Source organism: Alternaria viburni (assembly GCF_023758015.1).
Source record: "Alternaria viburni strain BMP 2772 chromosome Unknown scaffold_18, whole genome shotgun sequence".
Taxonomy (NCBI): domain Eukaryota; kingdom Fungi; phylum Ascomycota; class Dothideomycetes; order Pleosporales; family Pleosporaceae; genus Alternaria; species Alternaria viburni.
In genome coordinates, this window is record NW_026055787.1 from 16,066 (window position 1) to 430,792 (window position 414,727).

Below are 414,727 nucleotides of genomic sequence, written 5' to 3' on the forward strand. Positions count from 1 at the left end.
TAATACGTAGTAGAAATTAGTTTTATAATTAAGTAGCTAGGCTTATAACTATTAGAGCTAGAGATAATTAATAATTAGAAATAATTAAGTATATTATAATTAATCTACTATAAAAGAGAATTAGAATAAAATTTCTAGCTATATACCTAAGAGCTAAGTAATTACATATCTATAATTAAGTAATTATAACTACTCTCTAACTTTAATACTTCTATAATATAGTAAGTAGTAATAGTAATAGTAAGCTATGTATTATTATAAATACTTTCTTATCTAGTAATATAGCTTAGAGGTAATAAAAAAGCACTAGTAACTAACTATTAGTTTTAATAATAGAATAAGGTTACTATTAAAGTTATCTAGGTACTCTATAGATAGTTAAAGTTAGAAAGAGTATTTATCTAGTATAATTTACTTAATTATATAGCTCTATATATATATACTAGTAGTTCTATAATAATTAACTATTAGTTTTACTTACTATATATTTTTTATTATTCTTAGATATCTATAGTACTTATTTAATACTACTCTTTATATAATACTATTCTTTAGTAACTAATATAAAGCATTTCTATAAATAGTCTTCTACTTTACTACTAAAAGTAACTCTTTAACTAGAAACGCTATAGTTTTATAAGTATAAATTCTTTTCTTCTTTAACTCTTAATAGTAGTAAACTAATCTAAAAGACTAAAGAACTTATCTTAAATTTACTTCTAATTTACTAAGCTTTAGTAAGTCTATTAAAGCTCTACCTATACTTACTAGAGCTAACCTAAGTTCTAATTATTAGTTTATATTTATTTAGCTTTATAAATAGATATATTATATAGTAGACTATCTATAGATTCTTACTATCTCTTAATATACTAAGCTCTTTTCTATAGTTATTTATATAGATACTCTTAGATATACTCTATTTCTAAAGTAATCTAATAATATACTTATAGTTTTCTAGTACTAGTGTAGGCGTCTATATTAGTAATAGCTCTAGAAACTTCTATTTAGAAGATTTGTATAGATTAAATCTAAGCTAGTATTATAGATTATATAGCTTCTTAATCTATATAAAGTTTAAACTATATATAATAGTTACTTCTAAGCTTAATAAGTATAGTAAACGTAATTTATATTACTTTATAGTATAGATATATTAGTTACTTTCTACTTAATAGATATACCTAGATACTAGTGCTAGATATATCTCTAAGGTAAAGAGCTATAGTAATAAAATCTAAGTATAGAATAAAATACTAATCTTTTATTTAATCTTTCTTAGAAAGTTATACTAAGTAACCTTAAAAGAAGTCTAATAGTAAGTACTATCTACTTATAATAAATACTAAGGTAATTTTTATACTAATATAGTTATAATAAGACCTCTACGTAAGATATAGAAAATTACTTTTTTATACTACGTTAGATTTATTTTAGTAATAGTAGACTATTTCTTTAGTAGTAGATAAAGTAAATATAAGTATAGTAAGAATCTTACTATAAAATAGATCTATTATTAATAACTAATAAGAGTATCTAGAGAAGAGAGAAAAGTACTCTTTAAACTAATTTAGATAAATAGTTTAGTTAGTATCTAAGATATAGTTATTTCTTTTAGATATTTATATAGTCTTAGATATATCTATAAGTAAAAGTCTACTTAAGATATTACTACTCTATTAATATTTATATTATTCTCTAGCTTTATTATATACTAATTTTACTTCTACTTTTCTAAAGAGCCTAATTACACTTTCTAGTTAGATAAGAATATTACTTAGTAATACACTATTCTTTACACTACTCTTTTTAGTATAAAACTTAATATACTAAATCTTCTAGTATAGAAAATATAACTCTTAATCTAGTAGCTCTTATAACTAGTTATAAACTTACTTTAAATAATTATAAAGACTTATAGTATCTACTTAGTTATAGTCTATCTTTTTAGAATTAATACTATTTATAAACTTTAGAGTTAGCTCTAGCGTATTTAGCGCTACTTTATAGTAGATAGTAATATCTTACTAGTATTTATTTATATACTTTTAATATAGTTTAATAGTTATATATCTATAAGTATCTAGACGTAGTAATTATATTTATATAGAGAAAGATTTATATAGTCTATTAGCTATAAGAAACTCTAGTATATTTATAAAAATAATATAATTAAGGTAATAGTATATAATACTCTTAATATTTAATATATATCTAATTTAAATACTACTAAAAGCTAAAGGTAGAAAGTAGAATATATTAGTAATATCTTAAATAAGAGAGAGAAGTTTATATAAATAGAGTATAGTATTAGTAATAACTAGAACGTAATTATAATTAGAAATATCTACTATAATAATAGTAGAAAAGTCTAAAAATATTCTAGATATAGAAGTTAGAAGAATTATAAGTATAAAAGTTTAATATATTAGTATTTATAGGCTTCTTTGTTAGAAGGTAGTTTACGTATTAAGTTAAACGCTAATATAATTAGGTCTGCTTGTTGCTATTAGTCTAAAATTCTAGTTATTTACTATTTAAGACTATACCTTAGAAGATTATATTTAAGACGTTGTAGAATGTAATAGCGACTACGAGTAGTTAGAACATTACTCGCTAGCTTATAGAAGCAGTTGCGTTGCTAGATCTAGGTATGCCCCAACGTGCATTCAAATTAACGTTCACTAGCGATATAAACCCATCGCTCGCGTCCCAGATCTTCAAGGTTGCCCTAAAAGATGCAGCCTAGCAAGATGCGCTCGAAAAGTGTACATGGGCCACTCAGTATAGTCATCTCGAACCAGCCACCGTCCGAACATGCCAGGCTTTCATCATAGCTGGATTTCCGCAAGCCATGCAGAACATCGCCAGCAGAACATCACTTGCCAGGTGCAATTTCCCCATCGGAAGGCTGCCTAGCAAGAGAGAAGTGCCGACGAGCCATGTGCACTAGTCATTGACTAAGTAGAAGACGCAATAGAATGCTAGGCGTAAAAAGATCAACAGTCAGTGGCCGTCATCTATAGCAGTCCTCGATCTGACATTCGTATCAAACACGCAGGCATCCCAAACACCGAACTACCCAATTATCACCGGTGTGCCGGGGTATCCGAACGACTATATACTAGTAGAAATTCCGGTGACACCCCTGGGGTTCGGCGGTATTGAGGACGCTGAGGATATGCAGGAGACTGAATGATTCGACGTAGGATACGAGAGTGTGGAATTGAAAGACGAGAGAGTGGAAATTGCGCGAGAGAAGGACGCGAAGTGATAATGGAACAGGGACAGCTAATGGATGCGATGAATGAGGGCAATGGAAGGGATCATTAGTTAATGGGATGAGACTCGGCGTGGTGTGTTTGAAAAGGTATTTCACATGGTATTGTTGTTGGCTCGGCTCGAGAGATCACAAGTACTCGTAGCTTAACAAGAGCCAACGCCCGAGAGGCGTACTGAAGAACGACCCAATGATAGAGAAGGTTTGATACATGAAGTTTGAGTTGTTACTCAGAGTCATCTCTACAATCGTAATTCTTGCATGGTACGCTATGAGCATTGGAAAGCCTACTGAGCCTCGCCTAGAGACTGCAGACAGCGAATCTTACTCCATACAAATCCGACATAGACTAAAGGACATGCTGGCACTCAATCGCTGCCTGTGCGTCCCAGGAGTTTCTCTTGCCGAATCTCAAGCCAGCTTGGCAATGGCGCCACAGTATGAATGTCGGCTTGAAGTTGTGCGGTAGAATGCCAATTTTTCCGCCATTCTATCAATGTCCACGTACGTCCTTGTGCAACAATTTGGTCCACATCGTGTGCGTAGCCAGTGTCGAAGTTGCATCTAACCAGGGACTTCCCGGAACATATCTCTTGCAAAGCCTCTGGAAAGCCCCTCATGATGAATGCAGCATTCTCTCGAACCATTATCCAGTTAAGTTGGCATGACTGTGAATCAGGAGTTTTGACGCACTGCTGATACGCGGATTGCCATGCGGCGTCTCGTTGTAGGACATTGAAGACTTGCGCCGAGGTCTCAGGCGTCGGCATCCCGTCTATGACTAGGTTGAAGGCACCTGCCGGCATGCCTAGAGACGCAAGTGCCAGCGCTTCCATTATCCAGGCAGCAACCCCGTTGTCGCCCCAGTGTCCCCGACTGATCATGTTCGCCGTCAAGCGGTCGAGTTTCCATTGTTGCATATCTTCGAGTGTTTGCGACTGCAATTCGCACAGCGACATTGATGCGGCAGGTAGGATGGTTCTCCAAAGGCTGATTCGACGTTCTATATGCAAGTCAGAATTCCCTTGGCAGAATGGTATCAAGCCCTGACCATGGCACTCAGGCCATGCGACAGACTCAAGATCTTCGTGTAGCACTAGATTGCGCAATGCCAGTCGCGTTTCAACCGGCATAGATTCTAGGAAGCGGATGGCTGCAGTCGCTGCCGAGAACCTATATTGTTCTTGATCCCAATATAGCCACGGTTTGGGATAGCTGGCCTCGACGGATACAGGTTCTATGAGCTCGAGCATATCGGAAATGTCGTCCTCACTTGGGAACATCCATGGTGAATGACTGTGTCTTACCACAGGCACCGGATCGGGACTTGCCGTGTAGGCGGTCCCCTTCCAATGTGGCTCCCGACTGACGGCGTCTTCGAAATCGGGTTTTGCGGCAATGGCTTCCAATGTGGACGCGATGAATTGTCGGGTTTGTGACGGGATCTCCTTCCATTCATCGACGTTGCGACCGATTCCAGTGCGTCCAAAACACTGCATTGTCTGAATGGTGGGCAAGAACGCCGAATGGTGTTTTCCCACGTAGTCGCATATTGCGCTATCGATGAGGCCAGATAGCGGAGCGTGCCATAGTAGGTATTTTGCCTTGAGTTCGCTGATGATTATCTGGATCGCGTTGAATCGGCCCGCCCGTTGGCGGAGGTTCTCGTCGCACACGGTTGAGAAGTTGATCGGATTCAGGTTAAGACCAAGGCCACGGGTCTCAGCTGCCACCTGACGGCATGTAAGCCTAATACCGAGGTCAATAATCTCGGCCTGCGCTGCAAGCAGCTTGTTCGTTTGGAGGTTGTAATGATAACCCCCTTCAAGTGTGAAGTAGTCTTCGTAAATTTGGTCGCGCAGTTCGCGGGGAAGCTTGAGGAAGCCCTGCGGTTCGGCCATGTCGTCAATGAGCAAGCGGCGGATTGGGGGGTAGAGAAGGATATGAGGACAGAAGATGAGTCAAGGGCGACAAAGCTGCGACTTTGTACCTGGGCGGCGGTAGGCAACGCTCCCTGCACGTGACTTTGAAGGCGCAGACTTGCTCTTTGCGGTAGAAAGTGCGGATACTTCGTACCTATGGTACTAGGAATGGACCTATGGCCGCAGTCTTATTCTCATACTCCCAGGCGGTAGCGGAGGAGGTGCAGCGACTAACAGTTCGGGAAACACAACCCGGGAACCGAAAAAAGGCAGTAGCTCGCACCAATGATAGTATGCCCCAGAGCTTCCGGAGCCTCACGTGGTAGCAGATACGCGGCAGTTCTGTAAAACCGCCTTCGTCGATTTTGCTGGCGCGGCCTCAAAGAAGGAGAGGCATTGAACCGTCATCGAGGATAAGGATTGCGATAATCGCCGGTTCATGAAGTGCCAAGACGCTAGCCACCGAGGTAGCTAGCTCAGGATTACCCCTATATTCGCGCGTCGCGATCGCGCCGAATGGCCGCCACCTATGGAAAACAAAGTTAAGAAGGCTATATTGCCTTGACATTTTACAAAAACCTATTCTAAAACTGATGTAGGCTGCAAGACACCCATTGACTCTCCCTCTCAAAGGGATGCCGCGATCGCTTTCCGGTGACCCACGTTCGAGAGCTTTGTATTCTTTACATTCGTGACAATCAGTTCACGGCAGTCATGCAAGGTCTTTCTGCTAAAAGTCACTGACATTCAGCATTTGGATGCGGTCTCGTGGCTGGTGAGTTACACGAAGACGTCTATTGCAGTACTAACACTAATGGTTTGACGCCCCGTTCTTGTATATCATCAGCGATATAACTCAAATTCGCCCTCTACGTATTGGGTAGTCATCCTATACATTACCACAGCTTGCGATTGTCACCTAAAAACCAAATGAATGCGGAATGAGATGCTCGCGCCTTTTTGCGCAATGCTGTTACCCACGAGGCCCGAACCTACACTCCAACGACCTCCTTTGTATGTTTAGCGAAGCTCTCGGTCGCTGATAAGTTCACACAAATCCCACCGAGGCAAAACTCCATCTTCATGGCGCCTGAGCATCAAAGGTACGAGGTTCGTGCTTACTCCATTGCTCCTCCCATTCCTTCATTGACCATCCCTGAGCAGCCTGTCTTATGGAAGACGAGTGATCGAAACTAGCGAGACTGAAGTTACAGCTCACGATGGACGTATCGTCAGCAATCGCAGCGAGAGCTTCCGGAAATCCTCTCATCTGGTAGCCGGCGTTGCGCCTCGTTTCGAACCAGCTCATCTTGTTGTGATGATCTGCGCGATGCTCTTCGAATACCGTCTGCCATGCAGCATCTCGTTGCACGATCTTGAACACTTCGGCGCTCCTCGCAGGTATTGGCTGCCCGTTGAACACCAACTTGAAGCATTGAGGTGGCATGCCTAGATCGTCAAGGGCAAGCGCCTCCATGATCCATGGTGCTAAGCACGATCTGGTGATATACTCGGCACGCAGCGGACGCAAACGACCTTGGCCACAATAAAAGCCGTTCATTCTGGAAGCACCGGCAGGAAGCGCGTTTCTCCACAAATCCACCCGTCGTTCTATTCGAAGTGCTCCATTCTCTTGACAGTAGGGAAGCAAGCCTTGGACATGGCACTCGGGCCAAGCAGCAGCCACGTGGTTCTCATCCAAGAGCACGCGACGAAAGCGGCATCGTATAGATGCAGGCATTGACGAGAAGAAGCGGATTGCGGCCGATGCCGCGGAGAAACTGTATTTAGTTCGTTGCAGGCTTTGGAGAAGGTGTAAGTTATGCTGCAGACTGCGCCTGATATCAGCTATCTCGTTGCTGTCCGGTATAAGCCAAGGTGAATGTTGCAGTGAGACAACCTCAATGGTTTTGTGGTTCGAGCCTTCCATGTTCCAATCAGCATCTTCAAGAAGGGCCTCTAAAACCCGTATGACGAATCGGCGATAGAGCGACGGAGCTTCACCCCAGGAGTCATCGGCAAGACCATCGACACTGATCACTCCCATGCCGCGAAGTTGTCTGATGACGGGTAGGAATTGTGGAAAGTCTGCCTCCAATTTGTTGCAGCTGTCTTGGTCGATGCATCCACGGAACGCTCGTAGTAGGCGTGACCTGCTGCCTTCATCCCTAAGCTGCATGTAGTGATACTGTCCTGCATGATCTGATGTAGCTTCGTTGTAAAATGTAGAGAACTTGACGGTGTTGAGGGTGAATATGAGGCCGTGCATTTCTGCAGCAGCAAATTTGCAGGTATACAAAAACTCAAGGTCGATGAGAGTGCCGTCCATCTCGGTCAGTCTGTTCGTCTCATACCGGTAATGATACCCGCCCGGAGCTGTAAGGTAGTAGCCATACACTAGATTGCGCAGTTCGGAGGGAAGTGAGAACAGTTTGGACTGCGACTGTCGGTTGGGGACGGAAACGTCATCCATCGTACGCGGCGGACTGGGTATGGGGTGCCGCGGTATTGAGAGATGTAATGCAGGGTATATGGGTATTCTTGAGGGTTGTATTTGCGAAGTTTAAAGGAAAAGATTTTTGAGGGTTCGTGTCAATTGGTAGGAGAATGCTTTAAGTAGGTAGTACCTTCCTCATCTTTGGGAAGGCAATCCATGGTACTGCGGTGACGCGACGCCGAGCGACTCACAACTTCCGAAATCCATATGTACCCATCCAATCAGGTCCTCTCGAAAAGGGAAGTATCGTCCACACAAGAGCTTGGGAAGGCAACGACCCAGTCACGTGAGTCGCAGCCTAGGTAGCGCATGATCTCACCAACGAAGTAATGTACCCTCATCCTAAATACCACACTGCAAACGAGCGAAGAGACCCAATACATATGTATACACCTACAACAAGAACGTAAAGTATTCACAATACGCTATGTACGTAGATCGCGCTCAAGCCTTTCCAGCAAACGGGTTCATCCTGGTCGCATCCCGGGTAGCGGTCAGCTCCAAGCCGGGACAATTAAACCTTAGCATCGCCTATGTAAGCGCCGACGATGATGGTAGCTTTGAGATCTGAATTGCGCGATTCAGATATTCCATGCTTACACGCGTACGCTCCACAAGAGCGGGTTTGTAAATGCGATGTACGATGTGCGATTACTCAACCATGTGTGTACCTGGATATAGAGCCCGGGTGGCTCGGCCATCATCGTGGACCGCGCGAGAACGTACAGCGCTTACACGCCTTCTCAAGCGCTAACGTCTGGCTCGAGCTAATTGCTATGTTGATGCACATGTCATAAGCTATAGGTTAGGAAAGTTTAGGGCCGGCTTACCAGCAAGTTCGCTATTCTATTACTCATTCTTTTCTTGACTATCCTTTTCATCCAAAGCCCACGTTCGAGACGCGGATATCCAATCCTGCATCCTCTGTCAAACGACACACCAGCTTCAACGATGGGCCCAAGACTTGGTCCCATAACAGTCGCACTAGCTGCTCTCACCAATCTAACATCATCGGCCTCCGCACTCCCCTTCGGTGTACAAATCTACTCATGTACAACGCCCGGAGTCATCGCACCCGCTTTCGACGACGGACCAGGGGTTTACTCTGCCGACATCCTCGACCGGTATTATCCCATCTCTAAGACCACATGGTCTGCGTCCATGTCTCACGCTGACATATTCATCCAGGATGGAAGTTGCGGGCTTCAAAGCCACATGGTTCATCAACGGGGAGAACAGGGGCACAATATACGATCACAACGCGACGCTACGCCGGATGGTCGATATGGGTCACCAGATTGGGTCGCATACGTAAGCGACCACCTTATATACTTCTTCATTCCACCAACTGGTCACTCATACCCAGAAGAAACCACACAACTAATCTCTCGTCTCAATATCTAGATGGAGTCACGCGAACCTCTCTTCCCTCACCCCCACCGCCATACGCAGCGAAATGACAAACCTCGAAGACGCCATGCTGGATATCCTAGGCTTCTTCCCGTATTACATGCGCCCGCCCTTGCTCTCCGTGAACAGCCAGGCACTGCATGTGCTGCAAGAACTCGAATACCACGTCATTATCGGGGATCTGAATACCAAAGACTGGAAGTATCAGACCAAGGAAACGGTTGGGGAGGCGAAGCGGCTTTTTGTGGAGGGATTGGAGAGGGGGTATAGTATTGTTGAGGCGCATGACCAGGAACTTTGGACGCAGGGTGAGTTGATTGATTATATGATTGCTGTTGTGAGGGAGAGGGGGATTCAGAGTAAGTTTGCAACTCTATCCTCATGCATCTGCGAATGCCCTTGGACTGATGAATGACCTGTAGCTGTTACCGTCGCGGAATGTCTCGGCGTACCCGAGCCTTCGCAATGGTACCGTACAGCCCGCCTGCCATATCCTCTCACCAGATCCGAACTCAGCTGCCAAACACCCTTCGCAAAGTGCGACACCGCGGACGACAGCATTCCATGGGAGAGAATTACCCCAGATCTGACGTGTGGGAATGTGAAAAAAGGGAAATGGAAGGGGTATATCTGCCGGATGGGCCAGTGTTGTAGTAGGCATGGCAATTGTGGTATTACAGAAGATTATTGCGCGGTAGACAGAGGATGTCAAGAGGAGTTTGGTATTTGTAGAGGTTGAGAAAGTAACTATGCATAGCGTTCATCTGAACGCACAATCTTCATCTGTATCCCCTAGCCCGTTGGCTGGGGAGCTTTGATAGCCGGAGGGTGATTCAGGGAGTTGTCGGATCCAGCCGTCAACATCCCGAGCGGGCACGCCATCTGCATCCTCGTCGTCGTCGTCGTCGTCGTCGTCATCGAAAGCTTCGTCGCGCCAACCAGCTACGCCAGATATCGCGAGGATACGCTGAAGGTGCCACTGCAAAGTGAGCAGGCCTAGAAATGAGTTACGAAGTCAGTGTATGTTTCACATGCGTTTTGTTCAGACACCTTATACAGGGGTAAATCTGAACAGGTCTGCAGCCTACATCAACGTGAAAACTTGCGAAGTGGGTGGCCTAACGTTGATGTAGGCTCCAGACCTGTTCAGGTTTTTCCTAGGGTGACGTGCAGGTAAAGCTTACCTGGGTCCGGCAAAGGTTTTTGCAGCGGGTCGTCGGTGGACATGATGAATCTATGTCCGCTCTTCAGGAGCTGGCTGCCGTTGGGATCCCCTCGTGCAAATGGGCCGTAGCCGTCGCCAGACTCTGTCCGGTCTTTGGAGGACTCCGGCATGTCCATGAGCTTGGCCTTGGTACCTCTCTCACGCTCCTCTATGACCAACCAATGGAACTCTAGTTCCAACTGCTTCTTGTCGTCGGAGATTTGTACAGGGCGCAGCGCGAACGCACCTTGAGTGTGGAAGGTGTGGAGGGTGGAGGTCAGTGAGATCATGTTTGCGACAGTCTCTTTGCCTCTGAAGTTCGCATTGTCGTCGACAAAGATCTGGTCGCGCCATGCGTCTACGTCTGCCTTCTTCCAGAAGATTCTCATGGTAGCCCAAAACAGCTTTACTCGCTCGGGGCGCTTTTCTCTAAATGCGCTCCATGGATAAATGTGGGCCTAAAGATGGGTGTACGAAGTCAGTTGTTGTCTCACATACAATTCGTACGGGAATTTCACTAACCGCTTCTGCACCCTTTGTCCTTGATACGGCACAAAGGTTGCCGTCTCGATCTTTACAGCGAGCTGCGACAACCGCTGATCTTCCAAGGCTGGCCTCTTGGCCGCCCTCACTTCGTCCTGATCTTGTCCGCGATGCTTTGCCGGAGGCGGTAGGGGGGCGGGAGACGGGTACGCTGGCGTTGGAGGATGCGACGTCGTTATTTGCCCCTGGCTTTTGTTGCCAGAGCCTTATGGCATCCATAGCAGCGTTCGTGCGCACAACATCGGTCTCTGCATTCCAAAAAGCATCTTCCGCCGCCAACAACTCCACAAAGTCTAGTCTGGCGAACTGGAAGAACGCCCAAAGCACGCGATCGATTTCGATAGAGCTGCGCTCGGCTTCAATCTTGTCAAAGGCTGCTTGCCGTTCTTTTGACCGCATACCGAAACGCTCTTCGTCGCTCTCCGGTCTGACGCTCGTCCATCCGATGTAGGTGGCGTCCATGGTAATTTGTATAATGATCTTTAAAAAAAAAAGCGGACTTGACTGTGCTGTGCAGAAAAGCTTGCGTCCTAAAAGTCGGACCAAAAAGGTTAGCACAGTCAGGTAGTAGGTACAAAAGTAGTTCCTACCATGGTAGCTCAGTTCATGGAGGTGATGATAGGAAAGCGTCTGGCCGGAAATGCGAACCGCGGTAGCAGATCAGGCCACTAGCGGACGTGTCGACGGCCCGTCGCATTGTTCCTGTTCGTAGAGTGTTGTTATGGTTGTAGACAGGTGAGTGCACGACGGGACGGCTAGGGAAGTCATGCAATGACGCCATGACGCCATTGCCCGAAAGGTAGCCGCCCCTGGTACCTAGGTAGTAGCAACGATGCGCAGACACACTAGAACTCAACCGCGAGCGTACGTAAGACAGTGTATCTTCTATGCGCTTTATCAAGGTAATCCGCAAAATTCTAATATACCAGTTCTATACAAAAGCCCGCCCAGAAAGGCTCGCTCATTCCACATCCTGGGCATGCTATCCGCATTTATGGTCGTCGTCGTTATCGAAGGCTTCGTCGCGCCAGTCAGCCGCGAGTCTAAATCGCGAGAATACGCTGCAGGTGCAGTTGGAAAGCACATCCTGAAGCCTACATCGACCGTAGGTAATCAAAACTACACGTTTCTATGTTGATGTAGTTTGCAAACGTGTTTGGTTTTCTTCTCGTGTCAGGTGTGTATTTGTGCAGTGCTTGAGTAGCCAATGTTCTTATACTCATTTGGAAAAAGGTCATTGACCGAAAAGCCGCATGCTATGCTACCGCCGTCGCTAAGTTGTGGACAGCTGTTCTTGCTGTACAGAACTAGGCCACGAGCCTTTTAGAATAGAAAGACGTCATCGAGTATACTGGAAGGTCCTTGTTCATACAGCCGAAGAGAAACAGGTCTTCTGCGTGCCAATGTACGCCAAAGTATCTCCACTGAAGTAGATGAAGAGCCGTCTCTTTGTAATCGCAGTTCCTGAACGCCTGACCGATCATCGCGTGTTCGTGGCGACCGTCACCTTCGCTTCTCACAACTACCATCATGGGGCTTCCGTCGCTCAGAAATCCTTCTTCACTGAAGAGCACCCAGTCGGACGGTCTTGTTTCTGCTGGTGCATATGCAAACACGCGTTGCATGTGATCCAATATTTCTACACACACAATCTCCGAGTTGGATCCGCGTATCGTTGACTGCGCTGAACAATACAAGGAGCGGAGTGATATGCCACCCGGTGTTGGGAGCTTCTTTCCGATACTAGTACTGCCAAGTAACTGAACCCCACGCCACATATCTCTTGGATGGATAATACAGTCTCGATACCACGTTGTGCGTTCATGGTCCAGCGCTGAACCCGGAAGGTGTACCAAATGATGACTTAGGGAGGGACTGGAATATCCAATAGGCTTGGGGTCAAAACCTGTGTTGTCCATGGACGAAAAGTTGTTCGGCATGATCTGAATACCAAAACGCTTGGTGATCGCTAGTTGTATTGCTTGATCCTCAATATTGACTTGGAAAAGATTCCATAGCCGACGAGGCCACTCAACAGCCACTCCGGAAACTGGCTCGGTTCCGAGATTTTGGAGATATAATTGTAGTACCTCAATGGCGACTTGGTAGTTGTCCTTGCTGTAATCTGGTACAGGGGGTTCGCCACTCCCCCACTCAATTAGAGCCTGAACACCGAACAGTCTATCCCGAACGTCCGCGCACTGGAAGCTCTGCATGGCGTCCAGTACCTCTGCCAACCGGCGGCGTCCTCGCACACCGGAAGCAAAGGTGAGACAGCCGCGTTGAGGTCCTATTTTGTGGAAGCTTTGTTGCAATGTCAAGCATGAGTTTCTTCGGCACGAGAACCACGGTAGCAGGGAACATTTGTCTGTGATCTCTGAGTCCTCATTACTTACGTAGTCTTCCTGGTGGGGATTGCTGATCCAGAAATCTATGAGGATACTCACAGTCAGGAGGTCGGCGAACGAATATCTGTCCATGCCACAGCAAAGCGTTGCATTTCGAGCCAGATAGAGTTCTTGCAAAATCCAGACTCTCGAAAAATATGGACGGTTCATGAAATCGATAAAAACAGTAGCTAGAGCTTCCCTCCCATGAGGACTGAAGTCCCCAATCTTTGAGATCAACGACCGGTCGCTCTTCCGGATAGGATTGGGCATCACCCAGTAGCTTTCTTTTCTTGTGGTAAGCTTAAGGATGGATTGGTTAATCCTGGCCAGAAGGGTTTTATTCTCATCCATAGTGCGAAACAAAGATATGCTATCGTCCGTGTGAGCCCCGACACATGCGAAGACGTGTTTCGATCTTCCGTATATCTGACCCATCATTCCAACTTGGTGACTCTTTTCTTGCATAGCATCTTGATCAATGCAAAGAGCATCCATCCAGAAGTATCGTCTCTCGTCGGAAGAATGGGACGAATGCGCCTGTTCGAGTGCATAGACACAGTTTTGGCCGACAGTGAAAATGCCCCCGTTGATGGAGATGTGACGGCTTGGGGTTGGTGATCCCCAAGTATAGCTGAGACAGTGACGTATTAGTATCAAGCACGAACCCGATTTGCTTGCGGGGACGTACGATATAGCATAGTAATCAGGAGCCACTGCAATGGGCCATGCGGTCAGAAGGCAAATTAAGTGACCATCGGAATCGATAGTTTCAATCTCCAACAAGCGTATGTATGCACTCGAATTGGGGAGAGGTTCGTGCTTGTAGCTTGCAGTCGACGGTCCGGCTCTCATGGTATCCAAGTCGTATAGGATATGAGGAATGTAATGGTGAGCGGATGGACACTGAATCTGGCCGCTTCAAAATCGCCTTTGTTCGCGTTGCGAGTGAGCATCAGGCGTGGTCAAGAACCAGGAAGTTCAGCCTGATGGGCTTGGCGTTGCTGCGCCGTGCTGCGCAGCCTGCGGAAGGTACCTACAGATCCCGCGCCAGCAGATTAGGCCACCATCGCGTGTAATCCACTGAACGAGACATATCTCCGCATAGAACCCACGAGATATGTGTTGAGGGCTTGTCGCGTCAGTACTGTCAGTTGAGCGCTGTTGTGGTGGTGCACAGGCGTGTTGGGCAAAAGGCCGACAAGGTGAGTAGGTTCGTAGAAGGCACGCGATGACGCTACCATCTAAGGACGCAACAACGGTCCGCGGACCACGTTGGCGAAGAGAGTATGATGCGCAGTGTCACGTCTAGGAACACACGAAAAATTGGATATACAAAAAGTTGACCGCGAGCGTAACACAGGGTATCTTTTGTACAATCTATCAAGATGATCCGCCAAATGCCAGTATGTCGGACCCATGCAAAGGCTCGCGACCTCCCAACAACACCAAAAGGAAATCTATGCCATCGTACCGACAAAGTCCCAAAGACCGACTAAAACGACCCAATGTTCCCCTTACTATACATAGTCTGCCTCCTCTTATGATGCATCCCCTGCTGTCCTCTAACCCCATTACTCAGCCCAATCCCATCACCCAAAATCCCATTCCCACCCACCTTCCCCTTCCTAACCGCCCGCCTCTTCGCCTCCCGCCTCTTCAACTTCCCACTCCAATGCCTAATCTTGCGCAGTATGCGATCAGCCATGAGCACCAATAAGGTAACAACCATAACCGGGACGGCAATGACCCAGAAAAAGGCGTCGGAGTGGTGCTGAACGCCGTTGAAACGTTCGAAATTTTGTCCGAAATATCCGACGAGGAAAGTAAGCGGGAGGAAGAATATGGTTACAGCGGTGAGTATCTTCATGGATTCGTTCTGGAAGGCGCCCATCATATTGAAGATTAGGTCGATGAGGTTATCGGCTGCGCGACGCATTTGGTCCAGGGAGGCGGTGATCATGATGCAGTGGTCCTCCACATCACCAAGGTACGTGTGTGCGAGGGGGCTGATGTTGATTTGCGTCATGGTCTTGCGGGTAGCGAGGTTAGCGGTACTCTGGCTCATCATGGTGGCCTGAGCCATGGGATCAGCCTTGTGATCACGCAAAGAGTTGATCAAGGAGACGATGGGCTGGATGGTGTTGCGGAGGATGGACAGTTCGGAGGTGAGCAGGTAGAGCAGTTGGGAGTGGTGCAGCTCGGGGTCTTCGAGGACGTCGAGTTCGAGCTCGCCCATGGCGTCCTCGTAGGCGGCTACAACTGGGATGGCGAGATCGACTATGGCGTCGATTATGGCTTGCACAATCATGCTGCTGTCTTGGCTGCGGCGCAGGATGGTGTCTTCGGTGCGGAGACGCTTGAGGATCATGTCTTCGACGTCGTCGGCGGAGTGCTCGAAGAAGGAGATTACGGAGTTGTCGGCGAGGAGGAAGATGCTGACTTGCTCGACGCTGACGGTCAGGTGCTTCTCGGTGAGGGCAGAGTGCTGCTCGAGGTATACAATTCGATCGAGGTTGTAACCGCCACGGTAGCGTTGGAGGGTGCGTACGGCGGTTGTGGCGGGTGGGGTGGATATCTTGACCTTCTCGAAGGGCGTGTCGTCGAGCTGCTTCTCTAGGTTGTCCAATGCGCTCATCATCTCATCCTTGCGTACCTGCTTCTTGGCTTCGCTCTTGGGGAAGAGCAGGTTCTTCGCTTTCTTGTACAGCGACTTCTTCTTCTCTTTCTTCTTCTGAGGGTGCCGTGAGCGGGAGCGGGAGCGAGCCTTGTGCCGTCGTCGTTCGCTGTCGTCGGAATCTGAGTCGGAGTCGCTCTCGGAGTCCTCGTCCATGGGCGTCCGCACGAGTTTGGACAGCGTCAGGAGCAAGAAGGCCTGATCGGAATACCAGTCCACCTTTGTCCTACTCTGGGTGCTCATCAAATCCTCAATTGCCAGCCTGTGCAGGTTCTTGTGGTTTCCCAGGGAACGGATCACGTCCCAGGACAGGCCATTAACGTTGATCCACCGACAGGCCACCCAGTCTTCTTTCGGGTAGTTGAGGAAGTCCTCTAATGTGTCGTTGTCCAGCTCATGGCACTCGACCTTCTCGTCGGAAAAGTCTACGACGGTAATCTGGCATCGCGCGTAGAGGTGGTGGTAGTTGGCGCCATCGGTCTCGTTCTTGGTGTCGACACCGGGCTCAGCGCCGGGTTCCTGGTGCTGGTACGGGCGCGTCGGGGACTGGTAGTGCTTGACGGTATGCGATCGCGTTATGCGTCGGCGCAGGGTCGAGTCGACTGAGAAGCGGTCAGGGGAGAGGACGTCGTCTCGGTTCGTCGATGCTGCAGTTGCCGTCGTCGCAGTTGCCGAGCGGCCGCGTCTTCTCTGCTCGTCGAACTGGGTATCGATAGTCAGATGTGGAGGGGCGGCCGAATCTGAAGCAGAGCGCTCTGGCTGGTCGGGCGCGGGTGGAGCGGATGCGAAGTCTTGGACTTTTGTCTCATGGGGAGAGGCGGCCATCGCGTCCGAAATCCGAAACTGTGGAGCAATGGGGTTGGGTTAATTGTTCAGGTTAACGAGAGTGAAGAATAGAATGCTGCAGCCATTGATATGGCAGGGCGCGGATTGGCTGGTGGTTGGCGGTTCTCCTGTGTAGCCCACGTTGTGAGGTCGCAACCTCTGAGCTTCGCGCGAGTTTCATGTGCCCAATGGCCCTCACCATGACGGGACAATGTGTAAATACGGGACTGCAAAGACCCTGTGCACCCCGCAGAACTATCCGGTACCACTTCACTCCCGTCACAGTGTATTTGGGCCGAAATGCGTGAATTGCTCGTACGTTGAGTCAGATGCGTCGAGTCCGTAGTGGTGGCACCGCATAGGAGGCCCAAGGAGAGGGCCGCCTTTGTCAGCAGCCTTGGTGGCATCGTGCAGCTGGCCGGCGCCCCACGCAGCCCTCGAGTGCCGCCGAAAGATGCAGGCGCCAACAGACGCAGCTTGAGTAGTCACAGTTCGCTGGCAATGCAGTGGGGGGACAAGTTTCAAGGGTTCACGGCATTGGCAGAGGCAGAGGCAAGGGCGCCACCTGTGGCGGAGACGGGGTGAGGGAATTTGGGCGGTAGAGGGACTCGTGGACGGCGGGGACAGGCGCCCGTGACATGTCGCTACACGTGCTGACGGTCCTCGAGGAGAGTGCATTTGCAAGCAGCCATATTGCTATTGAAGGTGAGGGCAGTCATTTCGGTGCTCTCTTTTGCCCGTAGCGCATGAAATTAGCGGTTCGAGGCTACCCTTCTGGGCGGTCGGTGCCAATCCTTAACAGTGGGACTAGCTGCTCCACTGCCCATGACCTCTCACCCGAACCGCCTCTCTACATCCCATTCATCGCCGACAGCCTCATCCAGCATACCATAGCCCAGCCTTACCAGTACCCGTAGAGCGACACACGAGACGACACCAGTGTTGCGCGGCCCCACTGCGACGCCAGAGAGCGCTCTTGCCTGCCAGCCAGCGGCAGCGAAGCCATCCTGGTCCCCCTAACAACAGCAAACACGCCTCATCTCCGCCATCACCATCCCTTTCCACCGGCCTCTGCTTTGGTTATTCCCCCCAACAGCCATAGTAGCCTCGTCTCGTCCGAGTCTGGCTGTGGTCCGTCGTCACCGCCTTGTCGGGTTCCTTCCGCCCTCGAGCACACGTTTGCTGTGAAGCGCTGTCTGAGCACCACCCGAGCACCTCTGAGCACACCACCACACGGGCCCCTCTATTGCGTCCGAGCCTGAAGCATCAACAAACAACTGGCTGCTTCTCCTCTCACCCCGGGCTCCGCTGTTTGCTCGCTCCCAGCCTGCAGCCAAACCCTCCTGCTTGCTGCCCACCACATGCGACACTAGTCCTGCACCTCTCCACCACCCAGCTCCCGCCCATCCACCCAGCCACGGCACCACACAGCTCCAAACATGCGCGAAGTCAACTTTAGCATCCCCAACGCCAACAAGGCGTCGGTCGGCATCACCACCGCCCTCTACGACCGCCGCGCCCTCGACTGCACATCGACGCTCCCGCTCATCAACTCGCTCAATCACCTCGCCTACCTCACAACCTCCTCGGCCCGCATACGGGACATTCTCACCGTCGATGGCGGCATCGAACGCCTGATATGCATCCTCAAGGAGGGCCGGAGCAAGGACATGATGGACATGTGGAAGTGGAACCTCGCCTTTCAATGCATCTTCAACATTGGCGTACGCGGCTCCGAGAACGTCAGGACGCGTGTGGTTGAGGCCGACATGGTGCCCGTCATCGCCTCCATTCTCGACAACTACATCAAGGTCATCGACAAGATGCGGGCACGCGCTGAGGTTGAGTTTCACAAATCTGCACGTCTCGGTGCATCGAGCCGACACCACTCCTCGCGGACTGGCGAGGTTGCGTCGAGCTCCTCACACCGAGCCGATCGATCACGGCGCATCATTCCTCCTCCCATCGAGATACCCCAGCCAACGGACGCACCCTTGGCCGACGCGACGCCCATTCCCGCCTTCTCCCTGAGCTCCCCTCCTGAGCGGACGACATTTGCACGCGGCCGACCCCCCCACCACCATCACCACCGCAGCCACGAAAGCCGGGCACAGCTGTTTGGCGCTCCCGGCAACAACACCCGCAACCTCGGCCAGCCATTGGTCACGGCGCTACCCTCCATGGAAGCAACACCTGACGCGTTTGCGCTACGGCCGGTGCGTGATGCGGATCGCCTTCCTTCCATGCTCCCCGCCCTGCAAGGGGAGATCACTTCCCAACCAGAGTCACCGACAACACCGAGCGCCCCACAGGCACGCCAGACGAGCCCAAGAGCGGGGCTAGCCCGGACGCGCCGCCGACCCTCCATCCGACACCAGCTGTCTGTATCTGGCGAGTCGGACCTCGAAGCACAACAAGATGACATGTCAGCAGAGGCTGCAACAGCGGCAGGTCCGTCTGTGAATGAGCCCATCGTCGGCATTCAGAACAATGAGATCAACATGGCCGACATCGTCGACAACGCAGAGATGCTGGATGCTGGCAACACACCAGTCCCCATCGCTGCTCCGTCGGAAGGCACAGACGAGAACAACGAGACCTTCAACATTACTCACCGTCCAGCGCTCGATGGCAGTCTGATCAATCCCACCAACACACCGCCGAACAACCCCATCACCGGGTTCTCCCCGATGCCGCCCACCATCAACGTCGTCAACACAAACCCACCGCCTCCCTGGCTACCTCGGTACCAGCAAGAACGCAATGCATCAGCTAGCGTGCTCGCAGCCATGCCTCGGGACGAAGACGTGCTCATGTCTCTACAACTACTCGCTTACGTATCGAAATACTGCAACCTCCGGTCCTACTTCCAGAACTCGCATCTGGTGCCCAAGCTGAAGATTGGCACCGAGCTACTTGACGGAGAAGCCTCGACACCCAAGGCAGAGGAAGAAGAGGAGGAGCTTGAGGAATACGAACTTCCAGATGACTTTAACATCTTCCCCCTGGTTGAGCAGTTCACGGTACGACACCACTCGTCCGACATGCAGTACTGGGCCAGCGTTGTTATGCGCAACCTATGCCGGAAAGACGACTCTCGAGGCGGCATCCGACAGTGCGCATACTACAAGTGCGGCAAGTGGGAAGAATACACCCGCCAGTTCGCCAAGTGCCGTCGGTGCCGGCGGACCAAGTACTGCAGCAAAGAATGCCAGAAGAGCGCGTGGGTTTTCCACCGCCACTGGTGCGTTGCTGCGTCGTAGGACACGCGGACAGTCCTTCTTCTCTAATACTCTTTTACCAATCATCATCGCCAGTTTGGTTCTTCATCATCTGGCTGCATATTGCATGGCGCTGGGCACACTGCTTTTTCTATGTCTTTTCTTATAATCTTTCAAAGGTGCAATACTTAATGAGCGACACGACTACCGGATACCACAAGCAAGATCACACTACTCAGAACGGCTTCTTCTTTGGCAGCGGAGGAAATCTAAGGGGGTTGGAGACTTGTGTGAGAGTGAGAATGAGAGAGAGTTGGCCTGCAAAGGCGAAAGCGAGAGAGAGAGAAGGAACGAAACTATACCATATCATTTGGAGCGAAGCATTATTAGCATATTGGTCTTAAAAAGCCAGGTTCTGGAGTAGTGAGTAGTGCGTTTTTGGTGCAATTGAATGGCAAATGCATCTTGGATAGCTTTCACATCTGTTCTTGAAGCGAGTTGTTTTGTGAGCATCGATACTTTGCATTTGAGTAGCGGCGTGTATAATCGAGATAGAACTAATACATCATGAACTCTGTACATGACGTTGATGTTGTCAGCGATGACTGCTGTCGTTGCGTGAGCTAAAGCCGATTGGCGGAACGTCAGCTGCGATGTGTTGCATTGGCGCCAGCCGCAAATGCGACCTGCGGGGTTAGATCTTCCTTTTTTTGCTGATCGATGAACCGCAGAATAAGCAGACATACCGTGACCCCTCATGGTGGGCTTGGGGCTTGCATATGCGCGCTTCCCCAGTGCACTACTGGGGCGGAGCTGGAGTTGGCGGAGTTGGCCCCAGGTCCCCCAGGCTATTTTAGGACTGACGTAGCTGGGTAGCTGCGGCTGGCATCATGTGGTGGGCTGAAGGAACAGGGCTGCCCAGGTGGACCGGGACCTTGGTACTGCCCGCGTTGCTCGCGCGTTTTCGAATGAACGACAGGGAAGGGTACTGTTTGCGCCTTGTTTGCACCTATGTTTGCGCACCGCAATATGAAAGTTGTAATTCGCATTTGTATTGATTATAATATCGCCGGCGCCGCGTAAAGCCCAAGACGCAAAGGCCCCCAGCGCGGGCATCGACGTCGTAATACCCGCGTGGACAAGCCGCTAGACCGGACTCTGCGGGAAAGGCTGGGGATTTGCTTCGATTTGCAGCACCCTTCTGTAGGACAACAGCGTACACGACAATAGGGAATGACTGGAAATCATGTCGCAGCCTGGAGATGCTTCCGATGCATCGAGTGCTGGGATTGGAGGTAGCGGAGGAGTAAGAAGGCGTCATTCCGCATCCCACGACGAGGATGGCCTGGCACCCACGACACAGAGCGCAAACCCTCCATATGCGATAGACACTTCCACAGACGGCGACGATGCGCCACGATCGAGGACTTCGGCGGTGGAGAATACGGCACGCCCGTCGATTGCGCGCCTGACAACTGAAGAGTCGCCGCGCGTTCGCTTCTCGACGGATATTGAGCACAATGGCAGGGACGAGATTGCACACATTGGGAAGAGTTCTGGCGGGAAGCAAAGACCTGGGACGCCCGACTTGTCCATCAACACGCGCGAGGTCTCTCCGGAAGACCACGCTGAGGCTTCATCCTCACGTTCACAACTACCACCACGGAATGGCGCCTCTCGATCGCCGCTCTCGCCCACTTCTCGCAACCGCGGATACTCGCTGCGCAGCGCGCTGTTTCGAAGGAATGTCCACGATACGGCGCAATCACCGGACACACAAATTGAACTGGAGGAGGGCGTTGGAAGGTCACACCCTATGATGGGACAGGCGGAAGGCTCCAGTGGACATGCGCCGTCGCGCAAGTCTGGGGATGCCGTCATCACTGTCACGCCAGAGCATTTGGACTACGCCTCGTCAGCCTCGGATATCTCAAAGTCGAAGTTGGGAGAAGGGCCAATCGCGCTTCCCTGGTTGGAGAGCAAGGGTCCAAGCCGGCGATCACAAATAGTCAAGCAGACGAAGGATCTCGCAGAGCAAGCCCGCAAGTTCGTCTTCCGCATCAAAGATGTCCCACCCAGCAAAGACGGCCGACACATCCACCTCGATCCCACGCGCAAAGAACCCCTCACCGATGAACGTACCGAGCAACCCTACACGAGCAACTGGATACGCTCCACGCGCTACTCAGCATGGAACTTTATCCCCCGCCAACTCGTCGCGCAATTCTCCAAACTCGCCAACTTTTACTTTCTTGTTATTTCCATTTTGCAAATGATACCCGGGCTTAGTACGACGGGCCAGTTTACGACGATAGTACCGCTGCTGTTTTTTGTTACCCTTTCCATTGCGAAGGAAGGATACGATGATTTGAGGAGATGGAGATTGGACAAGGCGGAGAATATGAGAGACGCGAAGGTGTTGCGTTCCAGTCCTGGTTCCGAGGCACTCCAGTGGGAGACGATCAAGTGGCAGGATATCAATGTTGGTGATATTATCAAACTTGAGCGGAACGACGCTGCGCCTGCGGATATGGCGCTTCTTCATACGAATGGGGAGAATAATGTGGCGTTTGTTGAGACGATGGCGCTGGATGGGGAGACGAACCTCAAAAGCAAACAAACGCCTGCTTCGATTTCCAAGACCATCATCGATCAGGAGGATGTCTTGAAGACGAAGGCCGAGTTTGTTGTCGAAGACCCGAACCGGGACTTGTACAGCTTTGAAGGACGTGTGATGGTCGATGAGAAGCAAGCGCCACTGACTCTTAGCGAGATCATCTTCCGAGGCAGTATCTTACGAAACACCCCCGATGCGATCGGCATGGTTATCTACTCCGGAGAGGAGTGTCGCATCCGGATGAACTCGAACAAGAATCCTCGCATCAAAGCACCAGCCCTGCAAGGCCTCGTCAATCGTATCGTCGTTCTCATCGTGGTTTTTGTCATTCTTCTGTCGGTCTTCAACGCCGTAGCCTACAAGATATGGCAGAAGAACGAAGATGACATGTGGTATCTCCGCGGTTCTTCAGTCGCCTTCTTCCCCAGTTTCACATCCTTCATCATCATGTTCAACACCATGATTCCACTGTCACTCTATGTCAGCTTGGAGATTGTCAAACTGGCGCAAATGTTCTTCTTGCACACTGACATCGACATGTACGACCCTATCTCCGATACGCCATGTGAACCGAGGACATCGACCATCAACGAGGAGCTCGGTCAGATTAGCTACATCTTCTCGGATAAGACGGGTACGCTTACGGATAACTCGATGAAGTTCCGGAAGCTTAGTGTTGCTGGTGTGAGCTGGTTGCATGATGCTGATCTGAAGGAAGACAAGAAGAAGAAGCTGATTCACAAGACGAGGAAGAAGGGGAAGCAGCCTGCGAAGAGTAGGAAGAGTGTGAGATCGGCCAAGGATGTAGCGAATGACGAGCCCACGACGCCAGCGATTGAGACAGTCGAACAACTGGAGAGCCCTGGGGAAGGAGGACCATCGAATTGGCAGTCGAGCGCCAAGCCAGGCAAGACGTCTCGGGAACTGCGCACACAGGATATGCTTCGATACATCCAGCGAAAACCTCACACGCTATTTTCGAAGAAAGCTCGCATGTTCCTTCTCTCGCTAGCGCTATGTCACACTTGCTTGCCTGAGATCCAAGAAGACGGCAAGACACACTTTATGGCTTCTTCGCCGGATGAGCTTGCACTAGTTCAAGCAGCGCAAGACATGGGTTTCTTGCTCATCAACCGCGACGTTCACACTATAACTCTCAAGATCATGCCATCTGGATCCGATGGCGAGGCTGTCTCAGAGGTCTATGAGATCCTAGATGTCATCGAGTTCTCCAGCAAGCGAAAGCGCATGTCGATCATCTTGCGATTTCCAGATGGCAGGATATGCATCATCTGCAAGGGTGCTGACTCCATTGTCATGCAGCGATTGAAGCTGGCTACGCTGGCGAACAAGAAGATGGTTGAAATTGAGCGACGTGCCAACATCCGCAAGAGCATGGAGGCTCAACATGCGATTGCGCGGATGAGCGAACACGCTGAGCGACGGAGTAGTGTGGCCGGTCGTATGAGCAGTGTTGGTGGACGGAAAAGCATGACTATCGGCCAGGCTGCGAGGGCTAGTCTCAACCTCGGGCGTCCATCTTTCGCTCCTAGTGTGGGTGGACGAGGGTCCATGTCAGCAAGGGATGAAGTAGACCAGTGGCTTCGCGAGCGCGAGAACGACCGCATGGACATGTCGTCTCTGGACGAAGACTCGCCAATGCAGACACCCATGATAACACCCCGCCAGTCGGGTCTCGATCGATTCAGCATGGCCTTCTCCTCAGCCCGAAGCTCAATGCAACTAGAAGACATGGAAGCCATGGTCGACGAAGGTGTAGCTGGCGACGACACCCTAGTCATCGAACGCTGTCTCCAACATATCAACGAATTCGCCACCGAAGGCCTCCGAACCCTCCTCTACGGCTACCGTTTCCTACACGAATCTGAATACCAATCCTGGAAGTCGACCTACCTCTCCGCCACCACCAGTCTCGTCGACCGCACGCGTCTCATCGAAGAAGCCGGCGACCTAATTGAGCAAGACCTCGACCTCTGCGCCGCCACCGCCATCGAAGACAAGCTACAAGCCGGCGTCCCAGAAGCCATCGACAAGCTGCGCCGCGCCCAGATCAAAATGTGGATGCTAACAGGCGACAAGCGCGAAACCGCCATCAACATCGGTTACTCGTGCCGTCTCATCAAAGAGTTCAGCACCGTCACCGTGCTCGACCACGAAACCGGTCTCGTCGAACAAACCATCACCTCCGCCATCCAGGCCATCACCAGCGGAACAGTCGCCCACTCCGTCGTCGTAGTAGACGGCCAGACACTCTCCCGTATCACCTCCTCGCCCGCACTAGACACGCTCTTCCACTCCCTCGCCATCCTCGCTTCCTCCGTAATCTGCTGCCGCGCCTCGCCTTCCCAAAAAGCCCAACTCGTAAAATCCATCCGCAAGCGCGTGAAGAAAAGCATCACACTCGCCATCGGCGACGGCGCAAACGACATCGCCATGATCCAAGAAGCCCACGTGGGAATCGGCATTACCGGAAAAGAAGGCTTACAGGCGGCTAGAACGAGTGATTACAGTATCGCGCAATTCAGGTTCCTAACTAAATTACTGCTGGTGCATGGACGCTGGAATTATATACGCACGTGCAAATACACCGTCGGCACGTTCTGGAAAGAGCTTCTCTTCTACCTTACGCAAGCGCTTTTCCAGCGTTCCGTGGGTTATACCGGTACCTCGCTATACGAATCATGGAGTCTGAGTATGTTCAACACGCTATTCACCTCTCTGCCCGTCATCTTCATGGGTGTGTTTGAAAAGGATCTCAGTGCGAGTACGCTACTTGCTGTTCCTGAACTTTACACTATTGGTCAGGTGAATGGTGGGTTCAACTTCAAAGTGTATCTATGGTGGATGTTCATGGCGAGTGGGGAGGCGATGCTGGTGTATTTTTGTATGTTGGGGTTGTATGGGGATGCGCTTTGGACGGAGGATAATAGTATCTTTGCGATGGGGAGTATTACGTATACGGCGGCGGTGTGGTTGATTGCGTTGAAGATGCAGTATGTATTTCCCTCCCTTATCCATCCCCATTCCTCTCGTTTCCTGGAGGTTAATGCTAACGCAAAACAGATTCATAGAAACGCACACCAAAACCCTAACCAACGCCCTCGCCCTCATCCTCTCCATCGGCGGCTGGTTCCTCTGGAACATCATCCTGTCATCCGTCTACAACCCTAGCAATAAAATCTACTACGTCCGCGACACCTTCCTCCGCGGTTTCGGTTCAAGCTGGAGTTGGTGGTTGTGTCTTGTGCTCATCCTCTTGGCGGTTATCGTCTTCGAGCTTGCGGTCAAGAGCGGTGCGGCCGCGTGGTGGACGAGCGATACGCATGTTTTTCAGGCGTTGGAAAGGGATCCTGGGGTTAAGAGGAGGTTTGAGGAGGCTAGTGCGGGGGAGTTGCAGATGGGCTGGGATAGGAAGGGTAGTCGGGGTAGTAAAGACGGTGGTGTGGGCTTGGGGGGTGGCGTGGCTAGGGTGGGTGGGCAGGAAGAGAGTGAGAAGGAGAAAGAGGAGCGGAGGAGGGAGGGCGAGATCAAGGATTTGATTCGGAATCGGGTTGAGGTTGTTGGCGCCGAGGGAGTGCAGGATGGTGGCGATGTTAATAGGATTCTTAGTCGTGGGTTTGGGGATGTGAAGAGGTAGGGGTGTGAGGAGGTCGGGTGAAGTTTAGGTAGTGATGCAGTCTCATGCCCAATTTGATGGGTTTGTGTGCGTACGGCACATCACGTGCCGATTGCAGGCGTAGGGTTCGATTGGTTCGCACACCTGCCTCACATTAAGAAACTGCATGTGACTTGCATGAGTGCTGACGCGCGGTTGCCTGGAGTGGAAAGACCCCGCGATCCATCCACACACCGCGTATCAACTCTTAGCTTGCCTCAAGGCTTCCATGAGCTCTCAGTCCGGACGGAAAGCAGTCCTTGATGCTATCGATGATGTCAACTATCCCACGAGCGAATAACAACAATGCGGCCGGCGCGGATAGCTACACGACGGAACGTACGCAGAATCGAGTTGGGAACGAGTCCGTTATCCTGCACCAGCTTTGCGACCGCTGCAAAAGCTTCACCGATAGCTGGACATGGTTGAGACGGGTCCAAGAAGGCATGGGCGAATACATACATCAACTCAATGGTACCCTAGAGCTGTATCCCTTCGCCACCATTGCGCAACTACTACAGACAAGGGAGATTTGCCATATGTGCGCCATCGTACTTTCCATGCTGGACTACACTAGGTTGGATCTGGATCTACCTGTAGAATTCGCCATAGGCCGCGCCTGGGTAGAGAAAAAGCTCGGCTACATGCATCTACATCTGCAACTAGGTGACTACAGAATTCAGTGGCGACCGGCATCTCTGTTTCTAAAAGGTTTCAATAGTGAGTTAATCATTCAAGCATATAAGAGAACCATCTGACGACTTAGTAGTGAGTAACGATGCGTTCGACGGGCCGGAGCAAAGGCAGAGCGTACCAAACCAGCCCAATGCCAATCTAGATCAGATCAACACGTGGCTTAACACATGTGTTCAGACACACAAGAGTTGCTCCAGGCGCTTTTCAGGCATGACAATGTCATCCCGGCGACCAACTCGAATTCTCGAACTCACATCCGACGGCGTGAGATTACGATGCGATACTAGTATCATTGAAAACTTTCGATATCTCACACTCAGTCATGTCTGGGGCAATTCGTCCCATCGTCTTCGCCTGACACTATCAACGCTTGACGATTTTCAACTTGCAATACCATGGTCGGAGTTACCGGCCATATTCGCCGAGGCCTTGAGAATCGTTCGCCACACTGGCTTCCGCTACCTGTGGGTGGATGTATTATGTATTATCCAGGATTCACCATTGGACTGGAATAATGAAGCTGCTTCGATGACTTCAGTCTACATGAATGCGATCTGCAGCATAGCATTCTTGTTTCCGCCCGGAAGAGACCTTATCCAGACACGGGAAGACGCGCGGACTATGAGTCCCTGTATCCTTCGTAGAGCGACTCAGACTAGCGATGGTGTCTATATTGTTGCTTCTGGGGATCGTTCCGTGCCCGGTTCAGAGTCAGCAATGCGCCCAGCATACACTTCCAGACTCAATTACAACCAATGGCCCATATCTCAGCGAGCATGGACGTTTCAAGAGTACCTCTTAAGTCCGCGCACAGTGTTCTATGGACATCAAACCATTATGTGGGAGTGCATGGAAGAGTTTTGTGACGAGCTAGCGGGCTCATGGCTTCCGAAGACTGAAACGCAATTTGGCAATTACCCTGATCGAAGGATTACGCGAAAGTCTCATCTGTCGTCAAGTCATGCTGATCATACACGCGATACTTCAATCTCCTTTGCAGAACATGAGCTCCTTCTCAATTACTTCAAGGACTGGAAAGACCTCATTCAGGAATACAGTGCAAGGAATCTAACTGTAGCTAGTGATAGGCCCATGGCTTTTGCTGGTGTTGCTCGAGCGTTCCGAGCTGAAGATAGACTTGGGTATCTCGCTGGTATCTGGGCAGAGTCTCTACCAGATGGTCTACTATGGTATGTGAAGGTCGATCACGATGTTGAGTTTGGAAAAGAAGAATCCGTAATATCGCAAACGATACGTGAGCCTGGTTCTAACAAAGTACCGTCTTGGTCGTGGCTCGCCTGCCCCCTCTATTTGGATCATAACATCAGCTTCTTTAATGGTTACCAAAGCTACATACCCGCAACCGGTTAGTTATACTTGCTTTGTGATTTACTTTTAAGACATGAACTAACTTCTGACACTCACATTAGGTGATCCCCAACCTAATGACTTTAGATTTTTAGCACAGCTAGAGCATTTCCAATGGTACGGCCGACCTCTCAACCAAATACCACCAACGGCATTTCACGACTTTTCTGGTCTACGTATCACGCTCAAAGTGGCTACCTACCAGGAAACACGTCTAAAAGGAGAACACGGGTGGTTTGTTGACTGTCTATCTCTGAAAGAGAGACTCGAATTTCTCTGCCATGCCCCAGTGTGGGCAGCGATATACTGTGACGATCTCAAACATTATGAGCAGCCGCCAGAGGAAACTCTCCTGGCACTTTTAGTTGAGACTCAGGATACTCGCAAGACGCATAGCTGCTTTGGGGGTCTGGCGTTGGTGCCTGGAGGAGAAAAGGGGACCTGGAAGCGTTTTGGTCACTGGCGGGCTAAGATGTATGCACAAGAAGTCGTCGAGTCGGATGATACGGAAAGCTCCTGGGAAAATGAAGATCCAACAACTGGGTGGAAGCCAGGTGATGGGTCGACCTTCTTACGTTTGGACGGGGTAAAGATGGAGAGTTTGACTCTGGTCTGAGCGCACTGTAGCTTTCTGGTTCAAATCAGTATCTCCAGCAGCCCATTGCAAATATATTCAAATCTAAGACGAATCACAGATGAACTACTCCATTGTAACAAGATCTCCGGAAAGCTACAGAAGATTCTCGCCCGTTTCTGTGCAGTCGACCACTTAACTCAAATTGCGGAGGCACGGTCTGATACACCAGAGAAGATTCACATAATTTCCAACTCCGTTTATGAAACGTATTCACCCCTTAGTCTGTCTTGAATGTACCCTAACTTTGAGGTATACATCGCTCTCAGGACCCTTGTCGCGTAGCCAGGCAATGTAGTGTTACTAGTGTATACTTCAAAGGAATGTTTCGTATTGTTTGGAATATCGTGCGTCGAAGAAACGTTGATATATATCACGAGTTCGTTCCAATAAAACGGGTGAGATATGACTACCTTGTGGTTGCCTGCTGCGGCCCCAAGTATACGAAGCCACTCTGAAAACCCGGTTGTGTAACTCATTCTCAACACTTCTCTTTCACGCAGGGTGATGACTATTCACGTATTCATCAAGCATGTGGCACCGTAGCTGTTGGGCGATGGAAATGGTGCACTAGAAAGTCAAGATGATAGATTTTTTGCTTGGCCATCTGCAAGCTTGTGATTATGAGACCTCAGTAGCTCTACGGAGAATACATGGAAATAGCCGCGCACTGTTTCCACCGCGACGAAAGAAGAGCACAAAAAAGACAGGTTGAAAGGTATGTGCAAGAAGTAAAAATTCTAGTGCTCAGAGGCCGCCTCTCAACTTTGCAGGCTCACACAAGACCTGTTCATCTGACAGCCACCTACTCAGTATTCCTGCGCAAACTTCCTGGCATCCTTCCTCCCCTTCTTCCATGCAGTACTCTCACTAGCCCCCTTAACCTTCTTCGCCAACTTCGCATTGAAGTTCGTAACAACACCCTTCGCAACCGGCTTCCCAAGATTATCGCTCATCGGCATAACAACATCGCACCTAAGCGCCTGCGCAGGGCTCATACGCTCCATCTTGGTGTTGTTGGTCTGGATGAAGAGCCTCTCACGCGACTTGGGACCAGTGTAAGGCTTCCACTCGACAGCGCGTTCGGCCCGGTCAGTGTTGGGGTCGAGGTTGCGGATGAAGCTCGTCCAGTAACTGCGGACTTGCTGGATGATGGGCGCGTTGGTGGTGAAGTAGCTGGCTGGTTCGCTGTTGTCGGTGCGGTTTACGCCCCAGAAAGCGTAAGCGTTGACGGTGTGCCATGCGCCGTAGCCGGCGGCCTCGTCGGCGGGGTCCTGTACGGCGTACTTGTAGTTCCAAGTGGGTACGTCATCGGCTGCAATCGCGTTCTGGATGTTGCGTGTGGGGCAGTGGGTGCCAATGTCGCCGATGGCATCAGCGGCATGGCGCCAGTAGAGACCTTTGCCGGGGAATGTAGGCTTCTTAGGCTTCATGTACAGATCATCGAGGATGGAGATGGAAGAGTTGCTGAGACTTGGGTCCTGGTTGGCTACCCATTTGACGGCATCGGCTGTGGTGTTGAGATCCTCTGGTGCATTGTATTTGGTGCCTTCTTGGGCGCAGGTTCCCATGATGGTCGGAACCTTGGCATACTTGCCCTGTTCGAAAAGGTTGACGAGTGAGTCGGTGTAGAGCTCACCGTCAATGTTAGGGTTGAACCAGCAGTTGGAAGTTCGGATAGCCGACTCGTTCAATGCGCGCAGGCAAGATAGGCCGTTCGTCGCATTGGCACAACCCTTGTCTTCGAGAAGGCACTGGTATTGCTCCTCGCCCAGTTCCGGGGTGCGCATCGTGACCCAGCCGCCCGACTCCATGATGCCACCAGCGAACAGCTCCTTGCCGGTGTTGGCCGCTAGCATGAGCGCGACAGAAGATCCGCCAGCACTGACTCCATCAAGGACAACATGGTCAGGGTCGCCGCCGAACTGTTCGATGTGCTCCTTGACCCACTCAAGGAGCTTGATCTGGTCGCGAAGTCCAGCATTGACGTCGCCACCTCCGGCCTTGACCGCTTCACTGCTGAGGAAGCCGTAGAGACCCACGCGGTAGCTAAACTGAACGAAGACGACCTGACCATCGGAGACGATCTCCGTAGGATCCCAGTTCGCGCTGGACTGCGATGAGAAACCTCCTCCCTGGAAGAAGACTACTACTGGCAGCCTCGAGTCGACTTTGGCTTCGGAAGGCGCATATACACTCAGGTAAAGACAGTCTTCCGCGACGTGGAAGCGATCGGTGGCTCCGGATATGGTCCAATCATCAGGGCGGTTGGGTGGGCATGTTGCGCCGTGCCTAGTCGCGTTGATGAGTCCGGAGACGATAGGGTCCTGCGGGGCTGCGAAGCGTCGTTCGCCAGTAGGAGGTGCCGCATACTGGATACCTTTCCAGGCAGAGACGCCGAGCTGTGAGTCAACAACAGCTCCCTGGTACTTCGCGTAGCCAACATCGACGAGAGTGTTGACGGCCTGCGCAATTGAAGAAAAGCCTGCCCCAGCGGCAAGCAATTGGTGGAAATGCCTCATCTTCGAGATGAAATATGAATGGAAAATGAACGTGGACGAGCAGTGCTCTGGTAAAGAATGGATACGTGCGTAAATGCACGAAAGTTGAACTGGCTGGGCGAATAAACGACTGACTGCTGTATATACTACAGCCTCCTTATGGTGAGCATATAAATCCACTCCCCCGGATCTTCATGGATGCGCTCGAAACATATCAAGCCCGTTATCGCCGGGATGTCATATATGTGTTGCGTTCGGACCGCACGCAGAATGGACGTGGAAATTGTGCGTTCATGTTGTTGCGCTCTTCAGAGTCGGGCCGTTGAGTGATGCGGCTATTGAGCTGTTTCACGGCGGCATGGCAGGGTGTCGATGTATGAGCTGACCCAGCCTAAAGCAGAAAGAGGCCATCATTCCAGGGGTTTTCTTGGAGCCGATCGTGTTCGTCCGCAAATCACGGGCTCCAGTCCGCTAAGTTATGGTTCGAGATGGGATGTTGATGAGTAAACGCGAAGGAGCGAACGCGCGGGACGCTAACGACAGCGCACTAGGCATTGTTTTCTAAGCACAAGAAGAGATTGAGAGGATCGCCAAGCTGCACCTAGAATTGAGTCAGCGGAATATCTACATCGTGATTCCGTCCCCAATGTAGGGCTGGCAGCGGGATATATGTGGCCGTAGAGCCCGATGTCGAGTCTATGTAAATTTGAATGCCAAAGTCCCATCGGCGTGGCGTAGCTCCTCTCAAATTAGCTGGTCCCAACCCCCACGAACCTCTAGGTGTGCACAAATGGGTTGAGAAAAGCTGCAGGCTTTATCTGCACATGCTAAACTGACACTTCAAGCCTGTTCATTATTTTGAATAGACTTGACTTTTACTACAACGTGTTGGAGTTTTATTTCGAAGTCGTAGCTTGATTTGCTTGTTGACGTCTTCGCACGAAGCGCATGGGGGCGTCTTCTAGCGAGCCGAGCATGGTATTAGTAGTATAATATGTAGAAAATGGGAACACGCATGCACTGGGCTGAAGCTCCGGTTGGTCTGTCCAGAGACAGTAGTGCCGTTCTCTGAACGAAAATGAGTCATGACATCTTGATTCACGCATGCGTTGTAGGTATCTATTGTGCCGGAATGGTTTTGGCAACTATGAGAGCAAGCGACCTTGGGGTCGCATCTCACAAGAAGATCTCCAGATTGAACTCTAGTGTACTCACGGGGTATCTGTATGATAGTTAACACCAAACCCATACTATGACAAGTTCTAGGGTAAACTTACGGCAACTCGAACTTTTGCAGCACACTTGGGTGCAAAATACCGAAGACACCGATGGTGTGGTTCTTGCCGCCGAGGTTGAGCTTGATTGCCGCTGAGTGTCCGGGAAGGAAGGTCGGATCTGTGACCAGTCAGTTAGTTTGTGCCATCTCTGATGCGCACTAGCATCTACTTACCATCAACCTCTTCTATCCAGTAGCCCTGCAATTGTTCGTTCTTTAGTCCGTCTTCGCGCGTAAGGAATGCCGACCGAAGCATGAGCATCAGCCTATCCAGCAGACCGTGTACTTGTTCGAACCCACTTGTCTTGCCCATGAATGCGGCTGCGAAGTGGCGCTCATTCCTGCTCTTCCGCTCCTGCTCCAAATCGACGAGACCAATGTCGCTGACTTCGAAGATCTTCATCGGTACTGAATGGTGCTTATTGGAGTTGATTGTCTTGAGCAGACCCGGTAGTAGCGATGTTCGGACGAGTTGGTATTCCGCTGTCTTGGGGTTCGCAAGCTTCACCGCTGTCTTTCCGTCGTCTTTCCGGTTCAGCCACTCGAAGTTCTCCTCATGCGAGCAGAGGATGAGAGGCATAACTTCGGTCCATCCCGATGACGCAGACTCTATGCGCACGATATCACCGAGTTTGTTGATGGGTAATGGCGCAGAGACAGCTGCAGTCTTGTTCGGGTATACTCGCGGCAGCTTGTTGAAGCCGTATGCGATAGCGTAATCTTCCATGATATCCGCTTGATGCAGGATATCCGCTCTTGTGACAGGCACCGAAACGTCGAGGATGTTCTTGTCGGATTGAGACGGTGAGACGTCATGGCCCATACGCGACAAGAGTTTCGAGATCTCCTCGGGTGACAAGGTGAGGCCAGTGACCTGATTCAGGTAGTCCACCTCAACCTGCATTTGTCGCGGTGACAGATCTGGCGACTCTCTTGACTCTCCATTGTGGGGCGAGTTGATCTTGATAGGCTCGATCGACTCTGCGTATCCAGCGAACATGGTGACCATCATGTGGTTGACGATTTCAACCTTTGTCTTATCGGTCGCAGTGATCTCGATGAAGACGTTCTTTGTGTCCAGTGTGACCTTGCTGTGATTGCTGTTGATGATGGGCGGAAGGGAGAGAACGGTACGGTTCGCGTCGTAGATTACGGGGTAGACAGGCGAGTCGCGAATGATGTGTAAGAAGCGTCCCAGGTGCTTGTCTTTCTGTTCAGGGTCAAAACGGTGCTACAAACGGGCATGTCAAGTTAACTGACCTCGTAGAACTCCATGAGCTCCTTCGCGTTCATTTCCTTGTCCTGCTTCAGGGGCACGAACTTGATCTGCTCTGGCGGTAGTGCTTCGTATGAGAAGGGGCCCTGAATTGTATCCAAGTCGTGTGTTCCGATGGATACAAGTGTCCGTTGACGCGCCAGGTTGGAGTGTAGTTTGTCTTGTAACGCGATGAAGGAGTCGTATCGTTCTTGTGTGAATTTGATACCTCGTAGTATGACACCTGAGCAGAGCTCTCGTATTTGCTTGGTCTGTAAAGTAATCGGTCAGCGCCACCCCATTACCAGTCTCCAGATGATCGTCATACCTCGGGTTTGATGTCTAGCACCTGAAGCTCCCCTCCCTTGGGCGCAGTAACAGTCCACTTTGGCAGCTTCTGTTTCTCAAGGAAGACCTTGAGGTTCATGGCAATACCCTCGAAACATAGCATATCATAGCGATTTGCAGGAATCTCAATCTTGAGTTGTGGTGGTTGCGCCTGATCTTCTGGCTTGGTGCTCAGGCTTGTGTCCTCGTCCAACTCGATACCGAATTCGAAGCATAGGTCGTCGAACTCCTGGTAGGTATATTCCCGGCCCAGCTCCTTGAAGAGGGCCGCCTTATCGACACCGATGGTAGGCATATTGGCGGGTTGTCTGCTCTCTTGGGGGGTTTCGCGTGGTTCTCGTGTGCGATGGTGGGGTCTTTGGAGGGGTAATATGCGAGGAAGGAGCGACTGGCGGGGTGTGGAAAATGTCGCAGTACTCGTATACGATGATGGCAGCGATACAGGAAGCTACTGTCGTCTTTTAGTCGCTCAATGGACCGGCTGAGTGAGAGGTGCGGCTGCGTAAATTATTTGGTATGACTCCAAGCCTCGAGCGCAGCAATCGGCGCCGGGAGCTGCGTCGGACCGGACCTTGGCGCTAGGCCGTTTTGGATGCGCGTCGAAGTTCTGCAGATAGAACTTTATAAACAGCTCATGCAAGATGAAGCATCGCTCTTTTGAAACTGGATGAACGATTTGCTTTCCGGCCTAATAGTGGCTAACGAACTACCTAGTCCTCCATCCTATCTTCACGATCACAGAGTACTTCATATCGTGCATAGAGTCTTCATATATGCAATCTTGACATTCGGTCGTACCTAAATCCTGTTTCTGCAAAGGCCGCTGTATACGACATGAGCCCTTCAAACGCCGTTAATGCCCCTGATGTCCACCAGGCACCTTTACCTAACTAGGCGCAATCCTCCTTCAATCAAGCAACTCTCAAGGCTATCGACAAAGTTGCAGTCCCTGCTCCAGATCCAAAGTTTTGTTTCCGCGTACAGCTGTTCTCGGTAAAGGTAATCTTGGTCCGATGGCCAGCATGTGACCAAGTGTATGAATAGAAGGTACAGTCTGAGCCGCTCGAGGCTAGTGAGAAAGTGTAGGTTCCACAACACCGTGCCTCGTCATGTTCAAAGGCAAGTTCGCAGCGAGTCGCGTCGAAGTTGGCAATCGGATCGTAGCGCGTTTAATCCTGCCAGTCCCACACTTTTTTGAGGAAGTGTGCCATGTTGACCTTTTTCGATTTCATTTCGACCATCCACGGGTGTTCAAGCATTCGCCAGGGGGTGGCTCTGCGAGGACAGTCCTTCTCAAGACTGTAAAGGTTAGCAGGGATTCACTTCTATGCAAGAGGGTTACATACCAGCACTCGATGAAGTACTTGAAGTTCTCTGACCACTTGATGCCACTTTCGGGCTCATCTTTGAGCTTGGGAATGGGTTGCCGAACGATGTAGGTGAGTAAATCAATAAGACCAGCGCGGGGGTTCATCTCGGTTCCATCGGCAGGGAACGGGAAGCGATGCTGCGCGACTTCGAGTAGAGTAACACCTAGACTCCATACATCACTGGTGATCGTATAGCTTTGGCCAGTGATGCGCTCGGGTGCCATGTAGTATGACGTTCCAATGAAAGTGTTGGCGTCTCCCTTGGTTCCGAACTCTCCGGATACACCAAAATCGCAGAGCTTGACCTGGCCATTTCGGCATAATAGGATGTTGCTCGGCTTGATGTCCCGGTGTATGATGCGATGAGAGTGGAGGTAGGTCAGTCCATTCAGCACACCCTCGGCCACCTTGCCAAGGACCTTTTCGCCTGTTCGGCCTCCAAGCTTCTTGACCTCGCGGTATACTGCATCGAGCGATCCGCCTTCGCAGAATTCCATAGCGATGCTGATGGTCCCTGTGCTGTCATCCATGAAGGCACCGTAGTAGCGGCAGATGTGGTCACTGGCGCAGTTCTTGTTGAAAGACAGTTCTCGTACGATTTGCTTCTTGACATCGGGATCGGGGTTCGTTGTGATGATCTGCAATACGGGTCAGTTGAGTCTCAGACGGCATTGGAGACCATGCATACCTTTAACGCAAATGTCGTCTTTCCGCCCTTTAGTATGCATTTTGTGACAGCGCCACCAGCGCCCTCTCCTAAACTGCCTTTCTCCTCAATCATGCCTCGTGCGCTCGCCGCTCTCCAGGCTGCGTCATCTAGGTCGTCCACTTCCAATGGCCGACCCTTCTCTACAGCCATGGCATCTAGATCTGGTAGAGGCTGACTGCTGTTTGCACGCTCCATGGAAGGCGCGCCCTCACTTCCTCCTTGTGATATTGCCGAAATGGGATCTGTGGCCTTTTGCACCCCCATAAAACCCAGTGCCGCATGGTATGATGAAGCAGAGCCATTTGCTTGCACCTCGCCAAAGCTACCCGATCTTGAGTGTGCACTCGCGTCGCTCGAGCCTGATGCTGACAGTCCTTGCCCTGGCGTTATAAGCGGCGGGAGAGCTCGTGCGTTTCGTCCTTCCTGTGGTGCATTGCTGGAACCCATGGGAGTAACGACGCTTAGCTTCGGCCCATGACGGGGCTGAGGCGCGTTCAGGGTCGGTATGCCGCCGCCTGCGCCGTTGGTGACAGGTCGTGCGTTCGGTGATGGTGGTATGGATAGACCAAGCTGTGGCGGTCCCCTCCTCCCCGGGCGCGCGCCGGGAATGGGTGGTCGCAGCAGGGGCGCGGGGGACGACATGTTGGGCTGTGGGTGTGGCGAAGGCCCGTTGTTGAACGACTGCATCTACGTTGGCTCCTCCCGCAGAGTCTGAACCGATGCTGGCCCCGGAGATAACGAGGGGAAGTGAGTGGTGTTGAGGTGGCACGTCAATCGTCTTCGGTCCCAACAGGGTGGGTCGCTGCCGTAAGCCGAATCAAAGAGGCGGTCTTTCGCGCGGTCGACGTCTCAGGGGGAGAAATACGAGGAGGTGAGGTGCGGTGGAGTGTGAGGCCGCTCGGGTTTAGGCACGAGTGACGTTGGGCCACGAGTCACAGGCAGGTGCGGCTTGACAGGCGGCAGGCGCGACTCGGTGGAGTGGGGAGGGCTCCGTTAGGGGGCGGGTTTCGGGGGGCTAAGAGATAGCTCTTCCAAGATCAGGCGGACGACGGGCGGCCAGAGTGACAAAGGCAGCGGGTCTTTAGGTTTCAAGACCTCAGCGTGCTGGAGGGGCTCAGGACGGTGGTGGAGAGCGGCTAGGCGCGTGCGCGCAAGGCTTGACGACAAGGGGACTAGGCCGCTGTCCAGCGGTTCCAAACAGCCTTGACACCTCCAACCTTCATTTGACGCGTGGACTAATAATAAGGAATTACCGACGTGTAGCCAATGACGAACGGCCTGAGTTTGGTCGAAGGTCGGCAACAGCGTGTGTGCAAGGAGTGCGGCCAGAGTGTTGCGGCGTGGACGATGATCCCATGCCCGTACCCTGAGGTCGGAATGATGCCACGAGATAGGATGCGAGGCGGGTTGTTGAGTGTTTCCGCAAGCGCTGAGGTTGCTCTTTTTATCACTGGCTCTAAGCTATGTTTCATCTCCTACTCCTAATGTGAAGGGTCCCTATTTGGGCGGCCTAGTCTATGCGCTGGTTGGTGTCTGCGTCTACATTGCCGCCGGTGACTGCTTGACTGACGTTGGCTCACATGCGAGTACAGCTCCAACCGCAGCGGGATCCCTTGGAATCGATAGTTTCTCGAGGTAACAACAACTCTCCTAGGGCTTATTCTGATGACGGGGATAGTATGCAGGCTCGAATACATCCTTCGACTCGCCATCCTTGTGCACACGCGAGAGAAAGCCCTAAGGGTCTACCCCTCCACCCAATTGAACATGTTAACGGCGTTTGGTGGTGCAGCTTGGCTGACGTTAGACTCTGCCACTGGCTCAAGAACTACAAGCAACTTGTGATCGGAGCTAGAGATTCATACAATCGCCACCAAGATCATCTTCGTGCCTGGTGCATCGTGGTCTGTACCGAAGATGCCGTCCACGCAACCCAGCACCCATCCTGCGCATGCAGCAAACATGCCGTTGATGCCTCAAATTGTGCCCACCTTAACACCATCACCATCATCTGTTTCAAGAACCGCCGCATCACCCCATCTTCGGAACAGTGCCATCTCAACACGGGTGCCGGCGCTTGTGTTGGCTATCGACGCCAATGGAGCTATCCGCAACTGCATGAAGCTCTAGTGGGGCCCACAAGAGGAGCGACCAGCAGAGCCCCCCGGGGCCGCTGCATGGAGACCTATGTATAGCAACATCACCATTCCGACTAAACATAAGTTGTAAGTTCGTCAAAACTTCACCAAACTACTCGTCTTGAGTCAGTAGGCTGTGCAGAAGGTAAGAATAGGTCTTTCGATATAGCTATTGCATATCAGCTGCAGCTCGTCGAGTTCACGAGCTGTCGGCATACCTTCCGTTACGCAGCCTTTCCTCAAGGTAGTAACAAGCAAACTGTATTAGCACAGAAGCAAAAATACCCGGCTGTCTCTGTGTGGAGTACGTTCACGGAACACTTAGTGTCATTGATTGTTGCAATAGTGCTCGTTCACAGAGGTGCCTAGATGGATTGGCTGGGCCTCGGCAACGCGCCAGCTTTGGGCAGGTTCTATCCACCCAAGCGCGACCTTGGAAACAAACGCATCATCATCTCCACCCATTATCGACGGACACCAAATGACGAGGGTGTGACTGGGTGGCACCCTACAAAGAGCCCGACAATTTCGTGAGCGTTGTCGACGCAGGAAAAGTACATTCTCCGGCGAGCCCAGTTCGTGGCGCGTCCTGGCGCCCGCGGCGGCAATGCTTCTACTACCGAAACTGCCTATAAGCTTTGTACATCTACATCGAGCATGCGCAAACTCTCATGGCAATAGCAACATCACCAGCTGCTGGTCTAACAGCGGACCAAATACGATACAGAACGGTAATCAGCTTAGCCTTCTATTCGCTCTGGGGCTTATGGCCGTACGCCTCCTTGGTAAATAATACTTGCGATGCCTCTCATCTGTGAGTGTCTCATCGTCGTTCAGGTTGCGGGAGTGCTGGGTAGCTCCTCCACTCTGCGTCATCGTAGTACCCTTGGGCGTATGCCTCCTTACTCCCAGCCTCAGTCTCATCCTGGAAGCTCAGACTCGAAAGCATCATGTACGCATCATCGACCTTGAAAAAGAACTTGTCCAGTTTGTAATCGTTCTCGTCGTCTGCGAACACGAACAGCAACCCTCCAGGTTCTTTCCAGTCCTTTCGAACCACGACGATGAACGCAGTCGGCCACCACTCTAATTCATCCGTTTCGCTGTCTGCCCCTTTGTCCAAGGCTATGTGAGCCTGTAAGACTTCTTGGAGTGTCTTAAGCTCTGATGTGGAAGGCGCAGGTCGAACGAGATGATCCTCGTTGCCCTGCTCTAACCACTGCTTCTCAAGAGTCGAGGCGACATCTTGAAGTGATACCCCGTCGACAAAGGTGTAGACAGCAAACGCGGCGCCATTCCAGTTGAAGTCGTCGCATTGACCGAGCTCCGGGGCCTGAGGTGGTAGGGATAGGTCGGGTGCCATCACTGCGATTAAACAGTATAATGGGAAGATGCCTAGTAACCTTATCAACGCCGAGCCGCTCCTGGTGTTACATCAAACTGACCGAATAGATCCGACGGGTGGTCCCTGCGATAGGTATGCACGTTCGGAAGGTCGTTGCCCGCAGTACCCGCAGTGAGCTGGGCCTTAGATAGCAGGGTGGGGCATTAGCCGATGCCGGTGCTCATACTCCAACGGCTATCTGTTGACATCGGCATTTGAGTACCACGTCAGCTCTAGACTAACATATCCAAACAGTTCAGAGCACTGGTATCATTTGACATACTGAGCATACGATTTACAGTTTACAGGTATGTCGAATGACTTGGCTTGGCCTCGTTGCATACTGATAACTCACTAGCAATTGACACAGCATCTATCGCAATGACGAGACCGGAAGTAAAAATTACACAGGGTACTCTCTTAGGTACAACTTTGCAGGGCGACTATCCACGGGCCGTTGAAGCCTTCAGAGGAGTCCCCTATGCGTTACCACCAACAGGTGAACGCCGATTCCGACCACCACAAAAGGTAGCACCTAGTCAAGACACTATAGATGCTTCAAGTTTCGGCCCAAGAGCTCCAGCACAGCAGCTCATGATAGTTGGACCGAAATTGGAGGAGAGTGAAGACTGTCTCACAGTGAACGTCTTCCGGCAAGCTCAACCCGACAAAGCGTCCGCTCTGCCAGTTGCAGTCTACCTTCATGGGGGGGCCTTCAATCGCGGAAATGCTGCGATGCACGATACAGCGTCTATGGTTGGATGGTCTGAGTCGCCCTTCATCGCAGTATCGTTCGGGTACCGTATAGGAGCGTTAGGTTTCCTACCATCAAGGCTGAGCGCTGTAGAAGGCGCACTCAACCTGGGCTTGAAGGACCAAATTTGCTTACTTGACTGGGTCGAAGAGAACATCGAGCATTTTGGTGGCGACAAGAACAATGTAACGCTAATAGGGCTCTCGGCTGGCGCGCATTCGGTATGTTTTGCCGCTGGATACCCTGATTAGGTTTACTGACGTTCGTCTAGATAGGACATCATCTTTTGAACTATAAGGACGGTGTAAAGCCCAAGTTTCATCGTGTCATCATTGAGTCAGGCGCTCCGACATCCCGCGCTGTCCGCAACCCCGACGCAGAGATCCACGAGATGCAGTTCAAAGACTTTCTGGAAGAAGTTGAATGTCCTTCAACCCTACCAGAGTCGGAAGTCTTCAGCTTCCTACGCAAACTCCCCACTTCCACAATCGCCAAAGCCCAAACCAAGGTATTTCAAAAGTACAACCCCAGTATACGATGGGCGTTCCAGCCAGTAATCGACAACGAAATCATCCGTCGCCGTCCAATCGACGCCTGGCGAACAAACAAATGGCACAAGATGCCCATCATGACCGGCTTCCAAGGCAACGAAGGCTCACTATACGTCAACAAGAAGATGTCGACTTCCTCGGAATTCCTGGATTTCTGGAAGACTTTGCTGCCTCAGATGAGCGAAGAAGATATCCAAACGATACACAAGTTGTACCCTGACCCGACTGAAGTACCTGAGTCGGCCTACAAAGAAACGCGGCTGGAACACGGTGTCGGTCCCATGTACAAACGCATCGAGGCGGCTTACGCGCACTACGCATATGTGGCCCCGGTACGTCAAACGGCTTACTTCGCCAGCCAAGATGCACCTGTATACCTCTATCACTGGGCAATGAGACGCGACATTGTCGATGGAGCTCGTCACGCAGACAACATGTTCTATGAAATGAGGGACCCGAAATTCATTTCCAAGTCCAAGAGTCAAGATGAGTTGTCGGGTGTTCTGCACGCCTATATCACTAGCTTCATCTGTACCGGCACACCGAATGCGCTGGGTGGTACGTATGCGAAGAGAACCGAGTGGAAGAGCTATGATAGAGCGGATCCGAAGGTGATGATCTTTGGGAGGGATAACGAGGAGTTGATTGGTGGGGAGACCATTGGTGAGCCGGCTATCATGGTTGATGACACGTATGCGAAAGAGGAGAGTGACTTTTGGTGGTCAAAGGTTGAACTGTCTCAGCAGTAACATTGATCTCTCCGTTACTACTAGCATTTGCATCACAGTTTAGCCTGCAGCCCAATCTCACCAACAAGACTCACAACCTCCTCCGCACACCCAAATGACCCCTGATACCCCCACCCCGCATGCCCATAGTTATGCACAACCCAAACTCCATCAATCCTCTCCTTCTCAAGCCTGACACCAGCTTCCCTTCCCGGTCTCAACCCAACACCATGCCGGATAACATCAAGGTGCTCTGGCCCTTTCCCATCCGTCAGCTCAGGCAACAAACTAACCGCCCTCTTCATGATCCGACTAGTGATATTGGGATCGGGCTGACTCTCCCAGTTTCCGCTTTGCATGGTGCCTCCCAGTACTGTTCCGCCGCCGACTGCTCGCGTCATCATGTAGCAAGCCTCGTCTTCGCTGTCGTCTGTGCCGGATACGAACACCATAGCTGGTGCTACGTTTCTTACTACGACGACCTGGCCGCGGATCGGGTAGCAAGTCTTGTCCTCTACACCTCCTAGTTTCCCAGCTGATAGCCCAGTCGCGTTGACGATGATGTCTGGCTTGAAGTTTCCGATCCAAGGAGACCGCAGATCAGATATGTGGGATACAGTTCTCCGATGGAATTCCACTCCGTTTGCGCGGCATTGGCCTACGAGCCATGGGAGGTAGAGGGCTGGGTTGATGCACACGGAGCCGAATTCACTGCCTGATGCCATTCCTGATGGCAACTCGGAGGGGGAGAGATTGCGATAGTCGTCGACTAGTTCGCGCCACCAGGGGTCTTCGGCGAAGACGTTGTTGAAGGATGTGGCGCCGCCGCTTTGCAGCTTCTTCATATCTTGCTTTCGGCGGTAGATGCGGCATTCTGTTATCGTTTGAGTATGCTATCGTGGTCTGGTCGTGAGAGGGTTTGCTTACTCTGTAGGTGGATACCAGCTTCTGGCACTTCTGTTGCTAGTCTTTTGAGTTGCGGCCAAGTTCTACGTTCATAGCGACTTTGTGGTTCTGAAGACATCCTGGACAACATATATCAGCTGATTGTGTACCCAGCTGTTCGCGTATACTTACGGCATGAAGTTTGCGCCGGCCCATGGTGATGCATACTCGATATCGGAGTCGCCGGGCATATGCTTGGCTACGACGGCAATTCTGTTACTTGGGTCTTTTGAGAGAAGATATGCTGAGGTCAGCCCGGAGACGCCTGCTCTTTACACCAAGAAGCGTTAGTATGGCCGAGCTGACAGCTGTCAAGGATTGGGACGAAGCGTACCCGATTACGATGATGTTAGGCATCTTCTAGTTGCAATGTTTCCAGGTTTCCGTGAATGTTCCAAAGGCGAAGATCTTCTTCTCAGGTTTCAAGAAGAATGGGACGCTTCCTTGAGGCGCACAAGCATTCACCAGGCTCGCCTGGCTTAAGTAGTCGGGTCGGATATGCAGCATCGATGCCAAGCCCGAGCCGCGAGTTCTCCGCCGGGGAACTCAACGCTTCTGACAGTCGTTGACTGGAAGGCTTGAGCGTGCTCGCCATTCTGTTGATCGCATCGCATGGAGCAGGAAATGTGATTTCCTTGGGGTTCGCGGTGTCCGTCCTTATCGATAAGATGTTGCCGCTCGATTGGGCGAAGGCCTCGGCTGCAGCTGCACCGTCCACCGAATCTCTCCTGCCTCACTGTCCCCCCTTCACAAACCTCACAACAACGACAGCGGAGGGAGGCGTCACACACACATGAAAGCCATACCAAATTATCACAAGAAACTCTCTCCACGACGTGAGAAAGGACTGCTAAGGTCATGGAGAAAGACTCGTTTTTCTAGCCTAGAGACCGGCCATCGAAATCACAGCATTGTCGATGTTGAAGAAGCTTTGCTTCGACGTGTGTCAAAGACAACCAAAGGATTGGACCCAAGCTATCTTATCCAAGTGACACATCGTTCAATGTTTTGCTTGGTATCGGCATCGGCATTGTCGATGCCGTCTTCGGAGCTCTCGCACAATCGATGCAGGTATGGCGGAGCCGCTAACGGGTACTGGTGGTCACTAGGATGCGACCCCAGCTTGCGACCACCACTTTACGAATGCCGCGGGGCGCTACCGGTATCCTGCCATGCGACTCCCTTATCACTGCCGAAGTATTGCCGTCGGGCGATGGCATGTTCACAAATCTGCTGCATCCTTTCCAGGTCACTTACCAGGGCGGTGATCCACTTCTTCAATCCTTATCCAGGTTTGATATCAGCTTGCAAGCGAATAATGGCCCACTCTGATAACAGAGTAGCAACGAGTCCCGGATACGTCCTCTGGGCAATGCGATCGGCCGCCTGTCTTCCGCTATCACGCGTTCTTATCGAATCCTACATGGGTTCCGTTCATTTGCATTGAATGATCGATGTCGCGGGGTAGTTCGACGCGGGTATCTCATCCGAAGTTATGTTAAAGCTCAACTGCAAGCATCCTCGTATGGCTGCTCTGGTCCCCGACGCATAGATCACTCACTTTGTTGATTGTCGACCCTCGTTTTCAGCCATGTCGACGGAGCCGAATACCACGAAATGCGACCACAAAACACCGACCATGTCAAAAGACATGGAGGTTCAGCTCAGCAGTATGGACGCGAACTCCCTTCACAAGCAAGGAAGCGCTATTGTGGGTGAAGTTGAAGACCTCGACGAAGCAAACCTGTTCTTAAGGCAACACAACATAACACCGGAGTACATGGCTGAGCTCCTGGAAGACGACATGGCCAACAAACGCGTTTCCAGGAAAGTCGATCTATTACTACTACCACTGTTATGTGGAACCTTCTTCCTCCAGTACATCGACAAGCAGGCAATGGGCTACTCCGCCGTCTTCGATCTCTTCGAGACTACTGGCATCACCGGTGATCAGTACTCCTGGCTGGCGTCGATCTTCTACTTTGCCTACTTGTTCGCTGAATGGCCATCTGCATACCTTGCGCAGCACTTTCCAACCGGCCGAGTGGTGTCGCTCTTCTGCTTCTGTTGGGGCTCCATTATGCTGCTTACAGCTGCTACGCACAACTTCGCGGGCTTCGCTGTCATGCGCTTCCTCCTGGGTGTCTTCGAGAGTGTTGTGACGCCCGCATTCATGATGGTGAGTCTTGCTATTTCAGATTGCATGCCCCCCAGACGCTAACGTTGTCTCCTTACTATTGCAGATCGTTGGAATGTGGTACGTAGGGAGACAACAACCCGCAAGAGCGGGTATGTTCTACTGCTTCAACGGCCTCGGTAGTGCCGTCGGGGGCATCCTCTTCTACGGCGCCGGATATGCGAAGACCTTCGTCGTCTGGAAGATCATATACATCATCTGTGGAGGTATGACCGTCTTATGGTCTGTAGTCCTCTTCTTCAGGTTGCCGAACAACATCATGACAGCCAAGAGCTTTTCTGTCGAAGAGAAGGCTCTCCTGATCGCGCGCGCCGCCAGCAATCGCACCGGAGTGTACAATCGCAAGATCAAGCTGCCTCAGGTCTGGGAGGCCTTGACGGACCCGCAAATCTGGATACTCTTTCTGTTTGTCACGCTCAACGAAATGATCAACGGTGGCACTGCAAACTTCGGCAAGCTCATTGTCAAGGACGCAGCGGGAGGTGATCCGCTCAAGACAACACTGTATGGCATCCCGCAGGGATTCGCTCAAGTGTTCTGGGTTTTCACAGGCCCTTTTCTCGCATCTCGACTGCCGAACGCGCGCACATACATCATGGCTCTTTACCTCTGTCCAACGATCATCGGCGCATGTCTGATCTGGCAACTTCCACGCACTAATCTGGCTGGGTGTTTGGCGGGTTATTACATGGTTCGTCTTCATCATTTGTCGCTCTGCAGAAATGTTTCTAACAAAGGTAGATTGGCGCCTTCGTTGGGTCTCTGGTGATTGCGCTTCAATTTCCGGCATCAAATGTAGGCGGCTACACCAAGCGTACTACTAGCACAGCTTTCGTCTTTTTGGGTTACTGTGTTGGTAACATTATCGGTAAGCTTTACAACACCGTCAAACCCCATCTCAAGGCCGCGGTCACTAAGATCACCTGCCTCAGGACCACAAGCTTTCCTGGCAAAGGAAGCGCCCAAATACGAGACCGGTGTAAGGATGATCTTGGGATGCGCAGTCTCTCAGGTCGTGCTAGCGCTTTGCCTGCGAGCCCTGCTCGTACGGCGGAATGCCCGGCGCGATCGCGAAGAAGCCGAGAGCTCGCATTCGCAAGGCATTGATACAAGCGACGTGGATGCCATTGAGGATACTACCGACTTCAACAACAGGAAGTTCCGTTATAGTATATAGATTTGATGTCGGCATTGGATACACCGTCATAGGGCTGCCGTGGTTAGCGTATTGCCACACCTTGATCGATCCGATCAAAGGATGTGCATCTTTGCCTACCTCGTGTAATGTTCATATTTCGCTCTGAGCCTCAGCGCCCCCTTCCCTAGCTTTCATCTCTTCTTTTTGCCTCTCCTTGACCTTTTTCGGCTTCTTCGCGCTAACCGGCCCGTCCGCACTTCTGTCCTTCCACTATTCGCAGTCTCACATTAGCCGGCTCTCTTTCCCCCAGAACCTTTCAGCAACTCACCATGCCCCCATACCGGTAATATGGATATTCATCTTGCATCCCTTTCGCGTCCTCAACGCCACCAGAGACCGATTTCCAGCATGCACCAGGGCAGACGAAATGCCATTTTTGCGATTCGTCGATCTGGCAGCGCACGAGGACGTCGCGTGGCTTGGAACAGAGAGTGCAGGATTTTGTCATCGCATGAGAGTACGTATCGAAGCTGAGAGTTGATGGTTCAAACATTGAAGACGAATGTGACCACTAATCACGAGTGGAGAGAAATGATGACATCATGTATTTCTCCCCTGCGCCAGCACAGACTCGCGCTCACCACGCTCCGACGTCTCCCCATATCTTCCTTCCCAGGCTCCTCTTCGGCCCCCATGTAGTTGTTACCCCATCTCTTCGTTGTCAGAGCCCGGCCGATATATCATTCATAAGCAGCACGCCCATAATCGATAATTGAGTGGCCTAGACCTCTGCTAGAACCGAATTTTAATGTAATCGCATCTGGCATCAGCAACCCCATGGCCAGCTTACGCATGGTCCAACACAGGCATGTCTTAGCTTGTCAGATGGACGAACAAGCCTACCACTTCATATTCCTCGCTGTACCGCACCATTGTGATTGGTTGCCAATCCACCATTCTCGCACATACCGCTTCGGGGCCATTCCCGTGTGTAGACCTCCAAAAGCATGGCATATAGGGCACCCAGGCACTGTTCCTGCAATTAAGTCTAAATTCATTGGTCTCATTGAGTGATTCCCGTGTAACAAACCCAAAAAGAGAAAATGCTTCAAGGTGCAATCGAAAGTCAACCCAACGTCATCCTCCTCCCTACCTGTTCCCAAAAGTCCAAGCATCTCTAGCCACACCAAACCACTCCAGCTCCTCATCTGCCTTGTTTCTACACTGACAACATCCCCCTTCCCTGCTCTCCTCCTCAATCGGCATCATCATCTTCTTCTCCAACCACCTCGCCAATTTCTCATCATCACACCCCGTAACCTTCGCAACACCCACTCCTCTCACCCCAGTAAACAATTTTAACACCGAATTGTCCGCCCCATCAAACATACTCTGCCAAACCTTGACCTGGAGAAACTCCGCACCAGAGAATGCGGCCGTAGCTTGACTACTGGTAAACCGGGGATCGGTATCTAGCCGTAGCTCAAGCTGCCAGCGCGTGATCTTCGCGATGCTGGTTGGAGACAAGATTGGCTTTTCGGGTAAGATCAGATGTGGTAGGGCAGTCAGGAGAGAGCGGTGGGCATGGAACACGTGTGTTGTGTACAAGAGATCCTGGGCTTCTTCGTGGATCTTGCGACATGTACGGAGGATGGCCGGGTATACCGTTGGAGGTTTGGATGACGTAGAGTATGTAGCGAGATCTTTGTGGTGCGGTGTGTTCGGACAGAGGAGCTCTTCGTAGATTTGGTTTCGGAGTTCAGCCGGTAGGCGGAAGAGGATTGAGGTCGGCTGTGGGTTCGTTACGCCTCTTTCCATTGTGGTTATTTCTGAAGCCATTGAAACAAGAGGCTGGGCTTGTACTGATCCGTGCGTAATTGGGATGAACGAGAATGGCGAGATGGTATTCGGCGTGCTTGCAGGAAATGGCGATGCATCATCGGTCGCATGCGTTCTGGGTATGTTGAAATGTGCTGCGAAGTAGTATGCCGTTGTCATTTTCGAAGATTTTGCTCCTTTGTTTGTCGAGCCTGGCGATGGATTGGAGATGGTCGATCGACAGCAGTAATGAATCGTAGTCGTTGATATATTCCGAGGTTGACCACTCGCAATATGCAACTCTGGTGGGTCGAGTCGTTTGGTTCACAGTCGAGATATGTTCCTTCAAGATCCTATGACGGTATGTTGTTCGTTGCTGATATCTTGATTCTTCTTTGTTCCGATCGGGTGATGCTGACTCGGGGAGTTGTTGCTGACGGAGGTCCGACAATCGATGATGATGAGCTTGAAACTATGTTAGACAACACTGTCGGATTAATTCAAGTCTTATACAAAGCAGTTCGTGCGTGATAGCGATTTCAATCACCTTATCGTCAGTATCGTCGTCTGCTCGCCGTCACGTTAAGATTCCAAGCCTCGGTCCGAAAAGGGCAAGATCGTCTGCGAGTAGCGTGAAAGTCGCGCCACATACCTCGGGAATCACCCCACCGCCATTTGTTGACCTGTGTAATCGTCTCTATGGCTGTTACACCCATCGCACGATGAATTTTCTAATGCATTTGTCCAATACCTCCATTTTTACAGAGTACGTGTATCGCACAGGCAGAGCGCAAAGTTGAGTTGGGGCTTCGGTCTTGCCCAGGTGGGAACAACGCGTTGGCATGCTAACCCCGCCCGCGGGGAATTACCGCCGCAGCAGGCGTCACGTGGAGGCACTAACCGCCGCCGTGATTACTATACTAAAAGTGTCGTATCCTCATCACCCATCACTCCTTTACTCCAAAACTGGCATCGACCAACACAGTGAAAACAATGAAACGTTAGCACGTTGGGCTCAGACACCTATCTCTGCACGTGGTTGGGATTGCAATTGACGAGAACGGTGTTACATTAACGATACAGACATATTATTCTAGTAGAGCCGGCCTTCTCCTTAAACGACTCGGACGATCCACAAGGACCATACGCTCCACTCTCCGTCCATCACGCTCAGGCCGCCGTCTCCCATCATGATCCACACATCTCCACCATGCCTCCAACAGCATTGTTATTTGGCGCCAAGTACGGTTGTTCCGCCAGAGACGCTTCACTGGCATGGCTCGCGGAACTGAACGGTGAAGCCGCCAACGCTGGACCATTTGCCGCCAGCGTTGCAGGCCGCGCCGTCCTTGTTACGCTTCTTGTCCACGCAGACAACCTGGCAATCTTCCGCAGCACCAAAGTTGTTCTGTAAAGGAGCGAGGCCGCAATTAGCGCAATCCTCATATTCAAGAGCTTTGAGAGACTTACGACACTGGCGCAGCAGTGCGAGCCATCCTGGAAGAGACATTGGCAGATGTGGGAAGCTTGAGCTCCGAACACGATCGTGAAGAAGACCGCGGCGACGGAGAGAAGGCGGACCATGATGACGGATTGAGAAGAGAGTGAGTAAGTTGAAGTAGAGTTGGGTGTTGAAGTGGTGAGAGAAGTATTGCTGGTTGCTGTGATATCTCCACTGCAGAGGCGAAATCACCTGCCTTTTTAACATGTTCTCTTGCATCTATCACATTGTCCTGAAGGCGAAGCATTTCGTTAGTATCGTGATAGCAAGTCGGCTAGAGCGGATTGATTGGTCTGTTTTCGGACCTTTTCGTGTATCTTTTTCGGACCTTCTACTACCTGCTCAACTAGGTACCAATCTCGGCTTGCTTCCCCATACTGTTCTTTACACACCGCAAATTGCAAAGAACAGAGAAGATCTAAAGCCTCATCGGTACATCTTTCGACGATACTTCGGTGGCCATTAGCAGTGGCCCAGGCACTGGACTCTTTAGCTTAGCTGAGCTTGTCTTTCTAAGCCAAGATAGGCCTTGGTCCTCAACACGTGGTTATGGTATACGAGGTGTACTCGGGCTTCGCGTGGTAAGTACCGTGTTCATCGCATGGCTTCGTCTAATCAGAACACCCCTGAGGTCGTATTCTGCTTGGCCCTCAAGTATCAGGGAAACAATGGCGATGACCGTGACACTTGATTCCGCCGCAGTCACCTGCGAGATAGACTGGCTCATTGATCCAGAATTTGCTCAGTCAATACATTCGTTCTGACCACTAGATGTCTTGGATTCTATAAAGTACCTAGACTCGTCCTCTTCATGCATTCACTCGACTCCAAATCAACCAATCTCTATCTTCTTCCGGATCAACATCAAGATGGTCCGCCTCTCCGCCGTCTTCAGTCTCCTCCTTACTATGGCCATTGGTACCCAGGCCTCTATCTACTGCCAGTGCTTGTACCAGGACGGCTCCCATTGTTGTGTCGCTGTACGTGCCTCGAAATCCTTAGGAAGAGAGACACGGGACTGACCAAAAATTTAGGATAACAATGGCGGCTGCACCAGATCTTGCTTGAACGTCGCGCCGCTGTTTGAGGACGACAAGCCCTGCAATGCTGGAGGAAAACACTCCGACGTGAGCTTCTTCACCGCCCAGGGCCGCCATGCATGCAACGACTAAGCTCATCATGGAATTTTTGGGGGCGTAACAGGGGGTAGGGGAAGGACGATGAAGACAAGAAGTTTGAAAACGCATAGCGAGCTCAGAGATCACCGGCTTTGGTGGTGCTGGACGACTTCCATATAATATATCCTCATGATTGCATTGTCTTCTTATTCCTAGGACAAGGGGATACTCGCACTGGCTTCGCAGCTATTCGTTATCACCCAACATTCGTCTCCCATAACTTTTTGTCATGCTGACCGTTGCTATCATACTTCGCGTAATATACATGCATCGTAAGTCGTTCAAGTGCCATATATGACGTCTAGTATGTCCAGATCCAAATCTGCAGCTGGAATGAAATCTAACTCTTTCTTCCATAAATCATCACGCCCCTCATCTGCACATCGCTTGCCATCATACAGCCATGCCCGCTATGCCAACTCCAACAGCTGCAGCAAGGCCCTTGGCCCAGCCTACCCCTTGTGTAGGTGCAGCGTTCACCACGATCGTCCGCGTCACTCCTGTCTTACCAGTGAGCGTACCCATACCGATCGACCCTGACCCTGGAAGTGGGGCGTTTGTCTGAACAGGCTTGAAGTCCAGCGATATAGTGTATGGCCACCAAGTGGAATATGTCCCGCCAATCCATGTTTCAGCCCACACCACAGTGTAAAAGGGTACGTTGCTGAACGGTTTCGCCAATCGCGTAACGTCTGCGCCTGCAGTTCCGGCAACATTGATGGGCGGAGCTGCCGGCGCGATTGCATTGACAGGAGGCGCAAGAGCTGGTGATGGTATAGGATTGACGACAGGATCGACAGCGGGAACAGGTATGGCTACAGGCGCAGGTAGTGCAGGCACTGGGAGTGCGGGATTGACAGGAAGAGCCGGGACAGGTTCTGCAGTTGGTATCGCTGTAATTACGGCAGGTGGTTGCTGAACTGGCGCGGGTGCACCCTCGAGTGGAGCAACGCCAGGTCCCTGGCGGAGCCTATATAATCGTTAGTATCTATCACATCACACTCTCTATACTGGAAAGTTACTCAATGCCGTCCAAAGCAACGATAGATGTCACAGTAGGCGAACTCGACGTAGGAACCGAAGCTGGGCTCGCGCCTATCGTGGTCGTGGTCTCTTCAACGTCTGGCAGGTACTCAGACTCGGCGAAGAGCCTACCGCTCACGATTGCCGAGAAGAGAAGGACGTAGAAGTCTTGGACGCGCATCCCGTCCAGTGTCGAGAGGTGAGAGGAGAACGCCCAGCTGCTGTTGTCGATTGTGAGAACAAGAGACTGGAGCACCAATACCCAACCTCGAAAGCTGACAGACCGACCGGCAGATGGGATGATACCCCAGTGTAAAGATCCGCACCGAAAGAGAAACCGCTGCAATTACTCGCGTTGAATTTGGGAAAATGTTGCGATGCCGCTTGGAATTTGATGTGTATCGTACTGCACAATGGAAAACAACAGGTAAAATCTGAACAAGCCAAAAGAGCCAAGAGCCAAAATTCGAAAGCCTAGAGACGCGCGCGAGCTGCTGAAGCCAAAACGAGCGTAGACGTGCAGAAAAGAGTGTGGTTGAATAGTTGCGGTGTTGATACCTCGCGATAAGGATGCAAATGCAGCGACTGGACCCTGAACCAGAACAGCAGGAGCGGCTCTCCTTGCGGATAGGAAGCAACTGCGAGCATCTCCATCACGACTGCCGTTATACATTACCGGAAGGTGTAGCTCCTGCTTCATGGCCATGGTACGACTTTGGAGATGGCTCTAACTTACCCGATTGATCTCACGGCGTTATTTGACACCTAAGCATCCATGGATCGTTTACGCTGCGGGTCGTTGGGCATACCTGAAAGCTCATGCGACTGAAAACATACTTATGAGTCCCTATCCATGCATTATGTCCATACACCCTATCCGTGGTGCAGTCCCTGAGCTACATAGGTAGCATTCACTATGTACTGAAGTCGTCGGTCCTGATACACCCGTTAACAGATCTCGGGATCGGCTAACTAGTACAATGCATGTAAGTCGAGAACGAAATGTGGCTATGCAAGCCGCAATCGAAGCCGGAGGTCGTCTTGACAACATGGTCTCGCCGACCCGGTTCATCGCACCACCGGCGAACGCTAATGCAATGCCAAATTGAAACAAGCCTTCTCCCGCTCAATAGTGCACCCCGAAGAGAGCAAGGTTGCCGCCATGCTGAAGCTTAGGTAGCTGCAAGAGATTTGAGCAACGCAGGGGGGCGCGCAAACACAAGCTTCATGCAGGATGCGAACAGGAGCAGGAGGGGATCCGATGCAGCGGCTGGTGGACAAGGGAGCCAGAATAAAAGACGCGTTAGAGTTCGAAGGACGAGATAAAATCATCTGTCAAAAACTTCCGTGGTGACAAGTTACCTCGATAGGTGTCATCTCACAACGAAGTATCTCAGAACATCCTCTCGCCACTCTCAGCTCCCAATAGACTCGCAGCCCCACTAACACGGGAGTACCTGGGCCGTCCTCAGCAACCGCCGCTCCACCAACAGTAGAGTCCAAATTGCCGGTGTGCAACGGCGCCGAGTTACAGGCCCATTACGTCACTGAGCTGTGCAGCTAACCCCAAGTACCGAAACGCACCGGCAGACGCCACAGCAGAAATTTGGCGCGGGTACGGCACTAGACCGCGCGTCAGCGTGCAAGTGCAAAACAACACACCGGGGAGAGTTTAGCGGTCGCAGTGGGAGGTTTCCCGGGCCTCGTAGGTTCAGTCTATAGTCGTAGTTTGAGACTCGCGTTGAGTTGAGGTGCAAGATCTTCAGGCAATTCTGGCAAGCTCGCCGGATGAGCTACATGCCGCGAACATGTTCTCTGACAACTAAGTCGCGGACGCGTCCCGACAGCAGGGCAAGATTTCGATAGGCTTGCATAGCGCGTCTGATTGGCGTTGTTGGTCGTGGGCTGGTCGAGACGCGATGGAGGGTCTTCCGACGCTTCCGGAGTGAGGCTCCGTTGGTCGTAGCCCGGCCAGCTCCACTGAGCAGGATATCAGCCATCGCAACTCCGATGCTAGCTGAGTAGTTCTTGCGCGTATGCAAGGTACAGTTGACGCAAACTGGGATCTCTGCAATTGATGAGATGCAGGGCAACACCCTTTTTCATCCTACAGTGCGTGTCAGAAATGAGATGACACGAACGACCGCAAGAGCAGAGATTAAGTTGAATTGTTTAATTTCTTATGGCAGTAGCTGTCATAGGCTAGGATATATCGACGCATAATGGTCTAAGATGGTATCTTCCGATTCTTTTCTCTTTCCAATGCAAAAACAGGCGACGCGGTGGTATGCGGCTTGGGGGTATGAGGGCCGAAAGGACGGTTGTGGAACAACAGCATCCGGCGGAGTGCACTCCGATATAATAAGTAAAATCTCTGCCAGAAAGGGCCGAGGTAGAGAAGGAGCCGCTGCTGGACCAGGGCAGAAGGCGTGGGCAAACGGGCTGACTGCGCAGAACCCCGTGCGAAGGGTATATACAAGAAGAGAAAATATAAAAGGGTAAAGACACTATAGGCGGTGTTGCGCCATGAGTATGTTGCTGAATCAAAGAAAAGTGTGAGGCAGTGCGAAGACGGGCCCGTGTAGAAGTCGAAGTGAAAAGTGCAAATCGGACTGCAGTAGTCGTATTACTCCAAGAACGCTGTAGAAGTGGTCGTATGCTCGTAAAAGTTCCCAGCCCATGAACCCGGACATGGGAACAAGCGCTTGTGGTAAGAAGCGGTATTAATCATCCCGATTATGTCTATTACGCCAGCGTTAAGCTGAGAAGTGTGACGAGGAAGGGAACTGCGATTGATAATGACGGCGCACCGAATATGCTAGTCGCACTGCCGGTGTAGGTTGTTTGGCCGGGTGTCATATCGTCTCCATCTTGCGAGAAGAAGTAGGTCTTCGCTGCCTCGGGGCCCTTGCTCTGATCCGGTGGGCTCATCTGGTTGGGGATGGCGCAAACTTTCGCGGGGTCATATGTCGGGCAACGCTTCTTGTAGTCGTTTTGCGAGCGCTCGGTGTCGGTCGAGTTGAAGTATGACTTCATGTACGAGATGGTCATGACGGTGTCTTGATCCGGGGGTCCAGCAGACCACGATGGGTCACCGTTGCTCCAGTGGTTCAGGAAGATGCCGCCGCTCTCCGTGGGAATGTTCTCGGTCATCTCGTGGAGGAATACACCGTCAACGTAGAAGGCGACGCGGTTAGGGGTCCAGTCGAAACGGTACTCGTGGAACAGTTCGTCCGGACGGAAAGGGAGAGCCTTGACTTCGAAGCCGTTTGTCCCTTGAGCAGCGTAGCCGTGCGTAACGGATTCCGGGCTTTGGAGAACGAGGTTTACGGCGCCTTGGGAGTTGTTAAACTGGTGAGAAAGGAATTCCATGTCAATTTCTTGCGAGTTGTTGTGGTACTGTGCTTGTTAGTCGCGTTTCAGACTTAAGAAGAGGGTGTGGGATCTTACGAAGAAGAAAGCGCCGCAAGTTCCCGAGGAGTTCGACAGCTTCATGCCGACACGGAAGCTTCCGAGTAGAGAGTCGTTGCGCATCGTGACAAGCTCGGCTCCGCTAACGAGACCATCTTGATGGTCGCCGCGAACCCACAACTCTAGTCCGGCATCGCCGCCATGGTCCGCATCGCCCGACCAGCCCTTCTTGAACGGGTTGGTGACAATGTTTGTCAACTCCATGCTCTTTCCAAAAGGCCCTCTAGCGTTCGTCGAAGTAACGTTGTATTCCTGCGGCTGCCAGCCAACCTCTTTCAAGTCGTCGGTCGAAGTATGTAAAAAGTCATTTTCCATGAGCTCTGTGAAGACGGCATAGTTCGAGTCGCTTGTGCTGTTAACCGAGTAGCCGCATTCGCAGGCAGCGTTGGCTGAAAGAGGTTCACCGGTCAGCACGAGTTCACATTGGGAGTCGCAAGCGAGGAGCCGACTTACAGAAGCGGGACAAAGCGAGTAACAGTAACGACGACGTCGCGCCCCAAGTACTGCGGGACAACATGTTGGGAAGATTAGATTAGAAGCGAGTGACTGTAAAGGTGAACCCTTTGCGACGGACGGAAAAGAAAAGTAGTAAAGAGCGTGCGAGGCGGGAGTCGGGGGGTTGATGTGCAGCCGGCCAAAAGTAAAAGAGGTCGGACGGCTGATGGCAGGCAGCGCAGAGGCCGATGATGAACTGCTGGGCCCTCGTGTGCAGAAAGGCAAAGTCCGGCACGCACGCCCAAAGCAGTGCAATTACGGACGCAGGAACCACTCACGTCGCCCTTGGGGTCTGGGCACCTCCGCTATTTTCCTCAGGGATCGCCCGTTAATGCCACCGAAATAACGTGTACGAGGTAACTTTGTGGGTCGCCAGGAAGGTCCAAGTCTGGGCTAAGAGACGTAGCGCACGTCTAAGCTGCTGCTCCAGCGCGGAGTGTCAGTAGCTTTGGCGTATCGTATGCAGGAACCGCCTTTGGTCAGCTGGCTGTTATGGCTGGGACGTGGTGGCTGACTGGGAGAACTACGATGAACGCTGGAGGCGGCTGGTGAGAAGACAGGACTATCTCCGCGCGCCTCCATTCGCGCCTCCTTCGTGCCCATCCGTCAACGCTGCTGTCACCCACGCTGGGAGGCGCGATAACACATGCACCATCCCTCAACCCCCTCAGATTCTCGGAGCCACAGAGTCCATCGACTGGCCAGCGTTCACCACAGCCGTCGCACTACCTCGCCCTCCTTGATTGGCCACTGCCCTGATTCTGCCCAGTCACAATCGAGATCGCACCCAGCACAATGTCTTGTGATTATATCCAGGCGAGCGTAGTCGCAATGCCCTCCTGAATGCTTTGCTACGTGCGTCGCAAAGCTCCTATTCCAGATTCCCGAGACCAGGCACCCCCACTGCGGCCGTCTTAGACGAGTAACAGCTCACGAGCGCCATGCATCCTCTGCATCCTTTCAAGTCTTTTCCGCTCTTAGTGACAGCCTCGGGGAATAGCGAGCGTATGGCAGGCCACAGAAAACGCCCCTGCCGCGCCGTTGCTGTGCACGCCTGATTACAGGGTAACGCAATGCCTGCGAGTGCAGCAAGAAATTACCCATCGCTATCAAGCGAGGAGCAGGGGGTACGACGCTCTGGCCGCATCGATGATTACAATCTCAACCTTCTGCTTGACGAGGTGCCATGACGATGCGTGTGCTCAACATGTTCATAACGGAAAGTTGGTCGCATCCATAGACGAGAAGATGTGCATCTGATTTTGTTTATTGTTGATCACCCGAAGTGATAGGCGCCAAAGCAACGCAACACCCCTATTCCCATTCCGGCGGACCTCGGATCCCACAACCCACAACACCAAGGCCCAGCAACATCAGCAACCCGCCCAAGCTCTTGTCATCCTCTTCGCACAATCCCAAGTCCTGGCAAGACAACACATTGTCCACCTCGGCATTATGTCATATGCCTTGATGGCTGCACACTGCACCGTGCGCCCGCGTCTTCTGACAGGCCAGAAACACAAAAGCTGGGGTATGCTACCACAACGGCTGTCGTTCTTTTGGCCACTTTCCCTTGTCAGTAATCTCCCTCAGATTGGATGTGAGGGTGATCCTCGTCCGGCGTCACTCGGCAACGTCCGCATTGGGTCATATCTAAGACGGCACGCTCCTGCCGAATTCTCATGGCGACTGCGCATGCCATGGAAGGATGGAAGTCTGGGGCAATTGTTCCATGAGGCCGTCGCTGGGCGCCTCGGTGATCGTTGCGGGGGTGAGGTTACTGTAGCGCCTGCCTCACCTCCGATATGTGTACCTGGTACCATGTTGCGCTGACCATTGCAGTGGGTGCGCATTAGGAAGCAGCGTTCTTTAGCTCTGGAGCAGTCACGATGCTCACGTCGGATGGACGACATTCCTGCGCGGAATCTGAAATTTCCGCACAAGACGATCTGCCGACGAGGGACACGAGAGTATCCATCCGCGAGCACTAAAGCAGCCTGACATGTTTGCACCAGGGTGCAAAGTTTGCGTTGCATCGTGGAGTGCTAGTGCTCATTCACGCGTGTCTGCGATATGCACTACCACGCTGACGATTTGACGATGTGAGCATACCAGCCCAGACTGAGGTCCTGAAGCTAGGGCGGATTGTTTTCATTCCTTCCCACACCGGCAGAAAGTATAGAGCAAAGTTTGTGACGACAGACCGTGCAGCAGCGACGGAGAAAACCTCGCCATCTAATGGCATCCACACACGCACAACTAAACAAATGAACAACTCATCGCAGCACAAGTGACGATCCCCACCTGACAGCCCTATCGTGAACTGGTGTTTTGTTCACCGTCACTTTCACGTCTGAGTCGCTCCGTTAGATCGGCACCCTAGCAGAAGTCAGAGTCAGGGTCGACGGCGATTCGAGGTGGAAAAAAACGCCGAGCGACCTTTGCCGCTTGTCCAATAACCAGACACGAGCCCTAGACTAACGGACAAGCTACAACACGAGAAAGCGTCCAGGAATATGCTTCATACGGGACAGTGGGTCATGATACTGGACGTCTTCGCCACAATGACTTGCAGACAGTTGAATATAGAAATCGTAATCGCGTGTGAATTAGCTACGAACTGCAGATGCGCGCCGGCGACAAAAAGACATGCCGTTCCGCTACCTATGGAACAAGAAAGATTTTCCCAACCGCAAGCGCCCATCGTAATATCCCGTCCCATGAGCGGAGCTTACCGGTTCTTGCGAGACCCGAGAGAGAGGGAGCAAATTATACGCACCCGCGTGAAGCGTTCGCTCTACGCCAGCAGTAACCAAGGTGAAGATCAAAAAGCCCAACTCGTTTCATTCCATCGTTAGGGGGGTGTGGGTAAACCAGAAAAGCAAACGCCGAATACCAAAAAAACAACCAAAATACTCCAAAGATTCCTATGAGAAACAACAATGCTAGTGTTTCGTGCGAGGGGGGTATCATCGTCATTTGTCACAATCTCATCACAAGAATCCACTCTCGGAGAGAAGCCTAAAACGCCGTTAGCCCCATCTTCTCTCCAAAAGACGCATTCACATCCCCGCTTTGTTGCTGTGTCCTCCTCTTGAAGCGGGGGTTTGATTTGAGTTTTTCTCTCTATCCTTCTAGCCCAGTTTTGGAACGATCAAAGGAGAAATAGGTAGTGTACCTTGCAATCTTTTCGTCCTCGCGTTCTCGTGGTTCGACGCTCAAACTCATCTCGTACATCTCGTGCACGTCGCCTGCAGACTGCATGTTGGTGAGGATGTAGTCTTGCAGCTCGGGCACGGGCTGTAGTGGGTATGGCACGTTCTGGTACTGCTGGATGTCGCGGATCACTTCGGCGGTTTTGGCGCGCTTTGCGAAGTTGATGAGGTTTGTGCGCTTGATCAGCGATGGAATACCATCCTCAATGAAGGTCAAGTCGGTGAGATAGACACCTGGCAACATGTATTAGCCGGTTGATGCAGGGATGCTGCTGGGGCAGGACATACCGAAGAAGGGGATACAGGGTGGATTTGCTCGATGGAGCGTATCTCGGTACTCCGCAAAATTCTTGGTGCTACCCATGAGCTTGCGCATGCTTTCCAGGGTTGCCATGGAGCGCTGGTTGACCGCGCTCCAGGTCCTGTTCAAGCGGTGAATAGGTGCTGTTCCTAACGCTGAGATGATCGAGGTTAGTGTAGAAAAGTTGTTCAGCTGCCTGCATTTCTGGTTGGTGTTAGCAATGGATGTCGCATGCATGCGTTCGTTGACTTACATCTGCGACATTGACAAAGTGCTTGATGACGATCACTCTGCGCTTGACGTCTTGTTGCGTAAGAATCATTTGTGCGACCCAGTTCGTCAACTGATTGGAGTGGAGAATAAGCGCCTTGACGTTTGCGGCCGGATCAGGTTCACCGGGGGCAAGCTTCTTCTGCCATGTCTTGTTCAAGCACTCTGTCGGGCGAATCTTTCCGTATAGTCTGGATTCGATAATCGTGAGTTGTCGCGCGAATTCCGTTGCGTCGATGTCCAGGAACTTGAGCTTCTTCATATGTTTGGGCAGAATAGGCTGCGGCGTTTGCGCACTCAAAGTGAGGACTAAGCGCTTCGTGGGCATATCCGGGCCGCGAGACCTTTGCTCCACCGATGTCATCAGTGGTGCCGCTCCAGGGGTGCTTGTTGTGGCAACATGATCCTTCGCAAAATTGTACACCCGCTGGATAAGAATGCGCGCCTCTTCGTCATTGCCTTCCATCCAGTAATTGTCGAACCAACTCTTAAGAATGTTGACTACTCGGAACCGGATTGGCTTTTGTTTCTTGTCTACCCAGTGTTGATAGTCCTCCTTGGCCAGTCCATGGGGTGGTTGTATACTCCATCGTTTGACCAGCATCTCGAATAGCTCAGAAGCCGTGGTGAATGATCGATACGTAAGCAGGAAGGTGTTGTTGAAAGCTGGATCGAGACGGTCGTGACGCGTCAGTTGCTCGACAAGACCAGCCAAAGTACCACCCTTCAGCTGTGGTGGTACGGATTTGTGATCATAGGATATTTCGCCCTCATGGTCGAGCTTCAAGTACTCGGGGGTTTCTTCGATCGCCTGCTGTGGAATAACAGGGACTTCACCGAAGAAGTCCTTGAGCTTCTTGTTGCTGTTGGCTGATCGTACTGGCTCGATCTTGCCCTCGTCGACACCGAGAGGTGTGCCTGCACTGTACGTGTCTGCCTTGGGAATGTTGCCAAGCAAAGGTCTCTCTTGTCCAGATGGCCCTCGGGTATGGTTTGGTAGCTCGCTATCGGTGTTTCTCCTTGGGTCTGCACGGCTCACAATGTCGGACAGGGGGACTGTATCCGAAAGTTGTTGCAACAGACCGTATTGCTGGGTGCACGTCGATTCCAGATCTCGGACAACTGCTCGCACCGCATTGATGCGGTCCTCAAGTGAATCACCACGTAGTTCCGCCCACTCGTCTCCCAAGGGTGCGGCTACTCCTTGACACGCAATTACGAGTTCAGATACGACGTCGTAGGCCTTTTGCTTCTGGACACTGAATTCGCTGAGTTGTTGCCCGTGAGTATCTGCGTCGAGAGAAGCGAGGTTGATCTGTTCAATGGTCGAGATCCAGGGTCGGCACGCCTCCAACACCTTTCCTGCGGCACTGCATACGTGGTCACCTATCGCTTGGTGTTTCCTATGTGATATAACTGGGTCTCTGACCATCAGTTGCTCATCCAATCGCCGGAGACTGGAAATGATCAAGCGCTTAACATCCTGCAGTCTCTCCAATACGCGCGAGTCAAGCTTGAGAGTTGGTTCAACGGAGGGCTCATAGTCGTCCTGGTCAGAGTACATGGAATTGTTGGAGTCATGGGTGTCAGTTCCGTTATTCTGCCAACTGCCTCCGGTGGTGTTGCCGGCTACAAATCCAGGCACGAGACGGGGAATCTCTTCTCCGCGCTGCTGGCGTGCTACTTCGACAAAACCAAAGACTCCGTTGAGGACGCCCTCTGCTTCTTTCAGACACTTGGAATAGGAATCGGGGGGAGGAAAGTCGGAGGCAGCGATATGCGAAGACAGCACCAACTTGGAGAATCGCGACATGGTCTCGCGGAAGTGAGGGTACAAGGCCTTATTTGTAGATATGATAGAGGGGTTGCCGGAGTGGTTGTCCGTAGTCCCTGAACCAGCAGCGAGCAGTAGCCGCAGGTGGTCCGAAACGTCCTCGGCGCGCTTCACAAACTCAGACCTGTCGCTATTGTTGATAGCCTGCTTGTAGCGCTCTATGGCACGGCGCATGTCCTCCACCATTCTGTTCCAGGTGAGAGGAACCGGGCTCACGTCGTCGTAGAACTTGCGCGTTTGAGTCGTGGTGCCGTTCGACCCGCTAAGAGCTGGGCTGTTCGCAAAGGAAGTGGCCGTGGTGCCGGTGGGAGGCATGGTGGAAGAAGCTGCGAAGCTCATGCCGCTTTGGTCGTAGGACCTGCCAGGGTAGCCCGCGTTCATTGACTCCATCGAGGTTGCCGACGAGAGGCCATCGGACAAGCGCTGCCTGTGCTGTGGTACAGTGTCAGTACTCGCTCCACGTAGAGTAGCGCAAAACTTACGCGCGAGCGGAATGAGCCCTTCATGCCGGGCCCTTCCAGGTCGGACGCTGACGTCTCATCGTCTGTGTCTTCCATGTGGTACCCGGAGCCCGACGCGAGCAGCTCAGCTGGCGGTCGCGACATGTCGGGGATGAAGACGTCGGTGCGGTTGCGTGGGCCGCTCTCGTTCGCAGAAGGCGACTCGAGGGGCAGCTCCATTGTGCTGACGCCCGTCAGGGTGTTGAAGTAGAACAGCATGCCGTCTGGCGTCGCCTGGGGTATCCAGAACGCGGCCTCCTCCTCTTTGTTGTGCGGCACATTATTGCGCTCGAGGGGCAGGATGGTGTCGTTCCCGCCGCTCAGCGACTCCCCGTCCGACGTGTCGAACTCGCCGCCGCCCGTCGACCGCGTTTCATGGTCGTCGTCGGCGTCGATGCCGTCTCTGTCGCTCTCGATGTCCTCGCTCGGGCGCTGCACGACGGCGCAGTAGTTGCTCGGGAACCAGCCGCGGACACCGTGAATGACTCCGTCCCACCAGCCGCTCTCGAGCTGGGTAATAACCTGTATTATGTCGCCCGTCCGGAAGCTGAGAGATGTGCGGTCGTCTGCCTGGTAGTCATACAGGGCGCGCACATACATGCCGCCCGCGTCCGTGGTGCCGAAGCTCATGGCGTTGTAACGAGTCTACGTTGTTGGCGCGACCGGCGTGTGGGTGGAGGAGGCAACAACAGCCCAGGCGCGAGTACCCCTCTGCTCAATCCAGGGTTAAAGTAGACGCGGTCGCAATGTGGGCCGACTGAGCTTACGCCTTCGAGGATGTGTATTAGAGCCGGGGGTTGCTTGATTGGACTAGAGGGTGACCAGGCAATGAGGAGCCTGACGTTCGCGCTTAGCTGAGCCGGAGCAGCGAATCCAGCCTCGTAGCAAGCTCTCTCGTGTGATTATGGTTGAGCAGAAGAATGAGCTCGAGCGAAAGAAACACAACACCAGGGTGGGCGTCGTGAGCAGCGGTGGAGTGGGGACGCGCTGTGCCATCCATGGATCACGTGTTGGGCGTTGGATAAAAGCAGCTAACAATGTGTCAAGAAGACCCGGACCCGTCCCAGGAGGATTATTCTCGGAATCCGCCAACATGCTACATATTGCCTTCTCATGCACATCTATCTGCCCTGCCGACCTGCAGCCGTTTGTGCATCTATTCAGTGTAGCCAGATGGTAAGCGATGGTCCCTGAGCGGGCACATTTCCATGGTTCACGCCGCAGCTGTCAACGAGGCTGTCGTGGCTGTCTACACCGACCATGTATGCTATACATATGCCATTGATAATACGGCCCCACCGGGCCCTCATTGTGGTACGCAACATCTATTGACGCCGCAGAGCCTGGCGATGCAGCGGGGACGGTGGACTTTCAGTCAGTTGTCGTCTAGAACACTGTCTGACTCGTTGCATATTCTCGGGATTTTGCGCTATGAAACGTGGTCCTCCAGGATAGCGAGGACTTCCCTCCCGTTGCGGGCGGATGCCGGCGCATCGAGCATTGTGCGACCGTCTATCTTGCACCACCTGTAACGTTTTGTATCTACCGTCCCTACGCATTTCGTTTGCACGGGGTGTCACTCGATGCCCCGCAACTCAGCGGGGGATCTTTGCTTGTTTGTGCTGCTACTCGTCTGAGCCTCCAAATTCTGTGAACAGCAGGCAGTGGCTGAGGCACGGCAATGCTACACCGTGATACTACAAAAGCATGCCTATATCACTGCATCCGGCGCTGTATTCCGCGGCCCTTTCGGCCATCTGAGTGAGAGCGGTGACTGACACGCGCATCTCATCGTGGAAGGTGTGATGGAAGCTCGGAATGATTATTGCGGATCTTAGTGGCCGATACCAGTCTCAAACTTGCTTGGTTTGTCGCGTGGAAGCGGAAAGACATTTCCTGGGTTCTGCGACACTGGCTGGTGGGCCGGAGGATCAGCCATCAATTGATCAAGATCTTTGCTGTTCCCGAGACATGGGCATTGTTGAGAAATGAAGAGGTGCCGTTGTAGAAGGAGAAGCTCAAACGAAGAGCAGGATGCGATAGCTGCCGTGCTGCACGTGGGGGCCTGCAGCGACATGCCGTTCAGATGTCATCGAAGTATCCGCTGAACCCAATGGCAGACTCGCTGCGTCCTGCAGGGCCGAAAGGGCGTACCTTTCACATGGGACTGGGCATGATGGCATGTCAATATACCGGCTTGAATTTGCAGCCACCATTCGTCTTCACTGAAATGAGCTAGATGTTTGCCTCGATCAAAATGAAATTACCTGACGGCGTAAGCGGATGAGTACGGCCCTGCCGCGTCCGTGAGCGCGCGGAAGGGCCATCCAGTGCCACTTGAAACCACCATCTGCTTCTAAAGCATTACGGCAAGCGTGCTAGCGCGGGGGGTTTCAGTGAAAAGTAACGCCCCTCGCTGATACAGTGGTCGATGAGGGGCCATTAGAGGGGTTGTAGAAGGCATGTGTAGCGGTGGCTTGTGTTCAGGAACGGTGAGGGTAAAAAGGTGTCATGGTAGCAAGAGCGTTTGCTAGGGCGCGACCGACGCTATAAGGTCCAGGATTATACGCGCTCCCCCGATTGAACGAAGACAAGCGGGGCATAATTTAGCGGACTCTGCCACTTTCTGCTGACGGGAAGCTCAATCGTGTGTAGGTGTTGTCCCGAGCCGAAAGACCTCGGCCAGACGGGTCGGTGGAATCGGTGTGTCTGTCGACACACGCAAGAAGCACCGTGTTCGCGGCGTTGAATGTTCGTGTGAGCTCTGCAAGCCGTGGCAGTCTACTGCAGGTGTGGACCTGACTAAATGCCAGTGTGGGTCCGGGGAACGGGATCCTGGCCCGAAAGTATGGATAGAGTTCCAGAGGGCAGCCGACGATCGTCTTGAAATTACTCGTGGCACGACTTGCAAGTATCCTGGGCGTCATGTTGTGAAGGTGATTACCCCTCTGCAACCCCTTTTCCCGCGCCCTTCGTCATCGTGCAACACAGACCAGCCGCCCTGGAGGGAGGGGCGACGGATTGTTTGGTATTGAAAGCTGTTGCAAAGAACTGGCGCAGGCGTCCCTAGGTGGGAAGTGAGGCGGTGAGCCACCATCTGCATGGCCTGCGTCTGATAACTGGCGGCCCACTACTCCTCCAAGAGTGTACTCGACCTTGCTCTTACCGCCACTTTATCTGGACGGAGAGCGACAGCGGGTGCTCGTTGAGGCTCTTGTGGGAGAACCATTGGACAGGCGGCTGCCATGTCGCACACCTGGGCCCAGAAGCCGAATGGTTAGGGTTACCCCGGGATGTAAGAGTTCGTGATGATTATTGTAGTATCAGAGGTTGTTGATGGCCTCGGTGTGTGATAGTCAAGAGAACCTCGGAAGAGTCGCAGCCTTGGGTGGTAGCGAGGTGCCTGCCACTGTTAACCAATCTGCCAGATACCTATGTATACAAAAACATGGCAAAGCTAGCAGAAGCAACGCAATTAATTGACACTGGACAAGTCGTGTTAGATACACTAGCGTTCCCGCAGGCAAGGATGGCGGAGTATGTATGGTGTGCCAGGTGAGGGCTGGCCTTGGGGCTTGTGCGCGCGACGGCGGCCGAGGGGGGCTCAACTCGCCCTTTCCTAATGTCTCTCTTGAGATCCCCCACCATCTCTTTCCAACAGCAACCAGCAACCCTTATCGTTCCATCATCGCGCGCGTAGCCATACCGTGCTGGCGCCCGCGTCTTCCTCTCTCCTTCTCCAACCGGCATCTCTTCCAAGCTTATTCGACGCCAATACGCGGGATGAACGAAGGGCACAGCGATTCCAATACGACGCCCATTACCACCACCACAATTTAACACCTTATTCCATCCATTGAGATGGCGTCAAACTCCTCGCCCGCCGTGCGCAAAACAGGCGCGCCTGAAAAAAAATACAAATGTCAGCAGCACCCTGCACGAGGAGCTGTATGTGAGAACATCTACTGAACTTCGTCCAGGCCAATTTTGCAACCGCGCTTTCAGCCGTAGCGAACATAGATCGCGCCACGAACGCTCACGTACGTCAAAACTCCCGTCTTTTCTGTCGCGATGGAGCTTCGCTGGGCGGGGTAGCTGTTTACGCGTTCGCCCCGCGCGTACTGTCGTTGCTACCTGCCCCTCAATTCGCCTTGTGGAAACTGTCGCTAATCATTCCTCACAGACACAAAAGAGCGACCGTTCAAATGTGCCAAGTATGTTCCCCTACACAGACGCATTATGGGAAATATGCTGACTTCAAATTTAGGTGTCGCTCGACATTCGTACGTCGCGATCTCCTCCTACGACACGACCGCACCGTTCACGCGAAGGATGGTGGCGCGCCCCTCCCCAGCGAGCAGAAGCGCCGAACGAACACCAAGGCAGCCGAACAGAAACAAGCCACGGCCGAAAGCGCGACGACACTCGAGCGCATCGAAGCCGAGAACGATGCGATGCACGAGGATGAGGACCTCAACGCGGCGGCCATGTTGATGACCGACTTCCACCACAAGGCAATGGCAAGCCAAGAGCCCGAGATGATTCCCGAGCACAACGAGCCCGTCATCTCGCCCACGGGCCCATCAATGATGGAGCCTGTCATTCCATACACTGCCCCTGGCCAGAACATGCTTCCGCAGATGCCGTGGCGAGACTCAATGGTGCCTCAATCCGAGCCCAAGTCGTCGCCCAACACCCACTCAGCCTTCAACAGCGCCAGCGCGCTCGGTTCGCATCCCCACCAGCTTCCACCCCTGATGGAGCGCACCATGTCTGGCAGCGACAGCCTCGCGCCTACTTTCTCAGCAATGAACGGCGGCAATGGATTAGGTACTCCTGGTGCCCTGTCACCCTACCCCTCCATGATGGGACCGGTATCACCAGTCGACTACCGCAAGTCGCCCGGTCCCAATCAGGCTCTGATGATGACCCGCGCCCCTCAGCTGGACTCTGAAGAGCAGTGTGCAAGGATTTACGAGAACATCAAGCAGTACGACAGTGAAAACTCGCTCTTGGAGACGTTCCACTTGCCTAGTCTGAACACGCTGAACCGCCTGTTGAAGACGTACTTCGATCTGTTCCACCACCATCTGCCTTTCTTGCACCCCGCCACCTTCAACCCCACCGAGGTGTCTGCCCCGCTATTGCTTGCTGTGCTATCGATAGGTGCTCTGTACATCTTTGACCAAGACCAAGCCTACATGCTGCACATCGGATCAAAGGTCCTAGTCAACCAGTTCCTCCAGAACAAGGAAAACTTCAGTTCCCGCAAATGCCCGTTGTGGACGATGCAGAGCACCCTGCTCAACATGATTTTCTCTAGCTGGAGCGGTGATCCAAAGGGCCTCGAGTGGGCTTGTTCGATTAAAAGTCTTCTTGCCAACGTACGTACATGTCTGTCTTACTCACGATGGCCACTAATACATCGCAGATGGTCGCTGGAAACCGATACGAACTCAAGCTCCGATCTGATGCCCGCGATGGCGCTCAGCCAAACCACGAAGAATGGGTCGTCGACGAGCAATGCCGACGGACTTACTATGCCGTCTACATCTTCTTCGGCCTACTGACGCTCACCTACAACCACACTCCTGCAATGGGTTTCAATGAGTTCGACACCTTGGAGCTGCCTTCTTCGGAGTCGCTCTGGACCATGGAGGTTTCAGATGACGAAGCCTGGCGCGAGAGTCTGAGTGCTTCTAGAATCATCACGTTCCGCCAAGCGCATGACAACCTGTTCCAAGGCGAGACTGCTCGTTACAGTGCTTTCGCCACACGCGTCATGATCAACGCATTGTTCCTCGAAGTATGGTACCACAAGCGTAGCCCTGAAGCTCTCCAAGACGTAGTCACCGAGTACAAGCTTCGCCTGGCCCTGGAAACATGGGAGAAATCGCTTGAGCTCTGCGAGCCTGAGACAGTCGTTGTCCAACTGAGCGCTCCACACAAGGGCCATCCTCTTATTTTCAACGCCATGGCGCTGTACAGGAATACCAGGGCCCGACTCGTGGTCGATCTCAAGTCCATCCAAGAAGCTCTCCGCTATCACGACTCCTACGAAGTAGCTGCTGCTATGACAAATGCCCGCGACAAGGTCCAGCGTTCACCAGAGATGATCAAGGTCATCCAAGAATGCTTCGATTGCATCGAGGTCGCTGCCGTGCAAGGCATACGCTGGGTTGCTCGAACTTCCGCTACCAACTGGAGCATCGAGCATCCACTTACCGGCATGGATCTGATGGTCATCTTGACGCTCTGGCTCTACCGCCTGGAGCACGACGAAGAGCCAGCCACCGAGGAGGAGCTAGCCATGTACAACAAGCTGCGCAATCTGTTTGATGACGACTCCGTGGATGTCTACGGTGCAAAGCTGAGCTCCACTGTCGCGCGACTATGGGGCAGCATGATCGACGAGGTCGTCGTTTGGGGGTATGTAAATGCTTTTCTATCTTTCAGTAACCTGGCACTAACGATATTTAGCATCACCAAACTTATGGGCGAAGCTTTCAAGCTACATTCGCAAGCACTTGTTGGCTACGAAGATGCCATGTCGTCTCGTTCCGGATCCGCTACGCCATCAATGGCTGCTGGTGGTGTCCAGGTGCTCGAGATGCAGATGGCCTACTAAGCGAGAGATAGCTTCCAGAGCTGATCGCGATTTTCCACGATCTTGTTTCCATGTCGCGTTACTTTTACAGACTGTGGATTTCTTTCTATATTTCGTCCTCTCCTTGCACCTGGGAGCATGGCAAGGAGTTTGGCGCCCTCAGCATCGGTCTATTGTTTATTTCATTTCATTTCATTTTTCTCAAGATCGGGGTAATACGGCGCACAGGGCGGGTCTGGTCCAGATTCCTACACTCTCGAGCTCATGCTCTACTCATTTGGCATTCTTCTAATACCTCTCCCTCGCTCATACCCATCGGCATTTCTGGACTGTTGAAGGCTGGCCCTAGGCGCGTTATTGCTTCACTTCGGTTCTGCTACTAGCGCTGCCTTTGTTGCATTCTTGCTAATATCTATTTCTTTTTGCCTGTACTTCGGTAATGCCTTTTCTTGGTGGCATTGGGCTCTTTCTTTACATATACCATAGTATGTCATGATTCGGCTTCGCGGTGACGGAGATGGGAGATATTACGGTAGTGGATATGAAGTGAAGGTGTAAATCGGTCTTAAATAGCACTGTATGAATACGTCTTCTTATGCCATTATGACTTGAACGTAAATTAGTATCTGCCATTCTGTGATGTTTTTGACCTAACCACCGTTATCGACTTACCAACCCACCAACGTACACACCCAAAGTCCCTCGCGATAAGACTTCAAATTCGAGCGCGAGCCCACAAGATGTTTTTGACCTAGCTGGCTACTAATCCATGGTTGCTCACATGTGCACGGACAATAAACGTTAGCGCGTAATGTAGAGCTTGAGCCTTCGAAAATTTCGCGAAACCGACTTCAGCACGACGCATTACCAGCCACCACATCTTCGCATTTCTAATTCCTACCCAAAACGTACAGTCGCTTACCCTCACAATGTCGAAAGATATCGAAGAGAAGAGGCTGAAGAAGGAGAAGAAGGACAAGAAGGAAAAGAAGGAAAAGCGCGCAGAGACAGACGGCGTGTCCAAGAGCAAAAAGGACAAGAAGGAGAAGAAGGTCAAGGGCGATGTCGAGATGGTAGACGCGCTCGAGGCTGAGCTCGAGAAGGAGCCAGAAGTCTCAATGGTCAACGTCGTGGACGGTGATGAGCCGCGCGGCGCACTCGTTCCCTTTGCCTTTCCCCTCGCAGACAACGACAAGGAGGTCAAGAAGATCCTCAAAACCGTCAAGAAGTGTATGTTTCTCACTTTCCATTCATTGGCCTGTTGGCGCACTTGAAAGAACAAGACTGACGTTCATCCTGCTACAGCCGCCAAGTCCAAGACCCTCCGTCGCGGTGTCAAGGAAGTCGTAAAAGCGCTGCGCAAGTCCGCTGCTTCCGGCGCCGGATCTTCCCTCGATGACCCCAGCGCCATCGTTGTCATCGCCGCCGATATCTCGCCCATGGACGTCATTGCGCATATCCCTGTTCTCTGCGAAGACCACAACGTACCCTACATCTACATCAAGAGCCGCGCGCAGCTCGGCGAGGCCAGCGCAACAAAGCGACCCACCAGTGTGGTCATGATTGGAAAGGACAGGATGGGCAAGAAGGCCGGCGAGGGCGACGAGGAGTTCACCGAGGCATACGGAGAGCTGGTCAAGGTTGTTGGCAAGGCTGCTAAGACAGTCAAGAAGTGAGAGCAATGCGACAAGTGGAGATGAAGGTGATCGGCCGTGTGTCGAGTGTATTGTTCAAAAGGGAAATGAGGAGTCTGGCGTTTTTCACCCATGGTTGGCTGATCAGTCCTCCTAGTGTTACTGTTTCAATTCTAGGCATCGAGCTAGGCTTGCAATATACCTTTACAAAACTTCACGCGCTCATGCCAACGGACAATTTACTCAGTCGTCATCTGGTGAACCAGCTGCATTCACGGGTCTCGCTCGTAGGGCCTACACAAAACATTCAACGGAGCTCCATGAAGATCGTCTGCAATTCGAGGTTCGATCCGATAAAAGAATGTCGGGGTTATGTACATATCGAGACAACCAAGTATAAACACGAAGAGAAATCGTTCACCATCCGCCAGCAGTTGACATTGTCAGTCGCAAGTTCACAGCCAAGGCCCAAGGGCCCATAGCCCTCCAATTCTTTGCATTTGAGCACGGAGCTCTGACAACAGCGCTTAATTGGCAGCCGTCCACAGCGCCGGATCAGGGAACGTGTAAGTCGTAGGGTTGGTGTAGATGTTGAACACAATACCCGGCATGTCCTTCGTGTACAAGCTCGTACCAGGAACGCCAGCCGTCGGGGCAACAGAACCGCTACCACCGACCTTGAGGTTCAAGCCTACAGCAATACTCAGCATGTGATCTTTTTACATTGAAAGCAGCCTGGAAGATGAGTGACTTACACTGGGGGTACAGCTGCGCGCCATTCACGTTCTGCCCACCGTGAAGAGCAATAATCTCATGACGGATAACGTAGTTGCCAGGAGCAAGCTTGGCGGGAAGAACAGTGGAGACCTTGAACTTGTTTTTGATGAGCGTGTCTGTAACCCAAGTTCCCGGGCTGACAATGGCAGATTGAGAGATCTTGGACCAGCGCAGAGCACTGGGGGTCAGAGTGGTGCAGTCGCCTGGAGGGAAGAAGTGATTAGTAACGGCGCATACTGTACTGATTCATGTGCATCACTTACCGTTGCAAGGCGCGATGTAATTGATGATCGGCCCCTTGTGACTATCAGGCCAAGTGCTCCACTCAAACTCAATTGTGTCTCCCGGGTTGACATTAGCGTAGAGACGTCCCGCAGTAGCACTCTTGTGGCAGTTCACGTCCGCTGTACCGACCGATGCGGGCTCGACGAAACCGATGTCTTGGTTCAACGCATCCCAGCCTGCGGTTTGGGGGCGACTGTCCTTTGAGAAGTAGTACCACACGGGGTCGGAGCCGTTGGTGAAGGTGCCCTTTACGTTGACACCTTTGACGAAGCCGTGGGCGGATGCTGTGTCGAGAAGGGCAGCGATGGCGCCGAGGAGGAGTGCGGATGTGTACATCGTGGAGTGTGTGTGAGGGAATGGTAGCGAATGTTGTTGCTTTAATGCTGATCTGTTATGCTTGTTTCTACCTACTCTTATATGCCATCCCAAGGTCTTGATAGTCTGTGTGGTCTCTCATGGTTTTCCTAATCAGAGACGGAGCACATCGACCGATTGTATCAGGTAAAACAAGGCTCGTATAGTACTGTTAGATGACTGCAAGTCATTGCCTAGGGCTTTGCAACGGTAACGGGCATAGTCACTAAGGCGAAGCATAGCTTGTTGCTCCATGGCCACACACACGCTGCGTGCCGTATAGCTTCCAAGATCTTTGATGGCTCAGGAAACCGGTCACAAGCAAAGAAGCTGATATTGCTGTGATATTGATTCCGTTTCCGAGTGTGGTTGTGGCGCAGAGGGGCGCGTGTCCTGGTTTTCTTTTGGGGTAATCTATTCTCCCCGGGAAGCCGCAAGCGAGCAATCTAAATACTGAGAAAGCAGCGAATAGTAATCATATAGTGTGCACATTGAAGTCACACTCGTCACACGGGAGTGTTGTAAGGTTGCGGACGTTGAAGGGAATTTCTCCGTTGGCTCGCTACTGCCACAGCAGAAGATGCACGTGGCGAATGGAGTACCTGCCTCGTCCATGACAAAATCTAGCCACTTCACTCCTGACAAACTCTGATCTTTTGTTCGCTACAGGAAGGTCTTACAGAGATCGTGTATAGGAATCGATATTCTAGACGCTGACAAAGGTGCTGGGTTGTGCAGCCTATCCTGGCCCGTGTCTATCGTAGACTCCAAGTTGGGTGCTCGATCAAGCATATGGCTTCCAGGACTTCTCTGACATGATGTTCCTATCTCTGCCCAAATTGGGTCAGCGTGTGTGTGCCGGACGGTATGGTAGCACCTGCGCGATGTCAACACAACCCCTTCAGGAGCAGCAACTTTCAGAAATACCATCTCGTCCTTTGGCTCTTGATCCGGTACCGCTGTCTCCTCTTCGCTAACCTTCTGCGCATCGCTCTCGTCTTTGTCGCCCAATTTTTGCTCGACCTCGACCTTCGTTTCCCTGTCGCTCACTTCCTCTTCGCCACCCATGTCGTCGTCGCTCATCTCGTCCTCTGACCCCGTCTCTCTGTCTGCCTCCGCGATCTCGTAGTCCTCCTCCACTCCGACATAGTAAAACTCTAGGGTACGAAGCACATCCGCCTCAACATCCGGGACTGGTGTGTCCTCGGGCCGTTCCTCGTCATTGACCAAAGCTTCCCTGAAAGCACACAATTTAGTTTCTGGCTCCAAATAGTGTAGAGTAAACCCACCTTGTCTCTTCTAAGCCCTCGTGAAGGTCATCCAGCGCCTCTTTCAGATCCGGATTTGGATCGTTACCATGCCATTGCTTCGTAATACGCCAAAGGGTTTCGCCCTTGACGTAAAAGACGTATGCTTCATGGAAGTCATCCAGAAGACATGCAAGCATCGTGAAACATTTGATGCGGTGAAAACGAGGGATAGCGGAGTCGGCGAGCAAATTGCGGACGGCCTCGGTACACTTCTCGAATTCGTCTTGTTCGAGCAGCGCAATAGCAGCGTTGAAGTCCGTCGTAAACCGGCGATCAATTTCATCAAAAGTGGCCATCTAGAACGTGTATAGGGTTGATGTGGGGGTGGGTGAGAGAGGTTGAATCTGCGGTTTGTGGATAGCATGGCGATGCATGGATGAAAGATCTGGCTGCACGTGGCAGACAAACGCGCCAGGACTTCTTCAGGTCCTACGTCATTGTATGGCACCCGGAGGTGAGTGACAGGTAAGAGGCAGGAACGTTGGGTGCAGAAAGTTGAGATCTGATGATCAATTACTCTCAAATAAGGCGTCTCGAAGTATCAGACGTTGATTGAAGGCTCTCATGAAGGTCATTCTCTCCCTAGACAGTCTTCATCCAGCTCGGTTCCTCCTGCTCAAAAGACTTGAACCCTGGAGCGGGAATCTTATCAAACAGTCCACCCTTCAACGCAATCTTATCGCCAGCCAGTACAGACGTGATTGGGCTTCCTCTAATTAGCTAAACTTCTCCCCAATGCTACATAGGCCATCAACTCACCAGCCGCAGTTGCTGCAGAATTGACGAGTAATTGGGTTCCCGCTCTTCGTGTCGTTGTCGCGGTAGTCTTTGAGATACTTGCTCGGATCGTTGATTGTGACTTGGGGACTGTCGAGAATGTATACGATTGATCCGATGCTTCCTCCTGCGCGGCGGCAGTTGGCACTTCCACGGTCAGTATGGAGATGCAGTTAGAGGCTCTAGTGATAATGCATACCAGTAGCAAATAGCGGACTGTTCAGGCATAGTAGGCATGGAAACTTTGATGCTTCCGCAGTTGCAGCGTCCCTCGGCCATCGTGATTGAATGCGGAACGGGGCTTTCTCGGTGAACAGTGTACTGGAAGTCTTATATCCTGCAATGCTGAGAGGATTGGAAGTAGGCAAAATTTGACGAGAAGATGAGAGCAAAGATCTTGCAGAAAAGAGGTGCTAATTACTGGATTAGAGACAGAAACCGTTTGGGTCTTATGACGTGTTGCGGAGTAGGCCTCGGCAAACTAATCAGGGCAAGTCGCTGCCAGTAACGCGCATCGTGTATTACCATCGCCGTCCAGAATCGTGCTATTGCTTCATTGAGTCGTTACATTCAAGGTTCGGGACGCGATGATGACGCCTCGGACGAGGCATGCTTCCAAAAGCGAATGATCCCGCTTGACTACCTATCTAAGTAGGTACCGGGTGCTCAATGGGAGCTTGGTGACATCCCTGACGCGGTCAGTTGGGGAAACCTTCTGTATTCCATGACAAGACGGGGTAAATGGCCTCAATAGACTCGATGAACCGATCGGCATTCTGATAGTGCTATTACTGATCCGGCGCACAGGGGCTTCGTGTGTAGTGGGGTGTGTAAGCATTAATCATTCTCCCGCTCTAAAAACACACAGTACAGCAGCTGAGGGGATGTCTTTGATAGATAATATTGTAGAGAAGATCACTGAGATGGAGTGAGGCTGAAGCATAATATGCGTTATCCTCAGAGGCGTCCGGATCAGGCTAGCGTGCCATTCAGTCCTAACGCGGCGCGATTCCGCGTCTACAAACGATGACCAGAACAACACGACGATACCACTACAAAGCGACACCAATACTACACACGCCTTCACAAACCTCTGGCACCAGAGTCCTACCCCAAAATGGTAATTGAAAAGCCTCTTGTCTCAAAAGGAAGCCCCATACTAACCCCCACAGACGCGCGACTCAACAGCAACCTACCTCCACATGCACTCGTCGCACCACGCCGACCTCCTCGAGCAATTCACCAACCTCACCTCCTCCCAACTCACACCGGAAGACATCTACATCCCGCCGCACCTCCAACCCGTAAACCCCGAAGACGAAGACGACGTCGTCCCAGACCAACACGCCGCATTCGGCATCCAGCGAGCGACACAGACAAAGAAGGAGCCGACATGGCGGGATCTAGGTCTTGATGAACTACTGAGGAGAGGCCCTATGGTCGGCGGAAGCGGGAGTGGCAGCGGAACGGCGGTTGCGAGCGGTGGTGGGATTGTTGGGCAGGGAAGAGAGGAGCCGTTGAGGTTGGCTTTGGCCAGGCAGCCCGGTGCGAGGATGGGAGTTAGAGCGGGGAATGGGAGTGGTGAGAGTTCTGGGAGTGGGGGTAGTGGCGCGAGTGGTGCTGCTGGGAATGGATTGCCGCGATGAAGGGAGGCTACACACTGAAGGACAAGCACTGAAAATGGCGGCAAGACACATTCTTCAACTTTGCGAAACAAGTTACAGGCAGTGGGCAGGTGGTATTGGTGTCCTGACTAGAGCTGTGATATCGACATCTGAAGGCCGCTCCGACAGGGAACTTTGGCAACGGCTTCACAGCCTACTGCGATCGCCGATGAAGGCCATACGAAGTGGCACCGTTCATCACGTACCCAACACTACGGATGGCTTTATTGGGATTCACTGCGCGATAAGGGTGGACATGAAACGAGCGTGGAAGACCAACTTATTCGCGTAGGGTCCAAGATTCGCGTTGTGTCTCTGGCTAAGGCGTGAACAATTCGCAAATGGATAGGACAAACTTCCATTCACAGGATTCAATACAGCATGATGAGATCACGGACATCATATATGGCACATTAACTGACGAAATGTGAACGATTTTCGAGAAATGCTTCACGCCATGTCTAGATGATGGTTTGATAATCAGACTCCTCTCAGCCCACCTGATACATTCGGACGCCCTCCTCTGTCCTTGTAGTATCAACGCTCACTTGCTGTGTACGCAGGCACATCAACCTACGTGCGCGCTCGCAGTACGCTTGCCAGACAAACACCGCCTTGATCACGCACCACACATAGTGCCGCCAACGCATCCGGCTGATACCTCCGTCGGCCTGAGGCATCTTCTGTCGAACGATTCTGTACATCAATGCCTGCGCTAAGGCCTCCCAGTTTGCGCATCGACCGCAGCCGTCACCTACTGTGCCCTCAAGATCCCTGATACGGTCGCATACGAGCCGGTACATCTCAAAAGCATCTGCGTGCTTGGCGAGAGGTGCGTCAGGGCGCGCGAGAGACGTGGGATCGTTGAACCGAGGTTGTGCCGTTATGAGATGTACTGGGTTGTGTCGCTTCATGTACGAGGGATCTTTGGGTACCCCTTCCTCTTTTCTCAACGACTGGTAATGGAAGCGGCGAGCAACGTTGATCATCATAATGGGCAAATCGTGGATCATGGCTTCTGCATTCCACTGGAACGGCATCGGAGCGGTAGTGGTGAGCAGTTCTCGAGTCTGCAAGTTAATGATGCGGTACGTCTCCTTTGCCAGAGATGTTGGTATATGCAGGGATAGGGAGAGGCCCTGGATGCCGACATCGCGTCGACCGTCGTCTGTGTTTTCTAGTTCATAGAGGAAGGGAATCTCAATCGGCTCGCGACACATGGGGCAAAGACATCTTCGCTTTCTTTTGAACCACACACTCAGACAAGAAAGGCAGAAGACATGTCCACATGGTGTCCGGATTGGTTCGACAGTTTGTTCGAGGAAGGTCTTCCTGTATGCTCCCGGTAGTTGGCTGAGGAAGTCCAGGTGTGTCTCGACGCCTGCACCGATGCTTCCATATTCTCGACCACAGACAAAGCACGTCGGCTCATCCCGTGGTGCTTCCGTGGGTGTAGTGACGGCGAGTACGCGGTCAACAACGTCTTGGTATGTGGCAGATGATGAGTCCATGTTCGGTTGAGGTCTATAGTTGTATAAACGCATTTAGACTACTGGGTAGCCCATTTATCCTCCATGGCTCTGCGTTGCCACCAACGAACAGGAGAATTCCTGGTTGCATTGAATGATCGCAGAAGGAGTCCAGTAGCCACAGCCATTCACCTTCGAGCTGTTTAGCCCAGGCGATGTGTGATGCTATGTATGTAAGCATTCAACCGACACAGCTTTCACTTATTCGTGTATAGCTCGTATAACAGTGGTAACAGTGGGTGTACTTGGTATATAACATGTGAATGATGAGTGGAGACAAATCTGCTGCTCAGTCATCCGTCAGATCAATACACTCAACCCCCACTGGTACCTTATAAGTACTTATTGGTTGTTTGTTTGGCATGACAGCAAACGAAGAAGTACGTGGCTCGTTTGCGTCCTTGGCAGGGTCGGGAGGTGTCGTTGCGAAGTGTCGAAGCCGAGCAGCGCGTATCTCAGCTGCGGTAGGTGCAGGAGATGGTGTAACTTGATCTTCTGTATTTGGATTCGAAGGTAGCGTTGCAGACACTGGTAATAGATTAGCGCGCGGGGGAGGGCGCGACCAGTCAGGTAGGTCGACTGGTTCCCTTCCTATAAGACCTGCGTGAACACCCCTCATTGGCATGCTTGATATGCGCGATTCATTCTCCACTCGTCGGGGATTTTGAGAAGCTCTGGAGGGCACGGCCGCGCTCAGTGCTTCATCAAGCGACCAAGCAGGTACAGAGGCCCCGTGTACATCTCTGCCGGCTTCTCTCATTGCGAAGATGCTTTCGTATCTGCCACGATTTGAAGACGGTAAAGTGGAAGGCCTTTGTATTGGGGGTATCTTGGCGCCTTGATCTTGCATGCTTAGCCGCAAAGCTAACTGCAGCTCTTCGTCTTCTTCATCTAGGATATCGAATGGCAATGTGTTTGCTACAGGGTTTCGGAAAGGATCCGAAACGGGTGAATCGTTCTCCTGATCTGACGGCTCAGGCGAACCAAGATCGATGATATGAGATGTCGTCGGCTGATTCAATGCAGGTTCTTGAGAGCGAGCGTTGGCTGGTAGAGAAAGCCCACCCTCATCTTCAGAGTCCGAGAGTGCAATATAATCGAAGATCTTTTGTGCTGTGGGCGTCATTTGCGTATCTTGAGACTTGGCCTTTGCAGCTGGTCCTCTGGATTTCCTGGGGGATGCACTGTATGTAGCCCGGGTAGCGGATATATCGTCTCTTTTGTTCGTACGTTTCCGCTTAGCTGTGCCTGAGGCTTCGGCGTCTTCCCCAACTTCAGCTATTGGTCGCTTGCGTTTTGGCGTACGCTTTGGTGGTGCAGGGGGCGGTTCCAGTACGTCCGGCGGAAGAACTTTACGCAGCCAGTACTCGGGATATTCGCATTCGACACGATGCTCTGGGTCAAACAAGGTCTGCTTGTCTCCATTCCAGCACCCTAAGCGCTCACCTTCGAAGTCGGCTCTGCTCAGGGTAGTGACACCAAAGGGTGAAAAAGTAAGCTTACGTTCGAAAGTGCGCATGGTCAGTTCGTTGTCGGTCTTCTTCGCTTTTTGCTTTGTGAGCCTGATGCCGTGGACCAGTTCTTGCGATAGAGATGGATCTCTTGCTATCAGGCTTCGTGTCAGCAGCACAGGCCCAACCCAGTTCATGTATAAACGTCCCCATATGTTGAAGCGCTCGCTGGTAAGTGTAAGCAACTTCAGCTCCTGGATCGGGCGAAGATAGTCAAGGTTGAGGCGCGACTTGCTAAGTAAATCTGTGTCGCTGGTGACTTTCGGTTTGTAGTACTTCTGTAAGGTCTTGAAGTCTGGGAAGGCTGGCGGGATTTCGATAGCGCGCCCGCGAGCACTCCGCTCCAGGAACATGGCCAGCTCCACAGTCCACATGCCGCACTCCATCTGATCTCGACAGGCACAAAGCCGCCGACCGAGTCCTTGCTTGACTGCCTGCAAGGCTAGAGCCGGCCCACACTGTGGTAGACCTTTCACGTCGTAGTCCCCACCTACAAGCATGGCAAAGAGCACAAGTCCTTCTCGGTCTAGGCCATATTTCTCTTTCAGATCGTGTGCTCGTACAACGCTGGCGTATTTCCCATTCTTCTTGGTGTTCTCCTTGGACCTGTCTGTCGTGCCCTTTTCTTTCGCGACACGGTGATCGCGTAGCCAGAGGGTGCAGCCAAACATGATACAGTCAGAATCTTGCGACCAAACAGCGTCAACCATGCCCAGAATCTGCAGACGGGCGCATTCTGCCTCTGCTTCCCCCGGGGCCTCGTGGTATGGGATCCCAAAGTATTGAAGCATCTCCTTGAGCAAGCGCTGCTCTTCGTAGTTTATCCGTTGCCCACCTCGCTTTCCCCGCTTCCAAGGTCGACCGGGGCCATCGAACACGAATATGAGCTGAATGTTTAGGGTGAGGAGGCGGCAGATACGGTAGAACATGGCTTTCTCGATGCCTTGGTAGGCGTACTCGCTGGAGGCTGGTCCTGTCAGCAAGAGCAGACACGACACGTGTACTACTTACTCTCCCGTATAGTGTAAACTTGCTGCACCGTGAGGTTGTTGAAGCGCCAATCGGCCTCGTCAACAGCAATGCGGAGTGACCTGCCATGACGCCGGTGGTGCTCTTCGGCGAGTTGCGCAACGGGTACGCTTTCTTCGTGCTTCTTAATCGTGTCCCATAATCTGTCCAGGCGTCAGTACGAGCTCCAATCCCAATTGGTCTGGAGGCTTACGCTGGAAGGCCCATGACGTGGGTGTGGGGAAGAGGGAGGTCGGCTAGCCGACCGTTGCACGCGTCTTAGCGCGATTGGCGAGGATTATATGGCAGGCTGGGGCAGCCGCTGCTAAAGGAGACGATAAGCAAATCTGCTATGAGGGAGGCTCAATCAGACATCGTTTGCTGTTCAAGACGGCAGTAGTCGTACGATGGGATGTGGCGCGGTCGACCATCGCCAAATCTCCTTATCGCTCCTCCAAGGTTCCATTGCGCGACGCGAGAGCACGTGATTTGCCTTTTCAGTCTAAGCGCCATTCGGGCATCCTCCAGGGCTCAATCCATCTCAGTACTCACTCTTTCACTTCATCTTGTCAAACTGCGCATCATGGTCACGAAAATAGTACATTGTGGCTGGCTTATAGTTCACAGTCCACCTCGAACGCCCCTTCCAAATCATGCCACAGCTCACTCTCCAAAAAGACGCTCATGTCGCTAACCCGATCTTGCGCACTTTTGCGTCGCAGCTTCAACGCCTCTCCCAAGATATTCGCCGCCGAGAGGGCCATATCCGATTTTCTACCCAAAAACCATAACGCCTTAATACAAGCATCCGCGCGTTGAAAAGCATCCTCTCGATCCAGGTCTGACGGCAGCAGAGTATCTGACTCAAGCAACAGTACGCCTGCCTTGGCGAAGGCGCGAATCAACACTACAGTCCATGGCTCCGTCAGCAGTGCGCCTTCGTTGACTGCGAAATGGAACTCGGACTGTGCGAATGATGCGTCTTCTCGCGGGCATGCACAGCTCGCTAGGTCTGACAGGACCCGGCATTGGTTCTCGCGAAATTTCGCGATGAAGGCACTAATATTCCGTTGATGTGTCGCTTCCTCGAGTCCAAGCTCTGATTCGTCTACCACTTCCATCAAGTCCGCAAGAAGGAGAGTCGCAAGGTGCCAGTGTCCGGTGACGCATACGTACCATGATTGGACACGCGGTGGAAGGCGGTCGTGGTTCTGTATGCAGTCTCGGACGAAGGGCGCATACAGCGCATCCCAGTGGTTACACACGTCCATTGCGGCACTGACAGCCTCTTCGACCTTCGCGCCTCGTGCATTTCTTGTGAGAAGCGTCTGGATCCGACAGACTCTTCTGAACAGCAACACCTTGACCGGGGCTGCGTCACACAACGCAGCTGCGGCTTCATCGAATGAGCATGGCCATCTTGTGGGCGCATGTTCTGGATTCTGCTGTTGCCGAGAAAACAAGTAGTCGTCCCACAGTCCATCGTCTGTTGAGGAAGGTGTTGCCGCTTGTTGGGCCGAGTGCTCAATCTGCATGCTTTCGCTCATGACTACATCGCTATCTTCATCCGATACCACCAGTGGTCGTTTGTGCATGGCTGCTGATAGCGTGTCGAACATGACACCGACCCAGAACAGAAGGTCCACTGTCGCACGATCGGCGTCTTCAAGACGCACAACGGGCGAGCGTCGTTGCCGTGCAGAGCGCCCTGGTCCGGGGTTGCTGTATCGCGCTTCTCTCGACATGGTCATGCGCGACCTCAAGGAGTGAATGAGTCGAAGGCCTGATTCAAGATGTACAGGAGGTCCGTCGGACTCAATAGCGAGATCCAACTTCGACATCAGATCCGCACACTCATCGACGTCCTGATCGGTAGAAAGCATAGGGGTCTGTTCCATCGGGACTTCCGTGCAGGCGTCGGTCGCCAGTAGTTCGGTCTTCGAAAGAGCGTTCTGCTCATCCTGAGCCCCGTCTGCCTCCACAGGCCGTTGTGTCAGGGCGAAAATGATCTGTGCAAGTACCACCCGGAAGGACTCCACTTCACCGGCTTTTTGCAGTGCATTGCGGGCCTCATGCCACGCTGATATCTGCAGGGTACGATCAAAGTTCACGCCAGCCGGTGCGCATTCGTCCTCGATACTATCAAAAACGCTACTGCCACCATCGGTCGAGGTGCTGTGGAACGGGTACTTCGTTCTGCTTCTGGGACTGGACTGTGCCCATTGTGAAGCGAAGGAAAAGACCGCCAAGTCTAGAGCTCTAGATGCTGCGCGGTCTTCCGTTTGAGTAAGCTTGCGCCCTCTGATGGCTGAAGCTAGCCTATCGAGGCGCACCACTCTGTGATAGATTCGATTCCAATCAGGCTTAGCGTTTGTGGCTAGCAGGTTATCCGATTTTGCACTGTAGGGACAGGTTCTTTCTGTGACCCAGCATGCAAGTGCGTTTTCGAAACTATCATGATAGATCCTCAGCAGGCTTTCAGTCAGATACGCATTGTTGCTGGATGAAAGAAGATCGCTGGCATATGATATCACTGGGTAAGGTTGCGCACCGTTTGAGATTGATGCTGAGGAGCTAGAGCGTCGCCGTTTGAGACTAGTACGAGCGATCGTTCCATCCGATATGGTAGAAGGCGGAATACTTGGACTTATGCTGCTGGTGTCCTGACTCTCAGAGGGGCTGTCGCGTTCGAGCTTATCATCGCTGATCTCCGATGTTGTCTTCAGAGACGAGCCTCTGCCAGAGTCGCAACCGAGTATAGTCCAGCTTTCTTCGGCAAGCCCTCCAGCGAGTTCTGGTTCATCTCCGGTTCCTTCTTTCTCGAATACTTGCGATGGTTCTTCAAAGAATGCGATTGTAGGATCGGTGGTGAACATGGATGAGCCACACGGAAAATCTGCAAACGTCACGCCCAGTTCCACGGGCGTGGTATGGGACAGAAGGTCATCGCCGTGCGGATGCCGGTCTTCTTTTAGTTTCACGGTTGCGCTGGATTGGCACGATAGGTTTGGCTTCTGTGCTCGGCTGGTCGAATTGCTTCTTGTGCGGCGCCTTTTCGCTGGCGGTGAAGTTGTCGACGCTGGTTGCGAAGCTTGCGATACGCGTTGTGAGCGCAGCCATTCGAATGTGCAGCTCTTTTTTGTCTTCTCACAATTACCGCACGAAGCTAGCGGCCCATAAACGTCTGACAGGTTAGCTTGCGCGTTAGGTACCAGCGACGAAGGCATGTCTTACCACTATAATGGAACACCGTAGGGGTTGCTCCAGATTTGCTCGTTTCTAAAAGAGTGTCTTCTAGAATTGCGGCGTCGCACGCTCTTTTCCCTTTTCGACATTGGTCGCAGCATCTGTTCTGTTTCCGACTCGTTTTGGACGGTTTGGTGGCTGCCATCGCCCCCGAAGATGGCGACGTCCAGGCATAATCGAGGAACGACTTTGGTTGCACGTCCACGAAGTTCATGGCTGCTGCTCGGATTGTCAGTCGAAAAGAGGGAAAAGCACGAGAGGTCTGCTTATGCAAAGAGGCAAGTGCGTTGCTGATATGCACACCCCGCGTCGCCGGCTAGGACCCACATCCCAACACAGAAATGCGGGGAAAGCTAACGCGTGGCAGGGCACAACGATGCTCAACGCAAGCTTCAGTCCGGCTCATCACTGACGATTATGGATGCTGCACGGCCGTTTCTGTCGATCGAAGCTATTCCATCGTATGTTCCTTGTCTTGAGTTGCCTGTTTCTCCCCAAAGGAAGCACTGCCTCTTCCATTGTAACGGCATCCAGACAGCTCACGGGACAGCTTGTACCGGACGCTCGGTCTGACCTAGGCACTATTCTCTGAGCTTGCAGCCATCCATGTTATAATTGGTCCCTCGACTGGCGATCGGACTGTTCCGAAACTTTCGAAGCAGGCTACTTACGGAGAACGAGCATCGGATCGGCCCACACAGGCAGCCACGGACGGCTTTCAACGTCTTTGCCAGCACGAAAGACTGCTCGAATCGCAGCTCAAACGACAGGTTCTTTACATGTTCGTGCGCCGTATCCGTTCATGGCTTATCTCTCGCCCATATGCAACCCTGTATGCCACACATGACGCTAAAAAGATGTGGGGGTGTGATGTGCACTACACTCATAGCATAACTCAAGGTTTCTCGACCCAACGTTGCGGTTTTGACGTTTCTCAAAGAGTACACAAAGAGAGCAAGAAGATCGGCCGGTCCTCAGGGTGCAATTTGACGCGAGTTTCGATATGAAGACAATGACGATCACGTCCATCCGGCCGAATCCGACAAAACAAAACGGACCGACTGCATAAGCAGAGACACCCAACATGACATACGATCAAGCCCCCAAGGCTTTGTAGATCTGCGTCTCAACGTCGAACCACAATCCAAGCACTTTGGGATCGCCAAACGGCAGGATCTGACTGCAAACGATCCCGCCGACTCCCTTCTCTCTGTCACACCACCACCAGCAGTTCGGGAGCCCAGCCCAGAACCCAGTACTCTTGGACCGACCAGTCGGGCCTCCGTTGGACAGCATGAACGTCAGACCCCAGCCTTGAGGAGGCTTACCCTCCACTGGGTATATGTCTGGAATAGCGTTTGTGAGGTCAGGCTTGGCCGCTGGGATTCCCTGACGACCAAAGTCGGGGAACTGTGATATCTGATTCGTGAACATGAGGTCTACCGTCTCTTTCTTGAGGAGTTGGACGCCGGTCTTGGCCGACTTTCCGTCGTTGAGGAGCGTTGCGATGATTTCTTATAAACTCTGTCAGTGGTGTCGTATACATATTGCTTTATGGGCAACTTACGCGCATAGTCTGATGGTGTTGCGAAAGCACCTGCGCCTCCGCTGTTCAGGATGCCGCCAATCTCGTTGCTCGAAGCTTTCAAGGGCTTGAGGAGTAGATGGTCTCGCTCGACCAAGCTGCCATCTTGGTTTCGTTGATGCATGGACGCCAGCCGCTTCTTCATATCCTCGTTGGGGAACATGGTTATGTTCTTCAACCCTAGCGGCTCGTAGATGTTCTTCAGGCAGTAGTCGTTCAGCGACATGCCGGTCTTGCGTTCGAGAGCCAGGCCAGCGAAGTCGATGTTTACGCCGTACTGCCAGCCCTCGCCCGGTTGAAAAGTCAGCGGCTGAAGTATGTCCTTGACGTCTCCGGAGAACTCATCAAACCCGTCCAATACGGCACACAGAGATTCGTTGAAGAACGTGTAGCCAAAGCCAGCTGTGGGTCATGATTAGTGAGAGGATTCCACTTTGCAAGGACGGCCTCGTACCGGTATGCGTCAAGAGCATTCTCAGTGTTATCTTCCTCTTCTTGTCCACCAGGCTACCATCCTTTTGCAATACTTTCGTCTCTTTCAGCTCCGGAACCAACCTCTCTAACTCATCCCCATCATCCAGCTGTAGCTGTCCTTGCTCAACAAGCTGCATGCAGGCCAGCCCGGCGATCATCTTAGTGCAAGATGCAATCCAAAACACGTTGTCGAGAGTCATATCCTCGTTGCTTGCAACCCCACGGTGACCAGCGGCATGCGCAAAGAGTTCTTCGCCATCTTTCCCTACAACAACGACGCTAGTTCCTGGGATAGATGTCTTTGGATCCGCACAGGCTGCATCAACGGTCTGCTTCAGGTTTTGGACGACTTCAGTGGGCAGCGGCATGGTGAGATACTATAGCGGTACGGGTTTACAGAAGAAGTGCTTCGCGTATTCGGTAACACAGTAGGTGCTGTCGGTATGTACTTTTGGTACATCTATATACCAATACATGATCTGCGGCACCGGACGTGCGGGCGTGCGGGGTGATTGCCATTCGGTGTCGACATCGGGTACTGCCCCTCACGTCGCACATCGTGACAAAGTCTAAAACGTTGGCAATGAATTCCAACCAAAACCTCCAGCCATGACGATCATCCTGAAAGTTCCATGCATAGGTAGGCCACAACGAAAGCGATGTACGCTCTCGGTGGGTGCGGGCTACAGCGCGCGATGACAGCTAGCGTGCTGAGATGGAGCTCGGCCGAGGCTTCTGCAAGCATCCAAGCGTACGTTTGCGACGTGTCTGCTTTCGCGGATCTGGAGTCGTACTATACTACCATCTCTAGGTAAGTCGCGCAGAAGACTTGAGCGCTCGCCGCAATTGTCTAGCAGCGCTTAGCTGGCCGTTACCAAATGGTTGCTCAATCTGTCTCGCCCCACATCGAGTGTCTTCGCCATGAACAGTGTAGGAGCAGTCCGCTTCTTCATGACCCTTTAAGTAGTACGTAGACAATCCATGGTCATTCGCGGAGTCCAGCATGGCCCCCTTTGCCTCCATAACGATACAAGTCAGTTCGTGCGCGAGCGCTGAGTCCTTTCTTCCATCTTTCCAGACCTGTCGCAATCCGTTCCTAAGCGCATATCGATCCCAGCCAATCTTTCCTGCATGGCGGACACACGGTTTTTGTAATTGCCCATGAATTCGATGACAATCAGAACAATGTTCAGGCAAGTAGCGATTGCCAATGATACGAAAGGGCGTACAGCCATCGGCCCGCCAGGAGTAAGTACGCCCGAGGCAGCGAAAGCACTATACAATGTACAACCAGTACATATTGTAGGAGGAACAGCGCTCAAGTATGGATGAGTGAAGGGGTTGGCGAAGGTTGTGACATTCAGGGAACCCAACGTCGAGACATTGTAAGTCATATGAGGTCCTAATTCTTCTTGATCTTCTGTATCGCCTGTCTCTATATCTTTGAATACATGCCATCCCATGCAGAGGACGAGGCCCGCCAGTTTGAGGATTATGGCTAGCATTATACCAAATCGAATCGGAAGGACCGTTGTCCAGTCTGTCGATCCAGGGTTCATGCGATGCATATCCGCTCCATAAGCTATTATGAAGAGAGCGAGAATGACTAGCGATAGACCAAGCTTCTGTGCATAGCGCCATGGGTAGCGTTGTATAATGCTTCTCCAGAATCTTTCCTCGTTGATCATCGCGGAAACGTCAATTATTGCCGGATCTACTCCGACCGCACGTCGAAAATACGTATCCTTGAAGAAGTACCAGCCCATGCAAGCACCGATACCAATATAGACTAGGACCGTACCCAGAACGCCGGCGAGAATGTTCGAGCAACCGATGGCCTTACCTGGATAAGGGTCCATCGTCCAGTAATCAAACGAGTGAGAGAACGTGAGACCTCCAAGAAGGATTGCATATACACCGGGTATGTAAAGGTATCGCCACGGTATGTTGTTGTGGACTCTGAGCGTTATGCGGTTTGATGGTAAGGTATCTTTCATGGTTGGATGTGCGATTTGTTGTGATTGGAATGATCTTCTGGTGAATTCAAGCACTTAGAGAACTTGAGCATTAGTAGTGCGTTTACAGGGAGGTGCCGAGATACCGGAACGCCTGTATGAGATCTCCTTCATACGTCATCTGACTCCTCGAAGAATACGCGCGCCTATGAAGGATGCAGCTTGGATAAAGGCGGCAATGCGGCAATGCGGCAACACTACATCGCGAGAGTAGAGGAGATCAGGCGACTGGTATTCGGGTAGGTCGGTCCTTTGCGAAGGTGAAGTCGTTATTGGCCTCGGGTGGTGCAGGCGCTGCAGGCTCAGCGCATTCCAGTTGGTCGCATGTCGCAGTATTCGAGACAGAACCACGACCCCAACTGCAAAGCTTATCTTAGATCATGGAACACGCTTGCTCATTGGCCTTCAGCCCATACTGCCAGAAGTGGAGGTGCGCGTACAGTCGTCGAAGGTTTGGCGGTCGCACAATGATCTCGAGATAGCGATGGGCGCCCCATCAGCCAGCGCGCCTAGCTAAGCAACACCCAGTTGGCAGGTACAAAGCCACAAAGCCCGCGGAGCGCGACCGTGTCACTAGATCACTAGTTATGTGCGTTCGCTTCTTCTGTCACTACGTACATTTACGACCTTACTCCGTTACAGCTCGACGCAGCGAAACCTTCGCGAGCCTTCGTCGCGGTAAGTAGCTTCAGCCGTCACCCCTGCATCTTCGCGCGCGCACACACAATTCCACGAAAACTCTTCCTCAATCCACCACCAGGGTAGTGGGATCAATGAAAAGCTCGAAAGCAGACCAGCAAAAATTGCCCCGCCGAGATCCCCGAAGGAAGCTCGTAACAGTCCCATACCGCGCTGTGCAATGCAGACGAGACTGTTAGATGAACCCAATCTTTGAGCTGGGTCATCGCAAGAAGGTAAGTATGCAGAATAAAAGAGGAGGGAACAGCGGTATTTAAACACTCAGGAGAAGGGCCAGTGCTGGGTGCATGTGACCTTTGCACTAGAGAAGGCTGACCGCTTTCTGGCGTGTGCGGAAAACACTGCAGTGGTGCAGCTCCACCGGGCACTGCTTCCGGGTGGCCTAAGCGGTTGTGTTCCGTCTCTGCCGAAGCGGCCATCGTGAAGATTCTCCCAAGCTTTTCCAAGGTCTGCTCTTGGCTGAACGTCATCGAATGTGGAAGAGCGATGAATTCGATGAACAATTTTCACACGCGTCGGCCAAGAGTCGGCATCTAAGATACGATCGAGCAGACGGGAGATCAGATCGCGTAGACGATGGAGTATAAGTTGTTGGTCGCGGTGGAACCGCAGAGCCAAGTTACGTCTAACCAAACTCCTTCAGAATGATCTTTGGTGGTGCAGGCCGGCTTTCTCTCCTTGCGTTCGCATCGTGCGTCTCGCTTGGTAAGGCAGCAACACTGTTTACTGGTGGGACAGTAATCGGTTGGGACAGTTCTGCCAATTCTCTCGATGTTATCAGGAACGGTTCCGTGTTGGTCGAGAACGACACCATAACCGCTGTTTTCTCTGGATCATACAATGGCACTCTACCGGCTGACCTGGAGGTCGTCGATACCACCAACGACATCATCTCCCCAGGCTTCATCGATACCCACCGCCATAGTTGGCAAACAGCCTTCAAGACCCTGGGATCGAACACGACCTTGATGCGCTACTTTGAGCGCTATGGAACCGACTCGCCCGCCAATACGTTTTTCACACCCGAGGATGTGTACATTGGCCAGCTCGTCGGGTTGTACGAGGCCCTGAATGGCGGTGTCACTACCATTCTGGACTACCCTCATTGCACCTGGTCCGCAGCGCACGCTATGGCGGCGCTGAACGCGACGTTCGAGAGCGGTGTTCGGACTGAATTTGCCTACTACTTCCAAGACTACGCGAACTTTACCGTCGAAGGGCAGGTGGACCTCTTCCGCGATATGGTCAACGATGCGCGCTTTGACAGCTCGCCTACAAAGCTAGGCATCTCATACGATGGTTTCGCTAGCACCAACAGGAACCAAACGCGCAAAATTCTTGATCTAGCAATGTTAGTACCCACCCCACGAGAACGAGCACATAACTAACTGTTATCAGTGAGAAGAATGTATCCGTAGTTTCAACGCACGCAAACGGCGGTGTTTATGGCGCTCCAAACTTCCCCGAGGTCTTGCACGAATTCGACTTCCTCAACCAATCCATCCCGATCGTTTTCGCACATGCCAGCTATCACAGCGCGACCGACGCGCAACTCCTGCGACAGTACAATCACTACATATCCACCACCCCAGAGTCTGAGATGCACTACGGTCATCTGCACCCAAACAGCCACCTCATCATGGACCAAGTGGCTCTAGGCATCGACACACACTTCACGTTCTCGTCGGACATACTGACACAAGCGCGATTGTGGCTCCAGAGTGTCAGGAAGATCTTCTACCGCGAAGTCGTTGATCGACGCCATCTTCCCGCCGAGAATCCCATGTCTGTCAACCAGGCTTTCCTTCTCGCGACTCGCAGCGGAGCGCTCGCACTGCGACGATCCGACATTGGTATCCTGGCACCTGGAGCCAAAGCAGACCTACTGGTATGGAACGGGCGCGCTCCAAGTGTACTTGGCTGGACCGATCCGATCGCTGCCATTATGTTGCACGCGAACGTAGGCGACATCAGGCATGTCATGATTAACGGAGAGTTCAAGAAGCGAGACTGGCAGCTAGCCGTAGCTGGATACACAGCGCTGCAAGACCGCTTCTTGGAGAGTGCGAAGAAGATTCAAGATCACTGGAGGGAGATGCCGCTGCCAGTTACCGAGGGCGAGGCAAACAATGGAGTGGCTTACGAGAAACCGATGATGGCGGATATTGGACGAGGTGATGGAACTGGGTACGGACCTTTGTTCGTGTAGCACGACTTTGGTGTAATTGGGATAAATAATGACTTGTAATGTGGATGTTTAATTAAGAGCATAGTATATAAGACTGTTGTTTACGGGCCAGTCTTGTTTGACTCGTTCGTCTCCGGTATGACAGCGAAACGTGGTAAGAGCCTAGTACTTTCCACCAACGTGCACTTTCCACAGGAGCCGTGGATACTATGAGTGACACCGCTAGTCTTCGAAGAGAGTTCGAACCGCCCGTAGCCATTCATCGGGATTGTCCTCCTCCCTCGCCGCAGGTATAGTCTTATAGTCGTTCCACGAGTAATCTGTCTTATACTCATCTATATCACGCACATCCCACACCCCCAATCGAGACCTCATAGCACGTAAGAATCGTTTTGCTTTTGTGGACAAGAATTGCGGGACTGGATAGTGGTGCTGGACGATTGTGATCCGTAAGGCCTTTTTCACCCGCAACAGACCTGCTAGATCTTCCCAAACATCCTCGTTGTTGATGAAGGCGTGGTATCGCCCAGAAACCAAGCTGTACAGTGACACTTCATAGTTTCTTTCGTACGCGCGGCGTTGGTCTAATAGCAGATTAAGTTGCTGTAGATGTGGCGCTTTGGCGATTGCATTGAGAAGCTGACGGATCGTGTTATTAGATGGGAGATCCGTCCGACAGAGGCTTGGATTGATGAAGTATGATTGCAGATCGTAGTTAGATACGTTCGATGAGTGCTGTCGCCGAAACGGAGGGCGACCAATACATCCATGGAAAGGTGTCGGGATTGTGAGCTCTTTGAGATGACGGAAGCTGGATCGAGGGAGGCAAAGTAGGCTGCTGCAAGGCATACGCCCGGATATGAATCGGAACTGGTTTTCGCCATACAAGACATTCGTTGTCTCGGTGTAGATTTGCGTACAAGTGCGTAAGAGGGCAACACCACGAGGGTTGCCATCGCAAGATCGAAAACTGGTGATGCCGTCGCTAGGTAGCACGACAGGCCCCGATGATACGAGGATGGATCGATAAATCTCCACCCGAAGCTCAGCAGGTAGCGAGAGGAAAGGTGACGAGCCGTTGATACCGGCGTGTTGATGAGCGCCGCAGCTTCCGGTGAATTTAGACTGAGTCATGTCGTCGTAGGGTGAGAAATAATAGTTGTGATTGGTGAAGACACAGGAGAATCGAACGCGACGAAATCTTCAAAACTGGTATGAGAAGAGATTTCAAGGTAATGCTATTTGGTAGCGAGAAATCTCCACGTGTACCGGCCGTACATTACAGCTACGCGTTTTCCACTCCCTTGTCAGTGCCTCTTCTTTCCAGTACAAGTACAACGATGGCTCTTCGCACAACCTGTCGAGGTTGTGGGACGTATAAACACTCATGATCCGCAATACCCGTTTCGTGAATCCGCAAAATGTGGAGCTGAACGCAGATGCCTCTCTCACTGTGCCTCATACCATCAGATTCAGCGGACTTGCCTCGATTCGAGGGGTAGGAGAAGGGAAAACAGCACTGAAAATCAGCATTGAAATCAGGAATAGAAGAAACTGCGGACATTAGGACACCATGCGACAGTCTGATATGGCGAGGCTTACGGGCAACCCAAGGAATATCGCATGCAGGCGTGTGACTGGATCGGGAACAATAGTGTAGATGCCATAGGAGGCAAGGTGAACCAAGAGGGGTACAGGGAGAGCTAGGAATACTCGATTGGTCGTTGGATGTGTGGCAGAGGCGAGTTTTGAGAAAGCGGCGGAGGTAGCTACAAGGACTATCATGAACAACTGTATATGCTTAGTGCTTCCTCTGGCTATTAACAGCGAGTATGCGCTCAACTGGTAGTTCCAATAAGCAGATCGAGTATATCTGCGACTCATCGGGTGTGCCGGATAGGGTGACGTAAATGCTCAAAATGAGCACAAAAAAGGTGCACATGAAAGCTATGGTTCCCAGAACGCTGGTGATAGTACTGTCATCACCGCCGGGGGTGGTGACTGGCCGGGTTGGTGAACGTGCGCCTCTCTCGGATGCGGGAGGTGTAGCTATCGGGGTGGACATCTCGCTGCTGAGTCGTACCATTCTTAAGGAAATCACCCGCAAGGAGGTGGTGAAGGAAGATGGGATGATTGATGGCCTGAAGTCAAAGATTTTGAATGTGCCATCCATTCTTCGAAAATTCCCGAGGGTGCTGTTCTTTGGTAGCGGGAGGCTTCCAAGGTTGCGCCTCGTGAAGAACAGCGGGTGAGCCAATGACCCTGCGCACATTTGCCAGCGATTACACGGCGAAGAGGCTGCATTCTCATAGCGTGCACTTCTTCGAATGCGCCCACATGTATTTCAGAATTCGCTGTGGTTCACCAGAGACCAACAAAGCTACAATGTTCCACCGCGAACGAACTAACGTCCCTCGCTTGGTACGTGTCATAACCTGCGCTGCAGTCTCTTCATCCATAAAGTCTCGTAATGCTAAACGACCGATGACATGTACTCCAAGCTTGCCTGTGCAGCGGTCTTTACCTTGTCATCGAAGTCTCCTTGAGACAACTCCTCCAGACGTCTCCTCCAAAACGACCATCGCTCAGCTCCATTCTGGAACTCCCTTGCTTCCTCTGGCAGTCGACCCATTGTCAAATCCCCCAATTCCTTCGTCACAACTTCGTCGTAGACTTTGCTCTCATTGTACTTGAACATAAATGAGACGGCGGGAATGTGCCAGTCAAGCTTTATTTGATCATAACCAGTAGCTTCATCTGGAGCAAGCTGTTCGTCGCTCTGGTCGATCTCTTTCTCGAGCGCCCAGATGATGAATCGAATCATTGCCCCGTCCACCCTAAACACGTGGTTCGCATACAACTGAGCTTCGAGGTCCTTCACCTTCAAATAAGTCTTCCGTCCCAATTCGACCAAAGTTGAATCAAAATACTGCCGGCAAATTTGGCCTGGATGGATGTCTGAGAGAGCCCTCTCGTGCCAGGCCATGCCGAAGTATGAGAATCGTGCCCATGGGAGCTTTTTCCCCGCAGCAAGAGCCTCGCCTTTGTGGATGTAACCCGGCACCTTTCCGATCGCATTCAGTAGCGTAAAGATGTCTGGGACACGTGTGGATGGCCATTCCATAAGGGCGTCTATGATGAGTCCCCATAAGTCATTAACAGCCAGGACCTCATCAGAATAGCCTCCTAGTGCTGGTACAGGCGAGGTGGATATTGGGTGTGTCATGGATAATGCCGCCTCATCTGCATTCATGTGGCCATCGTGGTATGCTTTCAACGCGTCGACCTCCGTAGCAAGCCAGTCGCAAAGGCTTGGGTCACGGTTCTGGGAATGACGCTGCTTCTGTTGCTCAAACCATGCAGGGCTGACATTGTGCTCGTCTTCTCTGGGTGATTCGAAGTGGTCATGGTATAGCACGCGGACGTTGGGCTTGCAGAATCCCCGGCCTCTACCCCGGCCTCTATAGTTGCCAGAGCCTCTGGACATAACGATGGGGAGGAAGAGAAGGAGAATGATGTCGTCGTGTTGTGCGGCGTGAAGGGCAAAGCATTGCGGCACAGTTAGGCGTCCTCCCTACGCGCAGGCTCCACAATCGTAAACCCAATACTGCTGATCATGGAAGCATTGCGACGTACGCGAAAGCGACCACAACGTTATGACGTCGTCGCGTTGAGACTCCCGAGGTCACCTGGGCAGGCTTGGGCAGTCACGAAGCAAGCGAGCAGCGTATCGCGCATGCAGGTCCAACAATGATCGCCGCAGCCAGGCGCCAACGCCACGATTTCGCACCCTTGCCACCCACGCGATTCTAGGCCCTATGCACCGCCACACCCGCCATTTATCATCCCATCTACCCTCTTCCATCCCATTCTCTCCCCATCACATCCACTGCCAACAGGCGGCAAGACACGGCACAGTCAGGCATCAGGACACGTAACACGTTGCACCAAACGCGCTAACACGCTGTCACATGGCCTGGCCTGGCGCCCAATCAGGTAGCGACAACGACGTTGTTGGGTTGTTGGGCGAAGAGGAGAGGCGGGTGGGAGTCATACTTTCGCTCGACGTGGCTGCTGTGGCTAAATTTTGCCTCAGCGGAATGTTACGCAAACTTGAAGCTGAAGCCTGTGTTGGGGCGATGTGACTAAGAAGGCGAATGTCCGTTCGGAGTCCGTCGGATCATGACATCGAGAAGGCAACAACCATGATCACAATGTTTGAGGGAAGCATAAGCCGGAAGCTGTGGAAGGCGCTTTTTAGAGCGCAAATGACGTGATGGTACACAGTACATACTCTGGTTCTCGCGATGCACCTCGTACTCGGATATCACACCCGTAACGGCATGGATAGCGGCACGGTTGCCTGGGCATATGCGAACGTCTGTCTAGGCAGATAGCGCACGCGCCCTTCTGCCGTAAGACATCGCGGGTAAGGCAATCCTGCTAGGCACCAAGGGCGTTGCGAACGAGGCTAAGGTGTGCATTGTTTTTGGGGGCCAAAAGCCAAACTCAACCTCATGCCGCGGCAGACGAGAAGATCACCAAAAGTGCAAGTATGAAGAGGGTTCGAGTGTTTATCTTTTAAATTACAGTACAATAGTTAGAGTGACATATTCCATCTATAGATTTGAGCGAGGTATCATCTGTCCGTATCCCCCCTTCCTTCCCCTAACCAACCCATTCCATCGCAGTCTTTGGTATCATAGCTATCGTGGGTGAACATGTGCCAGCCATGCGTAGAGTGCGTAAGTAGTAAAGAGATATTACAGTTTAGGGGTGTTACAGGGAAAACAAAAACGCTCAAGTGATATGTACAGTGAGCGACAGTGAAGTTATGGAACAGAGAATGAGGCTAAGCGGAAGAACGCCGGGAAATGCATCGAGTGACAGAAACAAAAGGATCCCATCATCATCTATGACTCTGTTGAAGAGCCATGACTGCCTGCTCGAGCTGCCGTAACCTCGAGTCCTTCTCTTCATTCTCTTGTCGGAGACGCTTGATCTCAGAGCGCATCTCATCGTTACCACGGTCTGAGAGGCCAGAGTCAGAGCCAAGTCGCTTGCGCTTCAGACTCATCTCATCTTCCTCGCGGTAGTCCATGGTGCGGTTGTACGGTGACTCCGAGGTGCGTGACTCAGGAATGGGAGAACCTCCCTCCATCTCACGCCTGACCATGTCGCGGCGGATGATCAAGCCATGCATATCTGCCGACATTGAGGTTCTGCGGTGAACACGGCGGACATGCTCAGCGAGGTTCTCCTTCCGTGTGAAGCCGGCACCTGAGCTGCGCTTGCAGTCGTGGAACGGGCAGAAGAGGGACTTCTTGGTGCCGCCATGCATCTTGTGAACTTCGCGCTCGTGGCGAAGAAGGCCACCGCTGTAAGTGAAACCTTGGAGCTTTTCGCAGCCCTTGACGTTGCACTTGTAAGGCCTGTCATGCTTGTCCATATGTTTGCTGTAAACGTTAGTTTCTGGTCGTATAAGTGTAGTGACACGATTACTCACCTCCATTCGCACTTTCGGTCAAAAGATGTACCACGGCACTCTTGATACTTGCACACCATCTTGCCGTCTTCGTTGCGCGGTGGTTCTTCGGCGCGTTTATAGCTGTGGTTCTTCCGTAGTGATCCGTCGTCATCGCCGTCTTGCGAGGAGTCTACAGAAAGTCCCCTGCTGTGGCTTCGGGGCGGGCTTGTAACGATGATTTGTCGTTCGCCAGCAGTTGGAGAGGTCATAGGTGATCGAGCGCTCATGCTGACCGGGGTAGGCATATCGGTGAGCGAGCTGATGGAAATGTTCCGCTTGTGCTCGTGCGGCACTTGCATGGAAGTAGGGTTTGGCGAAAGCTCAGTCATGATGTCTGGATATCCAAGGTTGAAATACTGAGGGTTGTAACTGTGTTGCTGGGCCTGAGGCTGGCGGCTTGGTTGATATATACCGGGAGACGCGAAGGCAGTTTGTGGCTGAGCAAAGAGATCGCTTCCCGCCGCTCCGGTGACTCTAACTCTCGGATCTTGAGTAGAAGTGATCAGATGACGCGGACTGTCTTGAGGTGGCAACGTATATGAGTGCCAAGGAATTTCGTGGTCGGAGCCCAGATGCGGAAAGGCCGTTAGAGGTGGCGCAGCAATGCCTTGATCTTGAGGCGAATAAAAATTAACGGGCGGAACTGCCTGGAAGTTTGGTGCGGATACGCCATAATAAGTATCTGGATTTGGATTTGTTAGTCGCAGCTGCGAACAAGTCCAGCCTGAAACCCAGGGTAGGCAGAGAAGTCGTGACTCAACTCAAACGGACACGGGACACTAGGCACTTACTTGGTCGCGGCTCTGGGTCCGCACCTTCTCCAGCCTGACTAACCCGCAGGACTGGAACTGGCAGCCTGTCCGCAAGACCATTCAAACTCAGATCGGGCTCCCAGGTTTCCGTGTTTCGTGCCTGGAATGGAGCATGGTCCACATGGACGTTTGTCGCAGGCGTCGCATGCTGCGGCTGCTCGCCAATCAGCTCTTGGCCAAAGCTGAGGTCTGCAATGCATTAGCACCAATCGGGATAACCACAAACCTTCTTCGTGTTTTCACGCTCGACCAATCGCAACCAGTCATCCACCTGAGCAGAAGCCTCATCGGGCGGAAAGAAATGTAACACATACAGTCTGACGATGCATCGGTATCCCACGAAAGATTGAGGTTGTGTAGCACGTTGTTGTACGGCACGCGGTCTTTGCCAGTTCCCTCGTAAAACATCCAGCAAACTCCCCACAGAACGGCTAGCGACGGTTTGATAGTCCATGGGAAGGTGCTGAGCGCTTGTGGCTTCTCAGCGAACTCTGTAAACCAGGCCAGGAGTTTGCGCTGCCTCTTGTCGTGATCGCCGCAGAGCAACTCCTCCAGAGCCTTGCGTGCCAAGGACTCGATTAGGTCTGTCTGTAGCCGCAGCAGTAGATGTTCATAGTTGGCAATGAAGTTCTCGTCAAGGATCAGTCCGAGGTCAAGCCCTTGGGCCAAGAGCCAGTCGTCACCATACTGCCGGCGACACCCCGCAAGCACGTTGATCGCTTCGTGTACTGCCACGAGGAGCTGGATAGTTTCGTTCATGGAACGAGCCTCCAAGATCGACGCGTTGTCGTGTTTGAGAAAGAGCCTGTCGCTGTCCGCGATAGACGAGAACGCGTTTCCCGCTACATGGAGTTTGCCGTCGACGTAGCGAAGCATACTAGGCCCGCAGGTTCAGTAGTTGAAACTAAACAAAAGCTTCCGTGAACGTACTGTTGCACCTCATTCCCTAGGTTTCGACTTGCGGGAGCAGCCGAAGCCGGCGTCTGCAGGTTGCGCGACGATCGAGTGAACGTCGCACCCTTCTGACTCTTGCAGATGCGATTGGCGACGCGACGCGACTGCCTCGCATCCTGGACGCTGATCCGTGATAGATTCTGGGCGACACTTCGGAGGCTCGGCGCGAGGCTGATGCCAAGAGGGCTCGCATCGATTGAGCCATGCTGCACACGCGGCTTGACACGACGACGAAGCTGTTTGACAAATTGGAGGATTCTAAAGGTGAGGATAATGCTCGTTTGCTTGTTGCGCTGCTGGATCGCCATTGCTAAGCGAGACGGGCGGTCCGAAGACGTAAGAAGAGACGACGTGTACTCAACCTTCGCCTCTCGCGTTCGCAGCTAGCATGTATATACTTGGAATCATCCAAGGGCGGAGCACATTGCAGAGTGCCTGCCGGTGAGCCTGCCTCGATGAGAGGAAACTGTCAAGCCACGCTGTACGGCCACACGCGGCATGATTGGCTGGCTCCCGGCTTGTTGAAGTGCTCAGCCACAACAGAATGCCGCTTGATAACCTGGGGCATCAACGCCAGACTCGACACCACTTCTCCCACCCTATCGTTTGGACAGCCTGGCAAAAGACAAGGTCACGCATTGAGTGAATAGCGTGGCGCAGCGGTTCTCCTACCTTACACGAACACTTTACGGGCAGGCCCCCGCAAATGTGCCGTGTTGCAGTCGTTTGACCGCCATCGTTTTGTCGTTGCCTTGAGAGACAGCCTGTATTCCCCCAGCACCGGTGTCGTCTTCATGCGGAACGTTCAGCGACCATCGGAAAGTATCGCTGACCGCTTGACGTCTGTGAATCCCTCGGGATCTGCGGCTAGGATGTAACGAGGTCCCCCCGCCGTGATGGTGTTGCGGCCTTCCGAAACAAGGTGGAACATAGATCCTGCATGACGTCTCATAGCTGGGGATGGTTGCGGCTGATCTTCGGTAAAGAGGACTCGAACGATAACGACGAAGCTTTTGGTGATTATGGACGTGATGTGGGAAAAAAGAAAACATGTAGGCATTGAAGTTGCGGTGGTTGGATGCTTCCGATACCATTCATCTCTCACGTGGAATGAGCGACCCTCTCCCCCCAACTTCAACTCGCCAACTCTCTTATCCGACTCAACGTACTCGGCCTCCCGGACAGCAGCATCCCAGGCCTATAACCCGGCGTCACACGAAACACCCCCACACCCCATTGCCGAATCGCAACATGTTCGCACCGAGTGTAGATCCGGATGCCAAATGCAGACCATGCATGCGAACTATCACGTGCGGCCTCGCGGCTTCCGAAAGCCCGTTTCCTCTCGGGCAATGCATGAACAAGTTTTGAATCTTTGGGCGGAGAGATGTGTACCGAAACCTGAGAGGCCTCAGGCGGTAAGGTTTGTCAAACACGAGCCGAGGTGTAGGAGGTATTTCAGTTCTCGCGACAATATTTCGCGTGATCATACACAGGTCCGTTACTCTCTCTGCGATCGTTGTGCAAGCTACTGTCTCTCGGAGCATACTGAATAATGAGCATCGATCGGCTCGATGCATAGGTGCTGTTTGTTGTTAGGACAGTGTCAGCAAGGCAAATAGTGGGGATTATTCGTAGACAACCTCCCAGCTGACACTACGCCTGGTACGTGAGACACAACGAGAGGTGAGAAGAGACTCCGGCCTTCGATTGTAGAGAAGCGTTATCATGCTCATGTCAATATATTGTACAGCAACCCCGCTGGCTATGCATTTTCGCCTTTCGTCCAGCTCTTTGTTATCTTCTTTTCCTCTTCCGCTCAACCTTGCACATCCTCAAACGCTCATGACCTCAGGCCCAGCAAGAAGCTGCCTCCACTTGAACCGCCGCCATTGCCGCCAGAGTTACCGCCGGGTAGATAGCTGATGTTGGGGTTCCTCGCCAACATCTGCGCAATATCCTTCTGTGTCTCAATGCGCCTGATCAGCACCAAGCCGTCACCACTCTTGGCCACTGCCTTTGAAATTGTGTCGGCAGCCTCGGCTTCACCCTCTGCCCTGATGACGTTGGCCTGCCTCTCCTGCTCGGCCTTCTCGACAATGAAGCGCGCGCGCTCGGCCTCTTGTTGTGCGATCTGCTTCTCTTCGACGGCCTTGGTGAACTCTTTGCCGAAAGTCATGTGGGTGATGGAGACGTCTTCGAGGGCAATGTTGAACTCGTTGGCGCGCTTGAGCAAGTCGGTGCGAATGCGGTTCGAGACGGCCTCTCGCTGGGTGATGAGCTCGGCGGCATCGAACTGGGCGACGATGGCTTTTAGGACTTCGTTACCGATGGAGGGGAGGACACGCTCGTCGTAGTCGAGACCGAGGTTCTACTAGCGCGTTAGATGCAATTCCTCAAGCTGCCTGCTGCACGAGTGGGGGATGGCATAGACATACCTGGTAGATCTTAGGCAGCTGCTTGACCTCTGGGCGATGCAGCACCCTCAGTGTGAGTGTGACCATCTGCAAGTCCTTGCTGCCCGTCGTAGTGCTGATGTTCCGCGGCCTCGTCCTTACATCGAAGACAATCGCCCGCTGCAGCCATGGTACCAGAAAGTGGGTGCCCTCGTTGACGACTTGTTCCTTGACTCCCGACAGACGATCGAAGATGACGGCGCGGGTTCCGCCCTTGACGTCGTAGAGGGAGCTCTGCACGACACTGGCGCCGATGGCGGCAGGAACGACCCAGCGGAAGAGGGAGGTGGGTATCGCAGCCATGGTTGGCGGTTTGTGCGGTTTGGTGTGGTGAGGCGGCGGCAGGCAAGATGCGGAGAATCGTGAGAAGTGGATGATGCTTCTACTGGAAATATGGTCCGAGCGTCTGCGGCGAACGATGCCCGTGATTGGCGCAAACACTACCACCACGGATGCACAACGAGCACATGCTGGCGGGTTGAGGCGTCTTCATTAGATAGTCCAGGCTGTTGCATTGTTGTCTTACCCGACCCTGGTACGCTTCCGTGCATGAGGAAAGTCACGGAAGAGGGGCTGTCAGATCAGGCAGGAGGCATTCGGTTGGTAAACAAAAAGACTCATATGCGTGTCGAAAAGGATGTATTCATCAACGCCGATGCTGATATGCATATGTGTGGCTTAAAGCCCGTCTACGTACTCCCCGCCTCATCCATGACCCCCTCCACCAGCTCATTCTCATCTGAGCGACAGCCACCGGTACAAGGTCGGCTCACTACTGCTCAATAAAGCCCTTGTGCTCCTTGTGCGCCTTGTACCAGTAGCTGTCCTCCTTCTTCGGCCGGAGCTCCTCTGACAGCTTGTCTAGGATGACCGCCAGAAGTTTCTGACGGCCATCCTCGTTCTCCGCGTCCCGGTTCCAGACGGCGATCTGTACAGCGTTCCAGCGAACGCTGTACGAGATCCCGCAGATGTCGTCGTTGAAGGCTGTTGAAGATTAGTCTTGAATACGTGTGAATTGTTGGAAAGAAATCAACTTACAGGCACGCTTCGTCTCGACGGCCCCCTGCAAAACGTCGCCAACCGCAAGCAGACACATCTCGTGCCAGAATTGCGCCGCCACGTCCTTGCTGACCTTGAAGTACCATGCGCCGCCGCGCGTATTCCGCGGGTCTTCCCAAACCGGCTTCACACCCAGGTGGAAGAGGTGTATCGAGTCTCGCAGCTTCAGGTTCTCCACCGGGATGTTGTTGAAGTGCTGGTAGAACTCCTTGACGGAGACGATCTGGTCTCCAAGCGGCTTGGGGCGGGTGAGGTACTCTTCTGAAGCCGCCTTGTCCTTGGGCGCGGCTTGCTGACCCTTCTCTGCCCAGAACATCCATTTGAAGCGGAACTCGGGTACTCGCACCGACTTGAAGATGTTGTTGAGCATGGCGGTGCCGCGCGCAGGCGAGGCCGTGGCCGACTGCTCTTCAGCCGATGCCTTCGGGAGGTCAGAGGTGCTGAGCACCGGGAAGCGACCAGCCATGGCGGAAGATGTGATGGGGATGCCGAGGTTGCTGCTGATGAGCTGGAGTTCCTTGATGTTGGAACGCGCGGTGAAGATGCGCTTGCTGTTTTCGATAGCGAGGTCGTTGGCGAGGTCCTCGGAGGTCTCCTTGGGCTGGACGTTGGGGACGACGAGGATGGTCTCACGGGCAATGGCTTTGTTGAGGGTGACGAGGATGCGATCAGCGGCGACCTTGGCCTCGTACGTCAGGGGCTCGTTGGGGTAGGGTACGCCGTGCTTGGTCGCGTAGATGAGGTCTTCAAGAAGAGAGACGGAGGTGGACTTGCGGGCAGCTGCTGCAGTCCTAAGCTTCTTGCGGGTCTCGTTGGCCGAGGCAAAGAAAGCTTCGCGCTCCTTGAGCTTGGCCTGGTCAGCGTTCTGAGCGGCAGAGGCCCTGAGCATGCCGATGATACGAATGGTCTCGTTCATGGTCATGGTGATGGATGTGAATGTGGTATAGGATAGAGTGATGTAGAGAGGAGAAATGACGGCTGAGAGTCTCTGAATAGATATAGAAAGCTGGCGGATGGTGGTTTGTAGATTGTGAAGGCTTGTGAAGAACAGGAGTGTGATGGACGAGAGACAGTCAAGGACGAGCGATTGGAAAGTTTTTATGCTCTCCCAGCCTCCTCATTGCAAAGACAAACAATAGCAGAGAAATCTATTGTGGACTCGCTTGAATGACGGTGGTGAAGGTGAACGCGCAAGGTGAAGACGAGTGGACCAACCAGCGCTCGGCGTTGGGCTCGATGAAAACTGATCATGCTGGCACAATAGCAGAACGCGCAAGATGATAGCAGATGATCAATAGGGAAATATGCAATCATCTGATGCTGATGCTGGATCAGGGCAGATCGATCTTGATAAGATCCATGGATGGGTGCATGTGGGCAAGTCTGAGGTTGACTTTCGATCTGGTGGCAAGAAAGAGACGACGGGAACGGAGATGGATGAATTTGTAGAGATTGTAGCGACATGAGAGAATAAGTACATACCTAATGTCTGATATCCAGAAATCTCGCGCAAAGACAACTGAGCCTTGCACACGGTTGCCCAGGTGGTGAACACTGATGAAAGTCGGAAGCGGGGCAGCGACACACCGACTCTTGCAGACACCGTCACAAAAGCTATGAGAACAGGTAGAGAGAAGGATCACAGCAGCGAGACTGTAAAGATTGACGAGAAGGGGTGAGGTCGGATATGTACGAGGCCAGCTGGAGCTTTAAGAGGCTTAACCCCTCGGACAGCACAAGTCAGCCATGCAGGCGCCCGCTCTAACTACGTTTCAAGACGCCGTTTCACGACCCCTGCTGACACCAACGAGTCGCTTCTGCCTCAGGCCAATCTGCAGCCGCACGCCTTGGACTGTGGAGCATCTGACGGGATATCCCATTGTTATAGATGTACTTGAACATGTCATGTGTGCATATCTGGTTGGCATTGGCTGTCGGCGCCAAATGCTGGAGAGGGCGGTGACGTAGCCAAGGGTCTTCTCCGGCTCGCTACCCTGGCGCGAGATCTGCACCCGTCTGCGCGAAACTTTGAATCTTGCCCAACTTTTTCCCCAGACTTTTGTAACCCACTTCCAAACGCGTAGACGTCCTTAACCGTCTCTCCTAAGATTACCCATATCGAACACCGCCGAGAAATCATGTCGCCATACGTCCACGAAGCCGTCGCGCACCGCAGCAAGCGCGTGCGCTTCTCCAACGAGCCCGAATCTTCGCCGCCCTCGATATCCTCCGACTCCGCCCTCGCGTCGACAAACGCTGCAGACGATTCTACCACGAATGCAAGCGACTTTGGTACCTCAGACAGCGACAGCGAACTGTCCGAATCGAGCGAAGAGCCCAGCAGCGACGAGAGCTCAAGCGAGGAGGAAGAGGATGATGGCGACGACACAGAGATGGAGCTCGAGGAGCTACGATCACAAGACGGTGTCGTAAACCTCCGCGCCAACAGAGGCACGAAGCCAATTATGAAGTTGGGCAACGAAGATCTAGGACCAGACATTCGCGGCTTCCTCAAAGACTTTCTGCCGCAGTTGAAGGCTGCGAACGAGGAGCTGGAGGCGCAGAAGAAGGCCGGGACGCTGAAGAGTCTGGAGTCTGTAGAGGGACAGGACGAGGGCGAGCCGTATATTGAGATGGTGAGTAATGGATCTTGAGGGTATCGTAGGGCGCTGCTGACAGTGTCTAGGACCTCGGACTAGGTGTTCTCGAAGAAAAAGACCCGAACGCGGATAGCGACAAGGACAGCGCGAGCGATGCGGAAGACAGCGATAAGGAAAAGGATGTGTTGGGCAAGCTGATGAGGCGCGAGAAGAGAGATCCTGCGAGCATCGAGGTCGTGCAAAACACAACAGAGTCAACATGAGATGCTGGCCAAGACGATTACCGTCATTACGGGCGCCTTCAGTATCGAACAACTTCTGGGCCCGCCTCCAGAAACGGACTGAGTTACGGATACGACAGTGTTTGCGCGCGATCCGCATGCTCATACCGATGCCTTCACCTATCCAGTCACTGGTTCGCCTGTCAAAGGCCTGATGTGTGAAGAGCGAACGAGATTCGGTATAACCCCTCACCTGTGGCTCTGTGCGGAAGCTAATGTAGCATAAGCATCACGCAACCTTCCGGTATGCTCTTCAATGTACAATGTAGACATTGCAGATATGGGACCTAGGCTCGGAGTTGAACGACTGGATATCAATATCACGCATACACAATCACATACTGCAAGCACGCAATGCTTCGTCCTGTGAAGAACCCACGATGCATTGGTGGCTATAAGTAGCCGCCCCAGCACTTACACTTACTCTTCCTTAGACCTCACAGACAACGCATACACACACTACCATTTACAGCATCATTCGACTATATCGACAACAAACTTGATCAACATTCCAGCTCCACGAGACACGACTACGCTCAACGGCCGCAATTGTATCCCTGTCCTTACACAATTGGAAACCCAAGCCTCTCTTACATAAGTATACATCATGAGCGGATTACCAGGCAAGGGCAGGGGCTCTGGAGGAGACGATAGGGAGGAGAACAAGAGGCGTGGGGCACAAGATAAGAATAAGGCACCAGCAAAACCTCGGCCGAAGCGGACCGTAGAGCAGAAAGCAGCCATCAACCAAAAAAGGCGACAACAGAGATCAGACAACGCTGAACAGGCGAAACATAACCTAGAACTGGGGGCTGACCTGCGTAAGGAAAAGGACGAGAGAAATGCCAAGGAACGCATTTACTATGCGCAGAAGAGGATAGTCGATCAAGAAGGGGCGAAACATGACCCAGATCTGAAGGCTAAGCTGCGTGAGAAAGCGAACCACCATGCTGCCTATCAGAGAAATTACAAAGAGCAGAGGGTGATTAAGGAGACGGCGCTATCCTCTGGGAGGCCGGAGACTCCAGCAAGTATAACGTGGGAGAAGCCAGAAACCCTACTATCATACGGCTCACCACAGCCCAAACTTCTGAACTCGAAGAAAATGGACATACAGTTTGAAGAATACGACCCACAAAACCCTGAAGGAAGTAACCTAAAAGTGCCTCAGGTCACGAAACCTCGCACAGAGAAACCTCGCACAGAGAAACCTCGCGAACCTCCGAACTCGAAGAGAATGGACATACAATTTGAAGAATACAACCCACAAAACCCTGAAGGAAGTAACCTAAAAGTGCCTCAGGTCACAAAACCTCGCACAGAGAAACCTCGCGAACCTCCGAACTCAAAGAGAATGGACATACAGTTTGAAGAATACAACCCACAAAACCCTGAAGGAAGTAACCTAAAAGTGCCTCAGGTCACGAAACCTCGCCCACAGAAATCTCGCCCACAGAACCCGAAAAGAAGTGACACAAAAGTGCCTCGAGTCCTGGAACCTCGCCCGCCGCTGTCCTCAACTTATGGATATGACGATCCGCAGACTGGATATGCCATGCAGCCGCCCACAAATGTCGGACGCGGCGAACAACGGCCATCGTTTGCCGCCGTCAACACGGATAACGAACAATTTTTGGCGTCCCTCGATACGAGAAGGGATCAGGCACGTACTGGGTGGAGACCAAGACCTGCGCCTGCCAATCTACCCTCTCTTGATCAGCGTAGAGAAAATCCCGGTCGGCGACCGAGACCCACAGGTTCGGACCTGAATACAGCTGTCACCCTTTCCATGGGGAATCTATCGATGGCCACATCAGGCCCCTCAACGACTGTTTCGCACAGAAGGTCGCGTAACAGTCCACCAGATAACCCTGATGATCGTGCAACGCAGAGGCCGACCAACGAGCAAATTAGAGCGAAGATGGATATGAAAAAGTTTCTTGGATAATCAAGGGGGGTCCTAATAGAGAATAGAAAGAGTACATTGTACATGAATGTGGAGAGTGCTCTATTGTTTATATGTCAGATTGACCGGGTGGTTGCATTTCATGGTTATAGAGCTGGCTCTAAACTTCGAAGATCGAGCAGATGTGCTGAGATACTTGTTACATTGGCTTTTTCCTTACTTTGCACTTACGCTATGCTTTATTGCTAATTCATTGGGCTCGAGGGGTGGGGTGGAACCCCTCTATTATGTATGTTAATGTATGGCCATCACAGCGTTGTTGGGCCTGAAAAGGCATTTAGTACAGTCATTAATCAAGAACATCACTTCCTTTATACGAGTTTGATTCTGAACATTGATGATATACTTGGAAGTGTGTGATCTTATCATCGAAAACATCTCTGGCTCATCCGTGCTAACACCTGTTTCGCATCTTACCAAACCCTCACCCATGCATCGCCACCTCCTCACGAATGCCTCGCCAGTAACACGAGTCCCTCCAAAGATCCCCATCTAATGACCAACACCTCCCTTAGCCCACGTCGCATCAGCATTCTCATGAATCTTCGGCACCTCAATATACTCCCTCACCCCCTTCTTCCTCTGATAATCGCTATCGAACCGCTGATCCCTCTCCTTCAACCTCTTCTCGAAATCTGGCATCTGATCCGCCGCCGTATAACTCGTCATCAGCTGCGGTGGTCCAAGCGGCAGTTTGTCGCCACGGTCAGTCTGCCAGAGATGGTAGATCTTGCCGTAAAGCTCGACAACTTCCTCCATCTCTTTGTTCTCGGCTATTTCCCATGCGGCTTCTGGTACGCCGGTTGGACGCGGCATGATTAGCATCCCGGACTTTACTTCGAAGACGTGGGAGTGCCAGAGCTTTTGCTCTTCGGCGTCGAGGGTTGAGTAGAGTTTGGGAGAGATCATGTACTCTGGGGTTGGTTTAGTATGAAGTCTTGCGGTTGAGGAAGTAGGATGCTTACCGATGCCGATAATCCGCGCGCCTTTCTCGGGAGAGTCGTAGAGGATGCATTGGCGTACTTCGTCGTTCAGGTGCGCGCAGTAGTGGTTTGCTTCGACTGCATCGCGCTTGGGGTCGTGAGCGTATGCGTGGAAGGCGTTGAGGTGAGCGCATATCCTCTTGACTGGCGCGAAGTTCTGTACAATTGGTTAGCGTAGTCACTACACGAGCGGAACTATGCTTACCTGAGTCATACCAGCACCGGTTTCAAGTGTGTTGTTGTATGCACTCTCAGGCTCACCGGCCGCGTTGTTGTTCACGGGAAGCGCGTCCATGTTGTGTTGTGTTTTGGGTGATTTGGATTCTCAGTGTTGACTGATGGTGCTACTGGTAAGACCTCGGATATATGAACTCTATCCTTGCTTTTAATCTCAGTTGCTTGTCGAAGTCGCCGATGATAATCGCCGTTTGGGAACAGTTATCGGCGTCTCAAATGGCGAAGTTTTGAGAATGCACATGGGACCATGAACAGAGGTTGACGTCATGATGACTTTTGATTGGGTAAAACACCGGACCCTGCACCCCGAGATCTCTTCTTGGGGAAGCAAAAGCCGGCCGACGAAGACACTGCATCTTGAACTAGGTCGCTATCGGCGTCTTCTGTAACATAATAATCTTATTGATTTTGGCAACCATAGGGAGGCCTGGATTTTCTTTGGAGCAACACAACACTAAAAGCTGCTAAAGGCGGTCTTTCAAGGTCTAACGCACACCACATGTAAATCTCAGTACACTGCATACAACTTCTGAATGTACGTTTCGGCTGCGGCGATGACTAAGCGTCTCCGATATCGCCTATACTCTAGACTGCGACGGTTTTGCCTATGTAACCGCAATACTGACTATCTCTGAGCGACTAAGGTGTGGTCGAACCTCTTCGCTTGAATCTGCACTCAACCCCAGTCTGGACGTTGAAAGAAGCATTGTGTGTCTTCCACGGCTTGTCATGTGCCATCTCAAAGTCGAACCGATGCAGTACCTCGGTAGTTATCTTGTAAATCTGTGTCAAAGCGAGCTGTCTATTGTCAGTACTTTTCTCCTATGCGATCATGGTATACCCACAGGCCTTCCAACGCATGTCCTTGTTCCAGCACCCCAACCTAGGATTGTCTTGTCCATCGCCCGCGTCCGATCTTCACTCTGCAGCCATCGCTCGGGAACAAAGTCTAGCGCATCTTTTCCAAATACGTCTTTGTCGTGCGAAACGATCGAAGGGTTCATTCCAACTGTGTAGCCTGCTGGGATGTATTTCCCACACAGAGTGATTCCTTCGCTTGGAGCATATCGAGGCATCGATACCGAGAATGGAGAGAATAATCTCAGGGCTTCCTTTACAGTCGCTACGAGGTATGGAAGAGAAGATACCTGACTGTACTGTACTGGTGATGAGAGGGTACCGTTCTCAAAGGCCGCATCGACTTCTGCGCGCGCCTTTTCCAATTTCTCGGGGTTCTTCATCAAGAAGTAGAAAATGGAGCGCATTGCGATGGACGTGCTATCAGCTCCAGCCATGCTAGTAACAGTCAGCATGTTACTCCAGGGTAGCTGTTCTGTCAGTACACATACATTGCAACCCACATGTCCGAAGTGATCTCTCTGTGCGAGTAGTTTACTTTCTCTCCCTTTTCTTGCACAATCGCCAGAAGCTGAGAAAGTAAGTCGGGTCGCTTTCCCGTCACTTCAAGGCTTCTCTCGGTAGCTGTCTTTGTCTCTATAATCGCAGTCTTCTTGATATCCTCCACAGCCAGCACAGCCTTCAGTAAACTCGGGATGCACACAGCGACCAGAAGCAGAAACGGTCGTATGTAGTACGGAGTGACTGTCAGAAGGGTAAGAAATGGCATTGCAAGATGGACCGAGTGGATGTAGTTGTTGTAATCGATGCTGTCCTTGAGAAAACCAAAGGCTTGACCGAAGAAGGCGACACCCACGCTGTCAAACGAGTACCTAGTCCGCAAGTTAAAATGTGAAATCAATGAAAGCTAATTTGTAACTTACATCTCGAGCCAAAGACCGAAGTCAAATACTTCGTTGCTATCGGCGAAGCTACCCAACCGTTCAAGAAAGAGTTCCAAGGTCGCATCCAGATTCGGTTCATTCTTCAGTATGCTGGAAAGGGAATAGACACCTCCAACAATCCTTCGATACGCTGCGTGCGCTTTCTCGTTGGTCTGCGTGAATAAGTCCGGCTGGCTGTTTAGTCCTGATGGTCGCCATGGGTTGTACCAATCCGTCTTTGTTAGAGCTTTTTGAACCGGGTAGATGTGTGGAATGGCCGTGGTGTCGGTCGTCACTACCTCATCGGGTGCGATCCGAATGATGGGGCCGTACTTCTGGTGAAGAACGCGCTCGACAATCTCAATGTCGCCTTTGTGATGGTGCCACATAAGCCATGTTCGTGATACTGATGCCCAGAATGGTCCGGGAACCTTGGCTAGCGGGTGGAGGGTTCGAGTATAGACGGTCCAGATGACATAGTATGCGACAAAAGATGCAGGAAGGTAGACCAAGAGAACGGATCGAAGATGCGCACCCAGCAAAACATCAGATAGAAGCGTCATGTCGCATGTCCTGATGTTGAAGGACAGAAGTACTACACGAACGATCGTGGAGGGGACAGACTAGATTATCTTCCATCGTCGCGCTCATCGCTAACTGCAGCACACTGCAGCCAACCCTTTCAGGCCCCCGATAGCGAATTGCGACTCGAACAGGCCGTTCCAGTATACTGAAAGGAGAGACGATGCCGAAATGCGGGTCTCTCTACTGTGGGCACGCTGCAAGTGCCGGGGCGTACCGCAGACCCTCGCGTTCTGGCCATGGTGTGCGCTTTGCACGAGTCGCAAAAGCAAACTCATGTTATTCTCAGCTTCGCCAGCTGAACCAGAATCGCTTGTGATACCCGCGAACTATTCGTTGTTCAATTTGGTGTGTCCAGACTTCCCAGCATCGCTTTTTCTCATTGCCATGTGGCGGGGAGTCGGAAGGATGCTGCCGCGCTCGGAATGGCCGAATGGGGGTCCACGGCAACACCCTAATCGCAACACCCTGTTCATAGCAGGCTCAGCCGCCGTCCCGTGTCGCCTATCCCGCCTGCCGCCTCCAGAGTTTTGCATGACTTGTGATCTCTCTAACTCTACTGTCGACTATTGACGCAGCTTACTCGTGTGTTTGTCTACAATCTCCTCACGCTGCCACGAAGCGAAGCGAAGCCAGCCCTCCACACACCCACCGTCCCCCAACGCCGCCTCAATTACGCCAGAGACGCATAATCACGAGGCATGAGACTATAGTCTACAAAAGCGCAAGCCTAAGAGCCGCTTCTTAGCTTGCAATAACGTCTAGACTATCAATTTGACGTTGTGTGGATATCTGGACTTCCGCGGGGAGCCAATAGGATCTGAAACCGCGATGATGGATGCACAACCTTGAACGCCTCTCCATCTTTTTTCCCAGGCCATCAGGAATACTATGGTCGTGAGGGCAACGCCGTGTAGTAGGCATTCGGGCCTTTGTACACTGGCGTAGCCACGCATTCTAAGAATTGATCGGATTACTCACTATGCGGCTTACTACATCTTCACAAAACAACTTCCGCATCGATATGTACTTCGGCGAGGACTCAATTCAGCTAGGTTTCTGATCCCATTAACCGTTTCGGTAGTCCCCGGGTGCCGAGCCGCCTGGGACGGCACGTCTGTCATGCAGCCTGCTCGGTAGAGTTCGCCTCGAATCCTACGCAGGTCAAGCAGAAACAAATTCTCCTGAATATCAACTGGGATATCGAATACCGGGGTACTGGTAAGGATGTACGGAAACGTGCTGACGATACCCAAGATTCGGGATGGCATCTGGCCATGGCTGCCTTTCCTCTGCTTTTTCACCACCATCGTATACTATATGTATCAATGATCATTGAACGAGGATCGACAGCTCGTCATATTTGTGGCTCACCTTCTCGGGTCTTTCATACTACTCAGCATGCGGTGGAACGAGGTGCTCGTCATAGGGCTCACAACATTGAATAGCGTTGTGCATACAGCTCTAGCACAAGATGGCTTGAACATGCTACCGCCATGCGCAGTAAGTCCTGGTTCCTCGTTTACTTCTATGAGAGTAAATCACTGACAGTACTAGGCAAAATGCTTCCAGAATGCTGTCACTGCCCAGAGGACATGCGCACCCACTGATGTGCAATGTATCTGTGACAGTGAGTCCATAAACGCGGCCATCCAGACCTGTGTGGGTGGCGCATGTTCAGTCAAAGAGTCTCTCAGTAAGATTTACCACCAGACTTCACATCAACCGCGCTGACTTGATGCGAACAACAGCTGCTGTCAATATCACTTCCACCATGTGCGAGAGGCCTGTTCGCGACCGATCCAACGTCATATTCTTGACGGGTATCACAGCGGGCTCCGTTGCTCTCGCCGCCGTCACCGTCCGCACGTGGTCCGCAATCAGCCAGAACTCGTTCGGGCTAGATGATGTCTTTGCAATAGCAGCCGAAGTAGCTTGTCTCCCCGTGACGGTGATACAATGTTACACGCCAAAGCTTGGTTTCGGGAAAGACACTTGGGTAGTTCCCCATAGCGATATCTACAAGGTTTTGAGGGTAAGCACGCGATGCTCAATGTGTGGATGGCTATTGACTGCTCAACAGCTGACCTACGGCTCCCAAATATCCTACTTCCTTTGCTGTGGACTCACCAAGCTCGCGTTCCTGTTCTTCTTTCTCCGGATCTTTCCCTCGGAGACGACCCGAAAATGGATCTGGGTGTCTATCGTCATATCCGTGCTATGGACAATCGCATTCGCATTCACCATGACCTTTGCCTGCAGACCTATCTCAGCAGTATGGACTTCTTGGGACGGGACGAGCACGCCGGACTATTGTATAAACCAGAATCTGTTCTACCTAGTAGCCGCGGCGTTCAACATCGGTCTGGACGTCGCCATCGTCCTGATACCAATCCCGAACCTGATGACGCTGAAGCTCAGTTCGCGTAAAAAGGTCTTCCTCAGCGCGATCTTTGGCGTCGGTGGCATGTAAGTCAATATAACCCCTCAACATGATATCGTCGCATGCTGACAAGAATACTTCAGTACCATCATAGTTTCCTGCATCCGCCTCAGCGCCGTCGCCAAATACGCCACATCAACGAATCCCATGTACGACAACCTCATGTCCGGCGTATACTCCATCCTCGAAATCAACGTCGGCATAATATGCGTATCCATGCCAGCCTTCCGAAGATTCCTCGCTCAGCTGGTACCCAAGTGCTTTGGCTCGACGCAAAACAACTCCGACCCAAACGAAGACGACGACACTCCCAATCGGCCATCGAAGAAGAGGGGCAAGCCGAGCAGAAGCATGCTGGATGCAAGCTTGTTCAACACTACGATGGCGAGGACGGTAGACGATACGCTAGAGGGTATTGGAAAGGCGGAAGACGAAGTGCACCTTGTAGAGCTGCGGAGAAGTGGATCAAAAACTTCGACGCAGAACCTGGATGGAAGTATGCGAGGGCACGACGAGGAGAAGATGCCTCCTAGCTACCACGCTTCATGATATTACGAATTTTGCTGTTACAAAGCTTACGACATCTTCCTGAAGACCATTCCGAACCAAACATTTGTGCCGACCCACTTCCAACCTCTCTCTCCCACAGCACCACCCTCAACGTCCCCCTTTCTCATCTCCCGCTCGTTAACACTAACTACTTCAAGCCCCGCAGTCTTGGCTGCCGCGGCAGTCTCTTCCACTGTGTAGACATAACTGCTTCCCCTAACCTTGACACCGTCTGCATTAACAAACCCAGCTTGACTGACGCGTCCCATGTCCGCGTGCATGTTTGTAACCAAGGCCGTGCCACCAGGTAAGAGCAATGCGGCTAGGGTGGCGAAGTAATCCTTCAGTGGGATGTGCTCCAGGACTAGAGTGGATGTGACGGCATGGACGGGTCGCAGGCTTGATACCGCAGGTAGCGGAGAGACTGATGGGTTGTCGACAGTAGGGAAGCAGTCGCAGCACTCTAGTCTTGACCTCACCCCTTGCTGGTCCTTCTCCTTCAACAGGGGCGACAGCTTCTTCGCAGCGACATCCAACATGCCCTGTGAGAAGTCCAGACCAGTGACCTTAACGCTCTTCCCGTTCCAATCGTATCGCACAAGTTTTTCCGTGTTACGTCCGGTACCACATCCTAGATCCAGTACAAGGAGCTCTTGTTCTGTTGCAGTGCTGTTCTTGACTTGGGATAAGAACTCTGGAAGGAGGGCCTGGAGCTCTAGATCGTCAATCGCTTGCAACATGTTGCCATCGGTGTCGTAGATGGCAGCCCATTGGTCGTAGGCGGCTTGAGTCGGAATGTGCTGGACTGGAGTTGAAGGCTTTTGTGGAGCCGTGGTCGGTTGTAAGGTTTGGGTACGCTTTGCCGTTTGTTGGCCGTCCGCAGTTGAGTCCGATTCAGTGGTCGAGAAAGAGGCATTGGCGGCTGCGTTGACGTCAACCAGGGACGTGTCAAAGGTCATGTCGATGGATGTTGGCTGTGTCATGTTGATAATGGTGCTCTCGAATGTGGAATGGAAGATAGGTTGCTGATTGTAGATGGTGGTTGGTTGGCTGGGCCTGGACACAGATGACGAACAGTTACTGCAGATCTGAAGTGGGGTAAAGTTCCTGAGGATTGATGCTTTTCCTGCTCGGTGCCTGAAGAAGTCTTATATGCCAACCTGCTCCAGCCAATGACTCTTCTGAACGCCCTCTCACGCCCAGTATGTATCCAGCATTACCCAATTAGGCGATATGTCGTGCAGCTCTCCGTAGCGTGAGTCACATCTGCATCTGCTGGGTTCTGGGTCGCGCTAACCTGCCCCCGGCGTCCGCCACGTCCGAACTTCACTCAACATGCGTTCGGTCCTTCCAAGCTGGCACGAACAGAGCTGATGAGAGGTAGACCTCGCGCAAGCGCGTAGTCGCTGTTTCGTGATGTTCATGGCTGGACTTCGATGAGAGATTCGTACAGCGTTCACTCCATTACTGCTCCCGGGTATCATCCTACACTCAAGACCCATCTTCAAAGTATCTAGCAAGTATCCGGTCGCGATGCGTGACCAGGCGTGTGCGCGTCGTTAGCGCGTCGCGCAAACGCGTGTCCACCCAACCCTTGCCCAATTGCTCATCCAATAGCAGATGTGTATACGCAAAGACACTAGCATCGAACAAGCCCGGTCTTTGCGCGCCGAAGAACCAGTCGTCTTTACCCAGCAGTGTCTCTAATGTTGCGAGTGCCTCGTCTGCCTGGTTGTATAGCGTCTCGTCGTTTATTATGCTCGAGAATTTGAGCAGTTCGGTCTCAGCGGCCAGACGTAGTTCGCGGGATATCGTGAGACGTACGAAGGGATTGCGGGAACTTGTGAGGATGTAGAGGGGCTCGGCGATAGTGGTGAAGTTGGGAGAGAGGTAGACAGTGTAGAGCTGGAATATGTTAGCCATGAGCCAAGTCTTCCTGGTGATTAACTTACCCAAGCTCTCCGTATCCGATGGTCTAGCAGACTCAGGTATGCTTCGTAGCGCGGATCTCCAGGCTCTTCTATTGCCTTCTCACTGTTGTTCATGGCCCATCGTTGCAGTTTGTTCGAGGGAACAGGCTGTGTTCGCTTGTAAGGATCTGACGAGGAAGGTATTACAAAGGGTAGCGAGCCGCTGGGAGAGGCATGGTTGTTTGCTGAGGCGACTCTGAAGGGGATTTTCGAAAACTTGAGGTACGCCTGCGACAATGTGAGCTTGGTGGTGGGGTATGGGCATCCATTAACATGGACTGACCTGCCACTTCAAACACGCTGGGTTATGCGATGGTGCGCCTCGAATTGCTCCTCCATCTGTAGTGAATACATAGAGTACATGGGTGTCGTGATGTTGTGGTGCGCGTTGTGGGAAGTCGTTGACGGGATACGTGATGAGCGGGAATTGGTCGAACAGCTGCTTTATCGGAGTAGGGACAGAGAATAGGCTGCGCGACGATGGCTGTCTTCTGATACTTCTAGCGGAAGCGTTATCATCGTCGGGTCGAGACATCATGGTTATGCGTGGTGATGCTGGCGATGATGTCGCAAAAAGTTGATGATGCGGCGGCCTCGGAGGAGAGCCCGCCGACGTCGTTGCAGCCACCGCCCCGCCCATCTCACGCGAGACCCTCATCAACACCTCCCAACCAAATGTCTCCAGATACTCTTCCGTGTTTGGACAATACTAGCAGCAATATTATCGTAACAGAATCAAAAGTACTGAAGCTTGTTAAGATCACCGATGATACACAACGACATTTGATGTTGATGTTTTTATCTGTTAGTACAGTTAGAAAGCTAGATTGGAGAGGATGATTATATGTCAACGCGAAACTCAATTTGGGCTCACTCCTATTCGCACTCACAGGCAGCTTTCCGTTCACATGGTTACAAGATCTTTGGTCAAAGGGGGAATCAAATTCTATACATTCGGGTTATGACTTTCCCTTCTCCTCCATGAAGCGGGCTGCCGCTTCTTATATATCATCACTCATTAAAAGCCAGAGACGATGCTCCAAAACCTCAAATACTTCCAGAAAGCAGATCCTACGCTACGCAAACGCTTAGATAAGCTGCTGGAACGCACGGTCGAGAGGAGATCGGAGAGGCTTGACCTCCTTGTAGAAGTCAATGGTAGCCTTAGCACGCTTGGCAATGCCCTCGGGGGTGAACTCGAACTTGGCGTAGACCTCCTTGTATGGTCCGGAGGCACCGAAGCGGTTGAGACCGAATTGCTCGTGAGAGTATTTCTCCCAGCCCATGGTGGACATGACCTCAACACTGAGCGATGGGATACCGCCGGGGATGACCGACATCTTGTAGTCCTTGTCTTGCGCGTCGAAGACCTCGAAGCAAGGCAGGGAAGCAACACGAGCGGTGATACCCTGGTCCTTGAGGGTCTTGACGGCTTCCAAGCAGAGAGAGACCTCGGAACCAGTGGACACGAGGGTGATCTGGGCGTCCTTGTCCTCAAGAGCGACGTAACCACCCTTGATGGCCTTCTCGAGAGTTGATCCCTCGAGCTGGGGCAGGTTCTGACGGGTGAGGGCAAGGATGGATGGCGTACCCTTGGAGGTAAGAGCCATGTAATAAGCAGCAGAGCACTCGTTTCCGTCGGCCGGGCGCCAGACCATCATGTTGGGCAGAGCGCGGAAGTGGGCGAGAGTCTCGATAGGCTGGTGGGTGGGGCCGTCCTCACCAAGACCAATGGAGTCGTGGGTAGCGACGTAGATGACGCGCTGGTGTGAGAGAGAGGACAGACGGACGGCACCGGCGGCGTATGAAACGAAGTTCAGGAAAGTACCACCGGCAGGGATGATGGTGCCGTATGCGGACATACCGTTCATGATGGCGGCCATGGCGTGCTCGCGGACACCATATCTCAGGTATCGGCCAGACCACTCACCAATGCCGAGCTCAGGGGGCTGGAAGTCGACGGCCTTCTTCCATCGGGTGTTGTTGGAGCCAGTCAGATCGGCGGAACCGGACAGAAGCTCAGGGACGACATCGTGGATCGCCTCGAGGACGCTCTCAGAGAGCTTTCTTGAGGCAATAGCGGCGTCGGTGGGCTTGTATGTGGGGAGGGCCTTCTGCCAGCCTTCGGGGAGGTCGCCGGTCAGACGGCGAGAGAGATCGGCGTGAAGCTCCTTGTGCTCCTCGCCGTACTTCTGGAAGAGCTTGTTCCACTCCTCCTCAGCAGCAGCACCCTCGGCGGCGTGCTTGTGGTACATGTCGTAAACCTCTTGGGGAACAGCGAACATCTTCTCGGGGTCGAAACCGAACTTCTCCTTGACCTGCTTGCAGTCGTCGGCCTTGAGGGGGTTTCCGTGGACACCGCCGGTACCCTGGAGCTTGGAACCGAAACCGATGGTGGTAGTGAGCTTGATCATCGAAGGCTTGTCGGTGACCTTCTTGGCCTCAGCGATGGCCTTCTCAATGCCCTCGAGGTCGGAGTCACCGTCCTCGACGTGCAGTACGTGCCATCCGTAGGACTCGAATCGCTTCATGACATCCTCAGTGAAGGCGCACTTGGTGTCACCGTCTGTATGACGTCAGTCCCCGTTTTTCCTTTCGAACTCTCTGCCAAACTTACCAATGGAGATGTGGTTGTCATCGTAAATGGCAATGAGGTTTCCGAGCTTCAAGTGACCGGCAGTGGAGGCAGCCTCGCTGGCAATACCCTCCATAGCGCAACCATCACCGAAGAACATGTAGACGTGGTTGTTGATCAGCTCGTAGCCGGGCTTGTTGAAGACGGCGGCGGTGTGCTTCTCAGCAATAGCGAGACCGACGGCATTGGCGAAACCCTGACCAAGAGGGCCAGTGGTGACCTCGATACCGGGGGTGTCGTGGGACTCGGGGTGACCGGGTGTGATGCTGTCGACTTGCTGCAGCGAAATTAGTTTTGACAGGCAGTAGAATTATCTTGAATGCGTACACGGAAGTTCTTCAGGTCGTCAATGCTGACGTTGTAGCCGAAGAGGTGGATCAGCGCATACTGGAGCATGCATCCGTGACCGTTGCTAGGCACTCAGTCAGCTTTTCCATCTGATAAAACATGGGATGTTGCAGCCCCAATGCAAGCACTGTATCTGCGCGGAGATGATTCTGGTGCAAAAGCCACAACTAGATCTCCGACAGCGGCTGACATCAAGAAAGCAATGCTCTCTTATCTGCCATCGCCGCGGAGATCCACAACTTCTCATCCAGACCACCCCAGAATCATTGCGCGATTCCAAGCCTGCCATGACTGCCATTGTATGTGTTGAAAAGTACAGAAAAGTACGTACGAGAGGACGAAGCGGTCGCGGTTGACCCATTTGGGGTTCTTGGGGTTGAAAGTCATGAACTTGTTCCACACAACGTGGGCCACCGGGGCCATACCCATGGGGGCACCCGGGTGGCCGGAGTTTGCCTGGAATGTGGCATCGACCTGTACGAAAACACCAACAGTCAGCCATTGAATCTCTCAAACGGCCCTCAACAGGCTCCAACAAGCTGCTGCCACTTTTGTTGGGAGCAGGACTGCTAGCGGGGTAGCTATTGATAATGGTGGGGCGGCCTCCAAAACAACAGAGGGATGGAACGTACCGCTAGGGTGCGGATGGTGTTGATAGCGAGCTCATCGGTCTTTCCGTACGGCATGATGGGCAGATCTGTCGATGGGGAAAAGATTGAAAGAAGAGAAGTTGTCGCAGACGTGCTGGTGTTTAGGTTTTGTAGTTATAGTGGGGTGGCTAGCCGTCATGCCTGCCTCACTCATAACGCCAGAGTGGACGTTTTAGTGGGGTCTCTCAAAGCCCGATTACATCAACCAGTCGCCGCACTTTCTGCCACAACATGCCACATCCCACCTGCTGCGTGTTTTGTTTTTAGTAAGCCTGCGCCGTGTGCTGACATGGTTTGCCGTGTCTCGTCCTGTCTCGTCCCGCCGGTCAATGGCGCGTTGCTGCAGCTGCAAGTGACTGTCCATTACTAACCTCTTGCCCTGGCCAGCCTCTGTTCCCTCTGCATCCGCCATGCGCCGAGAACGACCGCAATGGCGGACCACAGTGCCCCGATAGCGCAGGGAACGCCTCTCTCAAACTCTGGCTCCAACGTGTTGCGCCATGCAGAAAACTCACGATGCGACAGAATTCTTCCGGGCGGCTATCGCGACACCCGGGATCGGCGCCGCGGCCGAAACAGAACTGCGTACATGAGGCTCAATCGTGAAAGCCCCAATACAGATGTCTCGACTAGAGCCGGACATTTAACCTGTTTATTCTCCGGTTGCGCTGAGAGACTGCGACGACGTGAGACTAGGCTGCTAGGGCAGTTGGGTAAATAGCGCGCCCGCCGTGCTATATACCGCTGGCTGGCTAATCACAATCTCAACACCATGGAGTCCCTGTACCAAGGCCGTTCAACCAGGCTGTTTGATTGACGAGTCAACCATGGAAAATCAATATGTGTATTGTTACAATTTCGACATACGTAAAAGGATAAATGAGCGCTGTGGGTATCTATCTCGTACTATACAAACATGTAAAGAAATGACAGTCTTGTCGTCTTCCATCCCCTCCTCCGTTTCCGCCATCATCATTCATTAAGAAAATCTATACACAAGAAAAGGTTATGTAATCAAGAATCGAACTTCACCTCGCAGTTCTTCATCTCCACCCGACCTCCAGGAATAGGTCCTCGCCCTTTTTCCTCGGCGTGAGTCGGGGTACCCATGCAGGACTCTTCAATCCGTCCCGATCGAAGTCGACGTTTACATCTCGGCCGATGTTCAACTCGGACATCTCGTCTCTCTTCCTCCTCACATTCAACGGCCGCACGACGTCTTCCTCGTACATGACAGGGCTTCTACCCCAAGCGCCACTCTGCACGCGACTCTTACGGTCGATACCCGTCTTTGAAGCAGGTGTCGTGCTCCACGACTCTGTGCTGTTGCTGCGCATGTGTGACCGAGCCCTGCGCGGAGGACTAGTCACACGCGGCGGGGATGTAAACGGGTCTCGGTGAGGGCTCTCTAGTCTAGGCCGGGACTCGAGTAGTAGTGGCGGAAGAGCATTGTTGCGTTTCTGAAGAAGTGCTGACGCGTCTGGGGCCCTACGTGGACTTCTGAAGTTCTGCTGCTGTGGCGAACTCTTTGGGCTACGCGGTACCAGCTGATTCGAAGACCGAGGCACCTTTGGGTATCGCAGCTTGGAGATTGGCGACTCAGCGACAGGTGATAGCTGCTGTTTATTACTGGCACTGTCATCCGACAGTTGCTTGTCTTCGTCCTCATCTTCAGGTGTGGAGTCGTTGGCATTTGTCGTCTCAAAAGATGTCTGGCTGTTCAGGGAATCGCGTAGGTTGGTCGAAGTTCGCGATGTAGTACGCGACAGTGTGCTACCGTGCGATTTCTTGGACTTAATCTGCACAGTCTTCGGTGACTCTTTCGGGCGGACGATGCGCGCTGGACTGGCCTTGGGTGTCTGGTCACGGCTCTGGCCACTGGAGAAATAATAGTCGATGATGTCTCCAGATGTGCTTGCGTCGCGCGAGCTGGCAGTCGTGGCTTTTGATTCGTACGAAGTGGCTGTAGATGTCATCTGGAAAGGTGGTGCCAAGCGCGGGCGTGTTGCAGGCTGCGCTTGAGGTGGTAGTGGTGCACCATGAGAGCGTGTCGCTGCCGCAGCAATCTGCTTCGGCTGGGGCCTCTCGTGACGAACAGGAATATTAAGAAACAACTCGGATCCACGTCCTACTGAACGCTGGTTGACGGCGAAGTTTGGTGCTCGTCTAGAGGGCTGTAGAGCGCGGATCGGAGGAATGGGTACTGGAGGCGTGGGCAACAGCATCGAGGATCTCCGGTGTGGTGAGGTCTCATCTTCTTCGAAGACAGTCTCCTGAGTCATCGTACTGACAGGCCGAAAGGCTGTGCTGGTATGCGATTGTGTCGCGAGAGGTGCCTTTTGATGCGTTGTGCCGACTTTTGGCGCCTTCTGAGGTACCACGGGCTTGCCATCCAGCTCGGCACTGATGGCCAGACCTATCTGATCCAGTGGCAACGAGGAATTTGAGGAACTGTTGGAAGTCCCCACCCCGAGTCGTTGCGCTGGACGTGCTGGGCCTTGCTTGCTGCCCCTGCGAAAAGCTCGCGGAGGCGCCAAGGGGAACTGCTTCGGTAGTTCAGCAGAGTGTCCTACTTGGACATAGTGCGAGAATCTTGTCGAAAGCTGCTTTCCTCGCTGAGTCTCTCCCTTTTCGTCTCCATCGAAGACCACACGTCGCTCCTTTCGTCTGCGCAAGCACACACTGAGCGCCATCAGTCCAATCGCCATAACAAAAGCTGCTACTGCAGCTACTGAAAGTCCAGCAATCTGCGCAGGTGTCATTCTGGGAGGATTATTTGAAGCCGTGGTTGCTGCGACAGGCGAAGACGTTGCCGACGAAGTAGCAGACGGGAGCGAAGGAACAGTATCGGCAAAAGCGGTCTGGGTAGAGCTGCTTTGAATTCGTGACGAGGATGTGATGATGGGTGTGCTCGTTGTGGTTGGTAGACTGATAGTCGGCGACATGGTGCGAGTTGCGCTCGTCACGACGTACGTGAGAACACTCTTGGTCGGCATGACCGCATCCTTTTGCCCCAGACAAATCCCGTAGGTTGAACTGAGTGATGCCTGGGCATCGTCCATGGGGCACGATAGGTAGATGCAGCCGAGAGCCACTTCACCAAGTGACTCTCCAACATTACTATAACGAGAACAGAGGCATTGAAGGCTCTCTTGACCAGAACATGCTACGGGAAATCTTTCGTCCAGCGAAGACCGTAAACATGATTGTGCGCATTGGGGTACATTCTGTTGAAGCGCCTGCGGAAGGGAGTTTGGTGTGGAAGCGACAGTGGGAGCTGCCTGCATCGGCGAAGCTAGTATTATAAAGACTGATGAGATCCATAGCCTTTTGAAGTGGCTCATAAGCATAGTTGTACAGTATCTGTACCAGTGTTAGCTACATCTTCAAGGATGGACGTATGACAACAGTTTACTCACTAAGAGATCTAGACATGAGGGAAGATGCGGAGAAGCGCTGAACCTGCAGCGGAATGAACAAGGAAATTGAAGGAGAAGAACTCAAGGAAATTCGTAACGCGTCCACCGTCTCATGAAGTTTTGTTGATGTATACAAAAGCCATTAAGTGGGGGATGGTAGGCTGACAATATGTATTGGCATCGTTGCCAGCCGCCATGTCAGAGCCCTGCGTGAGCAACCGCTGAGGCGCCACGATAGCGGCTTTTCGAGGCCATTGACACCCATGGTAAGCGCTCGCAGAATTGAGAGAGGCTGATTGACTGGAGAGTCGTCGCTTCGAAGATGTGGTGGTGCAAAGATGCTATTCTAGGCGCTCGCGTCGTGCGCTAAGCGCTGGGGTTCGGGCTAGTCTACCACGTCAGCCAGTCGTTGCACGGCGCCTGTATAAACTTCGAGCAGAACACAAAAGCGAGCCTTGGCCTACGTGCATTACGTGGGACGAAAACACGCTGCAGCCCAGCGTTAGCGACTACCCGAGAACCGCGTCATTGGTGTTCGTTCGCGTTGGTGACGCGAAACTCGACTGACGAGGTCATGGACTATTCTGGGCCGTCATCTGGCTGTGCGCGTCTGTTTGGCATTATCGTCTGTCTTCGTGACAACAGCTGCGACATCTGGTGCTACCTCTCGAGAGAACCATATTCGTCCCAGTTTCTAATTGAAGACTGGAGTAACGCGCAAAAGATGACAATTTCAGTCTTAGCGCAAATCGCACACTGATCAAACCGATACCATGGCAAGTCAGCAATTACAAAGGCGATCGACAGTCAGCTCGTCAGCTACCCGTTGTCACTGCAGTATGCATGACTTGTAACGGCGCCCAGAGGCCGAGATAACAGAGCTTCCAGTAGAGAAATATGGATGTTCTTCGGCACCCACCCAAATCGGCTACCAGATGGCTAAATGCGCAGGAACGTCGTCGCTATGTGGAGACGTCACCACCAAAGCGGGTAACTTGGTCTGCATGTTGCGTAGGCATGTGGAGCTCACGGAGAGAAGAGGTGGAATACAGCCATACTCCGTCGTGGGACGCAGATCTTGACGATAACAGGAGATGAAGTTATCGAACAGGAGAACGCGAATATAACCACGATATGGTATCTGCAAAGGCGTAGAACCATAAGGTTCGGCATTAGACAAGCTGGGGGAATGCTCGTGCTCCGAGCCATGAACGAGGTGTAAACGTAGTCACCTGTTCGCGTGGCCAGAGCTGTCCCCCTATTCAGCGGCATTCACGGGCGGTCATTGCTCCCACGTGTCGTTCGTGGGTCCTCCCGTCAGTCTGACTCAGGACTGTGCGCAAGAGTTGAGACAGAAGTTGAGACTGTTGATGCATCATCCCAGGAGAAGGGTACTGGAACAGCACAACGCTGGTAAGAAGTATAGTATTCAGACAGAGTGTCTTCGGCACGGCTAAGCCCCGGCTGCCAGTCAGATTAGTGATTTATAGTTTCGTCAAAGACGGGACGAAGATGGCAGTCGCATGACCGCGACACGTTCATGTTCATAAGTGCTGAGTACCCCAGAAGAGCATAAATCCAGCATCCACCCAGACCTGAGGCGACATGACGAGCAGGCAGCCGAGTACAACGGCAGAAAGGCGAGGCGAGGATACTTGGGAAAATCCAAAAATCTGATTGCGCAATGATTGGCCGAAGCGCGCGAGTCGGGGAGATGAAGCGATGCGACGGACGTTTGGCGAATGTTCGTGTGTTGCGGGGCTAGCCGCAAGGGGACTAGAGTCAATAGCCCCCGGTCAGTGCTTGGCCGAGGAGCGACTCGAGTGGCTGGCAGAAGCGTGATACCAAACCTGTCAGCGCACCACCACGGGCTGCTGATGGAGGTAGAACAGCAGCAGATAGAGCGACGCAGTGCGAGGCCGGGACCTTGCCTGCAGATGCAAGACAGGACGGGTGAGAAGGAGAGGCCAAACGCGACGGCGTTTCAAGGCACCGTGCCTGGATGCTTTGCCGGCTCCAAGCGTCAAGGCCCTCTTCTTTCGATGGGTCCAAAATTTCCATAAACCTTCTAGAAGCGCAGCTAGTCAGACTGAGGCGGGACGGGATTTACGGGAGTCGCATCTGGCGGTGTTGTCGACAGCGCTTCCATGTCAAACCGCGTAGTGCAACATAGGCTGAGGAGGCGACACCAGGGCCTGCAGCAAGAGCGGGCGAGCTGCAGCGAATAGAGCTGCTGTGCCCGGCGGCCAATGGCGAAGGCCAACTTACGGTGAGCGAACAGGCGAACAGGTGCCAGACGGGCGGACGAACAGGCGGGCACGTCTGATGGGTGTGGTGTTGGGTCGGCAGTGGGTGGGCTCAGACAGGCCTTCACGTCAAGACAGCGGACAGCGCAGAAGCAGCGAAGATGGCGAACCAGCCAGGGGGAATCGGCAAAGATGTTAGTGATGCTAGCACCTAGTCGTTGCAAGATGGGCATCGGAGGGTTTGGTGGTAGAGTGGCCCGGGAGCAGCTGCAGGCTAGCTAGGCCTGGCGATGCTTCCTTTCGCGGGCAAGCGCCTCTCCTTTCGCGGCCTTCATCAGCCTTCTTCATACTCGCCTCTTGTTCTTTGCTTCTCCCAAACGTCAATCCACGGCTGTACTTCGTCGCAATCGCTGCAGTCCCAGTCCCGGCCCTTTTCTGCGCCTCTTGTTTCTTGCTGCGACACGTCGGCGAGCGCGCAGCCAACGTTGCTTCCCCCAGCCGATCCACCCCCGAGCCGACCGTGCAGCAACCCTGAGACCTCGGAGCGAAGCGAGCCTCGTCGTCGCTCATACGCCAGCCATCCCTTCACCTTCGTCCTCCACCCTCATCCCTTCCACATCCGACCGCTGCCCACCGCGCCTTCCATTGGGGGTCGTCTTGTAATACCAGGTGAGCCTCCCTTTGCTTCTCGACGCCCCGTCGCGCCTGCCGCTGCCTGAGCTCTGGGACCCAAGCGCCACCGTCGAGCGCGAGCGAGCAAACATCGGCATCGCCTGCCCTCGCCTCGCCCACGGCTAAAGTCGCCAACCCTCTGCACTCGCACGACGCCGCCGCTGTCTGCCATTGAGCTCCTATTGACTCTGCCCTCCAGATTTCCGCATTGGCCGGCCTCGACGGAACATCACCCACCCTACCCTAATAATCACCCCGGACACCGTCCCCTACCGCCATCATGGGTTGCGGAATGAGCACAGAGGAGAAGGAGGGCAAGCAGAGGAACGAGGAGATTGAGAACCAGCTCAAGCGCGACAAGATGATGCAGCGCAACGAGATCAAGATGCTGCTCCTCGGTCAGTATTGCGACGCCCGCCACGTCGCCAGCCTCTAACAGCGCGCAGGAGCCGGAGAGTCCGGAAAGTCGACCATCCTCAAGCAGATGAAGCTCATCCACGAGGGCGGATACTCACGCGACGAGCGCGAGTCGTTCAAGGAGATCATCTTCAGCAACACCGTCCAGTCGATGCGCGTCATCCTCGAGGCCATGGAGTCGCTCGAGCTGCCGCTCGACGACCAGCGCGCCGAATACCACGTCCAGACCATCTTCATGCAGCCGGCACAGATCGAGGGCGACAGCCTACCCCCGGAGGTTGGAAACGCCATCTCCGTCCTGTGGAAGGACGCCGGTGTCCAACAGTGTTTCCAGCGCTCGCGCGAGTACCAGCTCAACGACTCTGCTAAATAGTGAGCATGCTCCGTGCAGTGAATGCGCAACATCGCTAACCGTTGACAGCTACTTCGACTCCATCGACCGTATCGCTGCGCCCGACTACATTCCCAACGACCAGGACGTGCTCCGATCGCGTGTCAAGACGACTGGTATCACCGAAACCACCTTCATCATCGGCGATCTTACCTACCGCATGTTCGATGTCGGTGGTCAACGATCTGAGCGTAAGAAGTGGATACACTGCTTCGAGAACGTCACCACCATCCTCTTCCTCGTCGCCATCTCCGAATACGACCAGCTGCTGTTCGAGGACGAGACCGTCAACCGTATGCAAGAAGCTCTCACATTGTTCGACTCCATCTGCAACTCGCGGTGGTTCGTCAAGACATCCATCATCCTGTTCCTCAACAAGATCGATCGCTTCAAGGAGAAGCTGCCCGTCAGCCCCATGAAGAACTACTTCCCCGACTACGAGGGCGGCCCAGACTACGCTGCTGCGTGTGACTACATCCTGAACCGCTTCGTTTCGCTCAACCAACACGAGACAAAGCAAATTTACACGCATTTCACATGTGCCACAGACACTATGCAGATCCGCTTCGTCATGGCTGCAGTAAACGGTACGACTACCCAACACTACTATGCTTGTATCACGCTGACATGTTCTAGACATTATTATCCAGGAGAACCTGCGGTTGTGCGGTTTGATATAAGTGCAATGGCGGCGGGATAAACGAACATCTTCCAACTGATCTCGAATCACGGGTTGCATGCCTCATGTCCTCCACAGGCGTTTGTGGACATTGCTTTGCATGTTTGCGCTTCTTTTGTCGAGAAGTGGTTTTGCTCAGGCCCGGGTCGCTACCTCTTTGATACCCTGCGGGCGGGCTGAAGAGACCATGGAACACACCACCAGCGAAGCGTCTTTTCATCTTCTTATTTCTTTTAACGTTTTCTTGGGCCCAACGAGGGATTGGGAATTGGAACGTGTCCTTTGATATAAAGAATCTTCCAACGGCGTGCGAAGCGTGTGTACAGCGGCTGCCAAAAGAAGCTTTTTTCCTAATACTACCTGTTCTTCCAAGTCTATTTTCACCGCAGCATGCACTTTTTTGGCCTTCGTATGTATACAGCATGTGTGAGATATGTAGTGAAATGATGAATTACTTTTAACCTCCCAATCATCTCCCCTCATCAGATCATATTACAAATCGTCTCGTCCCAGTCGCAACGACTCAAGCCATGCCAATCAATTCGGTCCCAACCAACAAGTCAATGCTCACACACCTTGCATAATCGGACCCCAGAGTGCGGGAGCAACCTTGTCTCCGGAAGAAAGAAACAAAGGGACAATTTCGCGGAACAATTACGGGAACAAAGTAAGGGAACCAGCATCGTGCACACCCACACAAACATGGACAACTTTCTGGCAAACCCGACACTCTGGTTTCCCCCCCTTCTCCATAGCAAGTCAGTATTCGGGCCGGCCAAGACGAACTGGTTCGGCTGCTGTTGCCCTTGGAATACGGGCACAGATCGATCTACGTTGTGACGCGATGCGATACGATGTGATGTGATGCGATAGTCTCATTACGGCTATTGTCACGATAGTGTGATAGTGGACATGCGCGGTCAGTCTCACAATGAGCAAGGGTCACGGCCCTCATCCAGTGCTTTTGTTGGTTCGCTACCTGACGTTTGGGTTCGGAATTTACATGACGCATCTTCTAGCTTGTGGGTTTCGATGCATGACCCGTGGGCATGGTAAAAGTGATGTTGTTTGTGCGGGCTGATTATCAAGGTGAAAGTGCATGCGGGAATGCGGTTAGCGCGGATGTGGCGCCGTTCCAGAGGGTCGGTCGTGACTTCCCTTCTCCAACACATCATTAATTCGACATTTATCCCCCAATGATTCGCAATGCTCACTACATGTGGAGATCTGTATCGAAATTACCCCCGGAGTTCATATCTACTCCATACACGGAAATGTCAGATCGGCGAGATGCTGGCAATTGCTGCGCGGGGTGCGACTGGCGGTGGCTGATCAATGTTTGACTGAAGGCTGCATACACGTCGCTGTCTAGGGAAGCCGCTTCCAGCTGTGGGGTGTATCTGCATATGCTATTGCCTAGTTGCAAAGTCGCAGGGCGGTGAGTGTTGTCTCGGTCGCGAATCTGCATCAGTCAATGTGAGCACGCATACATACACGGTGTTTGTCTCAGCACTCGCATTTGACTCGAATGACTCCGCGTAGATGCTTCTGAGTTGTCATTCTCCTAGCCTTACTGTCTGGACATCTGGCATCTTCTTGCAGCCCGGCAGCGGATGAGGTTCCGTCACGCAGCTACTTGGTTAGGACTGTGAGCGGGTAGCGATGGCTGCATTGATGTTGTTTGCCGCGGAAACGGTGGTAGTCATCCTGCATTGCCGTCTACACCGGAAAAGAGATGGCGAGCTTCTTGAGGAACAGGTATTTACATAGCCTCTTTCCCCCTCAACTCTTCATCACGTCTACTTTCCCATATCTTGCATCTTGCTTTTCATATCCCCTCCTTTTTAAATCATGTACTTTCCATCTGATTGAGAGTATATACGTCTCATCACGTTCTCTTCCGGTCCTGTTTCTGGCTCATGCCTCCTCGTCGTACAATTTGTCTGCTGGCCAGAGGACTCGTACTCTCATCTTGGCACATACTGTTCGCCCAGATCAGCCATCCCAGCCTACTAATACTGAGCATCCAAAACCTCTTATATACACCCGGACCGTTGCACTCTGTTCACGTATATCCCCTCTCCTTTGTTCTTATATAGCGCACCTTCTTAGGCGCAGAGGGCTGCCACGGGGCCTGGAACATGACCCTTGCATTCGCCGCTGCTTCTATCGCACCTGGCGCTTGACAACGACCCACTACCCCTTGAGACGCCGATAATCCGCCGGTATATGGAGCCCCAGGTACCGATAACATTGGAATCGACTTTGGGCCTGAATTTCTCGGTGAAGAAGCTTATGTCTGATCCTGACGATGGATATGACACCCGAAATAGCTGCTCTTCAAGATATGCGGGTACTTCCATAACTTCCATCATTCGCACAAAGTCGGAGAGACGAAAAAGATCGACGAGCGCGTTTGGACGAAAGAGAGGTCAATATTATTCTGCGCCGAGCTAGCTGTTACTGCCACAAAGCATTACGTCGACGTCTCGATCCTAGTCTTCCACTCCTCCGGTCTTGGACCTTCGATAGATCCCATAGCGACGGCACCTCACGCGAATTGGTCTCAGAGGCAGGTTCGCCGCCTATTGCGTTAAGTTCTTTGCCATCCGCGGCTTATCGACTGCGCCACTCCTATCGCCATCGCCAACCCCTTCGTCTAGAGCTCCTACAGGCATGCTCAGTCCAGAACCTTCGCAACTTCGAAAGCGCCAATTTAACTTTGTATATACGCCACTCCTAAGCCCTTCCGACACATTTTGCGCTCTTTGGCAATCATCCAGAACTGTATATATAGCGCATTCTCAACTCCAAGCACAGTATGCTGCTACCGCTGCCAATGTCTGCGCAATAGGCTCGTCAGATCACTCGAATGATCGTCCTTCGACATCACGCCCGTGGAACCTGAGAACTAGCAGGCCGGGCGTGGATCAAATATCTTGTGCGCCCATGAACACCCATACCTTCTGCACTACTGTTGTCGGGACCTGCCTCGTCCATCCTAGGCTGCCACAGGCCAATGCTGCAACAGTAGAAGGTATGGGAGTCATTTAGCAAAGAAACAGGAGCCCACTGTCATGGATAACTAGCTTCATCGCCTCGCTCGGCACGTCAAGTAGTCCACTAGAGATACTGCTGCTCTTTGGATGTTTTATACAAAGCCTGGGTCATCCCAGCAAGCGTTCAACGCACAAACTAGACCCTACAATTCCATTCTGTATAGTCTCTTCCTTTTGTGCTTGCGGCATTCGGCACGGGTTATGTATCCTATTCCACCAAGCCGTCGGCTAAGCCAAGCGTTGGATAAACCTGCCTCAGCCCTAATCCCCCCAGTACCGACCTTACTGGGTGCCATCCAAGCTCTCCGAAGACAATGACGACACTCTGGTACGTAGTCTGCCAACAAAGCTAATGCGTAATATGCTAACAGCCACAAGGTCTTACTATCTGCGTTCCCTAGATCTGTACCGCTTCACAGTGAAGGAAGTCTTTCGTATTGATATATACACGATCAGACCAAATCAGATGGACATTTCGCCCGGACTGGATCCTCGACACCCAAATCTGGATCCGCCAATAACGAGGACGAAGATAGCATCGACGAGCACTCACATAGTTGACACGCCCGCGGGGATAGCTAGCAAGGCGGCTGAACTTCTTGCCATCGAGCGTCTACGCTCTAAGATCCTCCAGAACGGCACTAAGACACTCGGTGAAGAAGCCTACTTGCGCGGAATGGCAAGCAAGCGCACGGAGGTAGGGGAGGCCCCATTGGAGCACATTCGCTTGCCTCTCATAGCCTCTCACGATTCCCTATTTCCGGTACTCCCACGCATGTCCGATCTGCAAAGAGAGAGGAATATATCTATATACACGCGAGCCAACTAGACATTATAGAGGTACTCGCTCTGGACACCAAACACTCCGATACTCTCGCAGCGGCGCCTGAACCTCTCTCCATACGACACAACTATGCAAATATACCATGCAGGAGAAGAGGGTGGTGGATACGTCGATGCTGTGATGGAACTTGAGAGCGAGGACGAAGTGAGGGGGGCATCACACCAAGCTCAAGGCGGGCAAGTAAAACATTACGATGGTAAGCAGAGCGCTACTTCGACATCATCCCTACCCCGGAGTCATGCCGAGACGAGAATCGGGAGTCTATATATACTAGGTATGAAGCAAACCGCTTCGGTTTACCCCCACCAATGTTCCCTACGAGGAGCATTGCGATTCGCAGACTACGAGCCACTATGCAGCCGAAGACGTTGAAGACAATGCCATCGTCCAGGAACAGGAAACTAGACGCATATGAGGATGAGCTTCCCCTATTCTCTTATGACAAGTTCCCTCGTTTGAAGAAGGTCGGCGATGCTGCACCTGTTACCATGTCGCATTCCTTGTGCAGAACCGCGACCAATCAGCCTATCGCATCCTCTGGCCCCATCCTCGACGTACCTTACCACTCATTTCTTTACGAGATAAGAAGGTCAGAAAGACGTATGCAGAGGCCAGCGTCACCTCTTCAGACACCCGTTACCGAGCCTTGAGACTAGATCGCGCCTCTCTCAAAGCAACCCCAACCATATATATATCTACATGTGGAGGCTTACCAGCTTCGATCCAATGCATCGCAGTGTTGTTACCGTTGCCAAGCCAACTTTCAGTACAATGTACTGTCGACGCACTTGACGCCTACAATTGTCGCCTGGAGGCCGTAGTAGCCATCGCTATATATAAACACTCGACGGATACCCTGTCACCTTGTCGTTGCTATGCCTGGCTTGGAGTTTGTATCACTCTACGAAAGCGCCGGCCATGCAATTCCTCATGGCGGCAAGTTCCTTTTGGCCGGCGTACCCCTCTGCCCTTCGGGCTGTGCCACAGCAAAGTGCAGTACAAGGGCTGCCGCCGAGGCTGCGCGAAAACGCTTGACCGACTGTGTACGAGATAACGACGAGATGACGGATTAGGATCTCACGTATATATCTCCCTGCCCAAAGGAAACAGTCTTGGAGAGAATGCCGGGCAAAGCGCTAGTAAATCGTCTGGGGAGAGCTACGCATTATCAGCATTTCGAGGAGTCTCATCGAGAGCCAGTGTCAGTAAGTGAGCTAATGACATTGCTTGCTTTTGTCGCCACTCTCAATGAATACGTGCCTTTCGGCGGTGACTTGAGAGGGCTGGCCATCGACATTCGTGTGGACGACATCGCCGGCTACATCCCAGCGAATGGAATTGACGCCTCATCGGAGTGCGTTTCCGCGTATGCCATGAATCCTTCGAGCTGACGATATACGCGTCATTGTCAATCTCATTACTAGAGTTCAACACGCTCGAATGCACTCACTCTTCGAATCGAGTTGAGCACCTGCCATGACCTTATGTACGGCCAGGGATCGCCTATATATCGATATCGCCCTTTCCTCGGAAGAAAGCCAAGAAAGTATATATAAATGAAAGAGGATCAAGCCCATAGTTCCGGCATGGCTCTTTGAGACATGTTATTCCGCAAGGTACCGACAAACCCTACCAGAATGTTCGTCCATCCCTAAGTCCTGGAATCGCATTCAATAACAACATCAATGCTCTGGACGACAAGCGCACGGAGTACCTTGTCTCCAATCTTGCATGCGGAGAGAACAGCCGACTGGATGCAGAGCTTCCATGCTGGTCGCGCAACGAAGGAAGTGGTACACCTTTGCGGCAAAGCCCTCCAGAGCCGGGGAAAGTCCGCGAGGTCAACCGAATTATCTCCAGACAACCCGAAAGACAGCGTCAGTAACTTCTCGCCAATCGCCCTCGTGCTGATGAAGCGTTGCAACATGACCAGCACTCGTGCCAGGAGCGGCAGTATTTGGATGAGACGAGACAGTGCGGAATGCGAGAACGGCCTGCTACCTGGAGTACCTGAACGAGGCTGCTGCAGTTATATACGGATGACGAGAACAACCCAGGAGATTTCACACCTGAGACCATGGAATCATGGTCCCAGCGCCCTCGACACCACTATCGCAAAAGCGCTATCAATTTCCATACGTCCGACCTCATGAAGGATTGAGAGGAGCCCAACCCCAAATCCACCTTCTTCATGACTGGCGACAACGAATACCCTGACAGAGCTCAGCAGATGGAAACACTGAAGATCCAAGTTTCAAGTCGTGTACGTATTTTGATCGTAGTCGGCAAGAGTTTCACACTACATAAGTACACAGATGATCAGAAGAGAGAAATAAACAGGATAGACTAAGACCTGGGAGGCTTGATGTGCGAGACATTCCAGAAAATTTTGGTATTTAGTTTAGTTTACGAACATCGGATAGAGTTGTGGACATGTACTCAATCGACGGCGTGGAATGCAAGGAAGAGTGTCCGTTTTCTGGACGATGATGAAATCAACATCAACTGTTACCACAAGGAGTCTTGCTTTTGAATCGACTGTTCGAGCCTGTCACGCATGACAGTCTGCAATGATGTCCCTTGATTATTGATGAGACGATGCAATTAGTAAATCCCACCACAGCCACAGCCACAGCCACGTCATCAGCCACGGCTAGCGGAACGGATGGGCGGACCAAGAATGTGGAGAGGTGGTATGACGTCGCGTGCGGATCGCGACTGCCGGTACAGTATCCAACAAATGCCCCACCAACGAGGTCGTTTACCCGCAGTCGTTGTGCGTCTTGGAGTTTGGTACAACGTATCTGACGGCATGCAAGGCGCCCAAGGCGCGCGTTGAATTGACGGCAGCCAGAAACTTGACGAATCGGGCCAAGCGACGGGCGTGGTACAAGTCACAGATTCGAGCACAAGCTCCCGGCTGACAACGTAGGCAGTATAATTTGTGGTTCCATGTAGTACATCGAAGATGAGATGCTACATGACCCAAGAAAGATCGGAAGAAGTGATGCGCGGGCTGTGCAGGATCCCACTCGTTCACATGTACCCCGCTAAAGGTGGAAGGTGGTCTTTGGGAGTACAGTAGGGTAGTGTTGATGCGGTTAGAGGATTTTGTTACAGGACGGTTCGCGTAGAGCTGCAAGCTCTCCCAAGTAGCCCCATTTAGCCCCAGTGTAATAGTCCACCATAGTCCCGGAGCATCTCAATCGAGATAGGTATCCGCGATGTATACGATGTGTTGTTGGCCCGGAAGCCGTCAGCGCGACGCGTTAGTGAGACAGAGGAGACGGCATAGAATATGCGGCATTTGTGACAGGCTTGCGCGCATAGCTATATATACGGCGGCCGGTTGCTCGGATAGCTAGTAGGCGCGGAATGAGGGGTTGCTATCGAGGTAATACGCGCAGGGCTGATTAGGGCTGCTTGCACTGAGTTTTGTTGGTTGCGGCTGCCCTGATGCCTTGCGGTGGGTTTCGGGTGGAGATGGAAGACAGTTCTCGGCTCTGACTATTGGCGGCTGAGTCGCGCGTAGATGCAGCAACTGGCAGCGGGCGGTATTTGCTTTTGGCCGTCTTGTCTTGGGCCATGCATAGAAGTCGAGCATAGTCGTCGATCACACATGGGACAGGCACATCCAGAGGGCCCAGCCGCAAGTTCCGGCAGGCGCTGCTCCTATCGACGCCGCAAGAGACACATTGCGGGCCTGCCCTCCTTCAGCTGGCTGCGCGTGCACATGTACCGACACTAAGGTATGCGGCGGCCCCCAAGCTTAATTCAATTCACTCTTGACCTGGCCGTCGTCAGCACTCGCACCGCGTCCTTCCTGCTGTTGCTTCTACCTCGTGATATTGCATGCTCAGAGCCACGTTCTGCCAACCGCCGGCGCGACGTCAAGCACTCCCTAGGCACTTGGCTACCGCGGTCCGGCCAGCACGTTCCGATTGAACGCGTAGCCACGCCGGCCGTAGCCCACCATGCCGCGACCAGCCTTTACCAGCAAACTCTCGCTCCCCCACCGCCTCAAGCAGCAGAGCAGCTACACCAACGGCGCCAATTCCACCCCAACCTCAGTCCCCGCCAGCCGCACCGGCAGCCCCAAACTGCGCGCCATGAACGAGCAGCCCACGCCCGGCCTGGTCCTGAGGGCCAATGTCATCAAAGTGCGCCCGCCCATGCTTCCCCGCGGAGGAGCCCCAGCTAACAGCGACGCAGGGCAGAGACCTCGCTGCAAAGGACCGCAGCGGCACCTCGGACCCCGTGAGTCGTGCCCCGTCTGAACTGCTACCAAACTCCCGCTGACGTGCATGTCCGCAGTACCTCGTCCTCTCCCTCGGCGACGAGAAATTCACCACGCCCACGATAAACAAGCAGCTGAACCCGGAATGGAACGAGACGCTCGAACTGCCCATCGTCGGCGAGCAGAGCCTCCTGCTCGAGGTCGTCTGCTGGGACAAGGACCGCTTTGGGAAGGACTACATGGGCGAGTTTGACGTCATACTCGAGGAGCAGTTCCAGAACGGCCTCACCAAGCAGGAGCCGCAATGGTTTCCGCTGCAGTCGCGGCGCTCCGGCAAGAAGAAGTCTGTTGTCTCCGGCGAGATCCAGATCCAGTTCTCCCTCATCGACCCCCTCAACCTCGCCGCCACGCCCGAGCAGATCCTCCAGAAGTTCTACGCCATCGCTGGACAGACACCGAGCCCCGATGAAGACGACGAAGACCTCCTAGAGCGCGGCGACAGCAACCTCACCGATGCCGAAGACGACGAATCGAGCTCAGACGAGGCCCAGGACGAATCCAAGAAGGCCGAGAAGCGGGAGAAGCGGCGGAAGAAGCTCAAGCTGGCCAGGCTTAGGAGGAAGGTCAAGGGTAAGAAGGCCTACGAATACTCCAGTACGGGAGACATAGCTGGTGTGCTCTTCCTGGAGATCCAGAAGTGCACCGATCTGCCCCCACAACGCAATGGTAAGTCTCCCCAACAGCGCGCTACTGCCTGAACTTACACATGAATAGTGACCAGAACCACCTTCGACATGGACCCCTTCGTCGTAACCTCCCTCGGAAAGAAGACGTACCGTACCAAGACCATCAGCCACAACCTCAACCCCGTCTTCGACGAGAAACTCATCTTCCAAGTCTTACGGCATGAGACCAATTATTCTGTCAACTTCACTGTCATCGACAAGGACAAGTTCTCGGGCAACGACTATGTCGGCACTGTCAACTTCCCAATCGAAAAGGCCGTTTCCACAGCCCCACAGGAAGACCCAGAGACAGGACTCTACAGACTACCGGAGCCATCAGACTCTCCTGGTATCTCTCCCTCTGATTCGAGCAGTTCTAAGAAATCCCGCTTCCGCCTTCCCATCTCTCGTTCTGCTTCAACCAACAGTCTATCTCGTCTAGGCCGGCCGTCTCTGAAGAAGGAAACCTCGACAGGTTCACTATCTGCGCAAGAATCCAACGCGGCTCTGGGTGCTCCGCCAAACGCTGCAGCCGACTCCAACGGAAACCTTGCTGTCGCTGGCGATGTCAATATCAACCCGTCCTCTGTAGATGATGAGGATCTGAAGATGTATACTCTGCCATTGGAGCTGAAGGACAAAGAGCGCTGGGGCAACAAGCACAACTCTACTCTCTACATTCGCGCAAAGTATCTCCCATACAAGGCCCTCCGACAGCAATTTTGGAGAGCTATGCTGAAGCAGTACGATGCCGATGAGAGCGGCCTGCTGGACAAAGTGGAATTGACTACCATGCTCGACACTCTTGGCTCCACTCTGCATGAGTCGACCATCGACAGCTTTTTCGAGCGGTTCGCGGATGCTCACAATGGAGACCTTCTGCTTACGTTCGACGAAGCTGTCATCTGCCTCGAAGACCAGCTCCAGGCCACGGAGGCCAGAGACTCCCGAAAGAACGGTCTTGCATCGGGCACGCAGACTCCCTCGTTAGCATCCGGAATGCTCACACCCATCAACCAGGACAGCTCGACAACATCTATCCCAGTACTTGAAACAAACACACTAGGAAAGGAGGGCGAGGAAGGCGACAACATCCAGATTGATGATCTCGCAGACGAAAAGGGAGAAGAACATGTCATTGAGATCCGTGAATGTCCCATCTGCCATCAGCCAAAGTTGAACAAGAGGTCCGATGCTAACATCATTACACACATTGCTACATGCGCGAGTCAAGATTGGAGACAAGTTAATAACATTGTCATGGCTGGATTTGTCACTTCGAGTCAGGCCCAGCGCAAGTGGTACTCTAAGGTTATTACCAAGATCTCATACGGCGGATACAAGCTAGGCGCAAATTCGGCCAACATCCTTGTCCAAGATCGCCTTACAGGGCAGATCAACGAAGAGCGTATGAGCGTATACGTCCGTCTGGGCATTCGATTGCTGTACAAGGGCCTCAAGTCGAACAGCATGGAAAAGAAGCGAAGTAAGTCATCCAGATTTTGTCGATTACATGCGAGATACTAATCTGGTCGCAGTTCGTAAACTACTCAAGTCTCTCAGTTTCAAACAGGGAAGGAAGTACGACGATCCTGCTTCAGCCTCGGAAATCTTACCCTTCATCAACTTCCATCAGCTTGACATGTCTGAGGTGTTGTTGCCAACAGACCAATTCAAGAACTTTAACGAGTTCTTCTACAGAGCATTGAAGCCTGGTGCGCGTCCGTGCTCTGCGCCAGATGATCCCAGGGTCATCGTCTCCCCCTCCGACTGCCGAAGTGTAGTCTTCAACACAATCGACTCAGCACAGGCTATCTGGGTCAAGGGTCGCGACTTCACTGTCGAGCGACTGCTTGGTGATGCATACCCTGAGGACGCAAAGCGCTACCACGGTGGTTCTCTTGGTATCTTCCGACTCGCGCCGCAAGACTACCATCGATTCCACATCCCCGTTGACGGTGTCATGGATGAACCGAAGACGATTGAGGGAGAATACTACACTGTCAACCCAATGGCTATTCGCTCAGCCCTGGACGTCTACGGCGAAAACGTGCGCGTTGTAGTACCCATTGACTCTGTCGCCCATGGGCGTGTCATGGTCATCTGCATTGGTGCTATGATGGTAGGTAGCACCGTCATTACGCGCAAGAAGGGTGAGCACGTGAAGCGTGCCGAAGAGCTGGGGTACTTCAAATTCGGTGGAAGCACGTTGCTGGTTCTCTTTGAGCCAGGTCAGATGCGATACGACGAGGACCTCGTAGACAATTCAAACGCGGCTCTCGAGACTCTTGTAAGTGGTCGCCTCTTGCGATGAGTTCGCTTCACTAACTACGACAGATTCGCGTCGGCATGTCCATCGGCCACAGCCCCAACAGACCAGCTCATGTTCCCGACATGCGCAAGAACAACCCCACCAATGAAGAGAAGCAGGACGCGAAACGCCGCATTGAGGGCAGCTTTGCACCGCCGGGCGTGAAAGGACCCATGCCTGGAGCTGGGATGTAGAATAAACCCCATTGAAGTGCAAAAGAAATGGAATACACAAAAGGAAATGGGCAGGCTTGGATATTCAACATTGTTCTGGCGTGTCTGGAGTAACGTGGTTATGAAAGTATGAGAGCATATGGATTGGCGACACGGGTAGTCGCTTGTTCTTGGGCGTTTTTGAGCGGCTGTACCATCGCTTCCTACGAAGACTTTATTTATATACATGCAGCGCAGCCGGTGCGGATCCTACCAACCACCATCATCTTCTGAACCTTGGCTTACTGCACCCAAGACCGAGTGAGAGCAGCCGAAGTGAGAGCGTTCACTGGTGTGGGGAGCGCTAAAGGCTCACGTGAACGCGCTAGTCCCAAAACCATTGTTTTGATGATGCTGGCGGCAGGTGCACACACCAGCTTCCTTGCTCCCGTGTGACAACTGTTCCCCTCCACGCCGACGCCTAAGGATATTCGCATTACCGCCAAATCATTACGAGCCCCGGATACCCAGGCACATACCTAATTGCACGCGTACCAGCCTCCCGCGGATCGCACATCCTGCGTAGCTCGCCCCGTCTGCGCTCGCCCGTTTGTCGCGCCAATGCACGCGCTTTGACCGAACTTCAACTCCCCGAAACTCCCGTGACGCAGCAACTGGACTCATGACTACCGTCTTCGCGCGCCCACCGCTCCAATCGCTTCCTATGGCAACAAACCGACCCACGACGCGACGAAGGAGCGCAAGACAAGCCTTCGACGACGATGATGCGCCGGCGCCGACGACCAAACGAGCAAAGGCGGACGTGAATGGGACGAGCAAAAAGGCGACTGCTGCGCCAAAGAAGACAGCAAAGGCAGCTGCATACGACGAGGACGATGATGGCTTCCAATTTTCGCGTCGCACGTCGTCGCGAAGGACTACCAAGGCACAGGCTGTGATGGCACCAGAACCAATACCCGAGGACGAACCAGCAACATTCGCGCGCGCTGCCGAAGCGCAACCGGCCAAATCTACTGCGCGGCGGAAGAAACAGTCAATCGCGGCAGCCGATCCGGAATCCTCAGACTCGGGAAAGCGTCGGCGTTCAGCGCGCATATCTGGTGACAGTAGGCAGCTGGAAGTGCGACCCAAGTCTACAGAACCTCCACCGGCGAAATCACGAACAAAGAAGACCGCGCCCATGGAGAAGGAAAGGAAGAAGCAGACCACACCAGCTCCAGAGGCGCAGCCAGAGCCTAAGAGCGCGTATGCAGGCGTGCAAACGCCGACACACAACAAGATACAGGTCGCGAAGAAGCGCGATCCCAACGCCCAAAAGATCATGCTGCCCTTTGCGGATACCCCAGTTATTACGAGGAACAAAGAGATGCGGAAAGGCGGCAACAAAGATGGGTCGAGAAGGAGTAGCACAGGCTTGCGAGGGAGAAGGGCAAGTTCGCTGATTGACAGCGGCCAGTCGAATGGTGAGTCAAGCAATGATGCACAGGAGGGCTGGGCACAGGACCCTAACGGCATGGAAAAGCGCCCCTGGGGATTAGTGGATACTAACGATGTCGCAGCGCTACCGCACTCAGAGGTCGAAGTCCGAGATTTCTACAAATACATCGAGCAAAGCCTACCCGAACCACGACGGATGAAGCAGCTGTTGACATGGTGTGGGTCGCGAGCATTACCAGCAAAGCCATCAGGCGACGTGAAGAACGCGAACGCGATTATGGCTGGTATGTCTAAGCGAAGCAGGGCGGACAAGATGGAAACTGACAGGAGCACAGCGCGAGCTATTCAACAAGAACTCATAGACGATTTCGCAAGCAAACCCGAGCTTTCCGACTGGTTCAGCAGGGTATGGGGATCAATTGCATCGAGGCAAGAGCATGCGCTAATAGCTTTACAGGAAGAAGTAGCCCCACCACCTGTGGTAAAGAAGCCGAATCCTCAGAACGAGAAGAACAAAGCCACACTGGAGGAATTGGAGGAGGAAGTCAAGCGGTACGTCACAGAATCCGCGTGTTCTATATTTGCTCCATGCTAACAGCGAAGCAGCCTCGAAGAAGAGAAAGCTGCATGGGAAGCCATCGCATCAGCTTCGAAAACCAAGCCCCCGCCACCCGCGCCCTCAATACCGACATCAACAACTACACTATCCGAAATCGACACGTCCCTCCTCGATCCCGCCCAAGCCGCCATACTTTCCTCCCTCCAGTCATCACAAATACAACCACCAACGTCAGCATTCACATTCACTTCGCCTACAGCACTACAATCACATCTCACGTCCCTCGCCGACTCGCTAGAACCGCACATCGACCTTTTCGCAGACGGTGTTCATAAGATCGAACAGTATCGCGCAACGGCCGAACGGGTAGCCGATCGTGTGCTGGGTACCGCGGCAAAGAGGTTGGAAGAGCGAGATCGGGAAGCAAAGGAAAGAGTGGGCACAGAAGGGATTGGCGTAGGCGATATATTGAGAGGCCTTGCTGGTGTACTTGGCGAGCAATAAGAATAAACTTGCTGCACTCAATACCAAACAAAGTTGCCGGCAGGAACGGGCAAGGATTGGCAATCCGAACAGACACTCCTAGGAGGTCTTATGAGAATGATCTATGTGGCGCACTTTCTTTGACCGTTTTCACCTTGTTTTAAAGAGACACACCACTGACGCATCTTCGCATGGTGTTTACGGGCATGGGAATGGACTGGGAGGATACGATATACCCTTCTGTTTTCTAGACTCTTTCGTGTAAATGTTTTGGAGAAGGAATACCATCATACCCATTCTGAGCCATTGCAGGCAATTCATTCGGTCAAAGTAGTGCCCTTGAATATTCTTGAGATATCTTGATAGATCTCGTTTCCAGGACCTTAGATCCAGCTTAGATCCTCTTCATCTCTATCGTCTTCGGTCATTCTCCCTCAGCTCTTAACACACCACACAGCCAGCCTCCCAATCTCATCTTCTAGCCTCAACGCAAACCCCATCGAGATGCGCAGGAACAGCAAGCGCTGTTCCAGATAACGAAGGACATCGAGACGGGTATCGACGAGCTGCTCTGGCGAGCGACCAAGGAGCTGGGTCCACGCGGCGTCTGAGAGAATGAGCTTACCGCTGCTGATCTGGCCGGTTTCGTCGAGAAGGGGACCGAGCTGCGAGGGTTGAGAATTAGTCAGGGAAGAAAATGTGGCAAACGGGGTATGCGAAGGGTAGATGTAACTTACTATCCTAGGATTGATTCTCAGTCCGACAAGCTTCTCACACTGCTTACACAAGACCTGTGTGCTGTTGGCGAAGATGGGTATACCACAGCACTCATTACTCATGAGCATATTTCGTTTGAACGGCGTGACGATATTGAGTTCGGTGATGATGACGCTAAGGTACCCAGCGATAGTTTCTTTGGACCTTTTGCTCGACAGCGAGCGAGCGACATCATCCACGTCCGCAAGTGTGTAAAGTGCTCTTACGGCTGCATTCTCGAAGCCCTCGACCACATCGTCAGCGATGGGGAACGGCGGGTTGACATGCTCTTTCTTCGTCAGTCTTTGTGCTAGGGCTCTCAAGCGCCGCGCATCACCCATGTCGGGGTCGATGTCGACACGTGAGTTGCCGCTGATTGTGAGCTTGGCCATCTTGTCGATGCGCCATCCAGGGTTCGAGATAAGGAGGACGGTTTCTGAGGGGACGAACAGAGAGGCCGAGTCGCACATGGAGGAGTATAGTGTGAGGAGGCCGTCGGATGTATCGTCGAAGATACCAAGTGTTATGAGTTCAGAGGTTGTGCTGTTGCGGTTTATGTCTGTTGGAAAGTTAGCCGTGAATCATGATTGAGGATGTCCGCAGAGAGGAGAAACACGCACATTTCTTCCGCGCGCCAATACTCTTGACGCATGCCAGTAGTTTCGGCTCTTCGATATCATAACCACCATCAGTAAATGTCTTCAGCGTCATCAACCCACCCAGCACTCTGTTGTCCCGCACACCATACGGTCTTTTGAACCTCGTCCCATCATCGCTATTCTCGTGCACCATGACATGGCAGTGCCTCTCGCCTTCGGGGAATATCGTAGTGAACAGCGGCGCAGTGTTTGGTGCCAGTGAGTTGTACTCTGAAGAGTTTGAGATATGCACCGTCCACACACTGAGTAGCTGTCCCAGCTTGAGCTTGTACTGGGTATTAGCATACCAAAGACGCACAGTGAGTACCCCGGTGTCATCTGCGAGCAGGATTTTGATGCATCCTTGGGCTGCTTTGTGTGATTTGCTGGGTTTGGACTGGTCGTTGAAGTAGACGATGCGGCCCATGAGTGTGAGGTTGCAAGGACCAGGCTCAAGTGTGTCTAGGTCTGCTTCTTCGTAGTCGAGAGTGGGCTTTCGTACATTAGCGATGGGTTGAGGTTCATTGAGGGAGATACATTACAGCCCATGTACCTGCCGTGGTCGCTCCTGCCGCAGAAGTGGACTGCACCTCCCCTGTAGTGAAGACATCGCTGCTTTTTGTCGGCGACGATGAAAAGTAAGATTGTGTTGATGAGGACGCGGGCATTCTCTCGTTCGCTGGAAATTGGAGGTGTTAGTGTGGAGGTATCTGAAGTAAGTTCTGAGTTGAGAATCGAAGCAGGGGCGTTCCTGCTGTATGCGTAGGTGCAACCCGCGTCGGAACCACGACGAGGAAGTCGCACCATTCACGCCAAAATCGGCTGCCTCTCTTATGTGCACATACATGGGCAATGAAGCGCATGGTATGATCATCACTGTTAGCTCAGTGGAGACAGATCATGTTGCATATGCGTGCAGATTTGTAAACATATTTTTATTGCTTCAAAGAAAGTAGTGAGTTGGTCAAATCAAATCGTAAGCCGCATGTGCTTCTGGAGCTCATGCATCGTCTGCGAGCTGGCACCACTCCACATCGGACATGCTCGCCATCGGTTCATCCAAGGACCTAGAAAAGCTTGTGCTCCAAGGTCATGTCGTTCTCAGGCTCAAGACCAACGCAGGCGCGGAAGATGTTGGTGAGAGCTGCGCGCTGCTTGGCAAGAGCGTTGACGACAGGCGTACCAGGGGGAGTGAGAGGAGCCTTGAGCATGTAGCTGAGAACACTGAGAACGCTGTGGAAGTTGTTGAACTTGCCATCGCTGCCTTCGGCAGTGTGGGCCTTCCATTGGACACGAGTCATCATCTCAGCGACCAGGACCAGATCGATGATCAGAGGTGAAGCCAGGAGAGAGTCCTCGCAGACATTGAACAAGCTGATGGTCTGGTGGCCGTCGAGGAAGATCTCCGCGTAGTACTCGTCAAGAGCGCGCTTGTCGTCTCCAACAGCAGGCATGTACTTGATGACGACGCAGTGGTCGGGATGTTCGCCTTCCTTGTACAGGACGTTGTTGGCAGCGACCATGTCGTCGACGACGTTGGACTTGGAGATCTCCTTGGATCGGAACTGCTTCTGAGAGCTAAGGTTCATGCCGTCATTGTTGCCCAAGTGGTTATAGGAGGCAATTGAGGTGAGCTTGATACCGGCGCTGATCATGAAGTCGACGAGGGCCGACTTCATCTTGGTCTGACCCGACTTGAAGTCATCACCACCGATGAAGGCATTGTGCTTCTCGGCAAGCTGGATAGCACCAGGAACGAATGTGTTCTGGGGAGAACCGTTGATGAAGGGAACACCCTCAAGGATAGAGGCCACAGCAAAGACAGTGGACGGGGAAACCTCTTCGTGACCAGATTCGATCGCTTTGAGTAGGTTGTCAGCGGTGTCGTTGACGCCCTCGACGATGTCCGCATAGCGCTCAGTGTTGGCAGTCCACTGCACGATGACCTTGTCGAGACCGTTGGCAGACTTGAAGTCACTAAACTATCGTCAGTAAAGGTGGGATTGGTATGCATCGAGTCTCGGCTTACCGGATGTCCTTGCGGATCTGCTCAACATGGGCATTGGAAGCCTTGGTACCTTCGAGAACATTGTCGGCACGTTCCTCCTGGTTGGCAGCAATGAAGTCCGGGTAGTAGATGCTAGGAAGAGGCTTCATGGCGCTCATCTCCTTGCGAACAAGAGACTTGAGGGACGGTGAAAGAACCTTGGCGCGATCCATGGCTTCAGCAAGGTTCATCCCGCTGATGTCCCATCCGCCAACGACGAGGTCGTTGGGGTGGACCATAGGCAGGAGGTCATGGAATGGGATGTGAATCTCTTGACCAGTCTTGCTGTCGACACCGAGCTTGGTGGTTGATCCCATGATGACCGAACCATAGTAGTTAGCGCCGCGCTTGCCCTCCTTGGTCTCCCAAACGAGGTTACGCTTGTTCGCGATGATGCCGGCCGTGACCGTAGTACCGTTGTTGCCGCCCCAGCCAACCAGCATAACACCAGTCTTGGGGATCTTGCGGTCGACCTTGAAATCGTAGAGCGTCTCCTTGGGGATAGCAACATACTTGCCGTCGTCGTTCTTGGTAACGTCGGTGGTACGGTAAGTGTACTTTGACTTGATGGTATCCTCGGTGTATTCTACGTTAGGAGAGCTGACGACAAAGAGATCCTTGGGAGTTGCCTTCGCCTCGAACCCATTCGCGTGACCGACGCGTTCGTCTGCGTGTGGTGCCATGATGATTTAAGTTCTTGTTGAGTTGGTGAACTTAGTTGCGGAAGTCTAAATCCGACGCTGCCCCAGAGGGAGAAGTGCGTCGGCCGGCGAATGGGTTGTGGATCCTGTCAAGTGTAAGTAAAGGCGGTCCCCATGGGGTTATGGCGGGGCACTTACGAGCTGAGGAGATTGGAAAACGTCTTGACAGCTGGGCAATGGCCCGGGAAAATCTGGGTATGGTTGATAGAAGGAAGAGAGATTGTAAGCTTGACAGTGGGCTGTTGTTTACAATCGGTGGTGTGCGGTGGGGTGAGAAACGAGGGAGAGAAGTCGCGATATAAATGCCTCCCGTGTCCGGCTGACTTAGCAATAATCGTACGCAATCGCTCCCGCTTCCTGCCGGACAGCGTGTTCACCCACCGCTTCTTTGCCTGTACCTTCCATACTCCCCACTTTTCATGCTAATGACTATCGCCGTAGCCGTTCTCGGGACGTACAACACCAATGGCGCGTAGCCGTGGTATTCGCGATGCTCGCCTTGCCCCACTATTTCCCTCACTACCTCAACAAGCAGCAGCGACAACCGCAGTAGGGAAGGTGACGATGTAAGCGACGCGACGAGAGCGCTCTGTTGGCATTAAGCGAAGGGACATTGCATGGACAGCTGTCTCTGCATGCTCGACTGTACCGCTGTGGGAACTGTTTAATTCCTCCTATGAGCTACGTACTGGACAGGTGTGTAGCTAATGCTAGAGTACCTAGGTACGGGTACGGAGATACGGACCCCGCCATCACGTGCGCAACACTACAGAGAGGGGATCTCGGGAGCCGGGTGTCGATGTGTAAGAGTTTTCAGGCATATGGGAATTGGCCTGGCGCCAGAATGGCAAGCATGGCATTTGGACGGTGTCTGAGCCACGGACTGTTTCAAAGCACGGTGATGTCGTCAGTCAAGCGCTGTGGTAGCACTCGACACGCTGTCTGCGTCAGACATGTTTACGGAACGAAAAAAAGGCACGCGACACAATCCGCAGCGTATTTTTGTGTGGAGTCTCGGCGATGCAAGACGGCTACTGTTGACAGATGACAGATGCTGCTTGCTGGCAAAGTGTCTACACGAAACCAGTGTTGACATTATTTTCTTGATGTTATTAGCCGCGATGGCCAGCAACATGGGGGAGACCCTGGGGTCGGCTGGGAGAACGACGAATGCGGCAACCTGCATGGGAAGTTTGCTGATCGACAATCAGCCTCGCCGTTCGCCAAGGGAACCATGTTAGGCCACCATGCTGCATGCAGACGGAGACAGGCACGCAGGGAGATGGGTCTCCTCAGGGCAGCAGTTGGCGCAACGGCATGCGAGCAGTTCGAAACTTCCAGCACCTGCGACATGTCAAGCACTGTGTGTCGCGGGCCACGCCGACGTGAGAACATGGCTGATGGGAACATTGCGGACGAGAAACTGTTGACGTAGCGAAAGGGGCGCTTAGTTATGGATAATTTGTATCTGCAGCGTCGATCGACCAACGAGAACGATGCCGCGAGTGGCCAATCAAGGCCGAGAGTAATGTCCGGCCCTGGTGGCTTACCAGCGCATGGGCAGCAGGCGACCAGAGCCTCAAGCCACCTGCTCGTCGCTGCAGGACTTGGCTATACACGGTGCACGCATCTGGCAAACGTTGTTGCCGCGATTTGCGACCTCCTGGAGCTTGCGAACTCTGTTGGTCTTGAGTCGCAACCGTGACATCGTCACTGCGACGGTGTTGGGTCCGAGACTTTGCGCCAGCGACTATGGTTTCATCGCAGCCGGCCGCCTCTGGTGCGTGCAACTGACACGGAGAGGACCACACGATGTGCCCATGCCCAGGTAGCTAGGTACAGGCCGCCGTCCCGTGCTCATGGCCATCGAATCATGGAGGCCGCCGTGCTCGACCACTGACGCCGCATCTCAGGGACGCGCGAGTTACGTGCAGGAGACACAAAGACGCGCAGAAGGGGGCGCGTCGTCCCCTGCGACTGGCTGGCGATTGGGTGTTCATCTCCAATGCCGATCAGCCCTGTTGTGCTCAGCGGGCTGTGGGTGGCCGGCGCTCAGACGCGGTCATTATCTATCTCATGAGGATAATTCATTAGCATCAAATACCCAACATTGCGCGTGTCGATTGTGGGGCCCAGCAGCCTCTTAGACCGCAGGACGCAGCGAGGCTAGCCATTATCCCGCTGCCGTCCCTGGCTGCTAGCCACTTCAGAACGACGGCCGCATGTGCTTCCCCTGATTCAGCAAGGCCCACCCACACCGTTTCTGAGGATCCAACAACCCTGCACCTTTGTTTCTCGGCGCTCCCGCCCATCATCCGTCCTCGACCACCGCCGCATACCTTGCCTGCTCCCACTCCGTGCCACCATCTTCGAGATAGCCTTACGACGATATTCCGCTGGACGTGAACGGCCTTAATACTGAATGTCCAGGCACGAACCGCCTCGGACTCCCTCTCTGAACCAGCACCGGATACGCGCCCAACATGGAGCGAATGAGCACGCTTCCGACTATCAAGTGTTCATCCTGCGCGGTGGACATTGACATCCTCCATTTAGCCGACCATGTCTGCGCTGCAGCACCACCAGCGGGTGAGTACGCCACGAATGCACACTATAACACACACTCATCAGTTGCAGCAACGCCCGCTCCTGAGCCAATGTCGCCCACCTCGACCATCTCTATGGGTTCCCCGCCCTCTATACTGTCGCCCAAGATGAACCGCGCAGCAACCTTTGGCGGTCCCACGTTCAGCAACCGCTCGGAACGTCCAGCGCAATCGGGGCGCATGCCTCCCCCGCCCAGAATCGATTCAAATGCAGCGAGTAAGCATCCAGAAGAGTAAATCAATTTGAGTAGTAGACATTGTGCTGATCTGTTTAGACAAACCATTCCGGCCGCTGGAACCATCGCCAATGAGCAACCAAGTTGACTACAAGAGTCGATCCCCAGGTCTGGCGCCACCAAAGTCTCCTTTCAAGATGAACCGCAGTGTGACAACTCCGGTTGGGCGACCCATGGCACCCCCATCGCCCGATTACAGTTCCAACTTGGACTGCGCCTTTCCCCGATTTCCCTCCAAGAACGGTACTCCTAAGAGTGCCAAACCTCAACCACGAGAACGCCTGGAACCCTTCCAGCAAAACTATGCTCAACCAAGCCCTCTATTCGCACCCCTCAGCCCCCGGTTTGATGGTGGAGAGAACATCGCCAAGCGCATGAACAGCATTGCACCAGGACCCTTCGACGGAACGGCAGACCGAAGGCCGAGCACATCAAGCGCAGCAAGACCATTTGCGGAAGAAGGGCCGGCGCTTGGGCATAGAAGGATTGGCACAAATGGCAGTATCGCCAGTAATAAGAGCGTGTCGAAACAGCGTACTTCCACAACATCGAATGCGTCGCGGAGTTCAGCACACTCCAATCGCAGCATAGGTCTTCCTGCTCGCCCGAAGCCGGGCATGGGTGGAGCCAATGCGCTGCCACCACTGCCATCCACGTCCGAACAGGCTGAGGGTATTGATGCTTTCCTAGACCGCTTGCAGAAGGAATCTACCAAGCCTTCCAGAGCTTCCCAAGAAAACCTTGCAAGGTCAATTCCGTCACGACCGAACAGCAGAGAGCGAAAAGAACCCCCACCAAGACCTAGGAGGCCTTCAGAAAAAGATCTACCGCCAGCAGACATGACCGATCTGGACCCCCCGGAGTTCATGTCTCTCTCAAACAACATGTTCCCTTCTCGCGGCTCAAGCCGAAGTGGCTCGGAAAGCGACATGCCACGAGGCCTTGCGCCAACGCATTCCTTACGTCCACCGCCACTAGCAGCTTCTGGGCTCGGTGATGCGCCCATGAACGCACTCCACACCCCTTCGGACTCTGGCTTCTCAGACGATTCATACGCCAGCTCGGGCTACCGCAGCATGACAAGCTCCAGATCAAGCCCCCCAGAGTCCGAGGCTGCGCACTCACGCCAGACTTCCAAGATCAGTCGTCCTGACAACATCGTCGAGGAGAATGTTGAGAGAAGCGCAAGCCCGGAGTCCTACGCCGAAGCACGGCCTGTTCGAGCGCCGAAGAGTTACATGCGGCCCGATGGGGCGGAGCCGTACCCAAGGTCGCTTTCACCGGGATATCGCCAGGACACGTTTCCGCCTGGAGGATATGCGAAATACCCTGAGTCGCCAATGGACCCTGCCATACAGATGGGCGCGTCAACACCGCGTGACACATTCGAAAGAGAGCCGGCAACACCCCAGGACCCGGCGCAAGTCAATGTAAGCCCACCAAGACGCATGGCCGAGCCTGAACCCCAGCAACAAGACGTGCGCCGACCTAAGGCTGCTAGCAAAGGCAACTGTCGTGGGTGCTCGGAGCCAATTGTTGGAAAGTCCGTGAAGGACTCTTCCGGCCGCCTTACGGGACGCTACCACAAGCATTGCTTCACGTGCAGAACGTGCGCTGATCCCTTCCCGACAGCGGAGTTCTATGTCTTCGAGAACTCGCCATATTGTGAACAGCACTACCACAAGCTCAACGGATCTTTGTGCAATGCCTGCAACCGGGGCATCGAAGGCCAATATCTCGAAACCGATTTGCGCCAGAAGTTTCACCCAAGATGTTTCACGTGCACGACCTGCCGCATCGTCCTCCGCGACGGCTACTTTGAAGTCGCTGGCCGGCGATACTGTGATCGACATGCGCAAAGCGCCGCAGCACCTCCGAGAAGTAACCTAGGCCCGGGCAATTACAGACCGCGAAACCTCCAGAAGCGCGGTACAAGGCTCATGATGATGGCGTGAACCACGCGCTTCTCGCATAATCGTTGTCGTTGCTTCTTCTTGCTCATATTTTGCTTTTCATTTGTCACGTCCTTTAGCGATCTGGTTTTTGTTTGGGCCTTTTGCATGAATATTCACCTTCTTCATTCTTTCTGATACCCGGCCAGTCCGCTGTTACTTTACCATATGTTCTGCGTTATACCCCTTACTCTATACATTCGCTACATCTTATAATTGTCTTTTGTATCGATGTTGGATGGTGGTCAAGCACCGACCTTCGGGGTTGCTTTGGGTGGTGCTCGATATACCACCTTTTGTTGGAAGGTTTCAGTCGCTGGAAGACTGTTCTTACTTTGTTGATAACGAGGTCCGACTGCACGTGTACATATATGTAACATACTTAATGTTTACTGCTCACCATGGTGGGCTTATCAATATCGATTGAAGAATCATTTTGCGTTGCCTTGTTGGGTGATTCCTTGTCATTCCTGCGATGTACACAGCTAAACACTCAAGGTGTCCACATTGAGTGATTGGGCGTTCCCGCAAACGTGGTCAGGCTTGGAAGAAGCGGCGAACCATCAGTCAACATCAATCAAGGCTACTCCAATATCTGGATATCCATACTAGAACTGGAGTCGGGTGTTTGGTCCATCGATCGCAAGTGCTATAACGGTATCACCTTCAAGAATCGACCGCTATCGCAATCTCGCCATTCTCTATCCATTTCACGGCATCATCAATACCCTAAACGCTTTTCCCCTTGAAGAGCACAAAATCATGAAGATTGAATTAGTTAGAGAGGTATATAAACCATGTCCGCTATGCGCTCCGTTGATCCTTACATAACTACCATTGCAACTTCTACCACCACCCAGCTACAGCATCGACTACAATACGAGCAACAGCACCCTACATTTCATTCCAGCAATAACCATCAATTACACAAATACCATGTGCGACATCAACCAGCCTCTGTTCGGTGAACAGCTTCCTCGTCTTCCGAACTCAAGCAAGGGTCCCGAGCCCAACCCTCCTGACACCCCACCTCCAACACCTCCGGGCGGATATAAGTGTGTAAGTACTCAAGATGTAAAAAAGACATACATCGTACAGAAGCTAACATTCGTACAAGAACCTTGGTCCGGAGCCTCCAAGGCCTCTGGAACCACGTTCCGGTCTTCCCACATCACCCTACAGGCAACGAGAAGACTTTGTGCTTCCAGAGCCGTCTGTAAGGACCACTTTCCAGGAAATTGATCAGCAAGTGAACTGACTGTTGTCTCAAGGACGCTAAGACTGGCTACACACCTCCTTCTTCGCCAGCACCGCCGCCTAATACGCCCGAAAAGAGACGAGGAGACCTTCCTCTACCAGAGCCCTCTGTAAGTACCATCTTCCGAGAACCTAATCTTGTAGTCGAGCTGACCGTTTTGTCAAGGACGCTAAGACTGGCACCACACCACCACCGAGGCCCAAGACTCCACCAAACACACCCAAGAAGTGTTCCGCGGATTATGGTTCAAACACTCCCAGTCCATTGGATTCAGGCATGGTCTATGTCATGGCTTGCGCTTAAAGGCCCAAGACCAGTGTTCGACTGAGAGTCATGAGTGAACGGAAGGGGGGAGAGGCCTAGCTATGGCTATGGACAGTGATTGCGCATGATTATCATTGGCAGCTCTGCAGTACATGTTTGGACTCTATAGCTCCCAATGATAAATTGAATCCTTTGACATACCAATGATTGCCGTACAACAATACCAGCAGCTGATATCACCTATACTCACTTCGTAGCAATGACCACCCACTGACTAGCTCTCATCCAAACTTCCTCACCAACCCTCTTCGTACCCTCTTGCTCTAAAAGATGCTTCACCAGCAGATCGACTGCCTCATCCCACCTCTCACTATCTGTCTCCACCCATCCGCCTATACCACCCAGATACGCCCAAGATTTCTCTGACCAGTCTCTCAAATCATTAGTCTTCGCCCAAGCCTCGCTCTTCTCTACCCTCATGTTTGCTCGCGAGAAACCTGCTTCCAACATCACTTTCTGGATCTGCTGACCGTCCTTCCAAAGTATAGGCGGTGCGGGGTACGGTTTTCCTGGACGGAGAGCTTGGTGCACGAGTGCGAAGGGCGGGAGCCAGGTGACATCTTCCCAGCAGTTTACTACTGCGATGCCGCCGGGTTGGAGTGTACGGTAGATCTCTTTGGCGCCGTCGAGACCGGCGGAGCTGGTGAAGAAGATGCCGATGTTGTTGATTGAGTGGGTGAAGTGGTCGTCTGGAAACGACAGGTTCTCAGACCTCTGGTTTGATACGTCGATGGGCCAGGAGTTCTTCTGGACGTCTGATTGGAGTGCGTCGAGGAAGACTTGGTCGATGTCTGTGGCGTGGATCTTGAAACCTGATGGCGTCTTGGAGGAGAGAATCTTCCGAGACACTGTACCAGCGCCACAAGCGTTGTCGTGGATGATGGCATTCGGAGGTATGGGTGGAAGGAGCGAGAGGTTGTGTGCTGCGAACTGGGAAGTCACGGCACCACCTGTAGCCTCGTACACATCGACCTTGCGTTGGCCTCCGATCAGGGCAGCGACTTGGCTTGGTTGATGTGGGGAACTGGAAGTCATGATGATAGCGTTTGAGGGTTTATCAATGTATGTTTGGGTTGGTGGGATTCGATGTGCTGAGCATACGGCAAGACGGCTGCCTCTACGTCTTATGTAGTCATCTCTCTAGGGCCAAAAAGCCATAAAGCCATGGAGATTATGCTAGGCGTACCATCTCGGACGTCTATGAGACCGACGAGTTGAACTTAGTCATACTGCTCTGTTTTTACACCTTCATAGGGCAGACTAGATTGGCTGGTGGCGTTCAAGGCTGACATGCATTGTGCTTACGCCCAGCTACATCATACTAACGGAAATGATCTTTCGCGAGAAGTCGCCAGTGATCCAGGCGTTTCCAGAGCTGCAATCGACGTGGTAGTGTTGTGGTTCAGAGTTGATGTACGAGCGGACATCTGGAAGTAGCGCCCGGAGGAGGGTCGTCCGGACATGTCGGATCCGAAACGGTTTAGGCGCAAGTCCGCCGTCCTCCTCTTCTTGTCGCGGATAACGCGACTTTTGAGCACATGTCTCCCGTCCTTCCCCCAGCGCACGCATGCAACGTTTGATGCGTCATATCAACACTTGCGTATCCCATCTCGCCTTCGTGGGTCGTTACCAATCGATACTGAGCTTGCGCGGTGCCGACTCGCACGAGCGCGAACCTCCGTCTGCCCATCGCCCGGAGGCTCTGCCAGCAATGTCGGAAAGCCATACTCGCGCGCTGAGACATACAAAGATGGAGAGACTGGACAACACATGTGAGCTGGATATGTGGAAATATCCGCGCCTGTATGAGGAGGAGATTGTAGGCTGTGGATGACGCGTTGGCCTCCCAGCTGCGTCGAGACGCGACGCGGCCAGGCAAGCTTGCACGGTCATCACACGTTATCGGTCTGATCAGATGAACTGTCAACTATATCGTACGCAGTGCGCACCTGGAAAAAAGAGACCCACGGCATGCTCATCGTGAGCGCAAGCACGCGGGGATAACTTGATTCATCTATGGTCCTGCCTAGATAGGCATCTACGTTGACACAAACCCCAAAAGTCATCTTCTGTATAACACGATGCTGCGAGGAGCCTTATCGAGGTAACGTTCCGGTTATTGGACACCATGCCTTCTGACAGGCGCTGTGCGCCGTTGAGCATGAGTACAGACCTCTGTCTCCAGATGCCTTCTATATATCACATCATGGAAGACAGTTTCGTGCCGTATGCTAAAGCAATGCCAGGCAACATGTTTTCACATCTTCTGGTCATCCTCTCTTGTATAGGCAACACCATTGCTCAACAAGCAGGGTAAGACAGCAGATTTGTCTTTTTATAACCCGTGTTGTACATTACTCACTCTCTCTAGACCGATTTACTCACCTTTGCGACCACCTTCCATCCCGCTCGCAGTCCGCTCCCCGTACACTAGCGCTTGGAGCACCACCTCCGGCGGAAGTACGCTTAATAGTCGGAATGTCACCTTCTGGACTGGCGATCCCATAGGATGGAGTGGCATCATACGCGTAGACGGAACGGCTTATGAGTACATGGGAGACTCGCCCTCCGTACAAGGTCTCCAGAAAGCAACTCCACTTACCGTATCTTACGACTCCCACTACAGTAACTTTACATTCGACGCTGGACCTGTGCGAGTAGAGGCGCGATTCTTCTCTCCTGTTCTACCAAAAGATCTTTGCAAGAGCAGTATTCCGCTCAGCTATCTGGAAGTCGAGTGGGCCGCCACCGACGAGCTCTCGCATAATGTACAGCTCTACTCAGACATCGATTCTAGCTGGCTTGCAGGCGGCAACATTTCATCCGATTGGACCATCGACTGCCCTGGTGAGTCTTTCGGCGAAACTCAATGCCCGCCGAAGGGAACGGAGACCCCCGACACATTATTTCATTGGTAAGTTGTCTAATCAAAGTATGTTCAGTATAACTCTAACCAGCTTCAAGGGAAGCACTCATTGTGGATGAGCTTTCATGGTCCGATCGTGGCCACAAGCAAGAACCATACTGGGGCAGCCTACACTACGTCTCATCTCCCGGCATGAGCACCAACTTCGATACTGCGAACGGTTTAGCAACCACTATACGACAGCAGTTCGTCAATGGCGACACAGTGGATAATTCTTTCGATCAGAATCAGTCTCGGGGACCATCACCTGATCAAATGCTAGTGTTCGGTTTCCTGCATAATTTTGCGTCTAGTCAATCCGGGTCAGCGCTGTATACTATTGGCACCACTCAAGAGCCTGCTGTGAACTACCGCACTGCTAGCGGGGACGTCGAGCTCCGACCATGGTGGCTTACGAGCAACTGCTATTATAATACCAACAACATGATCCGCAGGCATTACCAAGACTACCCAGCTACCGCAAAAGAGGCCAAATTTTGGACCATGAAGCTGCGAAATGATGTGGAGTACTACTATGCCGAGGATAAAGCGACAGATATGCATGCAGAAGTATCCTCGCTATCTGAAGAGGAGTCATACTATGCCATTGTCGCTCTCTCTGCCCGCCAGATCCTGGCCGCAAACGTTCTAACAGAATCGGCAGATAACACCACAGGTCCAACTATCTTTCAGAAAGAGATCTCATCAGACGGCAAAGTGAACACGGCCGATGTCATCTACCCTGCTTTACCTTTCTGGCTCTACGCCAACCCGGAGCTTCTCCGCTTATTGCTCAAGCCCGTCTTCGAGTTCCAGGAGTCTGGACTCTATCATGAGCGATACGCCATGCACGATATCGGGCGCTTCTACCCAAACGCCATAGGATACTACAGCTCCACCGTTCCCGATGAAGAAGGGGAAGAAGCGATGCCCGTTGAAGAGAGCGCGAACATGGTTATTTTGGCAGCTTCATACTACTTGGCTACCAACGACACAGCATTCCTTGTCAGCCACTACGATATCCTCAAGCGATGGTCGGAATACCTCGTAGAAAATTGCCCATACCCTGAGCATCAGACTACGACAGGCAAGTACAAAGCAGCACGTCAACACCAAGAACGTTTGTACTAACGAACCTGAAGATGACTTCAACGAACCCATCGCCAACAACACTAACCTCGCAATAAAAGGCATCGTAGCCCTAAATTGCATGGGTGTCATTGCCCAAGCCAATGGCGACAGAGGCTATGGAGCAGGCAGATGGATACGCAACGCATATTTCTACTATACCCTCTGGTCCGAATCAGCCTTCAACCCCTCGACCAACCACACTCTTCTCGCTTACAACCTGCCTGACTCCTACAGCATCCTTTACAACATCTTCCCAGCGCTTCTCTTCAACCTACGCGCAATCCCCAAATCTCTCTTCACCATGCAGTCGGACTTTTACCCGACTGTCGCCCAGAAGTATGGCGTTCCCCTCGATAACAGACGCCTGTGGACGAAGAGCGATTGGGAGATGTGGGCTGCGGCTACGAGTCGACCTGAAACAAGAGCGTTGTTTGTGAACTCGTTGGCGAAGTGGATCAATGAGACGAGTACAGACAAGGCGCTTTCGGATCACTTTATGACGACGGGTGATGGGGGCTATACGGATTACCCGTTTGTGGCAAGGCCAGTCGTTGGGGGGCATTTTGCGCTGCTGGCGATGGGTCTTTTTGGGAGACATGGGGTTGTAAACGGAGAGGATGAGTAAGACAGCCAGGTGGGATGATCAATAAGGTGGTGGTATAGGTCCTGTCACAACATCACTGCGCATGCTAGAGCTCACCCGGGATGATTTGGATGGTATTATGTTTCGTATTCATATCGCGTCGATGCGATCGCCAAATGCCTCCTCTACTTCCCATTTTCGCGCCATTCTCAAACCATGCATTTGAACATCCTTTCATGTCCTTCTAGTGCTATCTCATCGCGCAAACTTTTAGCGGAAACTGAAATATAACGGATGGGAAGGATCGCTTGGGTACTTGTTGAGGTACCAGAGAGGGGGCCTAGTTGTGCGCCGCTAGCGATCACGCTCCTTGAGCTCCTCTGCAACAGCCTTTAGACCCTTCTCATGTTCCTTCTGGATCTGATCCCAGTACTGTGCCCAGATGCGAGACTGTGAATCGTCCTGACCAATACCGGCTTCGGTGCCCATTTGCTTGTTAAGCTGCATTGACACTTTGAGCACGCCCTTGGCGCCTTCGTGAATCTTCTCGATCTCCTGCTTGACAGCATTCTCTTTTGGCTTGACGGCAAGTACAGTGCGGAAGTTCTCGGCAAGAGAATCCAGACGCGAGCGGACCTGATCTGGTGCAATGACCATGAGCTTGGTGAGCATGAGGTTGCACAGAACTCGAATGTCATGCTCGTCGGTGATACCAGCGACAATGCGATCGAAGAAGTCGGAGACCTCGATGGGTGACAGCCGTGCAAAGGCCTTCTCAAGAAGAGCATAGAGGGTCTCGTATGCGCTCTTGCGGATCTCTAAGCCATCGTCGACCTTGAGCTTGAATGGACCCATTTGCACCTCGCGGATAAGCTCAGGCTTGATGACAGTCTCCTTCATGGCCAGTGGAAGCAGCTGGTCGAGCGCAGGGAGGATAATGTCAGGCTTGTTGTGCATGGCGGAGTTGAACGTCATAAGCGCAAGACGGCGATTCTCGAGATCAGGCTCGTTGAGCATCTGTACAAGCATGGGCACAACGATGGGGCGGAGGTATTCGTCGTAGGCTTCATCGGTATCGGTGAAGGTGTATCGTAGAGCAGAAATGACCATGGCGCGTAAGCTTTCCTTGCGGTCGTTCAAGAACGCCTAGATTATAAGTTAGCTGTTGAAAATAAACAAAACTATGAGGGCTTACCTGAAGTTGAGGAAGGTACGTCTTCGGGTCAATGATAGTAAGCCTGCCAATGCACTCTGCACCGATCGCTTTGTTGTCTTCGAGCTGCGAAGCAACAACGAGGTTTTCCCACAGTGTTGATGTGTACGGGATGATCTCCGACTCCGTGTCGTCGTGCTGAAGGACTTCCTTGATAGCGTGTAGGAACAGATACTGCGGTGAAGAAGGCTGGCCCATAGATGACAGAATGACGGGAAGATATTTGCTGACACTTCCAGCACCGGCTCGGCCAAGCGCAACAGCGGCCGCAAGTGGTACGTTCTCGGACTTAGCAGAGAAGTACTTGATGAACAATTTGGGATCGATGGTAGATTGCGAACCAAGGCGCAATGCAGATTCTCCAAGCACTACCAGGGCAAGACACTTGCGCTTGTCGTCTTGTGCCGTCTCAAGCTCGGTGATGAACTGCTCAAGTTTTACGCCAACACTGTTGCCACCATATACAAGCAAGTTACCAATGACCTTGCCTACCACCTCTGGATGCCCAGATACACCGACTTGTTGTAGCAGTGCTTGCATCAAGGCCTTTCCGGCGCCTTGCTCTCCGATAGTGCGTACTAGCTGGAGGAGTGCATCCAACGGCGTTCCGCTTATCGAGCCTTGAGCGACTTGACAAAGGGCATCGTTGAGGCTGGGCGTCATGATGACTTGCGCGTCGTCCTTGACGAATGTAGCCAGGATGATAAGAGCCGGTCCGAGGAGGTGCAGGTCGCTGGCGTTCAGCAGCGGAAGCAGCATCTCCACCACCTGTGCTTTTGTCTTGTTGTCGAGTTGGCTTCGTGATAGCGAATTCAATGAGAGAGTGCGTAGCGCGCTTAGGCTGGCACCGCGTAATACGCGACTGGCTTTCCGTAATTGTGCAGCAAGTTCCAGTGCGACATTCTGTACCCATTTGGCTGACAACTCATTTTGCGCCTTGGTGTGGGCAGCGACAGAATCAACAGCACGTACTGAAGCAAGCCTTGTCAATTCGTTCTTCAGGCGTTCTACCAGAAGTTCAAGTCCAGCCGTTCGCTTTGACGAGGAGAGGAGGCCTTGTTCACCAGAGCTCCTACCAAGCAACAATCCAAGGACGTGAATAGCACTCCGTCGAACTTCCACGTCGGCGTCGTTCGCTGATATGCGGTTGACTAACGCATCGAACAATTGCTCTAGATGCTGCTGGTTCTCCGTTCCTGCTGTAGCAGCTCGGGGAGGTGTGAGGGCCTTGATGACCTGCTCTGTTGCTGCCAGAGCTTCGATAGACAACTTGCTGTACTTATCCTTGACCCCACGGAGGAGCGCGTCAATGATAGCCGCTACATATGGCTGGATAGATTTAGACGAGTGAGTATCGGCGATGGCTCCTATCAACTGCAGAGCTTGGGTGCGTAAGGTGTTAGCGGTGGCGGAAGCACTACTTGTCGAACCGCCAGTAATCTTCGCAGCTTCTACAACAGGGTTGATCAGTTGGTTGAGGTACCCATCGAGACCACCACGCTGGGTGATGACGATGTCCTTGATCAAAGAGATGGACGCTTGCTTGGTGGTAGGCGGGCATGATGACTGCTTCAGAAGCTGCGCGATGCCCTTGACGATTTCCGGGCTGATCTTAGCTAAGCTTGCGCGAGGGCCGACTGGAGGCGTGCCAGCTGGTGCGGGTGAAGCATAGCCCATTGACAAGGACGAACTACCCTGCAGATCAAACATGCTGGCATCGCTACCGCCGCGACGACGCTTCTTGCTTGGCGGTGGTGGCATTGTGCCACTCTGAGGAGTCTCGTCGGCGAACTTGACAGGCGAGGGTCCGTCACCCGACTTCTTGATCAAGTTGGATAGAGTGGCCAGGACCTCCAAGCGTACGTTGTCTTCCCGCTCTTTGAATCGTGTTATAAGCGCTGGCGCAACCCGGTCATAGAGAGTTCCGTCGTCGAGAAGATCGCCGTTACTCCGCGTGGAGATCAGAGTGTAAAGTACCTTGGCCGCACACCTACGGACCTTCCAGCTTGCGTCCTCGTCGTCATCATAACCCGTCTCCTCTTCAAAGTCATCGCCCTCGAGCGCGTCTTCTTCGTCGCTTGGCATGTCATCATCGTCCTCATCGTCGTCCTCTTGCGCCAGATTAGGGTCGTACTTGAGGTAGCGCGTCGCGGCTTCGATGGTTTCGTCGGTGTACATGCGCATGTCTTGCGGGCAGGAGGCAAGGAACCCGTCCAAGGCAATAAGGGCGGCTTCGAGCACCTCGTCGATTTCGGGGTCGCGCTCACCCTCATCGTCTGAGACATCCATCTCCTCGTCTTGCTCCTGTGTGCTCAAGACGCTCAGGACAAAGGGCGCCAGCGTCTTTAGGTAAGGTCCGAATTTGCGCGGGATCGATCGGGCCATGGAGCCTAAGATAGTAATGTACAGCTTCCGCTTGCTGCGAGTGAGGTGGGGATCGCGCAGAAGTTCGATGACCTTTGAAAGGAAACTGCTCAGAAGCTGGTCTGAGAAGTAACCAGCCAGGACCGAGATGGCAGTGACGGACTTCTTCTTCATCATAGAGCTAGCCCGGTCGTTTTCGAGGATGGCGAAGGTGATCTGCTGCAAAGCCTGGATTTCTACATCCTGCAACATAGGACCAAAGCACTTGGCGACTTCGATGAGAACGTCAAGAGCGTTGCTGTCCGAGCCCTTCTCCAGGTCTGACTCCAACATGCCCTTGGGCGGTTGTGTCAGGCCCTGCTGTGCTGGTTGTATAACATTGTATCCAATCAGACGCGGTATCAGGACCTTGCTGATGGCGCTGTATGCATCTTGTACCGACTTGCTGCGCGCAGCACCGGTGGTAGGACGGGGAAGGGTTATGACGACTTCGCGGAGGGCCATAGCGGGTATAGACTGGTCGACCGTGTTGCCAGTGGGAAGCGTAGAGAGCTTGTCGATCATGACAGGCAGCGTCTTATCGCTGATCTTGTTGACGAAAGGGCCCAAGCACTTGATGGCCTGGTTCTGGACCTCGCCGTTGGTGTCCACCAGTGTTGTGAGGAGACCCTCGACCGTCTTGGCCGAGACGACATCATCGTGGAGGAGGAGGCCGGGGTGAGCTATGAGGAGGATGTCGTGCAGGTCGCTCAGGGCCATGAAGCGGAAATCGGGGTCATCGTCGGCGAAGCGGGGGAGCAGCTGGGCGACATTGTGGGAGGTGGGGTTGGGCGGGACCGAAGAGGGCGCCATGGCTGGTGTTTAGAAGGCCTGCAGCACTTCGCGCGTCTGGTATCACAGATGTGAGCCCGCAGTCTGGGGCGCGTGTGGTGTGGCGGGGCAGCTTTGGCGGGGTTGACGGTGCTGTACAGCTTCAAAGTCGCGGTGGGGAGCGGAAGGGAGGGAGAGAAGGGAAACAGCTTGTGAGGGAGCTGCAGTTTTAGTATGCGAGGGAGGCACCAGTGGCCGGGTTGGAGGAGCTTTTGGACAATTGTTGCCTGCGTCGCTTTCAGAGCTCCAACCCGCGCACGGCCTCTGTGCAATTACAGGGTATCCAAGAGCTGCTCCAAACGCGTCAACACCTTATACAAGGGAAAACTAAACATCCTAGAGCCTACATCAAGATCAAGCTATGCAAAGTAGAGACCTGACGTCAACATAGGCTCTATAGTGTTCAGCTTTTCCTTTGTATCAGGTGTGAGCAGATGGCATTGTCTTCACATAATTTCTTTCATTCACAAAGCATGATGAAACACTCTTACGCGAGCTCTACGAACAATGATTTGATACTACGTGTACAATCGTTACGCGATGGCTCTGCAGCCTCGCGCAGGTTGGCGAGTCTTCGAGGTCGAGCACACGTGATGCAAGAACGCGGAGCTAGACCTCGGAAGCAGGGGCCACAATGTGACGTACCGATAATTCTGACTGACGTGATCTTCTCTTGCGCGCATCCCAACTCCGAGTCTACCATCAATTGCCCGTCGCGAGCTTCAATTCGTCTCTCTACAGCTTCACCATGTCTTTCATCAGGTCTTCTGCTCTCCGCGCTTCTTCATTGGCACGCGCAGCTCGCCCGGCGAGGTCTATCCGCGCTGCCGAGCTCCAGCCATGGCAACGAGCTGTCCAACGCCGAACCTACGCCAGCGGCCACGGTCCCGAGGGCGAGGCTAAGAGCAGCGACATCCCATGGTATGTCAATTCCATTTCGATTATGCAGATGAGCGCGAATGCGGATATAGCGTGTTACCGTTAGGAAGCACACAGCCCTCGAATTGAGTAGTTGGCGTGTGGAAGTGCTATTCCGCTTTTGTAAAGCAGCCAAGCTGTGTATACATTGTGTCAATTTCTATCAAATACCTGATGCTGACCGAGATATCCAGGATGGCCTCAGCCGTCGTCGGCACCGGTGTTGGTCTCTACATTGTCCTAACCCAGAACACGGACCACGGCGCTGAACACCACCCTCTTGGCGACCCACACGGCGAGGGAGGTGCTGAGAAGACTGGTACCGGATCTACCGTCGGAGAGGAGAACAAGGAGGATGAGCCCGAGGAGGAATCTAAGGACGAGTCTAAGGACGAATCCAAGGATGAGTCTGAGGAGAAGCCAAAGAGCGATCAGCAGAACCCGGAGAAGCCTACCAAGGAGAACAGCGAGGAGAAGGACAGCCAATCTCCTGACCAGTCCGACAAGGTCAGTGTATCAACATGCTCATTGCTCACAGGACGCTAACTAGTACAGCCCGACCCCCGTAAGGACGAGACCAAGAGCCAGAACGAGATGTCTGGCAAGCAAAAGGGACTCTCCAACGACAACACCCACCACACCTCGCAGATCTCCAAGCAGGAAGAGAAGAGCAAAAAGGGCGAGGGCGTTGCCGAGACCGCTAAGCTGCAAGGAACCGTCTCCACTGAGCGTCCAGGCGCGGAAAACAAGGAGGAGCGTGGAAAGGCCCAGCAGGACAAGGACGCATAGATCATACCCTTATCTCGTCCCGGCCCTCACTATCTCGATTCATATAATACCTTTACGGCGAGCGCGCATTCCGCCGCCCTTGTATAGTCCCGAATCAAACTTGTCACCACTTCAAACGTGAATTTTGTGTGTCTCACCTGCGAAGGTACATGTGGAGTTCCAAGCACAGTGTCTTTATCCACGTGCCCAGTGCTGTCATGGCATTGCACTCGTAGGACATGGCTCGATCGCATTGAAACACGTGAACAATCCCGGACCCGCAGTTTCTGCGCCACCGGGCTGTGCTCGTTGTTCTTCAAACTGCGGCGTTTTCCAATTATGAGGAGTCTTTGTCCGGATGCAAGAGAAGGGCCCTAAATGCGACCCAGGAACGGTGGCCGAAAACGCGTAGTGGAGGGGAGGGCCTCGTGATTGGTCTGCACGTTGGGGCCGAGCCACCCGTAAGCGCCGACCGACTCGCTCCACAGCGTTGTCACACCTCACCTCCAACCTCAATTGGCCAAGCCCGCGCCTCACTGCAAGTCTAAAAAGAGAGCCATCTTACGGCGGGAGCTCTACGAATCTGCGTCCACTATGCTGCTCGCCTATGACATGAAGCATGGCCAAGAGCCAACCGGAGCGATAGGCGGCTCTGATGCAGGGCTGCCTTTCTTTGGACCTCGTACTTGTGCATGTACCTGACGTGCAGCCCTTTGACCTGATATCAGACCTCCTGGTCCCCGGCTTGATCCCATCCATATTCCAGCTCACCTCCAACAGCCAACAGCTCATAACGACTGTGCCACCGGGAGCTCCCGCTGACAGAGTAAACACCGGTTTCACATACGATATAGCACACAACACGTCTTCTCTGTTAGAAGCACCTCGTTGCAAGTGGACTTCCTTTAGGAACAATCGCGCATCATGGATCCCCGACAGCATGGACAGAATCAGCAGCTCCAGCCTCAGATGAGTTCCCAGCAGCACAACAGGTTCTCATGGCAACAACCTCTCGAGGATGAGGCCCCGGCCTATACACAGCCGCAACAGCAAGCACCACAGCATCAGCCTCAGCAGTATCATCAACCTCAGCAATACCAGCAGCCGGCACAGCCTCAGCAGCCTCAGCAACCTCAGCGGCCTCAGCAACCTCAAGTCAACACAGATTCATCACGGCACTTCTCGTATGCGCAGACACCCGCAGAAATGCGTGCTTTCGTATACACATCTTCGCCGAATGATCCGCCCATGCCACATTCCATGCCCATCTCCCTACCAACATCGCCAGTGGGATACACGCCGATCGACCCTCGCCCCCAATCGATGCTTGACGCGCAGCTCCCGATCATTCCGCCCCAATCGCAAACAGCTTACATGCCGCCGTCTTATGCGCATGACGTTAAACCCCCCGTCTCGCCCAACTCGCCTCAGCATGCTCCGCAAGCGCAACACTTTTCCCCAGTTTCGCCAATACCACAACCAGAACCTGTTCATCAGATACCCCAGGTCGAGACTCAGCAGAGCAGGCACGCTCGGCAGATGAGCAACCTGTCACCCATCAATACGAATATCCGGACGTATGCCATGCCGCCCATCCCTCCTACGCCCCCGTCGGGCACACATCAAACCTCGCCGCTACCACACAAGACACCGATGACGCCCATCTCCGCCAACTCGATGCACAAAGAACAGCCGCGAGATGTTCCAACCTCCCCCACGCTCCGAACCTCGCCGTATCCGAACGAGCCCTATTCACCACACGGTTTCTCGAACCAGAACAGCAACTTCCACGCCGTATTCTCCCCAGACGCCGCACACGGCCCCAACGGCCTCGATTTTGCTGCACACCAGCCAGGCCAGATATCGCACCCAAACATGGAGCTAGAGAAATCACACGAATGGTCAAACGGCATCTGCGCATGCAGCCCCGACCCTTCCACCTGCCTTACAGGTCTGTTCTGCCCTTGCATCTTGTACGGCCGCACTTCATACCGCCTGTCCCAGAAATCCGCGAAGAAAGATCCCACGGATATGCTTGGTCACAGCTCCACGAATGGACACTGCATGGTCATGGGCCTTTCCTGTGGACTGTGGTGGCTATTCCCTATGCTTCAACGGACACGCATTCGGCGGGCGTATAAACTTGAAGGCAGTTTTGGGAGCGATCTGCTCAAGGGATGTTGCTGCTGTTGCTGCGTCACTGTGCAGAACGAGAGGGAGGTCAAGCACAGAGAGGAGGTTAGTAGACGGTGGGCTGGGCCGGCGAGCACAGACGCTTATACGAGGACGGGAGGTATGGTGTACAAACCACAGCAATAGACATTGATGGCATAGAATTTGCGGTTGTAGCTACTTTCATTCAATGATACCCACGGTCCTTTTTCGCATAATATAAGCATGCGCATTCGGTGAACGTAATCCTTACATCGCCTTCACTCTTTCTTGACGCTCCGAAGCAAGAGTGCGAACCGTTCACTCGGACTTTGTCTAGGTCCTCGCGGCTGAGGTCTGCGCAGGCCGTCATCTGACAGGTTTACGGGTGTGGCGGGGGATGTGGTGGAAGCCAAGGGTGAATGTTGGAGTGAGTGCTTTGAGGGTGTGACCAGAGTGCTGCTCTGCATCGGAGAAGATGCGAATTTACCTAAAACCGTAATGGAGGGCTGTGTGACAGGAGTCGCAGGTTTGGCAGGCTGGCGCATCTTCTTTGATGAAACTGGGCTACTCGTGTCTTGCCTATCAGAGGTTGAATGCTTTCGCTTCAGCGAATCTTCTGCTCCACTAGGCTTCGTTACTGTCGGTGTGGGAATCGGCAAGACCTTGCGTAGGAGAAATGCTGGCATTTCGTAAGTGACAATATGGCCAGGTGCCTCGTTGATATCTGGGATCGGCTTGTCTCTCTGTGTTACGTATGCGGCCAAGTCCTGTACTTTCAGTTCGGTGACATCAAACGCTCTGAATTTGACCTTCCGCTCTAGCGGGGCGTGAGATGATTGGGCCGTTGTAGCCGTCTGCCGTGTGTTCACGAGAGTGAGGCCATACGGAGCCGTCCCAGGCAATGGCTCGTCCCATGCTGCAAGCATGCGAGAGAGCAGTATGGGGCCGACCTGGTTGAGGTACTTTTTCCAGAACATGTTGATTGGCGGACACGCTTTGAGGAACAGATGTGTCTCACGAGGTGGATGGTCGTAGTCCATGTTCTCTCTAGCATGGTCCCGGAGCCAGTCATCCGAATGTACTTTGGGTTGGTTGTAGAACTGTAGAAGCTCGTATCGTGGAAAGTTTGGAGGGACAGTGATTCCCGGCGCTGTTCTCTTGAAGAAGTTACTGAGGGTAACAGCACCCCATTTGCTACACTCCTCTTGGCTTTGTCTGCTGCAGAGGCTGCGACCAAGACTCGCTTGAGCTGCTTTCAGGGCATTGTCAGCACCGCATTTCAGAAGGCCTCCTACGTTGTAGTCGCCACCTGCAAGCATGGCGAACAGCACGCATCCCTGGCGATCTAGTCGGCATTTCTCCTTGAGCTTGTCAGCGTGGACCACTCTAACCCGCTTCTCGTCCCTCTTGCTTTCGGCAGTGTGCTGGGTCTTTTTGGATGTGTCTGTGCTTATTCGGTGATCTCGGATCCAAAAGGTACATCCAAACATCAAGCAATCAGAGTCTGTTGACCAGACAGCATCAACAAGACCAAGAGTTTGCAAGCGACAACACTCAGCTTCGGCTTCTCCAGGTGCCTCGATATGAGCCACTCCAAGTCCATCCAGGATCTCGTTCAAAAGCGCACGTTGTTTGCGATCTACCCGGCGTCCAGCATCTCGGCCACGTTTTGGTGGGACATCTGGTCCATCGCTCACGAACACGAGGCGGATGTTCAAGGGAAGGATCTTGCAAATACGATGAAAGATACCCCGTTCCAACGGGTTACAGCGCGGCTCATCTGTGTCAGGGAGTTAGTCATTGACTCTAACAGTAAGAAGAATATCCAGGCTGTCTGACTCTTGCGCATTGCCTGTATCTGAGCTGGTGACACGGAATGAAATCTCCAGTCTGCTTCGTCGACCGCGATCTTTAATGGCCTTCCATATTCTGCATAGTGCTCCTCGGCAAGCTGTGCTATGGGTATAATCTCCTCGCATGCTTCGATTGACCGTCGTAAACTGATGGTGAGGAGTTAACGCTATTAGTTGATCTAGTCTCGTGAGGCGCACACACCCCGGAATGCCCATAATGAAGTGGGTCAATGCCTGCGGACGAAGCTAGTGCGGGACAAGCCCTCCAGGGCTTAGTGTCGCGCACGCGTCGCGTTTGGCGGCAGCAACGATGCAACTAGCAATGCCAGTACGATGCTTTTGTACTGGACTCCGTTCGAACTGCGTGATTGAGTATAGACGGTGAGTTTAATATCGCTTGGAGCGATTGTTGGGCGATGCGGCGCGGGTTCTCGACGCGTACGGGTCTATGAGCGCCGTGTGTCGCTGCGAAGCGAACCTGGCGATGAGGTAGTCGATACACTCAGGACAAGGTACAACGAATTTCTTGAGAGAGCGGTAATATATCCAACGGAAAATTCGACAGCGGGGTTAGATGTAGGAAGAGAAGAGAGCTTGAGCCCGAAGTTCCTGCAAGCTACCATGTTCATCATGTCTCAAACGCGAAGACCCGAAGGTGCCGCACCGATCGTGCGTCCTAGAGTTAACTCCGCCAGCGACAAGGCGCGGTATCACGTGATTTAGCGGCTGACAAACTTCTCGAAGCTCCCGGGGTCCAGGTCGTCGCCAGCTCGCAACACCACTCCTAAAATAAAGTCGCCTTCAAACAAAAAAGCCATATCGTCAAGACGACCAAGATGAGTACTATGATTTCAGTATCGGAATGATAATGAGACTGTTCAGTTATACCTGATTGGCCTCAGTTTCCTTGTCTTAGCGTTCTCTTTCCATCAAGGAGCCCTCAATCAATGAAACATACAAGTCAAAGTCAATTTCCTCACTTCTGACTGATTACTGCCGATATCGAAAAGTGGCACATGTCTCATAGGATACAAGTCAGCCAACAACTGTTCATTATTTTAGACATTTCCAAACACCCCCTCGCATGACTGTCAAATCACCCTCGTAATCCCCTCTGCTTGTTCTTCCAGTAGAACCTACCGACTATCCCATCTTCCACCCTTGAATCCCTCGTCAGGAACAGCCCCGTTTGCCCTACAGGTGCCGCACATATCCGGATACCCGATGGTCCGCCGCACGCGACTGTACCGCGGACACTGCCTTGCGTTGACATCGTCTTCGAGTCGGTGACAGCGTATAGTTCGCCTCATTGGGATATGCTCGTGGTTGCAGTCCTTGTACTGAGTCCATCTTTCTTCGCACATGTCGGGAGTAAAAGTTGATGAAGTCCTTGGGTAGAGATGATCTTTGGTATATGGCTTTGCGCACGATGACGTGGGTATGGTGTTTTGGAGCGGAGAGATGATCTCAACGATATGTTTTCCAGCGATTAAAGGCTTGTGCTTAGTAGTTTGAGGGAGTTGATAGTAGAAACGTCTTACTCTGCGTACTCGAAACTTCTTATATATCGAGGCGGCCAAGAGTCACAACTTCGCCAACGAGCTTTCTGTGTCTGTATCTTTGTGAACATTCTGCTCTGTCCTGTCTGCTGGCAGTAATCGATACTCAGATGGCACTCCTTTCCAGAGATGTGGTCGCAAACACGTAAACAGATGTTGGTGTTCATTAGCCAGTGAAGCAGAGCAAGGCCCGGAAAAGCATCTTGTCATCGAGAACAGCGACTGAGGGTGCTTCACTGATTCGTAATACATTGATCGTTATAGCGGTTGATCTATGAGCTGGCAGCCTTGGCTTGTAGCTCCTCGAGTTGCTTTTTGGCCGCCCACTGCTTCTCTACGTTGATCTTTTTCAAGATCTTGTCGGCGCCCTTCTCGATCAAGACCTTGGCAACCTCTTGTCCCATCTCTTCTGCCTCCTCTGAGCTTCGGACTTTGCGGGCTGCCTCGTACTCAACAGACTCCGTGCCATCTACGCTCACCACCATGGCTCTTAACACTAGTTCTTGATCGTCAACATCTGGCTCTTCCTCTTCTACCGCATTTCCGTGGATATCGTAGTCCTTTGCTGGTTGTGCACCGATAGTGAGGCCCTTGCCACCTCTCCATGATGTCTCAACGCCGATAGGCACGCTGCAGCCCCCCTCCAGAGTGCGTAGTAGCGCTCGCTCGGCCGAGCATGCTCTTGTCGTCCGCTCGCATCGAACACTGCTCAAGATGTCTTTCATAGCTGCATCCTTCTTCCTGATCTCGATTCCTAGGGCGCCCTGACCGACCGCATGAAGCATACCTCCGCTCGTACTGCTCAGATACTGCGTGATCCTGTTGTCGAGACCCATTCGCTTCAAACCAGCAGCCGCTAAGATGATAGCTGAGTACGGGGAGTCTTCGGCATCGAGCTTCGCTAGTCTCGTGCCGACGTTGCCTCTGAGGTCGGCGAACTTCAAGTGTGGGTATAGCTTCCTCAGTGTGGCAGCTCGTCGTACCGATGACGTACCGATGGTGGCACCTTGCGGAAGGGTAGCTAACGTCGTCTCCTTGGGCAGGCGTGGGGAGATCAAGAGGGCATCGCGGGGATCTTCACGCTGGAGTATGGCACCAATCTCGAGGTGGTCTGGCAGCTGTGTGGGCATGTCTGTTCTACTAGTCAGCCCGATTCGTTCGAGGCTTCAATGCGCGAGCTCCAGAACATACCTTTCAAGCAGTGAACGATGATATCCAGATCGCCCGACTCCAGCATGCTCTCCAATTCGCCCGTCCAAAGACTCTTCGCATTCTCGCCTTGACTCAGTTGCTGCAAGGGTGTGATCTTGTCCCTGTCGCCCTGTACCACGACGGGGCAGATGTTGAAGGTTCGGTCCGGGTACGCATCCTTCAAGCTTCGCTCGACTGCGAGGGCCTGGATCTGGGCGAGTACCGAGTTGCGCGTGCCGATGTTGACAGCCGGGAATTGCGTGCTTGCCGATGTGTTGAGGCCTTCCGGGTTTGGGTGAGATGGACCCTGGATGTCGGCTGCCGTTGCGGAGGCCATGGTGAGATGCGTACACGTGGGTAGAGAGGCGTGTTGTCGTGGTGGCTAGGAAAAGATCTGGAGCCCTGGCGGGATGGTGGGGCTCGGCCAACGTCATGTTTACCGCGGCTCGACACTAGCGTCAGGTACACACCAGATGACGGGAACCTTCGGCGCGAACAACCCTGTGACATGTCTTACAAAGATGAAAGGTACGCTGTGGTTTGCATAGATATGAGAACGACGATGGATAGAAATTCAAGGCAATGTTGAGTCCAACGTCTTCTACTTCCACTATAGGTTGTAAGTAGGGGTTTAGTGTATTCCTTGAGTGGGTTGATGGAACAATTTCTTCTATGATCAATACAAACAGCAGCTTCAAACACGATGTCGTTTGGGTTGACGTTGATTGTTATTATTATGATACAGTGAACTTCCTATTTGCCAATCATGCACTACCTAGGTACGTAGTAAGACGCGATTACTGGTCTCCGGTATTGTGGATCGAGTTGGGAAGAGCTTCGTGTGTGTCAGAATCGCGTCATTATTGCATTGTATGTAGAACTCTTACCTCGCTCGACAGACTCGGGAACGATCTCTTGGACCTTCTTGGGGACGATTGAGTCCTCGCCGTCGTTCAGAGCATGGGTCTTGCTGGTAGACTGGCTGTTGGGGTTGCTGCCAGTGGGGTGGACCTGTGACAATGTTAACATGCTTCACTTCGTGGTTGGCAGATATAATCAACTTACACCTTCAGGGAGGCTCTCCTCGAGACCCTTGGGTGCAGCCTCCTGGACCTTCTTCGGGACGGCACTCTGACCAGTGGCGTGCGATGCACCCTGGCCATGCTCATTGGTGGAAGACATTCTGATGGAAGTTCGTTTGAAGAGATGTGATTGTTGGATGAAGGGTCGGGAAATAGTGCGGAGCTGTGTGGTGAAAGGCATTTTGGGATGGAATTCGATTGGTATTTGAATGATTTCGATGGAGAGCCTGAAGACAGCAGCTTATGTACGTGTGGATGGTGATATGACGCGTGTGGTGACACACCTAAGCCGCATCTCACTTGCACTCTATCATGCGCGTCATGAAAGTGCAGTCCATGTTGCTTTTCGTCCGATCACTAGTGGTGTTTCTACAGGATTGTGAGTGATTATCCGTGGCGAAACAACGAAAACGCCCTGCGTAGTTGTCCAGGTACCTCGCTTGTGTCGGTCAGCGGCAAATGATGCGGTCACGACGATACCAAGGACCGGTCCGCGGCGAGCCTCATGGTGCTCACGAGGCCCACGAAGCCACATTGCAACATGGAAACGCGATCGTCGTAGATGTCGACACAGTTAATTGCCTCCGAGGCGCCGACCTCCCAGATCCGAGGAGCTATACGAAGGACGTTGATGCGTAGGTGTAACAATCACCCGCGGTCGGTCTCCGAAGGCCCCGATCGCGCTAGTACGGATGCCTCTCCGCGGGCTCGTATTCTCGTATACCCCACAGGCCATCTTACATTGGATCTGTATCTTGCGCACTCCACCCAATTTACAATCGTCGTCCTTGCCTTTTATTCCTACCACCGAGCGGGACCAAGAAGACGTCATCTTTGGCAACTCATGGCACCATTCCAAGGTTCAGTCTACCTGCATTGTGGTCTTCACGGCCGCATAACTCATGTTGCCCAAGTCTTTCATTCGTACATATGTATGATATCCAAGCTTCCAACAATCACAGCTTCGCCTTGACCCAGCTTTGCACCACTTCTTGACTTCCGGTGCCCGAATCGCCCTTGTAACCCAATATTCGCTCCACGACCATCTCTTCGTGGCACGCTTTTGGCGTTACAACTGTAGTGGCCAGCCCACCATTGCTGCCAAAGCCCTGCGTGAACTTCTTTGCGAATGCCTCAATGCCATCCTTCAGCACCTCGTTATCGCCCACCCAAATCAAGACCTCTTCCACATAATCGGCAACAGGGCCCCACCACTCCGGAGCTGCGAGAACGGGTTCGCTGTAGAAGTCGCCAGCAAATGGAGAAGAGGAGCCGAGGAAGGCAGTCGCCCAGCGGGAAAGGGTTCGCGCGTCAAACATGTCGCGTTGTGCGTTCGTGACGAACGCTGGCGTGTTGGTCTGTGTCAAAGAGCACCATGGTGAGATGAGAAGCGCGGCATGGATCTTGGATGGAAGTTCCAACGGCGCAATCTCGGGATGTGGATGTGCGAGGTGCGAAAGCAGACCGAGTATAAGGTTTCCGCCAGCCGAATCGCCGCCCAGAATCAGGTCTGAAGGGTTGCGCCCCTCAACGTGCACGAGATGGTGAAGCAGCTCGACTGCCTGCTTCAGCTGGCTGGGATATCTGGCTTCTGGTGCGAGATCGTACGCGAGGAGGAGCGCGGATACGCCGGGACCGAGAGCCTTTTGAAAGTCATCGAGCCACAGCATATGGCCTGGTGTGCATGGCATCACATATCCACCGCCTGTTCATATCAGTGACATGCCCTTCATCTTGGAAAGCGGAGACCGACCATTGAAGTACACAAAGACCTTCTTCGCGCTCCTACTACCCAGCCAATGCGCTTGTGTTCCACTAGGCAGCTTGATGCTATCTGGAACGAACTTGCACTTTTCGGCATGCTGAAGGTACGTAGGCGTCGATGATGCGCCGTTCATGTACCGGTCTTGCGCCAGGTCGAGGTTTCCCAGATTGGTCCGGAACATGGCGAACATGACGTCCTTGAAGTAGGTGTTGGAGCCATTCTCGCCTTTGAAGGGTGATGTAACGGAGCGTTGCAGCGCAGAACCCACTGTCGGAGATGTTAGTGCTTGCTTTTGACCTGATGATGCAGGCGCGTACTGGCTTTGAGCGTCGCCGAAGCGATGCCCAGCTTGCTTACATTCTGATCTGCCATTGTGTTGTGATGGTGCTTGCAATGGCAGCAAGACGCTGCCAGCACCCACAGCACACTAGCTACCCCATGGCGCGCGTCTGAGTCTAGACTCCAGGGAGCCGTGCAAGTGCGGAGAGCGTTACCCGACGAGATTCCCGAGGTTCGCGTCCCCCACGCGTGCTGTCCCCGCGATCGATCAGGGCGGCGATCATCCACTAGGCCTGCTCCGGCTTAGCTTGCTGTAGGCAAAACTCATCGCAGCTGCAGTGTCAGGGTCATGACTCGAGGTAGGATTTGTCCATTTCTGTCCTGAGTCGCAACCCACACGCATCCATGATCAGCATGGCGTCGCCGGCGGAGGCAGACACGCCCGAAGGAGCCCCTAGAGACGATGGTTCGGGCGATGGTCAGCCCAACAAAAAGCGCAGGACTGGCCCCAACTCGCGTGGCGTTGCCAACCTCACGCCCGAACAGCTTGCCCGCAAGCGCGCAAACGACCGCGAAGCTCAACGTGCCATCCGCGAGCGCACCAAGAACCAGATCGATCGCCTCAATCAGCGCATCCGGGATTTGGAGAGCCAGCAGCCATACCATGACCTGCAAGTCGTCCTCCGCGAGAAGGAGGCGGTCCAGGCGGAGAACGGCGACATCAGGAAGAGGCTCGAGAGCGTCCTGAGCATCATCCAGCCTATTGTGCGTGCGACGGGTGGCCTCAATGGTACGATGACTACTCCCAAAGCAGGAACGAATGTTGACAGCAGGTAGAACTGGCAGCTGCTGCCGAGCGATCGCCCCTTCCAATCCATCCTCACCAACAGCGCGACGCGCCTGTGCAACCTACCGAACCACGACAGTACCACATCGCGTCCCACGAGCTATCCACGGCCTCACCTCAGAACGGCGTACATTCTCCAAGCGTGACCGAGGGGGGAAGAGCATGGCTATACCCCAACGACGCGCCAAACAGCCACTTGCGCCGCTACTCCAATGGCAGTCCCGGGCCGCATTTCGACCAGTCGCGAACACCCCATCTGCAGTCAGAGATGCCCTTTGATGAGCGTCTAGGCGTAGACTTCATACTGGACAATGGACAGAGGAGGGCTGTCGATCCAAACCTTCCCCCTCCACAGCAGCCGCGACCTAGCAACGTCAGTAGTAGTCAGCATGCCATGTATGCGCCGAGCATGGTCGCCCACCTCACGCTACCTCGCAATCTCCCAGCGACATGCCCTCTGGACGTCATCTTGCTTGACTTTCTACAAGATCGTCAGAATCGCGCTGCCGAGGGCGTACCTATGAAGACCCTGGTTGGACCACACTACCCCAACTTCACGTCTCTAGCGTATCCCGAGCGCGCAGTAGATGCACACCCCTTGTCGAAGCTCTTTACAGATATCTTGCGCACGTTCCCAGACATCTGCGGCAGGCCGGAACAGGTTGCGATAGTATTCATCATGTTCCTGATCATGCGTTGGCAGATCGAACCTACGCAGGAGAACTACGATCGGCTGCCACACTGGGCTACACCACGACCTTCTCAGCTGTTCACTGCTCACGCGTTATGGATCGATCATCTCCCATGGTATGTACTAAGATCTACTTCGCAACCTGTTTGAAAAGACATAATGACTGATCTATTCCAGGCCTCGCCTTCGCGACAAACTCGTCGCTGGCCACCCGCCAGTATCCTTCGAGAACTTCTTCATACCCTTCACGACTACCATTTCCCTGAACTGGCCTTATGAGCCCCGCGACTGTCTCCTCCCCGCTTCGAAAGTCCATACCTCAGCGCTCTCGACGACCTCCTCCGTCTCGGTCTCTTCGCCTTTCTCCACACATGTCAACGCCGGCTCGCCGCAAGATCCTTCCACTCCACAACCTCCTACGGCGCATACCTCCGCCGGTATCACATCCATGGGTCCGCTACCCAAAGAAGATGACCAGTGGCTTATCAACCCGGCTTTTGAGACGCATCTCCGCGATCTGAATAATTGGACACTGGGCCCAAGCTTCAGAGGCAACTTTCCCGCTTTTGCTGATTGTGTAAAGATCAAGGAAGGCAGGTGACGAGAATTGTAGATGCAAAACGCGCCGCGATCAGGCGCTGGCGTGCGGGACAGGAAGGTGTTTATCAGGTATTGCATGTATCTTTACTGTATCATTGGTGGGTAATGTGGTGGCTCTATTGTGTATTATCGTCAGCATTGGGTATTGTATCTTTCCAACTGTACACGCCTGGGCATGCATCAGAAGGAGCAGTGGGCTGGCTCGGGGTGGTGGATGTTTGCGACAGGCGATTTAGCATTATATCGGTATCATAACGACGCCACACGAAATCTATACCAACATTGTCTTAAACCCTGTTCTCCGGGAAAGCGCCTGCGTATTTCGATCACCACATGGAATACGCGGGTAGTCGTTTTGATGCACGAAAAAGCCTTGGAGCGTGATGCAGGGCCGCAAATGGTGAAGGTGAGTAGCGAAGTCAGTGCGCTCTCACGGGTACGGTGTTCTCAGAATTGCGGCCTCAACTTTGACACCAAACCTTCACTAGACTTCTGTGACGTCAAGATTAGCTTCCTCACAGCAACGAACGATGACCTCGTCTCCCATCGACCCGGTGCAACAGCACATCTTCAACACCCTGAGCCCCCGCCGCGGCGCTGTTCCTTCACATATCATCGAGAGCATGTCTAGTCTGGCTCCCTCTCTCGCTTCTTCCTCGAACGAAGCTGACCTACTTCCATCAGACAACATCGCTTTCCTCATCAAGTTCACCGCCGGCCCGGGCATACTCGCGTCCCAAATCTCCATCCCTGTTCTGGATGTCCGCGGCCCTCTTCGCAACAACACCGGTCGCAGGGCTACCATCTGTATCCACCGAGGACGAGGTGACTTTACAGTCGTGCTCTGGGCGCAGGTCAAAGGGAAGGAGGAGTTGATGAATGCGTTGTCTGACAAAGTAGACAAGGTCATCAAAGATGTCCTTGCTCACCAGGAGGATGATGGATCAGGGGACCTTATGGTATGAATGCCACGGTGCCAGTCACTGAGAGCAGAAAATGAGGGTTTCGGGAAGAGATCGTGTGGGCTGACCAGACGGTGTTTCACTGTTGGAGGCGTCTGAAAAGCGCTGCCAGATCCCAAGGCAGTCACGCACGACCCTCCATGGCTCACGCAAAATTGACCACCAATACCTGCTTGCACAGTGACGCAGACTGTGTTCTGTGTTCTTAGCGCAAACACTCCAGGCCCACCCTGCAGCCTACATAGGAATCCGCTGCGTTCAATACTATCCACTTTATCCTCCCCACTTTGCAATATATCAATCAAGCCGCGACCGATTACCTCATCATGTCAACTGATTCGCTCGAACAGCGACTCTACGATCTCCTACAGCCTTACCGCGAGGAGTGCTACAAGAAAGCCCCCAATACCGCACCGGCAGTAGAAGAAGAACGCCTGCTTCTCATACTTTGTGGTACGTAGACATTCTACCCGCTTCAACTTCACTTCTACTCAAACCTGACTCCTTCCCACAGAGAACATATCATTCATCATCCGCCATAACCAGTCTTCGTATGGCAAAATCATCGTTCCAATCGATATCTCTGTCGGCTCTCGCAACTGGTCCACTATGATCAAAGGTGGCGGTGGAATAGCTGGGATGGGAATCTTCGTCAATGGGAACGGGTATACACACACTGTTATGCGCTGCTGGGCGAGGAAGGAAGACGGGAAAAGCGTAATCGAGATTCTGACGGAGGAATGTGACAGGGCGCTGGCGAACTTCTTTCCCGAAGTGAAGGTGGAACCACACTGAGAGCGATGGGCAAGCGCGAAGGCAGTCACTGTGCTATCGAACTAGAGCGAAGACCGGCGAAGGGAGAGAGGAGGATCTTGAAGCACTATCGGCAATAATATGAGCGGTGAGGGTGAAGACTCGAGCTGTCAGTCTACAATTTCAGTGCAGTCGCGGTGTCTTGGCGTTCTAGTCATTGGTAGTTACCACTTTCCACACTTCTCTCTCCTTCCACAAATACCCGTAGACGATAGCCAACCTCCCGACGTCAACTCAAACAAGCCTACTTGCCAATGTCCACACCCCAGCCCGCAAACGCGCTCGAACAGCGCATCTACGATCTCATGCGCCCATTCCGCAACGAATGTTATGAAGCGCCCGACAACGTCGATCAAGTTGCCGCAGCCAATCGCGCTGTCAAACTCGAGCGCAGGATCCTCGTTCTAGCTCGTAAGTTCGAGGTCCATTTGTTTCGCGCTTAGCATTTCAACTGACATGTGGCCAGAGAACATCTCATTCCTCGCACACAACAACATTGCGAACACCGAGCAGACAATCAACGCCTCCGATATCTTCGTGGTGATGAGAGGTTGGACGGGAGACGGAGTGGCAAAAACAGGTGGTGCGATTGCTGTTCTTGCACGCTATCCAGAGGGTACTACGGGCGTTGTCAAGGCTACATTCGATGCCGGTGTCAGCGTAGTTGACGCGCTGTGTACAAAAGTTGACGAGATGCTTGCTGCGAGCTTCTAAAAGATGCAGCAACGGTTGTGAGCAGAGGGTAGTGGTGTTGGTAGGCAACGAACGATCGGCAAAAGCTGGCGAGAGTATGCGCTCCTTCAGTGGTTGGAATTTTACGAAATGTCCACTGTGATAGAACCCAGTACCACCACTGTCTTACTTGCTCCTTGCAATGTCGTGGAATTAAGCTCATGTCCCAGCTCCTGACGTGTGACGGGATGGTCTGGTTGCAGTTAAAGTGGGGCTTGCTAGTCTGAGACCCCAAGACATGGCTCAAGCTAGGTGTCTGACTCGTGAGCCTCATCTGAATGGGCTTTCACACTGTGCAGTGGGCGGACTAAATCGCACTATCGAGGTTTTCGCGCAAAGCTCCGAACTGAGCGCTCAATGCGTCCTCGCCCACTCTCGATAGAAGTCTAGGCACTCGGCGTTGGCAACACTCGCGCTCGTCTTGACGTTGAGTCCGCAAAGTATCTGCTTGACAGCACCTTCAACCTTTTTGCCGTTGGTAGTGACAGGTATCTCTGGGCACTCATCCACCACAGCTGGAACATGACGTGCGCTCAGCGCTTGCTTGATCGTTGTCTTGATCCTTCCGATGAGATCAGTAGAGATCTGACGACCGTCTGCCATCTTGAGAAAGAGCACGACAGTCTCATCAGTATCAGTATCTCTCCTTCGGCCGATGCAAAGCGCGTCCGCGACGTCTTCGGGGAAATGCTCGAGCACCACATTGTAGATCTCAGCTGATCCGAAGCGTACGCCTGCAGGCTTGAGAATGCCGTCACTGCGTCCGAGCATCCACAGTCCACCAGTTTCGGGATTGAATCGCACGAAATCACCGTGATGCCATATTGGCTGATTCTTCTTGTTGGTGAATTTGTCAAAGTACGACTTCCGGTACTTTGACTCCCCTTCATGGCCCCAAAATGCGACTGGCTGACATATGAAGGGCTTGGTGCAGACTAGGTCGCCTGGTTCGCCTGACGTGGAGACATCGGCACCTGTATAGTCATACGCAGCGATTGCCATGCCTAGACCGGCACCTTGGATTTCGCCTTCAAAAACGGGTAGAAGTGGGTTGGGTGCACCGAAGAGTGAGATGATGTCTGTACCACCAGTGATGCTGCCGAGATTGATGGTCGAAGGGAAGGCGGAATAGACGTAAGAGAACGTGGAAGGCGCGAGCGGTGAGCCTGTCGAGTAGATCGCTTCGAGCTTGTTCATCGCGAGTCCCGCAGCAGATGGGTCGATGGACTTCTGCTCCAGGATAGAAAGGTACTTTGCGGACGTGCCGAAGTGCGTGATGTCAAACTCGTCTATCAGACGATGCATTGCTAGGTCGTCTGGAACGGACGTCGATGAGTCAGAACTGTCTACATATCGAAACGGTGAGCCGTCGTAGAGTACTAATGTAGCGCCCGAGGCGAGCCCGCTGACCAGCCAATGCCACATCATCCAAGTACATGTGGTAAAGTAAAAGAGTCGTGAGCTAGGTTTTATGGAGCAGTGAATGATGTGTTCCTTTTTGTGTTGGAGCAGCGTACCGATGGCCCCATGTACGATACATTTGGGTGCACCTGTCGTGCCACTCGAGTAAAGGATATAAACTGGATGATCTGGCGGCAATTGCTTGAAGGTGAGTTCTGACGTGGCCTTGAGTGATGTGAACGTTGCGTAGTCGTAGGCTTTGCCAGACTGTACCGGGATAGAGGTGGCGTCGAATTCTACTGCAGCTACAGTAGGAAAGATGACGACGGCTTCGAGCGATGGGAGATCCCTGACGATTTCATTAACCTTGGGAAGTACCGGATGACTCCGACCATTATAGAAGGCCGCATTGTCTGCAAAGAGCAGGGTTGGCTCAATCTGGCGTAGTCGATCGAGAACGGCATGGACGCCAGTGTCTGGGCTTACTGCGGTCCATACTGCCCCCAGCGACGACGCGGCCAACATTGCTACCAACGCGTTGGTGTGGTTTGCAACATAGCCAGCTACTCGATCGCCTTCTTTGAGACCCAAATGTATCATGCCGGCCTGACATAGCTTCACTCTATCCCTGAGTTCCTTCCATGTCACTGTTTCGCGTGTAGTCTCTGTAGCGGCGATGACGGCGGGTGATTCGGGGTTGACTTCGGCGGTCGGGAAGAGGAGATTCTCAGCGAAGTTCAATGTCGCTCCCGCGAAGAATGCCGGACGGGGAAACATGGGCAATTCTTCATTTACGGCCTATCGTCTGTAAGTAGAGGCTACATGTATGGATCTACGATGACTGACTGATGTGAAGGCTCCCTGGTGTCGGACACCCACAAATTCCCACGTCCTTTGCCAGAACTCGTTGATGTTGTCGATGCTCCATTTGTGTAGTTGCGAGTAGTCGGATAGTTGCAGGTTGTGTGTCTGGTTTACTGACTGCAAGAACTGGTACATGGGTGTCGTCTTGGGAGAGGAGTGCTTCCAGAGAAGCTTGGGGCCTGTTGATGTGCCATTGGCACCCTTCGTGCCGTTCATCGCGTCGTGATCCTTGTGGTAGGTCTTCTCACCAACCGTAAATACCGAAATTGTGAAAAATTGAGGTTTGCGGCTATTGCAGGCTTCTGACAATTCTCGACGGTGGTCTCGCTTTCCCCGCGCCCCCATGCGATGTTTGGCAGCGGCAAGTTCCGATAGCGCATCACGAAAACATCGCGGTTCCCCACCCCAAACACCACAGCACCTCCATCGACTGTGGAGCCATCATCACGTCCGCTCCGCGTATTTTCAGTTTGGCATCTATCCTTCCATCGACTCACCAGGCTGCCGGTGCGTTGCCTACGTCACTTGAATAAGGCTGTGGGGTGTGTCCGTCGCGCATATGCGGAGGCGTCAACTACGCGCCCAGGCACCCAATAATTTCGGACTACGCCTCGACTCTCAGCAGCCCTTGCAGCTGTATTACAGCTACGCGAACTCAACAGTTTCATCCCCGTTATGCCACGACTACGAAGAATTCGGGCGGTGAAGGCACGCGACATGCGGACGCAACACGGAGCTTAGGAAGGGAAAGAGCGGCCAAGACATCTCCCTACTATCGCCTCGATTTCGAGTTTCAGCGCTGCGACCGGCACTCTGCCTTGGGGCCAAATTCACCGGTCTGCCAGGGTCGTTCGCATCTAAGATAATGGTGTGTAGAGAATGGCCAGCGCATGCCTCGCCTATCCCTGATGGGGGTAGCGCCTGGTCCTTGCACACTCCTCAGTATCGAGCACCTGCCACTCTATCGTCTGGCCTTCTACGTTTGTTCTTCGATAGTTCGTCTCAGGAGATTGCAAGTGTACTTGGTATACACCACTAGCGCTCGGGCAAATTGGGGCGTCGATTACAACCCTCATGGTAAGATTTGGGTGCAGGAACGATTTCACTCCTGTCGCGAATGGGCGTCAGGATCAGATGCTCACTCAGAAATTTCACGCGGTGGCGCCGATGTCTGCCTGCTTTCCTAGCGTTGAATTCCACCACACCTGCACGTGGAACTTTGTGGACGATCCTGTCCGTTTCGCTCCTCCAGCCTGCTTGGTCCATCTGAGAATCTTGGAACCTTGAGGATTGCCATGGCCACCTACGCTGAAGCTTTGAGAACATTCTCCATTGAGTAACACCGGCCTCGAATGAGCTTAACATGTGTATGATTGTACATTCTTTGTCGAGAAACCAACTGTAATCGCGTATTTTCAATACGAAACTAGAGGAGCCATCGTAAACCAGGTATCCAGGCGAGCTTGCTCCACCCGGCCCACACCCAGACCGACCCTCGAGTTCGCTCTGTCTGCTCCAGGTACAAGGATGTGTGGAAGATTGGTACCTGCATTAGCCTTTCTTGCGCCTCTCACTTGACCGCTACCCGGGGTAATAACGCGCGAACACTCGTATGGTCTCAGGCCACTAAACCAGATCACCATGCGTTTTACGATTCCGCCATCGGGTCTATGGTCCGGCCTACAGTCAGCCTCCCAGGGGTATCGCTAAGATTGACGGCAGCTTTGTTCAACGCAAACGCAAGTCTGAGGCCGAGCCATGCCGAGATGTTGCCAAAGAAACCGGATGCTGTCTCGACGCAGCTCTGGGCATATTGCTGAGCGTGCAGGCGTGGTCTGGTGTCGCAGATCATTGTACTCTTTTGCATGTCTTACATGCGTGCTAAGCGCATGCAGGCTGCATCCACTACCCTTTTATGTTCCCCACGCTCTCAGGTCATAGTGACGGGATGGCTGTGTTTTGGCACGCCCCATCCTAGCATACGAGCATCATGAAGGCGACCAGGGCCTCGCAGCTTGACGTTGGCAAGATACGCGATGCGCGTGCCCGCTTTCGTACGTATAGTACCTGCGTCAGCCGATGCTTGTCCTCAGTGTGTATGCTAGCCCTACAACCCTTGTCCCTGTCCCTGTATTCCTCTTTCACTGGATCTGCGCATCATGAAACCAGAGATTCTCGGGTAAGTCGGAGACTTCTGTATTATCGATCGGTATGAGAGAGGTTGGATTTGAGCTTTACACTGACATCTTCGTACAGGCAGCAAGATGCGCAGTGATCTTCATTACAAGTGTAGAGGCTTGAGACTTTTCTTCACAGCATGCCGACGCCATGTCGAAGAAGTGCAAAACAGAGCGATGCGAGCTCCTTCGTGGACATCGCTATGGAGAATAAGAACGCCACTCAATTGCTGTCACATCCTTGTACCTTACCCCGGCCCTTCGCTGCTCTTGCCCAAACCGCGACGACTAGTGAAGTCCCATGCTTCATGTTGCTGCACCTGGCCCTGACCGGGTGTCAGCAGAGGGAGAAGCTAGATATCAGTGTTTTGCGAGGTCGGTGCGCCGCTTGGAATACATAAGGAGGGTATGAATATAAACAGGCCCAGTGCCACTATGATCTCGACACCAACACCAACAATTCGAGATCTCTGTCGTCCGCCACAGCCAAATCGTCCCTGGAAGTATTGTCTGTCGAGACTTCTGGTGCGTTCAAGATTATTCTCCTCCTTGCTGGAGACACTAGCTCAAAGCATCACATCCAGTACTCTACCCCAACACGCTCACTGCAACACTCGTCTTTTGTCAAGATGGGCAGCAACGACCGAAACGATGCCTTTTCTCTCGAGTTCTACGACCAAGGTCTGTCCTGTCCGGCCACGAACGGAATACGGAGGTTGCCCTCAGATGCGCCATGCACGTATCATGCGGCTGTGCTTGGTCCCCGTCCTCAGCAACTTGGCTTGCATTCAGCGACATTCTCTCGCCAGATGCTCCAATACGTCCCACCGTCATGCTTGACGAAAGACTGGTCTACTGGCACTTCAGCGAGTTGTGGTTGCACGTGTGCATCTGCTATGGGCATTAGAGGAGACAACATGGCTCGCGAAATCGAGACGATCGTTCGAGCTTCAAAGATCGCCGCTACCACAAACACTTCCGGGGAACGATAAGCAAAGCGCAAGCGGATTGACAACTGGGAAAGCATCCTGTCATCAGCTTGGTGAACCTCGCATCCGTGACTTCCGGGAAAGCCTTCTCCCTGAATTCACTGCAGATGCGTCGTTTTCTTATTGGGACAACTTTTTCTTTCTTCAACCGGTGCAGCAGCTGTTACCGAATTTTGTACTTTACAATGTATTACTACACTTTTCCCGCCCGACTACATCCTACTTGGGAGATATATCACCAATCGTCACCTCCCATGCTAAGCGATGCCTTGATTTCGCTAGCATACATGGGTTCCTTGCTGCACATCAATGACGCCGCCACCACAATCAGCACAGACGAGCTTACTACCCACAGACTGCGCCATTGCCGCCAGGCTGGTCGAACGACAGGCGTAGTCTCCACTCTGCTAACTGTAGCCTAACAGCTCTTGTACGGACGGAGCGGAAGTAGCCCGAGCCCAATGGCAAGCGCGTCCAGGTACGGCACTTACCAAATCTCCGTGGACTGTGTGCGCTTTCAGCCATGGACGCCTTGACGATCCGATTTGGATACCCCCACGTCGCCAGTTTGATGAACATAGATCTTCGGTTCGAGATGCAGACTAACACGCATACGCCATGAGGTTTGCACTAACTACGAGCAGCTCGTTATATTGAAGGTCGGGACAAGAACACCATAGTTCATGGAGAGTATCGCAACCGCAACGCGATACTGGTCATAGGGGAAGATATTGTATCTCCGCATTACAATGTCAAATCTTCAATCTCACCTTCAGCTCCGTCTTACATCGTACAGCACGTGGCAGACAGATTCCACGAAATGTCCGGTTATGGTCAGCCCGGTGATCTAGCGTCGACTGCACAGGCCTAGCCAACACGCAGAAGGCTGTTCAACGACGCTTAGATCCTTGGCTTGACATAGCGGTGTGTAAAGAAAACGCGCGCCAGTTGAGAAACCTCGCTCCGTTGCTGCATTCGGCCAGCAAATCATACAGCAATGGCCATATCCCTGTCTGCCAGTTGAGATTCCAATAAGATTCGAAACACACCAAGCCTCTTCGGATTCGAGGTACTATTCCTCCTACGCTGCTGCCAGCGTAAAAAACACCGTAAACTTAGCTCAGACACTCTCCGCGGAGCCTTACCAGCAGAGCTGAAGCACCACGGTCTTGAAGAAACGCGGCAGAATAGAACTGCATACGAGACGCCTCGATCTTCCGGGGATTCATGCGCAGCTGCGCAGTAATGTGCGGCTTGAGTCATCTGTCGCACGGTAATGCAGAATCAGTGGCGAGTTTGCTGCGCTGCGGATATGCCACAGCCACACAATGCATTGTCACCCATGATCGAATATGCACATTCATTCTAGGGAAACTGAACTGCAAACGGGGGGTTGGACGGACGCGAGAGAGATTTGGGCTTCGCGCTTCCGGCTTCTTCACATCCAACCAGATAAATTGCCTGCCACACTTCATGCAGGCAGATGCAGGGGAAGCGCTTACAGTTGCGACTGTTAGACTTTCGATTACCGACCATGGCACCCATTTCATAGCAGCAGCACGGATCATGCACATAAGAGCCTTTGGATCTTCAGCTGTGTAGAGGAAAGCGCTTTTCGCCGATGATCTTGTCGTCGATCTCACCCCAGCACTGCGCCTGGGGTCGTCGCGTGGGCCTGAAGAAGTAACGCCTTGCCGCTTCCACAACCGACAGCCTTCTAGAAGCTTCCAACAACTTTCGGTGGAAGGACATTCAGCCAGCCTCAACCTTGCAGTCACCTGCTTGAGAGTTTTGGTCTACCAAACCGTTGGCGTGCGGACTGGTGATGCGCAATACTCTCAACTTCATCCTGAGTGTGCGCAACTTCAATCTTGCGTTTTACTGAGCTAGAAATCCCGAAGGAGATAATTGCAACAGCTTTTATGATAGCTTGTGCGACGAGCGACGAGCGTTCGGCCGCCAAAGGACTTGCCGTCCCCTGTTTCCCCGCTGCGCTTGTGTATGAATTTTGCTGTGAATAAATCTTCCTACACTCATACCATTTTGACGCTTTGCAGCGGGTCGAGAGATCTGGGAAGCTGATCGGTAGGCAATGCGACCGAGAATTAGGCTGATGTGGACACACTGCCTCGCGCGGAATCGGCAGGGCTGTGCGTGTCACGGCACCAGGGCAGTGATGCATCTGGGTAACATTACGGGATGACGAAAGTGTGGGATGACGCTGTTGCGCACTTCGAAATTGTCGGGGAAGCGGCTTTGCATCCCTTCCTTCCTGTTTGGACCGTCAAGGCTGAACAGGGCTTACAGACTTGATGGCACCCTTGCATTGTCTTCGCATCGGCTTCTCTCCCTGATGGTGCTTACTACTGAATGGTGTAGATATCTCGGGGAAGCGGCTTCTTCGAGCTGTTGTTCTCGTCACCCTCTTATCAGGTCCCTTATCTATACCACCTAGGGTCAGATCCTAAGGCACAAGCGTGCCTGGGACAAACCCTCAACCCCCTCACGCAACGTAACACCGAACCCTCGTTTCTAGAGGAAGTGGCATGAACCCACCTCCGAAAGACAGTCAAAAGAGTTCTAGTGATCGAAAAAAAAAACCGCCACTCATCATCCAAAGTCCAGGAGGTCGGATGGCCAGCAAGTAATAAGCAGCGACTTCGGGTCGGGAAAGCTGTGCAACTCTGGTCCGGTGCCACTTCCTGTGTCAAAGCGGGTTACCCGGGCCGTATTTCGTGAACACCCGACAAGGCCGATGTGAGCAGACCGGCGACCTCGACCGCCTCTTCTGCTTCTGATCCTCGGTACGCCGATCCCTGCTCTATGCACCACCAGGCTGTATACAAATGGTCTCACTGCCTAGTCGGCACTACATCCGCGCCAGATCGTACCGTCCAGTGGGAGAACGTGCCCTGAGCCCGTTTTTAGCCCCACGGATCTCGCGTCTGGTTTGACCGCGGAAGCTGGCTGTAACTGCCATGATCAGGGGGTCTTCCAATCCGAACAGCTAGTGGGATCTCAGTATCCACAGCCACGCTCCCACCCCGGGTTAGGGGTCCTTCTACTCTTGCCCCATGGGTACAAGAGCATGCAGTGGCTATCTTCCCGCTTCCGCGCAAACGAGGCAAGTAAGAAAACCTTCTAGATACGGCTAAGCGGCATTGCGAATGAGAGATGAAGTGAATGATTCGAGTCATCCTGGCTATGTGCTGTCTGTCAAAGTTCTGCTTGAGGCGCTGCGCAACTAGCACTTGTCTCACACGCGGAGACTGGCTCACTACACCCTAGCAAATGGCATGGCAGCCAAAGTATAAGTAGCACCTTGCGCGCGGCTGTTGAAATCTAGTTGACAAACTTTCTACAACTATACTACTGCTTGACTGAACAAGATGGCTTCCTCAGCACCAGTGGCTGTGACCTCTGCCGTGGCTACCCTTGGCTCTTCTCAGCAAGATGGCCAAGAAACTCCCTCGTCATCACTTCATCAGCACGGCACTGTCCAAGCAAACGGTAACAGATCTACCGGTACTGCTGTCAGGACTCATAGTAGTGACCTGACCTTTGTTGGGATGTGGGCCAACGCAGAAGAACACCAGACCAACACTGAAACGAACGGAGGTAACAGTGACCTACCACCGCTTCGATTCAGAAGGTACTGACCTCTCATAGTCGAGCCTCCTGTATACCACACGAGTTGTACGCGACACCGCAAACTGAGCGAAGCATGCTCTCTCCCCGTCGATTCTCCCCAGGTTGTCAGGCTTCTGACAACTTCGTACGCGGTCGAATTGAGCGAAAATATACGGGAAGGAGGGGCCTGTGAATCGTCCGCCGCGGTGTGTACATGCGTCGTAGCATTCGAGGTTTATGAGGATGAAGCGGAGCCACGGAAGGCAAGGATGAACGGAGTGGCGGCGTCTGAGAAGCGGCTGAATGGGGTGAGGTAGTGTGAAGGTTCCTTTAGCACCCTTTATGCGATACAAACCATGTGTATGAGCGACATGGCACCGGAGGTTTGGTTGAGGGTAGTGCGCCGTGGGGTTAGGGACCAAAAGCTGTGCTTTGCGTTACTTGTTAGCTTGCGGTATGTTGGTAGAGAGGAATACATCTAGAATGTTTTGTGTCACACTGCCCACGCGTGGCTGCCTAGCGCTGTTGTTTTGTTGGCTGCAATGGTATTGTGGCCCCCATACGCGAGGCTGTGCCGCGTTGGGCTGTTTTGCTACGCGCTCCAGCCTTGCCCCGATCACATTGCATTGGAGCCTTCTTCTCATGTAACCCACTACATTGCTATGATGCCTATCAACATACGAAGGGCCAACACCAGTACCTTTTGCCGATCGAGATCGAGATCGTTGTCGACACTGCACGAAGATTGGCACCTACACCGGCCACTGCGCCCATCTCAACTACTCGTACAATCATCCTCGCGAGAAAGCCGTTGTTCCCGCCATGACGACTGCGCTTTACGTTGAGGGCTCGCAATTCAGTCCATAAAGAACGAGGTACCTATTACAAGATATGAAGCGCCTCACAAGTACCTATGTAGCTCGACTTCATAGCGGCTACCTGTCCCTAGTACACCCGCCCACTCCCATCTACAAACTCAGAGCTTTTATGCACCATCTGCTAACGCTCATGTATACATAGACCACTTTTGCCCCAGCCCCCGAAGTCATGCTGATGTCTCACATCTCAGCTCCGTAGTCCACAAGCCTCACGCGCTACCATTACACACGTCGAACGATAGCTACCCATCGGCACGACTACAAGCCATGCTCAGCCATAAAGTTACTAATGGCTTCTTCCAACTCCCCAATAATACACTCGCCTGTATCCGCTGATGCACTAAGAATACGTTCGCTTCTTCCGCACGCATGTATATAGACGGCCGGCACAGTTTCCAGCGCAACCGGAATCGATACCACAAAATCTACTTCATGACCGATGGGTGTGAGAGTCCAACGAACGATAAATGCGAGGTTGTCTGTTGGGTAAATGTCAGAGCGATGACCGTAGTTGGGGCTTCGATGCTTACTAGCGACTATCTCGATCTGTCGGTTCATATCCGCATCGTCTTTTGTAGGAGGTCGGTGTGGCCAAAGGAGATCAAAGATGCGTTGCTCGAGGGGCCCCATCGCGGTCTTTGGCATATCTTGTTGGAAATGGATATTTCGACGGGTGTCAGACGTGGATTACAATATGGGCATGGTAGCACTGGCTACACTGGCTACACGTGCTTTTTGTCGGTACGTTATTTGCGTAGCTACCCGGAACATGTGTTTGTCGCATCAGATTGAGGAAGAAGGCCCTGGTAGCAGCAAGAAGCTGTTGCGTTATATGTCCATTCCACGGATATGCTTAGAGGTACTTCTTTCATAAGGTCTGCCAAATACATACACTATCGTGTCACTGGTCATGTCGCATTCGTCTCCATCAAAAGAGAGTTAGGTTTTGCGAGGGTTTCAAGCGCGTTGGTGACTATGCAACTGAATTGAAAATGCATACATCCTCGTATAAATCCACCTTCCGCACGAAGATGTATTCTCAAAGACCTCGAGGCTGACTTCCCGCAGTCGGCCATGATGCCATATTGTGAATTGTGAGTCGCACTTCGCTGTGTGGGTCGAAAGTGGCGAGTGAGAGCATCCTAATCTCCTCGATAGATCGAAGAGAAACTTTACTAATCAGTTAGCAGACCATGGCGACAAACATAGAGCGCCTTCTCAAATGTGCTTGTGGCATGGTTTGACTTCTTTACCCGCCGGCGTGGACGGACAATTGCGGAAGACGCTAGTCAGCTTATCGATAAGCCGCCGCACGGGCCGACTTTCACTCGATCTTTTCTTGGGTCTGGCCACTCGTGATGCTACTCGTGCAGCCCGCATACTGACCTTATCGTCTGCGAACTCCCTGCGATCGATCGCGATTGATGCGACTTCTGGAACGGCTGTATCTCCCATTAAGGAAGCCTCAATTGATTCAGGTGCCGATACGCCCCCTCGCCCGGCCATACCTCTACCGTCCTGTCGCAGCTATGGATCTGTCTACGGATGCCACTGACCGTGTTCGTATGTCACCCTTTCGAATTAAACGGGTCTGGCTGACGATCATGGCAGAAGGGCTCGGTGCATCATGACACCCATGCTACCCCGCCACAATTTATTCAGAAAGAGCATTGGCGATATCAAAGTATGCGCAAGGCCGACCTTGATATCGATCCAAACATGTTCGATCTTAGTAAACGCGATGAGTTCAGTGAAGAGCGCAAAGATATCTGGCGACCAGCAGGCATCATCCCAGCGGCTCAAATTGACGCTGCTTGCCAGGCGTATGCAAGGGGCAAACCACTCTCTGTACCTGCACAAGACGCACAGATCTTCGAGCATCGCGACTTCCCGGGCCTACAAGTCATCTCTGGGCTCCTCCCACCTGAGACGCAAGTTCTTTTCACGTCATGTCTGATGCACAGAGACCTAGCAGATCCAGGCCATAAGATCAACCTCCAGGCGGACTATGATATACCATACCCCCCGAAGCCAACGTCAGATGGACTGCGTTTTGATAGTTCCTTCTTCCTTCGCCAACGGTCAGATCCGCAGGACTGCCTGACTCCAAAGCTTCCAGACAAGTTGAAACCTCTGAACAACGAGCAATTCTTGTACACCAAGCTTCGTTGGCTGACCCTCGGCGAACAATACGATTGGCCAACGCGTAGTTACGCAAAGCATGCGACGCCATTTCCAGAAGATCTATCAACGCTTGTGACCGGTCTTTTTCCACACATCCGGCCTGAATCTGGCGTGGTCTTGATGTACTCAGCCAAGGATTTCATGCCTGTGCATCGCGACGTCAGCGAGCAGTGTCAACGTGCGCTAGCGAGCTTCAGCGTCGGATGCGATGGAATCTTCATCATGGCTCGAGGGGAAGATGATGGAGAAGGTGAGAATGCCCCACGAAGCGTTGCGATTCGAGTCCACAGTGGCGACGTTGTGCATCTCACTGGCAACGCTCGATGGGCTTGGCATGCGATGGCGCGTTCAATACCAAGCACATGCCCAGATTACCTTGCAAACTGGCCAGCTGGCACACCTGGTTCTACGGCAGCCGAAGAGAAGACTTACAAGAAGTGGAAGGGCTATATGGGAACCAAGCGCATTAACGTGAGTTGTCGGCAGGTCTGGGATTAATTCAACGGCAGCCAGAGGGCCGGCCCGTCTGTGGAATTCCATCGCACTGGACACGAGTGCCTTCGTGACAATCGGATCCGTACGCTCGGTGTCGTAGTTTTGCTGACGGCGGCAGCGTAGCGCACTCCACGGTGGAGCAGCTCTCGGAGCGTTAATGAACCCAGTTTCAGCAACTTTATGCAACGTCAAACGCACCACAACTCAATTTTGCGAAAGTTTGCACATTCTGTCACAAATCTGCTCATGCATGTGCATGCTCTCCTTCGCCTAAGCCATGTCTTCACACAGCAACCCCAACTTCCTTTTCCCGTGAGGTGCAGCGCTCAGCACGGGAGTTGAGTTCTCCAATGCACCTCCAATGCACTCCAACGCTCTCCAATTTCTTTTTCCTTGGCCTAGGCCACCAGCTCTCTTCACGGGTTGAGGGCCGCCCCTAGCGAGTCAGCTAGCCCAGTACGGGAACCTGACGCTAGCATCTGGCCAGCCGCTATCACGGAGTTTTGGTTCGTCGGTAAGCACACTGCGCATTAGCTTTCAAAGCCACTTGGATGCTAACGAAGATTAATGCCAAAAGAAGCCAGATGAATGCATGGGGCCTTGAACACCATGCGTCAGAACCCTGGCGGTTTCTGACGTGGTACTATCTATCGGTGGACGCTGCATCCAGCCCTTGGTCGCCTCGTACTGAGGGTGTGAGTTTGTGCTGTGGGTTAGCGCTTTGCGCCCACTCTTGATTCTTATGGTTCTCATCGAGGCGCAGTCATGGATGGCTTAAAGTTTAAACCCTTCGCACGCCTCCTCGGCCCGTCTGTTTGTTAGTGTAACGTTCACCTCCGCACTTGAAGTTATCCATCCTTCTTCCATCTTGCCTTTGTATTGCGTTGTTCTTTCCGGAAGAGCTGACGTGCGACGTCATGGGGTTCCTGGCCCTCCCCCAGTTTCGTTACCATGGACCGTGGGTGCAGATGCTGATTGCTGGTCTCGGTGTTGGCTCTTCAGCGGGCATCTACGTTGCGCTCAACCTTCTTGGAGCTGGTGGTGGGAAGCCGGACTCAGCGCAAGTAGTTCAGGTTGTAAACGCGACATTATGTGCAGGTAAACGACCATGCACAAGCTACAAAAACGACGCATACTGATCATACCGCAGTCTGGTTCTTCTCGTCCTCTTTTGGCGGCTCAATCTTGAATAAGCTCGGACCGGGTCTAACAATGTGCATTGGCGTCCAGACCTACGCTGTGTACGTTGGATCTCTCTGGTATTACGATGAGACGGGTAAGACGGGCTACCCTTATGCCGCTGGCCCTATCATCGGCATTGGCGCAGGTATGGTCTTTATCACTGCGGGCTATGTTGCGACAGGATATCCGGAAGAAAGAGAGAAGGGGTCTTATGCGACCATCTTGATGAACATGCAAGCGCTCGGGTCCGTCATTAGTGGCATTATTCCGGTCATCATCAACAGAAAATCGGACACTGTTGCTGGCGTACCGCGATCAGTGTATATCGCCTTCATCACGATTATGGTCATCGGCGGTCTGCTATGTCTGGCTTTGCTTCGGCCACACAAGCTTACGAGGGATGATGGCTCCGTCGTTGCTGTCGATCGCCCAAGAGGAGCTTGGGAGGAGTTGAGATCCAACCTGCGGGTCTTCACAGACCCTGTTCTTCTTATGATGCTACCCGCGTTCTTGCCAGCTGAGGGATTCTTGGTGTATAGTGGATCGGTCAATGGTAGGTCTTCGAGCACTCGTCAATATAACGCTCACACATTCATAGCATTCAATAACAACCTCCGCACCCGTTCACTGCTTTCGTTCATTGCTGTCGTTATGCAAATACCAGCAGGGTGGATCTTGCAGTATGTTCTTGACTACCCTGGGTGGGGTCGTCGCAAGCGCGGACTCATCGGTCTGACTGGCGTGTGTATACCTCTAGTAGTTGCATGGGTTTGGGAAATGGTATGCCTCGAAGTCCATCACCCACCATTGCGTGCTAACACTATCTAGATTCGCACCCGTAACTATGATCGCAACAATCCGCCCACCAACCCTACAGACTGGGACGAGCTCAAATTCGGTTGGGTGTTTTTCCTTTTTATGCTAAATTGGGTCTTCTCACAGTTGTGGCACAACATAGTCTACTACTGGATTGGTGCCCTCACGAACTCCCCCCAGAAGCTCACGCACTATGTCGGCGTGTTTCGCGGCGTGCTCGGCGCAGGAGAAGCAATCTGCTTCGGCCTCGACAGCATCAAAATACCTTTCATCGCCGAGGCAGGTGGCATCTTGCTATTCTACTTGATGGGTATCGCGAGTTTCTACTACCTCGGATTCTATCACATGACAGACACCAACTACAATCGTACCGAGGAGGGCGCGGTAGTGCCAAACCATATCCTGGAGCAAGAAGGCATCACTTCAGGTCACGAAGTCGTTATTCGAGATCGAAAAGCGAAAGAGGGGTATGTTGCGGAGACCGAAAAGGACGGATCTAGTAGCGGAGAAAAGGTCTGAAGCGTTGTCACTCCCATCTTTTTCCTTCAGAGAGTCTTTTACTGCAGTGCAAGTTGTAATAGGTCGCGTTGCGCACTCTAATGTTTAAACGAAGGTATCGCTTGTAGCGCTCACAGCAGCAACACTGTTGACCTAATCGGTGCATGCATGCTTTTCCTACACTTTTGCTTTTTCACCGTTCAGGCTGGATCGTCCATCACCCGCGCTATGGGACCCCATGCGCATAGCGATGTGGTATCATGCAGATCAGGCAGGCCATGGGAAGCAGAAACCGGTTCGTGAGTGCACGCATACGCTGTAGGTGCGCTAGTAAAGAGGCTATCGCTTGGTCTGTTGTTCCGATTCGCTCACTGTCCACCCACCCACGCAGAAGTCTCGATTGTGTATACAGAGGTTTACCTTCCGATAGAGTTTCCCCTTTACCCCCTGCATCGACTGAGCCTACAGCAACGCACCAGCAGATGTAGATGGTATAGCTACTCCCGCTGTATCGCGACTGGCCGTCTCTGTCATTCTGCACGTATGCAGCGTGGGTATCGTTTGGTGATATGAGACGAGCGCGAACACGTGTTGGTGTGGTGAGGGGTGGGCTGGTAGGGGTCAAGATACTGGCGCTGACATCACGAGCTAGGTACGAAGCTAACATGCGGGATGGGCGCGCCACGGAAGTATCTCTCAATTCGGTGCGGGAGCAAGGTGCTTGCGTCCGTGTTTGCATTCGGGCGTTTTTTGGCATGTTTCGAGAAGTGGAGATTAACGGGTGTTAGTGAGCGGCTGTGCACTCACTACTGTATGTACTGTAGCTGGTAGAGTCGAACCTTCAGGGTCTGGGGTCGTGAGTGCAAGGATCTGCAGGATTCTGCAGAGATCTGCAAGCCTCGGAGAAAACCTCGGGCTATGATGCCGAGGGGCAGAAGCATGCAACCGAAAACACTTCATTAGAATTAAATCCGGTGCTGTAGGAGGTTTAGGATAGTAATGGAATGCTCAAAATCTTCCTCCGTCACCGCACAACTTCTCGCGCACTTTGGCGACTTTACACAACCAGCCTCTCCCGCAGTCTCCAGGCTCATCACTCTCATACTCACTCCCGGCCCACCACTCCTATAGGTCTAGTTGCTCGAATCTGACGAGCAATGTGCATGTGGTCTCGTGTCCGCCAAGATCCAGCATCCGAATGAAATTCCACCCAGGTGTAACGTACATCAGTCTCACCGCGGCAACGGCGAAGATGGGATTGCGAGAGAAACTGTCATCGCTCTTGATCAACAGGCGCAGGAATGTCAGTTCATTATCCTCATACTCCCACTCCAGGACGTCTTTCCAGATAGGATCGTTTGCGGGCGAGTTGTCCTTGTGCATGAAACCGGTCAATTTGTGGGGCTTGTAAGGAGCAGTCTTGCGCTTTGGTGGCAGGTTGTTCATGTCGTTAGGATGAACGAGTGTGCATGTCAGGTAAGGCTTGATGTCTTCATGTTCGCGGTCATTGGGTAGGGGAACGTCTGTAGCGCCAGCAACGTGCAAGCGAAGTTTCTTCCGGCGTCCGGTGCTGAGGTTACCCGAGCCACCAGCACGTAGCGCAGCTGGTTTAAGTACGTAGCCACCAGAGCCGGCAAAGAGCGCTTCGTTGATTTGTGAGCTTGCGCCAAAGGTTTGCCAATTGAGAGCGCAGATCTGGGCGCCAATACCCCAGAATGGTACCGGCGCAAGATTCTTCGAGGAAATGCGAGTTCCTTTGGGGTAGACGCGCATCAAATGGTGCGCATTGTGTCTTGCTATCTTGGCGCTATTGGCGGGAAGATGCGCTTTCAGACCTGACTCTGAGACGTTGATGAGTTGGTGATGTGGTGCGTTCTCAAGCTCCGCTTCGAACCAAGAGTTGTTGACAGGCTTGACTGATTGAGCATATACTCCTAGCTCGGCCAGTTCAGGGACAATAGTACCAGCATTAGCAGCCTTCTTTTTCGCATCATACTCTTGGCGAGCTTGCTTCTGTTCCTCTTCGTCCGAACTCGAATCACTGCTGCTACTCTCCTCTTCGTTCGGCAGATGGTACTCTACGATGACCGCCACTTTGTTTCCAAGCTCAGCGAGGGTGACATGCTCATGCTTGCTGGGGTCGTCTTGTTCGCGCGTGCCCTTGTCGCGGATGGCCTTGCTGAGGAGTCGGGGGCCGAGGACTTCTTGCATGATCTGTGCGAGACGAAGCTGCCCGTGCGCGTCGCAATGGTTCTCTAGGGATATCATGATAGGTGCAGCATTCTTTTCACTGGCAGCTTCTTTGTCAACGACATCGCGGATTGTCTCGCATACTTGGCGGAAGGGTATGTTAGAGACGAGCGTGAACCCGTGCGTGACCTTCGGCTCTTCCTTGTTGTCGTCGTTGTCCCAGGCGTCGATCTCGACGCAACGCGACCCAGTATGCAACGCGATTTCGTACGCAGAAGCATGCGATTCGCCAAAGAGTTGATGAGCCATCAGATATGTGTTATGAGATGAGCTGATGAAGTATTCGGGAAGTGGATGGTTCCTGTCGATAGCCTCTGGTGGGACGTTGATGTGACTCTTGTCGAGCAATTCTCGCAACGCCGTAGTCGGCTCTTCACTTTTCAATCCAGCCTCGGACTCCTGCAAAACACCTTCCTTGACTAGGAAGCTTTTGAGTGCTCCGCTGACACGTAATTTGTCCTTGGTAATATGCGACTGCCTTGCGGCGTGACCGCCGCCCGCCACAGTCCCCGCGTCGACAAAATCGCCCTTCTCCTCATCATCGACTTCCTTCTTCGCGAAGGGATTGAGCTTCGAGATGCCTGATATTAGTTCGGCCATGGTACGGTATAGAGGGGGCAAGTTAGGTAAGGATGTGTATGAGCAACAGCCACAGGTTTGCGATCCAGCTGCTGGCGGGGTAGGCTGTGTAGTATGTGTGGAGTGTAAATTAATGTATAAGTCTAACGAGCTAACTAAGATAGAATAGGCCTACTATATACCTAGTATATACTATTCTTAGTAGTTATATAATAAGTTCTATCTTTAGTATAAGATAAAAGAGAGAAACTACCTAAACTAGAGACTATAAAGAGAACTCTAGCGTAGTTATATATTTTCTAGAAGCCTAGTGTAAAGTATTATAAGTCTAAAGTCTCTTTTATATACTTATAAAGAAAAGAGAGTAATACTTACTTTAAAAAAGAGAAAATAAATAATATAAAAGGTTGTAAAAACTTTTATAAGATAAAAGTTATACTTATAAAATATTCTCTATACCTCTATATAAAGCTGCTATTTTCTAGTAAGAGTAGTAAATAGACTTAGAATTTATTATTATAGCTACTATAAAACCTAGTAGCGCTAATAAGCGTTTTATAGTTATTAATAAATACTTAAAAAAAAAAAGGCCTTTTATAAACTATTACTAGGTAGTATAGATAGAAGAAGTAAGAGACGTGTTATTCTATTATAAAGTAATATATAAAGTAAAAGGTAAAACTATTACTAATATATAAAAAGAGAAAACTTTTTATACTAAGTAGAGAAATAAGGCTAGAGACTAAAAGTAAAAAGATGTAGTAAGAAAAATAGATAGTATTCTAGCTATAGACTGTGTAAGCTAAAAAGAGAAGCTAACGTTAAGACTTTTAGTAAAGTATAGATATAGTAATAAATCTACTAGAGTAATATAGATAGTTAAAGTTAATAGTTATTAAGCTATAAAGTAGAGAAGACTTAGAAAGAACCTTTAGCGTAGTTATCTACTAAGCTATAAGGTACGTTTATATTCTTAGTAAATTTAGCTATAGTAGCTATAGTAATATTCTAGATCTTTTAATAATTAAGATCTTTCTTTATAAGAGCGTTATTCTTAGCGTAGTTACTAGTTATAGTCTCTAAAGAATTATTACGCACTAGAGTTATAGTAGTAGTAGTAGTAAGATCTATAGTGTTAGTGTTAGGTAATAGAGTTAAGTCTATAGTCTTTTACTTCTTAGGCTTTCTTCTTATTTTACTACTAGGCTTAGTAGCCTTTAGCTTAGTAGTTAGCCTAGACTAGAAGTACTTAGTAGTATTAGCAACGTAGAGACTTATAGTCTTAGACTTAGGCTTAGTATCTTAAGTAGAAGTAATAGTGTTATACTATAGCTTATAATCTCTATTACTATTCTCTTTCTTAAGAAAGTTAATGTTCTCTTTCTTAAGAGCTATAGAAGTATTATAGGCCTAAGTAGTTAATATATTCTAAGTATTCTTATAGCGCTGTTTATTCTCTATAAGAATATTAAAGAAGTTATTCTTATCTTTCTCTTTAAAAAGAGTACTAAAAGTATTAATACTATTAAGATTATACCTATTATTCTTATCTATCTTAGAAACTTTTCTCTTGCGCTACTAGGTTACACCTAGAGTTTTTACTTATTTTTTAGCTTCTTTTCTAGCCTTCTTCTTTTAGTGTATAGCTTTAAGCTAGAGAAAGGCGTCTTAGATTTTACTAAGAGTGTAGTAAGTAATACTAAAGAATTAATCTTTTAGTATAAAGTATATACTAGTATAGATAGAATTAAAGTATTAAAGCATCTCTTAATTTGTGCTATAGACCTTAAGATACTTAATACTAAGCTATATAGTTTTATATTTATTAACAAAGAATCTACTATTAATTTACTAAATACGTACGTTATCTAGTAGATTAAAGTCTATTATAACTCTACTCTACTTAAGAATAATATATTTACTCTTCTTATTAAGCTTTTAAATAGGTTTACTCTTATTAATTTTCTTATTTTTAAACTTAAATTAGATAGTCTAGTAGACCTAGTAGAAGTTTACTAAGGTAGAGTTATAGTATTAGCTACTAGCTATAATTTCTTTAGTATAGCAGAAAGAATAAGCCTAAGCAAAATTAATATTAGATATAGTCTTCTTCTATTTATTAGTAAAGAAGATAGCTATTAGTAGAGTCTAGTAGTTAACTTTATTAATAAGATCTTAAGATTTTTAGCGTAGCTTAGAGGCTTTAGAGTTTTTCTTTAAGTAGAAGTAGGCTTTATTAGCGTTAGAGAGTCTAGTCTTTATTTTATCTTTAAGAATACTGTAGGTTTTGTATATAGTAAGGTACTTATTTATACTAGCTTTAATCTCTAGTAGGTTTACCTAGTTTAAGTAGGCTAGAGTTAATACATAGATAGCAAGCTTATTAATATTCTAGGTATACTAGTAGTTCTTATCTAATATATATACTATAGTAGCTTCTATAAACTTACTAGGCTAGATAATTTAGTAACTATATAAGATAAGGCTATTAGCTATACACTTAGTAACTTGTTAGTTCTATATATAGTTAGTATTCTTTCTAAACTTAAAGAGCTACTCTAAGTACGTCTTAAAGTTATTGTTTATGCGCTAGAGATACTTACTAGAGTTAGCAAAAACGTTAAAGTTAAGTATACTACGTTAAGGTTCTGCTTTCTTAAAGTAACAAAGTATAGTGTTAGTAGAGAAAGAAACTCTTATATTAAATAACTACCTCTTAATATACTTAGAGTTCTAGATAGGTATTCTAGTAGTAGCGCTCTTCTTATTAGTAAAGTTAGAGAGTACTTACTATACTTTATTAAGGTAGTATATAATTACTCTACTAGAATCTTAGATATAGCTACTTACGTTATTATTAGTAGGTAGGTAGTTTGTTAGTAAAGCGCGTTAAGTAAAAGTAGTTATAGTACTTATTAAGCTATAAACTTATATAATATTTTATATAGAAAGAGTAATAGTTACTAGGCTCTTAGAATATAAACTAACGTTAGAAAAACTATCTAGAGTTACTAAGAGCTATAGTAAGGCTTTAGCTAGAGTAGCTAAAAAAACTACGTAATAGCTATAAGTATAGAAAGGTAATACCTATTCTATAAGTAGGCTGTAGCTAAGTATCTTTATAGAGAGTATAGGTAAAGATAGTCTATTCTTAAGCTAAGTATTAGAGCGCTCTTCTCTAGTAGAGGCCTCTAGCTATAACTAATTAGGTAAGTAGTGTATAGTAGTCTACTTATAGTAGTGTAAAGAGTGTACACAAAAGAGTAGCTTCTAGAAGAGTAGCGTAGTCTAGAAATATAGTAGTAGAAATAAGTTTAAGAGGTAGTAGTTAGTATAGAAGAGACAAAAGTTATAAGTAGAAAGCTTACCTTATATATAGATATAGTATAGGCTTAACGTTATAGGTAAGAAAAAAGTAAGCTTCTTTTACCTTGTGTACTAGAGTTAAACTAATATTAAAAGAAATATTATAATATATAGTATTACTAAGATATAGAGTAAGTAGAGATAAAAGTATTATTTACTACTAGAAATAGTGTATATAAGGCTATAGTGTATATAGATTACTAGGTAATAGTAATAGTAGATAATATTATAGAAAAGCTATAGTAGCTTAAAGTTCTAGTAGAGTATAATTAATTAAAATAAAGAGTAGCTACTACTCTATTAGACTAAGTTTATATAAGTAGATAATAGTTATTAGGCCTATAAATAGAGAAGCTAGAAAAGCCTTTTAAAAAGTAAGCTATAGAAAAGCAAATACTATAAGAAACGCTAAAAAGTAGAAAAACGCCTATAGGTAAAAAGAAGCAAAAACGCTAAAGTTAAAAAAGATAAAAACCTACTATCTATAGTAATAAGTATAATGCTGTAGTAGTATTATAAAAGGCGTAGTCTAAGTATAGCCTACTATCTACTAATAAAGAGAGCTACTAAGTTAGTCTTAAAAAGTACCTTATTATTAACGCGTGTAGTAATAACTTTCTTATAGTAGTTACTAGACTAAATAGACTTATAGAGAGGCTTATAAGAAGATAAAGAGTTATAACTACTAGAGTTATAGGTAGTATTAATACCTTAGAGATTAAGCCTATTATAGAGTTATAGGTTCTTTACTTACTATAGAGAAGATAGTGTATAAACTAAATAATTATTGTTAACGCTCTTATTAGTAGCTATAGTGCTTTCTAGTAGAACTAGTATTATTATTTCTTAGAGCTAGAGTGCTAGCTCTACTAGTAGAGCGTTCTTATTAACAGCTGTAATATTTTCTAGTAGAACTAGTGTTATAGTTTCTTAGAGCTAGAATTCTAGTTCTACTAGTAGTAAGTTATCTTGCGCCTAAGGCTCTAAATCTAGTAGTTATTCTATAAGCTTATAATCTTATATAGTCTATTAGAACTTATAGTTCTATATATAATAAAGCTTACGCTAGTTCTACTTAGTAAGAGAAAATTAGAGATTAAAATTATCTTATATCTTATAGGTAGTACTAAGCTATATAGTAGATAGCTATTAGTTATAAGCAGCGCTTCTATTCTCTTATTTAACAAAGTACTTAAGCTTAGTAGTAGTATTATTTACTTAACGCTTAAGTATATATTTAATTAGCTTTAGCTTCTACTTACTAGACTTATTAGTTACTATAAGAGAAAGCGCTAGAAAAGAGTAATAGAAAGAATTTTATTCTATAGTATAATATAGTTTAAGCTAGGCAGCGTTTACAACGTTATAGATATAGAGGCTTAGTAGTTACTTAATATAGTAGGTATTTTTACCTACTTTTCTAAGTACCTTTAGTAGGCTATAGCGCTGCTAACTAATCTTTCTAGAGAGATTTTCTTAAAGCTTATAGCTCTTACCTAAGATAAGCGTAACGTAGTTACTAAGTTAGAGCTCTAAAGACTAATAGCGCAAGTTATAATAGTTTTTCTAAGTAACTTTAGCAAAAGTAAGAGCCTTCTTAGCCTCTTTCTAGTAGTTAAGATATAGGCTAAGATAGTCTTTCTAAGAGAGCGTGCGTTTAGCGTATATAAGATTAAAGCTCTAGTAAAGGTTAAAATCTATAATATATTTATAAAGTAAATAGCTAAGAGAGTAGTTTTAACTTATATTTAGTGTAAACTAAATATATAGTAGTACCTCTGTCTAGTTAGAGTCTTAATTTATAGTAATAAAAAACCTAAGAGTAATACTAATAGTTTAGTTTATACGCTTAGATTAGCTGTCTATCTAAGAATACTATATAGTAGTAGTATAAAACTTAGTGCTAAAAGCGTAGTGTTACTTACTAAACATGCCTTTAATAAACGTTAGAGCTTAGTTACTAATAATTACTCTCTAGTTTCTCTAACTAGAGAGGTAGTTTATTCTAGTAAGTATAATAGACTATTCTTTCTTAGACTAATAGTTCTTACTAGAGACAATATTAATAGCCTTAGACACTTAGTAGGTCTTAGTTAAGATAGCGTTAAAACTATTAGTTATCTCTAGTAAGTAGGTTATAATATTAATGCAGATAGCCTTAAAGAGCTAGACTTATTAATTAATAGACTCTAATAATCTATATCTCTTATATTATAGCGTCTAGTTAACTTTACACTATAGATAGTACTTAATATAGATCTTAAGGTATTTTATTAATTTCTAGATAAAGAAAGAAGACTTAATATAGTTATAAGTGTAGTTAAAATCTTAATAATAGAAACTATTATAGGTGTACTTAAAGATCTTATTTATAAGGCTCTTTAGAATATAAAGCTACTTAAAGCTATCTTTTATATTCTAGTAATAAACTAGGTTACTTTTAAGTAGAAAATAAAGGCTACGTATTAAGCGTTTAGAGTCTTTATTATTATAGCGTTTACTAGAGATAACTATAAGAATATATATCTATAAAGTATTATTCTTATAAGCCTATTTAAGTTATATCTTAAAGCTATCTTCTATCTTAATAATAAGTGCGTAAAATACATATACAACGTTATTAAGCATATTAGTTTTAAGGTTAGACTCTAGTATAGCTATAGAGTATAGCTTTAATAATATATCTAGTATAATATATAGCCTACTAGAGTAGTAGCGTATATTAAGGTTAAACTATTATAAGTATATAGAGGCCTTAGCTAAATAAAGATTAAGACTCTTAAGTAACTCTATTATAGTTAACTTTCTCTAATAGGTAATAGTAGTAATAGCTATATAATCTATAAAGATAAATATCTTAAGAGCGGCTTTAATTATATAGCGTAGCTTCTTTACTATCTAATATAATTCTACTATCTCTAGCTTAGTTAGAAAGTAATAACGCTTAGCGCTAGATAAGCACTTTAATAGAAATAGAAGAGGCTTAATACTAGCTATCTTAAAGTTAGCTAAGTGTTTTAGCTAGGCTGTTAGAGAGAAATTATTATTCTTATAGCTAGTAGGTACGTTAGAGTTAACTATGTTTAGATTAGAGTTGTTCTTTACGTAATACGCTATAGCTACTATACTATACTATTTAGAAAAGTTAATATTAATATATAGCTTATAGCTATAGTCTTAGTATAATAGTTAAATTATATTACTCTATAGAGACTAAATGTTATTAAATACTTTACAAATTAGTCTAGTTACTAGAATTAGTACCTTTGTTATTACTATAGTTTTTACTCTACTTTTCTTTTTTAGTGTAAACTATAGAAGCTTAGTCTTAAGTAACGTAAGTAGCTTAGAAATTTATATAAAGTATAGTGTCTATTTATTAAGAAAGTTAATAGTACTATAGTAGACCTCTATATCTTTTATATACTAAAGAAACTTAATATTATAGAGTGCTTAAATTTACTTATTAGTAGAGATAACGCTAAAAGCGTCTACTTAGTAGCCTAGAAGCTTAACTATAAAATACCTAATAAAGATCTTATTAGAAGTAAGTAAAATGTTTATTTTATAAATCTAGTAAAAGAAATAATTAAAGTAGTAAATATGTTTATTAAGTGTTTTTAAAAAGATAATAAAATTATTAATATACGCTTTTGTAAAGTTAACTATATTACGTAGAAATAGGTTTCTATAGCGCTATACATAGAATACACTATTCTTAAACTCTATTATATAAATATTAAGCACTTCTACTTTATAATAAGTATTAATAGTAAACTTACTATAGTCTTTAGGCTAGATAGTAAACTAATAGAAGTATAAGAGCCTATCTATAATAGTAATATAGTTAGCTTCTTAGAAATATATATAAATATCTACTTATATAGTTAGAGAGTAGACGTCTTTAATTAACTAGAAGTTAATTTCTCTTATATTAAGAACTAGCTAGCTCTTCTAATCTATAGTAGCTACTATACTATTAGTGTTCTGTGTATACACCTTCTTCTAAATAATAAAAACTAGTATAGAAAAGAAAGTAAGAAGGTAAGCTAGCTCTATCTTCTAGTTATATATAAGCTTATTAAAAACCTTATTAATAACTTTCTAGTTCTATAGTCTACTATTATACACCTTAAAGAAGATCTTTACGTTCTACTATCTATTTTAAAGGTTAATAGGTATTATAAACTCTAGTAGTATGTTTGTAATTAATCTATAATTAGTCTATACCTTAGAGTGTACTATAGCTACTTAATAAAGAACTTTCTTAGTTACTAGAGTTCTATAAATAGTAATGCTAAGATTAGTCTTAGACTTACTAGGTAGAGTAGACTATAAGTCTAGTAAAGTAGTAAGAGCGTAATTATATAAGTTAATTACATAAATAGTATCTACGCTAAGTAGTTTAGTATACCTAACTAGAGTTTAGCGTAAAAGCTAAATAACGTTACTAGTATTATTATAGAGAATAATATTAAGATTAGCGCTCTTTAGAAGCGTGCTATATACGTAAAAATGCTATATAGCTATATTAAGAGGCTTAAATATATAATTATATATATCTAAAAGTAGGTGTAAAGCGTATACTTTAACCTTAATAGCTAAGTAGAGAGAGATTTTTACAGCGCTATTAATAGTAACTTTTTACTTCTTTCTAGTATTATTATTCTTAGCTCTAATAATAAGTTTAGTAGTTACGTCTTTGTAGAGTAGCTATATTATAGTATATTCTTTAATATTTAAAATAATGTTTTGTAGTACTAAGGTATTTATACTAAGAAGTATATTTAGGCTAAGTTATTTAATAATATAAACTTAGACGCGCTATAGTGTATATACGTGTTTACTAGACTTAAGAACTAAAGGTACGTAAAGTATAAGATAAGCTATCTTAGTAGTATGTATGCTTTTTAGTTCTACGCTAGCGTATTAGATAGGTTTCTTAAGTTGTTTGTATAAAGCGCCTAGAAAGTACTATTTAATAAAAACCTTATTAGTAAAGCTAATTACTACGCTAGTATCTAGAATAATAGTAAGATTAGGTCTATCTCTACTACTATAGATAATAAGCTTTATTTTATACTAATTCTACACTATAGCTACACTATTAACTAGTGCTAGAGTAGTAGACTTTACTATACGTAAACGCTAGAGCTTAGAGCGCTCTAGAGTTACTAGGTTATTAATTAGTAGCTAGAAACTCTAAGAGACACTAAGTACTATTATTATAATAGTATAGATATAAGTAATATTAACTTAGGCCTAGCTACCTTAGTGTTCTTTATAGATGTACTAATATAGCTTATTATTTAAAACAAAAACCTAAGTGTAGTTATAGTAAGAGAATAACTAGGCTAGCTAAGTAGTATTTTTATTATATAGAACTATAATATAACTAGCAAAGTATAAATGCCTATTATTATTATTCTTATAGTTAGAATATATATATTTATTACCTTACGCCTAAGCTAAGAGATAGTAATCTTTAGAATTATCTAAGAAGTAATCTTTATTACTAGAGAGGTAGCTAGAGTTAGGTAATTAGTTTAGTAGTGTAGAGAGTTTGTTAAAAGAGCTTTCTTTTTAATACTATAATATTATAGTAGCTTAATTATTATATAGTAATAGTAGTTCTTCTAGAAATAAGGCTAGAGAATAAGCTAAGGTATTATAGCGCGAGAGTAAGAATTATATAGTAATACTAGGCTTATTAGAGCTAAAGTTATAGTTAAAGTACGTGCTCTAGACTTTATTATATAATTAAGACCTACTACTAGAGTAGAAACTATTCTAGCGCTAGCTATTACTCTACTAGGTATTATTATAGCTACTACTATCTTAGGCTTAGTAAGAGTATAATATAGACCTACTTAACTAGCTCTAGTTACTATTTCTATTCTACTATAGAGGCTTACTTCTATTTTACTATATATAAGTATTAGAGTTACTACTATAGGCGCGCTAATTACTATTATTATAATAACTATTATCTAGAGAAGTAGAAACTTAGAGTTGCTAATAAGAGGCTCTGCTAGTGTTACCTTGCGCTAGATTATTTAAACCTCTATAGCTTTAGCTATTATTTAGATAAGAAAGAGTCTACTTACTATTATTTATATTAGATTAAAAAACTTTCTTAAGAATATATTTACGTGCCTTAAGTATAAAGAGAAAGTTATCTAATAATATTATAGAAATATTATTATAAAGATAGACCTAAATATAAGTATTAAGAAGGTTCTATATATAAGTAATATAGAGGTTATTATTATTATAGCTATATCTAGCGTTTTAATAAAAACGCTTAACTTAGAGAAACTACTTAGCTAGAGAATAGCCTAAAAGTAAGTTTTTTAAAGTAAAACGCTTCTTCTATAAGCTTTATATAGTAAGTGCTAGCTAAACCTAAAAAGGTTATAGCTTTTCTTTCTAGCGATTAAGTCTCTTACTAGTAATAATAAATATATAGCGCTTAACGTTAAGGTTTAATTAATACTATAATAGAGTAGTTCTCTTAAAGCACTAGTGTAAGTAGTTCTAGACTATATACTCTACTATTATATTTACTATAATATAGACTTTTATAGAGTTAATAAAGTTATAGATATTATAAAAGTAGGTCTTACTAGAGAGGTTAACTACGTTGTCTAGGTACTAGTTCTTAGGTATATCTAGCTAGAAGTAACTAACTTACTCTAGAGTAAACTTAAGAGAGCTTTCTATAGCCTTAATTATAGCGTTATTATCTAAGATCTTAGCTTACTTAGGTATAAAGCTCTAGTAATTAATATTATACTAGAATAAAGCTAGCGTATAAAGAGCGTACTACTATAGCCTAGCTACTATAGTTTAGATATTATAATAAGAAGATAAGTAGTTATTAAAGCCTAGCTAGTAAAAGCTATTATTCTAAATGCGCTTATACTGCCTATATACTACGTATTAAGTAGGTAGAAACTTTTATTAGAAATGCTAAAGTAGAGTAGGTATAGCGCTATCTAATATATACTTATTATAATAATCTCTAGTAGATAGATGTCTAGTGCGTAAAGGCTACTAAGTTAGTATATACGTATAATATTCTTATAATATCTCTACTAGGTTAAGCAGGCCTTATATAAGAGCCTTAGAGATATATAGAGATAGACTATTTTACGCTAGAAGAGAATCTATAGATTAAGTATATAGGTGCTAGTTAAGAGGCTAATAACTATAAGTGCTAGAAATCTAGAATAGCTAAGAAGGCAAAATCTAATATAACTAAGTATTCTAAGATAAGTAGAGTAGTAGTAGTTATAAGTAGCTATAAGATAAATTATTAAAACTATATAGTAGTATTAGTTAGCTAGCCTATTAGAGCTATAAGTTCTAGTAGTAGCCTTAAGGCTTATTTAGATAGTTATATAGACGTAATATAAGATTTAGTAGAGTACCTAGTAGGTTAAAGGCGTAGAGATTAGAAAAGAGTAGAGAAGAAAGAGTATTTCTAGTAAGCTATATAGAGATAGTAGTATATAAGACAAAGTTCTTCTATATAAGCTTACGTAGAAATAGTTTATATATAGTAGAAGGTAGTAGTTATTATACCTACTATAGAGGTGCTAGAGAGTTCTATTACTTATTAGATTTAACTATTCTACTAGATTAGTTTATAATCTCTAAAGTCTATTAAAAAGATTTCTCTTACTAAGCTTTTAAGTTACGCTATCTTCTCTAGTTTCTAGAAAGTAGTTTAATAAATTCTAATATATTCTAAGATAGAGAGCGTATTAGTTAGTGTATAATAGTATTAGCTATAGAGAGTAATAAAATATAAAAGTATCTTAGTAAGAGTGTAACGCTATAAAGAGACTCTAAGTTAGTATTATTCTAGATAGACTTATAAAGAGTTAAGAAAGAGAGAGTATTAGTAAAAGAATTAGTAATAAACGCGTAGAAATATAAGAAGCTATAGCAAGACTCTTAAGAAGCTAGTAAGTCTAGTAGTAGAGAAACTAATATAGAATAGAAGAGTGTAGGTTATAATAGAAGTAGCGCTAGAGGTAGAGAGATATAAAGCGCTACTATAGATAGTAAGATAAGTATAATAGAAGCTAGTTATATAATAGTAAGTTAATATTAATATAGTTTCTAAGCTCTTAAGGTAGATAAAGAGTAGAATTTAGTAGTATTCTATCTAAAGATATTAACTTTCTTTGTAACCTTGCGTTATACTATAGCAAGTTCTTTAATACTAGCTACCTAGTCTTAAGAATACTCTTATTTAGAGTTATTTTTAAAGAAAGATTATCTTAGAGAGAGAATTAATAGAGTTCTTTATTAAGGTAGTAATATACCTAGAAGAAGATAGTTCTTAAAGGTAGTAGGCGTCTTATATAACTTAATAATTACTTAGATAACTTAAAAATTAGCGTTAGGTATAAGAGCAGCGTATTAAGAGGTACTATAGTAGTAGGTAATAATATTATACGCGTAAATAACGTTTATTATTATAATAGCTAGAGAGTTAGAGAATATAAAGTAATAAGTTATAAAAGGTAGCTAAAGTAAAGTAGAAAGTAAAGAATTTATAAGTGTAGTTTACTTAAGTAGTAGTAGCCTAATAGTAGCTACTCTATAATAGACTTTTTATAGTTTAATATACTTAGCTAGTTTAAACTAAAAAAAAACTTACTAGTAGAGTTAAGAAGTAGAGTTATAAATTTAGAGTTAGAGATAAGAAGGTGTAAAGTATAGAAGTCTTCTCTAAGAGTTAATAACAAGGTTATCTTTATACTTAGTAGTAGTAAGTAAAGTACCTATATATTATATTTACGCTATACTCTTACTAGATTATAGCGTAAGAAAGAGATATTTAGTAGAGTATCTCTAAATAAAAAGTAGTTCTATAAAGCCTAGTAGGCGTTTAAGACTAATATAGAAAGAGTAAATTAATATCTAGCCTAGTTAGTAGGCGTAGTAATAAAATAGAAAAAGTAGTTAGAAAATAGTATATTAAGAGAGAAGCGTAGAAGTTATAGGTAAGTGTATTTATAGTAGCTACCTTAATCTACCTAAAGTAGTAAGAAGCCTAATAAGTAATTTTATAGAGAAGAAAATTATAGTATATATACTCTAGCTTATTATAAGAGAGATTAAACACTTATAATATTATAAAAAAGAAGAAAGCTAGTAAGGCTATAACTACTCTATAGTTACGTTATATAAAATATACTAATATTATTAAAGAATAAAGCTAAAACTTATAGTAGCGTTATAGTTATATATATAGTAGAAGAAAAATAGTAGAGGTTACTAGATTTCTTATAGTTTATAGTATAATCTTAACCTTAGTTTAAAAGTGTAGGCGTAATATAAGTAGTATTATACTACTCTAGTAATATAGTTAAACTATAAGAAAAGCAGAGACAACGCGCTTAGAATAGATTATAGTACTAGACTAAAGGTAGAGAAACTTAGTAATTTAAGATAGCTACTATTTTATAGTATATATAGAGTGTAAATTAATATATAAGTTTAATAAGCTAACTAAGATAGAATAGGCCTACTATATACCTAGTATATACTATTCTTAGTAGTTATATAATAGGCTAGCTTAGCTTACGCCTACCTAGAAATGTAGAAAGTGTAGCTAGAGATTAATAACGTGTTAGACTAACTATCTAGAAAGCGCAGCGCATCTTAAAAACCTACTATATATTCTATATCTTATAAGTTTAATATATTTAATAATGTTTCTAGCTAAAAGCTATTACGTTTACTCTTTACTCTAGGTGTCTATATTAGGCTAGTAAGCGAACGTGTTAGAGTATTAGAGCTAATATAAAATAGTCTACTCTCTTTCTACCTTCGTACTATGCTAGTAGTTACACTAATAGTATCTACGTTTAATAACTATAAGGTCTTATTAAGAGTTACTATCTCTCTTGCTTTAATCTAAACTGTTTTCTTACTTAAGAAATTCTTAAACTATAAATAACACTAACAGAGCCTTATAAGCTAGTGCTATCTATACAACCTGTTGCGCCTGCTTAGTAGTAACGCGCTTTAAGATTGTTGTAAACTATTAATATAATAGGTTATGCTATTTAACTAATAACACTACCTAGGTAACCTAGTAAAGATATTTCTCTGCGCAACAGATTGCGTATATTAGCTAATATTTATCTTGTATTAAATAAGATAAGCTTCTAGCCTAGCTTTCTAAGCGCTTAGAGGCTCTGCGCCTTAATAGAAGATATATCGCAAGAACCTTTAAACCTAGAGTAAGCGTGTAACTAGGTAACTAGTTAATTTTAAAAGCGCATCTACTTTATACAAGAGAAAAACTAAACACTTAGGAGCCTACGTTGCTGTTAGGCTACTAACTTCGCAAGTTTTTATCCTAATGTAGGCTCTAGGGTGTTTAGCTTTTCTCTTAGATAGGGTGCAACTAAGTTAAAGCCGCCTTCTAACACGTAACCTGTGTTGCGACTAGGCGTAACTTTTAAAGCCGGTAAAGCCGTGGCAGGATCTAGGCGGACGGCACCACTAGAAGGTCTAGTAACGATAAACCGGGCGGCTTCACGTGGACTGATGAGCTGAGTGAGACCACACTAACCGGTACCAGGGAGCACCAATGATGAACAATCCTCCGCCGCCCCCATTTTGCTTACGAGGCGTGGGTCTTGGCAGGGCGGACAAACACCAGTACAAATATATGTATAGATGGCTGCTATGAGATCTTTCAGAACGCTCATACAATCCGTGGAGTTCATCATCATGTTCGGCTTCTTCTCTACAAAGTACAAGCATCGCAAACGCCATCCGGTAGATGACGATATCACAGCATCGGAACTACAACACCTTACCCACATGCAGATGCCGCACTCCGAACCTTTGAACAAGTCCAGAATTACATTCACCAAAGGTTGGAGATTCGGCGCCCTCAACTGCGCGATCGCAGCCTCCATAGTCTTTCTCACAAACCTGATCGCCACTATAGCATGGGCCACCAATACTGATAGCGGTGAACTATTCAGAGGGGACTGTGATCGTGCGCGCAAGATCAACGCAGTACTTCATGTCATCATCAACTTGTTGAGTACAATACTGTTGTCTTCATCGAATTACGTTATGCAGTGTCTATCCGCTCCAACCAGAACGGAGATCGACGTCGCCCATTCTCGAGGACAGTGGATGGACATAGGTGTCCTAAGCGTTCGAAATCTACGTCGCATTAGCAAGAAGCGCGTACTTCTTTGGTCAGCTCTAGCGCTCTCATCACTACCTCTACATCTCTTGTAAGTAATAGATGGATGCAAAACCCTATTTTAGACTAATATAAGCAGTTATAACTCGGTCGTGTATCTGTCTCTTGCAGCGTACAGCTACGAAGTTTACGGCGTTAGACAAAACTTCGTCGACAGCCCAGAATGCCTAGGATGTACGAATCCCATCAAAGGTGCCGACTTTGCTTTCACCCGGGAGATACACCAAAAGATCCAAGAAGACCGCTTCCAAAGGCTTGACAACATTGATTGTATCGATGCGTATGCAACAACCTTGCAAACGCATAGAGGCGATCTACTTGTTGTAGCCAAGTCTGATGACATTGTGTGGGGAAACCAAATCGATAATTATAGGACAGACGATGACTACCTAAATAACGAAAACTCGGCGGTTTTCTGGACATACTCGCTCACGAGTGGTTGGGAGTATGTCCCACAGGATACTTTCCAGTGGATTTGTTCGAACCATCCGGATGCGGACCCGAGTTCACGAAACCCAAAGTCCTGCGACGCGGTAGTAGATGAGATCAGGAATTCAGCACAGAACTGGACCATATCAAGCATGACCGAACATAGCCCGAGTGCGTTTGGATTTCACTACATGAGAGGCCCCATACAGTACTGTTTGCGAGAAAGGAAGGAGTCAGAGTGTCGAGTTCTGTGGAGCATTCCTATCGCATCCTTGGTGACAGCGCTGAATTTCATCAAGGCCATATTGATTTTCCATGCTGCTCTTCGCATCCGGGAGCAGCCACTCATGACAATGGGTGACGCTGTGGTCTCTTTCCTGAAACAGCCGGACCCATGGACTCGGAATATGTGCCTCGCTTCTTCCAAGAACATCGAAAGTGCGAGAGACAATTTCATTGCTGGACCGAAAAGATGGACACGTCGTACGTATAGATGGAAGGATGCTACAAGCCTAACCCGTCGTATTAGCACTTTCACTGTGTAAGTGCGCACGCGTCATTCTGGCATCACAAAGATTCGCTAACATCCCCCAGGCTTCTGATCTCGATAGCAACCATAGGAGGATTTCTTTCCTACGGATTACGTTATCTCCGGTCTGGTAAAAGTCACTCCCTTAGCAATCTCGCTGCGTTGGGTTTTGGTGCCATCGACGCTCGGACACTAATCGAGTATCCACGTGAACACAATGTCGACTCCATAATAGGCAACACTCTCATAGCCAACGTGCCACAGGTTGTGCTTTCGATCATCTATTTCTCATGCAACAGTCTGTTGACGTGTATGCTGCTAGGAAAAGAATGGTCATCGTATTCATACGTTCGAAAGGGTTTAAGGGTTTCGAGCGCCCCGAGAGGGTTGCAAAGATCAACCTACTTCTTGTCGCTACCTTATCGGTTTGCAATACCACTTATGGCAATCAGTGGATTGCTACATTGGATGATATCACAAAGCATCTTCTTTGCCGCCATAGAGGTAGGCTCTTTACCTGGACATGTTCTGAACTTAGTGTGATAGCTGACGATGACATTAGTTCTATGGGATCGGTGATAGTGTGCCATCAGATGTACGATATACATGCGGCTATTCTCCCATCGCCATGATATCTGTGATCATCGTTGCGAGTCTCGTTCTCATTGTCGGCGTCGGAGTGGGATTCGTTCCTTTGCGACCAGGAACCAATCTGGTTGGCAGTTGTAGTGCAGCCATGAGCGCAGCTTGTCACTTGTCAACCGCTGACAAGGAAAGAGGTGATGAAATTGCCGTTAAGAAGTTAATGTGGGGTGTTGTTGAAGTACAATCAAATGGAGCGGGGCATTGCTCCTTCTCCGACGAGGCCGTGGAAAACCCCAAAGAAGGTGAGCTATATGCTGGGCCGCGTGCGCAGGCTTATCCACAGCGACCGAAAAGATGAAATAGATGGTTATATAGAGGATAGTTGAGCGAGTTTGGGTAGTCGCTGGAAAGGTGTCTTCGTAGCAAAGCGATGGTGCCGTCGCGCGTGGACTTTTATTCGGATGCCGGACGGAGGGATGACCTAAGCGTGCCATAATCAGCATTATCTCCACCTTTCGGAAGCGGGTCCGGCTACCAACCACCCTGCTTCGGCTCATGACTAGCACACTCACGCGACGCACTAAATGATGATTTGCAACGTCATTGAAGCCACAGCAAAGAAAGCGTCCACATGGTGCGGATCAGCGTTGGATGCGGGGTCCGGACTGACCTCGGTGTACAATGCCCCATATATCAAGCTTCTCCAAAGTGACTTTGGGGTCTTGTAGAGTAACATCTTATAACCTACGATAGCAAAAGTATTGATACAGTGACTATGGCGAAACAAGAGTACAAATTCCCGGCGTTTGACGACCTTCCGAAGGTCGAGGGCATGCCACAGGGCAGCATATGGGGGTTCTTTGACAAAGACGGGCAAAAGGATGAAGTCGGAAGTAAAGCAAATTGTACCCCATACAGCAATCGTATATCTAACAGGCGACAGCTATCAAACTTCTCACCTCGGATGTCGTGAAAGCGGCCTCCAAAGAGATCACTACCGGCGAGCACATCCAGCTTGACTGGGAACTACACAACGTGCAATTTCCAGGGTTCAACAGAAAAGAACTCGAGCAAAAGCAAATCGATTTTGCGGACTTCTCCGAGTTCTGTGCTAACGATGACGAACTTCACATCAACACTCAAGCTGGATCTCAGTGGGATAGCTTGAAGCATTTCGCGCATCAAGCAAGCGGCATGTATTACAACGGTCTCTCGCATAAAGAGGCAGCGAACAGCGTCACGAACGGAACGCACAAGTGGTGCGAAAGAGGTGGCATTGTTGGAAGAGGTGTGCTTTGCGACTGGCTTAGTTGGTATGAAGAGAAGAACGGGAAGAAAGCACCAAGTGCGGTGTCGAGACACGAGATCCCTATCGAGGAGATTGAAGAGACGCTGAAGTGGCAAGGCACCACTTTGAAGCAGGGAGACATCATGATGATTCGTAGCGGATATGTAAGATGGCACAAGTACGTTGTCTTACCACTTCGAGAGCCGTGACTGACGATGCTAGCAATGCGAACGAAGCGGAGCGCAAGAGCGGTACACGCGATAACAGTGTCGCGATAGGTCTTCAAGCCAACGAGAAGACAGTGCGTTGGCTTTACGACCGTCACCTCGCGGCAATCGCTGGTGATACCGTCGCTTTTGAAGCATGGCCACCAAAGTTTACCGACGGATGGTGCCTACACGAGTGGCTTCTCGTTCATTGGGGTACCGCTATCGGCGAGATGTGGGATCTTGAAAAGCTCAGTCAGAGGTGCAAGGAGATGGGCCGGTACACTTTCTTCATGACAAGTGCTCCGTTACACGTCAGGGGTGGTATTGGAAGTCCACCTGGAGTTATCGCCATCTTCTAGGCGCATTCGGTCACCGTTGCTTTTGGAAATGTATCAACGTTGTTTCTGTGTATACGATAGTACCATTTCGGAGAAACCCTGGTATTAAGAACGTGCGCAGGCTAGCATCAGATTCCGCGAAGATATCGCGGTCAACTCCGTTTTCGTGATTAGCCTTATGTTGACATATTGCCCGAATTCCATTAACCATGTTGGCCATTGAGTCTGAACATGCTCGGGAAGAGAAACTGAGTTGCTTTAACATTCAGAATTACTATTACCAGAATGGAGCGGATGGAATGGGTGTGGTAGAGTGTTCGCGTGTCGCGAGGCGTATCGGCGCGTATTCTCTTTCGTTACGCGACCCACAGACCAGCACGAAACAACCAAGCATAGTGTCAAAAGATGCCGCGCGGCGCTGCGCCTCTTGTAGTAATGCTTGAGAGAGATAAGAGAACGAAAGAGTTGAATGCGAAAAACGTACCGAGTCAGGATGTGTATATAGTAACGGCGCGCAGTCGTGTCTGCAAAGGTATCTTCGTTCGCTCCCTCATCTTCTGCATCTCCGTACACATTCTGTCTTTAATCTTTCGTTTCTTGCTTACCCAACGATTTACTTGGCTGTTATCGGCCCAGAATCCGCAGATGGCGTCACACGACATCGTTCCTAGAGGCGAAGCCGACTTCGATCTTTACCCTTACACGCCCTCAGCAGGCGCCGGCTACACGTTTCTCATACTATTCGCGATCGGCGGCCTGACGCATTTCATCATGCTCATTCCATTACGAAGTTGGTTCTTCATTCCATTCGTTCTGGGCTGCGTAGGTCAGTTACCTGGGTGCTGGACCCCATCGCCGAAAAGCACACCGCTGATAATGTGATCCACAGGCGAAGCAGCCGGATACTACGGTCGCGCCTGGTCCTCGAAGAATATCCGACAAGGCAGTCCTTATCTCCTTCAACTCATGCTTATCCTCGCGGCCGCACCACTTCTCGCAGCCACCATCTACATGACGCTTGGTCGCCTTATCCGCTCTCTCGATGCTACGCATCACGCCGTGATGAACCCGCGCTGGACGACGAAGATATACGTCATCATCGACATCGGATCCTTCGTATGTCAGATCATGGGGTCTGCGATGCAAGCTTCCGGTGACCCAGACGGAGTGAAGACTGGAACCACTGTCGTCATCGCAGGACTGGGTACGCAATTGGTCGCTTTCGCCTTCTTCATCCTAATGGCGGTGGTGTTTCATCGAAGGTTAAACAACGAACCTACCAGCACGTCAAGGCGGACACATGTCAAGTGGCGCCGCTACATGTGGGCTTTGTACAGTGTCAGTGTGCTTGTCGTTGTTCGGAGCATTTTCCGGCTGGCGGAGTTCATCGAAGGGCCAGAGAGTAAGGTGTATCAGACAGAGGCGTACTTGTATGTCTTCGATGCGGCGCTCATGTTCGCGGTGGTGGTTATCATGGCGGTCTTTCATCCGGGGTTTCTGTTCAGGGTCGTCAGAAAAGCTGACTTGATGCCACTTAGTGATGACGAGGGGAATGGCAGCTATTTACTGCGCGGAGATGGTCCAAGGTAGTTTCTCCGGGTGGATGGACAGATGTACAGTATCTAAAAGGTGGTAGCGGAGACAGGAGAATGCCACTCTCTTTGGCCGTTTCGTATATCGTGATACTGAATGCAGATTTGGGATCAATGACATCAATGTTGTGGTCATCTTGGCGAAGAGAAATTGGAGTGAATTATCGGTCGCAAAGGTTGCGACAGCAATGAAGGGTCAAATACTGCCCCAACTCCATCACGAGCTTCTTAGCTCACCTTGGCGGTAACGCAGAGTTCCGAGGGTATATAAATATAGGGTTGACCGTACCCAGACTCTCACTACCCCGCGCACAATATCTACTCCACGATGTCGATATACATGATGTCGGGCTCACATAGTTCCTACACGCCACCATATCCTCATCAGTACTATTCCTCCCTGCCTCCGCGGCCCCAGGATGCCGCCTTCAATAGCCCAGTGCAAAGTTCCGTCAAGGCCTTCAACGTCCCAGTCTCTGACCATACCCTCGAGTACCGAATTCTAGAGCTGCTACAACCTTTTCGGAACACCAGCAGTCTCTTGAACGCCACTAATGAAGCCAAGAACGTTTTATTGCTGGCTCGTAAGTACAACTGTCTTTGAGTCTTTTCGGAGCGATCTTTCCTCTAGGGTATTGCTGTCAATACTTGAAGTCGATTGTGTTGCACGCGCAATCCCGCCACTGGCTATTTCTTCCACCCATGTAAGTAACAAAGCTAAGAGATCTGTCAGAAAACATCGCCTCCATTATTGTCAGCAAACAGTCCAAGGATCTCTCCAAGGCGGGAACAACCGATGTGTATATCATGAGTCGCAACTTGAACACCACCGCAGTCAACGGTACCGCAGCCAGCGGTCCGGCGTATCTCCGCATCTTCTTCCATATCGACTACCAATCGATTACAGTTGTTAGAGCGAAGATCGAGAACGGGAAGAACGCGATCGGTGCGCTTATCGACGAGGTGGACAAGATAATCGAGAGCCTCATGGAAGATTCATAGTGGTTGTTTGAGGTATGCATGTCGACGAGTGGTCGAGAAGAGAAGGAGACGAATTTTGGCGCCCGAGTCCATGGGTGACTGCTACATCGCTGGATAGCTCCTAGTCAACTTCAGGGCTTTGTAGAAGCTACTACATTGTGTAGATAATGGCCGGTCGGCGTCTGCAGCAATCAAAGTACTCCCCTCTTCTGTCCACGGTCGCCTCGCCTTCTTCTGGGCTGTAACCCAGGTATGACCCGCCTGCTTGACACTTCCGACATACTTTTACGACAGCATGTTCGCATCAAGTACACGCTGAGAACCCTAACGACACAAACCTTCCCGAGCTTAAGCAATGCGGCCATGCAAGGCATAAACTTTAGGGGCAAGTTCTTTGACGTTGAGACGACACTACGACGCTAGTAGGGATAGCCGGTGCGGCTATGGTGTGGTCGGACACATCGTTGACTTCTGAACTAACCCTCCGATGGTTCGTGCATTTGACAACTTTGTACATGATTAATCGGAACGTTCCGAGTACAGGGACAGGAGCAAGATGGTATCTCAAATTTTTAATAACAGCGTTTTGTAGGTTGAGGCACAAGTAGCGCCTGACAGGCTTAGTGGATCGGCTGATCTACGCCCTAGCACGCAGGCACGTCGACCAGTTCTGTACAAGATCGGTCAGGGCGGGCAGATCTGAAGGGAGAGCGCTTCCAGGATTGGCCTTGTCTGGAATTTCCCGGTTTCCGCACTTCACGTGCTGGGGTCGGAGCCGTTTGATGCGTGTGTGGCGCGCACGAACTTGGGAACGTGAGGGCGACGCGCCAGCAGGACCCATTGAAGTAGATGGGCGGCGAATGAGCAGGCGCCCCACGAGATTGCATCGTGAACTCGAAGATGGACGTCGTCATCGTGCGAGCGGTGTGGCCGGCGGTACTCGCGCTAGCCGTCTAGCGTGTCGCCAAGAAAAGCTTGGTATCCCAGGTGTGGCGCAACGAACTAGACAGAGCGACAGGAAAGGAGAGCATCACGGACTCCGCGAGGGGGTGAGAAGGCGTGTGCAAGCAGGAAGTCCGCAAGAAACGGGGTTGTCTGATACATGCAGGGAAGAGTTTGCTAGGCTGGGCGGCGCCACACTTCGCATCAGACGGAATCGAGATTGCTGTGGCGCTGTCGAATTACCCATGACGCAAGCGGGACACATGTTTTGGCATCCTTTGGGAAACCTGGCGCCGATCGAACCCCCAAACATACCTAGAGGCTCCGTCATACAGGCCAGGGCGACCTCGTTTGGGCGTGGCAGGCCTCGTGCCCCAGGCAAAACGTGGACAGTTGTGGCATTGGACGGCACATCGTCAGGGAACTGGGCCGCCGCGCTCTGTGAGCGTGTCCGCGGAATTCGATCGCTGGCAGCGGGAAAATGGTGGCCGGTAGTCGCGGGGTCAGGCAAGTTGGTCGTGGTCGGTCGCTGTTCCAAGTCCAGGCTCTTCGCAAGCGGCAAGCTACGACGCAGTGACGTAGTTGCTGCAATCGCGCGTGTTACCCAGCCAGCCCAAATACAAAGCTGCTTTCTGCCCTCACCCGCCTCCCTCCCACACAAACCACTTTGATACCCATCCCCTCGAAATACCCATCCACCCTACCTCCATTGTTTTCAGCTCTGCGTCTGCATTTTGATACCCCACCTTGATACCCACAGAAGCAGTCCTACACCATGAGTTCCGTAAATCGTATGTCTAGCTACCCCGCTTTGCCCCCAAACATTGCTAACAGACTGCAGGTCCGGTGGACTTGAAGCAGAAGGAGAAGGACGTCAACAACAAGCTACAGCTGTACGGCATCTTCGAGGGTATGTGAACACGTGCAATGGCGCGTCGATGCCCTTCGCGTCGCACACGCAAATGTAAACAAGCGCTGACCACAACTAGCCTTCTCTAACGGAAAGGTCCCCTCCAACCAGCAAATCGATGTCGCGCTCAACTCCGCGCTGGCCCACAGGTCGCTCAACTCACCATCCAAGAAGCTGTCGAGCGAGGGTCAGCATCTGGTGACCGACCTCAAGAAGGTCATCGAGCAGGCCAAGATCCTACTACTCACCAAGAACGAGGGCAACCTCCTCCAGGACTTCATCTGGCAGGCAGAGCACCTCGGTGGCAACAGCGCCGCCCTCCCCAATGCCCCTGTTGATAAGGACACAGCGAAGCAGCACGGAAACGAGGCGCTTGATGGTCTACGGACTCTCGGTACCCTCCTCATTTCCAACGGCCAGTTCAGGAAGTTGCTTTCAGATGCCACTGTTCTGCTCCGTGACATGGCTGGCGATGCCGCCCAGAACACCGCCAACAAGGTCAAGCCCTCAGAAGACCGTCTCAACAAGCTAGATGAGCCTGCTGAGGACAACACTTGGCACGACACCTCCGACCTGAACCGCGAGAACCTTCGCAATCAAGCTAAGAGCAGTCTGCCTTTCGGCAACAAGAACAAGGACGAGGCCAAGGGTGACTTGAAGGAGCATGCCAAAGACATCAACCAGGCTGCTAACCCTGATGGCTCGCGCGACCCTCAGCACACCGCCCAACTTGGCGCCCACGAGGGTCAGACCGGCCAGAGCACTGGCGTCGACGCCCGTGGTGCTCTCGACGCTGCCAAGCAGAAGGTTGACGCGAACACTTCTGAGGAGGATAAGAACATGGCCCGCGCCCGCCGCGACCAGATGAACAACTACCTCAAGGGCAAGATGCCTGAGGAGCGCCGCGAGCAGACCATCTGGCGTCTTAAGAAGATGGTAGTCGAGATTCAGGGCCACCAGGACTACCAGCGTGCCATCGAGACCCTACTCAACCTCGCCGAGCAGTACTCCGGCCATGGTAAGAACCTTGGCCAGCAGGGCAAGGGTTCTGTTCAAGGTGCGCATCAGAACGATGCCCTAACTACTGCTGAAGCTGATCTCAAGGTGCGCATTTAGGCTTCCTCTCGGAGAACAAATGGCTGACCAACATGAAGACTCTTCTTGAGCGTTTTGCAAACAACACCTCGTTCGATGACTTGATTGAGTCCATCAACCAGGTCTACAAGGACGCCGACCAGGATCCAGAGCTCAGGAACTGGTTCACTCGCATCAACCAGTTCATCCGCAAGACTCTCCAACAGCAGGGCTTCATCCTCGAAGACCGTAGCAACGAGGAGTGGAACCAGATCTACGATGATGGTCACCGCCTCCTTCGTGGCCGCTACCGTGGACACACTGACCGCATCGCTGACGAGTTCAAGTTTGTTGGCGAGCAGTTCGACGCTGACCCGCAGAACAAGCAGTTCGCTGAGTCTGTCAACAAGCTCTTCCTTGACCTCGGTCAAGATGAGAACGGCCAGACTGTGTTCAAGCCCCACCTTCTCAAGGACCTGAGCGACGTCATCCTCCCGTCCATCTTCGAGAACGTCCGTTACGTCCCGATCCCGCGTATCGAATACAGCGACCCCATGGTCGACGCCGTCGTTGAGAACCTCGTCATCGAGGGTGATAACCTTGCTCCCAACTCTTTGGAGTTTGGCTCGGACAACTACTGGCGCTGGGGACGCAAGTCCATCTCGAGCAAGAACAAGAACAAGGTCATGCTCTCTGTCTCGGGTGTACAGATGGATCTCAGGGATGTTTCCTACTACATCAAGCGCAAGCAAGGCTTCCCATCCATCACCGACAAGGGTGTTATGGACATCTTCATGGGTGGCTCCGGCTTCAGCTTCAAGGTTGAGATGGAGACAGCTGACAAGGCCCGCGAGAACAACGCGCAGACCCACTTCTTCAAGGTCACCAAGGTTGAGTCTGACATTAAAAACCTTCAGATCAAGATGAAGAAGAGCAACCACAAGCTCCTCTTCAACATGTTCAAGCCCCTTCTTCTCAAGGTCATGCGTCCTGTCATCCAGAAGGTCTTGGAGAAGCAGATCAAGGACTCCGCCAACCAGCTTGACGGCCTTCTCTTCGACATCAAGACTGAGGCTGACCGCGCCGAGGCTGAGGCCAAGCGCAACCCCGACCCTCAGAACATTCAGAACATGTACCAGCGCTACGCCTCTGCTATGCAGCACCGCATCATGCAAGGCAAGCAGAAGAAGGAGCAGGTCAAGGAGAAGACCAAGGACACCCAGGTCAACATGGCTGTTACTCAGCACGACTCCATCTTCAAGAACATCTCCCTACCCGGCGGTATCTCTTCCAAGGCTACTGAGTACAAGGAGCTTGCCGGCAAGGGCGAGAAGTGGGAGAGCCCCATCTTCTCTATCGGCTCCGCCAAGGAGACTTCCAGCCTGCCTCAGGTTGGCAAGGTCACTCGCAAGCCCCACGGTCGCGCAGGCGGCTACGGTAGCACCAGTGAGGAGTCTCGCGGTCTTGGAGCCTCGCAGGGCATCAACCCATCCGCCAACCAGTACGACAGCCAATACACTAACGCCGGTGGCCTCGGTGGTGGTCAAGGCGTTACCACTGGTCAGGGTCTGATGGGTGGTGCTGCTGCTACTGGTCTCGCCGGCGGCGTTCCTTCCACCACTGGCACCCAAGGCTTCGGCACTCAGGTTGACGATGCTTTCAACACCACCGGCACCGCCGCACCTGTTGGATCGTCTGGCCTCGGCTCCACTGGCCTTGGTTCAACTGGTCTGAACGACCCTACTGCCACCACTACTTCAGCAACTCATCCCGCTCACCCCACTGGTGCCCCGGCTCCCGGCGAGTATAACACTACCTTCGGTGACCAGAACCCCGTCTTCCAGGGTCGCGTTTAGATGTTTGTTGGTTGACCAGTGATACCCGATATGCTTGGGGCTGCGAGTCATGATTACGACTTTCCTACCTTTTGATCATGGATGATACCACGATTGCGCCACGGCGCACGCGCACATGAGTAGCAAATAGCATGTTTTCTTGGTTCTTCTTTCTTGCTTTCGGCGGTTTATGAGTAGTGTAGGACGATTGCGCCCGTAATGGGGAGATGGTTGCCGGGGCGGACCTGAAGCTGTCAAAAGCTTTTGGTCAACGAAAATTCCTAGTTTGTCGCTATTGCCGTGTTCCCGTAGTAATAGTTAATTAAATGGTGTTTAAAACTAGTTCGTCTTTCTTCTAGTGAGAATTGTAAATACTCAATCGTGGGTTTCTACGGACCTCGCTCGGGTCGCATACTGCGGATTGGACTGTCACGTCACGGTCATATCAAAGCACTTATGGAATAGATGATTTTCCTCACCCAAGCACAATATGACTCTTTTCGTTTGAGAAAACATCAACATTGGGTTTTAGGCCAAAACGAGATTTGAATTGCCGCAAGTTCTTTACCTAATTTCTACCTATGCCTATGCCGTTTCAGATATTTCCCTTCCCTCTCAGCCTCCTCTCTCAGCCTCTCCATCTCTTCTTCAAGCCCCGCATGGTCCTCCCCTCTTCCCCTTCGTGGGCGGCCTGAAACGTTGTCTGCGCCGTATGTAAAAGAGTCCCCAGATGGGATGCGGTGTCTGACACTTTCTACAGGTTCATCTGCATAGTGGACGCGACGCACAGGTGCTCTTTCGTAGAACCGGTCGCGACTCCGGCTTCGACTTCGGCTACGGCTCCAACTACCGCTCCGTGACCTGCCATGTCGTACATATCTAGATCCTACTTCAACACGGCCACCGCGTTCAAACCATTCATCGTCGTCATCGTCGTCATCGCCGTCGCCGTCGTCGTCATAGTACCTCGAGCGTGAGCGGGTAGTTGTGTCTTTTGTTGACATACGTCGTGGTGGTGGGTAAGGTGGAAGATGAGACATGGGATGACCGTAGATGTTAAGTCTGCTTCGAAGATCACCATCTGCATACGGATCGACATGACTGGTCGGACTGAATGGGTTGAACAGGTCGTTCGAATTGGCGTAGTGACCCTTCATTATGTGGTGTGGACGAGGGCGGACTGGCGCAGCTTCCTTGTAAGGCATGTATGGTGAACGTTTGTAGTCCATACGTGACGATCTTCTGTCGGGTACATGTGGGTATGGGTATAGTGATTGCCGGCGTGCTTCGATTGCTAGGGGTGCCGGACTGGCGTATGAGTGTTGTCCCTTCGCTGGAACACCAGACGAATATGGTTGAGAAAGATATGGGGACTTGCTCATAGGGTGGTCTGGCACATACCACTCGTCAAAATCATCATCGCCATAACTCGCTCTGTATAGGTCACGCCGTCGGCTAGGAAATACTTCGTAAGCTGCGCCAAACGGGTCAATGATACTGTCTAAACCGCCCTTGGATTTGGACGGCCCTTGGCGTTGCGCAACGGTTATACTAGCGGCTTCCACTGTGTCTCTCTCTTTTCTCATCGTTTTGCGATACATGGACGAGAGTAGGTCCCGTATGCTATCGCCATTATAACCGATCAGTAAGCAAGAGCCTACAGTGACGCAGGTTAGTGGTATGGCAACACTCCAGAAGACAGCTTGTGTTTCGTCCATGTCTCTGATGTCAGAGGCATTCATACCGAAGTAGCTTGTAACGAATGACAATGGCAAAAAGATGACTGTAACGACCGTGAAGACCATGATAGCCTTTCCATGATCTTCTTCGTTGATCTCCAAGATCTGTTTCGTGCGATCGGAGAGCGGGGCGCAACGTCGCATTAGATCAACGTAATCTAGCCGAACTAGGGAAAGGTGTTCTAGGCAGGCCCTTCCCAGAGCTTCCTCGTAAAGATACATAGCCCGACGAGATGGGCTTAGCTTCTCATATGTGCTGTCATCGATGACCTCCAGATAATTTCGTACCAGATTGGTTTGCCAGGTGTTTACTAGCTGTAAGACTTGCAACTCTTCTTGAATCAAATTGATGGCGCGCAGAAGGCGCTTGCTTGGTCTGTGGTTGATTTCGAATTGCTAGCACATGTTAGTAAAGTCTAAGAATACATCACCTCGTATTCTCGCTGCTGTCGAAGCGTGTATAGCTCCCCACTTCTCTCGGAGATGTAGTGTGGACATTGAATGTACTTACAACCTTGGAGACGTACACATGATACATGTCGCCGATAGTCTTGGACTGCTCGAGAGGCTTCATCAGCAACCTTCTCATAAACCATAGAGACACATATTCTGGTCCCAGGGAAAGATGCTTGCGAAGGTTCAATGGTAACTCGGGTCTACCCATGTCGCAGAACAGAAACCGAGCTTTGCGCAGGGATCGTCGCGCCTGGAAACCAAAGCGTCTGAGTACTTCGACATCTCTCGATGAGTATGGATCGTTTGTAAGCTTGCGAGAGTCCTGAAACCGAGGGTCGAGTCCATACGTCTTTTCGTTCTCGTGCAAAGCTCGCTCGATCGCCAGGTAGTAAATCACAATCTTTTGAAATGCGTGAATCAATTCTTGCGGCAACGTATACAATGACGATAACTGTCCATCCTCATTCTGAACACCCTCGGCAAGCTCTTTGGCTCGAACTAGAAAGTCTTTGGCAATCTCACTAGCATGTGTAAGAATCACCAAAGCGCTCGCATTCGTCAGTTCGCGCCGGTATTGTACGGAATTGATTATCCAGTCTTGCAGTTGTTCGAAACTCGGTATCTCAGCGTCAGGATGTGCAGTCCCAGCCGAATATTTCTCCACATGTCGCACAAGATGTTTCATTGCAGATGTTGCGCTACTAAATGGGCGTCTGCATCTTATACAACGCTGAATCGACCTTTGCAGTGTTTTCCTGGATTCTGGGAGTGAAGATGGAACTTCCCAAGCGGAGGTGCGGATGGACCAGATACGGTTGTTCAGCATGTCAGGGTGTTTCCAATCAGAGTTCGTGTATTCCTCTGGGTCGGGCTCAACCGCTCCACGTTGCGCAATGGTCGTTACTTGCTGATGGATGTTTTGCAGTGCGCCTGATAGCTTTCGAAGCATGCTGCTACTATCTAGGTCATCTACGAAAAGACCTAAAGTTTTGCAGACAGTGTCGAGAAACTCGACTGATCTTGTCAAAATCTTACGGCAATGAGTGGTGACAATCATCTTGTGGTTTATGGAACCCGACTCTGGTAGAGGCGTTGCTTTGACAAGCTCCTGTAATTCGGACCGTCGCGTGGAAACGCCTTCACATACCGTCTCAGGCAAGGAGTGGTAGTAGTTGGTTGAGGTGAAAGCATCTTCTACAGGACTGGTTGAACGAACAAGAGACCTCGACGTCATGAGCTTCTCCACGTAGTCCAGGCAGGCGATGGACCGGTCTTTCCCCGTGGTACCGAGTACTACCGGCTTCCCACTTCTATGAGAGAGATCGTTGGTCTTAGACTGCAACCAGTGAAAGAAGGGCGGAACACACGTTGGGGGGCCGACAGCCGCTGGTTCTGCGGTCGAAGCTTCTTCATCTCTTCCGTCACGTATCTGGTCGTATGGAATTGTAATGGTGATCGAGACAAGCTGGACTGCTCGAGAGACGATGTTTTTCCAGTTCCCGGCCCCGGCTATAGTAGCCCCATCCACATCCTCGACTTTCAAGTTGATCCCTTCGCCAACAAGAGGCCCCTCGAGAGAAGGATTGCTGTGGACAATTCGCGATTCCAGCTGGAAATAGGATCTGAAATCACCTATGGGATATATGAGGCTGCTCCCGTCGCGATTGGTGATGTGAACCTTGGTCAGAGTGTTCTTTGTGATGCTCTGCCTGCCAAGAAGCCTAATATCTTCTTCAACAATGCCGATCGAATTTTTCATCGCTGTAGGCAGAATTTCGTGTCCGTATGTCACAATAGCAGTAGATCCAATGTTGATGATCCACAGGCTGGGGACATGAACGATGTTATTCATCGGATCATTGCCAAACCTCCTGTATGATTGTTCCTCATCTCTTTCACGAACAGATTCATACGGATACAAAGCCTGCATCAAGGTACGTGGAGAGAACAGTGAATCTTCTTGCCCAGTAGTAGGCTTTACAACCTGTTGGAGACTGAAGTAAGGTACGCAGCTGAAAATCACGGACTGGGTGTCTGTTGGATCGGATTCGTCGGCTCGAAGAACGGTCCCTGGCTCGATGAATCTACCGCCTACAAATGGCCTAGTCTTTTCGCCTCGCAGTTTCAACAAGACCTCGCGGGTAAGGGCCTGGAGGCGGTCAGACAAACGTGGGATATTGAGGCAGACGTTTTCGAAGCGGTCAAAGTCGAGATGACTACCATTGAGGTGGTACCATGTTGTTGCTATGCTTGTCCGCAATCGAGGGCTCGCCAGACTTGGTAGAGTGTGGATTTGAAGCATGTTCTGGGCGCCAGATTCGATCGGCATTGCTCTGGTGATTCTCCGTATCTCCAGATTCTTGTCTCCCGGTTCCTTCTTCTCTGCTCCGAGGCCCTCCTTGTTTTCGGGTTTATCAGATTCTTCACTTAAGGCGATGCTGCTGCTCGAAGGCTTGGTCTGCACCTGAAATGAGAGCCTGTTGCCCTCGATGTCCACTGGATGCATCGCATAGCGGTTGGGCTGTAAAAGAGGGGACTCTCTCGGAGGCGTCTCCTCTTCGCTGCTCAATGACCATGACTCGCTCTCACTAGAGTCTTCGGTGATAATACTGCTTTCTGATTCTTCGGGAGTTGAGACCCGGCGCGGGAGCTCAAATCTGAGCGCCGGTTCGTTTCTAGAACTATTCGTCCCAGGCTCCACACGTGAAGTGTTTCGTGGCTGGGGTCGTGACGGTCGCCGGTAATTCCTCCCTGAACGACCATCGTTGCGCGTGGTAGAGGGTTGCTGATGCCCCGCGCTGGTCGATTGAAGCTCTTGAGCAAAATCGATGGGCTCCTCGGTGAAGTAGTCGGCTATCCATTGGGAGTTTTCTGCGTCAGGAGCCTCGCTCAACGATACGTGTCGGGGCTGGTTTCCGCCCCCATACAAATCATCATGCGCAAGCTCATCAACGGAAGCTTCGCGCACCTCAGCCTGATACTGACGTGGGAGACGCGGCGTGGCTTCCGAATCTTGCGTTTGGCCCTCCATAGATAGGTAATCTGGAAGTTGGCGGGCGGGATTGCGACGGCATGGGAGAGGCGACGAGAAGAAGGCAAGGCAGACATGATGTGTGGGGGCCAAAAGCTGAGCTGAAGGAAGAGTGAGAGTCAGACGCTAATATGTGCATGCAGTTGCAGATGAAGACCTCAGCCTCTCCGGGGTTCAGCTCGACTCCAGCCTAGCGTCAGATTTGGACAGCTATCGTGCCATCCTGATTGGTCGTAAGAGGGGCAAGCGCGCCGTCCCGCCATGCCTCGAACATGTGTTCTCCATCAGTCTGATCGTAAAGTCAAGAGCCAAAAGTTGTGGCAGTTGTCCTATCACACGGAAAATCGCGAAGTCATCAAACATAGTTATGAGATTTGAATTCAAGCCCAGGTCAAGGGTGACAAGCATATTACAAAAGCTACTACTGTTGACGACAACATGAGACAAGTCTGGACAAAGGAAACAATCTGCGAAGGAACATGCTGCAATATCCAATATCGTCGAGCAAAAGTATCCAACTGGTATCAAAGGGCCCCGTCAATGGGCGGCGGTAAGGCTAAGTCGTAAATCGTGATGGTATCGTAAGGAGATAGAGTTAGAGAATGTTTGCGCGATTAGTGGTGGCGGTGGAAGGTCGGTTGGTGAGGGTATACGTGTGCCAGCGTATGTACAATTGTTGTCAGAGTAAATGTCGGGTATGTTGAGCGGTGGTCATCTAATTGTGAGAGGCTGCTGAGCTGGCGCGATGGGTGACGGCAAGAACGATTGGGGTTGCTGCTGCGTGTTGATGGCGGTGGGGGTCGCCTGCTGTATGCGTGTCTGTGGTAACTCCTTCTTCTTGACCAGCAAGCTCTTGAACGCGCCGAGCCATTTGGCCAGCGAGTCTTCATTGGAAGCGCAGAATTTGTAGTTCTTCTCCTCAGATATGACCTGCATGCAGTACTGCTTGCTTCGCGAGACTGGGTCTATGTCGACAGCATCGATGATGCTGGAAAAGGGAATGATATGGGTCGCGGAGTATTCGTCGTCGTTTTTGTAAAAGGCAAGGCACCTTGGCCGCAGAACCACCCAGATCTTCTTCCACTGGCGCACGCCGCCTTTGGACTTGAGGACATATAGCCAGCCGTGGTAGACTACGCGCTCGTTGGTGGGGGTGGCGCCGATGTTGCTCTGCTGGCTCGCATTGCGCTGTGTCTGCGGCGTGCGCGGGAGAGACTGGGCGGAGGCTTGGTTGGTGTCGGAGAAGTCGAAGTCGGAGATGGAGCCGCGCTCGCCGCCGGAGTAGTTGAGGGCTTGCGATGGACGCCGGGCGCTGTGCATGTGCTCCGGGGCGATGGAGGTCGAGGGCCTCGGCTCTGTCTCGGAGGAGCTGGAGACGATGTTTTCTCTGGCCGCGCGACCGAAGCCTGAAAACGTCTTCCTCCCGGTGGTCGGGCTCATGACAGTCATCTCGGCCTCGTGCTCGCCGATGCGCGCCTCGGTGCGTATGAGGTGCACCCACTCCTGGGCGTCCTTGTCGGTGGTTGCGCCGAGGTGGTAGTTGCGGGCGGGCGAGAAGATGCCAAAGACATGCTCCATCTTCTTCTTCGAGTCCCGCTGGCGCGCGACGGCCGTGATCTCGGAGAGGTTGATCTGGTGGCGCAGCTTCGTCTCGTCCTTGTCCTTGTAGATGGAGAGGCAGTTGGGGCGCAGGACGAGGTAGACGGGCTTCCATTGCTGTGCACGTGTTAGTAGACGTCATGGCGTGCCTGTCGGCAGCGTGCGTGCATGCGTGCCTTTGTCTTGCGCGTGCGCTTCACGACGGTGCCGGCCTTGATGATGCGGTCGAACTCGAAGCAGCCGTTCTGGTTGACGGGCGACATGATGTCGACGCTGGCATTCGCAATCTTGAGGCTCTGTATATGGGGCGGGTCCAGCTTCATGCCAGCAGAGCGGATGGCCACGGGTTTGGCGGGCGTGTGCTGGCCGTCCAGTGTCGCTGCCATGTCGGCGGTGGGAGTCACATTCACGGACAGGCAGGCGGGGTCGATAGTGGTACGTATGGGTGAAGGCAGGCAGGCGGGAGGCTATAGGGGCGTTGCGGTGCTCGAGCGCGGTCGTTATATCCAAACTGTTATTCAAGATCGGCAAGGGCGACAGGGGCGATGCATGGGCATGGGGCAGGCACGAACCACACCAGCAACGGCAGGCGCACAGGCTATAAGGACGTGGCCAGCACCAAGGCCCGAGTCGCAGTGGTGAGGTCAAACAAAAGACCGGCGACGATGATCCCACGACTAACACGCACGCGATGCGACGCGACCGCAGGGTGGCCGTTGGGCGTCTGTCGCCGTCAGCAGGGTCTGATGTCAGGGTGCAGCTTGCCCATGAGCCATAGTGACGCGGCGGGGTGGTAGCGCCTCTGTTTCATCCAAATCTTCAACGCCCATTGATCCCAAACCACACAACGAATCTGTAACCTCAACCACTGCTGCATCCCCTCCACCCCTCCAATTTGCCCTTTCTGGCCTGCGCGCCTCTGATCTGCAGCGAGACGGCCCTCCCCGCGCCCGACTGGGTCACATCGACACGCGAAACACGACAACCGCCTCAGCAGTTTTAGCTCCGAGTCTCGACCACGCTCGCCCAGGATGCCCGTCGTTCCGAGCGACAAGCTGGTGTCGCTGCAGCAGGCGGCTGATGGTATCAGGAACATTTGCATCCTCGCTCACGTGGTACGTTGACTGTCCGCGTGACGGCGACATGTGCTGAATGCAGCAGGACCATGGCAAAACGTCCCTCACCGACGCCCTCATCGCCACCAACGGCATCATCTCCCCCAAACTCGCCGGCAAGATTCGCTACCTCGACTCGAGACCCGACGAGCAGCTGCGCGGCATCACCATGGAGTCGTCTGCCATCTCGCTATACTTTTCCCTGCTGCGACGGTCTGCGCCCGAAGCACAGCCAGAGCAAAAGGAATTTTTGATCAACCTCATAGACTCGCCCGGACACATAGATTTCAGTTACGAGGTCTCTACAGCATCACGTCTCTGCGATGGCGCTGTCGTGCTCGTAGACGCCGTCGAAGGCGTGTGTAGTCAGACTGTCACAGTCCTGCGACAGACATGGATAGAGAAGCTGAAGCCCTTGCTCGTCATCAACAAGATGGACAGGCTAATCACAGAACTGAAGATGAGCCCTGGAGAGGCATATACACATCTGAGCAAACTGCTCGAACAGGTAAACGCCGTCATGGGCAGCTTCTACCAAGGCGAGCGCATGGAAGATGACCTCCGATGGCGCGAGAAGATGGAAGAGAGACTAAATGCTGCAGCTGAGAAGACTGACACGCGATCCTCATCCATACTAGAAAACGGCGACAGCATAGACACCACCAACACGCCCGCTGAGTACGAGGAAAAGGATGACGAGGACATATATTTCGCCCCCGAGAAGAACAATGTGATTTTCGGCAGTGCCATCGACGGCTGGGCATTTACGGTAAGACAGTTCGCCAGCCTGTACGAGAAGAAATTAGGCATCAAGCGCTCCATCCTCGAAAAGGTACTCTGGGGCGACTTCTACCTAGACCCCAAGACGAAGCGCGTACTCAGCTCCAAGCATCTCAAGGGCCGCCACCTCAAGCCCATGTTCGTTCAGCTCGTCCTAGACAACATATGGGCCGTATACGAGGCCACCACAGGAGGTAACAACGGGAAGGGGTGCGTGGATTTCCTTCCCTTGCGTGATTTGTCTGCATGTATCATAGCAATATACTTATACTTTCCATTACAGAGATCCTGCTTTGGTTGAGAAGATTACCAAATCGCTCAACCTTAATCTTCCAGCACATATCATGCGCTCGCGCGATCCGCGCGCACTCCTAATGGCACTTTTCGCAGCTTGGCTTCCGCTATCGACCGCCTTACTAGTCTCCGTCACCGAATACCTGCCTCCACCCTCGAAAGCGCAATCCGAGCGCATGCCTGAACTCATCGACAGTTCTCCGGGTGCCGACTACGTTGCTCCAGAGGTGCGCGACGCCATGACCAGTTTCAAGGCCTCCAAGAACGATCCTGTCGTAGCCTACGTCAGCAAGATGATCTCCATACCCTCCAGCGAACTACCACAGAACAAACGAAGGGGTGGTGCGCTCACGGCTGAAGAAGCCAGGGAGATGGGGCGAAAGAAGAGAGCAGAGATCGCCCGGCAGCAGGCTATCGCCAACGGTGAGGATGCTGAGGTCGGTAGTGTCACCGACGCTCTGAGCTCTGCCGCCATCGGCGAGACTGAGACGCCTGTCGAAGAGACACCAGAGCCGGACGTAGAAGCCGAGCATCTCATCGGATTCGCACGTATCTTCTCCGGTACTCTGAGTGTCGGCGATGAAGTCTACGTCCTCGGCCCGAAGTTTACCCCAGCCAACCCACACGCCGCTCCGGAGCCGCAGAAGGTCAAGATCACTGCGCTATATCTGATGATGGGGCGAGGCTTAGAGCCTCTCACAACTGTCCCCGCTGGTGTCGTTTTCGGTATCGGTGGGCTCGAGGGTCACATCTTGAAGTCGGGGACGCTATGTTCTCAGCTTCCTGGATCGCTCAATCTTGCTGGGGTTCAGATGGGTTCAGAGCCTATTGTGCGTGTTGCGCTCGAACCCGAGAACCCCTACGATCTAGACAAAATGATCAAGGGTCTAAAGCTCCTCGTTCAGAGTGACCCATGCGCAGAGTATGAGCAGCTGCCAAGTGGAGAGCATGTCATCTTGACAGCCGGTGAGTTGCATCTTGAGCGATGCCTGAAGGACCTCAAAGAGCGATTCGCCAAGTGCGAGATCCAGGCTGGTGAGCCCATCGTACCATACCGAGAGTCCATCGTGGCTGCAACAGAGATGAACCCGCCAAAGGACCCCAACCTACCACGAGGAACTGTTGTTGGCGAGACAGCTAGCAAGCACGTTTCTGTACGCCTTCGAGTCCGGCCACTACCAGCCAGCGTCACCGAATTCCTGGGGAAGAATGCAGGTGCTATTAAGAAGCTGTATTCTGATCGACGAGCCGAAGACGAAGGAGAACATGCTCCACATCATGTACATGGCGTCGAGGACGATGGTATACAAGAAGCAGAACAGCGCGAAATCGGACAGAGTCTGAGTTTCGAGGAGTTCAAGAAGCAGCTCAAGGAAGCGTTCGCAGAGGCAAAGGGACAGAAGGAAATCTGGACCGAAGTCATTGAGAAGATCACAGCATTTGGGCCTCGTAGGATAGGACCGAACATCCTCGTCGACGCGACCAAGGATGGGATTTGTGGCAGAGCGTGCGTACACCTGTCTATGTCTTCACTTCATTGCTAACTCTTTGCAGGCTCCGCGAATCAACATCCCCAGACGCCGACGCAGACAATCCCGCTGATCGCACCATTTCCGCACGCACCTTCTCTTCTACAATCTCATATGCATTCCAGCTTGCCACCGCGCAAGGCCCCTGTTGCGCCGAGCCTGTCCAAGGCATCGCCGTCTTCCTTGAGGACGTCATACTCAACATCCCCGATGACGAGAGTGCACAGGACCGCGGTCGCTTGACAGGTGAAGTCATCAAAGCCGTACGCTCATCGATTCACCAAGGCTTCCTGGACTGGTCACCTCGCATGCTTCTCGCAATGTACAGCTGCGAGATTCAAGCCTCCACCGACGTCCTCGGTCGCGTCTACGCAGTCTTGACGCGCCGCCGCGGAACCATTCTGTCCGAAACACTCTCATCTACTTCCTCCGCATCTACCACTGGATCGCAGACTTTCACTATCAATGCGCTTCTCCCCGTCGCGGAATCTTTCGGCTTCAGCGATGAGATCAGGAAACGCAGTTCTGGATCTGCTAGCCCGCAATTGCGCTTCGCTGGATTTGAGATGCTGGACGAAGACCCTTTCTGGGTGCCGTTCACCGAAGATCAGCTCGAGGATCTGGGTGAGTTGGCGGACCGAGAGAATGTCGCCAAGCGATACGTAGATAAGGTCAGAAGGAGGAAGGGATTGAGGGTTGCGGGCGAGAAGGTAGTTGTCGATGCGGAGAAGCAGAAGACGTTGAAGAGATAGTCTGGTCTTGTAGGTATAGAAGGAACATTGAGGATATGAGACCAAACCAGAGTGTGGTTCGAAAAAGGACAATGGTGACGATGATGGCAAACGACATGATAAACCATTCCAGAATCTGTCGTAGTCGATGAGGCGCACGTGATGTGTTGCCAGCGTACAGATACCACCTGGCAGGTATAAAAGCCCCAGAGACCCTTCATACCTTCCTCACTTGTATCCCACTCATTCTTTACCATCGAAAAAGACGTACGCAGTAGGCATGGTGCCGCCTTTTCCTGGTTTCTTTCTTACAAATCATTACCATTTTGATGTCATGTATCGGCCTGCGTCTTGTTCTTCCAGCATCTAAAAGCGGGAGAATACCAGTCGATGTTTGGCTTTTCTGCTTTTCCGGCTCACGAGCAGTTCCAAAGAATCGAGCGGATGGAATCTTCACCCTTGCCACGCGTTCAATTTTTGCAACGATCGATGCGATGATATCTTCGACTGTTATCAGCCGAAGACATGGACTTTTGGTCAAATCGTTGTGCTTCTGTGATCGGCGAAAAATAATCTTGAAACGCCTTCGCACCATTCTCCGATACATCAAAACCGACGACTGGATTATCACATGGATCTTGGGGTATGTCCTCTCGTCTACAGAGTTGCTACCTCGAAAACGTGCGGCAAACAACTTGATGCTGCGCTGCGCTGCTTTCAAAAGCACGCCCCACGAAATCGCTATGGCATCTCCCTGGCTAGGAGGTATACAAACAACCCATTTGACTTTGAGACTACTGCGATATCTTCCACTCATTTAGCAAAAGCACGAGGGCACTGTCATGACTTTGTAATGATCTTCGCTCTTTTCTCAAAACGTGATGTTAGCTGTTCATGACTTTCCCTGAGTTGCCTGGAACAAAAGAGGTTCACAGCAAAGTTATGTTGCATTGCGCTGCTCGCTCGTTTGTACATGGCACAACCAAAAACGAGCGTTACCACTGTTGATGTGTATCGATCGCTTTACCCTGTGATATATGCGAAGGAAGGCAAATGGCGATGATATTTCGAACAGAAAGGACCGTGCGTCAGACGGAGGGTATAAGATGTAGCCCGTCTTCCATCCCTCATCTTCTCCTCCTCATCTTCATCATTCCCTGCATTGTCAGACCAAAGTTCGCGCTCCAAAGTTTGATGTCCTGCGTCCTGTTTCTTTCCAAATTACTACGGCCGAACCTTATGTTTTGTGTAGTTCAGACACATGATGTTCGTTGTGCCTTCGATTTCTCGAAAGCTGGACTACAAAAGCACAGATGCCACTGTTATGTGTTGCGCAAAAGCGAGCCCGTATAAAGTGTTGCAAACAAGACACCGCTGTAAAGTGTTTCCTCGCTCGTACAGTTCTACAAAATGCTACCCAGCACATTTCATGAAAGCATCCTTTGCCTTGCTCTATGGTCTGGAATTGACGATCGATCTATAAAAGTCTCCTCCTCAACGACTGCTTGCTTCCCCAACATCGCTCTCTGCATACGCACCATTTCAAAACACAATCTACGTCGGCCTATGTCCTTTGGCCTTTTCCTCTTTTTCCGGAGACATAATCCTCGCAAGTGAAAGCTACGTGCGATTTTTGTCGCTTCTCAAAACAAGCATCCAAGGTCTCTATGGTTGTCTTTCTGGCCGTGTTGATACCCGTATCCTGAATGCTCCACTACCAAATCACGCGGCAAGTCATCACATGGCTCTTGTCCAGTCCAGGGTCGTTAGCCAGCAAATCCAGTGTGCTCTGAGTATATAAAGTCCACCGCGAGCTCTCTCTTCACCTCTCCATCTACACACCTCTATCGCTCTCCATCAAATTACAAGGAAAGGTAGTATATGTTCTGTTCCTTCTTCTCCAAAATTATCCCAGACTTCTTCTATGCGTCCGTGGCCTTTCTTCTCCAAAATACGGACTGATCGTCCAATGATCGAGAATTCGGCGCTCCAACACTACCGAGGTACGAATGACATGGCCAGACCTAAACACGCAGACAAATTTTACATGATCTTCCGTTCTAGAGACGGCAGTTATAATTACCCACCCATGTCACCCATTCTACCCGTCATCTTCAGATGATTCGCCGAAACTATATACCAAAAATATTTCTTCCAAAGTAATGTGCTCTTGCTCACGGCAAAAAACATATCTCCAGTAGTCAATGTTATCTGCCCAAGCCTCTTCTCACGGACGTTATGACCTTCTGTGCGGATTCGGCGTTCGTAAAAGTGCCCTGTCTATGCCTGTAACTTCCAAAAATGATGATACCAACGCCTATGCGTGTCAAAAATATGGCGAGGCTTTCCATGGCGTGAAGCAAACCGACCCTTTGCCAGGAAACTGAAGAGCCTGAGGGAAGACTCTCGACTTGACGTTCTGTAGAGTCGCTTTCGTGGGGTCACGAACGAATGTGTTGTTTAGTACGCACCTCACATCACCCAGGTCTCTCCAGGGGACAAGAATCTCATGTGCCAGATGAAAGCAGACACCGTGCTTTTCTTTTTGCAAGTTCTAGGTGTCTCAAGATAACTAGCATCTGGACAAATTGAACACGGAAAGCGGCTCGAAACCGCGGCCCATAGAATGGTATCGCGTGTGAATGCTTTCCCTTCCCATAACCATATCATCAACTAGAGATGTAGACAACCACCCCCATCTCCGTGAAGTTTTCGTAACATCGTGGCATCCCAGCCTACCATGAAACCTTGACATATCCTCTCATACCAAAACTCATCATCCTTCCCGTCCGCATGACCCAGAACACATAGCCTAAGCACTACCCGGCGGGCCGCCCATGTTCAAAAGGATATCTAACATGTCCATACCACCGATATCCGGTCCCATGGCCGTCTGGTTGATCTCCGCACCCCACTGATCCAGCAAAGGATCAAGTGGCAGTGCAAGCCAATCCTGATCTTGCCCAGCGCCCCAGCTCGCACCACTATTCGCCCACTGACTCCAGTTGGTACTGTTATTGCCGTTGGAGTTGTTGTTATTTGTATTGTTGTTCTGGTAGTTCTGATAGTTGCCAGGCGGCGGCATGATGCTGATGGAGTTGCTGTTGGGGTCGTAGGGTTCGGCCGAAATACCCCAGAGAGGTGTCGCGCGACCACTTGCACCGAGGCCCATGCTAGGGGAGCCGGGCACGCTGGTACCAGTACCAGAAAATCCTGTTTGCTGTGATCCCATGTATGCCGGTGCAAGGTGGTTGGTGTTGTTGAGTGGAGCGGGCGGAGGCATCAATGGTGCCTGGTTCGGGCTCTTGCTCCCAGCGCGGGATATGCCACTCGAGCCGTTGGCAGCAAGGCGCACGAAGCGCGAACGGATGCGGTGGGTCAGGGTTTCGACGAGGTCAGCGAAGCGGTTACCGACGTGCACATCGTCGACTATGCTCGTTCGTAGGGCATCAACTGAGTCGCTGAGCAGGCTAAGGCTGACGGCCACGTCTTCTTCGGTTGCGCCCAACGCAAATGTCTTGAGCAGTATTATGGCCACACTGACGATGCGGAAGAACGTGCGCACTGGCGCATGCCGTAGATAGCCACCAGGATGTAGACCCTCCACCACGACTTTCAGTACGTTGCGTGACGCATCGATGACTTCGTTGATGTAGTGGCGATCGTTCGCGTACCACTTGACGAGTGTACTAAAGGGAATAGCGCCGCCGTCATCGTTACCGGTGCCGTTGCCGTTGCCGTTGCTGTTTGGAGTGCGTCCGTTCATGCCGTTGGGCTGAGCATGTGTCTGTAGCGGAGTGTTGTGTGTGCAGCGTTCTACCACCGCCTGGAGAGCGAGCGAGTTGAGATATACGCGCGTATACTCAAACTCGATGATGAGGACATGGCGGAGTTGCGCCGGAACTAGAGGTCGTTAGACAAAGTGTGTGAGCAGTGCAATAGTAGTCCTACCTTGAGGGGCTCGGTCGAAGCATTTCCTCCACTCCACCAATGGCCCTTGAAAGAACTTTAGCATCTCCTCGTAGCCTCCCGACTTGAGCAGCTCTCTGGTCTTCCGTCGATTGGAGAACAATTTCAGGTTACCCATCTCCATGACCTTGGCAATGCGGGCCCAGAAGTCGAGCACAAGATCTTGGACAGCATGGCGCTCCTGTGTAGCGATGGATTCAAGCGGAAGGCGCTGGCCATCTGAGCGCATTCCAAATTGGGCTGGAGGAGCCTTGATGCGACTGATGCGCTCCTTGTATAGCTCAAGTGGTGAGGGGCCGCCGACCAGGTTCTCATCCCGCTCAAGCTTCGGAAGCATGGAGGTGAGACCCAGTCTGCCACTAGTCTGGGTGACGTATATGATAAGCAAGTCGCGGAGATGGTTCTTCCTCCGGTAGTAGGCCTTCACTGTCGCATGCGAGAGGTGCTGATTTGCCTCTTCGAACTCGGTTTCGTTCGTCTCGTCGAAGACACCAATCTCGAACGCGAGCGTCATGGCGTTGCCCAGCAGCATCCAGCACATGCGGTCACTGCGCCAGCACGGCTCCAGCCAACTGTCGATGCGCTTATCACCCACGCCTTTGTACATATCAGCCTTCGGTCCTGCCTCGTAGGGGTCATCGGGGAGAACGAGCTCGTCGTCGTCATCGCCAGGAGGGAAGTGCAGCGCGCGAGGATGCCATTCGGTAAGTAGCATCAGACTCTCGACAGTGCCAAGTGTACGAAGGCCCTTCCGCGACAGAGGGTTCACGTCGGATCCAGGCTGCTGGCCTGCGCCACAGAAGCCGCCGCCGAACTGCTCTTGTCCGAAGATCATGCGATCTATCATACCCTGCAGGTACTTCCATAGCTTCTCGTGGATGAGGTATGACCGAGACGTTGCGCCAACACCGCTCGAGCCGCTCGGTTGTGAATACCTCGCCGAGATGGTCAACAGCGTGATGACCAGCATGGGCTCCTCCTTAAGCAGCTTCGCGTGAAAGGCATGATCGCGGTAGTCGGGCACGACGATTGGTGTGAGCGGCGATAGGAAGGCGTAGAAGTAGTCGATGTATGCGATTGCCTCCTTTGCCGTGAGCCACCCTGCGCGCACAAAGCGGAACTTTGACCAGGCTCTCACAGCGTCGGCGAAGGCAGCTTCGTTCGGCGGGTCGGGCAGCATGGGCTGCTGTATAGCCGGATCGACCGAGGGCTCGACGGTGGCGCGCGAGTTGGCGCGCGCATGGGATGTGTTGGGCCGGGGGCTTGCGAAGTTGGTCTGCGAGCCGGGTGTGCTGCCGAGCGTCGGTCGCTGCATGCTCGAGCTGCTTCCGGTGCGGTGGTGATTGTTCATGCCCGCCGCCTCGAACAGCAGGTTCAGCGCATCGTGGCCGCTGTAGACCTCGCCCGCCTGCAGCGTCGCGACCGTCTCGTTGTTCACCTTCTGGTCCTCTTCCTCGTTGGGCGTGGGCTGGTGGCCGCCCGACGTGTTCGGCCGTCGCAGCGGTTCGTACCGTCCGATGGAGCCGCCTGGGGTCAGGGGCTGCGATATGTACGCCGGGTTGGTCGTCGTGGTGATCAGAGGCTCCGGCAGGCCATCTGAGCGCTGGCGCTTCCGGCCATTGCGCAGCTCGTAGTCGTCGACCTCGTCATAGTCGTCCTCGCCGTCGGCCTTGCGCTTCCGGCGTGTCGCAGAGAAGAAGCACTCCTTACTCTCCCTCCTGCATCGCACGCAGGGCGGGTCGTGTGGGTTATCTACCGGGCCAAGATCTGGAGATGTCAGCAATTGCGCGATAAGCACGCTGCAGCGTTAACGTACCGCATCGCACCTTCCTGCGTCTGCACGGGATGCAGGCCTGGTAGGTGCGCGTGTGCTGGGCATTCTGCGTGCGCGGCGGTGGAGAAGCGTTGGAGCCCGCCGTCGACATGGTGGTGGTGGATTACGGTCGGCTTGCACCGGCTGAGAGCTGGCGGACTTTGGCTCTGATAAGGGCTGGAATACCGCCGAGGCTCCTCAATCCAGCGAGACGGTACCTGCATGCAATATGCAGCGAGTGTGCGCAACGGTAACGCCTACAGGAAGGTCTTCGTGTATGACTCCGCGCAATTCTGCTATTTGTTATCGTCGACTTGAGCTTACGGTACTGAGGCGTCGAAGGGCTCGGGAGCGGGTCACGAGCGCGGGGGCTTTGGCTATTACGGAATGGCGTGTCCGCTCCTCCAATCTTGAACACAACACCACGTAACAGTCCATAACTCCCTCGGGTACCTCACGATCCACTGTCGGGTCACGCGTTGAGTGTGGCCGTGCAATCCGCTGCTTACGTCAGGCCGACCGATGCGTCCTGGCTGTACCTGCTGCTCGCGGCATGTGATATGCTCGTGCACTCTGCGCGTGGCACAGCACCCAATCCGGCCAATGGGCAGTGAGCGGAGACCACGAACGTCATATCCGTCGTCTTTGTCCGTGTCTCGATATGGCACGGCTGGTGGCTGGGATGTATATTGTCGCTACTCACGCGTCACGAACAGCCCGAGGTCGCGTCTCGATGACATGCCATAGCTTCTACTAGCGCACAATTGCATAAGCATGTACCCGGGTAGGAAGGATAGCCACAGGCCTTGGACAGAAGATAGGATTATCTTTCAGCTGGAGATATGGATACATGCAACACCAGCACGCTGAGCACCTGTTAAGCCGGAAGACGAGTACCTTTAACATATCCTCCAACACCCTATGGCCACGCAATGTATCCAGACAGCCATCTCGATCAATATCGACATGACAATGTTGCATCTTTCCAAGGTGCCATCGCTGGCTTCACCCCGGGTTCTCTAGCACCAGAACCCACAGGTCATGTCCGAAAGCTACAACGCCGTTAGTCATCGTACCATCAACATCAAGGACTCCCAGGATGACTTACCCTCGGGTGATCGTTCTGGTGACTCTCATCACAGCCAGTCTCAGCGCGCGTCCATGGGTTCCAAGAGCACATGCCCATCGCATCCGGGGTGTTGGTGGTCAGAGTGCTCCAGTAGCCACCCTTCGGCTCAAACGCAAAGTACATCTGTCTATCCTCCGGACTGTAAACAACAATCAGGCCGCCCATGCCCAAAAGCCTCACAGCACTCTTGTCGATACGACCTGTTCCCTCGGGGTACGTGACGACGGATTTGCGGTTGTTGTCTTCGACGGTGTAAAGCATTCCAAGCATCTGGTTGTGCCAGCCTTCGGCGGGCGTGTGAAGACACTGCTGGAAGAGTTGCAGCTTGAAGGAGCAGAATCCTGGCGCGTAGTTCGCAGAGGTCGAGTTGATAGCGGCTGGACTGGGCGGCATCGAAAGCATATCGGGGAGGGCCTCGGAGCGCGCGCGCTTCACGGTGAAGTCTGACTCGGGCTTTGTGCAGTCGAACTCGCAGGTCAAGGCTTGAGACTTCAATAGTTATTAGTGGGAGTAAGCAGAAGAGTATCTTGAGAACTAACTCGATGGTTGCGGTCACTATTGTTGCAATCCAGCGGCAGGTTGTCCCACGGCTTAGTGGTGCAGTTGAACTCGCTGTCTCCATTCTGGTTAGGCCATTCAGCGTCGCCGTAGATGACTATCTCGCGTCAGTTATTTTGCAATTCCAGTGGCCCGCGATAATACACACATCCGATACTGTCCCTCTCATATCCAATCTTTAGTTTCTTCCCAGCAACCACGCCCGTGAGCGTTTCTCCATCTGTCAAGTCGATAAAGTCGGTTTGCTCCATGAACTGATTGCCAGCGCCATCATAAACAGGTGAGAGATCGACGTAAGTATTGGCGTGGTCGTCCCAGCAATCCTGAGTGACGACTGCGTCGAAGGAACAGCGACCCGGTGTGAAGTCGGGACCGACACCTTGAGCGACTACAGAGGTAGTCAGCAAGAGGAGCGCGGAGGCGACAAGGGTAAATATGATGAACATATTGGTAGCAATGGTGCTTCCAAGCCGGCGGGATGAATGAGGAAGGTATCAAGGGTAGGAATAGGCTGAGTTGGAAGGTAAGTGTTGTAACAGGTGATATGACGTGATCGCAGGTCGCAAACGCTCAGATGTTGGGCATTTCAAGTAATGAATGTGTTGTGGTAATTCTGAGAGAGAAGGGGTGGTTCGAGCTTAAGAGTGCTCAGGTCCACTGCGCTTTCCTGGGACAGGGTAATGACTGGGCTTTGAGGATCCACGTTCGAACCAAAATTCGTCTCGTTACCCGTCCGAGCCGCGATTCTTTGTTTCTGGTGCGAGTCCTCCTGACAGATCCGGCGATCTCGCGTTTGTCATTACGCCAACAAGCCACCTGTCGATGGAATGCTGCCCAAGATGTGAGAGACACCTGTAACTTGTGGTACATATTCCAATACTTGGCGCTACGTATGTGTAAGAAGTCCAAAAATTAAGGCGACGCTCACCATTGTCTGATGCGTAGACAGAAGCTTGTGGTATGAGGTCGCGCCGGATCAGGCAGCCAAGGCTGATGCAGGTGTTGCGCCACCTATCTAGGTACCTACCGTACGTTCTAGTGTTTGGAAGTTGCAAAGCTTCTTCCATTCAGAGTTTAGGCAAGATTAGTTTCTACCTTGGAACATGATGCATGACTTTGCATGTACGGCCCGTCGCACTGAAGAGGTTGAGAAGAACGTGCTGGCGAAGCACAGTCGCAGCTGCCGGTGATTTGTCGTTTTACGGACAAAGCATGAGAGCAAGCTCGCCATGTTTTCAGACCCTCGATTGACTAACAATTAGTTATACTTGACATATAAGTGGCGGAATTCAATGAGCGATTTCGAAGTACCTAGACCGACACTGGCGATCAATCCGACATGTCGTTCGATGCATCCTCATCCCGCGCAGATGAACCGACGAGAGCGCCGCTTTACGAGATACGACCAGTCCCAGGAAAAGGAAGAGGCATTGTAGCTTGCTCTAACATACCGAAGGGAACACGAATTCTGTGTGAGAAACCACTTCTCACATTGGCTACCGAGATTGACAGCCTCGATGATAACATCGTGAGGAAAGTTAGAGCTCTTTCTGAGGATCAAAAACGCCAGTATCTTAGTCTCTGCAAAAGCAAAACCACCGGCAATGTCTTCACTGGTATCTTCCAAACGAATGCTTTACCATGCGAGTCGACACCGCCGATCGTCGGCATTTTCCCGACAATCTGCCTCATCAACCACTCTTGTGTACCCAATTCACAGCACAGTTGGAACAGCATGAAGAATAGCCAGATGATATATGCAGTTAGGGACATTGAACAGGGGGAGGAGATTACAATTTGCTATGGCGAGCAAGGGGCTTTCGATGCGCGACGTGATTATCTAACCGAATCGTTCGGTTTCGAGTGCGACTGCAGTGTCTGCTCACTTCCAGTACCGGAGAGGCAAGAGAGTGATGCTCGCCGTATTCGCATCGAGCAACTTGACAAGGTCATGGGTAATATGGAGCGCGCCGTATCCAAACCAGGTATTACAATCTCCGCCGACCCCATTCTGAGGCACATTTCGCTAAGTCGTGATAGTAAGCACAACCTTTCAGATCGAAACCAAACTCGAGAATGAGTTCTCGCACACCTTCTATGATATGCGCTAACTTTTGCTGGTGTGCTTTAGGGTGAAGTTTTAGCGCACTGCCGATACATGGTACGTCTCCTGAATGAAGAGTTCAGAGGTTGCGCCACTACCATGGAGTCGAAACTATATTTCGACGCCTTCCAGGTCGCCATTATGCATGGTGATCAAGCTCGTGCCAGCGTCTTCGCGGGAAGAGGTTACGACGTCCGGCTCATTTGCGACGGAGAGGATAGTTTGACAACACAGACGATGAAGAATTTCCAACTCGACCCACATACACATCACCTCTTTGGATATTTTTCTCTGATATGGAAAACGAGCCAAGATGATATTCCCGAAGGTCTGAGTGAGACGGAGTTTGAAGACTGGCTCTGGCGATCGCAATCAGGTTGATCTGCGAACTCGAAGGTGTGAGAAATACCCACGCACGTGATACAATGTTGATTTCATGGTGTGGGAGTAAACAGTGGGTTTGAGAGGTGATAGAGCGGCTTGACAACGTGATGAGATCCTGGTTTGCGCTTAGTTGATGTAGAAAAGCTCACTCACTCACAACCTATTTCTTCTAGACCCCTACCATTCTCTTGCCTTCGTTCATCACACAGCGAGCGCAGTAAAGTCTTTGCCAAAGCAACACAGGAGGGTGATAATCACGAAACTTTGCTTTCGCCTCAGCGGTCGCAAAAGATATACTTGACTGCTGCAATTAGTTTCACTACTGCCGCATCCCATACCATGAGTTCCTCACTCTACGATGTTCGAAAGATCGCCGGAAAAGGTAGAGGCCTGGTCGCTCGCTCCGACATTCCTGAAGGCACCCGTATCCTGTCGGAGAAACCGCTGCTCATGATACCTAACAACATGTCCAACGAGCAACTGGAGGCTCGACTCGCACGAGACCTTAAGGCCCTGGACAAGACTCAGCAGCGACAATTCTTTTCACTTCACAACAGCTACACTGGCAAGTACGTCCTCGGCGGCATCTTCAAAACAAACTCAATGGCTTGCGGCAGCGACTTGTCTGCCATTGCAATCTTTCCCACCGTCAGCTTCATCAATCACAGTTGCCTTCCAAATAGTCATTACAACTGGAATGACTCCATGGGGATGCAGACAATCCATGTCACTCGCGATCTCAGCGCTGGAGAAGAGATAAGTATCTGCTACACCGACTCTGGAAGTGCCAGTGTTCGCCAAGCTTACCTGAAGAAGCATTTCGGCTTCGACTGTTCGTGTGCAATCTGCTCGCTTCCAACTACTCACCGAAATGCCAGCGACGCGCGACGTGAGGAAATCTCTCGTCTTCAGGACACATTTGCTGAAGCAGATTGCGCAACGTCCAAGCCTGAAGAGGCATTCTTCGACCTTCGGAAGATAGTCGAACTCTTGAACAAGGTACGTGATCACGCTGAGTAAGACAGCAAACCCATACTGATGGTTTCCAGGAGTTTAAAGGTGCTGCCAAAGTCCCGGAGGCGGATATCTACTGTTATGCGGTACAGCTTAGTCTCTTCCACAGTGATGAAGCGCGAGCAAGTGTATTCGCTGAGAGGGCGTACAAGGCGTTGCTCATCTGTGTGGGCGAAGACGGTGAGAATGCACAAGAGATGAAGGCCCTGATAGACAACCCAGCCTCTCACGCAGACTTTGGATCGTTGTCGAGCAGATGGAGGTCTAACAAGTACGATGCTCCAAGAGGTAGAGACTTTGGCAAGAGTCACTTCGAGGATTGGCTTTGGCATCTGGTCAAGAGGTTGGAGACAGCGGACCTTAGCGATGATTAGTTCATGAACTGTCGGCGGTGGAGGACCTCGTAGCCAGTTCGGAGCTGCATCTTTGGGGCGAGTAAATCCGGATGCCTATGCGAATCAGAAATACATTGTAATGGAGGATGCATCATATTTCCACAACACTGTGATCTTTCTCTGTGCTAGAGGGGATGTTGTACATGCGGCGACGTTGTTGAAAGCTTCGTAAGTAGTGCGCACTGCGCATTCCGACAGTATTTCAGACGAAGACGATGAGAGGTGTTGTGCTTGCTGCTTCCAACGAAGTCAATGATCTGTTGTTCAGGAGTCGAGGACGCGAGAGGTGCGCGGCCTTTCGGGCCGATTTCGGCATAGATCAGCGCGCGAGCTGCACTCCAAGGTGGGCGGCGATGCTTCTGCATCCGCATCCCGCCCCCACCTCTGCACACTAGAGAAGCTCCATGCATGGAGCACCGAAGACCACGCGATGCTCTCTCATGCGATCGTTGTCGCGCGAAGAAGCTAAAGTGCTCGAAAGATGCGCCAATATGCACTTCCTGCGCCCATAGCGGCTCGCACTGCCATTACAGTGGCAAAGTCGCTAGATCACCCTTGACACGGGCATACCTCACGGGTGTAGAGAAGCGACTGCACAGTCTGGAGTCTCTGGTCACGCAGTTGCTACCTGGAGTTGATATTGAAGACTTGTTATCAGCTCCAAATGTGGCTGGCTCTGCACGATCCGTCATCATCCAGTCTCAGACGCCAGAAGTAGCACCAAGCCCCCAGGGCAGCACCCACTCAAGCACACATGAGCCTGCGTTACCTGAAGCTGTACCCAACAATGTCGATGGCTTCAATTGGCAAGAAGAAGACGTCAATGTCGATGGGCTGACTGATGGCATGGCCGCCCTGTCAGTCGAGCCTACTGGTGTAGGTTATTTGGGTCAGTTGCTTCACTCGAAGAGCAAAACGCGTGACTGAAACTATCTAGGCTCGACTTCTGGAGTCGTTTTCCTTCGATGTTTGCTGGACTGGGCCGGCTTTCTGCACCAGTCTGTTCCAAGGCCTCAACAGAGTATGGCGACTCCATCCGCTTCCTTTCGAAACGTATTGGCAACATCGCACATCTCGCATGCAGCTCTCACAACACAACTGTCGTCGAGCTTGATTGATGCCTACTTTGCCAACTACCACGTAGTCTATCCATTCGTTCACGAAGCAACATTCCGAGCGCAGTACCATGAAGTCGTCCCGCGGCCCTCAAAGAAGTCGTGGAACATGCTTTCCCATGCGATCATAGCACTCGGCGCGTGGTCGTTGAACAACGATCAAATTGGACTGGAAGACTACTTATATCGCCGGGCCTTGACCCTGGGTCAGGAAGAGTCGGTGTTTGAAGCTGCCAGCCTGACTTCTGTACAAGCACTCATACTTCTGAGCAACCTAAGTCAGAAGCGCAATAGCCCAAATACGGGATGGAATCTGTTAGGCCTCGGCGTTCGCACAGCGCTCAGTCTAGCCCTCCACCGAGAACTTCCTCACTGGAACATCACCCTGATCGAGCGCGAGACGAGACGTAGAGTATGGTGGGGTCTCTACATCTTCGACAGTGGAGCTTCGACGACATTCGGTCGCGCTATCATGTTGCCTGACCAAGAGACTATGGATGTTCATGCTGTGCTGAACATCCACGACGAGGTATGGCCGTCCAACGAAGTTTGTATAACCGTCGCGAAACTGACCCATGCTAGTCACTTACACCACAAACTACAACGCTGCCTACTGAGGTTGACGAACCGACTATATACTCCTCTCTCAGAGTGCAGAGTAGTTTTCACCTACAGACGAACCACATCTCAAACAAACTACTAGCCGAACCCGGGCTCTCTGCGGAGGCCGCGCTCGCTTTGAACGCTTCCATGGATGCGTGGACACACACAGTTCCGACATATTTCCAGCTTTCGCATGCACCCAGATCGACGGCTCCATGGTACTCATTCGCCCGCTCTCGACTGTGGTGGAGGTTCTGGAATCTCAAAATCATCATATTCCGACAGATCTTATTGCGCCGAGCCATTTCCGAGCGAGGCCAGATCCCAGACCTAGCCATGCAGTCAAGCCAAGAGGACTGTAAGCGAATTTGTCTTGAAGCCGCGCATTCTACAGTGGTTTCGATACATCAATATGCAACACAGGACTTGAACAGACTGGAGGGGTGGTACGCCACGTAAGTACTTGAAGTGGAACCCAAATGAACACATGTGCTAATGGAATTACAGGTACTTCCTTTTCCACGCGGCACTAGTAATAACCCTTTGCATCATCAGCTTCCCACGCGCTGAGGAGACTGCAATCTGGTACGACGATGTTCGCTTGGCCCGAACCACCTTCCGCGAACGGCTAGTTGGGGATTCGCTGTCAGCTCGCTGCGTGGCCATCCTTGACCAAGTGGTGTCTGACGGCGAGTTGGACTCCGGTACACTGCAGGATCTGGAGCTGGATAAAGACGCCTTGAGTACGTTTCCATGGTCTGTTGAGTCCAATGAGTTATTCAACTCCTTCGATTGGGATTTTACTACGTCCGGTTTCTAACCTCGGGCGCAATCTTAATGGCACGATGCCTCAATTCTCGATGATGACATCCGGCTTTACCATCATGGATCGTATCAGTTCGCCGTTTGGAATGTCATTCTCCTCTGCTCGTGCGATTGCAGCTGACATCGAAGTCTCGATGCCAGCAGCAAGGTGACGTTGTGCTAACCTATCACGAACTGTGTCTACAGGCGCGTCGACAAACCATCTACAGAGTGTCAGTACCAGCCCGCCAGGCGATGAATGACCATGACCAACCTTTCATCACACATCTCTGCAATCTGATCCCATGGGTCTTGTTTCAAGAGTGTGTAGTTGCCCTCAACAATAACAAGTCGAGTACGAGAAGAGATCTTGATAGCATCTTGCACGGGGTCCTTGACAGCATGGTCGAAGCCGGGTGCAGGAATACAGATGTCGGCTTCGCCATCCTTGGTGACGGGAGCTTCTTTGAGTGTCTTGACAAGCGTCACACACGCCTTCGCATCAAATGTGAACGGCGCCCCACGCCTTTTGAACGCTACTTCGGCATCATCGAAAGTCGACAAAATTTCCCGAGTGTAGTGGAAGCCGTCCTAGTGCTCGTCAGAGATGTGGCATCGCGGGTCTCGGTTGGCTCCTACCATCGGTACAACAGCAACATCTCTGATACCTCGTGCAGCAAGCTCAGAGACGAGCGCATCAGACACCGTTGACTTTCCCGCGCCTGGCACGCCTGCAAGAGCAACAAGCATGCGATGATCGGGATCGGTCGCTTGGCGAGACAGAAGGTTTTCCGTGCGCTTGACCACATCGAGTATGGCTGCACGCAAGGCGTCCACCTTTGATTCGGCTGGCATCATCGGCGACTCTGGAATAGCAGTCACAAAATTCTTAATGAGATGCGAAAATGTATGAGATGCTCGGGTGAAAGGACTGGCACAAGGTGAGCAGTGTTACAGTACTACATGCGACGAGCTATGATCTAAAGATCACGTTGGCGTTGTGGACTTCGTCGGACGACAGCTGTCCGAGCATAAGTCATGTTGGAACCCCAGTTCCCACAACTGAATCAGGCAACTTTACCATGCGGGGATCCCGCATGGCACTTACGACTACCGGCGTAGACGCATGGAGAATCGTGGAGTCGGACGACAGTGGTCCGAAGGTGTCGGACCCCAGCTACGATCGTGAAGTTCTCACGCGATCGGCAAAGGTATATAAGCACGCGACACTATCACCAGTAGGCTGCCTACTCATAGCTGATTCCAACCATCGGAGCCGATATTGGCATATCCACAAAGAAGACGACCAGCATGTCTTCAATTCAGGATGCTACCGCTGTTGGAGCTGCGCCAAAGATTGGTGTCTACAAGGAGCTGAGACAAAACCCATATCTCCTTGGGCTATCCGCCGTAAGTTGGTATCGAGCCTAACTTATCTCAGTTTCAGCTAACATGCGTAGTTCGCCTCGCTGGGCGGTTTTCTCTTCGGTTATGATCAAGGTGTCGTCTCTGGGGTGCTGACGATGGAGTCCTTCGCGGCATCCTTCCCGAGAATCTCTACAGACAGCTCCTTCAAGGGCTGGTTTGTCTCGACATTGCTACTCGCTGCTTGGTTCGGTTCTCTCGTCAACGGCCCAGTAGCCGATCGCTTTGGTCGCAAAGGATCTATTATCATAGCTGTCGTCATCTTCACCATTGGCTCTGCGCTTCAAGCTGGCGCGATCAACATTCCGATGGCTTTTGCAGGTACGGAACTTCCAGCGTGGTGTGATGGCAATCTAGACTGACAATGCACACAGGCCGCGCAATCGCTGGTTTCGCCGTTGGTATGTTAACAATGATTGTACCAATGTACATGAGTGAGGTCTCAACCGCCGGCATCAGAGGCACTCTAGTCGTTCTCCAACAGCTTTCCATCACACTCGGTATCCTCGTCTCCTACTGGCTCGAGTTTGGTACCCAGTACATTGGGGGCGTACGTTGCGCGCCCGACATCCCGTACACTGGTGGCACTGCAGCAGAGCCTACCTTCGACCCACGAAACGACGTAGGCCCGAACGGCTGCACCGGTCAGAGCGATGCTGCGTGGCGCGTTCCTTTCGCGCTCCAGATCTTCCCCGGTCTCGTTCTCGGTATTGGAATGCTGTTCTTCCCCGAATCACCTCGCTACTACTGTATGCGCGACAACGAAGAGGCTGGTGTGAGAGCGCTCGCCCGAGTACGTCGCACTTCTCCAGATGATGAGTCTCTGCAAAAGGAGTATCTCTCCATCAAAGCTGAAGTCATGTTTGAGGAGCAATACAACCGCGAGAAGTTCCCGGGCAAGTCTGGAGTTTCGCTGTATCTTTCCGGTTACTCAACGCTCTTTTCGACCTGGCCATCTTTCAAGCGTACCGCTATCGGTTGCTGTGTCATGTTCTTCCAACAGTTCATCGGATGCAATGCGATCATCTACTACGCGCCCACAATCTTTGGTCAGCTAGGCCTCAGTGGTAAGACGACTGGTCTGCTCGCAACAGGTGTTTATGGAATAGGTATGTGATCTGCTGTCAGACGCCACGAAATTTGATTACTAACTCGACCCTCTAGTCAACACATTGTCTACTCTTCCTGCGCTCTTCCTCATCGACAAGATCGGCCGCCGCCCTCTCCTCCTCTGCGGTGCCGCCGGTACTTGCATATCCCTTTTGATTGTCGGCGGTGTCATTGGCGGTTACGGATCGACGCTCAAGGATCACCCCGCAGCTGGATGGACGGGCATCGCCTTCATCTACATATACGACGTCAACTTCTCATACTCTTGGGCACCAATCGGCTGGGTACTTCCATCAGAGATCTACAACATTGGTAACCGCTCAAAAGCCATGTCTTTGACTACCTCATCGACATGGATGTGCAACTTCATCATCGGTCTCGTCACACCCGATATGCTGGAAACCATCGGATTCGGCACATACATCTTCTTTGCTGCTTTCGCTCTAATCGCCTTCGTGTTCACGTGGTTCTTGATTCCCGAGACCAGGGGCAAGAGCTTGGAAGAGATGGATGCTGTGTTTGGTGATAGCACTGCGCACGAGGAGAAGACGAGGTTGTACAACATTGCGCAGAGTTTGGGACTGGAAGAGGCCGAGGCTGCGGCATTCGATGAGAAGCCCATGAAGGCGCTGCAGACTGAGGTGACGAACGTATGAGAATAGTATACATAGAAGCTAAACAGCGTGAAGCGTACATTGACGCTGGGTCTTCTGTTTTGCTCAATGTTGTCCTAATGTAGGCTGCAGGCCTGTCTGGTTTCTTCTTTCTTGCTCTGCTCTCCAATCCCTCATCGCGTCACCTTCCAACTGCTCAAGCATTGAGTCGTCTTCATCTCCATCATCATAATCACTTTCCTCATCCTCGTCATCCGCAAAGTCATCCTCACCATTCTCTGAGTCATCCTCAGAGTCAGTCATCCACCCCGTCATCCGTACCTTCCTCCGTTCATTACAAATCTGAGCTCGGCATTCAGGACAGAGGTTGGAATTGGGTGAAGTGTCGTTCATCCATTCCTTGATGCAAGCGAAGTGAAAGTAATGGCCACAAGCGCTCATTTTGGCACCCAATAAACCGTGAGCTTCAAGACACACAACGCAGAGCTGATCTTGAGGGATGTCCAGATCCCATTTTCCATGCTTCAGTGGCTCTATGGGAGGTCCGTAGGCCTCTAGATAAGCCTTTCCGTAGAGGTTGCGTAGGGTCTTCGTGTCAAGATTGTATCCATCTTCGGAGTCATCTCCAGTGTTTTCTCCGTTGTCGGTTTGCCAGTTGTTTGCGTACCAAAACGCGCGTATTTCGTCGCTGTCGTAGGAATCGGTGCCAATGGTTCGCCGCTGAGCCAGAGTTCGTGGAATGCCTCCGAACTCGCCCTTTCTAATACCGTCTGCTGACAGTGAAGGAACCGCTTCAGGCATATCTATCCAAGTCCGAAATTGTAAACGTCCGTCTCTCCACATCCGTCTCAACAGAGCCTTCATATCCACAGTCTGCGATTTCGACTGTATCATAGCTCTGGCGAACTGATCCATCACTCCTTGGTACATATGGTCTGCAATCGGCTTATCCATGGTGAGGGCAAAAGCCTCGGCCCACAGATCATCCCAGATATCCCTAAACTTGATCTTCCTTAATGCGGCTCTTGTATGGTAAGGAAGCACCTCGGCTTGACTTCCGTGAAGTGATGGAGTCGCTTCGACTATGTTCTTGAAGCGGGCGCGTGCCTGTACAAAGCCGCCGAGATAGGTCGCGTACGATGGATAGAAACATGGGTTTCTTTCCCAGATTGCGACTACGTTGAGTGTGATGTCCATTACGATATCGAGCAGGCTTGCTATGGATGCTTCGTCGCAACGGGACCACATGGTGAAAAGACGGAGCGCGGGTTGGATGGCTGTCATGGTTTGGCAGTACTCCTCCTCTCCCCGGTAGTCATGACTACTGTCGTATTTTGGTTGAGGCGTAAGAAGTTGCTGGAGCGCCGTTCTCGCCCCGGCGTAATAAGCCACTCCATCTGGTAGACGGATGAGTGCGCACTCGACAAGCCACTTTACACCGCGAGTTACTGTCGTATATCCTTCACCTTTGTCCCAAAGTACTTCTCCCGACATCAAGTCCGTCTGATCGGTGTACTCATCCACAACGTGCGAATATTGTCCTCGGTAGAAGATACCAGGCAGGACTTGTCTTACGGATTGCCTAGTTTGAAACTGCGGTGCTTCCGGGTCCACGAGTTCCGGTATTGTGGCGCACACATCGTCGTATCGTTGAGGGGTTGGCGTGTACACAAGGCAGTACTCATCGGCTTCACGTTGACTGAGTATACCTGCGAAGAATCGTATGATGAGCTGGGATCCATAGGGTGCGTCTAGGAACTTCTCGATGGCGTTGGACAGTTCGGGAATATAGCGCGCTTCAGGCTCGCGATCATCGAGTTCGCAGTCTCTGTCGACTTCCTGCATCGGCGCGGTCTTGACGGGATCGGATATGGATTTTCGGCGTCTGAGTGCGGCTAGGAAGGAGGGCAGGAGCAAAGACTGTTTTTACCGCCGAAAGCTTGGACGTAGCAAACACTCATCCGACTAACAATGGCAGTGAAAGCGTTTCGATCCTCTTCTCATCACGTAACACCAAGGTAACAAAGCAATGTATGGCGAACCCCACAGGAGGAATATGTCTGTACACTAAATGCTAGCAATACAACGCCGCCACCGAAGAAAGTAAGAGCGCACTGATGCGACTAACAGGTACAAGGCTACTTGTGATACACGAGCAAGGAAAACCAAAAAAGCGAGCGCTATGTCAGAGCAATCAAGAGGGGTATTAGAGACAGTAGCGAAGATATAAACCAGCCACCACCAGGGCTCCTAAAAGGATACATATTTCGCGCCGCGAGCGAGCGGATGATGCAGGCCGGAAGAAAACAGAGATGTAAAATGGGGGATGACAAGCAAAGGTATAAAGAAGCGAACAAGAAAAGTAGAACCCCAGCCCAAGACCAAAGTTCTCCCAAGATTTCGTTCCACATAATGCGTCCCACAATCCCCAGAACGCCGGTTGAGGATAGAGGAAATAAGCCCCTAGGGTATACTGAAAAAGCAAATAATGTAACTCACAACGAACGAGCGTCTAAAATCTCGACCCCGCCCTCAAACTGCCGTTTGCGCTTGTGCTGCGTGCGGTGCTAGCACCACTTCCAGCTCGCTTCATGCGCTTCTCCATAAGCCCGTTGAGCAGACGATCTAGTTCACCACTCAGGCCTTGCATGGTCTTTGTCTCTTCGGAGAGATAGTCCTTCATCAGTGGATGATCGCGACCAACAGGCACAACACCCGTAGTGTCGTTGATAACGACGAGCATATCACGGATCTCGCTGCCGTCATCGAGGTAAGCGCGAAGTGAGGCGTCGGACCATGCAGGAAGCATCGTGCTTTCCGATGATACGGGCGGCGACGGTTCGCGATCCTTAGTAGGGATTGGTGCTGGTCGTGAAGGTGGAGGACCGGCCGGTTCAGATGCATGATGCGTGGGTGAGGAAGTGTTGTCAGACCTGAAAGTCGAGATCGTGTTGTTCTCTGGAATGGTTTTCATAGGGCTGTCGTCAGGCGTAGGCGTCGAAATGGGGGAGCTGGTCTCTTGGCTTGAGCTATCGGTAGACAGGCCTGGAGTGTGATGGGATTCAGACTCTCTTTCTCTGTCGGCAGCACTCTCTTTCTGTGAAGGTTGTGCGTCCGCTGCAGAGATGTGTACTGGAGACTCGGAGAGGCGTCCAGCAGACTCGGACTTCTCAGCCTCGCCTGGCTTATCTTGAGCATCAGGATCCGCGAAAGGATCGCTGCTTTCATCTGAATCGAAATCATCCAACTGCACGCGCTGCTTTGCCTTGGTAACCTTCTCGCGCTTGACCTCTCCTTCTTGTGATGACTTCTTCATGCTACTGAATGGGTTTCTTGAACCTGTAGGCGCGGATGTTGAGTCTGGCGACATGGTCTGTTCTTCTACAGAAGGCCTGTCTGCCTGATCCTGTTCGGGCGGAACTAAACGCATGGTCGACGTAGATTGTTGCGCGGCGGACTGATTGTCAGGTCCATCCGACATGGCATCTGGCTCGGCGCTCAACTCAGTCGGACTCTCGGTCTTCAAGATACCCTTTGTCTTTTGCGGTGAATCGTCTCGGTTACGTTGACTTCGATGCACCTTGGGCTTGCTCAATTGTCTTAGCGGTGCTGGAGCTGTTGCCTGTTCAGCTGACGGTCGCTCTGCGAGTTCATCCGATGGTTTCGATTGCGGCGAGCTGCGGTCCATTTCTTCCGGCTTCTCGATGTCGCTGTCCACAGAGTCTTGTGCGCCCTTGCCTTTACGATCCTTGCGCTTGAACAGCCCACTGAGCATGCCAGACTTCTTCTCTTTCTTCTTCTTGTCGTCCTTGACCTTGTCCGCGAACCCGTTCTTCTCCAGACTTTCGAGGCTGGGGCCGCGCTCGCGGGAGCCTGTAGTCGATGTACTGGAGTCGTCGCGAAGCAGGTTGGGAGTGAGGGTGATTTTGCGTGTCTCGGTGTTTTCGTCTTTGAAAAAAGAGTCTGTGTTGCGGAGCGTGCCATTCCGAGAGACTTTGGGGTCCAAAGGTCGATCGACCGCATCTTCGCTACCTCTTTCACGGTCTTCGCTTCGTTTGGCAGATTCCTCGCTTGAACCTCGTGCCTCACCATCGTTCTGGCCATCCTTCTTCGCGCCGTTGACCTTGAGAGGTTGCACTTCGAGATTTTCTTCCTGTGCGGAATCGCCATCTTGTGTCGCCGCCTGCTGTTGTTGCATTTGCTTTGGCTCCGGGCCACCGAAAAGCTCGCCTTCGCCCTCGTCAGATGAGTAATCGTAGTCCGAGGCTTCGACGTAGGTAGGTGGAGCGAATTGTACGGTCTTAGCATTCCTTCGTCGCATAGCCTTCTTGAGCGGGTTCTTGGATTTCTCGGCAGTATCACCAAGCATCGTTGCGGAGAGGTCTATATTCCTGTGCTTGTTGAGGCGGGCCAGACGTTCTGTCGGTGTCTCGATGTGTTCGGCGGGCAGGTAACCTGTAGACTCAGTCAGCAGGAGCTTCAGGTTGGTGACGTGTGCCTACCAATGCTGTTGTCCTTGACTACTCGTACTAGCCACCAGTAGCTGTTACTGTCGTCAAGTAACACCATCGTGTCACCTTTCGTTGCATTTGCCTGACCCTCGACGGTCGCGACAAACGTGTGCAGGGCGTAAACAAATTCGAAGTCGATGTCCTCTGTTTCTCGTAAGCATTCGCCTCCCCATCCTGAGTCGATAAATCTGGAGTCATCAGAAAAAGAGACGTCGTTGGATGCATCATCGTTGTCTTGGTCCATGTCCTCGTTCCAGGAGTCGGCATCGCTGTCGGTGGTCCAAGACCCCTCCTCATCTTCGGCATGACCATCGTCGGGGGAAAGGGTGCTGCTCGTCCCTCGAGGTGGACCTGGGCCGGATTCTAGGAACGGATCGTCTGGCGTGTCCAGAAGTGCGCGGTTGATCGGTTTCAACATGCTTTTGACCTGCTCCTCGTCCAGTTCGGAGATTAGTGATGCCTGTGAGTCTTCTCTCATCTCAATACGGCGTTCGACGGCCTTGAGTTGTCTCGTCCTCGGGCTCATACCGACCTCAATCCGTATGGTGTCGCTGTCGTCCGGTGCGTTGGTGGCCCTTGTCCAGGAATACTCACCACGATGATGCTCCGCTGACTGAGTTTCCGTGGGTATAGGGAATCGAAAAGAAATGGGAATCGATGTAGGTCGACCCCTTGACATAGGAGAAGTGTCGGACGCTGGGACGCTGAGTGGTCTTCGAGCGTTGGCGACAGAAATAGGAAAATGAATGGGCGTGTTCGTAAACGGGGAGGAAGAAGCGACCGTTGAGAGGAACGGCGAAGACTGCGGAGTCGTAAACTCTTGTCTTGCCGGCCAGGTCGTGGGGGAACAAGGTAAAGAATACCCACCATCGTCTATCGAGGGCGAACTCGAAATCTTGTCCATCATGTCGTCGTCCATGTCCTCCTCGACGTCGGCGTCCTGCATGTCGCCATCATCACCGTCGTTGGACGTTCCACCATTCAGCCTGACAGCCTGCTCGTCTTGCTGTGAGCCCTTGTTTCCATTGATGACAGTGCGCTCGTCGTCCGAGCCGGGATCGTCTCGTAGCGTGTTGCCAGCATCGCTCCATGCATCGTGCAGACGCGCCTCCTCTGAGGTGCGCTCCTGCTCTACATGCCGTATCGCAGCCTGCTGGTGAGGCGCTGCTGGGCCAATACCGAGCGGCGCAGGATGTTGGGGCTGTTGGGAGTGGTCTTGGGCGGTGGGCGATGATTTGTCCTGCAGGTCGATGGTGTCTACGCACTTTAGTTAGCCTGCGCATCTCAATTGTGCACTCTCTATGATCTCCGTACCTGCTCTGATGATATGCGGTCGCGTCATCCTAGCTCATTCCTCTCTGCGCGTGCAACGTTGGGGGATCTTCGTTCGGAGGAATGGCTAGGTGAGATGAGGCGCAATCGGTGGCTGGGTCGACTTGCGCAGGGTCGCCGTAGCGCGATTCCAGTTGCCGTGGGAATACAACAATACAAAGAGCAAAGAGTCGCGTACGTGGGTCGATCGAGGCGTTACAGGTGTCGTATGCGTTATCTGGGCGTGTTTCGAGGAAGGAGCGGCTGAGGGTCGGGCGAGGGTGAAGCGGAGTGAGATCCGTTGGGGGACATGCGAGTCACTGACGCAGCAGCGAGGGCGAGACGGCGGCACGGCGAGACAGCAAGAGGACGAGGGGATGGCGATGAATGCGGCGCTGCTGGCAGTGAGGGGCACGTCGTGGGCGGTGCAGTGGTGAAAGTAACGTCGTATGGCACGAGAGTGAACTGTTTCGGGGTCGCGCCTTCCCGAAGTTGTGCCCTGTCTAGGTCAACTTGAAACACCTCACTTCTAGTTCCTGCGCTAGCCTGTTCCTGGTCATCCCCATCGCAAAAAGGAGATGCGGCTCGGTCCTTCTATATCACCGCTTTAATGACCGCATCTGCAGCCAACTCCTGTCTGATTGCCCGTCTTGTTCTGAACGCATGATGCGTTCGCGGAGTCGTTTCCACATGGGCGACGTTATGTGGGGATCCCGGCTGCAACAACAAGCCGCCAAACACTAACTTGGAACAATGCCAAACGTCATTGACTTTGGCAGCTCGCGGCAGCAACACTACGCCATGTCGCACGAATTGTCTCAAGTTCACGGGTTCCAGAAACATGTCTTGATGGTACATGACAAGGTTCTTCCTGTCTTCTTGCGAGCGCCAAATGGCTTGGTAGTCCTATGTATATATGAGAGGCTTGGCGACGTCCTCTGTAGCTTTACACCACGTTGACTAGACGTTCGTTACACAAATGTCACACATAAAAGGCAGAAGCTGTTCAACGTAGATAACGAGCAGAAAAGATACTAATGTTGTAACTTATCTGGGTAAAACACCTCTATTTACTGTCCCAAAACAACCATGTTACTTAAAGACCGATAACCATATCAGGTCGTCCAGCACTATGTCGAACATATACTCTCCATGTGTACCAGAATGGCTACTGACTGCCGAAAGGAAGACCCCCTGCGTTTTGCATTGACTACAAGACATCCGAGCAACTTGCTCCAGGGTTGAATCGAAATAGTTCAACGCACGTAAGAGCTGTTTGCCGGCGAGTTTTCTGGGAGTTTGTCGAAATACGAAGAGTTTTTCCAGCCGCAGACGCGCATTTTAACAAACTCTTCGATCTCTTTATGGGACATCTCTTGGTTGGCCGCAATTGGATGCAGCGTCCATGCCATGACCATCATGTCCTCGATATCCAACCATCCTACGAAAGTTCTCACAGACCTAGAGTCGTTTCCGAGCTCAAAATCTCGTTGACCGTTCTGACAATCTGCCAGTGCTGGTCCAACCACAAGGTATTTACCATTATTCGACTCCCTGACTATCAGCTTATATGCAACCTCAGAAATAAGGTGGTTACGCTCGGCTAGATACCAGTCACCCACTTTCGTATCTACAGGCGCACACACAGTAGCTGTTGCGCTTAGTTGTATCCGAATAAAGCCCCCATGCCGCTCGCGCCCTATGTAGTATGAGTTCGGCCCAGGCTGCCTTCCGTCACCGATAGATTCATACATCAGATCATCATCGCTGATCTGTACACCACTCCAATTTGTTGATACATTGGCAAACTGGGAAATACGGTTGCTCTGTATTCGAAAGTCCGCTTGATGGGTGACACTCGAACGTAACGCAATGGCATCGCGTAAAGATTCCAGTTCCAAAGTAACATCGAAGAGCTTTAATAGTCGAGAACAACTATGTATCGAGAGTTCGTTATCGACATCCCAAAAGCTGAGAACGTGCTTAGCAACCTCGAAGTTATCCTTGATGTAATCCGGAGTTGGCTCCTGTCCTTCTGGCCACCTTACAAGGGACAGGATACCATAAAGATTATCTCGAGCGTCCACGCAATGGAAATCCCGGAGCACCCGTAACAGTTCATCGAGACCCTGCTTTTGCGCTGATACACCAAGCCGTAAACAGCTTCTCCGTGGTACTGTTCCATAGAATTTGTACCATAGCGAGAGCCATAATCTATTCGAGAGTTTGTGGGCGGGGATGCATGTCTCCAAATTCCATCTCAGGAATGCTCTGATCATGCCGAAGAGACCTTCGAGGTCTAGACAGTTGATCCAGTATTCTACAAGGGAGTCTAGTGCTCGGAAAGACTCGCCGGTTTGTACATCCGCCCCACAACAGTATGACATTCTGGTGGCTAGATGTAACTCCTGTAAGACCCATACGCGTGTGAAGTAAGGCCTCCGTATAAATGCGAGGAATGCTTCGCTAGTTCGTAATCGTTCCGAGGCAGGCATAGTAAACAAACATCGCAACCTCCGCCACACAGCTACACGCCCTTCCATGAACTGATACCGGGGCTGATAATATGGTTCGATCTTATCATAGGACTCAACCGATTGGCCCCATTTGTTGATCTTCTCGAGAATGGGCCGCTGCCGATCAACAGTTGCCATTAGGTGTTCGCTGTCATCTGCATGTGGCCCTACACAAGCGAAAACGTGCTTCGCTCCCGAGTAGATCTTGCCCATAATGCCGACTTGGTGATTCCTCTCTTGTATACTCGTCTGCGCAATACAGATGGCATCGACCCAGTAATAACGACTAGCCTTTGTCGCAAAAGCTTGTTGAAGAACGTATTCGCAGTTCCGTCGAACTGCCAGCGGCTTGCCGTTGACAGTAATTTCGGTCATGTCAGCTGGGTCGCCCCAGGTATACGATATCGCGTAATAGGACGGTGCATCGTCGATTGGCCACGAGGAGATTTCACATTCGACGTGCTGGCCAAAGTCGCCGCGGAGGATGTGTAGTAGGCGAAAGTGGGTAGTAGAGTCGGGAAGTGGGTCGTGCTCGAACGCGGAGGATGGGGTTTCGCTGGCCATGCGCGCGCGTAGTTGGGAAGCTGAGAAGTTTCGGGGAAAGTGCGCGACGTGCGCGACTTTAATGTACGGAACAGCGCTTGATGGATATGTTCTGGATTGTTGTTTCTGATCTATCGTAAAGATGGGATGGACAGGCAACCGTCGGAAGGCTGAGGTGCTGTCTGCCCATCAACCCAACCAGGCTGAACTGATCCCCAGCCGCAGTCAGCCATGTGGAGGCTGTGCGGCAGCGTCTCGCGTCTCGCATCCTCAACCTCCAACATCATATTTTACCTTCAACACGTCTCCCTTCGCAAACGGGGCGATACAACGAGCATTCGTTCTGATCGATATATCCGCCACGGCCTCTCGCTTCGACTGCGCTGAATCGTCCGATGCAGCTTCGATACTTAGGTAGGGTCGGAATCGCGTGCGGATCACAGATTCACGGTCGTCCAGGGTTACTCGAGGATTGGGGATTTCGTTCGCACAAGAAGAGACACTTGCGACAGAAGTAACGGCCTATGCCATTATGTCTCCGTTCATCCACGGAGAACAGTTGCTAGACGCTGAGAGGTTGTAGATCCGCCGAGGAAGAAAGGCTCTCGCCATAGCAGTTTCGACCTTGCACTTGCAGGGCTGGTGCCACAAGTGCAAGGTGCCGACGAACTGCATTTTGTCGTTGCAGGATGTTGCCATCGTGAGAGATCAATCACACGCATCAGGCCCAAGACGTAAAAGAGACAACGACGGTGCGCAGCTGAAATTTGTACATGAAGAAAGAATGTGTGGTCTGTACAATCACACCTGAACAAGCGGATCCCGCGGAGATATGTTCTCACGGATTTTCTTCGGCTTATGGACTCCGTATCCGTATTACGTAGCGATGGCACCTTCGCACTAGCTTTCCCGGACACTCTTTGAACTCAGTCATATTCTGTAGAGAGCATCTTCGTTGTTTCATTCTCTGCGTGCTTCACGTACGTCATAAATCCGCTCAAAACTCCCTTCCAATTCCAATCCAGCCCTATCCGTATTAAACGGTCCACGTTTGTGGATCTCTCCGGGCCGATGGGCGAGAGCTAGTCCTCGTACAGCCCTTGCGTGCCCTTTTCCGGACAGTGCACATCGGCCCGTGAGCCTCATCTAGCGTTGAAGTCTTCCAGAAGACCACTTTTGTTAATTTTAGAACACGACCGTCATCTTCGGTCTTCAGGCTTGAATGTCAATGGACGGAACCGTTGAAACTTCGTGTGGGTATCCTTGTAAATACGACGTTCAGGCTGTATTACTGAGTAGCGCGAGCGCAGGTACTAATATATACCTCCGTCATGCCGCCTAGTACTTCCTTCTTCAAGTCAAGAGCATCTCACCTCTTGACACTCACGACTCCGTCTTATCTCAACACCATCCATCACCATGGTGGCCCAAATGAAGAAGCTCCTGGCCGTCGCCACCACCGTCTCGGCATCCGTTCTTGAACTGCCCGTCGTCATCGACAACAGCTATGCCAGCGTCAAATTCGAAATCGGAACACCCCCGAAGGAACACCGGTTGTTGTTCGACACCGGATCATCAACGCTGTTCGTCGTCAACACCGACTGCACTGAGGAATCGTGCCCTGATGGCAGGGTCACGTCATACGTTCGAGAGAAATACAATGCGTCTGCTTCGTCAACATCTGTCGACCTCAACATCCCCGCGGCAATCCCATACCTCGGCGGCGACGTTGCCGGCGATACTATTCAGGACGTTTTCAGCACTCTAGACGGTAGCGTGGAATGGAACCAGACCTTCCTGTCTGCCAATCAGAGCAGCTGGCGTTTCATCACTGCCGATGGTTTCCTGGGCCTGGGTTTCTCCTCCATCGCGGAAAAGAACACATCGACCCTGGTCGAGACATTGTTGTGGGACGGAAAACTGGACGCACCCCGTTTCAGTCTATTCTACGGGACGAACTTTGAGGATGCGGGTAACGGTACGCAAGACGGTGTGCTGACTGTCGGCGGCAGCCATGAGGACAAGTACGTAGATGGCGAGGTGGTCTCCACGCCCTTGAGGAAAGAGGATCCATACCAGCTCTGGCGTGCGCCACTAAGGAGCGTCAACGTCCTCGTTGCGGAGAACGTATCGGAAACAAACGCAACCATTGAGATACACAACGGCCACCTTCCCACCACTGCCGTGTCGAACGGTGGTGAACCAGACGCCAACGTAACATGGTCAATATACCAAGGTGGAGCTGTTTTCGATACTGGATCTGGACGTGTCTCCTTCCCGAGCGACATCATCGACGCCATGTACTTCAACCTCGGCTGGAATTACACCAAGCTCACCAACCACGGCGAAGAGATCATGGAGTGTAAGCACCTGAACGCTTCGTGGGCCATCACTATGACACTTGGTGAGGGAGCCCGAGAGGATGATGTCTCATTCACCCTCCGAGGCGACGAGTTCCTCTTGCCGGGCCACCAATGCATGCCGCCATTTGACAGCAGCGAGAGCGAAGGTTTCGCGTTGATCGGCGCTCCGTTCCTGCGAAGACATTACTCCGTCTTCGACTTTGGTGCTGACAAGGTCGAGGACTACCAGCCGACCATTGGTTTCGGAAGGTTGAAGAAGGAGTATGATTTCATGTACTTGTGATCACGGGTCATGCAACTTTGTTCTGTTCTTTGTAAATATACGTAGTTTGCTGCAACATGGAATCCAGATGCGCTCGCGCAACAGCATGAATCAATGAGTGCCAACCTTCCGGTCTACTTCCTTTATCTCCAAATGGGGTCGCCCAGTACCTCTCGCAACTCGCATGTGCAGCGTGAGAACTTTTGAATCGGGTTTGATCTTTTCGATCTTTTGCATTCTCGCGTCGCCCATTGTATCGAAGTAGCGGAGCTCTTCAAGGTTATCGCGGTAATGCTTATGGAACTTCTTCTGTATGCTGGTCCACTGGTCCCCAACTACTACCGTAGCTGACCAATGACCGTTCCTGAAGAAAAACACGAATGCGAATATGGGATACGCATCCTTCTTGAACTCCATGTAGCCTATGATGGCGCCCGTGTGTGTTGCGTGCAGCCATTTTGCAGCCGGATCCCATATGCCACGAGGTTCGACTCGACTGACATGCACACCGGCGGGCTTCTCTACCCGCATGACCTTTTCCATGATCGTCGAAGCTTGCGGACCCGTCAACGACTTGACCGCCGTGAACTCAGTGTAAGTCACTTCAGTCTTGACCCTAGGGCACTCTTGAGGCATTGCGCGAACGAACAAATCGGGTCCGACTCTTCTGAGGTAAATTCCAACAGGTCTGCCAACCGCGCCCAGCGAATGTTTCACTGGTAGTATAGCAAGTCCAGTATCGTGATCCCAGGCGAGTCCCAGTTTCAGTCGGATGCCACGATTTGTCATGTAAAAGTCTCGTGGCTTAACAGCCGGTTCCGGGGTGATCGATCGCATTTGCCGAAAACAGCTGGGAGACGGAGCAAGGAGACCTGACAGCTTGTGATACGAGAAGGCATCATTCCAAAGGAAGAGCGAATCATCGGCAGTTTCGCTGAGTATGTGTTCCTGCAGCCGGATGAACGCTTTTGACCCTTCCCCGTAGAGCATTGCCATGTTGATGTCGAATATTCCCATGAGACTATAGGCAATGTCTTCTTCCCTGGTAGTCTTGCGCGTAGACGCCCACGAAAACCTCTGAGCAACAGGCACTTCGCTTAGTTCCATCTGGTGTTTGAGAATATCGTCCGGAATGCCTGTGATTTCCGTGATCTGATCCGCTAGGCTCGCCTTGGTACCCCTAAACTCCCAGTTTTGATCGAAGAAGACGACATTCTTCGGCGCAATGAGCTCTTGGAGCGTCCAGCCACGACGGAACCATTTCGATGACTTGAAAGAGAAGGCGGTGTGATCAATGTCGAATAGATAGGCGAAGCACACTGAGGCTTCTTTGTAGTACCTGAACATGGAGTTGATTGCCTCGCTGAGCTCTGCACTACTGGACTTGTTTATGCAGCACGTATCGCACCATGCATACTTGAGTTTGTGTCGGGATGAAGAAGCCATCTTACACGTCTCCACGATCTTCTTGTACCCAGGCTTCGAGAGTGTTGTTTCTGGACGGTCTTGCGGCGGCACTAGCATTTCTTCGTAAGTCACCTCATCTATGGTACGACCCCACACATGTGATAAGATGGCATATTTCTGATCCGGATCTGCATGATCCCGAACGTGGAGGGCCAGTGTCGTAGTGTCGATGAAGATCATGATTGAGTATATATGTAGAGTAAGATGCGTTCGAGAATTCAAAGCGCTGATGACTTTCCAAGCAACTCTGGGGGCGGGAGGCGAGTTAATCGGATTTCGACCCCGCCGCAAAAGGTGCGGCTGAGGCTACATCTGTCCTCTAGCGTCTCGCGATATGCATCATGCCGTGTATGTCAGCTTATGTCAGCGGCACAGATTGTCGATGGAATGCAGTGCGTATTCCTTGTCGTGTACATGTTAGTGGTCGCAGGACTGCTGCATGTCTGCAGCGTATGGTCAGCTGATGGGAGGCGGGTGTCAAAAGCACTAAGCTCAACACAGCTAGCTTGGGCTCTAGTAGCGTTGAGCAGTCCCTGGAGAGACGCATCAATGATACATCACAAGTATGCTCTCATACGATTATTGCGTGGCGCTGAATACAAGGGGGATTTGATATTCCTAGGCAACTCAGAAAGGTTCACAACTCAATGCACCAGATCTAACCACTACTCGCTACCTTACCCTCCTTAACTTCCCAGGCTTGCTTCTTCCCACCTTTGACGTTGAGCTTATTTCTCTGCTTCTCCCTCTCATCCATATCAATGTTGATGTTGAAGTGCTGGCCTCTGATCTTCTCGTAGAATCTACCCGCGGTAATACCATTCATAGGTTCAAGCCACTTGCCAGTGACCTCAGTTTCGAAGGAATCAGAGTTGATTATGAGAGGTTCGTGGGCGCGAAGAACATAGACGATCGAGAAGCGGTATCTTTTGTCGCCTGTCGAAGGAGCAGGATCGGGAAGATCGGTGGAGGCTTGGGAGGTGGAGACGGCAGGGTTTGGCGAAGGCTCCGGAGACCCGTAAGCTACCACTCGATGACCACCAGCTGGGTATCTACCATTGGAAAGTCTTTCGAGTTGGCGTCCAGCGAGCATGGTAGCACCTTTCCCCCCAGAACTCTCCACTACTTTCTCAACCTCGAACCAGTTGGCCCCGTCCCAAACTTCCAAGCCAGGCACATCACCAACAACCACGCTTAGCAGTCCCAGATCAGCATGCGGTTCAGCCACAACTTTCGCCTCCCACCCCTCATATCTGAACAACCGCAGCATCGTCGCAGTCTTCTCCTTATCAGTAGCTTGCAGCGCGCCGCAGGGTCCAACGAACTGTCTCAGCCCTTCGTCTTCGCCATCTGGTAGCCCAAGGGACGTCGAGATTCTACCCAACGTGTTCGAGCAATGCTGTCCAATGAGGTCCCAATACCTCTTCGCAGGCCCTCTCAAGACTTCTGGACAATACTCTAGAGTTCGCAAAGTGATGAATTCCTTTTCGCCGGGAATTTTGGACCATCCTTCTTCAGACTTGAGCTTGTGCTTCCATCGCTGCTTTTCCTTATCGGGCTGGTTGAAGAAAGCTTGACTTGCTGCGAAGAGCTGTTCGTATGCGGCCTGCAGAGGGTGAGGCCCAGGCGCTGGGGCTTGGTGCTCGTGATTTTTCGCCTCAGATTGGGATGATGAGGATTCAGGGAAAGTGACGGTCGTCCAGCCGAGAGCTGAGAGGGTCTGTTGATGTTCTGGTAGGACTAAGGGTAGTGGCGCGGGCTTTAGTGGCAGGCGCGTCTCTTGCAAGATCTCCCGCGACGGTTGCGCATCGGACTTTTTGTTGCTCGTGCCTTTCTTTGACCGAAATTTGGAGATGATGTTTGAGATGGAGAAGTGATGTTCTGATGACCTTGAGGGGAGTGTGGCGGCCATCTCTTCGAAGAACCAGGATGTGGACACACGAGACGCGAACGACCTCGGGAGGAATTCTAGGGGAGTAAGTACTTGCAGAAGAATGAGAAAAGGGCAGCGATTATGATTACGGGTATGGCACAGATATATCGAAGCTACGATGTGGGAATGGCCAGATGACGTTTCCCCAACCACACGAGCTAAGCCACAATTACACAGCCCCACCCGCGACCATAAGCTCAAGGACTATTGCGAACAAGGCGTCCGGTGAACACAAAAACCCGCAGAACCAGATTCGACAGGAACTCCAAGAGTGAACGAGAATTGTAGAAAAGATGTAGTTTTCCGCAGATAGAATAGTTCATCACATGTCTATAGGCTTGGTCTATTTTTGTTCTTCTCCCAAAGCTCCCTCTCCCTCCGCACAAACCAATCGTGCAGAATGGGCCTGATCTTGACAACGCCTTCGCCTGTCTCGCATCCAAACTCCAATTCCGGCTTCCAAGTGCCTCCCTCGGCACTGATCTTCATGCTAGTCATGTTCTCCAACCGACACATTGCAAGACCTACTTGCCCAATGCCCGCAATGAATTTGCCAGTCGCACGACCTCTTTTGGTTTTGCCATCTTCATCTAGCTGTTTGATGTCCGTACCATGGTCTGGAAGGGCTGCGGATGCGGCAGGTTTGTCAATGTGAATTGGCAGGACGCGCTTCCGCACGATGCCGGTGTGTTTCGTACGGATGGTAAGTTCCTGGCCAACGTAACAGCCTTTTTTGAAGTCTATACCATGCCAGAGATCAATATTGCACTCCATTGGTAATGCGGATTCTCTTGGTATCTCCTGCGGTCCTTCGGGTATGCCGTTCCTGTAGCGTTGAAGGTGGTATTCCTGGATGTCCACTGGCTCCACCCCCTCTATTAATGTCGCTACGTCGGGACTTACGAGATAGCGATGCATTTCTGGTGCACGCGGATCGCTAATCGCAGTGATGACATTGTCGGTATTGGCATGCTCAACCTCAGAGCCCCAAGCTGCCCACACGCGCATTTGGTCCGGTTCTACCTCCTCGATCTGCACCTTGCTCCTCAGCTTGTGTCTCTTCAGATGCTTCCTTAGAGACTCCATCTCGCTCTCATCCACCTCAATATAGCATGCCCAATGCTCCTTGCCCTCTAGTAATTGTGGCCACACCCAGACAAAGACATCCCACAATACGCGGCCGCGCGCATCTAGAAAGGCAGCGTAGAAGGGCGACTGACGGCTCGAATCGACATTGTTCGTTATCAGTCCCTGCAGAAATTTGACGGTATCGGGCCCAGAGAGGGAGATGAGGCGGCGATGCGGGAGCGGTGCACAGCCTGAGCTGGCAGCTTGCGAAGAGGAGCTCGTTATCGAGTATTGGCGCTTTTCGAATCGTCCGCGAGCATTTTCATTATGCAGCGGTGAGATGATAAATCGATCGCGACGGTACGGAAATGATATCGGCCGCGTGGGGATTTTGCCGTTTGAAGATGACGCGGTGCTGAAGGTTCGGTACGTATCGACGGCCGGTCTGCGTAGGGAGCGCACATTTGTTCGGCAAGCGTCGCATATGTATTTTGGCGTCCGTAGCGGTGCGCTCAGTGAAGAGGTCGCCATGGCAGTTGTGAGGGTGCTTAGTGAGGTGCGTGAGGGCTTGATCAGAGCTCGAGATGCCTCGGCAATTACGGAGTTACGGCTAGAGCGAGATGTGACAAATTGATGTCATCGAATATGCTGGATCTGGGCCTTCGGGCCAAATGTACTACAAAAACGCTGGGAACGCCTAATCTATCAAACAACATGTTGGGGATAACGCTAACGTCATGAAAAGTGTTGTTGGCCATCCAACGCCGTTGTTTGACGCGTCAAATCAACACCTAGTCGTTCTTTCGACCAGTTAATCTGGACCGCTCACTGTCCTTCGCTTTTGAATTCGATGGCCCTGACTCGTCTGAATCATCCGAGTCGTCCGAATCATCCTCCTCATCCTCGCTTTCTTCCTCGTCGCCACTTTCTTCACTGCTCCACTTATCATCCTCGCCTACCGCGAAGATGGTGTCGCCATCGAGGCTCTCCCTGGGAGGTACAATGGGCTTCTGGGCTTGCGGTGCGGGCAATGGCGATACATCGCGCGCAATGTTGTTGTTGTTGTTCGACCTCTGCGCTGGGTCGTACGAAGGGGGTTGGTCTGCTCCTCTCTCTTCTTCATCAAGAGAGTCTCTCATCGAGGCAATTTCGAAGCCTTCGTCATCTTGTGCAATCTAAAAAGTCGTGAGTAAGAATGTGGGTGCTATATTCGCAAAAACGTACCTCATCACTCATGGCGAACCTTCGGTTGTTGGCCGTTGGTCTCCACATATACGCGACGAAACAGACGTCGGCCAGGTAGACGAGATTTAGCCAGCCATCGAGCACGAACCATCGTGTTTGCCAATGGGTCGGCGCGAAGTCAGGTGTCGACGCTCCAGCAAAAGTGAAGCTGTTGATGAAGAAGAAACCAAAGATAACGACGATGCTTGTCAAGATGCACCACCATAATCTCTTGTACATGGTAGCTTTGACGTGTTGCTTGCGCTCCATCAAGTCCTTCATCGTGAGGTTTAGCGAGTTCAGAGTCCAGATGTAGAATGCCGTGAGGGTAGCCGATAGAGGAAGGATGACTAGCAAGACCAGAGGTCCAGCATCATCAGGACGAACAGTAAGTGAAGCCACAGCGTAGATTACGCCAAAGATGAAGTGAGCTACAGCAAGCCAGCGAACGACAGTCATGGTCTTGCCGAGAGAAGGCTTGACAACGCCGTATCCCATGCATACGATCAATAGGAGGAAGAAAGAGAAGGAGTTGCGGAAAGCGTTCAGTACAGCGACGACGATCATGAGAGCTTTGGTGCCGACGTTGTTACCGTGGCGGTTCTGGTAGTCGTAGTAGCCCCAGGTCATCAGCATCTCCACGACTAGGAAGACTAGGATGGCTGTGATGTAGTTCTGGACGGCAAGAATGTCGTGGCGGTTCTGGAAGTATAGGAAGCCCCAGAATGCCAGCACAACGAAGTACACAATTGTGATGCCGCCGTAAAATGGGAGCTTGGCGATCTGGGCCGCCTGGAGCTCGCCATACGCATTCCGGAATGTCACAATAGCCTCGAATTCCAGTTCCTTGTCTGCCGCATTCGCAGCCACACAATAATAGCCCGTCTTGATTGGGACCTTTGTTTCTGCGGTGGAGACTGGGTATTTGATCGGTTTCGGGTCGTCGAGATTGATGGCGTCGGTTCGAATAGGCATCTGAGAGGCGTCTTCGACGTCTTCTGCAAGCACCCATTTGCCCTTATCTTTTTCGTCGCAGAGTTTCAGTTTTATCGATTCGTCGTCGCAAATGTAATGGCGGTTTTCCTGGAGAAAGTCAGATTGGTTGTGCGAACAGCATCGGGACCCACGTACATCATTCACGGGCAAGTCGGAAGGTGCGCCCAAAAGTAAAGTGTCTTTCCATTCCCAGATCACCAGGCTGACAGTTTGGTCCTTGATGCCCTCGTTCTTCTTGGGATCTTTTATGAACTTGACAAGTATGAAGGGGTCGACCTTGCCTCCCCACGATTTCTTGCTGTACATGCCGCTGGACTCGTATGAGCATGCTGCCTCTGGCTAACCCAAGATGCATATCTTCCTACATACCTGCACTTTTGCGTCTCCTTATCGGAGAGCGTAACATCCATCGCTGCTACTGCTGTTATCGTAGTGAACAGCAGTAGAGCGATGTTGCGCAGCCGTGCCTTCATCTTGCCGGATGTGAGGCCAGCTGGCGGAGCTGACGGCTGGAGGTTTGCGGCGCTTCAGGCGGAGGTATGCGCTTCGATTCGAACTGGCGACAGAGTCTTTCCGTCAATTCCTGGTTAACGGCGGGTCATGGGTGGGAGTTGGTGTTTAGTTGACGATGTTTGGCTTGCGCGTCAACGTTCCCGATCGTCACCTACGGCCGCCTTCCCGGTAGCTGTTAGCGCGCATTCCCAGAATGTGGCGCAGCCGGGCACCAAAGGGCAAGGGCAACCACGACCAGAACCGCCGACGAGTCAGCCCTACCAAACACATTCACCAACATCAGCCCAACACACGCACATCATGCCAGGCAAACATATTGCTGGTGCCTCTGACGAGCCTTGCAGACGATGCAAAGACCCTTCAGTTCTTGTTGTGCGCTCTGAGCCGCTTTGCCAGTCAGTGTACGCCACCTGGAGGGGAAGAAGAATTCGCTAAATTTACTATAGTGACTGCTTCGCCCGCTACGTGCATACAAAGTGCATCAAGCGCTTGGAATCGTTTCGCGTTAATTTTGGAGCTGAGCAGCAGCGTAAGATCTTAGTACCCCTGTCATTTGGGGTCTCTTCTACCACTCTCCTCCACGTACTGGACCTGCATCTCAAGACGCAAAAGAGCAAGACTGGCCGTACCGGATTTGAAATTAGCGCAATATATATCGAGGACCCAGAACAGAAAGTGCAAGCTGCGCAGCTACTCGATAAGGCTCGCGAGCAATATCCGGACCATCAGTATGCCTCACTGCCGTTACATGATGTATTCCGCCTGGTCCCAGAAGACGCCTCGATACGGTCCTTGCTGCCACAGGACGACCAAAGGGCGGACTTGAGTCCCGAAGAGCAATTCATTCACATGATCAACTCGCTCACCTCGGCCACGGCTCGTGCGGACGTGCTCTCTACCCTAAGAACACGGCTAATCGTAGAGCACGCGAAGTTGGCCGGGTGCGAAAGTATTCTCTGGGGAGATAGCACGACCAGGCTCGCTCAAAAGACTCTTGCCGAAACTGCCAAGGGCCGAGGGTTTTCTCTGCCGTGGCAAGTCTCAGACGGAATGTCGCCCTTTGGCCTTAACTTCCACTACCCACTTCGAGATGTCTTGAAGAAAGAGCTAGTATCATACACCAAGATGGCGGAACCTGGACTATCAGAACTCGTACACGAAACATCAACAGGCGCTACCCAAGCGTCGACAAGCTCCAAGAACACAACCATTGACGACCTCATGACGCAGTACTTCGAATCCGTCGAAGAGAATTTTCCAAGTATCGTCGCAAATGTAGTTCGCACGACAAGCAAGCTCGAGGCTCGCGCCGATGCGCTCTCAGATCCGCAATGTAACCTGTGTAGCATGCCTGTATCTGGCGGCCGGTTTGGCATACACGGCTGGGGTGGTGATCAGCAGGATGGCGATGACTTCGAATCCACAAATAGCAGAAGGGATATTTGCTATGGCTGCACAAGATCACTGCCCAAAGCCACGATGAGCGCCAAGGGTTCTTGAACGCAGTGCTGCAATGTGCACTTCCCAGACTTCATTGTTTAGTAATGCCGTTGAGTACACGAATCCAGGCGACTGTGCGAAAGTATGCAGGTTTCCCAGTTCTCAAAACTCTAGCACCAGTGCCAGCGACGGTGTCCTTGTAGGAGTGGCCCATAACGCGCGGGATTTCCATGTCGAATTCCTTGTCGGGTCGTTACCAAGAAGTACCCGCGCCGCTGCGAAGATCCAACTCGCCATACAGCACACAAGCTCGACCAGCGTCACTTTACGCTGCTTGTGTGCAGATCCACATTGCTATTGGTGGTGTCGGCGTGGAAAGACGTGATGCAGTAGTTTATTGCATTCTGCTCGAATGCGGTCGGGAAGTTTATGTTCAGAGGATACGATAGTCGCGAATAGATGCAATATTCACTTCGCCCCCGCAGTCTGCGTTCATGATCCAATCTTGCGCAGGTGGAAGGACTGAAGTGGGGTCTTTAGTGACCCAGCAGCTTGACACCAATGTGTAATTTGCGGATTCATCCTGTCTTAAGACAAGTGGGGTCGGCGCACCGATGGGAAGTATGACTTGGTCTCCAATGGCGACAGATTCAGGAGCTAGCGCCTGGTATTCGTTGTCTATGTTGATAATCCGACTGAAACCATAGGACAGTTGTCTCTCTGAGATCCGCTTTACTGTTCCGAACGGTATGGCTTCAAGGGTAATGGAACGGCCATCCTTATTTACGAGAACACTTGGTTTGTGCCTGAAGGACATTCCATTTTTGAACTCAGATGCGCATGCTGTGAACGGTTCCACGTCTAACCATCCGTCTCCGTCGATCGTAGGAAGATATAGAGGAGGAGTGCATCTCCAATCAGGTACCCATGATGGCATAGTTCGTGGCACCTTATTATGGGCATGTTGAAAAGCGCCAGCAGATGAAAGAAGGTTGTAAGCTGAAGTCGAGGCGAGTGCTGCTTGTGCGAATTCGAGATAGACTTGTTCGGTAGTCGTCGTGTATGTGGGCATGTAGTAGATCGTTGACTCAATGGCCGTCGACAGTCTCGGACGGGTGTCCGTGATTACGACATCACAAGACCCGCCTAAGAGTGCGAAAAGGCGGTCCCGATCATCGCTGCATTGCCTGTCGTTGAAACCATACATCATTGTGAGTATGTGAAACCTTGAATCATTGATCCCCCGCGACTCAGGCTTCTCATCCGATGCCCTATGGTCGTCCTGCCAAAATGTATACCAATCATCGTGACGGTACCACATATCCTGTCTGTTATAGTGGATACTAGTCATTCTAGCATTCAGGTATTCTTGAATGACCTGAGTCGGGTAAGTTAGAGTCGCAGATGTCTCGTCTGACCTTGCGAGGAATCTTTACTTACCCATCTTCGCGAGAACCAGCTACTTGTTGCTGGATGCCTGCCTGGCTCCACAGTACCCAGAAAGACGTGCACGCGCTTTGAATAGCCATATATCTTAGCCATTCTCTTGACTTGACTATCTCGCTCAGCTGAATTATCTTGGTTGATACATATGCTGTCGATCCAGTATCGTTGGTGACCATCGTTCTCGGGCATTGAAGCGATTCGCTCGATGACTTCGCGAAGATTGGAGGTCACCTTGAGATGACTTGTACCGTTATCACAAAGAACGTTGTGATTGCGAATGGGTTCACCCCAAACATACGAGATTGCTTCATAACCATCCCACTCTTCACTCAACAGACAGTGCTCGATGTCGCATTCGATTTTATTGCCGACGCCATTACCGGCCATGATTTTAACGACTCGAATCTCTTCATTGACATCGCTGAGAGGACGGTATGTGTATGGATTGCGCAATGCAATTTCGATTTGCGCTTGAGTGTGAGCCTGGGTCGTTTCGTTGTCTAAGCCGTTATTGGCGGCCATGGCTCCTCTTGTGTTTGAAGATCGCTTCTTATGCTGTCAGCTTGCCGTAGCGGGAATGATAAGAAAGCACTGCGTGCTACTTCAGGCAGCCCTGAAAGGCAGGATAACCCGGCACCATGTGTGAACTGTGCCACATGACGGCTATGCTGCGATCGGCGCTTGGAAGAACAGGCGCAGCAGTCGCATCCTTCGTACAGGTGATTGTGGACGTCATCGTCTTGGTATTCGCGCATCCAACATTTCGAGCCTTAGGCGGTACGTGGTCAATTAATCAGGCGGTCACTGATTGGATCGGTAACACGTCGTTGGCTAGGCCCCGGGCGGACAAAAGTGCGTTGACACAGGAGGGATTAAAATGGTACCATTATTGAAATGACAGCTGGTATGACGTTACGCTTTATCCTTTTCGATGTGAGTGTGCCCAGGTGTGAGTGTAGGATGTCGAGGAAGCGACATCCGTGACCTTCACCCCGCCCTAACCCTTGCTTCTGTTGACGATTGGCATCTGCAGGGCGTAAACGGAAAGAGCACCCAACAAGCCCTAAAGCCTATTTTGCAGCCAAATTTGTACCGGAGTAATTGGTTCATTCACTCAAACGGCTAGTGTAATGCGAACCGTACCCTCTGATCTAACAGTCCCGTCTAGTGAGAACGCGAGCGTCTAAGCGTCTAATCCATCCCTCTCAACCATCCATCTAACAACATCAATAACCTCGCTCTGCCTATTGCTAACTCCCATCCCTGGTTCCTTCACCATGCTCTCCAGCACACCATCCAACATACCCCTCAACCGACTAACTAACACACCAATCCTGGCCCAACCCCTCAGCCTAATCCACTCATCAACCACCAAGCCCCTGCCTAGCGTATCAACCTTGATCTCTCCAGCAAACAACAGCAGACTGTATGCATTGAACGGCGTGATATCTCTGATGAAGACTTTACTTGTAGCCATCTTGTTGAAGTACGCAATGAATGAAGCGTTGTGGGGGAAGGTCTGGCTGGAGAAGAGTGTGGATGAGGGGTGAACGAACACGCGTCCGTTTTCTTGGTTGAAGTACTTGATTTCGCGAGCCGAGGGATCGAGCTCTACAGCTCCTGCTATACCAGCCGCAAACTTCTTGTCGGGGAGCTGGATGCGTGCGATTTGTGGGTTGAAGGATCCAGCGATCAGCGCACGTAAGAGGGCGTCATTTGCGTTATGTTTGTTGTAGTATGAGTGTGTGGAAGGGTTCGCGGAAGAGTAATGGGTGGGAATGAATGAGATCTCCTTGAGAGACGACAAGTACTGGGTGCGATTAGACGCTATATCGAACATGGTTTGAGGGTTCAGTCGGTTGTCTTGACACCAGAAGCGGAGATCTCGTGTTGACGTCCCTTTACTGCGTAATGCAGACCACTGTTCGTATGCTCGCAGGTCTACAAGCAGATCACCTTGATTGTTGGAGAAGGAAGCGCGGAGACGGTCGAACTCATTCCGAGTCTCCTGATCTCGCTCTCGTGGTGATATGAAAGGGCTGCGAGCCGTGAGAACAGACGCGATCGTCAGCACAGCTTCAAGGCAGCCAAACGTCGCGCCATATACGAGAAGCTTGCCCAGTCGGAGATCTGCTGGGATCATAGACATGTGTCGGCCAAGTGCAGTGAGTTCGTCATCTGTAATGGCACCCATCTGCGAGAGCAATTGGATAGCACCCTCTACCGCTGTACTCTCTGGCGGTGTGAGCGCTGAAGCAAGGAAGCCTGTAACGTCCTGCACCCCCATTGCCTTGATGGACAGACACATCTGCTCAAGTGGCACACGGCGAATCTCCGGATCCGGTCGCTCCATCATCTTGGCTTCAGCGTTGCGTGTGTACAGCTTGTAGCAGTCGCCTGCTCGGACACGCCCCGCTCGACCTCGTCGCTGTTTGCATGCTGCCCTTGAGGCCCAGGTTTCGGCAAGGCGAACCATGTTGTTTTGCGGATCATAGCTTGTCTCCTTGACCCTACCTGTGTCGATGACAGCGACGATATCCTCGATAGTGATCGACGTTTCTGCGACGTTGGTACACGCGATGACCTTACGCTTGCCGTGAGGAGCGGGAGGGAACACACGCTTTTGCTCGACTGGCATGAGCGATGCATGTAGAGGCAATGCATGGAGGTTTGCGAATTGACTGAGCGCTTGGAGCGTGCGGTCGATCTCCATGGTACCAGGAAGGAAGATAAGTATACCCCCGTCCTTGGCCCCTAGCTGGCGGTCAATGTGACGAACAGTCTCCGCGATGAGGTCGTAGTTGATGCCGAATCCGATACTCCGGAGATTTGCTGAGAACGATTTGTCTTCGGAAGCATCTTCGTCGCCCATACCATATCCCTTGAACCCGGTGAAATGTACGACATCATCGACATAGTAGTCCGTCACAGGATGAGTGCGACCTTCAATCTCGACACGGCCCACAGGCCCAACCTCTTTGAAGTACGCTTCGAAAACAGCAGCATCGAGAGTGGCACTCATCAAGATGACCTTGAGATCTTGCCGCTTTCGTAGGATCTGGCGCAAAAGAACGAGCAAAAAGTCCGTGTCCAAACTACGCTCGTGAACCTCGTCGACGACAACGTGACTGACATCGGCCAGGGCGGCAACGACATCGTCGGCATTGCCACCCGACGTTTGAAGACGTCTTAAAAGAACACCAGTCGTTACGAAAGTGATCTTGGTAACTCCGGGCTTCTGCTTGGATTCTCCACGGATAGTGTACCCAATCTCGTCGCCGACCTGAGAGCATCGCTCATCGGCCACACGATCAGCAAGACCAAGCGCGGAAATTCTGCGTGGCTGGGTGCAAATGATGTTCGCAACAGCACCAAGCTGTCGCTGTATCAGATCATCGAGGACGAACTGCACCGATTGAGTCGATTTTCCCGATCCAGTCTCACCTGAGATGATCGTGACCTTACAGTCGTTGACTGTGCGGACGATTTCATCCCTCAACCTCCACGCAGGTAATGACTGCCGAGCGTTCATCATCTTTTGCTGAGCTGCAGATTTTTGCTTCGCTTGCCAATCAGACAACATCCTTTGGCTAGTAGGCGTGGCGGGTGTCCAGTCGATAGGCCTTCTGGGTCGTCCCTTTGCTCTTCGTTTTTGACTTTGCTGTTCCGACGAGTGATCTGCTGCTGCAAGGCCAGATGAAACATCGGTCAATCTTCCTGGGTTCTGGAAGATATCACCAGCGTTTGTTTGGATCCAGTCTACGATATCGTATACCATAGGCATGCCAATAAAGTTGGCTTCAGCGTGGAGAAGCGCTTGGCGAATGATGCTCAAACGAATATATGCTGGAATGGCCGCCTCGAACGTGATGATGGGCACGACCGCGGGGTAAGGACCGAAAGGCTTCCTAACCTGTAGTATGAGTCGCTTTCCTTGTTGCTTAACGTCTAGCTCGATGCGACAAGATTCTGGCGCAGGGCGCGAAAACAGACCGTCGTATATTGCCTCAAGTGATGACATCTCCACCTCCCACGGATCGTCCTCCGAAGACGTCTCAGGCTCACCATTGCTCAGCGAGAGATCTTCCAGATCTTGTACTAGGCTACTCTCTTCCTCATCTGGTCGGAGTAGACGAGCTTGTAGCAAAGCCGCGGCCTTTCTCTCATCACTGCCTTGACTATCGTATGCTTCTTCGCAAAGGTCCATAGAGTATCCGGCTGCAGCAAGGCGCTTCACGGCACCCTCACGCTTGAGGTTCGAGCTAGCCATACTGACGCCAGCAACGTAGCCTTCTGGTAACGACCACGATGGTAGGTCGTCTTCAGGTACATGAATGAGAAGCCATTCAATAATCTCCTCGCGATCTTTGCAGATATCGGCGGCCTCCTCGACGTGGCTTCTCCGAAATCCAAGGTTCGCGATCTCCTCGACTAGTCGGTTCTTTGTAGACGGATTCATTTCGATGCCGTTCGGATTCCAGAGTGCGTCCCGGCGGATGAGACGCTCTGCCTCTTTGCGTGTCCTCTTCCCGAGTTCGATCTTGGGCACTCTCTCCCATCCCTTGAGCAAGTTCCGGCTAGGCGCTGGACCGTTTGAACTTGGCATGGCGGCACCTGGCTGTTGGTTGTGGGCTTTCTGCGCCTCTTCCTGCTGCTTCTGTCTCTTCTCACGCGCCTTTGCTGCTGCTTCCCTAGCCTTCTCCCTTTCCGCAAAACCGAAGAAGGGGTCTGCCTCATACATCCATCCCTTGCCCTCTTGTTCATCCCTCTTCTTGAGGTCCATGAATTGTCCCTTCCAAAGGTCTTTATACGTGGGGGGAAGCATGGTGTGGAGGTTCTTCCCGCTGGCGACTCGGAAGAGAGTATAGGCGGCGGCAAAGTTGCGCGCTTCGACGGCAGTAGGCTGATGGGCTTGCTCTTCGAGCTCCGACGGGATCTTGATGGGAGGTAGGGTGGTGGTCTGCCGTGTCTTCTGGTTCATCTTGGAGAGTACCACAGCGTAGGCAAAATGCTGGTCGCCATCTTTCCGCTGCTGTAATTAGCAATGACCTGTTACTACGGCGCGGCTACTTACGATGCGATAGTCAGGCTTGCTCCACTGCTGTTTCTGGAAGTGTTCCGCCAGGAGGTTGACCGGGAGCTTTCCTGTCCATGATGCGCCAGCGATGAGCGTCCTTGTATCCGGCTTCTTGGGGCCATCCTCAGCTGCGGGCTTTCCTTTGCCCTTACTCTCGCTCTGGGCAGCGTCTCCACCAGAACTCTCGCCCTTCTTCTTCTTGGGTTTGGCGTCACCGAAAACAATGAATGATGTATCCTCCTCAGGGGGCACAGTCTTCTTGGCGGGCTTGCCGCGGGGTGGGTGAGCGTTCTTGGGCATCGTATGCGATATGTATAGTGCAGTTGTACGTCCTGGACTCCATAGAAGTATACTCAGGAAGAAAGAGTGGAGGTATGATATTGTGATTTGTTCGTGGGCGGTGAGAAGGGCGCAGTCGCTAATGAAAGGGCTCAACCACCGGGATCAATATTGCACCACCCTTCAGCGAGTCCAAAGAGGAAAGAAGCACCTATGATGGCAGCCATCGCGAGTTCCTGGCGCTTTCACTCGAACGCGATGCGCAATCCGAAATTCCGATGATTGCAGGGATGCCTCGGTACGCTTGGACCCACTCCGAGCCTCATCGTCATCGTTGCTTCACGAGACCCTCACGAAGCATTCACGAGCTTCCATGCGCCCACTGGCCCCAAGTTTGTTAGTAGCCCGTTTGTTTCGCGCGCCGTTTATACAGACCTCAAAAAAGCATACGAGATCTTTTCGCAAACCGAAACGCGACAACAAATCGACAATGACGGACCGCCCAAGCAGGACGGATACCCACGATGCCATTACGGACAAAGAGATAGCAAGCAAGGAGACGGCAAACCAAGCTCAGCCCGCAATTGACCCTGCCTCTTCAAAGCGACCCAATGCATGTACGTCTCATTGCACGCCTCCTATAATCTCAACGCGCAACCTTAACTCACGGTGCAGTCACAGAACTCATGACGCAGTCGAAGAAACCAAAATCACCTCTCATTTCCGCCGCAGATGGTCCCAATACGACACAGAAGGCTGCCAACGCAGCTAAGCGTTGGGACGGCCGGAATGGGCTGGGCGTCTACATCGAGAGCCCCGAGACGAACCCCGAGAACAAAATACTGGAGTACGATGAGGACTTTGTCGTGATAACCGACAAGTACCCTAAGGCGAGGTATGCTTCGATGGTGACCAATAACTGGAGATAAACAGTAGGCTGACGGTCTCCAAGCGTACATCTTCTACTCATTCCGCGAAAACAGGTCTACTACGATCAACACCCACTCCAAGCTCTCTCCACAGACCCAGCCTTACTCGCCGAAGTACGAAGACGCGCCGTCCGTCTCAAAGAACTCGCTGCATATGAACTCCGACGTCAATATGGCGACTTCAGCGCTTCAGATAAACCATACAACGAGGCTTTCGAGGCAATGATGAGCTCTCCCGACCCACCACCTCCACCCGAGGAGCGCGCAGCACTCCTTCCACCCGGCCGAGACTGGTCTAAGGATATCGTAGTAGGCGTACATACACATCCCTCGATGAACCATCTACACGTACATATCTTCAGTCGCGACATGCATTCAGACTGGATGAAGCACAAGAAACACTATTTGAGCTTCAACAGTAGTTTCCTGGTTCAATTAGACGAGTTTCCTCTAGAAGAAGATAGTAAGAGGTTTTCTCCTGGAGATTGGCCTAGTTGGGACATGAAGTGTTGGCGATGTGGGAAGAACTTTAAGAATAAGTTTGCGGCATTGAAACAACACCTCAATGAAGAGTTTGACGAGTGGAAAAGGGAATGAATATGGACTGTTGGCCTTGAACACCATGCGCGAATTGAAGATATTTTGACCCTGAAGCCTACATTGCATCACAAGTTTGCGAAGCTTCGTTGTTGACACCAATGTAGACTGCGGGGTGCTCATGAGTGGCCACTTGATTCAGGGTACGTTAAAACTTGCTAATGTCTGAGATTCTATCGAGCCTCCTTCCACCTGGCGACTTAGTCACACAAACCTCCGTACTCCCCCATCTAGCGAACAACCAGGGTTTTGACCACGTTGGTGTCGATATCATGCAAGCTCGCTGGGAACTTGCAAGACTCGCCGAAAATACAGCTCTTCGTGCCCTTGGCGTAGTGAATCTTGTTGGGCGGTGCTGGGCAGCGGTGGCCATAGATACACCTAATATCCTGGCAAACACTGCCGTTGCTGCAAGGTGCCATGCGGGCGACAAGACGGAGGGTAGCCAACTCGTCGCTGGTAGGTTTGTACGCATGGAGATGGGTGCATTTGGTGTCGTAGGGGCATTCGGCTCGAAGGAAATGAACGTTGCACAATTTGATCTTCTTCATGCGGTCCACCTCAGCCTTATCGTAGTCCTTACACGGCGGATCGACGCGTTGGCCGGCACGGTTACGTGCGATGACTTCTTCGCGGTTCGCGGGCTTGTACACGGGGGTCTCTGTGACGGGCGGCGGCGGAGCAGCGGCCTTGGCGGCCCAGTTCAGCAACGGCGCTGGTGGATCTGGCTTGAGTGCTGGGAACGTACTGTCCGAAGCCAGTGTTGATGTGGAAGGCGTTCTAGGCAAAGTCATCATTGCCGCTCGGTTTGGCAAAGGACTGTCCATGATCGGGGACTTTGATGGGGCTGGGAACCGGCTTGGGAGACCTGTCGAAGCTACAGACGCCTTAGAACTATCGTTCGAGTCGATCCTGCCCGGAACAAATGCTGGTGGAAGGCCGTTGGTGTATGTACTGGCGGCGTATGTAGGTCCAGATCCCCAAACCACGAGCTTGGTCTCCCTGAAGAGACCTGGAAATTTCTTCGTTTGGTACGGCAGGCCGACGAGTTCCTACAGAGAGGTGAGGTTAGCGTCCGGGCTGTACGAGTGTTCGTGGATTCATGGCTCGCGCGAGTCAGTCACGTACCTTCTCAAATGGAACACCCTCAAGGAGAACCACCTTGTTTGTCACCTGAAGGCGATCGGAGCACTGCTCAAGCGTTCGCGCGTAGCCATTATCGTGTGAGCACCCGAAGAAGATCCGACGGCAATGATAATCTTGGGAGTATAATTTGAATAATTCTAAGATTGTCAGTACGGTCAGAAGCCTACATGGACGTCTAGACTCGGAAATAGCTTAGGATAGTGGGTTTTGTGGAATACATGGGGCTGGAGATGTAGTAGGACAGTGGTACTCACCGATGATTTTCTCGTCAGCGCGATCTTTTCCCGCACCGACGTCGATAAAGTCGAACAATGTCTTTCCCCGCGTGAATCCACGCACGAAGTCCTCAAACTCGATGATGTCTTCATAAATCCCCCTGCGTACGAGCACGTCGCCCAGCCCCCGAACGTTCGCATAGATGCGGCAGGCGATGCGGTAACCGAATGGGATATCTTGGCACTCATTCTCGATATACTCGTGGATATCGGCGAACAATTGGACAGCAGCCCGGCGGCCACCTTGCTCTCCCTCGCGGAGGAAGTCGTCACTAAACTGATATGTAGTCAGCAGACTGCACTCAACTCGCAGTACGTGGAGCTCACAATCATGCCGTCGCCGTCAATCAGTACCATAACAAATGGATTCTCAGCCTGTCACGTCCAAGTCAGCTCCAAAGCGATGTGTGGCTGGATGAGATTACCATATTCCGCTGCAGGTTCCGGTGCGACCTCTCATATTGCTGCTTCTCATTTTGCCATGCGAGGATCCAGTTGCGATCGCGGTCGCGTTCGGTGGCCAATATCTGGTACTGTTGGTGCATATATTCATACCGATTTTTCATTTCCTATTGCGCGTCAGTCACGACTGAGTGATAGTGACAGTTACAGTGCACTTACGGTCATGAACTTCGCCTTTTCATCCTCGTACAGCTGGAATTGCTCGAAGCGTCTGGTAAAGTCTGCTAAATCGGCGTCGGAGGGGCCCGGTGAAGCCAGGCCAAGGCCGCTGAGCGAAGGCGACATGTCGCAAAGGGCGTAGGCGACCGGCGAACAGGTGTGTGACTGGAATGATAGAGAATTGAATGACTGCGATTTACGTGTATGAGAGAGGGTGGAGAGAAAGCAGGTGCGGGAGGGTCGAGCGCTCTTCTTGCGGTTAGTAGAGATTTTTCAAGCCCGAATAGGAAACCGCGAGTGAAGGTGAGTTATTGCGGTGACATTAAATATCACTGCGCAGTGAAGACGGCCAGTCTGGCTTTTAACGGTATGCAGCCATGCGCAACGCCGGCGGGCAGCCACTCCAAGGCGGTGTATATGCAATTATAGCAAACTACAGAAACATGGGTGCCGCTGGGTCTGAAATAGAAGGAGCGACATTTGCGGCGTGGATGTCATGTACAACGCGTTATGGCGCGTACCAGGGAACAGTCTATACTTGGAAGGGGCCAGCCACAGAGAGTGTCAAGCGATAGCTCATCTTGACGCCAGGATGATAGAAATAAAATGACCTAGAAGTCTACATTGCGCTCAGGTTTTGCGACATTTCGTGTTCATACTGATGTAGGCTGCAGTGCACCTGACCACCATCTTCGTTGTAGGAGAGGAGGTGGAGAGACGGCGTCGCATTGCCGCGGCTCTAGTTCCGTCCTCCGACGCCAAGAGGCAGCTGCGCCCGGACGTCACTTCCCAGAAGCCACGTTCGAATTACCCCATCTGTTCCCACACGCCGTCCCTCCTCCTCTCATCCCTCTCCCCGTCTCGTGTCGTCTTCATCATGGTCAATTGGAAGTTTTCATCTCTGCTCCTGCTCTCTCTCCGAGCTCTCGGCACCTATGCTGAGCCCGCGGTAAGCTCCAAACTTTCTGACGCAGCATGACATCAGATGGCTAACGGTCGCGTCTCCAGGCTGAGAAGGTGCAACAAGCAGTAGACGAGCCGCAAACGCCCAACCTCAATGTCGCCGTTTCCGTCTCTTTTCCCCAGTCTGAGATCTTCGGCGTCAAGCTCGTCAACGGCCAGGCCACCCAGGCGCGTCTGTCTGTGGTCAACAATGAGCCAACCCCCGTCGGCGTCACCATTGTCGGTGGCTCGTTGATCCAGGAGATCAAGGGAGAATCTCAGGTCCTTCGCAACCTCACTCGCCAGCGCTACTCCATCCAGATCCCCGCTGGCGCCAACGAGACGATTCCCTACAGCTTCACGACAGAGATGCACCCCCAGAATCTCCGCCTCCAGCTCGTGACTGTGCTGAAGGACAGCAAGAACAACCTCATCACCGTCCCGGTTTACAACGAGACTGTCAGCATTGTTGAGGCGCCCACTAGCTTCTTCGACCCCCAGATGTACGTAGCAATCCAACACTCAGCCTGGACACATGTACTTACTTCTCCCTAGCATCTTCCTGTACCTCGTCCTCCTTGGCGCCTTCGGTGGAACCGTGTACTTCATCTACAACACCTGGATCTCCACCTTCTTCCCGCAGAAGAAGGGCCGCGGCAAGGGTGGTGAGCGTGCTAAGGCGTCTTCGGGCCAGAGCAAGAAGGTCGACCCCGCTGACCAGGTTGCCGTCGTTGGTGCTGATGGTCCTGCTGTTACTTCCGGCGCAAAGGCCTACGATGAGAGCTGGATCCCAGCCTCGCACCTTCAGCGCCCCGAAGCCAAGCGCGTCCGCAGCGGCCGAGCTTAGATCCCCTGAACTCGACTTTGAATTCTTTGGGACAATTGGATAATACGAACGGCATGTCAGCATGCGTGCCGTGTGGATATGCTTGCATGTTCGGATACCTGGGCGCAGTTGTGCGCTGCAAGATACGTTAATGCTGCGGATGCAGAAGGCTTGGATAATGAATTGGATGTACTATATTGCGACGTCTAAAAGTTGGCCGACCTTGTACGATAGGAAAAGTAATGTCATTGCTCTGACTACGACTTGCCTGACAATTGCCTGAACCTGCTGTCGTGGATGCAGCCTTGGAACACCGTTACACCGCAACAATGACGAGACTGGGCTCACATGTCGGGCTGATTTCTCAATACCCGCGGAGTCTGGCTTCTCACATGCATTGCTTTGCAGTTACACCCGCAGTATACATGAGTACACGCATATATCTTAGCGCTAGTGCAAGCCGCAAAAGAAACGTTGTAGAGCAGAGCATGTATTACACCGTTCGCTGAGGTTACCTGTGATCCATCAGCTGCCCCGCATCGCGATCTCCATGCCAGTGTCGTACATGCCATCTAAACTTACTCCGCTCAAAACAACATCTCTCGTATCCAGACTCACGGGAGATCCTCCGACGTCGGTGATCTACCTCGCGTCGTATCTTTCATCTAAGGCTAAAACTTGTCCAAACATTCGGTGGAAGCATGCTAGAAGCTCTGTGGCCGTCAAACCAGACGCCGTTGCTTCGCCCTAGCCAGTGTTCGCGGAGGCCCACCCCGCACTTTAGGCTCCGTGCATGACGTGTCGCAGCCTCCCATCTCCAAACAAGCACACACACGAGCACCATACAAAGTTCAAACACGCACCAACTACCATCACACGCCTCGGCACCTTGGCTGCTTCTCGAATTGTGTAGGTGTGTAAGCTGCAAGTACAATGCGCAATGCGATGCGCCTCTCGGCCCTTTTTTGCTTTTCCGGGCGTTTGGGGGGTGGAGGTGGAGGGTCGGCTCGCGCAAACTGGGGGAAAAGACAAATTGCACAAAGCACCGTAGTCGCACACGGAAAACCCACCCGGGGTAACGGGAGCTAGATGAGCTGGACGCAACCCACGATCGCGTGCATGTCGTTTAGTCTGCGTTGGTCGTAGTCGTCTCCTTTGGAACGAGAATTGTCCGCCGATTGGGTCCGGATCCGCATGTGCAAGACGTGATGCTCACGATGCCGTGGGGTGATCATGGCTCGAAACGGGAAGGGCTTCACATGTCACGGCGCGGGCGGGTTTGGGGGGCACGCGCGCTAGAGGCTTGCGTGGATGGGCGAGTTGCTTGTGACTCCGAGGGTAGAGAGTTAGTGTGGGTCTAGTTGGGTGAGTCAATTTGGATTCGTCGATGGATATAAGATGAGTGGTTGCTGCTCTTGCTACGCTTTTGCTTATAACAGACATTTCATCAGCTGAGAAGAGACATCCAACATCCGGTTACTACACATCGTGCCATCGTATCGACGACATCAAACAACAAGCCCTGCTCTTATTACCACCGAACGATCACCACGTTTCATCCTCGAGCATACCACATCAGACCAACAAGACAGCTCGCATATACCATCACAATGCCGCCAGTCAGCCAATTCCCACCCGCGCGCGTCTTCCTTAAGAACGCAACCTCATCATCTCCATCATCCATCAATATCTCGACATCACGACGAGCCAGCCTAACATCACCACTGAGCCCCAGATACGCAACTTCGTCAGCCTCAAATGCGTCGCAGTCCATGGCACAGATGTTGTCGCAAAGACCAGGGGCTAGAGAGATGGACGGGGGTGCGAGACGAGTGACGAACTGAAGCATCGAGCTACTATTTAATTTCAGCGAATAACGCTCGCCCGACATACGACTCAAGGACGTCACAGTCAACAGCAGGTCGCTCTTGTCTAGCAGATGGACCTTGATGCGACATGAACGCCGAGACGCGAAGACCTGCGCCACCACATCGCGCCGTCAGGAGTGACGACGCAGAGCGCAGAGAACCGCTTGGATGTATCGCAAGACGAAAACCATCGTGCAAGAACTTGCACCAAGCGCGGGACGCATGTGCTCATTCATGAAGAGATCGTGGGATGTTTGGCACAGGGCACTACAGAAGTTGTCAACGGCGTTTGGGAGTGATTGCATTATATTTAGATTCACGATACCAAAGATTTGTCTTCAAATTCAAAAGTTTGCTTACTGCATCATACCTAATCTGTGTTGAGTCACCATGTCCCCTTACGCAGGTCAGAGAACACAGTACGCGTTCAAAGCCACGGTATCAACTCCTGTAATTCGAAGCTGCTCCTTTGATCAAGCCAACGCGAACCAGCTCGCTCAAGTGGCACAAAGCTTGGTGTGTCTCAGCATCAATACGGTAGTTTTGTGATAATTCAGATCTATAACGACTGTGTGTATTCATGAAACTACATATGTCATCGCCATCCCTTTGAACTCATGCCTTGTCGTCGCAGTAGAAGACGCACGTCCCAAGCTCTCAGCCAGAGATCTTCTTACCAAATGAGCTCCGCGCCACCAAACTCCTGAACCTCTTGCCAAACACATACGCCGGAATGGTAAGCGCACAGATTCCCAGGTTGATGACCGTGATCCCGTCAAACACTGCGCGTGGTCCGATGTTGGCCATGATGCCGTTCGCGTAGGTTGTCGCGATGAAGGTGAACACCGCCTTCGTGAAGTTGATCGTGACGAAAGCCTGGTTTGCATCTTTGGGGTGGCAGTCAATGACGTAGGTCAGACTGGCTGTCGACGCGAACGGCACGGAGAGCGAGTGAATGGACATGAATACCAACGGCCAAACGATGGGGTAGCCAGCTGAAGTGCTCATACCAAAGCCGAGGAAACCGATCGTAGCGAAGATGACGGCAGGTACCATGAGAGTTAGGCGAAATTCGGGCTCGAAGACGCCCTTGTTGCGGCGGGCCATGAACTTTGCGAGAGCATCGGCTGTCCAACCGGAGAGGGGCGAACCAATGAGTGCGACAACGAGAAGAGGTAGGTTGGTAAGACCGACTTGTGCCGGGTTCAGCGAATACGGTGGCGCAGAGAAGATGTTGACGGAGAGGACCGAGATAGTAAGCAGCCAAGTCTAGAAGGGAAGATGAAAATCAGCGCGCATCTCGCAGAAAGATGATGGGCTTTACTTACAAAGTAAGACCCATACACGATGGTGCTGAAGAGCACTGCCGGGAATGCAATGAGTGGCACGGGCTTCCAAGCGTTCTTCCAAAACGACTCTTGTGACAAGCGGCCACGGAAGAGCGCGAGCTGGCTGTGGTATGACTCTCTCTCTTCTTCGAGCTCGAAAACGGAGGAAACGGACTTGTGCTTCTCATTGACGGCAAGCTTATCCGTAGTAGGACGGGCGCCATAGTAGGTGGTTTCGACGACGAAAAAGTACATGCCAACAAGAATCGGGATGAATATCAGAGCGGAGATACCGAAAGTAGCCTCAAAAGAAACGTTCTGAATGATAGCACCGGCGATTGTTTGGCTAAAACTGGGTCAGTACGCAGAGGCGATGAACTGGGTTGAGAGGAACTTACCCGAGAAGCACACCAGAGGCTAGCATGCAGCCCCAAACTGCGATCCTAGTACCTCTTTGATGGACGAAGTACATGTCAGATACTGTGGAGGTGACGAGTGTCTCGAGAGGTGCTGATGCAATACCCTGCACGACTCGCATGACAGCGAGAGAGACGAAGGACTGCATTTCGTCAACGAAGACCGGTGTAGCTCATCTCTCGATACACACCCTGGTGAAGAATCCCCACACGTTCGTTGCAAGAAGGATCACGGTGGAAATGATGAAGAAGGGTCGCTTGCCCCAGATGTTCGCTCCAGCAGCCGTGAAGAACGTGGTGAAACCGATCCAAAAGGCGAGAAAGCCAATGATCAGACTGGAAACCATATCGATGCTGACGTTGTATTTCATGGCGATGAGTGGAAGTGCGGGTGTCACCATGGGTCCAAGACTGGTGGAGACTCAGCTTGTGGAAACAATGGAGTGTCTTCGATGCTTACGCTGTTGTTACACCGGAACTGAAAGCGAGCAGAATCATGATGCATTCCTTCCTTTTCGGTGACCTGTCGCGCGTGAGACAATGTATCGTGACAGGATTTCATAGTCTCTCACCAGTTGAGCGGGTCGTTGGGACTATCCGAAGGCTGTGGCTGCAGGATAACATCACCATCGCGCTTAACGTCGCTAAAGTCAACCTTTGAGTCTACTGAACAGGTATTAGCGACACCTTGCTACTGTTCCGACAGATGTATCCTACCTGTAGGCTCAGAGTCGTTGATGGTAGATGTTCCCGGAGGAGCTGCCACATGGCGGTCTTCTAGAATTCCGAAACCCATCTTCGTGGTACCTAGGTCTGCTAACGTGAAAGAGAAAGAATGGTAACGAGAATGCAAGGAATGTAGTTGACGGCCGGCAGTCTTTTCGAACGCGCTGCGTTGAGAAAGAGTAATTAAAATGTATAATGAAGGAAGCAGCAGCAGCAGTAGGACAGCGAGGCCAGCTCTGAACGATGAGTGCCTTGGGCCAACCTCTCTTATGACCGCATTGCGATAGGGCTCGAGGCATCAAGGGTAGCCTGATACTAACGAAACTACGCTGAAGCGTTTGAGACAAAGCGATATACCAACCATGCTCGTCGATCGACGCCTTGCATGGGCTTGACTGCCGAAGCCTGAACAGGGCTAGCCGCGCGACGTCCAACGCGACGTGTTTCAGTATGTCGGAACTTCCCAGAGATATATAGGCCCAACTGAAAGCAAAATCCGCGGTCATAGAAAACCCTATTGTCCGAAAATACACGGGAATCATGCCTGATTGGCAGCATATATATCGATGCAATCGTTGGTAGTTGGTTGTGGACGCGTCTCAGGCATATTCAGTTGCTTTGAAGACATTGACATCTACCAAGACACCATCACAAGCATATGCACGCGGTGATATGATGACATGGTGCGCCACGGTGTTGTCTTGTTGGGGCCGTTTTATGTTATCGGGAGGTGGAGGTAGACAGGTAGATCCGATGGCGCGTGTGGTGCCTGACCCTGGAACGGATGATACAATCGTTGGCGTGTTGCGCGTTGGGTGCGAATGCCCAGATCTTCTGTAAGCATTGCGACAACTCTCAGTAATCCAGGCTGCGCTCTGTGACTGTCATCAGCATAGCATACGCGTTCATGCGTGAATGTAGAGCGCTCTTCACGTTTCGCTTCAACTGCCGACGACAAGACGCGTGATGATCGCGTGTCCAATGCGCGACATGGTATGCATGAAAGTCGCGTCGATCATGCAGGACAGGAAGCTTAACAGATGTGCGATGGGCGTTGTACGATGTCGATGTTGATGGAAGGCCGACTCCAGGGCTGCGACAAAGTCGGCAACCCGTGAAGCTGATCGCACTTGACCATTTACGGTATGGTGCCCGACGTCATCGCCATCGTGGGGTAGCGACATGTACCCCGCGACGGGTCATGGCGTAGATGCTATTGGAAACGATTACTATTGGAAGAGATTACTATTTCCTCCGCTACAATTGCCATTTAGCCGCAGTACAGCCGTTATTGGGACTACATATCTCGAGGGGAGTGAGCTGTTCAAGATCTTCCAGGAACTCCTGTGCCATCAACTTGCGGAATCTCCATCAAGATGTCTATCGGCATAGCTATCATTGGAAGCGGCATCTTCGCCAAAGAAGAACACTTGCCCGCCATTCAAGACACCCCGTCATTGAGCCTAAAAGCAGTCTACTCGCGATCACTCAAATCGGCAAAAGCTCTATCCGAGAAGCTGTCCGACGTCGAACTCTACAGCGATGACCAGGATGGGAAGAAGTTCGAAGACCTACTCAAGAGGGATGATGTAAAGGGCGTAGTCATCGCGTACGTATAGTGCTTGACAGAGTGCAGAGCACGATTCGCTAACAAAGCCCAACCCAGACTACCCATCCTCGCCCAGCCAGACTACATCAAGAAAGCCCTCGCAGCTGGCAAACATGTCTTTGCGGAGAAGCCCATCGCGAAGGATCTAGCGACCGCACGCGAACTGCTCTCATGGACACAAGACTCCTCCAACACCTCTGCAGTCTACACTGTAGCCGAAAACTTCCGCTTCATCGACTCCTACGTCTGGGGTTCTGAGCAGGTCGCTTCCCTGGGCCGCATCCTTACCTTCCGCGTACGCGTTGCTGCCATGGTGTCGGCAGGCAGCAAGTACTACGAGACAGAATGGCGCAAGAAGCCGGATCACCAGGGCGGCTTTGTGCTTGACGGCGGCGTGCACTTCGTAGCGGCGACGCGTCTTCTGCTACAAGGTGGCGGCCGAAAGATCAAGAAGGTCAGCGCATTCACCGCGCAGCTTCAGGAGCACCTTCCGCCTGTCGACACACTCAACGCCACTATGCAGCTAGACAACGATGCTTCTGGTACTCTGTCCATTTGCTTTGGCACCACCGACACTGGCTCTGAGTACCTGGTTGCCTGCGAGAAGGGCTCAGTACACGTCGCTCGCGGCAAGGTCACCATCACCAAGGATGGCAAAGACCCAGAGACGAAGGAGTTCCCGGATGAGGGCAACGGTGTGAACCAGGAGATCAAGGCTTGGGCGAAGAGTCTAGAGCAAGGAAAGAGGAACGAGATGCAGAGCCCTGAGGAGGCGTTGAAAGATCTGGAGATTTTAGAGAGTTGTTTGAAGAGTGGAGAACAGGGCGGCAAGCCAATTGATGTTAAGCAGTAGAGTATATTGCTTTAGCCATGTGCACATTCCGCAAAGTATCCAAAAGTAAAGCTTCTCTGCATCTATCTCAAGTCTCTCACAAACTGCTGTGGCCATAAAGCAAGTCCTTCTTAGCTATCTTACACCTCTCTTTCCTTCTCTAGCTTTTGCGCAACGCACATGTATGTAGAGAATGCTAGACGCCTTGCCTATAAGTAAAATACACACGAAGAGTAAAGAGTATAACATACACAGTAAAAACAACATTGCAAAAAAGAGCAAAAAAGCATCTTCTATCCGAAGATAGAAGACGACGTCTAACCATTGCTGATTTTTCGTTTCTGGACATTGTTGTCTGTTGTATCCTTCAAGGGTCCACATGTTCCTAAAGGCAGACTGGGGAATCGAACAAGGCGCCGAGGGTGAGTTGGGTCTGGACCGATTAACCATTCGGAAGCCGTTAATATTGTGGTTGCGGGCTCCTGTCTTTGGTCGTTCCTCTCGAACTTCAGCCAAGGCGGCTTGTTGATGGAAGATTGGGGATTTCAGTGCTATATATTGGGGGAGATGGTGTGGAGTGTGGGGTGGGACCTGAGGTGGAGTGAAGGCGGGCTTGGAGGCAAGCGCGTGGGTACCTGGTGAGAGCGCTGCGTGCGCGGGCGTGCGCGTTTGCATTTTGGGTGTTTGTTGTGTGATGGCGGAGGGTCGGGGCGCCGGCGGGAAGCGAGAGTGATGGTGGTGAGAGTGATGACGAGTTCAGAGAAGGCGCCCGCAGTGCTTGACGGCCGTGTTCCAGGGCGAAGGTCTATCACTACCGTGCAGTCTCGAGCAGAGCGCGGAGGGTACGCCGGGTATTCGGATAGTAGTGATAACACGTAGCTACTGCGAAAAACGTCAGCTATGAGGCCGTTGACATGTAAGGACTCGCTCGTAGCGAGACTTCGAGCTGTGATGTGCTTCCATATTCGAGCCACAATTTGAAGACGTTGAGTTTGCACAATGAAGGAGCGGAATCAGATGGTCAAGCGCACATGTATAGATAATACTGAGAGTTAAGAGAAGAAATGGAACTATGAGTGAGACAAGTATTCGGTGAACTGATGATGACACAGAGCAAGATCACCAGTTGTGCAACTGGAAAGAAAGATACTGGGAATTCACCAAGAAAGAGAAATGAAATATATCTTACATAACGCATTGCAGGTCTCAAGTCTACGACATGCATGGCTAAAAGGTCATCCTCTCACTTATTCGTCTGTTCTTGCTCTTGCATTTCCTTCATCTTCCGCTGCGTCTCCAACTCAAACGCTTGCTTCTTCAATACATCAATCTTGTCGTCAATCACCGCGATCTGGGCCTCGACCCGGAGAAGCTTTTCCTGCATCATGTTCTCGTAGTCGTCGTCGGTCAAGACTTGCATAGGACTCCACTTGCTCTTTGCAATCTTTTGCATAAAGTTCTCCTTGGGCTTGGCTTCACCTCTCGCTCGTTCCTGGATCTCGCTGGAGTTTTTGGCGTCGAGGTAATTGTACCCATGTTGTCCTGCCCAGCCGAACAGAGTAAACATGATGGTACCCGGAATGACATTCCGAGGGCCGCGAAAGAGGAGGCCGAGGTTGAATCCAGTCAGTCCACCAGCAAGGGCTGACGCGCGAACCTTGTCAGACGTGGTTGGGTTAAGGTCGGTGCGAGGATAGACGGGTGCCCCGCGAGTGAGGTTCCACCAGTTGAGTAAGCCAGCGTGGTTGAGGACTGACGTGCGGATGCCCCAGAACGTGCTGCCAATGGCGAACCATTGCGCTCCTGAAACGATGGAGAAGAGAACCGGAGTTTGCGTGCGGATAGTACCGTAGAAGGCACCAATCACAGTACCAGGAACAGCTGGAGCAGGTTAGGCAAAATTTGTGAGGTGAGAAAAAGCTGACAAGACAACGATTACGCAGAAGTGAGATGGAAGCGCACGACTACAATGAAGCGAGACTACGTGGAGTGGTGAAAAGACCATGTGCGTACCTGAGGCTCCGCCAATATAGAGGGCTTGCCGGGCAACCTCGAGGGGCTGTGTGACCTGGTCTGGGTCATGTTTGGCTTTCATCGCTCTTTCATGGGGGCTGAAGGTCGTGGACCAGATTCGGGTAATGACAAGGCAAGGTTCGCCGCCGCTGGAAAAGCAAAGGCGCTGACTAAGCGAGGCCCAACGAACGCACAGCCTGAGCTTAAGATTTCCGTTCGGGAAAGTCTCAAGAACTCACCCCACACACGCTTCAACCACAGACCCCGCAACCACCAAGACCACACCCGAGAGCAAGAGACCGCTCTCCAGACCCGAATCAGACAGCGCGCCGAATCCACTCGCGCACAGTCTGCCAAACCGCAATCATGGGTACGTCGCCGTGGTGCGCACGCAAATTGCAGGCGTCACTCGAGCCGGCTTTTTTGCCCCGCTCTGTACCGCGCCCAAAACAAGAAGCCATGGCTGACGATGTGTTGTAGCGCCCAAGAAGAAGCAACAGACCATGGGCCTGGGAGAATTCCTAAATGACCAATGTACGCCCCGCCTACCTGCCCCCGAGCGCGCAGACGACTGACATGTAGCAGCGCTAGGATCATGGGCCGACGAAATGGAGGACGCGCCAATGCCTGGTGAGTGACACGCATTCTGCTTAGGGAGTGGCCCGGTGTACTAACGTTAGCAGGAGCCGGTAATACACCCCAACAACTGTCGCAGCGCGAACATGCACATGACGGAAGACTGACACATTTTTAGGTGCCGGTAGAAGCTCTGGCTACGGCGGCGACAGGCCTACCTTTGGCTCTGGCGGCGGCAGCGGCTTCGGTGCTGACCGCGCTGGCAGCTACGGTGAGGAGAGCATACTCACACGCATTCGCATATACTAACGACTCCCCAGCCGACCGTGGATTCGCAACTCGCGAGGCGCTCCCCATGCCCTCCAAGCCCCCGTACACCGCCCACCTGGGCAACCTCTCCTTCGATGCCACCGAGGGCGACGTGACCGACTTCTTCGCCGACTGCGAGGTGACCAACGTGCGCATCGTCGAGGACAAACTGGACCGAAAGCCCAAGGGTTTCGGTTACGTCGAATTTGGCAGCGTCGATGGACTGAAGAAGGCGCTTGACCTGTCTGGCACATCTTTCCAGGGCAGGAATATCCGTGTCAGCGTCGCTGAACCCCGTACGTCATGTGTATGCAGGATGCACTCAAACAGTTACTGACAAGTCACAGCCAAGGACCGCGAAGAAGCCCGCGTCATCACAGACTGGACCCGAAAGGGACCCCTCCCTGATCTACCTGGCCAGCGCAGCAGCTCCGGACGCGGCGGCTTCGGCTCGGGCCGTGACCGCGCTTTCGACGCCGGATCTGACGCCGGCAGCGAGCGTGGTGAGCGTCGCCGCCCACCTCCATTCGAGAGCGACGGAAAGCCCCGCGACTTTGGCAACTGGGAGCGCCGAGGACCCCTTTCTCCATCCGCTGCACCTCCTCCCAGCGAGGGCGGCCGCACTCGAGGTGGCTTCGAAGGAGGTCCCCGCGAGGGCCGCCGACAGTCCCCCGCCTGGGGCGAGGGTCAAGGCACTGAGGGCTCTCGTGGGCCCCGCCGTGAGTTCCAGGAGCGACCGCAATTTGAGAGGCAGCCTACTGCCGCAGACAATGACAACCAGTGGCGATCCAAGATGCGCCCCGATGCGCCTATCAAGTCGCCCACATCCACACCCGACGCTAGCACTCCATCATCACCGGCACCGCAGGCCGCTGCACCTGCCGGCCGCCCTCGCTTGAACCTGGCCAAGCGAACCGTCTCTGAGGCTCAACCAGCTCAAGACGCGTCCACTCCTTCAGACAAGCCCAACCCATTCGGTGCCGCCCGCCCCATCGACACTGCTGCTCGTGAGAAAGAGATCGAGGAGAAGAGGCAACTTGCTTTGCGCCAGAAGAAGGAAGCCGATGACAAGGCGCGCGAGGAGAAGAAGGCCAAGGAAGCCGCGGAGAAGCCAGCGCCCAAGGACTCAGCACAGCCAACGCCGACAAAGAAGGAGGAGAATGATAGCGAGGAGAAGCCCAAGTCCAACTTCGAGATCCTCCAACGGGTGGACGAGGGTAACTCTGCCGGCCAGGATGAGGATGCCGAGGGAGAGATTGTACACGACAAGGACGTCAAGCCGCAAGAAGTCACTCGCGACCCACCGAAGGCTGAACAAGGCTCATGGAGGCGGAAGTCCAGCACAGCTGCGGCACCTGATGGCACTACTACCGAGGTCATGGACGACGATGGATGGAGCACTGTCACCAAGCCCACCAAGAACGTTAAGAACAACCGCCGAGGAGGCGGAGGTGCCCCGGCCCGCGCCATCGCGTCTTAGGTGGACGTATCAATATTGAGACTAGCCCCGATGCTGTATCTGGGATGAACGCAACGCATATTCGACGGCGTGGTGGCGTCCTTTGTGTTTCTGGGCTTTGCTGTTTATCACAGCTGTTTTTGTTCGGCGGTTTTCCCATATTGTTGCATCACTGCACAATCATCGTCCTTTCGACAGCCCTGTTCATCCGAGCGCGATTTGCAAGGCGTCCGTGGCTGGACTTGGGACGTTTTACGAGCTTCTTTCTGCATGCCCCCTTACGATGCCGTTCCTTGGCGCTGCTCGTTTCCAAAAGTATTGGTCGTCTCCTAGACCTTCCACATCCGGTAAATATAGGATATGCCATATTTTCGATCATCTCCTCTCGCCATCAGTGTCTGTTGTCGTGGCCCAGCCAAGCTCTCTTTGATGGATCTGTATTAGGGGAATAGAGGGATGGTATGCACTGGCATGTATTTAGCTGCAACAAGAATTTCGAAAGTATCTACACTCCAAATTCTGACGCACGTTTGCGATAATGCGGTTCATTACTGTGATGTGTATGTGGAGTTCGTATGAGGGTCTGACAGGGGTGGGTCGTTGTCAAGGGTTCAAGCATGCAGACCATGGTTCGATTTGGGACTATGAAATCTGTTCTTGGGTCGTCATCTTTCCCTGTCATAACTACAATATTCGAAGTTGGAAAACAAAACATCATCCACACCATGTCTGGCACTATTGTCATCGAGAATATTCAGGGCCATGATGTCTCAGAAGATATGATCGTTGAAGCCGCTGAGCTCTTTTCCTCTAACTATGGAATCTGGGGTCCTCTTGCTGAAGAGAGAATGGGCACATTTGGTAGATTCTGCAAGCCTGGTATGTACATTATTTTCTCTCTCTAATGGATGCAATGCTAATGCCCTTGTAGGACGTCCCGTGAAGATGTCCAAAAATCGTCTTCGTGAGCAGTCCCTTGCTCCGGGAACTGACAGCGTTCTGGTGCGCGCTACGGTCGACGGCAAACTTGCCGGACACGCCTTTGCGACTTTCTGGGAGCATGAAGGTCACAAAATTGGGTGGATTACACAACTATGTGTCGGTCAGGATTTCAGGCGCAACGGGCTGGCTACGAAGGTTTGTCTTCACACGAACTTTTGACCTTCGCCAGCATACACTGACCCTTGCAGATCTTGTCTCATTTGCGCGAAAACAAGCACGACCACAGTTTCGGAATCCTTTCGTCTCATCCTGCTACTATCCGTGCTGCTCTGCGAGCCTTCGGACATGGGATTGAACAGGTGGATTTGAGCGGGATCAAAGCCCTTATACCCGCCATTATGAAGTCCTCGCCAGTTCCTTACGTCAAGATGGCTACGCCTACGGGCTCCTTATTTGATCAGGGTGATCAGACAGGTGCTGTTTGCTGCGCTGACACTGCGTTCTGGGTTGATCACGCTGAGCCCCTGGCTGCGCTGAATGTCATCAAGGATGATGGGATAAAGTGGCCTTTTGGAGACTTGCCTGAAGGCTGCGAGTTCTTGGCCTTTGTCAGTACTTCTTCTGTTACATGATGCTGCAGTCTACAACAACACATGGTGCCGAAGACCTGATGGACGCCAGGGTAATGTAGGCTTCTTGGTGGTCGATGTAGCGGTATACTGCTTGAATTGAGCCCGTTGTGGTCGGCTAGGAGAAAGAATCCGCTAAAAATGTCTGGTCCTTTCCCTTGCATGTGGTGCAGCGATGCTAACGTCTAGTCGATCGCCGTTGACGTGCCGCGAACAGGGTTCACGACGCAGGATCCCGGTACGTGCGCCACAATACGTCAGATGTGCTCGGCCTGTGCCCAACTTCGATATCTTGCTTTGGCGGCGATCTCCTACGCTATCACTTTCCTTTTCGTGTCTTGCGATGCATATAGTGTTTCATTCCAATTAGTTGAGCTAGGAAATCGACACGTCTATGGGTATTGCCCCAACTCATCATCATACAAACCGAGCGGAAGCGTACCATAGACACGACGCGCGTTGTTAGGGATTTGGCACATATCATTACTGGGCTCAAATAGAGGGGACATCTTTACACAATGGCGTCGAAGCCATCATCACCGGGACCCAATGCGACGCCTGCAACGCCAGCCAAGCAGGCACGATCCAGGAAGGCTGCTACTCCAAGCCAGACTGAACAGGGAAGAGCAGGGTCCGCGGGCGGAGTCGTCCTGCCAAAAGAGCCCGCTACAAAGGCTTCAGCATCGTCAGTAAAGAAAGCTGCAGCAACACCAAGCACAGATGACGTTACCACACCGGCAGCGAAGACACCGAAAAAGAAACCTAGGAAGCTGAACAAGGAGCCCACATCAACACCTACAGATGCAGCAAAGTCTACTACTGCAAGTAAAACAACGGCAGATGTACCGTCGCCCTCCGAACTCGAAGCGCTCAAGTCTCGTGTCAGAGGCTTGGAAGCCAAGGTAGAAGAGCTCTACAAAGCCGGTGCGATTCCCGACTCACGACCTGGCCGCTCCCCTCGCCGACGAGGAAAAGGGCGAAAAGCCTCGTCTACTGCGCAGGTTCCCACACTTAGTACCACGGCCAATGAAAGCGATTCTCGGGTCCAGGAACTTGGCGACGACGAAGAGGAGGAAGCAGATGAAGAACTTGTGCGTCTTGAAGGCGAGTTAGAGGTGGCACGACAGGATCTAGAACACTTCAACCCTCGCAGCCAAGGAGCGAAAAGAGGCGGAACAGAATACGTCGAGGAGATCGACAGGGACGCACCCGGATCAAGAGCAGGTACAGAGAGACAAGTCACCCTATCAGGAAGCTACCGCATCCCCATTCCCGCCAACGTCAACCTCGAAGACGTCAAAACGATCAAATCAGGCGTCTCCGCCGCCCAAAACGTAGCACGTTCTTTCCTCGAGCAACGACGCGCGGCCGCCGCTGTACGCGCTACCGAGAACAACGCCTCTTCACCACAACAGCAGTCTAGCAGCAGAACTACCAAAGTCCCCGCTTCGAAATCTTCCTCTGCGACAACACCGAAGCCGAAGAGAAGCATGAGCTCGACTATGGAAGTTGCCGTGGATAACAGCGATGGAAAGCAGAGCTGGAGTGAGTGGATCGGCGGATATAGTATGGCAATTACGAGGGCGGTCAGTAAGATTGAACATGAGGCTGCTGTTGAGGCGCAGAGGGGTGGTGGAAGTGCGAGTGCGAGTAGGCCTTCGGCAGGTGGAAGGAGGACGAGTGCGCCTACGTCTAAGAAAGCGGCTGGGAAGAGACCTGCTGCTAAGGCAACTTTGAGTGGAGAGCAGGTTCATGGGCTGATGAGTTAGATGGTGGGGTAGATATCTTGTACGATATAGAGGTTTGAAAATTAGGTGCGGGTGTTCTGGTAGCATTGAAAAGCATAGGTGCAGTCGGAAGTAGTACCGCAAGCATGAAGGGTTCGTTCGATGTGAGCACGGTTATACTATGATACAGTACCCACTACCCTGATTCTTCATATCTTTAGCGCTCCTTCATTTTACTTCTGAGCCCCTCCCTCTGCTTCTGCTGCCGCCTGTCCCACGTGCTCGTTCTCATTCTCATTCGGAGCGGGTGCAGCACCCTGATCACCATCACCCGCAGGCTCTCGTTGCGCATCATCGGCCGGACGAGCCTCTTCCCCCGGTACTCCTATTGGTGGACCCTCTGCGGCTGCAGGGTTAGCTGGAGGAAGATCTGCCGCTGGTGCAGCAGGAGCTTCTTCCGGCACCGGGTCTAAGGACACTTCTCTTTGTTCCTCGTCACCTGCGGCAGCGGATCTATGGGAAGTCGAGGAATGTCTGGTGTGGCTCTTTGTGCTACTCCTTGATGAAGAGGATGATCTAGAAGAGTGAGATCTGCCTGACTTCACACTCTCTGCCTTCGCTTTCGTAGCAGGCTTGCTTGCTTCAGCTGCGACTGCGACTGCAACATGTCGCGGAAGCTCAGTACAGCTACTGTCATCTCTCGCACTTTTCCTTGATCCATACTCGGTGCCAGCATCCAGCCCGTGGAGAGCCATTCCAAACACTCCGCCCATTCTCCTTTGGGGCTTCTGACTCTTCCAGCTAGCAGTTGTAATCGGTTTACCCTTCCCACCTGCGAGCCAGAAGAGCGTAGACGGAACACGTTGATGATCTCGTAGAGCGGAAGGTGAGCCAGCGCCGCCTCTAAGGCTGACAGTTGGAGGAAGTGTGGTTGGTTGTATGGTGTGACTCACAGAGACGGCCGGAGTATCGATAGAAGGGCCTGTGAGGCGAGCAAAGATCGAGGCGAGACCGAACAATGATAGATAAGAGAAGATCGAGCGTGGCTGCGGGTATGTAGCTGCAAAGCTTGCTGTGCGCGAGGTTGGTAAGTTGGTAACGTCTCCGCCGCCAGACGTGGATCTGTCAGTTCGTGGTGTCTCTTGACATGCATCGCGTCTCGAGATACCTTTTGGAAGGCGAGATGTACCGTGTGCCCTCCTCAAAGCGCGTGCTACTTCGGCAATATTGGGAGTCCTCGCTGGCGGCAAGTAATCATCGCTACCTGAGTCAGTGCTATCACCATGACCAGGCCTGTGGCAAGTAAGTAGCAGTTGCTTCATCGTCAGACCACAGCTACGAGTATGGATGTTCTCGTCTCCTCCACTACCACCTCGCAACCTTGGCATTTCATCGTAAGCAGGACCTTCTTGAAAATCCGGTAGCTGGTCGTTTGTCTTAAAGTCATCTTCAGAGTCTCTATGTCTCGAGCGACGGCGACTATCAGCTGACCGTCTTGAAGCCCGGGATTGTCGCCCTGATTGCTCTGTGGAGCGTCTAGGATAGACATTACTATGATACAGCTGTGCATCGATGCTGGCTTGCTGCTCAGGACGCGGTCGTTCAACCACAACATGTCCACCGGTTTCTAGATAGCCCTCAACGACGAGATTGCTACGCGACGGCTGCGACGACTGGCGCTGCTCTGCACTGTTAGTGAAGGCGGCTGAAAATTTCTGGCCATAGAAGACCGTCTCGGAGAAATCTGTAGTCGGATCCGAAGTTTTCTTGCGACGAGCAGCGCGGGCGAAATCGATTAGCGGGCTTGGGGCTCCGGCACGTATGGCATCTAAGTGCTGCGATACTTCACTTTCCCGAACGTAAGGGTAGTCCTTTGAGTTGCGTAAGTAACGATGATAATGTAGTTTGGGACTGATTGGCCTCACTTCGTTATACTCCAGAGCGCTTTTCGATCGCGGGGGAACGTCTTCACTCCTGGTAGCACTTCTCTGCCGCAGCGCTGGATTGACAGCACCAGGTCGCGGCACAGGCAGTGCTGCTCTCCGTGGTGGGTTGCCTATCCTTTTCGCCGCGATTTCGGGAGGGACTAAACGCGGACATTCTTCGGATGAAGGACTGTGCTGTGGACGAGAGCTCTGAACTGCTGGTTCCTCATTGATCTTACGACCTGGCTTCCATGTGAAAGCTGATTTCATGTGGGAAAGTGCGCTTTGGGACTGACATTCATTGCATGGTTCGCCAGAGGGTGACTTCGGTGGCCGCATGCCACAGAAATCGCAGCGTCGGCGTTCCACGCTAGGGAAGGAATGGTATTCACTCGCATCATAAGGACAGGGCTGGCTGGTTTCGGACAGCGATGGTACCTGTAGTCGAATGACTGGAGGGGGTTGAGGAGCCTGCTGGTTAGCGCCAGCAACGCCTTGTTGTATTATGGCCTCTTCTCCGAGTTCCGTGCATGATCGTAGACTTGAACTGATATGCGGGCTTGATCTCCGTATGGGAAGGGCTGCCAATATAGTATTGAAGCTGGAAGAAATGCGTCGCTTGAGGGTCCTTGGCCGCTCGGGTGGGACTATCGGTGAGTCTGGTTCAGAGGTGGGCTTCGCTGGGTTCGGCATTTTCTGTAGATTGAGGCTATGGTTATGGGAGATCTGAATAGCGAAGCGCAGGTTAAGAGCAAGCGAAGGTGTGATTTGAGAGCTTTCGTTACTTCCAAATGGCTCGAACGTCAGAGATCGGTAGACTGTGAAAGCCCTAATCTGGACCATAAGTTGGGCACCTTATGAATGGTAGAGCATTTGTGAATATTGACAGCAGCCATGACGTGGTGGAAGGAGGAACGTCTGCGAACGGTCTATTGGTGAACACAGCGGCAAACGTGAACAGGAGGACAACGCTGGAATACCAGCAACCGTAGTCTATACAAGATGTCGTAGTCTCATACCCGAAGAGATCGTGGCCGTGAAATGCTCCAGCTTTGTGCGCGAGGTTATCATTGCTACCGGCTGCGGCCAACGACATACTGCCTACCCACAGTCGTTGACAACACTCTCGGTCTTAGTACCTTGAGAGGCGTCCCTCTTCAGGCCAGTCGTACATCTCTCGTAAGTGGTTTCGATCAGATGCGCGTTCTTGCCTCCAGCCATCGTCATCGTCGTTGTTGAAGTAGTCACAGTTGTAGTTGCGTGACGGGCCTGGGGAACAACCAGCGCACCTACCACGACGGTCGCCAACTTGATCTGTAAGAACTCCGCATATGCAAAGCACGTGAACTCGATTGCAGATTGTGAGTAGCGTTCCTGGGACGTACAGCGCATCGCTTACCCCGCATTTGAGACAAAATCTTGTGTGGGCCAAAATACCACTGCGACACCATTTGCCTTTTCTCATATCGTCGGCAAAGGCTTTCCAGTGGTGGAAGCGGATGCAGCCTTTGCAAGTATAGAGTTGTTTGGTCTTGGCCCAAGGAGTTCCTTCGGCGGCCAAAAACTCGGCATGCGTCGGTGGGGGTATGATTGATCTGAAATGGCGAGTTGTGAAAGCCAAGTTGGCTTTGTTGCTGAGGTCGAGAAGACTGATTATTTCCAGATGAAGCTCAACGGGCAGGCGAAGGAGGGGTGGAGAAGACATGGTGTGCACACGCTGTGCGCGTCGAACGGGCTCTCGAAGTCGCTTCGTCTAAGACCAGCGCGTCAGTTGGTGTTATGTGAAGATCGGCGTCCAGCTTACGATTGATGCTTTCCAAGTGGTTGCGGACCTCTTCCCCGGCGCCCTTTGCTGCCTGTTGCGCGAAGTATGCAGAACGCGAAGGGTGAAAGCAAGTCGCAGACTCTGCTTTTTGTCGAGAGGACGTGCAACACACTCCTAGGACATGAGGATTGCAAGAGTGAGCGGGCTGTGAGCAAAATACAATATACGCCTCTTGTGTAATGCCAAAGTCACACGGACCTCCAAGCCCGCGCATCCCTAGGTTCCTCAGGCACGACCAATGGTGGAGCCCATTGTCCGCGGCATTGTTGCCGTGTTCCGCCAGTTGCCTCCCTTGGTATGTTACACGACTTCAGGGTCCGGAAATTGCGATGGGGTGTTCTTTCCCGTTTGTCAGCCACACCGTATACGTAGCACATTATCGCCTCAGCATGGGCCTACTAGAGTTCAGACTAGAAGGTCTCGATGGCTACAATAGATTCCCGGTGCGCCTCCCGACACCACTGCGACTATTCCTTCTTCAAATCGTTGAGAACCATGTAGCGCGACAGTGAGATCCAGCCCCAACGAAACCAGCGCATTTGGCTTTCGTGTGCCGTGGTCATGGCTTTCTGGGCAGTCCTGTAACCGACCGGTGAGCTGACGAACAGGAGTGGAGTCGGAAAGCCTCCGAGCTCTTTCTTGCGGAGTATTGCGCCAATAATTGTAGCTGGTGCGTCCAACAAGCTAAGATATTTACGGAATATGGTGGTGGTGGTGAGGGTGTACAGCTTGACAGGGCACTCCCACCCGCTGTGTCGGTGCATGAGCGCCTTCAAGAAGGTATGCGCTCCGTCGTGGAGCGACTTGTGATTGGGATGGCCGGAGACGCCGTGTGCGTCAAAGGTGATTATAGTGTCGACAGTCGCCTGCGGTGCCTCCTTGGAAGAGATCGAGGTCATGTTCGGGGCGAAGGCCGTGGTGAGTAGGTTGGAGATTAGACGAGGGTGCCATGTTACTGTCATGGAATCGGGGAAGTTCCTGGGCCATAGTCAGTATGCTGCAGTCGGACGTGCATGGCGATGCGTACTTGTCTTCCACCACGAGAATGTCGTCCTTGCTTCCGATTCCCAGCTGCAGCCCACTCTTGACCAGCTCCTTCTTGCGGATTTCGCCAAGACCGTCGGCATCGCCTGTTGCACGAATGAGATGAGTGATTGCCTCTGAGAGCACTGGGGAGCTGTGAGGATCATACCGCTACTAAGACACAATATCTTGACGTGATTTCCGCGTTCCGGACGCGTCAATGCCAGTAAAGTCGGGGCAAAGAACATGGCCTCATCGTCAGGATGCGCGATCAGCAGTAGGATGCGTTTGTTTTGTAATGTGGGGAAAGACGCGCCGAGGGTGCTGGTGTACATCCAGAAAACAAAGATGAGGACAGGCACCGATGCCCACACAGTCCAATTCATGGTCAGCAAGCGCATATAAGGAGTATGTTCGATTTGGTGTTTGCTACTGTATTGCTGCTATGTACCTGCGTCAGGAGAGGTAGCGCGTGCGCATGAAGCCATTGAGGTTCTGGAACGAGCTTTGACCCACGTCATCTTCGAGATTCCTTAGAGCCGCACACGACGTGTCCCAAACCACCACACTCCCCGATACACATCACCATGTCTACCGGCAACAGGAAAGAGCGACGCGCCAAAGAGTCCAAGACAAGCGCGAATGGCAAGGGAAGCGGCTTCCAGCCCACCAACGAGATCGATGAAGACGGCGTCGAAATGATTCTGAAGCATCCCGACTTCTCCAAGCCAACGGGCAAGACACTTTTCGACTTGGCCGAAGAGAGACAGCGAGAGCTAGACAAGATAAACGGCAGAACACGAGTTGTCAAAGTGCCGGTAGCGTCCACGCCTGCATCGCCCGACGATATTCCTCCGATCGGACCCCTCGGGGACGCCATCCTCTACTCCATCACTATGGCAGTCCTCCACCTCACCCTCGACGTTCTCGTATACAGCCAATATCGGGAGGACATACTCTGGAACGAGATCCTGTGGCGCGCTTTTACAGCGTGGCCCATATTCATCCTAGCAGTCTACCTCACCCACGTCGACTTTTCATACCGATTTCCCATACTCAGAAACGCTACATTCTTTGGAGGCTCTGTCGTGGCAGGGTGCTATCTGATATACTCGGGCAACAAGCACGGCTACTTCTACGTCATGAAATCAGCTCCTCCAGTTGGTACGCTCTGGATCTGGAGCGTTGTGGAGATGAGCCTGCCTTTTGCAGTCACGAGCGTGACCGCTGTACTCGGATACATCTGGTGGAATGGTTTCGATTTCTTCTAGAGCCGTCGCAAGCGCAATTCATATCGTGCATGGAATGAGCTGCGTTCACTGCTGCCTGATAACATTTATGTGGACGCATGTATCACTGGAGAGCGAATGGCATATTCTGGAAGCTCCATCAGTGTTCAAGTCTCCTTCAGTCTGCAGCGTGGCCACTCGTAACAGCGAAGCGACAATACACCTAGGCATCTACATGTGCTCTCACGTGAGAAGTCTAACGCCTCCCGGCGCCAAATCTCCAACAAACCCCGCTTATGCATCATACCTCGCCAGCTTGCGACTCCTCGTACCGTTCAGTATCTATCGCGAAAAAGTTGCATCTTATCCGGGCTTAGTCTACTTATCGAATCTCTATAGCTATTCGACCACTTTTGAGCCTGGTTTGCCATCCAATCGCCGTTCGCAAGCGACGGATCTAGCGCAACCCCAGCTCCGGCCCCACAAGTATCATCGTCGTCTCTCGAGATGCTTTTCCTTCGTAGAGACGGATCTTATGCGCCAATCGGACCTACAACCGACCTCCAAACCATTCGGAACTGGCGCACAGCTTGCCGCAAGACACACGGCGCTTGCTGCAATGACAATTACGCGATCGACTTGGCACAGCAAATTGATGAACTCATACTGGTTGATGTGATCAACGGCTCGCTTGTAACCCTATCTACCTTACCGCCGATTAAGTACGTTGCCCTTTCGTACGTTTGGGGTAACGCGCCGATGTTCAAGACAACAGGATCGAATTTCGAAGTCTTGCTGCGTCCAGGAGCTCTCTACGACAACGGAAGCGAGCTAGTCCTTCCTGACACAGTTCGCGATGCTATACACCTAGTCAAAGCCCTTGGTGAGCGGTATTTGTGGGTGGATTGTCTGTCTGTTATTCAAGATGCAGATTCAGACACTATCAACATCACTTTGCGGGCTATGGCTCGCATATACGCAAGTGCCGACTTCACCATCGTTGCAGCCGGTGGTGAAGACGCAGGCTACGGTCTGAGGGGTATTGGAGGTCCCTCGATGGATCGAGGTCCTACCTCCTGGTCGTCTCCTCTATGGGATGCTTATCCAGAAGATACGAAATGGGCGACTAACGCAGGCTACGGTCTGAGGGGTATTGGGGGCCCCTCGATGGATCAAGGTCCTACCTCCTGTTCGTCTCCTCTATGGGATGCTTATCCAGAAGATTCGAAATGGGCGACTAGGGGCTGGACATTCCAAGAATCGCTGTTCTCACGCCGTCTCCTCATTTTTCAAGATACTGTGTCCTGGATATGTGGGCGCTGTGAGTGGCGAGAGGGGATTAACGAGTTCATAGGCGCGAGGGACAGCCACAATTCCCAAGACATCACGCCTTTAAAGATGCGAGACACTACTTGGCCTGAAGAGCGCTACCATCTCGGCGTCCCAATGGGCATGATGGCTTTGATCCATATGGTGCCATCTCTCGGTCGGTGGGGAATGCTCGTAGAAAACTTCTCTTCGCGAAATCTAACCTACGAGAAAGACGCTCAAGCAGCATTCGCAGGCGCTACTGAGGTTATGGACACTACTTTCCCTGATGGTCTACTTCATGGCATGCCGAAGTTCTTCTTTGACATCGCATTGCTCTGGCTACCTAAGGAGTCTGTATGGAGACGCGAGGGTGAACCTAGTTGGTCGTGGACAGGCTGGAAGAACGGAAAAATAGACGGCCTGTCTGCTTGGTATACGTTTTACGCAAGTATTCGACGCGATACCGGCGATGCATCGGCGTGGGCCTTCATGGCGACCCTGAGTCCTGTGGCAGAGTATCGGATAACGAACGCAGTAGACGGAGTTAGTTCGAAGTTCAATGGTTTCTACCGATATCAAGCTCTTCGGGAACAGCCCCATGTTGCGCTGCCCACGGGATGGAGTCGCCATTACTACCCAGTTGGCGACTACTTTACGAGTACTGCTTCTCCGCGAGATACGAAATATCCCTTCCCACTTCCTACCGTCGATCCGGCTGAGCGACGTATACACGTTCAATCTTCCCCCGTTCTTCACTGCATCACTCCATGTGCACATCTGACTTTTGGGCATATGGTAATTTGCGACAACACGCATCGTAAGCTGATCAGCTTGTGCAACGACGGGGAGACAGTCGGTAATCTTGTCTTGATGTGCGATACTATCGACCATCAGCCTCAGTATGGCAGTGTTTGTGAACTCGTCGCTCTCACTGAAGCCGAGACCTCTCGACCAGTGAAGACATGGCTAAAGGAACAAAGGCTCCTTTTCTGGAAGTTGACGAAGGATGATTACGGGAAAACATCGTTCTACAATGTCATGTGGATTGAATGGGTTGAAAATGTCGCTGAAAGACGAGGATTAGGTGTTGTACTGAAAGATTCTTGGGATGCATTACAACCCGAGATCAAAGAGTTCAATCTGGGTTGACTCACATCATGATAACAAATGGTCACCTCATCAACGGAAGAACTGAACACCCTACAGCCTTCATGGACGTTAGTTCGCCTATCCCGCATGTTTCCTTCTTCATGTAGGCTACAAAACTATCCAGATTATTAAAGGAGGCACGGGTGTTTATGTAGCTAGCTACTCTTCCATAACCAACTTCTCTTGATCCACCAAAGACATCATACACCACTCCTTCCTCAGTCCTCTCACCACAGTGTGAAGAACCAATGAAAAAGCCATCAAAAATTATGCCAGAGACCGCCCACAAAGAGCCATCAGACAAGATCAGTCCCGCAATGGTGCCATGCAGCTGATCTAAGCCGGTCTTTGCGAATGCGTGTGCTCGCAGACCCTGACTGGTAAGTATGGAGAACAAAAGGGAAGCGATGCGAGCTTATATAGACAATGGGTTCAGAAGATAGACAGGTTTAGTGGGAAGGCAGTAAGATGCATATATCACGGGTCTGAGGATGCCTAACAAATCGGAAAGGATGGCGAGACGGATTCAATAGTGTGTCCGGAGTTGTGGGGATGTTCAACAGTGTAGGCAGAAGCTGACATGCATGGGCACGTGATCGTAGCAGCCTATTAGGCTTTATTCCGCACTTCATTGCACCCCTTTCACTGGTTTGGGCATGCTTTGGTTCATCCTTTTTGGCCAAAGATAACATCTACGTGTTGTAGACCTGCACGCATCCCACGTTACTGTCCCTCTGCCAGCCTCAAGGCTTCCATCCTACTCGTACTTTGTGGATCCAGATATGGTCTCTCGCCCAAGCTGACCACTCTATACCCCTTCCTCGATCCTTGGCCATCGGTATCGTACGTCGCTGTGTGTAGTACGCTTCTGTTGTCCCAGATGGCTACGTCATTTGGGTTCTGCCATCTATGTCTGATCTGCAGATCGTGATTCTCGGTGATTAGCTGGAGGAACCAGGCTTTAGTACGCTCTGATTCCTCTGAGCTCAGCTCATTGATACGCTGGACGTGGTGGCCAACGCTGTAGAGTGACTTCCATCCCGTGACGGGGTTCGTGCGGATGCAGGGGTGGATAGCGGTCAGAGAGTTGCCAATGTTCTCCGGCGCACCTCGTGCAGCGGTATAAACGGGAAAGTTGTTTTCTTTCGCCGCGCGATTAAAGTCTGGTTGAGCGTATGTTGCGGTGAGAGATTCGAAGAACTTCTGATACGGTTTCGAGAGGCGGTCGTAAAGGTCGTACCCTGATGCCCATAGAGTATCTAGAGTATTCTTAGCCTAGTCAACGGGGGTATGACTACTTCTCGCACTCACCTCCACCTGACTTTGGTAGCTGCGTCATTCTCAGAATTGCATAGTCGCTTGGTACCGGCTCGAAAGTGATATCGCTGTGCCAGCCATGCTTGCCAGTCTGTGACCGCTCTTTGAAGAGTTGCTTCGCCAAATCCGAGCTAATGACACTGATCTCGTTGTCATTGCCTCCAAGACGGTTCCCCGCGTTTCTAACTGGGTGGATATGCAGCTTGGATGTTTTTGGTTTGCCAGAAAGCTCGCCGAGGCGCTGGGCCAGCTCTTTTTGAAGTTCATCATCCAAATCATCCTGCTTGCGGAAGTAGACAACACCGCGCTGAGAAACTTTCCAAAATGTTAGTGTTCAGTCATTGGGAAAACATTGAGTGTGGCTTACTTGTGATTGCCAGGTCGCGTATCAAATCGTCAGAGTTTGGCGCGCGCAACCATTCCTTCAGACTTACATCCACAAATTCGCGGCCGATGACTGGTGTAACGTCGAAAGACTCGAAGACATCCAGAACGCCTTTGGTCTTTAGAGGCTCGCGAGGATATCCAGGCTGCGTCTTGATGCCTATGTCCTCAATGGTAGTGGTGGTCAAGGTGTTCGTAGCCATGATCAACGATGCTGATTTGCGCTGCTACAGGGTATTTCGCATTCCGACAGAGCAGTGTCACACTTATCTCTTACTCGCGTTCGCCACATCTACTATCCCTGAGCGCATGTGCATCGAAAGACTGATGAACAGTAGCTCGTCGGCTTGTGCATTGGCATCGTAGCATCATCGCATGGATACTATGGTGCAATCATTCTCGGCACACTTATGATAGTGGCGGTAGTCGCTTCCTGCAACCACAATCTTCCATGATGCGCGATATCGACGAGGTGTTGCGGGGTTGAGGCTACGACATGTGGGGGTGGAATGGCGTGCTGCTTGGCAGAGTCCCATTCACAGCTGGCAATGACATCGATCCGGAAATAATGCGTCGCGACCTTACCGCGCATGCAACGGCGGATGTAGTATTAGTATCGCAGAGAGGTGCTTCGTCGTTCTTGCCTTCCTACCTGTAGGGTGGAGTGAGCACACTAGTCCTCGATTAGTTTGGACCGAACGCGACGCGACCGCGACTTCCCAGCCCCTTGCTCTTTCGAGCTGCATCATTCATGATAACATCGCTGGCATGTGCACAGGAACTCTCAATTATCTCAATAAAGACATCACTACACTTACAAGGTACTCAGATTGTTAAGTGCAAATTTCGCGTAGGCTATTCCAGCAGTGTCTGACGACATCTTCGCCATTCTCGCAACATACCTCGCTACGATGCACCGGCGATCAAAGACGGATCCTCCTCTCAAAACACTGATATCGACCCTTGTATATGACAACCGAAGTACACCAACAGCGTTCATGCCAAGCCCACAGAGCCGAGGGTGGACTTTTCGGAACGAATCTGCCAGCATGGATGTCGTATCCTTCCGATGAACGGCTGTTGTATCGATGTTCAGAGACTCCGACTGATCTAAGGCGATGGTGGAAGACCCGCTATCGTGTGACTGAACTTTCGCATGCGGTCAATTTGTAGCTGCACTGTCTTTTTCCCTACGCCAAATTGGGGTTCACATGTGGCCGCGGAAAGCATTTTCTCGACTCAGATCGCAGGGTCATGGCGGCATTAAAGTGTATCATCAACTGACCTATCAGCGTGTCTCTGTCTGGATACGTATGCATTTTCAATGAAGGTCCTCGCATGCTATCATTGGTATCGAGTTTCTGTCGCATAAACGTCATTCCTTATCTATGGCTTTCGTAACCAAGTCTCTCGGCTTTCAGAGCCTTGTCTAGACGGTAAGGTTCTTCATTTTAGCGCATGTTGTCACATGTACCCGCGGTTGCATCATCTGTCGATACAGTCCCTAATCATGGACATGTCCGGTCCCTATAACACTCCCTCGGCACATTCGATCATCAGTACCGACCGATTGGTCTAAGCCAGATCAAAACGAATCACGATAAGAAGTCCGCTTTCATCTATCCTTGCAGACATGGCTGCATCTACACCAGTAGAAAAGCAGGCCCCCATCACCGAAACCGCTGACCCAAGGTCGTCACACGGCTCGAAGTCACCACCGCCACAACATGGCTCACACGAAGACCATCCGTTCAGCGACCCGGCAACGGCTCAGCGCTGGCGACAAATATACAATGATGCCGAGTACGAAGGACGCCACCGGTTCGACCCAGCGTATACATGGGAACCTGAAGAAGAGAAACGTCTAGTCAAAAAGGTGAGTAAACCAATTCATGGCACTGATCAGAACTGACTTTCTCATTGTAGCTGGACTGGCGAATAGCTCTCTGGGCATGGATCATGTTCATCTCGATGGAGTTGAATCGCAGGAACATCAACCGAGCAATCTCGGACAATTTGCTGAAAGACCTTGGTGTGTGCCATCTACATGAAGGACAAAAGATGGTGGATTACTAACTTGGACCAGGAATGAATACGAACGACTTCAACTATGGTCAGACTGTAAGCTTGATACAGTTAGTCACTTTCGGAACTCTCGTTGACGTCAAGCTAGATCTTTCTCGGTTCATTCCTCTTTGCCGAACTTCCCAGCGGCCTGATAAGTAAGAAGCTTGGTGCTGATCGGTAAGTCCATCCGGCCTACTCACCGTCTCGTCACGCTTCAAGTACTGACCTTATGACAGGTGGATCCCAACCATCATCTGCATATGGTCCATTGTCAGCGCCTCACAATGCGCAATGAAGACTAAAGCCCATTACTTCGCCATTCGATGCATCCTTGGTCTTATCATGGGCGGCTTCATCCCAGACATCGTCCTATGGTTGACATACTTTTACAAATCCACTGAACTTCCACACCGACTGGCGTGGTTCTGGACTGCGCTGAGTACTTGTAATATCGTCGGCTCGCTGCTTGCAGCAGGTATCTTGCAGATGCGAGGACTCCATGGTTGGGGAGGTTGGCAGTATCTGTGAGTCCCTTCTACTGTACTTCAACTTGCACCATCCCTAACACAGACAGGTTCTTAATCGAAGGCATCATGACTCTAGCCATCGGCATCCTCTCATTTGGCCTCATGCCCCCTGGCGCCTGCCAAACGCAACACTGGTTCCGCGGCAAAAACGGCTGGTTCACCCCTCACGAAGAGTACATCCTCGTAAACCGCGTCCTCCGCGACGATCCCTCAAAAGGCGACATGAACAACCGCCAAGCAGTTGGCCTCCCGCTCCTCTGGAAAGCAGCGTGCGACTGGGAACAATGGCCCCTCTACATCATCGGCCTGACTGCTTACGTCCCACCTAACCCACCGCAGAACTACCTCTCGTACATCCTGCGCCAACTCGGCTTCTCCGTCTTCGAAGCCAACTTACTCGCCATACCCAGCCAGTTTCTCTACGCCATCCAACTCCTCGCCGTGACCTGGCTATCCGAGAAGCTCAAAGAACGCTCCATGATATCCAGTCTATCCAACATCTGGATTTTCCCCTGGCTCGTCGCTCTTGTCGTTCTACCTGCGGACGCAAATCCCTGGGTCAGATACGCGCTCCTCACAGGTCTACTGTCCTATCCGTACTGCCACGCCATCCTTGTAAGCTGGAACGCGAAGAACTCGAATTCCGTCCGTACACGCGCCGTCTTCGCGGCTTTCTACAACATGTTTGTGCAGTCTGGCAATATCATCGCTACCAATATTTATCGCGATGACGATCAGCCGTTGTATCGCAGGGGCAATAGGATATTGCTAGGTATTTGTGTGTATAACGTTTTCTTGTTCTATGCGGTAAAGGCGTTTTACATTTGGAGGAATCGTGTAAGAGATGGGCAATGGAAAGCTATGACCAAGGAAGAGCAGGAGGATTATATTTTCAACACGAAGGATGAGGGGATGAAGAGGCTGGACTTCAGGTTTTCCCACTGATGAGAAAGCGCATGGATTCGTCGATGCCAGCGCCCGATTCCATTCACTCAGCATTCATGGCTTCCCCGTTATCTTTGCGCCTTGGTCACGATGAATTGCGATTGGTTGATAGCTTATAACGTGGCCGGCGCAAATGGCGCTCGATAGCAAACATATCTGACGGAAATTACTAATATTCAGTCTACGTAGGCCTTCCTAGGTGACCGCGTACAGACCGCCAGTGTGGATAATCTTGGCTTGGCGCAAACACTTTACTCATGAGCATAATAAATGTCTTCGTGACCGAGTCCGCCGACACTCCTACACCTCACACTTCCGATTCTAAATCTAAGATGTCTTTCTCTTCTACACCCCGCATTGGTGGCGCCTTCCAAGATATCTACAATAGCCCTCACTACTCTGGCGCCGGCAGTGGCAGTGGCGCCGGCAGCGGCAGCGGTAACCAGAGCACGGTCTTCAATCCGCCTCAGTTCCCTGCTCCAGCCGCGACAACTATCAACACTTCGGTCGCTCCGAGTGTGAGGCAGCGTCTCATCGAACTCCTTCATCCGTTCCGGGGCGACTTTATCAACTTCGTCGCTACTGAAGCCACAGTTCATGAAAGGAAGGTCCTCACTCTCGCCGGTAAGTGTATTCCATGGCCTTCTCTCACCTGAATTTCTCTTCTCTTTGCCTGAATGCAAACATTTCTTACTACAAATAACTAACAATTCTATCAGGGAACCTCGCTGCGATCATCCACCACAAGGAGGCTCAATACTGCGAAGAGATCAAGGCGAATCATGTCCACGTCTTGAGTCGCAATCTTCAAGCCCTCAACGGTCAGGCGTGTATCAGTATCATCGTTCAGGCAGGTGGCGTGGCACATAAGGTCGTCAGTGTTGAGGTTGAGAACAGAGACACTGCCATTGATGCGCTCACCACCAAGGTGGATAACATGATCGGAACTTTGTTCTTGGGAGCTTAGGCAGCGGATAGGGCAAGAGTGGTGATAGAGGATATAACAGGAAGCGACGTTGGCTTATACAGACGATGGGCTGGGGGAATAGGTAGACCCAGTGAAAAGGCAGCAGGGAAAATTTACTTGCTTAAGTCACCACTGTACAAAATTTGCTTTTCACGGTTTCATTCGTTCGCGAGGGCCTTACAATCGTACGCTGTACCCGGTGTACGACGTGGGTCTGAAGGATAACATTCCGTACTTGACGCTGTACCTGGGGTATAGCTTTGGTTTGAAGAGTACAATAGAGCTCAAGTATGGTAGAAATGACTTCCTTGTCTCCCCCGAAAGCGACATTCCAGCTTCTCAACTCCTTTGAGCAGGTGATGCGCCCTTGTCATCTCCTTCCGTCTATCTTCGTATGCGGAGTACCCTGTCACCACACCTCTAAGGTTACCTTTGGCGATGTGAAGGCGTTTCTCTTGAGCCCTTATGAGGCAGTATCTGAACTCAAAAGCCTCTTTTGCCGACGGCCACAGCTCTGGGTGGAGTTCGCGGTTCTACCGTCGTTCAGCGAGCCACTTATCTGCCTCTGCCCAGACCTGCTTTGTCGCGTCTGGCACAGTAGAGTTGTTCGCGGACTTGACACCGGCACATATGGCGTCCCATAGTGAGAATGCGGACTTGAGATCGCCAGCGAGGTTAAGTGATTGCGGGAAGTAGCGTTCTGATGCGGTTTGAATAACACGTGACTTGGTTGTCGGGGAGGTCGGATCGGCATCGCCAGTGAGAAGCTCATCGAGGTACGACTTGGCTGCTATGCTAAGCGCACAATTGTTAGGGAGAAGGAATGGAAGTCTAGGGAGCGTCAGTTTATCAGACTTGGGTTACTGTGATTCGGGACGACTAACTTCATCGCGATGACTGATATATCAGCATGTCTAGTGCAGCAGCCAGTACAGAACATCTGTGTGGCGGCCACCTCGATAATATCTCGAAGTGACTGACGGACTTTGTTGATGATGGAGTTGTAACCGAGCAAGTGTTGACTGAGAGGTCCGGTGAAGCCAATCGGTCGGTGGTGCAGAGTACCTAAGCCAGCAACACGAGACACTAGCATATTGTACTCCTTGTCGTTCGCTAGGCGGCTGTCAGCTATGCAGGACTTGGTCAAGGGCTTCCCACTTACTGCTGCCACGCATCGGTGCGCCGTTGTACATAGAGAACATATCGATGTCGGAGTTCAAGAGGCCCAGCCGTATCAGCTCGACCGCGATCACCACAGCTTCTTCGTGCTCTGGCTTGCCCTTTAGGCCAGCGATGACAGAGACAAGGACTTTACCCCATTGTGTCAGGTTATGGCTCTTGGGGTCAATGTACTCCCGTAGGGCGAGGAAGCGCCATATCGAGTTGTACAGTATCTCGGAAGTGGTAGAAAGGGGATTCTTAGTATCTTTCTTAGCGACCGATTTGGTGACGAAGTCGGAGTTTTGCAGTGATAAGATGGCTGCACCGAGAGTTCCGCAGTCCTGTCTGAGTGTTAACAATAATCTGTCAATTCGGTTGCCGCTTTGCTAACCTTATACTGCCCGACAACATCCTTAAATGTAGCTTCCTTCACGTTCCAGGTGTCAACGAGCGAAGGAGCTATGGCTTCTGATGGCTTCTCGACAGAGATGGTTGTGGATGTGCGTTTCCCATTGGGCTCTACAGGAGAGTACCAATGCGTCTGGTGCAGAGATTGGTGCCGATACCAATTATGTAAGGTGCTAGACAAAAGGTTGACAGCGGGTGTTCGAAGTGGGATCAGCTTAGAGCTGACGAGGTCCCTGTATTCTGGAGACAGGCCACCATCCATGGGAGGGACTTCGAATACCTCGCAGGTAGTGCGCCACTGGATGATGTGCGGGCTGATGAGACCTTTCGACATGTAGTGGAGGATCTCGTCTGGAAGCCTTTGACCCAAATACTGACCTGCATCGTTAGGCATCGAGCCAGAGTTCCGAGGCTCGACCTTCCCTTCCTCGGTGTAGACTGGGTGATTTTTGACGGCCAGGCGTGCTTTCTGGTATCGCGTGACGTATTCCTTGCCCGCGGGCGGGACATCATTGTTGTTGACAACCACAGAGTATCCGGACTGACCGTTGTTCATGATGGCCTTGATGGCGCCGTGCGGCTTGATCAGCTCTGCCCTGTTAGGCGCGTCGAGGATCGGGTGGGTCGGGAGGAAGGGCGTGCCGGCGAGTATGCAGGTATCGAGAAAGATGTCGTCTGAGATGTTGGGAGCGCCGACAATCTTCGAGAGGTCGGCTACGCATTTCTCTCGGCGGACGAAGCTGAAATGTCGGGCCTCGAAGTCCCAAGATGTTATGATTTTGGAGCATTCGAAGATGAGGATATCTGACGAGCCGTAGACGGCGTGGACGTATTCGTGTTTCTCGAGATATGCCAACTGTCGATAATTAGTCACTGCGAACAGAGATTCCAGAGATGCTTGCCTGGGCCCAGGCGCTGTATGGCGCGACTGTCCAACGAATGTTGCGCTCGGTCAGGGTTGACTGTAGGGCGCGGAAGAGGTCCTCGGGCGTGACGTATGCTGTGAAGAGTCAGCACGATACACAGTCTCATTTTGACGGCGGCCATACTTGACTGTCCGAACTTAGCGACAGAGGCTTCCGCCTCGTGACTGTCGTACAGCGTCCACGCATTGATGTTTACCGATGCCTCGGTCTCCTTTTGCCTGAAAGGATCATCGTGTTTTGTAATGTCCAGCCCGCTGAAGACGAAGACGGGTTCGATGTCGAAGCTGCGGAATTGGGCGAGATCGTCCTCAATGTGTTGTGTCAGGGCCAGCGGAAGGCCTCCCAGCGCAGGCACAAGCGGCTCCTTTGCGCGCGGGTGATTGAGGATCCGCTGGTTCAGATATTCGGCGGCTTCGATGCCTACGCGGCAATTGCGCAGTTGTTCGAGCTCGCCCGTTTCGCCTAGTGTGGCCGTCCATTGTACGAAGTCGCGGATCATGGTGCCAGTCGCGTGGTGGGGCTGTTTGAAAGTGATGGGAATGAGGGATTGATAATGAACGGAGACGATGGCAGTAAAGTCTCGAGTAATAGTAAGAGATTCGCCTGGCGTGATTACTGTATGTAGCGACGACGTGTGGTAAAGTTGTAGAGGGTTGCGGGGGTGTGGACTGTAAATTGGAAGCTCCGATGCAGCTCCACGCCTTGGCAACCACACGATCCCTGATCAGCCGGGCGCTAGCTCAGGTACAGCGTCTAGCCGTACGAGGGAACGCAATCGCGCCGAGTAGAGGGATGAATGACGGGTAGGCGCAGAATTGAGGTGATCTGCTTCCGTAGATCCACTGCACCTGAATTCGAACGTGGCTTCTCTGTTGCTTTCTTAGTGCCTAATCGCGTCTCACGTCGCACCTCTGCCCCTCACCTAGCGTTACTCCAGGCTTTCACGCGTCACATCTCACTCTCTCTCCAAATGGCTAGTTCAGGACACCACTCGGAAGCCATACCGGTTATTGATATCTCAACTCCTTCCGAAGACGTCGCTCGGCAAGTGCTGGTCGCGGCTGCCACACATGGCTTCCTCTACATTAAGAACGATGGTGTGACCATCCCGCCCCAGGACATCGATGACATGTTCAAGTTGGTATGATGTGTCGATTGTCCAAAACTAAACTTGTTGATTGATGAGAACAGTCTAAGGAGTTTTTCGCCGCTCCCAAAGAGCAGAAATCTGAATACGCGATCCACTCTGATAAAGCAGGGGGCATAAATCGCGGCTGGGTTCAGATGCAAGGCGAATCTCTGGATCCTGAAGGTCAAAAGGTAATTGCCAAAAGAACAATTGAAAGAACTACCTGTTGACGAAATGAATAATAGCAAGGTGATCCAAAAGAAGCCTTCAATATCGGGCCACCAACCCCAACCCTCCAGCCCCTTCCATCACCTCTACAGGAATCCTCCAAGTTGATTACCCGCTTCCAACATTCCTGCCACACCCTATGCACCCAAATCCTCTCTCTCCTCAACACTGCCCTCCAGATTCCCGACCCCAAGTACTTCAGCACGCGACACGACCAATCTCTCGGCCCATCCGGCACCATTTTCCGCATGCTCTACTACCCATCGACCCTCTCCCAAGGAAAATACTCCAAGCAAGGTGAAACCAGTATCCGCGCAGGAGCACATTCAGACTACGGCAGTCTAACTCTCTTGTTCCGTCTTCCGGGCCAGCCCGGCCTCGAACTGTCTACGCCTTCAGGGTGGAAGGCAGTGCCGGTGAGCCCATCACCATCGTCATCACCTCCAATCCTGGTCAACATAGGAGATTTACTGTGCTATTGGACAAATGGCATGCTGAAATCGACAGTCCACCGGGTTACATTCGAGGGTGGACAGGAGAGATACAGTATGGCGTACTTCTGCCACCCGCTAGATGAAGCAAGGTTGGACGCCGTACCCAGTCCTGTGATCGAGCAGTTTGGCAACAAGGGAGAGGATGAGCTGAGAAGCCAAAGAAAGAGACTAGGGTTGAGAGAAGATGGGCTCGGAGAGGAGGTGATAACAGCCAAAGGGCATTTGGAGAGACGACTGAAGGTGACATACGGGATATGATGAAATCAGATTCAACCGACAAAAGGTATTACTATCAAACGCCTGCGCTATGCTCCCTTGTTACTTCAAAGAACACCTCGCTATGCTTTGCGCCATCCCATGCAGACAAACCAAGATAACTTCCTCGCACATACACCACTTACATCATGACTGTACAAGACGAGGGTCTTCTTCACCCTCGCCTCTTCCTACCCGCCCTTCCCGTAGTATTCCCTCCAACGTCTTTTACGACGCCAATTCCTTCCACTGCCACGCTCTTCTCCTGCATAGTCCCACCCAACTTCTTGATCATCTGCTCCCTCGCTTTCGCAGCACCAGGAGAATCCCAACCTAGCTCCTGGCTAGGCTGGTATTCCTCCACCAGAACCGTGTTCTCCTCTTCTTCCTCTTCTCCAGCCAGAATGTTCCCGGAGCTATCACCCGCTGACGCGTTCGACCGCGTGGACGTTGCGCGACCAAGCTGCCGCCTCTTCCGCGTCTTGCCAGGTGCCTGATCGACGGACGTTGGCACGGTCTTGCGGTTTGCGCGCATCTGAGCTAAGATTGAAGAGTAATCTTTTTCTTCTTCCGGTCCTTTTGCCTTTATTGTTTCCTTTTCTTTTGGTGCTTCCTGTGGTACCGGTTCGGTATCCGCCGGGATCACGGAGTCGGGTTCAGGAACAGGAACGACCGGATCTTGGATCTGACCAGCCTTGGACTTGCGGGGTGCCGGGGCTATGAGAGACTCGGCCGATGAACTCCTGGGTCGTGAGAACGATTTTGAGGCATGCGGGGACGTTGATGGGCGGCGCGGGGAGTTGGCGCTGGTTTCTTGGAGGGGGTGGGAACCTGCGCCATCCAATCCAGGTATGACAGACTCATCGTCATCGTAATTTAGGCCGTTAGTATCATTGTTGGAAGTATCCGCCTCATCTGTAGTTGATGCAGGCGTTGCATCTGCTGGTGCAGTGAGAGCAAGAGTACCACGCTGCTGTGGGTGCAGAGACGTTTTCACGGCATTGGTAGGCTGTTGCTTTTTCTGACGAAGCTCAAGGCTCTCTTCCGTGGACAACAGTGCAGTGGGCACACCATCCTGTGGTTGAGGCCTCTGTTTAGGCTTCTGTGGCTGAGGCGGCGCTGGCTTGTTCAATTGATACTCGGCATACGACTGTAGCCGACCACTACGCAGACAATCCCAAAGCCATGTGGCATGAACAGCGGGTATCCGTTTGTCCGTGGCGAATTTGAGTTTCGGTGTGTTTATGGTAGGAGGGTTGCAGATCACAACCGAGGTCTTCGCCGATAGCTGTTCATCGTACGAGGCACCTGTCAAAATTGTCAGACGATTTCCAATGGAGGCGGAGCTGATCCCGTACCCATAAGCGTGACAACTTTGGTCACATGCAGTAACTCGATGCCGCAAAAGCCCGTAGAGTTGATGGTGAGTCCAGAAAACCCTGGCTACGTCAGCGACCAATAAAACAACCGTGGAGCATGAGCTTACCACTGATACTAAGCTTTTCGAATGGTCGACTTAACACATCGTCCGATGGATCTACTAGACGTTTGCCATACAGGCAGCGCTCGACCCACCAGTTAGTGGCCAGGTTCATGTGTTCTCCGGCACGCCCCGGAAGTGCCGCCGAATCGACCTCGACGTCATGGGGTATTACGAAGTAGCCTCGTCTTAGATCGTCGGATGGCGCATTGTTGAGATCGGTCGCATGGATTACGTGCGCGCCGTTGCTCTCGAGGTGTTGGCGCAAAATGCTTGTCTAGCGGGAACGTCAGCTAGGGCTGAAATGTAAGATGGTATGACAAACCTTCTCTGCATCAAAGCCATGCGTGCATACGAGTCGTCCTTGAAAGATGCCATCATGTTGGGACACATCGTTCGTATGTGGTGGCAATGATGGTTCATGACTGTCTGCATTGTCATCAAGGTGCGCCTCGATAAGCGAATCATTCTCATGGACGGATGCATGTCTGTGAGGGGACGCTGGGGTATGTGTGCGAGTGCTTGTCCGCGTACTATCTGGCTTAGTAACGATTTCCTCTGTCCATTCATCCTCATCAATCGGTCGTTCGAAACTGGGCGCTGTGATGCCCGCCCAAAAGGCATCACTTTGGCTGCCAACCTTGGTGCTTGCTGAGCGACGTAGCTTCCTGCGAAAAGGATTCAGGGCCTGGCTCGGCTCTGCATCTCGCGTGCGTTTGCCTATGGCGGGCGACGCGGGCAGTTTGCGATCCCAAGCACCTTGGCCGCGCTCTTCGACAGGCATGGTGGGGTTGTAGAGGGCTTCGTCCAGCACCATGCCCCTCTCCAGACTTTGTTCGAGCCATTCCAGCGACACAATCTTCATCCTCCAATTCAGGGCGTGTTCGTACTTCTTGCCCGATGGCGCGGCTGCGATGAGGTGGGTGACTGACTTGGTGAGGTCGCCGTGGTACTCGGCTCCGTTGGCGTCCACTGATTCCTGAATGGTCTTTCGTTGATCGGCTGTAGTAGTCAGCATCGTCGTATGCACTTAAGAGTGGCGACGTACGATTGTCGAAGCCCGTGAGGCATATCTTCAGCCCAGCGAGGGTCGGCATGCGGTACTCCTTTTCCAGCGCGGCCATGTCCAGGTCGTCATCGCCGGTCATCCACACCTCCCTCAATGCTTCGAGCCATTCCGGGGAAAGGACTTTGACGTCCTCGCGAGACTTGGCGACATAGCGGTATTTGGCGCTGTCGGTGCTGCCGACGATGAGGTGGGTTACGTCTGATGTGAGGTCAAGCTTGATGGTCGCGCCCATCTGCGCGCCAATAGCTGCGAGTTTGGCCTATATGGTCATTAGAGGCAGCGAGACATCAGCATCTAGAGTAAACGTACGCGCTGCTCGGGGGCAATAGAGGTGCAACAGAGGATGGCCCCAGCCAGGGGCAATTGGCCTGCTCCTGCATCATGTGAGCATGTGTATGATGATAATGATACCCTATGTCCTACCATAGCCTCCATCATGCGCATCCATTACTTGCAAAGTCGCGGTGTCGTATGCTTACGCCGAGCGAAGCGCGTCTGAGCTAAGCCCTGCTCTTCGCCAGACGCGTTGCGGGGAAGCCAGCGTGGTCACGTGGTGCCGCCTCACGCTCGCCATTCCTTCCGCACTGCCCGCCCTGCCGTGTCCGCTCCTCAACCCTCCCCCAGATGCCGCCGAATCTCGCACATGCCACGAAAAAAAAAGCTTTCCACCCCACTGCCGAGGATCCACCGCAGCCAGAATGACGACTGCTTCGTTCCTGGCCTCGAACTTGAGGGCGGCTGAGTTGGCAGCCCGCCCTGTTCTTTGCGCCGATCTGCCCACTCACGTTTGCTGTAACTCCAGATTCAGAACCCCAGGCGCTGATCACTACGCGATTGGGCCGTCAGGTTTCTTTTCGGCGATCGTGGGAGGTGACGCCCTGTTTATGTGGTTGTTCTGATGCACCATGGCACAAGATACCCGGGCATGATCTATCATCTGTTCGATAGTTCCAAAACAAGGAAGACGAACTCTCCGCCCATGCGCTGGCGGAGCATCGCTTGGTCTGTCGCGAGATTGCGCGTTGCCCATGCCCAGCGTGGCTCTGCCACCTTGGAGTCTAAGCGATGCCATATCCTGTCAGCTATCATGGGCGCGTGCTCGCATACATACTGTAATCAGTGCCTGTCGGGGCTTTGCCATCCGTGCGTGCGTAGTGGCAGGATGAAGCATGCCTTGTCGTCGTCGATCAAGGCAACGTGCCGGGTATGCCGTAGTCGGTCGCTAGCCGCCAACGGGTCTAGAAGCAGCCTGAGCAGATGCCCATTGAGATCTGACCCCTGCATCGAGTCTTGCAGACTCTTGGTGCTCAGCATGATGTAATGCATCCGAGCCTCCGTCCGCGCAAGCTACTGCTGCGCTGCCATGCCGCTCCTAGTAACGCCTAGCACGCTCATATACCCGCTGCGGGAATATCCTGCCCTGATGCGCTGCTTGCACGCCCTCACGACCATTCTTTACCCCATCCGGGTACCCACTGATATACCTCTGCTAGAGCAGTAGCAGCCCATCTCAAATTCATCATCCTAGCTGCTGCGACCCCGCCGACCAGCAGCGCTGCACACCGTCCACCGTCCGCGTCATCCGTCTGTTCCCTGCAAACTCGACGCTCGACGCTCGACGCTCGACGCCGGTACACTTTCGCCGTCCCTGCACTGCCCTAGTCTGACATGCTCGCGTCCTCGTAACATGCCTGCTCGCTGGCTAGCTGCAACTCACTTCAAAACACCCGCGAGTTCCTGTTATTCGCCGTTGTTGTCCTGGCAAGAAACTCCTCTCCGTCGCCAGCGCAAACCCTCGCTCCAGGGTATTCCCGCACGCTTCCGACGCACCGGCGACTTCACCGCTCCACTACCCTACAGTGGCCTGTCGTGCTGATCGCATTTACACATCATTAACTAGGTAGCCTCACCCACGCCTTTGGATACCCTGTCTCTGCTCGTGAGTCCTTGTCTCATCTCCCCCTTCACCGCGTTCGGGCCCTTTGTCCTAGTAGCGCCCAACCTCAACGTCCCTTCCCAAAGCATCCATATGGAACCTGCTTGGGTTACCGTGGTCAAGAAGCCTTTGTACCCCTCTCATGACTCTGAGGTGTTGCACAAGCCAAATTCTTCTCTGCTTCCTGAATTACACCTCGTATAAGACACAACACGCCGCATGCCTTGTCACCACACCTTGATCCTGTCCTCCACCTCCACTTCAAGTCACTAACGCATCGTCGCTATGCCAGAGTACCACACCGTCTACTCTGAACGTGGCCGATTACGATATCTACCCGACCACTTAGACACTCCCAAGAAAACCTACCGCGGCATCTTTGCTGGCCGCAATCGCAGACCGCACCGCATTCACATCGCACACGTCGGTCCTGATCCGACTTTATTTCGCAGCCAGAGGCGTCAGACGACTAGTCAGTCGTACTTCACAGAAAAGCTGGCGGCCCCACGCGACGGCGCTAAACGTTTCCTACGGTCGTTTATCGACACCCACTTTTCCACCAAGCCCGAAACTACAGACATACCTACCCCTCAATCGTCGACGACTCCTACTAGCAGCAACCGCAACTCGGTTGCCTCTGTTCCTGAACCACGCACCGCCGACATGCGGTCGCTCACGAGGAATTCTGGCAGCGGCGCAGTAGGCGCAATCGGAGGCACATTGGCTGCAGCAGGCATGCCGAGACCATCAGTCGCCGAGTCACATTGGTCTTCCGGTCGTGCATCTGCAAAGAGCATAATCTCCAATGTCAAGAGCCTGCCAGAAGAGAAGCCGGTGGCGTCAGGTGGCGGCGTCAGTGTGAACGTGCAACTCACAGAGCCGGTTCTGTTCCTACGGGGCTTCGAGCAAGCCGAGCACGCGGAGCGAAGTACAGCTATGCTCCGTGGAACACTATGCTTAAAGATTTCGAAACCCGCGAAACTGAAGGCTGTGACGCTCAAGTTCAGGGGTAAAGCGACAACCAAGTGGCCAGAAGGTACGTTCGTTCATCGTTTTCCTTGTTCAAACTAACAGTAATTAGGCATTCCTCCAAAGAAGGTTGAATTCGAAGAGGTTGATACTCTGATGAGCCACACATGGCCATTCTTTAACTCCCAATTCCCCACTGCCGAGAACGGCACTGGTGCAGATCACGTGGAACTCTACAAGGGCTCTAACGGATTGACTGGATCGCCAAACAACTCTTCGCTGAATTTAACGACAAAAGAGGCCAAAAGACTATCGCTACAAGTCAACCAATCGCGAAGCTTCGGTAAGGGCGACACCCCTGGAGGCGGCCCCTCGGTAGCACAGAAGGGTTACAGGACCTTTAACCCCGGAGAGTACATGTACAACTTCGAGCTGCCTTTGGATAGCCACCTTCCCGAAACTATCGATGTCGACCTTGGTTCCGTCAAGTACGAGCTAGAAGCGACTGTAGAACGTGCTGGCGCCTTCCGCACAAACCTCATGGGAACAAAGGAAGTTACCCTGATCCGCGCGCCATCAGAGGGTTCACTAGAGCAGGTCGAGCCTATCGCGATCAGCCGCAGCTGGGAGGACCAATTACACTACGACATCGTCATCTCCGGCAAATCCTTCCCACTCGGCGCTCAGGTTCCTATCGCTTTCAAGCTGACCCCACTGGCGAAAGTGCAATGTCATCGTATCAAAGTGTTTGTCACGGAGAATGTGGAGTACTTCTGTAACAACAAGCGAGTGCATCGAATGGAGCCTGTCCGTAAGGTTCAGCTGTTCGAGAAACGGGCGGATGGCCCACCAACAAGTACATTCCCCGGCAGTACGATGCGGATAGTGTCTGGAGGGGGTGTCCCCTATGACCAGCGGGCAGCCGCTTCTCGAGGCGAGGATGTGCAGGTGCAAGATCCCACCAACCTACTGGGTGATCTTGGAGGAGATGCCAACATCGGGCCTACAGAGATGGAGTTCAATGTGCAACTGCCAAGCTGTCACAACCTCAAAGAGAAGGACAAGTCATCCAAGTTGCACTTCGACACCACGTACCAGAACATACAGGTGCACCATTGGATCAAGGTACGTCTAATCTTGGGTTTCATTGTCGTACACACTAACAATCGACTAGCTTGTCATGCGCCTTTCGAAACCGGACGCCACCGACCCGACTAAGAGAAGGCATTTCGAGATCTCGATCGATTCGCCCTTCCATATCCTTTCGTGTCAAGCTACGCAAGCCAACACAGCACTCCCAGCGTACTCGTCGCCCGAACCTGCCCTGAGCGGCACACGGGTACCCGAGTGCGGATGCCCCAATGCACCATCCCGGCGCAACTCACCAACCAGCTTTGTACCTACATTGAGCTCTTTGGGTCGCTCGAGAGGGAACTCGGACGCCGTACTACCAACACCATCACCAAATCTCACCCGCCCACAAGCAGCACACATCGGCGGGCCGAATGACTCCACGGTGCAAAGACCCATTCACCTCATGCGCGTACCCTCTTTCAACCCACCCGCATTTTCGGAAATAGAACCACCGCCTCCTCTGGAAACCCCACCTCCTCTATACGAAAGCATCGCATCGCCGACGAGTGGTCTGGCCGATTACTTCTCTCGGTTGTCTGATGCATACGATTCTGACAGCGACCCTGAGCGCAACGACCGAGCGCGCGTCGAGATCCCCCTGACGCCAGGAGGTCGCACCGCCAGGAGTATGGACGAGCGCCGAACTTGGTTGCCCGTCGGCCACTGAGCATCACCATACTCCCATGACGTCATGTGTTACGTTCTCTTTCAAGTTCATGCATATACATTTTTACTTACATTTACGACGTTTCTCTTTTCGCTTTTAGGCGGTCTGTGCATTCATTGTCTGGGAGATATAGGGAATTCCCCCGGTACCACGGTGCATTCGGAAAATTCTGCAGCGCATTTTCGTTACTGTCGCATTGCTCGCTCTCGGGCTGTTTCGCGTGTTTGGGTCAAGGGTTCGCTGGGATGTTCCTTCGCTGGACCAGGCGCTTTGTTGTTTCATGGGCACAAGCTTCATGTTAGATGGGTGGCCCTTAGGTCCCCAACTTCGCGCTTCCACATTTCCCGTAATCATCATATCTAGTCGACCATATAGGTTGTAAATATCACGACGTACATATTATTCATATCCATGACCATTTACGATGTTTGTTCCTCTGAGCTTGGTTGTCGCGTGCAAGGGGTGTTGAAGGAAATCAACCCTAACAACTATCTCGAAGCGCTGTCTCAACATATGGATTGTTACATGCGTCTATTAGAGTGATGTACAGCGCAAAAGGCAGAGCCAGGTCGCATGTCCGAAACATGAATTTATGTCAACATACAAAATCTATTTTCGTCCTCTTCAAAACTTATCTCGCATACCTTGATTCAGCTTCCATCACGGCCTTTCATTGATACACAACAACCAACTCACACGTCACGACCATCCATCTTTCACCCGTCATCCAACCGTGTTCCCCGTGCTAAGCGCCCGCGCAACGCCCATCAAGTCAAGCATGGACACATCCATCAAACACGGGCCTTGCCTTGGGTTCCATGTTGCAAGGTCAGCCCGCCTACTTTGTACCAGGCTCACCATCTCTACATCCGCAACTATAATAACTAGGTTGTACCATCAACCAATTCTTTGACATTTCAGGCACAGTCCTGGGAAGTTGCATTTAGTTGCCCGTTGCTGAAGTGACGTATGTGGAGATTGTGGAGTAGATAGTGGGAACAAGGAAAGGGGAATTCCTTTTCGGTGCATCTAGATGCGATGCGCGTGTTGCTGTTGTTGTTGTGTTTGTTGTTGTGGTTTTTGCAGTCTGTGAGTTCTTGGCTTCTCGTATTTGGGTTGCTATCAACGGGGAATTCTGCACGACTACCCAACCTGCAGCCTCATTAATCTGCCCCAGTATAGATTCGCGATATCGCGAGTTCTGTGCGCGGAAGCGCGATTTTCTCCCGTAGTTTAGGCTCCTGGATAGGGTGACCAGCGTTTGGTGTTCCTGCCGACCATTGTGTAGACGGCAGACTTGCCATGGTGAAACGCGGCTATCGGACCGTTTGGCGAGATCTTGACAGGTTTTGATGGGCAAGGATTGTTGCGGAGTAAAGTAGGTTGCGTGGAAGGAGGTTATGACGTCGATGGTCGTGGTCATGCTGGCTTTGGTGAGTAGGTGGTAGATCGGACATTTGCATGGGGAAATCTAAGGGAACGAGATGGTGTTGAGAACTACGGTTTCACCTGCATCCTTGCGTGATCGATCGATTAACGCTGGGGAGTTGAACGTGCCAAATTCGCGTGAACGGGACATTGCTGAGAAGATTAATGTTTTGCGCTGCGCTGGGGTTGCATTGCGTGTTGAAGGCTTATTCCCGGGGTGCGTGGTGTTGAGATCGCGACTTCCTTGTCACTACTCGATCTACCCTTCAGTCCTTGTTCGCGTTCGAGCCTTGAAGGACATCTACCCTGAAACCATGGGGTAGAGTATCTACATCTTTGCGGATGTCCGATGACGTTGTTTCCGCGAGCATGCGAGGCAGTATACAAAAGCCCACTCTCCACCCCTCATCACACAACCTACCTTCACCGCGAACTCCAGAGCGGAAATCTCTGCATAGCGGCTGTTCGTGGGGGCCCATGTGTTCTCACCGGACTACTTAGCGATAGTCAGTCGACTTCTACCGGCCATGCCCCATGAATCGTATCATCGAGCCAACCATCGTTCATCATGTTTGCTGACTGAAGTTCCGTTGGTCGGCCTAGGTGCAGAAAGGGTGCAGCACCCTGCATGCAAGAGCATCATGTGATAAGCATCGTGCAGGAGTCTTTGTCAGGTGGCCTCGCGCACAGCACCACGACAGACGGAAGTGAAGAGACCCTCCACGGAACCGCAGAGCGAGTGTGTCCAAGGCTGGGCACAGCAGTTGGGGCGGCTCGGAGCACGGCCTATCGGAGCGAAGTGCTCTCCGCCCCCAGCTTTGGGGAAAGAAGAAGCTGCGATGTTGACTGCCTCCCAACGCTTTTCGCGCTGGAATCGCAATGTAGAATAGTTCTTGAAAGAACGTCAGTCTTCTCGCATGTTCGGCGAACCTTCGGCATGCAGGATGGAGCAACGGTGTGGCTGTTGAATCTCGGTGGCGTCCGATTAGGCGATGGCTATTCCGTCCTGGAGCCAACCAACGTCATTGCCAAGTACCAAGCGCTTTAGCATAGAAGAAGAGAGATAATCGTATTCTAATCTCTCCCTCTGCCGCTCATTCTCTGTAGAGCTGAAGAGTGCGACAACGACGACGCACTGCGAGACGCGACTGGAGTGGCTTAATTGAAAACGCGCCTTTGTTTTTGCAATCTGCGCACGAGCATTGAGTGAGTGCTCAACTTTGGTTGCTACCCGACTACCACGCGCACCATCCAAGCTTTCGGATGCAGTTGCCGAGCAGCACTTGAACTCGTAAGCATTCGGCTTGGGTTTTCTTGTTCATCCCATAACATGACTAACTCGTCGGCGACAGACCTCTAACCATAGACCCTCGTTCGCCAAACACGGCTGTGAAGGACCGGCGTCTGGGCGGATCCCCATATACATGCATTCGGTCTCGCTACCATCTTTCTCTTCCTTTGGCCGACTCCCACGACAGCGCGGCCCCAGTGCCAACTTCCTCCCTACATAACCCTCTCTCGCCCGCGAGACCCTCGCTCGCCTACCCTCCAACCCATCGAGCGCGTCGAACCGTCTTCGCGCATACACATACACACTTCGTATAAGCCTGAGGGCCAGTGAGAGGAACAAACCGTCGCAATGGCGTGGGACCATCTCTCCATCACCAAGCCGCATCTGGTCTACTTGATCCTTGGAGGCTTCACCAGTCTGTTCATGCTGTGTTCTTCCGTGATCAAAGAGCGTCTGTACATTGGTGAAGCCACGGTCGCGACCATCTGTGGTATCATATTCGGCCCACACGCCGCCAACCTGATAGACCCGTCGACTTGGGGCAATGTCGACTTGATCACTCTGGAGTTCTCGCGCATCGTCCTTGTCGTGCAATGTTTCGCCGTCGGTGTCGAGTTGCCTCGCGCGTACATGGAGAAACATTGGAAGTCTATCGTAGCACTACTGCTTCCCGTCATGACCTTTGGCTGGCTAGTGACTAGCCTGTTCATCTGGGGCTTGTTCCACTCCCACCTGAACTGGCTTGACAGTCTGTGCATTGCAGCTTGCGTTACCGCCACCGACCCTGTCTTGGCATCGTCCGTTGTTGGTAAAGGCAAGTTCGCCAAGCGAGTACCCAAGCATCTTCGAGACTTGCTGTCCTGTGAATCTGGCTGCAACGATGGCATGGCTTTTCCCTTCGTCTACTTGGCCATTTACTTGCTCCACTACCGGCCAGACGCTAACCAGGTAGCCTTCCACTGGTTCTGCTACACTATCCTCTACGAGTGTGTCTTCGGTGCCTTCTACGGAGTCATGGTCGGATACATTGCGCGTCGCGCGATTCGATGGGCCCACGAGAAGGACCTTATCGATCGAGAGAGTTTCCTCGTCTTCTACTTCGTCCTGGCCTTGTTTTGCGCTGGTTCCGGTGCCCTGCTTGGTATGGACGATCTGCTTGTGGGCTTCGCCTGCGGCGTGGGTTTCTCCAACGACGGATGGTTCCTTGAGAAGACAGAAGAATCTCACGTCTCCAACGTTATTGATCTGCTGATCAACTTGGCCTTCTTCGTCTACTTCGGATCCATCATTCCCTGGCAACTGTTTAACGAGCCAAGCATCGGGCTTTCGCCATGGCGTTTGGTGGTGCTTGGTTTACTGGTACTTTTCTTCCGCCGTATACCAATTATGTTGGCACTCAAACCAGTCATTCCCGACATCAAGACCTGGCGCGAAGCTTCTTTCGCTGGTCATTTCGGACCCATTGGTGTCGGCGGTCTGTTTGTCGCAATCCTTGCAAGGGCCGAACTCGAGACCGATAGCACGAGCCCGCTGGCCGAATTGCCAAAGCCAGGAGAGGAAGGATCCGACCACTTGAACATCATTGAGATGATATGGCCAATCACATGTTTCTTGGTCATTGTCAGTATCATTGTTCATGGAAGTTCCATCGCCGTCTTCACCCTTGGAAAGCGCATCAACACTTTGACAATTTCCATGTCCTATACTCAGGCCAACGAGAATGGACCCGGCTGGATGGATCGCCTTCCCCGTATTCAGTCACGCTCCAGATCCTCCATGGCTCGCCGCCCCTCTGAATCATCATTGGATGAAAAGTCGGAACTCGCAGCGGTGGGTTTCGGTAATAGCTTCCTGCGCCGTCAGAAGGAAGAGGACAGCAATTCTGTCAAGCCTACGAGCCGAGGAAGGCGTTGGGATGCTGGTCGAGGTCCAGGTGGACCCATTTCGCAGTCCGCTATCGCACCCAGTAAACGCGACGAAGAGAAGGCGGAAGCGATACCTCCCGAGGAAGACACCGATACATTTGCTGACACAATGGCCATCTCTAGCGACAGTTCGTCAAGCGAGAAAGGAAAGATGAAGAGGCGGATACCAGAGGAAGAGATCTACCAGGAGAGCCATGAGACCGTCTTTGAAGACAAAGAAGGGAACGTTCTCGGCGTAAGAGACAGTCATGGCGAGCACGGCATCGAGAGACAAAGGCACGATAGTGAGAGGGCACAAGAGCTCATGCGTCAAAAGCATGTTCAGGGTGGCGTGTCACAAGACGAGCACGGCGGTGCCCTTGAAGAAGCACCTAGCCGGATTGAGAACGCCATTGAACACCCTCACAAAACCTGGCGCAATCGAATGCAAAGCTACACAGGCCATGGTCACAAGGACAAGGCTGCGGAACCTCCAAAGGCGGAGAAGTCGGCACAAAAGTCCGGAAAGCATGGCCCCGCTCTTGCTTACCAATATGGTAATACCATTATTGTCGAAGACGAGGATGGTGAGGTCTTGAAGAAGTATGACATTCCAGCTGCCCCGAAGAAAGGAAAGGATGGTCGTCCTGCAAACCCTCGCGGTCAGTCCATGGTGGAGACATCAAGCCGTGCTGTACAGAGTCTGAAGCGGATGGGAACTCACATGGGCGTGCCCGCGGGGCAACAAGCTGGAGCTTCCGGCACTCAAGCCGCAAACAACAAAAAGAAGCAGAAGGCAGCGGAATTGGCGGCGAAAGAGCAGGAAGATGACGACCTACTTCGCTTCACCGTGACAGCTGGTGGTCGTCGCATGAGCAAGCTTGAGTTTATTCAGCAAATGTCGCAAATGAACCCCAAAGACAGGGCGAAGTTTGTGCAAGCTAGCGATGTTCCTGAAGCAGTCAAGGATGCCGCCCATCAGGACGCCAAAGATCACACTGCAGAACAGCGCCGTCGGGCAGCTTCCGTGCAAGCGAACGTTCCCCCGGTTGTCGGTGAAGAGGGAGAGGCAGAACTTCACAAGATCGAGTCGCCAGCAGCCAGGGAGGAGGGTCACGCACGTGGCCCCGAAGGGTTGACGCTGGTGGACAGTAACGACGAGCATGTACCATTCCACTCTGTACGTCAGGATCTCGAGGACCGACCTAATGATCAGGGTGGCGAGACCGCGGCACAACGCCGACGCCGCCTAGCTGCAGAGAACATTCCGGCTGAAACTTCAGGCGGTTCCGCTATTCCACCATCACATGAGCCTGAAGAAGGGTTTGAAGGCGAAACAGCAGCGGAGCGAAGGCGTCGTCTGGGCGCTCTCGGTGTCGGCAAAGACGATACTCCCGAGTCTGACTCCGAAGATGAGGAGACTGGTGACCCAATGGAAACTGGCCGTGGTACACACTCACGTGCCGCTGAGCCTAGCCAGAAGACACTCTCACCTACGCCACGCACACCTGGTATTCGCTTCGCGGACCAGCCCAGAGTACCGACAAAGGACGAGCGTGCCGCCGAGGATGCGCGCGTAAAGGAGGAAGACCAGAAGGAGAAGGACGGGAAGAAGAAGAGTGGGCTCAGCAAGCTCATTGGACGAAAATAGGATGTTGATATTATCATATTTCTTTGGATCGAATGTTTAATTGGGGGGTTTGATGGATTTGTGCTTGCATAGCGCCGCGGGGTTTAGATGAGCTGTTCTAGACGACATAAATGAGCCGCGATGTTGATATGGAGTCGACGTAACACATCCGTCTGAGGGACGTGGTATGTCTCGGAATAAAACGCATTTACCCTTGTAATTCTACGATCAGAAGTCCTTCGCAGGCGCGTGTGTTGGAATATCATGTCACCAACCCAACGTCGTGCATCTGTGATATGTTTCTTCGTCGAGTTCTCACGCTTCATCACAGTCGCAATTCAGGGTAAATTATCACTAATCATCATAATAGGGCCCACAATGCTCGTATTCATTTTCGTTCAGACTCACGCGTGATGCGGGGCGCTGCCTGTAAGCGGCAGCAGCTGAAGTGGCTTGCCTCGGCGACCCAGGCCTAGATCTGGAAGAAATCTTATCAGATTGATAAGATGATCTGATTAGCGCTCGTGGGCTTCATCATCGTACCACTCGCGATGCAGCGGCCACAACATCGTGCCTTGATAGTACATGTTTGCGGACGAGACTCCGAGCTCGCTCTAGCCCTATACTCTCTTCGCGCGACTGCCTACTTGATTCGTACCAATCAAAAGCTGCATCCTCCGTCGTCTACAATCGTTTTGGCTAGCCAGTTGCCATGAGCAAAAGATGCAGAGTATAGCATGATGAGAAAATACTAGTGTAAGGTCAATGTACTGGGGTGCCTCTGTCCCGATGACGGAGACAGCTCCTACTCGGGTCCCGGCGAGAGTTGACATATAGCGGCCATAGTTGTGCCTCAAACGAAGGGCACAGCTTCCCCTACTCCAATCCTTCAAGTGCTCCAGGTCTGATCCAGACAGCGTCGACATGGGTTCTATTCAACAGCATGAGATCGCAACACTCAACAGCCTCGCGGTTCAAATCAGCGAGCTAGCTGCTAAGATGACGAAGCAGCTGGAGGCGGAGAACGTAACACCCATCACCCTCGAGGCCGACAGTCCGATCAAGTACGAGAAGCTTCCTGGGGATGTCTTCATGACTCGACAACTTCTCGAGGATGCGTTGAAGGACATGTGGATTCTGAGCCAAGGACCGAGCGAGAGTGTGTTCAACTACGTACATATGGCCGTCCCAGACACGGCGTGCTTGAACATCCTGAATCAGTTCGACTTCTGGGGCGCAGTGCCGGTGGATGGCGAGGCGACGTTTGAAGAGATAGCGAGACACACCAAGCTGCCTTTGGAGGTTGTGAGCCGTGTCATCGATCATGCGGTTACGATGCGTTTCTTCGCCAAAGCTTCGCCTGCAGCAACCTCAGTCAAACACACTTCACGGTCTGCCGCACTGGCTAAGGACCCTGGCTTGTCAGCGCTGGTGCAGACGGTGTTGGACGAAACGGGTCCGCCCATGCTCTTGCTCCCTGAAGCTCTGCGTCGCTTTTCGCAAGGAAAGGCAGAACCCAGTAAAGACATGAAGGAGACCGCTTTCAGGCTCTGTCACTCTGGCGGTGCGTGGGGTGACTATGATAACAGCTGGGACTTCATTGAGAACGATGGCGAAGGTGAAAAGAAGGGATGGCGGCAGAGGAACTTTGTCAAGTTCATGGCGTACATTAAGGACCTCTTTCACACCGAGAACATCATGCTCAATGCTGTTGATTGGGAGGCTGTCGGTGAAGTCACAGTTGTTGATGTGAGTATCTGCTGATCTCAGCATCATTCCCGTTACTAACAACGATTAGATCGGCGGTTCCGCAGGCCACGACGACGCCGTTCTCGCAGCCAAATTCCCCAAACTCACAATCGTCGTCGAAGACCTTCCAGAAGTCGCTCCAGTATTCGAAAAAGAATTCCCATCCGAGCTCAAATCCCGCGTTGCCTTCCGCACACACAACATGTTCGATCCGCAGCCCGTAGAAGCAGACATCTACATCCTCAAATGGATCCTGCACGACTGGCCAGACGTCGAGTCAGTAAAAATACTGCAAGCGCTTCGGCCTGCACTTAAACCTGGTGCGCGCGTCATCTTCATTGACTACGTGGGTAAGCAGGGACCGAGCGAGGAGGAATTGCCGAGGAGTATACAGGGCTTTGGTACGGCTACTGATCTGAGGATGATGGCGTTGTTCAATGCAAAGGAGAGGCCTGTGGAGGCGTGGAAGGATGTGTTCAGGCAGGCTGATGAGAGGTTTGATGTCGTTAGAGTGGAAGCAGACCCGCTGAGCTTCATGTGCGTGCTTGAAGCGGTGTGGCGGGGCTAGGAGTGATAGTTCAAGTCGTGTATTCTAGCGATTGTTTGGCGGTTATAAGGGAAGGCATGGTTTGTAGATAATGATATCGAACTCGACTCAGGTATAGATGTTAGGTGTCTCCGAATCGGTTCGTGTCGTGTTCTTCGCTTTGAGTTCCGAGGTCAGCAATCGGCGAGTTGGGAACACGAACCGCTTCGACCCCACTCTTGCATATCACCGCGCCACAACCCGAAGTCCGTGAATTTCGCCGCAAACACGCCATAATATATGACAAGTTTGTCGAAATTTCCATCCAGCAAGCACGACTTCGCTTTGAAGTATTCTCCCCGTAGCTCAGTTGGTTTAGAGCGTCTGACTGTAATATCTGCTGTTATCAGAAGGTCCCTTGTTCGACTCATGGTGGGGAGACAACTCTCTTTTTGCTACATTTTCGCTCTTTCATTTTGCTCCCACTGATTCGAGGTGAAACATCCTCCGAAACAAGTAATATATGTGGGAAGCCCGCGGTGTCTGTAGCTCCATTGTAGCGACGGTTGCGGACAAGGTATCCTGTACTATTACTGCAAGATGCCTTCACATTTGTCGGCAGACTTGACCCTTTGCGGGCAACTTTGCCACACCTGTGTTTTTGACCTCTCTAGCAGCCGTCAGGTAGATTATTGCGATAGAGATATTTCCAGCGATTGTGGGGATTCCTAATTGACGGGCTCGAGGCTGGCCAATGGGTGGTGCTTTTGCTGGCCTTCGAGTTTGAACGATTAGCATCGACATTGCGAAAGGACTCCTTCCGATTCTACCAAAGACGGTATGACTCGACTAATTGTCTACGGGATACTCGGTAGGATTCCAGTGTGTTGGGTATAGATATGCTCGCCAAAAGTAAGTACGGCGAGGTCATTCCGGTCCGACTAGTCCTCCAGCAACTCTACTACATCATCAGTTCTATTCATCTCTGTCGGTGCATTCGTCCTACTTGCTTGCTATGGCATCTCCGCTCTCTACCGTCGCCTTCTGCATATCTTTCCTCATTGGTGTGCAAATTGCACGGGCGCAAACTCCGAAACTCTTGTCAATACCTATCAAGCATATCGACAATGCCGGTTCATTCGTTCCTCTCATCTCGATAGGAGTCGGTACGCCGCCGCAGTCGATAACAGCAGTTTTGGATACGGGAAGCAGCGATCTCATCATCCCAAGGACTGGCAGTCGTATATGTCAGGACCAACAGCAACAATGCTCCGGCACTCTTTTCGTCACTGGCTCATTCAACACGGACGAAGATAGTAGCCTTAGAGATGTCGGTGTAGAAGTAAACACCGATTTCGCTAATGGTGCTGCGTTCCGAGGGCGATTCGTTTCTACCGCATTGACACTTGGGAAGCAGACCATATCTAATGCGCAGCTGGGAGTCATCGAACAAGGTTCCCTACCAGCCGACACTCCACTGTTTCCCATCTTAGGTATCGGACCTGTTGAGAATGAAGTCGTCCGGCCGACTTACCAGAACGCGCCCGCCAAACTCAAAGATGCTGGTATGACCGACGCCAATGTGTATGGTGTTTACATGAATGACTTCCGTAAGTCGTGGCATCTACTTTACCATGTATCATACTGACAAATGGTTTCGAAAGGTAACCCAGAAGGCTCCATTGTGTTTGGCGGCGTTGACACGGCAAAGTTCCAAGGTCAGCTCCAAGATGCTGGTTCGTTCTTGCTGAACAATAATGGAGTCGCATCGAAATTTGTTATCAACTGGAGCTCCATGCAGTTAGTGGGCGGCGACTCATCTGCTTCTGGCTCCAATGTTGATCTAGCACCACGAGGCGGTCTACCCCCGGTACTGATCGATACCGGAAACCCGGCACTGAACGTCCCCTCTGCCTCACTCCGCGCCATAGCTATGGCTGTAGGTACGACGTTCGATGAGCAGGCCGGCCGGCTGGGTAGTGTGTCGTGCGACCTAGGCTCTCGAGAGGAGAGCCTTTCATTCGGTTTCAACAATAACCGAGCGAAAGTCAGCACCCCTTTGGCTGCCATGCTGGTACGCGACTCGTCCTCAAGCGGCACCCGGTGCTATCTACCGATATTTCCTTCGGATGGAGACGATTTCGCGAGCCTGGGTGCCCCATTCATGCAAGGGGCGTATATCGTCTTCGACCTGGACCAGAAGAGGATGCTTATGGCAGAGGCGAGGATGAATGCCACTGGCTCGAATCTACAGACTTTAGACGTATAGAGGTAGCTTGTGTGAAAAGGAATACCGAACAAATGCATTGTTTCTGCAACAGCTCGTGTCGCGTTTTTCGTGCAAAGAAGTATACATGACTCTGTCAAGCATTCGTTTTTTTAGGATTCTCTGATGTGTATGCAGCAAGATGCGACACGAATTCTGACCAGCATTTGTGAAGGTCAAATGCGGATACCCGCGGACGTTGTTAATGTACATCATAGAAGTTGCTGGTACCTGGAAACGTCGAGATGAGTAATAACCTTGTCGTGAAGCTGTTCTTCATCCGTGACAGTTTGAAAGCCACGTTTGGAGCTTGCCAACTGCCCCTTCGCCCAGCTGCTGAGAGCAAGCAGGCGATTCCACGTGCATGAACATACTCGATAATTTTGGGAAATTGGTGCCGCAGGTAGGACAACAGAAGACAAGAGTGCTACCACCTTGCTCACGGAATATTCGCAGCAAGTCGATGCCCTGCTTGATGGCCTCTCGATCTTCCTTGTGCATGAAGAATTTGCCTCCTTGGAAGCATCTCGCGGTGGTGAGCGCCAAGTCGTATGCGTCTATACCGGAAGAGCAGGCACCAGATTCAAGGTGGATGATCATTCCTCCGTAGGTTGTGAAATTGCGTGTACAGCCGAGACACTCATAGCCAGGTTTGCGGTGTGTCAGTTCGTGCTGTAATTCGCAATTAGCCTTGGTTGCATCCCGATAGCTGGTCTTGACTTACATGTATTAGGTTCGAGGGTGTGTCGAAGTGCCGCTCGCATGCATTGCAAACGTTGAATGCTGCAACATGCTGTTGAAAAGTCCAAGCAGTCCTCCAAATTCCATCGCACCCGTCACAAACGTAAGCACAACCGCGTTTACGGAAATGATACTTCAGCTCTGTCCAGTTGGAAAACTCGTGGCAACATTCTTGACAGAAGTTGTGTGTAATCGATTCATGTAGTTTTAACTCTTCCGATGAAAGGAATACAGAGCCGCATTGGGGACATTCGACCCGTAGGCTTGACACAACTTGTTAGCTCGCGATGTGGTATATTTTGATATAGGGTTGGAATCTCTCATACCTGACGAAACCCGTGAGCATGTACATGGTATAGGCTGCGAAAGTGCTACGACGGAAGAAGGAGAGATGACGCCCCTATTGGCTGGCAGTGAAGCAACGAACGCGACGTTGCAGGTGAGGAGGTAGGCCCGTGGAAGTAACGTCAGCAATACCGATATACTATGCCGAAGCAGGTGTTGTTTCGCGATGTAACTCCCTAGGTAAACGCGTGTGCATTGACAGCGAGAGTTGCTTGTCCACCCGCAGGTGCGACTACCGCGGTGCGGAGCAGGACACCACGTTGCAGCGATGGAGTTCATCAGGGCTGGAGTGCGAAGACCACGAGTAGGCCCGTGAAGTGCTCTTGTCTGCCCGCACCTCCGCACATGGGCAGTCCGGAAGCCGAAATTTGCTCTAGACCTAGTTTAGCTAGCATCAATCATCCCTTCCAGATTGCTCAAGGACTCCCGGCTTCAGTCTGTAAACCCTTCATCACGCAGTTATGGCAATCAAACAATCGTTAGCACAACATTCGTGGATGGACAGAACTTATTCCTAACGCTATCGCGATGGTGTGAGTAGTCGAGTTTGACGTAACGAAGTTCGGACCGTCGCCGAGGAACCGGCCGTTGTGGCCTGTGCAAGCCGTATAATCAGCAAATCTCGACGAAGATACAGGCGATTATGAAGTAAGAAAAGTCTAGCCTGAAAACACAATGACTCTAAGCTGCGGTTGTTTGTATAAGTGAAGTGTGATCTCCTCTTCTCTGATTTCAATCTCTCATTATCAATCACCCGTGGTCTCTTTCAACCCCAACCCTCCAGTCAGATCTCATCAGAATGTCAACACCATGTGCGATACAACGTGAGGCTCGTCTACGGCCAGGAGAAACATGTCGCGGCAAGGGACAATTTGCAGATGCTCAAGTGCTGCCCAAGTGGCTGATACCTGCCGACCGTCGGGGCTGGCGACGCGTTGTTCAAAACTTCACTCCGTCATGGGTACGATAATCCCCTCGCAGCTTCAGCAGAATACAAGACTGACCGAAGCCTAGTTCGCTGTTACGATGGGTACAGGCATCGTCGCGATCTTGCTCAATGCCTTCTCTGAGCTCTACCCTCGTTACCACGGCTCGTTGAGAACCCTCAGTATCGCGTTCTTCATCTTGAACGTCCTCATATTCTCCATCATACTCTTGATATCCATCCTAAGATACGCACTGTACCCCGCCACGTGGACGCTAATGCTTCAGCATCCGGTGCAATCGCTCTTTCTCGGCACAATACCCATGGGATTTGCTACCATCATCAACATGTTCGCTACGGTTTGCGTACCAGCTTGGGGTGGTTCGACGCCGTATGTTGTTTGGGGAATGTGGTGGCTCGATGTTGCGCTGAGCGTCGCCTGTTGTCTCTGGCTGCCTTTTCAAATGTAAGTTGATCCATGCTTGCTTTCGATCACAACAGTCTGGCACTGTGTGTTCAAAGTTAAAAAAAAAAAAACGAGGTAACATCACCAGCTAACATAGCAATAGGATGACGAAACACCATAATCGCCATGAGACGATGACAGCAGCATGGCTCCTACCCATTGTAGCCTGTATTGTTGCAGCAGCTTCTGGTGGCGTTGTCGCGTCAGTGCTACCTGAGCCAAACCACGCCCTCCTAACCATAGTCACCAGCTATGTGCTGTGGGGTATGGGCGTGCCACTGGCGCTCGTGGTTATGGTGATGTACTTCCACCGTCTCGCCATCCATAATCTCCCATCTCAGGAAGTAATCGTCAGTGTCTTCCTGCCTCTTGGACCTATGGGACAGGGCGGATACGCCGCTTTGAAACTCGGAATCCAAGCTTCAAAGACCTTTCCAGAGACGAACACGTTGCATCCAATGGCCGGCGAAGTTCTCTACGTCCTAGGTTGGATGACTGCCATCACGCTATGGGGCTTTGGCTTGGTATGGCTATTCTTCGCAGTCGCGTCAATCAGTCGGAGCAAGTTCCCTTTCAATATGGGCTGGTGGGGATTTACCTTTCCCATTGGCGTCTTCACGATGTCGACCATTACTATTGGCCAAGAACTGCCATCCGCGTTCTTCAGAGTTCTAGGTACGGTACTTGGTGTCAGCGTCATACTTTTGTGGCTACTAGTCGCTATCGGTACTATGAAGAACATGGTGTATGGCAATATGTTCCAAGCGCCATGCTTGCGCGAGATGGAGAAGGAAGCATGTGCAGCGTCTGCTGAAATGCAACAGCAGGACGTGTGAAGACGTCAGTACAAGAAGTCAGTATATCCTAATACATATCTACACGGCTCCGAAGCTGTTCACTTAGAAGAACGTGACCAAGATGGATCGAGTTCGTCGTGGTGCAAGTCACCAACAGGTTTATGTTGGGAAATTCCACACTATCCGGTGCTGCAACGTGATCATGAGGCCAGGGACCATAAAACAGCCAGCAGCCTGAAAGACTAGAATATGCAGGCGGACCATCGCCAATCTGAAAACATCCAGAAGTATCGTGATGTGAAACAGCAAGGGTTCTTTCCTTCTATGTGTGCCAGAGAGTAACTGCCATAGATACCCATGGTACGCATAGGATTTGGCAAGCGTTGGACGGGTACCAGGACTGTTATGGTCTACGTGTACCTGACGGACATGTAGGTTTACTTATCGCGCGCACTGACGAAGGACCGATATGGTGACTTTCTTGGCGTTTTGGTGGCGCGAATGAGGCTGCAGCAGGCTCCAGTCGGACGCGTAACAACGCCAGTCTCACCCTGGAGATGCGAGAAGTAGCACAAAGCGGGCCTGATTGGCCCGCATGGAGCCCTTCCGAGGGAGGCGGGAAGCAATTGACGGTGAAAGGGACACAGTGTTTCCAGTAGGCCGGCTTGTCTAAGCGTTTCCAGCAACTTCCAATGTTGCGGCGGCGGAAGGAGCACGGACCCTAAGGCAACATCAAGCTAGCTCGAGCAGTGAGATCACCGACACTGTTCAAGCTCCAACTTACTTAAACCACCACGCCCCAAACACCAAAGACCCATCACCTCCATCTTACCCCCCACCCCACCCACAACCCATTCCACCGCGCTGCAAATCCCGGCGTCCCTCTTTGCACCGGAAAAGTACAGTCGCAGCATTCCATAGAGACACATCAGCAAGATGTCCGCTGAACCAGACCACTCCAAGCCGAAGGTGGATCTTTCCAAGTACGTGCATTGCCACCAGCCGCATCTCTGCAACCGCGACTAACAAGACTCCAGGAACCCCGATGGCGCTGAGCCCAAGGATGTAGGCACTGCCAAACACCCATCTGAGATCGCCTTTACTGATCCGCCACAGAACGACGAGACCGCAACTGCCATCCTCAAGAAGAAGAAGAAGCCAAACTCGCTGATGTAAGTACGCCACGAAGCGACACAACGAAGCCATACTGACTCCGCAGTGTCACCGACGCCGTCAACGATGACAACTCGATTATCGCCCTCTCAAACAACACCATGGAGACGCTCCAGCTCTTCCGTGGTGACACAGTCCTCGTCAAGGGGAAGAAGCGGAAGGACACCGTTCTTATCGTGCTCGCCGACGACGACCTCGACGATGGCTCTGCGCGGATAAACCGTGTCGTTCGCCACAACCTGCGTGTCAAGCACGGTGATGTTATCACTATCCACCCGTGCCCTGACATCAAATACGTACGTAGCTACATCTTTGAAATGCTGTTTCAAAGCTAACTCCATTGCAGGCCAAGCGCATTGCAGTCCTTCCCATCGCCGACACGGTCGAGGGTATCACCGGTTCGCTGTTCGACGTTTTCCTTGCCCCATACTTCCGCGAAGCCTACCGACCGGTTCGTCAAGGCGACACATTCACAGCCCGCGGCGGTATGCGACAAGTGGAGTTCAAGGTCGTCGAGGTCGACCCACCAGAGTTCGGTATCGTCGCACAAGATACGGTCATCCACTGCGAGGGCGAGCCCATCCAGCGCGAGGACGAGGAGGGTAACCTCAACGAGGTTGGCTACGACGACATTGGTGGCTGCCGAAAGCAGATGGCGCAGATCCGAGAGTTGGTCGAGTTGCCACTGAGGCATCCTCAGCTCTTCAAGTCCATCGGTATCAAGCCTCCGCGTGGTATCCTGATGTACGGTCCTCCCGGTACCGGTAAGACACTGATGGCTCGTGCCGTCGCCAACGAGACCGGTGCTTTCTTCTTCCTGATCAACGGTCCCGAGATCATGTCCAAGATGGCCGGAGAGTCAGAGTCAAATCTGCGCAAGGCGTTCGAGGAGGCCGAGAAGAACTCCCCCGCGATCATCTTCATTGATGAAATCGACTCCATCGCGCCCAAGCGTGAGAAGACTAACGGTGAAGTCGAGCGCCGTGTCGTCTCGCAACTGCTCACTCTCATGGACGGCATGAAGGCTCGCTCCAACGTTGTTGTTATGGCCGCCACCAACCGACCCAACTCCATCGACCCCGCCCTCCGTCGTTTCGGACGTTTCGACCGTGAAGTCGATATCGGTATTCCCGACCCTACCGGCCGTCTCGAGATCATGCAGATCCACACCAAGAACATGAAGCTCGGTGACGATGTCGACCTACAAACCATCGCTGCCGAGACTCACGGTTACGTTGGTTCTGATTTGGCTTCGCTCTGCTCTGAGGCTGCTATGCAGCAGATTCGTGAGAAGATGGACCTCATCGATCTCGACGAGGACACCATCGACGCCGAGGTTCTGGACTCACTGGGCGTGACCATGGAGAACTTCCGTTTCGCTCTTGGCGTATCCAACCCATCAGCCCTTCGTGAGGTCGCCGTTGTCGAGGTTCCCAACGTCCGGTGGGAGGACATTGGTGGTCTGGAGGAAGTCAAGCGCGAGCTCATTGAGTCCGTGCAGTACCCAGTCGACCACCCCGACAAGTTCCTCAAGTTCGGTATGTCTCCATCGCGAGGTGTACTGTTCTACGGTCCTCCTGGTACTGGTAAGACGCTTCTTGCCAAGGCTGTTGCCAACGAGTGCGCGGCCAACTTCATCTCCATCAAGGGTCCTGAGCTGCTCTCCATGTGGTTCGGTGAGTCTGAGAGCAACATCCGCGACATCTTCGACAAGGCGCGTGCCGCCGCACCTTGCGTCGTCTTCCTGGACGAGTTGGACTCTATCGCCAAGTCGCGTGGTGGATCTCAAGGAGATGCCGGTGGTGCATCTGACCGTGTCGTCAACCAGCTCCTTACCGAGATGGACGGTATGACATCGAAGAAGAACGTCTTCGTTATCGGTGCCACCAACCGACCGGAACAGCTCGACAATGCTCTGTGCCGTCCTGGTCGTCTTGACACTCTCGTCTACGTTCCTCTGCCCGACCTGGCGTCGCGTGCCAGCATCATCAAGGCTCAGCTTCGCAAGACCCCTGTCGCCGAGGATGTCAACATCGACTTCATCGCCCAGAACACCCACGGATTTTCCGGTGCCGATCTTGGATTCGTCACCCAGCGTGCGGTCAAGCTCGCCATTAAGCAGTCTATCGCGATTGACATCGAGCGCCGCAAGGCTCGCGAGGCTGCTGGTGAGGATGTCGACATGGAGGTAGACGAGGAGGACCCAGTACCTGTGCTGACCAAGGCTCATTTCGAGGAGGCCATGCGCTCTGCTCGTCGCTCCGTCACCGATGTTGAGATCCGCCGGTACGAGGCCTTCGCACAGTCAATGAAGAACTCTGGTGGATCAAGCTTCTTCCGCTTCCCCGACGCTGAGAACGCAGCGGGTGGTGGTGAGCAGAACACTTTCGGCGCTGGCGGTGAGGACGAGGACCTGTACAACTAGACAGTTGCAGGATCATGACGGATGGGTTTCCCTTTTTCATCATCACACGGCATGAGGGGCGATTGACGTCTCATAGATAGATGGAGGCGCGCGTAATTGCTAGCGCTTTGACAGGATATCAGTAGTATCTTTCACGAACCAATGGCCTCAATGAGAATGCATGTTATCAATGAACTTTTGCTGCGCCTACTATGTCCTTGTATTGATCTGTGTTACTACCTCTGGCCTGACTCCCTTTTCCATCACCGTGCACTTTTTACACCAATCATCCATACTCAACGAATGGCCGAGCCTCCAACATGGTTGATTCAACGCTGTCCATTTGGCGCAGCGGTCATGAGGCAAGGTTTCATGGGCACAGGCGAGGTCTTTGATCACCCGAGACAGCGGCCGGAACCCATCGGTGCCGTTGAACGATGTCGCCCGCCCCACATTGCAACGGTGTCGGCTGTGCGCTCGATAGTATCGTTCGTTAAGGCCTTTGCTTTGAAGACTTCCCCTTCAACTACACTGACTCGGGCGACACGAGCCTGCATTTTGCTGTGGCATGGACGGTGGACTCTTTCTCAGATTGCAGGAGGGGCGATCACTTGTCGTCTTCGTATGTGATGTCGCACACCTTCTCCAACTCCTTCATGACTGTCTTTGCACCGGCGTCGATTGCCGATTTAGGAATCTTCAAGTTGACTTCCTCTCCATTTTCTCCATCCCCATTCGTCGTTCCGTTGGTACCGTTTACGCCATTGGATTGATCCTCCAAACCACGTGTTTGCTCTCTGATCTTCTGCATCGCCAGATTCCGGGCTTCCTCGCAGGTAGTAGCCTGGCCCGAGCGGAACAGATCGGTAATGTAGGCTCTTAGATCGTCTTTGAACCCAGAGGCCCGCAGGGATTCGTCTAGGGTGGATTCAATATTGCGGATGCCATCGCCAGAAAGAAGGGCCGAGTAAATGTTGTTCCGCAGGTCTTGGGAGATGCCGGACTGGGCCTGAGTCGTAGTTACATTGATGGATTGAGACATTGTTCCGAGCTCGTGAGTCGTCAGGTGTGAGATTGTGGTGCAAAAGGAAAAAAGGAGGAGGTTCGTCTAAAGTTGTCAATACCGGGCGAGCTACCTTATAGCGAAGTAGTGGGTGATCCTGTTCGCGTAGACGACGGGGAGCTGGGCGCACGTGGGATTGTGCTCTGAAGCTCGGAGGTAGCCAGATGTCGTAATATGGGATGCAGCGTCTTAAACGACTGGCCGGGGTAGCCGTATTCGGGCAGATGCCGGCAGAGATGGCCCTAGTTCAACGTTGGCGGTGAAGATCGTTAGACGCATGTGCGTGGTTTACCGGGTGCCGTTGCGGGCTCGTGATGCGAACGATAACTTGCAAGATTGCACTTGCCGGATCCGAAAGCGAGCAGGTGCAGCGTGGGCGATGGGGGGAGAGGAGGGGAGATGCCGGGAGCGGCGCCGCGAGAGGGGGCGGCTAGGAGCCTGAAGCAAGAGGGTTCATGTGCAAAGCCGCCCGACGTGGATGGGCAGGCGGTGGTGAGAGCTGCGTGTTTGGTACCTGCATCCTTTATCGCAATATTGGCTCCCAGCTGGTATGGGAAGCTCGGACCCAGAGGGCTCTATCCCGCTTTGGCTTGGGTGGCCCTGCTAGCCGCCTGTCGACGGTATTGGTATTGGCATCCAGAAGCAGGCGAGCCAGTCTACTAAGGCGTCGTGAGCAGAGCGCTCTTCCTCCTGCTGTGCACTGCCTCGTCGTCTCGCTGCTCTCCATCGTCATCCTGGCCGCCTTCTTTCTACCTCAGGCAAAGGCATAGGGCGACTGCAGGGACCATCGCAGCCCCCGAGGATACGCGCTTCCCCATCAGGCGTCGACGACAAAGCGCTTAGGGACCGGCACGCCTGGCCGCCTGCGAAGACCTTCACCCTCCCCGCCCTGCACTCTTGCGTGCCACGGCTAGCAGTGTATCTGAGACTGCGCCCAGGATAGCCCGACCTGCTCCCGCTGGAGACGAAACACGCCGGCTCAATCTCGCTTCGTCTCAGACAGGGTGCCCTATCGACGACACTGGACCGCCCGGCCTGCGCGACATCGCCATCGATAACACAGACGTCGTCCCCTCGACGAGCAAGCTGCGAGGGCTTGGCAGCATCACCTCCCTCCGCCCTCTGCCAACCCTGCGACTCCCGACGAGGCCGTCGACGTCACGCCCACCATGGCCTACACGACCAAGTACCATGAGGACTCGGACGCCGATGACGAGTTTGAGCGCCAGGGCATCTCTAGCCCGACCCTACCCGCCGAGTACGAGAGCTCCCCCACGAGCTCCGGCCCGCTGAGCACTGAACACACGCCCACCACCTTCACCCATTCGCGCGACAGCAAGAGCAGCCCGACGGGGCACATAATGGAGTGGAACGAGGACCAGACGGCCGACTTCATCGCCGACCTGGGCCTGGAGCAGTACTCGGATACCTTTGCTAGTACGTCGCACCGCGCGCACCATTAGCATTGTTTGCTAACCCATTGTTTGTAGACGAGGGCATCACCGGCGACGTGCTCGCCGCCCTCCAGCATGCCGAGCTGAAGGAGCTGGGCGTCGGCAGCGTAGGCCACCGCCTGACAATCCTCAAGGCCGTCTACGAGATCAAGGTGCGGCAGAATGTGCCCATGGACCCCGACGACTACGTCCCGCTATGTGAGTCCATTGCCTTTGCCATGGCGTTGCACGTCTAACCACCACCTCAGCCGCGGATACGTCGGCACAGGAAGCGCCGCCAACCCAAGACGACTTCGCCAAGGTCATTCGCGTAGTCCAGGCGCGCGACGAGCGCATACACACGGCCGAATCGGAGCTGCGACATCTCCGAGAAGACCTCAGCAGGGTCATGGACGAGAACAAGCGGCTACGAGAGGAGATCCTGCCACTCGTGCGCATGCTCAAGGACAACCAACCCCTGCCTACGCCTCACGAGCACTCCGTCACATCGCCACCTGCAACTCAAGAGAGATCTGGTGGCAGCAGTCTTTCGCGTAAGTTCTCTACCAAGAAGCTTTTCCTTGGATCCGCGCCAAAGAACCCCTCTCCAACAATCCAAGAACATCGCGCTCTTGTCGATCATTCTTCTTTGGACCCCTCCGCAGCAGCCGTCGCAGCCTCCTCACACCTCACAGCATCTCTCGGTGGTGGCCCGCAACTGTCGCCCAACTCCATCGCCCAGCCCTCCCCGACATCCCCCGCATACACACAAGGCCAAGGCCGCCAGTACAACCGCGAAATACCCCGAAGCGGGCACGATCACGACGGCAGCTCAGGGTGGAGTCAGAACACATGGAATTCAGACACAACTGCTGTATCCGACCGCAATCGCGACCCCCGCGCTACGCCCGCACCACTGTCATCACGACAGATGCGAAACAACGCTGCACCAACACCAACCCCCGACGATCGCGACCCACCACTTTCTGGCGGTTCAAGCTCAATGAACACCTCCGCATCCAATCCCGCATCCACGCCATCTACGAACCCGCAAGTTGAAATCTTCAAATCGTTCCGAGTCTCAATCGACGATCCGTGCCACAAGGTGCTTCCGGTTGCGCTTAAGAAATACAACATTACGGCAGATTGGCGCCAGTATGCCCTGTATATTGTACACGGTGATCAGGAGCGCTGTCTTGGACTCAACGAGAGGCCGCTGATATTGTTCAAACAACTTGACAAGGAAGGCCGGAAACCCATGTTCATGCTTAGGAAGCATGCAGCACCGCAAGAAGGCCATGTCAGTACTGTGGGCGGAAACGATGTACGGCCCGTCAACCCGCAGACAGAGAGCTTCGGGTGGGGTAACCAGAATAGAGGGACACCCCTGCCCGGAGGCGTTCTGTAGAAGACTGCCACGCTACCAAATAGAAGAGGCGTTGCTGTCTGGAAGAGGATAGCATTGTAAGACTATGGGTATTGTTGAGAACGACCTCCTTCAATACTGCTGTCGAACGATCGTCGCTGTTGTAAACGACATCACCGCAGCACACACGGTAGAGGGAGTGTTTTCCAAGCACCAGAACTGCGATCAAGGATTACACAAGATGTCATCTTTACAGCATCTTGCGTGGCATGATTAGCGAGAGGCGCTCATCCAACGCGATCAGCGTCGACCCAAGCATGGTCGGAGTTTCGGCGTATCTACGGTTCCTGGTACCATTCACATTCATACCTAGGGAAAGGGCTGCGATTTTGGGTGTTTTTGAAGCAAATCTGAGGGAAGAAAAAGGAGAAGGATTAAGACGGTGCGGTGGGATACAGATGGGAATTTTTCAGAGACGACCTCGTTGTGCTATTTCATGACGACATCATAGGGGATTTGTGTGCAGCGAGCACCTGGATGATTCATTTAAAAACGTCTTTCGACGCGTACAGCGAAAGCGTCAATCGTAGTATATTCTACTTTATTTCTCACAATTGCAACGATGTGTTATTCGCTGTTCATTTCGAATTCACTCTAAATCGTTCTCGTGGTGCAGGTCTAACTACATGCATGTGTGAAGCACTAGGACTGCAGTCCTGGCCACTAAACTTAGCTCGTCTTCTCGGGTTACCTTACACATGCTACTACTACCCTTGGCCCCGTGTGTTGCCTCGAGTCATGGAACACTACGTGTTGGGTGTGATTCCCCGGCCTTGCATACATGATACGCGTCACGATGCAGGTACCGAGAGTATTGTCACATCCATCGCTGCGACCGTGTTTGGTTTTGCTTTGTTGCTATTTTCGCCACCGGGGGTTTGGAAGAAGGAGGAAGGAAAGAGGTATATTTAGCTCGTGGCCCCTCGCTGTCTCAGCTAGATCTTGGTGTGCAGCGGCTTCTTCCGTTGATGATGCTGTTGTAAAGGTTGCTGTGTGCCTGAGGCCGAGGAAATGGGAAGAATAGGGCCATTCGCGGCTGGTGCAAGCAAGAGAGCGCCCCATGTATTCGATAGCAGTTATCGTTACCCAGTTTCAGGGCTCTTGGACAAAATTTGCGTCATTTTCCAAAGGACATATGCCTCCTCTAGCTCGCTAAAGTCTTCTTCGCGTGCCAAAGGTACTTGATCTTATTCTTCAATCCACATCATGGGTATCTTCTCGCCTATTGCCATCCTCGCTCAGCAATGTGACTTTTCTCACTCTTCATTTTGTCCCCTGCATTCCATAACTTCCATCAAAACGGCTTAGCAGCCTTCCTCGCCTCCGCCTTCCCACTGACCGGATCCCTAAACTCCTTCCAACTAACCGGGTGCATAACCCTCCCCTCTTCGCTCCTAGCCAACACAACGCCAAACTCGTTGCGATCCGTAGCGACATAGTAGTTTCCGCTATCTCCCAGACTAATGACCGTACCTCTGACCAAATCACCCACCCTGAAGCTCTCCTCAATCTTTATCTTATCCTTCTCTGTAGCTCGGATATCTTCGCGGCGGATCTGCGCGAGGAAGGCTTCGCGACATACGGCGTTGTCAATGACGAGAATTTCGCAGCTCGCGAAGCGTGGGCCGAGGCGCGTTATGCGGACGAGGACTGTGCTTGAGACGGTTGGGAGGAGGGGCACGCCGCCACCAGAGTTGGGACCGAGGATACCGGGGTCGGTGGAGGTGGGAGGACGCGTTATTGAGAGGAGCGGCGCGAGTTTGCCGGACTTGGATGATGCGCTTTGCGTGGAGGGATGTGATGGCGAAGAGAAAACGGGGCCAGCTATTGAGGCGTAGATTTGCGAGTCGTGGATGTGCGTTCCAGGACCTGGACTGTATTTGTCGACACTTCCGAGCAGTTGCCCTGGGAGCGCTATTGAAGGAAGCGCCATTGTGGTGGTGGGTTGAAGCTGTTCTTCTAAGATTGTATCCCCACGAGTCGTTCTTGTTCAGCCTCCACGACGACCCTACTGGTAAGGCAATGGGTTGCTTTTGATATTCGGTGTGTTAATCGGTTTGCGACCCGGTTTCTCGATGTTGTAACCTCGTTCGTGCTGGGGCAAATTCTGTAGACGCGGTTTTGGAGCTGGGGTTGATTGGTGTTGCTTGCTGGGATCCGTAACTTTTTAGCTGCGGCAGCTTACGTCATTCGCCTAAACTTGCCGCTATGCGCGTTGATTGGAAGTCACGCAAACCTAATAAGATGCAGTCGATTCTGACAAGTCGGTATTACACTAGGATGTTTGCTGTAAAGCTACAAATCTTGCGCGTCCTGCGGCGCTAGACTCCGTGCCCCGGCCGAGGCCTTGCTGCCCGAATCATACAATCGCTTCCGCATATACAAGCAGAAGAACGCCGGTTTTGGACCAACCATGTATCTAGCACCTTGCTCCAATCGCCGAGCCATGCAATCCCACGCAAAACAGTCATGAAAATCATTCGCTCATGGTAACGTTTCGGTAGAAGACGCGCCCAATCTGACCCTCGGACAGGTTCATACGTGTTCCCTCTGTCCTGGGCCTGACTCTACGGTCTGCCGGCGACTAAACGGCCTGGTAGAGGAGTAAGGGTTCGCCAATATTTTCTATCTCGGGGATGGTGCATTTCAGATCAAAGGCTTTGGATAGCACGATCTTGAAGATCTGAAGCAGAGTCAGCATGGGCTTAGCAATGGGTATGGACAGCTCTCACCTTCTGCACGTTGATGCTATGGCTGGTTGAGCTGAATATTAGACTGGCCTTCATCGCTCGCGCAAATCGCTTAGCCTAGTTGCTGTTAGTCCTGCGGCTCTGAATTGTCTTTGGCAGGGACTCGTACTTGATTAGATATTTCCTCCTGCTCCTCGCGCGGGAAGTTGACAAAGTGGTCGTACTTTGTGCCAACCAAAAACGGGATGGCAGTCTTGTTGAAACCGCGTCCCTGTCTGTACCACTCTTTGATGGAATTCAATGTGCTTTTTCGTGTCAGGTCGAACATGAAGAGTATTGCAACAGCATCGTTGCAGACCAACGGCAACATGTTCACGAATTCACGTTGACCACCTAAATCCCAAATGGAGAAGGTGATCTCCGTGTTCCGGATCGAGATGGTCTTTTCCATGAAGTTGACGCCTGTGGTTGTCAGAATCTGCAGTTTGTGAAACATGCCTGTGTAACCCACCGAGCGTTTGGATGTAGTCTTCGTCCCAGCTGCCCTCAACATACTTGACCATCAGACTGGTCTTTCCGATCTGCGCATCCCCGACCATGCCGACCTTGATGACGACGCTGGCATTTTTGGCGGCCTCCTGTTGTTGCTGTTGGGCGCTCCCTCGCTGGTCTTGATATGAGTTTGACCGCGTGTTGCCCTCCGAAGTCGGATAGCGTCCCATCTGCGAGCTGGGCCGCGAATGCGACTGGCCCATGTGTGTTTCTTTGTTGGCATCGTAGTAGCCGTGCCGTGGGGGTGTGTCGGCGTCTGATGATGTGTTGAAGCGCGTCCCGTTGTGTGTCGTGTACTGGTACGCGGTGTCTGAGTAGGACGTTGAGGGTCGGTGAGGCTGCTCGTAGGGGTTGGGACTGTTATTAAGGCTCGCGTTCTGGGTGAGGTCTGGTAGCGGTGTGACAGTCGAGGCGGTGATAGTCGAACTCATGCTGTCGTCGGCGACGTCCATGGTCTGGTCCATGTGCTTCTGCGCTTCCTGTTCCGCTTCGATAGGCACCTGCTCGGGCTGCATTGGCTCGGGTTGCAGTTGCTGGGGCGGCAGCTGCTCAGGCTGCACTTGCTGTACGTGCTGCACTTCTGTGGCAGCTACGTAGGGCTGCTGCGCGGGTTCCTGACTCGAGTATTCTGGCTCCATGGCTAGTATGTCTCAGCGTCCCCGCGGTTGTTGATCTGAGCTGAAAGCGCGCTGGCACGCGTCAAGACGGTGAATGCAACCTGACAATGTGTTTTCTTCTTCCTTGGCGACTCTGCTTCTCGAACAATTCTATGCAACTTTAAGGGGGAGACACGGTATATGGGCGCGGCCTCTGTGGTGTTGACCTGGGATGTGCGGGATGCGATTGGACTGGGGGTAGCGCGCAGTGTTTCGCTCCAGAGATGCACGCAACAGCCCCGGTGGGCACCTGAGAGAGGGGGGCGTCATAGCGTGGTCCGATACGCCGATCGATAAGCCGCCTCAAAAAACATTTGGCGGGACAAATTCCAGCGCCAACTTTTTTACGCCTACCACAAGACACCCCAAAACACAACCGCACACACTCACACACCATGGCGAAGCGACCCGCAGACTCAGAGCAAGAGCAGGAGGCTATCAAAAATGGAGATCGCCCCATGGAAATCGATCAACACAACGAAGCGGGCGAGTTTGAGGATGAATTCGAAGATGAATTCGAGAGCGAGGATGAGATTCTCGAGGCAGGTGTAGACGGACGACCAGACGAAGAGCGCGAAGCTGAGGAGCGCGAGAGTAGGTTGCCGGAGGAAAATGTCGAAAATCCAAAAACTAACGCCTCCAGATGGCATGGATGTGGACCAAGATACTTTCATTCCCGGTCGACACAAACTCTCACCAGGCGAGACATTGAACCCCGATCTTTCTACATATGAGATGCTTCACGCGCTTGAAGCGCCATGGCCCTGTCTCTCATGCGACATCGTACCCGACAATCTAGGCGCAGACCGCAAAACATACCCTGCAACAGTCTACTCGGTGGCCGGCACACAAGCAGCGCAAGGAAGGGACAAGGAGAACCAGATTATGGTCATGAAGATGAGCAGTCTGTCGCGAATGGAGAAGGAGGATGAAGAGGACGATGACGAGGAATCAGACGACGAGGCCTCAGATCCTATTCTCGAGACAAAGTCGATACCGTTGACGAGCTGCACGAACCGCATACGTGCCCACCAGACACCGCAAGCCACATCCGCACAACCTCCTACGACTCTTACCGCTGCCATGACCGAGTCGGGACAGGTGTTGATCCACGACGTTACCCCACACCTCACAGCCTTCGACACACCCGGTACCACCATCTCGCCTACACAAAACAAGCCCGTCTGCACGATTCGCGCACATGGATCGAACGAAGGCTATGCGCTAGATTGGTCGCCATTGATACCAGAGGGAAAGCTTCTGACGGGTGACAGCACCGGAAAGATCTTTGCCACAACACGGACACAGGGTGGGGGTTTTGTCACTGACACAACGCCGTATACCGGCCACAGTGGCTCAGTAGAGGAGCTCCAGTGGTCACCAACCGAGAAGCACGTATTCTCCTCTGCGTCGAGCGATGGCACAGTCAAGATCTGGGACGCGCGGTCAAAGTCGCGGAAGCCGGTGCTCAGTGTACAAGTCTCAAAAACAGATGTCAACGTACTGAGTTGGTCGCACCAAACCGCCCATCTCCTCGCTACCGGTGCAGACGACGGCGAGTGGGGAGTCTGGGACCTGCGGCAATGGAAGCCCTCTACCGACATGTCGAGCGAAAAGAAGCCTTCGCCCGTTGCGTCGTACACTTTCCACAAGGAACAGATTACCTCAGTCGAGTGGCATCCCACAGACGACAGTATCGTGCTTGTATGCGCCGGCGACAATACCCTCACTCTCTGGGATCTGGCTGTCGAACTCGATGACGAAGAGAGCAAGTACACAGCAGGTGTCCAAGATGTACCGCCGCAATTGCTGTTCGTGCATTACATGGAGCAGATCAAGGAGGCGCACTGGCACCCGCAGATTCCAGGCGCCATCATGGCTACAGGAGGATCAGGATTCAATGTTTTCAAAACTATCAGTGTATAAAGTAGCGTCACATCTGCCCAAAATTTCAAACATCCTACCCTTCTTGGGTTCATGCATTCCGATGCGGGTTTTTCTTCTTTGTTCCGCACCGTCTGCACTTCATTTTGATCCGGTCAACAAAGAGCGGAAGACCCGTATGTTTCGAAAGCATCTTTTACCGTCGTACGTACGTATTTCGTGTGCCGAGTTCGTCCAATATGTTAACATATGTGGTTCACCTAATGCCCACGCGTTTCCGCACCATCAGTTTCCAACCTCTATATCACAAAAATCCCTGATACCAAATCCTAATGGTACAAGTCAGATCTGGCCTCAACGCCTTAATGCATCAAGCGCCATATACGCACGATCAAGTTGAGATAGAACACTTTACTTCGACGTCTCCATCCTCCAGCCGCCAGCACCAATCTCAATTTCCAGCAATGCAACTTATCTTACACTCCAACACCACTGCCACGACCAGCGTCTACAATTACAGCCAATCCTGGCCCCAAACCACACACTTGACAGACATCCCCTACCCCGAATCCTACCTTCGTACCCCCATCTACGCGCTGCCCTTTCCACACCCAAAATGGCATGTCAAAGTCGGCACGGGAGAGGCGTACGAAGTTACGAGCCCGATATGGGAGGAATACGATGCCGAGCTAGGGTATGTGAATAGCCTGCATACTCAAATATTGAGGTCAGAACGGGCTGGAATAGACCCAGTAGTAGTAGTAGGGTATGTGAATAGTGTGGGTGAAGTGAGGGAGAGTATTGAAAGTCGTGTGGGAGATGAAGGTGACAAGGACAACAGTGTAGAAAAGGACACTAGAAGAAAAAAGAGGAGATTGGACAATGTCTGCGAGTTGGGCTGCGAAAATGGGAAGAGAAAGAGATTCAGAAATGCATAGAAAATTGAGAAATAGTCAATGATTGTACCACGACTCAAGTCACTGTAACTCTTCATTCCAAAGCAAGTGGGAGTATGAATAGGTTCTTGAATTTACACAGGTCTTTGTATAGGCTTCGGCTGCACTGCCGTCGCCGGAGCACCAGGCACCGGGAACAGCGGCGTAGCCGCCTCGTTCATTTCGCGGATTTTCTTGATCAAGTTGCTGTCAAAGTGTTAGCTTACTGCGCGTGCATCTCCACCATGAGAACAAGGACTCACCTAACAGGCAGATTCAATCTATCCTGTTCTCTCCAAAGAATACCAACAACCTTCTCTCGCCCTCGACTGTGATCTTCCAAGTGTTCTGTGATCAATTGTCTACCCAACTCTTTACTGCATCCGTAGATTTTCTGCGTGCAACCGTCGAAACTGCAGATCCAGGAGTCGCGGGGGCCATTAGCTTCGTATGTCGGCAAGGGTGTTGATATTATCGGTGGTGATACGATTGATTTATTGTTTCCTGATGATGATGCTGGATTCGCGTGGGGAGGGAGATGGGAGGGTCGGTGACGGAGCGGAAGAGGTGGTACAGCGCTGACTCCTTCAGAGGCAGAGTCCGAGTCGGCAGTTGTGGGTGGAGATTCAGGTGCTATGGATGCACTGGCTGTACGTTTTCGTCGATCCTTCTCGTCTTGATCACCGTCTGTGTCGTCTAGTTTTCTCTTCTCTCGACCTGGTGATAGGGCGTGGGTTGGTGTGTCGATGCCTTCTTCCTCATCGTCTTCATCACTACTTGTAGCGTTGCTGCTCGGCTCGGCTTCCGAGTCGTCACTTGCCGGCACGGGTGCTTTCCCCTTTCCGCCTTTCTGTCTCCCTGGCTTAATGCTGATCCCTTTGCTCTTGCCAGAAAACTTTCCACTCGTAGGTCTAAGCACAGAGAGCCGTCCTTGCTTCCGTCTACCCGGTGGTCTACGCACAGGTGTTGTTATGGCGTCATCTTCCTCATCGGACGTATCTGAAGAACCACTTTCACCGTCTCTCAGAGTTCCGTGATCTTTCCGTGGTTTCAGTTCCACCCCTTCAGCTCGCCGTTGTTCGGCTGCGGGAAGTGTGTGGCCGGCTGACAGCTCTTGATAGATAGGTTCGGCGGCAAAGAATTGTACATTCTTCCGCCGCGGGTGATCCATCATGTAGCATAAATTCTGTGCGTGTACCAGAAGCACATTCTTCGCAATGTCCACTTCCTCAATCTCGTATCGCCTGACAATGAGTTCGGCAACGCGATCCACCGTTATGTGATTCCGTCCTGCTCGTAAAACCCGTTGGTTCACTGCTTTCTGCATAAATTCGAAGAGTGCGGCCGCCTCCCACCAGTTGTCGTCTTTCTTCGGCGCTTCCGTTGGTTTCGGTGTCGCATTCGCTTGTGCCGTTTTGGAAGCTGGAGTTGGTGCAGTTGCGGACTTCTGGGTCCTCGCTGAGCGTTCGGGTTGGATCTGAGAATAGCGCCCTTCGATTCGTGCCTTACAATTATCGAAGTCTTTCTACACGTACGTTAGATTCGGCACACGTTCGAGCAACATGCTTCCTACCGGAAACCGCCGTCTGAAACGTTGATAGATAGGCGTGTTACTCCAGCTCAGTCCCTGGGCTTTGTTCAGAAAGCACATCATGAGGAACAGATGATGTTGGTCGAATAGTCTCTCAGCCGTGGCCACATCGTTGCAAGGAAAACGCTCGTCCTCTGCATACTGTGTCGTGTTAGCGCCACAATGTTGCATGATTCGAAGACATGCTGACCTCTTGGAAGACCAGTTCAGCACTGGGCCCGCTACTCTTCTTCCGCGACTCGCCGTAAATGTCTGTGACAAAGTATAGAAGTTCCACAGCCTGAACCATCTGGTCGTAGATGGGCTTGTACTGCGCTGTTGGTCGTATCTCGAACCAGCCTGCCTGGCCTTGCGCCCAAATTACGTATGCGCCGTCGGTCATTTCGCCGTAGGAGAAGCGCGTAACATGTTGTATTTCGATTTCCATAGGCTTGTAGGGTTTCTTCAAAACTGCAGTCGCGTTAGCCAGAGCGCTTTGCTTAGTCGTCGCGTCCGACAGCCGACAAGCATGTCTCACATACGGTATTTCAGCTGGCTACGCCCTGGAGTCTCCAGTCGACCTTCCACTCGGAGTGGGGTGTCTGCATATGCAGCAAGAAGGCTTGCAGGTTTGCCATTGCTTTCGAAGACAATGCGCGCATCGCTCAGGACAAAGATCTCCCAGTCGTCGGAATTGGTGTTGGAGGCGTCGAGTGGCTTCAGTATCTCGGATTCTGGGGTCGGCATCTTAAGAAATAATCTCGGGTATGCTGCATGCTGCGGTGTTACAAAACAGAGCTGCCGGTCCAAGGTCAGGTAAAAGAAGTAGTGGGGATGAGCAATGCGGGCGGGCGCGAAGGGCGCGAGACGGGATGCGCGTCCAGGGTCAAAGGCGTGTTATCGATAGCTGCTTCCCGAGGTCACTTGCGTCACTCGAAAGCCAGACTCAAGCGTTGCAGCCTACAACACACTATAATGTAGAAGGTGTTTTATCCAAGTCTATGTAGTCGGCAAACCGATATACAACTGAAGGGTTTCTTTGAAAATATAGCTATACCAGATCTAACTTTTGCGACGACATGGGAAAGGCTATTTCCGGAAGAGCACATGTTCTCACCTCTGAGGACTTCAGGGCTCTGATATTGCATTGCTTATAAGATCCAGGGCACCGCCGGGAGGATACAACATGACTTGAAAGTGATAAGAACGGTGGGAAAAGTCAATGTAGCCGGCAAATTAAACTAAACTAATAGTGGGTATCTTGGATTAACACAACGAATTCATCAAGTCATCTCATCATACCGCAGCCTCCTCGGCGGCCTCCTGCTTGCGTATCTGATCTTCCAGCCGCTTCTTCTCTGCTTGCTTCAGCCTCATCATAGTAACCTCCTCCAAACTATGTGTCTTCGGGCTGAAAGAGAACTTTGGGGTTCCCAGTGGTGTAGTACTTCCAACGCCCTTCCCTATACCTGGACCAAATGATGACCTGAATGACTGGTTCTTCGGCGTGGATATAGGTGTTGACGGGGCTGAGGGCGCGTCGTTGGTTGGCGATTTGAGGTCGGGCTCGCCGTTCGCCCAAGCCACGGATTCGAGCGACGGGTAGTCGGACTTTCCGTCCAGGACGGCGGCGTGCGCGTGATCGAGACGTGTATAGATGATAAAGACAATGGCGATGACCTTGCGATGCTTCTCTCCCGATGGTCGAATCTTCTTGTCCTTGCCCATGACGACGCTGTCGATCTTGCCATATTTCGCAAACATGCTCGATATCTTGTCTTTGTCCCAGTTTGTAGCGTCGCCTTCTCGCTGAAATCGGACCTTGACTGTGCGATCAATCTCGGCGGAGTCTCCAGGCTTGGGTGCCTGTGGTTCAGGGCTTACGTCTACGAAGCTTGCCTCATCCTCTTCTTTGCGCTTCTTCTCCATGCGCTCTTGTGCCTCCTTTCTGCGCCTCTTGCCATCTTCGGCTAATCTTTGTATCTCCTGTTCTCTTCTTTCCGCCTCGTTCATATCTTCCGCCCTCTTCCTCTTTAGGTTGTTCATGAAGTCCTTGCCCTCTCGTTCTCTCCTTTCCAGGTCATCCTTCATTTTGCGCCGCCGACCGTCCAGAAGCTCATCCTGGAGCGCTTTCTCCCGCCGCCTGGTACGCGCGCGGTCATATTCGCCCTTTAGCTTCTCGTCTATGAGGATATCTCGAGCCCATCCGAGGTAAATAAAGCGATCCGCGGCATCTTTGTCGTCGGGATTTTTATCGGGATGGTAACGAATCGAGGCTTTACGGTAAGCCTTCTTGATTGCAGCTTCCGGCGCATCGAAGGCTACACCAAGCAATTCGTAGAAGTCCTCGGTGGTTGATTTCGCGAGATCTTCGAGGTCCTTATTGGTGTCGCTCATGATGTCGGTAGACCAAGGTATACGTGAGCAGTCAAGAGCCCAGAGCGGGACGTTGGCGCGTGGGATCGAGAGGGGAGATAAAAGTCGCAAGTGGATGTGAATAGCGCAAGCGCGAGGCAGCCGCAGAAACATGTGAGATGATCGCCCACTAGCGCGTCTTCCGGCTTGGCGCATATTCTCGGAACGGCTACGAAATTTCGCGTTACCGCATACACTGTATTGTATTTTGACAATCAAGTAGCACACAAGACGATGTATACTCCAAACTGATTTTGGAAAATATAATCCTGTGTAGGCTGTAGGCAACACAAGTTCTGTTAATCTCTAGTGGCCCCGATTCCTCCCACCCTAGTAGCTAGAGCTCCGAGCTTCTTTCTATCACCCCACTGATGCCAGTCGCATCTTCGATAAAACGCGCCATTATGACTACTCCACCGACTGAGAGTCGCAAGGTGCTCGAAGGAATCTTCGCGATCAACAAGCCTCAATGGGCCTCCTCCGCCGGCGTCTTGCGCGACCTCCAAGATCATTTCTCTCGCTCGCCGCTATTCGCACCCTGGCTCGAAGCCCAGAAGCGCTCCCTCATTATCGCGGACGCTAAGCCCAAACACCTCAAGAACATCAAAGCGAAACTCGGCCATGGCGGTACTCTCGATCCAATGGCTACTGGCGTCTTAATTGTCGGCATGGGCAAGGGCACGAAATGCTTACAACGCTTCCTCGAGTGCACAAAGACATACGAATGCGTGGTATTGTTCGGCGCGGCGACAGACAGCTACGATGCTGTAGGCAAGGTTGTCGGCAAGGCGGAGTACGAGCACGTCACAAAGGAATTGGTCGAGGAGAAGCTGGCGCAATTTCGCGGCAAGATCTTGCAAAAGCCAAGCGTCTTCTCTGCGCTCAAGGTGGACGGCAAGAAGATGTACGAATATGCTAGAGAGGGCAAGGACATACCAGAGGTGGCAGCGCGGCCGGTCGAAGTAGAAGAGCTGGAGCTTGTCGAGTGGTTGGAACCCGGTAGTCATGACTTTGCCTGGCCAAAGGAGGAAGTGGACGGTGCAGAGATGGAGGGCGCAAAGAAGCTGATGGGTATCCGGAAAGAAGACGCAAAAGTCTACTCCGATACAGCGGCAAGAAGAGGGCGCAAGCGATCGAGATCACCGGAAAACGACCACGTTGAAGGCGCCGGGCAGCAGCCGAAGATACCTAAGACGGACTCTGAGCCTGCCATGTCTGGCGCTTTACCAGCAGAGGTAGCACCCACTGAAGAAGTCCTCGCGGAGAACAACGTCACAGACGCCAGTGTCGAAGCATCATTGCCAACAGAAGAGAAGCCTGTAGCCTCGGTGGAGGAAGCACAAGTGACAGAACACACATCAACAATCACCCAAGATAACGCCGCTGAACCCACCGACGCTACCGCATCATCAGCTACATCTGCGCCCACCCCGCAACCACCGGCAGCCCGTCTTCGTATGACAGTAACGTCTGGCTTCTACGTACGCTCTCTTTGCCACGATCTCGGTCTAGCTTGTAACTCGCTCGGCCTTATGTCGTCTCTCATCCGCTCTCGCCAAGGCGACTATACGCTCGGCCAGAATGTCCTAGAATACACGGATCTGGAAGACCAATCGAAGTGGGAGCCCCAACTTCAGAAGCAACTCGAAGAGTTCATGGAGAAGGAGGGTTGGTCAATTGAGGAACTGGACGACGACGAGAGTTGGAAGGAGAGGAAAAAGGACCTGATGGAGCAGAGGAAAGATAATGACCGAGAGAAGAGTTACAAGGGCGGTGGTAAGAAGTGGAACTCGAAGGGTAAGGGGAAATATGGACGGAATGGGTACTCAAAAAACATGGACGGTGGACGGAAATGAGGGACTGGTACTACTATGACTTGCATTATGATACCCCATGAACCAATGAGAATGAATTTGGTTTTTGGCTATGAAGAATTGTTCAAGAATATGTGTATGAACAGGTTGAGTATGCGATCCAGGTATCCGACATCAAACGTCCGTCCTCGAATTCCTTCGACTCAGACTCTGTCTTATACTCTGAAAGCCCCTTTGCACCTCCGTCACAGCATCATCCGCGCCCTGCAGTCCCTCTGCTTCATCTTTCCGATCCTCATGGTTGATGAACAGGAAGGATAGCACCATGATCGCCGCGCCGACCCAATACAACGCCGATGCATACTGTGAGTCCAACAGCATCTGCCCAACCAAACTGCACGGAATGGTCAAACTAAGACCAACAGTAACAATCAGTGGAGAAGTAAGCAGCATAGCGTAGGCCCAGCAAAAGTCGGAGACGAGAGATGACGCGCTGTTGATGAGCACGATATTGAGGATGCGCGATGTGGGCGGGAGCTCAAAAGGTTCTATGCCGGTGAGATGCAGAATGATGAAACCAGGCCAGAGGAGCAGGATGTTGGACAATCCAACGAGGCCGAAGAAGAGAGGCATGTTGACCTTTGTCTCATCGCCAATTCGGGATTTCATGAAGACTGTGTAGAAACCGTATAGTACAGCCGACACAAAGGCCATGACGTCGCCAATGGCTAGTTCTTTTGGTGTCTTGTGCGGGAAGGAACCGCGGTTCTCGTCTGTCTCGCCGGATACGTCGACCATGGAGATGAGGGCTACACCGCCGAGAGACGCGAGTACGCCGAGGAATTTGAGCAGCGTGAAGCGCTCGACGCGCATTATGGATCCCAGAAGTAGGGTCCAGATGGAAGATGTGGAAGAAAGGATAGTAGAACTGGCGACGGTTGTGTACTCTAGACAGGCGGCCGCAAAGTAGTTTGCCAGGAACCAAAGGAGACAGAACTCCAGCGCCAGTTTCGCTGTATCTCTTATCGTCAAGCCGTCGTCCTCGTCCTGACCTCCAGTTTTCCCGGTTGCGAAACTTTGGGAGCCGTGCAGCGAGGATGATAGCAGGACTTCGGTTGCCTCGTCATTGCGCGCTTTGTTCGAGGCTGAGGTCGAAGAGGGGGTCTCGTGTTCGCGGAGGAGCTTCCATTTCCCTGCTCGCCGTTGCAGGAGGTCGCGTGCGTGTGCTAGGAGAGGTTGGCGGTGCTGCCGCGCGCTGTTGGGACGGTGACGGTCGACCCACAGGTGGTGGAGGAACATGGGTAGGAGAGGGATGACGAAGAATGTTGTGTTTACGTAGGTTACGAGGTATGGTTTCGAGTAGGAATCGTCTGCGAATATTGTCTGTTGGCTTGTCAGCTATGCGCTTACCACTACCTGTGCCATCCCAGGGGATGCGAGATACGTACACTCGCGAGGAAATTACTAGCTGTCCACAGTAGCACCGTCGCAAGTAGGAGGGCTATTCCTACTGCATGTCGCACTTTGCTCGTCCACAGTCCCTTCTTCTGTCCCTCAGCCCACTGGCTGGCCTCGCTCGCTGGGCTCTCGAGATAGTCTTCCCCGCGCAAGTATGCGCTCTCGTCGGAGACGTCGCTAACGCGTGGACTGAGCGGCGTCGTCTCAACATCTTCTTCCCTCCGAGGTATCATGTTGGTAGGGTGTAATAGAAATTATTGTAGGTGTATAGGACAGGTCCGTCAAGGAGGGTCTTCGGTGATAAGCGGGCTCACGGTCGGGGTACGTGTCGAGGCATGGAAGAATATGCGAGCGCCCATGAAATCAGTCGTTTGTCAAAGGCAGAGAAATATGCAAGTGATGGACTCGTGGCACGGGGTGGTTCGGCGTAACACGCGGACACTTGATAAGAGGGTGCTAAGTCCCGGGGGTTGCGAGTTTCATGTGTCCTCGTGTCTCAAAGAGGCCCGTTGACGGAATTGTGGCGGTGCCGCCTTAGCCACGGACCCACGTCATCACGGATACGCGGGCGGAAGGCACGCGTCTGATAGCACTCCCGGCAAAAGTACTGTTCATGTATGTATTCATATATTCTTAGGCAGCTATATCGACTAGGTGACAATGACCCCATCCGTGATGATAGATTACAGGAGTAAGAGATCCTCCTGCTCAAGAAGCATGTTCAACACCAAACTCCATGCGAACTCCAGATGCAAGACGGCATTGCGGCAGATGAGGTTCCACTGTCGGTTCTCATAAACGTCGCTTATTTCGTGATGGCATACACTAGCATGCGCAACCGCCTTCGCTGCCCTTGAGGTCGATCGGGATTGTCTCGGGGAAGTCGTTGCTGAAGTCACCCACGTCCTCCTGTGCTAGAGCTTGTCGTGCGATAACTACGGATGTCAGCTTCCGAAAGCGGGGATTCGGATGACTCTAGGTCTGGCTTACCTTCAAAAGCTTGCTCGACGTTGATGGCCTCCTTAGCACTGGTCTCGAAGTACGGGATACCACCCTTCGATTGGCAAAATGTCATGGCGCGCTTAGACGAGATCTGGCGCTGTCAGTATGAAGCCTTGAACGGTCGCTACAGAGACTCACCATCCTTTTGCTCTCCTCCACATCGATTTTGTTGCCAATGACAACCTGTCCGCGTCAGTACCGATGTACACCCAATCTACCCGTATGCACCTACAAATGGGAAGCTCTCAGGATCCATCGGGCTGGCCTGAACCAAGAATTCGTCCCTCCAGCTATCCAGGGTATCGAAACTCTTCGAGTTGTTCACGTCGTATACGAGCACGCAGCAGTCGGCACCGCGGTAGAAGGCAACACCGAGCGATTGGAAGCGCTCTTGACCGGCAGTGTCCCAGAGCTATCGTACGTCAGTAAGATCAAAGCGCGCAGATTCACATGTACACACCTGCATGGTAACCAGCCTGTCGTCGACCAACACTTCCTTGGTCAGGAAATCGGCACCGATTGTGGCTTTGTAGCTTGCACTGAACTTCTTGTTGACCTGTAGAGACCGTATAAGCCAGTTTTCATAGTCTCCAGCTATCACTCGTGTCGTGTATAGCTCTACGAGGGGTTCTCCGTACATATTGGTTCATCAAGCTCGTCTTGCCGACCCCGCTGTCTCCGAGGATAATGACCTGCGCGCATTAGTCGTGATTAGTCGTGAAGGGCAGGCCCTGTCTGGAGCTGAAATACCTTAAGGAGGACCTTCTTCCTTGATGCCATCTTGTAGAGAGTGTGTGTAGGTAGGGAGACGAGGTACGGCGCGGTCGATTCGAGGCGCGAAGCTAGATGCTTCGAGGTGGTGCGGAGTTGGCTGCGCGGATACTAGGCCGAGGTAGAGGGTATGCGACGCCAATATCTAGGTCTCCAGGACGTTGGCCGAGTGAAGAAATCAATGCACTGCGTTTATGGCGCAGATACGGTGAGGATAGGTGCAGCTTCGTTACCAGAGATCGATGATGGTTGATGTCAAGCTGGGCACGGACATAGCGCTAGCCGCCCGTCCCATGGTCTGAGGTGGCTCAACCCACGCGCCCACCTGACACCGCATTCACATAGACCGTCTACCCCCACCGCTAATCCACGACTGTCCCTGAGGGAGAGATTTATCCAGATATCAAGTTATCAAAGTCGCTGGTGTCATCGCCAATCTCCAACCTAGCGCGACCGTGAACCTGACCGATACACCCAGGGCTACCAATAGATCGCCTAAGCGGTAAAGTTTAAGGCTGCCAGTACAGTCCTGCTTACACGTCGCTCGTAGAACTAGCTTTCCAATGTCAAAATTCTGATCTAGGTGCGATTCTTGAACACTCCACCTGCAGTCACCATGTGGACGACGCTTGCATTAGATTCGGATTGCACCAAATGGACATCACGTTCTACTCCTGCCCTAGAGATAAGCAATAACGTACTTGGAAGCTCTTGATATGGTAAACAGCCCATTCTGACATGGAAGAACAGCTTATTAAGTGTGGAGGCGAAATAATTCTGGATGTAGTGCTCCTCGAGTATAGCATGAATACTTTGCTTTAGCAGACTCCGTATGTTTGGTCTCTGATAGCAAACTTTTACAGTCAAACTATCAGCAATACAATAATGTTCCATTGTCGGTTTCTGATCGAGTGAACTGGAAGAGTCCCGATTAGGCCAGTGAATGCAAACACGTCTTGGCAGAGCGTCGATTTCACTATAACTGTAGTTTCGATAGTGGGTTCTTTCTTCGCCCCAACCAATACCACTGATCCTTTCCGCATCAATCTAGAGCGTCATAGCTCCAGAGATCAATCCTTTGCCATGACGAACGCGGATCCTCTTCACTTGCATTTCATGGCGCTCACTGATATTGGAGGCACTTTGTCCGAGCAGGAGCGTATACAACTGATCAGTAGGCCACTAATCGCCCCAAGCGCTCGTTGTCGATAAGAGAAAACTAACATGAGTATCTAGATACGCTGGTGTTTCTGGTTCGTACCGAGTATCCTTCCGTCACCAGTGTTCGCGACGTCAACCTGGTCACTATCCAAATATCATCCGACAGATATCGCATCGACGTAACATCTCGCAAAGGAACGATCATCTTCGGGTGGGACGTAAGAACACGCATTGAGGTGCTCGAGGGTCTCCGTGATGCCATAGAGAAGCGAGCAGCGCAAGTGATCTTGGAAACGAGCGGGCCACGGAACGGACGTGTGCTGGCAAAAGACCAGCCAAAGTCCCACAGACAAGACCCCAAGGCGTCATCGGATAGTCTGAAGCATGAGACTGACAAATTTCTTACAAAGAAGGCCGATGGCGATTTTGGAAGTCTAGACGCCATGTTCGTGAAGGACGACAACAATCATCAGACCCGGATACCTTTTCGCGCCGGTCGAAAGAGAAAGGCGCAAGATCAGAATGAGTGCACAAGGAAGAAATCCAAAGGAGATGACTGCGTCATGAATGACGAAATACTTGGCGAAACAGAAGAGGAAAGGATGTCAGACCATGAAGGACATAAGGAAGCGATGGACAGCCACATCGAAGGCGAACCAGAGGACATAGAAGAAGAAGACCCGCCTCCATCTGTCAGTGCTGTGCTTGCGGGATATGTAGCTGGAGAGCGAAGGGGTCGAAAGTGGAGAGGCCGTACGGCTGACATGCCGATGAGGCACGATATGGATGGCATTGCTGAAGGGAACGTATCCGACGACGAGCAGGTCATCATTGGAGAGGATAGCGACTTCTGGCGCGAACGGTAGATACTACGTAGTCAACAGGCGGAAAGCCACGCGAGTGAAGGGTGTTTGGTGGTGGTGCTGGGTAGTAGCTGCCCAAGTAGCGGGAGTGCGAAGTCCGGCGCTAGCAGCCTAGCAGTCGCGATCATTCTGCGCGCATGTCCTTCGCTTTCTCACTCGTATCAATGATGTCCTATACACAGCGTTGACAATTAACTCCATTCTACATGAAATCTCGCTGATGATCGATCTTGATGGGTCTTGATGGTTTACTCATCCTACGCCGTACACGATGGTCTCTTCGCAACTTCCCCGTGCGGGGATCCGTACGATAGCCACGGTCCTGGTTGACGACCAGCCGCAACGCAATTGCATATGACAGCGCATCGGGGTTGAAACTCATTTCTGGCTTTTTACTTTTCATTTCTCCTACCACGCACTTGCTTGGACGATGTCGCAAACCACTACTACCGGAACCGAGACGATGCTGCGCTTGCCAGCAACGATGAAAGCATGGCAATGGACAACATGTAGTACCACGCTCGAGGAGGCAATACAACTCAATGATTCAGTACCGCTGCCGACAGCCAAGCGGCCACTCGCAAGCGGAGAATCTCTGGTTCAAGTTCACGCTGCTGCTCTGAACCAGGTCGACTACAAGCTTGCAGAACTACCCATCGTTGGGCGAATGGCCATCCCTAAGCCAGCAACCCCCGGACTTGATTTCGCTGGAAAAGTCGCTGAAGTGGGACCGGATTGCGACCTCACGGTCGGGCAAATGGTTTTTGGCAAGCTCGAGCCGAAGCAACAGTTTGGCACGTTGGGAGAATTCATCATCGGTTCAAAAGCGGGAACGGTGCCAATGCCCGATGGTATCTCAGCGGAGCAAGCAGCAACGCTGGGAGTCTGCGGTCTTGTTACATATCAGTGCCTCGCACCGAATGTAAAAGCCGGTGACAGAGTACTAATCAACGGTGGTTCAGGTGGTACGGGTACTTTTGCCATTCAGATCGCAAAAGCTCTGGGATGCTATGTCACAACGACCTGCTCCGGTAAGCGTCCAACAGTCGCGACAATGATGCATTTTCTGATCCCTCACAGCCGCAAATGTTCAGCTTTGCAAGGATCTTGGGGCCGACGAAGTGATCGACTATCGCGAGAACGATGTGCCTACCCTTTTGGCAAGCAGCTCAAAACACTATGACATGGTTCTCGACAACATTGGACATCAGTTTGAGCTATACTGGAAATCACCCTCCTTCACAAAGCCTGCAGCGAAGTACGTCCAGATCGGATCTCAAGTGAGCCTACCCTTTATTTACGATCTCGCATTCCGCTTCCTGGTACCGACGTGGCTTGGGGGAGGGCAACGGCCATTCTCTTTTGGTCTTGCATCTACGAATTTCGAAGACTTCACGAAGTTGGGAAGGCTCGTTGCGGACGGGAAAGTGAAGCCTGTCGTGAGTGAGGTTTTTGCTTTCGAGCATGTACCCAAAGCTTATGAGAAGCTCAGAACAGGTAGAGCGAAGGGAAAGCTGGTAGTTAAAGTGGGAGCGAATTGAACGATTGGCTGAAGTGAAAGTAAAGCGTGCTACCCTCCAGATGCAAAGCAAGGCCGGCCAGCCTGTTAGAACTTGTCGTTCGATGACCGCAGTTGCATTCGCGCCTGGTCCCGAATTGCTCGCTGGGTGGGATTTGATCAGCCTCAACTCGCAGAACATCCTAACATGGGATTAGTGCGCGAAAATGATAATATAGAGAAAAAAACGATCATCGTTGCTATTCGTTCAGGTTGCGTGGACGCGCTCGTGGCGCCGCTAAGGCTGGTTTCAGGCAACGAGGAGGCTGTGTTGAACGCCGATCTGCGCTCAGCTGTGTGTACCAATACGAGCATACATTCCATCAGGTTCCGAATGAATCGATTCCAATACTCCGAAATACCTTTTGAAACTCTCGAGAGAATGCGACACAGCAATTATTTAACAAGAGGAAACTTACCATCGCGTATCTCACGAAGAAATTCTGACGCGCCTATAGTACAAAGAACTTCTAATCCGGGAGCGATATGAGCGCGTCGTTGTCTATTAGGGAAGGCAAAAGAAGACAGGAAGCTAGCCCGGAAGACGACGTTGAAGGAAGGAAGCGACTCAAACCAATCATCGACCTGACATCACCACTGTGTGCGGGATGTCAAATGCTTGACGTCGACAACGTTTTCGAAGCGGCCCTCAAGTACTACAAACGCAGAGTGGACGATCCAGACAAGAAGTCGAAGCTCTACGAAACTAGCGATGGAAGGCACTTCTACGCTGATGCAGTCTCGGTGCATCGGTTTGGTACGAGGCTGTCCAAGCCATCAGATTGTCCCTTGTGCGACTTCCTTCGATCTGTCAGAGTCGAGCCAGATGTACATGAACGCTACAAACTACTTGCGTTCCGTAGCAGCGATGCTTGGCTTTTCAATGCAGATCGGGTGAGAACCGCGTTTAAAGAACCCGACTTCCTCGAGGAACGCCACGAAACAGTGTTCATGGCAGTCGTGCCAGATATAGAGTCGATCCCACCAACCGGGCATGATGCTACATGGCTAGACTACGAGATTCCTGCTGTGGGGGCCATCTTTTACAAGTCGGCTGCCGAGCCCAGCGACTTTCTCAACCAGAACCTGCTGGGAGCAAGAGAGCTCAAGGGTTCATTCGATCTTGAGCGGTTGCGGTCTTGGCTCGATTACTGCCGCAGTGGACACGGTACCGCCTGCAGACAACGTGCATCGGAAGAACCGGTAACCAGAGGCTTTCGTCTGATCAACTGTACCAAGGATCCTCCCGAGGTTGAAGACAAGCCGTGGGGAACTCCGTACGCCGCTTTAAGCTATGTTTGGGGATCTACGCCCGCCGATCTGGAAGACTGGCCGGCGACTGTCATGGACGCAGTCGAGGTCACACGCAAGCTCGACTTTACCTATCTGTGGGTGGATCGGAGCTGTATAAACCAGGCGGATCCAGAAGAGAAAGGCTACCTGATTTCGAGGATGACCACAATATATGAAGCAGCTGAGTTCACCATCGTAGCAGCTGCAGGAAATGGTGCTAGCCATGGTCTTCCTGGGGTACGAAACACACCTCGCAAGCCACAGCCAAAGTACTACGCCAATAGCGGAAGTCTACTTCTTTCTATGCTCCCTGACCCGCGGCGAGAAATACTCCAATCGCAATATTGGACCCGCGGGTGGACATACCAAGAAGGAGTCCTCTCTAACCGCCGTATCGTTTTCACAGAACACCAGTTCTACTGGGAATGTCGATGTATGGCTTCGAATGAAAGCGCGGATGTGTCGCTGTTTCACCAACCTATAAGCCATGAGAACGATCCCAACACCATTCTGGTAGACTTTATGTTGAGCGGCATATTCAAAGGCGGTGCATTCAGCGGAGGTAGTAGTGCGCACCAAGGAGACTTGGTCATTGCTAATGACGAGGAGTATCGGCTTGACTATGGCTTTCCTGTCGTAGAGGAGATAACCGTTGGAGCGCAATTGCGAGGGCTGTGCGAACATATGCGTGAGTTTACGAAACGACGCTTGACACAAGCTACAGATACCCTGCCAGCCTGTAAGTAGTTTGCCTTGGAACTGCTGGTGCTACCAATACTAAGTTCTGCGCCATCTCTAGTCCAGGGTGTTCTTGGAATGTACGAACAAACCACATCGCTGCATATGTTTCACGGAATACCCTTGTGGACGGGCGACATTGCTGGAAGCGCTGCCCCCGCTCAGATTACCTTCGCCCTGGCGATATCGTCATGGTTTCACCGTGCGGGCTCGCATCAAGCGATGTTCATCTCCGAAGCATGTATGCGACGTAATCATTTACCTTCGTGGACCTGGTAAGAGCCGTTGCGCGAGCTGCGTGTAAGACATTGACTAACTTCGTATCTTTAACTCTAGGGCTGGCTGGGGCGGTACAGTCAGTTGGCGGCTACCTCCCAATACTGAATATTGCGCTTATCTGAGTGATCTGATCAATGCCACAAGCCCAAGTCTCGTATGGGGTGCGAATATGTATCTCTCTCATTCTGGACGTCCAGAGGTAGTACGGCTGTTGGACCAAAACTCAGCGCTTCGTCTGGCCAACGGCACGTTTTCCACACTGGAGATAAAGAATCCGTTTCTTTTGAACAAGTTCCAACCGGTCAAAGAAGTAAATCGAGAATGGTCGTGGGGTAGACTGGTTGGGAGGATTGGTCGCGAACGGTATATGTCTCACCGTGTTGACAAAGCCACAGACTGGTGGAGGATAGGTGGTCGCCTGACTTTCACCAGCATGTCAATCGACATAACCCAGCAAGAGTGGACTGCCAAACACGGCTCTGGCGAGTTCATAAGTGTTTTGATCTTCGTGGGGAGATTCCTCGATGTCGAGCACGGGTAAGTGTATTTGTACGAACTTTATATGAGACATACACTGACCTCGTACACTGTAATGTAGCGCGGCACGATTTTTGACGTTGCGAAAGGTACCTCATTCCAATCCTGTTGTGTGGGAGCGAGTCGGCATGCTTTCTTTGGTGCTTGGCTACATAGGCAAGACCCGGAACATTTCGGGTCTTTTTCACCTGACGCCAGCTCATGCTCGGAGTGGTTCCATAGTGATCCAATGAATTAGCGACTGTCGCGACTAGATGTCAAAAACGATTGTGCAACCTTAGGAGTTGCTGTGAACACCCTGGGGCGTGTGCGTTCAAGAAATACGGCTAGCGATGGTAAGATCGATGCGGCAATTCCAAAGGAGTGTACGCTTAGTGCTCTGTAGAAATTCAAGGTGCATACGGTTCGTTGAGGATATACTTCCAGGGTGGTGATGGGTTAGACAAAGTTCGTGATGTACGTCATGTAGCCGCACCCCACGTATACCTTGGCAACAGCATCCATGAGCCGACGTCTTCACACGCCCATCCCGTACTTCACCCTGAACAGCAGAGGCAAAAATTGAAAGAAGAGCCGCGATCCTCAAGCTTTTCAGTGACATATGCACAAACATGCAGAAGGTTTCGGTCTGGGCTGACGAGCTCGGTCAAAAGCGGATAACCTAAATAGGAAATCCCATCCAGACTTGTCGCATCTCCAAACATGGAGGAATTCACATTCCCATCTTGTCGCGCACGTCCGAGCCCTAGCATGCCAATTATTCTAGGCCGGCAGCCTCAAAAGTACCGGTTCGGTAGAGAAGCCCGACCATGCGAGTGATCCCCGACAGGGGCCAGGGTGAAAGGTGTCAGGGCGAGCAGGTAATGTACCCGCTCAAGTGCATGTTATGTGTCACTGGCGTATGGGAACCGAAGTGCCGATGCGAGGTGTGCTGGTACCATGGTGCATGTATCAGGGATGTGGGGAGTGTGTTCTAGAATACTGGCTAGTGTGGAACGTGGTTGCAGGATTTTCATGTGGTGGCTTTGTGGTACGAGTTGTAAGGGGCGAGTATCGTGAGATCCATTTTAGGAAGGCGCTTCCGATGTGAGAGTACTATGAAGCGGTGTGAATTGGTCTGACTGATGGGTGGGGTCCGGTGATGCTCTGTGAAGAAGTGTACGCCATGAACAGATCTTGCGTGGCCTCAGCGACTTACGTATACCGCTTTGTTCATGTGCCCAGAGGTGAAGCTAGTCAGTGATTTGTGAGTTACTCCAAGAAAGCATGAGCGAAAGATATGTCAGAGCGTAGAAGTTGATTCTGCTTGTACTATGTATTACTTGCTATGATGCTAGTCACGAATTGTGATCTATGAATTGAACTTTTCTTTGTGCCAAGGAAAACGCCTGCTGGATGTCCATTCGATGCAAGAGCGGCTCAGCCTGAGCTCAACCCAAATACACCAGCAATGAGCCGAACGCCGTAAAAAAATCCAATAAGAGTGGCGAGCATGTAAACGCGACGCCGGGTATATCCTACAGTCCACTAGTGATAGTTCCAAGCGAAAATAGACCAATGGCACAGTAAGGAGATTCGTGAAGCGTCGATGATCTCATCGTAAAATGGGGTATAAGCGAAGAAAGGAAATAGGAAGCTCGCAGCTATTGCTCCAGGCTGAAGCTTCCGGAGCGGGAGCTACTGTTGGAGAAAGGAAATTCGCAGTCGTCGACGTAAGTCGGGGGGCTGATAGGAACGTCTTCGTAGAGAGGAGGCTGCTCCTCATCCCAAGCAATACCCATGCCAGAGCGCTCAGTGAGCACGAGGTGGAACTGAGTGCGGAGAACGCGAGCGGCGCCAGTAGGAGTGGCTTGGTTGAGCTTCTTGAGGGGTGCCCACTCTTCAGCGACAACCATCTCAATGATGAGGTTGTGCTTGACGCTCATGCCGCTTGGGCTCTCCATGTCGCAAAGAGGCTTCAGGCCGACGTTGCAGGCGGCCTGAAACTCGACGTCAATCTCGCCCTTCTCAAAGTCGGTCTTCCAGCCAGTCTTGACCTCCTCGCTGGCGATGGCGCGAACATCCTCGTGAAGGACACCCTTGCCCTCACCCCCGACCTTGGAAATGTGCTTGGCACAGGCTGGAGCAATGAACTTCTGCGTCTCCTCAATGCGCCAGTTGAGCTTGCGGAGCCTCCATCGTGTTTGTGAGTCTCCTTTGTTCTGCACAATACCAGATAGGCGCATCTCAATGGGGAAGTCACCAATCGGGTGGATGACCGGGGGTAGCTTCACTGAAGCGGTAAGGTTCGTGGGAGGGAAGATGCGAATAGAGTGCTTCTCGGCTCCGGGAAAGATGGCGCGCTTGATGTCCAGATTGCGCTTGTAGGTAATCTTACCCGATGAGGTAGTAGCAACAGCGGAAAGGTAGTAATCGACTGTGGCGAGGCTACCATGTGTAGTCGCAGGCAAGTGTCCCGGCAGCAAGTGGCTGAAGGGGAACGTGTGTGGGCCATGACGCAGCGAAGTAGGATGCGTCAGGAACTCCCACTTGTGGATTTCGGTGGTTTGCGTGCTGCAATCGGGGCAGTGTGGGGCGACAGGCTTCTTAGTGGAAACGATGGCGAGCATGCGCATCTCGAATTTTTCCACGGTGACGTAGGGGTCATGAACGTTGATGACGAGCTGACCCGAGAAAATAGCGCCGGTCGAAGACTGGGGGCTGTTGTAGAAGACAATGGGCGGCGACTCAACGCTCATGTTCATGGAAGCCGCGCCCTGAGCCTCCACTTTGGGGCTCTTCTTGACTTCCTCTTTTTCTTTCGCATGCTTGTCATGCTTGTGGCGGTTGAAGATGTCCATGACGAGCGATTCTTCCGACTTTGACTTTGCTTTTACGCGGGGTGCGTCGTAGGAGTAGACGGGCGGCAGCAGGCCTTCGGCGTGCGGTTTGACGTGGTCCAGTTTAGGCAATGGCGTGGGAGCCACCCTCGCGAGGGTGCTCAACAGGCGACCGGGCATGTCTGATAAAGAATCCGGGGTAGGGCTGAGATTGAGTGACGTGAGTGGATGTTGGCAGCTGTGAATCTGCGAGATAAGGAGCTGTCCAATGGAGTGAGGGAGTGGGCCGAGATCCGATATGCAGGTGCAGCAACTGTTGAATGCGGCGGCGTTCAAGAGTTAACCTTGTGGGAGTGGAGGTGGTTATAGAGAGTCTGTGGCAGGAACATGTTCTAGCTGTCAAAGTAACCAAAGGGGTAGCTCGGGGTAGGGCGTGGTCTTATTTAAAGGCGTTTAGCATTTTGAGGGAAGTTTTACATGAGAGAAACTCGATTTCGCATGATTTCATCGGTTATACCAGATGCAGGGATTGCGCACGCCACGCTAACGGGTTCTGGCAAGCACACCCCTGCGCCTTCCATGGAATTTTTGGGTCAGGAGGAAGGAACGCACGGCCTGCCGCTCTCGCGATCGCCCAGTAGCTGTCGTGCCTGCCAACTAAAAAGACGTCAACACCTGGGCAACCTTCTCAGCTGAGCTGGTACGAGAGCGTCGTGACTGTCGCGCCCTATACCGGTGTATGCAGCGCATTCCCCATCACCATGCATTACCAAGCGCTCGCTGCTGACCGCCGATTCATCACCAGGCCGAACGCATTCCGAATTCCAGCTCGTGCTTTGGCCGCCGCCAACAAGCACCGTGGTGGCTTGACTATGCGGCCAACATGTGTGACTCGCCGACGGCCATTCACTTCAGCACACATTGTACCAGAGGGTCTCCACCCGGAAACCCTGGGGTGCTCGTCCATCGCAACGGCACACTGTCCGCCCGCTAGCCATCATTCGCTGACGCACATCTGATGCCCTGTTCCCCGCAACATGGCGTTGTGATCGCCTGCAAAGTGCGACTCTGGGGACGAATATTCGAGCATCTCCTCGGACTGCCCATAGACCGGCGCGACTCCCCGCATTCCTCAAGGGCGCGCATCGTCACCTCAGGATGTGCACCTGACACGTATTTGATGACCGCTTATGCGCCCTACTCGACTACGTTGCGCATTGCTAATTGTGCAACGTCTTCGTCAATTCACAGTCATATTCGTGCTCATCGTGATGGCGACAGATGCCAAGCCGCGCCGGCGTTAGGTAATGCAACGAGTTTTTCCTACACCCACCGTGGAGCGAGAAGAAACGCTGACTGGGTACTCCACCTGTCCCAGATCCTTTACAGCTTCTTTGCACACTTTGGCGTTCCGGCCCGATATTGGCTGTTACCTACGATGCGTCGTGTCAAAGCCTCCACTTGTTGAGGGACCAGACTGGTCTACATTACTCGATGGAAACTGCACCGGTTCCGATCACGCAGCCACTTTCGCGTCGGAAATGCCCGACGAGTCCATGTGGATCAGGGCAGACGAAGCCTCCAAACACCACCTAGAAATCTCACGATACTTCGCTTAACAACGGCGACGCTTGCATGGCGTCCGCGATCTGCCAAGACTGAAGCGCCCGATCCGGTAAAACAATTGCATTCTCTGCATATCCCTGATTACCTGAACCATACATTGAGTCCATGTGGCGCACCCATGGTTCGTTCAAGGATCTCTTTCCCGTTGACATGTGCAACTCAGCATGCCACGCGTAGCTTCAGGGTTGGAGTCATAATCGCGAAATTTTACCTGAAATTGACGCCATCCAATGGCCCGTGAACGTGTCATGGCAGGACCACACTGGTAGCACGATCACCATTTCACCGCTTCTGTGGTTGCTGAATGCAGACACAACTCGCGGTGTCTAGACCTCTAGAACAGTGCCCTGCATTGCGGCTCTCTGTAGCCTCATCCGGGCGCAAAGCTTCGATCTACGACGGGCCGATTCGGTATACTTCTCTGATCTCCAATCCAGTATTGCACGGCGCTCCCGCTGTGGCGCTTTTTGCATCGGGGTCTATTCCGTCGTATTAAGGCTGTTATTGTCACGAACCAAAGTAAGCATCATGGCTTCTAGCTTCGTCGGTCTCGCTTTCTGTACTGAACGCCGAGCAACCCCGGATCGGAATGCGGAGTAGCACCCGGAACATATCAAACTCATCCATTCCGAGAACCGCTTGTCTTTCCTATAGCACTGCCTCCGGGCATATTCAGAAATCTCTGCGCCCGCCACTGACAGCTGGACAGGTGATACACGCAAGCGCGTCACCAGGACACGTCTGAACACGCCTTATACCAAGTGGATCGCGTTTGGCGAGACATGGTTTTCTCGCAACGAGTGTACCCGCACCAACGCATCGCTAGTACCCGCATAGGAACAGTACCAAGATCTCCCACGTACGTCGATCTACCGTGGACAGAATGCAACAGCTTTTTCTAGTACATGTAGCAAGATTTTCCACGCCCCATAAAACACCAGAACGGCGCAAATCTGCATCCTCACTTCCTACCTGGAATAGCTACAATTGAAGACATGGTGGATTCGTCGGCTCGTTGCATATCTTTAGACGACGTAACCCATCTTCCATGAAATCACCTTCGGATTCAGCCGCTATCCGTACAATTGGAGACGATGCGCTGTGCTTGAGTTCTTTTTGCAGCTGTGTTCAGGATCGCGACTGAGTAGGCACGACGCATGCTCCACAGTCAGCGCTTGCGCGGAAGATATTGCAACCTTCTCCCTAGCATCGTGTGGAGTAAGTGGGTATGGCATTCGATTCGAGCTAAACGTGTTCTCGCGTGTGACATCGCAAACTTTTCTCAGGGATCCCTGTTCCTGTAAACAGACTCACGCCATGTATCCCCACCGTCAGACTCAGAAAACTCCATTAGCGTAGAACGAGTGTTGTGGACATCGCGTTGAAACCAGGACTTCCTAAGTAGAGAATAAGTCACGCATGAGCATGCAGTTGAGGAAGTGACAGGTGCATCAATTCATTAGATCGTGCTACGTGCCATGTAGACCTTCACCCATCCTGTTGTCCGAACCCTAGACTCCATACTATGCAAGCCGTGTTGGTATCTTCAAGTGGTATCGTAGATCTACTCGTCGTCCTCATCGGCCTCGTCGTTGACGACGTTGAAGAAGCGGAGCTCGTAGACGCCCTTGGAGGTGGAAACGACGCGGAGCCAGTCACGGAGCTGCTGCTTCTTGAGGAACTTCTTGGTGCTGTCAAGCTATTAGCCAACATCCTTCCCTCTGAAGCGCCAGGTGTTCAACATACAGGTACTTCAGGTAGCGGCCGGAGAACTCCTGGTGCGCAATGACCTCGATCTTGCCATCGCCCTGCTGGCTGATCTGGATGGTATCACCAAGGTTACCGGTGCGGCCCTCAACCTTGATGCGGTCGTGCAGGAACTTCTCGAAAGCCTGGATGTCGAAGATCTTGTCGTTGACGGGCTGCGAGCAGTTGATGATGAACTTCTTGGTGACCTTTTGGCCCTTCTTGGCGGCAGCGGAGCGCTTCTGTAACTTGAGTACTTAGCCTACTGTTCTTGTGCGCGTGGGGTGCTCCCTTGCGCTGGACAGCAAAGCGGTTGTACGTACGGTGGTGGACATTTTGGCGGTATGGGGAGGGGAGCGCAAAGAAATGGATATCCTGCGTCTGATTTGGAGGGGTTGGAGAATGAGTGAGTGTCGCGCGGTGCGCCAGAAGTTCGAGCAGTTCAAAATTGCCGGCACGATGGTGGGGTACTAGTCCCGAAGGGGCTAGTGGCGCCAACTGCTCGAGCAGCTCGGTACCTGCCCAGGTGAGGTCATCATCATCGTTGTTGATGCCTCCCAGCAACTCAACGCCCTAACTATCTTCATTACATTTCGAGAACTCAATAACCCCCGCGCATGCTTTCCATGAAGGGCGCGACACGGCTGCTACATTCACGTCACGAGCCAGCCATCCTCCTCTTTCAATGCGAGCGTGATCACTCGTCTGTACATCTTCCAACAGTCAAATGCGCGCAGAAACCCATTATACTATTGAACAAACTATCTGCCGAGACGATTGGTACTATGTTATCACATCTATTCCTACTGTCACATTCCAAGGCCTGCTACCAAGGCCATTGCATTCCAAGGTTCACTCCGTCATTCCATCTGCATGATACAGCGCTATCGAAGAGGCCGGGAGCCCGGGCAGGTGTTGACCAGATATCATTAAGCCGTTATTGCCGACGTAATTGCACCTGTAGATGACAATCTTCCTCAGTTTCGGCGGAACCGGCTGCGCAGACGCGAAAACAAACCGCGTTCGCGATTGATTTCACCCTCGGCGTACAATGCCTCCTCTTGCATAGAGTCGATGAAGTCGCCATCCTCGGCCTCCTGCGCCTCACTCTGGAGCCGTGAAACAGGCTCACGTGCGCGAGCTTGACACATCTCTGCACGGCATTGCGGGCATGCGTTCGCACCGTTCATAGCTGACTCATTGACCCAGCTGTCTAGACAGACTTGATGGAAGTAGTGAGCACACTTCGTAATCACTGGTCGTTCTTCGTTCTTGTTGTCTTCGTGGACATCGACCATACATACGGCGCATGCGACACCCTCAGGAACGCTCTGCACTGGTTTGCAGAAATCCTCGACCAGAATACGCTCGCCAGTCGGTTGAAGATCGTCATCCATGTCCGAATTGACATCATCGTCAGAGTCTCCTAGGTATGTGAAGGGAAGTTCTATGGTGCTGTGCAACATCCCATCCTTGTAACCCTGACTTGCTTCGACAAACTCGCGGAAGCTCATGTTCGAGCGGCACGTAGGTATGTGCGCTTGGCTCATAGCACTTAACACGTGTACTGTCGCGGGCTTAAGGAAAGCTGAAACAATCCAAAAGACTTCTCGATTAGTTAGTGGAGGCAAGCTAGATACTTCCCTGAAAGCTCGAGGGCCGGAAAGGCGTCGACCTTCTAGCTTTGCTTCGCAGAACGTGGCGAGTTCTCTAAGATCCAACTCGCGGAGTGCGGGACAATCACGACATTCCATTTCCAAGTAGTTCTCCAAGTCTTTGCAGTAACGCTGGATCTGCTCCGGAGTCGGATGCTGTGTTAGGAAAGCCGTCAGAATGATGGCAGTCCTCTCTAGTGTCGCGAAGAACCAGCCGACGTTTTTTGCCGATACCTGGGACACTACTCCTGGTACCACGATAGCCAGGCTAGGAAAGTATCTGTGGAGTTCATCGAGATCGGCGCGGAATTCTTCTGGAAAGAGTGCGAGGTTTGCGTGCCGTAACCAGCTCATTCTGAGTCCGGAGGGGGTGGCTGCGTAGAGAAACAAGCGAATCATACTGAATCTTGTGTGTAGGTTGAGTTAGAGGACTTCGGGTGTGTTGATGATAATGAGGAAGGGGGAATAATAGAGACTTTTGTGACTTCAAGGTGACGAGTGCAGGTGAACGAAGTCGCCGGACTGTATAGTAGTGAAAAGTCGCGAAGAAATGATCTAAGCACATGTGCACACGAAATAGTAGGCACGATACTGCTGCCTCGAGGTTGGTGGCAAAGTGTGGTGAATTAGGTGCCGTGAGAAACTGGCTCTCTGGCCGACTCTGGTACAAGCTTTCATCCATTAGTATACGAGGCATCCCTTGACTTGACCATCGCATTATCCATCCGCAGATATCCCGGTTTTACCAGCTTGTTTCGCCGGTTACATGCTCTCATCTGGGGTTGTTTGCACGTTGTGCGTCGAAAGATTACATCTGGTCACTCTTACCGTGCGCCTTATGATATCTTGATCGCAATATTCTGAAGCAAAAGATCTTCCTTTACCTAAATGTTGAGCAGAGATTATAGATCGCTCTCGCTAGGCGACATATTCAGCCGAGTTGCCTCTGACGCTAGAGTGCATGCGCGCTATAGGTATTCGCAGCTTTCAGCCTTCCTGCTACACGAGGCCTCACGGTAAAATACGGAAGATAGAAGCAATTGCTCACTTCCAAGCTGGCTTTTCGACGTCTTTCTGAAGCAACACCGGGTGTCGGGAAGGACCCCTGGCACGTGTCGAGATCAGCGCGTTCCGAAAAGAGGATAGTGTCTAAACTGTTCCGAGACCCGGTAGCATCATCGCCTGATGCGATGCGATAGGCGGATGTCCTTGCATCGCCTTCTTGACAACGACATCAAGATGGCGGATAACAGATGCCGTTGCATCATATTCGGACCGCATCGCGTATCAGGCGTCCAATGTGACAGCACTGCAAGGCAGACACGAGTGGCTGCCTAACGCGGCGCAGTATTCATATGACAACCCGCCTTAAGATTGCGTCCATCTCATATATTCCTTCGGTCATCCATCGTATACCTCTACCGAGAATTTTCATCATGCTCTTCTCGCCAGTGATGCGCAGTGCCGTTCTCCAGGCAACCGCCATCTGCACCGTCTCGCTGCTCTACAGCCATTATGCCGAAGAAAACATATTCGCCGAAGTAACGCAGGATGAAACATTCAAGACACTTCTCAACCTTCTCACCAATGGGACATTGTCCAATGCTACCATTCCTGGTTTAACAGACCAGAGTGGCCAATTAGCAATCGATGCCAAACCCACGGTCAACACCTCCGACGGTGCCTCGTTCTCCTTTGCCCTCCAGCATGGCAACGAAACTAGAACTGGACTCAATGGGACCAATGGCATTAACGGGACTGCAGGTAATGAGGTACCGGAATCTTTCTATCGGCGAAGGTTGCCAAGAGAAGTGATCATTTCACTAGCGCTCGCTATACTGCAGTATTGGTGGCTCATTGGCCTTGAAAGGATTTTGCCTGCTCGACCGAGATATCGAGACGCCCCAGCGCAGCAAAAGGAGCAAGTCGAAGAGTACGAAGATAGAGAGGAAGAGGTAGTGAAGAAATGGATCGCACAGGGCAGAGTACATCGAGCGTCGTTAAACTGGCGTAATACTTTCGTCAAATGGGTGCTCGATATGACAGTTGGCATGCTGTCTATATTCACCGTGGAGCATATGCTTCGGCAGCTTCTCAAAATGAAGTCACCAATTTTGATCTTCAAGGGCTTGGGCGAAGTGAGTTCTTATCTTCATTTTTCGGCATGCCATCTCACTAACGTGCCGACTAGCACCTTATCTTCAACTTCCTGGGCACATTCTTCTCCATCACTCCGCTTGTTCGCCTTGCTGCCTTCATTCTCGCTCCTGCCTACAAGCAAATTATCTTTATCGAAGGTATCCAGCTAGTGTGGACGGTCTTCGCCTTGCAATTCTTGCGCATAACAGCCTCATGGGCGGTCAAAACGGAGTTTGTCCAGAACTTCATGCAGAATATGACCAGAGAGCACGAGGCAAACATGAAATATCAACAGTATAGAACTATTCGGGACAGAGAGCTGTGAGTATGTAGACTAGCAAAGACGACGAGTCAATTGAACTTCCAATCTCTACACTACCGCCAGCTTGGCGTTACGAGAATGATCGTACTCAGTTTCGTCTGCCATGTTTCCATCAAAAACTGTCTTACCTATCTTCCCCGACTTATCTTCATAATCCAACCACATGAGCGCTTCCTTCACCAGATCTGATGGCCCAGCAACGGTTGGCACATGCCATTGGTCCGCTCCTTGGCTCACAAAGTTTGCATGTGCACTGTCCTGTGCCTGAGCGATGATGCGCGCGCAGTCGATGCGTGAAAAAGAGGCTCGAGGCGTTGCAGGAAACTTCCCTTTGGGTTCCGAGAATTTGGTGAGAGTTGACATCGATGCGCGAGGTGTGGCCGGAAGTGATCTATCGAATGGTAGGGAAGGAAGCCGGCGGTTCATGTACCAGGCTTCCCAGCCCAGCCTCGAGGGCGCTGGCGCTGCTGGTGTCTGAAAGGCTAGTTTTGAAACACGCTTCTTTGGCTTCCTTTTGGGCTTCGCTCTCGAACCTAAAGTCCTGTCACGAGGAACTTTAGGTGTGTTCATTGGTGTCTTTGACGTCCTGGCCGCTAGTCGCTGACTCAACTTTGCAATATACTCAGCGAGCAAATTCAAGAGTTCTGCACACTTGTTACGCAGCCTCACGCCCAATTTTGGTCTCGGCACCTGGGGGTTGGGCGTCTCCACAGGTGTCGATCTGACGTGTTCCTCATACACTTCATCACTCAAGATCTCAGACAAAGGCACGTCTCTACACCTTGTTCGCATCGTCATACTAGAGGCATTCTCTGATATGGTGTGATATTCGCCGGCTGGGAAGAACTCATGGCGATCACTTCTGAATGACAGCTCTTTAGGTACCGGATTGGTCTGCGGTCCAGATGTAGATACGCCTGTACCGATGGAATCAGCATGATGTGAATCTGCGGTGTCGTGCCGCAACGCTGCGGAACTTCGCTGGAAGGGGATTGGGGGTGCCGGCCTCGGGTTGTCCAGCCAAGCTTCAGCCTTGAGTTCCAATACACTGTCGCTGTCTTTGATGGATAGGGAATCGCAGTTCGTAAGTGGCCTCTCAAGGATTGGTTCATGTCTCGACCTTCGCATTTCCAGTAGAAAGGGATTACTAGTCTTTGATGGCGTCAGACTGTCAGGGCTCTTATGCCGGGTATTGTATGGTGGTTTGGACAACTCACCTGCACGAACTTCGCGGCGATCTACCTTCCTATGTTCCGTCCTTAGGAACTCTTCGGCGGTACAAACATCCCATGACTGAGGCCAGCGGTCTTTTCGGAAGTTGCGGTCAACGGGCGAAGGAGGCGAAGTCGTTGTCTTTGTGGAAAGCGTACTGGAGTTACGGAACGTGCGAGGCTGATGACCCAAGGATTGAGTTTGGCTAGCTATGTCTTCCCACTCGGATCGCCAGTCTTCGTTTTCCTCGCCTTCATGTTCCAGATCTCTTTCATGACCGGCACCGCCCCTCAAGCCGGAGTCTGGGTGGTCACCTGTGCGGAGGGTTATTTCATTGCGGACTCCAGGCCAGATGGTGTTCTCCGAAGATCTCCTAGCTCCTATTGGCGGCTTCGAAGCGTCGTCTTTATACGTAGAGGTAGCATTGCTTCTAGCGTAGTCTTCCTCGATGAACATTGCTTGACAATAGTCGCAGTGCTCTCGATGTTCGTCCAGCTGCATAGCCCAGACTTCGCATTGAGCACCTCTTGTATACTTGTAACTTCTGGAGCGCTTGTCTCTGAACTGAGGATTCAGTCGCTTAGTATGTTGCCAGTCAAAGCGACTGATGCTATCCTCGTGCCGTTGAACGAACTTGGCAGGGAACATGAGGCGGCCCAGTTGTATGCTCAAGGGACTTTTTGCCGTAATGATCGCCTCGTTTGAACTTAAGCTAGGAGTATTTGGTGCCAGCGTACCATAGGATTTCGGAGTGATAGGTGGGACACCTGGTGCAGCAGGCAACTTGGGATTTTGTAGCGGGAACTCTCGCCTGCCGTGTGCATCATGGTTCCAGTACTCAGAATCACTACCACCGCCGCGAACGGGTAACAAACATGGTTGCTTTACCTCTTTCATCTCAGAGAAGCTCTCACTGTCATTTGCAGGATGTACCCGACTCGTACAGAACTTCGGCGAGCTTGTCTCAAACTCGTCTTTGACTGCGTCATTCAGCGCATTGACCAAGTCGCCAACATCTTGGTAGTAGTCTTGTTCTTCTTCGCTCGATGCGGTTCTGACCGAGGTATTGGTAGACGACTTGGATGTTTTTAGATCGATGTCAAGCTTCGTTAGTAGCTTCCCGAGAGCATCCACATCTTCGTCATGCACCTCCCATGTAGCTATCTTTGTTTCGCGATCCAAGTGACAATCACTCGGAACATCGCATATGCTAATAGTGACATGCTCATCGCTAATGTTCTCGGGCAACTCTATACCCATCTCTTCGCGGATCTTCATGATCTCCAAGACGCGCGCGATATATGGGTCGTTGGTGAGCGATTCCTCTCCGTCGCCAATTTCAAGGATGCGACATATTTCAGGCAGTGTCGACCTGTGAGGAAACTGGTATAGGTGCGGAGTGGTACCAGCAAAGACGATGATGGATTTTCTTGGATAGAAGTCGAAAGACTTCGCTTTGATAGTGGCACACGCATAGGAAGGGTCGGAGGGGAATGCTTGTAGAGTCGTGTTCTTCGTAGATTTCGCTGGTGATGATGGATCTTCATTACCGCCTCGCATCCTTCCCAGGCCTGGCCACTCCAGGGGGATTTGCTCAGTCGAAACGGCTTCTTCCGTGCCATCTGTGCACAACGTACGAGATGTAGTACTCTCGATTAGATGCATAAAGCGGGTCTTGAGAACCTCCAGGTCTTCAGCGATTGCGTCCTTTTCTGCCAGTGCGGCCTCAAGCCGCTCTTCCATCTCCACTTGTACATCCATCTGCCAATGTAGATCCTGCATGAGACTGTGGTTTAGCTCCTTGAAGTTCTCGAGTTCCCGTTCGAGAAAGCAGTTGCGTGTTTGTAGTACACTGGCCAATGTCATCCAAAAATCTCCACGTTGAGAGGTTGGAGGGCCCACACATAATGTCGCGACCTCTTGCATGAGCTGCTCAAAAATACTGCTAGAATCATTGGTTGAAATCTCGTTCGCGGATGATGGGTCGGTTTCGTAGCCACTTCCGCCGCGGATTTGCGCGCCGACTACTTCTCTTGTGCGATTCGTAAGAAAGAGGTTGTTGTCGTTGACCATATACATATCACCTTCATCTCCGTCAAAGTTCCAGTCCCCACCCGTCAGGACATTCCAGCTTAGTCCCATGGTCTCCCACCAGCTTGCGATCGCGCTCTTGAACACCTGCTTTGACTGTATTTTGTGGATCGCGACTTCCTGCCAGTGCCCATTTCCACAAGCCTTTTGCTTCCAGGCTTCTCGTTTTACGAAATCTTCTGTTGCTCCTGTTGGAAAATAGTAGATTGTCGCAGCGCTGTGGAAGACAAGCTCGGGCTTGTTGGTTCCGGGGATGACGAAACCTGGAGGCAGGTATACGAGGATATAGTGGATGGTGGAATCGCCGACCCGAGTTGCGGCTCGTTGAAAAAGCAAGTGTGGTGAGGCTGGGGTGAGATTAGAGACGCTGCTGGTATCAGCATGCTCGCGACTACCATATTGATCAACGTCCTCTCCACTTCCACCACGCAGACGACTCGGTTCATCTTCTTTCTCCTCTTGGCCGCCTCTCGATCGAGTAACACTGTCCTGGTGCGCCGTCTCCAGAAGCATACGCACTTGCTCTCTCAAGCGTTCCACCTGCTGTCGCAATTCCCAGATGATCTCTTTATCGCGACCACTACTCTGGCTTCCATTCATGTCCTCCTGTTGCGACGAAGCGTCCATCTGATCCCAGTTCGTGTACCCACCATAGTCATACACGAATTCTTCGTCTTCGTCTCTCCCACCCATTCCGCCTCTTAATGTCGCATTCATATCTCCGTCATCAAGGTCATCTCCACGCTCACCGCACGTACAGTATGGCCCGTCGTCGTCGTCGTCATCATCGTCGTAATACTCCTCTTGCGCCTCATAGATAGTACTGAGAATATCCGCCAAGATCATCTCCTGTTTATACAACATCTCAACTAGCAGGCCGTGCCACTGATCTTGCGCATCGCATCGGCTTGTCAAGGCTCTCATGCCAGCCTCAGTCCTTTCCATACGATCCTGGAGCCGGAGGATAGTCATCTCCGTTTCGATCTGTCGCAATGTATCTGGGTCAGTTTGCTGTGAACGTCTTTCTTCCGGGCTAGGCGCATTGCTGCGCTCAAAGTGGCGTGACGGACCAGAAGCGTCCGTCTCAGTCATCGACTCGTGCGGAAGTCTGATATCAGCTCGTTGCCGACCAACGGGTGCCCGATCGCTCCTTGCATGATTTGCGTTCTCTTCATTGGGACCTTCCCGCCACAACCTCGCCATGTCTTCCCAGTCCCCCTCAAAGTAGACTCTAGACGATTCGTTGCCGTCAGTCACGCCCACAGCGTCCAAGACTGCTTGCAGAATGGCATCTAGACCCTGTAAATCCTCATGTAGATGTTCAAGACGGCTTTCCATTTCCAAAATCACCTCGCGCTCAGCATCGTCTCGGACGTCCAGACAGTCTTTCAGCGTCGTATTATTCTCTCGCAACATCGCGTTCTCTTCTCTTAACAACCTGATCTCTTGATCAGCCAAGCCGAGCTCTCCTTCGAGCACCTCTATCTGGGAAAAAGCGAGGGCAAGATTGTGGCTTAAGTGTCGAATTTCTGTTTCGACAGCATGTGGATGAACAGTAGAGTTCGCTCGGTGGCCTGTACCGACATGATTTTCGCGATTGTTATCGCCAGGCGTGTAACGGAGTCGGGGATCATGGTCCGCACCTGCTGTTCCCGACGATCGAGGCATCTTCGTACAGAAAAATTCCGGTAGTAGTCGTATCTTGATTCTCATAGAAGTGTACGAGGCTTGCTTCGTTGCGGACGGGCCTGGATTTAGCAGATGATGATAAGTGGGAATGCTGATATAGCAGTTGTCAAGAGGTCGAAATCAATATCGTGACAGGAGAAGAGTATAAGAACAAATTGCTGAAACCGCGTACTTTATGTAAAGAACCAAGACCTGAATGCGTGACACTTGCTTCGATGAAGGGGTTCTGCGTGAAGCGACTCGCAGTATTGAAGCGTCGTCGCCGTGACAGAAAAGCTAAATTTGATGCTCGTATACTAAAAGAAGAGGCGAAGGTGAATGCGCTCAGCACACAGCACGCGCGAAGATTCTCATAGCGTTCTACACGTAGGAACCAACAGCTAACAAGGGGTATACAACAGCTGCGAATGTCTAATGACGTGGATGAAAGGCGCAAACAGCATTGCGAACGCATGAGAAGATGATACATTCGCCACGTTGGACCTACAAAACAATGTCTATGAAGCTTGACAACAGAGCCGCGAAGGGCTTAAACCATATCTGGGTATACCGTGCATGATGCCCTTGTAGTAATGCGCCGTACAGAAGAAGAAGTGAAGCGCCAAAAGTCTAAAACGAAACCTAAACTGAACTCCACTCGGCCTTCAGCCGTACAAGGACCGATAATCGCTAATGAACTGAACACGTTGAACCTCAGGCCGTGAAAAGGAAATCATGACTCTAGAAAGATTACAAGATTGTAAAGGGGAGTCGTAGCACCGTGAAGTCGGTACCACCACGTGTTGAATGCCAAGCTCCATGTCGCAGAATAGCCGGGCGCCATCATGTCGCTGTGCCGAACGCCCAATGTAAAACACTTTTAGTTACCGACCCGTTCGGAAACACGGCCGCGCTCAATCTGCTCCACGCGACCTTTGGAGTCGGTGCGCTTCATGCGAGATCGAGCTAACGCAGCTGCGGCTTCCTCGTGCTCCCTAGCCAAACGTCTGAGGGCGATTTTGGCTTCTTCAAGAGGTATGCTGTCGCTGCGCTTGGGGCTGCTCTGTCGTGAAGGGCGTTGGCTAGTCGGGTTTGATGTAGGAGTCGGAGGCTGGTAGCGGAAGCTGTTGGCCCTTGTGCTAGCAACGCTGAAGCCGTTCTTGGTGCTACCAGGACGGCTAGTGCGATACTCAGTGCTTACTGACTCTTGGCTTCGGTTGTCGGCATCGCGGGCAGGAGAGTTCTTTCGGGACCGAACGTAGTTGGGATCGTCGCGCTTGATCATGTGACGGAATTGCTGTGTTTGCTGATCGAAGACCCAACGTTGATAGCCTGCAGCACCATTTGCGTTCCCAGGAATGAAGGTGTCGTGTTCGTCCCAGCACTTGACCCAAGCCACGTCATCGACCCGGAAGAAGCCTGCTTGTACTTCTTTACCTTTATCGTTCTTGATCATGACAGTCTTCTTGCGCTTGTTGAACTCGGGTTCCAAGAAATAACGACCGATAGCATGGGAGTATTTCAGAGGAACGGGACGGTCCAGGGGGATGTACACTCTGCCGGTTGATGACTTGATGTATGAACTGGGGTGGCCTTCTGGCTTGGAATCGTCCTTGAGAGTTGCGATCAGGAACCAGCCTCGTCCGGGGATACTCTCGTACTGGCCGGGTACTGGGCTGGTCCACTCTTCAACGACCTTGGATGACTGCTCTGCCTTGTTCGACTTGAACCACTTGTGGGGCGCAAAGGCCTTTTGAGTGGCTATGAAGAGGTTGGGCGCCATGTCGATGGTTTTCGAACGACGTTTGATAAAACTCCTTTGGTCACTGTCGGTGATGTCCTCCGGGGACAGTCGGCAGTGGTGGTGGGTCTGAGATTCCGGGGGTGGCAAGTACTCCGGAAAGTTCTTGAAGCAGAGTCTGCCGTCGGGTAAAGCACGTGGTCGTGATCGTCAGTGGCAACGTTGGATGCTGCGAGGTTCCGCTTGAACAGAGGCGAGTTGGTAGACGAGGTATGGAAATCCGGTACTTCAGGAGTGTGTTGTGAAAGTGACTAGCCGAAGACCGCCGGTCACTGCGTGCAGGTGCACGACTGTGTCGCTATGAGGAGCGAGGCAAGCCTTCGACGAGCGTGGTTCACTGAGTGCGCGTGAAAGGAGGAATCTCGAAACAAAGACGCTGGGGTGTCGAAATATTTAAAAGACGGGAGCTAATTTAGTGCTGGGTCTGAAAATCTTTCCCAGGCTGACGGAAGGAAATTGGGATGCGCTTCGACCTACCGTGGGTACAAGTGTGGACCATGTACCGGGGAGCAATAGTCAGACATCTAAGGCCAATGCCAACGTGAGCACCGAGTCCTCGCACGCCGCCCCCGAGCGTATCGGACCCTCAGTAAAACGGGCCTCATCAGAAATTCGTCATGACACACTGCCTCAATCAGCTCTTCTCAGCGGTACACGTTCCCGGTTCTTTCCTGTCGCGCGCCCACGGATCCGCTGATTGTCGTGGTGGCATGCCAGGCTCCGCATTCGTGCCTCCCTCGCAGCAACCCACATGCGTTGATAGAGTGCCGCCCTGGGCCAATCACCTGGGGTGCCAGCCACTCGTGGACAGATAATGCCAGATAACGCGACGTAGCCAGGTCGATTGTCCAGCAGTCGCCTGGGAGTGTGAAATTGCCAGGGCAGGCACAGACGGAGGGCAGCTTCAGAGCGGTGTGATGCTGGGTTGAGGTGTGCGGATGCGAAAGGGACTGAGTGGACCGACAGGCGTTGCTAGATCGTGCGCGGAACTTCCGTAAGCGCAGCCGGTAGCGAGGCGCTCAACATGTCCGCCGTCGACGGAACCAGCACCAGCACCAGGAACCATGACAAAACAACGGACTCGGAGCCCCGGGTCGCCTGAAGCAACAAAGAGCTCTCTTCTAAGCAGCTTGCATGTTTCGACAATCTGATGCGTGCGTCAAAGCAGAGTAAGCGCCAGCCTGCGCAATTCAACCTTCCTCAGATCGCCTTCCCCGTACTTGCAACATTCGCTCCGATTCTCCAACTTCGTGAAACATTCCATCTCCACACCCATGCCAGACAAGCAAATAGACAGCCAAAACCCTGCCTACAACGCCCTCTGCCACGCGACAAATACCGGCCTTCCTTTGAGCCCACGCGGCGCCTCACTTGCTTCTACGCGGCTGCACCCAGCGTACGTGCGACGGCGCCAAGAAGCAACCATGGCTCTTGCGCTGCCCCTTTGTGACTCGTACGGCTGGTCATACGGCTTTACTGTCAGACTCCTTATCAATGTGTGTCGAGTTCACTCATCAATCTGATGGCGGTGAGTAGGTTGAGGAGTGGACAAGGCTTACGGCTGCGCATCTTCCGAGCAGGCGACGCGCTGAGTTGGTGTGCGCATCCGGAAACATGCCCGTCAGCCATGTTGATGCTTAGGCAGCTCAAGCAATTGACCAAAATAACCGGTAGTACTTCATCCAACAGGCATCTGCATAGTGCTAGCATGCAGGTTCGATGTTGCTTGTCGATGACATGAAAGCGAAATCGACATAGAGGTCTGCTGGTCGCTGGTCAAAGGCTTCTGCGATAAAAGTCGAGCTGAATATTGCAACCCACTCCAACACCGTGGATGCAGTACCATTAGCTGAAAGAAGTACAGCTCGCAAGACTGAGCAACAACCGGCGCGGCATATTTTACCGCAAGCTTTAGTCGTGATCTCAATAGCCATGACCTGATCTGTGGCATGTGAAGAAGATCAGCCTGATTGATGCGCATTCGATGCTTGGCGCAGAGTACATGCAGCACCCAAGGCACTCTACGGACGATACCGCAACACACACGTTTGTTCTGCGCGGCCGGCAGTTGGGGTTGCGACATCAAAGCGGCTCTGCAGTGAGTCTAAGATCAAAAAGCATCACATCATACGTCATGTAGGAGATCTTGATTTGGCTCGTTTTTTCATTGCATTCCTACTGCTCCTGTCCCTTGATATCTTTGGTCATTCCGCAGTAACATGTCGCAATGCTTTTTGAAGTGCATGCCTCTCCCCATACCGTATCGAAGGGTACCGTGAGCCGAAGAGGATGAAAAGCCTTCCCATTGAGATCATAACTAATCAGAGAGACGCCTTGTATGCCCCGCCCCAAAGTGAAAATCCGCACCCATCTACGACTCGGTCTTGACGCGGGCCTTGCCGTTGGTAACCTTGACACCGATCTGCTTCGCCCTGGCGATGATTTCGATGCGCTTTCGTGCTGATACAGCGTGGGCGATCCTGAAGGATTCATTAGTATGTAGGATGGTGGAACGGAAGCTGGCGAACGTACTCTGCGGCGAAGGTCTGGTTGTGCATGAGGAGGAGGTCAACATCGGAGACTGCATCCGTTAGCGGGATCCTGGGGTGGGGTCGAACTCGATGGGTAGCATACCGTTGTTGACGACGAAAGCCTTGTGGCCGCTGGGCATCATGTGGCGGGTCTTCCTGTTGGAGCCGTATCCGATCTGTGAGGCGTTCCGTCAGCCCTGGTCCATCAAGCATTCCGTGTCCGCTCAGTGTCCCCTCGGTGACAAGATTCTTCCTCCGTCCGGGTAGTTGGTAGTCCGTACCTTGGGCATAGCAGCCTGGCCCTTGAACCGCCTGCGGACGCGGTTGTCGATACCCTTAGGCTTGCGCCATGAGGGGTCGACGCCTGTCCAGTGTCAGATGCCAATTCCTTCACTCCCAGATCCGGTGTCTCTTACACATAAAGCGGTCCGACTGGTGGCGGTTGAAGCGCTTGCGGTCTGTAAACGGATACGTCAGTCGCGAGTTTTCGAGGTCATGGAGGCAGATTCGGCGTACGCTTCTTGACGATCGGGACATGCTTCTTAGCGGCGACCATCTGGAATATCGTCAGTACAGTAACAGCAGTCCGCCTCGGTATACGCACTTTGACTGCTGTGTGGTTAGTTGTCGATGTGGTGTCGTCAAAAGTTGGCGTTGATGGATTTTGCGAAGGCGCCGCAGCTCAGTGGACACGCTAGTGGCACCTCGCTTACGCTGGCCCTAGCCACACCAAGAGCGCAGCGACCACCACCAACCTTCCTCGCCGAACAACAACGGACGCGACAAACAATGGTCATGTCGGCAGCAATGCAAACATCTTTGGACCCGACTCAACGACCTGCGCGCGTCTCATAACAGCGGCATCTTGTTTCTTCGCCTGCTTTGCGCTGCTGTCGACGGTCACTTGCTCCACTGTGTAATCACCCAGCACAAACGAAACAAAATAGATGGTGCACGGTGATGTATCATGCTGAGCTAGTCTATTTACTAGAAGATGCTCAAAGTGCTGTAAATCTGGCCATGGTATGGAATGCTCCCGTGAATCTCGTAACATGCATCAAGTAAACCCGCCTTCTGATGAGCAAAACGCCGGCAGCTGCTATAGCAGCAAAGCATGTCCTCTACCATAACTCCCCGCTAGTTTCATAGACCGTCTTGACCCAGATCAATAGTAGTCTTCGTCCATCGGCTGCTCTCCCGTGTCACCCCGCTTCTCCTTCTTGACGAACTCGACAAAGTCGTCAATGACAGACGGCCATGAAGACTCCTCGTTCCAGAAGCCCATGGTCTCATCTTCCAGCGAGAGCTGCGCGAACTTGAGTGTCTCGTTCCACATGTCCTTGTTGACGCTCTTCTTCCACGACGTATTGAGGAACTCAGTCCACCAAGTAAGCCACGGAGTGTTGGGACTTGACCACTGAACAGCAGACAAGGGCGAACTGAAGAGCAACTCCCAGTACACGGTGGCCATCTCGAGTGGAACAGCCCTCTGGTCCGCAGTCTTGGCGATGGTGAATGTGTACTTGTACACCCGGGTGAAGACGTCTTTGTTGCCCGAGAGCTCGCTCTTAAGAATCCTGAGATACGACTTCTGCTTGTCGATGGTATCACAGCTGCATTTGCATTAGGTTCTAAACGACCTCGAAGACAACCTGAAAAATAGTGGCACTTACTGGCGCTCCAACCAACCCTTGACGAAGCCATCGCGGCTCATCTCGCCCATGGTAGGGGCCTGGACGATTTCAAGAGCCGCCAACGCATCTAGGCCCTCGGCATTGACGCCAGTATGATCGAAATACTGCATCGTGCCTTCTACTCCGACGATGTCTTTGTCTGGTGCACCAGCCTCTTGGTACCGATCGAACAGCTTGTTGAGATTGGTCTTCATCGCAGATGAGCCTTGGGAACCGCCGCTGTTGCTGCTGCTGTAGTAACTGCGTGACTTGTCAGTCTTTGTCAATGTATTTGATGAGTTGCCAGTTGGCCGTTGCAACGAAAAGCTCGTCGTGAGTGACTTGTAGTCCAGGCATATCGTAAAGGTACACGTGATACTGATAATTCTTCAGTGATATGGGAGGATTGAGCTGCACAAACAGTTTCGCAGTAACGAACAGATGCACTGTGTCGATAGGTGACGACGTGGCATCGCTCAGCACGGGCACTTCATCAGCCCCTGCCACCAATTTTATTCTTTCGATGATGATGCGGCAGAATTTGGTCCTGCCATCACGTCCCAGACCATGGAAGAAGGCCAGACGCGCCAACTTCCATTTTTCGAAAGCGGGAGCTGGGATCGTTTTGTGGTTGATCAACGGGAGGAGGCTGAAGAGCTTGGCGAACACACTCCGATTCGCAAGTGATAGTGATTGGATAAACGTGTTGTAGTTTACGCCTACGGTTATGGGCAAATGCTCAATGGCCTGTGCGATTGTCGGCCATATTTGGGTGATCCCGATGGACTCGAACCAAATAGTCTCTTGTTTGCAGGAGTCCACATAGGAAGCATAGTCCATGGGAGCCATACATTTCAAGTAATGGCTCCCGAGAGCCCAGAGCGCAGCTTGTCCTGGGGTGTCTGAAGCTTGGGGACTGCGTCTTCCTGAGATGTCATGCTCGCTGTAGTCGTTGCCGTAGCCCCCAGAGCCGATGTAGTTGCCAGAACCACCGCGCAACGACACAGTCGGCTCTGAACCTAGGTGATGATCAGAGACGGAGGTGCGAAGTGAAGGCACTGTGGTAGTGTGCAAGAGCGCCAGCAGCTCCTCGAGTATAGTTTCCGGCAAGCATGTACTTGGAAGGGGAGTTGTGATACTGCGCGGATGTTGTATAATGACCGAGTCTGTTCCCAGACTGCCGTATCGGATATGACGGGCTAGCGCGAACTGACTTTCTGGTGCGTTGGTAACGTTGGTAAGACTGAGACTGCTATGTAGCACGCGGCTTAGGTGTTCCGCTTGGACTCGATGTTGCTCCGTCTGTAAACAGTCCAAACCCTCAACCAGGTGTGGTACGGCATGCGGTCGGAAAGCTCCCTGAACTGTGTAGGTCTCGATACTGGACTTGGTGGAATCGGAGGAAGCAGCGGTCTTGCCAGAAGAGAGGCGTTCGTCGTCGGCGGTGTTGATTGTGCTGACTGCGTGTACTTGGGCGGGTTGGACGTCCCTCAGATGAGAAGTTCGACTTGAAAGGCTCATAGACCGAGAGCTAGAGCATGAGCTGATGGAACTGATGCGTTCTCGTCTGTTACGCCCGGCTAGCTGCCTAGCCCTGTCCTGTGAGGAACCGAACATGACGGCTGTGGAGGTAGCGCACGACTGAGCTGACCTGGCGAGTGGATGTGGCGTGTGTTTGGACGACTGCACCGAGGAGGCTTGTCAAGGGCTTTGTTGTGGGTGAGGAAATGCCGCAGGAGAAAGCGTGCTATTGTGCCAGCGTTTCGGAGGAGACGAAGTAAGACCGTTTTGGACTGCAGGAGCAGGAGCTTTACAATGGCGTTGTGTTCTTGGAAGTCACAGCTGCATGTGCCCGCAGACCGCAGCTGCTTTGAACTCGATCTGTCACCATGACTTGCAGCTTCTTGCGCGACCCGAGCCCTCCTGCTTCTTTGTCTGTGACATGGTACTACCACAGTCCCAAGAGGTATTGCGTTGCCCCTTCCCAGATGTGTATCCGCTTCGTCCTGTGTCTAGGTGCTGGTCGGTTGGTTGGTGGGTCGGTCGGTCGAGACGTCGATTCGTCTGGATGGCGCGATGCGCCCATAGATATAACAAGCATGCAACAAATGTGTACTGTATATATGAAAAACAAAGGAAAAGCTGTACTTACGCGTTCACGGCGTTCTGTGCATCCCAGCCATGGCTTTTGAGTGCCCTGACCGCGGTGGACTTGTCAAGTTGAGTAAAGCTGATGAACTGCTGGATTGCAGCTTTCTGCTGAGCAGTGTATACTGTAGGCATATTGTATTAGCGCCTTGTATCGAACTCCAGCTATTGATTGCGAGCTCGATGTGAGGAAGCGGCGGGTTGGAAGGGTGGAGGGCGCAAGTCGGTGCGCAGAATTTGGTGATAGGGAATGGGTGCAGTGTTGAGAGACAAAGAATCGCGCAAAGTGAATTCACAGATTGGGTGCGCGTCTTGGTCGCCGAACCGTGGTGGACAATCGACAGAGTTGGCGATACTTGGGCGAGCTGTGACGCACCGACGAGGCAGCAATTGTAGGGCCGACCCCGCCGAGTCGACTCAACCCTTGCTCGTGCACCCAAGCCCCGGAATTAAGGCCGCGGCGACAAGCTAGCCTTGCATCTTCCAAGCTTGACATGCATCGCCGCCAAACCAATGACGGATAATCATGAATGGGAGGAGGAAACCGTCGACTTACCTTCGGGGGCTGCCTTTGCTCCTTTCTTGGGAGCCTTGGTCTTCTTTTCTGGACGGTCCATAGCGGCGGCGTTCTCTGTGTTTTTGCGCTTGGGCGGCATAGAGGATGCGGAGTCGTCTTCTTGGGTGCCGTCGAGGGAGTCGCGTGGACGTTGAGGCGATTCAGCGTGGTGTTGAGGACTGTGACTTGGGATGCTGGGCACAGGCGAACTTTGCTCTGGTCGACAAGGAAGCTCGTGCGTCTCCTTAATACCTGTGCGCTTGCTGCTACAGCAAAGAAACCGACGGAGCAGGTCGCAAAAGACCATCACCAGTCCGCTTGCTCTCACTGGTAAATATTGCTGACGTGCGCGGGTAGCTAGTGCCTTCCTAATACAGGCGCGGGCAAAATGCTTGCAGTGAATGTGCAATGCAGAAAATCTATGGTGACCTTTGGTTAAGGTGCGGGTCCAACCAAGTTCAGGAGTGCATGCGCAAAGGAGGCGCGACGAAGTGACATGGAGCAACATCGGTTTGTCGACCTACTAGTCGCGTCGCAAAAGTGACGCGGCATCATGTGTTCGCCGTCTGCCTAGGGCAAACATGCACTTCTCAACGGTAACTATGCACCTACCATCCCAACTTCCGCGATCAGATCCGGTACCAATTGTGCGATGTGTCCAAGGAAAATGCTGATCACGCACTAGAGGATAGTAGAAGACAATATAGTAGAAGCCTACATCGCCTTAAAACTTGTTCCTGTTGAGGTTCATACTAAAGTAGACCGACTGCAGCGCACCAGCTTAGTCCCTTCTTTAATTATCTCTTAGTATACAGCCAGTGTTTGCGACTGCCTCCTACATGATCATCACGAACACCACACGCTGAGCTGCACCTGATAGTAATGGTTTCATGCCCATTACCACGGGGGAACGCCAGACACATCTCTGATGCTCAATTCCAGGGTATACCTATGACAAACATCCAACGCCTATATCTTCACAATGTCAACACGCGTCCGTTCCCAGAGCTTGTGCGCGACTGCAACCCCTTTCTCCCTTTCTGCGTCACTGACGACAGCTGGTTGTATTATGACGCGGGCATATGTCCCTGCCGCGCGCCGTTTGGCTAAAGTGCCAGGGTTGACGACCAGTACAGACTCCACGACCTGGTCAGGGTTAGTATATCGTTCTCTAGTGGGCGAGCCATCTTAGCATACCTTGACTGTGCCTTGAAGCACGCTGGGAGTTATGAGTATGTCAGGCCGTACATTCAGCATTTCGCCCAATTTGAGATAGCTCGTGTCGAGCATGGTGCCCAACGGAAGAAATGGGCTGGGTAACTGTTCCTCCTCCAGCTCTTCACCCTCCTTCCGCTCACTGTTCCGTGCCTCATTCTTCATGACCTTCTCCTCAACTGGCGCGGGCATGAATTGCTGCTTTTCTCTTCCAGTTGGCGGGAAAATGGGCAAGAAACTCCGCTGCTCAAGGACGTTTCGAGCGCACCGTTCATAGATATTCGTACTTCGTGCCTTGCCGCCTGCCAGCTCTTCCCTACGTAGCATATCCAAGACATCGATTGACGACATGCCCACTGTCATTTCATTCATGCTGACAGTCATCGGGTTGGTCACACATTGAACCATCTTTCCTGCAGCGCCCAGGCTAAGCTCTTTTTTGATGAACTTATCCTGCGGAAACGCAGCATGGTGGTGATGCGCATCTCGTAAGCTGGGGACCAGAAGAACATTACATGTTGGTACGCGTTTGTTGAAGCTTTGGATGGCGCTCGAGACGTGGTGTCTGAACAGATCAGTCATGGTAGCCTGGTCTGGGCTTACATTTGGCGGAGCATCAAAGTCTCCTGACCGAATTTGAGGATGTTCTGCGTCGAGGAACGGGCCCACTAGGATGATAGAGTCCGCGTATGCTTCAGCAGCATTGTCAAGGAAGGTGAGTAATGGGGCAAAGTCGAGATTCTGGTCGGTCGTGTAAGGTCCGGACGCAATCATGATGGTGAGAGGTCGTACATTCTCGGGATCGGAATCGGGCGTGTCGACATATCTCGCGTTGATGGCATCCAATTCTTCGGGTCTTGTAGCAGGTGGATTCAGCAGTGGAAGTGATAGGACTTCCGACACTACGAATGAGTCACCCGAAGCGTTGGTACCACGCAGAGCAACAATCTGGCCGGGAAAGAAGTCATACGACGATAGCCCTTCTACGTTCAGCGGTACACGTCGGCCTGAGCCATGTCTTCGCGAGCCTTCAAGGACAAGTGATGCCGTGTTGAGTTTGCCTTCGCTTGTGTCGCTTGCAATTCTTCCGACTGCAATGATCTCGCTCGGTGACGGGTAATTGGGGTTGCCGAAGGCGCTTTCGTCCAGACCCGTTGTGTCCCTGAGTAGGTCACGGAACTCGTCAATCCTATCATCCAAGACTTCAGACGCTTCAGAGAGCTTCATGGCCATGGTGCGGTATGAGAACTTGGACATGTCCGTATTCGCCTTGAGTTTAATGCGAGGTTCTTTCGGTTCTTCTGACGGCGGCTCCGGGATGGCAATTTCGCTTTGCATGAATTGTTCGGTGATGTCGTTTGCGTTCGTACGGGAAGCGAAGTCAAAGACACTGAGTGGGCGTTAGAGCATGTCTGCGGTGTGCACCCAGTATACATACGGACCACCTGGGGCTTCAGCCTTCGGTGTCATAAATCCTCCGGGCGAACTCATCTCGTGAGCCTTGGTGGCCTTGCCTCCCGGTGTCTGGAAGTTGGCTTTGCGCTTTACTGTACTGCCATTGACGCCGTTCGTTGTGCTTTGACGTGGGGTACCCGGCACGAGTCCTTCTAGTCTGCGTCCAGTCAATGACAATTCCCTAGATGTCTTTCTACGTTTAAACTTACATATCATACATGTCCCCACCCTTTGCTCGTGGTGTTGGCTGGCCCCGCTTGACTTCGTTTCTCTGCTGGGCCTTCCCTCTGCTCTCGCGCTCCAATGCATCTTGTATTGTCTTTTTGAAGTCTCGTGCCGTCTTGACGTCCATCTTGCTCTCTTCTCCGCCCATCTTCATGTTGTATGCCTGCCATTTGAAATCCAGCTCCTCGGGCGAGATGGAATAGAGCCGTGACATGGACTGCAGTTCAGCGAGGACATCGGCGGGGAATTGGTCATCCTTGGTGTCGCAGTAGCGCTCGAAGCGCTCGGTGAGTTCGGTCGTAAGGTCGTCCATATTGTGTGTGACTGTGAGTATTGTGGGTGATGGCCGGGAGAGCACTTTGCGCGTGCGAACTCCGAAGACGCGTCGCGCGTGTCGGTGGGGCTAGCATGGAGGCGGCCTAGGGCGATCGACGTGCATGCAGGGACCGCCATGCTTCCCAAAAAGTTGCCCAAGGCTGACACCAACGCCAACACGGCAACAAGGACTTCACCCAAGATACTTGAACAAGAACGGTAGACGAGACCAACTTGGGCTGATCATCTACACACTGAACATAATGTCTGCAATTGGCCCCTTTGCGGAGCCTGCACCCGGCTGCAAGCCCGCCGCTGCCCCTGCCTTGACCGCCGAGCAGCAAACCAAATACGACGAGCTTCTCGCCGATGTCCGCACATGGGAAACGCTGCCCACCACCTCTGCAAAGACTGCCGAGACCGCACCAATCAGCGACGATGAGCGCATGTGGCTCACTCGCGAATGCCTCCTCCGATACCTGCGTGCCACCAAGTGGAACCTTCCCCAAGCGATACAGCGCCTGCGCTCGACGCTGGTATGGCGTCGTGAGTACGGCACCGACCGCTTCACTGCCGAGTACATCTCAGAGGAGAACGAAACCGGCAAGCAGGTCTTGCTTGGTTTCGACAACGAGGGAAGGCCGTGTCTGTACCTGCTGCCGCAGAACCAGAACACCAAGGAGACACCCAAGCGGGTAGAGCACTTGGTCTACATGCTGGAGCGCACCATAGACTTGCACCCGCCTGGCCAGGAGAGTCTGGCACTGTTGATCGACTTCAGGAACACGGGAGCTGGTGGCACCCCTAGCATGGGCATCGCCAAACAGGTCCTTGACATCTTGCAGAACCACTACCCCGAGCGACTTGGTAGGGCATTGCTCACACATCGTAAGGACCACTTCAATGCCCCACGTATGCACTACTGACATCACGAATAGTCCCATGGTATGTCAATGCCTTCCTCAAGCTCATCAACCCCTTTATCGACCCCGTCACCAAGTCCAAGATCAAGTCGAACGAGCCCCTACCCAACCACGTGCCCACATCACAGCTCATGAAAGTCTCTGGCGGTGAAGTCGACTTCAAGTACGACCATTCCGTCTACTGGCCTGCGCTTGAGAAGATCTCCACGGAGCGGAGACAACAGAGGAAAGAGCGATGGGAGAAGGCTGGCAAGATCATAGGAGAGAGCGAGATCTACCTGTGGGGAGGAGACGAGCCTAGTGTTGGAAGTGCGACGGCAGAGAAGACTGCGGGCGAGGCTGCAGTGCCCGCAGCAGCCGAGAATACCACTACCGCGTCTAACGGGGGAACAGAGCTTGTTGAGGGTGTTGAAAAGCTGGACATCAAAGAGGGCGAGCCGGTCAAGGCTGCTGCCTGAACGGTTGTTAATATTCTAGACTGACATTGTCCCTATGAGCACTGTATATAATAGACCAATCGACCTCGTCCGACAAGGCAACAGATGGTTGCCCGTACCGAGAGCGTTTCCCTGCCAAGTGAAGCACATGCATCTGGGAATCTCACATTTGACTGACAAAGGGGCGGCAACAAGTGCACACAGATGAGACGGAGCGTCAAGGCGACACGTCGATGGCGTAGTGTCAGACGCACGTGCGCGCAACCTTGCACTAAAAGTGCTCGGACATACAACGCGTCTCCCATCACCGTCCCCGCCTCAACTGTACCGATCGCGCCGCGCACTTCCACCACCACCTCGACAATCATCAACGAGCCAATCGCGCGCAAAAAAACATGAGCGCGACCGAATCACCCTCGGGGACTGATCAAGTCGCATCTTCGGCCGCGCGACGCAAATCCGGACGCGTATCCAAGCGACCAGCCAGATTCGCGCCAGGCGCAAGTCCAACCGGCAGCACGAAGCGCAAGCGCGGCGATGACAACGACAGCGGAGTCGACGCGACAGAGCCGCCGTCTGACGATGAGTCTGAGGAAAGCAGCGAAGACGAGCCCGATGAGGAAGAACTGAAAGAGCGCAGGCGCAGGAACAAGGCCAAGGCTTCTGCGCGCAAACCCGCATCCAAGAAAGCAAAGACGAACGGCGAGAGTGTCAGTCTTGCGATTCGGCCCGCCAGCAATGCGACCAAGAAACCGGCTACCAAGCGGCCGCGAAAGGCGCCTGTGCGCAAGAGCGCGCTGCCCGATGAGACTGAAGGCTTATACGGTACGTGTGCGGGTACGTCGGGAACACACACAAGCTAACATGCGGCAGCCGATGTGTTTGCCAGCGGAGACCGGCTCGAGGATGTCGCTGCACGATGGGTCGCCCGCTTCAACGAGCATGAAGCAAAAGCTGTGGCTGAGATTGTCAACCTGGTGCTGCAAGCTTCAGGCTGCGATCTGCGGATAAATGAAGACGACATAGCAGATCCAGACAATGCGCCAAACCGCGTAGCCGAGATTCAAGAGGAATTCCAGCAGGTAGGCTGCGGTACTTCGCACACAACTCTTCACTTGTTAACACATCGCAGTACGAAGTCACAGAGTACCCGCTGATCGCCAAGGCCAAAGACGGCGGAGGCAATGCTTTCAGGAACGCGCTACAGGGCTTTTTCATCACTCTCATACAAACAGCTGCGCAGTCAGGCCTTCTGTATGAGAGCGCAGAGCTTATCGAGAATATCTCGGTGTGGCTGGGCGCCATGTCCTCGACCGGCAACCGTCCTTTCCGTCACACAAGCACGGTTGCTTCGTTAGCCATCACGACTGCACTAGCCCAAGTTGCCGCCGATCTCGTCGAGAACACAGCAAAGCGCGTTCGTCAAAGCGAAGCGGAAGCCAAGAAGTCTAGAGTCAACAAAGCACGTGTGTCCGCGGCGGACCACGAGATAGAAGAGTACAACCAGAAGCTAGAGTTCGTGGGAGGGCAGCTAGATGATTGGTTCGCCGCAGTCTATGTCCATCGTTATCGCGACGTGGATCCTAAGATTAGAGTCGACAGCGTGGTAGCGCTGGCAGACTGGATCATCGCATACCCCGACAAGTTCTTCGATGGCACGAAACTTCGCTACTTGGGCTGGGTTCTCTCAGATCCAAATCCATCGACACGCATAGAGGTTCTCCACCAGCTCGCGCGGCTCTTTAAAGATGAGAGTAAATTGGCTGGACTGAAGACCTTCACGGAACGCTTTCGACCACGTATCGTCGAGATGGCCACGCACGACGCCGAGGTCAATGTGCGTGCTGCAGCCGTGGACTTGCTCGACATTCTTCGCGAGGCAGGCTTCCTGGAGCCTGATGACATCGATTCCGTCGGCAAACTCATCTTCGATTCCGATGCAAAGGTCCGCAAGGCTGTGGTAGGCTTCTTCGCTGAGAACGTCAACGCCGCATATGAGGCCACCGTAGAAGACATGGGAGGCGAAGAAGCTCTCAATGAAGCCTTGGCGCCAGCCGACGAAGAGGAGGAAGAATACCACAACCCCCGACTGGAATGGCTGAAATTGAAATGCCTCGTCGATCAGCTGCTCTCATACGACGAAGACGAGGTTGAGCTCCCTTCACAGATCCAACGCATGTCTCCTGGCACAGAATTGGAGCTGATTGCCAACGGAATTGAGACCCGCTGCTCGCTCGCGGCTCAAGCGCTGTACGACGTTGTTCCTGAAATCCGATCATGGGAGGTTGTAGCTGGCTATCTCCTCTACGACCATTCTCAGACTGCGCAGGACGAGAGCGAAGATCCCGAAATCATGCTTCGCCAAACGTGTCGGCTCGAAGAGAAGCATGAGACTGTTCTCCTGGACATTTTGAGTGCTGCGGTCCGTATTCGGCTACAGCGCTTCGCAGACATGCAGAAGGATAAGAAGAAAACCAAGACGCAACGCGAGAGCGATAAAGAAGAGCAGTCAGACATGGCTCGACGACTCTCCTTGCTCATTCCTCAGCTTCTGAAGAAGTTTGGCGCTATACCCGAAACTGCAGCATTGTGTCTTCAGTTGGAGCGTGAGCTGAACCTCGACGTATTTGAGGAGTTACGGCAGAATGCAGCTCTCATAACACTGCTTGACGACATCAACAAACAATTCCTCACTCATCACAACGAGCGCGTCCTTGGAGAAGCTATCAAGTCTATACTTCATGCACAAGAGAGCGAAGAGTTACGAGAAACCGTGGATCTTAAAGTGCAAGCGCTTTGGGATGACCTGATCAACACGTTCGACGCGCTTCGACGAGACAAGGATTTGTCCGTGCGAGGTAATCTTGATGAGAATGTTCTTCGTGGGCTATCCAATGTCGTACTGAAGATGTCGCAACTAGCAGTTGTCTCGAACGCTACTCTGCTTGAACAGATTGTTACTCCTGCAAAGTCGAAAGGCAAGGGGAAGAAAGCCGCCCTGAATACGCCACCTGTCGACTCAGTACTGCAGATAATCGAGCGCGGAGTACTGGTCGAAGAGGCAGACGGAGAAGTTGAGGAGGTAGACGACACTCTTGTCAGCCATGCAATCTCCTTAATGTTCGGATACTTCATGTGGAAGTGCAAGGCTTGCACTATTCATGTCGAAGAAGGTACCAGCATGCCTGAAGACGAACTCATGGCCTTGGTCGAGCGAAGAGATAATTGCGTCACATCACTGATGAAAATTATGGAGGGTCGAAAAGGCACATCCGAAGTACGACTAAACGCGACAAATCTTTTCCTAGACATCCACACCATGTTTTGCAACCTTAGGGTCAAGAAGGAAAGGATGGTGAAGACGCCCAAGAAGACGCAGGGTCGCGGTTCAAATGCAGCCAACGACGACTGGGAAGCTCTCTGTCGCGACATCGATGGTAACACTACGAAACTTATTCTCCAGATCCTTACGGCCTGGGAGAACTATCTGGCTAAGCTCACCCACAAGCGCTTAGAAGAGCCAGACATCGACGACGAGCCTATCGATCCGGACGACGAGCCTGAGAGTGACGAAGAAGACGCTGCGGACGAGCATGGTGTATCCGAAAAGAAAGTGCGCGCTCTTCTGGTAGACGATCAGTTCTGCCGGTTCGGCGCGCGCATTGTACATGCAATACATGCCGGGGCCCTCGACAGCGATGGTTCAGGCGCAGTGCGCAAGCGTCTCGAGCGTAACAGATTGAAGCTCACACCAAACTTTAGAGAGGTTGTGAATCATCTCGATGCCTCCAAACAGCGCAAAGTCACCAAGAAGATATCAAAGACGGCAAAGCCGAATGCCACATCGGCTAAGAGCGCAGAAGTAGTTGAGCTCGATAGCGACGAAGAAGAAGAAGAAGAGCAGGAGCACGAACAGGAGGTCCCTGGTGACGGGATTGAGGATGAAGAGATGGCTGATGGCGATGCCGAGCAGACTAACGGTGTGGAGCCAGTTGCGAATGGCGAGGAGGATGCCGAACTTAATGGTGACGAGGAGAGCATTCTCGGCGATTGAGTATGAATGTGGGTTTACGATTGTTTACTTCGTCTCTTCAAGTTCGTTCTCTACGCACATTTACGGCAAAGCACGTTCAGAGGCATGTCCTCTGATGTTTCTTACCGATTTGTTGCTGTATATCACGGCTGCAGCATGGCGCTCCGGTGTTACCATGATACCTAGGTAGGCCGTCCAGCCAATACTACAATGGTTATGGCGCTTCTTCTGTACGTAGTTCCAAGAGACGATTTCACTTCGCTTTGACACGATGAAATAGTTTAGAATGATGATCTTCATCGTGCAAACACGTGATGGCACGATAGCTATTGACTGCCTGGCTGGCTGGCTGAAGTTTTGACGAGCGCCGCTTCCTGCTCCAGTGGCCACTGCGAACTCGCAAGTCCTAGGGATGCATGTCAGTGCTTCCAGCCTTAGGCCACGTGAATGGCGCGCATAACCTTAGCTTCCAAGGTTAAGCGACTCCGGGAGTCTGGAACCTCACCACTTCCCGTTCACGATCACCTCTGGTCCGGTGAGTCCGCGGAATGCGATGTCGCCTCCACGAAACCCTACTGATCCGAATGCGCATTTGATATTTCTCATGAGCATCCGTAATGGGGGTAGCGCCAATACGAGCGCTCCGCCCCTGCCTCCGCACATGCAGTGCCAAGCCAGACGTCGTCGAGGAAGACCCAGCTGAGTAGCTCTGGATCAGCCACGCTTTTACTCTATCGCTTCTCTCTTCCCGTTTCGTCTTTCGCAAGTCGGAGTTCTCGCATTCCTTCTCTCGCGTCTTGTCGGATCTGCAGGCTGTGAAGCTTAACAGACACCAAAATAGTCCATGATGCAGATCAGACACTGCAAGCCTCATTCTTGGCACGACAAGCTCGTAGCTGAAGACTTTGCCAGCGCATGCAGTCAGCAACTTCTTGACTTTGTGTTCATGTTACTTCGCGCGCCTTGCCCACGTTTCGCATCACCTCTGATGTCTTCGCGCGTACAACTGATCTTACGGATCTGGGAAATTCCAAGATTACTCCTGCAGCTGTGGTACAGGAAACCACGACTATCTTCAAGAGATGCGGCAATTCGTCGGCAGCGGAGATCCCAGCTCAAGTCACTAGACCCCGATCCAAGCCATCGGCGACCCAGATCTTGGTAGTCGTACATCTGGATACGAGAAGCTTCGTCTTGGCAGTTGTCAGCCGCTTCCGCACCCCAGGTTTCCCCATGTGGGTACGATGGCCCACGCAGGGCTGAGAAGGTCGAGATCAGTCTCTGGTAGTCTTGCGGCGACTAAACTAGCGAGAGGTCATATGGAAGCCTATCATATCTCTGAGAAAAAGAAAAAGATCCTTGTCCTTCTAGAAGGGGAAGTCCAAGCAGTACGCCGGCACCTTGAACTACACCGCAATAAACATCTTGTGGCAGCCCGCTCCATGTTACTACACTCTTGCCGAACGTCTTGGAAATATCGACGGCGTCCGCCATCGATGTGTTACTGGTCACAAAGGCAGCTGTGATCTGGCTGGAGCATTAGGTAGGCTTCGAGGCCAGTACTCGCTTGACTATCTCCATGATACTGAGGCTAGCAAGCTCAGAGTATTCATCTTAGTGCACTAGTACTATGTCGCTCTGTCCGACTTCGAGAAGCAAGACTACCCTGCAACTTGATGCGAGAAGGTAGCCTCCACGACACATATATAACCAGCCCATCTCCCCACCTTGATTACATTCACACCAGACCTCCAACAGAATTCATCAAACTGGACAATAAAAAATGTCTCGCGTTTCAAGGCTCGCCTCTTTCCTTGCGCTGGCCTCAACGGGTCTAGCTCAACTTCCGAACATCCAGCCGTTCACTGTTACTGGATCTCTGGACGGGTACGTCTGTCACGTTCGGATATGAATTCGATGCTAACATAATGCAGTTGTAATGCTAAGAGCACGGAGTACAATTCCGGTGGTTCAATCTCAGTCAACAATTGGAATATCGAAGTGCCACAGAATCTCATCGTTCAGTTCCCCGTAGTGTGGGCACCATTCCGGGAACTCTGCGATGCAGGAGCCCTTGGCTTCGAAACTACCGTCGTTGGTAACATTGTGGGCGGTAAAGTTATTGCTGGACAGGTTTCAGTCGCCCAACGTTTCGGTCTCGAAGGCAGCCAAGGATATATCTCGGCAATCAACGATGACGGTACGCTTCAGATCGCCAGTGGTCCAACTGTCCGAATCAATGACCCTGATGGTCTATTTGGACCCCAGTATAACTCTCAGAAATACTGGATCGCCGACACAGCTAGTCCGTCGGTAACATCGTTCTCGGGATTTCCTATGTGTATTCCATACTCTGGAAACACCGCCAAGTGCTCGAGCTCGAATCGGCCCAACAGTCAGTCGTTCACGCCCCAAGATCCACTCAGTATGGTTCCATTCAAGGTCGGCGACTTCATTGAGTACTCTGGTCTCAAGGTTGGTGGCAATGAAATCCTCGCTTCGTCGATCGTGTGCATCAGCTTGCACATCACGACACAAGCTAGCGAGAGTGTACCCAACTACATTCGCGTTGAGGATTTCCTTATTGGCGTTCCTGACAACTCACCGAATGTGGAGTTTGCCGATATCCGCGTGATCGGTTTCCTGTCCAGCTGCTCTGGCGCTATAGTCACTATCAGTGCTATTGACGTTGACCCTTGCACGGGCAAGGAGACATATCGCCCCATCGGCACAGCCACTCCAAAGCAAGAGACTCGTTGTAAATGGGAGGCTCGCATTGCTTCGCCAGCTCAAGCCCCCTTCACCCGCGAGTACCGCATTACGACCAACACACCGGTCAAGGAGACCAAGGACGGTATCAAGGCTGGTCAGTTCATTGCAGCTGTTAGCGAATGGATCTTCCCTGAGGTCGATGTGCCTGGAACCAACCCGCCAGCCTACCCATTCAACGATATCCGGGGATTGGTTCAGGGTGACTTCCTTGATGGCAAACAGTACGGACCTCTGTCACCGTTCCCAGGTCCCAGCCCGCCATCGCCATCCAAGATCTGCAGTCCCGCAGACATCCCAGACCCCAACGCAACCCCTTCGGCTACTCCCTCAGCTACTCCTTCGCCCAACCCCAACCCAGATGAGCCAGCTACACCACAGACTGCCCCAATTGCCTCTGTCGCAAGCTTTGCGTCTGCTCTGCGCGTCGGCACTAGTGTAACACTCTTGGGTTCCAACACCGCCGAGGGTCTCAAAGACACTGATCTAAACTTCAGCTGGACGAAGACAGCGCCTTCCTCGGCGACCGTTAGCATCACCAACGCCAACAGCCCCAGCGCCACATTCCTCGCACCCAAAGTAACAACCGAGACATCCTTTACCTTTGAACTCACCGTCACCTCCAAGACAGACGCCACAAAGACCAGCAAGGCAACCGTCACTGTCAAGATCAACCCCACCTTGGCTGACACCGTCACTATGGACACGTACACCTGGGAGTCGAAGCAATCCGGCAGCATCACTGCGACATGTACCTCGAATGTGAAGAACGGAGACAACAAGGTTATGACGCTGCTCCTCAACGGCACCATAAGGCGGACTATGGTAGCGGTGAACGGAAGTCCAGGTAAATGGACATATAGTGCTAGGGATACGGCGAGACCGAACAACTTGAAGTGTGTGAGTGATTTGAAGGGAGAGAGTGCAGTGAGGCAGGGTACTGCTACGACGAGAAGAAGGAGAGCTGTCGTTTGGTAGAGGATGATTGATGTATGCAACGATTTATGAATGATTAATGTATGCGCGAACCTGATATTCTCTGATCATTCACATGGCTGACTGTGAAGGCTGAATTGCTGTTCAGCTTTCGGAAGCTGGCTGAGGTTGACAATTCCTTGCTTATTTTCCTTGCCAATCACGTCTTGCTGCCTCCGCCCCAAAAGCTGAACCTCAGAGCCTTCTCCATACTCTGTACTTGGCATGCTTAAAAGGCCAAAGATGCCCGGCTGACATTTTGCAACATTGCGCTTGATTTCTCCGCGTCATATCTCAGCCTTGTTAGCCATGGACTGTAAAAGTGAAAACATTGGAAACGCCATTCCTGATATCGCTGGTGTTGGGGTGAGTTCGTCTTCGACGCACATACTGCCTGTTCTGACTGTCCTCTTAGATCATTCTAGCCTTTGCGATCCTAGCAGGCCTATCTTTGGTGTTTGCAGGCATAGGCTACTGCGCAACTCTGCAAGCAAGATGGAAGCGTCCCGACGCCTCGGACAATCTGATGTCTGGAGATGACCGGGAAAGGAAAAGAATGCAGTTCTTCCGTTTACGAAGGCTTGAGCTTACGGAAAAGGTCCTGGGGTCAATCAGCGAAGTTCAGCTTTTCAATGGTGATACAGCCCCTGTCGCTGCTGAAGTAGTTGCACAGTCACTAACTGAGCAGGGATCGCGCTCCTCATTGCCGCGATAGTTCAGAGAAACAGCCTAAGCCTTTATCATCTTCATGTAGTTTACGACACTGTCAATTTTACAGCGTAAGTCAACGTCACCTCATGTATCTCTCGCACTGAATGTCGGCAGCGTGTCATTTACAGCCTCGATATTTGTCTTCTGGCTTTCTCGAAAGATCCAAAAGCAGAACTGCGACAATAGGCATCTGAACAGCACCCGACGAGAACCTCCACAGATACGACGTTTACCCTGGATGAAGTTCCTTGTATCCAATGCGCTGTGGATCACCGTCTTTTGCATACTCTATCTGGTCTTTGCGGTCGTTTTCGGTAAAGCCTTGGGAAGATGGGATGTCAATGAATTTGGCTTCTGCTACCGCGACTGGGGTATCACAAGTTCAGTCCAACCACATCCTGAGGCCGACCATATATACGTTGGTATCACCTGCTTGTACATGTTCAGCTTACTATATGCAAGCCTCCTCGAGTCGCATAAAACCACGCTTTTTGCTAGCACATTCTGGCCTCTTCCCTTTCGAGAGGTGTACAACGCATATGTTAGCGGCATGGCTTTGTACGAGACGAAGGTCAATAGGGCGATCGGAGCTTTCTTCACCAAGTGCATCCGTCTCTTCTCATTCTTGATAAGAACCGAGATCACAGGGATATCTTCAAGAATGCCTTCGCCTTCGATTTTCGTTCTCTACAACTTATCAACAGAACTGGGGTTAGTGCTTGTTCCCCTGTTTCAATTCTTGCTTCATTTGTACATGGTATGGGCGATTCGGTCTGGAAACCGCATGTATCTCCAGGGCGAATCCGAAGACACCTGGGGATTTGGCCAGGTCATAGCGCTTGTTCAAATCCTCCCAATACTGAAGGGCTGTACGAAGGACTGCATAGGTAAGACTGCCATAAGGAATTTGCACATTTGCTGATACAGACAGAGTATCGGAAAGAGACAGTGAAGTGGAACCAAGCAAATGGCGAAAGCGGAGGTACTAGACTCGCTATAGGAATATGTGACCTTGAGAGCAGTGGATAATAATGCCGGGGCTTAAGCAGAAGTTATGCTTGAGAAATACCCTCACGTCGCGAACGGAGACAATGCCGACATGATCTAGAGAGGAGATTAAGGGGTGAGTGGAAACTTCGATAGCGCACATCTAGTCTTCATTGCGAACCGTGAAAGTGTTGCTGTCTTCAACACTTTACGCTGAGATACCTTTTCTGGCAGCGCTGTTTATAGCAATGTGGAAATTTGGTGCTCTAGAGGAGTCATAGCTGTTGGCACCGTCCCCCATAGTCATCCAGGAAATCGTGACTGCAATCAACGCTTCTCAACATTTTGCCTGACCTGGCGATGTGACCCACGGGTAACGGACGGGAAGAAGACGCCTCGAAACGAACTCAACCGTGGATCGCATACAGCTTTCGACAGAGTGCAACAGTATTGCCTTTTGCGGGTATCTCAGGGGCTGGCGGGACGATCCAGGGCATTATTGCGGAAGCTTGTCTGGTGTGGATGTCTTAGCGTGAACAACAAGACATGTCAACACCTCACGCCGTCTACTCACCCACCCACGATATGGCGACTGCAATCAATGGATACTGTGGAATCTGCTCGTTATGGTAGTATCGTGAAGTACCGTTCCATGGGAGGCAGGTCGGCGACATGACTGCGAGATGCGTCATGCCGCTGTCGTACCGTGGAATTGTTGACATCGAGGCTGCAATGGCTCATCTCTACACCCAGGTTTCGCAGCAGTAATCAATGTTTTCTTCAAAACTTGCTCTATACGGCGTGGTCGTGCATGCGCGACTGAAAACTCTTTAAGTTGAGTCAGGCGTTAACGGGCGAAGTATATGTTTGTATCGTGGTGCCGCGGATGATAGAGGGCGATGGATGGCATCGGTCCTTTTAGCGACCGCGAAAAGTCCGCCGCAATCCATAGTTTTTCATCTAAACTGCCTTGTCAGGAAGTCGCCACGACAAATGGTGTGTAGTACAGAGACGGTATAGGAGTAGGTGGAGCGGCCCAGGTGTCGAAGGATGCGGATTGCCACTGTGGCGCCGTCATGCGTGGCTCACAAGGCACCGGAACGCCAAACCGTCCTCTGTAATTTCCATGGATTTCTGCTATGATCGACGGATAATCTCAGAACCTGCTCAATTGGGAGACATGAAGTAGAATGTCTCTGGTATACGGTACATCAGCTTAGTGAGTCGGTGGCCTTACGACACCAACGCTTGTGAGGTCAGACGTGAGAAGGGCTTGTCGCGTGGAGAATTGACCACGGATGCATTGCCGTGCGGTGAAACGTTCCCGCACAAAAACAAACCATACATCAAGTCGAGATGTCCGTTGACACGGACTGCCTCGACCTCTGCGTGGTGTGATTTTGAGTTTGGCGTATTCAGGTACGATGCCTTCCAGCTCTTCCGGGTGGACTGAGGACGCTGACGATAGCGTGTAGGTAACGGGGCTAGGGGGCTCCGCCGCACCACGCCCTGTGGGACTGTGACGGCGAAGGGATCCAGTGTGGGCCTCGGATGTGATCGTGATAACAGTGCGATCGTGTCTGTGGCCGCGATTAAGAGTATTTTGCTGTGGGCCTATTTCGGAAATGCTTGCGGGTGCGGGATCGGCCATGTCGAGCTCGCAAGACGAGACGAAAAGCGATAACGAGCGTACTGCGTATTCGGACCGGAGTGAGGCACGCCCGAGAATAGACAGGCAGCAGGCTTTCCAAGGTTCTCTCGTGGCAAGTGTGGCGTTTCGAGAGCATGACCAGAACTGAGCCACAGAAACGTGGTCAAGAGAAGCACAGTGCGAGCAGCGCCTGAGGGCCTCTGCGCGTCCTGAGACGACGCCTCTCCTCTTCCACACCTCCCTAATGAGCACCATGACCCAATGAGTCTCTTCTCGTCCTTTATTATCGAGCCCGTTGTGCGCCATGCACGCCGCTTCTCAGGCGTTGGCGAGGCGAGCCATGACGGAGCTCGGTCTCTGGCATGTGACAATCACGACTCTGCGTCTGCGGCAGTGCCACGGCGGGAGCACGAAACGGACGCGGGCTCCGTGAGCGCACGTGAAAGAAACAGCCCCGAAGCAGCTCACGGCCGGCCCACAGCGCTGGGCGACGGGTTCCGACGTTACTCGTCGTTCTCGCAGCGGCCTCGCAGCGCGGTTGTTGACGAGGAGCAGAGCCATGACGATCTGCCAATAGACACCCCAGTCGACATGTCCGCGAATCCATCCCGCACCCTCGCTGATCAGTTCCGTCACCTCGAGGTCGACTCGTCCCGCTCGACTGCGCCGTCGCCCTCGTCGCTCCGTCCCGCCAGCACCCCCAGCCAGCATGCCAGCGCCATGGCTGAGCTGCTCCCCGCTGACGATGGCATGGCCCATCTCCGCGAGCGCATCCACGAGATCCGCGCCCTGAGCATATCCGACCAGGAGCGCGCCCGCATGATCCACAACCTCATGACGGAGAAGTACAACCACATGCGCCCGACGTCCCCCGCGAGCTTCATCTCACACGACCGCCCCTTTACCCCGACCTCCGGCCAGTCCCTCTTCTCCGACGTCCATGCGTCATCGCCCTACTCGTCCACCACAGACGTGACCCCCGAGATCTCGTACAATCTGCGCGAGGGCGACACGAACCCCACGTATCGGCCCCATCACGACCACGGCGCAGAGCACGGCGAAGACGACGAGGAGGACAGCGCCGAGGGGGAGCTTGTGCTTGGCTGCCAGCATTACAAGCGCAATGTCAAAGTGCAATGCTTCGAATGCCGCCGCTGGTACACGTGCCGACACTGCCACGATGCAGTCGAGGACCACAACCTGAACAGGAAGCTGACACAGAACATGCTGTGTATGGCATGCGGTACGCCCCAACCAGCAGCCGAGGTGTGCAAGAACTGTGAGACGGAAGCCGCATGCTACTATTGTGACATTTGCAAGCTCTGGGATAACAACAGCAAGAAGAAGATCTACCACTGCCCAGACTGTGGTATCTGCCGGCGAGGAGAAGGTCTGGGCAAAGACTTCTATCACTGCAAGGTACGTCCTGCTTTAGACGCACTTTGGACTAGACTGATTGTGTGCAGAGTTGCAATGTTTGCATATCCATCTCTCACGCGACCTCGCACAAGTGCCTCCCGCGTGCTACCGAGGGCGATTGTCCAATCTGCGGCGACCATCTCTTCACCTCGTCTACTGCTGTCGTGTCAATGCCTTGCGGCCACTATCTCCACAAAGGATGCTACAACCTCTACATGCAGACTGCGTACAAATGCCCAATTTGCAAAAAGAGTGCTGTGTGTATGGATCTGCAGTGGCAGAAGTTGACTCAAGCAATTGAGGGTCAGCCCATGCCAGAGCAGTTCGCAAACACACGGGCAGTCGTCCAGTGTAACGACTGTTCAGCCAAATCTTCTGTCAAATATCATTGGCTTGGCAACCAATGCGGTACATGCGACTCTTACAACACCAACGAGCTCCGCATTCTGAACGGGCCAGAGAGTGAAGAAGCTGCCAATGCGATACTAGACGCCGACCTTGATTCAGGTTCGAGATCGCCTGTGAGCGTCAGCTCGCCCTCCTCCCAAGCACCACTTCGTTCGCCCCGGTACTATTTCCAACCAGATGAGCCTGAAGAGACATGGCTACCAGGTCAGCTGCCCTCTTTCCCTTTCCAGATGCCGCAGTTTCCTGGCAGACCGCGCATGCCGCAGATGCCTCAGATGCCACAATTTCCATCTCTACCGCAGTTCCCACCGCTGCCAAACTTCCCACAGATACCGCAATTTCCACAAATGCCTCAGATGCCTCAAATGCCTGATGCTGCACAGCAAATGCTTGAACGCGTGCGCCAATCCTTCGATGCTTATCTCAACCCGACGGGAGATATTCGAGCTGAAGATGTGCCCTTCATCGATCTCAGCAACGACGACCGCGCCGAACGTCCCGCGACAGATGGTACCACGGTTAAGGAACCGTCACTCCCGCAGTACGTTCTGGAGCGGTTCACGCAGTCGCTCGTGCGCTTCAGGAACGATTTGAATCCGGCTTTGTTCGAAGAAATCCCGACATTGGATCTCTCGCAAGATCGTGATCCCGAAGGATTGCAGTTCTGGGGTGAAGATGGTGGGCGGCTGAATCGCTTCGTTGCCGGCGATGAAGACGATGAGGACGACGAAGAAGAGGAGAGTAGCAGCGATGAAAGCGAACACCACGAAGATGAAGACGACGATGAGGATGATCTTGATGTTACTAAAAAGCGTGGTAAGGAATTCGACCTGCCAGGTCATGTGTAAGGAGTTTGCGGAGCGGGCGTTCTGGGAAGGCAAAAGGATGTTCTACGAATATTGCTTTGATGCGGGCCTGGATAACAACCTAAAAATTCACGAAAAGCCATTTTATAAAGCAACAGATACCCAAATAGAAACACTTTGTTATTGCGCCAAACGCATCATGGTGTTCCAGTTGCTCCAGGGCTTGCACAAGCCTCGACTCACGTGCGTCATGGTCCGTGCCCGACGCGCTAAGTAAGCGGGCACACTGGTGGCATCCGATTTTCGAATATCGTGACTTTTCGACCTTCAAGCCTCATACTCGCATCCTCATCGTCGACTAACCCCCGCAGCGAGAACCTCTGTCAGTATGTATTGCGCTCCCAGTCTGTGTTCAAATCAGTCGATTTGCGCAATAGTCGCGAATCGCAATCCCAGCTGATTGCTGTAATGAGCATTTGCTAACACATTCTCCCTCCAGAAATGGCCCCAACCACCAAGTCCGCCGGCAAGAAGTCTGCCGGAAAGACCGGCCGCAGCGCCATCGCCGATGTCGTCGCCCGCGAATACACCATCCACCTCCACAAGCGCGTATGTTGATTCAGTTTTGTGAAGTCCACAGATGGTCTCGCGGAACCTTGGGTGGGTGCTCGACCAGGCCGATCACACTGGCTTGAGCACCTACCTTTGGCCGCGCAGGCATTGGGCGGAAGACTGAAGAGAACATAAGGCTAATACATTGGGTATAGGTTCACGGCGTCAGCTTCAAGAAGAGGGCCCCCAAGGCTGTCAAGGAGATCCGCGCTTTCGCTAAGCAGGCTATGGTATGTGCTATAGAAGATTCATCGGCCCATGGCACGCGCGCTACGTGCGTGTGCTGTCATGGTGTCGTCAATCGTACAAACTCAGGCTAATTGTCTCGATGTAGGGCACCAACGACGTCCGCCTAGACCCCCAGCTCAACAAGAAGGTCTGGGAGTCCGGTATCAAGGGCGTTCCTTTCCGTCTCCGTGTCCGCATCTCCCGTAAGCGTAACGACGAGGAGGGCGCCAAGGAGAAGCTCTACTCCTACGTCCAGGCCGTCAACGTCAAGGACCCCAAGGGTCTCCACACCCAGATTGTTGAGGATGCTTAGAGGAATCCCGCGAACAAGGGGAAAGGATGATGTGCATATCAAAAGCATGGCGTTCCGGCGGGTTGTGCTGAGTAGCTACTATGGATATCTAGAGCGAAAGGCTGGTGAAATGATACCTCAATGACAGATCATGCCCCGCCACGTTTGATGGACTTGGAGACTTGAACCACTCTAATTACCTGCTGCCAAAATGAGTGATGTATTGAAGAAGAAATCCCTGTGACGGACTAAGATTTCACCACGACTGACGGCAAAGCAGACATTGACTAGGTACTGCCAGCATCGCTCATTACTGTGCACACAAGTTACGCTGAGTACTAAAACAGTGGTCTGCCAGATCATGTTCGGCTTCTCGCGCTTTACCAGAGAGTACCTTGCATAAGCGGCTCTACGTAGCTCGGCCCTGGGGGGAGCCGAACATTAGGTGCTTACCAAAGCCTTGGATACTGTTCGGCATGTCAGTTGCTCCAATAATTCCTTGTCAGAGAATATAGATAAAGCATACAGAGCGACTTCCAACATGCAGTTTGTATATTCTCGACCTTCATCAATCATCCCCGGTTGACGTCAGACACTCGTCTTACCCCCGCCTGTAACACGCGAACCACCAACTTTCACAACCCAACTATCGCACCACATAGCGATTCCTCACCCTGAACAACGACCGCAAACATGGTGAACTTCAACATAGCTTACACCTCCCGCATCAATCCCGCCGGCGCAACACCGGTACTCAACCAAGCACAGATCTGGGCCGGCCTACAGCGCAAGATCCGTTTCGCCCAAGAATTCGTCCCTGTAATTGAGAGCTGCGACGTACTCAAAGAAAAGGATGGTGTAGTAACCCGAGATGTCAAGTTCAAGAAGGGAATGGGGCCCAAGGACCAGGCCAAGGAAGTCGTTAGGAGCTACTGGCCGAGTTGGGCAAGTACAAATCGTTCGCAAAGTCGACGTTTTTGGCTGATGGTGTGTGAAGGTCGATTTTGAACAGGAGGATGGAACGCATATTCGCAACATCGTCTCCGATGGCCCGTCGGGCGAGATCGAGGACTTGAACATGACGTACATGTTTGAGTTTGTTGTGCCGCATGTGCAGGAGGGGACTCCGGAGGCGGAGAAGGAGATTCAAAAGTTCAAGGGTGTAAGTACTTACTCTTTTTGTCAAGATTGCGCGCATGACATGTGCTGGGGTTCGATTGGTTGCTGACGAAGTGACAGATGGCAAAGAAAGCGGTCGAGAGCAGTATTGATGCTATTCGGGAGATGGTCAAGGACGGGAGGATCAAGGAGTGAAGTCGCTTGTAGGCTCATGGAGAGGCTGTATCTGCACCTGGGTAATCAAACGATTCCACATACTGAAGAATTATTTTTTACTACGACTAGCCAGCAAGCGATAGTGTTGTGCAAAAGCGATGTCCGCTGCATCGCGCGATCCCCACATATACGACGAAACAACAAATCTCTCTGTCCATTTGTCCTGCTTTAGAGCCTTCATAGCCATCTCTCTGTTGCTCTCAGTGCGAAATAACTGAGCTAGTTGCACAATACCTGGTAATATGCGCTTTTCGACAAACTCATCTAACAGGCCCTCCTGTTCACATAGCGCCATCATCAGCAGGTTGTATATGAACCTGGAAGACAACGAGATACTGTGTGTTTCCGCTACCTTTCTCAACCCAGCATCAGCGATGATCGGTCTAGTCCTAGAGCCGTGGAGTGAGTCATCTATATCGTGACCAGTATTGAGGTAATCGAGACCTCTCATGAGGATGCGTCGCATTTCGCTGAGAACGTGGAAGTCTGAAGTTCTGTCACACGCTCGGCAGACACACTCAAAGCGTAGTATACGGTGACGGTCGTCCCTAGTTCTGTAATCAAAGTCTGTTTCGTAACAAAAGAGTATCTCGGCGCCGGCTTCGATGTCACGGGTGGCGTAGCTGATTATGGAGTCGTCGGGTTGAGCGTCATCTGGGATCTTGCAGTTGGGAAGGCAAGAATGATTGAATCGAGAATGCAGTAAGAAGAAGCCATGCGCCTTGTCAGACTGTGCGGGGATAGTGAAGGAGTTTTCTGAAAAAGCCCTCTCCGTGGTTGAAAAAATGCCGTCGCCATTGTCTCGAACAATGAGGAACTGGGCTTTCTCTGTCTTTGACAGTGCGTAGTAGGCGGCGAGCACATCTCTTTCCTCGATCATCCAGTGGGGCTTCCGGATGACGAAGAGAGGCTTTTCTTGTAGGATCTTTTCTCCTTTGAGGATCTTTCGCGTGGCAAATACACCCCATCCTTTTCCAGGTGAGACACCGAGTCTGAAAGGAGCATCGCTGGGGACTTGGATGCTGTGGTAGGCTGCCCAGGTGATGCTGAGGTTAGGCCATGCTCGGCGACGCGAATTCGGTTCGACTTACGGTGGTCAGCAATATTCTGGTGTGAATCCATGGCTCTCGATCATTTCTTAGCTTTGCAATGGCGGAAAATGTGAATTACAGTTTGAAGAAGTAGCCGGATAAAACTTGTCAATGATATGCTGTGCCACAAGCGAATCTGCTGCGAAACGATTGGCAGCTTTGTAACGAACAGGCGGCAAGGCACGCATCATGCAAGGAGCCCCTTGATGGATCACTCCATTGTCTCTGGCTTAATACTGCATTCTGATGTATTTAGTACAGGCCTCTCAACATCTCGCGTCGACGTAAGGTTGCATCTGGCGCAGATGCAAGCCATCAGATGTCTCGCATATATCCGACGGGCTGCCTGGTAAGGCGTCCAGCTGTGACCAAGCTGTCCAGTAGTCTGATTGAGACCACCATCGGCCACTTGGTCGCTCGATCGAATCATGACAGATGTGTGTCTTGATGATAATGAATACATCAAGTTGTGTGAAGCCGTATAACATCTTCAGAGACTGCTTTGTTCGGGTGTAAATGGTGCTGTTATCGCAGAGTGGGTAGTCTTGGTCGCCATGGTGACATTCTCAGTGAGCCGGATATACAAAGTTAAATATAGTGACCGTGTTAAGATAGCTGCATCAAGGCATCTGCATGCATCGACAATGCGGCGAAAGTGTCGATGTGAGGAGGAAGGATGCAGGGTATCAGTCGATCGCGTGTGGAGCCCTGAGCACTAGTGCTTGCCTCTCGGCACGGGTAGTTCCAGTTGACAAACGCGACTTCACCGCGAAACCCGTGCCTCTGCAACAACGTCAGCGCCTCCCACCCCCACCACTGCGAGCAGCCAGGAAGACGGACCCGATCCAGGTCTAGCAACGCCCGACTACCAGTAGCCTCAGCAGCAGCTTGGCAAGCGTGCCCGCACAATCTCTCTGCCGCCCAAGTGCCCCACCTTTGTCTGTACACAACTTCTGCAAGGCAGCGAACCTTTGCGCGCCCGCCCTCCGCCCACGCCCCACGCGCCTATACGCAACCGCTGCAAGAAGCTGAGCCCACGCTTGAGCTTCTTGGGGACATAGACAATATCACAAGGCTGATTGGGAGCTTTTCCCGCCGCGCTGCAGCCCGCCATGTCTCTGTCAATTGAAGAGCTCGACGCCACAGTGCGCGCCTTCTACGAGGGCCGCGGTGAGCAAGTACGTATCTATGCGACCCCGACCAAGGCGTCCCATGAGATCACGGCTAACATGTCGCCCACTGCAGCAAAAGCAAGCTCAGGCTACGCTGAACCAGGTAGGCCTCTGCACTCACCATCGCTGCAGGCGTGTCCCGCTAACCCTCGCATAGTTCAAAGAGAACCCAGACGCATGGCTTCTTGTTGACAAGATCCTATCCGATGCGCAGTACCCGCAGACGAAGTGTGAGTGCAGCGACGTGCTACAAGGTTGGTGGTCCTCGTTGCTAACAGTCGGCAGATCTCGGACTCCAAGTTCTCGACAATGTCATCATGACTAGATGGAAGGTGCTGCCTCGAGACCAGTGTCAGGGTATGCTACAGAACACTCTGTCTTCCGAGCGCTGCTAACCCAGTCAGGTATCCGAAACTTCATCGTCAACTTGATCATCTCGCTGTCCAACAACGACGAAAGCCTCCGCAACGAGCGCACCCTCCTAAACAAGCTCAACCTCGTCCTCGTCTCCGTCCTGAAGCAGGAGTGGCCCCACAACTGGCCGACCTTCATCAACGAGATCATATCGTCCTGCCACAGCAGCTTAGGAATATGCGAGAACAACATGGTCATCCTGCGACTTTTGTCCGAGGAAGTCTTTGACTACTCGGAGGAGCAGATGACTTCGGTCAAGCGAAAGGAACTGAAGCAGAGCATGTGCGACGAGTTCACGGCCATCTACCAGCTTTGCTCAGAGGTTCTGCGGACAGCTACCGAGGCGTCTCTGATCAAGGCGACACTCGAAACCTTATTGCGCTTCCTCAACTGGATCCCTCTCGGCTACATCTTCGAGACACCTCCAAGCGGCCAGAGCCTGATCGAGACCCTGCGAAGCCGATTCCTCGAAGTCCCCGATTTCCGCAACATCACCCTGAAGTGCTTGACTGAAATCGCCGGTCTACACACAGAACCCGCGTACGATGATAAGCTCGTTTCCATGTTCACCGAGACATTGACGGCCATCTCGAAGATCATACCTCTTTCGCTGGACCTGAAGAGCACATACTCTTCGAGCAATGGTCGGGACCAGGAGTTCGTTCTGAATCTGGCGCTTTTCCTGACAAACTTCTTCACCATGCACCTGAATGTCATCGAAAACCTAATGAACAGGGACTTCCTTACGCATGGTCATTTTTACCTTATTCGCATAAGCCAGATCGACGACCGCGAGGTTTTCAAGATCTGCCTGGAGTACTGGACCAAGCTCGTCTCGGAGCTCTACGATGAGATGCAGGCGCTTCCCATAACGGACATGAACCCTCTCCTCAACATGGGCATTCCCGGCAACGGCGGTCGCGAGTTGGCCAACTACCCTCTACGGAAGAACAAGTACACCGAGATTTTGTCCAACCTCCGAACAGTCATGATTGAGAAGATGGTGAGGCCCGAGGAAGTCCTCATCGTCGAGAACGATGAGGGTGAGATCGTCCGTGAATTCGTGAAGGAGAGCGACACGATCCAGCTGTACAAGTCCACTCGCGAGTGCCTCGTCTTCCTTACCCACTTGGACGTTAACGACACCGAGCAAATCATGTCGGAGAAGCTGGCCCGCCAAGTCGACGGCTCAGAGTGGTCATGGGCTAACTGCAATACCCTCTGCTGGGCCATCGGTTCCATCTCTGGTGCCATGAACGAGGAGACAGAGAAGCGCTTCTTGGTCACCGTCATTAAGGATCTACTCGGTTTGACTGAGATGAAGCGCGGAAAGGACAACAAAGCCGTTGTCGCTAGTAACATCATGTATATTGTCGGTCAATATCCTCGTTTCCTCAAGGCCCACTGGAAGTTCCTCAAGACAGTCGTCAACAAGTTGTTCGAGTTCATGCACGAGACCCACGAGGGTGTACAGGACATGGCTTGCGATACATTCATCAAGATCGCGAACAAGTGTCGACGACACTTTGTTGCTCTTCAGCCCGGAGAGACCGAGCCTTTCATCGACGAGATCGTTCGCAACCTGAGAAAGATCACTGCCGACCTCTCACCCCAGCAAGTCCACACTTTCTACGAAGCTTGCGGTTACATGATTAGCGCGCAAGGACAGAAGAGCATGCAGGAGCGCCTGATCGCCGATCTGATGTCCCTACCAAACTCCGCATGGGACAACATTATCGCCCAAGCTAACCAAAACCCCGCTTGCCTCCAAGATTCAGAAGTCATCAAGATTGTTGGTAACATTATGAAGACTAATGTCGCAGCATGTGGTTCAATTGGACCCTACTTCTACCCCCAGATCGGCCGGATATACTTCGACATGTTGACAATGTACCGCGCGAGCTCACAGCTCATCGACGAAGCTGTCCAGCGAGAGGGTAATGTCGCAACAAAGATGCCCAAGGTCCGCGGCCTTCGTACGATCAAGAAGGAGATTCTGAAACTCATCAACACATACGTTGAGAAGGCCGACGACTTGGAGATGATCCACAATAACATTGTGCCGAAGCTGCTAGAAGCTGTCTTGATCGACTACAAGAACAATGTTCCCGATGCTCGCGAGGCCGAAGTGTTGAATGTCATGACGACAATTATCAACAAGCTACATGTACGTTGGCGACCCAATCTGAGCAAGCACATGGTCGGACTCGCTCAGCCACTATCAAAATATATGCTAACCTTCTCGCAGAGTATGATGGAGGACCAGATCATCAACATCATGGACAGCGTCTTCGAATGCACCTTGGACATGATCAACAAGGACTTCTCGGAATACCCCGAACATCGTGTCGAGTTCTTCAAGCTTCTACGCACCATCAACCTCCGCTGCTTCCCGGCTCTGCTGCGACTCGATGCCCGATCATTCAAGTTTGTTATTGACTCCTGCATGTGGGCAAGCAAGCATGACAACCGTGAGGTTGAGAGCGCCGGTCTGTCCATGTGCTTCGAGCTGGTTTCCAACATGTCCGAAACAGACCAGCAAACCTGCAACTCCTTCTTCCAAACATTCTTTACGACCATTCTTCAGGATGTATTCTTCGTGGTTACTGATAGCGATCACAAAGCCGGTTTCAAGTCCCAGTCGATGCTGCTGGCTAAGATGTTCTGGCTTGTCGACTCAGAGAAGCTGCAGGGTCCCATCTACACGTCGCCAGATATGGCACAGGCAGGCACCCCGAACAGAGAGTTCCTGCGGAACTTTGTCGGCAACCTGTTGGCGACTGCCTTCCCCAACCTCCAGACGTAAGTTATATCCGTTAGCTTGTATGACCCATACTAATCAAATCCAGTGCCCAAATTGCATCCTTCATCGACGGACTGTTTGCGACCAACTCCGACCTGAACCGTTTCAAGGTCATTCTGCGCGACTTCCTGATCTCCCTGAAGGAGTTCTCTGGCGACAATGCTGAGTTGTTTGCCGAGGAGCGTGAACAGGCTGCCAAGACCGCAAAGGAGCAAGAGCGTGAACGGGCTATGAAGGTCGGTGGTCTGCTGAAGCCTTCGGAGATGGATGATGATGAGTTGTGACTTGACGTCGAGTTGAACGCAAATGTGGCTACGCGCACGCCCTATGATAGCGCACGCGCCCCCCACGAGTCTGCAGAAAACAAACGCTCCGATGATTCTCTCGATGGATGGGACATGTATGGCTTGTGAGTATCAGTGGTTATGGTGACTGAAGAGACGGTCGCAACGCTGCGTTGGATGGGAAGCGTAGAGTCAGTCGTGTCGGCAAACTTGCGAGGGTGGGAAAATGGGTTCGTTTTGGTCTAATACCCTATAGACCTGTTACTTGTTCATTTGATACATGATTACCTAGCTGGCATGGACGTAGCCTGGCTTGGCTCACAGACTAAAACTGATGGGAGCGCTGTAGGCGTCGAGGCAACGTCGTATTGAGAGTGGAGAATAAAGCTCAAGTATTGAATCATCTGCCAGTCTTGTCTCCTTGGTCCTGCCCTGCGGCTATTGCGCATGTATGTATGAGCTCACTCCCTGGCCGTCCCACTGTAGTAGGTTGGATGTGAGATAGGTAGCAGCATGCAGTATGACGAGACCTGCCGGAATACATGGCTCTATCGCGGAGAATCTTGCCTTCCCGTATATACAGACCCACATGCCGATGAGCCTCGATAATGGCTGTAGCAGGGCGCGCGTGCGAACATGATGAGCGGCGTGTGCATCGGCAGTCGCGATCAGGTGCCCGGATGCAATCCTCTGCGGTTGAGCTACCTAGCTGAGCTAGCAGGAGCCACAGCTGGCCCTTACGTAACCCGGCGGCCCTGCCACTACAACGTCGGACGCGTCAATTGGGCAGACAGCGCGACGGGACTA

The 414,727-nt window shown here is 51.9% G+C and overlaps 139 protein-coding genes and 1 non-coding gene across 140 annotated transcripts; 65 read left to right on the forward strand and 75 right to left on the reverse strand.

Moving 5' to 3' along the window:
* Window positions 1–3,648: 3,648 nt before the first annotated feature.
* Window positions 3,649–5,181, reverse strand: J4E79_007870 (uncharacterized protein; the record flags this gene model as incomplete). Its single annotated transcript, XM_049356732.1, has 1 exon — window positions 3,649–5,181. One exon carries the CDS (start codon window positions 5,179–5,181, stop codon window positions 3,649–3,651), a length of 1,533 nt encoding a protein of 510 aa, XP_049208579.1.
* A 1,102-nt stretch (window positions 5,182–6,283) lies between these two features.
* J4E79_007871 (uncharacterized protein) lies at window positions 6,284–6,679 on the reverse strand (the record flags this gene model as incomplete). Its single annotated transcript, XM_049356733.1, has 2 exons — window positions 6,284–6,367; window positions 6,422–6,679. 2 exons carry the CDS (start codon window positions 6,677–6,679, stop codon window positions 6,284–6,286), a joined length of 342 nt encoding a protein of 113 aa, XP_049208580.1.
* Window positions 6,680–8,888: 2,209 nt separating this feature from the next.
* Window positions 8,889–9,524, forward strand: J4E79_007872 (uncharacterized protein; the record flags this gene model as incomplete). The annotated part of the gene is made up of 2 exons (XM_049356734.1): window positions 8,889–9,010; window positions 9,152–9,524. The coding sequence occupies 2 exons, from the start codon at window positions 8,889–8,891 to the stop codon at window positions 9,522–9,524; spliced, it is 495 nt and encodes a 164-aa protein (XP_049208581.1).
* A 345-nt stretch (window positions 9,525–9,869) lies between these two features.
* Window positions 9,870–11,318, reverse strand: J4E79_007873 (uncharacterized protein; the record flags this gene model as incomplete). The annotated part of the gene is made up of 3 exons (XM_049356735.1): window positions 9,870–10,105; window positions 10,294–10,771; window positions 10,821–11,318. The coding sequence occupies 3 exons, from the start codon at window positions 11,316–11,318 to the stop codon at window positions 9,870–9,872; spliced, it is 1,212 nt and encodes a 403-aa protein (XP_049208582.1).
* Window positions 11,319–14,871: 3,553 nt separating this feature from the next.
* Window positions 14,872–16,745, reverse strand: J4E79_007874 (uncharacterized protein; the record flags this gene model as incomplete). The annotated part of the gene is made up of 2 exons (XM_049356736.1): window positions 14,872–14,922; window positions 14,958–16,745. The coding sequence occupies 2 exons, from the start codon at window positions 16,743–16,745 to the stop codon at window positions 14,872–14,874; spliced, it is 1,839 nt and encodes a 612-aa protein (XP_049208583.1).
* A 1,439-nt stretch (window positions 16,746–18,184) lies between these two features.
* J4E79_007875 (uncharacterized protein) lies at window positions 18,185–20,008 on the forward strand (the record flags this gene model as incomplete). Its single annotated transcript, XM_049356737.1, has 1 exon — window positions 18,185–20,008. The coding sequence occupies one exon, from the start codon at window positions 18,185–18,187 to the stop codon at window positions 20,006–20,008; it is 1,824 nt and encodes a 607-aa protein (XP_049208584.1).
* Window positions 20,009–21,212: 1,204 nt separating this feature from the next.
* J4E79_007876 (uncharacterized protein) lies at window positions 21,213–26,241 on the forward strand (the record flags this gene model as incomplete). The annotated part of the gene is made up of 2 exons (XM_049356738.1): window positions 21,213–25,435; window positions 25,668–26,241. The coding sequence occupies 2 exons, from the start codon at window positions 21,213–21,215 to the stop codon at window positions 26,239–26,241; spliced, it is 4,797 nt and encodes a 1,598-aa protein (XP_049208585.1).
* A 3,525-nt stretch (window positions 26,242–29,766) lies between these two features.
* J4E79_007877 (uncharacterized protein) lies at window positions 29,767–31,479 on the reverse strand (the record flags this gene model as incomplete). Its single annotated transcript, XM_049356739.1, has 1 exon — window positions 29,767–31,479. The coding sequence occupies one exon, from the start codon at window positions 31,477–31,479 to the stop codon at window positions 29,767–29,769; it is 1,713 nt and encodes a 570-aa protein (XP_049208586.1).
* A 1,155-nt stretch (window positions 31,480–32,634) lies between these two features.
* On the reverse strand, window positions 32,635–34,632 carry J4E79_007878 (uncharacterized protein; the record flags this gene model as incomplete). The annotated part of the gene is made up of 5 exons (XM_049356740.1): window positions 32,635–32,680; window positions 32,736–32,853; window positions 32,909–33,944; window positions 33,995–34,261; window positions 34,318–34,632. The coding sequence occupies 5 exons, from the start codon at window positions 34,630–34,632 to the stop codon at window positions 32,635–32,637; spliced, it is 1,782 nt and encodes a 593-aa protein (XP_049208587.1).
* An 874-nt stretch (window positions 34,633–35,506) lies between these two features.
* On the reverse strand, window positions 35,507–37,058 carry J4E79_007879 (uncharacterized protein; the record flags this gene model as incomplete). The annotated part of the gene is made up of 3 exons (XM_049356741.1): window positions 35,507–35,636; window positions 35,684–36,345; window positions 36,396–37,058. The coding sequence occupies 3 exons, from the start codon at window positions 37,056–37,058 to the stop codon at window positions 35,507–35,509; spliced, it is 1,455 nt and encodes a 484-aa protein (XP_049208588.1).
* A 2,319-nt stretch (window positions 37,059–39,377) lies between these two features.
* On the reverse strand, window positions 39,378–39,917 carry J4E79_007880 (uncharacterized protein; the record flags this gene model as incomplete). The annotated part of the gene is made up of 1 exon (XM_049356742.1): window positions 39,378–39,917. One exon carries the CDS (start codon window positions 39,915–39,917, stop codon window positions 39,378–39,380), a length of 540 nt encoding a protein of 179 aa, XP_049208589.1.
* Window positions 39,918–40,319: 402 nt separating this feature from the next.
* J4E79_007881 (uncharacterized protein) lies at window positions 40,320–41,992 on the forward strand (the record flags this gene model as incomplete). Its single annotated transcript, XM_049356743.1, has 2 exons — window positions 40,320–40,913; window positions 40,964–41,992. The coding sequence occupies 2 exons, from the start codon at window positions 40,320–40,322 to the stop codon at window positions 41,990–41,992; spliced, it is 1,623 nt and encodes a 540-aa protein (XP_049208590.1).
* A 32-nt stretch (window positions 41,993–42,024) lies between these two features.
* Window positions 42,025–43,273, reverse strand: J4E79_007882 (uncharacterized protein; the record flags this gene model as incomplete). Its single annotated transcript, XM_049356744.1, has 4 exons — window positions 42,025–42,845; window positions 42,899–42,996; window positions 43,049–43,186; window positions 43,251–43,273. The coding sequence occupies 4 exons, from the start codon at window positions 43,271–43,273 to the stop codon at window positions 42,025–42,027; spliced, it is 1,080 nt and encodes a 359-aa protein (XP_049208591.1).
* Window positions 43,274–44,555: 1,282 nt separating this feature from the next.
* J4E79_007883 (uncharacterized protein) lies at window positions 44,556–46,290 on the forward strand (the record flags this gene model as incomplete). Its single annotated transcript, XM_049356745.1, has 4 exons — window positions 44,556–45,095; window positions 45,160–45,804; window positions 45,855–45,981; window positions 46,046–46,290. 4 exons carry the CDS (start codon window positions 44,556–44,558, stop codon window positions 46,288–46,290), a joined length of 1,557 nt encoding a protein of 518 aa, XP_049208592.1.
* A 3,046-nt stretch (window positions 46,291–49,336) lies between these two features.
* On the reverse strand, window positions 49,337–49,653 carry J4E79_007884 (uncharacterized protein; the record flags this gene model as incomplete). Its single annotated transcript, XM_049356746.1, has 2 exons — window positions 49,337–49,477; window positions 49,540–49,653. 2 exons carry the CDS (start codon window positions 49,651–49,653, stop codon window positions 49,337–49,339), a joined length of 255 nt encoding a protein of 84 aa, XP_049208593.1.
* Window positions 49,654–54,516: 4,863 nt separating this feature from the next.
* On the reverse strand, window positions 54,517–55,759 carry J4E79_007885 (uncharacterized protein; the record flags this gene model as incomplete). The annotated part of the gene is made up of 3 exons (XM_049356747.1): window positions 54,517–55,170; window positions 55,222–55,631; window positions 55,696–55,759. 3 exons carry the CDS (start codon window positions 55,757–55,759, stop codon window positions 54,517–54,519), a joined length of 1,128 nt encoding a protein of 375 aa, XP_049208594.1.
* Window positions 55,760–58,730: 2,971 nt separating this feature from the next.
* Window positions 58,731–62,487, reverse strand: J4E79_007886 (uncharacterized protein; the record flags this gene model as incomplete). The annotated part of the gene is made up of 5 exons (XM_049356748.1): window positions 58,731–58,758; window positions 58,916–59,186; window positions 59,241–59,457; window positions 59,507–61,789; window positions 61,840–62,487. 5 exons carry the CDS (start codon window positions 62,485–62,487, stop codon window positions 58,731–58,733), a joined length of 3,447 nt encoding a protein of 1,148 aa, XP_049208595.1.
* Window positions 62,488–66,062: 3,575 nt separating this feature from the next.
* J4E79_007887 (uncharacterized protein) lies at window positions 66,063–68,485 on the forward strand (the record flags this gene model as incomplete). The annotated part of the gene is given in 4 exon segments (XM_049356749.1): window positions 66,063–66,071; window positions 66,090–67,241; window positions 67,289–68,286; window positions 68,338–68,485. 4 exon segments carry the CDS (start codon window positions 66,063–66,065, stop codon window positions 68,483–68,485), a joined length of 2,307 nt encoding a protein of 768 aa, XP_049208596.1.
* A 908-nt stretch (window positions 68,486–69,393) lies between these two features.
* J4E79_007888 (uncharacterized protein) lies at window positions 69,394–70,140 on the forward strand (the record flags this gene model as incomplete). The annotated part of the gene is made up of 2 exons (XM_049356750.1): window positions 69,394–69,694; window positions 69,770–70,140. 2 exons carry the CDS (start codon window positions 69,394–69,396, stop codon window positions 70,138–70,140), a joined length of 672 nt encoding a protein of 223 aa, XP_049208597.1.
* Window positions 70,141–70,625: 485 nt separating this feature from the next.
* Window positions 70,626–71,496, reverse strand: J4E79_007889 (uncharacterized protein; the record flags this gene model as incomplete). The annotated part of the gene is made up of 3 exons (XM_049356751.1): window positions 70,626–70,789; window positions 70,854–71,078; window positions 71,139–71,496. The coding sequence occupies 3 exons, from the start codon at window positions 71,494–71,496 to the stop codon at window positions 70,626–70,628; spliced, it is 747 nt and encodes a 248-aa protein (XP_049208598.1).
* Window positions 71,497–72,358: 862 nt separating this feature from the next.
* Window positions 72,359–73,120, reverse strand: J4E79_007890 (uncharacterized protein; the record flags this gene model as incomplete). Its single annotated transcript, XM_049356752.1, has 3 exons — window positions 72,359–72,391; window positions 72,442–72,751; window positions 72,804–73,120. 3 exons carry the CDS (start codon window positions 73,118–73,120, stop codon window positions 72,359–72,361), a joined length of 660 nt encoding a protein of 219 aa, XP_049208599.1.
* Window positions 73,121–73,406: 286 nt separating this feature from the next.
* Window positions 73,407–73,880, reverse strand: J4E79_007891 (uncharacterized protein; the record flags this gene model as incomplete). The annotated part of the gene is made up of 3 exons (XM_049356753.1): window positions 73,407–73,530; window positions 73,584–73,748; window positions 73,801–73,880. The coding sequence occupies 3 exons, from the start codon at window positions 73,878–73,880 to the stop codon at window positions 73,407–73,409; spliced, it is 369 nt and encodes a 122-aa protein (XP_049208600.1).
* A 923-nt stretch (window positions 73,881–74,803) lies between these two features.
* On the forward strand, window positions 74,804–75,247 carry J4E79_007892 (uncharacterized protein; the record flags this gene model as incomplete). The annotated part of the gene is made up of 1 exon (XM_049356754.1): window positions 74,804–75,247. The coding sequence occupies one exon, from the start codon at window positions 74,804–74,806 to the stop codon at window positions 75,245–75,247; it is 444 nt and encodes a 147-aa protein (XP_049208601.1).
* Window positions 75,248–75,756: 509 nt separating this feature from the next.
* On the reverse strand, window positions 75,757–76,776 carry J4E79_007893 (uncharacterized protein; the record flags this gene model as incomplete). Its single annotated transcript, XM_049356755.1, has 1 exon — window positions 75,757–76,776. One exon carries the CDS (start codon window positions 76,774–76,776, stop codon window positions 75,757–75,759), a length of 1,020 nt encoding a protein of 339 aa, XP_049208602.1.
* A 307-nt stretch (window positions 76,777–77,083) lies between these two features.
* J4E79_007894 (uncharacterized protein) lies at window positions 77,084–79,541 on the reverse strand (the record flags this gene model as incomplete). The annotated part of the gene is made up of 3 exons (XM_049356756.1): window positions 77,084–79,272; window positions 79,317–79,477; window positions 79,528–79,541. The coding sequence occupies 3 exons, from the start codon at window positions 79,539–79,541 to the stop codon at window positions 77,084–77,086; spliced, it is 2,364 nt and encodes a 787-aa protein (XP_049208603.1).
* Window positions 79,542–79,927: 386 nt separating this feature from the next.
* On the reverse strand, window positions 79,928–82,189 carry J4E79_007895 (uncharacterized protein; the record flags this gene model as incomplete). Its single annotated transcript, XM_049356757.1, has 1 exon — window positions 79,928–82,189. The coding sequence occupies one exon, from the start codon at window positions 82,187–82,189 to the stop codon at window positions 79,928–79,930; it is 2,262 nt and encodes a 753-aa protein (XP_049208604.1).
* A 1,465-nt stretch (window positions 82,190–83,654) lies between these two features.
* On the reverse strand, window positions 83,655–84,986 carry J4E79_007896 (uncharacterized protein; the record flags this gene model as incomplete). Its single annotated transcript, XM_049356758.1, has 3 exons — window positions 83,655–84,073; window positions 84,127–84,546; window positions 84,599–84,986. The coding sequence occupies 3 exons, from the start codon at window positions 84,984–84,986 to the stop codon at window positions 83,655–83,657; spliced, it is 1,227 nt and encodes a 408-aa protein (XP_049208605.1).
* Window positions 84,987–87,976: 2,990 nt separating this feature from the next.
* J4E79_007897 (uncharacterized protein) lies at window positions 87,977–89,541 on the forward strand (the record flags this gene model as incomplete). The annotated part of the gene is made up of 2 exons (XM_049356759.1): window positions 87,977–88,683; window positions 88,731–89,541. The coding sequence occupies 2 exons, from the start codon at window positions 87,977–87,979 to the stop codon at window positions 89,539–89,541; spliced, it is 1,518 nt and encodes a 505-aa protein (XP_049208606.1).
* A 2,452-nt stretch (window positions 89,542–91,993) lies between these two features.
* On the reverse strand, window positions 91,994–93,007 carry J4E79_007898 (uncharacterized protein; the record flags this gene model as incomplete). Its single annotated transcript, XM_049356760.1, has 1 exon — window positions 91,994–93,007. One exon carries the CDS (start codon window positions 93,005–93,007, stop codon window positions 91,994–91,996), a length of 1,014 nt encoding a protein of 337 aa, XP_049208607.1.
* Window positions 93,008–94,429: 1,422 nt separating this feature from the next.
* Window positions 94,430–97,121, reverse strand: J4E79_007899 (uncharacterized protein; the record flags this gene model as incomplete). Its single annotated transcript, XM_049356761.1, has 5 exons — window positions 94,430–94,976; window positions 95,027–95,381; window positions 95,839–96,048; window positions 96,174–96,736; window positions 96,790–97,121. 5 exons carry the CDS (start codon window positions 97,119–97,121, stop codon window positions 94,430–94,432), a joined length of 2,007 nt encoding a protein of 668 aa, XP_049208608.1.
* A 1,535-nt stretch (window positions 97,122–98,656) lies between these two features.
* Window positions 98,657–99,572, reverse strand: PHB1 (Prohibitin-1, subunit of the prohibitin complex (Phb1p-Phb2p); the record flags this gene model as incomplete). The annotated part of the gene is made up of 2 exons (XM_049356762.1): window positions 98,657–99,184; window positions 99,252–99,572. The coding sequence occupies 2 exons, from the start codon at window positions 99,570–99,572 to the stop codon at window positions 98,657–98,659; spliced, it is 849 nt and encodes a 282-aa protein (XP_049208609.1).
* A 469-nt stretch (window positions 99,573–100,041) lies between these two features.
* Window positions 100,042–101,250, reverse strand: J4E79_007901 (uncharacterized protein; the record flags this gene model as incomplete). Its single annotated transcript, XM_049356763.1, has 2 exons — window positions 100,042–100,253; window positions 100,308–101,250. The coding sequence occupies 2 exons, from the start codon at window positions 101,248–101,250 to the stop codon at window positions 100,042–100,044; spliced, it is 1,155 nt and encodes a 384-aa protein (XP_049208610.1).
* A 1,216-nt stretch (window positions 101,251–102,466) lies between these two features.
* On the forward strand, window positions 102,467–103,191 carry J4E79_007902 (uncharacterized protein; the record flags this gene model as incomplete). The annotated part of the gene is made up of 2 exons (XM_049356764.1): window positions 102,467–102,964; window positions 103,015–103,191. 2 exons carry the CDS (start codon window positions 102,467–102,469, stop codon window positions 103,189–103,191), a joined length of 675 nt encoding a protein of 224 aa, XP_049208611.1.
* Window positions 103,192–103,816: 625 nt separating this feature from the next.
* J4E79_007903 (uncharacterized protein) lies at window positions 103,817–104,682 on the forward strand (the record flags this gene model as incomplete). The annotated part of the gene is made up of 2 exons (XM_049356765.1): window positions 103,817–104,609; window positions 104,630–104,682. The coding sequence occupies 2 exons, from the start codon at window positions 103,817–103,819 to the stop codon at window positions 104,680–104,682; spliced, it is 846 nt and encodes a 281-aa protein (XP_049208612.1).
* Window positions 104,683–105,667: 985 nt separating this feature from the next.
* On the reverse strand, window positions 105,668–106,453 carry J4E79_007904 (uncharacterized protein; the record flags this gene model as incomplete). The annotated part of the gene is made up of 3 exons (XM_049356766.1): window positions 105,668–106,089; window positions 106,141–106,315; window positions 106,364–106,453. The coding sequence occupies 3 exons, from the start codon at window positions 106,451–106,453 to the stop codon at window positions 105,668–105,670; spliced, it is 687 nt and encodes a 228-aa protein (XP_049208613.1).
* A 581-nt stretch (window positions 106,454–107,034) lies between these two features.
* On the reverse strand, window positions 107,035–108,739 carry J4E79_007905 (uncharacterized protein; the record flags this gene model as incomplete). Its single annotated transcript, XM_049356767.1, has 4 exons — window positions 107,035–107,193; window positions 107,241–107,691; window positions 107,745–108,125; window positions 108,177–108,739. 4 exons carry the CDS (start codon window positions 108,737–108,739, stop codon window positions 107,035–107,037), a joined length of 1,554 nt encoding a protein of 517 aa, XP_049208614.1.
* A 1,793-nt stretch (window positions 108,740–110,532) lies between these two features.
* J4E79_007906 (uncharacterized protein) lies at window positions 110,533–111,750 on the forward strand (the record flags this gene model as incomplete). Its single annotated transcript, XM_049356768.1, has 3 exons — window positions 110,533–110,793; window positions 110,842–111,227; window positions 111,315–111,750. 3 exons carry the CDS (start codon window positions 110,533–110,535, stop codon window positions 111,748–111,750), a joined length of 1,083 nt encoding a protein of 360 aa, XP_049208615.1.
* Window positions 111,751–111,776: 26 nt separating this feature from the next.
* On the reverse strand, window positions 111,777–112,709 carry J4E79_007907 (uncharacterized protein; the record flags this gene model as incomplete). Its single annotated transcript, XM_049356769.1, has 1 exon — window positions 111,777–112,709. The coding sequence occupies one exon, from the start codon at window positions 112,707–112,709 to the stop codon at window positions 111,777–111,779; it is 933 nt and encodes a 310-aa protein (XP_049208616.1).
* Window positions 112,710–113,241: 532 nt separating this feature from the next.
* On the reverse strand, window positions 113,242–114,258 carry J4E79_007908 (uncharacterized protein; the record flags this gene model as incomplete). Its single annotated transcript, XM_049356770.1, has 3 exons — window positions 113,242–113,655; window positions 113,703–113,948; window positions 114,004–114,258. The coding sequence occupies 3 exons, from the start codon at window positions 114,256–114,258 to the stop codon at window positions 113,242–113,244; spliced, it is 915 nt and encodes a 304-aa protein (XP_049208617.1).
* Window positions 114,259–114,808: 550 nt separating this feature from the next.
* J4E79_007909 (uncharacterized protein) lies at window positions 114,809–117,389 on the reverse strand (the record flags this gene model as incomplete). The annotated part of the gene is made up of 5 exons (XM_049356771.1): window positions 114,809–116,286; window positions 116,338–116,632; window positions 116,683–116,767; window positions 117,035–117,177; window positions 117,336–117,389. The coding sequence occupies 5 exons, from the start codon at window positions 117,387–117,389 to the stop codon at window positions 114,809–114,811; spliced, it is 2,055 nt and encodes a 684-aa protein (XP_049208618.1).
* Window positions 117,390–118,396: 1,007 nt separating this feature from the next.
* On the reverse strand, window positions 118,397–120,415 carry J4E79_007910 (uncharacterized protein; the record flags this gene model as incomplete). The annotated part of the gene is made up of 1 exon (XM_049356772.1): window positions 118,397–120,415. One exon carries the CDS (start codon window positions 120,413–120,415, stop codon window positions 118,397–118,399), a length of 2,019 nt encoding a protein of 672 aa, XP_049208619.1.
* A 3,555-nt stretch (window positions 120,416–123,970) lies between these two features.
* On the forward strand, window positions 123,971–125,178 carry CGA1 (Glucoamylase 1 precursor (Glucan 1,4-alpha-glucosidase) (1,4-alpha-D-glucan glucohydrolase); the record flags this gene model as incomplete). The annotated part of the gene is made up of 4 exons (XM_049356773.1): window positions 123,971–124,088; window positions 124,137–124,479; window positions 124,529–125,085; window positions 125,135–125,178. 4 exons carry the CDS (start codon window positions 123,971–123,973, stop codon window positions 125,176–125,178), a joined length of 1,062 nt encoding a protein of 353 aa, XP_049208620.1.
* Window positions 125,179–133,054: 7,876 nt separating this feature from the next.
* On the forward strand, window positions 133,055–136,547 carry J4E79_007912 (uncharacterized protein; the record flags this gene model as incomplete). The annotated part of the gene is made up of 6 exons (XM_049356774.1): window positions 133,055–133,240; window positions 133,293–133,337; window positions 133,395–134,043; window positions 134,092–135,528; window positions 135,581–136,332; window positions 136,380–136,547. 6 exons carry the CDS (start codon window positions 133,055–133,057, stop codon window positions 136,545–136,547), a joined length of 3,237 nt encoding a protein of 1,078 aa, XP_049208621.1.
* A 640-nt stretch (window positions 136,548–137,187) lies between these two features.
* Window positions 137,188–139,026, forward strand: J4E79_007913 (uncharacterized protein; the record flags this gene model as incomplete). The annotated part of the gene is made up of 3 exons (XM_049356775.1): window positions 137,188–138,369; window positions 138,421–138,515; window positions 138,570–139,026. 3 exons carry the CDS (start codon window positions 137,188–137,190, stop codon window positions 139,024–139,026), a joined length of 1,734 nt encoding a protein of 577 aa, XP_049208622.1.
* A 413-nt stretch (window positions 139,027–139,439) lies between these two features.
* J4E79_007914 (uncharacterized protein) lies at window positions 139,440–140,826 on the reverse strand (the record flags this gene model as incomplete). The annotated part of the gene is made up of 3 exons (XM_049356776.1): window positions 139,440–139,670; window positions 139,743–140,320; window positions 140,382–140,826. The coding sequence occupies 3 exons, from the start codon at window positions 140,824–140,826 to the stop codon at window positions 139,440–139,442; spliced, it is 1,254 nt and encodes a 417-aa protein (XP_049208623.1).
* Window positions 140,827–141,466: 640 nt separating this feature from the next.
* Window positions 141,467–143,129, reverse strand: J4E79_007915 (uncharacterized protein; the record flags this gene model as incomplete). Its single annotated transcript, XM_049356777.1, has 2 exons — window positions 141,467–142,376; window positions 142,429–143,129. 2 exons carry the CDS (start codon window positions 143,127–143,129, stop codon window positions 141,467–141,469), a joined length of 1,611 nt encoding a protein of 536 aa, XP_049208624.1.
* A 2,501-nt stretch (window positions 143,130–145,630) lies between these two features.
* On the forward strand, window positions 145,631–147,944 carry J4E79_007916 (uncharacterized protein; the record flags this gene model as incomplete). The annotated part of the gene is made up of 3 exons (XM_049356778.1): window positions 145,631–145,736; window positions 145,785–145,970; window positions 146,005–147,944. The coding sequence occupies 3 exons, from the start codon at window positions 145,631–145,633 to the stop codon at window positions 147,942–147,944; spliced, it is 2,232 nt and encodes a 743-aa protein (XP_049208625.1).
* A 1,765-nt stretch (window positions 147,945–149,709) lies between these two features.
* J4E79_007917 (uncharacterized protein) lies at window positions 149,710–150,558 on the reverse strand (the record flags this gene model as incomplete). The annotated part of the gene is made up of 1 exon (XM_049356779.1): window positions 149,710–150,558. The coding sequence occupies one exon, from the start codon at window positions 150,556–150,558 to the stop codon at window positions 149,710–149,712; it is 849 nt and encodes a 282-aa protein (XP_049208626.1).
* Window positions 150,559–151,729: 1,171 nt separating this feature from the next.
* On the forward strand, window positions 151,730–154,184 carry J4E79_007918 (uncharacterized protein; the record flags this gene model as incomplete). Its single annotated transcript, XM_049356780.1, has 4 exons — window positions 151,730–151,836; window positions 151,997–152,437; window positions 152,488–153,548; window positions 153,571–154,184. 4 exons carry the CDS (start codon window positions 151,730–151,732, stop codon window positions 154,182–154,184), a joined length of 2,223 nt encoding a protein of 740 aa, XP_049208627.1.
* Window positions 154,185–154,496: 312 nt separating this feature from the next.
* On the reverse strand, window positions 154,497–158,571 carry J4E79_007919 (uncharacterized protein; the record flags this gene model as incomplete). Its single annotated transcript, XM_049356781.1, has 2 exons — window positions 154,497–155,288; window positions 155,338–158,571. 2 exons carry the CDS (start codon window positions 158,569–158,571, stop codon window positions 154,497–154,499), a joined length of 4,026 nt encoding a protein of 1,341 aa, XP_049208628.1.
* A 766-nt stretch (window positions 158,572–159,337) lies between these two features.
* Window positions 159,338–160,296, forward strand: J4E79_007920 (uncharacterized protein; the record flags this gene model as incomplete). The annotated part of the gene is made up of 3 exons (XM_049356782.1): window positions 159,338–159,510; window positions 159,702–160,014; window positions 160,063–160,296. The coding sequence occupies 3 exons, from the start codon at window positions 159,338–159,340 to the stop codon at window positions 160,294–160,296; spliced, it is 720 nt and encodes a 239-aa protein (XP_049208629.1).
* A 903-nt stretch (window positions 160,297–161,199) lies between these two features.
* Window positions 161,200–162,594, forward strand: J4E79_007921 (uncharacterized protein; the record flags this gene model as incomplete). The annotated part of the gene is made up of 1 exon (XM_049356783.1): window positions 161,200–162,594. One exon carries the CDS (start codon window positions 161,200–161,202, stop codon window positions 162,592–162,594), a length of 1,395 nt encoding a protein of 464 aa, XP_049208630.1.
* Window positions 162,595–162,707: 113 nt separating this feature from the next.
* J4E79_007922 (uncharacterized protein) lies at window positions 162,708–163,748 on the reverse strand (the record flags this gene model as incomplete). The annotated part of the gene is made up of 1 exon (XM_049356784.1): window positions 162,708–163,748. The coding sequence occupies one exon, from the start codon at window positions 163,746–163,748 to the stop codon at window positions 162,708–162,710; it is 1,041 nt and encodes a 346-aa protein (XP_049208631.1).
* A 2,365-nt stretch (window positions 163,749–166,113) lies between these two features.
* J4E79_007923 (uncharacterized protein) lies at window positions 166,114–167,369 on the reverse strand (the record flags this gene model as incomplete). The annotated part of the gene is made up of 2 exons (XM_049356785.1): window positions 166,114–166,973; window positions 167,033–167,369. The coding sequence occupies 2 exons, from the start codon at window positions 167,367–167,369 to the stop codon at window positions 166,114–166,116; spliced, it is 1,197 nt and encodes a 398-aa protein (XP_049208632.1).
* A 460-nt stretch (window positions 167,370–167,829) lies between these two features.
* Window positions 167,830–168,295, reverse strand: J4E79_007924 (uncharacterized protein; the record flags this gene model as incomplete). The annotated part of the gene is made up of 3 exons (XM_049356786.1): window positions 167,830–167,867; window positions 167,920–168,043; window positions 168,098–168,295. The coding sequence occupies 3 exons, from the start codon at window positions 168,293–168,295 to the stop codon at window positions 167,830–167,832; spliced, it is 360 nt and encodes a 119-aa protein (XP_049208633.1).
* Window positions 168,296–169,070: 775 nt separating this feature from the next.
* Window positions 169,071–170,251, reverse strand: J4E79_007925 (uncharacterized protein; the record flags this gene model as incomplete). The annotated part of the gene is made up of 3 exons (XM_049356787.1): window positions 169,071–169,819; window positions 169,868–170,146; window positions 170,197–170,251. The coding sequence occupies 3 exons, from the start codon at window positions 170,249–170,251 to the stop codon at window positions 169,071–169,073; spliced, it is 1,083 nt and encodes a 360-aa protein (XP_049208634.1).
* A 312-nt stretch (window positions 170,252–170,563) lies between these two features.
* J4E79_007926 (uncharacterized protein) lies at window positions 170,564–172,297 on the forward strand (the record flags this gene model as incomplete). Its single annotated transcript, XM_049356788.1, has 3 exons — window positions 170,564–170,948; window positions 170,996–171,812; window positions 171,874–172,297. The coding sequence occupies 3 exons, from the start codon at window positions 170,564–170,566 to the stop codon at window positions 172,295–172,297; spliced, it is 1,626 nt and encodes a 541-aa protein (XP_049208635.1).
* A 529-nt stretch (window positions 172,298–172,826) lies between these two features.
* J4E79_007927 (uncharacterized protein) lies at window positions 172,827–173,261 on the forward strand (the record flags this gene model as incomplete). The annotated part of the gene is made up of 1 exon (XM_049356789.1): window positions 172,827–173,261. The coding sequence occupies one exon, from the start codon at window positions 172,827–172,829 to the stop codon at window positions 173,259–173,261; it is 435 nt and encodes a 144-aa protein (XP_049208636.1).
* Window positions 173,262–173,584: 323 nt separating this feature from the next.
* J4E79_007928 (uncharacterized protein) lies at window positions 173,585–174,053 on the forward strand (the record flags this gene model as incomplete). Its single annotated transcript, XM_049356790.1, has 2 exons — window positions 173,585–173,711; window positions 173,773–174,053. The coding sequence occupies 2 exons, from the start codon at window positions 173,585–173,587 to the stop codon at window positions 174,051–174,053; spliced, it is 408 nt and encodes a 135-aa protein (XP_049208637.1).
* Window positions 174,054–174,325: 272 nt separating this feature from the next.
* On the forward strand, window positions 174,326–174,785 carry J4E79_007929 (uncharacterized protein; the record flags this gene model as incomplete). Its single annotated transcript, XM_049356791.1, has 2 exons — window positions 174,326–174,482; window positions 174,538–174,785. The coding sequence occupies 2 exons, from the start codon at window positions 174,326–174,328 to the stop codon at window positions 174,783–174,785; spliced, it is 405 nt and encodes a 134-aa protein (XP_049208638.1).
* A 372-nt stretch (window positions 174,786–175,157) lies between these two features.
* On the reverse strand, window positions 175,158–177,284 carry J4E79_007930 (uncharacterized protein; the record flags this gene model as incomplete). The annotated part of the gene is made up of 2 exons (XM_049356792.1): window positions 175,158–177,002; window positions 177,051–177,284. The coding sequence occupies 2 exons, from the start codon at window positions 177,282–177,284 to the stop codon at window positions 175,158–175,160; spliced, it is 2,079 nt and encodes a 692-aa protein (XP_049208639.1).
* A 9,144-nt stretch (window positions 177,285–186,428) lies between these two features.
* On the forward strand, window positions 186,429–187,424 carry J4E79_007931 (uncharacterized protein; the record flags this gene model as incomplete). Its single annotated transcript, XM_049356793.1, has 1 exon — window positions 186,429–187,424. One exon carries the CDS (start codon window positions 186,429–186,431, stop codon window positions 187,422–187,424), a length of 996 nt encoding a protein of 331 aa, XP_049208640.1.
* A 914-nt stretch (window positions 187,425–188,338) lies between these two features.
* Window positions 188,339–189,938, forward strand: J4E79_007932 (uncharacterized protein; the record flags this gene model as incomplete). Its single annotated transcript, XM_049356794.1, has 4 exons — window positions 188,339–188,519; window positions 188,572–189,156; window positions 189,202–189,383; window positions 189,432–189,938. 4 exons carry the CDS (start codon window positions 188,339–188,341, stop codon window positions 189,936–189,938), a joined length of 1,455 nt encoding a protein of 484 aa, XP_049208641.1.
* A 1,104-nt stretch (window positions 189,939–191,042) lies between these two features.
* Window positions 191,043–192,767, reverse strand: J4E79_007933 (uncharacterized protein; the record flags this gene model as incomplete). The annotated part of the gene is made up of 1 exon (XM_049356795.1): window positions 191,043–192,767. The coding sequence occupies one exon, from the start codon at window positions 192,765–192,767 to the stop codon at window positions 191,043–191,045; it is 1,725 nt and encodes a 574-aa protein (XP_049208642.1).
* Window positions 192,768–209,681: 16,914 nt separating this feature from the next.
* Window positions 209,682–210,762, forward strand: J4E79_007934 (uncharacterized protein; the record flags this gene model as incomplete). The annotated part of the gene is made up of 3 exons (XM_049356796.1): window positions 209,682–209,799; window positions 209,850–210,372; window positions 210,417–210,762. 3 exons carry the CDS (start codon window positions 209,682–209,684, stop codon window positions 210,760–210,762), a joined length of 987 nt encoding a protein of 328 aa, XP_049208643.1.
* A 624-nt stretch (window positions 210,763–211,386) lies between these two features.
* On the forward strand, window positions 211,387–213,335 carry J4E79_007935 (uncharacterized protein; the record flags this gene model as incomplete). Its single annotated transcript, XM_049356797.1, has 3 exons — window positions 211,387–211,567; window positions 211,631–212,171; window positions 213,056–213,335. 3 exons carry the CDS (start codon window positions 211,387–211,389, stop codon window positions 213,333–213,335), a joined length of 1,002 nt encoding a protein of 333 aa, XP_049208644.1.
* Window positions 213,336–215,031: 1,696 nt separating this feature from the next.
* On the forward strand, window positions 215,032–218,096 carry J4E79_007936 (uncharacterized protein; the record flags this gene model as incomplete). Its single annotated transcript, XM_049356798.1, has 4 exons — window positions 215,032–215,047; window positions 215,098–215,166; window positions 215,246–216,270; window positions 216,321–218,096. The coding sequence occupies 4 exons, from the start codon at window positions 215,032–215,034 to the stop codon at window positions 218,094–218,096; spliced, it is 2,886 nt and encodes a 961-aa protein (XP_049208645.1).
* An 825-nt stretch (window positions 218,097–218,921) lies between these two features.
* On the reverse strand, window positions 218,922–220,955 carry J4E79_007937 (uncharacterized protein; the record flags this gene model as incomplete). The annotated part of the gene is made up of 3 exons (XM_049356799.1): window positions 218,922–218,936; window positions 218,966–220,210; window positions 220,326–220,955. The coding sequence occupies 3 exons, from the start codon at window positions 220,953–220,955 to the stop codon at window positions 218,922–218,924; spliced, it is 1,890 nt and encodes a 629-aa protein (XP_049208646.1).
* A 3,057-nt stretch (window positions 220,956–224,012) lies between these two features.
* J4E79_007938 (uncharacterized protein) lies at window positions 224,013–225,286 on the reverse strand (the record flags this gene model as incomplete). The annotated part of the gene is made up of 2 exons (XM_049356800.1): window positions 224,013–225,017; window positions 225,077–225,286. The coding sequence occupies 2 exons, from the start codon at window positions 225,284–225,286 to the stop codon at window positions 224,013–224,015; spliced, it is 1,215 nt and encodes a 404-aa protein (XP_049208647.1).
* Window positions 225,287–225,931: 645 nt separating this feature from the next.
* Window positions 225,932–229,370, forward strand: J4E79_007939 (uncharacterized protein; the record flags this gene model as incomplete). Its single annotated transcript, XM_049356801.1, has 4 exons — window positions 225,932–226,015; window positions 226,062–227,005; window positions 227,079–228,596; window positions 228,644–229,370. The coding sequence occupies 4 exons, from the start codon at window positions 225,932–225,934 to the stop codon at window positions 229,368–229,370; spliced, it is 3,273 nt and encodes a 1,090-aa protein (XP_049208648.1).
* Window positions 229,371–232,161: 2,791 nt separating this feature from the next.
* On the reverse strand, window positions 232,162–235,243 carry J4E79_007940 (uncharacterized protein; the record flags this gene model as incomplete). The annotated part of the gene is made up of 3 exons (XM_049356802.1): window positions 232,162–233,252; window positions 233,301–235,085; window positions 235,135–235,243. The coding sequence occupies 3 exons, from the start codon at window positions 235,241–235,243 to the stop codon at window positions 232,162–232,164; spliced, it is 2,985 nt and encodes a 994-aa protein (XP_049208649.1).
* Window positions 235,244–236,150: 907 nt separating this feature from the next.
* J4E79_007941 (uncharacterized protein) lies at window positions 236,151–237,264 on the reverse strand (the record flags this gene model as incomplete). The annotated part of the gene is made up of 4 exons (XM_049356803.1): window positions 236,151–236,183; window positions 236,240–236,749; window positions 236,800–236,915; window positions 236,967–237,264. The coding sequence occupies 4 exons, from the start codon at window positions 237,262–237,264 to the stop codon at window positions 236,151–236,153; spliced, it is 957 nt and encodes a 318-aa protein (XP_049208650.1).
* Window positions 237,265–239,645: 2,381 nt separating this feature from the next.
* J4E79_007942 (uncharacterized protein) lies at window positions 239,646–240,694 on the forward strand (the record flags this gene model as incomplete). Its single annotated transcript, XM_049356804.1, has 2 exons — window positions 239,646–240,305; window positions 240,356–240,694. The coding sequence occupies 2 exons, from the start codon at window positions 239,646–239,648 to the stop codon at window positions 240,692–240,694; spliced, it is 999 nt and encodes a 332-aa protein (XP_049208651.1).
* Window positions 240,695–240,930: 236 nt separating this feature from the next.
* On the forward strand, window positions 240,931–243,253 carry J4E79_007943 (uncharacterized protein; the record flags this gene model as incomplete). The annotated part of the gene is made up of 5 exons (XM_049356805.1): window positions 240,931–241,001; window positions 241,249–241,604; window positions 241,653–242,359; window positions 242,413–242,888; window positions 242,941–243,253. 5 exons carry the CDS (start codon window positions 240,931–240,933, stop codon window positions 243,251–243,253), a joined length of 1,923 nt encoding a protein of 640 aa, XP_049208652.1.
* A 30-nt stretch (window positions 243,254–243,283) lies between these two features.
* Window positions 243,284–244,095, reverse strand: J4E79_007944 (uncharacterized protein; the record flags this gene model as incomplete). The annotated part of the gene is made up of 3 exons (XM_049356806.1): window positions 243,284–243,461; window positions 243,512–243,828; window positions 243,877–244,095. 3 exons carry the CDS (start codon window positions 244,093–244,095, stop codon window positions 243,284–243,286), a joined length of 714 nt encoding a protein of 237 aa, XP_049208653.1.
* A 224-nt stretch (window positions 244,096–244,319) lies between these two features.
* Window positions 244,320–246,428, forward strand: J4E79_007945 (uncharacterized protein; the record flags this gene model as incomplete). The annotated part of the gene is made up of 5 exons (XM_049356807.1): window positions 244,320–244,448; window positions 244,495–244,647; window positions 244,698–244,983; window positions 245,037–245,771; window positions 245,827–246,428. 5 exons carry the CDS (start codon window positions 244,320–244,322, stop codon window positions 246,426–246,428), a joined length of 1,905 nt encoding a protein of 634 aa, XP_049208654.1.
* A 63-nt stretch (window positions 246,429–246,491) lies between these two features.
* Window positions 246,492–248,231, reverse strand: J4E79_007946 (uncharacterized protein; the record flags this gene model as incomplete). Its single annotated transcript, XM_049356808.1, has 1 exon — window positions 246,492–248,231. One exon carries the CDS (start codon window positions 248,229–248,231, stop codon window positions 246,492–246,494), a length of 1,740 nt encoding a protein of 579 aa, XP_049208655.1.
* Window positions 248,232–248,898: 667 nt separating this feature from the next.
* Window positions 248,899–252,239, reverse strand: J4E79_007947 (uncharacterized protein; the record flags this gene model as incomplete). The annotated part of the gene is made up of 3 exons (XM_049356809.1): window positions 248,899–250,841; window positions 250,889–252,154; window positions 252,212–252,239. The coding sequence occupies 3 exons, from the start codon at window positions 252,237–252,239 to the stop codon at window positions 248,899–248,901; spliced, it is 3,237 nt and encodes a 1,078-aa protein (XP_049208656.1).
* A 4,447-nt stretch (window positions 252,240–256,686) lies between these two features.
* J4E79_007948 (uncharacterized protein) lies at window positions 256,687–257,913 on the forward strand (the record flags this gene model as incomplete). Its single annotated transcript, XM_049356810.1, has 1 exon — window positions 256,687–257,913. The coding sequence occupies one exon, from the start codon at window positions 256,687–256,689 to the stop codon at window positions 257,911–257,913; it is 1,227 nt and encodes a 408-aa protein (XP_049208657.1).
* Window positions 257,914–258,003: 90 nt separating this feature from the next.
* J4E79_007949 (uncharacterized protein) lies at window positions 258,004–259,539 on the reverse strand (the record flags this gene model as incomplete). Its single annotated transcript, XM_049356811.1, has 1 exon — window positions 258,004–259,539. The coding sequence occupies one exon, from the start codon at window positions 259,537–259,539 to the stop codon at window positions 258,004–258,006; it is 1,536 nt and encodes a 511-aa protein (XP_049208658.1).
* A 478-nt stretch (window positions 259,540–260,017) lies between these two features.
* J4E79_007950 (uncharacterized protein) lies at window positions 260,018–261,271 on the reverse strand (the record flags this gene model as incomplete). Its single annotated transcript, XM_049356812.1, has 1 exon — window positions 260,018–261,271. One exon carries the CDS (start codon window positions 261,269–261,271, stop codon window positions 260,018–260,020), a length of 1,254 nt encoding a protein of 417 aa, XP_049208659.1.
* Window positions 261,272–261,622: 351 nt separating this feature from the next.
* Window positions 261,623–262,891, reverse strand: J4E79_007951 (uncharacterized protein; the record flags this gene model as incomplete). Its single annotated transcript, XM_049356813.1, has 1 exon — window positions 261,623–262,891. One exon carries the CDS (start codon window positions 262,889–262,891, stop codon window positions 261,623–261,625), a length of 1,269 nt encoding a protein of 422 aa, XP_049208660.1.
* Window positions 262,892–263,151: 260 nt separating this feature from the next.
* On the reverse strand, window positions 263,152–265,053 carry J4E79_007952 (uncharacterized protein; the record flags this gene model as incomplete). The annotated part of the gene is made up of 4 exons (XM_049356814.1): window positions 263,152–263,535; window positions 263,585–264,667; window positions 264,716–264,890; window positions 264,950–265,053. The coding sequence occupies 4 exons, from the start codon at window positions 265,051–265,053 to the stop codon at window positions 263,152–263,154; spliced, it is 1,746 nt and encodes a 581-aa protein (XP_049208661.1).
* A 340-nt stretch (window positions 265,054–265,393) lies between these two features.
* NCS2 (cytoplasmic tRNA 2-thiolation protein 2) lies at window positions 265,394–266,593 on the forward strand (the record flags this gene model as incomplete). The annotated part of the gene is made up of 2 exons (XM_049356815.1): window positions 265,394–265,488; window positions 265,540–266,593. The coding sequence occupies 2 exons, from the start codon at window positions 265,394–265,396 to the stop codon at window positions 266,591–266,593; spliced, it is 1,149 nt and encodes a 382-aa protein (XP_049208662.1).
* A 2,569-nt stretch (window positions 266,594–269,162) lies between these two features.
* Window positions 269,163–273,356, reverse strand: J4E79_007954 (uncharacterized protein; the record flags this gene model as incomplete). Its single annotated transcript, XM_049356816.1, has 2 exons — window positions 269,163–273,008; window positions 273,054–273,356. The coding sequence occupies 2 exons, from the start codon at window positions 273,354–273,356 to the stop codon at window positions 269,163–269,165; spliced, it is 4,149 nt and encodes a 1,382-aa protein (XP_049208663.1).
* A 469-nt stretch (window positions 273,357–273,825) lies between these two features.
* On the forward strand, window positions 273,826–274,861 carry J4E79_007955 (uncharacterized protein; the record flags this gene model as incomplete). Its single annotated transcript, XM_049356817.1, has 3 exons — window positions 273,826–273,952; window positions 274,011–274,230; window positions 274,288–274,861. The coding sequence occupies 3 exons, from the start codon at window positions 273,826–273,828 to the stop codon at window positions 274,859–274,861; spliced, it is 921 nt and encodes a 306-aa protein (XP_049208664.1).
* A 230-nt stretch (window positions 274,862–275,091) lies between these two features.
* Window positions 275,092–277,029, reverse strand: J4E79_007956 (uncharacterized protein; the record flags this gene model as incomplete). Its single annotated transcript, XM_049356818.1, has 5 exons — window positions 275,092–275,913; window positions 275,990–276,144; window positions 276,262–276,578; window positions 276,838–276,851; window positions 276,904–277,029. 5 exons carry the CDS (start codon window positions 277,027–277,029, stop codon window positions 275,092–275,094), a joined length of 1,434 nt encoding a protein of 477 aa, XP_049208665.1.
* A 751-nt stretch (window positions 277,030–277,780) lies between these two features.
* Window positions 277,781–278,692, forward strand: J4E79_007957 (uncharacterized protein; the record flags this gene model as incomplete). Its single annotated transcript, XM_049356819.1, has 3 exons — window positions 277,781–277,852; window positions 277,912–278,348; window positions 278,401–278,692. 3 exons carry the CDS (start codon window positions 277,781–277,783, stop codon window positions 278,690–278,692), a joined length of 801 nt encoding a protein of 266 aa, XP_049208666.1.
* Window positions 278,693–281,196: 2,504 nt separating this feature from the next.
* On the reverse strand, window positions 281,197–283,079 carry J4E79_007958 (uncharacterized protein; the record flags this gene model as incomplete). The annotated part of the gene is made up of 7 exons (XM_049356820.1): window positions 281,197–281,808; window positions 281,868–282,213; window positions 282,266–282,426; window positions 282,475–282,694; window positions 282,744–282,806; window positions 282,856–282,949; window positions 283,001–283,079. The coding sequence occupies 7 exons, from the start codon at window positions 283,077–283,079 to the stop codon at window positions 281,197–281,199; spliced, it is 1,575 nt and encodes a 524-aa protein (XP_049208667.1).
* Window positions 283,080–284,385: 1,306 nt separating this feature from the next.
* J4E79_007959 (uncharacterized protein) lies at window positions 284,386–285,471 on the forward strand (the record flags this gene model as incomplete). Its single annotated transcript, XM_049356821.1, has 2 exons — window positions 284,386–284,618; window positions 284,676–285,471. The coding sequence occupies 2 exons, from the start codon at window positions 284,386–284,388 to the stop codon at window positions 285,469–285,471; spliced, it is 1,029 nt and encodes a 342-aa protein (XP_049208668.1).
* A 1,222-nt stretch (window positions 285,472–286,693) lies between these two features.
* J4E79_007960 (uncharacterized protein) lies at window positions 286,694–287,545 on the reverse strand (the record flags this gene model as incomplete). The annotated part of the gene is made up of 2 exons (XM_049356822.1): window positions 286,694–287,331; window positions 287,464–287,545. 2 exons carry the CDS (start codon window positions 287,543–287,545, stop codon window positions 286,694–286,696), a joined length of 720 nt encoding a protein of 239 aa, XP_049208669.1.
* Window positions 287,546–287,829: 284 nt separating this feature from the next.
* On the forward strand, window positions 287,830–289,828 carry J4E79_007961 (uncharacterized protein; the record flags this gene model as incomplete). Its single annotated transcript, XM_049356823.1, has 7 exons — window positions 287,830–287,833; window positions 287,944–287,997; window positions 288,049–288,093; window positions 288,147–288,152; window positions 288,218–288,310; window positions 288,360–288,644; window positions 288,696–289,828. 7 exons carry the CDS (start codon window positions 287,830–287,832, stop codon window positions 289,826–289,828), a joined length of 1,620 nt encoding a protein of 539 aa, XP_049208670.1.
* A 704-nt stretch (window positions 289,829–290,532) lies between these two features.
* J4E79_007962 (uncharacterized protein) lies at window positions 290,533–291,440 on the forward strand (the record flags this gene model as incomplete). Its single annotated transcript, XM_049356824.1, has 4 exons — window positions 290,533–290,686; window positions 290,739–290,944; window positions 290,998–291,357; window positions 291,390–291,440. 4 exons carry the CDS (start codon window positions 290,533–290,535, stop codon window positions 291,438–291,440), a joined length of 771 nt encoding a protein of 256 aa, XP_049208671.1.
* A 456-nt stretch (window positions 291,441–291,896) lies between these two features.
* J4E79_007963 (uncharacterized protein) lies at window positions 291,897–293,147 on the forward strand (the record flags this gene model as incomplete). The annotated part of the gene is made up of 1 exon (XM_049356825.1): window positions 291,897–293,147. One exon carries the CDS (start codon window positions 291,897–291,899, stop codon window positions 293,145–293,147), a length of 1,251 nt encoding a protein of 416 aa, XP_049208672.1.
* A 4,175-nt stretch (window positions 293,148–297,322) lies between these two features.
* J4E79_007964 (uncharacterized protein) lies at window positions 297,323–298,279 on the reverse strand (the record flags this gene model as incomplete). Its single annotated transcript, XM_049356826.1, has 3 exons — window positions 297,323–297,833; window positions 297,883–297,985; window positions 298,048–298,279. The coding sequence occupies 3 exons, from the start codon at window positions 298,277–298,279 to the stop codon at window positions 297,323–297,325; spliced, it is 846 nt and encodes a 281-aa protein (XP_049208673.1).
* A 186-nt stretch (window positions 298,280–298,465) lies between these two features.
* Window positions 298,466–299,149, forward strand: J4E79_007965 (uncharacterized protein; the record flags this gene model as incomplete). The annotated part of the gene is made up of 1 exon (XM_049356827.1): window positions 298,466–299,149. The coding sequence occupies one exon, from the start codon at window positions 298,466–298,468 to the stop codon at window positions 299,147–299,149; it is 684 nt and encodes a 227-aa protein (XP_049208674.1).
* A 3,141-nt stretch (window positions 299,150–302,290) lies between these two features.
* On the reverse strand, window positions 302,291–303,471 carry J4E79_007966 (uncharacterized protein; the record flags this gene model as incomplete). The annotated part of the gene is made up of 3 exons (XM_049356828.1): window positions 302,291–302,826; window positions 302,879–303,199; window positions 303,252–303,471. 3 exons carry the CDS (start codon window positions 303,469–303,471, stop codon window positions 302,291–302,293), a joined length of 1,077 nt encoding a protein of 358 aa, XP_049208675.1.
* A 1,430-nt stretch (window positions 303,472–304,901) lies between these two features.
* J4E79_007967 (uncharacterized protein) lies at window positions 304,902–306,807 on the forward strand (the record flags this gene model as incomplete). The annotated part of the gene is made up of 6 exons (XM_049356829.1): window positions 304,902–305,144; window positions 305,195–305,300; window positions 305,355–305,389; window positions 305,442–305,512; window positions 305,572–305,810; window positions 305,906–306,807. The coding sequence occupies 6 exons, from the start codon at window positions 304,902–304,904 to the stop codon at window positions 306,805–306,807; spliced, it is 1,596 nt and encodes a 531-aa protein (XP_049208676.1).
* A 332-nt stretch (window positions 306,808–307,139) lies between these two features.
* J4E79_007968 (uncharacterized protein) lies at window positions 307,140–307,774 on the forward strand (the record flags this gene model as incomplete). Its single annotated transcript, XM_049356830.1, has 2 exons — window positions 307,140–307,431; window positions 307,527–307,774. The coding sequence occupies 2 exons, from the start codon at window positions 307,140–307,142 to the stop codon at window positions 307,772–307,774; spliced, it is 540 nt and encodes a 179-aa protein (XP_049208677.1).
* Window positions 307,775–308,307: 533 nt separating this feature from the next.
* Window positions 308,308–310,768, reverse strand: J4E79_007969 (uncharacterized protein; the record flags this gene model as incomplete). The annotated part of the gene is made up of 6 exons (XM_049356831.1): window positions 308,308–308,561; window positions 308,708–308,887; window positions 308,937–309,276; window positions 309,327–310,199; window positions 310,246–310,343; window positions 310,393–310,768. 6 exons carry the CDS (start codon window positions 310,766–310,768, stop codon window positions 308,308–308,310), a joined length of 2,121 nt encoding a protein of 706 aa, XP_049208678.1.
* A 471-nt stretch (window positions 310,769–311,239) lies between these two features.
* On the forward strand, window positions 311,240–312,378 carry J4E79_007970 (uncharacterized protein; the record flags this gene model as incomplete). Its single annotated transcript, XM_049356832.1, has 3 exons — window positions 311,240–311,410; window positions 311,461–311,589; window positions 311,644–312,378. The coding sequence occupies 3 exons, from the start codon at window positions 311,240–311,242 to the stop codon at window positions 312,376–312,378; spliced, it is 1,035 nt and encodes a 344-aa protein (XP_049208679.1).
* Window positions 312,379–312,550: 172 nt separating this feature from the next.
* On the reverse strand, window positions 312,551–315,359 carry J4E79_007971 (uncharacterized protein; the record flags this gene model as incomplete). Its single annotated transcript, XM_049356833.1, has 5 exons — window positions 312,551–313,683; window positions 313,862–314,132; window positions 314,406–314,857; window positions 314,904–315,183; window positions 315,348–315,359. 5 exons carry the CDS (start codon window positions 315,357–315,359, stop codon window positions 312,551–312,553), a joined length of 2,148 nt encoding a protein of 715 aa, XP_049208680.1.
* Window positions 315,360–317,145: 1,786 nt separating this feature from the next.
* J4E79_007972 (uncharacterized protein) lies at window positions 317,146–319,630 on the forward strand (the record flags this gene model as incomplete). Its single annotated transcript, XM_049356834.1, has 3 exons — window positions 317,146–317,896; window positions 317,942–318,954; window positions 319,004–319,630. 3 exons carry the CDS (start codon window positions 317,146–317,148, stop codon window positions 319,628–319,630), a joined length of 2,391 nt encoding a protein of 796 aa, XP_049208681.1.
* A 3,067-nt stretch (window positions 319,631–322,697) lies between these two features.
* J4E79_007973 (uncharacterized protein) lies at window positions 322,698–325,904 on the forward strand (the record flags this gene model as incomplete). Its single annotated transcript, XM_049356835.1, has 1 exon — window positions 322,698–325,904. The coding sequence occupies one exon, from the start codon at window positions 322,698–322,700 to the stop codon at window positions 325,902–325,904; it is 3,207 nt and encodes a 1,068-aa protein (XP_049208682.1).
* A 903-nt stretch (window positions 325,905–326,807) lies between these two features.
* On the forward strand, window positions 326,808–328,200 carry J4E79_007974 (uncharacterized protein; the record flags this gene model as incomplete). Its single annotated transcript, XM_049356836.1, has 2 exons — window positions 326,808–327,632; window positions 327,682–328,200. 2 exons carry the CDS (start codon window positions 326,808–326,810, stop codon window positions 328,198–328,200), a joined length of 1,344 nt encoding a protein of 447 aa, XP_049208683.1.
* Window positions 328,201–328,513: 313 nt separating this feature from the next.
* Window positions 328,514–328,599, forward strand: J4E79_007975. The gene has a single exon. It is a non-coding gene; the product is annotated as a tRNA-Tyr (tRNA).
* Window positions 328,600–329,173: 574 nt separating this feature from the next.
* On the forward strand, window positions 329,174–330,427 carry J4E79_007976 (uncharacterized protein; the record flags this gene model as incomplete). The annotated part of the gene is made up of 2 exons (XM_049356837.1): window positions 329,174–329,768; window positions 329,832–330,427. 2 exons carry the CDS (start codon window positions 329,174–329,176, stop codon window positions 330,425–330,427), a joined length of 1,191 nt encoding a protein of 396 aa, XP_049208684.1.
* A 2,608-nt stretch (window positions 330,428–333,035) lies between these two features.
* J4E79_007977 (uncharacterized protein) lies at window positions 333,036–333,737 on the forward strand (the record flags this gene model as incomplete). Its single annotated transcript, XM_049356838.1, has 1 exon — window positions 333,036–333,737. The coding sequence occupies one exon, from the start codon at window positions 333,036–333,038 to the stop codon at window positions 333,735–333,737; it is 702 nt and encodes a 233-aa protein (XP_049208685.1).
* An 897-nt stretch (window positions 333,738–334,634) lies between these two features.
* Window positions 334,635–337,296, forward strand: CDC48 (AAA ATPase cdc48; the record flags this gene model as incomplete). Its single annotated transcript, XM_049356839.1, has 5 exons — window positions 334,635–334,681; window positions 334,736–334,763; window positions 334,815–334,870; window positions 334,918–335,167; window positions 335,218–337,296. The coding sequence occupies 5 exons, from the start codon at window positions 334,635–334,637 to the stop codon at window positions 337,294–337,296; spliced, it is 2,460 nt and encodes an 819-aa protein (XP_049208686.1).
* A 586-nt stretch (window positions 337,297–337,882) lies between these two features.
* J4E79_007979 (uncharacterized protein) lies at window positions 337,883–338,317 on the reverse strand (the record flags this gene model as incomplete). Its single annotated transcript, XM_049356840.1, has 1 exon — window positions 337,883–338,317. One exon carries the CDS (start codon window positions 338,315–338,317, stop codon window positions 337,883–337,885), a length of 435 nt encoding a protein of 144 aa, XP_049208687.1.
* A 1,190-nt stretch (window positions 338,318–339,507) lies between these two features.
* On the forward strand, window positions 339,508–341,179 carry J4E79_007980 (uncharacterized protein; the record flags this gene model as incomplete). Its single annotated transcript, XM_049356841.1, has 4 exons — window positions 339,508–339,775; window positions 339,829–339,990; window positions 340,041–340,325; window positions 340,467–341,179. 4 exons carry the CDS (start codon window positions 339,508–339,510, stop codon window positions 341,177–341,179), a joined length of 1,428 nt encoding a protein of 475 aa, XP_049208688.1.
* A 1,312-nt stretch (window positions 341,180–342,491) lies between these two features.
* Window positions 342,492–343,130, reverse strand: J4E79_007981 (uncharacterized protein; the record flags this gene model as incomplete). Its single annotated transcript, XM_049356842.1, has 1 exon — window positions 342,492–343,130. The coding sequence occupies one exon, from the start codon at window positions 343,128–343,130 to the stop codon at window positions 342,492–342,494; it is 639 nt and encodes a 212-aa protein (XP_049208689.1).
* Window positions 343,131–343,781: 651 nt separating this feature from the next.
* Window positions 343,782–345,077, reverse strand: J4E79_007982 (uncharacterized protein; the record flags this gene model as incomplete). Its single annotated transcript, XM_049356843.1, has 4 exons — window positions 343,782–343,880; window positions 343,930–344,004; window positions 344,057–344,349; window positions 344,399–345,077. The coding sequence occupies 4 exons, from the start codon at window positions 345,075–345,077 to the stop codon at window positions 343,782–343,784; spliced, it is 1,146 nt and encodes a 381-aa protein (XP_049208690.1).
* A 413-nt stretch (window positions 345,078–345,490) lies between these two features.
* On the forward strand, window positions 345,491–347,021 carry J4E79_007983 (uncharacterized protein; the record flags this gene model as incomplete). Its single annotated transcript, XM_049356844.1, has 2 exons — window positions 345,491–345,689; window positions 345,739–347,021. 2 exons carry the CDS (start codon window positions 345,491–345,493, stop codon window positions 347,019–347,021), a joined length of 1,482 nt encoding a protein of 493 aa, XP_049208691.1.
* Window positions 347,022–348,009: 988 nt separating this feature from the next.
* Window positions 348,010–350,231, reverse strand: J4E79_007984 (uncharacterized protein; the record flags this gene model as incomplete). The annotated part of the gene is made up of 5 exons (XM_049356845.1): window positions 348,010–348,121; window positions 348,178–349,439; window positions 349,488–349,646; window positions 349,696–349,955; window positions 350,027–350,231. The coding sequence occupies 5 exons, from the start codon at window positions 350,229–350,231 to the stop codon at window positions 348,010–348,012; spliced, it is 1,998 nt and encodes a 665-aa protein (XP_049208692.1).
* Window positions 350,232–350,780: 549 nt separating this feature from the next.
* Window positions 350,781–351,881, reverse strand: J4E79_007985 (uncharacterized protein; the record flags this gene model as incomplete). Its single annotated transcript, XM_049356846.1, has 1 exon — window positions 350,781–351,881. One exon carries the CDS (start codon window positions 351,879–351,881, stop codon window positions 350,781–350,783), a length of 1,101 nt encoding a protein of 366 aa, XP_049208693.1.
* A 389-nt stretch (window positions 351,882–352,270) lies between these two features.
* Window positions 352,271–353,755, forward strand: J4E79_007986 (uncharacterized protein; the record flags this gene model as incomplete). Its single annotated transcript, XM_049356847.1, has 1 exon — window positions 352,271–353,755. One exon carries the CDS (start codon window positions 352,271–352,273, stop codon window positions 353,753–353,755), a length of 1,485 nt encoding a protein of 494 aa, XP_049208694.1.
* Window positions 353,756–353,887: 132 nt separating this feature from the next.
* On the reverse strand, window positions 353,888–355,404 carry J4E79_007987 (uncharacterized protein; the record flags this gene model as incomplete). The annotated part of the gene is made up of 2 exons (XM_049356848.1): window positions 353,888–355,096; window positions 355,162–355,404. 2 exons carry the CDS (start codon window positions 355,402–355,404, stop codon window positions 353,888–353,890), a joined length of 1,452 nt encoding a protein of 483 aa, XP_049208695.1.
* A 592-nt stretch (window positions 355,405–355,996) lies between these two features.
* On the reverse strand, window positions 355,997–356,953 carry YPT7 (Rab GTPase ypt7; the record flags this gene model as incomplete). The annotated part of the gene is made up of 7 exons (XM_049356849.1): window positions 355,997–356,106; window positions 356,162–356,264; window positions 356,312–356,356; window positions 356,406–356,585; window positions 356,634–356,729; window positions 356,812–356,865; window positions 356,924–356,953. The coding sequence occupies 7 exons, from the start codon at window positions 356,951–356,953 to the stop codon at window positions 355,997–355,999; spliced, it is 618 nt and encodes a 205-aa protein (XP_049208696.1).
* A 1,107-nt stretch (window positions 356,954–358,060) lies between these two features.
* On the forward strand, window positions 358,061–358,971 carry J4E79_007989 (uncharacterized protein; the record flags this gene model as incomplete). Its single annotated transcript, XM_049356850.1, has 2 exons — window positions 358,061–358,118; window positions 358,181–358,971. The coding sequence occupies 2 exons, from the start codon at window positions 358,061–358,063 to the stop codon at window positions 358,969–358,971; spliced, it is 849 nt and encodes a 282-aa protein (XP_049208697.1).
* Window positions 358,972–359,452: 481 nt separating this feature from the next.
* On the forward strand, window positions 359,453–360,509 carry J4E79_007990 (uncharacterized protein; the record flags this gene model as incomplete). Its single annotated transcript, XM_049356851.1, has 2 exons — window positions 359,453–359,999; window positions 360,049–360,509. 2 exons carry the CDS (start codon window positions 359,453–359,455, stop codon window positions 360,507–360,509), a joined length of 1,008 nt encoding a protein of 335 aa, XP_049208698.1.
* Window positions 360,510–361,141: 632 nt separating this feature from the next.
* J4E79_007991 (uncharacterized protein) lies at window positions 361,142–362,133 on the forward strand (the record flags this gene model as incomplete). The annotated part of the gene is made up of 2 exons (XM_049356852.1): window positions 361,142–362,056; window positions 362,104–362,133. 2 exons carry the CDS (start codon window positions 361,142–361,144, stop codon window positions 362,131–362,133), a joined length of 945 nt encoding a protein of 314 aa, XP_049208699.1.
* Window positions 362,134–365,016: 2,883 nt separating this feature from the next.
* Window positions 365,017–366,372, reverse strand: J4E79_007992 (uncharacterized protein; the record flags this gene model as incomplete). The annotated part of the gene is made up of 1 exon (XM_049356853.1): window positions 365,017–366,372. One exon carries the CDS (start codon window positions 366,370–366,372, stop codon window positions 365,017–365,019), a length of 1,356 nt encoding a protein of 451 aa, XP_049208700.1.
* Window positions 366,373–369,382: 3,010 nt separating this feature from the next.
* On the reverse strand, window positions 369,383–369,899 carry RPL22 (60S ribosomal protein L22; the record flags this gene model as incomplete). Its single annotated transcript, XM_049356854.1, has 3 exons — window positions 369,383–369,509; window positions 369,565–369,806; window positions 369,888–369,899. The coding sequence occupies 3 exons, from the start codon at window positions 369,897–369,899 to the stop codon at window positions 369,383–369,385; spliced, it is 381 nt and encodes a 126-aa protein (XP_049208701.1).
* A 642-nt stretch (window positions 369,900–370,541) lies between these two features.
* On the reverse strand, window positions 370,542–371,573 carry J4E79_007994 (uncharacterized protein; the record flags this gene model as incomplete). The annotated part of the gene is made up of 1 exon (XM_049356855.1): window positions 370,542–371,573. The coding sequence occupies one exon, from the start codon at window positions 371,571–371,573 to the stop codon at window positions 370,542–370,544; it is 1,032 nt and encodes a 343-aa protein (XP_049208702.1).
* A 1,082-nt stretch (window positions 371,574–372,655) lies between these two features.
* J4E79_007995 (uncharacterized protein) lies at window positions 372,656–373,683 on the forward strand (the record flags this gene model as incomplete). The annotated part of the gene is made up of 2 exons (XM_049356856.1): window positions 372,656–373,357; window positions 373,411–373,683. 2 exons carry the CDS (start codon window positions 372,656–372,658, stop codon window positions 373,681–373,683), a joined length of 975 nt encoding a protein of 324 aa, XP_049208703.1.
* Window positions 373,684–374,851: 1,168 nt separating this feature from the next.
* Window positions 374,852–378,399, reverse strand: J4E79_007996 (uncharacterized protein; the record flags this gene model as incomplete). Its single annotated transcript, XM_049356857.1, has 2 exons — window positions 374,852–374,859; window positions 374,898–378,399. The coding sequence occupies 2 exons, from the start codon at window positions 378,397–378,399 to the stop codon at window positions 374,852–374,854; spliced, it is 3,510 nt and encodes a 1,169-aa protein (XP_049208704.1).
* A 1,132-nt stretch (window positions 378,400–379,531) lies between these two features.
* On the reverse strand, window positions 379,532–380,434 carry J4E79_007997 (uncharacterized protein; the record flags this gene model as incomplete). Its single annotated transcript, XM_049356858.1, has 1 exon — window positions 379,532–380,434. One exon carries the CDS (start codon window positions 380,432–380,434, stop codon window positions 379,532–379,534), a length of 903 nt encoding a protein of 300 aa, XP_049208705.1.
* A 2,389-nt stretch (window positions 380,435–382,823) lies between these two features.
* CRP63 (60S ribosomal protein L32) lies at window positions 382,824–383,539 on the reverse strand (the record flags this gene model as incomplete). The annotated part of the gene is made up of 6 exons (XM_049356859.1): window positions 382,824–382,932; window positions 382,985–383,033; window positions 383,087–383,159; window positions 383,265–383,347; window positions 383,400–383,441; window positions 383,500–383,539. 6 exons carry the CDS (start codon window positions 383,537–383,539, stop codon window positions 382,824–382,826), a joined length of 396 nt encoding a protein of 131 aa, XP_049208706.1.
* Window positions 383,540–384,148: 609 nt separating this feature from the next.
* J4E79_007999 (uncharacterized protein) lies at window positions 384,149–384,871 on the reverse strand (the record flags this gene model as incomplete). The annotated part of the gene is made up of 2 exons (XM_049356860.1): window positions 384,149–384,596; window positions 384,657–384,871. 2 exons carry the CDS (start codon window positions 384,869–384,871, stop codon window positions 384,149–384,151), a joined length of 663 nt encoding a protein of 220 aa, XP_049208707.1.
* A 58-nt stretch (window positions 384,872–384,929) lies between these two features.
* Window positions 384,930–387,460, reverse strand: J4E79_008000 (uncharacterized protein; the record flags this gene model as incomplete). Its single annotated transcript, XM_049356861.1, has 4 exons — window positions 384,930–385,675; window positions 385,871–386,187; window positions 386,809–386,929; window positions 387,361–387,460. 4 exons carry the CDS (start codon window positions 387,458–387,460, stop codon window positions 384,930–384,932), a joined length of 1,284 nt encoding a protein of 427 aa, XP_049208708.1.
* An 869-nt stretch (window positions 387,461–388,329) lies between these two features.
* Window positions 388,330–390,568, reverse strand: J4E79_008001 (uncharacterized protein; the record flags this gene model as incomplete). The annotated part of the gene is made up of 4 exons (XM_049356862.1): window positions 388,330–388,506; window positions 388,558–389,965; window positions 390,014–390,187; window positions 390,240–390,568. 4 exons carry the CDS (start codon window positions 390,566–390,568, stop codon window positions 388,330–388,332), a joined length of 2,088 nt encoding a protein of 695 aa, XP_049208709.1.
* A 265-nt stretch (window positions 390,569–390,833) lies between these two features.
* Window positions 390,834–391,951, forward strand: J4E79_008002 (uncharacterized protein; the record flags this gene model as incomplete). Its single annotated transcript, XM_049356863.1, has 2 exons — window positions 390,834–391,458; window positions 391,509–391,951. 2 exons carry the CDS (start codon window positions 390,834–390,836, stop codon window positions 391,949–391,951), a joined length of 1,068 nt encoding a protein of 355 aa, XP_049208710.1.
* A 374-nt stretch (window positions 391,952–392,325) lies between these two features.
* On the forward strand, window positions 392,326–395,984 carry J4E79_008003 (uncharacterized protein; the record flags this gene model as incomplete). The annotated part of the gene is made up of 3 exons (XM_049356864.1): window positions 392,326–392,755; window positions 392,804–393,012; window positions 393,063–395,984. 3 exons carry the CDS (start codon window positions 392,326–392,328, stop codon window positions 395,982–395,984), a joined length of 3,561 nt encoding a protein of 1,186 aa, XP_049208711.1.
* A 1,762-nt stretch (window positions 395,985–397,746) lies between these two features.
* J4E79_008004 (uncharacterized protein) lies at window positions 397,747–399,710 on the forward strand (the record flags this gene model as incomplete). The annotated part of the gene is made up of 2 exons (XM_049356865.1): window positions 397,747–397,850; window positions 397,898–399,710. The coding sequence occupies 2 exons, from the start codon at window positions 397,747–397,749 to the stop codon at window positions 399,708–399,710; spliced, it is 1,917 nt and encodes a 638-aa protein (XP_049208712.1).
* A 3,607-nt stretch (window positions 399,711–403,317) lies between these two features.
* Window positions 403,318–405,731, forward strand: J4E79_008005 (uncharacterized protein; the record flags this gene model as incomplete). Its single annotated transcript, XM_049356866.1, has 2 exons — window positions 403,318–404,475; window positions 404,523–405,731. 2 exons carry the CDS (start codon window positions 403,318–403,320, stop codon window positions 405,729–405,731), a joined length of 2,367 nt encoding a protein of 788 aa, XP_049208713.1.
* Window positions 405,732–406,190: 459 nt separating this feature from the next.
* RPL31 (60S ribosomal protein L31) lies at window positions 406,191–406,842 on the forward strand (the record flags this gene model as incomplete). The annotated part of the gene is made up of 3 exons (XM_049356867.1): window positions 406,191–406,298; window positions 406,457–406,531; window positions 406,636–406,842. 3 exons carry the CDS (start codon window positions 406,191–406,193, stop codon window positions 406,840–406,842), a joined length of 390 nt encoding a protein of 129 aa, XP_049208714.1.
* Window positions 406,843–407,514: 672 nt separating this feature from the next.
* Window positions 407,515–408,135, forward strand: J4E79_008007 (uncharacterized protein; the record flags this gene model as incomplete). The annotated part of the gene is made up of 3 exons (XM_049356868.1): window positions 407,515–407,766; window positions 407,819–407,983; window positions 408,061–408,135. 3 exons carry the CDS (start codon window positions 407,515–407,517, stop codon window positions 408,133–408,135), a joined length of 492 nt encoding a protein of 163 aa, XP_049208715.1.
* Window positions 408,136–408,205: 70 nt separating this feature from the next.
* Window positions 408,206–409,278, reverse strand: J4E79_008008 (uncharacterized protein; the record flags this gene model as incomplete). The annotated part of the gene is made up of 2 exons (XM_049356869.1): window positions 408,206–409,188; window positions 409,248–409,278. 2 exons carry the CDS (start codon window positions 409,276–409,278, stop codon window positions 408,206–408,208), a joined length of 1,014 nt encoding a protein of 337 aa, XP_049208716.1.
* Window positions 409,279–410,359: 1,081 nt separating this feature from the next.
* Window positions 410,360–413,920, forward strand: XPO1 (Exportin-1; the record flags this gene model as incomplete). The annotated part of the gene is made up of 7 exons (XM_049356870.1): window positions 410,360–410,425; window positions 410,493–410,522; window positions 410,577–410,649; window positions 410,705–410,776; window positions 410,824–413,000; window positions 413,082–413,635; window positions 413,683–413,920. The coding sequence occupies 7 exons, from the start codon at window positions 410,360–410,362 to the stop codon at window positions 413,918–413,920; spliced, it is 3,210 nt and encodes a 1,069-aa protein (XP_049208717.1).
* Between the last annotated feature and the right edge of the window lie 807 nt (window positions 413,921–414,727).